The 521,273-nt window shown below is 41.2% G+C and overlaps 4 protein-coding genes and 1 long non-coding RNA gene across 14 annotated transcripts; 1 reads left to right on the forward strand and 4 right to left on the reverse strand.

The window, feature by feature from the left end:
- The first annotated feature begins 23,735 nt into the window (after positions 1-23,735).
- LOC128768919 (astrotactin-2-like) lies at positions 23,736-325,394 on the forward strand. 3 transcript variants are annotated; one of them, XM_053882198.1, is made up of 23 exons: positions 23,736-24,215; positions 76,473-76,660; positions 98,025-98,442; positions 124,227-124,379; positions 149,723-149,830; positions 154,413-154,559; positions 159,971-160,138; positions 171,100-171,184; positions 171,921-171,995; positions 174,534-174,671; positions 196,129-196,279; positions 216,106-216,272; positions 219,347-219,535; positions 257,720-257,844; positions 258,448-258,552; positions 260,569-260,748; positions 270,514-270,806; positions 283,964-284,097; positions 286,352-286,500; positions 305,839-305,980; positions 319,372-319,472; positions 319,556-319,739; positions 323,982-325,394. In XM_053882198.1, the coding sequence occupies exons 1-23, from the start codon at positions 23,822-23,824 to the stop codon at positions 324,223-324,225; spliced, it is 4,038 nt and encodes a 1,345-aa protein (XP_053738173.1). In that variant the 5' UTR covers positions 23,736-23,821; the 3' UTR covers positions 324,226-325,394. The 3 variants fall into 3 exon arrangements, with proteins under 3 accessions (XP_053738173.1, XP_053738231.1, XP_053738316.1); XM_053882256.1 differs by having other exon boundaries at positions 149,726-149,830; XM_053882341.1 differs by lacking the exons at positions 23,736-24,215; positions 76,473-76,660; positions 98,025-98,442; ... (4 more) ...; positions 171,100-171,184; positions 171,921-171,995 and adding an exon at positions 172,256-172,578.
- On the reverse strand, positions 261,856-269,035 carry trim32 (tripartite motif containing 32). Its single transcript, XM_053882467.1, has 2 exons — positions 268,938-269,035; positions 261,856-267,038 (listed from the first exon to the last, which is right to left on the reverse strand). The coding sequence occupies exon 2, from the start codon at positions 267,024-267,026 to the stop codon at positions 265,008-265,010; it is 2,019 nt and encodes a 672-aa protein (XP_053738442.1). The 5' UTR covers positions 267,027-267,038; positions 268,938-269,035; the 3' UTR covers positions 261,856-265,007.
- Positions 325,395-327,085: 1,691 nt separating the features above from the next.
- On the reverse strand, positions 327,086-422,386 carry pappaa (pregnancy-associated plasma protein A, pappalysin 1a). 3 transcript variants are annotated; one of them, XM_053864457.1, is made up of 22 exons: positions 421,401-422,386; positions 411,204-412,278; positions 403,060-403,205; positions 402,566-402,859; positions 402,228-402,420; positions 402,031-402,152; positions 395,337-395,838; positions 386,874-387,002; positions 386,708-386,799; positions 381,776-381,972; positions 365,633-365,743; positions 364,251-364,386; positions 363,338-363,551; positions 359,067-359,241; positions 348,278-348,461; positions 346,221-346,422; positions 345,941-346,145; positions 344,446-344,587; positions 344,050-344,165; positions 340,265-340,336; positions 339,611-339,712; positions 327,086-331,723 (listed from the first exon to the last, which is right to left on the reverse strand). In XM_053864457.1, exons 1-22 carry the CDS (start codon positions 421,789-421,791, stop codon positions 331,619-331,621), a joined length of 4,905 nt encoding a protein of 1,634 aa, XP_053720432.1. In that variant the 5' UTR covers positions 421,792-422,386; the 3' UTR covers positions 327,086-331,618. The 3 variants fall into 3 exon arrangements, with proteins under 3 accessions (XP_053720432.1, XP_053720425.1, XP_053720415.1); XM_053864450.1 differs by having other exon boundaries at positions 339,611-339,709; positions 345,911-346,145; XM_053864440.1 differs by having other exon boundaries at positions 345,911-346,145.
- A 21,948-nt stretch (positions 422,387-444,334) lies between these two features.
- On the reverse strand, positions 444,335-496,280 carry znf618 (zinc finger protein 618). 6 transcript variants are annotated; one of them, XM_053858553.1, is made up of 14 exons: positions 496,189-496,280; positions 474,793-475,132; positions 473,094-473,171; positions 472,915-472,959; positions 466,839-466,928; positions 466,473-466,550; positions 462,667-462,756; positions 459,387-459,473; positions 458,443-458,520; positions 455,984-456,028; positions 453,786-453,863; positions 453,159-453,317; positions 451,772-452,871; positions 444,335-450,978 (listed from the first exon to the last, which is right to left on the reverse strand). In XM_053858553.1, exons 2-14 carry the CDS (start codon positions 475,103-475,105, stop codon positions 450,430-450,432), a joined length of 2,790 nt encoding a protein of 929 aa, XP_053714528.1. In that variant the 5' UTR covers positions 475,106-475,132; positions 496,189-496,280; the 3' UTR covers positions 444,335-450,429. The 6 variants fall into 6 exon arrangements, with proteins under 6 accessions (XP_053714528.1, XP_053714492.1, XP_053714521.1 ...); XM_053858517.1 differs by lacking the exon at positions 496,189-496,280 and adding an exon at positions 494,481-494,505; XM_053858546.1 differs by lacking the exon at positions 496,189-496,280 and adding an exon at positions 494,476-494,494.
- Positions 496,281-512,234: 15,954 nt separating this feature from the next.
- Positions 512,235-516,712, reverse strand: LOC128752771 (uncharacterized). Its single transcript, XR_008413702.1, has 4 exons — positions 516,654-516,712; positions 515,241-515,364; positions 515,084-515,128; positions 512,235-512,349 (listed from the first exon to the last, which is right to left on the reverse strand). It is a non-coding gene; the product is annotated as an uncharacterized LOC128752771 (long non-coding RNA).
- Between the last annotated feature and the right edge of the window lie 4,561 nt (positions 516,713-521,273).

Raw genomic sequence — 521,273 nt, forward strand, 5'->3', positions numbered from 1 at the left:
ATCCATCCATCCATCCGTGGAACCCCTCACTGCATCTGGACTGAATTCCCTCATGAGATTTGCCACCACTTAGACCAGTGCTTCTCAATTATTTTCTGTTGTTCCACCCCCCACCCCTCTCTGCCACCTCTGTACAGTAAATAGTACCTATAGAAAAATCTATACTATTATAATAAGTACACCTCTGCATAACAGTGTATCCTTGTTAACATTAAAGAAACGAAAAAAGAAAGTAATCAGATCAAGTAATAGATCAACTTACAATAAAGAATATTATTAATAATTTATTAGCATTGTTTTGCGTGTTACAGAAAAGACTTAAAGTGCATCAATTTGCCTGAAAAAAAAAAATATATATATGCCTGAAAAAAAAAAATCCCCCTGAAAGTTCCCCCTGACATCAGGACTGACTTGGACCGTCTCAATATTAGCTTTAGGAGATAAATGCTGCCATCTGTTTTGTTTTCTCTGTTTTCACTTTTACATTGCTCTTCTGCACCATTTGCACCATGATGAAGCGCAGACTAATGCTTGTCATCTATCGTATACCATGAGTAAAGTTGAGTTTAATTATTAGGTATCATCGAGCCAAGAATGACGAGAAAGGACAAGAAGGCGAGATGATGCCGGAGCATGCACAGATTTGCCAATGTCTCAGCACGCGAAGCTAAATCTATATATGTTTTTAGGGTTTAAAAGTGGTGGTACTCAAGCAAAGAAAGCTGTGTTACCCCTACAACTTTGTCTTGACTTTGGGGAAACTAGCAAGGGCCCATCTGTCCATAGGATGTGGCCTAAAATACAGCCTGAGGAACGGCCCTGGCAAATGTGATTGTGTGTGAAGAGAAGTTCCCCAGAATGTCTGAGGATATGACTGGAACCAACAAAGGGCACTGTGCTTATCTACACTCCTGATGTAATTTCTAATCTGAACTCATCTTTAAAAAAGGCAGGATCGAGTTAAATGCAGATGGGAATGTACAGTACCTTCAGAGAGTCACTGTTGACGACTCATAAAACACTGTGTCCCGGTACGGTTTGGACACGTGGACAGGAAAAATAGTGTCAGACCACGAGAAGGACAACCAGTGAGATTCATGGATGTGACAGGAGATTTTGAAAGACAAAGAATTCACCTAAAGTAAAGACTTCTGCAAGGAAGTGAATCCAATTTCACAATAAGAAAGCAGCAACATAAGGATAGAAAGAATGACAGTTCTTAACAGGCTTAGTATTATCTTAGGAGAAAGCGCGGAATGCTATACAGTCCATACGTTTCTGCTGTCTCGATGAGATGAACGCTGCTGTTATTTTCTAGTTTCTTTCTGCCTTGTGTGATGATGGGCAGTGAGATGAGATGCGTTTTGAGATCAATAGCCTGTTGAACCAGGATCAATATCCACTGCTGGAATGAGGACTTGTTCTTTGATTTGGTGTTTCTCGCTGTCAGACACTTGCACACAAGTTGCAGTTTCTCCACCCACATACTGCGTCCACGCACACCAACATATATACTGATGAAGTCTTCAGCCTGAAGAGCAACGGACACTGGGTCACACACTGAGTAAAGTCATCAAGCAATTTGACAGAGACGGAAAAACAGTTATTGTCTTGCGCCGCGCTGCATTTGTGCCGGAGGTGAACATGGATCAATATGTTAATAAGTGTGATGGCCAAGTCACTATGTCTGGCACAGGTTGTCATGTGCGCTTATCTAAATGAGTCTCACAGTCAAGAGGTCACCATGTCCAGTGCAGCAACCATCATTTGCTTGTATCACAATGCAAAGGGTGTGAATAGAACAGTTTATTTTACGTCTTACTGCAGTTATGGTTTTGACTAGCTAGTACTCAAAGTTTTACTGAGTGTTATAGGTTGTTTTATTCCATCTTTATTTAGTTTCTCTATACAACTCTCTTTTTTTGCAGTTTAGAGTGTTTTTAAGGTCCTTGTATAGCTGTACTTATGGGGATAAATTCATGGAAACTCACCGACTTGTGGGAAGCTTATGGGTTTGCTGTATGGGGACATTTTTGTGCTCCCCACAACTTTAAGCCTCAATTTGAGGATTAAAATTTCAAAATAACTGTCATTATGATTGAATTTAAGTTTGGCTAAGAGTCCTGGTTCAGGTCAGCCATTTGTTTTGGATGGTTAGTTTTAGGGTGAGAGGCTGAGGAAAGCATGAAAGTCAATGAAAGGTCCCCACAAAACATAAGAAGATAGACTGTGCATGTCTTGCCATACTCGTGTGGACCAAGTCTTGACAAGCCACCTTTTTGTGGTGATATTTTTCTTTATGAGGACATTTTGTCCTTCCCTCACAAAGTTTAGAGGGTAAAAACATCAGTAAAAGTAGTTTATTGTAATTGGGTGTAAATTTGGTTCAGAGCAGAGTCAGGCGCCCACAAGGTGAAGCCTCAGTTTGAGGATGAGGGCTTCAAAATAACTTGGTCATTATAATTGGTTGAGAGTCATGGTCAAGTTTTGCCATTTGTTTTGGACGGTTAGGCTTAGGATGAGAGGCAGGGGGAAGCATGATGGCAATGAGCGACCCCACGAAGATGGTGTGACAAACCTGTGCGCATGTTTCCAATTTAGTTCCAATTTCATCAATCTATATGATATATTTTCTACTTTGTGTAAATTTCATTTTTGCTTTTTCTTTTGGTCATTTTCTTTTATTTCATGTGAAATAAAAGTCTAACTCTTAACTACTGTGAAATTAAACATGTTACAAATGTTTTTTGGTTTTTTTTTTTTGACAATTTGGTCAGCAACCGTGAGTATGTTGTAATTGTCAATTGTATACGTTTGTATTTTGCTTTCAGCCTGGATTCAGCACATATTTTGTTTTCCAATTTGTGCTGCTGCTAAAAGACATGTTTCTTGTCAGGATCATCATATCTTATCCTGAGTTGTTGATGTGATTAACATTAATATGTCACAACATATTCCTGCTCATGTTCAATTCCACTCCGTAATTGGAATTAGAAGAATACTAATTAAAGTAGCTAATTTAGTGTCACGATGACAGCCAAGGACGGCAAGCATTGCTTCTGAATCGCACTGCCTTTAGAAACACACCGTTTTGTTTCGATGTATGTGGTTTATAGAAACCTCAGCGTTTTAGCCTCGGAAGGAGGAAACAGCAAGGGCAGCAAGATGGCTGACTTCTGCGAGACGATAAACAGCTGACACAATACAGTTGCCATGTGCTGATACACACTCTGCAATGTGTCGTGAAGTAAATCACCGGCAGAAATCCATGCACACTGGGTCGGCTTTTGCACAACTGCAGCATGAATAAGACAGTATGGCGTCTATACTATTTTTGAAGGTTGAGGGCCGACTGCAAAACATCAGCTATGAGAACAAACTGTTTCACGGTTGCAAATTGCATTTCACTCACATAAGGATATCAATATCAATAAAGGTGAGAGTCAAGTCACACCACTCTTGAAAGAGTCTCTGACAAGTCACTATCAAGAGTCACCTATTAAGAGTGCTTTTGTGGAGGATACCCGACGTAATTCTTCCTAATGCTGTAACATTGCTGAGCCAATCTGCTGTACATTTTCCCAAAGAGCAGAAATTCAGCTGGCTCTCACAGGGGGTGCATCTACTGTGAACGTGGCTATATCGGGTGACTTGTGTGTGTCCAAAAGGTACCGTCTTCAAAACGGAACTTAAGCTATTGAGCCTTCATGGGAACACAACTAGAGCTCCCTCTACCTCACAGCCAAAAAAGACACTTCATCTTTCAAGCTGATAGTTTGTCATGCATTTTCCATTGCAGTGCGTCATCGATGCCACTATCCTTCGCAGGTTACAAGAACGGGCTTCCTCTAATCTCAGATTTAAATTTGAGATTTAATATTCATATTTAAATTCAGCATTTCATTGAATGTTTGCATTTAGCTTCTTCTTCAGCCGCTTATCCGGGGTCGGGTCGCGGAGGCAGCATTCGGAGCAGGGAAGCCCAAACTTCCTGGTCCGCACAAACCTCCTCCAGCTCTTCCCGGGGGATCCCGAGGCGTTCCCAGGCCAGACCGGAGACATAATCTCTCCAGCGAGTCCTGGGTCTACCCCGGGGTCTCCTCCCGGTAGGACATGACCTCCCCAGGGAGGCGTCCAGGGGGCATCAGGATCAGATGCCCGAGCCACCTCAGCTGGTTCCTCTCGATGTGGAGGAGCAGCGGCTCCACCCCGAGCTCCTCCCAGATGACCGAACTCCTCACCCTATCTCTAAGGGTGGCCAGAGAATGTCCGCACGAACCAGGTCGTCGGTTTGCATTTATATGTAATATTTAGAGTTAAGGTTTTGAATTAGATATATGCTTTAGATCTGACATTCACACATTTATTTATTTATTTAAATGTAGGCGAAAGAATTACATTTCATATATCACATGAAGCAAATAGTCGCTCAGTCTATTAAGCACGTTTCCAATTAAGGCTGTTAAATCAGGATGAAAATAGATTAAATAAAATTGTATTCAGAATCTCTTTCCTATTCCTGGAAGTTTGCCTTATAATGAGAGCTGCGCAGCCATGAGGTCGCGACAGTGACAGCTGTTAAAATCCAACATTACTAAGTCAAACGCATCACATGTTCATCAGTCAAATGGAAGCGAAAACAGGTCAATTACCCAGACACATTGAGTTCAGGAATGCTCCGCTTTTCAATGCCTTCTGTTCTCCATCATCAAACTCGGTGATCAATCGCCTGAAACAAATACCTCAAATACCCATGCTGAAGGCATCACTGGCCAAGGTGTAGCGGGATCAAGTCTGTAGCAAAAGACGGGTTTGTTTGTGTCCACATCTCAGACTGGTGGCGTGAAAGCCCCATTAAGATCTCCTGAGCCAAGATTGATGTCGGTGCCAGTCACTAAGGGCCCATTTATGCTCAATGTTAGATACGGATGGGGATACAGACGGTGCCTTGACGATTTGAGGATTTAACTTGTGTGTAGAAAATTCCTTACCTTTTGCATCATAGTTCCTAAAGAGCATAGAGGTACATTATCAATACTTATTCCACATTGGTTTGTTTTGGAGTTTGTCGTTGTCATAAACTTTGGATGATGTTCTGTCCCCCCAGGTGTATATATACATTACTTTTTTTTAGGGTGCTTTTTTTTTGGACACTTCTAACAATAATATAATGCAGAAGAAGACGGATTATATCTGTGTACCGGAAAGTCAAATGGAAATTTGTGGCTGTCTGCGGATTATTGTTTGAATAACAGCATGTTTGTTCTTGGCCACCACAGAGTGAATTTAATATCCAACACACAAAAACACATTTGTAGTGTCACAGTAGTGAGAAATTCCATTCACGCACCAGCTTTAATAAGAAACATCACATATTGTTCAGTGACTATTCAAAGAAGCCATTGAAGTGCAAATCGTGCTTGACAAAGCTTTTCAAGCCAAGTACAGAATAAGTCCATTTTCTGTTACATAAATAGATAAATACAGTAGAAACTGATATTTTCCACTTGGGGTTGTGCACACTAAGGTCCAATATTACCTCTTTTCTTTTCAAAGAACCCCGGTGTTGGCCAGGGGAGACGTAACTTCAAAAGGCAGTCGCTCCCCACTGAACCTATCTTTTGACTCTTTGATTGTTAGCAATTCCAACCATGTATGAGAAATTGTAGAGAGCATGAAAAAAAAAGCATGACCTGATGTTTTATTCATGACTTCTGCACTTTCAGGAGATAAGGTGGCGGCGTTCCAGTATAAAGTTAGCAAGCCACACTAACAGCGTTTCACAGTGAGGTTTTGGAAGGGACTACATTGTTAGATTTCCGTTGATCTGTTATCTCCAGAGGCTGGAGAGAAGATAAAGTCGACTGAATCACTCTAAATGCAGTTGACATCAATTGAGGATGCTCCTGGGTCAATGAGGCACCTGAGCAGAGGCTCCGCTTTGAGTCCCATGGATGACTGAGCTCCTCACTGTTATCTCAAATAGAGAAACACATTGCTTCCCAGAGGTTTGTGTTTTCGGATTCAAAGTTGTGATAGTGGTCATAGGTGCGATTGGAATTTAAATCTGAAATTTTGTTCCGGCTCTTCCTCCGATCCATCCGTCAATCTCATTTTTTGGTCATTTGTGAACAATAGCCCAAAGTCCTTGAACTTTTAGCCCCCTATAGGGGGTTTAAAGATTCCTCTGGGCCGTGAGACGCTCAGCTTTAATACACTTGCCACATATGCAGATAGTAATGTGTCATTGAATTGACTTGTCAGCTCCAAATTTGTGACCAACTATGAAGAAGTTATTGAAATGAAAATAATGATAAAGAAAGTGATGCCGCCCCCAACAGGAAAAACTGTTCCTGAAAGCACCTTGGAGCAGTTTTTTAAAATTTTATGGCGATACTTCCATTTACACTTTACTCATCTTCTTTAGAGTTTCTACATGAACAAGTAAGTATTTTATGGTATTTCAACATTGTTTTATTATATTTATTTAATTCAGAATTTTACTCATGATGTACAGTTTTTCTCAACAGTTTGCATCAAGTGTATTTTTTTCTTCATTTTTTCTTATTTGATGAATATGATTTGCACCTGTTTCTGCTGCTGGTTGGACTTTCTGATGACAAATATCTTGGCGCTGAACACACGGTTTGGTTTGTTTACGCGTATGGTTATTGAAGACAAATGAAATCAGTAATTCTGAGATCATAAATCCATAACGTCAGTAGTCGCAGTAGTATCAGTAATGAATCAGTTCTGTTCTTTGAATGGGCTCCGGTCCCGTTTGTTCTGGAAAAGGTGGGCCGCGAGATCAAAAAGGTTAAAAACCCCTACTCTTCGACATCCTTCTCTGGCGCGCCCTGATGTGAGAGTGTGTGACCTGTGTGAACTCCTTCACAGTGTAGGTACCAAACGTGTAATGCCAACATACATACAATTGCTGCCATCGGTTTTATTTTATCTATTAAGTATTGTGTAGCCAGCCACCATTTGCAATTTAGATGTCTGATTTGCACAGGTGCAACATCATCTCTCACAACTTTCTCTCTGCAGCTGCTGCAGACCCTCCTAGGTGGAGCAGCCAGGATGGAAACTCAACTGAAATGAAGAATAATTTACAACAAATCAAAGCCATTTCCGGCGAAATCTCACAGAGGGCGATTTCACCAGTCGCTGTTTGAAAGCATCCTTGGCGACTTGTCATAATTGTGTGCCTTGCGTGCAAGAGAGACTGAATTTATAAGGGAGAGAAAAAACAAGACAGCTATTTCTTGTAATCATACGTTTGACCCACCACTTCCGTGATGGTGTCAGCCATGTGTTTTGTTCCTCTGGCGCTGTCGCCGCTGCCTCTGCGGGTGTTCAGCAGATGAAGTACCAGCTTGAAGAGATGAAGAGCTCAGTGACAGAGCAATGTTGCCCCCTGTCGTTTGACAAGGGAACGATTCTCCACATCATCACCAAACACTGGACGGACAGGTGGAGTGTTGCAAACATTTGTCACATTCACTGAAGTGATTTGCTTCAGCGTCGTCTTCTCTTTTTTTAAATTGGAATGTTAATAATCCTAAATTTCAAACTGGTTTGACCCTGGATGTATCTGACTCATAACATACTAACTGAAGTAACTGTGCTTTAAAAAGATTTATACCTATTTATATGTCACTCATTTATTATACGGTGAACTAAAGGCCACATCCTATTAGTCTCAATATGATATGACAAAAAGAAAAGCTTCTCAGAGTTCAGCGTGTGCTCATATTGGGAGAGAAAAATGACTCTGCTTTCCTGGGTAGAGGTGGGACACGCCTGAAACTCAAACCTGCAGGATGCTGCACAACTATCACATCTTCTCAAGGGCATTTAAAATCACAACACCGGCTTTCTTTCATGATCCTGCTGCGTATGCTTGTAATTGATAACTTAAAGACGTGCAGGATATTTGTATGCAATGGCAAAAGCAATCTTTATGACTGTTTATTATAATATCTGTTCACCATGTGGCAAGATGGTCAGTGTCAGCAGGTCACAGGATCAACTTCCCGCCCACACTCAATCATGCCTTTTTCACCCTGCAGATGCTTCGCCTGCAGGATTGAAGTGATTTTCAACTCCGCATAATTGCCTTCAATCATTAGTTCATCCCTTCCAGTGAAATCATGACAAGTAACTCAACACTGGCAGATGCAGAGCAAGGGAAAGTTCTATTGTAATACTTTTAAATCAATTGAATTCTTGCATATATATATATATATATATATATATATATATATATAGTTGGGAATTTTTTTCAGTGGGAATTTCTCTTCGGAGATAAAGTATATCTATATATCTATATATTTTCTTGTTGCAAGAAAATGTAAAAAAAAATGTAAATATATATAATTTATATATATATATTATTAAATATTTTTTACATATATTTTTATATATTTTATTTATTTTTACATTTTCTTGCAACAAGTTGTTTTACAGTCGACTCAGCGTCAGAGCGAAACAAAAAATTTAAGGACAATAATTGTTCTAATTATAAAGAAAAAAATAATATTGATGTTTAAATTAATTAGCATCTTTTGCACAAACAACTAATAACGCAAGCAAACTAATTCCGATGTAATGCTAGGAGTGAAAAAAAAAAAAGAGGTAGCATAAATGGAAATGAAGTGACAGTAGACAACCATGAGCTAACAGCTTCGTTGATGGTTAGCGTGGTATGTTGTTTTTGTCAGAGGAAAGTGACATATTTGTAACAATGTCACACAGGTCAGATTTGCGCTGCAACCATGTTTGCTTTGACACTGATGAAGAGTCCCCAGTCTAGGAATCATGTGTAGGGTCCTGCACTGCTAATAACCACAACTGAACTGAGGAGCTACACGGAACGCATCATTGTAGATGTCATGTTTATATTGATGTTCATACAGGACTGTTTAAGCACGATGAGCAGATACATTAAATGGGATCCATACACGTACATTGATGTTTTTAATTGTTCACCTGCTGAAAATAAAGACTTCAGTTTCATGGTTCAGGTGTCACCGGGTTAATTTCTGTTCCACGTCAGACAGCACAAGTCATTCCCGTTTCACTGATGCTAAATCCAGAGCTTTTTTGAACTCGGAATGACGGTTACTCAAGTTTCCTTTTCAGTTATGCAACAAAGTAAACAGATTGAACAAGACGTTTAAAAACATCCTATTTGTCATGACTGCTAAGCTAAGGTGACCCAAGTGCAGATGACTCTGAACTCAGAGGACTCGGACAAGAGAGGTTAAGAGTTAATCACAAGATTTATTACAATAAACACAAAATAATACAGTTATCTAAACTGAAGGCGACGACCCCAGAAGCGGAGCACGGAGAACAAACGAACGGAGGGGATAAACCTGAAACAGAAAGCAGGCGTAAGAAATACAGGCCTGAAAACGGGGACAACTAAGGACAACACTCGGATATAACTGTCACAAGGCTAATACAAAACTAAAGACACTCGGTAGAGGTGAAAACAAACACTCTAACCGAGGAAATAACTAGCACACAGGCTGAACTAAAGTAGCGAGTAACACTCGAGGAAGCTAACACGGAGCTAAAGACAGGGAGCAAGCGATAGGAGAGCTAGATAGAGTGAGAAGAGAGGCAACGAACAAGGAGATGAACACAGAGCAAAACAGAGAGATAAACAGGGTCACAAGCGAACAGAGCAATTGAGAGAGAGAGAACATACCATGAGAACAAAAGACGATCATCTGGCTGCACACACTGGTTCTCCAGGTGTATAAATCCCTGCTGAGGTAATCAGTGGAATGAGAACCAGCTGCGCTGCTATGAAGCTGGAGGTGGTGAGAAAGCAAACAGGAAAACATGAACCGGAACACAGTAAAAGCACAAACCATGACACTATCGTCTCGAAATAGTGGCACGAAACAGTTCCAGTGATCAGTATCTTAAATGGAATTGCTCTAATCTAAAACGATACCCAAATTTATTGACACTAATTTACCTTTTTCTCGTCCTTTTTTTTTCATTGAAAATTGAGAGAATCGCTGAGCAGTATCAACAATGTAATTGGAATCTTTAAAATCTTACCAATTCCTATCCCTGCACACAAGTAGTTCAAATTGGTCTTCAAAAAATATCAAAATTTTTATTTCAGCGTAATATTGATATTTGAGTATAATTGATGAAGAACAAGTAAAAACCGAACAAGAATAATAAAAAAAAAATCCAAAGCACGGCATCACTAATTTAAATACATGAACTCAACCACTGATACTAATATATATCTGGAAAAAGATAGAGGACAATAATGAATACATGTACAATGGGGGCACACGAGGACAGTCAACAGTGTCTTATGTCATATATTATCGAGTCTCACACTTTCTACTACTTAATCTGTATACGTTTTGGAGAACAGGCTCATATTAACTTGCGGCTGTGCTAATTGTGTTTGGTGTCTGTCTAGTGACTTCGACAGATTTCATAGCAGTCAGTGTGTGGGAGTATCATGTCAGGAACTGCAAATTGGGGCTGGGGTCTTGCTGATTAGCCAAGGGCAGTGGAGTAGATCGCAGAGTGCTCCATGAACAGATAAAAGAGATAGAGTGCTGCTCCAATGATCTGTGCTGCATCATTATTAAGTGGCAGAGGTTTCTCTCACTCCTGTTTGAAACACTGCGTAACACGTGCATTAACAACCGATGCAAACAGAATTTGTGTTTACGACTGAATTATTCGAAGGGCATCGTGTCAAGTGTCCTGAAGTAATGAAAAGCAGCTTGTTAGTATTCTCAGTCTTTACGTTACGGCAGAAGTCGTGACCATGACCTAGAAAGTGAGGACGAAAGAAAAAGGAAGCGTTACCAAGCAAGACAACATTACAAGCATAAATACTAGAGTTGATAGCAGGAGAGGCAGTGAAAAACATGAATGTGCAGGGTGAAAACACTTTTGCGAGTGTGTGCACAACTTTATTATATGGCAGGCTAGTACAATATACAGACAAACTATGAAAAAACTGACACCTTATTCATGCACCAAAATTGTCAAGACCTTGGTCGTGACTAACAGGTGCAACTTGATGATTACCATCTGATCAGTGATCTACTTCCAAAAATGCTCACATCAAATTGGTAGTACACGTTCAATAGTCTTGCATCCCATATACTATACCATTTTTTTTTTTTTTTTCTTCGTGCTATCAGGACACAAAGTACCAAACAGGATTACTAGCTAAACAATATCCTTATGCAGAAAGTAATTCCTCCACCTTTATAAGAAATGACAAACATGCTCTTGTTTGTAGATGAATGGCTAAATCATTGGGAATACCAACAACAACATCAGTATTCACAGCCTATTTCACTGTACTCATGACCGCACCCGATACCTACTACAGTGTTCCCTCACGATATTCCGCAGTTTCAGTGCGTTGCGAGTCATACAACACTATGTGTAGATGTTACTCACATTTAACAGTATAAGTGCAACTGGAACATCACGACTCGACACTGCATGAAACCTGACACCAAAGCAGAACGTGTGAGAGTTTTGGATAATAGTTTTAATTGTACATTTGACATTAAATACATCCGTGTATCAGCCCTGATGAGATTGCAGACGTGCCATCTTCAATTCAGGACCCGCTCCAGCTGCTGCGAGAGAAACAGCTCAAATCCTGGAGGATTTTAATGCTTTTTTTTCCAAGGTCAATAATGACATCAGTAGTTACAGACTTTTTAAAAAAATTTATTTGATTATCTGCATTATGATGCTGCGACCTCCGCAGATTTTCAACTACCACGTATGGTCCTGGAATTTATCCACCTCTGGAAATGTTGAAAGTGACATCTGTGCCAGTGGTGTCATTTCTGTTCAGGGAAACATGCGCTGAAAAAAAAAAAAAAAATCCTAATTCCAAATGGTTGTTATCGTATTATTAATTACTTGTATACTTGGTCAGCAAGAAGGTGGTATGTGACCATCTCTACTACAGCAAATACTATGATTATGGGTATGAAAATGTGTTAAATTCTGATGAACTACAAGCTTCATTGTATATATTTAGACCAGTGTCTTTGGATAAATTGCAGTAGTGAAGTACAAGACTTTGACAATATAGCTGAATGTAATGTGTAGTATGTCCCAGGTGAACTATAAAAGGCAAAAAAGAAGGCGTTGAATAAAATCAAGAGACAAATCTTAAAATATAATACATGTATATGTCACTTATGCCTGTAACTTGGATGATGGTAAATACACAAACAGCAAGGACGGGCACAACAAATGGTTTCAACTGGAATTGAAATGATCTGCTTGAACAATTGTGTTTGCTTCTCAATAGGCAAAACCTTGCTCTGGAGTTGGTGACAAAGCTGTGTGAGGAATACAGAGACCTCCACTGATTTCCATTGTGCCATCTGTTTAAACAATTGCCTATGACATATGGTCTGCGAGCAAATGATGGTGGCCTGAGGTAACATTGCTTAATATTTGAGGATTTTTACATGCGTGTAGAAAATTCCTTACCTTTTGCATCGTAGTCCTGTTTGGTGGGGGGAGGGGTAATCGCAGAACATTTATATTGCACGAGAATAAACAGTGCAGCACATGAATGCCTTGTCACACTTTCATGGTTCAGTGGCGAAGCTTCACGACACACAAAGGCGCAGTTTGGCATGCTAATTAATCTTCAGATTAAAATGCTGCTGTAAAAGCTGTGATAAAATATGCAGGAAATAAACAATAAAAGAAGATTTCTTTTCATCCTAGTGACAGCTGGGTTGCAGGCAGGAAACAAGAGGAATGGCAAGAAGTAAGGCTGGAGTAATAAGACGAAGGCCATCACTCTGACCTTGGCCGACTGTCCCACCTATCCCATCTGTCAGCAGCGGGACAAATGGACGGGTGAGTCAGTGGGCCGAGATGCGAACAGTAAACTGTGGTGACAGCTGACCTGGCAGCCTGCGACAGGCTGCTAGATAAGGATGCGAGCGGAGGTTGGATCGAGCTGAGGTAGGTTTTCTAATACTTGAAGTCCGTCGCTGATATGCAAGACTATCAATGAGCTGAGACGTGGTGCTGAATGACAACGCTGCATAAAGCCAGCTCCATGGTTCCACTTCAGCAGGCACAGATCACCATGGGAGCCACTCCTGCTTATCCTGAAAGGCACAGGGTAACTGCGCTGCTGCTGAATCTTAGCCGACTCATCTTAAACCTTTGACACCTCAACGGAATGGTACAAAGGAATGAAAAAAAAAATGACAATTCATGTTTAACCTTTCCGGCATGGTGCCAAAATTTCCATATTCACATCTTGTTAATGATCAGACTGACATATGTGTTGGCTACTTGGATATTCTAAGGGTTTGAGTCAGTGGAATGAGTGCGTCACAGGCATATGGGCTGCAATGCAAAAGATTCAGTTCTAGATTTCAAAACTCACTAATTCATTCAATGTAATTCAATGGAGAAACTCCAAATATGCTGAGTTCGCAAAAATATGCTCTCAAAGATGGGTTGCCCTGACACAAAGACATGAAGCACAGTTGGAGGTGCCATAGTTGAAGATGCTTGAGTTGCTTGTCACTGAAGTGACAAGAAAGGACAAATTAGAAATGAATTTCCCAGAGGTACAGTTCATGTGGAGAGCTTTGGAGGCAAAGAAAGTGGAGCCAGATGGTTTGGACATGAGGATCAAAAATGTTGGAGACGGAAAAAGGAGACCAGACGGGCAACCAATGAGCCTCACAAATTAGAGGAGGAGCAGTAGAGGAGGATACGAAGAGGATAGGTGGATGATCATGATAGTGTGACCCCGATTTCCACCAGATGCATGTGTGTTGCACCCATTCTAAGCTATAGGGCAATTCCCTCCAGCTGCTCTGACGAAGAGTATATCTTTAGAAAGCAATACTCTTGTTTCCATGTACACAATGTGGGGGCCCGTGAGTGGAAGAAGGCTGACTTGCTGTGGCACCCCATGATAGGACATGTTGAGAAGACTATCACAGGATTTTTTTTTTATCACAAAGAATGTCTGGCATAATTCAGTAGTGTTTTTGTTTGTTTATTTATTTATTTTTGTCTGAATTTTTTGCTTTTTCAGAACTACATGCAGCACTGAAGGCAGCCTTCAGTGCTCCATGATGGTTTTGAAGCACATGTTCTGCCTTCCACGGCATATCCTGACATCGCGGCACATAAAAGAAAGATGGAGGTTGAGATTAGGTAAACCATGGAATAACCTATCATTCTTCAAAAAATGAGATGTCATTTGCTATATAAAGCCCCTCAAACAGCCGTCCACTACTGTTTTGGTGACTCCACTTTCATAATGACAATATAAAATATGATGCCATATGAGCGAGGATGGGTTGACATTTCATTGTGCTTGTTAATACCATTTATTCAGAAGCATTCCCACAATGTCTTTTTTTTATCTCTCCTATTGATCCTCGATTGTTCTCTCACAAAACAGCATTCTTGTGTTCAAAAGCGCTAGTGGGGAAAACTGTGAAGATACCGTAACTATGACTGAATATACATTGAAAAAGGCGCACCTCACTATTTCCAAGTTGCTCATTCACTGACAAGAAAAATGCAAGCTTAAGTAAAACTCAGATCATTATATGGTAACACATTCATCATCCATTATATAAACTGCTGTGCAGCATTTTGAACGGCCCGGAAATTTGTCAAGGTTTAACCCCATTACTCTCTATGTAATTTAAAAAAAACACTTTGTTCTTTGAACTGGTGTTATCTAAATGTTTGTGGGAATAAATGTACTGAAAATATGAAAGGGTTTGTTTGCTGAAGTTCACTGTACTTCTGTGTGTGGGTGAGTTTGTTTGTCCTGCAGGTGTAACCCAGATTCAGACTGAACAGCTTTTTGTTCACACCTGCAGAAATGGGGCAGTCTCCAGACGACTTCAGCTAATCAATTACCAAACAGTGTGGAGAAAAGCTCCAGCAAGTTCAGCTTTTTTTTTTTAAATATATCTTTCAATACCCTCATCAGGGAAGTAAATGCTGCGGTAAGTTTCATCTGCGCAGTTTAATGAGGTTTTACTGGGGGTACTCAGTGGAAGATGCTTTGGCAGTGGACATCAAAAGCCCTTAACATGACTTTTCAGTGGCTACAATAAGTGATAGGCTGGCGATGCTTCATGAAACAGCGCCCTCATTTTCAGAGCGCAGGGTTAGCAATGTCAGTTTAAAAATGCCAAAGATTTACGTAGAGAGAGTGCTGTTCAGTGGGCTTGGAAAATGACTGTTTCATAAAAGCCTCACCTGCACATCACGAGCGACAGTGACACAGTGCAGTGGCCATCTGCTGATGGAGTATCCTGCCTATTCTAGAATCATACCATTAGTGATGTGGTAGTGAGGGATCATGAAACAGCGTCCTCATTTTCAGAGCTCAGCAGGTGGCGCTCTCAAATTAAATGCATCGTGTTTGTGCAGCAACTCACGCCGACAGGGTTGGGAACTCAACATCTATGGCAGACTCGAATTAGAACCACGGCATTGAGAGTAGCCAGATAGCCTCGTAAGGTCGACTGTCCAGCGGGAGGCATCCTGCAGCTTTTGACAAGATGTGAAAGAAAAGAGATGAGCTGACATTTCAGAAGTGCCATGAGGTTTATAAGGTTGTGGCTCCTATTGATGGAGTTTTGGATTCATTCTCTATCTGAACCCTCTATTTGCAAGGGCAGTATGCCACTAGCAACATAGCTCATAGTAGTGATGGGTAGATGAGATATTGCGAGACAGTATTGCATGGTTGAACACAAGCACCACTTGGCACTCTTGGTTTAGACATGAGGTTCCAATGAATTAGTTTTACAGCAGACAGTGCCATCTGGTGGCCTCTGAAAATCAGGACACTGTGTCATGAAACCTTATCTCCCGATCTGGACCTCCTCGTATTACTGGGACGATCAAATCCAAGTGTAAAAATGCAATAAGAAAGGAAGAAAAGCACCCAAGTGAGTGCTGACCTCTGCTAATTTTGGATCATCACCTACATAAACTTAATAATCTGTTCCCTGTCCCATCATTAATATTTAAAATCTTCATCGAAATCTGATCTATCTTTGAGGCAGATAACTGTGATCACATAACTTTACTCGCTGCAGTATTTTTTTATTTTTTCAAATTCCAGGCTGCATACTGTTCACAAACTAGAATCTGCTAGAATCATCCAAAAGTATAGAACCATATTGACAACCGGCACTGTCAAGCTGGTGCAACCATCCTGTCAGCATTACTCATAAGTGTGTGTCTGTGGGGGGGGGTGATTCTTATACTAGCAGAATACTTCCTCATGTAAATAAGCTTCCTTTGTTTCTTTCCAATAAACAAGGAAAACCTGCAGGCAAAGTCGGTTCCTGAGTCTGAAATACTAACTTGCTGTCATTAACTGGCTTGGAGCAGCAACGCTGCTGTTGATAGAAGCAGCCAGAGAAAAGGCCAGATCCCTCAGTCATTATGCCACAGAAATCTGTTTAACCACATCTGTCTAGGTGCAGTGGCGCTCGCTTGTTGTCCATCAAATTCAATTTTGCGAGTCAGACTTTGCCACTGCGCGTAGGTCAAGGCAATTTCCAGAGCAATAAATCTCATATTACCAACCTCAGACTGTTTAAAAGCCCTCCGTCAGCTAATAACAATCTACTTTTCCTATCTGTCCGTTTGTTTAAGTTGCAGCCCGGAGCTCTCCGCCATCCGCCAGAATGCACCGCCATCAATCAATTGCTATCTGATGTCTTGTTACTGTTTGGCCATTAAAGAAAGACTGGGTTCGATGAAATCTATCAGCATGTCTGCAAAACTATAGCAGTGGCTCTATTAGCCCACGCTGGGATGCGGCACAGTGTCAGCGCTTTCACATCGAGGACCACAAAGCCTGTCAAATTTGCTCTTTAGGCTAATCACTGTGGCCGACTGAGGAATCGTTTTGTCAGACTGAATGAAATGTCAGCTAAACAATGGCAAAGGGGAGGAAATGTTCTTATGCAAATTGATGGTGCAGTGCTTCTGATGTTTGGAACACAAGGTGTAAGATAAAAGTGTCAGTCACGTACTAACCTCTGGTGTCACGGAAAACATATTTTCTCTCTTTTAGTTTCACAAGTGTAAAACAATCCTGCTCGCTCACATATCTAAACCCTTTAAGCACTAAATCTAACACAGAGTGGCTGGGGGCATGTGCATTTACGTGGCCCTCCACGTTTATGTTCAAATCGACAATATCTATTTTCTTTTTAATTGGAATTGATCATAGTTCGAAAACATCTTCGATTTGACGTTATTCATTTTGATTTCATTTTATTCATTTAGTTAATGTTAAAAACGTCTTTTTTTATTTCCCCTGAAGTGAGCATGTTCACCACAGCTTTTAAACATTATATTTACTGTGTAACTACATAACTACGGAAAGCCATGGTCCATTTCACCAAGTACAGTCCCTTAAAACAAAATGAATAATGAATTACAATATTTGCCACTAAGATATTAACCTAATTTTACAATTTGAAATGAAAAAAATTGAAAAAAAATAATGAATTTTTCTTATTGACTGCATTCGTTCTGTTTATTGGTTTTAAGGTTCTTCATGAAAGGTGAACTATGGACCTGTAGGAGATTTCCACCGTTGTACTCTACACAAGCACAAGATTGTAAGGCATTGTGTGAATACCTTTTATTGGATTGATATTAACGGCGAAAGTCACTTTATAACAATAATCAAAGGAATCAAGGGGCACAGATGGTAAGAGGTGACTGAGTGATCCAGATGTTGCCACAAATCACCAGAGGAAGAAGCCATCTTAGATGTGTATAACAGATGAGCCCATGAAACCAGGCTGTGATCCAATGCACCACCTCGGCTCAGTGCTTTCAGTTTACAAGAAGATATTTCATATAGAAGAAATGATGAAATCTGAAAGCAAGAAAACTCAAAGGTGTAGCTGAGCAAGTGTCTTTTTACCTTGAACTCAAAAAATGATTGATAATTGATGATGATGTAACGCGATGGAATCAACTCCAGAATAATGAAAAACAGGAACAAGAGAGAGGTCAATGAAAAGATGTTGGAAAAAAAAAGAAATCTACCAATGAAAAGAAATATTTAACTGAGTAGGAACCACCACCACTTCTGTTTCGCCCCCATATTCTGCAAGATGGTGTTTTGTGCACGAGCGGCGCAAAGTCAAGTCTGTCATTTTGTGAAGCACACAAAAATAACCCACCACTTTCCTAAAGCCCAGTCTGGGTTCACAAAAGTGACTGGTCAACTCAGCATGTGTGTTGTACTTGCACGATAGGAGCTGTGCATTTTCAGCCCCCGGGTAGAAAATCTGCACCGTCTGCATGGAGTATGCTAACCACTGGCCAAATTAGAATTCAGAACCATGCTCTTGTCCTTCCGAGACATATTAGTAAGTCAGACAAACTTGATACCCTCAAAATCCAGAACAGATTTAACTTCAGCCAGTGCCCCAGACAGTAGGTGATGCCAGAGCCTCAGTATCCAGAAAGCTTAAGAGGAAAGTCGATATAGACCAGTGGCTTTCGCCTTCAGTTTATTTGCATCTTGGCAAGAGGGTCTTTTTAAGCTTGCTGGGAGGTCAGACAGTAAAAGTCAGTGTGTCGTTGTACTTCATGAGCAAACTTTACAGAGACATTCTTGTCTTCCTTTCAAACTCAACTTTTTTTTGTGCCACAGTCAAGGGCTGGTGAAGCTTCATGAAGCAGTGCATTCATTTGTGTGAGGTTTTATGAGAGCAATTATTCACAGCCAAGTTATCAAAGCGGGAGTACCATCTAGTAGTGGTGGGCTGCTGAGGCTTGATGAAACAGTATCCTCATTTTCTGAGACTACCAGATGGTACTCTTTGCTCTAATATCGTTTGCTTTGAAAAACTATTCCAATGAACTCTTACCTCATTCTCAAACATGGTGCCACTTGCTGAAATGAGGACACTGTTTCACGAGGTATTGCACACTTGAAGAAATAGTAGCCAAATTTTCAGACAACACTAGATGGTGCTCTTGGTTTATAAAGGAGTTTTATGGAATTAGTTGTACAAATTAAAGCATTTTACAGAGGACAGTGCCATCTGGTGGAGTCTGAAATCAGGCAGGTTACCGTTTCATGAAACCACACGAAACCTTCAATACTTTCTATACCTTGTCAATAACCCATCAATGCCACTTGATGGTCTGTGAAAATGAGGCTTCATGAAGCTTCATCAACGCCTCATGAGTTGTAGGATGAACATACTCTAACTATCATGTAAAAAGTGTGCAGCAATAACTTCGAAACCTTTTCTTCAGGGGCTGAAGTGATAGCATCTTCTACATGTTCTTTGACTTCATCTAATGTACGTCTTTAAATACCTGGGCTAAGTTTCAGGCCAACAAACCTACAAATGTAACCTTTCAACAGAGAATTACATCCAATGTCAGTCAACCACAGGTCGACTTAACCATAGTTTGCCGAAAGAGATAAAGAAAAAAAAAACGGCGAAACAAGAGAACAGGAGAAACAGGCTATACTGAAAAGAGGTGATACTCACTGCTAGTATGCAACCAAAAATGCAACTAAAAATGAAGGACACATGTCCATAATTTCTCTTTCATTACGCCATACCAAACATATTATTTGAGGAAACAACAGCCAGTTGTGTAATCAAGGGCTTGTTTGGAACGTCCAGCTTTTCCATAAAGTAAACTCCAAAGTGGAGACTGCAAACAGAGTATTTTGTTGTGTAAGTGCTTCGCTTGAGAAAAACAGCCAAAGGAGAGCAAGAAAAACACTTCAGCCTGCTGGTGCTGAAAGCCTGCTGACGCGAGTTCAGCACCAGTTGGGTTTGGTTGTTACAGTTCTAGAGCGACCACACACCCAAAACCAAATGTGATCTATGTAGTTTATCTAAATACAATTAAGTATGTTTTTCCTGGGATCCTTCAGTTGGACAAGTGAAGATTCACATATTTTAATTCATTTTTTGTTCCTGGAATCTTATCAAGTATTTGTCACTGAGTAGTTTAGATTCTACCTCTGCAGTTTTCCCTCTCTGTTCTGCATTCAGTGACCCTACAAAAGAACGGAAACTTTAACTTGACTGTAAAACAGAGCATACAGTCAACAAATAATACAGTAATACAGATGCCAAAGCGCAGTTATTCATTCCAAATTGTGCTCCCAAATAATAAGGAACTCAGATGTTCAAACACTTCTTGAATGCAACAGTGATTCCGGCATATTTCAATCTCATCGAAGCTATAAATGTAAGACCATAATAGTAGTTGAATACAGTAATTCCTGGTTACACAGGTTTGCTTGCAATCACCGGCATAGATGAGACTTCTCAATCTTATCTGTGATATTGTAAGTCTTGAATATTTCCACATTCTGAAGCATAACCGACTGGTTTGTTCATTACATACAGTCATTCAAGTCTGCAATACTAAAACCCAAGAAGTGGAGTTTTTTCGTTTCGGAGGTGAAACCTCCCCAGCACATCACGATTGAAAACTACTTCACACAGCGTTGCATCTATGCTACTTTTCCAGGCAGTGCAGATGATTTATTCCTCATCAGGGTTATTGAGTGGGATCAGGGGTGTTTTTCAGTGACGTGCTCAGCACAAGTATAAATTTCGCTTTCATATTTGCAGGAGTCAAACAGGTCTGTTCAAAAGGAATGCCTTAAATTTCAAATGCACAAACCTACCATAAGATTGAACCACACACATACATGTACACATGTAGTGCATGCACTACACTTTCCCATATTCATCTGGCTACTTTTAGAGCACCACTTCCAAAAAAATTTAAATTAAAAATATCTGACTAAATCCCACAGTCTGCTGAAGGACTGTGAAGATGGAGTTTTAAGGAGCAAAAAAAGTAACCTTTTTGTTCAAAATTTTCAGCTCAATTTCTGCCATTATCATGTTCTGCTTTTTTGCATTTCCTTTTCAAAAGTCAAGCATGATTTTCAAACATTTTGACAGACAACACGGCCACCTAAAACTAACCCTTTAAACAGTTGAATTTGGTTTAGCTCCCCATGGACCTGGTCTTCCAAGCCTGAAAGCACCACTTGACACCCTTATTAAATCCCAGAGCAACCTTAACAAGCTGTGCTGAGGCAGCAAGTGCCTTGTAAAGACCAACACATGTTCACACCCTGTTTATGACAGATGCTAACCACTACATTACAAGCTAGCATCCGTGTTGTTTCAGGCATCAACCTCAGCAGTGCAGCCTCTTCTGTGACTTCTAATCTCTGTTGAAAACCTTGCAAACTCAGGCCCCTGCAAGTCAAGCTTGGGGCAAACATAGGTCAGCTGACCTAGGTCCTTTCTCTTGGAGTTTGAATGCTGTCACTGTGTTTTTTCTGGGCGCTTCTGGGTGTACAGTCCAAAACACACTAAACTGCCACACTAAAGTCTCATTTGTCTCCAGGTGTGAGTACGCATGTGAGTTGATATTGTGATGGACTGCTTGAGAGTTTCAAGCGCCCTACAACCGAGAATACTGTAGATAGACATCTGGAAAAGAGACAGTAGTATGTGAAAATGTAACACCAATGCAGCTTCCCAAGAATTAACGTATGAGTTTGTGCGTGCTTTTGTGGGTATCTTTGAGGCACAGCTTTTTTCTCAGCACTATTTTTTTCTCAGAACTTGGTGAACTTCATTGGGAACTAAACCTGTCTGTCTATGCTCACCGTGTCCACTGTGTGCCTCTCCTTATCCTTGCTAGCTCGTGATGGGCTGCTGAAGCTTCATGAAACAGTGTTCTATTTTTAGAATACACGTCACTAAACTAGAACAGAAATGGGCTTTCACCTGTCTGCTTGCAATACAACCTTATAAGACTGAAATTGAAACATGCCTTCATGGTCTAGTTTAGTTTATTGAACCAGTCAGTTAAAGCCTTGTAACCTTCCATATTAACCACTCTTTAATTTAGTCTACTTGGGATGGTGGCTACTTGGTAAAGTTGTATTAAGAACTATAAAACAAAACAAAACGGCTTGGTAGCCTGGTTTCTAAAAGCCACTAAAAGTCTGGACACCCCAGCCATAAACAGAATGTTAAAATGTGCAGTGAACCCTGAATTAACCTGGATTAGTTAAACACAGCCCGATGTCCTCTCTTTCCCCGTGGCCTACCCAGGAAACTACTACTACTACGAAGATAAAAAAACAAATGACTCTACATGAGGAACTGAGGTGGTGATGTCCTTCGCCTCTTACTTCTAGACAGATATACACTTTACAGTTCATATATATATATATATATATATATATATATATATATATATATATATATATATCTCCTTGCTAACTTTTCTGAATTATTTTATTTTGTGATGAAATGATTTTTTTTTTTTACATTTGTGTGTCATTCCTGTACATGTCCACAAGCTTCCAGCATGTCTCCTGTGGGGTGGTGGCCCACTCCTCCTTGGCGAATGCCTCAAACTAGGTCAGGTTTGTTGGCCTCCTCGCCATTACTCTGGTCTTCAAGTGATGCCACAAGTTCTCAATTGAGGACTGAGGTCAGGACTTTGACTTGGCCATTCCAGGACATTGACATCATTGTCCTTGAACCATTTCTTCACTACCTTGGCAGTGTGTTTAGGATCGTTGTCTTGCTGGTATGTCCAGTTGTGGCCAAGCAGGAGTTTCACGTCAAGTATCCTGATGTAATCCTCCTTTTTCATGGTTCCTTGGACCTTGACAAGATTCTCTGTGCCACTGGAGGAGAAACATCCCCATAACATAATGCTTCCACCACCATACTTGACAGTAGGCACAGTGTTCTTTGGTCTATAGGCTTCTCCTCTCTTCCTCCAGACACACAGAGCATCCATATGGCCGAATACCTCAAAAGCTGGGATCTTGCTTGCACGTTTAAAAAAGGCCAGGCGAGCTGACAGATGTTTTGTACTGAGCAGCGGTGTCTTCCGAGGTTTATGTCCATGGAGACCTCCTCGGTGCAAGACTCGCTCAATGGTGGACCGTGACACCTTTGTCCCTGCCTGGTCAAGTGTTTCCATGAGGGCCATCTGTGGGTTGGTGTTGACCTCTCAGCAGATTTTCCTCGCAAGTTTGGGGGACACCTTACGTGTCCGTCGATGGCCAATGAGGTTTTTAACGGTGTTGAACCTCTTGTACTTGTTAATGATGCTCTGGACGGTTGAAACAGGGACATCATACTGCCTTTTCCTTCACTGTGGCTACAAACAAGACGCTGAACCAGAAATTAAGAATGACCTGAACACTTTCCCCCTATTTATACTGTTCTGGAAAGATGTCTTTTTTTTTCACTTTAACATTTGGCCAGCAATGTTTACTTCATTGTGACATCTTGAAATCTGTACAAGACAAAAAGTACCACATTTGGCACATTTTTGTTGACAGATTGTCAGGGGCATGAATAATTTTGAACATGGCATTTTTGGGGACGTCAAAAATAAAATACCCCGGTAAATTTTTATTTCATATAACTGACACACAAATTTGAAAAACAAAAATCATATCAAGAATCTATCTATCTATCTATCTATCTATCTATATATATTCTTTTCTTTTTGTTAATAATTAAACAGCCCCATCATTGGCTTGGCGACACCTGCGCGTCCCAGAGAGAGCAGGCAGATGGAAGCGTGAGCTGCCAGCTCTTCACCTGTGCTGCCGCCTCCTGGACGTTTCTCCCGCTCCGACTGTACTATAAGTGCACGGACAGTTTATGAGCCCCACTCAAAGCGAGAGGAACCGCACACGAGGAGCGGGATGGCGAGGAGATTACTCTCACACCTCCGCCTCCTGCTCGCGGGGCTCCTTCTGACCGTCCAGGCGAACCGAAGGGTGGCTTCGGCGGACGAGGACCGGGACCAGGAAAGCGACGCGGAGACGCCGTGCGAAGTGAAAACCGTCACCGTGTCGACGCTGCCTGTGCTCCGGGAGAACGAGTTCAGCTTCACCGGCGGCGCCTCGGGGATCGTGGCCGGTGACGGGGGTGCTGCTGCCGGAGCAGGTGCTGCTGGTGGAACTGGAGGAGGAGGAGGAGGAGGAACAGGAGGAGGTGGGGAATCGCGACTCCTGTTATTCGTTAGAACAGACCTACCTGGGCGAATTTCCGTCATGGATGATCTTGACAACACTGCGCTCCCTTACTTCACACTCGGTAAGAACTGCTACTCCTGTTCCCCTCTCCATGCTCTCTCCCAGTTTGTGCCCCCCCCAAAAAACACGACCTTAAAATTGTCTTGTTTACCTCTCAAATGGTCCAAGTCTTACGGTAACAATATCAATTAACAACAAGAGAAAAAGTCTGCTTTGTTTCACTGACATCAAGTGTGTCGATCCTTCCCACCACGTCCTGCCTTTTTCCCCATTTTGTGGTTAAATAAGATTACGATATTAAATTTCATGCATAACCTTAGCGCGGTGCCCCAGTCATAGAACGCAATTTGGCCTCGCAAATGTCCATGAAATTGGTATTTTCTTCCCACTTGAGCGCATAATTCGTATGCTGCTGCTGCTGCTCAGCTGAGAATGCTCCCTAAAAACAAGAACAAACTACTGAATCAGACATTTTTTCTTGTGTTCACTCACTTCAAAGTCTCCCCACCGGGCCTGGGATTGATGCCGTAATGACAGTATTCTGTATTTTAAGTGTTTGGGTGGGGGTGTCATTTTAATTTACTTTTCCACAAATCAGTTAATAAACATTTTGACGTTCATTTTCACTAGAAAAAGAATCAAAGCAGTGGTCAGTACCTGTCAGGAGTAGTCCAAGGAAGGACAGTGAAATGCAAACCAGTTACATTTCAAACACAGATGAGTGTTTTTTTTTTTTTTTTCTTTCTTGTTGCTACACATGAACAACATTATTAATCATTACTTGGCCGTTTATTTGTGTTTTCACTTTCTATCTATCAAAGGAAAGATGAGCTGCATGGGAATATAACTGAAATGAGTGTACATTAGTTCCAGAATTGTACATACTTTCTTCAAAACAAAATTAAAGTTCATTGTGACCCCATTCAATTCCATTCTCTCCATTGAAGTAGGATCACATTCACTCTGTTGTCATGTAATTCGAGTTATATTTGGTGACTAATTTGTGATGAGGAGGCCTCAACCTCTCTCTTGCTTTTGAAATTCAACTTATATGTTGAGTTATAAAGGTCAGGTCCCACTTGCCCTCCCAGCCCACAAATTCAGCAGCTGTTGTGTGTGTAAGTTGTCTCGACCTCAGTTGTTTGACTCTTGCAGATGCACTTCAGGCTCCTGTGACCTGAATTTAAAAGAAATGCATTTAAAAGTGTCTGACATATTGATGACTGACATATTGGAGAACAATTCTACCACACACACACACAAAAAATGTTTTGTTAAAAGGAACTCCGAATTGCCTGAACCATGCCGAATGTCTTCGTTGAGATTGTCTGGTGCCTGAATTACACAAACAAAAAGATGAAAAATGAGCCTATGGGCAAGTTTCAATCCCAAATTTGACAAAAACATAGGAAGCGATGGAAGCAGAATAATCATCAGATCAGTTATGGAAAACCTTGAGATGTTTTCACACTTGTAGGGGGGTTATTTCACAGTAGCAGCTATTTAAAGAGTGTATAGAGCAGGTGGCTCGGGTGGTGAGTCCATCCTATGTTTAAGAAGTAGAACTTATTCACGGGTATTTCAGTTATTGACAGACAAGCAAGATTTCTGTTTGCAGAGCAAGTTCTTCTGTTTGTGCTGAATGTGGTCTGGAGGCTAATGGGACAGTAGTGGGCAACACATCTTGTTCATGCCACTTTTAAAGCGACTAAAGAGATTATATAGCCTTTCATTCTTCCCACAATGGGAGAATTTAAAAGAAGATGCTATTGATGAATTCAAGAATGACCTTCTTAGCTTTACTGTTCCGGTTTGGAAGCTTTGTGTTGTGATTCTCTGTGGAACTGAATCTTCTCTTCTTTTTTTTTCTAGTTTCTAGCCTTGTTTCACAGAAATTTCTTCAGTTGTAGGCACTACTGTCATCGCTGTTGGTCTTTTCATTTTCACTCATGAAGAAAATGAAGAATGCACTTTAGTTTGTTTAAACATGTATATTCAATAAGAATAGCAGTGAACAACACTGTATAAAATTATTGCAACTTTTAATGCAGAATAAATAATACTAAACACTAAGTGCTGAACAGGAAATAACTTTTATTGCCTTTTCAAGGAAAAGTAAACAGATCAAACCTACAATGTAAACTTCATTCATCACTTGTTGCCTTATAGCCTGACAGACCTCTCCTCTTTTCATTGACGTCATGTTCATGGAATTAGAATCTGCTGAAAGCACCGGTCTTCAACCATAGGACACAGCTGCTCATCCAAAACAATAGACTCCATTTGTGTTCGTTTCACCTGCGGTTTGGTCCGGTTTGCTTTCGCTCGCTAAGCCTCTTGATAGCGCTTTAAGTCGGTGCAGTGATTTGAGGCCAAGGGTCTCATCACATTTGTGGTGTTGAAGGTGGTGTGATGCTCTCCTTGATGGACATTTTGACTAGCTGTTGCTACAGCATCACAACAAGGAGTGCGAGTTTCTGGGGAATTACCAGTAGCTGTTTTGTATTGTCATTGTTACGTCACAATGTACAATACGTAGTACGAACATTACTGATCATGCGTGAATAGAAATGGCGTCTTATTTAAAAGAATAAAGAAAAAAAAATGCTGTGTATTTGCAATTTGATTGGCCGATCACGATGATATCATAAATGGCCGTATTTGCACTGATAAATGATACTAGGAAAACTCTTCGAGCGCAGAAATCTGCCAAGCTATAATATTATTGTCATTTCTGCATGTTAAGATTTTTGTTGCTAGATCAGTCGATGTCAGTCTCCAATGAGAACATTAGTTTTAGGTGTGAATGCACCGATACCTGACCCTGGCACTTCCTTTATGTAGGTGTCTGCCTCCACAGATTGCTCTGTTATTCGTCGTCATTTTTGTTGATTGTGTATTAAATAAGAAAAGGTCATGAGAAATGGTCTATATTTGAAATAAAGGGAACGTCTGACTGATTTAATGACGCCGTAGTGTGTTTGTGAGGCGTAAACCTCTTCTCGCCTGTCCCCTTCTGCCTTTTGCCTTAGTGCTCGGTGTAAACAAAGTCCTCTGCTCAGGAAATCCACTCTACAGTTTTCAGTGTGCAGGCAGAGCGGCTGACATGGAAGACATTTCTGCAGACAACAGCCGGACTCAGAACTATTTGCTGGTTGAATTGGATCCTACTAGATTGGTCGGATTCGTCAATAACATATGTTATCCGGAACGCGACATTCAAGTGGTGTTGGGGGTTGGAAACCTAAACGTAATAAAAATCAAAGTCAAAATCTTGTTACCTCCTCAAAATTTCCGAAACATCTAGTTTCATCTCTCATCAGTTTCCAGACACAAAAAAAACGTAACCAAATTCAGATTAGGTTGGTAGATTAGGTTCAATGCATGGATGGTGCTTTCATCATTCAATATGTTTTGGCTAAAGGTCAAAGTGTGACGTGAAAGATTGATGTGTGACCCTGGCAGCTGTTTTCCTATTGGAAAAAGGCGCCGTGATTGAGTAGCGACTCGTAACGATTCACTGCTGCTGGCTTCAGCCAAAAACTCGGCTGGCTAAATACCTCCTTCCTCCTCCCAGCCAGTTTGGACCAAACTTTTATTGAAGCGACCGGCGATGCTGTGCAGGAAAGCAACTTGAACAAGAATGTATCTGTTCTCTGATCTTAATCTCTTCTCGTGGTCTATTTATTCTCTGCTCTTTATGCCAACTGGCTGCTTGAGAAACAGGGAAAGCAGGCAGGCTAGCAGGCCGAAGGCTGGAGCATAAAGCCAGTAAATCACTTTCTATTCTCATTAAGGACAGCCGTTGACTGGTGAGAAAGGCCTCTCTGTCCTCTCAGTCAGCCAGCTAGCAAATTTCCAGCTTAAACCTCTGAGTGCATGGCTGCTTGCTGTTGAGGGAGGAAAACAAGAAAAATGAAGGCAATAGATTTGTGTGGGCTTTAAGATTGGAGCAAATGTGCACAGAGGAAAACATTAACAGGAATCATACAGCTGTGAGGAGGCTTTCCAAAAAAAACTACAAGTACTTCTGCAGCATCAGAGCGATATTTTAGAGGACATTTACGGACAGGTACTGTGCTCCATGTATTTATTCTTTAAATACAAGTGTATTTTTTTTTTCTAAAAAAAGACCAGATCTTTTTGGCTTTGTTTTTACCCAGTTTTTTCTTGTCAACACACTTTTTTTTTTACTCTTAATTATACACCAAAAGTTTGTTGCAACATTCTTGTTGCGTCTGTTATCATTTTCTGCTAATTCTGACAAAGGTGAAGTCTCACGCAACCATAATATCAACCCAAATAAAACTCAAGATTTGTAACAAAGAACAAAGATCTAAGAGAGCAAGCTTGTCAATCCATGTCCTGTGTTATTCTTCATTGTTTTCTGGGAGATGCAGAGAGATGCAGAGATGCCGCGCCACTTACAGGACTGGAATGTGTACGACATCATTTTCAAGTTATTGTATCACCTTTTTTTCTTGATTTGAGCCACAAGCATATCAATGCTAAGTGTCAAAATGTGTTTGGTTTTTCTTTCGACTGTAGTTCAGGCTATAGACTCTGGTTTCAATGTCATAATTTGTTTTGCATTACGCACACGAGAGCGCAGCAAGTGTGTTTGCTGAGACACATTGATGCAAGATGTAGAAAACAACGTAACAAAGCACTCAGTTTCAGGCTTCAATGCGGAATTGCAAAAGCAACTTGACTAAACTCAATGTAACACGTTTTCGGCCACATTGGTGACCGTGTGTGACTGTCACCAATGCAGTGCGTGAGGGAAAGGCGAACGTTTAATGAGAAAGTGGCCTTGCTTCAAACAACTAATATTAATCATTCGAAGCTCCATTAACTAAGACCTGACAAAAGCTTCTTGCCACATTGTTGTAGGTTCAAGGAGTCCTGGAATTTCACTTGAATAATTTGAGCTGAGTTTCAGCCCATCGGGCGACCTTACACTGTAAGCACATAAAATATGACGTTGCGTGTGATTTACTGTTACAGCGTGACTTTGTGTTAAAATAGGTCAGTACTCAGCATTCACTGTGTGAAGCCTCTCCTCTCTGAGAGAAGTATTACAAGCCATGTACAAGCCAAGGTGTCACTAGTCATATCTTATGTAATGTGGTCCAAGACGGAGCACATATTATTTGAAGTGAAACACAACGGTTGTGTGACAACCTAAGTGGTGTTAATTTTACAGGCCTGTTAGAATTGTGTAGTCTAAATATACAAATAAATATAGAGACATGTCATCAAAGGTTTGAAATTCTCAATGGGGTACAAATGTGTTCGATTAAAATTTTTAAGAGTTTTGAGTCGTCCTAACAGCTTTCCCTTTTGATTTGAGAGGGGACGCTGCTCCTGCTGTAAAGTGTTGCACCTGACATTATAAAATGGCAGTCGATTTTCTGGAACAAATGAAGCAGCCGCTGGTTTATGGACAGTAAATCTGGCCTGTCTGGAATATTGCGCCGCAACATCACGCTCTCATTATGAGTTACTTCATTATAAAATGCCGTGCCAGATAAATGTAAATGTACAAGGGGAACAGATATTTATTGGTATTGCTTAAAGACATTTTGTTGTTTTTCAAATGCCACCGACTATCTACTGAACAACTAGGGTGAAATTAAGGTCACCTTTTAACCACAACCCTGAATTATTGGTCTAACATGACATTCATTTTATTGTATTAAAGGCCATGGCAGCCCCAACACTTGATTTCAGGTTATTGCCAAGCTGTATTGAGACTTTGTTGAAGTAAGTATTGTTTCTTAAAAAATGTAAAGCCTTTTTTGTTGACCCACTATTTTGCAGTGCTATTATTAATAGATGTGATATTACACTGTTTATTTTACACTGTCTATTATCATTCAAAGAGGATTATTCTAATTCATTTATTTTATAAATGATAAGCAGCAATGACTTTGACTTCCCCTCAATGTGAGAACATTGCTTTCAGTTAGAAAAGGGTGGTATGTCTTGTCCAGGTTGTGAAAGAGGTTCTTCCATTTGTGGAAGGATTCAAGTATCTTGCGGTATCTTGGTTCACCACTGAGGGAAAGTAGATGGATGAAATGAGGATGGTGTGAACTGGGCCAAAAGGCAAGTCTCTCAATTTACTGGTTGAGTTTTGTGTAGCAAAACATCAAGTAGCCATAAGAGTTTAGGTTCGTAGTCAGTCATTCTGGAGGGACTGAGAGAAGAACCTTGTGTCCATTTTTTCTTTAATAACTGACAGAATACCACTTGAATGTTTGTAACTTGTTTATTTAAAAATAATATTTGTGAATACACCAGCATTTTGATTTTAATTTCTAAAAATTAGATGTTATTTTTATTTGATTTTTCCTTCCTCACTCATAATTAAATTACTGTAATATCCGCGCTATGAGCTGCTACTTTTTTCTAGCAGTCTGAACCCTTCGGCTTATACAACAACATGGCTAATTGTAATAATTTTACAGGCTAAAAAGCATCAAAACATTGATCTTTGTCACATCAAACCGATGAAATCACAGCCGTTTTATTTAACCTAAAGCACTCAAAATGCGCTGTTGCCGCTGCGTGTCTCCAGCTCCACCAACACAGCCAATTTCCTGGAGGACCAGAAATGAGAAGCAGCAGCTGAGACTGGCTGTGGTGTTGGAACTTCGGAAACACAGGCTAACATTGCAGTATTTGTTTCATGAGTCTGTCTCGATGCTCGACCCCATTTTCAAAATAAGTTTAGAAGTGATCCTCATGCATTTTTAAACCGGGTGCACCACTGGCCTTTCTACGGTGCACACAGCACCACTGCACCCGCAGCTTGTAGACCTTATTGTTCGCTTTTCTGCTGAATAATGCGAAGGTTTAATTGATCGCTTGGTACCCTTTGTTTTCCCTTAGTGATAATTGGGATGACTGTTTTTCAATCAATGATACTCTTTACACGCAAACGCAAGAGCAGTGGCTGTTAGCCAAATGTCATCTGGAGCAACGCTGTGCAACTGCAGCGCTGTCAGATGTCCGATTGTTTTGGCGAACCAACACTAGAAGGTTACGAGATGCGGTGAGGGAGGACAGCGGCAAGTCGTCTTCCCACTGTGACCTGCCTGCTCAGCTTTGATTTATTACCACCAAGTGTCATGGAAAATGGATGTGCGGAAAGGGCAGCACAGAGGAATCACATAAGTCTGCCTCCCTTCCCCCCATTTTCTCTGATTTCACACTGCTTTTTCCGTGTGATAAAATATGAATACTGTGAAGGCCATTAATGTAAGCTCACTGCACAACCTGTGATGACTCTTTAGCCTCTTAACATGTACATAAATATATGTATATGCATTTAAAATTGAATGAGATGGTTTGCATCTGCGACTTTTACCTAAGAAATGAAAATATATAAACCAGGAAAAATGCTTTTCATGGACAGTGGCTGATGTTCAATGTAATGATCAATGTAATTGTAGTTTTATTATGAGGTCTTACAATTGCAGTCCCACACATAAATCCTGGTGATGTCTGGACTGAGTACTGCAGTGCCTGTGGTCCCAGCATACTGGGATACGTCCATTTTCACTTCCACTTTATGGAGCTTCAATTGTTCACTTTAAGGAGCTTTATCATTCAATTATATTGAGTGATGAAGTTGCGTGTGTTTTCAGTGTTTTGTTTTCAAATGCAAAAGTAGATTTCATCCTCTAATGAATCCTCAATGAACTCGGTGTGCTGAAGAAGTAGACGGTGTGTGTAGCATAAAAATTGACAGCTGTTTGGAAGGAGATGACTTTCTCAGCTCTACTTCACCTCTCTTCTGTTCCTCATGATAGGGCATATATTCCAAACTTGACGCTGCATTCAAGTGTTTTGATCAGTTGCAAGAAGATCTCAAAGGTTAAGCACATGCATGTCACGAAATGTTGAGCTGTCATTGTGTAGTGTGGCAGTTCTGTAAGTCACATTTCCTATTGATGCTTTATATATATATTCACATATTCTTTTCTTTTTTTGGAGGGAAAAAAAAAATCAATGCACAGGCCTGCGGTGCCAGTTCAGTTGGACTCAAACCAGCCAGTCGAGGGAATTGTCCTTACCTTTGGCAAAGTATCTGATTGGATTTTTAATGGCTCGTACTCTTTCAAGGGCCGAAGCAGATCCAAAAATCATCATTTATTTTAATATTGTTTTGACTGATCGTCCATGATGGCCCTCTTTCCCAATATATTTATTCCTTTTAATCCCATGTATACACACTCACATTGCAGTGAAATATTCACTGTAACAACATCCCATTTTTGGCATGAGCTCTGCTCCTGCCTCTGTACCCAATGATGGACAAACAAACTAAAAGTAATGAACACAATATTGAAAACTATCCTGGCCGTGTCAAACATCTAATTCATACCGTATGCAGTATTGTAGATGTAAAGGATGCACTGATCCACCATCAGAACCTGTGAACTCATTTGTGTAGTCCAACAGATGGGACAACATAGAACTGAAGACACGTGATATTCAAGCTCAAGTGTCGCCCACAAACAAGAAAATCGACAAGCAACATATTATACAGTAATTATATTAACTACCAAGGTAGGTTTTACTGAATAAACAAGACAAACTGTCTTGAAGCCTGACAGGGTTGGCATAGCTTGGGTCATGCGTTTGTGAAAAACAAACTTGACTGAGCGCAGAATGTTCCTCTGGCTGAAGGGGCTCTGCTGTGACTCATCATCCAGAGGAGACCGGGCCATTGTGATGGGGGCACTGTGAGGGCGACATGCAATTCTCCGACACTCCCCTCTACGGCGGCATGAATGCAGTGTAAAAACATGAGTGATACAAAAAGCATATGTGTTATCAATTTTTTATTTATCTGAAATCCATATTTAGTTTTTAGTGAACAATAACTGTGTTTGTAGTCATTCATCTCACTCATTCATTCATTCTCCTCCAGTGTCCCATGAAGCTCCAGCTCCCCTCATGTCACCAACGCACTCTGCCACTGTGATTTTAGTAATGCAGTTTTGTTTTTAGTTTTTTTTTTTTTTTTTGCCTGGAGCACTTTTGGGCTGTCTAAAAATAGACATTTCTGTAACTGAACCAGCAACCCTCCAGCTGGTAACATACTGTGTCGTTCACACATGCTGCAGCTTGATATCAGTTATGTGCTGATATGTTCTGCAAACAATCAGGTCTCATTGTTTTAATAACATGTCGTGAAATAAATCAATGTACCACGTTAAGTAGCTGACTTCATTGACACTGTATTAGCTGTTCACCTTCAGGTTATCGGCCGAAAAGGCTATCGGCAACATTCCTTTTTTTAATTATTGAGCAGTCATCACTTCTCTGTCTTTCTTTGCGCTGTATGAAACAACACATTTTCCTTGGAGTGTTGAAGCTGCGAATTCTGCAGGCGCTGATAGTTACAGTATAGTTCTGTTCCCTGCGGAGCAATGTGTGTACAAGTTGCACAATATCTCAGCCTGATGTCAAGGGTGAATGTGAGTCTACCATGAAGGGCCATGAGAAGAGGGCGGAGGTCAGCTGGAGGAATGAGGGATGCCACTCCGTGTGAAGCTCGGTGAATATATGGCCAAGGTCAAATGTTGATGAGTTTTATCACAGTGACATGTCGGCAAACCTCTGCGATCATTCATTCCACATCACTGTTGCACTTTCCTGGCAGCAACACCACTGTGTGGACATCGCAATTTTGGGGCGACACTAAAGTGTTCTCACAGGAAGGTTCAATTCTGCCTAAAGGCAACCTTGAACCTCAGGTCTTTTGTTTTTCATTTACACAGTTACATACAGTATTGTGCACACAGAGGTCAAATGATGACGCTTTGCTGTCGTGAGTACGAGTCTGTGTCTCCCCTTCTCTCTCTCTTGTAAATTACCTCATGGATTTTCTTTTGTTGTTCCTTTTATAAACCTTTGTGATTGCTATTGCATAAATAGAAGAAGAGTTCAGCCCTCTGTCTTGTCTGATGAAATGTCACCTTCACGTGCAACAGTTTGTCAACACAACAACAGCACTCTCTTGTTTAAGTTTATGTTCTGGGATAACGTCATAACGAAGAGACATTTTTATTCCTTCCAAATGCACCAGTAATCTTTTCAACACAATGGCGAAAAGGTCCAGGGAAATTACTGAATTTCAGTCTAATCCAGTGTGTATTGAATGTGTGTGTAGATTTACTTTTTTGTTGATTGACTCAAATACTGTAGCTCATCATGAAGGGCCACTTTTTTTTAGCAACTTCTTGTGAACAATGTCATTGATTAAAAATTGTGTTCTTTAACCTTTTTTATTTGGTAGCGTTTGACCCCTCATTGTGGTAGTTTGCCTGACATTTCCTATCTTGTGTGAACCAGCTCAAGGTCAAGTGATATTGCCCTGCAAATCCAGATGGTGATGATGGTTTTGTTGACATTTAGCATGTTTTAAAAAGATACTTGGAAATGTGAATGTATTTATTAGTTATGCTCCTTTTTGCTTTGTGCCTGATTTCACTTACTCACAAAAGCACCATGACAATAACAGTCATATAAATCACTGGCCGCGCTTAATACTTCCACACCATGGTCAACAAGGTAATGATCGAATAAAGAGGAAACGTGTGATACATGGTTATGAAAGTAAAAATATTGATTTTAATCTCTCCTGTTTGATTGTTTAGTTTAGTTTAGTTGTTAGTGTTATTAACACTATTATTTATTCTTTATAAAAATACAATGGTACTAAAGTGCAACAACAAGGTGCAAGAAGAGCGTCCGTTAAAGCGCTGTGATGTTGCTACATATGCACTGTAAAGACTTAGTTCTACATTTTTAAGAAATGAATTAAGATCTGTATTGAAAAAGGAACACAAAAAACAAAAGTAGAATTGTTAGAAATTCAGCTTTTCCAATTCTATTGTCACTTTTATTTGAACATGTCTGAATTATCAGTTGAATTATCTGGGAGTAATTGTTCACGCTGACACACATGTTGTATTCAAAGGTGTAAGTTCTGGTGTTATGTTGTTTTTGTATGCGTTTGTCTCCAGCAAATTAGCATGACCCTTATAAAAAAAAAAAAAAAAAAAATATATATATATATATATATATATATATATATATTTTTTTTTTTTGGCACTTGTGGTTGCCTTTTATTTGTTGCAAGATGGTGGTGAACATTGCTCAACAGCATGTCCATATGTGTTACATTCCAATAATCTTCTCTGTCATTGATGTGCTTCAACAGCCATTGATTTTTTTTTTCTTCGTTCTGTCTGTTTCTCGCTCATTGTTTCGAACCTTCGAGCTGAAATGATTTTGTGGGGACTTTTTGATACACAACAGCACCTACATTGGCTTTTATATGAACGTGGTGATAAGCAGGCAGTTTATGAGAAATAAAATGTGGTTGTATTTGGTATACAGTTGCTCTGCAATTCATGAATTATTGCTGAAACAGAATGTTCTTGGTGGTCAGGAGTGCCACCCCTGAAAAAACAAAACAAAACATGTCAGTACTGTCAGCAATGTAGTCGTGGGACATCATCTTACAAGCTTCTGGCATTCATTAAACAAAAAACAGATTGTGAGGTTGCATCACCTCATTCAATATGAATCTAATTTGACAGGAAGGGACAAAGAGCCAGGATCATTTAACAAACAGTGACAGACTGGAGTGCCGGCAAGGAAACGCTGAATAAGCTGTGGTCACTGACCCGGGCCGGTTGCTTTCTCTCCCTGCAAGTGTATTCTGAGACGCTCTGTCATATCTCCACCCCTCCGGCGTCATGGCTTTGGTGGACGGCTTTGATCTCCAGATAATCATTTGATCATTACCATTGCCGAGAGGCGCATTGCAGTTGTCTGTTCTTAGTCAGAATGAACAATGAAGCTTATGTAAATAGGCCTAATGAATGCACTTTTGCTGCATTGCAACCACTCAGCTAAGCAACAAAATATACACCGCTCTGGTCTCTTGGCCCATTTATTAACCCCAAAATAAGATGAAAGGTAACATTTGCCATGTGTGTTTTGTTGTAAAAAATATTTTGCATTCTGATCTGTACTTTTGAAGTTTCGAATGACTCCCAACAATCGTCAACTCAGGTTTGGGACTCACCTTTGGCCATCTAGACACCCATGGATGTGATCAGCGTGGTGTGCTGGCCCAGCAATACATCGACAGATCCGACTCTGTTAATCTTAACAAGTAACATGGAATTATTGGGCTTTCTTCTCTAAATGAATACATGCCCAATATTATCGTTATTAAAACGTCTTTTATTATCATCATTCAGGTTTTATGGAAAAACAAAAACATCAACCAATTCAGAAGCGATACAGAAACATTGAATCTGGGGGCAAAATTTTGACAATTACTGACTTGGTGACAATAAAAACACTTAAGAGAATTAGACTTCTCACCAGTCTTCACCCGTCCTCATGTGGTCTGTCTCTTCATATGTCTGGCTGGGTGTGCGACTTGAGTTCCGCAAGCAATGGACTTCAGTCATCATAATGTTTCTTTCGGGATGTACAGGCTTCTGACTGACATCTCTGTTAAAAAAAAACCAAATTGATGTAGGATTACTCCAGCTAAGTGAAAGACATAACAATAATTTCCCAGTAGGTTTAAAACATGAGTTTATCAAAACAAAGACTTGCACTTATGTGACCGGTGGACAGTCTTGCGTCCTTTCTGCTTGTTGCGCTTCTCCCTCTGGTATCCATCCATGCTCATTGCTTTCTTCCTACTCTCAAATAATGATCTTTTTATCTTTATAATAATAATAATAACGGATCAAGTACAAGCACGATGACATTCAAAGGATGGAGAGTTGATGTACTCTAACAATGGTGATGTGTCAGAGGAGCAGGTCTGTCTGGTTACCGGCTCAGAGGGGTAAAGGTGATAGATCATGTTTATTAAGACCACTATTGTGACTGTTGGAGTTTGCAACTCGCAATTCATTCAGCGAGCTAAGATCTGCTTTTGGGCATTGAGGATTTTCAGTACGTAATGCGTGCAACGTAAAGATACACTTTGGAGATGCTCTCCGGCAAATAATGTCAGCTTTACTCATGCATAACGCTATTCGCCGCTACGCTCTGGCCATGTTTTTGCTTGCTACATCACAACATCCTTTTGGAACATTTGATTTCGGTGGTTTAAGTAAAAGTAAGTGATGGAAAACAAAAAAATGCACAATTTGGGGCATATTTCACTGAAAATGATCTGTTGACGAATTATTTCTATTTATGTTTGAGAAGTACCCGATCTGTGGTCCGATTGCTCAGTCGAACAAAACCAACCCTAAGTGCTTCACAAATGAATTGTGAGCTGTTAAATTGTTATTCTGAGCATTGCTTTTAGCTGTAAGTCATTTAAGTCACCCATTCCTGGTCTTAAGATAAGAGTCTTAAAATGAGTGAAAACAAAACAGACTATTTACCGTTGAGAGAAACTGCATTCTTTGAACCAAACTACTGAATACTGTATGCTTACTAAACAGGTGAAATGGACTGTGCTAGAATGTGTCCTTGGCTGTCAAAATGTAGCTCAATGAAACTCATCCACATTTTTTTTCCGAAAAAAAACTCACATTCATTATTCATTTTCCATATTCTTTGAAGACCTGAGTCTCAATCACTTCAAGAAAGCCGCCATAGTGTCCTCAGATGAAATTGCTCAGAAGAAGAAACTTCATCTAACTTGCTATAATAACACATTCTTCTACGAACTCACCATTATGTGGTTATTTAGGGGACTTGACAAACAATCTTTACATTTGGTTGCGATGGCTAAAATGCTTTGCTATATGAACTTAAGCTCTCCAAGGAAACATTTTAGATTTGACTGGAGCATATATTTAGACTCATGATGCTTTTATCGATCAAAGTCTGTTCATAATCAATATGTCTGCAAACATTTTGGCACTTTGCCTGTCCTGTGATATATATCTGAAAATGTTGGACGGCTGGGACCATACATGGTCAAGGACGGTGTAGTCCCCCTTCAACTCCTTTTTTCCACTGGCTAGTTTCAGGTTTATTCATTGTAAAGCACTTAAATTGGGATTACCACACTCATGACGCACATGCCTCTGTTTCATTATATTACATTATACTTCATTATATTCTTTCTTGGCTTGGCAGAACATATCAATATGGTTGTGGATAAGATTGCTTTTGTAAAAGGCTACTCCCGATATCTGACCCTCACTTCACTTAATAATTTTATCTTCCATTAAATGAAGGTAAAGCTGGGATTCACCGGTTCACATGATCAGATTGAATCTTTTGATATTCCCTTTCCACAAGACACACGTAGGACCTTGATACACTGCTTTGCAATTGTGTTTATTAAACACACTATCAACCTTTTCTAATGGAAATCCTGGAGTCTAGTAATGACAAGCTGCAGTTTGTTGTTGCCTAAAGACTGTGATTATTCCTGCACAGCTTTAGATGAGCTGTTTAGCCACTGGCTTTTGAGACGATTAACAAGAAACGTGTTGCTTGTTGGGAATGAATTGATGCTGATTGTGTGGCGGTCCCCTCAAAACATTGTGACAAAACGCTTGCCCTACATTTTGATGCGTAGAAGACATCACTCCTTATATATAAAATCTACAATGGCATTCGTTTGCAGTGAGATATATCTACTACAATGTTCTTGATGTTCTTTCCAGTTCTATAATTGAAATCAATTTAAAGCCAGTGAATGTTATTAATGCTCAGGTAAAACGATAAATATGAGGGACGTCCCGGTTATAGTTTCCGATCATCAGTGGATTAATTTGAAATCAAAATGAAATTACGATGAGCGCTTCTGTTTACATGATGTGAGAGAGGAACCAGAAAGTCACCTTAATCTAGACTTACTTATGTAGCGTTTTCTATGCTTCAGCAACCAAAGCGCTTTACACAAAGTCACCCATTCACACACTGATGGCTGTAGGCTGAACCGTCACCTGTATCCTCACGCAAAATAATGCAATCTCCAGTGGTACGGCATCTTATGTTAACATGCCAGGTTGGGGCTTTATAAACTGAATACGTTTATTGTAGTGTTGATTTATAGATGGAATGACTTTTGTTTGCAGTGATTGCTCTTGTGTTTTCCCCACCGTGTGATAGAAACCCCCCTGTGACAAAATAAAGGCTGTAATGTGTTTGCTCTTGCACAACATTGTCCTATTGTAAACTGTGGCAGAGGGTGTTCGAGGTCAATGTGAATGAAGATGTTAAACACAGAGAACATGTTGGGGAATATAAGGATTTGTCTACGGGCCCTTGAGGAGCAAAGAGCAAGGCCATTACTATAATATACGATTACAAAGTTGGAAAACATTCCAAGCAGATCTTGGGTTTATCGAATAAGCAACAGAATGATAGATTGAGGTGTTTTGTCGTTAAAGGTTAATTGGATAAATACACAGCGGTTTGGCATTAAAACAAACAGAGCCGCAATTCGGACACAGCGTCTTCTAATCAGCTGTCAGTGAAGCATGTTAACCACCAAAATGTTGGACAAAAATAGAAGAACTAATAATCTCCCAACGGGACATTTTTTTTGGGGGTGGGGGGGTGGGGGGGTGCAGTCGTGCTGTAACCCTGTCTGCAGTTTGGAATAAATCAGTTAAGTCATGAATTATTAAGGGTCGCGGTCGTCTGATTTAAGTGTTTAAAGAAGTGATGCTGGACTTGAAACCAGCTGCTGAGGATTGGAAGTTATTACATGTTTGCTTTCTGAGCTGCGCCTTCTCAGTGGATTCTTATAAGCTGCGAGAGCAATATATTTTGTGAGGCCGATGTGAGGCCAATATCTAGTGGGGTCGTATTAAGGATGCATCGACCTTCCAGTGGCCTCAGGCACAAAGAGTGCTCATTTAAGTCAGATTCAAATTGCTAATGATATCAGTCTTAACAAACTAATGTTGATGAGAGCATGTGGTAATGGTTGTATGTTTTCTTCTGCAGCACATCTAATCGTGCTGATGAATCTTATGGGCACAAGTGAGCTCAGCAGGAGGCTTTTGCCGAGGCAGTCTAAACAGATTCCACAGAAGTCTCCCTTGTTTACTTTGGTGTCATCACTACTTCCACACAGATCCTTATAACTTAAAGGAAAAAAAAAAAACTAAAATTGACAAAAGAATGTCAGCTGTGGTTGAACCCCCCAAACCCTCCAATGCCATTATATATATATATATATATATATATATATATATATATATATATATATATATATATATATATATATATATATATATATATATATATACATACCCAAGTCAAGTAATGTAAGGGCTCGAGTCAAATGCTATATCGATCCTTGTAGGTGCTAACATGATGAGCGTGTTCTGCTAGCTGCTGCTCACTATCGCTCCTCTGAGGTTGTCGATGTTGGGTTCTTACTGTCACGTTGGTTTTTTAACCCTAATCCAGCGTGAGAAATGGTCTGCGGTGACAAAGGCTGTCAATAACTGAAACAATTTAGCCCCTAAATTTCACTGACAGAAGATCCTCGCGCTCTCTGTTATTGGTTGCCAACTGCTTTGTTTATGTACTCTAGTTACGATCACCACCTTGACAAACACATTTTCTTCAGTAAAACATGGTGTGTTGATTCAACCGTTGTTTTTGGATCAGAAAAAAATCTCAATCATTTCTCTCAAATAGCTGCAGTGGTAGTCTTATACTTATAATCTTAAAAAGGATTCTTTTTCAGTAGAATAACTTTCCCTCCTAGAATGTGTCCAACATCAATAAAGAATGTGTTTGTGTTTAGATGTCAGTTAACTATATGTAGAGATGGGAAATTCAGTGTTCGTAACCTCACGGCTGTGTTCTGTCAGTTTTAATTTGGGGTTTAATTGTGAGATTATAAATGCACCAAGTTGTTTATAAAGACGTGCCAGAGATGACTACTTTGTCTGATAACTTTTATTTTGACGGTTCAGTCTAACGAAACCAACACTGCCACATGCTTGAATTTATAGAATTTACTGTGAGGTGCAAAATTCTCATTGTGGGGGTTGATCTTAAATCGTAGTTACGACCCATTCCTAAGCTGTACTTTAGCTGTACCAGCTGTACACTGCATATTTGTATTTATATAAGTATATAGTCAATCATTTAGTAGTAATGTAGTAAGATCATTAACTCTGTGTACAATCTAAAAGCTCCGCAGTAACGTGTATGTACAGTAAGTATTCAAGTGTGAAAGAGAAGTAACAAGTCAGCCTGTCTGAACGAACAGAAAGCAGCAGAAAAATCAGCAGACATCGCAGAGCAGAGCAGAGCAGACGTGCGATTTTGTTTAAGTGATGGATGCTGTTCGCTCCTCCAGGCAGTGTGTGCTCATATTTGGATTTTAACTTTGACTTCATACGCATGTGGAAGTAATCAATGAGCTCCAGAGCTGCTGGAATTCCCTCAGCTCTGCGTGAGCTCATGTCTTTGTGCAAATTCTGACTTGAGTAGCAACAGCTACAGTCAGCCACGTCCACATGTCAATTACAGGAGTGGTTTGATCAGTGCTGTCTGCTTTTATCAAAACGCTTGACCCTGAAAAGCAGAAAATGCTGCCATTGAATGGCATTCAAATTCGCAAGGGGCTGTTTATTTTCAGTTAACCTTAATTCGGGTTCATTTGCATACAATACAACGGCAATACAACGCATACAAATGCAACACTTACAAAAAAAAGCCTAAAAATAATAATCATAATCTGCTCGCACATTCCTTACATGCAATGACATCAATGCATAAACCAGAATAAATAGACTCAATTAACAATAATCCAGTCACTGCCTTTTGAAATGGAGGGAAACAAAGGAAGACAAATATGTTTTTGGAGGCAGTACAGGAGGACATCATAACAAGGGATGAGCAAATACATAGATGATCGGATTAATTGCACCTGACAATTCTGAAACAGTTGATAATTGTGCCGAAATAGCTTTGATTACTAAGTGGCAGGAAAACTACTGTTGCTCATAGAATGGAAGAGGAAGTAATGCATACTGACTGTCTGTTTCCCATCCAAAATAGCATTAGGCTACACCCACACGGACCTGAACGTTTTCCTGTCCGATCATTTTCCATGCCGGTTTCAAAAAAGTGCTCCATAGAAACGATACGGTTCAGCTTTTATTGCAGTTCCGTCCTTATGACATAGTAGTAGAAGATTTTTTTCATTTGCGTGGAGATTGAAGTTCTAGCTGCGCTAACAGCCTGGTGCGCTAACAACCTGCTGCGCGAACTGCCGTCTGCTGAGGAACTTTCTCTTTCATGTTCTGCCTTGAGCCCCGAAAACTCTCCATACTCCATAAGGGGCTTGTTTTTTAAAAGGGTGTTTAATTCATGGCGTTGAAGCCGCTTAATCTGCATGTCGTCGTTGTTGTGAAGGGACTCTGTGTACTGAGAACAAAACGTAAAATTAGATTAGTTAGTAGATGCAAGAGGTCTTCAAACCCATGCATGGTGGAAATCACTGGCTCACACTTCTAAGAGCTCAAAATATGCCCCAACTCCTGCACAGATCTGACTTTCAGTTCACAGAAAAGATGAAAGTTGCTTCCACTTTGGTTTAAAGCTACGTTTCTCTTCCTTTCTTGTCCTTATAGCGTCTCATGACCTTCTAGTAAAGCAGCCACATCCTTTGTTCTTGGCTTTTTTCTTTGATTTCATGACAGTAGGCCGGAATGGACTTGTTTTCCATGGGCCTTTGACACAGTACAGTAGTTATCGTCAGCCTTTTTCTGCTGCCTTTGCGCAATATAACATTTAATAATGTCAAGTCTATTATCCTGCCAGCCTCGCACGCGATGTGGGTTTCAATAAAAGTTAATGAAAGCCTTTGTTCTAATAAGCTGATCACAATGATGTTTAAGATCCGTTAAATTCGATTCCCTTCACAATTTGTGCTGCACCTTGAGATCTCGCCTAATGTGCTGCCACGCTTCCATTTCAGCCATGTGGTTTCCAACAAAAGACTTTAAACCTTTTATCTATGCTACAGTGTTTGTATCTATTTGCATCCCCTGGAGCGCTGTGATCTCTCAGATTAAAATGGTGCACAATCAGTGTTCTCCAGGGTGATCGCTTCCTTTCACACATTTCACTTTTTGTTTGCCGTTTTCCTCGTTCAAGATTTTCATTTTTTTCTGCTAGTCAGTCCAAATTGAAAAGCATCTCCCAAAGTAAATTAGATTTTCCCAAACGGTTTTATATCATGAGAGCATACACATTCAAGTGATGTTTGTGATTTTGCAGATGATTTTCAGCCATTTTTAAAAAATGGCTTCATGTTATTTTTACAGTACAATGAAGCCCATGTGGCTTTTTTTTGGTGATGCCTTGTTATCTTCTGCATTTTTGAATTATTATTATTCATATTATATTTTTATTTGCGCAGGAGCAAAAGCATTCGATTTAATTGAAACAATGTGTCAAACATGGACGACTGACTTCTGCGTAAACAGTGGACGCAAAAGTCCACTTTACGACGAAGGGTCTTCTGTCGTTTGTCGCCTTAGGAGTGAGTGTGTTGTGGAACCGTTTCCTTCAGAACTCACTCACACAAGTGCGGTTGGAAGACTTGTGAGACGGATGCATCACAACTCAGAGGCACAAGAAAGCGGTATGGCGATGATTCTGAGCCGTAACAGCAGGAAAGAAAACTTTGTGAATGTGAGTGAGTTCTTCAACCTGTCGATGTCGACGTCATACCTCTAACGTATAACACAAAAGAGCGGCAAAGTTGTCTTTGGCTGTGCCCATTTTGTTTGTCCACCAAAGTATAATATTAGCACCATTACAAGAGATTGCAAAAACGCTGGATCTGGCATTTCCAAAACACCAGTAAACAAAACGAACCACGGCAGCCAATGATGCGTATGTTGTCTTTACGCGTGACATAAGTAAGGCATAGCATCATGAAGTGGTCTCCCAATTCTTCTCTCTTTGTCTTCGGGGCACTTCATAGTGAAGGGCTCTCAAAACCAGGTGCCACAGTAGGTTCAATGTGAGAAATGGCATTGGGCCTTAACCTACATTTTTTTAATCAAGTCTGTTTTATTTATTCCAATTGACTGCTCAGCAACCCTTTTAAAAACTGCTCTGATAGAAGTGAGTGCAAATATCCTACTTTTGGTACAACTACCACTCCACGATAAGCCTCTGGAGGAAATTGGAATTTTGCCTCACACATTGTCTGCTTATCCAGAAGCAGCTCATTGGTATGTCATCAACGTTGTCCTCTCTCCTTTGTTCAGAGACATAGCGCACACTGTGCACATTTTTTCAGCTATTTTGTCTGGCTCTGGATTAGCTCTGATCTAACAGCTATTACTCTTCGAAGTGTTATGTGGGTGAGCTGCTCTCCTGAGGTCACGGATGGGTGATTTGACTTAAGACAAGTTAAGAACATTGGCAAGGTGAGAAGTAGATTTTCAGCTTGTTAGCTTCGGTGTCAGTATTCTGCTGGCCGTTTCCTGCTCCAAGATGATAGATATTCTTGGGAGTTGTTTCTAGACCATATAAGAGAGCATGCCAATTGAGGTTGTGATACCAACGTGTGCAGGATATACGTGCTTGTGAATGTTAAGTGTGAATAAACACTTCAGTTACTTCCATCTGCTTCGCAGAATGACACGTTCAAAGGACAGAGAACAGCTGATCGAACGTGTGTTCATTTAGTGATGCCAAAAGCTTCACAAGCCGTTTCTTATTTGAACAAGACATTTCATATATATATATATATATATATATATATATATATATATATATATATATATATATATATATATATATATATATATATATATATATATATATATATATAATCTTTTTGCCCTATCGCCCACCCCTATTTGTAATACACCTAAATAAGTGGACTCCTGGTGGGCCTTTAAAAAATCTTTAAAAGTTTAGTAAATCCCCCCCCACACCCCTCCATCTCAGCCACCCAATGTGGAAAGAGTAGTGTCCACTAAATTGATCTGGATTTTGTTGTCTTCGTACTTGCTGCCAGACCTTTTGTAAAAACACATAATTGGTCTGTTATGGGTGGTTTTAAGAATAAAAAATATGCAACAAAGCACAAATGGCCTCGGAGGGAAAATGCGCTGATACTCAACGAAATCGTTATTGAACTCTCTTTTTCAATTCAACTTCTCAGTTTACTTTTGGTGGCCAAAGTTTGCATATATATATCTGGTGTGATTGTGCCGCAGTTTCACTTCAAAAAGATAGAAAGGACATGGGGAGAAATCAGGTTACTACTTGACTGCGGTGTTTTACCTTCAATAATAAGGTTAGTGTGGTGGATGGTAATACAATCTTTGATTATCTGTGTAACCTCATTTCTCTGAGTAACTGTATTACCATGGTGCTGGAGAAGCATGTGGATAGATGGCGACGATAAGATAAGCCATTTCTTGGTCGTCTAATACAAGAGCTTCTGCCTCCCTTGGTGATATATAGCGCAATTCTTACCAGCTGAAATATAAATCTGTACAGGGCTTTTGCCAACAATGCTTTCAAAGGCAATGACCTCTAATGTGTGAGTCAACTTCTTACCAAGGTTTTTCAAGGTTGACAAGGTGGAAATTCTCCACTTTGGCTGTGCAGGTGTTTTGTTCTCCACAATCCAAATTTACAATGGACTGCTAAGATACTAGACTTCATTTGGACTTGGGACAACAATGACGAATCTTTCACTCGACTGTCTCCTTCCCTGTTGTGCACTCATGAGGAACTACGGGGCACCCATGCTGCAAAGCAGTGTGTCCGACACACTATCCCCAGTCCTCACCTACTGGTGTCTATTGGTCAGGTAGCCAGCTTGTGAGGTGGTGGTCCACACCAGCACGACTCCCCAGCTGTCACACTGGCTGGATGGTGTTGAAACAAAAACACTCTCGTCCTTACACATTGAATATGTACCATGCTAAAACAACATGTTAAGGTCCATAAGGTCCATCTTTGGAATTCACTATTAGACCCCTGACACACATACACATGCACACCTGTAGCCTAGGTGAATAGCTGGAAATCATTATCAATGAATGTGATCAGATGCTGTTTGAAGTGCTCCCATTAGCCCAGCAGTGGGATCACTGTTCCGTAACATGACTACAATCAGGACGCACGCACGATTAACTCTGTAATGAGACAGACAAACAAACACAATGAATGTTTCCATTGGAAAAGATATTCACCGGCTCTCATCACTTTGTCAGCATTGTGTCTATGGCTGATGTGAAAACAAGTGTGAGAACAGGGAGAGAAGGCACTTACAGCTTTTGCCTCAGGAAGAGCTAAATCATAATACGCTTGTTGTTTTTGCCCAGATTTAGACATTGACGACTGACGACCGAGTATTTTGATAGCTGACTTGTCACAGACTTTCTTAGATATAGCTGGCGTATATATAGATTATTACGCCAACACAAGTTTTCCATATTGGACTTTGAATCGATGATTATTAATCTCAATGTTATGTTTGATTAAGCTTCTGGTGCAGCAATGTGATGCTGTGTTTCATTCAGTTTATTTAAGATGAGAAATGTCTGTATTTCACCATTTAAACAAACTAAATTTGTCACTTTTGCAAGCTCATTAGGAAAGTATTATTATTATTATTATTATTATTATTCATTCTAATACAGAGAGCTGCTTATGTGCCATAGTAAGGTGCCAGAACACCTTCTGACAGTGAATGTTTGGGGCTAAAATGTTTCACGAACTGTGAGCCTGCGTCATGAAGAGAGACCTCTGCTCACAGATGCAGAAAACTGATCAAGATCTGGATTAAATAACCACTACTGCACTCTGACGGAGGATAGTGAGCAGCTCTGTCACTGCTGTTGCATGGTGAATAGGGTGAACGCATATCATTGATATTGTGATGGAAATATCTTGAATGTTTGCATCTGTTCATATCTCGACAATGTATTGTTCAGCATGACTAAGGCATCCATAACACTGATTCTCTTTGAACTTAACTTGAAGTTGAATGTGATTTATTATTATTTGTCAGATGAATTTCAACAGGTCCTCAAAGTGTGCTTTTTTTTTTTTGTTTTTTTTTTCTTCCAAATTTAAGAAGGTGTATTGTGTCTTTTAGCCAGGCTCAATGAGTTGGGGGTATTACTACTTATCGCAGCAAAATGATTTTCCTCCGTGTGAGAGGTGGTGGTTTGGGTGTTGGTTGGAACAAGATCCTCTGGTGGTCTGCCAAATATTGCTATATGAGGTGAAGGGTTAAAATTAATGCAAGTAATAATGGAGAAGCCATTGAAAAAGGCCTGCCAGAAGTTGTCTCTTTTGGGATCGTTTTGGTCCTCATTTTTGTTGAAGATCTCACAGCACTGTCCGTTTCTGGACAGATGGCTGTGCACAATTGGGTAAAATGTGGATAACAATCACTGTTTAATGTGGTATATTCTCTGTGTTTTCAATGGAAAAAGAACTCCATCAATTCTGGCTGGGGAAAATGGCAAAGTTCTGTCAACCCAAAGATGGATTTGGCACTTGGCACATTTGCAATCGCAAACACTGATCTAATGGGCTTTTCCTGACCGACTATTATGATGAAGTAGGAAAATGATTGTCAGAAAGTTGCCACTCATCACTCATATTAATTGCATTTATATATCATTATTGTAGCCTCCTAATGTATTATAGCTGCTTGCTGAAGGCCCCTTCCTTAATTTAATTTGCCTTCCAGACCGTTCATTTCTCTCTCTCAACGTTTGGTCCTCTTGTGGTTTCCCATTTGAGATGCTTGCTTTGTTTTGATGCTTAATTCTATTTGTTTGTGGATTTTCAAGGCTTTTGTAGGTTCCAGTTTTTATTGACCAGACAGCTATTATCCATGGTTTTGGAAAGTTGACGTGAAATGTACAGGGATCAAAACAGACCTATTGTTTGTATTGATTTCTTTATACAACACAAATTCTGCCAGACAAGAAAATGGAAACGGGGTACTTCTCTGTCAGTAATCCACTTTGGTTGTCCTAAGTGGGTTTGGAGGATATCAGGGATGCATTTCTGAGATGATGTATTGTGACCCAATGCCTTCTTTTATGTGTTCCTGTACATATTGTGGTATCGAAAAAAAGTTCTAGCAACAGATGTGTGTATATATATATATATATATATATATATATATCTTTATATCAGCCATTCCATGAATCACACTTTCCAAAAAAAAAAAAAATCTTCAGATATATATATATAAAACATATCTTCATCTTCATATATCTATCTACCAATGTGTGTTCTGATGTCTGGTGTTTGAATTGAGAACCTCTGATGGAGATGCTGTGTGTCTTGGTAGATCAGGAGAACGCCGATGACAGAGTGCCCACAGAGGACGTGCTGTACTGTTTGAGGAAGTCGCAGCATCACCAAAGTACTTGAAGATTGTATATGAAGATGGTCAGACAGTGTGGAATGACACTTTTTGTTATTGTTACAGAAAAACTGGAAGATGATGTTAGGGAATCATGAGGGACACTACTGTTTGCTGATGATTTAGTGATAGTGAGCATTGGTATGAGATTGAGAGGACAATGAAGGTTATTAGAAGTAAGACTGAACACGTGTATAAAATTTCAGAGGGGAGAAGAGTTTTGAGTCTTGGACAGAGGTCAATGGAGGTGAAGAGGAGAATGCAGGGTGGAGTGGCTGGGGCAGAATAACAACAGCGGCGTGACGGAAGAATATGAAAGAATGGGAAGCTTCATCGGACAGTACTTCTTACTTAAGTCGTGCCTTGGCGTATAGGGACTGTAGCGTGTTAAATTAGTCATTGTAAAGTTGAATATTTTCAGGTTTATATTGAAAGGACAAGATCCGATAAGATTTTTCTGAAGTCCAGAGGGTTATGTTGGAGATGCCAGGTAAATGAAGATGCGGAAGACGACCAGTGAAGTTCATGGATGTTCTGAGGTACAATTTGAGAGAGGATAATTAAGATTACCAAAGGGTGGAGGATGGTGAGGTGTCACAGCTTCAGTATCCGACAGTAAGCGGCAGTAGTCTTATGGAGAACCTATGAATGAGAATAATGATGGAGAAAACTTTCAAAACGGTGAATCCAGTTTTTGCATGTTTTGCTTTTCTCATTGTTTTTCAGCAAATGTGATCAAAGCGAGCAAACAGCAAGACAGTGGGAGCAGGTACAAAGAGTATAATAATAGACAAGTTGTTTTAAATGCTAATGCATTCAGATATAACACAAACAGTAGCCTGTTAAGGGAAGCCTTGAATACAATGTCTCTCTGTAGCGCTGTTATTTGTCAGCGATTAATTCGACTGTGAGCCTTCATCAGTCTGACAGATATATTTATTGTCTCAGGTGGTGCTTCCTCCTGTCAACAAATGTTTTCCCCTCCATTTAAGATGTGTCGCTCACGTAATGGTGGTTTGAATAGGCGACAAAAAAAAAAAAGAACAGTCTAACACATATGTTCACGAGGAGAAGGGCAAAAGATTTGCCATAAATTTCCAAACCCAAAGTCATGATTCGTGTAGCTGTTGCACTATTGGCTGACTAACTTTAATGGCCACGATTCAGGCACCTTGCTCGGTTTGAGCCGTCTGATGAGGTGTGCGCCTATTTTCCAGCTGAGGTTAGACAGGTTCCTAATGATGTGATATCTGGTTTTATGGACTCTTCTCTTTGAGTAGAGGATTGGCTTGTGCAATAGGCTGTCACTGAGGCACCGTCACCCATTAAAAGCCACTCGTAAATGTCTGTATGTGCAGCAGACGTGAAGTGAAATGGCCTCAATCAGGCCAACCTGCTGACATTTCCTCCTAGTTTGATATATATCATTTCTGTCAAATCCAGTGATTTTGCTGACTATACCACAAACTCTCTCCTAAATTCTACAAGTTCGTATTTTGTTTTCTCAGCAAGTTTGGAAATAGACTGCATATGACCTCCCCCGAAATATAAAGGCAGACTGAAGAGAGAAGTGCCAGTTCATCATCTGGGCTGTTGCTGGGCGACAGGGTGATCACACACGTGCGTCAACTTTCTCAAGTGTGGCGTGGACTATACACTTAATTATGTGACTATATTTCATTCCGTCTGCATTTCCATGCAGACTGGCTCTTATTCACGTACAAACAATCAGTTTCACTGGCGGACCATGAATTGCAGTCTTTCACAGATTTCTCAGTCACTGCAGTCCTTTTTGTCACTGTAGATTGATTTTACCAGGACAGACAGAAGACCGTGTTAATGAAGTCAATATTTTTCATTAAGTGGCTGCAAACGAAAGGGGATTGACTGAAACATAATTATTATTGCATCTGTTGCCTATTAACTTTTGTCGCTGTTATTTTTCCTTTAGCTGCATTGCCTGTATTCTTCTCTGTTCTCTTTGTCCAACACGCAGTATTTAAACTCTTGCAATTCTCTCTTTAGTGATAGATGTCCTGTCTTTTGTGAAATAGCTTTATGACTTTTGAATTAAATATGCGCATCAAATCAGTAATCGTGACTGAAACCACAGTATTCATAGACCAAGTCCAAGACCGTGACCTTAAAGGCCCAAGACTGAGTCAACGTGAAGACCAATATGGCGCAAGAGACCAGAATGGAGACCAAACCAAATACAGAACAAACATGTGATTTTGTTCTATTGAAGGGGTTTCACTTCTTGATTTATTTTGAAGGAAACTCCTACCATTCCCTTTGCTGTAAGAAATAAATATGTATGGTTATGACCAACAGACTAATGCTTCTGTATTCAGTTTGGTCTCAGCCTTGGACTTTGTCCTCTATCGTGTTAGATTGCTGTGTCTTCCTATAACTTAATACAGTGGGACCTCGAAACTTGACTCTGTCAAACCATTTTCCCCATTAGAAATAATGGAATGTGAATTCATCCATTCCTGACCGTGAAGGTTTCACACCCAGATTTATATTGAGCTTTCTCAGTTTGTGACTGTCCTGAGTTTCTCAGTTTTGTGTTGACAAAACATGGCAAAAATGGCATTCCTGTCCTTCTACCCCCTCTGGTGTGTTAGATTACTGTAGATTGTGATTTCCATGTGCCACATACACATTAATTTAGGTTGAGTGGCCTCTTGAATTCAATGTCAAAATGTAATGTCAGAAGTCACCCAATTGTTTTTCAAAGGTCCAAGCAACTTTTGGACCAAATAAAAGTCGGATTAAGTCCTAATAATTATGATTTAACCAGATGTTTCTTACATCATGAGGCAGAACTCAGAGTCATGCTCTTATTTTTGTAAGCGATCCTTATAGGCTTCAACATAGCTGCATAATTTGAGAGGACTGTTTTGTAGCTGAAATCAAACAGCATTTATGAACATGCTGGGATCACGAGTGACACATGGTATGTGAGCTGTTGCTTTCTGGCCTGAAGGTTTAGCATCCCTTGCTGCAGGCGATTTGAAAATTATGCCATGCATTTATCTGCTAAACTTTCATACACCATCCAATGAGACATCTGACTTTTTTCCCTGGTTTTATTTCAACTGACTGTTGGAATCACTCTGCGTCTCCTATACTGACTTACCCGGCCATCATCTACCACACCAGATGTACAAGTATTAAAAGACTCCCATTTTGGGGGAGTTAAATGTCTTCTTAAGTCAGCTTCTTTGAGCATTAACTCAATTGAAAGACACGCTACTGCCACTAAGGGCGGTTTCACACTACGGGTTCTGTCCTGATTCGGCCCCCACCGTGCAGCCTCGCACCACTGCGTCTCAGGCGTTGTCCCTTTTTTTCTCCTCAACTGGAAGCTCTGCACAGATAGGAACTGATGACGGCCCTTCGCCACGGCTGTAACACAATGTGGCATTTCACAGCCAAAGCTAAACATGAAACAGTGTTGTCATGTTTATTTTGCAAGAAAACAGCGGAAACAAGCTGCTCTCACAACACGTAGAAGTAACTGAGCAAGATTACTGACGATCGAGAAGATTTTAAACAGATCCAGACGTCAGAAATGATCAATGAATAGTCTGGTGATCTTTAGTAACTTGGGTCTTTCCTCTCCGCTGTCCTCATGCAGACAACTGCGAGATCATGGCAGTGAAAACAGTTACTGTAGAGCGCAGAATTATTCATTTAAGCAAACCTGTCTGCAACGTTTATCAGCCTATCAAAGGCGAAAACACGCGAGTTATCAAACACCCGGACACATCGCCAGTCCCCGTTCGCCAGCACCATTTTCCTGCGGCTGAAGCTGCAAATCTCAGTGTTCCGGGATCCAAACGATGTTGTGCGCCCAGACAGTGATCATTGTGGTCAGGTTACGTGGACATCAACAAAGGCCCATTCTTCATTTGCTGCAGAATCCTGCTCAGGCAAAACAAGCGACATGCTGTAGCCTCTCTAGTGTGTCCCAGGGCCTCCACCTTGTTGGCCATGCCGGTGGTACCTCACCATTGAGGTCTGCACAAGCCACTATATGAAGACTGATGCATGACACCAAGATACCTGAGCTCCTCCACCCGACCAATGATATGTTTTTGGTCAAATTTTGGTCAAATGTGTTCAGCATGTATCTGTTTGTGTTGCGTTCTCTAACTAAAGCTACTAAAATGTAAAAACAATCAATTCAATGAGCGTCTTGGGGTATGTGCCGGCAGTGGCAGTGCCCAGACCAAGTGGGCTGTGTAATTCATTGGTGTGGAAACAAATGTTGCACCTTTATGGCTCTTCTACTGACGTGTGTCAGTACACAATAGCTATAATGGCACGTAAACATAGGGTTATAAATAACTTTGTTTCTTGAAATCAGAGTCCTTGCTTATATATATTTCCCCAACAGCTTCTTTTCTGCTCTCTAAACAGTCCTACTCATCCCAATTGTTTTTTCATAAGTGGGTGCACTGACCCTCCTTCTGTTTATGCGCTGAGAATTCTAGAGGTTCTTGCTGCTCTGCCTTTTTTGTGTTTGGTTTTGTCTGATATTGGCTTCCATGTCTTTCACATGAAGAAACTGGGTCATGTTCTTTGTCCTTGTCTCACTTGCACATTTATCTAGGTAGCATTGTTTATGTATACTCTGGAAAAAATTAATGATAATCATATGTTGTCATGAGTTTTGTTTCAATCCCCATTGCCTGCATTACTGACTATGGGTCTACAGCATTTAGATTCTTTGCTGAACGTTAGTCATGTGTTTTGATGAAGTTTATGACAAAGCATGTGAAGAGCAAGGCCGGGCTTGAACTGATTTAGACAGCCAGTGACCTGGTTGTTGAGGAAGATGGCTCCATTGTTCATGCTCAGACATTCATTCGTCGATGAGGATGACAGAGCAGCAGGATATCAATACGTTGTTTAGAAATTTATTTGATTTTACTTTATTATATGATTTTAGAAAGCAATTTTTTATTGGGCGAAAAACATGGATAGTCCTTCAAAGTGAATAGTTTGTTATATTCATCTGAATTTGCTGTACATATTTATTTCAGGAGCATTTAGAAGGACGCCAAAAACCAAGTCTTCCTTTGCAAAAAAGGAAGATTTTTTAAATTTTTTTATTCACTGAACACTTATTTCAGGACCAAAGACTGTTTTTTAAATAAATATAGAAAATAAAATATAAACAAATAAACTTGTAGAAACTAACTAATAGAAATAAACTAATAAAGGACATTTAATCTAAACACTCTGAATAGTTGGTTTATAGTACAATAACAACATTTTAGGACTAAAACCTTACACTGTCATTTCAGCATCTGCGCTCTTCATTCGTCCTCGGTTCTTTTGCTCAGTCAGATTTATGATTTCTCTTCTTCGATTCTTCACAGTGAACTCTCACCTCTTTCGTGATGACAATGAATGGTTGCTGCCGAGTTAGCTCAGCAGCAAACTAGTTGGTCGTCACGTGGGTGGCTGCCTGACTCTCAGGACATGCCCCTGGTCGGGTCACACTGGGAAAGTTACGTTGTCTACAGATTCCTCATATTGTTCAATATGAAACCTGTCGTCACAGAAATTTTGAAATTAATATATTTATGTATAAATCTTACCTCTTGTTGCTTTAAGTCATACGTCTCTTTGTCTTGACTCAATTCCTTTAGGTTGTATCAGTGTTTTGGACCTTATCTGGAATTGTCATGTTGCTCCCCCAGTATTAGTACTTCACTTCCAACTTACTCTGCACTGCAACCCCTCTGATTAGTTCTTTTGTTAATCTCAAAAAGAAATCAATCAGACTTGCAGCCATGAAGTGAAGCAATTTTTAGAGCTATTTGTGTCCCTTCATCTTTTTTGGAGGAAATGCAAAATATGAAATTGTCCACGAAGAAGCACCGACATGGTGTGCTCATATACCGACAGTGTGAATCAATGTAGCATTCAAGCGAATCCGGGTTGAGATAGAAATCCACTTACAGAACTCTGATCACGATCAGTGGAGGAGAAAGCGTGTGTAGGCAGGTTTGCCTTAACTTCAAAAACACAGAGGTGCCGCACAATAGGGAAGTGTGGAAGGGAAAGCAGAGGAGATTACATCTCAGACACTGTGTGCAGCACAGTGGGGGGTGTTGGTGATTCTTTAGCGTGAGCACATGAATTCAGAGGAGCTGCAACACTGTGACAGAGGCGAGTATTTGGTCAGGGTTCACTGAGTGATTTTCTCCTAGTGCAGGCGCCTGTATGATGCATGCAGTGTTATCACACACTTCCTAAAGTGAGATTAAGAAGGGGATTCAAACACCGATATTGTACGTGTGCGTGTATTTGCTTAGGTGAAATAAACTGCAACATGAAAGATAAAAATCACATCCTGCTGGTGTGATTTCATGCAGTACCTATGAATGAGTCCCAGCACCTTTCATGTGCTCGAACAGCATCAGAATTATGATGTTTAGATTTTGCTGGTTTGCCTGACATTGTTACAATGCTTTAATGGAAACGTGAAACATGCTCTTTTTGAACATGGGATTCAGTATTTGACTGGCAACATTTAAAAACAGTCAAATTGAACACACTTAAAAATAATGAATCTAAAAACTGAAATCAAATCACAATTAAATGGCAGTTTTTCTCAGGTCTGCTGGTCCCTGATATGACTTGGTATACTCAATATTTGAAATGATTTGGGTTTCATGACTGCTATGATGAATCGACCAGTGAGGATGATGAAAAACAGTGGACCGATGTTGCCAAGTCCCACATTAGTTGCTACGTCTACTGACTCATTTGTCATGTGGTTGTGATCCACATTCATGCTGTGTGTATATGTACAATTATTCTCCTCACATAAATCTACCAGAAGAAAATATTTATACATAAAAAGGAAACCCCACTTTCTCTGCTTCACATTTGGCAGGCAGATGGTCTCAAGCGTACCAGCAGGAGCCTATCTCTGGGGATGATTTGTCTCCTTTAGATATGATGTGGTGCCCTTCTCCTTGAGAATGGACTGTTGCTTTTTGAGTGCCTCTCTGACCCGGCGTGGCTTCTGATGAAAAATGAATTTCCACGGTGATATGAAACAAACCCAGTATTCTAGGAGGTTCTACTCGTCTGATCCTTTTGGCTGACGACATTAAACACGCTTGTTCGACACTGACCTAATGGCATTTCGATGAAAGTCACTGAAATTTGCCTGGATTTACCTCTGTCTCTCCAGTTCCACACTTTCTCTAACAAATCATATTTGGGCGTCCAAGTGCTTGTTCTCTAACCACCTGGTCTTTTGCTGTAAACAGGAATTTTCAATAGACTTTGGATAGATTGTTAGATCAAAGCTCTTTCGGATCGCCAATTAATATTTGTTCGCGCTTACTGAAAATGAAACATAGATACTTTATTGGTCTCCGAAGAGAAATTCCCATTTCCAGCAGCATGACAGGTGGAAAACATGCTATTTCATATGTCGCTGAAAAAGACGAGAGGAACTCAGAAGTTTACTTGGCTTAGGTTTTGATCGGGGAAAGGCCTCTAACAAAACCTGCATAGAGCAGATTTTCTTCAGATCTTTCTAAAGACTCTACTCCAAAACACCTTTAGACCGTGACGTTCCAAATCCTACAACACAAATGCCTGACTTTCCAGCTGTAAGGTAACCTAGTCTCTTGATTATAAACATGGACTTTGGAACATCTGAAAGGACACCCGCAGGTACATGACCTTTTCCTGTCCACAAAACAAGTATTGATCGGTGGAGTAGACTTCAATTACCCCAGACTGTAGGCTATCGTTTTAAGTTGTTTTGACAATACGGTTCCTGCCTCAGATCCATTCCTCCCATTTGAAGTCAAACAAGTCACATACCAATCACATGACACAACAAATTCATCCCCCAAACTTTTAATTAGGGATGCAGTTTTTTTATGCAAGTGTACTTGTATTTTAGTACTTACGCCATCACACATAAAGTTACTTTGAGTATTTTTATTCTTCCAAATATATAATTGGTACAACATTCCTTTGTATGTTTTCATTACTTACATGGGTGACGGTCATGGGTGAAGTTTCACTGCAGTACAGATGCAAATTTTACAAAATTCAAAAACTGTGTGCTGCCATGAAGTGGTATCAGTTCCATTCTATGAGTATGAGTCTTCAAGCCTGCTGTCGGATTGATACCTGATACGATATTGCTGCATCCCTACTTTTAATAATCCAATTTTAAAATCAGTTTTCATTGTTGCAGTCCCACTCCCCGTATTCCTGACTGTAGTCAAAGGGCCAGACCACCGTCTCTCAGCTCTGGCTTGAAACAACACCTGTCTCTGAGTCATCATTATAGCCTGTCTTTCTCAGACATTTCCAAGAAGAGTTTTATCACCTTGAACCTGTTAGCCAAGTCTTGCCTGCAACAACCAGAGCCTCAGGGAAGTTCCAGCAGGTATTTCATGGCCGCAGGTCCAGTCATCAATAATCATTTTAACTATCTCAGCAGCCTCTCTACCCAAACTTGCCTGTGGGATTGGACATGTCCTCAGTATCCTTCAATGACTGATGATATATCTTGTCGTCTCCATGTTCGCTGTCCAACTGAAGTGTTTGCCCTTAAGCAATAGCCATAGTGGTCCATAGCCTGGAATTATGATTATTATTATTATTTTATAATTCAATGATCAATGCTAAATGTGCTGCTTAATAGACAGAGATTGGTTACATTAGTGTTTTCTGCTTTAGGATTTTATCTTCAGTCTCCTCCACTTCCTCTGATAAATGCTTCCACATCAGGTGTACAGTAATCCAGAGACTTCATTTGTGCAGGTTTATGCAGCACATTGATTGATGGCTTTCCCTGATTCTCTTATTGATATTTAACCACTGTCCAGCAGCACAGCTGTCAGTATCAATATCCACAGACGGCCAAGCACTTGGTCGTCCCACGTACTTGTTGCTCGAACTTTCCAAGATGTTTCTGTCACATTCCATCAACCGAGCAACTCCATCTTGGTCCTTTAACTTCAACTTTTCATTTTCCACGTGTTGTGAGAGCGAGAAGCTTATGGAGCATTGAGCGATATTGAAACTTGGCTCACTCGCCGACGATAAGCCTCTTACTGTAGTAAAGTGTATCATGCCAAGTTGACTGGGATTCTTAATAGAAAGGAGGAATGGGAAACAATAGAGGGAAATCAGGCTCTTTCAGAGTCATTTTGAATCAGTCTCGGTATTTATTTGGTTAATTCCCCACCCCTTTCTCTGTCTTTCATGATTTCTTCGAAAAAAATTGCAAATTAACTCAAATTAACAAGAATTCTCACCCGATAACTTGAGTGGCATTTGGAAAAAAAAAACAAAATTACATTGATTTTAACGTTCACGTGTACATACACACAATGGAGTGAATGGACTAAAGATAGCAGAAGCCATTTCATCCTTTGTTTGCAAAGATTTAAGCCTGTACTCTGTCATGGAAAACAGAAGCTTCAAGCCTCTCACTCAAATGTTTGAACCATATTGCCACTGTCGACTGTTGAAGATTGAGATTGAATTATTATTTTGAACCTCTCATTCTCATGACATTCCATTTAATACCAAGGTTGACCATGATACCCAGCTGCAGTGTTGGCTGATTGGTAAATGTCTTTTACGACTACAGCAGAATGCAATGTCCTGCTTGCGCATTAAAATGTTATAACAATTTTTTTGAGCTATTTAAAATTTTCAGTCCATCTATGTTGACGTTGCGACTACTGACTACAATTCTGGCTGCGCCAGTCTTTGTAGACAAGATTTACCACGTGAAAATGAACGTTCAATGGTGCTGGAAATGCTTGAATTTGACATGAGAAAAGTCCTACTTTCCCGACCCCACTTTTAACCTTTCAGTTTCTTTTCAAAACAACCGTAACATTCAAGTGATGATGCCATGATGGCCATTTAACCATTGGTTAAATTGTTGAAAATTGGCTCAGACTGTGTGGCTGTAAAGATAAGCAGTATTTCTGCATGTATTGTTTTATTTGGTGTACAGTGAAGTGATTAAATATTGGGTACTTTTGTAGACTTTCAAGTTATCGTAATGATAATAATTGGAGATCATGGATCACCTGTCTACAAGTGTCTCACAGCATTTCTCTTCTCACTTCATCATTGAACAGGTATTCTGATTGTCAATGGTGGTTTTGTGTTGGAGGTCAAAGGAAGGTAGTGAAGCATGTTGGACTCAGCTGGAGCTCGACACTTCTCACTGAATCGCCAACTCATCACCCGTGACAGGGGCCCAAATCAGCATGTCGCTGGCATTACAATCATTAATCAAGCAAGACACAACTTGCCATGGAGGAAAATACTCAAGTCTTAAGAAATCAGCACAGGGTCATTATTTATAATGATTTATTAATCACAGAATTAAGAAAAAATGGATTTGCAAGTGTTTTTACGCCAACTTCCAAACTGAGACTGAGAAAAGTGCCTCACACAAATGTTTAAATTACAGTGGTGCCTCGGTTTTCGAACGTCCCGGACTTTGAACAAATCGGAGTCCGAACAAAAATTTCGAGATTTTTTTGCTTTGGATTTCGAATGAAAATCCAGAACTCGAACGCCCCCGAAAAAAATGCCCGAAAAAATATAAAGTGCGCGGACCGATCAGCTGACCCACGACGCGCTTTGTTATTGTGTATAACGCAGTCTCTGTATGCAGACGTGTCACCTTATTTAATGACTGTTTTTTTTTTCTTCATATTGAGGTGTCTCTGGCACTGGACCGTGGTCGAGTGTCATAGTGGAGGGATGAGGCGAGTCTGGGACAGAGCGTTACTTGGTTTATGACTTTGTCACAGCCAAACTGCACAGAAGCGCACATTCAGAGCTGGACACGCACCGGGCACCTCTTCACTTCTGGAGAGACGTCACTCACTCGGCAACCCCTCCCACATGCAGCGGCCACACACATAGAGGAACAGCGCACCTGCAGCAGACACTCTACATTCATTCCTACAAAAGTCTATTTTAAGGCTTGGAACGCATTATTTCTTTTTTCCATTGTAATGGGAAAAATTGATTCAGATTTCGAACAAATCGCTTCTCGAACGGCCGCCTGGAACGGATTGTGGTTGAGAACCGAGGTACCACTGTATATATTTTCTCAGCGGCAACATGCTAGCACTACCTCTATCTCTTCTAGCTTTATCTCTTGAAAATATATATATTGTACTAGCCTTGGATTAACCGTTTTTCCGTGGACTCCATTTTTTCTATTGTATGGAAAAATCTATCCATAAATCTGCGTTGAACTTTATTAGCCAGGCGTACGTTACTCCATCTTCACCTTTATTTCCTGAGCATAAAGTTCGAATAAAAGCCATCTTCCTCTGCTGCTGCAGTCGTGGTGAAAGTACTGCATGACTCTAGTGCTTAAATAATTTATATGGGCTTATTTGTCTTTTGTTTGGCAGGTTGCATTTGAAGTCGTGATGGCCTGGATGAGTGGCCCTGACCTCAGACAGCATTTAAAAATCTGGATAGTTGAATTAGGATAGGCTTCATTATTCCCTTTTGCCAAAAAAGAAATAGCATAGTTGCAGCCTGGAATAGTATCGTGTAGCTATAGTTCTTGTTCACTTGCTGTGATAAATACCATAATAAAAAAACATGACATGGGGAGGTGACAATACAGTCCGACTGAATTGTGTGTACTTCCTGATGATAACTGATCATTCATACAATCTCAATCACTTACGAAGAGTACGTGCAGTTGACGTCAAATGTGTAAGGTTGTCCATGTCCATGGTTACCATATACTATATCGGTTTATTGTGCTTTTTCTGTATTGTTACAGCGTGTCTGAAGCACAAAGGCACAGCAGTGCTCAAGTAAGTTGGGAGAGATGTAATTCTTTTCAAGTGTTTACCCATGACAGACTTCTATTTAAATTCTCTTGATCGTTTGTATGGCTTTTTTTGGTAGCCTGCATACAAAACATTTTCCACCAGTTTGCTCTAATGCTTAATTCCCTGGAATTGCTTTGAACGGAATTAATTAGAATCTTGACTTCAGGGGAAGCTGATAGCGAACTGGCTGGAGTTAAAACAAACATTGAATTCAGTGAGGACTTTGCCTGGGAGTGAATGACCCTGAGCTTCGTCACAAGTGTCCCACTGATTTGCTCATGGCCTTCACCACGGTCGGCGTTTTAGACGGTGACTCTCTGTGTCTGCTTGTTTTACCAACGAACAACCTCTGATCTGGCTAAGATAGGTTTGTGCCGATCTCAGTAATAGACCGGGGATCGGCTAATTCCGTTCCTCCGCTGCCAACATATCTGTGGCTAACATATAAGAAACTAATCCTTTATTAAATCGCAGACAGTAGACCAAAACACCCATCCTTGCCGCTGCCTTGGTCATGATGTGTTTGCGGACCGTAGGAATCATAAGCGTCGATGTATGATAAGGACACAGGAGCAGAGGATTGCAATATGTCAGTCATGCAAAATCTAAAATTCGGTAGTGCAAGGACCACAGTGCTCTCTTTTAACTCAATAAATCTCATTTCTTACTTCAAACATGCAGCGTTTAAAACTGGTCAAGCTACAGTTACTGTATTCTGGTAGTGTGCTGATAGTAGATGGAGCGGTACTGGAATTAGCTTTGTGCAGTGCTAAAGAAGTGAGTGAATTCAAGAGAAATCTGGGTGGTTGAATAGTGGGGGTCATTTTTGACTGTAATGAAAATAAGAATTGCTGACAACAATCAACCTATTTCCCTCTAGTATATATATAGAATCTTTTTCAGGTTTTTCAGGTAGAGGAATGGACTTTCCAAAATGAAAATCCTTCGTCTTATATCAGCTTGACTTCTAACTGAAGCCTAAACCTTATTTTCCCCCCAAAGAAGCTAATCTCTTTATCTCTCCTGATATTTGATGCGTACAAACGGAGCTATACCTGGGACCTTTCCCTGGTACCTTCTCTTTTGAAGATATTCAAGTATCTTGTGGTCTTTTTCATGAGTGAGAGTAGGATGGAGTATGAGATAGGCAGACAGATGAATCAGTGCGGCTTCTTCAGTCACAGAAGATCAGCCTGTCGTGGTGAAGACAGACCTGAGCCCAAAGGTCTCAATTTACCCGTCAAGCCATGTGCTCTAAACTATGGCCACACAGTTTGAGCACCGAAATAGCAAGGATAAAAAAAAGCTCATACAAATGTAGGCGCTCAGGTGGTATCTGTTTCTGATGCCCACTACATACCTCCCTGGTGAGGTACTTAACACAATCGGGAGGAGGTCCCGAGGCAGACCCAGTGGAGCTCTTCCCCCGGAAGAGCTGGAGACCATTTCTGGGGAAACTCTCATCCTCTTCCCCACCCCAAGGCACACTTGGTTAAATGGTGGAAATGGATGCATGGAATTGTTGTCAAACTCCGAAATTGTTCCCCAGATATTATTTTGAGCCCAGCAAGGTATATCCTTTTATCTTTTTGTTAGAACAACATCTATACCCCAATTGAAGCTGGGATAGACTCCAACCCTTCATGACTGTGGGAAAAGGAATACACACCGAACAATGACTGTATTTATTAATAAATAAATATGAAATCTATTAAGAAAGCTTTTGTGTCCTTCTCCTCTGAACCTTAGTTCAGTAGCGCTGTTAGTGCCAATCTCATTTCAACCTTTTGTTCCACCAAGGTCTCAAATGAACAGACCATTACGAAGGATTACTAACCCTTAATGTGTGTATCATAACACTTAATCTGCCCATTTTGGCACCGACAGCCCCCGTTGTCCTCATTGTTGGTCAAGTCTTACATTATTGCAAGAGACAGTTCAACATACAAAATCAGAAAATGTCCTGTTAATGGAATTGTTTCCAAAGTCGACTATGCACTCAGCAGATAAGGGGCTGTTTATCCTGTTAATGTGCCACTTTAAATACATTAAGAGTGGGAGGGTTTGCTTTTTGGCGCGCTGCCTCACTAATCCAGTAGAGCACCAGAGACAAAGTGTTTTTTAGATGAACCCACAAATAATTGTTTAAAAAAAATGGGTGATGGCTCCTGTGTGGTGAAGAAGCTGTCGCTCACCCTTTAGTGACACAGTCTTGGGTATAATATTGTGACAATGGGCAATGTACACGGAGCCAAATATAGTCCCTTATCACAGTTGTGTCACAGCTCATAAAAACATATCTTTCATTGTCACAGGCAATCAATATTAATTACACTCTTCCTCTTTGTATCACCGGCCTTTAATTGATCTTTCTGGGGTGAATTAGAGAAAAAAAGGCAATCGATGTCTATTACTATAAGTCTCAAAAGACAACATCCTCCCCAACAACTTCCTTCTGGTAGTTGTTTGGGTGGTTGTGGACATTTTTCTTAGTCACCCGACTCACTGCTTATGGTAAATTGAGCTGCCTGATATTGTGACAAAAGGATTTTTAATGTTTCCTCAGAGTATAGCATAAAGAGCATTAAACAGATTACCATCACCTAAAATGTTCATTACCCAAACACATTGAAAAAAGAAATCGTTCAAAAGATTATTCTACTATTCCACCTTTTTACTATTTATTGTTCGATCAAACTGAAGTCTTTCTGAGCGTCAGCGTCCCCGCTGTGACTGTCTGATGCTGTTCTGCCTGAACTTGTCTTTGTTTACTGAAGTCGTGTCACCTTATCATTCCAGCTGTGCTGTGCTGAGCAGCTTGCTCTGAAAGTATGATTGGTTTTTGGTTGGAGGTGGTCAGTATGCAACGTGGCAGCTGCTGGTGAGACGGATCGCAGTGGGAGTTAGAACGGGTCCAGGCTGGAGCGCTCATGCTGGAGTGACTCCGGAGGCATCGCTCATTAACAACAAATTCTCTAGTGAGAAGAATTGATCTGATAACATGCCATTCTTTATTGATGCTAATGGTGAAATGCTGTGTTCAACACATGCGGCGCAAGAAAGAAATGTGTTCTGCCATTACAGTGGCATCTTCTGAGCACATTAAACATAAATCCAACTGAAACCATGTTCCCTACTTACGACTCCATGTCCTCAAGTCTTTGTTAAATAAAGATTTTGTATTTGCCTCCCAACATTATTAATTGGAAATTAAAGTGTTTTGTGAAAAATAAGTGCTACATAAGTGCCACAAATGTATAGTGTATTTTAGAACATGTTGTCTGCCTCACAAGATTAGTTTATAAGTGATTGGCTAAACTTGTTTTAATAATATATGGTGACATAGTTATGCATAACTATAAGAAAATCGGACATTAAATTGTTTGCATTGCAATACAATTTGAACACTTGGTGAAGTCTTTTCTTAAAGTTTCCCTATTGACCTTTTTTTTCACGAACCAAATCTCACATAATAAATGAATAGCTTTGCATCATAATGAAATGTTTGATATTCATGTCATCTAGTCAAGTTTACAAAGTGCTACAATGCTACTTGCTTGATGTGCTGCATTTACATTGAATTACTGACAAGGACTAGAAAAATGTGTGGTGTCCATAACTCTGTTCCAATGTAAGTACTCTATTGGCTCGGCTGGTCCGACCACTGATGGTGATTAAACAAGGATATGTTTATATGGTTTATATGTTTTTATTAACTCTTAAGACAGCCGTGATTTCCAATCGTCAATCGTCAAATAAAGGCCAGGGTCCGCACTATGTGCCCACTCTTTAATAAAAAAAAAAATAAATAAAAATAATAGAAAAAACAAAATACACATCAAACCTCAAAATGATTGAACTTGTCCGATTGGGCTTCCTGTGATGTTGCTCACAATGGGTGGAGAAGATGTCAGACTCCCCTTGATAAAGCATGAATGCTTAAAACCTGCAATGTTGCGCATCATGTCGGTGAAACTGTCTGTTATGAAACGTTGTCTGCAGCATAGAACTTTGCTCTGCATGGGGAGACTCCAGCTGTGCTGACTTGGGGAGGGGGATCTATTGATCCCCTGTAGCTGGGTCTTTATGATCGTCACATAAATACATGTTGATCTTCCTCACAGCCAGAGACACACTCTTCATCTTTCAAGACAATAGTTATCCAGCGTGGTGCATCATTGATCCTGTTGTGTGGTGCATGAACAAGGGAGTCCAAAAGTACTGTACAACGAAGGATGGAAAATAATGAATCGGCCACAACACACCGAAATGTGTTAAAACCTAATGACTCTAAAGTACAAGTCTACTACATCTACATCCGACTTACGACCGGTATTGGTTGCGACTAACCAGTCGTAAGTTGGATTGGACGTAAGTCAAAATAGCAGACGCGTGGGTTATAGGTGCTACTGTAGTGGTAGATGGCTGTGTGAGAGTGAGATGCAGGGATACTGTGCTGCCGTAACTGTTGTACGCGATGTTGGGCTGCTACGTGCTGCGGTGCCAGAACATTGAATAAAAATCTGCTGGCCGTGGTCGTAAGTACTGGTGGACGTAAGTAGAGCAGATGGTAAGTCTGATGTTACTTGTACTTAAATGGGTGTTAGATATACATTTTTTTTCTTTCACAATTCGCCATATGGTGGCACTTCATTTTGCTCACATCGCAGATAACTGTGAAACACTCATAGATAATTCTGGGGCCTCTTTAAGAAATACATAGTAAAGCCTTTTTTAACATCTCAGTCAACCAGATTATCATTGATAAAAACAATATGACATAAGCTGGTAAGAAACTTCTTTAACTTGCTCTTTGATTTTATTTTCTGGTGACACAATTGAGACCATTGAATCTGTTCTCATTCTTCCATATTAATAATTTGGGAAGCCTTTTGTGCTGCCACAAGACATCCATCCTTGCTCCTGATGTGGGGTGCAGTGGGCATAAGGGAGCGTTGTGTCACCCGAGTAAGGACAGGCTGTGTTGTGTCTTGAGGGTGTCTGCTTTCATCATTGTAAATGTTGATGACACAGGTTTGTTTCGGCGCTGACAGTGTGTCATGGAACTGTCAGCATTTCTGAATCACTGACTTCACATTGCTGTGATCACTTTTGAACCAGTGACGGCAAGTAGGGAGCTGCTCTTTCTCCTGCAGGTGAGGTAGAATGTTGCCCGTATGACGTGTTCCACCTTGTGTCAGCTGAAAAAGTTGGTTTCAATGTACATTCTTGAATGATCATGTCACATAAATCTACCAGATGGTACCATGATTGTCTACTTCCAGAAGATTTGTTCGTCTTCCCATCATTAGTGTTCCCCTTTCCAGTCGAGCCCAGCTTTTCCCGTTCAGCATTTCATATTAGGATGACAACAGTGTCTGATGGAATTTTGGCTGTATGCCAACAGCAAAATATTTTCACATCCAATCTTTCCAATCTTTTTCAATAAGAAAACGTTGCAGTGACCTTGCTTTCCCCTTATGTGGTGCTATTATGCATTTGCAAAAACGTGAAGAAGAAGACACTGCACCTGGAAAGAGCATTTAATTGTGCTTTCCACATATGCACATGTTGCTTTAGTAGCTTTAAAAAGTTGCAGTTCCAAATGAAAACATACGTTTTACTTGGTCCAAAGGTCTGTCTGTTGCAGCATGTTTGGATAATACAGGCTCCATTTTCATTTGGATGGTGCCTTTGAGTCTACATTTGCTGCTTTTCTAGCATGTATTTGTGGTTGCACATTTCTTTGACTGATTTAGCGGTGCCTGGATTTTCTTTTTTTTTCCATGATTCAACAGCTACTACTCAAGTGTCACACAATTAATCATCTAAACCTGTATCCTTTTACAATCCAAGAATTGCACTGAAAAAAAAAAAAAAAACCCAACATGTTTATCTTTTAGTTTTCAAGTGCTTTATATCCGTCTTCTGGGATCAAGATGTAATGGTTTGTGGTGATTTCATCTCCCACCCGTCGTTTCTCCTGTCCTTCCTGGAGAGGTGCATGGAATTATTCATGACATAATATATCACCAAAACCCCTGATGCTAAATCACCACACTATCACTGTTCACTATGTTGACGCTGTTACACTTTTGAAATGAATCTAATTCAGACTGAACACCCCATTGGTTTTCAATAGCTCTGTTTCAGGTCTTTGGCTTGAATACCCAGGATTTTACTTTCAGTATCTTCCAGCCTATAAGTCGAATGAATGTACATGTCCATGACTTGAATTTGAATCTGTGTCATAATGATGTGTGTACTTGTGCATGTGAAGTTTCTTCGATTCCTGTTGGGTCTTGGTGTCACGAGTCAAGGACGTGGAGCGGGACCCAAGTGCTGGTGGTGATAGGCACAGGAGGCAGGAGCGAGTTAGAAATGATTTTAATGTTTAACAAACAATAAAACCATAACTGAAAGCATCACCGAACCGGGACAAACAAAAGCAAACTCTGAAAGTGCAAACTAAAACTAGCAGAAGTCCATATACATGAATAAGAGTCCAACAGAAAGCGTCACCTGGAAACAGAGATGAAAGCACAATGAACGGAGATAGTCAAAAACCACACCAGGAAACACAAAGAGACAAAACACTAAACTCAGGCACCAGGGTTTAAGACAAAGTAATCAAAAATAAGCTAGCTAGCACACAGGACGAGAGACCGAACAACAGAGAACCAAATTACCGCAAGGAACTAGAGGAGAAATCACATGGAAACAAAGGAGTCAAACACAGGGAGCAAAAGGAGACGAGCTCAGGAACTAGAGGAGTACTCACAGGGAAAGAATGGGAGCGAACTCATGGAAACAAAGAAGACGATCTGGCACACGTTGCTGGAGTCCAGGTGCTCTAATAGTCAGGTGATCAGGGGTTTATTGGCTCCAGCTGTGTGCCACACAAAACAGGAAGGAAGGCGGGAGAAACCAAACACGGCACAAGGGACAAAATAAAGGCAGAATCATGACACTTCGAAGAGAATCATGTAAAAAACAAATTGGGTATAACTATACGTCAATAATTTATTGCCAATGCGTTCACATTTCATTTGGAAAAAAAAGGTGCAACACCTGAGACAGCAAGTGAACCTACTAATACTACATATTGAACCTTGTCACATTAAACCGTTGTTGTCAAACCGAAATCACCAGCATTGTATTTACCTTAAAGCGCTCAAAATGCACTGTTTTCTCCCGCGTTTCTGCCAACAGAGATGATCTCCTGTAGGACTGGGGTTTACAGTAATTTATATGTTGTTCAGAAAGCCAACCTGCCGAGCTCAGGTTGCTCTGGTTTGATCGTAGGGATATTAGTCACAGTTTACCTAAAATAATCAAATAATAATAGTAATAATTCAACATCATGGCATTTTCTCCCTCTTTTCTTGGTTGATAGTACGATGGTTTTCTTCTCTGTTTTTTTCTGTCTTCTTTGGTTCACAAAGTTAAACACATGCTGCCGTAGAAAGTTACATATCTGTCATTTTTTAGTCACTTTGAATGACACCAAAAAGCAATTGTGGGTGTTGGCAAAAAGGAGCCACTGAAGTTCCATGATCAGTGGATTCTAATGCCTTATTAGACCTGTTTTAATTTCTGTCCGCAAGAGAATTAAAAATGGCCTTCAGAGCAGTGGCTCACTGTGCCTTGCTAATAGTTCCCAAATCTTGTCTTTATCAGTGTGAGTGCATTTGCCCCCCTTTAGCTCAGGAACTCCCTGCCTTTGGGACACTGTGTCCTCCTTTTGATCTCATCTTTAATTTCACATTTTCTGCAGGGCTATTCTTGGGTTACTGTTTTTGTACAGTCTCTGATTCACACTTTATCAGAGAGAAGAGAGAGATGGACTTAGCGGGGTTTTCCAACATTGCTCTTCTGTCAAGATTTTTATTCCCCAAGGAGTTGCTGCAATTTCAATTAAACTCTGTTGAACGGGGCCTAGCAATTTTGTCGATTGTGAATGACAACCTACTTGTTAGATGACTTCCTGTAGCAAAGGTGTCACTGCGCATCTAATTCTGAAGCACCACACAATTGCTGGTGCTCCATGACATGGTTTGTTCCTATAGTGCATAGTGAGTTGTATTTTGATTTAGTGCTGAGTGACATTGCTCAGCGTTGCTTATGCATTTATAATGAATCATAATTTTGGACTATTAAAAACATTCACGCTGATACACGTGTATCACTTTCTTTTCACAATGTTGTTATTTAGAATTTCAAGTATTTTGTCAAGGTTCCCCTATGACATATATGAATATAGCGAAAATAGTGTACTTCATCCATCACAAAAATGGAAAGATTTTAAGAAATAAATGTACTGAATAAATGCATAAACCTCATTCTGTTACAGTGTCCATTCTTTAATCATCCAAATGATTGCAATTATTTTGTCCAACTGAGAAAAAAAAAAAGTTTGATAGAGAAGATGAAAGATCTGAGCAAGGAAAGAGATAAAGGAGCACAGCTAAAGAAGGGGGCACTTAGGGACACTTATATGATCACCGGCGCTCTAAAAAGGAAGTTCTGCTGACACAGTGTGTTCAATAGAATCCACTTAGACGCCCATAGAGAGGTCTTACTAAAGACAAAACTGTCTTTATGAAGGACTTTTCCCTAATGTTTGACTTGCTCTTGAGTGCTCTTCGTGAAGTGGAAGGGGATAAAGCCAAAATGGCTGAACAGTGTAAACATCATTCCACTGTTTGAAAAGGATTACAAGTATAATGGCATTGAAATAATAAAAAAAATGAAACAATTGGATTTGTCGATACATATATTGATTTTTTAAATGAATTAATAATGTCAGCGAATCAAATCCACCCATAGAAGAATAATAACTCTGGTGAGTAATGTTTTAAATGAAAATTGATGGGCTGCCAGTTTGAATGGTAAATACTTAATGCATGTGTTATTTCAGCTCTTAATAGGTTCTGATAAATTGTCTTACACGTGAATCTATTTTGATGCAGCCAATTTGCATATTTCAAGTTATTGTCCAATGCTGCGATTTGGCTGCATGTTTGTGTTTATCAAATTTATCGTGAGATAAATTCTGTCAGTGGGGATTGTTGTCAGGTTATTCCATTATTCTCCATTTGGATCTTTTTTTTTTCCCAAGTTTCATGAAAGCTACTTACATATTGTTGGCCTTTAAGGCCCATTTATGCTCCGTTTATGTATGAAATTATACCCATCCATCACATACCTGTACTTGCATGTGTTCTTTACGTTGGTATTGCTGTTCAACTATATGTCCACCAGGGGGAGCAGCCCAGCGTCAATGGTTTCTGACAAGACAAACTCCAAAACCAACATGGTGACTGTGGAAGAAACATTGACAACGTTCCGTTTGCACAAAAGTGGACGCAGCTTTGTTGGCGGTGGTTGTGGGGCTGTTAAATATGACCCTGGAGAATTTCCGCTATCATTACGTCTTCTACGTGTTCTATTAGGGCAATGCATTGGATAGTATCAGCAACTACTGCTCCATTTGGTCATTTGGAAAGGTACAGAAATATGTAATATTGAGCATAAATGGGCCTTTAGTGTGCTGACATACTTGGCAAAGGTTGGCGTATTTGGACAAATTGCTTAAACTGAAATTTGAGAATGCTCAGTCATTTGGGGTCATGTTTTATACAGCAGAATAGTTTGGTTTTGCTGCTTCAAAATGTGCAATTTTATCTTGGAAAAATTAAACCGTGATAAAATCAGGGTTGTACATAATTTAAAAAAGTTCATTTAAAGAGCTTTTCCACATCATTTGTCCTTGGACACACAGTTTGAACTCACTCGATTCAATCTCATTCACACATTAACAATGCATTGCCTAATGAATTGCATGCTGACCTTGAGGTTGTGCACCTGTAGCCCAGCAGTGTCAGTCTTGGCACCTAATGACAAGCTTCATAGCACACAAGGCAAGGGCACATGCACTCAACACTTTTGTCTTCGTATAGCTTCTTTTAGGAGCCACATATTTGCATAATTATTCAGGAAACTCTCTTCGCCTGCTTTTCTCTGTGCACTAAACATCCATTATTGCTGCAACATCTTGCTACACTCGATCCTTTGGAATTTAAGTGCGCTCTACTAAACAGCATTGTCTACACACCTTTCTTTCAACAAGGTTGTCGACACTGGTGGTGTGAGCACGTTTCACTGTGTAACATCAATTTTTACAGGACATAACAATGTTCTGTTCAGTTTTAGAATTGTTCGGTTATTATTATTTGTTTTTACAGAAAATATACCCCGTCTTCAAGCTCATTGATACTATACAGTCGAAACTAAATTATCTTGTAAGACTCATTGCTTGAGAATGCAGTCCTCCAAAAGACAGGGAGAGCTACGGCTAAACATTTTCCAGTGTTATATCCCACATGGGACACTGTTTGCCCTGCAGCTAATATCAGTATTTGAAGGATGGAAGTCTTGGAAACGGATAGAAGTCCATAAGGTTGCGGAAGGTGAGTTCAGAAGCCGGTTGTAAGCTCTTTGTATTCGGGCTGGGTTTCATGGCCAGTTTCCTCCATCAGAGTTTGATTGTGATAAGATTCTGAATCGATTCATTGTGATTCGTTTCTGCATGTGCTCTTGAATCATGACAACGGCTCAACTGTGTTACAAAATATGATTTCTTTCTCAAGACTTTTTCTCCCTTGATGTCTGTAAAATTGTTGTTTTGTGGCTCAGCCACCCCTTTTGTTTGGGTCCTCACAGCCTTTCTGTGATGTCAATAGCAGTGTGGCTTGTCAACCTCAGTGGTCTGAAGAACATCATACATCATGTGTGTAGTTACCATCGTATATGTCTGTGTTCAAAGTGATGTCCAGTTGACAACAGCTTATAAAACGCTCTCTACTGACTGCATTTTCTTTAAAACATCACCTTTCACACATCCAAGGACTAAAAGTTTTGTCCAAATCGTCCCGTTGCTGCTTGACATAGTGCAGTTTGAGCACCTGAACAGGCCGTTTGAAGCCTTTGTTTTACAGAGTGCAGAAATAAATCTTTACTAACAAAAGCTGTGGTGGCTTCTGTTATCTTTTTAACAAAATTGATACGGGACTGTGAACGCCACCGCTATTCATCCTGTACTTTCTCCTGCGGCCCGTACCTCACCTGCTGCTATTGAGATCAGATTAGTTATCCACTATTTGGGGAAAGTCTGTATTTTCTTTTTACATTTCTCCATCTCAAATAACCATAAATTGAATCCCAAATGTGCTTCTACAGGATGAGTCATACGGAGTTGTTTAGACGACGATTTAAATGTATAGAAGACTCATGAATTCGAGAAGCAATCGATACTCCAACAAGGAATGTCAGACTTGACATTGTGACTCCTTAATCCTTTTCTGCGCAAACACAAGATTAATTTTCTCATGGTTGTCAATGTGATTGTCCCACTGCAAAATCAAGGCAAACTCCTGATCTGAAATATGTTACACCAAATTTAAAGAAATTAGGTGTAAGTTGTGTGCAAGTACATGCAATCATGAAGCTTCATGAAGCTTCTCAGAGCCCATGACATGGCGCTATTAACAGTCATTGTTTGGTGTTGAAGAAAAATTTTTGTCTTTTACAGCCCTCAGGCCGAAGCTTCATGATGCACCATCATCCCACCACTGCTTCATTTGGCAATATAAACCTAACACATGAACTGAAGAACTCGGCTTATACAGGCGTTAAAACAAGACGCTGAAATAAACTTGTCATTGATTCGTAATCATTTTGGTAAATCGGTGATGCACTTTGGTGTGAATTGGTGATTAACATGCAAAAGACCTAGAAAAAGATGGTCTATCTTCAGCGGTCATAAATGAGGCACATGGGAGTTGTGTTTAAGAACCAGCGTGCTTTTGTTTACTTAGCGTTTCTTTTTTTGTTTTACCATTTAAATGCGTTCATAGGTCACATCAATATCGTCAGGCTTGTTTGTTTGGGGGAGTACGGCACATCGTATGAGTGCTGAAGTTTGTTTTAACAAGCAATTAAAATAAAGGAAATATGCCAAGGGAAACAAGGGCGCATGTAGGTGTGAGTGCATATTGATGCAACTTGTTGTTGAAAAGCTCAACAGTGCAATGAGAGTTTATTAGTTTTAAGGCATTATTAGTTCTCTAGACTTTCCAAATGCAATGGTGCATCCAAAATGTTATATTTATTTAGTGTACATTTTGACACAACTTTGACTCTTCAAAAGCATCCTAAAAGGAGATTCCCAAAAAAAACAGTTTTGTCTCTGGATTTTCCTTTGCTTGCCAGTTCTTTTTAAAACAGAAGTTCAGTCATGAGTGTCGGAGGCTTATTTAGTCAGATATTGTGTATTTTGCTGAAGTTGGGACAGACAAGTTGAAGACATCATGCTCAATAGTCCAGAATAATTAAAGGCCAAAATAGAAGAAATGGAAGACTCATCATGTCTGCACCACAAACTCAAGGTCCGGGGATAAATTCCAGCCCATATTGTGATTTTATCTGGCCTCCAATAGCTTTTAGCACATAATTAGGGAAAAAAAAACTAAATAAAACAACAATAATAGTATTGAATGTTTGAGAACACAGACACAAAAAAATGACAGTAAAAGACTGAAGATGTAGTATAAAATTATATTTAGGAAAAATTTAATGATTAGCCTCTCCCGATCAAACCAGTTCATACAGCAGTTGACTTGCAATGAGCTTAAATATGACACTGTAAACTAAAATGCAATACAGTGGTACCTCGGTTTTCGAACGTCCCGGAATTCTGACAAATCGGAGTTCGAACAAAAAATTCGAGATTTTTTTGCGTCTGATTTTGAACGAAAATCCAGAACTCGAATGCCCCCGAAAAAAGCCTGAAAAAGCATAACGTGCGCGGACCGGTCAGCTGACCCACGATGCGCTATGTTATTGTGTATAACGTAGCCTCTGTAAGCAGATGTGTCCCGTTAGCTACATTTACTGACTGTTTTTTCTTCATATTGAGGTGTAAAACCTTTCCTTTCTCCACACTGGACCGTGGTAGAGTGTCACAGGGGAGGTGCTCATCGACACCTCAGAGGCTGGAGCACACACTCCAGGGTTTGATGTCCTGTTGTGGGCTGGAGCTGGGACAGGGATGAGGCGAGTCTGGGACAGAGCGTTACTTGGTTTATGACTTTGTCACAGCCAAACTGCACAGAAGCGCACATTCAAACTGGACACGCACCGGGCACCTCTTCACTTCTGGAGAGACCTCACTCACTCGGCAACCCCTCCCACATGCAGCGGCCACACACATAGAGGAACAGCGCACCTGCAGCAGACACTCTACGTTCACTCCTACAAAAGACTATTTTAAGGCTTGGAACGCATTATTTCTTTTTCATTCATTGTAATGGGAAAAATCGATTCAGATTTTGAACAAATCGCTTCTCGAACGGCCGTCTGGAACGGATTGTGGTCGAGAACCGAGGTACCACTGTATTTAAGATGTAAGTAAGAGGTCCACTGAACCTGTTTTGTGAAACTGAAAATATCGAGTTTCCCCTCAATTCCTGTACAACTGACTTTTCACGAAACCTGAGACGAGACCCAAAACCAGATGGAGAATAGCGCTGTTACCGCTAGAGAACATCTTCGACATACAGTTTCTAATATTTTTTTGCAATGATATATGAATAATTTGTTAACCTTTACGGTCTTCATTGTGAAGCGTGGGAAGCAGTGGTCCCTTGTCAAATACAGTGTAGGTTTACAAGAATAGACATCACAGAAGGAAATTAAGAAGTAATAAATTGCTAGTCCAAATGGATTTCTGAAATACACACATATACAATACAATACAATAAAATTAATATAGATGGTCGAGTATTGCAGAAGTGATAAGTGCAAATGTGCGCGTAATTATGCATGAGATTTAGGTATTGATCATGTACAGATTTACATTTGAAACCGTGCTCGTGGTCGTCGGCAGCCATTAAAATCACACCCTTGAAAACAACTTTCATCCGCAAACCATTTCAGCAAATCAGCCAATTAAGACAGGCTAATTCATTACGTTACCTTCGCGAAGTGATGTATGTTTATAATCAATATTTCTTTTTTTTTGTTTTCTTCTTCCTCCGATTTAAGTCTGTGGTCTCTAATTTCACAAAGTTAGAAGTTCATCAGTTCTGGTGGTCCACCATTGCCCCAGCAGACGGTGGCCGTGCCCTCACAGTCTTCCACCTGCCGCGGATGGATATGATGAAAAGTTCTGTCACTTTCACTTCTGGATAATATTGTGCATGGGTGCCTCGTAACACCAGCGGCCAAAGCTCATGTCAACCTCCCCTGCTCGTTCACACTGACCCACAGTCAGCAGGTTAATATCCCGCTGCACCCAGGGCTATTTGTCATTTTCCACCTGCTGTTGACGGATGATCGCAGGTTTCCACACCTTTGTCATGGGGGTGACGACAAGTGCGTTGGAATCCGCTGCCTTTACATGGTCTTTAATCACACAGCGATGCAAATAGATCTCTGCGCTGTCACCCATATATGGACAAAATAGATGAACCCTCATCTGTTTCCAACTCAATTTTTCTTTTTCCATTCAGCCATATTGATTGTTTATTCTCATTTTAATCCCAAATGTGGATGTATTTTCATGGTGTATGGTTTTTCTGTGAGATATCTGCAGCAAATGGTTTCTAATGCATGATATTTCTTCATTTAATATACATGAGCCTTCATCATCGCTGGGGTTATGTTCCAAAACCTCTCACCAAGAAATGAAAATCCACAATCTAGTCTTGCGTTGATGACAATAAACCGGTGTAAGCTGTTTATAAATAGTAATTATTGGATGTTTAAACACTTCCCGAATATGTTTTTAATAGGGATGCACCAAAATAAAATTCATTTTGTTTCAGTTTCAAATAGAATTCCTTTTTTTTTCTGGCTTTTTCACCAGCAGCCATTATATGAATGTTGAGAGAGAGTGTTTTTGCGTGATTGACATTCCTCCCATCAGGTCTTTCTTGAAAATTATGGTGCTGCCAGAGGATGAGGAGCATTCTTCTTTTTCATTTATCATTTCAGACAGACGGACAGTCAGTCAGACAGTCTTCCAATTTTAAAATGACCACCTTAAAAATCATGCCAGCAATTCAAATTTGAATGAGCTAATATTTGGCATGGAAAGTTTAAAGAAGCATCTCAGAGTCACGGTCGTCCTGTCTTTTTTTGTGCGTGTATTTTGTGTCACTGCCATCCCACTTCATGGATCAATTCCTTGACATACTTGCCTTTTAGAATTACACTTCAGTTGTTGATGCCAGGCTTCTGAAAATATTAAATTCCAAGAGTTTTGAGTCTTTGTTTCCAACCATCTTCCTTCTCAGCTCAGTTGATTGGATTATTCAAAGAACACAGTTTCTGAATCATAGCGATGCTCGTGGTTTAGAGTGTGAACTATGAGGTAAAAGCATTCCTTAGAAGGAGCCAAGTTTAAGATGTTCTCTCTTTGGAGTGATTGTGTTGTTAGATACTTTGGACCTGCGAAAACAGCTTTTCAATGGCTCCCACTGTTTCCCTACCTAGAAAGTTTGTTTGGGCTTTTTGCATTTTCTGATTATTATTTTTTTTTAAGTCTTGAATTTTACTTTTGGGCCTTACTAGGCTCATACAATTCCGCAACATATTCTCATTTTTTTCTGTGCTTTTCTGTCTAACATGTGAGAATGTCATCCTCTGCCCCTGAAGCTGTTCCCTACTGCTCTGAAATATGTAAAACACAATCAAAGTCATAAAATGACTGGACTATTCTGGAGTATTCCTGAAATCAAATCCATCAAATAAATGACGTAGCGATGTTTGATACGTCCACATTGCGCTGCTCGTCTTGTATCACTCATTTTATTGAGCGCAATAAATTATGTCCATTTTTGTCAACACTTTCACAATTTTTACTGCAGCATTTACTGCTTTTTACAGTAAATTGATCGCTTCTTTCTTTTTATTTCTTCTCTTCTATTCTCGACAGAGATGTCCGGAACAGGCGAGGACATTTCCCAGGTCCACTGGAAGCAGCAGTGGCTCGAAAATGGAACCCTGTACTTCCATGTGTCGATGACAGAATCGGAAATTCCTCCTCAGACGACACAGCCGTCAGCCCGGGAACCTGCGCACGCTCTTCATGAACACATGCACCTGCTCCACATATCTGTCATGGTAAATTCTTTTCTATGAATGGATGAAGTTGACTGGGTGTTAAATATTTTGGCCTCATCTTCCATTTTACTTACACGAGCTATTATTGGGCTCTTTTGTTGTTTTGTTTAGTTGTTAAAGGATGAACAACCTAGTTTAGTTGTTGGGGATTATTTATGTTTAAGATTACAGAACATAATCCCTAGTATTTAGTTATTGTTATATGTTGTAGTTGAGCATATGAGCATTATAGTTTTTGTTTTACAGTTAGGCCTCTCTCAGGGGTGTTGGTATTGCAATAGGTTTTTACATTCATTTACTTAATGTGCGTACTGTGGTGTGTACCATAATTCTATACTCTTAAGTCGCTTCTTTTTTCTTCCGGTCTGAACCTTGCTGCTTGGACAACGGCATATGGATTTTTACCGGCTAAAGAGTGTCATGCTGCCAAAATATCGAGCCTTGTCACATCGATGAAATGTCATCAACCGATGAAATCACAGGTGTTTTATTTACCTTTAAGATCTCACTATCCGCTGTTTTCACCCACGTGGCTGAAGTGCCGCCAACAGAGCCGAACTCCTCCAGAACCGGAGATGGAACGCAGCAGCTGAGAGGCTGTGGTGTCGGCCAAAGCAGCGCATCATAAGCTCTTTAATGTAAATGAAAGGTGCGATGAGTGTGATTCAAGTTCAGAACATTGCAGAGTTTGTTTCATGAGTCAGTCTCGATACTGGTCTGATACTGATACCTCGTGCATTTTTGAACCGGGTGTACCACAGACCTTTCTGCGGTGCAGACAGCACCACTACACCCACGGCTTATAGACTGGAGCGACTTATACAGGACTGTCTCAGAAAATTAGAACTAGTGCCAAAACCACCAGTCACTGGTGGTACTGACCATGGCATTACTGTCCTGGATTGGCCTGCCAATTCCCCAATTCACCCAATTGTGAAGAAGAAGCTGAAAGACATCAGACCCAACAATACAAATGAGCTAAAGGCCACTATTGAAGCATCCTGGGCATCCATAACACCTCAGCAATGCCACAGGTTGATTGCCTCCATGCCACGCCGCATTGATGCAGTAATCCGTGCGAAAGGATTCTCAACCAAGTACTGAGTGCATTAATGGGCATTTTCAAATGATTGAATTTGTTTTTTTTGCTGTTTTACATTTTTTCACTTGGTCTGAGGAAATATTCTAATATTTTGAGATAGGATTTTTTTGTTCTCTTAAGCTGTAAGCCATAATCAGCAATATTACAATAATAAAAGGCTTGCAATATTTCAGTTGATTTGTAATGAACCCAGAATGTATGACATTTTAGTTTTTTAAATTGCATTACAGAAAATAAAGAACTTTATCACAATATTCTAATTTTCTGAGACAGTCCTGTATATGAAGAAGATCTATTCTCCGTCTCAAATTTAGTGGGCGCACTCTATAGTTTTTAGGTATCTAAACTGTGACAGGGCGGGTAATAGGGGAAAAAAGCGAGGAATAATGGGTTGGCCACATTGTTACTGATATGGAGCACACAGAAGTTTTTATTACATATACAATTTATAATTTGGTCATTTTAAATAGTTTTTCACGTGTAGCAGTTAATGATGTTTGAAATCAGATGGCACACTGACGCTGCTGGAAACAGACAGCTACTTTAAACAAGGTCGGTCCATTGATGGTTAACCAGCTTTGTTCCAAGCACAATGGGACCGCACTGAACAGGATTGTCCAGAAGTCAATTTCCTGTCTCCCTGTTGGGCGAGCTGCACTTGCCATTGTTGGAGTCAGAAAGTCTCATTGAGTGTCCAAAAAAGCAAGACCATAGGACGCTAAACTTGACTCATGAGTATTGTTGGTTCCCCGTTCCATTACACCCTGTAAGCATGAAGTGTCACAGGGGACGTGCTCTCCTCGTTCAAGTGCGTCCTGGACCCTTGACTCCTTACAGTACTTACTTTAGGTGTCATCATCCGTGATGTCACTGACTGTGGAAACATCTTGTTTTAGGTGAAACTTAAAAGCTCATTATCCATTTGTGTCACTTGAGTTTTCAATTTCAGCTTGTTAGCACTTCCTCTGTGGAATTATTATCGCTTGTCTTCCAACTGTTACCTTCCCATCAATTCTATTGCCGCCCTTCTCCCCACCGCTGTACTCGCATCTAACACCACTCCACCTGCTGAACCACGCGAATGAAATCCTCTCTCTTCCTTTCCCACCTTAAAGCTGTTTTTATGTCACTGTACCACAGCCACATGTGTGTGACAGTACGCTGCCAAGAGTGTTGCTTGAATTAATGCTTCACACATTTGTCAGCGATGGAAATGATTCTCACTTGTGGTTTGAAAATCAAACTTTGTTCAAAACTTATTTATTAGAATTGCATGATTCTATTTCAGGGAAATACACCCCTTAGCCTAAGTACAAATCGTGTCTGATGAAGCAGAAAACAAACACAACAAACAAATAACTCAATACAAATCACAATTTTGTTTAGATTTCCTGTCTTTAATTCACAATTTCTAACTCTGATTCTTGTCTTGGTGTCAGAGGAGCTCTCTCAAAACATTTCGTCATAGCTAGTGTCTCGAGGAAAGGGGAAAAGCAGGTTTGGCAGGGAAAAAAAAAAAATGAAACCACCCCTCTTTTAAAACTGTCATTCCCCCTTTCAATCCCTCCCCTTTTCATTAAGATAATGAAAGGAATCCACACCAGTGGTTATTCTTATGTCACTCCAATGGTCCTTACCGCACAAGGCCAACCGAATCGACAATTATTATTTTCAGACGGCTCAACACAGCAACCCACGAGGCTCTATAACCCTGCACACTCACACTCTGCCACAATGACACGCCAGAAGAAAGGGCACATATGAAACTGTGAAAAAAGATTTGACTATCATTCTTCCATCCATCCATCCATCTATCCAGGAGGCAGACAAATACCCTGACTTTTGCCTCCCCAGAAACCCTGTCATCTGGCAGAATTCTGAGACATTCCCATGTCAAATTTGTCTCTCAAATATAACCGGGGTCTGCTCTGAGGCCTCCTTTCAGTTGAACATGTCTGATGTACCTCCCTGTCCATTTGGCGTCCCAAAGAAAAAATCTTGAACTCGCTCACTTGGCTTTTTTCGAGTCTGCTTTTGTGTCCAGGAAAGGTTTGCATTTGATGCATTAGCTGTTCAGTTGAAGCCCAAGTTTTGTCGTCCTCTCAGTTTCCACACTGGGATAGGATCCAGCACTCCAGAACTCCTCGCAACCCTGAACAGGACTAAGTACTGGTTCACTGACAATATATGTATGTCTGTAAACGAGTCACTGGGGCTAGGCTCAAGACTTTTGGAATTATAGCCCTCTGGAGACGTAGTTTCATAGCACTTGGTATATATGGTGCCTCATAAGATCATGCACTTCACTCATTGGGCATACTTGTAGGCAGAGAGAAGCACATGTCCACATACGCCCCTAAAGCATCCTAACCCCAACCATTTCTTTTGCACGTCACAGGGGAGGGACAACTTATATATTGACTGATATTTGAATCATGTCATGCAGAGGGCTTAAAAGTGACGCACATGTCGACGTGACGATAGCTATGTGACGCCTTAGGAGTGAGACCGTATTAGAGGAGCTGCACTCAGAGTCTCTCTGTGATGACTAGGCAACTCAAGATACTTGGACCCCTCTTCCTTGGAATTGTTCTTGCCAACCGTATGGAGAAAACGTCCCACCCTTTTTCAACTGAGAGCCACAATCTACATTTATAACTTCATTTCAAGAAATTAGAGTTGAATGTAAAGCAATGCAGATGAAGATCTACTTGAAATTGTCACAGACACATTTGAGCAATCCGAAAAGTGAAGGTCTTTCCAACATTTAAATACATGACAACATCAAAATGCATAAGGAAAGAAGAGGTTAAGCGCATCACAGCGTTGGGGAAAAAAAAAGGACAGAAGCCGTTCTGATCTGGTCTTGTGGCCCTGAGGTGTCTTCCAGCTCTCGGAGTGAACATTACTGTGGCTGATACTGTCAGCTGTATGCCAGACTCAAGTGTGAGCACTCTGTTCTTCTGGCATTGAGCTGTCAGTTTCTCACTCAGTGAAGCAGCCATGTTCCTGACTGTCTCCCCATTTCTGTGTTTGGCATGTGACAGCGGCAGACAGCGACTAGTGTCAATTTTAACATGGGTCACGTGTAGAAACAGAAAATCGTGCCTCAAAAACAACCCAGCGGAGATTGTGTCCCTTTGAAGAGTATTTTGACAAAAAGCTGTGTCACAAGGTTATAAATGGTCTCAATTGCTACTCAACCTTGCAAACTGTTTTGGAAGACTTTTTGATAATTGGACAACTGGAAATAAAACCTCAGTGGCCTGCGCATGTCCTCTAAATTTTCCCTCAAAGGATTGAAGTGAAGTTTTCTATAGGTCTACTCCAAATCTGGCGGCTAGTGAGCGACTTGCACAAATCTAATAAAAGCTGCAGCAAACATGTTTCGGAACATTGGGCAACTTTTATTTGTGGTCTTCCACACAGGACCCTCGCTGACTGTAAAAAAAAATAATAATAAAGAAGTGAGGTAGGAAAATAAGGACTACAGACTGCAGATATGAGGACATCATTTTGTGGCTCACTTCCTCCATCAGAATTATGCAGTGAAGCCGAGTAAATGTGGAAAAGATACACCTAAAGCACAAGTCACGAACTGAAATCTGGCTCTGCAAAAACTAATTTCATGTGGCCCACAAGAGCTTTGAATGCACGAAGTTGGATAAAAATTTCATTGATTGAAAGTGCACCAAAATTAACAATTGGGCTTCACTTTGCCTTTTGACAGTGTGATTTATGGCTAGGTAAGCGCACATGTTTATCGTTCCACCTCCCCCAAAATGAATAATAGATAGATATGGAAGGGAATTCAAAGAAAATGCAGATGTGGATGCATGATTGTGCTACAAGGGGAAATCACTATGGTTTTATTAAGGTGGAATTGGAAGTGAACCACAAATGCTTTTTGCAAGAAGAAAACGCTTGCAATAATGAAACAAAGACAGATATGATACCCGATTCTGACTCCTGTTAAAGGGGTCCCATTTACAGACTCTTCAATAAATATAGATTCAGACTCGGACTGTGTTTGAAATTTCGGTCCCTGGCGTGGTTGCGTTCGACACGCGTGATCTAAAAAACTTTGTCTCAGGTTTTTGCAGCTATGTATTTTCTTGTCCTTTCCAAGTGTTTTTTTTTTTTTGGACATTGTCCCTGAACTCATGTCGTCAGATGAGTTCCATCACGCAACACACTTTTTCTTAATGTAATGTGATTTCGTAATGCATTATGGGTTGCTGTGTTTATGTTCAACAGTCTTTGTTAACATTCATCGTTGAATGCAGTGGTCCAGGTGGAATATGCCAATGCAACGAAATAAAGAACATGTCGATGGACCAAAACAGTACAAGCTGGACCCTGCACCAAAGGCCCTGCACCTAGAAAAATGCTTCACACGATGATCAATGTTTAACAGACAAGGCCGGCGATGGTGGTGATGGTTCTGATCAAACATTTCAGTTGACCTTCAAGCCTAAAATGCATTGTGGTTTTGTCCACTCTTTGATGTCACCGCTTCCATCCCTATTGTCTAGTCCAAGGATCGGATGGCTCCATTTGGCAAGCTCCTGCCTCCCTTTGACTGGATGGTGGCCCTCTGTGTACTTTTTTTTCCTTCAGTAATCTTATCACCAATACCTGGAGAAGCATTGCATATTATTTCATTTTTTAAACAGTTATACTATGCTAAGTCAGGCCAGAATACGAAGAATTACATGGACTGCAAAAATAGCCGACATGAGTGTCCCAGAATCCTATTTAAGTAGCGGCAAAACACTAGTTTGACACTGTGAACACATATATAAAGCATGTTTTCTTTAGTTACGTGTACACAGCCTCAGATGAAGAGCACATGTTTTCCACCTGCCTGCTAACCATCGACCTAAAATGTTGAATCCCATAAGGGAAAATAAGTGAGTGGAAGTCAAAATAATGGAAGAGGAAATTATGTGTATATATTTATATATATATATAAAATCAGTGAACACGGTGCCTGGTGATGATGTAGGTATTGAATGGAATTTTTCAAAGAAATCGTGTATTGTGAGTTCACCGGGAGGCCAGGTAGTATTTTACCAAAATGAGATGCCATAAAGGCAGGCAGTTCAGAAGCTTTCATGTGAAACATCACAGACCATAATCACCCAGCGAGCGTTGGAGCGTCAGGAGCACAACACAGCGGGAACATTAGACATGTTTCATCGCACATAAGGCTGGAATGAAGAAAAACAAAGCCCATTATTCGATTATATTGATTTCATATTATTCAAAATATGAGCAGATGTAGATCTGTTTGTGTTGGATTGATAAATATTGTTTATATTTCATATATCTATATGACATTATTTTCACGTATTTTACATTTGCAGGGCTAGTTATTGAATTAGAATATGGAAATTGGAAGCACTTGTTGGAAGTTTTTAAAATGCCTGAAATTATGCGAGTAAAAATGTAGACGCCTCTGCTCCAGATTGACCCACCAGTCCAACACTTCTTATCTGAGATTTCTATAGAGATGTGCGTGATGATAGCGTGCACGTGGCTGGAATAGCTTCCCTTTAATTAAGCAGTCACTGGTGATATACGACCGTCAGTGCTGTGGGTTATCGAAGCATCTGAGGCGATTGGAGGGAAGCAGGGACTCCGGAAATTAATTCTCCAGCGTGAGCTGGCTCGGGCCGAGAACTTATTCTGCCAGGAAGGACACCGATGATGCTGCCGTATCTCCGCTCCGAGGGTGTTGGATTGTAATTGTTGGAGTCACCTTTGGGGTCGGATAGAAGTACGTATGCAGAATGAATTCATAATGACTAATGAAACGGTTGTGCCAGACTGACGGACAGATGTGAGGCTTTTTAATAGTGGAATCCATTAGTAAAGTGGTAAGTGAAAGGAGCTAATTGTTCTCGTGAAGCTGGAGCCTCTCTTTATCTGCATATTAACATAAGTGCAACGCAACAGACCTACCTAAACGTTCCAATAAAATCTGCTCGCATTTGTGTTCTTTATGTTGTGAAAAAAGTGGCCCTGTAAAGTATATAATGCCTTAGCATTGCAATGAATGGGGACCAAAGTAGAGGATACGAGGCTGAACCATTTCCTGGGCTTACACCAGTCCGAATCCTTCGTGGCCCGAGTGCTACCAGAGCCTTGGAACAGATTCTTTCCGCCATTGCAAGTGGTCTCACTTGTGAATGAAATATTCATCTGGATTATATTTTATTTTAAATCATTCTCAGTTATTCGTTGGCCCTTTTATATCCATGTTAAATCTAACAGTTGATTGGTTGCATTTCAAAACAAATTCAGATGTTTTTTTAAGTATTATTATTTTCAATGTGGACGACTGCTGCAATGTGACCGAGCTGTCACTCTTCAGTCAGCTCATGATGACTGGTGAAAGGCTAACAACCTCAGACAATGACCAACTCTCACTCTCTGCAGACAGTGGAAGACTCATACATTATGTATAGGTTGCGAGAATTGTGCAAGTCCGATTGGATGTATTGACATTTAACCAATATGTCCTCGTTACGGAGCAGACGCGTCCAGTGGCTGGCGTCTTTTAGCTACTGAGATGGCTCAGCCTGCCAACGCCACTGATGTAAATGTCTCTGCAGTACTTTTGGAGCTCAGGGACATCTTCAATCTCCTCACCGTATTCAGGCCTTTTAGCTTTCGCTATCAAGTGAAAAGCACATGCTGTAACAGCTCTCTCACCATGTCATTTCTTTTACTTGGTTTAAGTGTTGCTGCTTTATCATTGTAAATGTCTCGGCGAGGAGCTACAATATCGGTGTGGATGCTAATGGCGGCCAGCACTCTGCGTTGTGTGAGCACGCCGCCAATCAATGCAAAGAACCTCGGAATGAAATTCAAGTGTTTGTGTAAATCTCTGGTCCATGATGCATTTTCAGCAACAAACACATGATTTTCCCCACTCATTTTCTGGAAAGTGTGCGTTTATGCTAATGCATTTGCTCACATATATGATGCATATACAGACTACATAAAAATTAAAATTAAGAAACAAAAGGCAATAGATACTGACATGAATGTATTATTGATCATTAAATGTTTTTTTTTTTTTTTCTGCTGTAGATATTCACAAATTTTAATTCGGTTTCCGCAATAGTTTTTGAAGAGTTCTTTGGCTTTCAGTTTTCATTTTTTTTTTTTTTTTTTTTTGTCCTATACGGCTGATAGAGAGTGTGAGTCCCATAGGATGAGTCCTATATCCTTAATTTGTTATAGTAGATGTATTTCACTGAATTTTATTTTTAGTTCATTTTTGGCTTTAAAATGTGTGTTTCTTAAAAAAAATGTTTTGTAAAAAAGGAAATTATATATATATATATATATATATATATATATATATATATATATATATATATATATAATTTATTTTATTTTTTTTAAATTTTTTTAGTACGTTTGAACCTTTCAATGTATTTCTTTTTTTTATATCTTAAATACATAAATATTCTGTTTGCATATTTGCACTTTTGTCTATGTGGTCTAGAAAGTAACTCCTATAATCATTGTATGACTGTGTCTGTAATTCAGTGATTCCTCTAGTACCAGGTTACACATAAACGCCATGTTCAAAGAATACATTTAATCATGCTAACCATTTTATGTTTTTTTTTTTCTGTATACTTCCTATCTTGTTGAATTCCGTCATTACTTCCTGCCCTGTCAGGTTGTAGAAGTGTAAACTCTTATGGGACTCAGTGTTCAATGTTCTTTGTCAAACATTAGTATACATAGATACATCTTTAGTTAATCGCGGTTTAGTCCTGTTCACAGTTGCGGGGAAAGCTGGATCGGTGTAAAGTTTGTGTAAATCTTCGTTGTGTAGTGTTTTTTAAATGTCTTCATTGTCTTCACTGTTGCTGTTCTGACACAAGGGATTTCCCAACGCTGGGACAATAAAAGATATCTAAATGAATCAAAATTAATTGTTAAAAAAAACTGCAACATGATCAGTGCTTAAATGGAAATAGTTTACCATTCACAATAGTGCTGTGTGAAATTTGCTGTCACAATATTTGTTTTGTGTAACGTCAATATTTGATGTGTATTATATTAAAGTCAATAATTGTATTTGTTGTCTGGTTTGGAACAGAACCAGAATTATATACAGTATGTTATACAATGTATATATGCATTTACCAATGTAAACATTGTAAACACAAGCATACAACACAGTATACAATATCATATATACATCTAAACACGCTTGCTTACGACTTACATCAGCGGCTAATTTGGTGTGACTTGGTTGCACATTTTGCATTCATTCAATGTTGCTGTGTGGCACTGCACGGATCAAAAACCACATTTGGTGTGATTCCAGAGATAGTGTTGTGTAATGGTTGCTGAACTCTAGAATTATTTGAGCCCTGTCCGTAAAGTAAGAATATTTTTGTTGATTCATGGACGTTTGTTGAATTTTTTTGGAAGTGTAATCACTCCAAATTTCCATTTTTTTTTTGGAAATGTATGGTGTGACAGCGCTGAATGATGCTCACAAGCCACTCAGCCGTTGGTGCTTCCACTCTTCCTGGAACGTTTCATCACTTTGACCCCCTTATCCACTGGGACGTGTTAAATTTGCTTAGTTGCAATAGTGGGGGCCGTGTCCCTGTTCCTGTTGTTCTCTGTGAATGTCATGTGCACCTTTGTAAAATACCTTCCGTCCTCTTATTCATAGTGGCCAGAATGAAATTGGCGTCATTGCGGCATGTTTTATTGAGTGATTTGGGCTCTGCATACCCAAAAAGAATATGTGTGTTTCAAAGCATCATATAAAAATCTTCATTCAAGGGTGCTTAGAATACATTTCACTCGCTATATATAGCTCCTTTTCATCTGTCCAGTTCTATTTGGAGATATTATCCATCTCACTGTATGAGGCCGGCCTACCTCTTAGGGGAAATGTGAAAAGGTAATTTTCCTATAATTAGCCTGCAAAGAGGACAGTAGCCGTGTTGCAGCCCACGATACAATACACCCCCACAGTGGGTGACTTGGTATGTGTGGAGGTCAAGGTGTCCTTTATGGGCTTGGTTTTTCCAATCTTACAAACATCCGTGATCTGCAAGTAAGTCGCTACTGTACTGAGAAGTATTGCCTTGAATCCTCAAATAGCGTTGGGACAGTCTTTTTTTATTTTTATGCTTCTTTATGTTTTTGCCATCAAAGTTTCCAATTTCCATCACCAGCTTTATTTATTTATTTTTTTCAATTGATGGTTATTGGATGCCATAAAGGAATGTTGTTTTCATCTGAAAATGATATTGATGCCTGACTTTTTTGTGCATTGTGCAACTATTCTATCAAAAGCTATAAAGTATCTGAGTTTGGTCACGTCTCCATCTGAGTAAGGTTTTTGAGTTTTTGTGAACTGGTTCACTTTTATTTAAATAAAATGCTATTGTGAAACAGTTAATTTTTATGTCACACTGTAGAAATGACAACACATTTATGGGGCATACACCACAAAAATCACACGAGTAGTAGCGATCCTGCAGTGCCGCTTACCTGCTCAGACAGTGAGCCAACCACGGCAAGGACATCCTGCGGATGTGTTGTCCACTGTCCTAATGCGTATGGGCCCCAAATTATGTTCTGTATACACTATAAATGAATTGGGAATAGACCAAAAAGACATCTACAAAAGAAACATGATAGGCATTGTTATAAAGCAGAATGAAGTGCGTTGAGTTCTTCCGAAAAAATACCCATACATGGCTGTGAACTCAATTTAAGTGTTTTTTTTTTTTTTGGCTCAGGTCAGCAGAAGAAAGGTGCTTTCCGAAACTCCAAAAGCCTTTTTTTCAAATGCTTTCATTCTCCAACTTCCCTGCATGAATTCACTTTTCAGATTCGCCTGACCTTCATTTCTGTGCGCATTCTTGTGAAGAAAGTGCACAACAGATGTCGGAAAAGTATCTCACCGCTAGCAACAAATAACTTATTTACTAGTTGCCACATCTGCCTGTTTACTTCTCTTGCCTTTTCCTGTCCATTCATTTCCCTGGTGCTGTTGCCTGGGTAACATGACTGACTGCGACACAGTGATTGAGGAACCTAAGGGATGTCTGATGATGAAAGAATATTATTGAATTATCAGGCTCCAATGTGCTGAGCTAATATGTCATATTTATAATTACTGGAACATGAATCTTGTGGTATCAAAGTCATCATATTGCGGTGTCTACTACAGCTTTATTGTGGAGGTGGTTCAAAATCAGATATGGATCCGCGTAGCTTCGAGGTCGTGTACACAATTAAAGTGTTTCCAGTTTTATTCCCTGTATTCTTTGTTATAGCCGTCATTTATACGCGACCTCCGTGATGTGTCATGCTGTCCTTGAGCCAGACACTAAACCCTTAATTGCTTCTGGCACTGTCATGTGGCCTTGATTGAATTTGGTGTCATGCGGTGCCGAGAATTGAAACGGCAAAATCTTGTTTGTGTGTGTGATATCTGCTGTCAAGTGATCGGCATTAGCTGAGGAATTCAATGACCAAAAAACATGGGGAAAAAAAAAATTACTTCCATTGGCACGAATAACAACTGCTATTCAGGGTTGTTATGTTGTATAACTTCTTGTACACATAACAAGAATGTCTCAACCTCGGAAAACTGAATTACAGACAAATATTGACCTGTGAGGAAAATTGGGAAATTTCGGAGAAGAAATTTGGATTACAACTTCTACCAAGGTGACGGGTAGCAACACACTGTTCAGGGTTCTAAGGGCTGCTAAATTTCCTCTTATGCCTTTTCTTTAAACAAACAAATCACATCCTCTTATCTACTTGTGCGTACTTGCAGTCATCGGACCTTAGTGATGGTAGTTCAAATTCACACATCTGAAGACTGGCACCGTCCGCGGCTCGTATCAGGTCTGTGTATCTACCGCAAACCTACCTACTAAAGCCATGGGGTGCAGCCTCTTTCTCTATGAAAATTAATTTGTGCGTCATATATATATATATATATATATATATATATATATATATATATATATATATATGTATGTATGTCTGTTGTGTCTTGCTCACGATGTCTACTTGGTAGCACCATGAGTGAGCTGCAACGGTGCTTGTTGTTTGACTACATTGAAGCGCCTATGCTTCACTGTGCAATGTGTAAGACTGACTCAGTCGACAATGAATATACATCAAAGTCCACTTGGAATTACTTGTTATTTGAAGTGTGAGAATTTGATGTTTTATGACCATAATATTCTCTAAAACCTGTGCCTTCTGATGGCTGAAAGAAGACTAAACCCCCTGCAACACATCACATTAACTTTTATCATGCATTAAAATAACACCTGTTATTTGCACACGATTTAATTGTTTCCTACAGCGTATGCTTTCCTCAGCCTTGAGAAAGTGGGCAAATGCTCATTTTCCTTTTTCCTTGTCCTCTGAATGGTAACAGATGTGGATTGCTGTCAGCCATTAATGACTCAAACATCAATTGGAAAACATCTGTGCTGTCTGACGTGCAACTGAAAGAGTTCCCTAGACATGTTTCATCATTTTTCCTTCAAGTAATTTACACTATTGTGACATCACTGATAATATGTAAATGTACTGTATATTGGGAGGTGTCAACTAAGTCATGAGGTTGAGCTGCCAAGGGAGTGGAAGTGGCGGTGGAGGTGGAATGTTGCATGAGAGGTGAAACTGAGATATTCGATTGTATCTGCATCGACTGAGAAACTTCACCTTTGCCTTCTGTTGCTGACTGACAACTCTTGCAAGCTGTTGCCTTAACACTTGGTCGACAGCTGGGAATACAAATAGAGTGTCCACATCTTGGAAAATGACAGGAAACGTAACAAGGACTGAGGTCCCAGCTGTTCCCCCGATGGAATTGCTCACACACTGACTGATCACTGACACATAAAATGAAAATAAATAAATAAAATCAACAGGGTCAAATCACAGTCACAGTGATATTATCATTAACAATTCTTTGGTTCAGCTACTGCAGAGTATTCTTGCTCTTGTGATCCAGTAGTATCTTCTTTTTTTTTTAAACATCTCTTTTACTTTCGGAGAGTGAAATACAGTCGTAAATGAGTGCAAATGGAAACATATTTGCTGCCTGGGTCAAGACATTATCCAGTCAATGGAACCTCATGGAAACTCATATGCTCCCCAAGTTCCACTTTTGGAAATTTGCACTGTACCTTAAAAAAGGTTTTGACCCTAAACTTGACCTAATGTCCAGATTATTGATTTTCTGTTGTGGTCATTCCCACTAGTTTACCACCAGTTCACACAACTACTCTCATGCTTCCAACATGCTCGGAACTCAAACGATGTGCCATACTTTTCTTACCTTTCTGTTATGTCTAATGGGTTATATAGCTTCCAATATGGAAAAAAAAATTACATTTGAATTTGAGTTTACGACATAAAATTGGCAGAAAATGACCATTGTGGGCAGCAAAATTCAAGTGCTGTGGAGAACCTTTTCTGTGTAATTATAGAAATCTAGTCTCAGAAACTGAATGTTCATGGATACTGAATGGTACTGTCTTCTTCACCCTCATTTTTCATCCAGTGCAGAAATGGATTAATTCTATACCATTGATTCAAAATTAAAAAAATGTCTGCGCTGCTATTTCTCTTGTGCATTTGGTGCAAATGATGTGATACAGATTTAGATGTAGAGTGCAGTCATTTGTCAAAGATTAGGAGTAGAGCGGTTGCTTGGCCCAAAAGAAGTAAGCCAGGTCTTCCTCTTCATCCGGGGCCCATTTGACTTGACTTGGGAGCACTATTGATTTCTTAACAGCTTGTATAACTACTATGAAAGCAGTACATGGTTATGCTGTCCCATTTTATTCACACATTTCTTATTTTCTTTCTGTAGAACTAGACTGTGGTGTCTGTGATCCAACAAAACACTACCCCGACCATTCTCTTCCTCTTAACACTCCTTTCCTCATGTTTTTCTCATAAAGTCGCCCCAAGGGCCTCGTCGTCAAGGTCCTATTATCTGTGTGTTATCTACAGGCCTGGCGCGTCTGTCTGCCCACTGTGACACCACAGCAAACATCTGTATTACCTCGCAAATCACATTTCTGAAATGCCAGAGACAGCAACATGACGTGTGCATGGTATCGGCTCCATGGTTGTGACGATAAGAATGGACCCAGATCAAAGACTAAAGAACCTGGTGCTTCTGCATCCTGTGTTTTTGAGAGGTAGACGGTTTTTAGGCCATTTCTCACTTTGCAATAAAACTATGTAGAATGTTTGCAAACACATTAATATCTACCCAAATGGGATTTTCTAAATATCATAGGCAGACAAATATTGCCCTATAGTATCTGCCTAGTATTGGTTGTCGGCTTTCCTAAGCCGCCAGATAATGATATTAGTGTCGGCCCATTTGAAAAACAAACAAAAAAACGTATCGCTCGACCTCTAGTGAGAGCTATTTCTCTTGTTGGCTTCTGTACATAGCAACCATTGATTTCGTGGAGTGACATTAAGGCATGACTTGCTTCGGATAGGCTTCAAGGATATACACAAATGTTTTTAGTTTTTCAGCAAAACACCGTTGCAGAAAAGGATTTCAGTGAAAAATTGAATCATCAAACTGGCTGCACAATTATTGCGCTATGTTTTACGTATGCAGTTTATTTAATGGCAGATTCTTGAATTATTATTCTGCCTGCGAGAATGTGGTGGGTGTAGACTCGCCTATAGATGGATTTAGGGAGGGAGGGAGGGCGTTGTGAGCGCCGGCCTGAATTCTCGGGTGTAGCTCACAAGGCTGCTGCGTTTCATCGACGTTATCTGACCTCAAATCTTCTGGTCTGTCTCGGATAGATCATCGTTCATGTAAAACGGGTGATGGATTGAGGCTTAATGGGGGGATTGGACCCAAGACAGTGGGGCGGGGGGGGCAGATGGAACCGTTTTAGCTCCCTTAGTGAGAGAATAAAGTGGATGGTCATGCAGATGCTTTTTAGGTTTGGATGGATTTTTTTACATCTGCTGATAATATCGTGTTCCATGATATTGATATCGACATATCGACTCTGCCTTAACCGATCTTCATCCTCCTCTATAGCCGCCGCTGTCCTCCTCATTTATGACCTGATTTGCCTGATAACTGAGGCTCAATCGCTACCTGGTATCTCCATCACCGACATCCTTAATGCAAGAATGTCTCTCCTCTCTATGTGCCGCCTCCACTTGTGCTGTCTCTCACATATACTCATTACCCATTGTTCACTTCCTCATGAAAACATCATGGCAGGTCCCACTACTGTCCTTCCCTTTCACTGCCACTCTCTTCTGTCACAGATCACTGCAGGCATCGCCACCCACCGCACCCCTGGAAAGTCATGTTATATGACTCGCAATGACTAAATGTGATATTGGCTGACTTCAGATAAAATACACATTTTTCTTTATGTCCCCCACATATTTCTTTTTATAAGTGAATGTTTTCATTTAACATGTAATTATTTGATTTTATAGAAAAAGCAAGTGCTTGATGACAATATTCACTTCCCTAGCTTTTCAACAATTTATCAATAAGACATCTAATTTAATATATTCAATATATTTTGCATGGTTTTGAAAAGCCTCACCAAGCAAAGTCAATATTTGTGGGCTCACTTATTCGGCAGGAATAATAAATCTTTGTCAACCGAAGGGAGTACATTCTTGCCTGTGCCAAGTTGTGACACTCCCGCTGTTGGCCAGAGAGTTGGATAGAGAATGGAGCAGCAGATGCCCACACACATGCTACTTTAACTTCCTGCTGAGGGGAAGAGAAGAGAAGGATACAATGTATAATCAAAATGAGGGAAGTGTAAAAGAGTGGGAGGGTTTGCTGTCAGGAATAGGAGTTGAAGAGATAAGCAAATGACAGTTTTGCCTGACAACACAAGGGCAAGGGACAAAGAAGCTCCATTCACTTCCCGGCGTGCGTTTGCTCGCTCTGCCGTCATTGCAAACTCTTGTGCGGGAAAACATGCACAAAATTGAGCTCATCTGTGGTGACAACTCTGTGATATAGTAAAAATAATAATAATAACAGTCTGCACTCCCATCGAAGCGGCTGTGTGAGACACAGAGTCCACTGTGCACAGATGGTGACTAAACCGAAGAGCATGTGTTGGTTGTGTTGGCTTTGCGGCGTGTTGCTGTGCTGCATGAAGAAGCTCATTAGCAGCGCATTAAGACAATCACAGTTGTGCCAAAGTACATGCTAAACTCACAAACTTGAACTTGGATCGTGTTGTAGGCTGGAAAAGACACAGAAAATTCAGCATCTTTTTATACACGGTGCAAAGCAGATAAATAAATTGAGGTTAAATAAAGTAGCTGTAGTCTTATTCTAAATACGTGATTTAGATTTTTAGCTTGTGTTTTGAGTCGAGCCTCGATCTAATGCTGCCAACAAATATGTCTTAATGTAAGGGAGGAAACCGGAAATTATTCAGGAGCTTATGAAAACCTATCACTCTGAAAATGACGACAGTCGGAGTCAAATCAAACCCTGTGACTTTATTGCCTCTCATTTCCTTTTCATTGTGAATCTTTGATGAGACTCCCATGTTTCCTCCTCACTTTTACGGTTCACATGCCTCCTGACTTCATCCCCTCGTGTCGTCTGTAATTGTTTATTGCTTTCACTTTTTGACTGCTGTTGGCAAGTCCATCGGAAAAAGAAATACGAGTCTGACTCCCATGCTTCTGATTTCTTGACTCAGTATCACACGGGAAAATCACTGCCTGGAATAAAAAAAAAATAATTAAAAAGTCCATAATTAAATGCTTGCCCAAAGATATTTTTCTCAACTCTGTATTTTCTGCTCATATACTCCTACAACCTGAAGGCAAAACACAATTTAATGTTTAATCGATAAGCAACAAACATTTAGTCAACTTTATTATTATTATTTTTAACTTTATTCTAACATATTTTAGCCAAATTTTACTTATAAATGTGGTGTGCATCAGGAATATGACTTGGATTTTGTGTCTATCGATGCTGTCAAAAGCTTCAGGGGTGGTCCTTATTCGTCAGACAGAGCCGAGGAAGGAAGCAGGGTTTTGGCAAAAGTGCTAAAAGATCCGCTTGTGCATACTGGGAGCAACTGCTGGCCTGCGTGGTTGGCTTCAACAGAGGAGCTGCTGCTGCTCAGTATGCTGTAAAAGTTCATGCCAGGACTGATGGACAGCCGTCTGAACACAGGTCAACGGTGCAGAAAACTAAAAAACTAAATTCTTTAATTGAATAAATGTCCCTACTTCCCCCTTTGGTTCCTTGTGTCTCTGTCAGATTGCTTCTCGGTCAGTAGCAGTCCTTTTACCATCAAATCTTATGAACAATTCATCATAGATTAATTGAAAACTATCGGAAGTTGACATGGATGGAGAAGGTGCTGTTTTTCAGGCGCCTGAAGAAGAGCCATTCTCAGTTTTCCTTGGCTGTGTGTTCTTACTCTTGCAGGGTTTAACTTTCGATAGAAGGTGGATCAGCCCCATGTAAAGAGTTAAAACCCTCTTGTATCTCACTGGGCAGAGCCGCGAGACAAACTGGCAGGCGCTCAAGTGTCGTCAGTGGAGTACCAGGCGGGGATTTGACTCATGTAAGGTTATCAGGTTTACTCAATGGAACCTGTTTTGTTTGTTTTGGATTGAATTAAAAAAAAAAGAATGGATGGCTTTTTCCTTGATCATATGTTCTCTCTTTTCATGAGGGACTCTTGCTGGAAATCCCCAGTATAATCTGTTCAACTACTGAAAAGGACCTAAATAAAAGAACTGTTAGTCCGCATAACTCCACTATATGAGTTTGTAAGTATAAAAAACCTTTAAAAAATGAAGAAGGGATGGCAGTGCCCCAAAGTACACGGACAAAACTTCTTTATATAACCTGTAATTTTTACGCTTGGATTATCACTACACCACATAGTTCGGCAGCCTAGCATGTCAAGAAGTAGGGATGACTTTTGTCCTTCAGTCAGGGTCATTCATGCTATCTTCTTTGTGCACGGCGTGGCACTGCCATCGTTACATTATTCTTAAATATGTTGCGTTCTGGTAGGATGGTGTTTATTCGCTGTACAAAGGCAGTGCTTTGTCTGGGGAAGCTTGCAACATTAGATTTGATTAGATGTATTTTATTTGTCCCGCAGTGGGGTTATCTCAGCGCTTGTCCTAGTTTTTGCCATCTTGTCAAACCGTAATACATTTTGTACGACAGCCACATGACTTCAATTTGATTTTGTATTTTTATTTTTTTTTCCTTCTGAACTGATTTTGTTGCTTGATGCATTGATTTCCGTCTTAGTGAAAAGAAAGATGTCATCACTGATCTAATTGTAAGTGCTAAATGTATTTCACACTCTCTTTGAGATAAAAGCACTTGCACATTTTTTGAACAACTTAGCACTGATGTCTTTCTTAGATGTTTTCACATGATTTTCAGGCGGCGTTTACTCAAACCCCAATCAGTAAATGGTGCCTCACTCGGTCAGAAACGGGACATGAACATGTTTTTTTTTTTTTTTTTCCGTTTTTTCAAGAGGAATTAATACAGAACTGCAGGCATAGGGCCACAGCATTTCTGCAACGCCTGCCAACATATCTGAGATTAATGAAGAAGTTTGTGCGTCGTAGTGCTTCTCTCTGTGCCGCCTCTCCTCTCAGCCGCCTGTGATTTATGGACACCCAGCAGTGCATGAGTTATAATGTGAAGGGGGTTTGTTTTTCCTCATGAAGATGGAATTTTAAATGTTGTGATGAATGACCCGTTGTTGTATTTATTTATTATTCTGCAGTGACTTTGTTGGAGTGTGTTGTTTGTGTGCCCCTGCGTATGCATATGTGTCACCGTGTATGTCACATGTTTATGTAGTAGCCAAAAGTGCTGACATTGCTTTCCCTCTGTGACAAATTAATCAACCTCGGTTTGGCATTTGTTACTGAATCAAATGTGTGTCGTCTCATCTCTCCAAAGTTATTCTGGCAGCTCAAAGAATGAGTCACCTCTTTCTTCCCCCCCTTGTGTACTTTTGTGTTTACTATTGTTATTCGACTGGCATCCCCAGTGAATGTGAAATCCAGGGATATTTTTTTTGACTGTTGTGTGATGTTTCTCGGTAATATTTGTGCAGAAAGTAATGTGAAGAATGTAAACAACTGCACTCTGATGTTTGTTTGAGTGGGTTTATGTGTTATGACAAAGTCTTTGAATGTTTGCCCTTTCCGTATTATAAAATAACTTCTATTATTCACAAAAGTTTTTTTGTCAAACATAGGCCACATAAGGTTGTGCACTAGCAAAGAGAGCTGGTTGTATCAAGGCTTCAGATAGAAGTTCGAGGCGTGTATTGCCATGTTGCCATAGTCTTTGGACGTGTCAGGGTTTCCACTGCGTGTCGAGCGTGGCATGATCTCTTTTTAAAGATGTGATGTCATGTGATCAAATGTACTGAAAGTGAGTGAAAACATCCAAACAAGCAGATAAAACATAAGTCATCATGGAGGTGGAAATCAACCTGATGGTTTTCAGCATGTCTTTCATGAACATTCCAGAAAGCATAATATAATAATAACTGAAGTCTGTTGCTTGCTGAACTCAAGTTGCACATGCCAGACAAATGAAGAGACGGGCCGCTGCTGAGTGGAGACAGATTTACTTTACTTGACTCATGACTAACAACTACTGTCACCAATTCTGTAGATCTCAAAACGTTCCCCCCTGATTCATTGTTTTTGTGTTTTGCACCGTGTGGGAGAGGGATCTTCTCCATCACTGTTTCACTGTTGACGGAAACCCTGCATCAACATAACATGATGCCGCGCACAGAGGGGTTGAGGTTGGGAGTACGATGCGTGGGACGATGCATTACTGCAACTCAGATCGTCCCTGTTGTAAATACTGCTGCACCATATGTGTCACTGCACCTTACTCACCCCCAGGTAGGCACTGTGACTAAAGTGCCTGCACATTTTAGGAGCCATATACATATGTATGAAGTGACAAAGTTGAGAATTCAGTATTTGAATATACCTCCCCATATCACCTCAAAGCTTAGCTGTAACCTAAACCTCGATCTTGTAAAAAGAGCAAAAATGGTTCTTTCTTATTTGTCAAGGTCCTAGGGGCTGAGAATGTTAATGCGGTCTGAAACCTGCTTTTGAATGCACATAACACTGAATTGCATATTTAATCTCAGTAAATGAACCAACTGGGATAGACACACACTCTTCCCAGCATAACAAAAACCTTACAAACTTAATGAATGACAACTTCTTTTTGATTTCTAAATGTTTGTGACCACATTATCCTTCAAATCATGTACTTTTGCATTTTGTTTTCTTTTTTTTTTCTCGTTCATCAAGATATTGCTCTATTAAAATTTAAGCCACAGCTACCCCTCATGTATATTCAGGCAATAGCTGTGGTCACAGACAAATTCAAGTCAGGTGATGGGTGCAGTAGGGCAAACAGAGAATGAGGAATATAATATTTATATGCACCGGCTCAAGTATATTGTTTCTCCACTGAATGCTTTCAATGAACTGTAGATGTATTCTCCATGTTTCTGCATGTTTTCATACCGTTCCTATACCTCTACTAACTTTTTTCCGTTGTTTCAAAGCTACTGAGAGGCTCCTTTGTTTGTGTACTTACTTGGTGCCTCCAGCGGAAATATGCAGTGATCACTTTTGAAAACCCGTGACTATTACCTGCGCCCAAATGTCACACTGGTCTCTGAACACCCGCTGATCCTCACCTGTTCCCATTCCCTCATGCTGCGGCTGCAAACTTCACCATGTGCTCTTCGAAATCCTTCCTCAGCCCAATAACTCCTCACTTGTCGCCAATAGATTATGAATATGTAACGGAACAATTAGTATTTATCAGCGCTCTGCAAGTCTGCCGGTGCCACAACTCTCCGACTGTTTGTGTTTGAAGATCAGTTTAATTATTTTTGACCATAGTAGTCTGAGCAATTTGTCCCAGCTGGCGTCATGATGTCGCTCTGAGCACCGTAGATTGAGTTTGCTGATTGGCATACTTCAGTGATAATGACTCAAATTGGCATTCGGCCTTGTTTAACTGGCACCAGAGCTGCAATTGCAAATGTGTTTGGGAATCACGTACAATGTTCATCATGCTAATTATCATCAGAGGTTGTTGTTCTGTCACAGTCATTTCTTTTCTTTCTTGTTTCCCCCTCTCTTCAGGGAGGCCTCATTGCCCTGCTGCTTCTGATCCTGCTTTTCACGCTGGTCCTGTACACCCGACATCGATGGTGCAAGCGTCGGCGAATTCCGCAGAAAAGTGCCAGCACAGAGGCCACGCATGAGATTCATTACATTCCCTCCGTTCTGCTGGGGCCTCAAGGTCGCGACAGCTACCGGGGTTCTCGGGGGACGCACCAGCACGGCAGCTCCGTCATTGGTATGCCCATCCGCGAAACCCCCATTCTGGATGATTATGACTGCGATGACGATGACCCCGTGGGACACTCGCTTAACTCCACACCAAACCAGCACCACATCAAGCTGAACGATGGAAACGCTCCGGAGGGATACGGCGTTGGCATCGGGGGCCACTCAGACATCATGTGCAATGAAGATGATCTCGATTTCGAAAAACAAGGTGAGTTGTGTTAATGCAATGTAGTTCAGCTTGTGGCCTAACATTTAGAGAATGACTTAGATAGGTTATTATTATTGTCACTATTAACCTGCAAGTGTATATTTTTTATGTCGTGGTTATTGTTAGTTATAAAGCCACATTTATCAACAGGCAAATTTTACATTGCTTTTTAGATTAATGTCCATTATTAGTTCAGTCAGTCATGAGGACTCGCTGGTGATGTGCTTGCTCAGACAATAAGCAACGCAGGCTTCTACCCTGAACACTGGTCACAGTCTTCTGGCAGTAGTGGTCCAGTAGTCAAGACCAGTTTTCGCTATAGGCAACATGGATGAATTTATGTGAAGGTGCACAACAAAATGTACCAGTTTTCTAGACTACCACTCGGTGCATGGTTTCTGCTACATCTACTGTATACTGATATAAATGAATATGGCCACTTTTTTGACTGTTCCTTTACTCACATCTTCTTTTCTGTTATTAGTATGACTCCCATTATATGGTTCTCTCTCACCCATGTTCTCCGCAGCACAGGACTGTGTGCTGTGGCTTCAGATGAAAAAAAAAAACCTAGTTGGCTGCCATACTCTAATGCATGTTCAGCAGCAGAGTGCTGCGCAGTAATGTAATACAGCGTCTCATAATCCAATGTGTTGTGCACAGGTCAGGTCATATACATCACTGCACAGTTCGTTGACTCTTGTAATGTGAAGTTGAGGGTCATTTGCAGCCACATGATAATGACAAAGCCCAATGTGCTTTATTTTAAAATATCAGCCTGTCTGTTGTCGCCAATACGTAAGTAATACAATCGACGTGGAGCGGATTTTTGTATTTAGGAATGGGCGACGTATCCCGCAAGAACATGGTCTGTGACTATCGGCTATGAAGTTTCATGTTGTGATGTCTTGTCAGGGTTTGCTTCTGTTTTTTGTTTCCTGTCAGCTGAATGACACTGAGAAGGTTTGCTCAGTACACTGCCTAGTTGTACGCGCCCACTCTGTATAAGTGGTTGTTGTTGAAGTAACCGTCCTTCATGCATCCATAATACTCATTGTGTGGCTGTTGCACAAATGATTGAAGTGAGTAGCTGTTGTGCTGCTACGCCTGTGGTAAAAGTTTTCTCGACCACATGCATGACTGCAACCAATGATGCATTTATTTCAGGGAGATTGTAGTCAAGGTGGGGAGGGTTTTTTGCAGAGACTGCCGCGCTGCATGCATACGTGATCTGATGAAGTTAGACAACCAGGTCAGAAAACTTCTTTGGACGGATCAATCTAACAAAACCAGCACCGATCCAGAGTCTCAGTATCCACTGATGCCATTATTGAGACTACTGTACAATCACAATATCCCAGCTGATTATAAACCAACAAATATTGACACACGCATTCACATCCACAGACGGTTTACTGTCATTGATGCACTACATCATTGATTTTTGTACTGTGAGAGGAAACTAGTGTGCTTGTAAAACATCCAAACTCCACACAGAAAGGACACACTCTAGCCCATGAGGTGCCTCAAGTTAGAGTCAAACCTGTGACCTTGAATTGTCAATGCAAACTTAAATAAATAAACAAAAATCAATGCATTATTTTAGTGCATCATATCACTGCGAGTGCCTCGCACCCCTTTCCCAGACCCTGCAGAGATGATCTGGTTCCATATTATATTTTTATGATGATGTTTTACATTAAAAATGCATTGATAATACACGTAGCTCTCTGACCTGACGTGCTGTCTGACCGAATGACAGACGTCTGGTCTCTCCTGCGCCGGCTCACGCACTGATATAAGAAGTATGATTGATGTGTGACCCTGACCAGGCAGATAGCAGCAGACTGGACCAAACTTCCCAATGTCATTTGCAGATAAGAGCCACAGACAGCATTTTCCTCCCGTTCATGATTTTTAATTTATAAAGAATTTTATTAATAGAAACTTACTGCTGTGCTCTGCTGGGGTCCCACAGCATTTTAAAAGCCCATGAAATGAGGAGGATTGGAAGTGCAGGGCGAGAGGAGCAGTGATCTAGATGCAGCCCTTCATTTCAGCTTGTGACTTGCCAGCAGAAATAGTCTGACACACTAAACTCCCACTTTCTCTGCCACTGTGTTTGACTATGACAGTTTTCCTGCTACATATACAGTGTGGTATGATTGACCACTATCAAGCTCACGTTTCCATCTCATCTGCTTGGTCTCTCACAATGCTGCTTGTTCTGCTTCCTAAGATCAGCAAACTAAACCCTCAGTTGAGACCATTGTGCTCCTGCCACCAGTTTCCCTTGTTAAAGCACTGCAAGGGCTGTTCAGAGTGACGTGTTCTCATTTGGATGATTTATTGGAAGAAAAACCACAGGAAATAGTGGAATTTAAGATGAATTATTTACACATTCATGGAGGAAAACCAATGCAGTTATCAAGGTTTTTTTTTTTTTAGTACACATTTATTTCCGCCTGGTTTTAAAATGCATTTAAATTTACATGGTCTGTGGTGCTTTTATCCTGCCCTGTTATCTGATCATTTATTCTTTCATGCAACACTCACAACACTAGCATTCAATCTCCCCTCACATCACTTTGCAACAGGGTTTGAATTAAAAAAGTTGTTTATTCAGAGCTGAATTTTGCGTTGTTCACTTGTTGAGAAACAAGAAGTTAGTTTACCGTGCATTACCAACTTGTGGTAAAATGGAGAGAGGGGGCCATTACAGAAAGATGAGAAGGATGAGGTTGTGAGGTCAAAATGCCTGCCTCACTGTCCCCGGGTCTAATCACCACTGGGCTTCAGATACCAGAGAGAGAGAGTGTCACCATCAAACCCGAGTGGCTGCAAAAGAGGACCAATATGTTTCCGCCCACACACACTTGCACATCTGTCAATGATATAATGGCTAACACCGAGCCACTTGGCTGTGCTTTTCCAAAGGTTTCTCTAGGGTTTGATGCAGCATGTGTTGTATTTTAATCTTTATTTATTATTTATAAAAGAACCATATAATGTTGCCGATCTGCATCTGTCATTTCATGTCAAGCATGTAAAGGCTTTTTAAAAAAAAAAGTATTTATTTATTTTTTATTTAATGTTTATTGTTTTCCTCGCTTTGGAAACATCGCTCAACCCTGCACATAACTTTTTTCTTTTTCTCCCAAAATGGTGCTTTGGGGAAACATTAGTGATTGAATGACCAGGAAGTAACAATAATATTTTATTTTCATATATATATAACCCAAAAAACCCTGAAACAAATGATTATTGACATTTGAAAGTATCACAACAACAAACAAGAAAGTGGTATTTTATAAATCATTAATCACGTTTTTGATATTTGATACCAGAGATATAAGTTGGACCTAGAATTATAAGCTTAATAATCACATTGGAAGCTTTCCACTGATGGGTAAACTCTTGCTACATGAAGTGCAACATCTATACAGAGGTTTTTTTAATCTTAGATTTTCCGTCCATCTACCCAATCTCATTTAGTGTCCCTCATCATGGATGTTTGGCTATGATGTCTCATTGTATAATATGGTCCACATGACATTAGTGCTCTGGAAAATGCTCCCTGCAAATGAGAGTTTACTCACAATGAATCTTTAATTTGCATCAATTCATATTTTTTGCCTGTAATTGATTGATCAGTATGAATCTGTGGCTAAGATGGTCACAGCTCGCAAATACATTTATTTCAGACTTGAATTCGTCTTCATTATTTCTTAATTCATTTTATTATTTATTATTCCTGTGGAAATGAATGATCTTCTAAGCTTGGAAACACCACAGATGTGGCGTCTCGGAAATATGCGTTCCTCGGTTTCGACCTCTTTTCTTTGAAGTGAATCTTCCACATCACGAGTTAAAATTTTATCATTTAACTTTTCAATGAAGTGTCTTATTGTTATAATTGGAACGGTCCACAGCATCGTGCAAGACGACTGCAAGATTTATTACCCTTCAAAACTGTGAGTCATCATTGGATTTAAACGTATTTCTAGGAATAACTCAAATGTTGGCCTGACTCTCAGGAAGGAAAAGCACAGGTTTAAATGTTACTCTGTAATCTACACTGACAGTTTCATCAAAGAAGTCAGCACGCCGTCGTGGAAAGGTGTGTTTGTTTTTTAGAAGCTACTGTTGCATTCTAAAATTATGCATCTGCAAAACATGGGATATTTTTCAATAAATCTACTTCCATTTCTTTGGCCTGTAGTTGCCAAGTGACAGTTGGTCCGTGTTCCATATGAAGACACTTCACACACACTTCCAGTTTGAAGTAGATTTTGGTCTTTCATCGCCGTCTGACGCAGCGTTTTTGACCAATGAGTTCGAGAGACAGTGAAACACTGTGCCCAGCGCCTCTCTGTCTTCTTCATAGAGGTACTGTGTGCGGCAATTAACTCGTGTCCTTGTTGTTCCATGTCGCCTGGCTTCCCCAAAGTCGCCAAATGCCAAGCATCTTTTATCTATGGTGGCTGACAGATAACCCCATTCAGCTTGCGCTCAATAGCATTATCCTGCGGGATTATCACTGTGCCTTACAGGGATGTGCGTGACATTGGCTTTTGTTGCTACGACATCCTAACAAATGAGTGCTGTCAATTCTGTATTCAGCAAGATTTAACATAGCTTTGGGGACGCATTAGGTAACGCGAGCGGCGTAAATCGGGTAGCAGCGAGCTGCAGCGGCTGAAATGAAATCCTTATTTTTGAGACGAGTGGTCAGGGAGCAGTTATCACCATCCAACTTCCATCAGTCGAGACAGCTCTCCTTCTGCTGGCAACTGCTTCTGCCATTACGGACCTACAGGTGCACTCAATGTTTTCAGGAAGAGATCACAACTATCATGTTCTTGAGACCAATCACAGCAAGAGCTAGAAGGAAAATGGTGTTTGGAATAACAGCGCGTTACACCACAAATGTTCACACACTAGTGAATTACCTAAATAAAGATGGCATTGCTTGTTAAAAAAAACACACATCTTACCGTAGGTTTCTATGTTTCTATTCAGACCTGGGCAGATACCCACATGCTAATGTCGAAGGCACAGATGCCACACTCATTCACTCGAGAGTTGGACCAAAGAAGTGAACAAGTTATTAGCCAGAGTTAGTAGATCCATAGATACTCTTCATAAGCGGCTCTGTGTTACGACGAAGGCAAGTGGTCCTAAGCATTCCTCAATGGCATGACGGCAAGTACCATTGGGTACAGTAGGGTTTAGGGATGGGACTGATCTGATCCTGTGTCGGTATTGGGCTCCGAAACCATTGTTTTAGACAGATGCAGATAGATCCAGCGGGTGTTACCAGTCCATGATTTGAGAGTGAGCTTCATCTATTCATCTGAAATGTCTTTCCAGTCAGATGCTCTGCGAGCGTGTAGTAGAAGTTGGAGCTTGAAATTTGCCTCACAAACATGTCTGCTGTGTTACTTCAGTCCTGGTATGTGCAGTATTTATGGTTTATAAGAGTCCGCTATGTAGCACGTGAACAGAAAGCGCAGCATCATGGTGGCTTTTTTCGCTTCTCAAACACAGTGTTGCATGTTTAATATCCAAGATGTTGGACTTCAGACATCTGTGTGTCTGTGCTGGCTGCCCTTTTCAACATTGGATACGTTTTTGGATTTTTCTCTTTCTTCTTTCTCTTCCCTCACCTTTTTGGTCATAGTGTATTATTGAATTGCAAAGTTATATGTAAAGTCCTAAAATGATGCCATGAGCTCATCATAATGGCGTTGAATTGAAATAAAGCAAGCTCATCATATTTAATATTCTTTCAGGTCGCATGAAATTACTAGATGGATGGGAGTGTGAGGGTATTTCTTCATGCGTAAGGCTTAAAACAAAATGAAGTTAAAATAAAATGAAATTAAAGGAAAGGCAGTACCCTGAGAAAGGAAACTAAAGATGAACCACTGTTTTTTAAAAGATAAATCCACCATAAGAATTTCCACTAGTGAGTTTTCCATTACATTACTTTGGATTCAATTTTGATCTGGCTTTATTTTTTCCTACATTCTTGGCCCCACTGTTTTTGAACGAAATGAAATGGTATGCACACATTACAGTTTACATCCATGTTGAACTGAATCATGCTGTCTGACATCAGGCTGGCTCTTTGTCCCATTTTAATCTCAATCCTTAAAAACAGCAAGGTGTCCTTAGAGATTTGTATAGCGCATACCTCCCCACGGCTCTTGTGTAACACTCTCCTGGTGTAATAGTCTGTGTGGAGGCAGAGCGATACATTTAGCAGCCTCACTGCCTCTGTAACAATACTTTCTTTCAACGACTGTCGAAAGTGTCTCTTGCTAGCCTTAGAAAAATGCACGGGGAAGAGAGGTCTTGACAGCAGAGAGAGCGAAATTAACTTCTTGCTGATAATAGCCCTGACAGAAGGTCGCTGTTGACCTTCTATGAGGTGAAGATGTCTAGATTGTCATGATTACAGTCTTGAGCATTCAATAGAGGGCAACGGTGAATTATATGTGGGACATGTACAATGTGAAGTACAATATAATTCATGTCTCAAGACATCTTCTGAATATCTAGCCGCACAAATGCAGATACATGCTTGAAAAAAACGTACGACAAGGCTGTTATAGATTCACTCGAGGCATCTTCATTTTGGTTGATTCCGTGGAATTACTTCTAAAGGTGACTATTCAAACTGCCATGATAAGTGCTTGACACAACATAATATATGAGGTGTAGAGGAGAGCACAGCAGGGTGGAGCCGGTGTTTCGGCCATCATCAGAAATGAATACATCAGAGGGAGTGGTTTGGAGACAAAGATAAAGAGGCCAGAGTGTTTCTCCATCAGAAGCTGGAGGTCATGTTTTGCCTTGTCTTGCTTTGTATTTATTTGCACACCATAACACCATATCTTAGTACAGTTGTTGAGAACATTTATTTCTTCAAATATCCAAACATAAATCTTGGGATGGTCATCTATGACCACTCAAATACGATAACAAGTATTCTGGTGTAAAGTTCTGTGGCTGCTTTGCGATCCACTTGTTCCTTGGTTGTAGCATTGCAGGACATGTGCCCTAAGTTTGTACAATCTAGAATATTGCTTGTGTTGGGTCATTTACTAAGTAAGGGCTGAACGATTAATTGCATTTGCGATTATATCGCAATATGATAAAACGTGACTTTCTAACCGTAAGGCTGCGATTTGACTGGTCACGTGACTTTCACATTGGTGACGCAGCGCAACGGTGAGCTTTAGCCATTGAGCTGTAAATGACGGCTTTAGCCTATGAAGGTAAAATGGGTGCAAAAGTGGCACATACCCGTAACACAAGACTCGTATCCATGCGTCAGAGGCATATACGCGTAACTGCACATTTGCATCCGTAAACCCCGTGGCATGTGTGTCTAAATCATACAAACACGAAAAGTAATTTTGCCTTCATTTTCTAAGTGCACAGATACAAGTGGCTTAACACAAGCTCGTGTTTTCCACCTCAACCACCGCCAAAACGGGTGCATAAGTTCCACATACTCGTAGAACACGATCCGTATGCGCGTGCACCCTTTTGCACCTCTTCTCGCTGCACCTGTAAATAAAACTGATGCGCACTCGTAGAAGTGGCGGCAATACGTGCCTGTTACTCCATGCGCGTTCCCCGCAGTCACGTGACGTCTATTGTCCAATTGGCTTTTTGTATTACTAATTATGGGCTGTTTATGTTCAGACAGTGCTTAAAAAGTGCAATCTACGTTTACATGAAGAGTTGGACGTGTTAGAGTGGTAAAGCCACATATTGGTTTGCATTATTGTTGTAATATGCACTTTAGTTTGTGTGATTTATCAGTTTAGTCTACCGTTGAAACTGAAGTAGACAAATAAACCATCTTTCATTTTAATTCATGCTTCATTTGCCTTTATCTTAACATAAGAATAGCCTATAAGGAAGAACAATTATACATACTGAATCACATATGGTTTATTATAATAGAGATTGATTTATTAGTTGTGTTTGCCGTAAAATACATGAGAAGAGGACCTTGAAAAATTATCGCACATTTAATCGCAATCGCAATGTTGAGAAAAAAAAATCGCAATTAGATTATTTTCCAAAATCGTTCAGCCCTAATTCTAAGTACAATTACAAAGTACAAAGGTAAAAAAAAAAATGAGGCCATGTGGCACAGTTATGTTTATGACCCTGGTAGTGTGCTTTAGAAAAAGTCCTGGATACTCAAATACACTTGATGAAGTACACCTGATACATGCTTGAATGTGACAGTCGAATTCATGTACCAGCTAGACAACTGTGTCGATATGATGTCATGTGTTTGTGTTCTAAAGAGCGTACTATTGCACTGTGTCTATACATGCTTTTGTTAGTGTGAGATGCAGTTCACCTTTAAGTTCCACCTGGTCTGATCGAAGTTCCACCAGCACACTGTCACAAAGGTTCCACTGGCTTCCCTCAAGGTCTTCTCATCCGTTCATCACACGAGGATACGACAAGCCTTGGACTTGGCGGGTGTGTTCCAGGATGGCAGACATTTGTCATCGGTGATGTCACATTAGCGATCTGGAGCTTGACACTTTATGATCACTCTCTAGTCTGAAGTTTAATTAGAGCTTAGTAAATACTTGATGGGCTCTGGCGTGACAGCTGGAACGACAAAGAATGTTTTATTTATGTATATGTTCGGAGTGTCATTGTGTTTCGTATTCATCCCTGAATACTGATGTGTAAATATGTAGTGTCAGGCAGCTACTTCTTTACATCAGCGACTTAATATATCAGTTTGGTTATACCTGAGTCAGCGTTCTATACAGCAACGTGTTCCCACATCTTAACCAGTCCCCCTCAGTTCTCCATTCAACATCCTCTCTTCATTCACAGCATCCATGAACCTCTTGTCTTCCGCTCCTTTGGTCTTATTTCTCCAGCATTCTTCTCTCTCCTCTCATCTCATCCAGACCTTCACTTTGTTTCAAATCTCTCTTTACTTCCTGCTTCTTCTTCTTCCATGAGACATGTTTTCTACCAGCAGTGTTTTGGTAGTCTGAGTATCTCACACCTTACACAGTGATGACACAAAGCTACACACAAGACGTGTCTATACAAAATGATTTCCTTTTCTTCACTCTTCTTCCTGCTTCTTCTTCATTCACACACATCACCTCTGTCTTGCGTCGACTGGCTTTCATCACTCTTCTCTCATGCGCGGGACCCCACCTCCCCTCCACCACCCCCTCTCACAACAAGTCACTATGTCATCCTCAAGCATCACCGACCACTCCTCTACAACCTTGTCTGCTCAACATGCAAGCAAATAAACAGAGCTGTTCGACCCTACTTTGTAAGTTGAAAATTAATTGTTAATTTTATTCAAAATTGTTACACACTGGTCAATTGAATTTCATATAAACTCTTCCTAAACATGAACATTTTTGTCCTTGTTTCCATTTTTTTCCTTCTATCAACTTTGAAAGCAGCTGCCAGAATTGGGAGGAGGAACATTTTCTGTGCTGGATCCATTAACACACATCCATTCCCTGATGTAGCTCATTTACGGGTTAAGTGAGCGACATCATCTAATTCAGACGATTGATCGTTAATACGTTTAAATTATACCGCAGATGAATGTGTTACCGCATAACGTTTTTAGACATGGAGGATGAAGCAGACTAAGAGTAAGAGCAGAAATGTGCAGATGCTGCTTGACTGCTACTGTATATCAAGAGACAGTTGACAATTAAAGTGCATTTATTTATTGTTTCACGTTGCAGTTTAAATGGCTTTAGGTTTAAAATGACAATAAACATTAATGTTGACGTTATGGCACCACAGTTTCGGATGCCATGGTTAAACTACACTGCTGGACGGTGCTATCTGCAGAGACATTGTGAGTACATTTTATACTTTCTCCTCTATTAGTTAAAATAATTGTGATGATCTTTTTGGTCATAATCGAGCGGCGCCGTTTGGAACATGAATTTGTGCCTATAATTGCTCCTTGGTCACATTGCTGTTCAGTGTTGGTAGGCCACCGCAGCCAGCTTCATTTCACTTTTTCTTTATTATTTTTCTCTTCAAGTTTGGAGTTAACCTCCGTACTGAACTTTTTTTCCCTTTCCCTGGCATCTAATTAGGGTATTTGCAAAGTAAACATTGAAATAATCACAGCATGGTAAACAAAAAATATGCAGGCAGTGGGTTATACAGTGAGGTTACTCATTACGAGGAATGTTGTGCTAAAGGAAAAGAGTGCACCCCAGTAGATGAATATGTGGTACTTTCACTAACCAATGAGCGATCTGCATGATGTCTAGGTGGCTAAAGTGCAAATGCTCTGGTCTGCATTATTATTATTTTTTTTTTAAATTAAATTATTTAAATTAAATTACCATATTTGACTGTAGTCCATGCACAGCATTTTGGTTAAAGAGTACCATGTGTGGTAACTCACAGTTCATGAGTTATCTATGGCAAGATGAAGCACCACTTTAACTAATGGTGAAGTGTGAAAGAACTGTGTTCATCCATTTCTGAGTAGCTATGTTTTAAAAATAATACACAATACATTCTCCCTTACCCAACTATCTGTTTCTTGATGCCACACGTGACACACGACAGCCAGGGAGCGCTGTTATTGTGAGTCAGTCTTTACTGCACGCTGACAAAAATGACAGAAAAGTCCTCTAATTCTGGGAAAATGTACGAGGTCAAAATTTCAGCACGGGGGACCGTGTGCTTTAGCAAGAACGCTTTTGCTTACGTGCCGTGGCCCCTTCAGAAGCTGGAGCTGGGACAGGGATGAGGCGAGTCTGGGACAGAGCGTTACTTGGTTTATGACTTTGTCACAGCCAAACTGCACAGAAGCGCACATTCAGAGCTGGACACGCACCGGACACCTCTTCACTTCTGGAGAGACGTCACTCACTCGGCAACCCCTCCCACATGCAGCGGCCACACACATAGAGGAACAGCGCACCTGCAGCAGACACTCTACATTCACTCCTACAAAAGACTATTTTAAGGCTTGGAACGCATGATTTATTTTTCCATTCATTCTAATGGGAAAAATCGATTAAGATTTGGAACAAATCACTTCTGGAACGGCCTTATGGAGCGGATTGTGGTCGAGAACCGAGGTACCACTGTACATCCATGTAGTTGCTGATAGCTTTTATTTTATTCCCGTTTCTTGATCCAAGCACCGTAGAATGATTTCCTTTTACAGTTGCCCTTGTCCTGTATTGTTCCAGTAAATGCTTAGTCCACATTCTTTGCGGTCCTCTGAAGTTTGCCTGCTGTTGAGTTAGCTTTAACAGGGATCATTTTCACTTAGTGTAACTACACTAATGCACCATACATACCTGATAAGTGAAGGGGGAAAATATGTGACTGAGAAACATGGCAAGGTGACTGAGATAAGAGAGGCTGCTCACCAGAAGAAGCCAGACTGTTAATATCACTGAGGAAGAGTGCCTCCGAGATACGCCATTCATCTCGGCCCACAGCAACAATTATTCATATCTGAGCTGAAATCCACTACTGGGCTGCTTAACATGCTTTTAAAGCTAATGTATGACATGGGACTCTCCCACCAACACTGTTTGAATGAATTGGCCTTCCTGTTTGAGGATGCCCTGCAGAGGATTCAAAACAGCATCCAGGCAGCTGCTGCTGCTTCCTATACATTTGTGTTGAGCATATTAAATGAGCTGAATTGTTTTTAATTATGATGAATCATTGTTCGGTTTGATAAATTGGCTCACCGCTGTAATTATATTTGCATAATGTTTTTGCTGGTTCATTTCCACGATGATGCATGCAGGAAGTGATCCACTAATGTTCTTAAGAAGATGGAGATTGAGTCTTACCATTTACATCTGCCCATGAATGTTGCTTGTCAAGATGTGTGTCACAGTCCAAGCTCAGATCACTTTGAATGTCCCTGAGGAAGTTGGAGCATCACAAAGGTAGTAAGGACTTGGCAGCTGAAGCAGAGCTAGCAAGACTCCATGACAAACAAGGTGTTTATAGGGAAAATAAACATTTATTACCTTTTGACATTGGTATGGAATCGGTGTAGAACTAACATGAAAGACCATATTTAGTCTCCAAGATGCTTTTAGCTTCTTATCGGAGACTAAAAAAGTGCCAAATGTGCTGTGTTTATATTTCCATCATGAAAAATAACTGTTGCTGTTGTGCTGAAGTGACTTTTTTTTCTTTTTTCTTGGTGGAGAGGTGCAGTCAAGTTGTTAAGTAACATCCGACTTACGTCCACCTGTACAGCTTATTTTTTTTAATTCGATGTCTGGCGCCGCAGCACGTAGCAGCCCGGCAACGTGTACAACAATTATGGCAGCCAGTTGGCATCGCGTACGACAGTTTCTGCAGCACAGTATCGCAGCATCTCACTCTCCACTACAGTAGCACCTATAACTCTTGCGTCAGCTATTTTTAATGGCATTCGACTTACGTCCAGTCTGACTTATGTTCGGGATTGGTTCGGACCAACCGGTCGTAAGTCGGATGTTACTTGTTCATATGTATATACATATGTATGTGTGCTATTTTGAATAAATGCTGATGGTCCGGAAAGGTTGTTTGTTTGGTGGTAAGTCCTGCAGCCTCACAGTACATTGTTATGGTCCTGTATGTTCTCCCCATGTTTGGTTTTCTTCCAGGGGTTCTGACAGAGCAGTTGAGGAACACAGTGAAGTTTATTGATGAACTGGAAGTAAAAAAAAAATAAAAACGGCCACGTGTTTCAGTGATGGTGACATAGTGATGGCATCGCCGCGAAGAAGGAAAGCTACATAAGGGGTTATAAGTAGAAATTGACATCCTAATGAACTAAGTGACAAGCGCTTCTGAATGTCTGCCCTGTGCACTCACCCCTGGCATGTGATGTCTTCACCCCAGCCTGGAACGCGGTGCTTATTGCTCCATGTTTTGTTTAGTCATCATCCTCCCTCAAATATAACAATAGTATTAGTCAGACTTTTCCTTCAGATTCATTTGTGTTCCTGCATTTGCAAGTCAAGATGCTGCAATGTGCTGATTCGGTGTCATTCAGAACGATTATATACCAGTTGAGCGTTCACGGCACTTTACATATTTTTCACGTCAATTCATGAGACCCTTCAGTTGTCGGCACCAGAGGACCACAAGCACCTTTGTTGCATCCGGTTTGTTCGTAGCTAGAAAAGCACAATAGCCCCTGCAGAGAGCCATTGCACATACAGTTTAAAGTGGAGGAAATCAACTGATATGCTAAATGTTCTTGAAGAGCGGTTTTAGCACTCTTCCATTATTTATATGTTTATGTATGCAAACCACTCGGGTTTTGCTTGTTATCATGTGCTTGAGAGGGTGGGTTTAGCCATTTGCTGCTCTGTATGGCGTGGTGCTTTGTACATGAATTAAACGTCTGGTCTCTTTTAAAGGAGCAGGTTTGAGTTTTTTTTTGGTTTTTTTTTTATTTACCTTTCACCCATCTTAGAGTTGCTGGCGATGGCTGCTACAAAATGTTGAAATCCAGTTCCATATCATGTTTAATATCAAGAACGACTACCCCTTTTGACTGCCTGCTCATCCAAAGCGTAGAGAGAATCGTCTGACCTTTGAGCTCATAGCAGGACTTCACTACTTTTCCCAAAACACCGAAACAACAGCTTTTGGTTTTAATGAACAATTTCATTTCAATATAATTGTTGAAAACCAGCGCATTTCTCCTCTGTTTACCAAAATTATAGTTTACCAGAGTCGATTAAACACTAGATTTGGTGACCTTGCCTGATTTCATGGTTAAAATGATCTGTCGCTCTCGCTGAAGAAAACAAAACAAAAACTCCCACTCCATCTGTCCAACAAAACAACCGCCTGTGTGAGTTTATTTTCACATTGCAAAGAGTTTCTTTTCAAGAATCAAATTATACATGGTATTCATCTATCTGAATAGGTCAAATTCAACTCCTGAAACCAGGTCCCTCTGAAACTTGCTTGCACTTCCCACTTTAAGCTTGAAGTCATGCTAAATTATACTAAACATGATGCAAAATGAGGAGTGTAACATGAACCACTGCCCCACTATTCTGCTCTCTTAGACCCAAAAATCATTTCTGCACTTTATTTCTCATTTCCTGCTGCTGATCCGCCATCCTCTGTCTTCATTAGCAAGGTATTATTTACCGGATTTACCGTGAATCCTTCCTCCCAGAAACAGGATACACGTCACTGTGGCATTTTTGCTCATTAAAAATTCATGCACAGGATATTTTGCAACCCAGAGAGAGAGAGAAATAAAACAGTACTTTCAATTTTATTCCAAGTTGTGATCTTGTCCAATTGTCATGTCGTCCGAGGCTGTTAGTGGTCAGAGCCTCGCCTCAAATGTTCGGCTGATGAGTCTGGAGGGTCATATCTATAATTCATTCTTGCCCCTGGCGACGCTGAGCTATAGATAGTGCTTTATTCTCCAAACAGCAGCCTCAAAATACACACATGGAGGCAAAAGCGTGGAACAGAAAAGGGAAAAAGACGAAAGATGCACCTGATAATAAAGAACCGTGGACAACAACTAGTCAGATTCAGCTGAACAAAAACAAGCGTGAAGAGTGAAAAAGGGCTTGTCTTTGTTTGGTGCTGCTGAAATCCTTCAACAATTTCCAAAGTACTCTCAGTTGTCAATTCATATAAATCCCACATGATCTCTCTCCTGTCTCAAATGAAGGCCTTGTGTCCTTCATCTTGTGTGTAAGGTGAGACAAATGGTGAAACCTGTGATTGCTCCCATTTTGGGTGTTTATCATTTACCTCGCCTGTCAAGACCTGTTACTGTTGGTTGTCAACAAGTACCTGGTGCAGGATTTGTTTTCGGAACAAATAGACGCTACTCCGGTGAGTCAGAACACCATCCAGGAAAAGGAAAATACAAGAAAAAAAAATGTGACTGTGACTGTATAAATTAGATGAAATATATTAACAAATGTCCAACTTGAAATGGTAATCTGTGATACAACAATAAATATTCGAGTGCATCATACATCGATATTTGAAATGTCAAATGAGAATAATGGAACTTTGGATTGCAAGGTGAGGGAAGAAAAAAACCCTAAAAACATTAGGACAACAAAGGAAAAAAAAAGATTTTGACTTGAAATAATTTTAAGTTAGTTTGAAAATACCTGATACGTGTGTTAACAGTCACTCTCGCCATATCAGGAATGGTATTAACGTTTGACTGTCATTCCCTGTACAAGGACTGATGGGGACTTGGGTCTGCGACTTGGACTGGAGTTGCATTTAAGTCGCACCTGCCAGTGACTTTGTGTGGACTCGAGGGCTAAAGACTCCAATCGGCCTCAAGATTTGTGACTCAAATGCAATGTTCATGTTGGAGTCATGACCCCATACTTGAGACTTAACTTGGACTTCAACATGCAACATTATGTATTGAGGGAATAAACAAATGGGGAAGCAAATTGGTGCCAGTTTTAGAAATTAAGTTTAGTCCGTAACTTTTAACTAAAATGTAGTTTCTCTTTGGTTTTCATCTGCAAATATTATCTAGCTACTCAAACTTATTTTCTCCTCTCTGCGTCCCTCGTGGCTCCTGTAAGAGCATCTCATTTCCAACATTATCTCCACTCAACTTTCTTTACTGCTTCCTGTCGTCTCTTGACATTTCCTGGCCTACATACTTGTCTTCTTTTGCTTCCCTCTTCTTTCTCTGACACTGCATCCCTTGTCTTCCACGGCACTTTTGTCATCTCCTTGATTTGTCTAACCTCTTACACTCCATTCATGTACCTGTCACATGGCAAGGAGGCTCTGTCAGGAAAGCTCCCAATAAGCTTGGATGGATTCCTCCATAGAAAAACTGAACAACTCACTCAGGGAAAGAAAGTTCTGTAAATCCCTGTTTCCCCTCTATTGTTCAGTTTACTCTCCAACAACAAGGGAGATGGAGACCTAAATCAAAACCCTGCTCCACAAAAAGAGACGTAATAAAATGTGAAACTTTGCCAGAATGGTGCTTCTTGGAATGTACTCGGTGGATTTGCTTCAATTAAAAACAGCAGGAGGAAGCTCCCTCTGCTCCTCTCGTGGCCACGCCTGCTCCTCTGACTTGAAATGCTGCTGTTAGCTCAAGTCTCCAAGAATAGTACGCTTCCAGGACAGACTCCTTCTTAAAACATGCATGTGACAGAGAGGTGGCTGTAAGTTGGCAACGGATGCATGCGTGATGACACAGAATCTCCCTGGGTGTGGTTTCTTTTTTGGTCTCGCCACGATTGATGATATTTTGGTCCAAACAGTGCTTACAGGCTGAACTGAAGAGCCAAGATCTAGGGTCATTGCAACAAGTCTTTCATGATGTCGCCTCACTCCCTAAAATCGTAATTCCTCCAACGTTTAAATTAAAAACATCAAAATTTGCCTTATCATATTTATTTATTATTTTAATTGCAGTGAAAGTTTCGATCATTTATGTTTCTGGAACAACATGACGGACATGACAACGATATTCCCAAATTAGCTTATTTAGAAAAAAAAAGGTTGCAATAATTCTAACAAAATGATTTATTTGCAAAAAACAATGAATATTTCAAGTACAAAGAACACACGCACAACAAGAACACACGCAATAATAATACAAAAAATTAAAAAAATAATAAAGGTATCTGCTAAATAATAATAATAAAAAAAAGAAAATGACAAGATAAGTAAATCTTCTTTTCTATGATGTTCTGTGAGTAGTTTCATAGCTGACACCATGTAGAGTGCCTTTTTTTCTACAGAGATCCTCACAAGGGGCGAAGCAGCACGACAAACCTGCACTCGCTGCAGCCCTATATTCTAATCCTTCATGATCTGATATCACTGAAACACACCCTCCTACTGTAAACTCTTCAGTGCGAAGCGTTCCTTATTGAAGTTAGTTGGAGTGAGCCTAATATGATTTAGGAAAATTCACTTCAAAACTAGCGGCATATCTCTTGATTTATCTCCCATTCGCTACGATATTTTTGGTAGTCGCTGCATTCCTTCATTCTGAATCTCACCATAACTTATAAGTCTCGCATGTCGAGTCCAGATGTATTAAGAACCCATGCAACCTCATTGGTTTCCAAAGTCCAAGAATAAATATGGTGATTAAAAAGCAATTTCACAAAAATGTCAAACGGCATATTATGCAGAAGTCCTGACATTTCGGTTCACACTTTATCTTGACTTGATACTTTAACTCAGTGGTGTGATCTGTAATTGTCATTCAGTGGAGCCATCATTTATTTTTTATGAATATACTTTCTTGTGCAGAACCAAATGAAGCTTTGATGCTTCATCTTCTTTCAGCTCTTCCCTTCATTTGTTGTTGCCACAGCAAGTCCTCCACCAAAGGAATCGTGATTATCCTCCCTCTTCTCATCGATCCTCTTCATGTCCTCCTTTCACCCACCCACAAACCTCAGCGGTTGCCATCCTCTTCATCCTCGTGTGCCGAGTCAAAGAGAGCATGCAAAAAAGTCTCATTTGGAGCCGCATGTCACTGATGTAGGGTTTTAATCTTAAAGAGTTGGGAGTTTGCAACTGGATGCCAATATTGCTCTCTACCACTCCTGCCCACATGTCCTGAACCATGCAGATAAACTTGCCAGAGCCATGGCAACTTAGCTCTGAAGGCTTCAAGCATCCACCCATCCTAACCCACTTGTCCGTAGCCAGGTCATGGGGGCAGCAGCTTCAAAAGGTCATGCCAAACACCCTTCTCCGGGGCAACATCCACCAGGTCCGACTGGGGGATCGCAAAACGCTCCCAGGCTAGTGTAGAGATATAGTCCCTCCACCCGGTCCTGGGTGGATCCCTCGGCCTCCTCCCAGCAAACCGTGCCCAAACCACCTTAACTGTCTCCTCTCAACACGGAGAAGCAGCGGCTCTACTCCGAGTCGCTCCTGAGTGATGGAACTTCTCACCCTTCCTCTAAGGGAGACGCCTGCCACCTGTGGGAGATAACCCAATTTAGCTGGTGGTATCCGGGATCTCTTTTGTTCATGACCCACAGCTCATGACCACAGCTGGTACATACAGAGCTTTGCCTTTCGGCTCAGCTCTCTCTTGCACACAGGTAGAGCGACTGTGATACTGCCCCTCCTGTGCCGATTGGATGATCAGTCGCTTAAGGTTTGTGCTCAGTATATTTCAGGATGTATTTTGACTTGCTTGTTCTCATCCATGAAACAGGTAATTTACTTTTATCGCAATTGATTTAAAAAAGCCTTAATAACTATTTAACTAGTCGTGTATTTACTACCACATCTCACTGTGTTATGAATGGATAGCACAGGCAAATCAAACAGTGGTTATCGAACAGAAAGCGTACTCAGAATGCCTTTGTGTGGACTTGTTCTGAAACATGAATTCTGGGGTTGCACAGACCAGAAAAAAACATCAGCAGTTTGCCACTGCGGCATGTCTTTGCCTCCACGCGGACTGTAATCAATCTTCTTTACCACACTGCACGCTGTATCACCACTTACCTCGGGCTACGAGGGATTGAAGTGCCTCAAAATACTGCTTGTCTCGCTAACATTCAGCAGGGAGAACCTACCCAAATAAATAAATAAAGATATTGTGCTGTTCACGGACCAGGAGTCTGTGTTAAAGGCTTTTGTTTCTGACACGTCATACTTCCTGTCAGCTGTATCAGCAGTTTAGTTTGCTCATGTTCATTTCACTCTTTGGACAACAAAACGTTCTTTTTTTTCCTCTTTCTGAACACAGCAGATGCTGGTGTTCAAATGACTGGGTATCCATTTCTGTGAATGTACAGGCTCAACAGCGTCCTATTTTAATGATGAAAAATGTCTTTTGTCCTGCTGACTGATGCCTCTGGAATTTTGACTGGTTCATGTCTGTTATAATTATAAATAGGAGGTCCTCCACTTATCGTGTTCGCCGCACACAGCATTTTGACTTGATGTCATTCGTGGCCTCAGGCTTTAAAGGTTGCTGCGATGAAGGCAGAGGAATATCCCGGGAGTGTGCAGCTGAGCTGATAAATATGCATTTTAATTTAATTCCTCTCCTCTACATGTTTGTCTAAATCCATTCAGGTGTCAGAGAGATGTGTTTTATGTTCGCAACAATGACTTCACTACGGAATTTGTCTGATAGACACCGAAAACCGTTTTAAAGTCCAATGCAAGTTTAAATGTTGTGTTTAAATGTCTGTTTTTGAATTGAAAAACTGTGGATTCCCTATAACAAAAGTAAAAGACTGGAAAAAAAAAACAACTTTAGACATAATAATATTACTACCACCACCCCTTTGTGGTGTTGTGTCTTTATTTATTGCTTGATTTACTATTGCTTTTATTGCCACAGTATTTGAAAGTGATATTAAATGTCATTTATCCTCATTATTACCGCATCCATTGCAGATACATTTTTTTCTGTCTGTCTGCCACTAATGACTTGAGTCAGTTGAGTTGGTATCAACCACATGATGAAGTTTTGCTGCAGTTCTTCATCTCAGTTCCTACTGGATTGTATGAGCATGTTGTGGACTGCCACCTTGTGTCCCATTGGTCTCATTTGAATGTGTCTGTAAATTATTATCAAAATGCAAATCCGTGAAAGGCACCACAAATTAAAATATTTGGTGTATGGGAGGAAGCAGAGGTCCGCTCTTAAATCTTTCGTTTGTTTGAGCTCAAGTTGTTCAAGCTAATAACAAAAAGTGTATTGACATCAATCTGAAGTGTGCTCAATCATACAAAGTTGGTGATCACCTGATGTCCAGCACGAGCTTAAGCTAACAGCATGCGTGTTGAAATTTAAATGCGCTCCATTAAATTATTCATTTCAGTGCCCCGCTGCTTTTGGGAGTATTGAGAGAGGATGAATGAGAGAACTAATGTGCCATTTGCAGAAGTACTTTTGATGCAATATTGTAACATTTAAAACATGATCTGTCTACTACCAGAGAAAGGCAAGGTCAGTGAAGATTCCCTCTGGTACCAGGGTGGAACCAGATGGAGTCGAAATCTTTCTCTCATTTCTGCTTACATCCTTATAAAAAGGTCAAACGTTTATGTGTAAATCTGAGTGTTTCAGCAGATCTTCATGATTCCTGAATGTAGCTCGCTATTATAAGTAAGTAAGTATAAGTATTATAGAAGTGTCGCTGATGCAGTGGATATATTAATCATAGATCCTGTCCATTCAAGTTAGCTATTTTCGCCAGCGCGTTTGCTTATTTAACTTCTCATTACAGCATTTCCTCACACTGTCTTCATTTGATAGGTTTTGGTGAAGGTTCTAACATGTATTTGCCATTAAATAGGAGTAAGAGCTCAAATCCTTCTGTGAGATTCCAGCCAAATAAAAACAAAAAAAGAACACAGACACTGCAGTTGGGCACAATTGTAAATCGAACACCTTGTTCAGTGGTGATTTAAGGAAGAGCACGTAATCTCATACCAGCAGACTGAGGGGTTTGAAAAGGCTCAGGTAAACTGTCAAGTATCTCCGACCTTAACCGTGTAGTGATTTATGGACAAGACTTCTCGAGCTGATTCTGAAACTAGAAGCTGGTTTAGTGATTGAAGATCAGAGGTCATGTGCTGTTTTGGTGCTTGTTAAGACACTGGCAGCATTCGAGATCAGCTGCAGCTCACTAGTCAGAGATAAACAAGATATAATGATACTATATATATATATATATATATATATATATATATATATAATGATAAATAGACATTACTAGTTCATTGAAAAAAATCCTGAGGCACACCACCAAATGTACCTCAGCCGAACACAACTGAGCTTAAATTGAATGTCAGAAGGCAGCAGTACGACCATTCAAACACAAGTCACATGGCCCTGTGTTGCATCAGAAACTATTCTGACTTCTCAGCGCAAAATCTCCTGGACAATTTTCCACAACAAGGAAATGAGATATTTCCAATACATGTACTTAAATATAGTGGGAAAAAAAGACTCACACCTGCAGCTATGCACTCACATAGAGGGCATGAGATGAAGAAAGTGCTGTTGAAAAACACAGTTTATTGAGTCAAAAAAGAGGCAAAAGATGAACCACCAAGTGGTTTTGTTTCAGTGAGAAAGAGGACTTGTTGGGGAGTGCTGCTTCACATTTTCTGACACGAGTCTCACTCAAACCCACGCAATGGCAGTGAGTGAGACTTGGAAGACTACTCAGCTGCTCCCCTTCAGTAGCTATAAAGGATGATAAAAACGATGCTTTTTTTTTGCATGATTGAAGTGGCATTCGCACTGTTTTGTTCTACTGACAACAAAACATACAAAATACAAATGTTTCACAGATTGCTTTTACTAAAGTAAAGGATCATGGGATTGATGACACACTCACTGCACTGTGAACAGTTACCCGTGGCTAACTATTTTCTCCAAAGATCAAGAAGTTTATGCTGAGAGGGAGTGGAACATGTATCGACATTTCCTTAAGGTCCTGACACAGAGGCTCCATGGATTAAGTTTTGTATACGCCTTCTTGTCTGTGCCGCAAACAGTCCATCATCTGCTACGTTGCAGGTTTTGAAGAAAACCTCTCATTTTCACTTTTCAAAGACTTCAGCTGGATCTGAACGTTGAAGTCCGTCAGACTCTGAATCCATCTTCAGTGGAGCTGCTGTCACTGAGGTGGATGGATGGTTTTGCCATGAACAGTGACTGATATTTTTGATCAGTTGAAACCCCTGGCACTCCACATTTCTTGTGGTCCTTGTCACTCTTTCAACGGACGAATGAATGAACGATCAAGGCAGCCATTGTTTACACTTTATCTAGATAGAATTTACAGTGCAAACATTTACAATTTAATTTGAATCCTAAGATGCCCCGATAGTGAGTGCTGAAGAAATAGAAAGCATGATAGGGCCCCTTTAAAATGCCCCATTGTACAGTCCAAAAATAGCCAGATATTGTAATTGGTCATGGAAAAGCGGACAAAATCGCGTACCACACTTTTAACAAAAACCCAGGCGACCTGTCAATAACCTCAGTCATAACAGGTTAAATGAGATCGATCGCGTGAGATCTGGTGGTGACAAGTGACTCTTGATGAAAAAGGTCTCTTGTTAAGTAGCTGTGACTCCTTGCGCTCCTGTGTGTGATTGATACTGTTGCAAATCTGTTTCCACCAGGTTTGTGCTCTAATAAGGCTATCAATAACCAAAAGTTTTATTGAATCTCTTCATGCCTGTAGTTGTAAAAAAAAAAAAAACAGTCACCCTTGTTTCCAGTCATCCTTGTTTCATTTTCAGCGTTTGATTTATTGTAGTGACAGAGATTCGATCTGTCTTGGGGGCTGTGGTATGTGGTTTTGGCTCTACCGTTTCCATGGGGAGACGCACCGACCATGCATGAAGAAGTAGTCAGAAAGACGTGTTTCTGTTTCGCCGTTTTGAGACAGTGGCTGTCACATGGGCTGTTGAGGCTGCAAATGGGTCTGTACTTCAGTGAAGAACCGGTGATTCAGCAACTACAGGTGAACACATTGGGGAAATATTCAGAGATAATGGAGGGAAAAAAAAAGTATCTCCTTATTTGTCTCACTCCTATAATTACATTCTTTCAGTGGATAAAAATTGTCATTATTTGTTGCCACCTTATAGTTACACAATAAAGCGTGTGCCGGGTGGTAAATATGATTCATGTAATTAACAGCAAATATCACCATGAAGGCCTGAGCCAAACCATTACTCAAGACACACAATTGTGCCATCAGCTTGACAAGCTTTGCCATATGACGTGGCAAAATGCAGCACTGAAAGCGACCCGATGTGATTCATTTCCAGCATTGTAGCTGCACTGTTGGTTACGTTCCAGACGCCCGCTTACGTGCATCAGGATGATGTCATTTTTAAGACTAAATCTGAGCTATTTAGTGAAAAAAAAGCAGTATATATTTAGAATTTTTAAGATAACAGCCGAGTGTTTCGCTTCAGTGGATATAACACGACATAACAATGGATGATAACAAGCTTTAGATACAAACAGAAAAAAAGCATAATGTACGACTGCACTGTTCATAGTTACAGGTCTTAAGACGCAGCTCCCTAGTCGGGTTGTTCACCAGCCCATAATATTGCTGCGTAGCTGTTAATCTCGATATGCTTTGGGACTGATCTAAACTGAGCTCATCGGGCCATTGCTCCAGCCTGTATCGTCTCCATCCGCTTAAATTAAGCAATTTGTGTACCACAGGCCGACTATTCAGTAAGTAGGAGCAACTTTTACTCCCGAGGAAATGGATCCGCTCGTCTGTGAAGTGGAAGCTAGCGAGCAAAATCATTAGGCAGAGTAGGAGGAACTCACGGCTCCCACAGGTGATGCTTCCACTCGCTTTTATTTATCAGATCTTTTTACCTTCTTACCTGCGAACCGGGTTCATGTCGCGCTAAACATCAGCGCTGCATTTAACTTGGCATGCTGTTGTTGGGAAGTATATACTTTGGGTTTGTTGATGGTTCCCAGGTGGTGGGTCCATAAGCAGCTGGTTCTAAAAGTCAGGCAGAGGATGACTAATGTCAATGAAATACAATTTCATCATTTGCTCTCAACAACTACACAATACTGCCTTCCCAGTTTTAGTATCTGTATCTGTTCAACTTTCTATACTAACATTTACTATTGCTTCAATTCCAATTCATGTCCTTCCTCATTGAGTACCGCATATACTAGCATTGTTACATCTAGTGTTCATTTTGTCAGCTGAAACAAGACAAAATATTTTTATCAACGATCCTTTTTCCCATGACAAAGACGGGACGGCACCGTTGTTAAAACACTGACGAAAACTGCATTATAGTCAACGAATTAAAACAAGATAGAAATGTAAGAAATAAAGAAATAAAAAATAAACAAAAACTCCCTCCTCCTTTTCGTTGACCACCCAAGAAGAAAGGCAACTTGTTTATGTGGAACGAAGTATCCTCTGAAGCCGCAGAGACACAGCATGAAGACAGGTGATACTTGCTTAAACTGCATGTAGGAGGATTACCGTGAACCCTGGAGACAGTAGGTCCGTCAAATCTGGGTTTCGGTGACATGTAAACAATCGTGGCGCACCGCCATGGCTTCAGAGTAATGATCTCTTCTTCAAAGATGAACTCTCATGTGACCAAACATTTTAAAAGAAAGTGGGAACAAGCAGAAAGCACGTAATGCATCATGGAGATGGACTTGATGACGGTGGTCTTCAATGTGTTTTTAACAGAAAAAAAACCAAAAACAAAACACTGATGCATCATTTACTGCTTTTGCTAGTATGTGCTTTCATAAAACTTATGTCTGCTATTGAATGCACTAGGTTTTCATTTTGCCATTGTCTTCATAGTTGTACAACAGAAATATGGTCGGACAGTAACTACTGCATGATTCAAGCTAAAACAGTTGACAACCTTGTAGTTTTCTTCTTCCTCTAATAGTATTGCCTCATGTAGCTACTTATTTCAACTTGGCAGTGTTTTTATTCGTTCATCTTTTTCAATGCTGCTCATTGATGCGTAGTCAAGTTGTATGATTTCCAGTAGAAGCTCAAGACTTCGGTTGTAATATCCAGTAGGAAGGGAGGTGGTGTTTGACTCACTAGTCTGGTACCCAGAGTTTTATAAAAAAAAAGAAGCCAATCAGCACTCTGCCAGGTGACACATCACCAGGAGGGATGTTGGGCCCATCAACAAATTGTTGTGGGGCACACGCCAGGTAATGAGGGCACGCCGCGGTCAGTCAAAGAGAAGCAGCAGCAGCAGCTCAAGGAGGTTTGAAGGGTGTTCAAATGGAAATTTTGAAATTGAGGGACTATGAGGTTTACACCTGCAAACCGCAAGTCATAAAACACACTTTTCATCCCTTTAACTAATAATAATAATAATCATAAATGTTATTATTATTATTGTTCATATTATTGTTATTTTGGTTTATTCAGTTTTATAGCACACTATCTAAATTACTGACAATAAAAAAATAACTCATTCAAAGCAACAACTATTTATTTTGTCTTGGGTGTTTTGGATGTGAATTGTATCAGTGGTTGTCTGAAAACATTTATCATGCTGTGACTGTGGTTGTTTTCCTTCCGTCCTCATCTTTCCTCCACATCTCCTGCTTCCGCACACTCATTTGGATGCGTGATGAGGGTCTTCTGGGAGCAACACATCACCATTATTCATGGCCAGAGTACACCTCAGTGCCAGACTGACGGATCAAAAGATGTTGATGATAGTCAGGGGGGAGTGGGTTCGGCCTGATGGATGACCTGTCTTGGGGAGACGGTCGGACGTCTGGATTGAAGTTTTCCAACTTTTTCTCCGAGGTGATTGTGTGGAGGATGCAGTGAAGCCTACCTGGCTGACTCATGGTTAAAAATATTGTCTACCTGCGGTCACTGCTACTGCTGTGATAAATATATCTGTCATGTGTACTTCCTTTATTGAGCGAATGGGGGAAATTGCATTGTTACCATCCATCACCGCCGGTGATTGTTCATCAGCGAGAGAGAAGCGGCGGACGTCTGCTGGCAGACTCCCTATAGACATCAGACAACATGAGGAAATCAGTAAAAGAACGCGAGTCATGCGTGTAGTTGGAAATGTCTGAAGACTTTGAAGTCTTGCCTGTGCTTTTGTCCATTCATTTGGCTTTGTTCATCTGTTCTTAACTTGAAACCACTGAGGTGGAAGTACTTGTAAGGTGTAATTTTGTCTCATCGATAATCCGCATTGACTCCTAGGTTTTGACCCTAATGAAGAGGCGGTGGAGGATCTGATGCAGAGATTCCAGGATGGTTTTCTGGTTCCGAACACGCCGGCAGACCTTTCTCACTACCAGCACGTCATGCACAGCTCCTCTACCGGCCGCCGGAGGGTCCCGAGTCGCAGCAGAGGTACGTGCTCATCCCTTAGTTGCAAAGCAATATTTACTGTTTGCTTCCACTTTTATGTGACAGGTTCGATATAGACATATATACATATATATACATCTCATATTCAGTTCAGGTTCACAGTGTTGTGCCAAATCAGATGTGAGTGCGGTGAAAATCACTGTGAGCATGTGGACCATGTTGGTGTATGAATCCTAAGAATTGTCACACTTTAGAGTCAGATAGTAAATGACTCTGTTCACCATAATTATTACGAAGAACATGGAGATGGATCTTCATGTTTGTGCAATCTAATTATGGTTTTTCATATCTTGAATATCAATTACAATCCATGCAAAAACAAAATTACATAAGGAAAGAACAATGTGCAGACCCCTACCAAGCAGCTTGTTTCAACCTACAGTGTGAATGTTGATACTGTTGGCATAGGTTTCATCTTTGTTGCTCTTCAATGAGATTGTTAGTTGAAGCATGCTGGGAACGCTGCTGCAGTCAAGTAGAGTTGGAGCATCTGGCGGACCTCAAGCTATCGTCTGGAAACATTGTTAAATGTGCAACACAATCCGAACCATATTGAAGTTGTTTTGAGAGTGTGCTGTTCGAAGAAGTGAAAAATCATTTAAAGGTTTCCTGCTGAACACCATCAGCGTTAGGTCCTCAGTTCCTCGTTCCCGTCTTCTTCTCTTTCGGCTTCTCCCTTCAGGGGTCGCCACAGCGGATCATCTTCCACCTTCTGCTTCCTCTTCTGTCAAACCTACAAACCTCATGTCCTCCTTCACCACGTCCATAAATCTCCTCTTTGGCCTTCCTCTCCGCCTTCTGCTGCTTTTCTGTCTTGGACCTACAGTAGCCCCCCAGGGCTGCATTAGATCCTCATTCCATTATCAACATTTATTGGAAATGTCTGTGAAATCCATTCAGAACTTTTTGAGTTGACTGACAGCATAAAACACAGAAAAACACAAGTTCACATTAAATTTGAAGTAGAATTAGTAAAGTAAAGTCATGAATTCATGAGATCATGTACTTGATATTTTGAAGGAATTTTATATACACTTAACTAAGTTGTCTGTAATAAATTAATTCAAGCTCACTCCCGGCCCTAATTTTAAATATTTTCATTCATTGAAAAAATCCTGTTGTTGTTGGAGCGACTCGTGTTTCATCATATCAAGTTTCTGCATGAACATTTTGCTCTCTAATTGAATTACAAACACAGCGGCGCATCACAGTGAAACTGATGACTCGGCCGACTGCTGTGTGTGCATTTGAAAAATGTACCTAATTCCATTGACCTTTAACAATCGCCTCTCTGCAAAGCTTTAGCCTTTAGAGTTTAAATGAATCTCATCTGGTTATTTGTCATTTCATAAATGCCTCTAATAGATTCGCTTCAGACCTACTTCCAAACTTCACTGGCTTCAGCAGGGGTGACATATCGGTCTGTGTCCTCAAAGACGTCTCCCCAAAACTGCGGCGGCGAGTGAACTGCTAATCAATAGCTTTTGGCGTCGTAATAAATCCAAAATCAGAGGGTGCAGGAAACATAAGCCTGATAAATCATTAAGTTATCACACCGGGAAAATTGTTTTCCGTGAATATTGAGGGCATTTTCTCACCCCCCTTGCTTCGCTTCACGCCAGGGTTCGCAGATGCACCAAATTCCACTTTGTCCTCCAGCACGCAGGTCCTGAAACTGTTCTTCATTAAACATGTCAGCTGGATTCAGAGAGACATAATATAGATAAATAAATAAATGAACCCTTCTTTATTTGAAAATACGTTTTACATATATAGCACATTTCATGCTAATACATTGCCTCACAGTCACCCATTCACACAGGGTGTGAACTGCTCAGAGCAAACTAGGCTTCAGTTGTTAAGGTTCTAGACGCGGGGCAGGACCGAAGTGCAGTGTTGAAAGAGTCACAGGAGGCAGGAGCGAGTCAATACAATAATTTAATGACAAAATATATAACAAAAGGCGTCACCGAACGGGGAGTAGAAAACCGAAAAATATCCAGAGCGTCACCAAAACCGGGAAGAGTCCACAACGGAATGAGTCCAAACGAAAAGCGTCATCGAACCGGGAGAAAGAATGCAAGAAGAGTCTGTAACAGGAGAGCAAACACACAATGAGCAATAAAACACAAAGTAAACTATCGAGGTAGTCAACACGAACGCACAAGTAGAGAGTAACAGAAAACAGAGAGAAAACGAAGAAGCCACGCGGAGCAGGGAGTCAACAAAGAGAGTCAAAATGCAAAAACACAGAACACCAGGGTATAGAAATAGCTAAACAGAAGATAATTTAAAGGACGGATAAATGTACACAGGTAGAGAGGAACGAACGGAGCAAATTACCAGTTGGAGCAAATGAAGCAAACGATCTGGCACACGTTGCTAGAGTCCAGGTGTTCTTATTCACAGGAACAGGAAGACAGGTGGGAGAAAACAAAACAGGAGTCACGTGAGGGGAAACAACAAGACAAACATCCCAGGAGCAAGAAATCTCAGTCGCAGGCTGACCACTCTACCATCGGAGCTGCGTCTGAGGTGTTAACCAATCTGCAGTATTTGATCGATCCTTCCTTTTTAATCCACTTTTGTTCTTGCTTTGTCCCGTTTACCAGTCGCTGCCACATCGGAGGAGTGGTGGGGCATCCTAACACATGGAGACAAACACTCGCACATGCACTCAGGGGTGGTGAAAAATAACATGGCATACTTTATTATTTTCCACTTCATTTTATTCTAATGTTCTGTGGCCCCTGGAATTCTGTTCACATGACAGTGCACAAAGTTCCTGCAGCAAAGACCAGTGCAAGTGAGCAGGTGTACTGTACTCATGTTTTGCATCTCATCGCAAAGGCGACGGCAAAGTCCGTCCTTCAGCTGCGTAAAATGACTCTCCACTAGATGACAAAACAATCCTCTGGCTCGAAGTGAGCTAAGAAAATCACACTAGTGATGTATCCCAACGAGTGGTGCTGCGGGGAGAGTGCTCTCCACTGCAGGGGACATTGTGAACACACTCACTCCACAACATGTGGACCAGTTGCTCTACCTTCCCGGTCATTCCAGAACAATCAGTCGTATCAGTTTGTGTGTTCTGCAAGAAAACTATGTCTTTTCACAATGCAATTGTGTCCCGGGTGGCCTGAGTCTGAGTCCCCACTTTGCTGTGCAGCCTTCCATGACAGAGAGTTATGATGTTTATTTTGCAAGGAAATAGTGGAAACACGCTGTGTAATACGGAGAGTCTTCAGTTATCCCCGATACACTCACAACATGTTGAACAAAGAGAAAGCGATCACTGAGAAGTTTTATCAGTGAAGTACAGGTCCAGATGTCAAACATGGAATGAATACTCTGGTAGTCTCTGAAAAATCGGCGTCTTACCTCCTCGCTGTTCTCCTCATCAAAACAACCGCGCAGCTGCAGGATCACAGCGGTGATCAGTTAGAGCCCGACATTATTCGTTTAAGTACATTTTGTCAATAAAATCAGATGGTTATCTGCCAAATAAAAAAACACGAGTTGTCAAACACACTGCACATGCAGTGAGTCCCAGACTGTTGCGCAATTCAATGGTTCCCGGGTGCTCACCTCAGCGTTGTGGGAGTTTGCAAAGTTGTTTTTGAATGATGTTTGTGTGCACAGTGCACGTAGTTTCCAGCATTTTCTCCAGCAAGTCGCCTGAGGCAAGAAACTCACCCCCCGCGGATAGTTTCCCGGGACGAGGCACAGCTCTCCAGGTGGGATCAAGTCCCTGGCCAAAACCCGGATAGCTTGTCGTCAGACTTTTGAGTCGAACTCACTTTGAGTCCGCAGTGTGAAAAGCCCTTAACTGTTAGGCAGGGGGAGTGGTTTTGCATAACCACCTGAACAAAACCATACCATTATCATGTCTAATGACTATTTCTGTAGAATAATGTCTATGTAAATGTATCATTTCCACTAATTTGTGTTCTTGCTCTATACAAGAAGATTTAAGTAATTCAGCTGTTGACTGCTTAAATGGTCCATTCACATTGAAAAGTAGTGTATTTTCCTGTCAGTTGGAAACTGAATAACCACTGACCTGTTCTATATTAACATGTAGAATCGATAATCGGTTGTGAAACAAATTGAAACTCAATGATGAAGATTAAAACTCAGATGTACCACCCTTGTGTCACATAGCCACTGGCAGAGAGAAAGGGAAAAAAAGGCTTTAAATCCTGAAGAAGAAGAAAATGACAGTTGTACAACATGACTTCTGACAGTGTATGAATTTGACAATGTAATGGCAACTCAAGTGAAGAAAAAAAAAACACTTCTGCGACCTGCTTCGTGGAGTGTTGTAATAAACAGTGTCAGACGTGTTTGCCCTCCATGTTCCATTGAAGTATTTAGTATGAGGCTTCTGCGTTTCTGCTGTTGTTGTTCCACCTTTATTCCATTCCAAGGTTTTTTGTGTTCAACAGATGTGTGCAGGTGAGATGTCAGGGTTTTTCAGTTCACTGCCTTGTTGACTTGAGTAGTCTGCAATTCATCACAGTCAATCTATTTACCTGACTTTTTTTTTCCTTTGGTTCCTGTAGTACAGTTATTTGTTTAACTTCAGTGTTTAGTTGTTGGTGAAATATTGATCAAAGAAAAGCTGAAGCTCAAAAAATTGCTGATTGTGTAGTTTGCAAAATGGTTGGCAAACAAAATAGCCTTGAGGCTATTCAAGTCAGATATAATAGATACATAATAAGATTTTCGTTAAAAAAAACAAAAAACACAACTTCAGATTTCACTCTGATTGGGAAATATGAAGGTCAGACACTACTGAAAATGGCTATTGTCACTTTCTATGGCTGTAGTATGAGCACTTCTAGAGTTAGACTTGTAACACTCCGTAGCTGGTGCTGCTAATGAAAGATATGTTTTGGCGTGACAATGGCTTGCATCTCTTTTAACATTGTTTTTGCTCGTTCCAAACGTCACTCCCATGTTGTCAAGTAGTGACTATCTTCAAATGGACCTTTGCATCCCAGAGTGATGCTGAAGTCTGCCATCTGCATTTCATGTTGAGGCATTGGGCTTTCAATTGAAGCACTGGTTACGTCTTCTTCAGCTGCTGACACTCCTGATGTCATTGTGTCCCATGGTATACAAAACGCCTCAATGAGCCTGGTCCAGTGACTTCTGTTGTGCTGTGACAGTTGAGTGCTGAGACAGTCACAGTCATTTAGAACGAAAACCCAGAACTCGAACGCCCCCGAAAAAAGCCGGAAAAAACATAACGTGTGTGAACCGATCAGCTGACCCACGACATGCTTTGTTATTGTGTATAACGCAGCCTCTGTATGCAGATGTGTCCCGTTTTTTCTTCATATCGAGGTGTAAAACCTTTCCTGTCTCCACACTGGACCGTGGTAGAGTGTCACAGGGGAGGTGCTCGCTCTCCACACCTCCGAGGCTGGAGCGCTCACTCCAGGGTTTGATGTCCTGTTGTGGGCTGGAGCTGGGACAGGGATGAGGCGAGTCTGGGACAGAGCGTTACTTGGTTTATGACTTTGTCACAGCCAAACTGCACAGAAGCGCACATTCAGAGCTGGACACGCACCGGGCACCTCTTCACTTCTGGAGAGACGTCACTCACTCGGCAACCCCTCCCACATGCAGCGGCCACACACATAGAGGAACAGCGCACCTGCAGCACACACTCGACATTCACTCCTACAAAAGACTATTTTAAGGCTTAGAACACATTATTTCTTTTTCCATTCATTGTAATGGGAAAAATTGATTCAGATTTCGAACAAATCGCTTCTCGAACGGCCGTCTGGACCGGATTGTGGTCGAGAACCGAGGTACCACTGTATTTATTTTGTCAGCATGTTTTAGATAGGACTTACCGTTGCAGCAGAATACCTCACAGTAATGGAGCCGTGCAAACTCCTCTCCTGAGGGAGATTGATTTTTCTGTGCGGAGAGGGAAAGTAAATCTGTCTCAAACTTGGTATAAGCAAAACTACGCAAACAAGAACAAAAAGAAGGATCCATCTGATGTGTTTAAATGATCAATTTGGGTTGTTGCTTACTCCATATCCATCAGCTGTATATTTCACAAAGTTGTTTTTGTATCCTATTGTTAACAATTGATGACTACTGACAGGTAGTCTGGATATGAATTCAGAAACCGCCAAGTGGAAGCATTTTTGTGTTGTGAAAGTGAGTGAGTCATCTGAAAGCCGCAGAGCGATCAGATTTTTCTCTATACGGCGTTCTATTGTTGGCAAAAACGCAAGTGTAGGCAGTTCTCTGTACAAAAATACATTGAAGGTGTGTCATGCATCCTGAGTCTATTAATACATAACCTTCATGCTCGCACCTGTTTGTGTGTTCCGTTCCCAGAGTCGATGTGTTTCTTTTGCTCTCGGTTGGAGCTCTGTTAGTGTTTTGATGCGTCACAGAAAAATGCTTTCGCTCATTATGCTAAAGTTATTATCTTGCTTCTACTGCTTAATTGACGCTTTGATGTAGCACATGAAAGTAGTCCAGCTTGACTGTGTGTGTGTGTGTGGATGGGTGCGAGTGAAACGAAATATTTTAATTTGTACCTAATCCTCATAATGCTGGAGCCGCAGAGAGGATCATCACCACAGCTCGAATTTGCCATAAAGAATGTATGTCAGACTATGATTATAGTTATAACTGTGTGTATTAGCGAAAAGTTGTTTATTTGATAAATTTGCCATTTGTTCTGCTCCCGTTACAGCAGTCCTTAATCTTCGCTGCAGAGAAAATACAATGAGTACAAGTGCCAGGCCTTCAGCTTCTCCTTGGCAGGCAATAAAACTGATTCACTGCCGGGTCAGAACTCTGTGATTCTGGGTTAGTTTGTGTGGAAAAAGGTCTGAGGGGCCAAAAGCAGTCAGACATTTTCCTCAGCTGCTTATTTATAGTGACGAAATATAGTACCTAGTTTTTTTTTTTTTTTTCGTAAAATAAGCATCTACTGACATTTTTTGTTTAGTTTTTTTTTTTTTTTCCTCACCTGAATAGGCTCCCGATCCTGGCCCGCCTGAATAAGAATAAGCACGTGAAAATGAAAAGTTAAATTGTGGAATTAAAAAATGGTGAATGGCTCTTACATATATAGCACTTTCCATGTTTATTCACACACACCCATTTTCACACTGACGGCAGTAGACTGCGACGCAGCACGCCGCCTTAACCGTCAGGGTCTAACCATGGTTATGCGTCTTGCTCAGCGATACAACACAAATATGTCAGGAACAGCGATCGAACTAGCCACCACTCAGTCAGACCGTTCTACCATCTGAGCTACGGTATGTCGCCCAAAAATAAATCACAAAAAAATGGGTGAAACGCCGCAAGCTTTGCTGTGTGTTGTTTGTTTATCTGTTTCTTTCTGACCTTATTTTTGCATTCAACTTGCAATGAAAAAGGGATGACAAGTTGTTGCAATGTTCCCATAACAGCTATTGTTAAATAAAACATTCCTGATTTTCGGTGACCTGATATCTGGTTTGATGATGATGCTGGTGGATGCTTTTGCGATTATTTGATGAATTACTTAAGTGTACAGCTTGTCAAGTAGTCATTGTTTTTAAACAGAAATATCCCACCTATTATGAAAGCATGATGTTCATCCATTTCCGAGTAAATTGGTTTTGAAAATAAGCAGCTCCTCAGTCGGGAGTGCGATGTCATGTGGTTTGGATGTGACACTAACGTAAACTAATCGAAGCGCAGGCAGCTTCGTCTTATCCAAGATGGTGCTTGAGTCAGTTTGGGCTTTGTTAGCTTTCTTGTGAGCTTTCTCACAGGGATTCTTTAAGGAGCTGTCAATGATTTGGTGACATTTTGAATTAGTTGAAACAGGAGCAGATTTCCAGCCCAAGTGCGTCGCCCACTTTTGTAGTCCTTCGCTCATATTAATAGAGCACGGAGGGGACATTTTTTTTATTTGTATTTTTTTTGGTAGTCGCACACAGTCCGCAAATTGGTTTTGGTGGAAGAAGTTGGCTGTTTGTGTCTATGATAGTGAAAATACATTCACCGTAGCAGCGCTGTGCCAGCCGCAGGAGCCAATACGGAGGCTGCTTAACAACCGCCACGCGACCCCATAGTATGCTGCGCTAACCAAGGGGTACAAACCTCTGCTGATGCTGCACTTTAGCCGCGATATGAAATCCTGTAGCGCACCACTTCAGAGGGACAGTCGCTTCTTCATGTGTGAATGAAGTATCCGGGGAAAATATTTGAGAGGCTAAGCATTCATTTAACCAAGTGTATCGACCTAGTTGGCATTTTTTGTAAACTTTAACTTGATTTGACATTTTTATTTTGATGTGCAGCTTTTCTACTCGACATTACTGAAGACAAAAATCACAACAAAAAAAGATATCAAATTGTTCTCTTTGGCTTCTCTTTGACAAGTGTGAGAGGTGTATGTCACCAGAATGAGACTGAGTTTCACAGCATTTCTCCTGTCTTTCACGCATAAATCTTATTTTGTTTTTAAAAGGAAGTATTCGATGTCGATTTATTTGAATGGAAGGACTCTACCCTCCAAAAAAGCATAATTGCTTGTCCTGAACAGCACCTTTGTGAAGTTTCATTTGAAGCAAGGATGTGTGATTTTTTTTTTTTCTTTTGCCTGAAAGCATCTTCAAATGAGTTTGTAAATTCACCTGGAAGTGGTATGCATTATCCATTACTTGAGCCGCCCCTCGTCCTGACTTTTCAACTCTCTCTGAACCAGACAGCCACTATCTTTCCCGAAGCAAGAGCTTTTGCTTCTCCAATATACTGTGCAGCAGTTGGAATCTGCAGCGTGAGCGTGCACTGAGCATTTGTATAATCTCAAACCATATTACTCCTGCAATTGGAATCCAACATGACCAGTTCCATTTGGTGAATTTAAACACCCTGTGGCAGCAGTCGGATTAGGATGGGCACCGGATTATATAGGTTTTTTTAAGAGGAACATTAATCCATTTTTCTGAATCGAAACTTAATTCTCATCGGTGCTGTTTTACTTACAATTGCACGTACCAAATACCACTCACTACTCATTCATCTGGTACTTTGACGGAATTCTTGTATGGCAAATTTCACAATAATTTCTTACCACAACAATAACACAAAAAGTCAGGTAACCGACCATTTATATCACTGCAGCAGCATCATCTCTTCCTCGGAGACTCAACACCACGGTCGCTAATGTTTCAGTGTTTACCACTCCAATCATCTCACTAATGTATTTGCTCAACACCGAAGCCGTTTAAAAAAGGAGGGAGTTAAGCTTCCGAACACTGCTTTTGATGCTGAGGAGATAAAAATGAAAAATAAAGTTGACAGAACAAACACGCTGCACAAGAGCCAAGTGGTGCCTTGTTAAGCCTCCCACCTTTTTAAGTCCTTCTCCTTCCATAAAGACGGCAGGCAGCGCGTCGTAAATCTGAAAGCCGTGTTGGCCAGGCCTTATGCTGTGATGAATATTCTCCAGTAACTTTTCAGCCGGCCTGGCTGCTTATGATTATGAGCCTCCGTGTGTGTTTGAGCAAAGTAATCCAGCTTTCAATGACAAAGAATAACTATATTGATTGGCACAGTAATGAATAAGCAGCGTGAGCCCAGGAAGGAGGGATGATAGCTGTAGTCTATCTCATCACATTGCACGATGGAGAAGAGCTACTGTGCAAGTTTCCCTTCACAACGGATTAGCAACGTCACATAACACATTACATTCACTTTCTTTTGATCCAAGTGGGGGGGTTCTGACTTTAACAATATCAGTGGATGTTCACATGAATAAAAAATAATAATCCAAAAAATATTATTATCATTATTTGTCTTCAAACATGACATCTTCTGCCCACAGACACAAATTTGACATGAAAAGCAGAGAAAACGGCCCTGGTTTCTGAACATATCCACAATGAGGTTGAGAGACTCTCGTGTTATGCCCTTTTTAAAAACCTTTTGACTGCCATTTTATGCAACACGTTCTTGTTATAATGTGCCACTGATCAACTGCCCGACTAGCTGACCTGGGCTAAACTATTAGGTGGGTCAACTTGCCCTTCTGGTGTCACGTAACTCTGTCAGACATGTGGTGAGTCGGTCTCCTGTCCATTGTTTGGAATAGAGCCCATTGGGTCAGTACTCTCTCATTGGAGTGAGGGATGGGCGATTATGGGGCAATGAATTGAACATTCTACCTCAGTTTTATTAATGGTTGGTTAAGTAATAAACATAAACTGATCTAACCACACTTCTACACCACAAGCCGACCCTCTATCACAGGGGTGGGCAGTTCAATTTCCTAAGAGGCAGGTTATATACTGTGACAGCTGAGAGGCGCTGTCAAGCCCAAAGAAAGGTGGGTAAGAGAAAGGTGAAAATAAAAATCAAGAGAATGTTGGTTGTTGTGATTTATTTAATTTACACCACGTTCAATTTAAAGATTCTCAATGTGTCTCGTACATTCCAAAATCAATTGTGATGTATTTTAAAGGACAAGAAATACTCCTAAAATAGTCAACGGAAAAAACAAACAATAAAAAAAAAATCATAATAATTAATAATGAAACGAGGACGTTATGTTTGAGTTGCATCATGATGAACAAAAAAAACAACAAAAAAGAACAAAAAAAAACAATGCACAAGACAAAATTGTCAGAAACATCCCGACATGTTTTATAGTTTTATAGTTTCACTGTGATACCAGGAGGGCCACATGAATACAAAGGGCCGTATTTGGCCCCGGGGCTGCACCTTGGCCACGTTTGCTTTATCACAATGGTGGTGTTAATCCAGCTTCTACAGCTTTTAAAGAGCAATACTGAGAAGCTCCATCTTTGTTAGCAGAATGTGGCTAACCACAATTAGCATGTGCTACGTGGATCCAGCATCAAGCCCTGGACACACATCTGCCTCAGGTTGTTGACTGAATCGAGTTTGAAAACAAGAGTTTGCTGCAAATATAAGCATGCATTTTTTGATCTGCTGCTCTGTTGCATCTGCACCTATCTGTGATGCTGCTGCACTGAGTGAAACCCTGGAAAACAGAATCTGGAATAAACAGCGCAGCAGCTTTACGGATGTTTGAAGCCCCAACTGACTTTAAGTTAGGAGACAACTTTAATTGAGTGAAAGCGAAGACCATAATTTCACTCCAAAAATAATAAATTTTCTGCGATTGTGGTCCATAATTTATGAACAAATGTCCTGTTTCTTATGCAGCGCGGTAGTTGACTCGGGAATTAGTGATATTTGAATCAATGTTAAACAAGGATTAAGGTGATCTGGCCTCATTGCGAGTCGATATTTTATGATTTAAGGCCGACACTGTCACGACCACATCCTGTCATGCTGAATCCACCGATGACAGGAATAACAAGAGCAGGTGGCCTGCGCCAGCACCCGAGGGTTGCTCTGACAACTGACGCGTCCAATCCTAGTTTGACCTCCCTCGGGAGAAGACAACTGAACACGGGTTCCTCTCCAACAAATTTGACACCGTACAGTGTAATGACAGAGAATAAACTCCTATGAAATGGGTGACTCAGAAATGATGGTACTAGTTGCAAATCTAAAGAACAATGGACCTGAACAAGATTCATCAGTGTCAGGTGAAGAGAAGAAAGCATGTCAACGTGTCATGACATGTTCGAATCAGTGTCATCAGTAGGGAAGCATTATTTGAGGTAGGTGTAATTACTCACAGGTTATGTTATAAGCACTGCTACTGCCCTTGGAAGGGTTATGTTCTTCAGGCCAGGGTCTTTGTTCAGAGATTTCTCCTCTCCAATAATGAAACCATGAGACAGTGGTTGAGCAAGAAATATCTGGAAACAGTTATGAAGACATCCATTTTATTTCTTTTTATAATTCACAATATCCCTTCAAGCTACCTATAGACATTTACAATAATACAGTACAATGCACCCAATAGGTACCAGGGAAGATAGAATTGAGAGATACATAGGAAAGGCATTACAGAGTAAACATGCTAAAGTTCACCAAACCAAACAGAGTGCAGAAATGTACTATCCATTTAATATATCTATAGAATAATAATGTGCTATCTATTCTCTATGGGCATCAAGAAACGGCTTCCCTTGTTTATCCAAAATATCTGAAGTCTAAGTGAGTTGTTCCATCTGATAGATTTCCATTACTTTGTCAAGCCGCATCTGATAGGTTGGTGGTTCAGGTTTTTGCCATTTAATTGGAATACATTTCAGAGCAGCTCTCAGTAGTATCTGCCAAATGAGGTCCTCCTTTTGATAGAATCAGTTATGTGTTCCTTCACACTTCAGTTGTGCTGCTGAAATAATGTATACATCATTTTTGGGATGTGTCTGTTTGATCTCTACTGTAAAGGAGGCATGAGAACTTGCTACGCGACAAGAAACTTTCTCCCAGACATGCATTTTGGCATTTTTTAGTTTTTTTAATATTTTAGAAAATATCATAATTTCCCATTATATAATTGGCTGATCATGCGAAAAGAAGGCTCCAGATAGTTGCAACTGCAATTCTACTCTCCCCCTCCAATAGTCCAACACCGAAAACTTCAACACTCATTGCAGGCTTTGGATCACACTTTGTTCTGAAGCTTCTCCATGAGGATGATCAGAACCGGCACCGCTTTATACTTGACAACTTGGACAACAAAGAAATGATCAGATAAAGAGCATGCGTGTGATACATGGGTCAGAAAGTCAAAATCATTTAAACTTCTGTTGAACCGCTTCTGTTCGGTCTCCAGTCGACCGGGCAGCGAGTCACGGAGTTGGTGCTGTCACCGCTGAAAGTGGAGGAAAATTTTGGAGTGGGTTACTAGAATTTTGTCAGAGGTCTGGCAGACATCATTTAACCTCAATGTTGCATATTTTTATTGAAAAAAAACACTCATTTACGCTGTCGATTAGACGTGAGAATCATTGTTAAAGGCTGCTCTGCGCGGTGTTTGATCATCACACGCCACTATACACTGAATGTTGCTTTTTATGCACTGTGCGGCCACCGAATGTTCATTGCATCCCTAGTGACAACAGTTGAAGCAGGACCAGTGCTGTTGTGCTCTATATTTACTAGCATACATTTTGCATACCTTTTCCTTTCAAAATGCTGCTCATGTTCATAAACCCGCCAACATGTGCATTATGAATGGCAACGTCTCTTACTTTTTTATGCATATATATATCCACTTTGCTTCGAGGTTGCAGTGCTGAAGTCAGATGCCCGAGCTGCTGAGAGCTGCTGTGGTCTAATGCGATTGCCAGTCACTGCGAACATGTGGCGGCTGGTGTTGCTGTCAGATTAACCTACACACAAATGCATTGTCACAGACACTCAGGATAAGTGTGCGTGCAAAGTACTGTAAACTCTCCAGTACACACTGACAGTGAGGAGCTGTTGACTTAATGAGTTAGAAATGAAGGATTAAGTTGAAGTACCTGCTGGAGTTGTGCTTTGTTTTAAGCTCTTCCAATGAGTTGAAAGTGCATCGATGTGCATGGTCAAAGAGTGTTACTGCAAACTGTTGTAAAATCACAAAAAAAAAACAAAAAACAAAACGCACCACAGCCCACGTTTGTCTATTTTTGAGGAGGGGTAGCAGTGAAAATTACATTCACAGGTGGCAATATCCACGACTCAATCAAGCATATACTTTCAAAGGGAATTCTTGAAACATTTTTCTATTGTGGTGAATGAGAGCTGCGCCATGGTGATGTAACCTCATGCTGCCTTCAAGGAGCCCAGCGGTTGGTCTGGTGTGTCACCTGGAGAAAGATATACAGTCAAGAGGTTTGTCATAGTGATATCTAGGCTGCCACACTCATCATGGAATATTGTCTGGCAGTGATTCAATAGAACAGCATGTTTGACGGTGTAATAAATGTGTAAGTGAAAGAAATGCAAGATCCTTTTTTTAACATTTAACAAAATATATATATATTTTTAACAACATGGTTGATACTCTAAAGTGACATGAATAAGCATACCCTCCATTATTCTGTTTTTTTTTCTTTCTTTTTTGGTCCATTGACAACAGCAATAACCAGCCCAAAAAATCTGGAATGTTGCCCCTACAAGCATTTTACGCAAAATAAAATCACTTTGCAACTCCAACGCTGCTCTCTGTTCGTCTGACTCCCAGCATTTCTGAGCTCTCATTATCTGCTTTCAGAACCCATTTGAGTTTTATTAATCACAATGAACATTGTGGAGTTATTGTTCAGAGACGCCAGAGTAACTGCACAACACGGACTTATCCGTATTTGGACAGACCTACTGTGTTTGGTGGCAGTCGGCTCATTAAAGAGATACAATTTTAAAGGTCCATTGTTAACAATATTGCGAACAGCGATCACGAGAAACACCACATTTGATGTGCAGTTTGTACCACATTTGCAGTCATATTACTGAATCCTCAGCTCAGAGACTGCTGCACTGGCTGAGGATTCACTGGCCCTTGATACCAACTCAGACAAGCTACAGACAGTATACACCGATACTATTACTGTACCACTTTTGTTTGGAAGAATTCATGTGACGCGCCCTGTTTTGCTGTGTGAAATATAAATCCTGATCTTTGCAAGGGAATAATTACTGGATTATCACCTTATCGCGTGCTTAATTAAGTCCTTGGGAGAACCTCAATTAGAGAGTGTGAATGTGGTCCCTCTATCTCCAGCAGCAGAAATGCCCTCACTGACAGCAAAATAAAACAAAAGTTTTTTTCAAAGAGCCCGGGTGAATAATGGGCCTACTAGGACAAACAGAGCAGACAAGGACACTGAGAGATAACATTGCCTGCAGAAGTGCACATGTGGGTGGCAGGAAGTGACTTTGTTCCGAGGTTTGCACATCCAAAATTGGAATGATGCGGTGCTGAACGGAGCACGGCCAGCGTTCCGGCTTGGCATCGTCATCTCTAATGAAAGGAAACGGAAGAGGCTTTGGATATTGAGCTGCAACGCTGACTAAGGAGGAAGTCAACGCCTCGCAGCTCTGTACACGTTTTAAAACAACATATACCCAGTCTCAACATTTGGCAGGTTCAGCCGTTTAGCCGCCGGTCACCTAGTGAAGAGATAGGAAACCAAGCTGAGCGGTTTGGTCGTCGTAGGCTGGATGGCAAGTATAGCCGCTGTGGGTCGAGTTCGACATTGAGCTCATCTGCCAGGAAATACCTGTCCACTGCCCAGGAGAACAAATGACATTTTTCCTGTCCAGAAGATTTAGCTGGAAAGAGCTGACCTCGTGGATTTAGCTCATAAACAGTTTTGATAGATCGGTGTTCTCACTGTGGCCCCACAAAGAAGGTTGCAGAAAACCAATCAAAAATAATACAAATAAAAACTTCACCCACAGTATGAGGACAAAACTGTCCTCTGCAACACACAAATACCCCGTGAATACTCCATTTATGGCTCAAATCTTTTCCCTCACGCATTCTTTTTTTCTGTGTCTGACAATCATGCCGCAGGTGATTCAGTGATTTCTCTTGTTCCTGACTAATAGAGCCTTTTTTTAAAAAAGTTGGAGGATTGTGAATTCAAAGCACCTGTGGCATCCACTTACCTGTACTCAACTCCAAAACGGAGGCTCTTTCGCTGGCAGTCGTCACCGTGGCAACCATCTGCAACTTATGTCAGGATTTCAGTTCAAGCCTCTCTAATTCCTTTGGCATTTTCCTTCTGGTATGGTGGTGACTTACATGAATGATTAAGATTGAATGCAATATCCATTAGTCTTCTGAACACCTGAGCTTTATTATGAACTCAAATGTGCCAACCACAGCCTTAGCCACCAAAATCCAGGTATGAATCCATGGCTGCTGGCGTTTAGGCTCCACCTCAGAGTGGCAAACAGAAGAACCGACTCACACTTTTGATCATGTTATTGTTCTATTCTATGTTCTATTCTGCCAACTTCACAGAGTCCTAAACGTTTTTGTCCTCAAGACCGTCAGATAAGAGAAAAAAAATGCTCTCAGAACATCAAGAAATGTTTTTAGAACAGACATAGCACAAACAAGTGTTTCTCCATGTTACCAACGACCAACAATGAAACCTGTTTTCCTGTTTAGTTTCTTAAGCTGTCAGTGCAGCTTTTGATCATAAAAGTTTTCTGGACCACCTCCACTTCTTGTTTGTTTGTTTTTTTTTATCTGTTCTCGTCATGTTTTTCAGACAGGACATCTTCAGTCACCACAGGGAACTTTTCGTCAGCCATAGCTATATTTACCTGTAGTGCATTACTATCCTTCTATTTTCTATATGCTACATCTTGGCCAAGTCAACCAGTGTCACTGCATATCTTCCCACTGCTGACACACATCTTTACATGGCCATAAAGGATTTTCATGGCTTCGCAGACATTCTAGCATGACTTGATGATGTCACTAATGAAGTGTCCCTCAGCTACTCAAAAGCAATAATATTATTCTTTTTCTACAGTGTACCAAACTTTCACTTTCTATACCAAACATTCCTTTCGTTCGTTGTCCATAAACATAGCTCCCGTAGACCAAAATCTCAGGGTCCTATTTTATTACCGTATTATCACGACTATAAGGCGCATATTAACGTCTTCGATTTTTTTCAAAATGTGTGGCGCGCCCTTTCGTCCAGTCCGCCCAATCTGTGTGCGGACGTGTTAGAGACCACCATTAGGCGGACGTGTTTGAGAACAGACTTGTGGGCGTGGACTGGGCGTGTATTGTGTATAAAACAACAGGTATGTGCTTAATGCAGAACATTGCTGTCTTAACAACCGTGAAAATGGCAAAGAGACACGCATATGAAGCTCAGTTTAAGCTGAAGGCTATCAACTACGCCGAGGAACATGGGAATCGAGCCGCCGCGAGAGAATTTAAAATTAACGAGTCGCTGGTTCGCAAGTGGAGGAAGCTGGAGAACGAGCTGCGACAGGTGAAGAAGACGCAGCTGAGTTTCCGCGGACACAAGCCAAGGTGGCCACAATTGGAGGAAAAACTTGAGCAATGGATCGTCGAGCAAAGAGCGAGCGGGAGGAGCGTTTCGACGGTCGCCATTCGACTCAGAGCGGTAAAGCTAGCGGAGGAAATGAAAATCGAACATTTCCGAGGAGGCCCGTCTTGGTGCTTCCGGTTCATGAAACGGTGCCACTTTTCCATCCGGACGAGGACTACGGTAGCGCAGCAACGCCCGGCGGATTATTGTGAAAAGCTGGCGAACTTCCGATCCTTCTGCAGCCGACACATCGCAGACAAGGGCATCCAGCCGAGTAACATCACCAACATGGACGAGGTGCCGCTCACTTTCGACGTCCCAGTGAGTCACACGGTGTAAAAGAAGGGAACCAGCACGGTAGCGATCCGCACAACGGGGTACGGAAAGGCTTCGTTTACCGTTGTGCTCGGCTGCCACGGTAACGCACAGAAACTGCCGCCGATGGTTATTTTCAAGTGGAAAACTTTGCCTAAAGAGACGTTTCCAGCAGGCGTCATTATTAAGGCCAACGAAAAGGGCTGGATGGACGAGGACATGATGAAGGAGTGGCTGAGGCAGGTATATGTGAGGAGACCGGGTGGTTTTTTCCACATATCGCCGTCGCTGCTGGTTTGTGACTCGATGCGTGCCCATATCACCGCCGACGTGAAGAAACAAGTGAAGCAGATGAACGCGACATTTGCTGTGATTCCGGGAGGTTTAACAAAGGAACTCCAGCCGCTGGACGTTGGCGTGAACCGGCCGTTCAAAGTGAGGCTGCGAGCGGCGTGGGAGCGGTGGATGGCCGGTGGTTCGAGCTTTCGCTAAAGCCGGCATCATTTCCGGGGAGCCTCAGGACACAGACAGTGACTCTGACAGTGAGGAACGTGAACCTGCTGTGTGTGATTTAGCGCAGCTGTTCGATTCCGACACAGAGGATGAGGACTTTGATGGATTTTAATGACTACCTGAGGTAGTATTGTTGTAATTAATACCTTACTAGTACTTAAATAAAGCACAACCAAACTCAGTTTTGCTCCCGATCTATTTTTAAATACGCACGCTAGTTTGTGTGTGTGTGTTGTTGTCAGGCGGACGTACGTAGTAGTGGATGTGTATATAAGACCCGCGCCTTATCCTCGCGAGCGCCTTATCTGTGTGTTAAATACACATAACTGAGACTGCGCCTTTTCAGACGGTGCGCCTTTTCGTCGTGAAAATACGGTACCTCACATATAAAAGAGAGAATATAAGTTCACTTTAAAATTGACGTCTAGATTTTATTGATGACTTTGATGGCTTGTCCCGGCCAATGGGTACAGTGTTGAAATGCATAGTTTACAATAAAAAATATGCACAAAGACAAGTGCAGACTATTCTTTGCAGCATTCTGAAACATGCTATATAAACCTTGAAAGGGACAACTCTGGTGAAAGCCAGTTGCCAACACAACCACAAACAAGGTCTATATTCACCAAACTGATGCTGCCTTCTGGTTTACGTGAGGTAAATAGAAGACTCAGTGGCCAAAAAATATTTCCAAAGCAAATGTGATTACTTTCTGTAATGACCAAACCAGCTGGAGAGGTGATAATGGCTGGTTTCCTGATTGTTGAGTAGAACGCTAGGTTGTACAGCGTCATACGTCTCAAGAAGAGGATTTGATCTGAATGAATTTGATTGTTTTATAAAGAAACAATGAGGTATTAGTCCGATTGGATGACATTTTATTTCAGACATGGGGTAAAAACACTTTACCCAGGCTTTCTGTTAACTTCATTATCTTTAATGGATGATTCACACTGGAATAGAAATGTCAATGTAACTACCACAAGTGCACTTTCAAATGTCAAAATACTTGCTTAAAACATTCATTCTGATCAGAGTGGTCCAGGTGGCTGCAGCTTGTGAGGATGGTGAGGAAGTTGCACTTGTCATGTTTTGAGCTGTAGCTTCAAGTGAAGACACCTTGGATGCCTTTGACTGAAAAAAAAAAAAAAAAGTCCACCGTGAACAGAAGTCTCACCACTATCGGAGCATTTTGACCTTCACTACAAGAGTAGAGTAGAAATGTTGGCTAAATTACTGTCTGACATTCTGGCCTCTGCTGATCTGGCCTGGCCTTGAGGGTCTTGCTGAAAGGGACCTTGGTAGTCACGACGATTTGTGAGTGTGTGATCAGGTCAAACAGAAATGACTCGCAGCCAAGAGCTCTCTGCAGCTCCGGAGCAGAGATCACCAAGCTGTCACCTTTGGATCGCACAAGGCCAAAGCCAGATCAGAGGGTTGCCCTCTTGACCTGTTGAAATTTATGATGTTTGAGTGAGTTGAGTTTCCACTCTGTACAAGTGATGTATCTGGTAAATAGTATATATATATGCATGTGTCACTAAGCTGGCAAATCCATAAGTTATGGAAGGAGTAATTTGTACACTATGCAAGTCAAGTGAAGCGAATACATGGTGCCTCACTTGGCCTAACCGGGCACCTTGTGTGTGTGTGTGTGTTGCACCTGCATTTGTTGACAACACTGTTATGCTGAGTGCATACAAAGCAGGATTTTGTTGACACTACGTCGCAGTTGCTGCTTCTTGGCCCACAGTCAAGGTTTTGACTGGAGTGTGTGACTTAAAGATGATTCAACCGACTGCAATGTCAATATCTTCAAGAAAGTCGTCCCCACCACTTCATTTGTTCACACAGAGGATGGGAAGAATTAAAGAGTCTATTTAGTGCTCATTTACTCCTCGTTATATTCTTAATATGCACGCAATTCACTTGTAGCGGTGCTACATCTTCAATGTTGTTTTGTTTGTATCTAAATGAGATAAAGGAAGAGATAACTGAAGAAGTGGCGGAATAAAGACTTCTTTTCTGCTTTGATCAGGTTTTAAGTCGAGTTTTAATCCCAAGTTTCTGAATTTTTTGCTGGCCTAATGACGATAAAGCTTGAAGAAAGTGACAGTAATGACTCATTAAATCATAATGAGCTGCATTTAACTACAATTGATATTTATGGACTGCTGTTTGTTTGTTATTATTCTAATTATTATAATGTGAGTTTTACAACCTCCAGCAGTGAGTCCATGATTTAACCGCAGCCTTTGTGTCTGTCAGTCTGGAAAAAGTTCAGACACAGATTTGAATTTATAGAAAGAGTAGAAGAGGCGACGAAACAACTCATGACTCAATGTTGTTGCCATTCCCGAACTGGATTGTATTGACTCACACTGGAACTCTAGCTCCTCGGTTTTTGTGGATGGATGGATGGATTGGAATGATACGATTTCCGACTGTCCAACAGAGCTCATCTGAATGTTAGGATTAATTTGAATGAATTTGTATTGTGTGTTTGATGTGAAAAAAATGGACCATTAAATTGTTTATATGTCACATATTTTATATACCTTATCAAGGAGAGAAAACAAAAAAAAAAACCTTACAGACAACTATTCTGTCAGAAGGACAACTGAAAAACATTGAATTTGACCTCAGACTAGCTCTTGCAGATGTTGCCGTGTCCGTGAAATATTTACAAATTGGCCGCTTGTAGTGGGGCTCAGAGAGAGAGGAAGAACTCATCTTCCACCACTGCGTTTATGAAAGTTTGCACTCTTTTTTAAGTTTCAGATTCAGGTGGAAAACAAAGGCTGCATCCGACACAATGGTGGCGGATTCAGTCGTTTCCTTCTCCACGTAAACAACACCTGAAGGCTGGTCCAGTGAAGTTAACACTCATTTTTTGGCGATAGCATCCTGCTACTGATGTTCTTTAAAAGCATTTTTAGTTCGTTATGTTGAGGCCTTTTGGCTTGCTTACACATACATTTCTTGTGCATGAGCTGCGAAATTTACGTGAGAGACTGAAAAAGCCTCCACCGCAGACATGCTGCTCCTGAGTGCACAAGGAGTAGGAAATGGAGGAGCGGACGCATCGCAATGCGCAGGGCTTCTTCAGCGTGGCGGCAGTCACAAGTGATTGGGTTTTTGTGATTGACAGTGACTGGCAGTGATCGGCATTATCCACATTAGTGAGCGCTTTCGGTTTTGTTGGTTGTTTGTTGTTGATGGGTCAATATTGTTGTCAATCAGTTTGATGTATATCATGTCAGAAATGTTTGTCCAACCCAGTCGGAATGGATTTGCGTTTCCCCGAAAGATTGTCCTCGGTTAAAAGGGTCCTGGAAAATGTGGTGATCTGAATCATGTGCGAGTCAACGGGAGACAGCATATCAGGATGTGCAGTATATGGAAGCAATTGTGGATCATATCTTCAATTAGACTGCATTGGCAAAACCCCTTTTTTATGTTCAACCCAATGTGCATGTTTTGACTCATGAATAAAATCAAAATTCAAATATCCAAACCACAATTTCATTTTCTTCTTCATGACCGGTAATTCCGGCAAAAACATTTGATACATTTGAGGTTTAATTTTCAAAATATGCCACAAATGGCTAAAAAAATCCAGTCCGAATTGTCAAATTCAACAACAAAAAAAAGTTTTTCATCTTCAGATTGATTTTTTTTTTTTTTTTTTATAAAATGAGAAATCGTTCATCCAATCCACATTTTCATTTTTCCTTTGGTTTCACCTTTTATGACTAAACTAGAAAAAAAAAATCCATTCCGGACACACAAAAAAAGGTCCAGCAGAGTGAGTCAGAGGTGCATGTGCGCTGGCCGCTCTGAGTTTGTTCATTAGCTCGACCCGAGCAGATGAGTAATTGCAGTTTATTCAATGTACCTTGATCTCAACTAAACATGTGATGTGTTTCATGTATTTCATGTATCATTCCTTCTTGTTCGCTGTGAAGTCATTCTACTTCAGCTGGGCTACGAGTCGGCCCGAGGTGCAGTCTCACACACAGCACACACAGCTCATCTGTCATTGACTACTAACAAAAATACTATGATGCCCCAGTATCACAAACACATGCCGCACATGAAACAGAGCGATCAGTGCCTTCATTTAACTGTGTGTTTTACATGAAATACATGTGACATGTTCAGTGTAGATCATGGCAATGTAGAACGCTGAACTAAACACTTTAGATCCTCATTCAGCATGCATTTCATGAGTCATTTAAATGGTTGAAAATGCAAAAAAAATAAAAATAATAAAATAATAATAATAATAAAAATGCCACGGGGTGACAGTAGACTGACCACTACCTCTTGTGGTTGATCCGTTTCCTGTCGTATCATATGATATGGGGATTGCCATTAACATGACTCCATTCCGTTTATGTAAAATCCAGTCTGAAGAGTCGGTCCTTCAGTGGTTTCTGTTTAAATCTCGACAAACAAGAGTTGCTTCATGAACTTTCACTGAACACACAGGGGGATCGCCAATTCCTTAAAATATAAAAATAGATTTGAGGCACATTAATGCATATGGCCCGAATTGAACTGTTTCTTTGAATGTGCTTTCAAAGTACAATTTTCATGCACTTGTGTGGCTTCTCCTGCAATGTAGCCTTGTAGCCTTGTAAAAAACACAACAAAACAAGAAAAAAAGGCATTATTCTTGGTGACAAGTTTGTTTTTCACTAAATGTTTATTTCCATCTTTTGACATTCATTTTGTTTTCTTATCTTCATCCCATCTGCAGTCTGCTATTGTCTCCATCCACCATGGACAAACACAATTTTACAACACATCATTTATCCTCACTGGGGGTCTCGAGCTCAAAGACGTGCTGCTGGTTCTCTTTTTTTTTTGAGAGTGTTTGATCTAAAATGTTCTTTTTTTTCAGGTGTAAGATGTTTTTGAAAACACTAGCATCAACATACAAAAGATGAAACGGATCAGTAGTTTTACATGACAGTGCTCACCGGTTTATTTTTGGCATTAGCATATATTCGCTTGCAAGTCAGAAACATTAATACCTGTACATTCATTCTTGCTCATTTGGCCAAAAAAGGTCCTTCTCCACATGGCGGAGTTCAAGTGTCTTGGGTTCTTGTTTGGAAGTGAGGGGCAAATGGGGCATGAGAAATGTGGGTTGTGAGCGACAGAAAAAGATGGTGGTTACAGGTAGTTGATACGGATCTGCTCTGCAATCAATCAATTGCTGTGCCTCTGTGTGTCCTGCACTTCCTCCAGGTGAGGTACTCTGGGCGGGTCCAATTAAGACTCCCAGGTCCATCGGGAAAAGCAAAAAAAATACCATTTTTGTCAGGTCAGAATGTGCCATGTCATGGAATATTAGTCAATCCAAAATCCAACGTGAACAGACCAGTAGTAAAGACAATACACACATAAACATCCAAAAGGTTTACATGGCCATTCCAACGCCAAAGGTTTTCACTTTGGTCCATTTGACTGTGAATTCCATGAGACCTTGATATTACATGTACATTAAGTTATGGAAAGACGATAATCTGACATTCCTCTACCTTTAATAAGAATAAAATGAAGTGGCTGGAATCGTATCTAAAGAGCACAAAAGCGAAAATGGTCTTCTGAAGCTGTTTCATGAATCTGCGCTGCAATCTCAAGCCTGCTCCCCAATGTGTTGAATGAAGTTGATAAGTGCATTCAGACTCTAAATAGGCAGGAGGCTGATGTTTCGAAGTAGCAGAATTGGATAATTGTACTCTCTCTGTGTGCTGCATGATGGACTGGACTCAGGGCAAGAGGTCAGTCGGCGCTCTCCAGGTTGAGCGGCGTCTTTCTGGCAGCTGTGGCTTAAGCATATCAGCCTTTTAATAACTTAATGTGGAAAGAAAAATAAATGAAATTCTTTGATTTAATTGACTGCTAACATTTTTAACGTTTGGTATTTGACACTATTCTTTTGTATGCCTTTATGACTGGGCTGTGAAAGAGGATGAGGTTTCTTTTTTATTTTTATTTTTTTTATTTTTTTTTTATCGGGTATATTTGTAAGTTGTAAGATGTTTTCCCAACAAGTGCGGTAGTCCTCAGTGACCATTTGTTTTGTTTTGTTTATTTTCTATTTCTGTCCGTCTAAAAATAGTTGCTGATGAGATAGTAGTACACCAGTATGGTGTGTTTTCTTTTTTCTCCCCCATTGTTTCTTCTGCGAGATGAGATAATGTAAATACACTAATCCTCAGCATTACGGCTGCAAAGTAAATACACAACCAAAACAGACCCTGTTAGCATAAAGCCATTTTCTTTGCCGACTTCCAAATGTGATTTTCATTTAAAAGTGGATGTATTAATAACTTTGCTGCCTTAAGCCACAGACGTTTCCACTTTTTTGTTCATTGACTTACTGTGTTTATCTCTCAGTGGCTTAACACATGGCAAATCCCTGACAATTCTCTGGATGTGGCAGTCCCTGTTCATTTAGCAGGGATGTGTGTTTTGATGTCGCTGTGCAAACAAAGCCTCTTAACTCTTGCTCTCACCCCGACACAGAACAGCACACACAGGCTCCAGCGGACACACTCCTGCTACGTGACCCAGTTTGGTGGGCAAATTGAGCTCCAGAGATCCACTTTCAGGGTGGACATGCTTTTACCAATGGACAAATTGTTCCTCCTGGTCGAGAATCGATTCGACCAACACTTTGGCTTGATTCGTGCCATCACACATTTTGTTCTTAAAAAAAAATAAAAAAAAATAAATGATAATAATAATAACAACAATAATAATAACAATAATGATAATAATAATAACAATAGTTATTGTTGTAGCTGTTGTTGTTATTAGATAATAATTATTATTATTATTAGTAGTAGTAGTGGTATTATAAGCATTGTTTTATAACACAGTCTTGTACCAATGTTTGTCATGAACTTCCGGTACTGAATGTAAAGGGGGGAGTTTTTGTGTTAAATTTTTGTGTGTTTTTGTGTATTATTTGATTGATAATTACTAATACATAGTATAAATAATTAAACAAATATATGAATAAATGCTGAAATCTAAACATATATGAATAAATAAATAATTACATGGTAACATATTTATCATTACCATTATGTTTTATTTATTTGGATTACAGCCGATTAATTTTCTTATTTATGCGTGCATTTTTAGTTTATTTATCGACTATTTATTTTTCTATATTTCATATATTTTTTTGTATTATTGATTTTTTTTATATCTATTCTTAAATTTTCTTAAATATTCATTACTGTATTTCCTCATTTATTTATTTAAGCTTTCTGTCTGAATTTGCTGCACATAAAAGTATTTAATAATATATAATATCTATTTATACAGTAATTAAATAGGTCATTTTTTCCAACATCCATTAAATCATTTAGTTTGTCTCACATAGATCTATCATTCTGTATTAAAATTGTCATTTCATTTATGCTATTAAAAAAACAATGCATTCCATTCATTGCTTCCATGCTTCTTTTTCAGCAGTTGAAGGTGTGTTCGGTCCTCAAGGCGAATCAGGATCGGAGCCTGAAGATGACGGCCAGATGAAGTTTTACACCGAGCAGCACAGAGGACGACGGCGCAGCAAAGGTGCGGCTCCGTTGTGCTTCATGATGGAATGATCTTTATTTTAGTTCATCGTCCTTCACAGGAGGGTTCAGCCTCAGCTGCTGAGAGGTTAGTCAAGGAACAGAGATGTTAAATATCATCAAATATTCAGCCTGCCAGCAAACGCAGGGGGTTCTTTTACTTATTGGTTGAGATTTGTCTCAAAGATTTTTCCGTGCGAAGTGACTAAGGAGCCACTGGCTCCAGAGGGATTCAAGGAGCGCTTCCTCGGCACTGCTCCGTGGCGCTTAAAGCCGATAAATGATCTGATGTAAATCTCTGATGGGCCACTTTAATGGGAAACATAAATTTATCGTCGCTTCTCACATGGTGATGTGTGATGAAGCTTTTAAAAAGCATAAACGACATTCTGATTCGTAGGTGACCTGAACATGGTCTATGTTTGGTGCTGTGAAGTTCAGCAGCGCTTCAATTCCTTCACGCTGAACTTTGCTGCACTGCTTGACATTCCCACTGTAGTTGCCTCAGCCCTGTCCTTCAAATTCATCACCAGCCCAGGATCCAATTAAAAGTGCTCCTCCTCACCCGTAAAGCCTTCCACCAGCAGACCCCTCTCTTACCTCGGCGATGTGCTCCGCTGCCCTGCACTCTCTGTTCCTCACCAACTATCCTCCTAACGCCTCCTCAAAGGGCTGAACCTTGAGTGGCTGAGTCCTCCTCATAGTTGCCCTTTCATCTGGAACTTTAACTTCTCTGCTGTTATGATCTTCTCACTTTCTCCTTATATATATATATTTTGTTCTTTCCATTGGTTGATTGTCTACATGTAAGTAAGCTGAGCACACACCAAAAATGTCTAGAAACTATGCCAACGTGACCTCCCTGAGTGACCTCCCACATAAACAGCAAAGATGTCGATTTACTGGTGAACCCCAAAAGAATTGCACAGTTTCTATTAGTATAGATCTTCCTAGAAAACCACAGTTGCTCTTACCATGTTTAACAATCTAATCTTTGTTTTGTAGTCAATATAAGTATTTTAGAGGTGGGATTCAATTAAAAAAAAATTCTAATTAATTAAAGAATTTGTGATGAATTCATCTCAATTAATCACACTTTAAGGGTTTAAGAATATTTCAATGAATTTGGTATATTACTGAATCAAATGATGGACCCATACTTTCATTTAAACAACAATATATAGTTATTTTTCATCGGTTTGACAATAGCACAATAAATCACGATGGTGGCTACATTCAAGTTTTTATATCACCTTATTAAAAGTAAAGCTCTTTTAATACCATGAGAATATTTATCTTTAAATGAAACTTGCTCCCCATAAGTCTAAGTAACATATTCTCAGCGGATTCCTCCATGTTTGTCGTTGTTGTTCTCATCCTAACTGCCACGTGTCTTGTGCATCAGTGAGATCAGTGGACCAGGAACTGCTGCACTTACAAAGGTTCCCTGTTGTCAGGAGAGCAAACTCCAAAAATTATATTAAATTAAATTAAATAAACCACTAGTTTATTCCTTTTCATTATTTGTTTGATTTTTATTTTGAAATTCTAGTTCATTCTTGTTGGGCCGTTCAGTCCCTCTGACCTATTGTCCGTTTCTGAGAGTGGGTGGCGGTCGTTGGCCAGAGGTAAATGTTTACCTTCGTGAGAGCACAAGCTTTCTTCTACTCAGTGGGCTTTTATAGTAATTGAGAGACCCAGGCGCAGGCCTGTTGACACCGTGCGCACCTCAAAGGGATTAACTGACACTTTTACAGGGGACGACCGCCGGCGTTCTCGTTGACGCGCCGTCCTTCATTTCGACTTTGAAGGGCTTAGAAAACTTCTGTCGGCTCTTCACTCATCATTGTGAAACCAGTGGACGGCACAAATGTGTATTATAATCCAGAGCATTAAGCACCACAAAACGATTATGCTCATGTTAATGAATAGCTAGATTTCTTCAGACTCCCTCCACATTTCACTCCGAGTTCTGTTTTGCTGACCGCAGAGATTTGGTCAGTGGGGCTCACACAAAGATTTCTCCCCCCAAAGCTGATCGTTCGCTCAGCTCATAAAAGCCTTTACCCGCTTTATTACCGACAAGAATCTGGAAATTCTTGCTGTTGTTTTTGCACATCACGTTCCGTGATATAGTTCTGTCAATAGGATAGTGCCCAGAGTCGCTCAGAGATTACCTTGTCCACTATTGTTGTTTTGAAAATATGTTGTTTAATACTGATATCTCCACACTATGTAGTGAATCAGACTTACGTTATTCAGTTTTTAAACCCTACCTCAAGATATCCAACTCGGTTAAAAGTCTGGAGAGAGACACTCCACACAAAAGGTCTGGAAAGGAGTGTCAGAAACTGCTTGGTTCAGGGAAATGCTGCTCGGGCACATTTGCTTCTGTGGCTGTTTGCCTTCCGCGCTTGTCTGTGTGTGTACGATAGGGTCTAACAGAATCATGCAGACAGAGACTTGAAGTTGCAGACAAACACAGTCCCATGTGCAGTTTCTACCACAACACAACCAGTGGGGATACAAATATGAAGAGATTCCTCTGGACAATCTCACATAGTCTGCTTCAATAGACACACTGGAGACACACAGGCGGGTACTGTACATAGTTGTGGTCAGGCCTGTCAACATCCACTCATGTTGAGGGGTGCATCATGAACTACAGACAACTAAGTGAAGTACTTTGAATTCGGCCACAAAAACAGAACCACTTAAAGCAAGGTATTAAGTTGTTTTCATAAGCATGTGATTCATATTTTTTTATTTATTTTATATTGTAGGTGTTTTTTGTTTTTTTTTCATGTAGACTGTACACGTTAACTGAAACAGGGTATAAATGCTGCTGCGATGGACTCACTCTGTTTGCACTTTTTTGCACAAATGTGCAACCTTTATTATGCAGCAGATTGACACACAAATAATGCAGATTAACAACAAATACAATTTCTTTCGAAGGGAAAATTTTTGGGTGCACCACATTATGTGATGTCATAACCAAAACATCCTGTCGTAATGGCTTTTAATATTCATAGGATGGGGATACAATGTCTTTTTTCTAAGCTGGTGGCGGCTTAATTTAATTCAACTATGACTGAGTCGAAGTTTCTGTACACTTCATTATTGTCAGTCCTAAGTAATGCAACACAGTTGACATCATGCTATTAAACAGAAGTATTTCAGATTCTTTTTCCACTGTACAACAGGTCTTTTTCTGGAATTAAAAATAAAATAGAATAAAAGTAAAACTACATGAAAACGAATGTAAACACACTGAAACACACTAACCCTTTAATGTTGAACAGCAGTTGAACAGAGAGAAATCTACAAATGTAAGATAAGAAGACATTGGTGAAAAGGGGAATTAAAGGTGTGTGCACATCCATACACGCAACATGACAACATCTACCACTGTTACTACATTCATGACCAGGGTGCGAGGCAGAGGTTTACGTCCTCAGGGTATTCACACAATAAACATTTTGTATTGACAATGAAACATGCTGAAAAATTGCTTCCTCATAAACTCACCAAAATCCCTTTTTATCCTCACACACTTGTGAGTGCCAGCGTATGGAGGTCCTTCCTAAAACACAGCTACATATGGAGTCACACAACCGTGCAGAGGAATATGATAGTCAATCAAGTGTAAACTCAGCATCGATGACAGTAATGCGATTCAATTTCATTCTCAAGATACTCACTCGCTCCCTCCCGAACGCAACTGGCAGCAAACATCAGAAGATTTTCAGTGACACTGCAAACAGAGCGGATGACGGCTTCACACTTTAAATATAGTTTAAGCTAATGAAATGCTGGAAATCGCTTCAGTGCTACAAAAATTCTGTCAGCATTGCCAGACTCGTACTGTCCCTGTTTTGTTTTCAGAAAGCGTGTTGGACCTTCAGTTTGATTTATTAACCCCAGTTCAGGTTTGGTCCAAGTGAGTAAAAATGGTTTCAAATACACCGCAGCACAGGGTTGTTTTTGGAGATGATGTATGGTTCAGCCTGCGACAGGGTAATAGATCGGTTGTTTTGGTTGTCCTTTGGCTCTGGCTGGGCTTCCATTTCCAGGCTAGGATAAAAGATGTGAAATTAGCTATTTAACCTCTGTCCACTGATATTCATCACCAATGGAAGTCGGAGCACGTCCTGCCGAAGCTTACCGGGCCATGAAAGTTAAAGCGGTCCGCCTTTTTGAAGAAAGGAAAGCAGCATCCTTGTCCAGAAATTTCAGATGGAAACAGCCATCGTAATGTTGAACAAACTGAACATGAAGTTGGTCTAGGTCTCCTGCTCAAAATATGTGGAACGACGATCAGAGAGCGATGCCTTCTTCAGGTTCCTCTTTTTGTTTCGGCATGAAGCTATGTGTGTGTAGGCAAGCGGTAAATCAAATGCAGTACTTTCACTCTGGTTTGTTTTATACATTTTTAGTTTCACGTGTATCAGTGTGTAAGCAGGTCCCTTCCTCTCAAGGGTGTCCACACCTCAACCATCTGTTTAAAAGTCCAATGAAAGCCAAATGGCCTTCATTGCACTGCTCACCTTTCTCATGTCTTCTCTTTTGTCTACCTCCAGGCCACCCACACAGCCCTCTCAATAAGGTCACCCTGACGTTGATTACCATCAGCACGTGTGTCGTCGCCATCGTCTACGCCACGCAGGACTCCTGCCCCCTCACCGTCAAGGTCACGCTCCATGTGCCAGAGCATTTCGTCGCAGATGGTAAGCGCACGATCAGAACGCAGCCTTCCTCAGAATCCATGCCAAGTTTTATGACATGCCCATCTGTCAGTTCGTACTGTAGTTTTGAGATGTTATCCTGATCATTGTGCTACACTCAACATTTGAGTGATCTGAAAACTACTGCGAAACACATTTTCCAGTGCATGAGAATGTAAAACAAGGGTGAGTTAGATTTAGGGTGGTTTCACACTGCGCACTCTGTCTCAGGACTAAGTGTGCTCGGCTCAAAAGTCAGACATGTGAACACAAGCATGTCGAGTTTTGTCTGCGGACTTGGAGAGCTGCACCTTGTCTCAGGAAACAGTCCACAGGGAGTGCGCTTCTTGCCTCAGGCCGGTTTCTCACTGTGGATTCTGTCTCCTGACCTGAGTTCGATTCACTCCCCGCTGTACAGACTCGCACCTCTGCGCCTCAGGCGAAGTCCCTTTTTCTCCTCAGTTGGCGGCGCTCTGCGCAAAATAGCTGGTTTATGACCCACGATGAAGCACGTCTCAAGGAAGTTGCCATCAGTCACGCGACAACCTATTTACCACCATCGGCTTGACCTCCTTATTTCTCTGTCAGACATTGGCTGATGATGGACCTCCGCAATGGCTGTAACAGAATGTGGCGTTTCACAGCCAAAAGTAAGAGTGTCGTCATCTTTATTTTACAAGGAAATAGCGGCAACATATGGATCGTCTCGATTGATCCACTCTCACAACACGTTGAACAAAGTGAGAGAGATTACTGACGCAAAGATTTTAGTCAGTGAAGTAGGAAATCCAGACGTCAGAAATGGTCAATGAATAGTCTGGTGATCTTCAGTAATAGTGTCTTTGTCGTGGGTCACAAACCAGCTATTCGCCTGAGGCACTGAGGTGCAAGGCTGCACAGCAGCGGGCAAATGCAAGTCAGGCCACCCGAGACAGAATCGCAGTGTGAAACCGCCCACATTCAACCAAGGAATCATTAGAGTGATGAAGTTTTAATTCTGTGTCGGCATAATAAGTCATTTTTGTTTCAACATACAAGCAACGGATTACATTGTGATGCAGGCGGGTGTTGTCCTAACTGGGTCAAACACTGGCGCCCTCTTATGACATAATCAAAGGAACCAACTCGATAAACAAGTGTGGCTGAGTGCACCGATGAGGAGGGAGTTGTGAGTAATATCAGCAAAGTTTGAGCAGTTTGTCAATAGTTATTCAGGACTGCTGACCTACTTATTTGAATCTTGTGGAGCCCATTCTGAAAGTGGGGACTTGCACTTGTCAGTGGATGACGGGCAAATAAGTTGCTGAAAGAACCATGTGGAATGACTTTAAAATGTGTCATTCTAAAGTTTGCCCACCTTTCTGCTCCCCTCGTGCACAAACAGATGTCAGAACAAATAGTTTATAAGGTCAAAGATATTCGTGACATTAAGATTAAGTTAACACATTTTTAATGATGTAACTTTTGTGAGACAACTCCTGCTTATTATCATTATTCATAATAATCATTTCTGTGTGTGGTTAGGTGGGTGAGATGAAATTGAAATCATGTGTCTAATAATCTGTCTTCTGGACAGATACTGCTGGATTAGTCATATAAATATGGAGAATAATTCTAAAAAGATGAGTCTATTCCTTGCATTGTTGTGTTGTGCCGCCATGATTCTTGTCTCCCTCCGGCTGACCGTGCTGTGGGAGTGTGATTTACAGTTGCTTTACAAGATGCTTTCCATTCGCACAACGAACTACTTGAATCTGATCCAAACTGCCCTCATATCTGCTTTCTGAGAGCAGATGTGTTTCAAGTCCTCATACGTGAGACGTGCTGACCAAGAGTAAAGAGGGTCAGATATGATTCGAGTGGGAAACTTAAAGGCTAGCTCACCTCTCTTTTTGTGAATCACTAGTGCCAATAGAGACCGATAATAGAGACGCAGATATGACGTAGATTTCCATCTCAATGTGGCAGAGGCTCCACAGCCTGAGCTCTGTCTGATGTTGCATGCCAATTTCTCTCTAGTTACTGTGTGATAGCGCAAAATTCTATTTTAAAAAAGGTCTCCCTGGCAGCAGACACAAATGGATTCTCATGATTCACATCAGATCACATTCAAACTCAAATATTCTGCTTGGTTTGCTCGACTGTGGGGGACCTGAACAACCTGAAAAATGTATTATTTGTAAGTCAGCGGGCCACAGTTAAATCAGTAATTTGCTAGAAAATAAAAGTAGTTTCACCATGGACTGTTCAGGGTGTGAAAGGTTGACAGCAGTCCCACCTGCAAGGTTGCGGAGTGAATGAAGAGAGTGGTCATCTTCTCTGTTGAGGGGCACTGCAGTCTCTCCAGGTGTGTGACAAATGCAGCCAAATACCCCACAGTGATGGAGGAGCTGACTGTCAATGGAGGTGATGAACAGCTGCTGAGAAGGGCAGAAAACTGATCTCCTGAATCGAGAGGTGATTTGGCGAGTGCAAGTCCAAGATCATCCCTGCTGAGCTCCCGGTTCATCCGACACTTGAAGAAAATGATCGTAAATGTTTCATGAGAAGGGAGTTAGTAGCATTGTGAAGATAATAAAAAAGTACTACCTTTGTCAGAGTGCTATTCATGTTATTACTGCTGATCAGGATATGAAGTTGATCCTTCACAAGTCTGCGTGTTGTCGTCTGGACACCTGAAGCCGAGCGGATGTGATATAAAGCGGCTTACGCGGTGGACTGGCAGCCAGCGGACCAAGCTACCAGACGACAAGCCAACAAATCCAACAGATAAACAAACCCTGCAAATCCAAACTGGCTGTCCACGTATAAGTAGAATGCAGGTCAGAGAGGAAGAGGCGCGGGTGGTAAAAAAAAAAAAAATGGAGCCGAGCTTTTATGGCTGCGGGGCAACACAAATAATCTGACACGCAAGATGCCTGAGCTCGACGGAGAGAAACCACTCAGGATATACAGGCCAAAATAATGAGTGATGGGAAGCGGCTCAGCAGACAACCAATGAAGCCTGGATCAGCATGAGCGCTAAACTCAACCAGGGTCAGACATGGCAGGTGATGCACAAGAACCATAAGGAAATGAAAATGTCAGCACATTGGAGAAGGAAGAGTATACTGTTTACCCAACACAACTTGTTTGAAGGTGTGGAATTTAATCTGCTCGTATAACATACAGGCAATCTGAGTTTCCTCCCAAGAGTGTCGAGACTCTTCCTTAGAGATAAGGTTTGATACGCAGCCATACACTCTTCAAATGAGGATGAAATGATTTTCTTTCTTTCATCCAACAGTTCGGGTCTGTTATTGGTTCAAATACACACTCAAAATGGATTGAGATGGTTCTGATAACACTGTACAAGATACTTGAATTTTGTTGCCTTGTACTGGCCGGGAAGTGTGTGTCTGGGCTGTCTGCAAAAGACGAAGGATCATATGTGGTCATAGCTGGAGTATTGTGTATATATATATATATATATATATATATATATATATATATATATATATATATATATATATATATATATATATATAAAGAAAAAAAATTATTGACTGGATAATTGTTCTATATTATGGGTATTTATTGTTATTATATTTTATTGTCTTATGTTGTTTGCTTGTGAGTTCACTGTGTCTATTTTTTTTTTTTTGTTTTTTTGGTAACGTTTGTGTTTCTATGTATGCGGATGCTGTGTGAACGTCATTCATGTTTGTTGTGTTTCTTTAATGTCTTGGGCTTCTTTGTGTCTTTGTTGACTGTTGTTGCTGTGACATGTTGAATTTGAATTTTCCCCACAAATAAAGGACATCTAATGTAATCGAATCTAATATAACCCAGTCGAGTAGAGAGACTAAATGAGATTGTTCTGATAGCACAAAAAAATGTTCATGCCGTAAAGAGTTTGATCTTGCAAGAAAACCAAAATGATTTTTTCCAAAATTCCCCCAAGTTTTCCAAAGGACGCTGGAGATGGTGTCTGGTAACAGCGTGGTCTTGGTGGATCACATACATGTTTGGTCTCATTTCAACGAAACACAGATGACTGCTTCAAACTCAAACACAACTAAAAACCTAGTGCATATATAAGATAGTTTCCATTCATGTCTCCCTCTCTTTTTACCTACAATATCTCGTCCAGCAATATGTGCTCCAAGAAAAGTCCACATTCAGCAATGTCCTGGCTGCTCAGGAGGGCTTTCTTCACAGATCTGAGAACACCTAACCCATGATCTGCCAATTGCCTCCGCACTGAGCTGAAGCCATTAGATTACTCTTCTCTCCCCGTAAATGAGCACCAGCACTGTTCTCTAAACTGCAGGGCCGCAGGAAATGGCCTTTGTGTGTTCACCTTCAGTCATCCTAACTGAGGAAATGCATTTATCGATCCAACGAGGACAATTCTTTGTGTATTTCGGCTGCCTGTGCATTTTGGTAGATGCTTGTCCTCTGCAGGGGGCTTGTCCCAGTGACTCACTCATCGAGGAAATGTCACTGGAATTCAGCGTTAATGCTTTGTTTTGGTTGGTCTTTTTTGTGCTATATATATATATATATATTTTTTTTTTTATATAAATATTTGTATTTGTATTGAATTTGAATTTCATAAGAATTTGAAATACCTTCAGAGTAGTGGAAACCTTACTCTGTCTATCTGTCTATCTGTCTGTCTGTCTGTCTGTCTGTCTGTCTGTTTGTAAATCATGAATCATGAGAATCCATTTGTGTCTGCTGCCAGGGAGACCTTTTTTAAAACAGAATTTTGCGCTATCACACAGTTACTAGAGAGAAATTGGCATGCAACATAAGACGGAGCTCAGGCTGTGGTGCCTCTGCCACATTGAGATGGAAATCTACGTCATATCTGTGTCTCTAATATCGGTCTCTATTGGCACTAGTGATTCACAAAAAGAGAGGTGAGCTAGCCTTAAAGTTTCCCACTCGATATCCATCTGTGCTCCAGGAACCCCTGTACATCCAAAGGTTATATATATATATAGCGACAGAATATCGTCTTCTTTCCCTGAGCTCAGCAGAGAGCGGGTGCAGAATCTCCTCTCCTGCTGGAACTAAGAGTCATTGGCGTCACTGAGGGATAATCTTCAGTGCTCAAGGTTTAATGGTTGGTCCGGGACTGGTACGAAAGAGAGGTAAGCCGTCGCCATTGAGCGTAGCAGCGGCTGATTGACTCTTTTTAGCCTCCCCACTACAATTACTAAGTAGCTCCCTTCCATAGAAGATCTCCAAATTCAAGCTGCTGATAAAGGACATTGAAATTTCACTGAAAAGCCTGCAATTAGCAATTCTGCAATTGATTTTTTTTTTTCCCCAGCTGAAGCAGGGAAATAGCTCTTTAGTAGAAGATAAATGATCTGCTGACTCTCTTTATCAACTGATTTATTGTCTTTATGTTTCTTCTCCAGGAAGCAGTTTCGTTGTGGCGATGGGAAGTTTCCTGGATGTTTCCAATTGGCTGAACCCGGCAAAGCTCACGCTGTACTATCAGACCAACTCATCCACTCAGTGGGTCAGAGACTACTGCGGCCAAAGGACCACCGAGCCCTGTGAGCAGCTCTGCCACGAGGAAACAGGTGAGTGCACCAGAAATTAGTTGTTTTTCTCATTTTTTTCAGCCAAATAAATCTGGTTTCTGGACTCAAACGCAGACTGGAAATCTGGAGTTGGATATTTAATTGTGCAGAAAAGAAAGAGTCGGCTTCTCATGCCGTGGTGGAGATCCCAGATGAGTGGCTGGGGAGGGTCCAGGAGTCCGGTGTTTGATGCCGGCTGTGGAGTGGAAGTGCAGGAGGTCCAGGCTGTGGAGTTGGGGTGCAGGAGGTGCAGGCAGGCTGAAGTTCTGAGGTAAAGAAGGTCGGTTATCATCACTCAGACAAGGGTAGCAGCAGGCAGTGGCAAACAGCGGAACTTTCAGCTTGGAGACAAACCATGAAGGGTGGACAAACAGGCGAAGACTGGCAGGTTGGCCTGCTATTTAAACCTTCAGGAGAATGGAGTCAGGTGAGGATGTGAAGAGGTGGGTTGGGCGGTGACGTCAGAGGAAGGGGTTGTGACAGGTTTATCTCGCCATGAGAGCATCTACCATCTACAAGGTTTCATGAGGGTTTTGCACGACCGTATAAAAACAATAACATGCTTGAATTAAATGTTTCTATTCACCACAAGGTTAACATTTGGTTATCATACCTGCTTCCATTCTGAGATTTGTTCGTCTTTTTGCCTTTGGGAAGCAGTTGTGCCGATACCACAAAGTGCTGTATCTTCACCACAGTGGTATTAGCTGCCTGTGTATTTCACTCATCCTGACTGAAATAGGAGCTCATTAGAACCGATTACATCGCTAATGTGAGCAAAGCCTGCATGACCTTGGTCAAGGGCACATTAGTGGTGCATTTGCAAAGCATACTGTATGAGAGCGTGTGCTTTGTTGAGCATTATTTTATTAATCACCTGCTGTTATCTTGGTCGAGTGTTTGGTGCAGCAACCTTCAACACAGGATGTTGTGTGTTTCTCTCTATCAAGAGTTTAATAGGTGTTGAAATACGGAATAGTAGTTGATGCAGAATACTGTCTATATGGTAATACAATCCCTCCCCAGCCCCATATCTGCCATTTTATGGAAAACATTTGACTTTGAAAGGAACAAACACGAAAACAAATGGTTTTGATCTGTATTACAATTGCAATCTTTCTGAATTTGCATTCCACAATGAATATGTGAACAAATAAAAAATGGACACTTATAGTCAATTGGAAGTATAATGTTTTGGTCGAAGGCCGTCGTTGGGAAAGCAGGGATCCCCTCATCTCCTCCTCCAAAGATATGAATCTGAAACAAGAAGAGGGAGCTTATACTCGAACCACAATGAAACAAATGGACAGTGCAATGGTGGGAGTGAAAATGTGCAACTCTGACATAGGAAATTAAAAATGCAAACAACATGTGGCCTGACAAGAAACTACATTGCACACAGAAACTGCAAGATTACTCTGGAGAAGATACTTCAAAGGTCAGGAGGAACTGTAACAACACAGAAATTATATAGACTATAACAAACAAACAAATAATACACACACAAGACTGAGTGCAACATCAAACTGATAGATGGAAACAAACAGAAAAGGACAAGAACAAAACTGACTGCATCACAAAAATGACTGACACTGACACTCAACACAACATGAAAGACCTCACACCAAAACAAGCTTACGCACAGCTACACACAACCACTGTTCTATCGGGGATAAGTGGGAATATGCGAGAGATATTATAACAATTATAACAACTGTTCCTCGCTCTGCTCTTTATCAGTCTCAGTGAAATATGAAGGGAAATATACACTGAATTGTATATCATGTTAATAATAAAGCAGTTGTTACTAGTTATTATTAACTAGTAACATTATATTATTAGTTAAATACTTCTACAAATGGCATGTGATTTTTCATAATACTTCTACTACTACTACTACTACTAATAATAATAATAATAATCATAATAATAGTAAGAATCATAATAATACTGTTTAGTATTATCATTATTTATTGATGTCCATTTACTGTATGTAAACAGGACATCAATATGTCACTTTCAATTTTAAAGAGCATAAATTCAAGAGCCAATTCAACTTCCATCTTATAGCTGGGTTGTGTCACTGGTTGAGTCAGGAAGACAAATGCCAATGTTCCTTTTGCACAAGTGTGTACGCTACTATGTGCTCTGCAATATGTCAATGGTGCATCCCAGTTGTCACCCGCCTCTTCCCCTATGTAGCCTTCTCTTCCATCTCCCAATGGATTAATAAACTACAGTTACAATGATGTGTTTTCCAAGTATGAAATGCTCAAACCTTTCTGCTTGCAGGTCTCTTGTCCAGGCGTACATCCGTGAAACAGCCAAGTCAACAGTACCATTAGCGTTCTATCTGTGGAACAAAACAAGTTGAGCTCATGATGTCCAATGGGTGTTGTTTGCCTTGGCTGGCTTTTAATCCTCTTTCCTAGTGCCTCATCGTCTTCGCATTTCTTGCTGCTTGATTTGCTTTTTGCTTTCTGTGGCTCTCTGCTGGGGCACCTGCCGGCCAACCTCTGACAACCTCGGGAGGGATGGCCAAACATTTTTTTTTTCTGTTTCAATCATGTTGATGCCGCTGAAACGAAGCCAAAGTGTTGAGAAAATAAGAAAGACAGACAGGAAAACAAAGTTTTGAAACAGCAGTTTTATCGTCAGCCTTGTGCAGCATCACAATTCTCCTTGTTGAAATGCATTACTCGAGTATCGAGATATTATTCTTTTGTTCTGTTTTTCAGAAAGCAGAAAGGACCCTTTTTTTTTTTATTCCCCGCCCACTGAAAGTGGACCGTGATTGGTCAGTTTTGCCCCGTCACGTTTTGAATCAAGTGGAGAGATCCTCGGTTTTTAGGGATTTATGAAAGTAAAGAAGAAAGAAATTTTAAATAGTCAATAATGTCATTTAAGTAATATTCAAATCCCTCATACAAGGAAACTGTCGAATACAAACTAGCTCACTTTAAATCAAGTAAAACGCTCAACTGCTGACACATATTTGGAATACAGTGAGCTCCAAAACTCACCATCTTGCATTTGATTTCATCATAAGTCCAATTCAGGGCAGTAAGTCAAATTTCAATCCTTCAAACATATACAGGACGTGAGGCGACATATTTCAGTCAATCAAAGATGCCTCCTTTAGAAACAACATATGCTCTTTAGAGTAGTGCCAAAGCTCCAGAATTCAATATCAGTGACGTGACTTGTGTGAAGCAAGAGATGGGCCCATGGTTCCCAAGCCAGCGTCCCAAGCTAGCGATACGGCCATATACTGTAACATTCCCTTGTAGTGGTATGTGCCTTGTTGGTTTTTCATCCATTCAGATTGAAATGGAGGACCATGTCCAATTATTTATTGGCCCATTTGTGCTCAACATTACGGACTGATCCATTCATTTTGTCCGTATTTCAGCATGTTTCCACAAAGCTTATGGTTACGGACCAAACGGTGTAGTACCACCAGAACCGCTGAGCAGTGTTGCTGTTACTACCTGATGCAAAACAACGCTGTTAGTCTGTTGTGAAAGAGCTACATTGTCAATACTCCTTCCATAATTGTTTGTTTTCATGGAACACATGGAGCATGAATGGGCCTTAAGACTGGAAAATGCACGAACACACCATAGTCCGTCTGGGAGAGAATTTTTCTGGGTGTCACTTTAATTCAGTTAGTACCTCGATCAGGATGGGATTGGGAGCCGGTGCCTCAGAAGTCAACACACAAACCTCCGAAGATACTGAAGGGAATAACTCAATATAAAGCACAGATTATGCAGTCAGTCTGTAAATGTCATTTCTATGACTCCAACTGCTACACTTGAGATTGTGTTCTTAGGACGTGACCTAGAAAGTTACTTCCTGGCTCTCAAATCATTGACATGGCAGTAGGAAGTATTGTTCTTTTTAAGCAGATAAAGAGTGAATTGCCTGCACCACATTTTCTTCAGTATTTGTTGTTTATTGTTCTCCTCCTGCTCTTCAAAATATGCATTAGTCTGCGTCGCTACTCCATAATTTATTTCACTTTTCAAGTATTCTACTTCTGATCTGTAATTGCAGTCGAGAGTTGTTGCGTCACTTCAGGGCGACCTCGTCTAACTAGTTACAAAATTAAATAGGCCTCTTCAAAAAATAATAACTTTCTATTATTATCAGTGTCCCTTAGCCTGGTGGCACCCACACAGCAAACACACTCTGAGACATATGTTTGTGCAGGCAGCTCACCCGAAATGAACCGCTTCACTCCGGCACATTTATTGCTGTAGAAACAATGTGGTGAGCCGCTGATACGGTGCATTAAAGTCTAAATCAGGTCGGAAGGTGACAGTTCTATATGATGAGAGGGAAAATCTGCGGCTTTCATGGCGAAGCACAGAAGTGTAGCCACAGTTATACACACCTGAAAAAATCTGCGGCATCTGAAGTGATCACTGCTTAAAGCCACAGAAATCAAAGACTGAAACTTGATTATAATTTACACTGTATAACTCATGTGTGGGGCTCTGACATGCTGGCAGTATTTAATATAATAATAATAATAATAATACACAAATAAATAAAGCATTGTCCATATAGTACTTTTTAGAACACCAAGTGGTTTTCAGGCAAAACAGTGAAGAGGGTTTGCACTTGCCCGACCATGAAGTTGGCCAGCCAGGCCCTCAGTGAGTGAGAACTATATAAAATACCTGTAAGGCCTATAAAAAGTGGTGCTTTTTAGCTGGGATTTAAAGGTGGCAGTGTACGTTACGTTTCGAAATCTCAGAGTGGCAGACTGTTCCAGAGTGGAGGAGCCCTGACGGAAAAGGCTCTGTCACCTCTAGAGTTAAGTCTAGACTTGGTTCGTAGGGGGTCAGCAGTTGCACAATGTAATCCGGGGCCAGGCTTCAAAAGTTATCAATACAATCTTAAAGTCGATTCTGAAGTGCACAGGGAGCCAGTGCGGGGAGGCTAACACTGGCGTGATGTGCTGCCCTCTGTTAGAGCCAGTTAGAAACCTCACTGCTGAGTTCTGGACCAGCTGGAGGCGTGAAAGAGAATTCTTCTTCATACCAGTGGTGAGACAGTTACAGGATAATATGAACACATGAATTAGTTTTTAATTTTGCTATTTTTTAATTTTTTAGATGGTTTTCAAATGAAGGAAACAGGACTGGAATGTTTTTTTGTTTTTTTTTTGTTTTTGTTTTTTTTTAATGTGAGGTTCAAAGGAGAGTGAGGTGTCACATAAGACGCAGATATTTCAGGCTGTAGGAAGACATTACAATGCTAGGACAGCAACCATGCCTCATGATACTTTTAAAGTGCATAACCACCTTAAAATTGGTATGACATATACATTTTAGAATTAAATCAGATCTATCTCCAATAGTGCCAACTCTGGTGTTAAAGGCAACACAACAGAATGAACAGTTTATCAATCTCCACTGTGCAAAATGGAATTGTGTCTCTATGTAACTGAAATGCTCTGGTCAATAGCAGATTTCCATGGTGAATGCTCAAATTAGCTATTGTGATTTTGTTGAGATTCTCAATGACAACTACTAATATATAGTGTCACTTTTAGTGAACTGAGTTTTCAGGAATGGTGGACGTGAAATATCAAGACCATAACAATTGTCTAGCTAATATCTCAATCATTCTTTGTTCAGCGCTCCAGAGTTCACACTGTTTTGTCCGAGCGGCATCTGGGCTGAGCGGTGCTTGAAACAATAACGCTCTCTGCGCTTTCCTGCACATACCATGACCCTTGAAATGTGAAAAAAAATCTGCCTGTTAGCGTCTGTGAGCGACTAAAAATGGAAGGGGCGTTTTCATTCATTACATGAAGAATGGGAAGTCAATTGCCTTAGCACGTGGGCGGTTAACCAGCGCACCGTTGGAAGACTGCTGGAGAATGCAGTTGCGTAATTGTGCCATTTTTTTGTCATTGAGATAATTAATTTAGTTTTATACAAGATGCCGATGTTGACAACCCCCACCAAATGATATTGTCATCTTATGGGTGTCATCCAATAGCCGTTCCACACCAGGTGACTCCCTCAAAAGTAGGACACCAACGTTTTCTCCTCTGAAAACCTTTTTCATGAGCAATTGAACACTGATCTGTTGAGGGATAGTGCGGCCAGGAAAGTCGTGAGGCTGAATTGTACATTAATTCAATGCGTGGGAATGTAAATTACGAGGTAAAAATGCAGAAGAGTAAAAAATTTGTACCTGTTAATAAATGTTAATTACTCATTTGTTGCCAAACAGCTTGAAGCAGTCAGCTACTGGCACCTTTTAACTTTTTTGAAAATTGCATTGGATCAGTGTAAATAAAACATTTGGGGCAGATTGAGTGAAGGTAACTAGATATGCTTGTCAGGTTTTCAAGAAAACATGTTGCACCATTTACTGCATGTAACTTGGATTTTGTTTCCTCAGAGGATACAATATGCTTAACCCATCTTAAGCATGTTCTGCTCTTTTATACAGCCATACACACCCCACCTTACCAGCAAGGTTACGGTGGTTAAATGACATTACATTTGGCTTGTGAGGTGGCATCACTCTCAATAATAAATCTGTGACGTCAAATGCACCCAAATGGTTCCCATGATGCTCTGAAGCCCTGTGAACCAATCACATCAACACCACTCTGTGCTGCTTCCATTCCACTGTGTTGTTCCTCGTAAACAGGATGGATCACACAAGACATCTACCATTTCAGTCTTGCAGTTCTCATTTATGCCGACTGCCGTCTCCAACCATTCTTCTTGTAACCGCTGTTTCATGTGCGTCACACTCCTAACTGTCCCCTGTGAACACAATCACCACGATACCTATATTGTTAAAGTTGCGGTTCCCACACGCAATTTTGGACCTGTCCGCATGTTCAGACGGGAAAAGAGCTGGTTCCGAAACTGAGAAGTTGGTTCGTGGCTGGAACCAATGATCAGTTGGTGGGCTGCAAAGGATAGGAATTGTTCGTGTTTATTTCAACTCAACGTAAGTGAGCTTGTTATTGTGGCTTGCAATCTCTGATACAGGAAAATATAATGGGAGCTGGGCACAGGTCCTGGTATCTGTGGACCCATGTCAGTCTCCCTGTGTAAGAGCATTACAGGTCACTGCCTAATACATAACTCCCGAAATACCTGCTGTCGGAAACTTGATGTGAAGCCCAGAACCAGCTCGAATCGGAGGCTTCAAACCTCCTCGGGCTCGGCCTTGGCCCCTTATTCATTGAATTCTTAGTTTGACTTGCAAAAAGGCACCTGGAATGGTTACACAGAAGTTCCAGCCTTGTTTGAGTTCAAGCCTGAAACAGAAATAGGAATATCTTTGATGCAGTGTTGGTTGTTAACATCCAACCTTTTCTTTATCATAGCAATTATTCCTCCAATAACCTGTGAAGTTTCTGGAAATTGGTGACTCTGTTTATTAGTTTATCAATGTAGTAAATATTACACAATACACCTAGAAACGGTGACAGGCATCCAAACCCATTTTGTCATGATTGGAATTCATAAAATGATCATGTGTTTTTGTGGGATATGCTTACTAGCTGGTGCGAATAGTGTCCTCAAAATGCTTGGTGTTGTCCCAAAACGTCTATTTAGAAAGATGTCATCCACTTAAAAGCATGTCCTTCCTCACCAACGGTGTTCCACTTTAGTTCTATTTATAGATGTTTGTGTCTGATTATCAGCGAAGCTATTAAAATACAGGACCGTGCAGCAGATGCTATCAAATGCAGCGGCGTCCAATTGAAAAAAAAAAAAAAAAAAAAACATGGTATCAAGTGTAACTTTTGAAATAATCAATGAGCCACTACATAAACAACCCGCCCAACCAGCAGATTGAGGACATTAAAATGGTGAAACCTCTCAAGAATGTGATGGTAGCTGCAGCCAAAAGCACTCTTAGATTAGTTCCAGGTTTTATTTAATGGCTTTAAAAAAAAAAAAAACAACTCCCCATCCCATCCCCGTTTGGCATTATCGCCTCTCCTTCTTACATTTTCAAGAAGCTTTATTTACCAATTCTGGCCCACTCCTTCTGTTAGCAAGTGCCATTATCACCTTTTGTCTGCTCCAATTGTGATCCTTTCGGAACAAGTCTACGCCTACACACTCTCAGCCCAAGCCTTTCAATGGAGAGCAGACAGCAGCTCGGAGTGACGTGGCAGAGAAACTGCTTCATGTTATTTCATAAAACCTGCTATCTAAACGTCTTTTCAACAAAAGCGCTTTGGTCGTGTCATGGATTTTCATTTTTGGAGATGCGCTCGCTGTGTAGACATCAACTCCCCTCACCCATTCAAAACCACCTAGATTTACGATGATATAAATCGGATTTTATGGCCTTCGCTAAGACCGTGTACAGTTTAATGTTGTCTTAAATCAACTTGTCGTCATTCAAGCAAACGGGCACAGAAAATACTGACTCAAACATAGGCACAGAAATATATGTTGCCAGCTAATGAAGCTGTTTATATTCCTCCATGTGTTTATTTACTTACTCTCCTGACCTCAGTGTTGTCCTGGCGTGCAAGCCAACTCTGTGTCATATTTGTTGTTTGGGCTCCATCCTGCTTTCAGTTTAGACATTGCAATTCAGTATGGTTTACACTCGCTGACCACTTCCAGATATACTTTGCTAGAACTGGGTTGGACCCTTTGTAGCCTTAGATTCCACAAGGTGTTGGGAACATTTCTCTGAGGATTCCGTCCATCAACCACTGATTGAGAGTGGTGGGACAAAGAGGCCCAAACGTTCTCTCCCTAGAAACCTGAATCAGCTCCTCAGGGAACAAACGGAGAGGTTACCGGATTGTTTTTAAACCAAGAGGGCCACCTATTGAGCCCTGAAAATGATAACATTTCTTCATGAAGCGTCAGCAGCCCAATACTAGACCCAGGTCAATGGATAGAGTCTCTATAGTCTCTAATGTGGGTCTCCTCTTCCAGGGTTAGAGGTGGGGAGATCCTAGACTTCCTGGCTTCTAACTTTTAGTCTCCAACGATTTGAGATCCTCATCCTATTTCTAACGGAAAGATCAGAAAACCCACGGAGAATCCTCAGATTAGTCACTAACACTCGCATGTTCACTACTAAAAGCCTGTGTCCATCAGTAGTATAGTAAGTATAAATGCAGATCGCCTGGCAAATTGAGAGCTTTGCCTTTTGACTCGGCTCTTCTTCACCACAGCAACACAATAGAACTAAAGTCTTTGCGACTCACCCTCCGTGGAGAGCGTCCTAGGACGAGGTGCAGCTCTACTGGTGGGGTCAAGTCCACAGCCAACACCAGGTTCGCTTGTGTTCACTTGTCCGACTTTTGAGCCGAACTGTCTTTGTCTCACGGCAGAGTGTGCAGTGGACATTCCACCCATTTCCAACTGAGAACCATGGCCTTGGGGGAGCTTTTTATATTCCAACTGCTTCACATTTGGCTGTGAGTCTCTGTGAGCCAATAGTGCCACGTCGTCCTTGAACTCCTTGAACCTTTTGTCTGCAGAAAACCAATCTTTCTTCATCGTTCTGGAAAAAGGAATCTGAAGATGAGTGCACAGTTGTCATTTAATGTGTGCAAATTGTAGCCTTTGTTTCCTGTTCACAGCCAAAAGAGAGTGGTCTTCTGCCGGGGTGCGCTTCAGGGTTTGACATGTTGTGTGATGGAATTCCACTCGCGTTGGTTTTAACTAGTGGTTGTATGAGTTACTGTTGCCTTTCATTCAATGTATCTGTCCATTTTTCTCTGATACCAACGAGGCGAGTGAGTATATAAGGACAATTCCCCGACTGTATTTTTTTCTTGTCAATTTTCTTTCATCCTTATCCTCTTGAAGCGCTTCAGTCTGGAAACACAAAGCAGCTATGTTGCTTCTTTTTTAGCCGTATCCTCTGACTGCATTGCTTCTCAAGTGATGCTAAGCCTATAAATGCAAAGCCAATAAATAATTAAATAGTAGGTGATAAAATGTGAATGGTGTCGCCGGGGTGGACACATTTTTCTAGTGTAATGACTCTATAAAGGGTCAAGAGAGCCGTCCAGCGACATTTATTTTGTGGGCAGCTAGTATAAAATGACTATATATGAGACCTTCTAAACATTACTAATATGCTTATTATTTATACTCTATTGCATTATTTTTTTATATTACATTTTTTTTATATATATTAGATATTATATTATTATATTAGCAGCCAGAGGAGCGAAATGTGTTTCAGTAGGATTAAAAAGACAAAAAAATCAAACATTATTTGACATATATATGACAGTTTTTATAACTATTATTGGTGTCAATCTCCAGTTAATATCAACAGTTTTTCTTTCTCTTCAGGCTAACATAGCAAGAGCTTCTTTAGTCTTAGTTTAACTATGGCCTGGATCTTACTAGTACTATTTTGTGTTTTTTTTAGACGTTGAGTCTTGTACACAAATATCATTCTAATGTGAACAAGAAACTCTGATGGTTTTGACACATGGTGAGAGACTCCCTTTTATGATCTGCGACAATTCAGGAAGAGAAATAATCCAATTGTGAAAGTAGGTTTATTTTCAAAGTGTCATAGAAAAAAAGCAAATGGAAACAGTTGGCAGTTCCGGACACCTCCAACGTAAGAAGAGTGCAGTGCACCACAACAGCAATGGTCACGCAGGACAAGATATGGAATCTTGTAGCAGGTGAAATCTCAAAAACATTCTATAAAATCTGGTCAGACATGTTATTGAGGCTTGGCATCCAATTCAGTATTTTCTCCTCAGAAGGTGGTGAACAAGCCTGTTAACTGTTCTCTGTCTTCTGTCGCGGCACACTGTCAGCTGAAATTGGTTTCCTGACAACTGTATAATTCGACACTTCTCTAATGAATGAGCTGACCAAGGTTATTCATGCTAATGTATTCAGTCACTGACAATTAAAAAAATGAATATCTGACACTGAACCTTCTTTTCTTCCCCTCTGTCTCAGGAGAGTGCAGCTGTCATGACGGTTATTCCCCTGATCCCGTCCACACACACCTCTGTGTTCGCTCCGACTGGGGTCAAAACGAAGGGTGAGTACGATGTCCTCAATCTGCAATCTCACCTGACGTGAATGAGTCCTCTGTCTCCGTCCGTCAGTATTACCTCCCGCTATTAACTAAGGTGAATCGTTCAGGCAGGAGATTTAGGTCTTTGGAAGAATGAATGTGACCCGATAAAATCAAAGGGTGTTAAAAATAAATCTATCCTTCTTCGTAAAATATACGCAATCCGGAGCTAACGGAGTAAAACATGGAGATGTGCTTGGAGAGTCATTTAAGTGACGAGAGTCCTCGCAGGGAGGGTAAAGAGGAGAAGATGGAAAAGGCAGGAGGGTCGGTTATAACAGCAAACAGCAGGGAGGTGACCAGAAAGCCGCGGAGAAACACAGGGAATCCAAAGAAAAAGTTGGTCCAACAAAAGCACTTGTTTGACTTTGGTCGACAGTGAGCTGCTGGGTGAGCGTCGATGCATCATTATAACGACTCTGTGAGAACTTTCACAAATTTAGTCTGTTTTAATTTGAAGGGAAACTATCAGACCGAAACCACTTGTCAGGATTAATCTCTTGACTGTCTGGACCGAAACTCAATGCGGTTTGTTGAAGGAAAGATCATATGCCCAGCCTGTTTCAGGATGTGAAGATGAGCGACGGAACAAAGAGAATGGCTGTGGGAAATATATATATATATATATATATATATATATCAACCAGAAAGTTCAGGAGGCAGAAATGCTCATTTGTTTTGACTGTTTTTCTGCACACAGTCCGTGGCCGTACGCTCACTTGGAGAAAGGCTATGACCTAGTTACAGGAGAACAGGCCCCGGAGAGGATTTTCAGGTGAGTGCATTATTTCTTACTGACATCTGTGAACGTCGAATGCATGTCGACTTCTGTCTTTTACATCTGTGTTAGAGAGCGAGAGGCTTGGCGCTCCCACCGGAGGGAACCGTACCCTCAAGCTCCGGTGCGGACAGTCAGCCCACAGGCCAGTCCTGCTTTCAGACGCTTTTACTGCCATTTTCGGTCCATGTTTCACCCGTGATGGGATTATTGTGTGTGACATTTATGATGAAGTGAACTTTCCAAATGGTGTTTTTTTTTTTTGTTCATCTTTCATTGCTCTGTGACTGTGATTGTGAATCATACAGTTTCAGCCAGAAGTGATTTGACTGTGTTCACCCACATCCGTGTCAAGCACAATCACATGGCAACCAAAATGTTTGATAATTGAAATGGGTCTTCTTTTTTTCGGTAACGACATATTAAATAATTAAAATCTCCCTGCGCATATTCAAAAAATAATGAAAATGTGAAACAAGGTCATCTTAGTTCACAACTGGATTGAGAGTGTTTTTGCTTGTGTTTGTCTCTTCGAAGCACCGACATGTTGCGGCAGTTGGTGGGTGATCAGGCAGCAAAGGTGATGGTTGCGGTCAATATTTTTGAAAAAATAAATAAATAAAAAAGGGAACATTAACAACACTAACATTTTTGCATGTTTTCTCGGAGGATTGCATTGCAATATTAATGCTGAATGTCCTTGTCTGGAGTTCAACTCAGACCACATTGACCTCAACAACACAATCTTGAATGGCCTTTTTAACACACAGTTCTTTTAAGCCCTCTGTAAAATGAAACTAACAATTGCATCCAGAATCCTTTGAAACAGTGTGGGAGAATAGAACATATTTCCTAGCACATATTTGTGTTGGAACAGATAATTACTGAGGCAAAAACTGCACGTCATACGACTGGGCAGATGCACGTCTCATCTAAGAAAGCTAACTCTGGATCAGTAACAAATTCAGAACATGGCAGACGCCAGCGACATGAGGTGGTGGAAATCGGTTGAGCCGTCACGCCACGTGGTGGCCAGACAATGCCGATAAATACCTGCGTCTAATACATCAAAACAACCCTGTCCTCTCAACAGTATCAGCAGCATCACTTTACGGTGACCTGTAAGCTTGTAAACTGGGCTAAAATGACAAGGATCATCTCTCCCCCGGACCAGACTGTGGCAGCTTTGTTGACTGAGATCAGGACAATAGCATAAACCAGTGTACAGTCACTTCACTCTGGCATTATTGCATTAGTTCTCACAAGAAAATCTGTTATTTGTTCATGACAAAATATAAATAATATAAAGTAAAATCCAACCGTAGACCAAAGAGCAGCTAATATCCAAGTCCAACTTCCCTGACTCATCCATGTGTTTCTCCTTTCCATGGTGCAGTAAATGATGATGCTCTGTTGTGAAGTTATTGCTTCATAAAGAGGTTAGAAGAGCGAAGCCCACAGGTCCACTGGTGGGTTCCTCCAGCCCGGCTCTGACCCGCCCCACCTCCTGAACAGCCGAGCCGTGGCAGATACTTGTCTGCTCTGCGTCTGATCAGAGGTGTAATGCATGTTTCAAGTGAGTTAGTTCAGCGATACACATGGTTATGATGTTAATAAACACATGTCATGTATGTGCATGAGCACGACACTGCGTAGGAGAAGTCATCGCTGATACTCCGGATTCAGATGTGAGAGAGTGAGAGACAGAACCGAACAACGCCTCCTCCAAGTGTGGCGTTAAGTGGCATTTAAGAGTACAGTGAGACGCTGCTGTTTGACAGCAGCTGTCAGCAGTGGCTGAAGAACCACGGCGGAGTGGGCGTGGCTGGGGAGAAAGATTTCAGCTCCCAGGAAACAAAGTGTTTAAGATGAGTCAGGCTGATGCACATTTTCTCATTTAAATATTTAAAATCACAGATAGTGGAGGGTTGCAATATCGTTTTAAAATACGCTCAAATTGCCTGATCAGGTCCTCAGTGTAACAGTGTAATAACAGTGCATTAACGTAATTCGACAAATATAAAACTATTCACCCAGTGGCTTACACAAAAACTGTCCAAATACAAGATGGAGAGGTTGAAGGTATATTTTTTGTGCTTTGTCCAGCACCACAGTTTCAGGAGTGTCCACCTCTGCATGAACATGAAAATACAATGATTTCATACATTTCTCATTGGATCAAAAGTAAATGTGTTGTTTTAAAGTTCCACGTCAGCATTGAAATTATTTCTTTTCAATATATTTCAACTTTTCATGAGTGTGTCATTTGATAAAAAGTTGGTGCAGTTACAGTTTGTGAGGTTTTTGCCTCGATTATTTTGGGCTGTGTTGTTCGTAATAGAGCAAAAACTGGAATCGAGTCAACAACCAGGCTCACAAAACTGATTTCTCAGCATTCAATAATGTACGTGTAGTCACATTTAAACACATTAAATGTAGTGAATCGAAACACAACTAACATGACTTTACGAATTTTAAAAGTGCTTTCAATAGTGAAACGCGATCATGGCTCAAAGCATTTCCTGTCTCATCCAGATCGCTGTACAGTTTGGGTCAAGGATTGTGGCTGCCTGTCAGCAAGAGCTTCGTGGTGCCGCCTGTGGAACTGTCTATAAATCCCATCGCCAGCTGTAAGACGGATGTGCTGGTGACGGAAGACCCCGGGGAGGTCAGGTGAGTCCCATTACAAAGGGCAGTTGAGTGAGGGGCGTCTTACCTTCATTGTGTATCTGCAGTGTTATCGTCTCCGTCTGGTGTGTTGGATAGCGCTAATAGAAAAAACTAGGAGAGTGATTAAGCCAACATCATGCCCGTGATTCATTTTCCATTCCTCTGAATTATGACTTTCCACTGAGACAATTTATCTGGAAATTGACTCCTTCCATTTGTTGATGAGGTTTAAACAATGATGAGACTGCTATCAAATACATAATGACATTTGGTGCAGCCTCATTAATTTTCATTCCATTTCTTTTTTTTTTTTTTTTGAGAAAGTTGATGAAACTTTGTGACAGATGGCTAATATTAGATTGATTAGACTGCCTTTATTCTTCTCACAATGGAGAAATTTGGGGTGTTACAGCAGCATGAGAAACATTAAAAGCAAACATTGGACATTAAAGACTAAGACAAAGCAACAACATGATCGACACTATAGAAACAAAGGAAAGTGTTTTCTTTGTTTCATCATCATTCAACATCACAAAAAAAATGCTATATACTAAAATAAAGTGAACTACACGACCAACGATGGACAGTGAGTCCAGTCAAAGTGCACCAATGTTATCGCAGTGAGCAGGAAGGAACGATGGAATTGTTCCCTTATGCAGCGAGGGTGGACAAGATGTGCTGCCCAGCGCCTGTGAGAAAGAGGGCATGGGATGAGAGCAGGACCCTGTCTGGCACCAGGTCACATCTGCCGCTAGCCATGGTCACATCACACTTTTCCGACAGACCAATCCATCATGATAACTGATGCCTATAGTTGTCAATTTTCAATGGTATATTTCCTTTGAAAATAAATTGTTTACATTAATACTTAATAATAGGTTATAAACCTTTCCAACCAAAATAAAATGCTTTAAATTATTTGTTACACGTTTCTGTGTTTTGTGGTTTTACATACAGTATATAAACCTGCCTTTATATATATTGAGAATACTATGAAAATGGAATTGCAACTCAAAATGAGCTGGGTCTTGACACAGCACCAGTTCTATATTGACCATTAGCTGAACCGCAAAAACACTTTAATTCACATTTAATCCAGATACTGCACAAAACTTGTCTTGTTGATGTCTGTTTTGCAAAAGGATTTTAATATAGTACTTTTTAGTCTTAATAATTTCATCATGAATTGATTGAAAAAATTTTTTTCATGAGTGGGAAAAGCAACTCACTGCGTTGTTAACTACAGCTCCAATGACTATGACTGGTCTCGGACTATCTTTCTGTTCAGTGAACTCATCGGTGTATGACGTGCACACGTTGACCGAAGCACAGACCGTAATTCTAATGTTGTTAATAGTCATTAGAAAACAGAAAAATATACTTTTCTATTGGTACACTCATATAGTCATTAGTTTTGTGAACAAGTGGGAAAACAGTATGATGTGTACGGATTGACAAACACGCGACTTGTCCGATTGGTGTTCAGTGCTGTTGTGAAATTTAAATTCAGATTTTAATTCCGGTGAATTCCAGACTGTCGAGTGCCCCGGAATGTTATCCACAGCAACAGGGTTCAGACCGCGAGAAAAAGTGGCGGCTTATAGTCCGGAAATTTTGATACTCAAAATGCGGGTTTAAAACTTTGTTGTTCCAATGGTACGGAAGAATCATGGTGTTGATCTGCAACTTTTACTGATGTGAGTGAATCACTTCACGTTTGTATGAATTTATCTTACATCACCCAGTCGCTTATTTTTCCTTTAAACAGTTTTATTGCTGAGCACTAATGTGGCTGATATCATTCCCACTCTCGTTTTGTTATTTATTCTTGCAGAAACAGCCCAACACGTGCAAATGTCAACAGTTCACAGAGACAGAATTGTGGACGTGAAAATGTCAACTTCCTGCTGGAAGTGTCACTTTAGTGAAAGTAGAAAAACAAGTCTGGATTCCATATTTCACGCCAAACTCTAATAGAATATGCAGGAGCTGCACCGATGGCCTGAAGTGTGAATACGGACCCTTTAGCAACTTTGTAAAACAAGGTCTGAAGCTGCAAATCCCTGGACGGTGGCACGCATCTGTGAGTCCTAATGGGCTAACAGCAGGCGCCTCCATTAATTAGACCAGGTACTGTATATCATTTCACAGCTAAATATAGGGCTCTGAAACATGAGGGTTGTGCAGCCTCGGTTCTGATTCTAGATATTTATGATGGACGCTGTTTTCCTCTCTCCTTCTGCAAGAGCAATTACATCCATCGCACCAATTATAGCCCTTAAATGTCAATCAGGTGTCACCATCGCGCAGCCCGATGATGAATAGATATTCCCTGGATGCCTTGCCACTACAGGTGCAAATTGCAAACCTCAGCAAGAGTGTGGCGTACAGAAGGTTCACCAAGATTAGGCTGAATAGAGAGTTAAAGTGAGCATGTTAGCAGGGAGTTTTGTTTCAAGAATATAACATTTCAAATGAACATCATGCAGAGAAGGAAGCACCACTAAATGGCGTCTCATTTTATCATCGATTTAAATTTTAGTTGAATGAATGTTTCAATCTCCTCTAATACATTATAATTTCATTTGACTTTAGTTTTTTTTATCTTATTACATTGCTTCCAATATGTTTCGTATGATGTATGTCATGGCTGTCTGTGGGATCAGACCCAATGGCTGGTTTGTTGCAGAGCGAGGGTAGTTTTAACAGGGTTTATTAACAATTACACGAGGACTCAAAAGACGAACAGGAACGGAGTACCAAGGTCCCCGATACTAGAACACAGAACAGGAAATACACTCAAGGGCAGGTGGAAAAACCTGAAACAGAAAAGACGCAAATGATAATCTAGCCTAACAAATGGGGACAACGCAAACACACTCGGAAATTGACTCACAAGGCCCAAATAACAGAAAGCACTCGGTGGTGGTTCTACACGCACACACAGGGAAATAAGCATGACAAGAGGAAAAACAAAGGGTGTGTTTCACGAAGCACTCACACACAATCTAATCGAGATAAGCGAGAAAGCAGAAATTGGAGCGAAGAGAACCTACGAAGGACGCGGCAGAAGGAAGCTCAAGCACGCATGGAATTTAGAAATATGTAACAGGAGCACAAGAGAACGGAGGGTCGAGAGAGAGTTGAAGAAGAAGCGAAGAAACCATCTGGCAGTGCAGACTGGGACAAAGGTGGAGTCTGATCAGCTGCGCTGCTGTGAAGCTGAAGATAGAGAAGGAAGCGACACAGGAACACAGAAAATAACAAAATAAAAGCACTAGAGAAACAAAACATGACAATGTAGTCACCATTATGTCTCACTTTTTAATGAGAAATGGAGCTGAGTGAAGTGATAGTTCTTATTATATATGCGGCCTATTCCTGCTTGTTCCCTATTTTCCTTGAACATTGGTGGTTTGTAGGTAGTCTATTTTTTTATATTGTGGGAAACTAATATAAACGCACAGTTAAAAAAATCAAAAACAAAAAGACCAAATGTTTGAATAGATTATTATTATTATTATTAATAATAATAATAATAATAATAACGATAATAATAGTATTTTTTTTTAAATATTTAATTTGAAAAGTTTGTGAAAACTCTATTAGTTGATTTTGTAACCAAAGAAAATATACCTTTTTTAATCTTTATTTTGCTAGAAGTGCATAATTAACAGCAGTCTCCCACTGAATTATATAAAAAACATTTAAACACACGGCAGTAGTGGAAATGACTCACAACTCTGTGATTGATCGAACACCCTCTTTCCACCAGGTGAAATAGGAAGTTAATGTTCGGCATTTGGTTAATGATTAGTTGCTGTGGCATCGGAAGATCCATCAGATTGTCATGAATAATGCAGATGACTCATTATCCAAAGCATTTTGTGGAAGTCCCACGAGAGCTCGCCGTTTCTGGCAGATGCACTTTCCTCATGTGTTTACGCAGTTATAGAAGCAGTCTGTCACTCATGGTGGGAAGTTTGAGGTGCTTTTGTTGTCATGTATTTCCGATGATTCCTCTGTCCTACCTGCCCTTGAAATTCAAAAAGTATTTTCAGCTGCATACAAGTGTCAAGGAGAGAACCTGAGCCAAGTTGTCGACTCACTGCCAAAACTTGTTAAGAGAGAGAGAATTAGTAGGTCAAAGAGTTTCAGGTATTTGTTTCATTAGTTACTTCTGATTTTATATGTTTTAATTTACAAGTGAAAATAGAAAAATGACGTGTTTATTTTTCTAATAGTGGTTAACTGAAGATTTATGGATGTTTATGCCGCCACATTGTTGGACAGTAGCTTCATCCAAGTGTAAAAAGTTATCTAGGTCTTCTTTGTCCCATTTGTTTCACTGCAGGTTCATCCTATATTTTACATCAAAATAAATACCATTATCCTAAAAATTATCAAAATCGTGTTATAAACATATTCTACTTCACCATGTCATCTGCATATGTATTTACTTGTTTTGAACGACGAGCGGAGCAGAACCCAAGTGCCATGATGAGGAAAAATAGGACAATATTTAATCCGACAATATAACACAAAAAATAAAATACTCCAAAAATCCAACAGAAAGCGTCACAAAACTGGAAGATCAAAAGAACGTGAATCTGCAAACAGACACGATGATCAGCAATAACAAAATCGCAAACGCGGTCGTCACAACGACAAGAAAAAAAAAGGAAAAACGGAGTACGGAAAAACAGTAACACTAACTCAGGCACCAGGACAAATCAAGGGATAATAAAGTATAAATAAATGAAACAAGCGAGCGATAGCCGAACGAGGAGAGCCAATTTACCAAATAACAAAGAGAGTCGATCTGGCACACGTTGCTGGAGTCCAGGTGCTTAAGAGCTCTACTGGTGATTAGATGATTAACTCCAGCCGTGTGCTTTAACCATGAGGAAACGGAAGCTACAGAACAAAATAAAAGCGAATCATGACAGAACTATTGCAATTGTTCTCCGTCTGTGAGGTGTTCAGTTATTTATGAACTTTAACTTTGCATTCTCCAAACAGTATGGATCCTTCCATTTTTGCTATAAATGGGCAAATTAGTTGGTCATGGAATTCAACCAATTCAAAAAAAAAAAGTGTGTAAATGTTTTCTTATCCATTGTAATATTCATTTCTTACTGTCACAGCTATATGAATTTCTGAGCTAAGCTAGTGGACAGGGTAATGACTCATTGACTGCTCTCTTGCTCTCAGTGTGGACACCTATCTCTGCAGCCGTGGTGGGGAAAAACAAATAAATCATCCTCTTTAATACTTTCTTTCCTTGTTTTGTTTTGACCTCGATGAGATTACAGCTGGCTTACAAAAAAGAAGAAATGAATTTTGGTCAATGAAAGAAATAAGATGAAATAAATTTGGCCTGATGAGAGTCAGCATGTTTGCAGGGAGCTGGTGTGCAGGCATTAATCAAGTGCAGGGTGGACCAATAACAGGCTGTGTGACCACGCTGGAGCAGCACTCTCACTTTGGGCAGCACTGCCCACTCGTTCATCATCCGGAAAAGAAAAGGCAGGAGGAGATATATAACAAGTGCATTAGTCAATGTTAGCATTCAACCAGTGTGCCTGTGAGTCAAACCAAAGATGTGGAGCCAACCGTCAGTAAACAACCGATACATTTCCAGTTGAGTGGAATTGTGTTGCGGTAAATTTGCTGATGACATCATCTTTTGTTGTGTTTTGTCTTAGGACAAGACTTTTGTACAAACCAAGCCCTCATTTTTCTGTCTTCCCTCTGGACTAAGGACTAAGGATACAGTGGAACAGACTCACGCAGAATCAGAATTTAATTTATTGGTCAGTGGAGAGCCCACCAACTACGAAAGTGTTTTGGAATAAAGTGCTGATAAAATAACAACAAGGCTGTTCATGAATTCAACTGTCTGACGGCCGAAGGGAAGAAGCTGTTCCTGTGACAGGAGGTTCTGGTCTGGATGGACCGTAGCCTCCTGCCAGAGGGAAGAGGAACAAACAGTCCATGTCCAGGATGAGAAGGGTCGGCTCTGATCCGACCTGCACGTCTCTGGGTCCTGGAGACATACAGGTCCTGAAGAGGCGGCAGAACGTATGATGCGCTGCAGTCTGCTCTTGTCCCTGGAGGTGGCGCTGTGGTACCAGACAGTGATAGAGAAGGTGAGGATGGACTGGATGATGGCTGTGTAGAACTCCACCAGCAACTTTGTCGGCAGTCGTAGTTTTCGTAGCTGCCTCAAGAAGAACATTGTGCTGGGCCTTCCTGATGAGGGGCCTGATGATTGGCTCCCATTTGAGGTCCTCAGTGATGGTGGTTCCTAGGAAGCAGAAGGAGTCCACAATAGGAATGGGTAAACCAGCCAACATGAGAGGGGACAGAGAAACTGTTACTCTCCTGAAGTCTATGACCATCACCACTGTCTTCTGTGCGTTGAGCTCCAGGTTGTTGTGGCTGCACCAGGACACCAGCCGCTCCACCTCCCTCCTGTAAACCAACTCGTCTCCATCTGAGATGAGAATGCATATTGTCTATTAGCCTTAGTGCAAAGACTGAAATTTCATGTCCACAACACACAACAGGCAAAGAGATATTTGAAGCTGATGTTCACCTTTCAATATTGTACTCGACTCGTTTTAATCTCTTCCCACATTGAGGCGGAAGAGTGTGGTGCCAGAGGTGGGTGACACCCTGGACATTTTCAAAATCCCTTCTCTGGACAGACAACTATTCACGTACACTGCTTTTGATGAGCGATTTTCTGGCCTTGTCCTTGCAGAGGCTGCGTCCAACTGGAAGATTTTGGGGGAGACTGTAATGAAACAGGATATTTTTGCTCCGCAACAGATGTCTGTTTACCAGTTATTGAGCATTTATTGGCACTCCTCGACCATGACTGGACTTCCTGCCCTCATAGTTGTTGCTGTTTGTCTGGTCCGTCAGCCTGCTCCCCTTCACCCACAAGATTGACAGCTGCTACATTTATGTTCGAGAGGAGCCGTTTTGGTAGGATGAAGTGATGATGTATGAAAGTGTCATCGCATTAGTGACCTTTACACAAGTTGCTATCGCTCCTGCTGTAAGGGTGGCTCACTCACCATGCTAGACGCATCGTAGTCACTTTAGAAGCACTCATTGGAGAATACTGTCCAACTCACTGTCTCCATTGATGTTGGGATATGACCAGGAAGAACAGCTAGTGACGGGATCCAACTATGGCTCCTGATGGATATTCAATATTCATTCAGTTGTTTTGGCATCTCAGATGTTTGTATGTCGACGGAGGATAAATTTATGACCATCGCTGGAATGTCGCTGACCATGCGCCTTACATCTAGTATAACAGTTATTTGGACCATTTTTCACTTATCGGTCCACATCACTATCTGTCTCCATCACATTGGTCCCTTGTCCTATTGCACCCTTTTTTCTTAAGAAAATAGCCTGCCACTCATCTGTGCCTTTTTTATGTTTTGTTATTTCATCAGTGGTAGGTTAATTTCTACTTTTCTACCCTAATCTGTTGGCTAGGCCACTGACTGCATGGTATTCCGTCCGTAAGCGCTATTGAACCATCTTTGCAAGCTATTCAACATGTTTCTGTTCAACTTATGCAATAGAATTCAAATGTATACTGTCTATTTTTCAATTTATTTATTTTTTGTCATGGCAAGTTTGCAAACAAGTATCTCCTCAATGTCATACAGACGTCGAATCTGATAAAATATATCACAAACATTGTCCCACAATATCAGCCTAAGCCTAGTTATCGGCTTCCGTAAGCCGCCAGATATCGGTATCAGTATCGACCCTATAGAAGAACATATTGGTTGCTACTAACATCCGCTGGGTGTGGTTCTAGTAATTACAATCTCAACACTTCCTTCATCAAGTTTAGGGGATATCTTAAAAAGAAAGAGCTGAATTCATGGCAACTTGACAATTCTGGGCCTCAGTTTATGGTGTCCACTGAGAAAGAATCTTGCAATGTCCTCACATTCAGTGAAATAAGTTCAGAGTACTAGAAATGAAAGTCAGAGATCAAGAGAATGTTTGCAGGAATGTCTATGAACCACACCTGTTTCTGACAGTGATTCTTTATTTAAAAGTGAATAAATAAATGATCCAACCAAACTCTACGTTTCGCATCACAAAACCTATTTTTACTCAAGGGCTTCACTATTCTTTAAATCAAAACCCATTTCTTTTTTTTTCCTTAAATGAGCAATACAAAATGACAAGCTTCAATAAATAATGTGACTCACTTCCATATTCTAGTGTTGCTTTCAAAAGAAATCATATTCAAGCCGCTGCGTTCAATGCGCTGATGACTCAACGTCTCGAGGGAAAACTTATTTCTCCATCATTACTTCTACTCCCATTTATTCGCCTGCTCCTTTTTTCAAGTAGCTGAAAACAACAAGCAGATTGTTTACATTGATATTTTAGCTGTGAGACAGAAGAAAAAGGGAGTTCCCAGTAATGAGGACTTATTTCTTCAGGAGCCATGCTTTTATTTACCAAAAGTTTATTTACGAAAAGTGTCAATGCAGAATCGTGCTTCATATGATTTAAAGCAGTCTTGTAACGACTAGAGAACCCAACATATTTCACAAACACCTGAGCATGCTTTGACTCACAGAGTGTGTACTTAATGGCATCACAACATCAAGCTTGCAGCCAGAATGTATCCATGGAGACGAAGCCAAATTGTGTGCAGAAGCCAGTTGATTGGATGAAGGAGACAGGCTACTGTAGCAAAGTGACAAGCATCATCGGATCCAATTTACCCGCAACAAAGTGAAAAGACAACACAATGCATTTGTGGCCAATTAAATAAGTCGGAATAAAACAGCAGTGGCAACTTACCCCTTGAGGATATCGCAAGACCCTGCAGAAGGCCAGCAGGAAACAAAAGCAAGATGTCATTTTTCTCGCTGAGAAGGATTAGGAATGGTGATTCTTTTTTTTTTGGCATAGTACATAGTACATACGGTGTACACAATAGTACAGTAAATTGCCAACTACAGCTGTCAACAGTCACATGGAAAGGAAAGACACAGAGCAAGACCGAATATGAAGGTACTAGTGTATGTAAAAAGGAGAAGAGACCCACTGAGAGTCATGAATGTGATGGATGAAAGCATGAAGAGGATAGAAGCAATATTGAGGATGCTTGAGAAAGGTTCAGGTAGAGGATGTGCTGTGGCCAGTCCTGCAGGGAAATATAAAAAAACACAAAGATGATTTATTTCACTCTCTTCTCAGTATCATAGTTTCATACCAATACTAACTACTCTATAGTTCAGACCTGGGCAAAGTGCGGCCTGATGCCTGTATTTTTGACGTCAGACTAAAACTATAAGTAACATGTCTTAGTTTTTCCTGCCTTTTTTTGTTCTTTCTCCTTTAGTCACCACCACCTCTTCGGCAGTAAATAATGCATGTTCTTGTTTTAAGACAAGAAAAATCTTCTTTTCATTGGCTATTTTTGTGTTTTTTGTGTTTCTCAAAACACATTGAAGGAACGCTGAAAATATACAGTGGTACCTTGGTTTTCGAACGTCCCGAACTTTGAACAAATCGGAGTTCGAACAAAAATTTGAACTCAAACACTCCTGGAAAAAGCCGGAAAAAACATAACGTGCACAGACCGATCAGCTGACCCACAACATAACGCAGCCTCTGTCAGCAGATGTGTCCCGTTAGCTACATTTACTTTTTTCTTCATATTGAGGTGTAAAACCTTTCCTGTCTCCTCACTGGACCGTGGTAGAGTGTCACAGGGGAGGTGCTCATCGACACCTTCGAGGCTGGAGCGCGCACTCCAGGGTTTGATGTCCTGTTGTGGGCTGGAGCTGGGACAGGGATGAGGCGAGTCTGGGACAGAGCGTGACTTGGTTTATGACTTTGTCACAGCCAAACTGCACAGAAGCGCACATTCAGAGCTGGACACGCACCGGGCACCTCTTCACTTCTGGAGAGACGTCACTCACTCGGCAACCCCTCCCACATGCAGCGGCCACACACATAGAGGAACAGCGCACCTGCAGCAGACACTCTACATTCACTCCTACAAAAGACTCTTTTAAGGCTTGGAACGCATTATTTCTTTTTCCATTCATTGTAATGGGAAAAATCGATTCAGATGTCAAACAATTCGCTTCTCTAACGGCCGTCTGGAACGGACTGTGGTCAAGAACCAAGGTACCACAGTATTTTGAAATAAATGTATCTTGAACATCTAGTCCATGGTTGATTTATATTCAAATTAAGTGCATATAAAAGGAAATATTTCATTAGGTTTCATGGCACATTTACACTTCTTAATGTCCTTAAGTACCATTCATCTTCATTTTGTACTTGTTACTTAAGTGCACATTTTGGATATTTTTCCATCATGTTTTGCAGTCATTGCTGCCTTTCTTTTCGGAATGTGGCCCTTTAGGAAATTCATTTGCCCACCTCTGCTGTAGTTCAACATGAGTTTAGGGAGGTGTGGGAAAATGAAATTAATAACTTACTTGCTTGCTTGCTTACACTATCATTGCCATTGTGTTCTCACCTCTACTATCCAAACCTTTCAATCCTTAATTCTATAATGCAACAATGCAGCTGTATTACACACTTGTGTTAGCTTCCCATCCTCAGAGCACTGCGTCATTGAAAGGGGTTTTCACTGAGATGCTTCTCTCTTTGGACAGAAACATAGCGGGAATCTTGACTACATTGTTGTCAGCTATCTGTGCCGACAGAAGTGCAATGTGTTGCTGTCCACTCTGATGATGTGTTGGAATAAATTCAGCAGTCACAGCTGACTCCTCAAGCTGTCTGATGAATGTGTCTCTGCCTTCTCTTGCACCATGTTCCTGACCCTTCCATCCCACCGGATCTCAGATAACTTTCATGAACGCGGTCAGTGATTTATCAGTAGTTGAGCAGCCGTTTGGCACATATCTCTGTGGTCAGTTCCAAGGCAAGATAGAGTCCATCATCCATCACAGAACATGGTCTCCCAGCCAAATCTGTGTTAAGAGGTGGGGCTGACTGCAGTAGGTGGCTCTTAGCGCTGATATGCAGCTGAAATAAAATAGATGTCGTTTGGGTGGGTCTCTATTGCTGAGGCCTGCCATTACTAACCCTTTTACACCCTATTTATTTGCCAGCCACTAATGTGCTGATTGTCTCTTCAGAGCTTTGGAATGGAGAACTGCGTGCAAGCTCGAAGCCTGATTGATCGAGCGGCTGCTTTTGCTGTGTATTCAAGTCGTAAATAAGCAGCTTTAAAGGGTTGAGTGTTGTTGAAATGGCTGTTTTTAACGATAATTGACTCTGTAGTTGTGACTTTTCATGCCGTTGCTTTTTGGTGAGATACATCTGAGTTGCTTATCCTGCAATGATGGACAGATTTAACAGTCCAATTCTGAGTTTAGTGCAGTAGTGATGAGTTGGGAAACATTAGGTTCTGTGTTGCACAAGATTCAAGTAGCAGTTGCCAATATTCCTATTGGTAGCAATGTGCTTATCTGTTGTGCTTTCTCTCACTATTGCTGTGTACACGTAACGCATAACCCCCTGTTTTTCACCCTGTAACTGGAATACTCATTTGTCCCAAGGTGGTCTGAGCACGCTTGATGGAACTTCCCTCATCTACTCATATCTTCATCCCGGAATATCTACAACAGCCTTTGTAGTGTTCCTAATCATTTAAAAAAAAAAAAAAAAAAAAAAAAAAAAATATATATATATATATATATATATATATATATATATATATATATATATATATATATATATATATATATATATATATATATATATATATATATTATTATTATTATTATTTTAAAATAATATATATATATATTATTTTTAAAAAAGAATATATATATATATATATATATTTTTTTTTTTAATATCATTTTAATCTAGTGGGGAGCAATGGCTGTACAACCGTGGAAATGTGTTGATAGCAACCTATTTGCAACCCATATATACATATATATATGGTTACTCCGTAAATATATTTTATAAACACGATAAACACATATTTACTTTTCTGAGTCTGTTCATACAAAATGGATCATGATTAAAATGAGTTACAAGTAGATGGAATTTGATGTTGAGTTAACAAATTCCAGGTCCACAGGAACCAGGGGCTTAATCTCATGAGGTGAAAATTTGTCAGACACGTGGTTGCTTTAGATTCTCCGTGTACTGACACCGTATGGGTACGATGTCGATAGAATGGAGGCAGATAAAGAGATTATGGGTTATAAACACATTATTTCACAGCCATTAGCTCACCATCTTGGCATCTATTATTTAAACTCCACCCCCATTGAAAGAAGTCATGGAACTGTCGTCAGATTGTGTTATTCAGTGTAATACTGATGGAGTAAGTTGAAGTGAGTGAGTTGAAGGAGAAGATACCAATGGAAAGGATCAGTTCAGTCCCTTGTATTCGTGATGGTCAGGAGGCTGAAATGTCTGATTTAAACTCTGAAGTGGCAGGCTGCTGGGAAACAGTTCCCCACGGTCCTCAATTTGTTTGGCCCATTTTAAGTATCTGCAGTATTGGTCTGACTTCAAACTTATCGGGCATTTTAATTTTCGTAACCGAGCTTAAAGCAAGTGAATGACTTTGCGTCGTCATCTGTCTCCCGCTGTGGTTTGTTGAGTGCAATTCACTGGCCACTTTACACATACTCTGATTTGTTTCTAAATATGCTGGGCGTCTTCCAAAGGGCCTTGGCCAAACAAACAGAGACACATAATTTCTTGCCAAATGCAACATTAAAGCGGAAGCAGTCGCGCATCAATCATTTGTTTGTGCAGTGGGAGCACTCTTCTTGTCAGAGTGACATCAAAACAAATGCAAAATGATGATTCATGTGATATCCTGAGTGCCTCAAATCCATACCACATGAATAGAGTATAAGCCAGAGTCAGAGCTGTATAAAGCAATTGTAGATACTGGAGGTGGATACATCACCCTGGCGATATTGATTTGTGATACTCGCGTTGTCAACTATTATTTTCTGTAAAGTTGTGGGTAGAGTGTTTCATTTGATGCAGAGATCTTGAAAACTTCCGCATCTTATCGCTTGCTTTTCCCCCGGTTCGCTTCACTTTATTTACAGAAAATTGTTTGGGGGCCCCCAACCGTAACCCAGAGGATTACGATCAGCGAGGATTGTGCGAATATGAACTGAGCTCAAAATATTTACCCTTGAAATACCATCATCGCGCAATTGCAACAGGCAGCATTGAAGCAGATGACTACAATTTCAATCTGTACATTTGTTTCAGTCAGTGTTTGTCGCAAGTACAGATTGAAAACTGCCCCCTAGATTTCAGACTGACACAAGGCGTATGCTCTAATCGGGAAAATGTGCTTATGCATAAATAGATCTGGATACAAAAATCTATGCCACACACAATTCCAATCAAGGTGGAGTTGAGCTCAGATGTTGGTGTACCAGACCCCTCCCTTTCCATGTCCTCATTTAAATATGGAAACTATATGTGAATTAAATTACTATAAGCCACTACTTTTTTCTCACGGTCTGAGCTTATATAACAGCATGGCTAATATATGGATTTTTACAGGCTGAAATCAGATTAAATCAGAGGCTTTTTATTTACCCTTAAAGCACTGAAAATGCGCTGTTTCGCCCGCGTGTCCACAGCTCTGTCAACAGAGTCCATCTCCTGGAGGTCTGGAATCGAGAAGCAGCCGCTGAGACAGGCAGCGGTGTCGGAACTTTGGGCACGTGGGCGAAAACAGCACATTTTGTGGGCTTTAATGTGAATAAAAGATGTGAGACGCTATCTCCAGTGCGTTCGGCACAAAAGTTTGACGTGAACACGCTGACTTGATCCCAGCTGGAAGGCAGCACCTTGTCTATTGTGAGAGCAGAGTGGACAAATCAAAACGCTCGGTATCACACAGCTTGTTTCAGCTATTTCCTCACTCTCAATGCTGGACCCCGTTTTCAAAACTATTTTTGAAAAGCATTTTTACGCCAGTGCAGCACTGACCTGTCCACTACACAGACAGCACCACTGAACCTGCAGCTTATAGAGCGGTGCGGCTTATGTATGAGCAAGATCCATTTTCCTTCTTAAATGTAATGGGTGCGGCTAATATTCCGGCGGAATTACGGTACACATCTGGCTCTACTCTGGACCGCTTGAGTTGCGTGACTGAAATCTCTGACCATGTGTCATGTGTCGGCTTGGCTTTGCTGGCGATGGTTTCAAGGATGTGGTCCACGTCTGATCGCTGTTGGCTGACAACTCCGATGTATGACAGGCAGGAGAATGCTGAGTCTGAGGTTGGTGCTATGATAATGTGCTTCTTCCTCCTGTTGTACGTCTCTTGGAGAACAGCACAGCGGTTCTTCTTGAAATATGATGCTGATTGGTATCAAGGTAAAAGGTGAAACCTCTCCGTCAGCAGCTGAGGCTGACCACTGACACTGACTGAATCTGTTCTTTGGTGCTCCTTTGTTTTGTTGCCCAATGGATGTTCGCCGTTGAGGATGTTCTTGGGTAGATGGTGATCCTCCGTTCTGGAGATATGCCCTGCCAAGTGTCGCTGCCTTTTCATTGGCTCGATGCGAGTGATCTCCGCATGCTGAAACACTTCAACATTCGTGACATAGTTGCTCCAGCAGATGTCGAGAATGGAGCGGAGACAATGTTGGTGGAAATGTTCGAAAAGACGCAGTTGATGTTTGTATGTGACTCATGTCTCCGAGCTGTACAGGAGGGTAGTCAATATCACAGCTCTATAAACATTGACTTTTGTCGTTTCTTCAGATCTTTGTTGTTCCAGACTTGTCTACAGAGTCTGCCGGAAGCACCGGTAGCATCTTTGTCTATTCTTGCGATCTCCTGGAGGGACTTGCTTTCCCCATAGAGCTGAAGAAAGTGTTTGGGAAGAGTGAAATCACGGTTTCTTCTTTGACCACTCCGTTGTAATATATTGTATAATTGAAATACTTACTGGAACCCAACTGATCATTACATTGGCATGGATGACTTAAGTTACTCTTGTCACTTCGATCATTCCCATTTCCAAGACTAGCATTTGAACTAACAAACTGGAGATGTCTCAGAATGATGAGTCATTCTGAGTCATCATATTGAAAGCAAGATGAGATTATGGTTCAAGACTCCCTTAGGACTTCCAGGAACTTGGATTTGTTTGCTTCCCCTTCACACAAATGAAATCCCTCCGGTGTTAGCACTCCATTTTCCTGGGCATGTCTTAAACTACTCTTTGGTTGTCTCTTCATTTCACCTTCAATCTGCATCCACAAACCCCCCAAATATTCTCTTTCAAGCAGTTATCAATAACAGGTATGTGCATGCTTTTTTCAATCATTTGCTGTGTCTAGCTTCAACATCAAAAAAAGACAAAAAACAATGAGTGAATAAATAAATACAGTCAATATTGTGCGCACAGAAAACAGCATGATTTTTTTTGTCATGCAATATTCATGGGCCCAAACATTGCAGATGAGCCGTCAGTGGGTTTTAATAGCCCACCACTCTCTCAAAAAATATGTGCCAATTATCCTGTGGCATAACATGAATACCAACTGCATGGTTGACAGAAATGTTCCATTTTAATGTGCTTTTAATGTTCAGAAAAGAATTCTCAACGGAAGGCATCTTTGATTTCCGCATACTGTATGTAGTGACTAAACTGAATTATGGTTAAAAAAAAGGTTGTCAGAATCTGTTGAAGCTTTCTGTTTAAGATTGAAAAATTGTTTTGTATTTCTTCATTCTTACCTGCTTAACTTAAACATAGAGCTGATGAGGAGCCTTAGTGAGGTCCATCTACTTCTGCTTCAAAAGATATAAAAGTTATTCACTGATCTAGCATGAAATATGCCGTAGATCTCACATTCAGTATGAATTTTTAAGGATACATGCTATTGCTGCGAGAGCACTACTTTTCGACCGGCATCAAAAGTTACTTTAGATTTTGTGTGATATGTAGTAGGGAACTACAATGCTTGTCGCAGGCTCTCACACTGCAGGCGGGACAAGCTCAACAGGGTCACAGTAAATATTTAACGCTGTCAGCTGAAGTTAGCTATCTTCTACCTTTGATAGTTTAGTATCTTTAGCATCTGTTTTAGCGCCGGCGCAGATTCTGCTGTGACGTCAAATATGCAACGTTTGATTTGTAGTCCAAATAATAATGTATTTTCAAGTAAATACGGTGGTACCTTGGTTCTCGACCACAATCCGTTCCAGACGGCTGTTCGAGAAGCGATTTGTTTGAAATTTGAATCGATTTTTCTTTTTTTTTTTACAATGAATGGAAAAAGAAATAATGCGTTCCAAGCCTTAAAATAGTCTTTTGTAGGAGTGAATGTAGAGTGTCTGCTGCAGGTGCGCTGTTCCTCTATGTGTGTGGCCGCTGCATGTGGGAGGGGTTGCCGAGTGAGTGAGGTCTCTCCAGAAGTGAAGAGGTGCCCGGTGCGTGTCCAGCTCTGAATGTGCGCTTCTGTGCAGTTTGGCTGTGACAAAGTCATAAACCAAGTAACGCTCTGTCCCAGACTCGCCTCATCCCTGTCCCAGCTCCAGCCGACAACAGGCCACGTGCGTTATGTTTTTCCAGCTTATTTCGGGTGTTCGAGTTCTGAATTTTCGTTCGAAATGCGAAGCAAGAAAATCTAGAAATTTTTGTTCGAATTCAGAGACGTTCGAATTCCGAGACGTTCAAAAACCGAGGCACCACTGTAAATCATAAATTACACGACAAATGTAGTCCAAGCTCATGTCATTATTTATCATTTAAATTGAGGCACAGCACATGTGTGATCCAGGGCATGAGGCAAAGTGGACAAGTCATTTTTTTTCCGACCTTTGGTCCCATAGATGACCAAAAGGGGTGGGGGATTTAGGCTCCGTAAACAATGTGTTGTTGTCCAGTCCACATTATGTCACAGTTGCTTAGGAGACTCCATGTAGCTGGCCAGCTTGGAAAATAACTTACGCAGAACGATAACGTCGACTCACGTGTTCTGCCTTGGAGGTCTGTGCTCTCTGAGTGTGTGTGAATGAAGCCCATAACTGACTCTGCCCCCCCCTTATTTACATCATTCCCAAGCCACAAGATGTACTGTTTGTCACCCAGTGGACTGAAACGGAGAAGATCTTGGAAATCAAAAATCAATTTCAGGCGACTATGGAGCCCACAGTTGGGTTCTTGATGAACGATTCTGGCTTCTTTGTTGATGCAGCTTCTTGATTTTATGCAAATGATCAAGCCATGACCTTTATTTTGTGTTGCGAAAGGGACTTTGGGGGAAATTGTACCTCACATGCTGCTCTGCAGTTTAACATAAATTAATTTTCCAATGAAGCCAAGTTGTCAACTATTAAATGAAGATAAAACATTGGCACACAATTCATGGCTGTGCTCCTCGGCCTCCAGTGTATTTCTATTTCAACTCATATAGTGCAGAAGTGCATTGTAAAGTCTTATCATGTGATACATTAGCTCATGATGAAGGGCAACAAGTAGGAATTGTCATGTAATTCTTAATAATGTGATGGCATTTTGGCGGTTTTCTGCTGAATGAGATTGATCCAGTAATTACAATATTTCTTCTGTTTCTTATTACTATGTATCGTCTTCATGGGAGCTGGAACTGTTGAGCCACTGAGCCAGGCAGCTAAGCCATGCACTATTGCAGCTGAAAACAACAACACATCACCATTTCCTTCGATTCCATTTCATTCCAAGATTATTCGAGGATAAGAAATCCGGGACAATGTTTAATGTGTCTGCTTGAATGACATTGTCACATAAATATCTCAGGACCCGAAGGCGAAGACATGCTGCGACAGCAACAATCGACTGATCAGCTTGTTTCCAGTGGGACAGTTTCTTCCTATCCTCCATTATCTTGTTGTTGTTTGTATACTCTGTTCGCCAACACTGCGTGCTGTGGTATCTGCCGTCCCTGTGGTCCCTATGCCAGAGACGGTGCTTTTGTTTCTTTACAAAGAGAGACGCAGAGGTTTCCTACCCCTTCGATCAGCCTGACAGAGGCCCTGCAGAGCTCAGCGTTCAAGTCAGCGAGCCAAAGTGAGCGCAACAGAGCTGCAGCCCCTCAGTCAAGCTGCAGCTCCTCTGAAGTGCCATTTATGCCTTCGATATAAATCACGGAATCCTTTTGTTGGAAACATTTTCATGGGATTTCTTTGTACAACCACGAAGTTATTTTCTTGGTTCATCAACTATTATTTCTACCGTCCATCCTCAATACTGCATTTTTATCTTGAGACGAAAGTGAAATCAATCTCAGTCCAGATGGGCTTTTTTTTTTTTTTTCCCGTTCGCTATAAGAGAGTTTGTTCAACAGAAAAGATTTATTGGAAGTCATTGTGAAAGTGCTGTTTGTTTCCTCCCGAAAAATAATCGCTTCATCAGGCAGTGCCAAGAATCAGATTGCAAAATGTCTGAGATCAGGGGTTTTGAAACTTTCCCTGCAGACATTGAACCACAGTAACTGGCCGTTCTCTGTAAACAGCGGCTTTTAAAGGATTCCGCACGTAGCCGTTTGTCCTGAACTTATAGACCATGTATTTATTTGTTCATTTATTTTATGAAGCAACAGTTCAGTTTGTTCCATTTATTTGTATTCAGCAGTTGTTACGGCGTTTTCACAGCAATTACGAGCTACAAGTCTCTTCAGGTTTCTGTGGGAGCTTGGCACATTAAACCACCGGGAGTTGTGCCCATTCTTCAAAGCAAAATTGCTTAGCTCCATCAGGTTGGATGGGCATCTAACAATCTATGTCTAATCCATGACTCCCAATTGATTTGAGGTCTTGTGAGACATTCCTGAGCAGCTCATCTAACGCTGGCTGCCTCAGCAAGCCCTCTACCTGTCGTGATCATATTCATGTCACACTCATCCTCTTCATATCGTCGTCTATCATGGACCTCAGTAGACTTCCTCTTCTTCCATATCTACTTCTAATCTCCACGTGCCAAAATCATCAGAGTCTTTTTGATAACCTCCATCTCAGTTCCACATTCCTGGACAGGAGAAGCAGGTATTTGTCAAGACTGAATTGTTCACATACTCGAAGGAATTCTGTGCTTTGTCAAAGCCAGCACCAAGCATAGTGATCGCTAAATGCTGGACTTTTTTAACCACCAAAATAAACATTCAGTTCTAAAAAGACTTAAGAGAAATAAATTAATAAATCTAAGATGTTCCTACACCACTTGGCAGAACGATAACATCGACTCACATGTTCTGCCTTGGAGGTTTGTGCTCTCTGAGTGTGTCTGAATGAAGCCCATAACTGACTCTGCCCGCCCTTATTTACATCATTCCCAAGCCACAAGATGTACTGTTTGTCACCCAGTGGACTGAAACGGAGAAGATCTTGGAAATCAAAAATCAATTTCAGGCGACTATGGAGCCCACAGTTGGGTTCTTGATGAATGATTCTGGCTTCTTTGTTGATGCAGCTTCTTGATTTTATGCAAATGATCAAGCCATGACCTTTATTTTGTGTTGCGAAAGGGACTTTGGGGGAAATTGTACCTCACATGCTGCTCTGCAGTTTAACATAAATTAATTTTCCAATGAAGCCAAGTTGTCAACTATTAAATGAAGATAAAACATTGGCACACAAATCCCCGCTCAAATGACAAAGTCTTTTTTGAACTGTTTATACTGAACGTTTATTTTGGTGGTTAAAAAAGTCCAGCATTAAGCGAACGCTATGCTTTGTCATTGACCAGTAGAGAATTCCTTCGAGTATGTGAACAATTTAATCTTGACATAGATTAATAAATATTAGTTAATGATAAAGACCCATGGGGAGAAACAATGGCGGAAAAGAGTCATGGTGCTGTCTTTAACTAATGCACAAAATCATCTGACAAAGGCAAAATGGTTCATTCAAAATGTGGTTGAAGCTTGAGGGAAGTATGTTCAAAACTAACGGCTGGGACATGGCTGGAGACGGAACTCAGAAGTAAAACTAAGAACTCGGAGATGAAATGAAGGAATGATGGGAAGGTGTCACGAGACAAGATATTCTGCCGGCGTCTTCTGGAACAGGCCGCTGCTTTAAACAGTGGAAAGGCTGCCACAGGAATCAGCATAATTGTTTCCACCCGTCTGCCTTTGTCGAGGAACAGAGGAAACTAGTGCAAAAACCGGAAGTTACTGAGCAAAAGAAGCCATAGGAAAATGTGTGTCTATGTCACGAGGAATACAAGAGATTTTCTTTCTATATGTCTAGAAAGGAAAATATGCCATTGAAGTTGCATGCAGTCATAGAAAGAACAATGAATTATACCAAAATTATATACTCAACAGTTCCTTTTTTATTTTTATTTTTATTTATAAACTGGCACTTCAGTTTAAACATCAGTCGACCATGAACTTCAATACATTATGTAAAATAAAGTAATTCTGAACAGTGACTCTCTGCACTAATGTGTTTCCATTTGAATAATAAACATCAACACTGCGGTGGCACAGAAAATAAGCCCAATTAATCTGTGGATGTCGCAACCCCTTGACCGCCCCCCTAACCTTAGTGAACTCCAGCCACAAAACTGGGTACATTATTGTTTTTGTCTTCTTTAATTCATTTTTACAATGAGCTCTGCTGATTCTCCAAACAAGCCTTGAGGCGCAGCCACCACTTTAATATGCAAATTCTGAAGCAACCGCCTCCAGTCAATAAAAGTTTGAGGAGAAAAACATCTGCTGTGACAACCATCACAGTATGTGTGTAATAAAAATTAAAGCAAAGTCATGCCTTTGCTTTATTTACTGATCGTGATTGCAGCCATAAAGCAGCCGTAGAAATCACATTTTTGGAGGGTGTGTCGATGCGCCTGGAACTTAAGGTGTTGCGAACGGTAATGGACACTTTTAATGCTGCTGCAGATGCGCCAACGACAATGATGAACTATTTCATCTTCTCCATTAAAAGCCCTTATCTGCTGTGCGTTGTATATTTCATTGTTACGGCAAAGAAAATGATTCATGTGCAAACTGTCAAGAGGGAGGCAACATGCTTTGTAGCACAGTCACACCACAATATAGTCTTGTTGCATTTTGAATTATGCAGTAAGTCACTTGTATGGATGAACCAGTTTAACCAAGTTTAACAACAATAATTTGATTTAACCCAATTGTTTGATTCACTCAGACTCAGGAACTCTAGAGGCTCTGGTTTACATCCGACCAATACTGTTGTATTGTTGAGTCGGTTGTCTAGTGAAGACATTGCTGTGCATATCTTATAAGTCACGAATTCAATTGGAAAACCAAGAACCACTTTTGTCCATTTCTGTCCCCATCACGTTGCTAAGGTCTTAGAGGTTTTGTCGCCTGGTCTCCGTTTCTAAAAGCCATTGCAGCAGTAGCAAAATTGTGACTGGGCCTGTCTCTTTCAGGGAGGAGGCAATGATGTCGACTTATTTCGAGACTGTGGAAGACCTCCTGGCATCTTTTGGACCAGTTCGTGACTGCTCAAAAGACAACGGCGGGTGCAAGAAGAACTTCAAATGTGTGACCGACCGGCAAGTGGAGTCCTCCGGCTGCATGGTAGGATTACTTTTTTTTTTTTTTTTTATATATATAATTTTTGCAGTATTGAATTCCTCCAATCCGCACATGTGAACTGATAAAGTGTAGTGGGATAAGAGGTCTTCGATAGAACTACGTGTGATGACCCAAAGCTCTGGCTGAGGTGGTACCACATGAGGAAGAGATCTGAGGCTATTGGTGACCAGTTTCAGAAGCTTGAGCTGTTGTGTAACCTTATTCTGGTCTTGTGGGGAGTACACAACTCTCTTTGCTCAGAACAGCCATTACATATACTGAACCTTCACCTTATACAATGTTATTTTAAAATGAATGACTGAATATTAGAATCAATATTTTGCTTTTCCCATTCTTATTTTTTTGTTCAGCTTTCAACATACAGCTATATAGTACATTTTACTACATTTTTTTCCATGTGTGTTGTTACAAATATGCTCTTTTTAAACACGATCCAGTCCAGCATCAATCCCATCTAAAATATACCTGCTCTGGCTTTCAACATAGCCTCATAAAGTGAGACCAATGGCTGCATCAAATCTCACGTAGTTGCTTGTTGTGGACATCTGCTGCTGATTCTCTCCTTTCGCTCTTGTGCGACGCCTTTTGTGGCGTATTTAAATTGGTTCAGGGTAAGTTGAGAGGGTCTGTTCACTATGATGTTCTTCTGTTGCGAACACAGTCAGTCAGTTACTTTTGTGAACATGATGGGACAATATATGTCCATTTGTTTGTTTCATAATAAACCTCAGTCTTTTAACATTACTTGTCAATATGTAAACTTTAACAAATATGTCATAACAATGCCCTACAACTATTTGTATCGCAGATTTGCACATATATCGTCAACATGGCCGGTGGTTGGATCATCGCCGTACCTCCAACATATTGTGCTGAACATATGGAGAGCTCGCACCTCCCCCGTTTTCTCCAGTGACACAGCCCTACAGTCCTACTGACTCATATACACCATACATACAGAGAACTGTGATTCCCACACAGCAGAATATTTGTAAAATGTTTTGCTGCTACATGCTAACATGCTAAAGGACTGTGACATGGACAAGCACTATGCCTGCTACGTCATTCCGCGTGTTCAGGTCCAACTTGATTTTGGGTTATAGGGTGGAATGTCTCAAAGGGAGATGGGGATTTGCCAATGGATGTGGGGCTCATGCATTTTGGGGTTTTGTACACAAAATAGTAACAATGCTGTGATTGTGCGTCCTAATGGCAAAAGAGCTGAGCCAAAAGGCAGAGCGCTTGATAAGTGTACCAAACTAGTACACTCATGAAAATAATAAAAAACAAAACAATTCGATGAGAATCTTGGACGTCTGGGGAAAGGCTCAGGGTGGAACCACTGCTCCTCTGTATCAAAGGCCAGTGAAGTCCTCTTTGAATTTGATTTGATTTCAGTCACCATGCACCATTGTATGCTGCCTGAACTGTCCTTAAGTTAATGATAATCCAACAGTTCAAAGAACCTTTTCAATATCCTCTTGCAGACTGCATATATTATTCACCACACCCTTTCAAGTGAAGAACAATCATGACAAGAAATTAAAATTCCATATGATTTTTTTTTTCCCCAGTACTGCTCTGGGTGGACTATTTGCTTTCCATCCCATACTTTTAAGTTGAATCTGTTGTCTTGAGGCATTATTAATAACCTGGCGTGTAGCTTTGCTTAAAAGCCACTACGGCATATGCTTCATAAATGGATGCTGTTTGAAAAATGGTAACTTGACACCTCATTATGTTGTCTAAATCAACAACATGTTGGCTGCTTGTTTCAACAAATGATTCAATAGCATTGTTCCCACGGTGGCTTCATACAAAGGAACTTTTAATCACTGAATATAAACTATGAGCCATATATATATATATATATATATATATATATATATATATATATATGTATATGGCTGGTGGTACCTCGGTTCTTGACCACAATCCATTCCAGACGGGAAAAGAAATAATGCGTTCCAAGCCTTAAAACAGGCTTTTGTAGGAGTGAATGTAGAGTGTCTGCTGCAGGTGCGCTGTTCCTCTATGTGTGTGGCCGCTGCATGTGGGAGGGGTTGCAGAGTGAGTGACGTCTCTCCAGAAGTGAAGAGGTGCCCGGTGCGTGTCCAGCTCTGAATGTGCACTTCTGTGCAGTTTGGCTGTGACAAAGTCATAAACCAAGTAACGCTCTGTCCCAGACTCGCCTCATCCCTGTCCCAGCTCCAGCCCACAACAGGACATCAAACCCTGGAGTGAGCGCTCCAGCACCTCCCCTGTGACACTCTACCACGGTCCAGTGTGGAGACAAGAAAGGTTTTACACCTCAATATGAAGAAAAAACAGTCAGTAAATGTAGCTAACGGGACTCGTCTGTATACAGAGGCTGCGTTATACACAATAACAAAGCGCGTCGTGGGTCAATCTATGTTTTTTCTGGCTTTTTTCAGGGGCGTTCGAGTTCGGGATTGGAATCGGAAGCAAAAAAAATCTCAAATTCTTGTTCGAACTCCGATTTGTTTGAAGTTCGGGACATTCGAAAACCAAGGTACCACTGTATATATAATTGGACACATCTGTTTGGGGAACTTTGGGATATTTATTCCTGCTTGTCTGGGGAAGAACATGTGCACATAACTAAAATGCTTTGAGGATTTAGCGAACTCAAAGATTCTCTTTCGATCTGATCTTGATGGAAGATGAAGCATCCCTTTGATTCCTCTGGCCTGTAAACAAGTATCGAGCGGGTAAAAGGCAGCACTGCCAAGCTTTTGACAACATGATGCTGAGGAAGTTCAATTAATGAGCCGCCTGGATCATTGGAAGATTGTTATGTGACTCATTCAGAGCTCAAACTCGATATTAATCAGCTTCTGTTCTTTGTGTCGACACGGATGAAAACTCAAGGAGCTGCAAACTACCATTTTCTTCATAATTCTTTCATGTCTTTTCAGATAGTGATGTATATATAGATATTTCTTTTTTTTTTTTTATTGACATCCAGTGTATATGAAGCCTCTCAGTTAGTTCACTGAGAACCTTGTCTATACAGTGCTGGTCATAAATTTCCAAATGCAATAGGCCTAAAAGACCAGATGTTCAAGTATTGCTAGGTTCAGTGTGAAGGTGAAGAAAAGGTTGCAGGCGGGGTGGAGCTGGTGGAGGTGACTGTCAGGGGTGGACGGCGACAGAAGAGAAGCAGTGGGAGCTGCTAGAGAGACTGTGGAAGCAGTTCTAGAAACATCAGAGAACATATTCAAACTGAGGACTCGTGGCATGGAGAGACAGTGTGAGACCATGGAAATAGGAGTTGAGTCAGGCAACCAGTGAGATTCTTGTGTTTGCGGATAAGTGTGATGATGCTCAAACGTTACAAATAATAACAATGAAACGGTATCATATTTGTCAGCATCCAAGTATGGGATCAGATTTGTGGATGGCAAGGAAAACAGCACCTTCAGCTTTGGGGTGTATGTTCTACAGACGGTGAAATGCTACATGAAAAATAAATGGATTTAGTCTGTGCTTTTGTTCATGTGAACGTATCTTATTTGGAAAGTGCCCATATTCATTTAATTTTATTTTGTACCGCATAATTAGCTACTTGGCATTTGTGGCCTAGACATCTGCTGGAATAGAAACAATTGAGAAAATGGTGATTATACTTGTTTTGTAAAGAACATCTGCGGCAATACAAACAAGCATTAATACAAGGGAGCTTCTGCTTGGTCCTGTCCGCCGGCTGGAGCTATTGCATCGGGCAGATTCCTCTTCTTACATCCGTGAACGATCCAATCGCACGGAATAAATGCATGTTCGACATGTTCTTTGTTCCCCTGAAAAGTTGGTTACTGGAGGTCAGCCAGCACGGAGACACTTTGGGAGATTGCTCTGCAGGGCGATCACAGAGAAGATTGAGGACAGCGGACCTGTTTTATTGTGCCGAGCACCCGGAGAGGAAGCAATCGGTCAAACCTCAATCGTTCAAATTCATATCGTTTGATTGCTTTTGAAGTGTAATGATATACACTTCATGCTTGTATCAATTTACCTGTTTTTCAGAGAAGCTAAACCAAATGGCATTTCAAGGTCAGTTAGTTTTCATTTCCTCCACCGATCAAGTGGCACTGGTTATGTAAGTGGCAGCGTTGGTTCAAATGATGTCTTCCCCCCTCTCAGGAAAACTTAGAATGCCAATGAGTCAGCTCTCTTCCCTGACTGTCTTGACTCGCGTGGATGATAAAGGACACATTGCATCCCCCAAAAAGCCAGATGCATGAACAGTGGGACTTCAGCGTGTAGGCATTAATACACGGAGAAAAAAGAAATAAAAAAAAACTTGGAATATTCCTTTGACAGCTCACAGATGTGGTATTACTTTCTTTCTCTGCTGGTTTGCATCAGTGTTATTTTAAACAGCCTTGTCAGAGTGGGTGAGAACACTGAGCTTAAAATCCATTACCCAAGTCGCCCCAGACCTCCCGCTGATCTGACGACAGCCGAGGTGCATTTGCGCCGAATTGAATTGTGTTAAAAGGCAGACTTAAAGTTATGGAATGATTTTTCTAAGATGTGCTTCGCTCCTGCTGTGTCTCTGCTCAGTGGTTGACAGTTATTTATTTATTTTTTTGTGCCCTACAAAAGAATTAGAATTATCACAGTGTGTAGTTGAAGCAGTTTTTTTTTTTTTATAAATAACACTTTTTTTAATAGCCATGTGCATAATGTCCACTCTGAGAGCTTGGGTTGGATCCCAGTGTTTGGTGGCAGAAACCAATAGGAACAGTTCTGTGATGTTGTTTTCATTGGCATTTCAAGTTTGGTATTTTCTGTATTTTATTTTATTTTTTGGTACATTTGAAACAGATTGTGTGGCTGGTACTGGAGCTAAACACTATTACACCGACATCATTAGTGAATCATCAGGCCGACGCTTCTCGACATCAGTAAAAATGCAACATAGATTAAAATCCGACGCAATAATCCTCGACAAAGCCAGTCAGTTTGCACAGGCGTCTGCCGGCTGATCCCTCAGAGCCCGTGGTGCTGCTGCAGCTGCCGTAATTGGCTTCGCTATCGTCAGCAGTTTGGCAAAGCAGATCTAAACTTCAATGACGTGTCCTCATTAATGTCTCATGGTGGCCGTGATCGCTGTTGTCTGATACTGAAACATTTGTTGCGTGTGGTGAGAATGCCACGCAAAATGCTTGAGTCAAAATGTGCTTACCGTCTTCATTATTTTTTTTTTTTAACTTCACATTTCTTGTTTTTTTTTGCGAGCTATGTCACCGTCACCTTCACCTTCTTCTGCCGCTTATATGTCGGGTCGCGGAGGCAGCATTCGGCGCAAGGAAGCCCAAACTTCCTGATCCGCACAAACCTCCTCCAGCTCTTCCCGAGGGATCCCGAGGCGTTCCCAGGCCAGACCGGAGACATAATCTCTCCAGCGAGTCCTGGGTCTTCCCCGGGGTCTCCTCCCGGTAGGACATGCCCGGGACACCTCCCCAGGGAGGCGTCCTGGGGGCAGCTAGCCAGGCCTGGAGTTGGGGCTTGAATGCGAGCGCCTGGTGGTCAGGCCTCTGCCCATGGGGCCCGCCCGGGCCTAGCCCGAAAAGACGACGTGGGCCGTCCCTCCTGCGGACCCACCACCCACAGAGGGAGTCATAGGGGTCGGGTGCCAAGAGGACTAGGTGGCAGTCGAGGGCGGGGGACCCGACAACCTGGTTCATGTGGACATTCTCTGGCTAGCTATGTCAATATTCAACATTTTATGTCATGTCATGTATTGAACAAGTCCTAAAAAAAACATTTTGTTCAATTCTCCTGTTCAATCTAATGTAAAGTGCTTTTTATGTTAATGCAGCTCTTTCTCTTGAGCCTATCCCTAACTTTGTCTCTAAACTTCTCCATGTGAGGTGTCCCGCTGATGTACTCATTACAGTGGGGCAAAAAAGTATTTAGTCAGCCACCAGTTGTGCAACTTCTCCCACTTAAAAAGATGAGAGAGGCCTGTAATTTTCATCATTGGTAGACTTCAACTATGAGAGGCAAAATGAGAAGAAAAAATCCAGACAATCACATTGTTTGATTTTTACATACTTTATTTGCAAATTGTGGTGGAAAATAAGTATTTGGTCATAAAGTAAAGTTCATCTCAATACTTTGTGATGTACTCTTTGTTGGCAGTGACAGAGATCAAACGTTTTCTGTAACGCTTCACAAGATTTTCACACACTGTTGTAGGTATTTTGGCCCATTCCTCCATGCAGATTGCCTCCAGAGCAGCGATGTTATGTCACGGATTTTCAACTCCCTCCAAAGATTTTCTATGAGGTTGAGATCTGGAGACTGGCTAGGCCACTCCAGGACCTTGAAATGCTTCTTATGAAGCCACTCCTTGGTTGCCCGAGCGGTGTGTTTAGGATCGTTGTCATGCTGAAAGACCCAGCCACGTTTCATCTTCAATGCGCTTGCTGATGGAAGAAGGTTTTCATTCAAAATCTCCCGATACATGGCCCCATTCATTCTCTCCGTTATGTTGCTTCACAGTAGGTATGGTGTTGTTTGGATGCAACTCAACATTCAATTTAGTTTCATCTGACCATATTACATTCTCCTCTTCTGGATCATCCAAATGCTATCTAGCAAACTTCAAATGGTCTTGGACATGTACTGGCTTCAGCAGGGGGACATGTCTGGCACTGCAGGATTTGAGCATAGTGTGTTCCTGATGGGAGCCTTTGTTACTGTGGTCCCAGCTCTCTGCAGGTGTTTCTCTAGGTCCCCCCCGTGTGGTACGGGGATTTTCGCTCACCGTTCTTGTTATCATTTTGACCCCACGGGGTGAGATCTTGCGTGGAGCCCCAGATCGAGGGAGATTATGGGTGGTCTTGCAGGTCTTCCATTTTCTAACAATTGCTCCCACAGTTGATTTCTTCACACCAAGCTGCTTACCTATTGCAGATTCAGTCTTCCCAGCCTGGTGAAGCTCTACAATTTTGTTTCTAATGTCCTTTGACAGCTCTTTGGTCTTGCCCATAGTGGAGTTTGGCGTGTGACTGTTTGAGGCTGTGGACATGTGTCTTTTATACTGATAACCAGTTCAAACAAGATCCATCAATACAAATAGCGAGTGGAGGACAGAGGAGCGTCTAAAAGAAGAAGCTACAGGTCTGTGAGAGCCAGAAATCTTGCTTGTTTAGTAGGTGACCAAATACTTATTTTACAGAGGAATTTACCAATTAATTCATTTAAAATCTTTTTTTTTTCTCATTTTGTCTCTCATAGTTAAGGTTTACCTATGATGAAAATTACAGGCCTCTCTCATCTTTTTAAGTGGGAGAACTTGCACAGTTGGTGGCTGACTAAATACTTTTTTGCCCCACTGTACAATATGTCTTGCGTCTACAGACTTTCATTCTTCAACATTCCAGCCCTCATCTCCTCAGCTTATCTCCCCCCTCCTCCTTAGTGTCACCGCAAAGTCACTACATCATCAGCAAACATCATGGCCCATGGAGACTGTGTCCGAACTTCATCTGTCAGCCTCCCCATCACCATAGCAACAAGAGGGGGCTGGGAGCAGATCCCTTCTGCTTGAATTAGCAGTTTTGTAACTTTCACACTTGTCCATCGAGTCACTCAACCACTAACTGCACCTTACACAACACCTGCTAATCGACCCATTAGGCTTAAAATATTAATGTGCCTTGCTTAGGATTGTTTGCGAATTATTATTTTATTAATTGAAATTTAATTGGTCCACAAGAAAGATGACGCTTTCCAACCTGGAACGCTACATGTGAACCTGTTTGCTCCCACAACAACGTGCCAAGTGAGCTATCAATACAGTTCACTAAGGTTTGCATCTCTCCAAGAGCACACTATTGAGTCAATTCATCAAGCTTTTGTGCGTAGAGGATGTGTTTATTTTGCACGTTGTCTCTCTTAACCCGCCCTGCTGCAGACCAGGAAGTAGGTCTCCGATTTCCAACATATATATTGTACATTATACATGCATTCTTATTGACTCCCCTGCACTCTGTGGTCTGGCACTGCATGCAAATGTCTAAATAGCATCTGCTATACTGTGTGTGCAAACAAGTGGAGTATTTGGAAAGGTTGTGTTCCAAATATAAATCACAGTGAAAGTTAGCAGCTAGTGAACCCGAATACATAGGTTCAATTCCTAACTAGCCGTGGGATTTTAACCCCTCAGGTTTTTGACTTCACTAGTTCCAAAGGCTGTAGCTTGAAAGGTGTTACTGTCAGTCAGCGTGATCCAAAGTTTGTGGCATGAGTGAATTCACTATTCCTCGTGGTAATTACAGAATATCTACTGTTTTTGTTATATAAATAAAATAAATAAAAGACTTTCTCTCGCTTTCTCTTCGCTCAGACAACGATGATGATGATGGCTGCTCATCATAGCTGCCTCCACAGCTGTCCGCAGTGTTTTCTCCTGTGGCTTCTACCTGTCTGCCGCCATTTCTGGATTTTAAGATTTTTTTTTTTTTAATTCATTTAGTGTGCATGTCCACTCTTTGTGTGACAATGACTCTACCAATACTCTACCACGTCCAAGGTCACAGTGAAGCATCAATTCCTAATTATCATTATGTAATATAACAAATGAAACCAAAACCCTCCACACAATAATATTTTGAAACTCAGGCTCATGAGAAAATTTCTTGAGAAAATAAGTATATACTGTATAATAAGGTGGTTGCTCTGTGTTGGAAACACAAACGGTGTGTTAAAAAAAATAAATAAAAAATAGAAAACAATGAGTTTCACAAACTTTGAATCGAAAATGCAAGAGTAAAATGAAGAAGTAAAGTAGGTGTATTGAAAGAGAAATGTGGACAGTGTGTGCACAGGCAGGCGTTTTAGAAGAGCATGAGTAGAAGGCTCTCATGTTTTACTGATGCACTCTGGGAGCTCCTCTGTGCTACCTGATAAAGTTTAAGTTTGAAACGCTGTATTTTAATGAATCCTTTCGTCGGGGTGTCTTAAAAAAAATGAGTGTCTTATGATATTTATTTCTTTTTTTTTTTCATTGCACATTTGTGTCATATTACCCAAAAGCAGTGTGGAGCAGATGGCGCCGTATTCCTTGTGGGACTCTGCTGCTACAGTTGAGCTCATGCACTCTTAGTGGAGCATTTTTTTTTTCAGACTTGCAGTGAAGATCCCAAAGTTTTTCTCTCTCCAACTAGTTCATTACAATCAGGAGAAGATAGATGCCGTTGTCTGAGGCCTCATTGTAAGACACTTCGGTAAAGTGTCCTAGTCTGCAGGAGTTTATTAAAATGTGGCAGCCCCCTCTAGAAATCCAATGATGAGTTGTCGATGTGCACCCAGAGTTCCGCTTGGTTGCTTGCGGTTTGCATTAAGTTGGAGCAGGGAGGAAAAAATGTGGACTCCACGGGAATATAAAGCCTCTTCATGTATGTGTGCTGACCATTGAGTGCCCGGGCTGTGCTCCACTTCACATTACACAGGATTGCTATTGATTTTTCAGTCTGTTAATGCCAGAAAAGAAAATTCATTTTAATAATTATTCCGTCCTTCCGCTCCTATAACGTTGATTAAAAAAGGGGAAGAAGCGATTTCTCATCCATGTGCAATTCCAACCACCATTTCCAGAATGGACAAGTGCCTGGTCACTTCAACTTTTCAGGAACAGTGAAGCCATTTTTAACAGTTCTTCCCGAGGTCCTGTCTTGCTATCAACATTGATATGCAAGTGAGGCTTCATGAAACAGTGTCCACATTTTCACAGCACACTAGATGGCTCTCCCAGCTTTAAATTCAATTCAATTAAAGTTATTTTTGACTTATTTAATTTTTTAGCCAAGTGCCCCAACCTGCTATTAAAGCTGAAGCCATCTCTGATGAGCTGATGATGCTTCTTGACTTGAAGCAATGTCCTCGAGGTGGTGCCCTCAGTTCAAAAGAACCTTATTTAAGTATTTATTCAAATATATTAAATCATGGGCTGGGAAAATGAGGCTTCATAACGCTTCTTCCACCCATTACTATGTGCCAAACTGTGCCTTCCCTGGGCACAGAGGGGTCCTCATAACCCCATACTTCTATCCAGAATTCCTGTGGGTCTTACCTGAGAAGAATCCAGACCCAGCCCGTTGGTCATGTTTGCCCGGACAACAACAGCACTCTATGATTGCACGGGCATCGGAAGAGTCCCGGTGCTTGTTAAGAGGAGTCGGCTCATTTGTGTTTCACATGTATAGACTGCACTGTTTCCACGAGCGTTTAAAGATCTCACTCGATCAATCGTATTAAAACAAAGTGAAAACATCAAAACAAATGCAAACACCTAGCACATCATGGAGGTGAACTTCAACGTCCTATTTTCCCTGAAAAATCCCAAAAGTAACATCATAATAACCGAAGTTTGTTGTTTGCTGAACTCAAGTCACGCATTCCAGCCAGTTATATGAAGAGATGGATGGCTGCAGATTGGGAGCTATTTACTTCTCATGATTAAAAACTAAAGTTTTTATTGTCACCAACTCAGTAAATGTCAAAACTGCCACCCCCTCCAATTCATTCTTAAAAAATGAAATATTTCTCTTTACCAGAGCATGTTTTAAAAATAAGGAAACATTAAAAAAATTAAATTAAACAAAAAATAAAATAAATAAATAATAATAAAATAACACAGAAAATAACTGAGTCACATTTTTTTTTTCTTTCAATTTAGATGGTTGTCAGCTACAGCCGATCATACATCTTAAAATCACATTTGAGTTTCCACCATACTGAAAACCATTCTGGGTTGCAGCTCTGCAAAGACTTAGACAGAAACTCATCTGCAGTGTCACGCGCTCTCCTCGTACTAATCTGTTATGGCTTCTAATGAGAGCAGCTCTGTACACAGTGAGGTTTACATTCCGTCTTAATTGATTCAGCCTCACTGTATCTGAGATGTAGACTGTCACTGCACCACAGAAAAATGTTTCATACTCTGCAATGGACTTGTATATAAATATGTGTCGCAACATTTATGTTTCAGGTGGGATATTGATGTTGCTACCAAACGAAAAACATGGCGTCGATGAATGGTTAAACAGAGGTCTTGGTCGGCATTAATGGAATGCATCTCTAGTTATAAGTTTAAAAGGACCACAAAATGCATGAGTCAGTTTCATGATGCGAACTGTTTCCACTCATGAGTCGAGATGATGAAAGTCAACAAATAATTCCACTAGTGAACCCGACTCATCCATTTTGGATTGAACACTAAGACCTCACTAACAAAGTAAAAGCATCCCTACTTTAAGGAATAAACTTCAGGGATCACTTGTTTTTCTGTGCTTCTTCATGGGATAACTTATAACTTTTGGTTTTGCTTGTCTAGAAACACGTGTCTCAGCATCAAATGAAGCTTAATTTGTGAAATAATAGATGGTGATTCTGTGCCGCCATGCTGCCTTATTCATGAAAGATGAGAAACTGAATATGTTTGTTTTTCAAGGAGGAAATGGGTTCGTGTGGCTGGGGGTCTTGTGCACCATGCGTCGATAAATGAATGCTACATTCAGCCTCCCGAAGGGAAGGGACGTTTTGTCTGAAAATGTCTCTGGTTCAATAAATATTACCTCTAACTTCAGTGATTGAATTGGCAGCGCCATTGCTGACCACAGCAGGGCAGTAAAGCTGTAGATAATATTCTGTAATTGCCCACCTGGAATCAAGTTTGTGAAAATGATCTTCAGAAAAGAGGAGTGAAGATTAAAAAAAAAAAAAGCCTATTACTTCAGAATACCTTCACCTTCTTCTGCCGCTTATCCGGGGTCGGGTCGCGGAGGCAGCATTCGGAGCAAAGAAGCCCAAACTTCCCGGTCCGCACAAACCTCCTCCTGCTCTCTGGATCCCGAGGTGTTCCCAGGCCAGACCGGAGACATAATCTCTCCAGCGAGTCCTGGGTCTTTCCCGGGGTCTCCTCCCGGTAGGACATGCCCGGAACACCTCCCCAGGGAGGCGTCCAGGGGGCATCCGGATCAGATGCCCGAACCACCTCAACTGGTTCCTCTCGATGTGGAGGAGCAGCGGCTCCACCCCGAACTCCTCACCCTATCTCTAAGGGTGCGCCCAGCCCCCTGCGGAGGAAACTCATCTCAGCCGCTTGTATCCGCGATCTTAAGATTTGGGTCATTACCCAAAGCTCATGACCATAGGTGAGGTACTTTAGAATAAATAGTGCTCATTAATGAAGTTTAAAAAAAGGGCATGACAAGGTGAACGATAGAATCTTGAGAAAGTGATGTTCAAAACAAACATACATACAGTTCTGAATCCATGCATGTCTTAGTTCAGATCGAGTGTCTCCGTGGGAGTTGTTTTTATCCATATTTTGGTGTCAGTGCGAATAAAAGTGCTGTATCTGATTTAGCGAAAAAGAGCAGCAGAGAAGCTGCAGGGCACCTATCTCTTGATATCATCAAACCCGATAAAGCTGTCAGCTGAGCTGTTAATGTTCAATTTTCTCAGCGTGCGCTGCTGTGATTTTTTTTTAAGGACCCTTTGAAATGTGTTGTTTGGTGGCATCTCTCTTTTTACGTTCAACTATAATTCTTTTTTTTCATAGCTGAATACGTTCCTTTCAGACGTTAATGTTGAAGTATTTTATTTGTTCTATTGCATCAATTTAGCAGAATCCTTCAGGGAATAACATCCAAAGGCTTTTTTTTTCTTGAACAAAAACCTGAACCTCCTAACCGTCACGTTGATCTTTACATCCCTACACAGACTTTTCAGTTGGATTGTTGAGAATCATTTTTCATAGTCTCGCTGCGATTAGGTTCCCAACATTGGGTTGGTGGATTTTTACACCAAATTAAGATGCCATCAATGCCATTTTGGTTTCATCTGATCATAAAGCTGAAGACCAGAAATCATGTTCTGGTCTTCAACAAAGCAAGCAACCCCACAGTGCAAAGTGTGTGTTGTTCTGTCTGCCCCACATTCACCACAGTGGCCATGGTGGTTATCTTGGTGGATTACCTCTCTACAACTAGGCCTGAAAGAGTTTTGTGATTCAAATCGCCATAGTGGTGTGATAGAATGTGTTTTTCGAATGGCAATGGCTTCGATTTTGAAAGGAAAAAACGTGTCGCTGAGCTGTGGCGAGACCGTGGTAGAAATTTCTGGCAGTCATATAGGTGCCCGCCTTCATTTCAACAGCTGCCTGATGACTAAGCAGGAGCTTTTCTCCAACAGTCAGAAGAATATTTGGGTTGACCGACCCATGTCTTACATGTTTTGTCGTTCAATCACATCCTTGTTGTCCATGGTGTCAAGTATAAAGCGCGACCGACTGCGTTGTCACAGTGAAGCCTCAGCGTGATTGAAAGTCTGCACTGATGCAGTGTTGAACTTTGAAAAAGTTCTGGATCTTCTTTGCTTGCCATCGTCTGACTCCCAGCTGGAGTGATCCATCATCCTCGATACAGAGGCAGAACGTAGTCTGGAACCTCAGTGTTTTGGGTGAGATTTTCCCCCGTGCAGAACAGCTTGTCTTTTTTTTAATAATGCTTGGCACTGTCACCAGTCTCACTATTGAACACTTAGATAAGCCTTTATAGCCCTGTGAGCAGCCACAATGTGCTGCCACAGTTCCTCAGTAAGCTCCTTTGTCTCATCCATGACCGTCCACAAAGCAAGAGTGGAGCAAGAGCTGCTGTTTTTCACCTGTTGAACTGGAACAGCAGTTCCCAAAGACTCAGGGTGATGAAGATGCATCAGAATATCTTTGACTGTTTAGAACGGTAGATAAAACTTTGCAGCAGATTGCAAAGGGTATGTATATTTTGTGCATGCCATTTATTGTTCAATTTTTTATTTTTTGTGATTCTTTCTTGCAAGACACCTTGATGGGTGTGTGCCACCAGAACCTGCGTGATCAAAGTGCACACTTCGGGAGTTTGTTGCTTCTCAACTTCTGGTCTCTACTGAATATTGTTAAATAACTGAGACGTAGACTGCTGACTTTATTACTCCAAGTAAAGTTGGAATTGTGGAATAGCATTTGCTTTTTTTTTTTTGCGTGTTGTTTTACATCTCAGCCCTGGACGCTCACAGCCTTTAATGTTGATCCTTGATCTTGGTGAGGACACTCATCTGCATAATGCTCTCCCCAGCCTCTCTCCCCAAACCTAACCATCCAGAACAAGTTCCCAAACTTACCTTAATCTTAACCAACCATAAACCTAATTACAATGACCTAGTTAACTTGAAGTGATAACCCTCATAATGAAGGTTAAAGAAGTGAGGACCAGCCACAATTGTTCTGACTCTGACCCCATTCTGGCTCTCACAGGTATAGTACAGGGACTGTCTCGAGGCTCAGAAGAGACAGGAGACTCAACTGCTGGAAGTAAAAGAGGCGGTTAACGGAAGAACAGTGTTTAATAAACAAAAATGGCAGCCAACACAAACGGGGCGCAGCCCAAAGTCCAAAACGATAACAAAAGGAGTCTCCGACGGAGAATAAATGACGATCGAGGTCGGGAATTCTCCAAAGTCCAAACTAAAGAGGTAGATCAGGCACGAGGAGGAACAGGAACTAGAAAATGAGAAATCAAGGTCAGGATAAAACTTACAAAAACACTCAGGCGCAAGGCAAACCAGGAGGAAAAATCGAGATCCAAATGATAACACACATGAAACGTTCATGATCTGGTGCTGCACTGTCATCCAGCTACCCCCTAAAGAAGCTGAGGGAAATCTGGGGAAATGAGCTGCAGCTGCCACTCGTGCCCGATCTGTCAAGGCACTAAACACACACACAGGAAACAAGGAATTGTCCATACAAAATAAAAGCACAACAGGAGGGGACTTGACAGGAACACACACACACATACACGCACACGACTTGTTTTGCTGTTTTTGTGTGGATTATGTTCCCCCCAGCCTCTCACCCCTAACTTAACCATTCAAAACAAATGGCTAACCTTAACCAGGACTCTGAACCCAACTTGCTTCTAATTATAATAAACAATTTTTACGTTTTATGTCCTCACCGAGCAAAATACTTTGGTTTGGTAAAACACGCCCATTGGCACACAAATGTACGGAAGAAAACAAGTGTTCCCTGGTGGCAAGCCACGAAAATGATGGCCCTGAAATCTAATGGCGAAATGCACAACCACAGAAACAATCACAAAAAAATCACAGGCCAAAAGATTTGAATCACCGAAACAACACATGGATGTTGTGAGTACATAATAGAAACTGCAGCCAAAGCTCGATTACCTGATACAGCCGACGTCTGATGTGTGGAGATATTTGAATGCAACTGAGAAAGCTGGGCAAAACATCTGTAAGGTGTGTGAAACTGACAATATCAGAACACACTGGAAAGGCTCTGTGCACACACCAGGTCGTCTGACTCTTCTGCAGCTGATATTTTACCTTTAAGTGCAGTATTGAGCAAAGAGACAAACCACGGAGTAAAAACATTAAAAAGTACACTCAGAGTCAACACTGGTCTTACTGAGGTCGTACCAGATCATCCACACATTGTGAATTTCCTTGATGGCTGCTATAATACAAGTACAAAGTAGCTGGATTTTTGTGATGAAGCAGCAGGCATGGGCCTAGAGAAACTCTTCCCTGTATGTAACTTCAGTTCGATGGATACGTGTCAAGCCTTCCATTGGGAGGAGGTGGCAGAAAAGGCATAGCACAGAAAAAGAAGTTCTTCATTTGTGTCCCTTGCTGTCTTAGATATACCTACAGTTCACATATGTGCCATGGCAATGGTTGTGTTCTGTTGTTCTAATGTCTGCTGCTTTCAAGATATTTCAAACTGCTGTTTTGAATGCACTTGACAAAGTAATCCTGTGAGTCAAAGTGAAAATGCATGTGACTGTATTTCTGAGAAAGTTGGTTCCTTAGCATTAGCTAAAATGATAATTACATAAATAATGTATAAGAAAGTTGGAGGCTAAGAAAAGGCACATGTTGACCTTGTTTCAAGTAAAGAAATATAGTTTAAATGTGTTTGTCCTGGCTTGACAGGATGATGACGTGTGATAAATGACAGGAGTTGTGTTTGTTAATTTGCACTTTGTCTCTGGTTGTGTATATTTTTAATGAACAGCTTGCAATTAGCGGCGTCTTCCGCGATCAATCGCCATCACCGCCGCGCGGACGTGTGCAGAATATCCGCCGGCTTTGTCACATTGTCATTCTTGATCCGACTCCTTCGAATTTGCTGGAATTAATTGATCTGAAATGCAAACCCTCATTTTGCGCCGCCTCAAGTCTTGGGTGAGTTTGCCGAAGCGGAGAGAACATGCGGCGAGAGAGTTTTGCTAATGACTAACCTTAAGCTCTTTTATTCAGCCATAAAGTGCTGCGTGACAATAGAGAATTACAGGCAGTTATTAGCACAGCTTCGTCTCGCTGGGATGAATGTCTCCAGTCCTGTGTGGCATGTAAACTAAGCTCTTTTATTATGCTTTTTTTAAAAATGTTTTATTGTTATTATTATTGTTTTCATGAATAATAACACGTATAATAATACTAAAGGTTGCTATTTATATGTTTTTGTTTTGCTGTTGGTGTCAGTGGTTATTGAACGTTTGTCCTCTACCTTGCAGTTGTGACCAATGTGACTATCCGACTAACCACCGGCCCAGTCTCCTTCATCTGAGACATCCAAATGGAGCTCTGTTTGTGACCAGAAATCTATCAAAGAGAAAAAAAAGAAAAAAAACAGCCTTGCCTGTCGTGTCCTCTGAGGCATTGTCCAGACAGAAATGAATATTTTTCCTCATAAAATCTTCTCCCTTGATGTTTAAAACGATTCTCCATGAACACAGATGTTTCAACAAAATACTTATAAAGATGTAGTTCACTTGCTGCTTGTTGCTGTGCAATGCTCTTGCAAAACAAAAACGTAGAAGGCATAGCAGGTTCACAAAAAAGCATGCGCACCATATGTAAACCATGTTTCTGGTGAGCAAAAGTTGACTGAAAGGTCAACGGAGAAGAGCTTCTTCCGTCTTGTTCGGTTTGCCTTAGAGTGCATGAGCATTGTTTCGCCAAGAGTTTCATATTTGAGTATTAAATGTGACATAGAAAAAAAAATCAATAAGATGCATGCTTTATTTTTCTCTTTGCATTAAAAAAAATCAGATGGAGATCTGTGTTGTAATGCAGGACTCTCGGGCTTGTTAATGAAATCCTCTGGGAGAATCAGGTACGTCAGCACTCTCATTGTGGCTCCTGTGTAGACGTCGATATCTGTCGCTTCACCGTCGAAAGTTCATGACTCATGTAAGGTCACGCCCAATTACCGTGTCACCATATGACCTGAGAGTCACTGGTGTCAGAGTCAATAAAAGACTTGTGTAGTTGTGTTAACAAGAAGGGATTATATCTAGTAGTTTTTTCTGACAAATTATACAAAAATAGTCAAATAAATGAAATGGATATTAGAGAAGATCATGACTGGGAAAGCTCAATGTAACTTCCTATGACTTGTGTTCTTCAACGTCATAATCTTGCAGTTGTTGACTACATCTGTACCTCACGCTTATCGGCCAGGATATAGAATATTGTAGTTTTATTTTTTATTTTTTTGCTATTAGTCGTGAAACTTGGTGGATACGCTACTCCACCATGTACTAAGGTTTTCATCAACTCAACTGAGCTGCCTATATGCTCCACCCTTATGCGTGCCTCAAGTCTGAACCTGTGCTTACAACAGCAGCGCTTCTGTCCCCCTGTGCACCCTATTCATTTAAAAAAATGGGGACCAGAAGATGTGTGCCACTTACTGAAGCATCACTCTAAAAAGCCTTCTGGGTGAAGTTCATTCCAGGGTGCTGTTAGAAGACCAGCCAGCCCATTGTCGAGTCCCGTATCCTCCAGGGACAGAAGGGCGAGGTGTAGTGTGATATGAAGAAAGCATTTGGCCATTTCATCTGGGAATAATAGTGTCCATCGTGCTGTACTTTATGAAAACAATCTGAATTTGTTGTTCAGGTTCACCGTGTATTTCCACTGCATCTGTTTTTTTATTTGTTTGTTTTTTTGTTTTCATTATGACAAGCAGTTGGTGGGAGGCTGATAGTCTAAACTGCAATGCTGTTTCTCTCTCTAAACGTACTTATATTTGGGGGTGAAATACGACGAACAATCAGCAGATCATGTGCTGAAGCTAGGTTTATCCGTAAAGGCGTCTGTTATCTATGTAGCTGCTTTATGGGGAGCAACATATTTTCCTGCATATATCAGCTCGGCTTTCCTCCCATGGTAGAAATTGTCAGCTAAATCATTCAGCCAGTGTTTTCTCTCTCTTCAGAGAACATTGGGGAACATCAACGGTAACCATATGTTACGCCTTTGATTCAACATCAGTGATGACTGTCTGAAAGAAATTTAAGTTAAAGGGGCCCTGTTGTGTTCTTCCATGTTTCAGGAGGTATCCACAGTATTAGCAGGGAACTGCCACCTTTACAAATGGTGAATTATTTACATGTAGAAATAACACGTATGATGCCTATTCATAGCCCACATCATGGGATTGATGATGCCCTCACTGCATAAACAGCATACATATTAAACTGACAGGTTTCGTGGAGCGACTTTTAACCAAGATGGGTGTGTTTTTGGTTGTGAGCATGTGTTTGTCTTGTCTTACTGGCACAGCTGCAGGCCCCACACCATGGTTTCCCTAAGTTGTTGCCCTCTGCAGCCAATGTTTCACCATGGATACTTGTGTCTTCATGATATCCAACTGTACATTGCAAGTTTTGTGGGAAAACATCTTATTTTCAATGAAGCAGCTGGTCCTGGATCTGTCAGAATCTGTCACAACGTCGTCCTTGGAGCAGGTGTTCTAAGCAAACATGATATATTGAATATTAAACACCATTAAACTCCTTTGGGATTGAATACTGAGGACTTAATGTTGTCCTTGACAAAAGTGCATACAAACTTATTAGACAAAATGACACAAGTCGACGCAAGAACATTTTGAGCAAGGTTGTTGCTCGGTAAATTTAACCCCATAACTTTGAAGTTCAGAAATTCACTGTACACAATTACGTCCCTTCTTGTGCTCAGGTAGGACTGTTACTATTTGTAGAATGAGGAATGGAGACAAAAATAAATGGAATAACTTGAATTGTAGTGGATTCATGAAGTATTTGTGAACATACTGATTTCATTTGTTTCAAAATCCTACTAAAGCATAAATAAATACGCAATTATTATTATTATTATTGTTGTTGTTGTTGTTGTTGTTAATAATAACAGTTATTATTAAAATAACTTTTTAACTATTTTATCAAAATAGTTATTATTAACAATAATAATAATAATAATAATAACATCTGATAGTGTCTGACCCTCTGTTGAATTATTCAAGTTACTCAACATGAGCCTGTTTGACTTCTAATTCTAATTAAAACTAAAAGTTTGATGCAACATGAAGAAATGATTTGAATTTATTGCGTCATAAATCCATAAAAATGTAATTCCCGGCAAATTGAGTTTTCATCACCAGGATGAAATTGGCCGAGGAAATCCCGGATTTGAGTTGATCAAATTCCCGGCGCCTCAACATTTCTGCTCTCGTTCTTCAACATGATGTTTCTCTCTCTCTTTTCTTTTCAAGAATCCCTCTTCTAACACGCTGCTATCTTTGCTCCCACAGTGCTTCTAATTAAAATGCACATGCTGACCCCTGCGCCTCGCTCTCGCTAATCTATTCATGCTTCTTCCCTGTCTCACTCCTACTGACCCGGCTTCCTTTCTCTCCATTTTTTCTCTTCCTGCAGTGTCCTGATGGGCTGCGGCCAATGAAGGACGGCTCGGGTTGCTATGACTACTCCCAGGGCATTGACTGCACCGACGGCTTTAACGGTGGATGTGAACAGCTGTGTCTGCAGCAGCTTGTGCCCCTTGAACATGACCCGAGTTCCAGCAACGTGCTCATGTTTTGTGGGTGAGGATGACTAACACTGAAGACGGTTTTTCTATTGGACCAAAGAGGATATTCTTTTATACATCGCCTGGGAAGCGAATAAACTCTTCGTCAAAGAAACACTTGAGGGGACCAATTTACTCCAGTATAAGTGCGGACCAGAATGGGGTCCCTCAAAAACACATTTTCTTGACAGAAAATAGAAAAATACAGAGAGAAGTAAAATTGTTCCATTGGAATTTTTTTATAAAAATTCACTCAGTTTTGCACCGGGACTGTTGACCATAAAATGACCACATTTTTTTGTTTGTCAATGGTAGTTATTAGATAAGTACACATCATTTTGTGAAATTCTGAATAAGATTACTTATAGTCACTTCATTTTTGTTACATGGAAAATGCATTTATTTTATATACCTAAGTCAACGTCAGGTGGCGGGATGACACCCCTGCTCCGAGGGGACATGAGGTCCAAAGAGAAAAACTACTGAACTACTTCATGGCCATGAAAAAATATCCTGTGCTGACTATATATATATATATATATATATATATATATATATATATATATATATATATATATATATATATATATATATATATATATATATATATATATATGATGTTCATTTTTCATTCCCAAAAATGGGGTCAGAGGTCGAGGAGAGAAAAAGAAAAATTATTTTAAACATTTTAAAACTAGCACCTTATGATGTGATGTTGTCATGAATGTTGTTATGCGCCTTCGGGGTACGTTGGAATAAACTGTCTCACTGTGCTCACAGTGAATCACAGTGCATGGGGCTCGGTACCTCTTCACAACCATGAGAAAAAGAAACTGGTGCTACTTTTAAGTCTGTTTGTGTTAATATGGTTTTGTGAGAAAACTATAAAGAACAGCTGCCAGTGCCGTGACATTCTTTGGATGATGGACAGGCTGCCTTGAATGTCCCATTTTAATCAAATAATAATAATAATAATAACTTCCATTCCATAAAAAGGTCAGTTGAGGGCGTCTGCTACGTGTTTAATTCTCGACTGTACTCAATTTGGTATTGCATTTGTCTGTTGACAAAAAACAATGGAGTGACTTGGTGACAAAAAGTTTTGAACAAATGACTGCAGCAAGAACAGGCTGACAGTGGAAGGATGTCCTCTCCTCCTTGAGCACACGGTCGACCATGAGGAACGACATACAGTTCAACAGAACATTAGGCTTCCTGTCACTCGCAGCGAACACACCTGCATTAAAATGCTATTTGGCGACTGTGCTGTACTGCAACAGTGAGTCTGAAAAATGTGCGTCGAATAGCAGGAGCTGATGGATCTGTTTCGGTCACATAAATTCATGTAGCTAATCGTGAACACTGATGTCGGACATTGACGAGTGTCGAACAGATTGAATGGGAATGTGATCGGTCAGGATTTGCGGGGTCATTCTTCACTGCTGCATTAGGAGATTAAAGCGGTACAAGAATGTGTATTTCTGCCGCAGTGATACATCGTCCTCATGACTGAAGGTTCTTCTGCCAATCCCACACTCCATCCGTCCAACTCTCATGGACAATAACCCCGGAGGCTTTAACTGTCCCTCTAGGACGACTCTGTCCTCACTTGTCTGGCTTGTTAGTTTGAGGAGGATTCTTGAAACCTTTTAGCAAGGACTGCCTGCGACAGCATAAGTGGATTTATTGTGACATTAAAAAACAAGTGCTAAGTTTTCAGGAGACGATCATTTGACAGAAAAGAACATTTTCTGTATTACCATCTAGATCCTCAGAATCAGAATCAGAATAGAATTTATTGCCAACTAGGAAAGTGCTTCGAAATAAAGTGCTGTTAAAATAATAAAAACAAAAATAACCCACAAACTACAAAGGCTGATCAGAAATTTAACAGTCTGATGGCTGAGGGGAAGGTAGTGACGGGAGGTTCTGGTCTGGATCGACTGTAGCCTCCTGCCAGAGGGAAGAGGAACAAACAGTCCATGTTCAGGGTGAGAAGTGTCAGCTCTGATCCCACCTGCACGTCTCTGGGTCCTGGAGACATACAGGTCCTGAAGAGGTGGCTGGCTGTGACCGATCACCTTCTCAGCAGAACGTACGATGTGCTGCAGTCTGCTCTTGTCCCTGGAGGTGGCGCTGTTGTACCAAACGGTGATAGAGGAGGTGAGGATGGACTGGAGAATGGCTGTGTAGAACTCCACCAGCAGAAGGAGTCTACAATGGAAATGGGTGAACCAGCCAACATGAGAGGGGACAGAGAAACTGTTACTCTCCTGAAGTCTATGACCATCTCCACTGTCTTCTGGGCGTTGAGCTCCAGGTTGACCTCCTTGGCACGATCATTTCTTGCACACACTGCCGTGCTAACTGGACCAACTCTCATCTGAGTGGTGTCAGAAACACTGCTGCCCCCTGTAGTTCCATCTATCTCCGTTGAATTGATGTTAATGACATCAATATTTTGAATGATAAAGAAATTATTCATTTGGTAATGATAAAAAAAACACATTTAGAACAATGACACTGTAAAATTATAGGTGTGAACTGCAATATGATGTCGATTTTCATCCGCTCATCAAGGTTTCAAGTGACAGGGCCAGCTGCACTGCAAGTCAAATGACTTTCATTGACTTGCATGTTAGTTTCATACCAATACCAATATCATCCTTGAGCCCTTCTTCTAGTGACAATCTTCTGATCAAGTGATGAAAATAAAATAGTCCTTTCAATTTTGAATAGCATTAATATCACAATTGTGTGATGGGCTGATATGCCAATACTCACATATGTCACAATATGGGTGGAGGTCAGCGGTGTCTGAGTACCTTTTTTACTTGTACAAGAAGGTATCATTGCAGTAGAAACAATACCTACTTGCACAAGAAGGTATGGTCTACAAAACATGGGTTAAAATGGCTTGTTTTTTTGTCTTGACTTCCCACAATTGTATTTCTTTTTTTTTAGTGTGTGTTTCATTCAAACCACGTTGAAATGAGACTGGGCTTCATTTGAGCTTGTCGGCTACGCTCAGCGTGGCATCTCACATGTGTCACATTCTCACCTGCTGACAGTCCCCCCTCTTCTCTGCAGGTGCGTGCAGGAGTACAAGCTGGCAGGAGACGGACGCTCCTGCCTTCTGCTGACAGACAACTGTGAGGGACCGAAATGCCCACGGCAGGGTGTTCACTTCAATGACACGCTGTTTGGTGAAATGCTGCATGGATACAACAACAAAAGCCAGCAGGTCAACTTGGGACAAATATTTCAAATGACCTTCAGGTAAGTTCAAGTTAACGCTAGTAAGATAAAACAACACCTGTCCATCAAAATATTTTTCTGTTTGCCATGGAATGACAGAGGAAGTAAAGGCAGTGATTTAGAGATTATATGTCATCCAACTGGGCGGCACAGTGGTGAAATGGTTCGCACCGCTGCCTCACAGCAAGAAGGTTCAGGATTCAAGTCCGGCTCTGGACCTTTCTGGGTTTGAGTTTTCAGCGGGTACCCTTGTTTTCTGCCACACTAGGTCAACTGGACACTCTAAAATTGCCCCTGGGTGTGTGTGTGTGTGTGTGACTGGTGTGTGTGTGCCCTGCGATGGACTGGTGACCTGTGCAGGGTGTACTCCTGCCTCTCACCCAATGACCGCTGGGATAGGCTCCAACACTCCCCACAACCATGAATAGGACTCAGCAGTGGTTACCTCAAGATATATGTATAAATGTATGTCATCCAACCTAGAATTGTTTTTAAAAAATAAACATTTGTGTAAACACCATACATATTGATATGATAATATGTCATTTATTATGGATAGATGGATGGATTATACAATGACAGTCACAACTCAATTCAAAATACTGACCTTTTTTGTCATTATTGAATAAAGACATGCCCATTTATTCTTCCAATATGTTTAACCAAACATTGCATTTCATTTGCAATTTTGGAAAATATTTTCTTTCATTGCCAAGAAACAGAAAATCATGAAAAATTCTCCTGACAAGCCTATTATGCTTTCATTCTTTCATTCCTTGTGAAATATTCCCTTCATATTTACAAGGCTTATAAATGCACTCCATCATCTGGTGTATTTAGCACTTAATAATATTTGCTTGTTATGCTTCATGACTATTAAAATTCCACCTTAGCAAAGAGCCAAAGCTCTAAAACAAAGGATTAGGATCCCTGCGCAGCGGCTGTGAGGATTGGAGGGGTTGCATGTGCGTTTGTGTTTGCACAGATGTGTTTGTGGAGAGCTGCGAGGAGACGATGGAGTTGAGACTTATCGTATAGCTGTTCTCCAGAAAACTGTCAACTCTGAAAAACCTGGGTCTCTCACTGTTTGTGGTGAATGCTCCACGAATCTCGCTGGGATGATGAGGGTCTATCTATGCGAGTATACAGGGAGAAAATCAGACATTCTCCGTCACTCTTTTGTTCTCCGTCTTGCTCATTTGCATGTTGTTAGCACTGACACTGATCAAGGGCAGAGCTCTGCATTGTGTGTGTCCTGGAGAACCCTCCACTGGGTCAGATAACACATCAGGAGAACACATTGCATGAATATCTTAGGACAATATCCATATTTAGCTCATGTATTTTTCATATATATAGATTTTTTTTTGCGATTCATAGAGCGTAAATCTAAATATCTTGTCTGAGTGTGTATTTGGATTTGGTGTGGATGAACACTTTCAGACACTGCAGATCAGCCGCCATTTCCATTCCAGCAATCGTTCGGGTTGAATGGCCAGGAGAGAAAAAGGGACCAGATCCAGATTATGCCAGAATTATAGTTTGAAAATTAGCTCATCAAGGGACAAAGTGACGCTGCTGAGTCTCATTAGGCGTCTTTTGAAATCTCCACTCAGCAGCAATACTTGCAGTCGCCAACCATCTCACAGCGTTTGGATCTTTCAGTGCTGTGAACATTTGTCTTGGATCTCTCACTGGTTCGAGGGGTGAGGGAAACAACTGAAGCAACCAGAAGGAATTAGTTGATGTTGTCTTAGGAAGGGTCTCGCATTTGAGGGATGGTTTTGTTGACCAAATGCAAGAGACCATGCGGGAAAATTGTCATGGAGGAGAGTCACAGCATCGGACACCAAAACACATCATGCAACGCACGAACCACACACATCTCGTGACTGAATGTTGAGCCTTCGTGAAACAGTGTCCTCATTTTCAGAGCTCACTAGATGGCACTCTCAGCTTTGCCTTCAAAGAATTATTGCAATGTAACCTCTCATGAGCGCCACCTTCTTCTCTCTGAAAATGAGGACGGTCACATGAAGTCTCACCACTTCGTCATGACACACGTCATCATGACTATTTATTCTTTGTGTCTGACATCACATTTCTTCCCAATAATTTCATTGTCGGACTCTGCGGACAGTTCACGACTTTTCCCTTCATGTATTTGTTGCTGTCTTGTAGCTCTGCCTGACTCATGTTGACTATCTCGTTTATGCAGAGAGAAGAGTTTCTGGGTATATTGCATTTATTATTGATATACACATTTTTCCACCGCAGGGCAGAGATGCAGCAATGATGTGGCCTTAGTCATGCGGCTATGTACCTGTCATGGTCGTGGTGAAGAACAATCTCGGTCAAAAGGCAAAGCTCTCGATTTACTTTCCTACTTTAACCCGAGTTCATGACTGATAGTGGCCAAAAGGAGTTTTAACCGTGAGGGTGGAGGACTCTGCTTTAGCCCTGACTCACATCAAAAGTAGCTTTTGCCGCTATGAAATAAAAAGAATGCAGAATGCACAGACAACACTCACAAAGCAGCCACGATTTTTGGTCAAATTGCTGCTGAGATGAAAAAACATTGTGGGCTGTGGCAAATCACAATGAATTTAAATGTAAACGTTTTCTCCGTTATGATAAATTCGTAACGTAACGTGGCTTTTGCTTGTATTTAACCAGTATTAAACACAAAATCGCATTCGCGTCACTTGTTTTGGTCTCTAAATGTGTCAATATCACTCCAAATCTCACGTGTTTTAGTAACATGATGATGCGTCCTGCACTGGGCAGAAACCAGGTTTAGCTTGAGTGGCCTCCTTGCATGAAGCGGTGCGGGGCTGCTGCAAACCGTGGCCATTTTCGGTGTGAATCTGGGAGGCTGAAGAGCTCACTCCTCTATAAGAGATTCAGACTACATCCTTCACATTGAGAAAAAGCCTGTGGAAGCAACTCTCTTTGGGGAGGTGCTCAAGACACCCTGGGGCAAACACTGTAAAAACACTCATGCTCAGTTGGCTTGGGAATGTTCCCTCAGAAGCGGAGATTTCTGGTGAAAGGAAACTCAGGGCCACTGTGACCCAAATTTGGATAAGCAGAGGATTAACTTAGTTTTAATTATGTTAAAGCAAAAGATGGAACAGACGGCCAACAGTCACAACAATAGCTGGAACCATGGACTTCCACACCAAGCTCACAGATCAGAGGGTCGGAAGCAAATGGGTGAGTTCATTTGTGCACTCACCAGTGAATGACTTGAGGAATTCTGCCCGGTCAGCTCATCGCTTGGTGGTCGCAGCTTGCGAGGAACAGTGCCTAGTTGTTGGCGCCACTATTCAACAGTAGAATCTGGAAGAATCAAAGCCACAGGAGGCGTCTGGCTGGCACCTGGCTAACAGACAAGGTCATGTATTTGCAGACCAATCTGTCTTAAGATTGTGCACACAGAGGCCAACATTATCAGGTTGTCGGTGGCACTCAGTCTCTATTTAAGAGGCCATATTTTTGTCATGATGTTGCACACTTAATAAATAGGAATGTACAAATATGTAAAATTCACTTCACTTCCATTGGCGTTGAGCTGCTGAATATGGCTTTTCACTACCTCAAAGTTTGTCTGTTTAATTATCCCATGTCTAAAAGCAATTGTCCCGTCTTCAGCTCTGGAATAAAGCGTGATTGACATCTTGATTCTGGTCATGTTTTATTTACTGGATAGGTTTCCAGGATGCATGGAGTCATATTAGATTACTGCATCATTTCTTTCTCAACAAATAACTTTGAAGGTGCCGTACTTTTGTCGAGGCACTCTCCACCAATGCAAAATCCATGAAATATTCATGCTTGGCCGATATTTTTCACACTCTAAATAATATTAATATCCGCCAGGTTGGAGTTCGACTTGATGTTAAATTGAAGTTGCGGGCAATTTGGCGGGCCGGTTCTCAATTGTGGCGCCGCGTGTCCTTGACGCTGCCTTCGACGTGAATATGCCTCTTTGCTGAATAAGTAGGGCACTTGCATGGATTTTCAAGAGGAAGCGCCTTTAGAACTGCAGAAACCGATAAACAATTCAAGGTGCACCTCAGAGTTTAAGGCGGAGGTTAGATGGAGGTCATATTGATTTGCTTTGCTGTGTTTCCTGCGCGTAGGTGTGCTCTTATGCCGTACGACCAAGCATGACAACAAAGGAGCATTTAAAGAGTGAATCCTAGTTTTTCATTTCTCTTTTTTTCAGCAGTGAGCATGTGATGAAAATGCTTTTAAAGTGTTTCTTTACTAGTAGAAGCGGCTCTTGTATATGTTTAAACAACCTTAAATCCTCCTTGATCATTGACATATTTACAATTACAGTATATTGAAAACCGCCAAAATGGGTTGTTGTTTTTGTGTTGACAGTAAAGTAAGGTATCTTTCTTCTCCTTATGACAAGGTAAACAGTATTTTTCAATCATGCTAAATCATTCCATGTCTTGCATGTCATTCTGGTTGATTCCAAATTGTTTTTACGCTTGCATTTGCAACGATAAACGTGAATAATTTCTGCCTCTCTTCCTCAAAATAGTGCTCTTCTGATTCCAATTTGCCTCACCGCCCCTCATGCCGGCTTTCATTTTACCGTCTCCCTCTCTCCAGTCTCGCGCTTTGAGCGGCTGTCAGTTTCAAATGTGCAATACAAATTATTTTCCTGCCCTTGCTTGACTAAATGATCTCTGGATTGTATTGCACCTGTGCAATTTAAGCCGTCTCCGAGTCAAAAGATATTTCCATGCAAATGGCGAAGTGCAACCACCGCTGCACTTATCCTGTTCCCTGCCGTTGGTGACGCTCTCTTCTGATTACCAGCGAATAACTGACAAAGCGCATGTCTCGGTCTTTTTAGTAGAATCGGGGAATTAAAACAGGTCACTATAGCCGACGTCTGGAACGCCATGTAAAAGGCTTGTATGTGTTCATCTGAAAGAGTCACTGAAAGGATGCATAGACAAGAAAACGTCTTCCCTTGGAACTGGGAAAAGGAATATGAATGCGCCATGTTGGCACCCAAGAACAGGAGTGGGTGGTCATCACATTATCATTACCGACCATTTCACCAAGCCTCTGGGGCCAATTCATATTTATTGTGCATAAAGTGATCTGGTAAAGTTAAAAATATTCTGCATCAGGTTCTTCAGCCATTTTCAGAAACAGAAGCTGTTTATTTTGTTTGTGTTTTGCTTTTCATCTCACTGTGGCCAACTCTCGAGTCTCTAATAAATCAGTCCAACCAAAAATGAAAATTCTGGAATTCTTTTTTTGGATAGAGTGTCCAGGACTGACATTCCCATCTTTAAGCATTGAAGTTTACAGTAACACCAGAGTAAACATTCATGCTGGCAAGGTTATCTAAAGCATCTAGGGAGCAGCAGGGAGCAGTGTGAGTCATACACATCGATGAAACGTGTGGATCTGTGTAACAACAACAGCAACTGTGAGGTTCATAATAGCATTACAACTGCATCTAACAGCAACAGACCGTTGCAGTCCAGTGACCTTGGCTCAGAATAACCCCTAAGACCACTCATGCAGAGATTTCCTCTTCACCTCATTTCACGTCTGTGGGAAACAAAGATCATCTTGCAGTTCCTGGCATGGCAGCTTTCTATGCAATAGATATCATCTGTCTGACTGAGACAAAAAAAAAGAAAAGGTCTCAGAAAAAATAAAAATCTCAACAGCACAGGCGTGTTCACAGACCCTCCACTCAGAACATTTGGTTGACGTATTGCCTATCTTGAAATGAGCTAAACCAGAACGTAAATCGATGAAGCTTCATGAAACAGTGTCGCCATTTCAGTGAACAGTGGTTGGTTGTTTTGGTTTACAATTGAAGCGAGGGTCCATTAGACAGGTAGCTGAAAGTTGTCAAAAGAAGGCTCTGAGGCTTCGCAAAGCTTCTTTGATACTCCCCATACTTTGTTAAATCTGACCATGATCTACATGGTAACCAACCAGTCAATTGGGATGGACAGGTTAGTAGATCGTAATTCTATTGTGAGTCGGTCCCAAGCCTCCATCATGGCAGCTCCCAACCTCCTATTCTATGTGATGCTGTTCTATATTGCTGCACTGAGAGATGAGGCGAACTTGCCACTGTCCTTCCTCTTACTCCACCGCAATCGTCAAGATATTTAAACGTCGTTTGAAGTCACTTGCAGATGAAACTTCACTGCACACTGAGCATGTAATTTGTTTCCTCCCAGACATGCACTGTCTCTCAAACACAGTGTGAAAGTAGGCACGCCTTCACTGCAGAATGATGTAGCATTCCTTGTTGAAACCGCGGCGTTTCATTCAAACCCTCATTTACAATCGTAGATCTGAAATCAGAATGTCGTACCAAATTAATGTGCCACCAAAAAGGTAACTAAACACAAAGTCAAGTGTCAAGGACTGTTTCGTCCAATAATAAGAATCATATCGTAATAATAATCATATTGTTCTACTTCTCCAGCTGCTTTCAAAAGTTTGGACATGTACTTGCTTGAGTTTAACCGCTTTTTCTAATACAAAACTTCTCTGATGCTTAGCCACCGATGTTGCGACAAATGCTTTAGTCGTAGACATTTTAGATTAGATTATATTAGATGGCCTGCATTAGTCCCATAGTGGGGAAGTTCAACCGCATCAATATTGTACCATTATTATACGTGGCTGTATCAGTATGCCGTGTGCATCACAACTGCGTCATTAAAAGGTGTTGAGGATGCGAACTTGATCTCGAAAGATCTCATAAAATGGTTGCAGATCAAAAATACCAGCGTGAGTACACCAGCTAGCGTCCAGCCAAGATAAGCATGGTATGTCAACTGAGACGAGGAGTAGATCCATTGAGAGAATACTACATGTTACATTTTCCGCTGAGGAGTCGTAGTATTTTCTGGCCTAATGGAGCCCTGGACTCAATGGAGTGGTTACGAGTCCTACCTCGCTCAGGTATGGCTTCAAATCCGGGGTTTGCAAAGGAGTAAAAAAGAGATCTCTGAATCACTATGGTAAGCTTAGTTTTCTTTTCACGTAAATCAGAACTTTGATCCCCCACCTCCCATTAAACACGTGTTCTTGACTCGTGTAGCCACGACACTCTGAAGAAAGAATATTTCCCTTTGTCCCTTGAATGACTCGTTCCCCTTGGATTCCACTTCACACCCACCACATGGACTCTTTGTTTCTGTAGCCGTATGTAAATGTAGGTTTTCTTCTTCACCTAATTTCCAGGCTCAATCCACTGACTTGTCTTTGATATGCAGATGCCGACTTATCCCAGAGCCCACCGTGCCTCTTTTTTTCCTCTTCCCTCTTCTGTCTACTAATTCCCTCCTTCCCGGCGACATCGCCAGCTTCCTTTACAGCTGCAGCTCAAAGTGGAATATTGGATGATGGAGATGAATTGCATCATTGGAGTGTCAGTGTATTATATCAAATCTTGTGAATAACCTGTGATTTGTCATTGGGTTGTGTACATTTTGTCTTATCTCTCTCGGAGGGCGCAGCCGACTTTGTCTGTGATGAAATTAGAGATCAACGGCAGACAAAAACACATTTGACAAAGCAACACACATCGTTGGGAATGTGGCGGAAAGCAATGTGATTACACAGTTGTGTAGTCACTGTGAATTGTAATGTGTCTGCGTTATACCCCGACCAGGAGGGACTGGTAATGTGCTTCATTATATACTGTATGCCGAACCGAAACACAAATTGCTTTAGAACTGAGTTTGATATCAAAATGTGTCAGGCATTAGTTTGTTGTTTTGTTTGTTTATAAACCCACATTTCCATGGAGGAATAAAAACAATGTGTTGAATTAAAAAAGAAGAGGGAGGAAGAAAGAAGCCAAGGCATTCAAAGAACTTTGACAGCAACTCCAGTTTGCCTTTCAGTCCAACAAACCTGAGCTGAAGCCTGGGCTTTCGGAACAGTTGTTCTTTCAGCTCTATATGACAATAACACTTGCCCAATCATTTCAAAAGCACATTTCTCCACCTAAAGTTCCGCATCCCGGGTCTTTGTCCACCCCACATCTCTTGTAAACATCAGATGTCATCAGTAAATAAACAAAACTAGTGTTCTTACACACAGTGGTTGGTGCCAAAGCGGCCCATCCTCACTCCCATGCTGACGTTGGGAAAGTGGACTTTTGCGTCTTATACTGACGACAAAAGCAGCCTTCAGTGCTGCAGGTTGAGGCACATGCATTGGTGTTTCAGTGGGGGCTTCTATGGGTGGAACTGTCAGTTGCTATTGACACTTATCTATCCTTCTCTTTAGTGATGATATCACCATGACTAAAATGCTCCTTTCATGTTAGACGTGAACTGCTCAAGGCTGCCTACAGTGTTATATGCTCAAGCATTCGGCAGTGAAGGACACAAAAGTCCACTTTCCTAATGTCAATATATTATGCCAGTGGGATCGAGGATGTGTTGGCCTGGGCCTCAGATATGGAAAGGGTGTCTTCTTCTGAGGATCCCCACTGATGAAACACAGATGGAGTGGTGGTGTAAAACCAGGGATCTCAATCCAAAAGAGCAGTGTTTGTCTGGCAAAGGTGTAGTGAGACTTGAAAATGCATCTGCAACGGCAGAGTGTTGAATCCTCTCTTCTTTTCTTCAGATGGGTTTCTGATCCAAGTCTGATATCCTACCTCATCTGTAGCAGGACAGACATTCACACAGCTTTTTGGTTCACCATCTGTCTTCCAGCTGCTCGGATGTGCCACAAGGATTCAGGAGAAGGAGAACACATCAGTGCTGTGTTCAAAGCCGCTCGCTCTGGCGACAGTTTGAAGGCATCTCAGTGGGCATGAAATGGAATTCTGATGAGTTTCTTTGGTCAGAGACCAGCTAGAGATCTTATAGGACTCTTTTTCAGTCACAGTATGTTCAAGACCTAGTCTGATTTGTTGACTCAGCATGTACTTCTTTCATTAAGACTTTTATACCCTGCAGCAAGCTGTTTTCTGTTCCATGTTCCATGTTCCATCCATTTATAGATCAGTTTGGAACCTTACATCTTGTTCTCATGCACCTTGTTTGGAGAGTGTGCAGTTATATAAAAGAAAGGCTTCTCCCTCCTCAACACGACTCACCTCTCTTGCTGAAACGGTGCCATCACATGAATAATTTGTGGAGTTGCCAGGCCTCTCTGCGCTACATTTCCATGTTCCTGTGTAATTTCCAGTAATTATCTCCTTGGTGTTGCTGCTACTGGAGGGTTGAGTCAACAAACATTATGAAGTAATTTCTCTCCTATATAATGAGTAGCCTTGAGACGGCAGTGTTCGGTTGGGTCAGGGGTTAAGTAGCACACGGTTGAGGAGGAGCTCTGTAATTATTATTTGAATTTCAATGTGCGGAAACGGATTCCTTTCAGATCGTAAACAAGTAAATGACCCAACGCTATGTTGCTTGACAACTGTTAGGGTTAAACACAGTCCAAGCCAAAACAAGAGTATTTTGAAACCACCAGCACTAAGAAAGTGGCACTCGCATCCTTCTTTTGGTCACATCTGAGCATTTATGCAAGTGTTATTTGTTATTTGGCAGTTCGCCCAACCATTCCACATGTGCTTTGTGGATTTGGAGAAGGTGTTCGACTGTGCTCTGGGAATATGGGGTGCGGGGCCCTCTGCTAGGGGCTGTCCGCTCCTTGTATGACCGGAGCAGGAGCATGGTTCACATTGCCGGCGGTAAATCCGACTTGTTCCTGGTGCATGTTGGTCTCCACCAGGGCTGTCCTTTGTCACTGGTTCCGTTCATTACTTTTATGGACAGAATTTCTAGGCGCAGCCAGGGGTGGGAGGGGATCCGGTTCGGGAACTACACAATTTCATCTGTGCTATTTGCGGACGATGTTGTTCTGCTGGCCTCATCGCACCGGGTCCTTCAGCATGCACTGAGGGGGTTTGCAGCCGAGTGTGAAGCGGCCGGGATGAGGATCAGCACCTCCGAGTCTGAGGCCATGGTTCTCGACCGGAATAAGGTGGTTTGCTCTCTCTAGGTCGGTGGACAGTTCTTGCCCCAAGTGGTGGAGTTTAAGCATCTCGGGGTCTTGTTCTCGAGTGAGGGAAAAGGGGAGCGTGAGATTGATAGACGGGTTGGTGCAGAGGCAGCAGTGATGCGGTCGCTGTATCGGACCGTCGTGGTGAAGAGGGAGCTGATTCACAAGACGCAGCTCTGGATTTACCGATCGATCTACGTTCCCACCCTCACCTACGGTCACGAGCTTTGGGTAATGACCGAAAGGATGAGATCGCGGATAGAAGCGGCTGAGATGAGTTTCCTCCGCATGGTGGCTGGGCGCACCCTTAGAGAGTTAGAGGAGTTCGGTCATCCGGGAGGAGCTCGGGGTGGAGCCGCTGCTCCTCCACATCGAGAGGAACCAGTTGAGGTGGCTCAGGCATCTGATCCGGATGCCCCCTGGACGCCTCCCTGGGGAGGTGTTCCGGGCGAGTCGAGAGATTATGTCTCCGGTCTGGCCTGGGAACACCTCGGGATCTCCCCGGAAAGATGCAAAAAAAAACAGAAACATTAAAGATATGCAACAAATAATAAGGGTTAGTGAGAAAAGACTGCAGTAACATACCATTCTCTGCAGTCTTCATTTTACCTCCAAGAGCATAAGCTTTTACCCGTGCAAGAACACTTGCCTTCTGTGTTGCATTACTTTTCGGTTACAAACGATTAGATTTGGAGTCTGAATGCCACTGGGATGTGAACCTCGTCATTTAGCACTGATGATCCAGGGCTGATGAAGTAATTAATTATCTTCAAAGCTCATTCACTTCCTCCACATTCCTTCCAAACACTGACAGTAAAGTGTAGAGGGTGGAACGTTTCACAGTATTGTGAAGACGTGTACAGTCTACAACAGGAGGGTTGGAGACACGGCTTTTAAAATCAGCACTAAAGAAATGTGCTACTGAAAAGTGCTGAAGTCATGATAATTACGTTCAGTAAGATAAAAAAAAAGAAAAAATGTAGAAAAAAAGTATGAAAAATTGGTTTCTGTATTTCAAACAGGCACAAATCATAGTTCTTGGATTTCAGATTGTTTTGGGATCTTTGCTGTTTGGCCTGTGATGACTGATGATGTCACTCACATACAGACTTTTCTTTTTTTCTCAATATAAACAACAGCAGAAACTCACAGTTTTGAATTAAACTTTGGCGACTAGCTTACTAAACTAGACAAATTGAACAGTACAAATAAAACATGAGCAAGTTTGTCCATGGCTCATTGGTTTTCCAGTGATCTAGACGCAAATGTTGCTCCAAGTTTCAGAACAGTCGAAGTCTCACCAGAACCATGCTTGAACATAGGCAGAAATGCACATTTAGAAGAACTGTCATTGACTGTTGAATTTAGATCATCCAAAATGACAATTTCACTTTCACAAAAACAATTATTAATTCATCGTTCATGCGCGCTTCTGTTGACACTTTCCTTCTTCTGAAAATTGGAGGTATGTCTTGTGATTTTGCCTCTACAGTGACATCGCTGTAAAAGCAATGAGCCGTGGACCTACTTATACATATTTTATTTGTATTTTTCTTTTTATCTATGTGTATGAACTATGCTCCAGACATGAACATTCAGTTGAAGTCATAATGTTGTGCCCTTTTTGAGGGTAAATTAGAAACATTCATACGTGTGTGAGAGCGATGTCAGTAGTGGATCCCAAACTGTGAGGACCCGGAGACGATCTGTGACCCCCGCTAGTTCTGAGGGACAGTGGTCAACAATGGTCGATGTAATGAAATATTATTTTTCTTCTGTATTGGCAGGAACACATCTCTAATTAACTACCAAGCTTCCAGTCGTATACAAGTTTTGTTATTTCATTATTTTCCCAAAGTTGAGCAGTCATGGTTAACTGTCTAAAGAGTGTTATTTCTTTACCAGGGGTGAAACGCTGTCTTTTTATTTGCTGTCACATACATCACACACCCACACTCTTGTTAACATCTTCAATTCCAATGGGGAACCTCTTAAAGAAACGGCAACTCTGCAGCTTTGAGGACTTCTGGGTGAGCATATTTGTGTTGCCAAGCTTTGCCATTGTTCACTCAAGCCATGCGTGGGCTTGTTTGTGTGGGTCAGCCTTCCTGAGGCTGGTGCCGGTCAGCATCTCGGAATACTGAGCTGGACGTCATGTCTGTAAATGTTGTGCCTCACGCGATGCAGTGTCAACAGTGGATTAAGGAGAAGCGGACATATCACGCTCAACGTGACTGAACGGGGGATGCTGTTTCTTATTGCAGTTTTGCTGGCCGGAAGCCAGTTCTGATCATATGTGCAGAAAAACAACCATGTATATGATACACAAAGAGGTTACAAAGAAAATCTGAAAGTAAGTCTTTTTTTATTTTAAACATTATACTGTTGCACACCTGAATAAAATGTTTTTTTTTTGGTCATATTTGTCTGAACTACTCTCCATTATACATCAGCAGTTGGTCAGTGGATTTATGTCATTCTGTTGGGGATTGGTTTGAACTCGACATAAGCCAACACTTCATTCAGAGTCTCTTGATATTTTAGACTCAAGGTTTCAGAAGAACTATCATGTAGACCAGCAATATTTAGTAAATAGTAGATTTTATATTTATTTATTTAGTGTATATAGTTGTCCTCAGTTCTAACCAAGGTGAGAATGTAACTCCATGTTCACTGTGGCCCTCGGCTCTTGTAAGGCCAGGTTCCATTTTCCTCTTCCTGCAATATTCATTATATCATAAATAAATAAATAAAGTATTAGTACGAGTATCGCTGAAATAATCACTAAAATAATCTCACCCATCCAGACATTATCCTAGATTAATTCATGGAAGGATTCCTAGGTAGTTCACCACTTAAAGTAGGTCTTTTAAATTATACAGTGCAATGACAATAAAACAGTCTTGGTGAAAAATTTACTAGAAAAGATGAATAAAACATAATTTTAGCTACCAAATATTGTATTATTTTCAATCAAACTTAAACTGTTAAATTGACTGTTAAATATATATATATATATATATATATATATATATATATATATATATATATATATATATATATATATATATATATATACTCAATTAATATATCAATAATGTCAATTAAATTACAATTGAAACATAACAATAAAAAAATAATTTATATTAATTTAATAGTGCCATTATTGTGGCATTATTTGTTTCAATATTTTACTAGCAATTTCAGTTCATAGTTGCCAGTATAATAATTGCTTGTACCCCCTTTTTGTAGATCATTAAACCCAATAAGATTAAGTTTTCAGTGCTGAGTCGTCCCATAATTTATTTTTCAGCGATATACCTGGGAATTAAATAACTCATAAATAATACTCACAAATAATTAAAGAAGAATTCGTTTTAATCTTTTATTTTTTCAGAGTAAATAAACAATTTTCTCATCCTTGTATTCTTAAGGAAGCTATGATTAGGTGTAGTCACATACATATATATACATATATATATATACATATAAGTATCGGTATCGCCGATACCAGCCTGAACATGACTCAGTATCGGATTGGAAAGGAAATCAGTGGAATGGAACATCATACTCGGAGCGAGGTGTGTCGTGGAAGACATGCTGCCTATTGCAACTGTGGGGTTGTCACTGCAGTTCATGTTTCCAGCTGGTAGAGTTGTGTTGCTGTTGAAATGATCACCAGCATTGTTTGTTCCTGCTACTTCTAAGTGGTTTTTTTGTTTGTTTTTTTTTGCACTGCTGAAAGTATACTTTCTCATCTAAACGATTACAATAAGTATGTCCATCAAAAGTTTCAGTATTCTCATTCGGTCACTTGCACTCACACTGCCGTTGCACCTTTAGATCATGTAATAGGATTGCACTTGAAGTGGGTTAGCGCTTATACATGGATAGATAGCCTTTATTGCCCGACTATCTAGTTTAGCAGACAACACAAACAAACAATGATAATGCGGCAGATTATCCCCCAACGTCGCTGGTTCCCGACCCAGCCCGATGACCGTGACTGTTCTAAGGATATTATATTTGAGCTCACCGATAATATACAGTTTTAAAAAAAACTTACTTTTGCTAGTAACTAGTTACTTTGAAAGTAATGAGTAACTTGAAGTAACAGAGTTACTTTTGAACGAGGTAACTAGTAACTGTAACTAAGTTACTAACTTGAAGTACCTTGCCCAACACTGATAATGACATCATGAAATATGTTGTTGAAACATCAGGGCTACTCAAAACCTCTTATATAGAACTCAGGCTATTGTCCCCTGATGAGCGGAGACGTTTGTGAGAGGGGGTGAGATTCGTCCTGTGGTCTTCTGCAGTATGAATGCATCCAAATTCCAGATGAAGCTGCGGCGGGATGCTGAAAAAAAAAAAGTCTGGTTGTTGTGTGAAAGGGGGACAAGATATGACGTTTATTCTAATGGCCAAGGAGCAATAATGTAGTCAATGAGACAGCGTGCTCATGGGAGGACAAGTCATATGGAGGTCACCTGGCTCAGGAATGCAACAGTGTCTCAGTCCAAGGCGGCTGGAAGAAAAAGAGACACTCGATTTCCTACCAGGGGACTTGTAATTACACTGTGAATTAACGACGAGTCCTGGAGCGCCAGGGTCACACAGGGCAGCATATTTTTGAGCACTCAGCTAATCCGTCAGCATCATTGTGCGTCTCTGTGAAAATATCCCGACTGTCCAGCAGCCAGTGAATCAATAATAAACTAGAGGCAGAAAAATGTGGCTTTCAGAATGTGTCGCCGCTGTCAAGGCGCCGCTGCTACCGCCACATGGCAGCGAGAAAAGCCGCGTGGCGTAATTCTTGGACTGGGGCTAATACCTGAATTAGTGGCCGGATGTTCTCGGAGTTGATTAATGAACTTCACTGTGCTGCAGTGAACTGTGGGGTGCGGCGCTTGTAATTTCGCGTCCCCTCCGGACTTCACGCTCCGTATTCACTCCTCTTCCTCTCTGTTGCTGCCTCACTCCACCCTACGATTTAGCAGCCATGAATTATTCATTTAAAAAAAGAAAAAACAATTCTAAGTAGATGGCACTTCCCAGTGATTTCTCAGTTCCTCGGAGCAGTCTGAAGTTCACGTCATGTTTCGCGTCTGTCGCCTGGCAAATCACTTCATTAAAATTGATATCAAATCACTTCCAGATGATTCCAGCTTGAATTTGGGACTAAATGCACGATTGTTCAACCAACTACATTAGTGTGAAAAAAGAGGTCATAGTCTCATAGTAGGGCGTCTTTATAAACTTCATCACTTTATGATTGTTAAGTTACAAGGTGGCCACTGTTTTATTTCAACCATTTATGTATTAAATGTGAAATTACTTTTTGGACATTCATTATGTTATAAACTGGAAGGATAGTCACTGGAATTGTTTCCTTCATACATTGTAAAACAAAAGTCTAAATAAATTGGACAAACTTCTTGGTTTCCAAACACAGCAGCTTTAATAGAAACCTGTGTTTTTTTCTACATTCCCTGAACATTTCAGTGCCATGTAAAAGCTGGACAATAGCGCCATGTTCGAGTCGCCGCCTCAGAGCTACGCAGTGTTTTCTTGTCCGCAGCATCTGACTGCACCCTTTGATGTGCGCCTGTCAGATGTGTGTCTAAAAGTGGGTGATCATGCTATTATGTTGGAATGGAGATGGAAAATATACATTCAGAACGCGACACTGGCAACTCAGTGTTGTACTAATGTGTCACTGCCTTACAAATCACAGGAATGTGACTCATTATATTAAAAAATAACATACAGTTTGCTAATACCTATAATTCAAAATTGTATATCTATTTTTTGCAGTATATTTTATTGGCTATCACAACAATAAAAGGCTTCCTAAAATGAGTGACCAGCTTTGCCTGTCTCCTCTGGCATTCCTGCTTTTTCATGTTTTGCAATGAGCCCAACTCTTTCAGGTTGGAGGGTCTCCTTGCCATCATCCTGATCTTAAGCTCCCTATGCAACGCAGAAAGTGAATTCTTTCTTCACCACCACTGTGGTGTGTTTTGGTTAGTTATGATGATGAAATGTCCACTTGTCTTTCTGTGCAGAATGCTTGGTGTTGGTTCATAGAATAGAGGACCAGAGGTAATCTTCTTTCATGCGATGAGTGTTTGCAAAGGCCAAGTGGAGAAGGGGTGTCCTCCCTGGTTCTGCCTTCATGGAAGCCAGCAGTGCGTAGTGTCTGCTGGACTGTTCCCCTTGACTTGAGATGCCACCAGCAGAAACTTGATTCACCACACCACGGCTTATGCTGATGCTAGGACTCTCTGGCCAGCACAGACGACTGTGTCCACCGACGTTGTCTGTGATTTCCTACTTTGCAGAACATCTTGTATTTTGTGATAATACACTGTAGCCACTGTAACTGGAAAACCCTTAGATGGGGCTGTCCACAAACCAACTGCAGAGAGAGGCTGTTTTTCATATGTTGAATGGATTAAAACAGTTCCTACTGAATCGGGGTAATCGCAGTGCTTTAGAGCAGTGAGTGCTCTAGAATTTTCCCATAGATGGTGGCACTTTCCAAAGGATAAAATGTAATCATTTAGCATGTGTCACATTCTGTTAAAATATAAAGAAAAACCTTTTTTTTTGTTTTTCCCACAATGATGCCTTTAGTAGACCACCTGTTCATTAGGACTGTCTATAGATAAACATTTTTAATCTCACTTAGTCACGCTCCATGTTCTCCATGTAACTTAAAGCACAATATACCATATTTTAGCTGCATCCACGAAATTTAATAAGGAAATTAGATATTTTTGTACATAAGCCTCACTGGTCCATGAGCTGCAGGCACACTGATGCTGTCTGCGCCGCAGGGTTTGCGTGAGGATCCTCTAGTTCTAGTTGTGAAAACGGGGTCCAGACTCATGAAACAATATCGGCAATGTTCTGAACTTCAATCACGAACTCCTCACATCTTATTTACATTTAAAGTGTTCAAAATACGCCGTTTTCACCCTACAGTAGATCGTATGTTGGCAGAGCTGCGTACACACGGGCGATAACAGCCCAATTTGAGCGCTTCTAAGGTAAATAAAATGCCCGTGATGTCATCCGTTTGATGTGATCAGGCTCAATATTGTTGCCAGCATGACTCTCTTTAGACTGTAAAAAGCAGCTGTCGTCAATCTCTTTTATGAAAGTTCCCACTCTGGACGTTTGCAAAGGTTTCAGATTCAGGTGGTCAAAGAATACTGCATCTGACATACACAGATTCAGTCGCGGTTGATTCCGTCTTGAAACGACTCCTGAGAAAGGCTGCTCATCTAGCTCGGTGAAGTTAATGATTATTTATTGGGCAATATGCTTAGCGTTTCGAATGTCATGCTCAGACTGTAGAGTGTCTGCGAGTGACCGCTGGTTCCTGCAGTTTCACATTCATGAGCACGGAAAACTCTCTGTGAGTTCTGGTGTTTTAAATATCTTACTTAATTCGTGTCATGATCAGATTTTGTGATCTGCAATGACAGGCAACGATCGGCATTGACCGATCACGCCGAGCTCAGCCTTTCATAGTCGGCGGCGGACGGACTGGAGCATCTCCAGTAAAAACAGTCCATATATTACCTGCATTTGGCCTACGTTGTATAAGCCACAGGGTTCAGACCGCGAGAAAATAGTAGCAGTTTATACTCTGTAAAATATGGTAATCAACACAAGAGCAGCCTTTCACACTCTTGACAGTATCGACTATGCTGTGCTGTTATCGTAAACAAATCATGAGTGTTTTAATCATGAGAAGTGAATCTCTGTCTAATCTGCAGCTGTCTTCACCTGGTCCGTCTCTTTGTTTGTCCGGCCAGAAAGCGTGACTTCAGTTCTGCGAGCGACAGACTTCAGCTATTATGATGTTTCTTTTGGGGTTTTCATATCCACCTCCATGATGTGTTTTTTGTCTTCCACGTTTCAATGTTTCCACTTGGTCTTAATACGTTTGATCCTGAGATTTCGTCTTCAAAATAATTTTTCTGAAGGGGTGGGGGCTCTCATTCAAGAAGTGGTGGTAAAAAATATGTGATTCATTTGCCATTAACTCTTTTAACAGTATATATATATATATATATATATATATATATATATATATATATATATATATATATATATATATATATATATATATATATATATACATATATATACATATATGTATATATATATACATATATATACATATACATACATATATATACATATGTTTCCATATGTACATATGTATATATATATATATATATATATATATATAGACAGCCCTGATTATTATCATCTGGGAAATAGGGAGACATATAGAAATCTTATCAGTAGCTGTAAAGATAAGGTTGTTTTCTGTGTCCCAGCGTGTTTGTTTATCACAAGATCATTTCAAATGAATTTGACTTGTTTTGAAGCCGAGCTCTCACCCTCAACTGACCCTGCCGCTCCTTCCAATAAGGATGAACAAGTAATCAAAGGGATTTGTGCAAAAATTCTAACTTGTGTGGAGGGCAGTGAGCGACGGCAAGGTTTCCAGATATATTCAGCTGCTCACTTGTCCACAATAACATACCGTCATATTTATTTTCCACAACAATCTCAGTGTTTGCTGTCAGGTTTAGGATTACAGCGATCAGTTTTGAAGATCGATGGTGTAGCTTTGTGCATTTGTTTTCTGTTCATTTACATTCTACGAAGCGAAACAAGGAAAACTGTAAAGTTCAGTTTAATTCTTTCGTCTGCACTAATGTCTCTCCCTATGCCGCTGCTATATTTTTCTCCCATCTGGAGGAGCTCAGGATGGGTTTGTAATGGTTCGGGTCTTCCCCAGCATCAAAAGAGAAAAATAAAAGACCAGACGATGTGGGGAGAAATGACTACTCTTTTAATCAACAAGAGAAAAAGGCAGTTTCCACACCTGGAGACACGTCCATCTCGCTTCTTTGTTTTTAGAACAAGAGAGAAAAAGGAGAAAAGAAACTCCCCTTTAGCTCTCTAGCTACGCACCACAGCTGCCAGGAACACTCGGGATCAGCGGCCCTTAGTGATCGAGAGTAGTGGGTCGCAAACCCGACCGTTACAGGTTCAACAAAAAGTTATTTGGATGTCGGTGCTCAAAATACAGTCGAAGAAATCAGACGATGACTAAGTTGATTGGTGGGTTCACATCATGTTTTTAAATGCAGTGAAGTGAGGTGCTTCTTTTTATTCCTACGGCATCAGCTTCAAGATTCAGTGTGTTGGTTAGCAAAATAGCTCAAAGATGGATGAATGGATTTCAATGAAACCAAAAATAAACTGTGATAACTGTTTGTCTGGACCACAGTTTGGATCCACGACATTTTTTAACGGCATCGACTCAGAGAGACTACACGTGCTCTACTGAGCTGCCAACTTGTTAAGTCTTGAGCGAGAAAGTTCTGGAATGCCACTGACATCTGCTGTCCAGTTTAGGTTGTTTGAATCTGCCTGTTGATGGTTGATGCTTAAAATTATACTTATCTCACATAACTCCTGTTATCATTGCAGCGCTGGACCACTAACTCAAGGTTCATTGATCAAGTGGAGTTTTCATGGTTTGTCATCGTGAGGACATTTCTCATTTTGGTGAGAGAGTGAGGTAAAGAGAATAAATCCTGCATAGGTTCAGGAGAGAAATGTTTTTGTTTTGGAAAAGTTAGATTTATTCTTGATAATAGAATATAGCCTCAGCTAAAAATAAATAAATAAACGGAAAGCAAAAAAACACGCAACCATTGTGTTCTGTAGAAGTTCTACTGTCCAGAACAATATTTAATAACTGTTCCGTTGTCCCATAAACAACATAATATTTTGTAAACTTTTTTTTCCCAAATCGTTTCATTCACTTTCATAAGATAATGAAACACAAGGGTTTTAAATAGCTGGTCATGAACTTCATTTCACTTTGGAAGGTGATAATCCCTTGAACATAGCGTCAACTACCGTGTGTCGCTGCAGCCATAAACATCAGCAACCCAAGTCATAATTCTCCAATCTCACCTACTTTATTCCAGTTCTGGAATGACTTTTTTTTCCCTGTTATTTATTTTAAGTTGCACTTGCAGCGTTCTTCTAATTGGTGTTTGTGATTCCTCCGTTTGAACATTCTTGAGGGGACGTTCTAGATGGCGGGGAAAAAAATAGAAACCTGAAACAAGCAAATTGAAGCACAAGATATGGCTGTGACACCAATTATTACAACCAGCTTGTTATCTGTGTGTTGTTTTTGTTTGCTTTTGCGGTTATTTTTGTTCAAAATGGAACAACGGCAATAAGTTGTGTCTGCAGGCTTATTGTCGCTGTCTTGCGTGTCATAACAAGAGATAGGTACAAACTGCTGTCAAGTCCTTTTTTTTGTTGTTTCCTTCCCTTCTTTGGTCGTAATAAATCTGTCAGGAATTAAGCTTCCCTGTTTGCTGTTGCCGCTAGAGCGTTGTGTGTTAGCCTGTTTAAAGAAAAAAGAATTGTGGCTGCAGGAAAACGTGCGGATGGAATAAGAAAGAGTGGAAAAGTAATGGCACTAATCAGTTTCACAGCCAGTCTGCCTTGCTTCTCCCTCTCACTCTGCATTTCTGAGCTTCCATCTCTATGTTAATTCTAGCTGCCACCACAGTTCAATTCCACAACTTTCTTTTCGGCCAACAGTGATATCACGCTATACAAAAGGTCGACGGGTGTCGCATATTAATTTGGGTTCACTAGCTGCAAGAATGTTTGTGTTTGCTTCTCCAGAGAAAACGTGTTATGCTAATGCAGAGTTGAATCTTTTCTCAATGTTTTGCTTCAGTTTGACCCTACAAAGGTTTAATAAATTCTCATAAAGCCGATTGTTTAGTCAGATTGATATTTATGCTGCACAGAATCACGTTTTGTAACACGAACTGAAGTAGCAGACAGCTTAAGTGTGACTGAACTATTTGCTTATTGCTCCAGATGAAAAAAAAATACAGCTTTCTTTATTTTAAAAAGTTCTATTCTGCTCTTTTGGGGGGATTATTGGATGATTATCAACCCTGTTTATTTTATTTAATTTTTTTATAAAATAGTCTCTATACTGTAATGAATTGACGTCCACATCACACCTATTTTTTTTTTTTTTTTTTTTGCGAACCTACTGTTCCGAACCTCAATTTCGCTTCGCACAACAGACCAATCGAAGCGCTCATTGTTGACACGTCACACACCAAAACATTCAACATGGTGGAGTGCCCTCGTATCCCAGCACAGAAGACATAAAAAAGACTTTGTTGGAGAGTAGCTGCGGCGATTAAATATGATGACGCTGTGTGTAAAATCAAGCTCATGTAAATCGACGCCGTACAGAGGACCTTGTCGGCACTGAAAGGCAGCTAAACACCACCCACTCCATGTTAACAGATGGAGCAGCTCTCTCGCTGACAGGCAGAGCTCCGTGCAGCCGTCAGAACATCAGGCTTTCCATGCCTACAAGAGTAGCTTCCCTCCCAAACACCCTAAACACACGTTCCTCTTCCACACAAAACAATTTCTCAGTCAAATCCAGCGATGTCAATTCTGTAATCGCCCAATTCCGTGATCATGGCAAACCATAGGGCCCTGTTATTCGCTGTGTCTTGTGTGCCGCCAATGTTATGCATTTCATCGTGTCGCCTTCTATGTGTAAAGACAGGCGCGTCAATATTTGCATCCCAATTTTTTGCAACTGTGTGCTCTTTATTTGCGTCGCCGTCGGCGTGCAAGGAACTTGTGTGACCTCATCATCATCAGGTGTCCCGAGCCGACGGGACCAGTCGAGCCTGCTGCTGTCCTTGGTCTTTTGGAATGAGAAAAAGATTTCATTGCCATTGTTACATGACGGCTTTGCCGATTTAAATGTCCTTGCATGTACGACCATTGCTATAAAGCTTTGATGCGAATTCGAAGGTTGCGTTTACAATAGTCGGAGAGCAAATCTGCGTACAAATCAGAAAACTTTCAACAACAAGTTTGCGGAACATTCTTGTTGCTGTCCTGTCAGTTCCGTAATGGTCCATCCATGAGTGAAACAACGCTCTCAAAAGAGCCGCCTGCAAGAACGGATGAGATTGCAGTTCTCTTATTAAATGTTACCACGTTCTGATTTGATATTCAGGAGCTTAGGTGCAAACGCTTGTGTGCACTGCGTCTCCGACTGCACACTGCACTCTCCCTCAGAAGTTGTTTAATTGACGGAGGTGTCTCAGAAGACTAATCCATCGTGGCCACAAAAGGTCACCACATCTCCTCCTCTCAGCGGAATCGTTCATCAAGCAGGCCCTGGATGTTGACTATAATAAGATATTGCAACAGATGCTGCTAAGTAAACATAGCGGATTGTTTTATGGCCGCACGCTTTGGCCTGTTTTCTGATGCCATCCCTTAATAAGTCTTTAATTCTTCATCAGGGGCCCGTGTCCTCTTTGACATGGGACACTTTATATCAGTAATGACTCATCTGACAGTCAGCACTCACGCCGAGTGTTTATTCAAATCATAAATATTGCAGCTATAAAGGATATTACTGGGAGTGCAATACTCCCCGGCCGCCGCAAATCTTTGTGAGATACGACACACTAGGGCTGGTTCTCAGAGGCGAGCGTGTAGATCTAGTGGACAAACTGGAGTGAGAAGGTGCTTTAATTTTAGTGATGCATTTCAATTAACATTGATATGCTCGCACCTTACATACTCCAGGTGTTGTGTGGTGAGTCACCGTTTTGAATAAAACTGTTCAAAGTAGTTTGTCTTCGAAAAGAAGTCCATGCCTCATCAGATTTTTGATATGATAGAATGTAAACCGTCATCTTAGAGCTCAGCCTTCGTTTCAGTTAGAGTTTTATGGGACAGAAACGGGGAAAACCTTGAGTGAAGCCAGCATCATGGCACGATGCCTCTCATCGGCTGCTTGATGGGAATATGGAGAAGGAGAATCAGTGAATGGAGAGGGATCATGAAGAGATGACGCTGTAGGAAAAAAAAATGGTTGATTTAACAGATGTAGCGGAATAGTTCGAGTCAAGCTACCAATATTTATGAATGTGAGTTGGGGTAGTGGATGAGAGTTGAGGTCCATTTTCTCTTTAGGAATTTAGATTTTCATTGTAAAGTGTTGAGAAAAAAGATTCAATTGGTAGAATCTGTTATGTTGTTTGGATTGAAAATGTATCAAAGTTAACTCACAGGCTTTATGTGATGTTTCATATGATATGGCCTCATATGTAGTGCACGTGATCTCAGTTTTGTTTACTGACAGTTCCGTAGTACTGTTTGAAGAATGTCAAAAACAAGATTTTTTAAAAATATATTGACATATTTTAACACAAATTAGAAAGTAATTAAATGTGTTTTTTTTTTTTTTCATATGCCATCCATCCATCATCGTCCACTTATCTGTAGCCGGGTTGTAGGGGACAGCAGCTTCTGAAAGTCGCAGCAAACACCCTTGTCTGGGGCAACATCCACCAGTTCCGACTGGGAGATCCCAAGATGCTCCCAGGCCAGTGTAGAGATATAATATATATAAAAACTCCACCTTGTCCTGGGTCAACCCCGCAGTCTCCTCCCAGCTCGCCGTGCCTGAAACACCTGCAACGGGAGGCGTCCAGGAGGCATCTTCATGAGATGCCCCAACCTCCTCAACTGACTCCTCTCAACGCTGAGAAGCAGCGGCTCTACTCCGAATCTCTCACGACTCCTTCTCACCCTAATTCGGCCACTTTTTATAAGGGATTGTCTTTATATGGCTCTACCACATATATATATATATATAGCGACTGTAGTTGTGCACTCAGTCATCATCAATTCAAGCACAGATGATACTATCGCTGTATGAATGGACACTGCATTTGACACTGAACTATAGTGCATTCTATTTTTTCCTTCTCTGTGAATTGGTGCCGCTGCTTACACCACAGCTCTGCATGGATCACACTTATGATCCGAATGCCTCGGCCGAATTCAGGTTGGAACAATAAGCAATGAAAACATACTGAAATACTGTAACTGGGCATTTATCCTTTCCATCTCTGCCTCAGCTTTTGCCTCAGGCTTTTTTTTTTCATTCATCCTAGGTTTATGTATATTTTTATCTATATAAGGAGTATGTACTGTTTTGTTCAGTCAGTACATACTCCGTTGGCACGAAGGCTGAGGACTGCTACAAATGAATCCCGTTCCGCTTTCCGAGTGCACAGCTCCATTCAAATGCTGTATAATTACCCAATTGAGGCTTGAATTCGAAACATCGTGGCAGCCATGGAAATAACTAACATGGTGTGTCACACCGGGTGTCAGATTTTTTATTTATTTATTTATTTTGTGTGTGTGTGTGTGTGTGCTAGCTCATGATGTTGGCGAGGACAAGGAGACGACTACTGATGCACATACAGAGGAGAACAGCCTCTGCTATCAGTGCGCAGCTGTGCCGCTTCTTCTTATCTGTAAAATGACTGAACACTTGGAAGAACAGTGATTAGTTTAACATTGTGGGGGAATAAAGCTTGAGGTGTCTGTTTTAGAGGTCCCTCCTCTTGACATGCTGTATCTATTCTAGCTGGAATAATGGCATGATTTGGATCATAAACCAAAGGGCTGTTTCTTTCAGTTGAGTTTGCCGTGCTGTGAGTTTATTTTCTTGAATGAACGCGCCCCGTCTGCTCTGTCAAGTTCGTCAACTTCGAGTTCATCAGGTTATGGATCCGATCCTGCTGCGTATCGATTCGCTCCTGCTCACCACTCAGGACACGCTGATGGGTATTGGCAGAAATTGGAATACTGATTTCAGGAGTCTCAGTTGAGTCGGGAACTTCTCAGTGCATTCATAGCTCAAATTTAAAACCAATTGTTTAGTTGTCTGTACTTGTTTTTGAACCGAATCTGCATATTAATATGTTAGTCAGGAGTCTTCTATTGCTGAGCTCAAGAACAAATCACTTTGCTGTGTGTGGCCTGGGGGCCAAATTCAGTCATTTTATGCAGCCGGTGAGAGCTTGAAGTGCACATTGTTGCCTCAGTAGTTGATTATTAAAGTATGAGAACGGCAGGGTTTCAGACACACTTCAGTCACCGGCACCAGCAAGAGCTGAAGAAATGACCTTGCCAAGCTCACAGCACTTGGTGCCTCCAGAAACAGGAAGAAAACAAACAAAATAGGTAGCTGTTACCAAATAAAAGCATGGCAGCACATATTGATCTCATAATAAACACGCTGCTTAGATCTTTTGGAAGAGAACTCGCACCAGACTGCTGTTCATATGGCGGATAAAATGACCACTCGTGAGAACATCCTGATCCAGGCAAGGGGATGGAAGTAAAATCCAACAGAGAATGGAAGTAAAATCCAACAAAGAATGCAAAGCGATGATCAGGAAAAGATAACACGGTTGCCGGAACTGAGTCTTGGGAAGTGATAATCTGGTTCAGGTCTGGGAGCAGAAGCTCATGATCCGTCTTATCACCTGCAGGCATGACGTGAATAATATGTACAAAGAAAAAAGTCAATAAAGACCGTTATATCACTTTAGTTGTAACTTTTCTAAAAACAACACTGACGGGAGAATGCATTTTTTTTCATTCAGTGAACGTATGAAAATGACCATAAAAGATTGATGTCCACCATTCCGTGTTTTCATCGCCGTTCCTCTCAGTTGTTCGTCATCCTCTCCGGTGACTCACTCATCCATGAAAGCAGCATCCTGTGGCTCCACACGTGCGGCTCAAAAACACTGTTGTTATCCTGAGAGGCAACCGAGTGCACGGAACCAAAATATCTCCCGATCATGAATCAACCTTTCACTCTGCGAACACGTCTCACCCTTCAGCCACTGCCTCACTGTCCCTCCTTCTCTGTGGTAAACAAGCCATCACTCTACTGTGCCCTGACTTCTCAACCCTCCTCGGGAAGGACTCTTTCCCTCCTCCAGCTTCCCAGTGGTGAAGTCATTTTTGCCCACCTTAGTGTGGTGCAATAATGGCTGGTTTTTACCTGGATTGTCAAGTTATCGTCTCTTCTCGTGGATCACCTTTGCACTCACCTGAGGTACTTGTTGCCCTTATTGCTGCATGGGACTGTCAGAGTTTGTCCTCTCTCCCTCAGCAACCAAAAAACACAGACTCTTTTCACTGACCTCCACATGGATGGCAGCCTCTGCACAAAAATCTGTGGCTTTGAATGACAATTACAAAAGGCCTGCCATCATTTTTGAACTGAGAGCACATCACATCGGTTCGGTTTATAAATTTGTCTGGAGTTTGAATTTGTATGAAGTTGGAGGATTTGTTTAAGCTTCAGTTTAAAGTTGGACGGTGGTGTTGTGGTTGTTTTGGTGGAGGGAGGTGCTCTCCAAATACATCCAGTTTTGCCTCTTAAGGACTTAAGGATGCAGAACCTGCAGCTGTGCAGCTGCATGAGGAGAACAGTGAGGAGGAAAGACGCTGATTTTTCTTACTGAAGATCACCAGACTATTGATCGTTTTTACACGTCTGGATCTGTACTTCGCTGATAAAAATTGCGTGATCGTCGGCAATCTCTCTCACTTTGTTCAGCGTGTTGTGAGAGTAGTGTGGATGAATCAAGTCACTCCATGTTACGCAGCTTGTTTCTACTATTCACTTGTAAAACTCTTTCATATTTACTTTTAGCTGAGAAACTCCACATTCTGTGACAGCCATGGCGGAGGTCTGTCGCCGGTTAATATCTGAGTTGACTAGTAGTGTTATGAAGTCACAGAGAAGTCGATGCTTGAAAATATGTTCAGGCTAGTGTCGCACAGCTGACGACGACTTCCTCAAGACGTACTTCGTTGTGGGTCACAGACCAGCTATTTTGCAGAGAGCGCCCCCAAGAAAAAATCGTCTCAGACACAGAAGTGCAGGGCTGCACAGCAGCAGGTGAATCTGACTCAGTGTGAAAAGCTCCTCAGTCAGTGTGATGTGTCATAAAGCCATTTGTTATAAGTCATAGAGCAGAGCGTGACCTCAAAAAATAAGGCTTCATGAGGCCTCTACCCAACACTGCAGTACATCAGGTCCTCTGTCCACTCTCATCACAGTTATGCACCTTATTAAAAAATGCAGTTTCAACTTGAAAATGTTGTGTTTTGGTTAACAAGTTTAAGTTTGCAATATTTTTTTTTAATTTTTTTATTTTTTCAATAGATTTGCATTTGATCATTTGGAATATTTTATAAGTAAAGCTGTGTTGTTGTTGTTGTTTTTTTTTGTTTGTTTTTGGGATTGCTACTATTGCTACGACCTACTGATTCAGATATGTATGTGATCATCCTAAATCTTTTAGCTGTTTCATGTGGTTGTGTTTCTTTTTGGTTTGTTTGTTTTACATTGAGCCAACTCTGTTTATGTTGTAGAAAGGTTGAGTCGCGCAAATCAGTTGACGCTGCCTATTTGTACTCATATTCTGTTTACATCTTAGTAGAGACATTTTCATTTGAGTTTATTTCTGTTCAAGCAACGAGTTATTGTTGTCACTGCATGATTCTTAGTCAATCAATCCATAGGATGGAATTGTCTACAGAATATTGTAATGTCCAGACACACAACAAATCAGCCGTCTGTTTTTATTTATTGGTTTGTTTGTTATTTATACTCTTATCACTTATACTCTTATTATCTTAAAGTTGCTTGGTGTCAATGTCACAAATGAGCAAAGCATTGTCTTGTTTGTGACGTTGCAGAGTTAATATCAAAGTTCAACTGTCTTTCTTATTGAAATAGATGAATTTAAATTATGATCTTTCCTTGATTCAAATGTGGGTGCTGCTAAAGCCTCAGGGTAACAGCTATGTCCTTAAACATACACATGACGTCTCTGGTTCACTCAGTTCGTGTGTTCGTGCCGCAGCGAACGAGCAGCCTCTAGCGGTGTAGACGGTCATTGCAGCTTCCTTTCCAACCTTTAAGCAATAGTCAGTGAATTACGCTCCACCATTTAAGAGTGGATTTGCCTCAGTTGAGTTACTAAACTGCGTTGGTGAAACATCATCATGTGAATAAGTGCTGTGGTTTTGACAGAAAAGATGATTCACATATTACGCCTTATTTCACTGGCAGTCATTATCAGTCTCATTTACTTTTCTCCTCATGATAAAAACGTTGCGATTTGTGAGCCCCATTATGGATAATTGTGTTTATTATGGATTTCCATTGAGTCTGGATGTGCAACCCTGAACTCTCAAGGTTGTTGGGCGTAGAGGACGAGACGGAAAATAGATGCTGACAGCTGAAATAGTTTCTGTGAATATGCCTGACACAAGGGATTTGTGTGTATATTCAATACCCATTTCCCAGGGCGCGTGTCTTTGTTGCTTCCTGCAGCACTGAGATTTTTTATATTTTGTATTTTTAATCTGGAAAATCACCTTACTATTAGCCGGAATTAATGAGATCCAGGCCGAAACTAATTGGTTGATCAGCTTTGACGGCTGCTGAAAGGAGTTACTCCTGCGATTTACCAAGCAGCCTGAGTGGCTTATTTCAAATGTAAATGGACCAACCAGAAAATATATTCTTCGGTTATGCCTCAGGGAAGAAGGACTACATCATTAAAAGGTTTTCTTTTTGGGTCTATTCAGTAATTCAATTGAGTTGAGTATTCTTTCAGGAGAAATGACTTGTGTTGTTGTGTTCCATGTCAAACATGAATAACGTACTGTATTCATGCGCATGACATAGGAAGGAATGCATTATTTTGATTTTAATACACACACAAAAGTGCTAGTTATATACACACAAGCATACACAGTTTTAGTAGTAGTCAATTCAAATCTTCAAAGCAAGGGTACAGTAACATGGGAATAACATATGCACATTTCCAAAACAGTATATACTTGAATAATCTGTGATATAAAATCTTAAGTTCTCATTAAAGTTCTCACTAATATAAAGTGAACTAGACCAGAAAATGTAATATATGCGGCATAAAAAGTCTTTCTGCCTGTTTAAGAGCTCAATGAGTACAAAAAACAATAATAAATAACCATAGTTTCTCATTGATCTCCTGACTTCCTAGATTTGGTGTGTAATTTGTGATAGGTATGTAAAAAAACTGAGGACATTTCTTTGTTTTGTGGTCAGATTACCTTTTGATAAACATCCAAATGTCCCAATCTGTCCATTTATAGACATGTTTTTCTCAGTTATTTATTTATTTTATGAAGCTGATAGAAGATCACTTTGAGGCGTGTAGCTCCGTCTTGTTTTCCAGACAGGACCACACTCGCTTGTCAAGTAGTTTCTCGGGGAAATCATGTCTGTCAGCAGATGTAACCTCAGCGAGAAGTTGAAGAGGAAGGAGCAGTAATAGCATGAAATTGGCCCTTGTACGTCTTCGCTTGGCATCATTCACCAGCAGCAGTCACAGATGCTTTCAGGAAACCGAGGATGTAGCGGCAGTGAAGGGGCTTTTGTGTGCAACCTCAAAGTCAAGATGGATTTTACACGTTGTAACTTGCTTTATTTTGGCTGACAGAGGCAGCAGCGGCTGCTGGACGTGATATTTTGGGGAGCTGCTAATGTGCTTTTTGGTTACGGTTTCAGAAAGTTGTTCAGTGTGTCGTGGTAAGTTTGTCAGTGCCAGGATAGGTCAATGAACTGACACACAATACACAGGTCTACGCACACATGCAGAGGCAAACATTCCAAGCAGTGTGTGAAGTGCACAGCAGAGGTCCTCCTCACCATCTCTTCATGTTAAACGGTTGTCATCTGTGGTGTCTTTTTCACACAGGGTTTGTAGCCAGAATGTTCAAGTGTCCTCCATTTTCCAATACTAAAAGTGTTAGAAGTGTGTTGGTAATGGGCTAATCCGAACTGCCTTAATACAACTGGATGGCATGAAGAACAGCCACAAGAGGGGCGTGAAGGAGCCGTAAGGATGGTGAAGGACATGAGATCAAGCGCATCACAAATGTACAAAGGTCTGCTTCTGAGGCAGGTAGAGAAGTGTGAGAGCCACGGGATGGATTCTGCCACGGCTAATATCTCTGTGTCGATATCTCTGTATCAAACTTCCCGTTGTGACAGATCCCTCTTTAAAATGTCTTACACAGGGCTCTAATTCAGGGAACTCCTGTGATGTGAGCGGATAGTGCAGGTGCGGCTGTGAAAGGGATGAACAAAGAGAAAGGAACCAAAGAGCGCGGCCACTTGGGAGACCATGTTCAGCAACTGGCGAGCGATTGTCGTGCTCTGTCGAGGGAGAGCCGCTGACATTGATGCTCAGCTATCAAACACAGACAGCTCTATTTGCATGTGCTGCAGGAGGCTACGCACAGCCAGTGTGTCACTTACTTCAGCTAATGCGAATGTGTTTGCGGCGAGTTAAAAATGGGGTTTTGTAAGTGGACCCCTGACGGGGAGGGATCTAGCTTGACCAGCAGGGCACCGGTGTCCACTGCCTCTAATGAACACTCAAGGGTAGTAAAAGAAACATGAGGAATATTTTAGAAACATTTTTTTTCTCCTTTGGCCTTGGATCTAACAGATTCATAATAGTGCTTTTGTGCCTTCATGTCTGTGTATTGTACAGCAATTCCTCCTTCATTTTTTTGGGAAATCCAAAGTGAGAAATTTGCACTTTTCATTTCTCAAATTTACATATCCTGATTTCAGAATCCCAAAGTAAATTTTACTAAAAATAAATGCTATATTATATGGCCCTATTTCTTCTACAGTAATCTCAGATAATAGAGTGGCTTTGCCTAAAAATAAATATTCAAATGTCTGTATTTTCGACCATATGTCCAGTTATTGTTTACAAACAAACCGCCTCACTCAAAACGCTCTGTTTCACAGTTTTAGAGTGACAAGGACTACAAAGAACTACAAGCATGGGTGATGATGCACCATGCCCATCTGTTCTGGTTTCAACTGATGAAAAATATCATTCACAGAAGCATTGAATGCAGCTTACATTAACCTGTTTCTGAATGAATGAGAGAATGAATGAATGAGAGCTGTCACTGTTTATGTCATGAGACATCCTCTTCCTCCCGCCCTTAGTATGTCGTGTCCCGATTCTTGTTGTGGACACCATACTATTCACAGTTTTTATTCATTCAAAACAAGTTTTTAAAGCATGGCAAAGTCATGCATCCACTTCGGTGACAGCAGGTCTAATGAAGACATTGCAAAGTGACTCATCTGCCTCATCTTGGAAAAGTTAATCCACAAAGCCTTCTTAGCTGCTGTGAAAGGCAAATGCACATCCCTCACAGCCAAAAATCATCTCCCTTTCTTTCAAGACAACACTTGCCCCCTCAAGTCTGTCAGTGGCGTTCCTCATACTGTGTGGTGCGTCATCTTCTGTCCCATGATCCTTTTCAAGGATCAGGCTTTCATGACCTTGCTTCTTATTACACTCAGAAACATTTTTATTTCCTTTTTTTCCCAACACTACGTTGTGGTAAGCCTTATTCTTGCCAACATGTTGATAACTCTTAAAAATGGAAAAGCAAAATAGATGTTCCTTTAATAAATATCTTGCACTACTAATATAAAAGCCATCGTCTCCTTCCTCAGCTTTGATTCATATCGCATATTATTTTTCATTTTGTGAAATCTCTGCGGACAGTCTTGCATATTTAATGGCCAAAAGTGGAAAAAGACCATTTTCCCTGCTGAGGAGTTTCTGCTGTCATTAAGCTAGTATCGATTACTTTCCCTGCTGGTGCTTGACAACATGCATCTAGAGAGACAACAAATTCCACATTTGCATTTTGCACTCAGTGTTTTCTTGATGCTCATCTGTTTATAAAATACATCGGGCTGGTTGTGGCGGTTCTGGCATCTGAATTTTGCAGCCATGCTAATGTGATGCCATGTCCAGATAAATCACTGTTGCAAATCATTGTCGTGTTTTGTTTTGGAGAGAAAAGTGAATACATTTCCTTTTTTTAACTAGAGGTGACAGTGACTGCCTGAACAACCTCTCAATTTAACAATTGTGTCAGTAATTCTGGGCAAGCGATCTTGCTTTCCCCAATGGCAGATTTATTTTTGCTCAAATCATGGATTTTCTGGCATCCATGCAAGTTTTGGGCAGACCAAGCACTCAAGCCAAAAAAAAATAGGGTGCCCATTGCTTGGTTGCTGGTTCAGGTCCGATCGAACTAGCAAAATCTGTGCAAATTCAAAATTCCAACAAATAACAAGGCTAAATTGTGTGCTTTTTAATGTCTGCATTTTTTTGACTTGCTATAACTGCCCTGAGATGTAGATACTGCAAACATCAGACTACTAGCAATGTGGTTTATTTCACTCCAAACAACATCAGGGAATTGCACAAACACCATTTTTACCGGATACAATATACATTTGCCAGGAATTAGGACTGGTGCTTGAGCACCGCGAGGGCTAAATATGTGTGTGTGCCTGGATATTGTTGCAACAGAACCATCATCCTGTTGCAGCCCAGAGATGCTCTGGCTTGTCCTAACTATGCAGCTCTAAATGAGAAGTACTGTATATCAACAACGACGCAAGAGGGGTGAAAATACAGGTTAAGTTTGTCTTGTGTGAAGTGAAGTTTGGTCAATTGTGATGAATTATTTACTTCAGAATTGGTTGATCTTTGCTCTGCAGTGGGAGATTTGTACAACAAAGCCAGCAAATAACATGGCGTGATGTAAAATAATTCTGAATTATTTGCTGACATGTCAACAAAAAACTTTTTTATTATTTTTGTTGAAAAAGAAGTATACTCCTAAGTCGACGAACATCAAGTTAAAGGTGTTATAGGCTTGAAATGTTCTTCATCGCTGGCACCAGTGTCAGAACGCCAGCAACGTTTTCACAATGTTTGGAATGGTACGAGTTGAAAACTTCAATAGACATGAATCTGTGTTGGAGGAGGTTTGACATTCGCCAACGCCGCTCGCTGCTTACCTGAAGTTTCTGTAATAATGTATCAAGCTGTGAGAACTGGTGGATCTCACCTTTAAGCTGCTGCAGTTCTGCTGCTCTGGGCTGATTCGTCTGGCGCGGATAGTAAACAGCTGTTTGTGTTTGTGCAAAACAGCAGAGCTCTTTATTGAAATCCAGAGGAGACACATGCAGACAAACAGTCTCCTCAGATCAGCTGTAAAAGAGAAATGGGCCGACCTTCCAACTTGCTATAAACATTTCAGAACTATCCAGAGCAAAGCTGATTTTTTTTTAATGTAACATCCATCTTTTTCTCTGTCCTGTGGACAGAAGGAACATCAGATTTGCCTCCAGCTTTTCAGAGGGAACACCGGGGACAACTGAGATACGGAGACGCTATAGGTTAGAGCCACCACATCGATATAACGTATTTTGGCCATGTGGTTCTTGTATTTGTCTCTCACTGCCTAAGGCTTGTGGCAACAGAATGAGGATTGACCTGCTGAAACTAGAGCTCTGCCTTCTGGCTCAGCTCTTGTCAGATCAAAAGTGTCCTACACCGATTGGTCACCGAGAAGAAGGGTTCAGATCAGCCGTGATGGGGCTCTGACTGAAGGGATGCCACAGTTTATAGACGGGTGCAAGAAGTAGGTCTAGAACAGGGTTGTCAAGCTGATCCACAAAAGGACGGCACCACGGTGTGGGATTCTGTTCCAACCCAGCAAGCACAGAGAGGTTAACCAATCACATGTCAACTGAAACAAACACTACTACACAGACAATGAACCTAGAGACACCTGACTGGTCAGAAGATGTCCTCTTTATTGGTTGGAACAATAGCATGAACCCACTGTGGCCCTTTGAGGACCGGTTTGACACCTGCGGTCTTGATGCTCTCTATTTGGTTTATGTTACTTGTTTTATACTCCAGCACCATATCCACTATTTACCCAACCTCCTTCAGACAACAAAAGCGGTCAAGGAAAAAAAATATATTTGTGATCAATTCAGCAGCTTTTATTAAAACTGCAGACTGATTTATTTTGAATGGATGTATATTTTTTGAGGTGTCGAGCCAATGAAACTCTATGGAGGTGTTGAAACTTAAGGCAATCTCATGACCTGAGGCTATGCTGTCATCTGATTCTTTTTGAGCCTTTGCACCTGTCATTCCAAATTCAAAGTGACACACCCGACCACAGAGTATCACAGAGCGTGCACGTCTATCACTCTGCTCTGGTTTGAGTTCAGGAGAGACGGTGGTGACTGAGTCTGCAGCAGTAAGAAATATAAATGTTTATATTTTGGCACTTTTAGACAAAATACTGTTAGCAAGAGGAAATATTGAGTAAATTGAACTGGACCAAGTGATGGCCTCCGTCACTGCTCATGAGGATGGAGAAGTAGATTTAAGAGGTACAATGAAGAGGTTAAAAGAATCAACAGAAATGAATGGCTCAATTTAATTAATATCATTGCAATGATCACGTTTACATTGCTGATCTGATCTTAGTTGGACAACCATGTAAGCAAACTCATCTGGACAGACGCATTGGCTAAGTTAAGTAGTTCCTAACTATTAATGTCAGTGTTGATGGTGTATTGAAAATATGTTTTAAGCTCTGATCATGAAACTAAGTACTTCAGACTTGTTTTGGTGTCAGTTTTTACCTGTACTGTACTTAAGACGAAGACCATTGTGAGGCATGTTACACTATGAGGGGCGCCATGGTCTCTCAACGTATCTGTAAACTGGCCACATCTGCATCACTTTTCAATGATTTAGTTCTGACTGAATGATCCTCTGTACTCTAACTTATGACAGAGTATTTGAAACAGAAGCTCCACTTCAAGAATTCATTTCGGATGAATTGACTGATTGTCAAAATATTGGGGAAAGAAAAAAAAACTCTTCACCACTCTGCTTCTGCACTGGTTACAGATTCGGAGTGAGGTCTATCTTTGGACCCCCAAATGCTTTTAGCAACCGTGTTGTATACAATTTTGATTTTGACTGTTATGAATGGTTGGAGTGTTTGTAACAGGTTAATAAAAGATGATGCGCCACTTATACCATCGCAAGATGTAGCCTGCAGACCTCAGCTCAGTCTGTATTAAATGCCAGTGAAGGGCTGATGATGCTTCTTGAAACTTATTTTTAGCGCCTTGTACGTGGTGATATGAGGTTTCATTTAATCAGATTTCCTATTTTCTGAAAATGAGGCTTCCTGAAGCTTCATCAGCTACTGAAGGATCGTGTATTGTTGTTTGTTGATGTGTGAAGGGCTTTAAATTCAGTTTGGTTTTCATTAAGATATTGAACTTCATATTATGTCCAACTATTTAGTTATCGGCACCTCAATTTTCAAGGACAGTCCACAGGTCCTCTGAGCTTCTGCCCAAAACCAACCAATTGAATTTCACTCAATACTGTGAGCATAAGCCAATAATGGTTTCAAACATAGCGCCTCTCCCTCCACTCCTCCTGAGCCTCCAACTCTATCCTTCCACTCCTCTAATTTCAGCACTAACATTGTCACTGCAACTAACAGGCTTTGTGGTAAGAGGAAGCAATGGCAGACAGGAAGAGGATGAAAAATTGATACTGAGAGCAGTGAACCACCGTGCCCCCCTCCTGCCCGCTCGCCCTCCCCCCTCGTCTAACGCTGTCAGTGTCCCTGACACCGGGTCCCCGCTCCCAGACCTGGGCCCATAAAAGTGGATTAGGGCAAATAGGTTGGTGCTGCATGCCACGCTTGGAGGACAACTCATCTTTTTTGACAGGAAATGAACCACGACTGCCTCGCTTCAACTCTACACTAATCCAGAGCAGTTTATCTGCGTAGCGAAAGGAAGCAACACTATCTCTACACTTGCAGGCGTTGGCTATTTCCTTCTTTAAGTGATTTGTCTACTGTGATATACCGTGGCGGCGGAAATAGACGGAAAAAATGGGAGGTTTGAAAAGCATATTTAGGGCTAATATCCAAACATATCAGTGCTGTGCAGGGTAATGGGTGTTTTTACTGCCTCTTACCACAGATTCCCGTCCTTTGATTCTCTTCACCCACCACACTTGCTTTCTTTCATTTGTTCCACCAGCAGAGATGAAGAAGAGATATGAAGGAAACGTTTTCATTTTGGCCTGCAGCGGTCCTTCAGCGTTCGACCAGTGGGTGTTGTATATTGAACACCTACGTGTGGAAATCCCTTGGATGATTATTTTGTCTATTCCCAGGAAACCAAGCATACAATAAATGATAGATACCATACATTCAAAATGTGGTAGAATACAATGCAATTGTAAGGTATATGATGTTAAAAAGTTCATTGACTTCATGACAACGGAACTCAGGTTACTCAGGCTGTATGCCACCTGCCCCACACCTTTAAACTATAACTACCCCTGGGCAGCTCCTCACTGACCCAGGAGCTGCCCAGGGGTTTATTATGTTTATTATTTCTGATCAAAAAAGGAGAAAGATTATATTTGTCAGTCAAAGCAGATGTTGGTGTTGCTTTTTTTTCCTGACTCGATAGGTGTGGTGTGAACCATTAAGCCTAGCACTGCCGCCTGTCTCATCCAAGAGCCAAAGGAGACTTGTTAGAAATGGGAAAAACAAAAAATTGGAATCATAAAATGTGTGGAAAAGATACCACATTGAGATCTCTAAGTCCCTGGCTGTGAATGATTCAACAAGCCAACAGCTTAACCCACCACTTGGGTGCGTAAGACTGAGCATATTTATTATTTTTATGTTTATGACGAGTGGCACCCCTGTGTCTGAACTTTACTCCTCGTGAACTGTGGCATTTGAGAGCGATTGCATCTATTAGTTAGAAAAATAACAGAATTTTGTCAATAAAAGAAACAGACGGCTCACGGCGACTCTCACTGTTGACTATGTGAACTTTCAGTAGCAGATTTGCAGAATAAATAAAATAGTTGTAAAAATAAATATCTTCATTGACCTTTTAATTTTACTTAATATACTGTTATATTGTTCCATTAAGAAGAGCAAGAGACATGTGGGTGGGTGAGTGTGAGTCCCCTGTCCACCCAGGATTGCACGACTGGGCATGTCCTCGTAGCTGTTTATGGTTGTGACATATTTTCTCAGGGTCACATATAGTCCTGTCATCTTGGCATTAAATGTTCAATGCGGTAAGCATTTCAAGTTGTCCAATGATCATGTGCTACACCCACGGTGGGCACTGTGTGCATGGTTAGCACTGTCTTCAGCCTGTCAGTATTTTGCCCTGGTATGGTCACCGACTAAACAGCACCATAAAATCTGGAATTATCTTAGTTAACAATCTAAAGTGTTACCAAATGCTAATGGTGATGGTTAGTTGAACCACGGACCATGGCGAGTTCATATCTAATAGTGCTGTGTATTTCAAGGAATCTGGCCATACGATGCATATCCCGATACAACCGTGACAATATGATGTATCGCAATATGTGGCAATACTTCATGTATGGTCAAATATTATAATATGTGTCACCAAATTCTACAACGTTGTCTGAGTATCATCTACTTGTTCCATGGTAGCTGTATCGGTGCAGTGGAGTTCTGTGGGTATTTGACTCTTGAATGATCTTAAAAATCACATGGCTCTTGTGTGTGCTTCTCTTTAAATGTCAGGAGTGATGGTTTTATGACCATCAGATTAATATCGGTTAGCTGGCCCTTATATTCCAACTTCAACACTGGTGAGTTGTCAGTGGCAAAGTGGGAGGTTGAATTACTTGCTGTCGACCACTGGCCAGACACTTAAATATACTGAAATAAACGTAAAAAACATATCTAATAAACATTGATGTAGTGGACTTAAAATAGCAATACAGTTATGTGCCATCAAGTATGACAATATTTGAGTGTACTGACATTTTTGCACCCACAATAGAAGTGAAAGTGAAAGTATATTCATAAAAGTTGTGGTTTGGCTTTCATCCAGCGTCTCTCAGGATTTGGGGATTGATCACATCTGCTCGAGGGCTTCAGATTTTGTGTTGTGGAAACTCAACAAGAGCTGAGCCTGAGGCCAAGCTTTTGTTTTTCATGTGTAATGCCACCTACGGGCATGAAAAGCCTCGGCTTCTTCAAATGAATGAGAGCTGTGACGAAGGCGTCCAGGACGGCCTTAAACATACTGTTGAGCTGATGAAAAATGAACGTTCAAAAGGAAACACGAGCGATGTCGCACTCATGTCGTGTTGCATGATTGTCAGATCAGATTTATTCGCTCTTCCTCTCCGTCTTCATCAGGGACAACAACTTCATCAAGGACTTTCCCCAGTTGGCTGACGGTCTCATGGTCATTCCCCTGCCAGTGGAGGAGCAATGTCGAGGAGTGCTGTCCGAGCCGATGCCAAATCTGCAGCTTCTCGCAGGTGAACAAAAGACTTTAGCTCTACAAGTCATACAATGACATTGATGTTGACTACAGAGAAAGATGCAGTAATAGGAACAGGGGATGGAATCTGGAGACATTTGAACTTCATTTACTGCACTGTGCTCCACTTCACGAGAGGGTTATTGCCAATTTAAACTTTCATACCTTCCCTGTCACCTTTGACCTGTGATCTATCCATTAGCTAAATTGGCCCTTTTTTTAATAACAGGGGTTATGCTTTCATAAAAATTGGATTAACACTATCACTCGTAGCAAGTACGCTTTCTTGGTGCAGGGAGCAAGATGTCAGATGGGAGTTTCTGAAGTGGTTTGAAAGTTTGGTAACTGAATTACAGAGAAGTGCAAAATTGCTCCCATTTCTTATCGCGGAAATACAATTGGCGTTCAAACGGCTCAATATTTCACTGATCATGGAACATCTGCGACACGGACGGTGGTCGTAAATGACTTTAAAAGATTGGCCATAAACTGCAAATAAACTGATATTTAGTGCTGAAATTCTGTCTCTGTTATTTTGCAATTATTTTCCCAGGTATTGTTTTCTGTCTCTCCCCCAGTAATATCTGTACGTATTTCCCAGGGGAGGCCCAATTCAATGAAGCAGCCGGCTACCCAATGGTCCAGCATTGGAGAGTGCGCAGCAACCTGTACAAAGTCAAACTCAGTTCCATCACGTTGTCCACAGGTCGGTATTGCCACTGTTATTTTTGATCTGCACAGACGCTGACAATGCACATGTGCTTTCTGGGAGGAGGCTATTTTTTTTTTTCTTTTGAGACATGCCATTATTTTAAGAAACCATCATGTAAAGCTCTTCAATCTTTTGACTCTATGGCACTAAACAACTCAAAAATGAGTCCAGAAAACGTTGAAGTCTCGACACCCACAGCTCATAGCCACCAAATGTGTCCACAAGTCAATGGCTTTTTCTACCACATGCAACAAATGTATTTATTTATTTTAAAATATGTAATAAAATATGTGTCCCCCAATCTAAATTGTTACCAAATGCTAATTGTGAGTTCGTATCTAATCGTGTTGTGTATTTCCAGGAATCTGGGGATACGATACATGTCCCGAAACAACCATGACAATATGATATATGTGCGGTGATACTTCAAGTATAGAAAAATACAATATTATTATGGTGTTGTTATTATCATTATGGTAATAACAAGTTATATTTGTCAAGAAAAAATCTTAACTGACATCGTAGAACACGATTGCATACCATGGAAAATACATTAGAAATAAATGCAAGTATTCATTTAAAGTGAAAAGCTTTTCAGCCTTACGGAATGTGTTGACAACTCCACTAATGGTTGGATCCCGATCCCTTCACCCCAAATGTAAATGGTTGCCGTCAAACAAATGTGCGTTTTTCAAAATTCCGACATCTTTTGTATTTAGGCACATGCGTACTATCAGCTGCGTCATTGTCAGACCAAGACGTAGAGCAAACACTTGCTTGAAAAATATTGTACTGTTAACTCATTACAAATAGTTTCTAAATACCCATTCACAACTGCTGGATGTGAGGTCCTGGCAGCAGCCCGGACACATTTGGTGCCCACGCTGGCGTCACCAACTGTGTGTGTCACTGTTTGTGGTGCTGTAATGACACAGACGTATATGATACAGCTGTGTTCTGTGGTTTCTCTAAGTTATTGTAAAAAAAAAAAAAAAAAAAAAAAAAAAAAAAAAAAAAAGATAAAAAAATCAATAAATCACCTCCTTCCAGTAACCACATGTGCTGTGTTCATATCTGGGCACGCTTTTTTCAACGAGTTATCTCGTGCATGACTATTTCCAAACCAGTGATCAAATAAAATGTACTCATCCAAACAACTGTGCGTTATTATTTCTGCCAATTTCTCTTAGTAAAAACATGGATTTGCTTGAGGAGAGCAATTGTCCCCAGCAGCGAGCAACACAAGCGCAAACAATGTCAGGTGGTGCGAGATGCACATTTGCTATCTGGAAAAACATTTTGAAACTATTTTTTAGGCTCTGTATCTGCATCAAATGACAATATTAAAGAACAGCCAGACCAGTACCATTTTTTTGAGCGAGCTTTATTGGCCAAGTCCAACAACACTAGTGATAAATTGAAACATTTACTCTGCTCCCGATTATTTCTGTCACATTTGCCGTAGGAAGACACAGTATAGACGATCGTTCTGCCTTCTGTTGAAAATGTAGAGGAGCTCTGGATTTAGTGTCGCAGTGTGCAGACTCCTCAGTGTCACACCATCACAAAAGTGCAGGTACTGCCGTCATGTGGCCAGAGATGTGAAACACTATGAAAATATCAAAGCTGTGTTTCCGCCGTTGGCTCACATAATTTATGCCATCTGATGATCAGGTTTGTGAAATAGTTATGCATTCCTGCATTTCACAAGTGAATATTTTATTTTGCTTTATTTATTTACGTTTGCATTTTTGCTTTTCCGTGAGATTTTAGTTAAAGTTAAAATGACGTAACATTCACAGAGTTGAGGTTGTGCTAAATGACGCCAAACAATGCCAGGTATTCATCCATGTTGCTGAAGTAGTGTTGAAACGTGCTGGACTTCGGTGTCAATAATCCAGTTACAGCCACATGTTAAAAGATTACCACCTTTCTCATAACAGAACTGAATAGAGTCCATCTGTACAGTAGTTTCACTTTCTCTGTTTTTTTGGGGGGGGGGCTATACAGGTTTTTCTAAGGTGTTGAAGACCCTGTCGGGGGAGAGCACACGTCAGGAGTTGCTGGCTTTTCTCCAACAATACGGCAGTCATTATGTCTCGGAGGCACTTTACGGCTCTGAGCTCACCTGCAGCATCTACTTTCCCAGCAAGAAATCCCAGCAGCAACTCTGGTTGCAGTATCAGAAAGGTGAGCACCGCCGCAGTGGGCTTTATTAAGTCCAGGGGTGTCGAGGTGCAATGTGGGGGCAAACCTTTGAACCTTTGGTCACAGTTCCCTTTTGCAGAGAGACTTCTATGCTACACTCAAAATGTCACCCCGAGTACTTGCCTTCAGTTATTTATTCATTTCTTACTCGCACAAACATCACTAAATCTCTTTCCAGTGGTGAAAATATGTGTTTACCTTGGATTTATTCCTTCATTCGTCGTTCAGGCCTGACTTTAATTGGCAGATAACCTCTTTGTGTGGACAAAAAAAAAAAAAAGAGAGAGAGCGAGAGAGAGCTCCTTTCAGGAAGAGAGATGTTCGAGCCCTTGAGCCTCCAGGAAACGTTAAAGTTGTTAAGATGTCTGTGCTGTGGTGGACTACAAAAGGAAGTGGGGTTATATTAAGTACCTCATTAAAATGAGATGTGACGCATTTTCAGATGAAACACAAACCGGGATGATCGACTAAGGCTTTGCTTTCTCTCCCCAAAATGAAGGACATTTGTTTAACAACATTTATTCTCCTGGTCTTCAATAAAACAAGCGTTCATATACCGAGATTGAATATTACTACTGTACTTATCCCGGCCTTTCTTCAGCAAATCAAAGTGTCACTTGTGATACAGACAAACGTTGTTGTGTCCTCAACCCAGACTCCGTTATCAACATTGTGATCAAGGAAAACAGCATTCAAATGACATCACAAAGTGTTTGACTACAGAGTTGGGGGCGAAGTTGCCTTGCCGTCACTTCAATTGGGGCACGTGCTCTCTACATGCACAAGCACACCAGTGTCTCTTGTTAGGCACAACCTACTGATTGTTGCTCTCATGCATCTTCATCCAAATAGTCATTGAAACATTGAGGCCACATCCTCCTTTTCAAGATTTCCAATGGCATTTTCTTCATCTTGAGATCTTAAGGTCTTTATATGCACCATCATTTTTAGACATCTCTGTAGCAGACGAGGCTACACCTCCCTCCAATATCATCCAACTCTTACCACAAATGCTGTTTTTCCAGAGCGGAATGTCCCCATCCAGATTTCAACATCCAGGTTAGGTTAGGATTAAGGTTAGACTATAGTTAGATTACGCCTTTTTGCCGGCATAATCTCTGATCACATGGTACACATAGTGGAAGGGTAGATGACGTCATACACACCATGCCTTGAGCCACTCTTCGCGATTGGTGAATTAAACATATCCGAAACCCCCATTCATTCATGTGTCCTGACAGAAACGCCCAAGTCGCAGCCAGACCATTCTCGCTCCCGCTCACTTACACCCAACAATAACATGCAGATAACACGTCTGGACACTCGATCTACTGTAGCTGCGCTGTAGGCAACCTCTCATTTAAGAGATTTCAGACCACAGAGAACTCAGCATCATCGTGACATGGGACTTAGTGTGTCACAGAGAAAGACTTCAACATACGCTCAACTCAGAAAGGGCAGGAAAATGTCTTTCTCCACCACATTTAAGAACGAATACATGCAACATTCTCACGAAGACATCTTCAATCAAAATGGCAAATTTGATGACCCAACCACAAAGTCGAAATGTACATCTGCTTCAGTAAAGAAAGAAAAGAGAGAAATTTCCGGTCAACTTCTTTGATTACCTTTATTGCACTCGTGAATTCATGACACTGACACGACACGGACCACACTGAGATGCCACTTTTGTGCTTAGCAACCTGGCGGACGTAAAGATTTGGTTTGAAGACCTGTTCTCATAATACAACAGTGTGAGTGACAATATAGGGACTTAAAAATATATATATGCACAGACACACACACAGGTAGAACACGCCATCTTATAGTTTTTCAGGGATTAGTGTTCGTGTTCGCAATGCAAACAGCACGGGTTGACAACAGAAAAAGACTTCTACACATGGAACTGGTGTGAAGGGAGAGTAAGAGAATGTGATACACACATGTAACCACAATGTATCAACCAATGCCTTTAGAGCCACTTTCTAATATAGTGTACTTCCAGTTATCCCATCTCAGCAGCGCTATATCAGACGGGCATTTGGGTGAACTTGAAAGCTATCTTAAAGGCAGGAAATGGTTCACCATTTCTCCACAATGAAGCAAAGACTGCTAAGCCTCAGACAGAACCAATTATATAATTTTAACATATTTGGTGAAGTGCGTGAAGCATCTGTGTTGTTTGGAAACCTGAGCGAGAATCCGAACCTCCAAATGTGGCAAAGAGAAGTGTGCTGGGAAATAGCATTGCTAATCTGGACACGTATCCTACACCCCCCAAAATGTGTGCAAACACATTCCAGACAGAAAAAAAAATGCGTCTTTGTCAAACATCATAATATTTGAACAAACTTTGCAAACAGTTTTTCAGGGTAACACAACTGCATAATCCAAGGGGCAAATATCTGCAGGATGTTCCAAACATTCATTGTATTGCATATTTTCTGATGAAATCCAGTCACGACATTTACGCAGGTATGATTTGATAGAACTTTGAGCACCACAGCAAATGAAAGCTTGTTATTACACCAGTCGAACATGAAAAATACACATTTGAAAAGTTCACAGTAACTGTGTTATTGCCCTGTTGTGGCTATGTTCTCCTTTTTTTCTCTACATACATACACACATTTGATGCCTGGAACCCATAAACAATGTTCAGGTGTCAACAGGAATTGATTGTCTTTTTTACTGGATCTTTGTCATGGGGAGCAGCAAACGTTACTAAGGCGAAATTAAAGTGTTTTTTTTTTTTTCGATTTTGCTCTAATGTTTAAAAACAATAAATTAATAAATGTATGTGTTGTTTAAGCCATTTTAGCTACACTGTTTTCTAGACTATACTGAAGGCCTGTTTAAGCTCAGCGTAACGTACGGATCCGGATATGGATGGAGCCTTCTGTCCATGCTCTGCCTTCATTTCGTCAATATTTCTGCACATCTCCACGAAGCTTACATATACAGACCAACCGGAGCAGTACCACTGGAAACCAGGGGGCAGTGTTGCTGTTACTACCCGATACATCGCTCTAATGAGACGTGAAGACATAATGACGGATGGGTACAATTTTGTTGTAAAGGGTGCGTAGATGGACCTTTAATATGCTCATGTATGGGAATATGTCCACCATTGTGGCTCTTAGCAAAGTGGACATTTTGCCAATTGGGTGCACTGGGTGTCAGCGAGTTACCCTTCACTTGACCACTTCAAGTATAAGATGAATTTCAGGACAACATAATGAAAAGCATTAGTTTGCGTAACAGACACAAGTACTTGTTTTTCACACCTAAAACATACTTTACAGTCCAGCCCTGTGATCCCAGATCATTATTTCATTTCAAATCTGTTAAAATAAAAGTGGTGAAGGGGAAAAACTAGCTGCCAAATTACATTGTGGAAAAGGTCAGAGCGATCTATCGGGGCACAGACATCTACAGGTTTTATTAGCTCTGTGTAAACAACTTGACTTGAGGATTTAAAGATGGCAACAAGACTCTATAGAAAGGCAGTTTTCTCTTCATATAAGATTGTTTTTTTTACTTTAGAGTTCCTTCAAAGTGAGAAAGTCAGAAGTCAATCCTGAACAGTACAGAAAATTATTGGACTTTTATACAAGCAGGATATTCAAGGTTGGCTTAGTCAAGATTGTATTTGATAAGTCAGGAGACTAGTGATACATGGCTGATGATGTTGCAGAATAAGGGGAGTAAGTCTGCGGCCCAAGAGCAAAGACGCTTCCAGGTGAACTGCTCTCAGAGTCTGTTTGTAATTCTTGCAAAACCCTTGTACAGTTTGCAAGGGTTGACACCTGAGTAAAAGCATAATAAACTAGTTCTACTGTGACAGTGTGTGGGACAACAGATTCCTTACTACCCAGCCAGTCATGTCAGGATGAGTACCGACCACAGTCCAGAGTGGGCTTCACCGTGCAGGGATGTAGATGGAAAGTCTTGTTGTCTGTGTTAAACCCTTGAATCAGCCACGTCTGAGCACTTTGGCATTATAAGCATAGATAATTTTATTGTGGAACTAGTGTTGGGTAGCTACACCCACAGATGATAACCCTTTTTTCTTTTTTTTTTTTTTTAAATTGGGGTATCAAAACTGAAATGCAGCCAGCAAAGATTCGAAGACATGATAGAGAGACAACTGAACACCCAAATTAAAAGGCATAAAAGTTTGCACACCACAGGACAAACAGCTCAACAACCTACCAATTGTCCTAGTGCGCCATGGAGAATTATGACGTGGACGCATGTCTCTTGTGTAGATATGTGTAGACCTTCACACAGTGGTCTCCACAGTCAAGCACCAGCAGCTGACCCTTCTGGGTTGTGGCCACCCCAACAGGACAGATCAGGCCGTCCTGAATGAGAACTTTGAAGCCGCCTTCTTTGGGAAACTGGAGGATCTCTCTCCTGCCACTGTCCGTAACCAGCAAATCCCCATTTGCGTCGACACACATGCCGGTGATGCAGCGGAAGTCCTCCGATTCAGAGAAGAAGTGGCTGAGCTGCTTCCCCAGCTGGCCGTCCGTTCCCACCGAGCCAATGGAGAAGCCGCCCTCTAGTTGAGGCTCATTGGTGCGTTTCTCGAAGTTGAGGCCGAGGCCCTGTGTGAAATACACTGTGCCTGCGGCATCGCATGTCACAAACCTCGGCCGCACAGCAGAGCACAAGCGACTGTAGCTGACCACACCTAAATTGCGCTCCACAGTTAGACACCACAGCTTTCCTCCTTCTACATCAGACACCACAAACTGCCCCGACGGCATGGCGGCGATACCCCAGGGTTTAATCAGGTGACTCTTGTGGCAGGCCACACAGTTGCCATCCATGGTGTAGACTTTCACAGAGTTGTCGAAATTGTCAGTTACTCCAATCAGTCCTTGAGGAGAGACCGCAATAGACAAGGGGATAAGGTTTGGCAAGTCAGCCCCCAGGAAGCTCAGGACAAAATTGTCAATGCCACTGGTGTTGCGTCGGATTTCACGATGAAAGCCTTTGCGATTGAAAATTTGAATGCGGCAGTTGCCCCGGTCTGCCACCAGGACCTCTCCCTGTGGTGTGACACAGATGCTGACTGGTAAATTGAACATGCCAGCCATACTTCCTTTGGAGCCCATCTTTTTGACAAAATGGCAGACTGCCGGTCCTCTTTCGGCTCTACCCGGGGATTCTCCTCCGGCGTCCATGGACTTGGATTTAAATTTTCCTGGCGAACCACAATACACGTCATTGACAGCAGCGACCATATCGACATCTCTATAGATGTCACCCCCTACAGCGCCAACCGCACCTTCGAGTTCAACATCCACATCCAATCCACTTTCACCGTCGGCTGTACTGACAGGATAGGTGCGTGTGGTCACTAGACCTACATCTAATGGTTTTGAATGATCCGTTTTGACCAGCGTCGGCTCTTGCAGCTGAAAGACAGCAGGCAAATTGTCCCTCAGATTCATCTCTTCATCCTCGCATGTTCCTCCGTCATCCTTGAGCAGGGCTATGTCACTCTGTCGCACTCGCATTGTTAAATAATCGCAGCATGAAACCACTCTGACTTCTGCAATGTTAAGCAGATATGTCTGCTCCTCCAAGACTTGCCCGTTTAGTTTCTCAACCTCTGCCATGGAGGCTGCAAAGGTCTTTCGAGCTCTGCTTAGTTCCTCTTGCAGACGCAACTCCGCCGTCGCGTACTCCTGCTGTACTGTCTGGTATTTATGTCTCAAAGTCTTGGAAATGTTTTCAATACTGGTCTTTTTCTTTTGGATTTCGCCCATGACCTCTCTGAGGGCGGCCAGCTTGCAACCCAGTTCCTTTCTCCGCTGTTCTGCCGCCAGTCGAATGTGCTGAACCGAATGACCTTGATCTAGATGGCCTTCACCTTTACAGAGCTCACAAAGGACAGTGGCGCAGTCGTGGCAGTAGTGACGTGGAAGGCGGTTGCAGCAGGACTTGCACATCAGGCCTGAGGCAGCAGCACCGCATGAGGTCGTACAGTCTAGGATCTTCAGCACAGTCAGATTATCTGCAAGCTGTGTGATGCTGCTCATACGTGAAACCTTACTACAGAAAGGGCAGCGCACCCCATTGATGGTGCTGGCTAATAGCTTCTCCAGACAATGCCGGCACACAGTATGTCCACACTGCAGGAGTTTGGGCCTCATTTGGTCCTCGCTGTAGGTATCCAGGCAGATAGGGCACTCCAGGATCTCCCTCACCAGATCAGCATCAAACGGGTTGGATGCAGTTGCCATTGTGGCTCTTCCCTATATGAAAAAAACAAAAAGAAAACTCATATGCAAATGTTGGCAGACACACTCATCAACATTAACTGTCCCTTCTAATTTGAAGAAGACATTCTATCTCGCTGCAACTAGGATTCATCCTGCTGGATTCATTACATTCTAGTACATTGAGCTCTAATACACTGAATTATTTGAAGCCATGCCGCTTGAACACCATCTAATGCTATCACAGTTATTCCAAAGAAAACATTGTGTCATCTTCGTCAGTAACTTCAGTAAAACAAGCTAAACCGGTCCTTTCATCACACATCAATAAATCAAGTGTTTACCGTATCCAAAGCTGCATAAGACATCAGGTGTAACACACCCGCTATGATGATCTGAAAAATGATTCTGAAGTTCTAGATCGGTTTTATTGTAATTACCCCTATTTTTTTCCACTTCAAAATACTAAATTTAAAATATTTAAGACATTCAAAATATTGACATTGAAATGATCCAGCCTTAAACTGAACTAAAGTTTTATTTTTTTGCATAGAAACTTATACTATAGTCTTTAACCTTAGCATTACAAGCGTACATTCATTTAACTCTTTATGATTTGAAATTCATTCTTGAGGGTTTCTTGAATGTCCGATAGTGTGACACCCTAACTTTTGTTATCAGGCATTCTATAACAATTGTTTTTGTCATGATAGTGAAATACGACGGACCAAAACAAACCTAAGAAAAAACTAAACAGGTCTCTAATGAGTGTATTTGTCAATGGAGAAGCATTAACATTTCCACCTGTAGTGTAACATGTCACCCAGCATCATTGGCTTCAGCGTATGTACATACATATGCACTGTTCTCCCTCCTGCCATCCGGCAGATGGTTCCGTAGCATCCGATGCAGAACCACCAGATTCAGGAACAGTTTTGTTCCTGGTGCCGTCAGGTTGCTGAACATTGGACAATAGCTGCAATACTGTTTATTTGTTTATATTTAGTATATATATATGTTTTATTTTATTACTGATTATTATTATTTTACATTTTTGTTAGTATTTATCTGATATTTATTTATTTTGGACGTGTAGTTTTTGTTTTTGGAAACCGGAAGCCTCAGACCGAAATTTCGTTGCCATAATATAGTGATATGTGTTTGTGCAATGGCAATAAAGAAAGTCTAAGTTTATACTGGAAGCATAGCTGTACTTAAGTGGTGTCGGAACATCACGGTTCCCTAGATGGGCCGTCTCAAGCCATCTTCTTCACAAACCACAAGCCACACGGGTGTTTCATTGACTTGATCATATGCTTTGTTTAAAAAAGAAAAAGAATCCCTGGCACCACCAAAACCCAAACAATCATCTTCTCATTCAACCCTTCATGGGAATTTAAGTGAATGATCATCAATAACACTATATTCACTCGCAGAGGTGTTAGTTAAATGGATGAAGCAGGGAAGACAACATACAGTACCAGGGACATTTTCACAGCCTGCTCAGAGTAAGTCAAACATTGACTTACAAATGTCATTCTTTGTTGACACCAACAATTCACAAGGCGTGTGTTGTTGTGATCAATTCTTACCATGAAAGCGAAAGTTAACACCCATGACATTTAGTGGTAACCAATGGCAACAGTTTGTATCAACAACTGCAGAGGCAAGCTCATTGTTTTAAGACAGCAGACACAAGTTGACAGCACTGGATTCTGGCCGCGGCTTACTTGAATCACAACTGAAGAATCTAATGTGGTCATCCATGAATACACTGGAATTTCAACATGATTTGATATGAAACCCTTCCGGACCTAAGTACAGGCCTCGTCTCGTCACAACAAACGGCGGCGACAGTCGCAGCGTGTGCGCCGTTCACTCCACACAATGAGCCCATGTCTGAAAATTCGCCCTCTCTAAGCGTCCATACGTTACCTTAAGCTGACAGCCAGCAGATGTGAACGCACTGGTTTGTGTACGAATGCAGTTTCTCCTGCAGCAGCACTGCAGCGAAGAAGCAACGTCCTCCGTCCGATGAGTCAGAGCGAGCGCCGCTCCTGATTGGCTGGTTTTGAGCCCGCATGCAGTGACGTGTAATTTCTGCGCGTTGTCTTCCTTCAATAGTATATGGTGGGTATTTTTAAATATTGAAACCAGTAAGTCGCTGCCTAAAAATATGTCATTTATACTACTCAACGGGATTTAAAAAAATAGACTGAGATGCTGTTGTACGCGTTTTTATCGTGTTGTTGTAGTGATCAATTTCATCCACCAGATGTCAGGGCAGCTTTGCAAGCGACATTTTACAGCGCCTACAGGAAAATAAGCGATTGAGATCAGGTTATTAATCTGATATGTGTTTCGAAATTGTATTTTATCATGACACCATTGCTTCTGTTGCTGGGGAAACAGCACCACAGCCATGGGGAAGTGTCCCTGATGGGTAATTATTCTGCTACCATGAAGCCACAAAGCAACACAAGAGCCTCCGGGTCGAATAACTTCAGCGTGTTTTGTGTCAATCTGTCACCACTTTTATCTTGGATGTAGTTATGTTGTACAGGTTGATTGATGCACAGTTTCCAAGATGCTATAAGAAGTTAGTTTTGTTCTAAAATGTAATTGCTTTTGCAGGTCACCGAGGGGGAAAAAATGTTTTGTTTGTAAATTATATTCTAAATAAGATGGTTATGTTTGTCCTGGAGTGAGGTTTCAGAATCCAGAAAATGCAGGTATTAGATGTATCCACAGTAAAGTAGTAGAAATTAGAAGCTGGCAACTACGTAATTGGAAATTTACATTTCTACATTGTTTGTGTTTTTCTGCGGGATGTTATAAAATACTGTTTACTTTCACCTGAGGGGTTTTGGCACTAGAGTAACTATACTTTGAAATAAGAAAGCTGAATAATATTGCACACACACACACACTTTAGACTAACACATTGTACTGCAATTAATATGCTAACATAATAAAACATAAAAGTGTTACCCACAGTCTATGAAGTAAACAAAAAAGATTAATACGCTATGTTATACCAATTATGTTATGGAATATGGATCGTTGAGTATTCCACTACAACTAGTGTACACGGCTGATGCCACTTGTATATAAAACAAACCATTAAAGTATGACCTGTCACTCTGAATCCTGCAGACAGACTGTACTCCATTGCCACTTCTGTGTGTATTAGATGGAGTCGTCTGCGAACATGGTCATAAAAAAAAGGTATAAAATGCTTTTCCATTATGTTTCAGTTGCGCGTTAGTTTTTATTTGAAGTTGCAGATGACAACGGATATTTTATGCTGAGTTCACGTCACTCTAGTTTCTCACTCTCTCCCACTCCCACTCTACTTGAGCCAGCCTTCATAACAGCCTGCATAACTTTCTGGGTCCTTCCCAACCATTAAAAAAAGGACGCCAGAAAATGTAGGCAATAAAATGTACAGATAAATATGTATTTTCATAAAGTACCAGTAACCAGTTTGCTCTTTTGTTATCTTAACCAGAGGCGACAGAACAAGGGATTGGTGTCGGTGGAAGACGAGAGCTGAAGTCGGTTCCCTTCATCAGCTATCTATCGGCGATGCAAAAGAGCCAGCTGCTGTCGGACGACCTGGTCAGTGGCGTCGAGATCCGCTGTGAGGAGAAGGGCAGCTGTCCACCTGGCTGCCACCTCTGCCATAGAAGTCACGGCTCGAACAGTCGGAACGGAGAGCAGCCGTCGCCCACACCAGTTCTTCTGGAAGTCAGCCGAGTGGTACCTCTGTACAGTCTTGTCCAAGACAATGTTACCAAAGAGGTGAGGGATCTTTACTTTCCAAACATGTTTCTGATCTCAAATGACTTAAACCAGATCAGTGTGCATCAGGGGTGAAAAAATGGATCGATGTACGAGTTTAAAATCCTGGGGGATGTGCAGAGAAAGGCAGTTTCAAGGAGGGCACTATGAAATCCCTGAAATCACATCCTCATTTTTGAGTTGAAATTTGAGCCAACCAGATGTGGAAAACTAAGGGAGGTCCTCCCACAAGTGTTCTGCCATCACTGGAATACACCTATTCCATTTTGTGATTCGCTTCTATCTTCAAACAAAATAATAAATAAATGACACACGATAAGACTGTAATCCCAGATGGTGACGAAAATGATGAGTCCCTGACTAGATCCCATCTAATCATACATTTTTTTATGTTCATTTATTGGGATTCTAAATCGATCATCTTGGTCTCATGTACGTGGTCAGGCCACTATGTGTTACTAACCCATGAAAAGCTAGTGATAATCGTCAATTTCTCAAGGTAGTTTTGCAAACATCAGGACAACATTCACAAGAACTACAGTTTGTTTTCGAAGTACAATTCCGAGTAATGCAATGTCGAATGTTAAATCCTCTATTGTGTTCAGTGAAAGCTTATAAAGGAGTTAGACGTGAAGTCGGACCTGTGCTAGTACTGTATGCCTCATTGGCTACTACTGTAAAATATGCATTCTTGCAAAAGACTATTGATCCTTTTTACTGATTTCAACTTGAATAGACCGAAGCTTGGGATCCTGATGGAGGTGTTTTATTTGTAGCCGTCTTCTCTTTGAGTCAAGATGAGTTTTTGTGTGTTCAGCATTCTCTGTCTGCCACTTATTGGCATTTACATCAGATCAATAGCAGGACGGCTTTGGTCTTTAGATGCACGCTGCAATGTTTGTGATTGAATCTATAAACAATCACCTATAATTAGATTCAATTAATGCAGCAATATCATCAAATGAGATATAGCGGCTTTCTTGACGGGACTGGCGATATAGAACCTGACAAGCCAGGGTGAGAGCTGGACCACTGTCTCCCTTTATCATTTCATTCTAATGATAAAGCACCTTTTTGATCTCCTGCCTGGTGTCATACAGTGAAGGTCGGATTTCAAAACATATATTTGTCTTCAGTTTTGTCCACCAATGTCATATATATATCTACAGTCTGACGTGAATCATGAGTTCATCTGGGGCTGTAGTTGCAGCCGAAGGCCTCTGGGGGGCGTGAGTTGGTTGCATTTCAGCACCACGCAGACGCACGGAACCACTGAGGGCAGCAAAAGGATGACATCATTGTTTTCTCCCCCTGTGAGGAAGCGCACAAGTGCGTGTGATATATAAGTATGTCTGTGTCTAAACAAGCACACGCAGCTGAATGTAATATTAGCTCTCAGCGCGCGTGGTGTCACGTCTGTGGGCCCTCGTGCAGTGGAAGTTGATCATGTGATATAGCTTTTCCATAAGGTCATTTAGGAGAGAGCTCTGGCTTCACTTCATATTTAGTGGACAAGATTCTGTCCTGCTTGGCTTCTTAAATTGATTACCTCACATCTCGGTGTTGCTCCCCTGCACACGGGACGACGGGACTGTCGTGTTAGGTGACTCACACCCCACGCACACACTCATGCAAACACCACCCGGAGCAGGGTGTGTGACGCCTCCCCCAATCAAGCATCTTATTACCGAACGTTGTCAGAGCTGCACACAACCGATATGTCCGTATGGTGCACGCACACGCACGCACACGCACGCAGGCGTTCACAAAGATGTCCTGCTGGTCAGAGCGAGCACCACATCCCCACGAGAAAGGATGACCAATCAATACCAGACAGTCCCCAGTGGCCTTCATCAATAGCTAAATGTCTCCTTTTTCCCCTCTTTTCTGAACGCCACCCTCTCTCTTCCCCCCCCCACGCCTCCATCCCATGGTCTTCTGGGATGCAGAGTGAGATGTATGAGGCGGAGGAGAAGCGGTAGACTGCAGTGGATGGCTCTGGCAAACTCCTCTGAGGTAGCTTGAGGCGGGATTATTAGCTTCCTATTGATGTCATCGACCTCTTGAGGAGGGACGGCAGTCCGTCTCTCTGCTCCTCGCCGTCTGCCTTGTGCATTTACTGTGCCCCAAATCTTGTCACAAATCCTGGGGGTGTATTCCTTCTGGACAATAGCCCGTCATGTCTGCTTTGAATTATGCTAATATGTGTCTATGTTGTGTATGAAAGAAGGAAAGGAAATTTCATTGTTGTTTGAAAAAGGAATCCTTAAAGTCAGGGTTGAAACATAAAACGGCTGTCGTCAGAATCAGCACGTCTCGTGCTGTTGATTTTATAAAAAGGAGTGCAGGAGGCGACGGTAGGTGAGAGTCATTGTGGTAGGTCCCAGGCATCTATTGTTTCTGACATTTGTCTTTCTTTGAGCAAAATTTCTTTGAGCAAAAAGATTTTAATGACATTTTTTGGAAATGTTGCCTCTTTCAAAATGCTCTGTAAAACTACAAAGAACTACAAATACGGAGTATGAGACGTGCTCGTGAGTCACTTCCAGTTTCAATGGATCACAAATGTCGATCACCAAAACATTTAAAGCAGATGAAACAAAAAAAAAACGCATTCTGTCTTCATCTTGCTGTGACGTTTGTCGCTGCATTTTAGCATGTACAATAGTGTCATGGTGAAACCATGTGACATCACGTGAACCCATATGGCTGAATGAGCGCTGTGACTAGATATGTTCCAGATGACCCAAATAAACGCATCACCAATGTGTTTGTTTGTGTACGATACACTGGTGGACACACACATCTGCTGGTGTTGCCAACATGAATGCACTCAAGTTGCAGAATAATGCATGCACTTCCAATGTGGTCAGTAGATAGCAACGCAGACGCAACAGTTAAATATGAACGCACTTATTTTTAAGGAGTTGAGATGACCTCTTCTCCTCACTTCATATATCTGTCTTTATTCTTTACTTGGTCACCAAATAGTATTTTTTTCACTCAACAGGGTTTTGTTGGTGTTTTAATATGGGGGAAATCATATTATTCATTTCAGTGAAGACAAATTCACAGGATCTGACATCAAACTTCACATCCAGGACGAGAGAATGCTCCTTGATGATATGTGGTGGTTCTCTCAAACACTACAATCAAAGTCCTCCGTGAGTGTTTAAAGACCATGAATGCTGAGGAAGAGATGTCAAGCCGCTTGACATCATGAACAGAACAGATCTCATAGATGTAACGTTTTATTCAGACATATTTTTAGAACTAACTTACTCACAAATGAAAATGTTTAAACAGTGACACCATCAGCAAATGTGACGTTTCATCTGACTAACACTGACTTAAACCGTGGATGACGGCACGTGACCATGACCATGACATGAAAATATTCTTTATTGTACATTATAACAGAGAGACTCGAAGTTGAATTGCGGTTCCTCCAAATCGAGAGAAGCCAGTCGAGGTGGCTTGAGCAGCTTATAAAGATGGCTCCTGGACACCTCCCTCAGGCATGTGCATTGAATAGTTGGCTGGGTGAGAATATCATTGAACATCATTCAATTGATCAGCATCAGTTTATTCATCTGAAAAAACAGAACTGCATTTATTTTGAGATTATGTTATCTTGAACATGCATGTGTGTTAAATAATTCATGTTGTACATTTTTAAGCTTTTAGTTTTCTATTTTTCCTGTGCTTTCATAATTTAAAACCTCTGTTGAAATAAGCTGTTTTTGAATCATGATCATAGACCTAAATGTATCTACACTTCTATTACTGTTCATGTCTGTGTGACTTAAGAATCCATGAAGCAGAAGTTGTTTACTGGTGCAGGAGAAGCATTAGCTTTCAATACTTATTCAGAGAGACAACTAACACGAAACATCCGTCGTCTTCCGCTTATCCAAGGTCGGGTCGTGTGGGCGGCAGCCGAAGGAAAGAGGCCAAGTCTTCCCAGGGGTCAACCAAGAGACATAATCTGTGTCCTTGATCTTACCTGAGGCATCCTCCCAGTTGAACATGCCTGGCATCCGGAGGTCATGCTGAAAACAATGCCCAACCTAGCACTCAAATTGCTTCTGTCTATGTGGAGGAGCAGTGGCTCTACTTTGAGTCTCTGATGACTCAGCTCGTAACCCTATTTCCAGTCTAGCCAACTCACTAAGAAAACGTATTATTCCTGAACATCACTAAAAAGTGGCTTTTGTTCTAACAAAAAATCATCAAAGAAATTGGGATGTGTGGGTTTTGTGTGAGCAATGTGCTTCTAAACCCACCTAATCGTTTGCAACAGTTTCAAGCGGCAGCAAAATGGTGCCATCTGAGAGATATGAATGTGTCTTTGGTTTACAATTTGTTGTGAAGCTGCCTGGTTAGAGGAATCTGGATATTTAGCTACTGATCAATCTATGTATTCTTTTCAGGTATGCTTGGTTTAACTAAAGCTCTCTCTTCCTCTCTTTTACTGTCTCCCCCTGTATGCGTGTCTTTCTCACACACACTTCAGAGATTTGAGACTGTCCTTCTACTTGACTGGGTCTATCAGAAAAGACAGCTGCCATGTTTCAAAAGCTTCCTCAGAGATGAGCTCCTTTTCCTTGACCCCAGACCACCTGAAGAATTCAGAGGGCTGTAGTCGCCTGAGTGGACTGAGAATATGAAAGACCAATCTTGATTTGGCCCCCTTAACCATTAAAAAAAAAAACCCAAAAAACTAATGGTTGTATACATTTTAGTCTTCGTAATCTGTGCAAACCTTTTGTGAGCACGATTCCGATCACTTTGAGGCAGGATGCATTTATTTTCCCATTGTGCCTGGAGCTGCCAATCTTAGCTAACTCTTCCCCACTGTGTTGTGATGACTGTTCAACAGACAACCCAATCCAACTGATAAAAAGCCAAAACAAAATAAAGAGATGTTTTTACAAACAAAAAAGTGGACGTGGCAAAGCATGAGAGGAGAAGTACCGCAGCAGCAAATGATGGCCTCTGGTAGTAACTTCTGGTGCAGAGAATGTTCCAGAGTTCAAAGTTTCTTTCCTGTTGGAACAATAAGTTCTGGGAGCTCAAATATACTCACATCGAATCCAGTTAAATATTTTATCCTCAGTAAACCCCTGAACCTGTTAGATATCGACTGACCGACTGCGTGTACTGTTGGAGATTCATTTATGTCTCTATAAAAACTTTGGCAAAACATTTACTGTTCAAGACAGTGGTGCGAAGAGTTTAACAACATTCTGCTCCATTTAAGTACTGAATTTTTATTGAATTGAATTTTTATTCTTAAACTGCTAACTCATACAAAAGACAGAGCCCATTTTGAGTCACTTTGTCTCAATAAAACAAGTGACTTCATCCACCCTGGTTGAGGCAATGCAACCTGCTAATAGATATAACAAATAGCAGAGGTAAGAAAAGTGTTTTGGGGCTGGCAAGATAACAAAGATTCAACCTGGATTCACCACTAAAAACAGCCCTGTATTTGCAAGTTAGCAGGTTATCTTAGATATAGACACATAGTATTGCACATTTTAGTGTAAAAAAAAAACAATGCACTCATAGTTTAATATACTTCAGATTTATTATCCCACATCTGCCATGTATCTTCCACATTTTTCAAATGACTTTTCAGTAAAGGCATCTCAGAATCATGAGAACTGCTGAAACGATGTGGTGCGTTTTGGACAAACACACTCCCCGCTGTTGTCTCAGGTGTTCGACTTGGTTTCCCACACTTTCAGACCCCTCATTAACTTTTAAAGCTTTTTTTTCCCCATTGTGTTTTCTTTTTTGGATCATTTTAAATTTGATCATCCAACCACTATTGGGTGTTCTAGTACTTTCTCAGTTCTCGGTATTCAGATAAATGCTTTCTAGGAACCTCTCAGGATGACTACATTTTATGTCTCTTTAAGTGATACTTTGCATAACAACTTTCTTCTGTTCTCAATTGTTCTTTTGATCTAGAATTGACTGATCCAACACGCTTGTGGTAAGCTTACATGTATCTGGAAAACATATGTGGGTTGCATCTCTGAAAGTGGTCAAGAAGCGTGTGTGCCATTTTGCTGCCATTTTGCATTTTAAACCTGAGGAAAACAAAAGGAACCCAGGCAAGTTTTCTTGAAGAAACAAAACATCACTCCTGTGAAACAAGCCACCATTTTATTGACATTACAATGACATCTTATGTGGACGTGTGCTTAGTGAAGCTCTTGGATATGACAGTTCGTATAGCACAGATGGATGACCGGCTCACAACTATTATACATATAATGTCGTGCATTTGCCATGACCAGTGGTTTGGAAAATTTGGGACAATAACCAAATAATCCTCTGCCTGTATAGTGATCCCTGGTGTACGTGTGTTCCTGGTACTTCAAAAGTTTGATCCTGTGAGGGAGGGGGTTGCACAGCTACGAGTGAAGTTTTTTGTGCATTTGTAGAGTTGCTTTGTTTATGCTCCTGTTCTAAGTAGTTACATCCCACAGAAAGTTGTGAAGAAAAATAGAAAGACACTAGTCATTGGTTCTGAATTGATGAGGAACATTTCAATATTTGGCATCACTGATAGCACTGGGCTGTTTTTTTTGCCAGAGAAGAACTTTGTATGCGCGCCGTAAAAATCTGCAGTGCGTTGAATGTGCACAACCTGAACCCTGATTTACCTAGGAATCATTGTGTTTTCTTTGGAGCAACATGCCGTCTTTGTAAACATGCAATCTCTGCACTGCAGGTTATTTTGCAAGTACAAAACTGTGTTCTTGGTTAATCTGTCCCTTAGAGCCCAATCTCCTGCCCTGCTGCCTATTCCCTTATTATTACTCCCACCAAGGACGTTACGTGATAATCCCCAACTGATATGTCTAGTGGCAAAATAACTTGAAAAGTATAATGAGATTCATAATAGGACAGATTTTTTGTTGTTGTTGTTCCCTATGTTACGTCGCTGCTCGGGATAAAGGGAAATAACAGAATGGTTGAGCATGTGGTTGTAAATGAAGTTATTTTATTAAGATAAGTATAACAAAAGATTTGACACAAAATACAACACAGACCAAAATAATGACATAAATTCAATAACAAAGCTCCAAACAACAGAACTAACATTGGCCAACACAAACAACAGAATCAAATCTAAAAGTAAAGCTTTAAAGGCTGTCAATATCAGGTATCAAGGACCTGGCTGAATTCTTCACTTTGACAAACACGCCCGGACCCTAACACCTTGCTCCGGCTTCATTGTCAGTGGTATGGACAAAGCACCTTGATGGTCTTTGTTTGCTTGGTGGTCCCGGCAGCCAGAGGTTAGTGCTCTCTGAGTGCTTTTCTAATTTGAATGGTATATAACTCAGTCACAGGCCAACCACTCTACCTTCTGAGCTGCTGTATTTCACCCACAGTTTACCATTTCAGTTACCTTCATTTCGGTGCACATGTTTTTGATATCACTTTCGCTTTGTTGCCAAACATACACTACTCCCGTATTGTCTGGATCTGCTGTCCACATGGATCCAGCTTTTCATATTTATTCACTCTGGGACCCGGTTTCAGAAAGTATCAGTGACTGAAAATGGCCAATCTGTGTCTGTCCCACCCAGAACATGCGCAAACATGACCAACTCTATCTCTGTGTGGACAGGGTCTACAGTCATAGAACATTGCTCCTGCATAATCAGCATAGTTTTCTTTCGCCACTTTTAAATTAAAGAAAGACATTCAGTGAATGAATGTCTATGGTCAATGTTAAGTCTAAGCCTCAGCATAGCCAATATTTTTTCAACAGGCAACTGTGACAATACGGTTGCATAAAAGACTGTGAGACTGTGAGTGGTTTTGTGTTAACAGAGAATTATTTGTGTACAAAAGGCTGTTGTTAGTTTTCCCAACAGGCCTCGTAATGGGTAACTTGATTTAATTCCAGATAGATTCCTGAAAGATTAAATGAATAAATCTATGCGCAGAGTTTGCCAACAGTCGTCCACGGCAAGTGTAAATTAAAAGAAAAAACAACATGCAGGCTGTGATTCAAAAGGTCGTCGTGCTCTGTAACTTGCAGTCGCCATGCTTTGCTCTACCCTCGTATATCCAGGACGCACATGAATATGCTTTCTTTCCTAATGCGTTCTACTGGATTCAGTTAAGATACACAATGGAAATATGTTCAAACGAAGTCAGGTGATTCGTTTGTGTTATTGCTCTTTACTCACTCGTACCTAACAGTTTCAAAACAGTTTCATTTTCAAAGTAAGAAAGAAAGGTTTGGCTTAGTCAGGTCCTGACTTTTTCCAGCGAGCAGGATGCATACAGAAAGTTGCATTTTGTTTACCTTTAATGATCCTTTTACAATGTTGTAAGTTAGTTTTTACACGTCTTGTTATGCATTTCTAGTCTAGTGCTCTATGGTTGAACTTCTAGCTACCATTCACATTTTTGGGCAAAGCAAAAGACAAAATAGCTTAGATGCAGAAAATACTCGAGAAATGTTAAACAGGCTTTTAACACAGCCATGTTGGGGTTTGGCTTTCTTATCAGATCAGACCCAGAAACCTTCTCTTGCCATTGTGGGAGAATACAGAAGCATTCCAGGGTTAACCAGGTAACATAGTCTCACCAACATATCGCGGGATGTGCATGAGCAGCGGTTCTACTCTAATTCTCTCCCAGATGACTGAGCTCTATGACATCGACAAGGTGGAGGATTCAAGATTTTCGGTTTTTCAATCAGAGATCCTTTCTTAACCAAAGCATTATGTTGCATAATTTTCATAAAGGTACCCAAATCTAGGCTACGGAGTTGACGTTTCCTGATTCATTACAACAGACTTGTCTATGAAGAATTCCACCTGCTTTTTAGTTTCCAAATGATAACTGAAATGTCTTGAAATGAATGAAGCTGCTTGAAGTGATTTCCCTTACTGCGTCACACTGCTGGGTTCGCTCACTTATCTCATTAAATGACGCAAACACATTCCTGTTATGTCAGTGTGTTTTAGATTATGATGGAAAAGCAGACCCCCGTGGCTAACCTCTGAGTGAACTGAACCGATCAGAATTTCTCAGAAACACCAAACTCTCTCGCCCTGATAGCATTTCTAGAATCTGTGGTTCCTTTGGCTAACGCCATTAGCCCCGAATGATCGGAATGGCCACAACCACACTGACGAAAACACAGACGCACAGACACTTACGCTGCCATTGATGGCGTGTGCTGACTTGGGCTCTTCACCACCACTGGTGAGCAGCTCATAAATCAATAGTATGGGCCAGCTGGCCAGTGTTTTTGTTTATTAGCCTCCGAAGACAGACAGTAATGTGGTCAACTTGGACTAGACAAACAGATTAATACGTTGAAGAGGTCACAGCGACCTCCCTGGCCTTATAGTAAGTCATGACGGGATTCGACGTCAAAGTGAGAGGTCCAAATAGTATTTCGGTGCCTGAGAGTCTACAGAATCGAATTGATGTCAAGGATGAGAGTTTTGCTGCTGGGCTTGATGCCGACGTTGCGCAGAATTGCAGTTTACTTATATGGTCTCTTGTTCCAAAGGAGAAGGTGATTACATTTCAGCTCAATTTGCTAGGTATCGATAAGGTTAAAGCAGATAAATTATGGCATATTTGCGAAATAGAATATGCAAGAGTGTCACTGTAAACGTCGCTGAAAGTGATTAATCCCTCTCTGTGTCAAAATATGTTCAGGTCTCACAGTAGAAGATTTGTTTCACACACCATACGTATAGATCATTAGTGTTCTCGGAAGTGCAGCAGTAATCGATGAAGTGTAATGTATCCTGTTTCATTAAAGGGGCCCTATTTTGTGTTATTTTTGGTTTATTTTGGAAAGACATCTCAGTAAAACAACATTTAAATGATTGTTTTATTTTGTTTGGCTGCCTTGCTGAAAAAGTGTGGTTAAAAGGGACCATCCTGGACTCTTTTTCAAATTGGTGGTCACTTTACCATGTGACGGAACGTTAGAATCAGGGTTGGAAGGAGGGGGCTCAGTCCGTGGAGTGGGCTCGCGAGGCCTTTTGACTAGCTCCCTCCGTGCAATTTTCCGCTTCCACACAAAACCACTTTATCAAACGTATTTTAAACAGTATATTCTGTTTTAATCAGTCAATTCTGTCTGTGATTCTATGATCGCGTAAGTAATGGGATTCTACATATGGCACTCACCATAGCGCTGTCTGAGTAACTTTAAATTTGAGTTTTATTTACCTCAGCCAGACTACTATTGACTTCACTGTCAAACAGAAAATGTGCGACAGTACCGCTGAATACAGACTGACTGAATTTTCATTTTCATTCCACCTCTAGAGCCCCTAAACCCAAACCCTCTCTCATTCTCTAAACCACAATTAGATTCCCTGTTTACCCAGCAGAGACTGGCATGCATTACTCTTCAAACATAAACACGGTGGTAATCGCTTTGTCTATTTTTCGCATGTGCAGCCATGCACTCAAGCTCTCCGAGCCATATGGGGCTTTTCTAGAAGGCTGCTGGTGGTGGTAAATGTATGACAGTCCTGTGGTCTCCTGTCTTAGGGCCCTAGCAACCGAGGTCATTTCTCATATTTGCCTCGTCTGCGTGCATGTATAGACCTGGGTACCAGGTTTTTCTTGTTGCTTTTGTCTGTGGTCTGCTTCCCATTGATATGATGTGGCGAGATCCCTGCTGCTGCTGTTCTGTAGCTGCGGCTAGCTACATGGGTTCAGACGGGGGGGGCAGAAATGTAATAACTTTTCCTTCTCTGCTTTGCCAGGGGGTTATTATATGGCTATGGATTACACTGCTTGTATACCACCATCAACCCTGTGAAAAACTGCATTTTTACTCAACTCATTTATAGGGGATTGTACTGAAGAGATGGGAAAGTCGTGGCAAAGTTTTGTTCTCCCATTACACGGGGAGTGCAATGTTCATACGTGAGGTCCTTGTCAGCTTCCTTGGAAGATGTTCTGGTGATCAGGAGGCAGTGCTATAACCTTGTAAAAGATTGCTGTCTATCTAAATTGAAATGGTGATAATGCAGTGCAACATTGTCTGCTGTGAGCAAGCAGAAATTATTTTGATATTTCCCTTATGAGTCTTTTGGCAGTTCCCTTCAGAAGTTGCCTTAGTTCATCCACCTCATCAACATTAACCTTTAAAGGGTTTGCTCAATTTCCACATTGTAACTTAGTATCATGAGTGTCAAACTCAACACCCGGGAACTAAACCCTGTGTCCTGTGAGGTATTTAAATTGCTGGATTGCCTTTGCAATATAACATCTTGTTGAATGTCTCTGTAATATACATAGATCTATTTTTGTGTGCACGTGTGGTTTTGTAATGTGGAAAATGGGAAGGAATATGAAAAAGCCATGTGTGTTCTTTGAGATGGGCTGAATAAGAATGTGGTAAGGTCAAATTCTCTGTCATTCTTCTACATTAGCGTCATTCTCACCATGAATAAAGGCAATCTATCCATCTAAACTCAGTTGGCTGCTTCTAGTTTACTTACTTCTTCTTGGAATTGTTCGGCCTAGTGTTGTAGTCAAGACCAAGATATTTGGACGTTGAGACCGAATCAAGACCAAGAGTATATACAAGTAACATCCGACTTACGACCTGCTCGACCTCCGTCCACTGGTATTTACGACCACGGCCAGCAGATGCTCTTTCTTTTTTTTTAATTCACAAATAGATAACAAGATATAGGTTGATTTTGTAACCAACATAGTCACAGCCTCCCTCTGCCAAATGGCAGTGCCTTCAGCATCAGCACAAGGCGGACTTTTTTTCCACTGACAATCGGTTGATTTAAATGGCACAAATGAATGCCCAATTGTCCAAAAAGAGAAAAGCTTCGGGAGAACAAAAGTGATTAAATGAAAGTTGAGAAAGTGAAAACATGTTGGTCCTTCCAGGAAGTGGTCAAATTTACGCCAAAAACGGAGACTGAGCTCCATAATTTATCCCCCAAGAAAAACAACAAATTTCCCAAGAAAAAAAGGGATACTGCTGTTAACATTCGGTTTAGATTCATGTTTCTTGTTGAAGAATTCGGCAGCTGTGAATATGAATTGTGGTTGGCCCAAACCTTTACCATTTTGGACCCTTGTGTGACACCACCAGGAAAAGAAACAGAAATAGACACGCGTCTGTAAGTACATCCATGCTTGATGTGGCAGCTGAATGACTATTTATAACCGGTTTGATATCATCCGTTCTATTTCATGTCAAAAATAATGCTTCCAGTGGCCTATTTGTCCTGACTGTGATCAAGCACATGCGCTATATTTTCTGTATGCAGCATCACTGCCAACCACATAAATAACCGAGCGGTCCATTGATCCATAGTGTGACAGGGGGAGCCAGAGTACTTGCGAACTCCCTTGAACTCTCTCTCTATCAAGCCTGTGCCTTTAAGGAAAGCCCTGACATTATATTTTATTGCTTTGACGGTTCTATTGGCGTTTTCCTGCCTTTTAGAGGATGACTGAGCTTCTGTCTTTGATTTTCCTTTCAGCCATTAATGAAGCAGCCCAAGGAGATGTGAGGAGATGATGTCATCTTCTTACATCTCGCCGCCCACCCCCTTCCATGCGCTATATAGACAGATAGACAGTGACGCTGTCACATATTCTCTCATACATAGGCTTTAAAAGGCGAGGGTGGGGAGAGTCCCTGCAATCACACCCCCATCATAACAGCTGTGTATGCGTTGAGATGTTAGTGATATGTTCCTGCCTCGCGGTAATTGGGAAAGGTGGGTCTGAAAAGGTCATTCTTTGTGTGTGGGTGTGTGAGTAGCAGCACTTCTATCTCGGCAAGGTCTAGACCATTAGAGTGTGGGTGATTTTGCACCGACATATACATATATCTATGTGGCATTTTGGGATTATTATCAAAGTGTTACTTTTAGGGTGACGACTTAAACAAATGTAAACAGACAGTGATCATATGGACAATTGTGTGTGTGTGTGTGTGTGTGTGTGTGTGTGTGGGTGGGTGCAAGCCTGTGCACGCATTGATCTGGAGGGCACCGGGAGAGAAGGTGGGCAGGGTGGGTGATGGGGGAGGTGGTGAAGCGTAAGGACGAGAAGCACATGTTCATAGAGGTAATTGCATTTCTCTCACCTGTTACCCTTCACAGGCCTTCAAGAGTGCTACAATGAGCTCATACTGGTGTGCTGGAAAGGGCGATGTCATTGATAACTGGTGTCGCTGTGACCTGAGTGCCTTCAGCAAAGATGGCCTGCCCAACTGCAGTCCCCTCAGGAAGCCGATGTAAGTGTGACGCCAAGGAATTCATGCACCACAGAGATTCCATTCAAGCATGCAGTGATGCACAGATGACACACACACACACACACACATCTGTCTGCAGGGTTAACACAAGCAGAATTCTCAATGGTAAAACAAAAATCCCTGCATGCTCTTATACACAGTCCCAGCATTAGACTGTGGTTTTATGAGTCATACACTCATTATTGCTACCCGTAAACCTTTTTAACGGAAACATTAAGAGGATTGGGCAAGACCTTACAGAGTGGCATGACAATGAGAGTGTGCATTCATGTATTAACAATGTAATAACAACCTTTACGATCACTTTTCTGTGGAATAACTTTGGGCTGACTTGACGAAGAAGTGCGTCAGAATGACTTGTAAATACATATGCCAGATCATGCTTAACAGACCGTGCCTCTCCTTCTACTTCAAAATGATCATTAATATTATTTACTGTAGCCCAACGCACACACACCAGATGTGTATTTGAGGTACATTATCTATTTTGAGATGGAATATTAATATAAAAATGACAACACGAACCATCTATTTTGCTGATAGTTATTTTTTGAAGACATCATGGAGCTCATGGACAAGACAAAGATTCATGCACATAACAAAAAAATAACACTTTGCAGATTGCACATTGAGACCTATAAATGACAGTCTGCACAACGCAGCTCTCATTGTCAAATGTTAAAATTGTCTCCAGAGGAACACAAATGAGCCTAGGGAATTCTTGAGGTCAGCAGATCAAGCGATTGATCTGTTCGACTGAGGAGATGTGGGTGCCATCATTCCACCACCTGAAGACTTGTCAACTGGCACCGTCAAACCAGGGACAGCAGCAGTCACGTTTCACCACCCCCGTCCGTGATCAAGACCTTGTTCAACGCCATCTTCAGGATCTTACTGTGCTTGTTACCAGAACTGCCCCGAATCTTAGTCAGTGTGCCCTACAATTTTCATGTATTGCATTTTTCTCTTCTATATTCAACATGAAGACAGTTCACGTGGAACGCGTCCAGTGACATAAAGCCTATAGAACTATGGAGGGATAAGAGAGATGTTTTCCAGCTACAGTCACTACTTTGAGCTGGTGTCTGCTACAGGTGAAAACACTAACCTTTAATGATCCTGTGGCTTTGATGGCTGTGCAAAAATCACCTATTAAAGAAAGCGATAAAAGGCACTCTCCCAAAATGTTAATTTAATGCACAAGAAATGCAATATGCGCTTGAGACAAGCCTCATTTGTGTGACTCATGCCAACTACGACATTACTACGACACTAGATAGACATCACCATTAACAGCAGCTGTGCTCTGTGTTATTGTTACTGTGTTATTGTTACTTTGATGGTGTTTAGCTCACCAACATGTGTTTGCATTTAAATTGCTGTGTAAGGGTATGGCGTTGTCAGGGCAAATATTACCATCATAATTGTTCGGATCTAGCTTAGCTAGTAGCAGCATTAGGAATTAGGAAAGTCACAGTCACAGAACCACTCTCTCTTATATTATCTCATCTCTGCTCTCTACTCACTTTTACTGGGGATGAATTTACTGTACAGATAATGAATATTACAGTAGATAAAATGAACTCCAGTATTAACTGATCAATGATTATCTGTTTTAAATCCAAATGTGACCTAAGGAAATGCAGTGGCTGGCGCACGTCAATGTCAATATTTCTTAGTACTGATGTGTTTTTGAAAAAATATAAATAAAAAAAAATAAAATCAGCCATAGCTTTCATGAAAGGAACCATGTTTTTAGCCATGAATTTGTGACAAATAACTGTTGCTTCCATAAACATTATTCATGTCACAAATTCATGTCTAAATTGTCTAAATTAATAGAACTATTTCTATGAAGAGAAATGATCCATGATAACCAGCTATACTTGAAAACTGCACTTTTTGTACTTTTTTTTTATATAAAAGAAAGATAGCCTCTTCTCATGCAAGAGCAACAGACACCGCTTGAGGGCAGAGAAAATGGAAATGGTTCGCTTTTATGTCTTTTGAAGGATTAAATTAGGAAATGGCACCAGGGACACTGCTGGAAAACAGGTGACATTGGAATGTTATTTACTGTTGTTGCCTACTATTTTGGTCATTTCTATCCAATGGCAGTTTCACTGAGGCAAACATAGCTCTCAGAAATGTGCGTCACTTTGCGATTGTGGCATTAAAAACACATTATGGATACTAGTTGCACCTTCAACCCTGTGGTTCTCTTGTCCAATAGCTTGCACCTTGCTCCTTACCTGGAGCCCTCGAGCACAATGGTGGCTCTGGAGTGGACGGATGTGGAGCCTCTGATTGGATGCAAAGTTTCTGACTACATCATCCAGCATAAACGAGTGGAGGATCCCTCAGAGGCAGAGATCTACACAGGTAAGGAGAAAAAGGCGTATGCCATTACCCACCTGGCATTGCAAATCTGCCTCCTCCACCGAAACCTCACTTTTCATCACGTCTTACCTGCTCTTCTCATGTCCCCATTTACTCCATTCATGAGCCTCATCGGTTGTCTCTTCCTCAACTCCTTTTTCCTTCCAAAACTGTCACTGACCTTTCTGGCTTTGTCTCCAAAATTCCCCACATGAGCATTTCCTCTGAAATACCAATTTCCCTCCTTGTCTTTACTGATCACCCCCAATGAAACCCCAAGCATCTTGTAACTGTGTTCCAGTGGTTCCTTGTATGGTGGCACTCTAGCAACAGTCATCCTCACCCTGACCACCCCAGCGTCGCTCTCATCTTCACCTCGTCTTTAAAAAACACACTACTTTCATGAATTGTGTTGGCCCCTTTTCTTGTTACAGAGTAGCTGCTGTATTTAGTTTGTGACTGTGATGAGTATTATTTACTGCAAGTTTCTACATACAGTCTTTTTATGAGAAGGCACTGGGCCTTGAAACTGCACAAATGAAGTGAAGTTGTGAAAACCTCAAATTGGTTTGCATTCATTGTGCTAATTATTGATGGTGGTAGCAGGCACATCCGAGCGTCAACATTTATTGCTTCCCATGGTTAATCTCTTAAGTGGAGTGAATGGACGACAAGATAAAAAGATAATTCTGGGCTCAAATGACATTATACATGAGTCATTCTTTGAGTGTCCGCGCTGCCTGTCTTTCCTTTAAAGGTTGGAGTGACGTAGGTGGGAATGAAACACCGGAAGGAAGCCATCAGGGCGTCACTTAAAATAAAGGCAGAAATCAATGGAATGAGATTAAAGTTTATTGTCTTGATACCAAACAGAAGTAGAAGCTTAGCAGGGATTAAAACAGATGACGCATGGCAATTTATCAGTTTCCATGAATGGTGTTGACCAGTGAGCCAGTGGGTCGAAACCATGACTCATAGAAAGGGTGATGGGGTTTTAATAATATTGGTCTGGAGGAATTGTGCTGTAGCCATTCGGAAGTATGGACAGGCCATCCATCACCCCTGGGAGGAGTGCTGATGAAGCATGGGCACCAGCGAGAGAGGAGGAGAGAGCGTCCAGACAGCTAGACACAGGCATGCTGGCAGAGGTGAGGCAGGCAGGGGCAGATGGTGTGGGTGACTCACCCTGCTGTGTGCCAGTCACCACTATTAATCATGTCCAAAGAGACAGCGTAATACAGATTAGAAGTCATTGCCTTTGTCTTATGTCTGGTTTTCTTCCTTTAATGACTTCCTGCTACTTATACCTTCCTCTTAGTCATTCCTGTCCAATTAAAACAATGAGATTCTTCACCAGTGTATAGATGAAGTGGACTTTTCAAAGTTTAAAACAGTTCAGTGGTTCAAGAAAAGTGGAGCTACTGTGGTTCTATAACAGGCTTGCCCAGACCTTCTCGCCAGCTACTTATAAATGACCACGTCTCAATGATCTACCGACAATAAAAGTGCAAAACATGTATTTATTTATAAGTATATTGAGTTTTTTTATAGCGCTCTTGTTTGTTCTCACTGTGCAGCAAAGCATCATGGTTACTGGTGATGTTAAGTCACCATAACTGAGTTTATTGTTGAGAGTATAACAACAACGTATAACAACACTAGATTAGTCTGATCTTGCACATTCGACCAGCAGATATATATATACATATATATATATATATATATATATATATATATATATACACACTCTCACACAACACATATAGGTAAGCGTCTGGATGGCTGCCACTTAACTATAAAACCAGCTCCTCAAAACCACTTTTGTTCTCAAAATTGAATAGAATCAAGATTGCTCATACAAGCCTGGAACACATTTCAGAGTAACTTGTATGAAATAATGGTGGGGCCTCTGAAAATGATGGGATCTTGTTCTCTGGGGCTCAGCAAAATAATAGACTACAGTCACGATAAGTATCGTTTTCTCACACTTACTTCGACTTATTTTGAATTTATTGGGTTTGGGCACCTCGCACACGTTGCGGGCTTCTTGTTTATAGATTATCTTTTAAGCACTAAAATATATGATTTCTTAATGAAGCCAAAACCTGAAATATAGTGGATGGCGGCCCTTATGTGGCTGCCGAGCAAAGCAGCACAGCACTGGTATAATTCCTCAGTGTTCTTATGAAACAGACATTCTGTTTTTTTCGTCCACTTCTCCACTGTGGAGAATGAGTCGGGATTTGTTTGGGAATAGAAACATTACTCAAGGGGGTCTTGGCTGTTTTCTCAATCGATATTCCTCAAATCAAATTTTCCTTTTGATTTTTCTGAGACAGATTCCAAGAAGTCCAAACCACCGCATCATATGACATGACCACCCATGCACATTTGGAATCCGCTTGCCGTCTTCTGCCCTTAGTTATGGAATGTTCATCAAACACTGAATCTTTTTTTTTTTCTTTGCATCTTGAGATTTTAACTTCCTCATCTTCCTTCCACTCAGCTGTCTCAACAATAGACCAAACAAAGAATGTATAATTGCTCCACTGAAGTATAAGGTAGATGTTATACACAGCATGACCATTGCATTCTGCAGTGAAACTGATGGCAATATTTACTAGTTTTGAATGCCTGGATGTGTCAGTTTTTGGGGTCAGGACTAATATATCTTCAACAGCGAAACAGTCAAAACAATAAGAAGCATCAGGTCAGACAGGCAAGAGAAAAACTCAACCCAGGCTTACTAAAGTGTGCACTTTTGCTTCCACCAGATTAGACCAGTTGTTATTATTTATATGTATAGCAATTTATGTATAACCTTGTTTATGGTTGCAGGGAGTGCTGGAGCATATCCTAGTGCTTACTGAGCAAGAGGCGGGCATACACCCTAGGAGCAATTTTTCAGTGTCCAATTACTCTAGTGAGCACGTTTTTGGACTGTGGGAGGAAACCAGAGCACTCAGAGAAAACCCACACGCACACAGGAAGAACATGCAAACTCTATAAACTAGATATATTTATACAAGCGCCTTCACTTTTTTTTCACTTTCTCACTTTTTCAGTGGTATTGTACTGTACAGTATAGTTTTTGAGTTGTTATCCAGAACCGGTGTAACTTCCGAGACGGACTTTAATCCAAGAATGATGTTGGTTCTTATTTGTCTACCATTAGTTTATGCACCATGATCCTTAGGACTCACTCAGATGTGTGCAATTCAGGAATTGCTGGACAGATTTATTTGCTGATTCATTTTGGTTTTCTTCCTTTGGCTTTCCCCATCAGGGATTGCCACAGCAAGTCAGCCTCCTTCACCTTAACTCATATCGTCTTGTTTTTTTCCCCTCAAGTGTTAAGTTCTTAAATGAAAAAAAAACTTTGTTTATTAATATGCTTCTGCAATAGATCCGCCTCAAGCATTAGCGGAAGCAATTACAAAATTAGTTTTACTGAACGTTTTAGCAGGCAAGTTGCTTTTCTAAACACTCCCCATCAATCATCGCCATGGCAGAGGCTGTTTTTGTTTCAGTTCCACGAGGATGACTAAACCCATTCAAATGTCATTTCCAGAGTGTTTTCATTAATAAAGGTTTCTTACATGAATGGGTGCAGTCACATAAATTGGGTTTGTGTCACTCCCTCTCATTATATAAATATATTATTTTTTAAAAATTCAGCTAAATAAAATTATTTTCAGCCCATAAAACAACTTATGGTGGTGTATTTTCTGGCAAGTGTCCTGTAGTGCTGAGTGGAAAAAAAGCAGATGCCAATATTTTTGAACTCCCCTCTTAAGTTGTAAATTCTCCTTCATGATGGTGGCTGGTGTTAACTGACTCGCTCGCCGAGTCCCGAGTCACCTTCTTATTCATGGTGTTTTGGCTTTTTCACTGCCGATAAGTCAGCGTTTATGACAACTGTCATAGTTCTTGCTGAGTTCGACTACATCATGCTGATTTAGAGTCAGAATCAGTTCACTTTTTTTGCACCGAGTTTCGTAGTCAGTTTTCTCAGGTTAGTTATTTTCTTCTTCGGGGGAACTGAGAACTTTTTCTGAAAGGTTTCATTTGATTTACCCTTGGATCAATTTTCACCTAAAAGACGGTACAAATGATAATAAAAATTACAATCTTTATCAACCCTGGTCGACCCAATGGATGAAAGTTTGTTTATTAAATTGAGTCGTGCTTTAATACAACAAAGAATGCCAGGATACCTTTGTTCATGGGGAATCCTCTTGCATGAATGGAAAATCCCTCCTTCCACCACCCACTTCAGCTCTACTGACAGACTGAGATCACCATTTGACCTTGCAGCAAAGTTGAAGGAGGGGACACTGTGACATTTCGCAGTCATCTGCTCGCCGTCTTGAGAAAGGAAATGAAGCCTTATTGGAATTCAGGAAAGAAGCAGTTCAGAGAGAGAGAGAGAGAGAGCCACGAAATGGAGCAGTAAGAATGAAAAGTCAATGCGTTTGAGTGGAAGGAATTGTGACAACAGTGGTTTTGGCCCAAACCGATCCAAGTCTAGTGCTGCCAGATGTCCAGATGGAGCAGACTGAGAGGGATCACCTGTTCCTACAAGGCCAGCATGGCAAGAGGGCCACTGACTCATTGAGATGAAAAGTAGGTGAAGATGAGGTCATCTCAGATTGCCGTTAATCATCTCAAGTGCTGGCTAACAGCAGATGCAAATATGAATTACAGTGGCATGCAGTCTGCAAATATAACTCATCCTGCTTAACAGATTCATTTGAATATAAATTCTGCTGCTGTTCTTGCAAAGACTGCTAGAGGACATCATCTGACACTGTAAGTACAGGAAGTGCAGAATGTGAATTTATGAATTCATTCAACCTTCTTTGTGGCATTGTTTCTGGCTAAAGTGGTGGTTTTATTGGAAGTTTATTTTGATATGCATATAAGTCAAGATCAGGTTTGAAAAGCAGAATGGAGAATATATCGACAGCATTGTCTATTCCCGTATTGATGGTCGATGTTGAGCTGTTTTCTCAGTCGTACGGTGGTCCAGTATTCCAAAGTCCTGTTTGTTCTATTAAATTACACTTGTTCAAATATCAACTAGCATTAGCTTTAAATCGGCAATAAGGTTGTATTAAGGTCAATTTGCTTTTAGATTAGATTAGATAGCTTTATTTGTACTAGACTGGGGAAATTTGACTTGTCACAGCATTTACTAACTAACTGAAGTGAAATTTCCCAACACAATGTTTGCATGTCAATCTATTTATTCTGGATTTATTATTGTAAATGTCGGTGAACACAGTGGTTGCACCACATGAACTCAGTCAGGATGGGTGGCTCCTTTCTCCGGGACTCACAGATGCTGACACAGTACAGTCAGTCAGATGCCACAGTCACAGACAGCCTTTAACTTGAACTCCTCTGCTAGTGTCAGTCTGTTATAGCAATCACTGTGAAACCAGCTGACAAGTTTGAAATTAATTCAATGTATTTGGATTTGTACAATTGGGGGTGATACAATATGTAAACCAAAAATTCAACTAGCAGTTGTGTCATAACTTAAGATGCATATAAGATGTAGTTTTTACGATAACAAGCTATACATTTTAGCATAATAAATCATTTGTATTTTAGCACTGCGTTCTTTAGAACCAGACAGTGAGTATCAACCCTTATCAGAACATAGTCAAATTCAGAGTTGCTAAATGAAGCTGCCACTATGTGATTCTGTTGATCTTGTCCTGAGCAAGTGTCTTTCTTCCGCCTGATTTAAGGGTCCAGGTGTTGTCTTCAAATCAGAGAATATATCAAATGTGGTTTTGAGCCATGGCGTTGAACCTGCAGTACGTCAAATTAGAATTGCATCCACAGTTTCCACCATGGTTCGATTCCTGCCATTTTTCTTTTACCTGTCATCACAACATTATTTGTTTTTATGTTGCCATTTCTTATCCTGTGCCATTAAAATGATCAGCCTCTTCTGGTAAAGTGAGATCCTTGGATGAAAAAAATCTGGCCATTTTCAGTTACCATAAATTCCGGAATTGTAGCCACACTCACTAAATTTAAGATGGAAAATACATCTTGTTCATACACAAGCCGCACCAGTAAGGTATTAGCATCACAGAAAGGTCAGTGGTTCACCCAGCTTAAAAATGCACAAGGATCACTTCTAAACTAGTTTTGAAGATGGTGTCCAGCATCCAGACTGACTCATGAAACAAACTCTGCAATGTTCTGAAGATGAATCACATAGTTTCATTAAAGCGCTCAAAATTCGCCCTCATGTCTGAAGTTACGACACCACAGCCTGTGTCAGCTGCTGCTTCGCCTCTCCAGACCTCCAGGAGATCGGCTCTGTTGGCGGAGCTGCGGACGCGCAGGTGAAAACAGCGCATTTTGAGCGCTTTAGGGTCAATTAGACCCCTGTGATTTCATTGGTTTGATGTGAGGAGGCGCACATTTTGGCCACATGACGCTGTAAATGTCCATATATTAGCCACATTGTTGTATAAGCCGCAAGGTTGATAATGCAAGAAAAAAGTAGTGCCTTATAGTCTGGAAATTATAGTAGTCACTGTCATGCTATGAAAAAAGGGTTGTTCCTGAAATTTTTCCATCATTGTCACCAATGACAAAAACAACACTGCTTTACGTTAAGAGGGTTTGGAAACACTGGGAATTGATGAATGACAGAAAGTATTTTAAATGCAGGACTCAATACCGCGAACGACATTTAGACAGAGTTCAAACACTTAGGAGCAGGCGAAGTAAGAGGAAGCTGATGGAGACAGAGGGTTGAAGCGGCGTGTTTGATCCGGCTGCTGGTTCCTCCCTCCCCTCACACCTGACAGGCCTCGGTGGTGCCGCTCTCTCACGGCACGTGTCTCTTTTGCAATTAGCATGGGCGGCATCCTGCGCCTTCCCTTTATATAACTGCTCCATTACTGTTTGAGACCAAGAATGCCACCCAATGAGTCGATAAGCCTTCATTCAAATAGATTGAATTATATGGAGATAAACAGTGTCCTTGAGCATGGGTGCAGATAACAGATTGGAATGACACAGCTGACTCTCTTTGTTTTGTTAATTAAAGATGACCTCATCGCTAAAAATGGATTCTGTGCACCTCCTCATCACGAGCCTCGCCATCAGCAGATTGCAGATTGCAGGCAGGGGGCCAAGGGCTTTCTGCATTCCCTTTTTGCTTGTCTTTTCCTGCACACACACATCGTCTCTCTCTTCCTCACTGTGCCTTCGGTCTAGACTTTTCCTGATTGAATTCACCGGCTTTCCATCTCTCCTTTACCGTCTCGCTCCCTCAGTCACCATTATGTAGATACAGTACTGTAATGTGTTTATGGAGCCTTGTACCTGACATCATGATATTTGGATATGACACGCATTCGAGAGACGTTTGTACTGTTATCCTTGACCTATCCATTGTACACCTTCTTAATGAAATTATGAAGCATATGAGGATCTGTTTTGACCGAGGGTTGGGTAACAAAAGAGATTCAGCAGTGCATTCCGATTCAGAATTGAATGAGTAAAAGGTTTAAATCGATTCACCACCTGACCAGTAGGGGCACTGTGTGTGTTACTTGCGTTATTGGAGGGAAGCTACACATGATAAAACGCCAGAAGAAGTGTGGAGATCATGTGGAAAAGTTTCATTTTTGATCACAGTTGTATTTTGATTCGCAACATATATATATTTTTTTCTTTTATATATTTGTAAATAGTATTTTTAATACACTAAACTATCAATTACATTAGTGGTTACTGAGACTCGCAAGTCCTTGATCTGTGACTCGCAACATGGTATTGTGAGTCTGTTGTCAGTCATTGCATGTAGATTGAAAGGTGCCAGAGTCAGTCCACTGTCAACTCACACACACAAAACCGAGAGCAGTCAGACTTTTTGGAACCAGTGTTGAACACTAAAGTATTCTTTACAGATTGCAGACAATTCCAGTAATGCAAGGACATAAACACATCTCCATCCTTGCTGACTGTTGTTGATGTGTGTTCCAAAATGACCCAAACCTAGTTATGACTCTGTAGATTATTATACATTACATTTAAAACCAGAAAAAAACATTAAATCTGGCACCTCTGGTGAGCTCATCCCCACCGTTACTACTTTATTATAGCCCTTCTTTTATTTCATCTATATGATCATATGATGCCCTTTTTAGTATTTCAAATCTCTATAAAACATAAAAGCTCAGATTTAAATAAGCTCGACGAGGTAGCTGAGTGGCAGTACCATGGCTGAATTTGCTAAACCCAGGAGAAACTGAACAAGGAATTCAGTTGTTCTTGCTGCTTCAATGTGGGCAAGATGCAAGTGGCTGTGTTCAGTCTATGGGATCCAGGTGATATATTGTGTTGTATTAGATTGTGTGTTTCGTTGTCAGGGTTTTTGGTCCCCATGAGTCCACATCAATTCTCAAGTCCTTTGATTTGAATGGCCATTCTATGATTGAGAACCTTTCTTGTCAAGTTAAATTTTAATATTTTCATGACATTTTCACAGCTTGCTTCCCAAGGAAAGGTAGATTTATTGTCAATTCTGCCATATTCATTGCATATAGAGGATTGAAATGTCATTACTCAGCGGCTCGTGCGTTGACATATACAACACTGAAGTATGTATGAAATAGAACATAAATAACTAAATACAACAAAAGATAAACAACAAAAAAAACACAAGTGTCGAGTTAACAATGAGAGTGCAAACAATTAAAATGCAACTAGGAGTGTGTGGGGGGGTGTATATTAGTGTGCATGTGTGAATGAATAAACACATAATCCTTAGCATGAAATGCTTGAATGTTGCCGACAGTTAGGTTTCCAGGGTTCACCCCAGTTTTTGTTAAACCAGTTCCTGCTCGTTTCAAACTACCTGAAGCCATATTACACGAGTGTTACCCAAGTTTTTTTGCCCTTGTGTCCAAGTAAAAGTCCCAAGTCAGTGATAGATGCAACGTAAGTCCAAGTCAAGTGCTCTTCTCACCAATGTGAGGCCAAATAAAATCAAAAACCATTGACTGATCAATCTTTTTTCATGGGTGGATGACACCGCCTAGTATCCTCATATAAGTATTACTGACTGCACTGAAAAACAGTTGAAGTATAAAATCTATATAATATTTGTCCTTTGGAATCAGATCCCTATATACAAATTACTCAAGTAGTCTGTAAGGACATTCCCTTCCTTTTCCCTGCGGCATGTTGGTATATTTGATAGCTTTGTGATTGGAGCTTCGCTGTGCAGTATCTGCCCCTGGTCACCTTCAGGTGGATCTCCGCAGTAGTCATCCGAGTCCTTGTCAACTGTTGTGATGTGGTAAGTGTGTGGTCTCTTTTTACTGCCCCAAACTCCATTTACTGCTGCTCTGTCTGACCTCAGGTCTGCACTTAGCAGTGAGACAAGACCATATAGCGTTAACAAGCTTCAAGACTCCTTGCTGAACAGTTTGGTCGGTATGAACTGCTGCCCTGTTTGTGGTTTAACACGAACATGACTGGCATGTAAGAACAAATTTGGAAGCGCTCGATGCAGTGACCATCACCTCCTTTGTGGGAATTGCAATCCAAACATATGGTGGTTCATGGGTGACCTTAAATTTTTTTTGCAACTATGAGTTCACATTAGTGGATGGCAATTTCTATTAGGACTGGGCCATATAGCAAAAATATTTGTTTTTCTTTTTTTCTTTTTTTCTCATATCATTTGATATTGATTATTCTGAACTTTTTTTGTTTTCAACGTTTTTAAAATGACATAAAATGAAATGGCAAGCATAGAAAATATTGAAAAAAATATTGACGTTAAACAAGGCAAGTCATTGAGTCAATATTATGCGTCTTTTACGCTAACATGCGAAACAGGCAAGTCATTGAGTCAATATTATGAGTCTTTTACGCTAAAATGCCACGACAACCACCATAATCATGTCCCTCTCCATGATGCATGTTGTTTTCCACTTGTTTCAATGGTTTGGTTTAGCACGTATGATCACATGAGAATAAATCAGAATCAAATTTATTGCCATGGTTAGTGGGGATCCCACCAACTAGGAAAGTGCTTTGGAATACAGTGCTGTCAAAAAATTAAATAAAATAAAATAACAAAGGCTGATCACGAATTCAACAGTTTGACGGCCAAGGAGAAGACGCTATTCCTGTGACAGGAGGTTCTGGTTTGGCTCGACCGTAGCCTCCGGCCAGAGGGAAGAGGAACAAACAGTCCATGTCCAGGGTGAGAAGGGTCGGCTCTGATCCGACCTGCCAGGTCCTGAAGAGGTGGCAGGCTGCAACCAATCACCTTCTCAGCAGAATGTACGATGTCACTGGAGGTGGCGCTGTTGTACCAGACGGTGATAGAGGAGGTGAGGATGGACTGGATGATGGCCATATAGAACTCCACCAGCGACTTGGTCGGCAGTCGTAGATTTCGTAGCTGCCTCAAGAAGAACATTGTCTGCTGCGCCTTCCTGATGAGAAGCCTGATGGTTGGCTCCCATTATTCGTGTGGCATGTCGGCTTTCATTTTGCCCTGGTCGGGGTTAGTCGAGCAAATTTCTATGACATCGCACTCTTGGGAAAACAGAACACACACATAAGATTTCAAAATGGTACACTGGTCTTGGATTTATAGGCTTCGACGTGTTGACGTGTGAGACTGATAACAGTGAATGTTATCAGTCTCACACGTCAACACGTTGAAGCCTATAAATCCAAGTTAAAATGGAGAGAATGAAACATCAAAAATAAAGATTAAGACGTAAACAGGGTTTGTCCTTTCGGGCTTTTAACGCTCGCAAAATGTCTGCTTTGTATCCAAAATAATGTGGACGTTTTACATTGGTAATAAGAGTAATCACTGTAATTACCGTGCTTTGGCTCATTATGGTGTCATGACATACAGTGTGCCGGTTTGTGTGAAATTAATTAGTGGTTTACCTGCAGTGGTTAGTCTGGAGCTCGTCAGCGTTGACATTTTCAAACTCAGCGAGAAGTCGGCCAACGTTCTGCTTGCAGTTCTGCTCGACTTGCGTCATTTGGGACCTAAAAAAGAATCCAAACCATTGCAGAGGTGAGGGTTTTAACGTCTTGATAATGCGTTCAAAACTGACAGACAGACGGACAGACACAGACAGATGTTTTTTTCTGAGTTACGAATGGTGTTTTCTTAATTTGGTATTTGAGTTTATTACTGTGTACGGGCATTGCGTCGATTAATGTCTGGGACATTTCATTTTAAATGCTACCAATAAACTCAGTGACCTGAGAAGCCAACACATCTTTTCGCATGTCTCGACTAACATGCGGGAGGTGTCTTCTACTCAGTGGTGTCTTCACTCCACGCCAATGGAGCCACCACATGTGCGCTCCACGGCTCACTGCAGGTCAAACCAGGTGACTGTGTCATTACCTACATCTCGATGAGCCTGTGTTAATCCACCAGATGTGTAGGTGCATGTTATAAAATATTTTCATTGTGCATGCATGTGTTCCTTTATAATCTGGTGCAACTTACTGTTCATTATTTGTAATTGCCCCTTTCCTGCCGATGGCTCTGAACGCACCCCATGCTGCCCACAAAGAAAAGAACTCCTACCTTTCTTTCCTTTTTTTTTTATGTGTTTTCTAAAAAGGGGTTTTCCTGCTCTTCTGAGATATTTTTGGGCCATTCTGGGTGGGGAGCCGCTCCTGTTGTGTGCCTGCAAAATATTTCGACTCATTTGAGTTTGATATTTGTCTGTGCAAACAAACCAAACATCGCTGCAGCTGCACCGCGAGGTCTGTCAGCGGCTGAATCCGAGCAGCTCCGTCTGCAAATCGTCTGTCAGCTGGTCTCGTCATATTCCCATGATTTGCTGTTATTTGTTTCCCTCTCCACGTACTGAAAAGGTCACCTGGCATTTACCATGAGGTTTTAATCGCCATGTAAGCTGGAGAACACGCAAAATGGCTTTTACCGTAATAGAATTTCAGGGGCCTTAATTTTTGCCAGCTGTGTGCTGTTTTGGCTTTGGTATTGACAGAAATGTTGATGGACCACAGGCCTACCAATGAGGAGCCCCTCACTACAGTGTGTTTGGAAGCACAACTGCAGCTTCTGGGTGGGTTTTTTTTTCCTTCTACAATCGACATTTCATTATTCAATTTTAATAGCATTAGCTTTGTCTTGTTATTCATGCAAATTAAAGCTACCAACTCCAAGTGATTGAGGTCCTTCACCATGGACTGATGAATGGTGAATTGTGGTTTAGCGCTGATTTATTCTAGCACTTTCAGATCTTTGCATGCTGCAACATTCTAGTCATCACTGTCTTCAGATTCGTCTGAGAGGTGGTCGACAAGGCGTTTTCCTAAGGAATATGTAGCTCAACAAAAATAATGATGCGGTTTGAGTGTTGAGGGACGTCTGGAAGGTGAAAGTATATTGACGCAAAATTGTGAAAAATGTAGCATGGTTGTCTTGGCTTGTCTTTTATTTTCTCCAAGTATATTTCGATAATAACTGCCTCTACCTTTTCGCGCCCTTGAGTAGTTGCAGTACCTGCAGCTGGTAGAGGCCTGCTGGCTCAATGGTTGGATGGCTGTAGGGCTCAGGGGTTACAGGAGAGAAAATCCACCAAGGACATCGGCGAGGCAGCAAAGAAAGCCTCCGGGTGGCTGTGGATCACGAGTGGCTCACGACACCATGTACTCCTCACCTGGGCAATTCCGATGGGGTCTCATAAGCCCTGGCTGGGTTGCCAGGATTCATCACTGAACATGTTCATCCAAGGAACACGTCCTCACTCCCATGGCGTCACATATTGACTTTGGGAAAGTAGCAATTTGCATCGTATACCGACCAAAAAGGCAGCCATCAGTGTTGCATGTTGACACATTTACAAACATTATTTTAGTCCATTGAAACACAGATGCTTAACAATCTACACTGAAGGCTGCCTTTGCCATGGGAGTGAAGATGGGTTGGTCCAAGCAGCACCTTTATGGTGTCTCACATAACTTAAAGGCAAGTTGAAGAAGAGAGTGCCTGCAGGGTGGTAAACACTGAGACGTGTGATCTCTGAGAGAGAATTAAAACAGGAATCAGAACCAGAGTTAGTCGTGGGGAGTTCTTGGAGACGGTTTTTAGAGAACTGTTGTGTTGGGGATAAAGGTACCGTTTGAGGTATAAGGATTTATGCTAAGAAGAGTGGTCCGTCTGTCCATTTTCATAAAAGGATTTGAATGAAGTAAGCAAATCCTTGTTCACCTGTAGCTGTTTTGCTCATGGGGTTACAATGTTTTCAGTGCAGAAGATGGGTTGAGTCCCATTGAGGCCACAGCTGTGGTTTTATTTTGTCATTTTTATTTAGATTAAAATATTCTAGACCAAGCATTGATTAAAAGTGTCTCAGCTGAACTGTACTCGGTAACATTTGCTCTTCACAAGCTGATATTTATAATCAAAAGATCCCCGTCTAGATGTTGAGGTACATGGTGTGCCTTCATAGGACTCACTGATCATCATATTAACAGCTCACGTTCCAGTTAAGCGAGGGAAGTGTGTGGGTATGTGCTTGAGGTGGCAAACGATGAAGATCTCAAACACACACGGAGTTCTTTTCCTGCCGCTTTAAAGTCATAATAACACTGTAAACAAGGCTAGAGTCAGCCAGCTCAACATTTGCCTTTTGTTTAGTCTGAAAGTTTCATCAAAGTTACTTCCTCGTGCCGTCAGTGACATCAGCGGTGCATTCATGCCGGATACGTCACGTCCAATTATGACACTTGGCCCTGCGTGTGCCTCGGGGAGCAATAACAGGCTTCCATCTGGATGGTTCTCTTTTCAAGTTTATTCCAGTTTTCATTTATTAAAAACGCAACACAATTGTCGCCTTGACCCTGCGTGCTCATGATCACATTTTCAGAATTCCTTTTTATGTTATTTGTCTCACAAACCTGTCCCAAGATTTTGAAATTATCCATTTTTTTCCATCTAGAGTCAAGTCAATCCGGAGATATAATACTTTTCCGCTTGATAAAATCTCACATTGTAACTACAAAAGTTTAAATTTAATGTGTGATCAAGCACAAGGACAAGGTCACCACAAAATGGAACATCTAGTTTTCAAGTCGGGAAAGATGGTCTTATTTCCTGAATATGTCTCTCACCTGCTTAGACAGGCTGTAGCAAGGATCACAGAGAAATTCACACACTCACACATGCCTTCACAACTGTGAGTAACCAATGAACCACTGAATGTTTTGGGGTTGTGGAAAGAGACCTGTTTGAGCACAGCCTGCTCACAGGGTGTTGGACGCCGGGTTGTTCCACTTAGTGTCATACAGTAGAAGTCCATTCATTTGTCATTAACTTCATTTTCAATGTCTATCATGCCTGGTTAAATTTTGCATCGTGAGTTTGTATAGTATAAAAATTGCCTGGGATAGGGTTCGGTGTAGAGTAAAGCAGTATGGTAGGTTCCTGCCTGGGTAGTTACATGAGTGTACATATGCTCATATATATATATATATATATATATATATATATATGTGTGTGGCCGCTGCATGTGGGAGGGGTTGCCGAGTGAGTGACGTCTCTCCAGAAGTGAAGAGGTGCCCGGTGCGTGTCCAGCTCTGAATGTGCGCTTCTGTGCAGTTTGGCTGTGACAAAGTCATAAACCAAGTCACGCTCTGTCCCAGACTCGCCTCATCCCTGTCCCAGCTCCAGCCCACAACAGGACATCAAACCCTGGAGTGGAGGTGTGGAGAGAGAGCACCTCCCCTGTGACACTCTACCACGGTCCAGTGTGGAGACAGGAAAGGTTTTACACCTCAATATGAAGAAAAAACAGTCAGTAAATGCAGCTAACGGGACACGTCTGCATACAGAGGCTGCGTTATACACAATAACAAAGCGCGTCGTGGGTCAGCTGATCGGTCCGCAGACCGATCCAGCTTTTAGTTCTGGAGTTTCGTTCGAAATAAAAAAAATCTCGAAATTTTTGTTCGAACTCTGATTTGTTTGAAGTCCAGGACATTTGAAAACTGAGGTACCACTGTAATAAAAAGCAACTTACCCCGTGGCAACTGCAGTGAAAAGCACTCGCACAAATGAACTGAAATGAATGACCCTCACCCGTAGAAGTGCCCAAAAAATGTATATCTTTTATATATAATATAAAATTATCCTGTATTGTGGGGTTTGGGACTAGGGTTTGGGTTACACATAGGGTTTTGTTCATGGATTGGCTCAGTATTAGGCACAGTTTGGTCAGGCTTTGTGCTGGGCTTTGGGCAGTGGTCCAACCCATTGTAACTCCCAAGGTATTGTATATCGACTAGCTTCATGTGACTTTTGCGTCCAATGTTGACACTGATGGGGTAGTTCGGGTTGAGGGGTGTTAGGGTTTGTCAGATTCTTGTGGCTGTTTTATATACTAAGTGAGACATTATATTATACAGAACAAAAGGACTACCATCCCATGGCAAACGCAACCCCAACCCCTGTCTGTTGGTTACGTGATGTGCTGTCCTCAGCATCAGGCTATGCAGTGGAATGTGGATCATGTGCTTCAATTGAAAGCCAAATGCGTAAGAACGCAACGCTGGGTCAAAAGTCGTTTGAAGATTGTCGCCATTTGTCTAAAATGCGTTTTATATGGTCAGGTAAGGATTTGGTTTGGCTCAACTCTACACACACCGTTATGGATGAGTTTGGGTTAAGGGTCATTTCCTCTTACTTTGTAAGTTGGTTATTATATGAACCATTGTTTGTAATGGATCTTTTGCTGAGATGAAAAAATGTGTGGCTCTATAGGCACAGTTTTTTGTGCCAGGTCTTCCTAGTTAGGGGCAACAGTTGGGCAGCTAACTGACAACTGACAGCTCACTGACGTCACTCTTCCTCACATCCACAGTCACTTGGTTGGCTCACGTCTTTCGTTACTAGAATCACCATTTTACTCCTTAGAAGCTCAAAATCTGGCATTCGATTGACATTCTTGCCTGTGTTGAGAGGTGAAGGAAATTATGAACACTACTCAAATCAGGTCCTTGGCCAATATTTCCCTGATCATTAGTAATGTCTGCGAGTGATTAAGTGGTCTCTTAAGTGTAATTACTGTCTGAACAAATGGTTTTAGGCATTAGCATCGTTTTCGTTCGGAATTGGCGTAATTGTAATGGAAACAAGTGAAATGAGACACTTTTATTTCACTCCGTCCCTGGGGTCGACACTCAGAGATATACATCTATCAGTACTGCAATGGAATGTTTTTTCGTGGATCACAAACAATTCTTCGCACACTGACCCCAGCTGGTTGGAATGAGTACTGAAAAAAGGAGGCAACTCTGAGAGCAGCGTCATGTTGTAGTGATGGGCTGATAAAGCTTCATGAAACCATGTCCCCATTTTCAGAGACCACTAGATGGCACTCTGTACCAACTACTATTTGGCTTTAAACAACTTTTTTGATCAAACCGCTCATCATTTTTAAACAGCACCACCCCCTGATCTTTAAAAATGAGAGCACTGTTTCATGAAGCCTCAACAGCCCATAACTAGTTGACTTTGGACTTTGTGGGCAGAAGCTGGAAGTGTTTGATTGGTAATGGTCACAAATCAAAATGTTTAAATTTGGGTGTCGAAAGTTTTTTGTTTGTTTTTTTACACAGCTAGTGCCTGAACTATCGGAACTAACTTAGTTTTGTTCAAGGAGTTTAATGACGGATAAACTTAGTTTCGAATGTCCTATATTTATAGGCATAAAAGCAACAGCAACCTGACTTTGATAGATTAAAAAAATTAATTATGCAGAAATGAAAATGATTTAATTCATTAAAAAAACCAAAATCCAGTGGATAAACACTTATGAGACCACCATGATACATAGGAATCTGCTCCGTCAAAATCATGATGGAGACAAACCATGATGGTTCCAGAGTGTTTATTTGAGGCCCATTTTTGTATTTACAGCCCAGTTCAAGTTTCCGAAAAACTGAAACAATATGACAGTTATTGTATTCTGAAGTATCATTGGCCTCATTTGTTCTAACAATGAATATTATATAAACCTACTCCTCCAATTTCCTGCAGACAAATCAAGCAAATGTGTCTGTTTCATAAACACTCGTCACTTTTATTGGCTAATCAAAACACATGTGTTCACAAAGTTTGAAGAAGTTCAGATGCTGTTTGTGCGATTGTGTGACTGATGTATGTTTCAAAAGAACAATTGGGAGTCATTTCAGAATTTAGAATAATCGTTTTCATAAGCATTGGTCCATCTCCCAATATGTGCTTGCAATTTAGTTGACAATTTTGGTCGATGTGACACTAGTGACGCAAAAGTGTATTTTGTATCAGTTGAAAAATCCAAACCACCTCAAAAACCTTTAGCGTTTGACCACCCACTGCAAGTGATGTTGAACTTGAATGAGGACAATCTAAAAGAGAAGCAAGTCTGGCACAGCTATCTGTTTTCTTCCCCAGATGAATTATGTTGAAGATGGTTAGAATCTCAATGTAGTGAAAACAATTTAATGTAATGTCTTTTTATATAATGAGCTGTCGAGCAATTGTTCAGTTATGGTCAAATGATATGCTTATAGTTCAACATGGAACACACGGTTTGAACTGTCTGGCTTGTCTTCAAACAGTTGCCGCTGTTTGGCAATACGTCATTTGATGACCACACCATTTTTAATACATTTAAATTGCTCTGTGTACGTGTCTCTTTGCTGCAAGCTAGTATGATGTAAATATATAGTTGACGCATGTCAAGAGTGACGTTTCTCATCCACATTAAAAATGGATTTGTTCCATACGTAGTTGCTTCTTTAGATCAGTTTTTCTCAAACCACACTCAGCATTTCTGGTTTTACCAGATGAAGTTGCTTCATTACTCTAGAGTTGACAATTTTTATTGTTCAATATCTGTTTATTTCCAAGTAAAAAAGTATGGAGAAAAAGTTAGGGACCCAGGGAACATGCTGGAGACAGAATGTGTGAATGTACCTGGCAGAAGATGAAGATCATTTAGGTTCATTGATATGATAAAGGTGCACATGACAAGGAGTGGGGAAGGTGCACCAGACTTTCTGTGGCAACCCTCAAAAGGAAATGTCAAAAGAAGATTCATACGTGTGTCAATGTGTGCTGCAGTCATTCGTAGAAGCCTTTTCTGTGAGTGGCCCAGGGATTCAGTCAGGATCCGCCATGATGAGTTGAGGTTGGCCTTGGATTTGTGATATGCGTTGGCAGCGCATATTTCTGACCTAGCTAAATGTATTGATTTTTCTAGCATAAGATAAGTAAATCTGTGATTGAATGGCCCTGTTGTTCAATATATCCATTTCATTTTAGATCCCAAAGCTCTGGATGGATTTCAGATGAGAGGGCAGAGCCAAAAAGACAATATCATCAAGATAATCACTAAATGAATGAACCTGCGAATGGCTTACTAATCACAAAAATATTTTGCACACTGCACCTTTACCTCCTCGTGACCAGCACTGAGGAACAGCTCTTCAGGAATGCATTTAAGGGAAAGCCCTCAAAATGCACAACACTTTGTGAGAAAAGGTCAAAACACTCATTTTATTTTCCTCTCTTCTCAACCTTTTCTCACCATCCCCTGGTGCCCCACCATCCAGACACGCTCTCTGTGTTTATAAGTTGGCAACTGTATCGTAAACTCAAACCAAGTTGCCCTTTAGCTCATGTAGAAATAGTTAGAAATCCTACAGTTTCTGAGCTTTTAAACTATTTTGACAATCCCTCCCTGTGTTTCCATCACCCCCAGGAGCACTGGAAAAATGGCACTGTGTGTGGCTAAAGGAACTGTGTGTTCCACACTATACTGCATGCTGAAATGAAATATATTTTTAAGCGTCTTCCTCTGTTAGAATCAAACGTACCCACTCGGATATCGGTGTGCCCATAGGGAGGTATGATCCCATTCTTTACTGCTCTGTTTACCACTTTATAATTGATTATGGATCCCACCAGGCCAATCACAAGTCACTAAACCAAATTGAAATCATTGATGAAGGAAGCTGCATATTTTCTGTCCAGTTCATTTTTTTTCTCACTATTTTTCCTGTGTTGAAACATGGTGTTTGAAACATGTGGCACTGTTTAGTTTCATGAGAACAATAGATGAAAGATCACGCTGAAAGATAAGTTTGCTGTTTTTTCTCTTTTTTTGTCAAAACATCTGATCGATTGCACAACCGTGCAAATAACATTTCATATTTGGCCACTCTGGTATTTGTTGGTTTAGTGCTTTCATCCTCTGCCTCTGACCTTCTCATCTCATTTGCTTTCTCTCCCATCAGGTGAAATTCTGAGTTTGGCGGATGATCTGTTCTCTGGCCTGAGTTCATCGTGCGTCGTTGCCGGAAGAAGGAGTGGCGAACGCCCGCACTCGCTGCTGTATTCGGTGGTCTTCAAGTGCCTGGAACCTGACAGTCTCTACAAGTGAGTGTGCCAACTTTTCAGCGAAAATGGAAACCTGATTTATTGCGGCTGCGTTATTTATTATGACATAGCGTTTCTTCACCTCATGAATAAACATAAGGCATAAATTGTGTTTTGTCTTCGCCTCGGAATTCAAGGGTCCCCCATGAATTTCAGCGCTGTGCGTTGACTCCCCAAAAGTACATTGAACCCAGCTGCGGAACTAGACACCAAAATGTTTCATACGGCCTGTGGTAAATGTGGGTTTATGGTCAGCATCTTCTAAATCCATCACCTGTGTTGAAAAAACACACAACAAGTCACGCAGGACAACTTGCCGCCTGTGGCATCGAACTTGGTGGTCGACTTGTCATTGTGAGATGTCTTCCCCCACATTGATGCTGTAATAAGGAACCACACACACTATCATTTTTACACCAGAAGTCATTGCGCATGAATCCAAAACAATAAGTGCAGACAGCAATCGTGCAGCAGCTTTTCAGATCAAAGGTCTGAGATGGTTACGTTTAAGCTTTGTATTTGTTGGTAATGTTAATGGCTCTATTAGGTCAACACACTCCTGTTGTAGAGGAAGTATCATCAGCTGACACAGGTAGTTGTAAACAGATAATATGATTTTTTTTAATTATCAGATAAGGAGTAACCACCAATATCTAAACATGTGATGGATCCCAGAGCACCGGTAAAGCCTGGTCCCGTCACATAGGACCCTCCAATTTGTGCCCAAAATTCCAGCACAAGCATTTCTTCTCTAAAAACAGTACAAACATTTCTATTAACTTTGTGTGCACCATGCAGATTCTGTCATTTCCTTAAACTAAACCTCCCAAAATTGAGTTTAGATTGTGTCCATCAAATGTGTTGTGCGTTTGGGTTCCTTGCTGGAGAAAATTATGGGCTGTGTTTTGCACATGGTTGTGCAATGCCAGAAGAAATACGATGCATGTTTGTTCTATTTTGATATTTTTTTGTCTTGCAAGTCTGGAAAAGTGGTGTGAGAAAACCTTTTTGAAGGCACCTGAAATAGTTGCCTTGTTTAAATGTGGTGGAGATTTAGATTTCTAGTGAGTGAATTGTCTGGAGCAGTGATCAATAGATTTTTGTGTCTTGAGAAAAAGTTGCATAGATTATTTGTTTGTCGTAATAAGCGGACAATGCCGAACCACAGGAAAGGCTTCTGAATGGAACATGTGGCCGGGTTGTGGGTTGCACTCATAAAAAAACTGCCAAATCTTTTCTCACAATTTTTTCTGCCATTGTTAATAACTGCATTTCGCTTCTGTTAATCCCAGTTGCCGCAAATCAGGAGCCATTCTACAGTGGTCGGTGGTTGTCTGCACCCAGAATCTAACACTTTCTCATATTACCACCTGACAACAAAAAGTTGGGGAAGCTATTTTGTGGGGATTTCCTCATTTTCACAGCCCACTAAATGCCTCTCTCTGCTCTAAAAGGCTTTGGAAACTTGACATAATTTTTAAACCAAGAGCACCGGGTTAAACAAGCACACTGTTTCATGAAGCCTCACCAGCCCATCACTGGCTGGCAATGGCAGGGATGGTAACAGTGCAACACACCTACTCACACATCCTTCAGGAATGTGGGAAACTATGAGATGGTCGGATAGGACTGTGAGATTCTTATATCATTTTTAGATCTTTGAGTGTGCTTCAGGTCTTTTGCTGGTCCATTGTTTTGCTGCAAATAAAGCCATGCAGAAAATGTTTTTGAGAACTCAGATACTCAGCATGTCTGAAAGAAAAAAGGAGATCAGAGGATAAGTGAATCCAGAAAATGTCAAAATGTTTATGTGCCACTTACCTATGCCACTCAGCCACATTACTCTGAGCCAGGACTTCACCCTTTTTTCTGACCAGAGTTTTACAACTTCAGTGTTTCCCATTAAGGTATCAAGACCTTCTTCAAAATGATGCTGCAGCCACATTTGCGTGGTTCCTAAACAACAATGACTGGGCAAATATCAGCAATACCACATCCTCCCCTGGGTGTCTGCAATTCCCACAGCAAATGTTATTTGTTCCAGGGGGTGAATTTTCTTACCTTCTCCAGAACAACAGCTGGCGTGAGTTAACTAGGGAGGCACACGCTGTCTGAAAATTCGGTGGAGGTGGTGGAGACATCCGCTCTTTTATGTTCTATTTAGTCAGAGTATTGCTCAATTTTAGCCAGTGTGGAAGAATTTTAATGAAAAAGTAACTTTGTTTATATTAATGTACAATCGTGTTTTAAGATGAGATTGTACTGGAATGCTATGTGAAAGATGAAGGAACTAGGAATTTAGCAGAGGGCAACACAAGTATTTCAATTATAATATTCAGTTGATACTTGAAAACACTTATAATATACGTGAGCTGTTTACAGATTACTAAATAACACTCATATCAAATAACACAAGTATCACCGCAGTATCACCGCAATTCAGCATTGATCATCTCTCTTTCAAATATGTCACTGAAGCCCTGTGTTTAAGATAAAACAACTCTTACAAACAGGACAATGAAAAATAAATATACCCGGAGACCGCCTGCAAACTCTCAATACAACAAATGATAAAGACTTCCAGCGTCTCTACCTCATCATGGTTCACTGCAGTGGCCATCTAAGGCCATCCTGAACCTCTCCGGACCTGAATAAATGAAGATTGTCAAAAAGAACAGTTGTACTTGTTCTCGTATTCTAGCCTCTTTATGACAGGGAAACCGGAAATCCGTCCCCTAATGGCAACTGGGACCTGTGACTACAGTTCCAAAGGTTCCACCTGCTGCAGACAAAACTTTACCAGGACCCCGTTTCATGAACGCAAACATATTGATATAATATATGTCTTCACACATAAGACTGTCAGGATGAATTGTGTGACTTGTTTGTGGACATGCCAATGACAAGCCCACCATTATATTGTTAGTTGCCATTTGAAGATGAAAGGATGTGATTTGTTGTTTTGAGGAGACAACATTGGCCCCATGCTTTGCAGGACCAAATCTGAACCCCAGTCCAAATTGGTTACAACTGGACTGTTTGAATTTGTCCAAGAAATCCTGTTTGTGCACATCAGTTGGTATGTGTACATCAAACACTTACACATAGCGTAAGCTCTGTGGTGAGGTAGAAGTTACATACTCCATACATCGCTGCACTCGACATCTATCTTGTAATACAAATAAAACAAAGTCTAACTTACTAAAACAAGCTTAATCGCTTGATCAGTGGACTCTGCTACTCGATCTAATCGCTTCCCATTTATTGTCGAGGACGAGTTACCATCCACATTTTCTTTTGACAAGACTGTGAATTGATGTATTTATTTATTTTCACATTAAAGTACAGTCTATATCTAGCCATTTCATTGTTTTCGCTTTAAATATTTAGATCTTCTTGTTTTCTGATCTGCTGATTATTTTCTTGTGACATTTCACAGATATCATTGATATATTACATGAACAATTTGGGTCCCAGAACTGAGCATTAAGGCGCTCCACATTCTGTCTCTCACTTTCTTGATTTGGCGTGAGCTAACCTTTCTCTCACTCTCTGATCGCTTTTTGTCCAGCCTTTGCTGGGCTTCTAATACCATAACATTCTAGCTTCTTAACCAATACATCACAAGCATTGGTGTGGAATGTTTTTTTTTTTTTTTTTAATTTCGAAGGATTCAAATTGCAGACTTTTTTGGCTTGGCTTAATAGACTTATCAATGCCATGGTGAATTTTCATCATTCCATATACCTGAAAGACATTTTTCTATTGACACAAAAACACTTATAAATAAAAATAAATAAATAAAAAAACAAGCAATTGCTCTGATGGATTACAGCCACCAGTATTGAAAATGAAAGTGCCAATAGCAAAGACTGAGTTGGATAACAAGTGGCAAGGTTTTCCATCATTGATTTGTGATTAAATTAAAGGCTAAAATGAGGGCAGGATGTTGAGTCACTGCTCTTGGACAGGTTGGTAGATTGGAGAATTCTTGGAGGTGGTAGACAATTACCTCATGTGATGACTCCTACGCTGGATTATTTTCCTCTCTGCTCTTAGTTGCACGAGAAGGTTGCCGGTAAGACATGGAGCGTAGTCGTTGGCACGGTTTAACCACAGGCAAACACTTAGATTCAACCTCTTAAATGACTGATCTTGTACTCTTTTGGACTCCAAAGCCTTTGGGACTGATGTGCTCTCGCCGCCATAATGCCACTTTACAATATTAGGATAGTTATGTTGTCATTTTTACAACTTCACTCTGCTCTCTTAGTTCCATCGTCAGCATTTTATGTTCATTCATCCAATCTTCAGCCACTTACGCACAGAAGAAGCAGCAGTGGTATCTGTCAGTCACATACAGCCATTAGTCCGAGCCAGTGCTGGCACACTGGTTTAATGTATTCTTTATGATGCAGGGCCTTTTAAATACTCAGTATTTGTATTTTATAACATAACAAACTTAACACATTATAATCATGCACATCTAGACAAAACAAAAAGTCCAGAAGTTTGATGCAATGCCACAAAACAGACAGTAGATGTTGACTATATATATATATATATATATATATATATATATATATATATATATATATATATATATATATATATATATATATGATACACAACAGAATTGAAGATAATTTGCGCCAGCGTTCACAGGGAAAGAGACATCAGCGCCTCTCTGAGTTGCAAATGTGATGATGAGATTTAGCTCAGTCTTTATCATGAAACAGAGCCATGAGTGACGCAGACATGGAACAGATGTTGTTGTGGCTGTCACTGGACGCATGAAACAGACTGTCAACTTCAATTCTCAGTGTCTTGGCTTTCACTCTCTGTCTCGTGTTTTTAGTGAAGCTTTATGGCCTTGGTTTGTTCTGAGAACCTCGCATTTTGTTTTTCTCATAATACAGGGGGGGAAAATGGTGCTTTTAAATCTGACAATGAAGTTTTGAAAACCTGCAGCTTTACTATATTTTTGCCATCAAAACACATCAGATGATTAAAGTGCCACTGGAGCAGATGGCTTTTATTGAATGGATTTTAAATGTTTGGCTAGATTATGATTGATGCTGAAGGTTTCGGGGAAACACTTAACATAAGTCAGGCTTCCACAAAGAGGAAAAAGAAATGTGAAGGGAGCTAATTTACAACTTTGAAGCCCCGTTATCTGTGTTTGGGCATTCTCCACAGTGTTGTTTTTCCCTGATAAGGGCAGAATTTACGTCGGAATTACGTCTGAGGGCACATCTGTTAGCAGCCAACCACACTGCTCTTAATCAGCAGCCAGATAAGACCACCACTGGTATTGGCTTTGCACTTGGTCACCGCCAAGGCTGATGTGCTCCAGTGTTAGTTGGAGGGGCTTGCGTTCAAGTGATGTTTACATTCAAGCTGGTGGTAGCCAATGTCAAATTTATTAGGTTAAAAATGCCAGAAACAAACTTCTTTTCTGGGTAAACATTATGATAATGCATAAACAATAAGGAATATTTTCGGTTTGTTCTGTGACTGCTGAAGAATTATGAAAAACTCCATCTCTCTCGTACTCTATTCTGCATCATAGGTAGTAGCCTGTTCATGTTCCCCATTTGTTTCATAATATAAAAAGCTGTAAAATGGCATTTATAGAACTTTTTTTTTATAGACAAAAAAGTGAGGTGTGTTGTTCTTCAGCGATCAATAGGTCTGGACATACTACAAACGCATTCAGGGGGTGCAGACCTCCGCCAAGCAGCTGATTTCTACTGTGGTTTTCGGCCAATATTTTTTGCACTACATTTATTTATACATGATTAGATCAAAGGCACACCTTGCACACACTGTATTGCAATTTATGATTTGTATTTTTTATTTTTTTTTTAACCATAAGGTTACTATTGTGAATGAAGGCATGCGTTGCTACTGCAAGGTTTACTAAAATTGGTGAAAACAGTTTTCAAAATAAGCTTGAATGTGCTTTAAAGTATGTGGAAATGGTTTCTAATTGTTTAAATTCATGAACAAAATATGTTGTCCTTGATCTCGGATTACACTTGGAGTAATAGAGGACGACAGTTTGCCTTATGGATAGACCGAAAAATCTATTGGCAAACAATTTAGCTGCGAAACCGAAACCGGATGTTGTAAAAAGGCAATCATAAACCGTGGTCAGAGCACATAGGTCTGGACTTGGGAGATCACTAGGAGTATCGCGAATTAGAAGAGGGAGCTCATTACATTGGTCGCTGGAAAGTCATAAAATTGGCGTCACCAGAGTGGGCCTCAATAGGGATGGTTATCCCTCTTTTTGCCAGGCAAAAAGAACAACATATGTGGATGTAGAGAAATAGCAGTAGTTACCCAAATGTAACTTCAGTTCTAAGAATCTGTGCAAACCCCACTGTTGGTTTAACACTGAAGCAAGAATACTACTTAATGCAATTTTCTATTAAAAAAAACCTGTGTCGTTAATTAATACATTTGAAAAACCTGCAAAAGCACTCAGGGAGTGTAGACCTCTGATCTTGCACTACATTTATAGTATCTACATGATTAGAGGCAGCATGTGTGGATATGAAGAAATTGGAGTGACCAAGATGTAACTTCAGTTCTATGATTATGTGCTAAGCCCTCTGGCAGCTTCATTCTGAAGCAAGGTACTTGCAAGGTAGGTGAAGCTACTTAACGCAAATAAAAAATAAAAATTCAAAAAAATGGTGGTATCGTTCTTCAGTGATTAATACATTTGGAAAAAAACAGAAAATCAAATTTGGATTGATTTTGGTGAGTTCAGTGTACAGTCATAGCCATCAATGCATTGGTACTAAAAATCCCCACTGTAGTTCTTTCATGTATTACGATATTCGTTTCGGCCCAGAATTTTCGTTTGGCTGCAACCCTGCTTACACGAAGTTCATAGTTCTTGTTTACATTGATGAAAGAAATTATTCATGTAAATGTATCTAAATTTACCTTTTTTTGCCAACATCTACTATCTGTCTGTTTGCACCGTGCGCTTCTTTCACACTAGCATAAGACAGTGTCATCGTCACTACATTTACTTCTGATCATACGCTGAACATCTTTGGCCTTACTGTAAATACACATTTGATGTTGGTACGTGCAACAGAAGCGAAGCAGCTTTTAACATATTTTCCCTATCTTGAGCCTCGTGTGTGCATTAGACCCGTTCCCCTTTCCTGTTTATGTGATCAGTGTTCGACTTACTGTATAGGGCGACTTGGCACCACTTGACAGCTCATCTCAAATCTTTCCGGTATTGTTTCAGTATAAAGTGCCCTGAATTTTCCTGATTGCTCCTCATCTGCTTCCAATTGCCCCAGAAAGGGCCGTCTCCAGACATACAGTCATTTTGTCTGAATTCACTCACCACCGTATTCACGTCGTTCTGAATTAGCCACTTTCCTTCAGCTTCTCTGGTTATGTCATTTGCTCATTGAAACCAACGTCAGACCAACCGGTCCTCTCTTGGTTTTCATGGCGTCAAGGTTCAAGCTGTATTAAAGGCGGCCGACGTACAGAGCTTGTATCTGCTGTCAGCGGTTTTATCAAATGGTTGGACCCTGTTCCCAAAATATATCACATTAATTAGCAGTATCAAATGAAAGTGAGCAGGAACAGTCAGTTCTTGTGCTGTGTAAATGTTGAGCGCTCGCCTGCTGCAGGCTCAGAGAATCGGTAGGTGAGATGCTGCGCAAGGCCAAGCTGTTTTTGTTTTTTTTGTTTTTTTAAATCCCAACTAGCACTTTGTCATGATGAAATAATGCCATCATGATATAAAGCTGAAAGGTGCCATTGTCATTGATAAGAAAAACGAGGTTCAAGAATGAAAAAACAACCTTTGTTGTTTTTGCCATTGATTTTTGACTTTAAAAGGAAAAAATATTTAAAGTTCTACCTTTCTGCATTTCTCAACTGCCAGTCAGCAGAGACCTTAACCTATTAACCAGTTATCGTCTTCACGGTTCCTTATCTATTGCATCCATTAACCTCATTGGCTCTCTTCCTCTACTTTCATTTCCAACAGACTTGGTCCAAAACTCTCTCTCCACGTGTCCAAACCATCTGAGGCCCGTAATTCCCTGCACAAACTTGTGATTCTGCCGAAGGTTTTTATTTAACTGCTTGGAATAAAATGGTTTACAAATATAAAAGACACTGTAATTCGCTATACTTTGTACGTTTTCAATTCAGTTACAAGAGAAAAAAATGTATATAAGTAGTTGTAATCTAAGGCTGCTCGCACTCTAAGTAAAACATTATTTATTCATAGTAATGTATGTTCCCTAATCCCTAAAAATAAATAATAAGTAGCTCAAGAGCGTGACCCTGAAACAGATGACACAACTCCAAACACTGATGTCATGTCAAGGGAAAGCCCCGACTGCCCTTGCTCCTGACAGCATGCCAAAAATAGTGACCCTGCCTTGGACCCTACGATGCTCCCTTCCTCTTGTTCTGCTGTGTTTCCAAGCCTGTCACTTTTTGGTTGCCTCATTTTTGTCTCAGTAAATTGAAGGGAAAATGAACACAACATTAACTCATTACCTTAACTTCCCATTCTTCTACTTGATTCTTTGCTGAGCTACTGTTTATAAATACACAGGAGTCCGAGCGGCACATTGAAAAATACATGTTGAACTGAGGCACATTTTAAAGCTCAACATATATAGCTTTCGCCAATTCAGTTGTACTGGGAAATCATGATAGTGTTTTCATTTCACAGGCTTTAAAATGTTATTTGGCCCAGTGGAACGTTGTGATGAATTGTGTACAATAATAATTATGTATAGTATTTCATTATGAAGGTGGGGACCACGCTAAGCAGTTCATTCCCCTGTAGTATGATCTTTCACTGCACTACTGAGTTGTGAGTGCAGTGACTCTACACAAGTACAAGTAAAGAATCTACTACGCAACCAAGCAAAATGAATGAAAACCTACATTGTAGTAAAGAAGATGGGCCCAATCTGAGCGGTCTCCAAAGACATTCCCAGCTGGCGATTTCAGAAATCAGTTTTGTTTAGCTCCATTTTCGCCAAGCCAAATGTGAAATAACTACCAAAATGCCAGAACGGCCATTAGCCAAAGAACATATTTATGATATTTGTAAAACCCGACCCTATAAAACACATTCCTTGTACGCTTCTGATCAGATGCAACAAAGTTAACGCTCTAAATATAGTGCGCCAGTCGACATTGTGTTCAGTTTGTGAGTCTGTTTTGATCGATGGGACTCCCCTTCCTGTGTGTTGGGGTCCATACCATTCCATTTTAGGATGAAAACCATCCCGGGGTCAAGTTAGGTGACTCATGGTTGCAGTTTTAACAAGTCTTCAGGAAAAGAATATCAATGTCACTGGACTGGTGGGAAACCCAAGTACATGTGTGCGTGGGTGGCCGCCGTAGTGGTTTGAGTGTGTCTTGCCAATGCTGTTACTTGATGTTTGACATTCTGGTTGCAGGCCAGGCTGCGGCTGGGTTTCTTTTGTTCTCTCCAGCATTCTTTATCATTGCTGCTGGCCTCTTCTGAGCTCACATACCCCCACTATTCAGCATTTTTTTTCCCTTTCTTTTTTAAAAATGATTTCTCAAAATAAATCAGCTTTATCTTTTTCACCACAAAAACATATGCTGAGTAATTTTATTACTCTACTGAACTTAAGGACATTATAAAGGCTAAAACAGTGTCAATGATGCTGACATAAAAAAACAAAAAACTTCTGAAATGTTGGCAGAAGCAACCCCTCTTGCGCCCCTTGCTTTTCACCCTACCCTTCTCCTCTGTCTCCGTATATCCAACTGCAACTGTTATGTGGCCTCATGAGCTAAACAGCGTGATAGTTACATGCCGACATTTGTTTTGCTCGGGCAAAAGAGCCACTGAGGTCTATGTGTCTTTTGTGAGGTTCCTGGGGAATACCACACTTACCCTGGTGAATAACAAGATCAGACAAACAATGTGAGCAATGTCCAAACAGGTCATGTTACAAACAAAGCAATGACTTGACATGGTGACAACTCTCCACAGACGTGGCTTTGAAACGACCCAATTGGCCCGGTTCTTTGTTTTCCTATATTTCTACGACTATTTATAACTGGAATGTCGTCTTAGTCACACACGTCGCCTCTCTGGAGGGGGGTTGTGGCTCTTTTGTCATATTATTGTTTTAACAATGTGGAAATATGACTGAAAGACTTTCAAGAATTCTTTCCACCGTCAAAACATCCGCCTATATGAGAAAGAAAGTCAAACAAACAGCATAAAGTGGAGTATGAATCATGACTCGTAAACAGACAGAATTCTTTTAACGTCAAACAGACAAGTTATGATGGTATTTAGACCAGAATAAAGCAATATTCCAAATGGACATGATCAGACGACATGAAGTTGAATAAGGACAGACTCAGAAAACGTCAGTGAACTTTCACTCTGGAAATGAAATGTTAAGGGTCTAAGTCATCTTACTACGGCGACTACTACATCAAGTTCGATGAGATTGAAGTTGTGACTGGAAGAGCATGCTTTCAAGTGGTTTTGTAAACCTGAACTCTTTCTCAGTGACACTTTCCTCCAATCTCCATGAAAAGCTTCTCTGTTATGTTCATATGATGTTAATATTTCTGATAGGATCAGCATCTGATGGTGTTGTTGTGGAGGTGCACGTACTCAATTGTGAGGCTGCTGTCATAGCTGCTCTGCGGATGTTATTTTGTTATGGCACGCTACTTCGTCTCCTGATATCACTGAGCAGTACAGTATGGCAACACTGCATTTTTAGAATTATGGAAGCCAGAGTGGGAGCTTACTCGGAATGTAACCCAGAGATGACCAAGGTGGACTAACCCTAATCTGTGTTTTGTTCACCCACGTGGTGGTATACTGTATGTCATTGTTGTGTTTTGTCTAGTAGTTTGAAGCTGTAACTCCCCTTTCTCACTGTGCTGCATCACTGTCCAGCCATGGCAAAAATAGGAGCTTTGTTATCGTGCCACAAGGCAAGGCTGTGTAGTGGTAACGTAATGCATCACGTACGCAGTGCAGACATACAGTAGAACCTCGGTTCTCCACCACAATCCGTTCCAGAAGGCCGCTTGAGAAGCGATTTGTTCGAAATCTGAATCATTTTCCCCATTACAATGAATGGAAAAAGAAATAAATGCGTTCCAAGCATTGAAACAGGCTTTTGTAGGAGTGAATGTAGAGTGTCTGCTGCAGGTGCGCTGTTCCTCTATGTGTGTGGCCGCTGCATGTGGGAGGGGTTGCCGAGTGAGTGACGTCTCTCCAGAAGTGAAGAGGTGCCTGGTGCGTGTCCAGCTCTGAATGTGCGCTTCTGTGCAGTTTGGCTGTGACAAAGTCATAAACCAAGTAACGCTCTGTCCCAGACTCGCCTCATCCCTGTCCCAGCTCCAGCCGACAACAGGACATCAAACCCTGGAGTGAGCGCTCCAGCCTCAGAGGTGTCGAGTGCGAGCACCTCCCCTGATTCCTTCTGATTCTGATTCTGTGACACTCTACCATGGTCCAGTGCGGAGACAGGAAAGGTTTTACACCTCAATATGAAGAAAAAACAGTCAGTAAATGTAGCTAACGGGACTCGTCTGCATACAGAGGCTACGTTACAAAGCGTGTCGTGGGTCAGCTGATCGGTCCGCACGCGTTATGTTTTTCGGGGGAGTTTGAGTTTTGGATTTTCGTTCGAAATCCAAAGCAAAACAATATCAAAATTTTTGTTGGAACTCCGATTTGTTCGAAGTCCGGGGTACCACTGTACTTGGAATAAAGTTGCCTCGAGTCATCCAGAAGATGCCCCAAGTGGAACCACTGATTGACTACATCTAGATAACCCAATCATTTTGCCAGGAAGCCACTTGAGCGTTCCATTTTGACATGTCAAATTGGGAGGTAGCCCAGGGTCCACACAGGCGATCATTTTATTTTCAGTAATTCTTGCTTGGAGAAGAATGTCGCAACCATGACTCTGTTCTCAATAAATCATGGGAAATTGATGCTCTTTTGTTGAAGATATATTTCAGAACTGAATCCAACTCCCAGAAGTTTCATACTCAGCCCACACACACCATTGTCTGATTGGTCATGACACCACAGACATTTCTTCTGTGAAGGCAAAGACTTTTCCACCAATTGAAGCTATGGTGGTGAAATTTTTCTGAAATGTGTCTTGTTCAGATGGTTTTCTCCGTTCAAGGCAATGACTATGAAACAATTACTTTTGGGAAGCTGTTACACATGAATGTGTCTGTTTACTGGCACTGACAAATTGGGAAGTGCCTCATTGTGATTTGCTATGAAAGCTCATCATGGTAGTCGAATCATTGGTTCCTGTAGCCTCATTTTTGGAACCCACCAGATGGCCCTTTCTGCTCTGTAATGTCTAGCTTTTTTTGAATGAAACCCTGCGGGATTTTTAGTGGTTACTGCACTCTTCTGTACATCACTGCAACTTGAAAACAAGTGAGTGTCTTTCGACCTAAAGAATTGGAGGAGTAAGTCAGGTTTGGTAAAATTCAATGTAAAAGAAATGTAAAATTCAATTCAATGGCATTGCACTTTCTAGGTTTCTGTAGCATCCATGGTCAAGCTATTACAGTTTTAAACGGGCGTTGTCATACACATCCTAAATGACTCAAAGTGACTGTCCTTTTGCGTCCTCTGCCTCTTATCCCCAGTGTCTTGAACCGCTGTGCCATGCTTTTCTAACCTGGGTCTGATGTCTGTCACTGAAATCATCCTGTTCTGATGTTTGGCATTTCCCCAGAGAATGACTCAGGCTTAAAGGTTCCTGGAGTCAACCGACCTTCACCTATTTGTTCCCTGTCGAGTCTTGCTTTTTCTTTCTGTTTTTTTTTTTTTGCACTCATGTTCCTGATTCATATCTGATGACCCACTCTACTCATGGTGTTTGAAGGCATACTAAAGTGGCTGCCTAAGCTGTATGACAATGGTCTTTTTTTCTGAAAGGTATTCTTTTTTTAATGGTTTTGTCATCGCTCATAGCTGTAAGTGTTTAGTTCAGTGTCAGTACATGCCTTTTGTGTGTTTGCTTTTTAACCATGAGGTAAAAAGATAAGATAAGACTGAAATCCATAGTCAAACCGACGTCAGTCCAACACCAATCGGAGCTTGAACTTGCTTCTAGGTGATGCTTCATGAAGCTTCATGCCTTGATCTTCACAGCCGCCTAAATGACACCCATTCTAATGTGCTTTGTGCCACCGACTTAGTGCTTCATGAAGCTTCATCATCCCTCTCATCACTACTTTCATTTCATCCACTTTTTTCATTTCCTGCTATTCGTCTTTGATGTCAAATGAAAACTTTTTTAAGTGAATCATATTGACTTTTTGGCGTGTTTTTCGAGGTTTACCCTCTATGCAGTGGACAGCCGAGGAAGCCGCTCAGACTCAAGCTTCGTCTCAGTTCGGACATCGTGCACGATGGTGGATGACAGCCGTGCTGAAGGTAGGAATATTTTCCAAAATCCTAACACCTGTTGTGTGAGTGTTAGAGGGAATTAAATATGTGTTTGTCACCTTCCATCGCAGAAATTGCTGACAAAGTGTACAATTTGTACAATGGCTACACGAGTGGCAAAGAGCAGCAGATGGCCTACAACACGCTGATGGAAGTTCCTCCGTCCCTGCTCTACAGAGTTCAGCATCACTACAATTCCCACTATGAGAAATTTGGAGACTTTATTTGGAGGAGTGAGGACGAGCTGGGCCCCAGGTGAGAAGTCACAATTTGACTTTTACATAGCTGTCAATTTTTAATAATAGGATTGGTTTGGAGTTTATCGATCCAAGCACAGACCTTGCTTTTCTGTTTTTTATTATTCTCGATATTGTCACATCAGGGCGCCCTAGAAAAAGAAGACTTTTAAACACTTTCCTTTTAACCAACAAGTTGTAAATTTGGATCGATACCTAATCTTACCAGTACAATGGTCTATAGTTTCGTCAGCCTTTATTAGAACAGTAATTTAAAGCCAAAGATTATTGAGCACACCCATATATTGGACAATAAAGACACACGAAGTTCATCCAGCTAGTGAGCGCTACATATAAACACGAACATATAAAGAGAGGAAACGCTGTGAAGTTGAATTGAAGTGTTCTGTGGATTGTTCCTGTCGAGCCACAGGTCCAAAATGTTTTTCTGTCAGTGAAACTACTGCGTCTTACCAGCCTTTTGACAGCTTAAACATGCAGCTGCGGCCAAAGAGCCGTCTTCCTGCCGCCATGTTGAGTTTACTTACCTTAATCTGGTGACATCACTTTTACTGCAGTTCACGTAAACATAGCCCCCGTTGTTAAATTGACCATCTCTGTTTCTTTTCCTCTCACTGCAATGCTTCTGCTGGTGAGTGAGAAGGTCACTTTGGGGTTACAGTCCCTCCTCGCATTACCATGGTGATGCCTCAACACTGCTGACAGCCAAACCAAACACTAAAGTTGACTCAGTATCCAGCACTGTTTCCTCTTCAATTTCAACATGGAAACACAACAACATCCCTTCACTACTGTTGGAGGCAGCCCACTTCGATGCATTAACACATCACACGCACGCATGGAGGAGAGCTGCTGTTTTTTTTTTAAACCAAAAACGTGTACTCTCACAAGTCTGGGAAGGTTTTAGTCCGCCACCAGTGATCCGCAATACTTCTCACCCAATGTTTTTGTTTGACCACCCCTCTGTCTGGAAGCTCTTAGTTCATGCAATAAATGATACTATAATCATTAGGCTTCCATGCTCCTGATTGGAGACGGGGGGTGGGAGGGAAGGGCTGAAATACAAGGAATGATGTGGTCAGATGTTGTGTTTCTGTGCGTGCGTTTTGTGTGTGGGCAGCTTCGGGGAGGGTGGGGGGCCGGGGGTCTGGACAGGGGAGGTCTTTTGGATGAGTGAGCATTGGATTATTTACTGCCTGATGTTGGCAGGGTTGAGCCTCATTGGGGTAATTTACAAGCGCACGCAATTGGTGGTACCTTTTTAAAGGTGAAAAAGAATGGACGAGTAGAGCGTAAGCACCGTCAGCATTCCGCCAGTAGCTGCGAGTCCCCTGAGCACCCGAATAACCACAAGTACTGAAATAATTAATTATATTGTTCTCTGGACTACACGCTCAGAGGTTGCCATTACTCATAACTTAGCACTTCCTCAAGGCAGCACAAAGGAAGGCTTGAGCGCAAACACGGCTGCCTGGATTCATATTTCGGCCGTCTTCTCCGATCTGCGTTATCCAGCCACAGATTTTGATGGGTATCATGTCGATGTTTTCTTTCAAGAGTATAATGACACGGTTGTGTTGTTTGAATGGAGGTCAGGTCACTGCCCCTACATTAGAATGTAGATTTTGCAAAAGGCCTGCATGTACAAAGGCACTTGCAACCCTGGAAAGTGGGGCAGAGAAGCAACTCCAACGGGGCAGTGACATCATCAATTTAAAACAATATTCAGCTGTAAACAGGGTCAGCTGCCCAGATGTGAGCAGGGAGACACGGAACCGGCCTTTTAAAATTGATTTACTCTGGATCCCGGTTATCACAAAGTATTGGATGTGGTGACTGAAAACTTTGGATTCATGTGGACGAAAGGCACAGGATCTAAGCCGTCACATTTTCCTTTGAAAATAAACTGGGTCCAGGAGAACTTTGGTTCTGATTCATATAATGATAGTTAAATAATGTGGAATCACTGCATAGATACATGAAGTACAGTGGTACCTCGGTTCTGGACCACAATCCGTTCCAGACGGCCGTTCGAGAAGCGTTTTGATCGAAATCTGAATCGATTTTTCCCATTACAATGAATGAAAAAGAAATAATGCGTTCCAAGCCTTAAAATAGTCTTTTGTAGGAGTGAATGTAGAGTGTCTGCTGCAGGTGCGCTGTTCCTCTATGTGTGTGGCCGCTGCATGTGGGAGGGGTTGCCGAGTGAGTGACGTCTCTCCAGAAGTGAAGAGGTGCCCGGTGCGTGTCCAGCTCTGAATGTGCGCTTCTGTGCAGTTTGGCTGTGACAAAGTCATAAACCAAGTCACGCTCTGTCCCAGACTCGCCTCATCCCTGTCCCAGCTCCAGCCCACAACAGGACATCAAACCCTGGAGTGAGGGCTCCAGCCTCGGAGGTGTGGAGAGCGAGCACCTGTGACACTCTACCACGGTCCAGTGTGGAGACAGGAAAGGTTTAACACCTCAATATGAAGAAAAGACAGTCAGTAAATGTAGCTAACGGGACTCGTCTGCGTACAGAGGCTGCGTTATAAACAGTAACAAAGCGCATCGTAGGTCAGCTGCACGGTCCGCGCACATTTTTTCTGGCTTTTTTCAGGGGCGTTCGAGTTCTGGATTTTCGTTCGACATCAGAAGCAAAAAAATCTCGAAATTTTTGTTCGAACTCCAATTTGTTCGAAGTCTGGGACGTTCAAAAACTGAGGTTCCACTGTGTATGAAAGAGGCAGCCGTGTGAGTAAAATGCAGAACATGATTGAATATATGCAATATTTATATATCAGCTTTGAACTCATAAAAAAAAAAAAGAGATTTGTAATCGTAAAAAAAAAGTTTGGAATCTGAAAAAAACTTTTGAATTCATAAATATAATTTCAAACCGAAATTAAAAACCTTTTTTATATTACTATTAATTTTCATGCTGTATTGGAAACTTTTTTAAATACTGTGTAAAACTTTGTTTCATATTAAAAACTTAAAAACGGCATCGAAACATTGTTTTTCAGAATGATTTTTTTTTTTTCAAATTCAATTTTTTTTGTAATTCAAATCTCAAAAGCAGAGATATCCCTCCACACGATATATGTGTCGGTTAATACCTCATGCACACCAGGTTGATACACCAACTAGTGTTTTTTTGGGGGTTTTTTTTCTACATGTACCCTAGTTAAAATACAACAATATAACCAGAAAATAAATCTAGTGTCAGCATGTTGTAGAATAGGACTGAGCATTACCATCATTGCTAAACCTCATTTATTGACTTATATTATTTGTCTTTCTCCTGAATGAAAAAAATGATTTGATAAATAAAATACACAAAAATACCATCTTTGTGGCAACAATGTCTTAGATATTAGAAGTAAATGTACAACTGCAGGGAGTGAGGTTGGGTGGCTTGGAAACATGTTGGAGCACGATATGATGGATTGATGTGAAAGAGGTGATGGAGGCTGACTTGAAGTTGTGACTCTAGAAGATGAAGACGATGTCGTCATCAATTTACGTTCAAAAAGGTCAGTTCTGGTGTGTGGCATTGCCACAATCACTGTAGTGTGAAGCGCTGTCTTCATGAGTGAGGGGATTCATTGACCTGCCCTTCTTGCTTGTTGCTGTTGTAGTCAATAACATGGGCTGAATTTGTAATTTTTCCACATCTCTCGTTCTCCGTGGCCCCCTCTTGATTATGTGTTTGGAATTCTGTTGTTTCAGACATAAGAATTCAAGGGAAATGAGAAAATGTTTTCCCCCTTTTCAGCAAATAAGTGAAAAGGATGTCTGTACTCACTTTCTTAACGAAAGACAGATGTTGATGCTCAGCAGACACTGCTTTTCAAAACAAATGGAATTTTGCCCTCCTCCGTGTGTGTTTTCCTCATTTTAGTATCCACATGAGCTTAACAACCTTTAATACACACTAGATGTGCTCGCCGTGGGTGTTTGCTTTGCTGTTTTGAAGTATGGAATGGATGTCTGCGTACGCGGCGGCGCATGTTTCCTAAATTAAGCTGGCGCACGGCTCATATCATAAACAGAAGTTCCTCGACTCAGGACCTGGAAACACCAGAGTCAGATCATCAGACTTTCTTATTACTATGTCTGGGACTCACAGCTTAGGTATGAAATAGGAAGAATCATGCTATGTCTATGTCAGTCATGCTATGATGAATCGCACTCTGCTACAAATGGTGTCAGCAGTGGTGTGGCAATTGTTCTGAAAATATTTTTCTTCTGTCTCCAGAAAGGCAAACCTGATCCTGCGCCGGGTGGACCAGATCAGCCATTACTGTCGCTCCCTCCTACGCAGTACTCACATCCAGAGCCGAACAGACACCATGGCGTACGTTCACTGTCGGAGCGAGGAGAACCGAGGAACCAGCAACAGCAACACATGGCGAGGATCTTTACACGAGAGCCGCTCGAGTTGCATGGAAAAGCTCATCTCTGTGCAGCGCAACACGTACAGCAACACCAAACTGCGATGAGTCCGGTTTTCATCCGACGTCAGGTGGATGCCATTCTCCTCCAGAGCGAGCGGAGAAGCGGAATCAACTTTTATTGGAATAATTTTGAGCTGCCAGCTATTGCACATATCAATGACTGACTGCAGTGCAAACGTGTAAAATATCGTCTCAACCAGGAGTAAATCTGGTTAAAAAGAAAAAGAAAAGTATTTGAATGTATCATCGTTGTTCCATCTTTGGTGCTTCTAAGCTAGCGGGGCGGTGGGTGGGGTGCTGGAGGTGGGGGAATCTTGAGTGTCATATATTTGACTTTTGCTATGTGCCATTTGTTAAACAGGTTGTTTTCTTGTTCGTGTCTAATCCAATCATTGCTGTTTCAATCCTAATGAGGAAAGAGTTGTGTGATAACAAGCAACAAATAAGCCTGTAGGATTTATGCAACTGACCTGTCAATCATCTATATGGTGAGTTAAAAAATTAAAAAAAAAGATTACAGGAACTTAACATTAGGAGAGATAGTTATGTGCATCATAAATCATCGAACCCCTTTCTGTCGTTTTGATTTTGGCGTTTCATGGTTGTGTGTTCACCGTTGTTATGCCTTCATTTATGTAATATTTTTGTGCGTATATTTGTAAAATGTTTTCTAATTCTGTCACATGTGAAACCAATTCACAATTCCCTTTTCAATATTTTTTAAATCTCATCTTTTTCCTTAAATGAATTATTGTCGCTACTCTTTTATGCTACGTAATGTCATGATTGTCACAAAACCATTTTATACACATTGAGTTATTTTAAAACTTTTTCATTTTTTCATGGTTCATTTTTGTCATTGCAGCGCTTAAATTATGATCATCTATACTCACATGTGAATATTATGTGCCATGAAATTAAATGGAGCCAGTTTTTACTCCTGACCCTGCTGACTTAAAGTTGCCATGAACCCCGTGTTCTGTTTATGTCCTTTCGATGACTATTTTGTCTGACGCATATTCGCTGACCAGTGTCATTACCCTTGAAGCCATGGGTGTTTGATTTATATGACTATTGACAATGCCTTTTTTTGGATATTCTAATCTCCTGTAAGATAAATTGTAATAATAAATTATTATATTGTACATACAATATTGTAAAAAAAAAAAAGATGTATATCTGTAATGTGTCGCTTAAACTGTTTTTTTTTTTTCCTGAAGAATGATAAAACTATTAAAATTGTCTAAACATGCTCCTGTTTTTCCCTTCTTCAATTTCGTTTCATCGTTTCATTTTGTGGCTTTCAGTTTTTACGACAGAAATCCCATTTATAGTTTTTGTAGAACTGTTTGCAATAATTATTTGTGTCACTCTTCGTGTAACATGGTGTCGGTTTATTGATTTTTATTTTTTGTTTTCTCTTTTTTTTTCCATTACTTTTGTGTTGTGTCTATTTTTTTTACTTTTGTGTTGTGTCTATTTTTATAAATTCAGCATTTTTTCTATGTCATTTATTTGATTTTTTTGTCTTTGAATCATAGCATGCTAATAGAATAGGACTGTCTGTAAAAGCGCTTCCATCTACATACTGTAGCACCTCACGGTTACTTGGAGACCACCAGACATCTGTCATCTATGAAGAATCGCATTCATTTTCAATCACCTCGGGTCTTCGTCTCTCCGTGTTAACTGGTGGGAAGCGTTTTCTTTTTCCAACACCCTGGACAAACCGCTCCATCACACTCAGATCCAGTTTCTTTCCAGTCATGCAACATTAACTGCACTTTAAAAACCAGTTGCTTGATGTTTATACACACAAATTAGGCTATTAAGGTCAGTGGCGTGCCAGCAACAACACTCATTTGACACCTCCTTGTGTAGCAGTTTTGTAAAGAAATGCACATCAGTGTGTTTCAAACGTATGAGAAAAGTCAATTACCGGTCAATTGGACACGATTGAAACCATCCCAGCTCAATTCACGACTTAAAATCTGTTGATGTTTTCTGTTTTATGTAACCAAAGTTTTAGTCGACGCCATCAGGAAACAGCGAAAAATGAATAAAATGAAACATCTTTTGTTGTTAGCTTTGTTGCAATGTTGCTTCATTTTAGCTTTTACAAACTGCAGCATTCCCACTCTTTTTTTCTTTGTCTTTACTTTTTCTTTTTTAAAGCTGTAACGTGAGGAATTTCACCCACGCTCCCACTTACACAAAAGTAAAGGAACTCCAGAATGGCACCAACTCTAAGAAATTCCTAAAAATTGCATACATATATTGTTCTTTTTATTTTCATTTTGATGTATTTATTTCTCAGGTGTATTTATACGCAGCAGTTTTCCCTGCACAGTCACTTGGTCTTTAGAACTTTGCTCTGATTCTTTTGCTTTTGGCTTTTTCGGTTAAAAACGTCTTTTGATACCTGATCTCTAAAGACAAGTAATCGTTTTTGCGTCCATTTATTTCACACTTTTTATGATGCTCAAAGTGCCTGGAAAAACAATCAGTCATGCCACGACTGTTGTGCTGGTGAAGCTTCATGAAACAGTGTCTCATTTTCCAGCCTCACCAGCGCATTACTACACACCACATTATTTACTGGTGGTGGCAGGCTGTGTCTGTTGTGGGCAACTGGTCCAGCACAGAATTCGAACCACTCCAAGAATAAAGTGGGCCATTCAGTCTTTTGTTAAAGCATCAAGTGTTTTTAAAGAGACCATATCTTGTAAAATATATCTTTAAATTAAATTCAGATAATATTACATATGTGTATTCTTCCAACCATACTGACTCCCGATCTGCGTATTCCATGTATGTAAGTACATCGTGTCAATAATGTCTTTCACATCCACTTCACCCAGTATCCACCATTCGAACATCAAAGACAGAGACGAGAATTCTGCTCTTATGTTCACTTTAACCAGTGTTTTTATTTCTACACAATAAATGACAGCAAAAATGAACATAATACTCATCTTTATGACTCATCCTTATGAAAATATAGCACACATCAGACATGTTTTGCCATGTACCAGAGCACCAAAAATATAGATAATGGCAACTGTGAAAGAAACTGGAAACACAAATAACCGACCTGTTGTTTATGTGCCTGTAAAAGTGCAAACAACCAAAGAGAGAGATGAGGCCGTCAGGGAGGGACGGGCTACTTTTACAGTGTTGGTGAGATCCTCTGCGAACCTGAAGGGGCCGCGACTTTAATACACAGCTGTAAGTAGCGAAGGTGACAGGAAAAAAAAAAGGGTCTCCCCAATATTATGGAGCCAAGAATATAAAACGAAAATCCCCTTTTTTCTTTTGGTGACATTTAATAGGCTGAATATGTTTGGTTGCTGACAACAGTGCTTCTACTTTAAGGACAAAGAAAAGCCGACAGCGAGTGGTGTGGCAAAGCATCACAGGTTTTTTTTAATGTTTTCTTCTGTTTTGTCTTGTTTTTTTTTTTGTTGTTTTTTTCTGTCTTGCAGGTGATACTTTGACACGATGCACAACATATATTTATCTCTTTGTATATTAGTTATGATAAAAATCAATCCAAGAGCAACTCTCAAACAGTTAGTAATTGCAAATACAATCATCATATAATATTACTATTTACATCTTAAAATATATTTGTTGAGCAATTGGGTACGAAACATCGCAGTAATACGTCTAGATATCCACGTAATATGTAAATACACTTTTTTTTTCTTCTTCCCACTTAGATAAAAAGGACATTTCACCTTTTCATTGAGGAAACAGACATAAGTGGACCGTTCTAGAACCAGAGGTCTGTGAGAGGTACTTTTGTGTTACAATACACAAAGAAAATGTCTTACAACATGATGGCACATCAGTATTTTTCTCCACAACAATCAAACTATCAATCGCTCGATTTTTTGTGTTTTTTTTCTTTTTTTTTTAAGTCTAAAACTCTCCCCATTTCTTTGCAAAGACTTGACACCTGACCTGGTTGTCGACAAGCAGGTGTTAAATCAGACACACAAGTAGCTGGTGGAAAATGTCGGGAGGAATCGAAGCCTGTCGGAAATGATTTTGCCTTCTCATGACAAGTTTTTGTATTGATTTCTTTGTGAAAACATGACAAATAAAACCCTAGAATGAAGCTTTTTTTTTTGTCAGCTGTGGACGAGTAACTTGAATGTGGCAGTGGCCTTCACTGATGTTGATGAACAACTTTAGCAACCAATGGAGAAGGTGGCTGTTTTGTTTGGAGGCCTGAAGAGAGCACAAAATATCAGCAAAAATACTCCACATTTCAGGAATAAAAAAAAAAATCCATTGCGGCCATTCAACTTCTATTTTCACCCGAAAATTTTGAGAACCGGCTTTGCTCCGATGGTTAATGTTGACATGTTTTTAAAATAAAAGTGGAATGGCCTTGAAGACGGAGAGCTTTAGGTGAAGAGGGTAACGTTCTTTTCTATCAACGTTGAAAAGCTACACAAGCGCTCTCTATCTCTGCGTCTCTCTCTCTTTTCCACAGTAGCAGCTGGACACTGGATTGACTGTACAGTTAAATCTGACAGTGAGAGATGAGGCAGTGTGTTGAGGAGGGGAAGGTCTTGAGCCCAGTCTCCCCGAGAGGGATGGCTGCCACCCCGGGGGAGAAACACTGACTCGTCGGGCGAACTGGGCCGATGTGAGTACACACCTCACACCTGGGCAAATAGTGATCCGGGCCAGGAAAAGCAGCCCTTCCGTCCCTGCCTCTCCTTCTGCGCGCCTTCAATATTCAGACCATCACCTGTTGAACATGACTTCCTTCATCTATGTTTTTTCCTCCTGTCTGTGGACGGCTGTGTACATATACTGTATCTTTGCTTGCTGTGATATGCACTAAACCGTTGGCTGATGCATCTATACACATTAGAATTGCTGCGCGTAGCTGAAAGAAGACTTTTACATTCCGGTTTGTAAAGGATTCACTCATTTACACATCTTCATTTGACCGTCCCCTGGGATGGCCATCCAGGCCTCCCAAGGTGAACAAGATTTGCCTCACAACTTTGTAAGAACAATGTAAAAAAATAACTTACATGGACATTGAATATAACTTAAAAAAAAAAAAAAAAGTATAACACTCTCAATAAATAGTTCTACTATATACACCATGCTTATGAGACGCAAAAATATTTCACTAATATACCAAAAAATATAGAAGCAGCAAACATTACAGGCATGAGGTACAGCAAGGGATCCTGTGGTGAATACAGTATGGAGTCCTCATCCGTGTTTTTCTTATCTTTGCTGGATATGGCTTATGGGAAAGTATGCTCCCTCCATCATCGGTGTGTCAAGACAAAAGTGTAACTGTAAAGACGCTTCATCTTTCAAGCTCGCTCAAATGCCCCCCACATCCTTGTGTGCCGCGGCTGAACAGTGGCTCGGCAGCACTCACAACACTATATGAGAACCTTGTTTTGTGGAAGCATACGGTCCGTCCCAGAGTCAACAACGACTTCGGCAAAGGTACCCGACAATGTTTGGGCTTTAAAAACAAAGTCCAGCTTCCTGCTGCTTTGTTCAATCATATCGTCATATCTTGCCAAGACGTTCCGTATACGATATTAATCTCATGTCAAGTTTGAGACATTAGCCGTTTGTTTTGTCCATTTCATTCTTTCAGAAATACTATCATTTTGAGACGTCAAACTCCATAATAAATCATCAAAAATTTGCGAACCAATGAAGCTTGCTTTCTGATGTGAGTGTAGTTTTTTTGCATGATTTTTTTTTTTTTTAAATGTAATTTGGAGACACCAATGTGGAATCCAAAACATAAGTTTGTCAATGAGAATGTTCTTGCTATTTGTCACATCTGAAAAATGCAAAGTATCACTGGGGTTAGTTCACACTCAGCTGGCTAAATTTAGTTCTGAAAATGCCAACTGTGGTTAGCTAATGCATCAGGCCAGGAGGAAGACATATTGAGGGGAATTAAAAATGTTTAACTGCCAATTTGGTTTTTAACAAAAAGGTGTGTAACTTCACAAATGACTGAAGGTAAATGTGTAAATGTATATGAGCAGCTCCCTTGAGATTCGCCGATTTAACTTTGAAAGAGTCAATTTGAGAAAATAAAGGTTGCTAACCCATGATATTTATGCCGGAGTTATTGGCTAAATCTACATTTTTGTGTTGCTTATGAGACAAAAAGTGTGAACTAGTCAGCTCTGACCAGTTTTTGAGCTTTCTTTTTCCATCATTACACCTAGTAGTTGCCCTAACTCACAATGTGGGCTTGACTTCCATAACTTCAGCCATGAAATCCTTCAATCTGAAATGCACAGCCAGCTATCCATTATGTGCTATATTCCGTTGGCTACATTGTGTGTGTCTGGAGCAGAGGATATTGTTCAGGGGAGTGGTGACTCGAGGTAAGTGCATGAGGAAAAACATCAACCAAGCCCAAAGTGAGGTCTTTACAATGACATTCTTTCGGTCGTGATGATCAAAATACAACTTTTCTTCAGCGTTTGGGATTAACTCATGAGGTTTTTCAGGTGTTTCGAGTTAAGTGCATCAGTCAAGATTTTTCGTATAAAGGTATACAGGTTGTACTGACATGCAGATGTGGATGGATACTCTGAAAGCAGCAAGGCAGACAAAGCTGTATAAACCGATTCTCTGTGGTGATGGCACGTAGCAGCAAACATGGTAGCACGAGCCATGCTTTACTCGTTTAAATATGCATTCAGAATTTTGTACAAAATGGCTTTCGGATGACGCGATGAGTTTGAAGGAGACTTTCTGTGCATTTTAATGTCAGTCTTTCGACGAAAACAATGTGGCTGCATGATTCCCCACCAAGCCAAGTGTGTCCCCTGACGTTGTTCACCGTTTCTAAGTTGGAATAGATAGAGACCAGTCCTGCGAAAGTGCCTGCTTTCGAAGACAAATTCGTCCTGATGACCTTCATAGCTGCGAAACGACACGATTCCCAGCGCTAGCACATTTCCATGTACCTTTGGTTTGTTTCATCGTGGAGCTAGGTCACTAGTAAGACATTTAAGCCAGCACAAAAGTGAACAAACGGCATGCTACCTAAGGCTCGGCTACATTACTGTTTCTATTTTTTGTCTGTTTTTGTTTGCGCGCATAAAAATATTTTTTTTAAGTTATTTTATTTCATTTTTTTTCATCTTCTTCTGGCTACATATGCATGTCTAATGATGGAGCTTGCTTTCCTTGAAGCTTGGAGAGAAATTAAGTCCATGGAGTCCCATCATCTTTTCTTCATGTGATGTGGAGGCTACTTTGGGGTATGGATGAAGAGGTATGCCCGGTAAGCAGCATGTGCAGGAAACTGGAGGCCGAGACGAGGATGAGGGAGGAGGTGGTCTGCCTTGACCGCTCTGGCTGTGTGGTGTCGGAGCAAAGGTCCTGGGACGCTGAGCAGAGGTCCCTCTGAGGTTGGTCATCCCAGGGAATGGACATGTTCCTCCTTTTTGTTCTCTATAGCGTTTGGATCCCGACATGAGCATTCATCCTTTATGTCGCAGGACATGGGAAATGGGATGACCTAGGAGAAACAGAGGAAATTATATTTACAGAGGTGTCATCTGGTGAGACTGCGGATCGTTTCAAAGTCTCACAGGGCTTTGTTTTTGAGACAATAAAAACATTAGTTGATTGATATATATATACCTTAAACACTTCATGAAGTTCCTAATGACAAAAGCCAGTCTGCAAAAATGCTATTATTTAAGAGTTGAGAGCACAGACTCGGCTCTCCTCAGGCGGACTGCTGCAAGGTCGAGGGGCCCTGATGGAAGAAGCATCCGTTTGAGCTCAGCTTGTGACGTCGGAGGAGCTAGCTCTTACATTTTGTCCATACAGAAGGGAGCTGAACCAAGACACGATTTAACAGTTGTGAAACTGCTAAACTCAATTTATTAAAGGGCTGGGAGTCAGTGTACCAAAGGTAAAACCAGTGGGGCTGTTAAAGCAGTGAAAGGCCCAACTGCTGCGTTTTGAACCAGTTGGATGCATGTTGAGATACACCATCGAGGAGGGTGTTAAATTCGTAGAGACCCGGACCAAACCACACCAAAGTTTCTACCTACCTTTCTAATACCTGACTGAGGCAGGTAAATTAAGAGGGGCAATGCTTGTGGGATGGACTACGCAGTTTTGGGTATTCCAACGGGTCACCAGGACGAGGAAAACAACGTGAGTATCCATGGGAGGTATATCAGTTTGTTGTCTGGATCAATATTGAAAGAGAGATTGTGGCGTTTTAAAATCAGATTTGGCCTAAAATTGAACCTTGATGTACACCACAGGACACCAAATGAAAGGATGTAGAAGGACCTGGCGTCTTTCCATTTGATGGTTGCATTTACAGACAATTTGACTGTGACGAAATATCAAAATGCTAATATATACACGCTTATATAGTGTGAATTTTTTATATATATTTCAGCTACACTTGATGTTGGATATTGACACGACCTGACATGACACGACTGACGTCAATATTATGTTAGCAAGGTGTGATGACCCCCAGCTGCGGCTGCCATGTCTTTTAATATTATGAGTGGCAGGTCCAGCTGTCTAAGACCACATCAAACCCCCACTCCAGCATCCATCTCTGGCCAAACGTGGATCACATACGGTCCAAGTCATGAGACCAACCAGAGATCCTGGCCACTTCAATCCATTTGCTTGAGTGTCAGCCCTTCCTTATTAGGGTTAAGTGGCTCTTGCATTGGATCCAACACTACAGGCAGTTTTAATGACTTGAGACACTTGTCTGACAGCGACCCTAATGCCAACGACAGTTTTTTGTCCATGGCTATTTGCGAAAGCTGCCTGGAGAGGATGGAATAACCATCTCCAGGGAGCGTTAAGGTGCCTGCGCCCGAATATGGAGCAGCTCCTGTTTACCTCCCCAGACAACAAGTGGAGAGCCATCACGTTCATGACATCATGAGGCAGAGGCACGGCAGGGGGCTGTTACTGAGTGCTGTCTAAGAAAGGAAAAAGGTCAATGTTAAGTCTAGAGAAATGCCTTTTCATACAATCAAGGATATTACGATGGAAATCGTCGGCGGGTCTCTCGCTCCTGAGAGCAAAGCATTTGAATTAATTCATTAAATGTTGATACAACTCCCCACTTTGCCATTAAATTAGTCACAGAGTCGACACAGAGTCAGAGTCAGAGTGTAGCGGAATAATTGCAGGAAATGGTACAAATAGCTCGCGAGATTTAGGGATGAACTGACGTGGGACGGGCGCTGCAAGTTGCTCAAGAGTGGTGACGCAGGCTCTCCTTTGAAAAGGGGGGTAGAATAAGTTGTTTGTGTGGAAGGGGATGTTCTCAATGCGAGGGCCAGGTGGAAGATCGGGGAGCGCCCTGACTCATCGGAGAAAATGAGGCCTCCGAGTGACGACTTTACAAGCTGAAGGCCAGACACGCTTCAGAAATAGCAGTCAACAGCGTGAGCAGTGTCTCTGCGGTACTTTGAAGGGGGCTCCTCCCGCTCAGTTTATTTACACAATCTCTCCATTTCACACTTTTACTTTGTCCCCTCCCGTTCTGTGTTTACCCTGGTTTACCTATCATTATTACCCGCCGGACCCCCACCTTCCCTCAGCACTTCACCTACCCACCAAGGTCACTGGTGTTTATCTCTCTTTCCACTTTTACACTGCCTGTGAGAATTGAACCCTTATTGTATGTTTAAAACCCTCCCATAAGATAAGAGCCAGCTACAACCGCTGGATATGCTGAATATGCTGAAAAATATATACTGACTTCCAACGCACTCAATGGACAGATTTAGCAATCTTTTTAAAATGTAATTCAACAGGAGTGTCATGACCACTTGGTTGAGATTTAAAATAATAGAAACTTGTTTCTCCGTAGCGTCGCACCATCAACTTCACAAACCTTCCAACTGGAGACTCTTCCCCTACCTTAAAGGCACTTGCCAATACGGTCCAAAAGGGAAAAAAATAACAGATTTATGAGTGCATCCCAAAATAAAATGCTTCCTCTAGAAGCCTCAGAGACAAAATGCAACGTTCAGAGTAACTATTCTTATTGGTTCTAAACAAAACAGACTGTAAACTTTGTTTACAGCGCCTTGATGTGTGGCCAAATCCAAGTCAACCAATCACTGCAGGGAGGTTATCAGCCATGAAAATACTATGTGAAAGGTAACCCCGAAAAGGTAGCGTCACTCTGTTTTGTGGCCTCCTATATTGAGCATGATGGTGGGTGGCACATTTGACACGGTTTCCTTTGACCTTGACCTCCAGGGTGGCTGGACCAGCTGCCACATCTGGCCCTGACTTGAGGTTTTTCGTCAGGGTGGCGGGGAATGACAGGCTGGCCTTGTGGGCCTGGGGGTCCTCGCGTTGCCCTACATGTCCCAGAGCTAGGGGGAGGACTCCTGCTCACTACAACATGAAAGACCAGTAGAAGAACGCAGACCTTGTCAGAGCCCCATCCTTCAATCTCAGGAAAAGGTAAAAAAAAAAACAGGGGTTCTCTCATTTCTGTGTGTATACTATGTGTGTCAGTCAGATGGGAAGAGTGTGTGAGGGGCACACGTCGGGTGGAAGGAAAACTGGCTGACCTTATATCAGCAGGGGCATACCTGGTCTTCACCTGGTTTAACTACCACAGTAGACAAAAAGTGCGAAAACACATCTATTCATATGAAACTAATCTCTCTTTTCATCGCACTGCTCCTAAGTCCAGACCTCTTATGGAGTCCGATCCACATTAGGAACGCCACTACAGGGCTTTTGAGATGCCTGTCCAATGAAAGGCCTCAATAATGGCTCAGAATGTTCAAATATAAATACATTTGAAGTGCTGAAAAGGTGACTGTGGTCCCATATTGTGTTGTAACTGTGTTGCAATTCGGGTTGTTAGATAAGATTTGTTTGAGAATTGGCAAGTGTTTAGGAATCGGTGCTTTCACTGTCGCGGCCAGGGTCAGAATAACAACACACATTTGGGGTGAATCAGGGAAGAAGCACAATTGTGCGCTCTCTGTTGTTACGTTTTTCAGCAACATTAGTGGATGTGTCATTTATTTTACGTAGTTACCACCAATAAATGAGGATCAAAAGGGTGCTTAAAAGGAAAGATCTTCGCATCAGAAAAGAGGGACACCCTGGACAGGAGCCTGACTCCTCGGTGTGTTCCAATTCAATGAAATGCTTGGTACCTTATTGAGACTTTCCTTAATAGTCAACCAGGGTGAATGGTTAACTCGTTCAAACCCAAAAAGCAAGCGCAAGATTTCCCATTGACCACTGAAGAAATCACTAACAGGCCACTTTCATTTCAATGGCCGGCGCCCAAAGAAAGAGAAGCTGAATTTGCGTCAGCGGAGAGCAAAACCCGTGGACGAAGAAAGCGCAGCTGTAGGTGGTCAGCGGTGGCCATCACGGCCCATCAGCTCCGACACAAACATCAATCATGACACGTTGCAAATCATGTTTTCGAGCGCGCTTGTGCCAGACTGAGAGCTGTAAACAGGGGTTGAGGGACTGGAAGGGATCCCGAGGCCCAACCACCAAAGCAGTCAGAAAAACATACAGACACATTTAGAAAAAGTTGTTTTAGAGGGGCCAACCAGTATAACTATATAATCGGTGCCCTCTGCGCACCGCTCCAAGCTCGCCTCGCCAAATCCAGCCAACAGCTTGCAACTATTAAGAGGAGATCCTGCGGTGACTTTACGTGCAGCCAGTCCTTGCACCCTCAAAGCTCTCAGGGAGGAATAATACACAGCCAGTCATTCATGTAGAGCTCCTAAATGTACAACACTTCCAGCAGAAGGGACTGAAAGCAAATACGACTTCTTTTTCCACAATAGTTTTCTTCTAAAAGTTCAATTCTGTACTTTACATTTTGATGATGGATATATGTTTTGATACAAACTAAGGTTGTACTCTATTTTAGATTTGAATTAGTTTTCTGACTGACAATTGGCAGTGCTGTAATCTTGAATCATATTCTGAATTGCTGTTGTTTAATGCAGTCAGAGGTTTTACTACTCGAAGCAAAAAAAAATAACACAGTGGTCCCTTGACAGAATGGCAAAATAAAGAGGTTTTCCCATTCCAAAGCATTAGAACTGGCACTCAGGGCAAATCTCAAAAGAATTGGTTGTTGCTCTTTCAGCTCCAGTTATCATTGAGTTTAATGCATATACGTATTAAATAAAAAATAGTTTTGCTTGAAAAAGATATGAATCCATCAGCCATGTTTAGCACTGAGAGAATGCAGCATAAAGCAGAGCAACATATGCAGCAATATGCAGTGAAACACTCAACATTTAGTTCATTTTAAATGCAAATTTAAGCTAAAGCAGACACTCATAAAGTAATGTATGATCCAAGTTATTATCGTATAATTTGGGTGTGAAATCCAAAGTAATATGAGCGAGGTTGTTAAATGCCTGCCTCACAGGTGTGAGTGTGTAAATACCAAACAAGATACCATTGATCTAGTTGAACTGAACACACAACCAAGTGGAGAAACAACATTGCGGGATTCCCATTGAATCAGCAGAACTCAATATTGCTTACGTGACTGGTCATGTGACGTTGTCACAACAAGAGACAAGCCAGTTGATGGATGTCAGAATGTTCTCTGGACAAAAACTTGTACGAGTTTACATAAAATAACGATTTTACACAGTAGCAAAAAGAAATCATGATGTTAAAAAAAATCTGAATATGGGTGAAGATTTTTGAAGGTTTGTCAAGTTTTTTCAGAGGAAACCAGAAACCAGTAAAGTAAGTCATTAGTTGCACAACTTTTTTCTAATATAGCAATTTTGATCGGCCATCATGCTACTAGACAGTGTATCAAAACAGATAACTAATTCAGAAAATCGTATTTATTTATTTTTATTTTATAATTTTATCCGGTATTGTTTAATGTGTGAAAATGTGAAATGAAATGTGAAATGTGTGTGAGAACTTTTGAATATAATGAATATTTGACACTGTATTTCAGACATTTATTTTTAACATTTCATGAATGTACTGTTGTTTTTTTTAGATTGATTCTTTGTTTTCAAATATTATTATTTCTGATCAACATTAAAACATTTCAATCTGCTATGGTGACTGTATGGAATTCACAATCATCCATCACACACTTTCTTTTTCATTGCCAATCCATCCATGCACCAAATTAAACAGAAACAACATGTGATAAAACTGTTTTTAAAAACATGCATTTACAAACAGACTGCACAGTGGAAGGCAGCCTCCCAGTAAAGTAGGAGTTTAGACGGACTTTTTTATGTTCTTCTGTGGTTCCCCATTCTTCGCCCACTGGTACATACGCAGCTACACAACATCACAAAATATTTTGGAAAAATGTTAAAAGCAAAGCAAACTAATCCAAACTACAACAAAACAGCATTTATCATCGTAATGAATGTCCCAATGACTTAGCAAAGAGATTCTATCAGGCACATAACTTTGGTCAACAACTCTATCTCCACATCAGATCCAGTCTGAAATGTTTTCCTCCAGGTGTCTCAGCTTTAGAAGGAATCAGAAGCTGCTGGCAGCTGATCAATCCAAATGAAAGGAAAACTCCATAACTCTACCCAGATTCTTTTTCAGACTCAGAAAAGCCATGAATTACATTTGAATTTGGGCTAGAAGACAGTCGCGCTGTTATTTTCTGAGGCTTTTCTTTGTTTCACAACCGTGGAAATCATCTTTCAGAATTACATTTTGAAGTGGAATTGTGATTATTTAAATCTTTTTTTTCAGGTAACTGATAAAGCCAGTTGATATGACAGTAGGTGACAGTAGCAGTTTTGAGCTCAGACGCCACCAAAGGGATCAGCAAAACGGAGGGAGTTGGGACACGTTGGCTATGAATAACATAATCAAATTTTAAAAGTAAAAACTACATTCAAAAGAGTGTACGCAAGTGGATCGTGTCAGCTCAGGAGAACCACTCCACAAGAGTCTCCCATCAGGAAGTGGCCGCTAGTGAGTGCCACACTCTCGCGACTCTGTCAAGGCCCCAAAGATGTTGAGATCTACTGATAATACAATGGTGGTGATACTACATGACTGAGGTTTCCTCCCAGTGGAATTGAACAAAAATAGAGTTCAGTCAGAAATGCTGATCCAGCTCATTGAAACAAAAACTTCCGCAGACAGAAAAGGCAGAAAGGCTGAATACATTGCGTCACCAGGATTTGCTCCGTTTGGAGCCGATCGCTCAATAAAAAAGGGTCGTGTTGCAATTTAAGGAACTGACTCAGGGGGTCAATATGATCTACAATACAGCGTGAGAAGAACACCGTAAACTTTGTGCTTCCGAAATCTGCAATCCTGCTGAGAGAGGTTGTGATTTCGCAGATGTTTCACTTGTACGCAGACTCATTCTGACATGTTTCAAAGCATTCGTTGTTCCGTGACTTTGTTTATTTGTTCTCGCAATATTTCTCTCACACTTAATTTCACACTTGATAACCATTTGTGGTCTAAATCCAAGTCCAGATCTCAGAATGTCTGAACACCAGGCCAAAACAGCATCGACCATCAGATCGCTGGACGGTTTTAAATACTAATACAACCGCTTGATTTGAAAATATTCAGAATGATTCAGTGCAAAATAAAGACAAAATAAAAGTTAGATTATGTTTGAAACAAATAATAATTAATCTAGCTGTGCTTCAAGAAAACTTGGATTAGGGCTTTTTCTCCTCTGAAAAAAACAATTTCTATCATTTACAATAATGTTTTTCAACCATTTTCAACCAGATTATTTTCAATAACTGTTTAGATTATATCAAAATGTGTTACAGACAAATCATACTTTTGCCTCAGCCTCACAACAACAGTGATTCCTTTCACATTTGGAGCCCATTTATTTGGTTCTGCATTTACTATTTAGCAAACTTTAAAACCACGAGGAAACTTTGATCGTCTATAAAGTTTTGAAGTGAGGCGTCATGTTAGCCGTTAGCTCTGCTAGCTTTGTGGTGTCGATAGTCTTTAGCATTGCAAGACAAGGAGCGACTAGGACTTTATCATTATCATTCTGTCGTGTAGGTGTGTGGTCAAGTTAGAGGCGCATCAGGTTTAAAAACATCTCAAAGTTTGACCAGCTTCTTCGCTGTGAGTGAAGGTGAGAATAGCAGCGCTACTGCAAGTGAGTCACCGCGTCAGCAAAGATCCATAATATAGTGACCGAATCCAGGGGATCTTCTCAGGCTGGTAAATTGTCAGCACGTTCTTATTGTCCATGATTTACTGTCATCATATCGTCCACCTCTACCTTCGGACAAATGAGGTGTAACTGGATCATTTCCCACGCCACATCTGACTCTTAGGTGCCGTGAGACACTGGTTGACAAACACTGATCCATACATCGGCAGCAGGTTGTTCTAACATCAAACTCACCTTCTTGGTCTTGACGGTTGACTGGCAGCAGTCCCCTCCATCATAGTGACAGAAGGCTCGGTTGTTGACTGAGTCGCAGTAGTTGTCACCCATGAAAGGCTGCTTCGAACAACATGAAGGTACATTAATTTTGGACATCCATCTGTTAAAGTGCTATTCATCATTGAAAAAAAAACAAAGTCTAAAGGAAGAATCATTAAATAAGTCTTTTGTTTCTGTCATACTTTCCCCTTGTGCAACAAATGGCTTCAGAAATCCAAGTATTTGCTGATAGAGCCGATATATTGCATTTACTTCATTTTTCAAAATGACTTTTTGGGCCTTGAGTGGGCCAGAATTGTAAATCAAACCCAGGACACCATAAAATATTACCCTCGCCACATACTCTAATATGGTGATTTATTAGACTGACCCCACCCACTCCGCTCTGGTTACCAGTCAGGTTATCCAATTGGCCTCAACAGAGTGGATGATATCATTCTTCCATTCACCAAACAATGGACGAATGCCAGCACAGCATACGAAGATAACTAAGGAACCATAACCACAGCCTGATCAAGAGCTCCCACCTCTAACATCCCTGACTGAAGTCCACTCTGCCATCAAACGAAAGCAAATCCACTTTGAGGAAATGAATTTTAAGACTATATTTACCTCACATCCTTTGATGCAATGCAGCAGCTCTGGGTGTGGATACCACTTCAGTCCCATGGTACAGACAATACTCTGCAAGACAAATGAAGAGTCAAACGAATGAGAGTCAAATCCAAATTATTACACTGAACATAACGACATTGGATCAGTTGTTTTTTTTTTTTTGCTCTTCTAATGACCAGACAGTTTACATGCATATTGAGTTGTACTTTTGTGAAAGTTAAGGCACAAAGCTTCCATCCTTTGTTGAGGACTGACAGTGAGTTGTTGAATCAAATAGGTGACTGACTGAAGCTGACTGAAGTTTGGAGTCAGGGAAGAGATTTTCTTTCTTTTTCTCTGGCAAATTTTTGCCTTTCCCTTCAATAGACTGGGCTACATCCCATCCTCTGTTGGTAAAGGGTCAGTAGGTTTCACAGCTCTATTTCGGCCACCTTTTGCAAGGACAGAAAGCTCATGTCTCCATCTGGTTTCCGTGGCTCCCAAGATGTCTCCAACCAGCTTGGTTGGTGCCGGCCATAAGTCAGAAAGAGGAAGAGGCCTATAATGCCTCCTGCAGACTGCTTGAAGGGAAAACCCATCTAACCACCCAAGGAAACTCATCCAGTGTGCATGCCTTCCGTATATCCTTGAGGCGTTTCAAATAAATACTGGTCACTGCTTTTATTGCCGGATGGAGCGTGGCATCAGTTGTCGCAAGTGCTGTTTTGGATTGAGGAAAAGGGGTCATCTGTCAGGAACGACCCCACCAGCGGTCAGCCACGTGAGTGAGTCACGGATCTTAAGTGTATAACGTTGCCTGCAGACACTCTACGGCGTGAAAAAAAAACTGTCAAATTGGCGTGGAGTGCTTCACAAGTGAGAACTCAAACGTGAAGCAGCGACCTTTGTGACCTCTGAATGTCCATTCCCAGATTTGTGGTTTCCTAGCTCGGGAATTTTCCCTGGAGAGTGATGAAGATGTCAAAGAGACATGCATGTTAATAGCAAGGAGCATCATGCTTTCAAATATCTGTACAGAATGTGAAGAATCTAAATGTGTCCTCCGACCGCGCTTCTCACTGAACACATTTGTGTTCTGAAGATGTGAGCGCATGGGAGCCTGTATTACAGTAGTACACACTCACGTCGAAGAGAACAAGCACTCAGAGAGGACCTCTTATTTGCAGCTTAATTTTGTTGTCAGAGGACTTGGACAGTCGCGCGGGAGACTCCGAGCCAAGGACTGGATGACCTCAGAGCCGGCCATTTCTCAGACCCCCCGTGTCCCTTTATCTCAAAATGTTGCCGTGCTTTTTCTTTCGCTGCTGCAAACTAAGGTATTTTTCATTTCAGTGCTGTCAGCAAATCAATGCCAAAAGAAAGATGGGTGGTTGAAGTTGCAGGGAAACAACAACTGAGACAGCTGAGAGCTAATGGCGCTACTCTCTTGTATTACTGATTTAGGCTTGGGTTTTTTTTTTGGTGCATGTGTGTACGGTCGTGAGGGAGGTGACATCTACTTGGTGGAAGATAAAGTACCCTAATTTGTCTCAGGGTAGAAAGTTTTTGCAACTTCTGTACTTTCATTCCCCCTTCTTGCCTTCTCCGATGATGATGTCACCACAAACTCTTCTTCCTCTCCCCCACTCCCCCCCACCCCCCCTCTCAACAAGGCTGTAAATCATGATAATCCATGATCATGGTCTGGCCTCAACCTCACTATGTATGGGATCCTCACCCTGTGAAGCCCCCGCGGGGCACTGATACCACACAAAAATAGATCCCTATCTCACAGCCACCACAGACGAGGTCATGTCAGATAGAAAATGACTAATTCTGCAGCAGGCCCGACAGGGTAATTTTGCTGATAGAGGGGGAGCAGGGTGCTGAGGGAGGGGAGCCCAACCGCTAGGTGAACAGGGACAGGAAACAAGAGAGAGGTGGAGAACTCTAAGTGGGTCAGACTGGGAACCAAAATACGACTGGTTTAAAGGCAATAGATCATTACAGAAGGAAACATTACCTCCAACCATAGCAAAGCGGACTGGAAAGTGACGTTTTTTGGGGTGAATCCAGGTGAAGAATTTTATAAAGAGAAGAGCAAGGAATGCTGTGTGTTTGATACTACAGTATTCAGTGTTTTCAAAAATGCTACATCAATATCGCCAATACATTTTTATTTTAATGTCAAATTTAAAAAAAAATAAAAGATGTTATTAATGTCAAGCCATTTTAATCATCGTATAGAACATAAAAACAAAGAGTTACAAGTGACATCTGACTTATGACCAGGATCGGTTCCGACCAACTGGTCGTAAATTGGATTGGACGTGAGTTGAATGCCATTCAAAATAACCGATGTGGGTGTTATAGGTAGATCGCTGTGTGGGAGTGAGATGCTGGGATACTGTGCTGCCGTAACTGTCGTACACGTTGCTACGTGCTGCGGTGCCAGACATTGAATTTAAAAAAAAATAATCTGCTGGCCGTGGTCGTAAGTACGGGTGGACGTAAGTCGAGCAGATCCTTGGTCGGATGTTACTTGTATTTGAATTATAATGTCTAAAATAATAACTCCCCAAGAATGTTGGCATCTTTAAAAAGGATAGTATAACAATACTATCCTTACAACAACAAAGAAACAAATGTGAAATTCTGGTTTAACTCATCAAAGTCAAACAGCTATCAACCTAGTTTTGAAACACAGAGCAAGTGCAAAGTCAGGAAAACTTTAGTAGAAATGAATCAAACACCTGTCAGCCTAATCTCTGTTGTTTTACTCATAACACGAGGTAAATTGACCTTTAACCAATTTACAAAAAAAATGAATTCTTCATGTGGATTGTCTTTTTTTTCTGATGACAAACACTTGCAGTATAGCATCACCAAAGCGTATGCACTGCTCTGTATCGGCCTGCCACACACTACACACACACAACTTCTATTTGTTTCCCTTAAAAGCAGAGCTTCAATATGCGACTACTACACAGTAAATATGATATCTGTTGCACTAATCCATGACAACAGATCGTTTAATGCCCGCCACGATCCCAGTAGCCACCAAAAAAAGATGCTGACTTCAACTACGTGAAAGACAAAAGGAGTTGTGTGTGCGTGTGCACATTCTCTTTGCGATTTAGTGACCCAGCCAAAAGACAAATGACTGAAAACATGGATTCGGAAGAGTATGCTAACATTAACTGGACGATACGCTGCTACAACAGAGGAAAACCAGGTATCTCTCAGGTGTAGGAATAGTTTAGGTGATTGCAATTCTGATATTGACCTTGCTCTGTTCGTTGCACTATTTAAGTGATAAATGACGACATGCAGTTGAATATTGTTTTAAAACTCAGACATGGATGTAGATGCAGCCTCTGGAGGTTTGCCACAGCTCAGGAAAATCAAGTTAAAAGTGTTTTGATTTCTTTCCACCATGTCATTTTTGGTATCGCGACTCTTACATGTGAAGTAGAATATAGCGGGTGACGCTAGAATAACACATAACTCAAGAGGAGGAAATGTCACATCAAAGTTCAGGTGGATAGAAAGTGGCTAAAAAGTATTTTTCTGTCCTGAATTCGACTCACAAATAGATGAAATATGTTTGAAGGTGGGCCATGTCTCCAAGGCAAACATTGGCGCTGGCCACAAAAGGCAGGAATAAGATGCTATTTTGCATTGTGGGCGATGAAGCTAGGATGTGGATAGTATACGTGAAATTCCTTACAGAAGAGATGTGGATCACAGAACTTTGTTAAGTGCGTCTGCCAGAGCAGTGAGATGGACACCAGTTCACACACCTTGACTTTGTGAGGGTTCCTCCAGTGCTCTTTAAGTACACTTTCGACTGTCATGTTGCTAGGGAGGATAACCACGTCGTTGTTGTTCTCCCTGCACGTCAGCTCGCACTCTTCACCTGAGAGAGCAAGAGAGAGGGTTTTACGAAGATGAAGGAAACGTTACTCAGTTTGCCCATGACTTTCAAAGCGCTGATATTCAAAGTCTCGGGTTGCACGAGTGTGACTCGGTCATTTTGTCAGAGCCTATTAAACTGACTGTAAACAGCGCTAAGTTAGATGGAACGACTAATGCGAGCGACGGGGACTTTTAAAAGACATGAGTATTAGGGACAATGAAAGATGACATCAGCAGTCAGAAAACAGAAGTGCAATCATCAAGCAGCGAGCGCCACACACCTATTCCGTGTCCACGTTTGCACGAGTACTGCAGGCTGTAGTGGAGGTTTTGAGGTAAGGAACACTGGCCCTTGCTATGTGGGCACAGGCGGAATGACCCTGTCCAGTTTCCGTCCTTCCTGCAGCGGATCACATTGGAGGCCTGGAAATAACACACATACTGACAGGTTAAGAACGACTCACACAAACTGGGAGAGCAAGGACATCGAGATGGCAAAGGGGGAAACACAATCCATTTTTTCTTTATCATCAGGCACAAAACCCCACAGTGCCTGAGAGGCAGAACAGATTAAAAGGTGTATACATTTCAGAAGTCTCAGCCAGATGGACTGTTCTGGAAATCAATATCAATCTAATGAGCATGGCGTCAAATTGAGTAGGGCTGAGGGAGACAGGGATGAGAACAGGATTCAGGAGGGAAGAGACGACGTCATGAGGACAGAGCAAAAGGCGCTTCATTGAATACAGGGAGTAGTTCTGAGACTAGTAGAAAACAAAATAAGTGACATCTTTCATATCCTACTTTTCAAAACTGATCTATGACACTGTATTATAGAATCATATTGATGCTATTATAATAATAATTGTTATTATTATTATTATTATTGTAGTAGTAGTACTAGTAGTTGCAGTATGTATGTAAGTAGTATGTTATTAATTTCTGGACGAAAAGCCACTAGATTTACTCACAGTCGGAACCCTGCAGCTTGTCATACGTGGATTCCTACAGGCTAAACAGTGTCATACTGACAAAATATTGATCCTCATCCCCACAAACCAATGAAATCACGGGTATTTTAAAGCACTCAAAACGTACACCGTGTCTGCAGCTCCGATGACAGAGCCGATCTCATGGAGGACCGGAGACGAGAAGCAGCAGCTGAGACTGGCTGTGGTGTCAGAACTGGGTGAAATCAGCCCATTTTGAGCGCTTTAATGTAAATGAAAGACGTGAGGAGTTCATGATTCCAGTTCAGAACATTGCCGAGTTTATTGGAGTCAGTCTTGATGCTGGACCCAACTAGTTTAGAAGCGATCCTCATGCATTTTTAAGCCGTGTGCGCAGCACCACTGCACCCGCAGCTTATTGACCGATGCGGCTGATGTATGAATAAGATCTACCTTCCTCCTTATATATAGTGGCTGCTGCTAATATTACGGTGCACTCTACTATCCGGAAATAATCTATCTATCAGTCCATTGATGTATTTTCATGAAAAGTGAGCTGAGCCATGAGGCTTTGTTTTCGAGTGTCTTTTTTCACCTTCATGAAGAAGACAACACGAGGCACTTATTCAGTTCTCAAACACACGATTATAAAGCGCAAACTGATGACTGAATCCGCAAAACCTCACCGGCAGAGCAAGGGGAATTGCTTTTTAAGGAGAAAAAGTACTTTATAGTCACGGGGTTGGATTGACAAAGGTAAGGTAAGAACAGGAAGACAGGAAAGAGATGGACAGACCTGCTTGCATGGAGCGTGCAGCAGCCTCACCGTATGGGCGGAGCCTCCCGTGGCCACAGCAGCACTATTACCGGCAGGTTCCGAACAGTTGAGTTTGCAGACGCTGTCAAAGCGAAAGCCGTCAGTGCAGTGATAGGAGCCGTGGAAGATGTCAGGTGGGGGGTCACAGGTCACTGGTTCACATGCTCCTTCCAGCCAGCTGCCATCTTCTGTGCACTGGCGCTTGAAGGCACGCCTGTCGATACACTAGTTTTAATACCAGCCTTTCTTTAATTGCTAGACTGGTGAAAAGAAGAAAAAAAATAAACACCTCTTGGGTTTGTTTGTGACGTGGTAGCCTGGTTTACACTTGTACTTGCAGAAGGTTCCCACTTTCAGACCGGTCTCGTTGCAGCGCTTGGTCTGAAGCACGGCGTTTGGTACTGGAGGGGGCGCCGGACAACGGAGCTCACAGAGGGCCTCCGGGAATGACCACAGACCGTCTTCTAGGCAGGTCAGGGTGTTGTTGGTGCCTTCAGGAAGAACAATGAAAGCCATTCTAATGAATAACAAGGACACGAAATAAAATAAGACAACGCACTTGGTCGTGACCTCTTGGTATCGCAGTGAGCTGCCAGTCCCAACCTGCGTTTTATGATGTGGAACACACGTCTCCTTTTTGTTGTTTCAATGTGAGTGCTTTGGCCACCACTTGTTTCTGAAGTGTCCTGCTATCTTGTCTTAGGTTCACAGTTTATTTCAGTCTAGGACTTATTCTGAGCCCTTGGTGATGTTGGACTCTGGAACTTGTGTATTGGAAAATAAGCCAGTCTTTCCGATTTTCAGCGAGAAATAAGAACAGAGGCTTGGTGATTGTGGTGGTTTGGAATGGACCAATACAGGATCATCCAACCCTTCACCAAATCTCTCATTGTTTTGACCCGCCTCCCCAAAGCCTTGCATTACGAAAGACAAGTCATGAAGCGGTATCAGATTTCGGCTACTACATTGCATCAAGTCGATTTAGATGTGCAGTTTTGTCCGTTCCCTAAATATCAATTCTGTCCTGGATCATATCAAAGATTTGTGAGTAACACGAGTCGCGGTTGGACATTGTGGCCTGCCAGAACCAATGCTCGATTTTATAGAGCATGTGACAAAGCAGTCCTTTTGATGAAAAGGGTCATTTATAGACCTATTCATCATCTACGGTTTAGTCCTGACAGGCCAGGGCTGCGAACTGGAGCCAAGTTGTCGCAGCGTCACACAGACAGAAGCAATCTATCTCAGGACACCCAGAGTCCAATCGTGAAATTTATAAACTTGAAGTTTGATTCGATGATTCCTGAAGAGAGCGGGATGTCATTGATTTTGTTTTTTTGGGGGGGGGGTGCAAATCCCAATTTAAATTTAAAGGCTGTCAAAATTCAGCAGTCTGCCATGAGCTGTGGACCTTCAACGTGGTGGCATCAGCACTGCATCCTGGAGATGAGATGAAATGTGGTGGGAGAAATTTAACTTAGACCTAGACAAGACCCTAAAACCACTGCTTTATAGAGCTAGATATTGACCGATACTTTAGTACCTGTCGGCATAAGACTTCACAATTCTCAAAATTTTGTTAATGCAATACTGCACAGAGGATTTACCTCATCATCAAATATAGTGACAAATAATAATAATAGTGATAAATATTTCAAGATTTGTGTATGCAGGTGGTATTTTGGAACAGAACCAACATTTTTTTTGTTTCATTACCAATATTTCCTGACAGTTTCATTGAATCTGTCCTTCAGTTTTTGAGTTATTTAGCTCACAGACAAACAGATGCAGTCAACAGATCATCAATATGCAGTAATCTAGTTTAACACAGTCCCTCTCAAATAGTGGAGCGAAAGATACTTTTTTTGCCATACTAGAATGACGCGTAATTGCACATCCACTCGTTTTTTTTACAGGCAAATTGATGCACTTTAGGTCTTTTCTATTACAGATAAAACAATGTTAAAAAAAGTTATTCTTCATTGTAAGTTGATCTATATTATTTTCTTCTTTTCTTTTCTTTAATGTTAACTAAGATACGATGTTATGCAGAGGTGTACTTATAATAATTTTATCGACAAATGCCACTATTTACGGAGGTGGCGGCTTGTTTGGAGGCGCCAAACGTTTACTTCTTCCTGGGCGGGGCGCAACAGAAAATGATTGAGAAGCACTGGTTTAACAGTTTCATCGATCCCTGCTGCTTTCATCCAACTGAAATGCTCCGCGTTCTGGCTGCCGTCATTGTTGTGTTGCAGGAGCAGAATCAAAGATACAGTGTATGTCTTCGGAAAGCACGAATCAAATCACTCTACATGTTGTTTAGGATTTATGAGTCCGTCTCACCTACAAGCTGCGCAGGCTCACGACACTGGAAGTTGCTCTTCTTGCCATAAGTAGTGCCCTCCGGGAAGTCAAAGTTGGCAGGATGGACATGGTACTTATCAGGCAGGCCACAGTCTACCGGTTCGCACGACACCTGTTTGTTCCATTTGCCGTTTGCACACGTGATGGTCACCATAGAGTCCGACTGGAAGACATAACACATTTGGAAGGTGAGAGCAGAAAGACGGAGCGATAGATCAAGGATCTTTCCGTATGCCAATGTATCAAATTGCGCCTGACTGTCCGTCGATATGGCGGATAGATGTCAGACACACATCCCCTAAATGTTTACCGCACAGAAACGACCACAGCAATTGAAAAAGCGCGCCAACACGTCTCTGATCAGCATGTAGCCTGACTGAACTTGATCGGGCTGAGTTTACGGGCCATCGATAAAGCCTCGCAGGCTACTCAGCAGCTCAGGTGACTGCTGATCGCATCCATAAGGTCATTCCTCGCCACTCAGCCGATCGGCAAAAACTGCACGGTCAGCCGCTAACACAAAACAGACTGACTCTGAGGCTGGCAACAGTGAAAGAGTGAGAATCATTCCAGAGAAAACATCACAAAAAAAAAATCCATGGATCCCTGATCTTGGTCGCCAGATTCCAGTAACATTTTTTGTTGTTTTAGTTCTATTCAGAGAAGCAATGATGCTAATGTTCGAGCTGCGGATGCCGGCAGTGGTCAATTATGCAATTGCGCGCAATATTAAAACACATTTTCCAGTTCTTATTCCTCTGCCTGCCTCTTTTAATCAAGACAAACAGACGAACAAGCCCAGGCCTACACTGTCGATCCTGTGTGACTTGGCTCTTACATGTTTTTGGAATGTGAGAGGAAACAGCAGAACCCAGAGGAAATCCACATGTGGTGAAAACGTGCAGAATCCGCAAGAAAAACAGACTAAGGACATGAGTCAACACCAAGGCCATGGCAGTCAAGCGCGACCCGGCTAAACTCCACTCTATTATGACCGGCACTGCTGACTAAATACGCACGACTACATCATGATATAGGAGCTAGTATAATAGATTAACACCACTTCCACAGGCCTTTTATGGAGGCAGACTAGCCGTTGATCAGAAACAGCAGACATTCTGGACCCCGCTGAAAGAGCCGTGACCTTGCAAGTCTGCCGGGGACCATATGTATGACATTAATTATGTCTGAGTGAGCGTGTGTGTCGGCGCAGACCCCGTGTTGATGTGTTAGTTCCCAGAAAGAGAGATGCCAGAATTTTTCCGATATTTTCAGAATGGCATTCTTGCAAATTTTCATTCTTTTGCGGACTACTTTGGCAAGACTTGAGTCGACTTTATACCAACACACACATGTCTGTGCAATTTTTTTTCTTCTTCGTAGTCATTAACGTGGATTGTAAGGAATGCAAAATCGGAGAAATTGTTTTTTTCTGTCCAATTCCTTAACATGAACGCCATTAGAACAAAACACCTAGCTGACTGGACGTGGGGTTTTCCATTTTTCTGCTTTCCTATCACACTATGACACACTTTTGTTGTCAACCTTTGTATCTCCTTGGCACCTTAAATCAATGAAAATCTAAAAAACTCAAGGCTCCTTCCAGCAAAAACAATGTGGCTAGTACACCTCTATGTCATCCACACAAAACCAATGCTTTCCGTCAGCTTTTTGAAACCAGACCCCAGACTGGAGAGATTTCAAAATACCGTTTTCATTCTTTGGTGCGCAGGATCAAACTTGAATTTTGCAAAAATACCTCCAGTAACAACACTACGCAATACCGCGTAGTTTAACAGCTGTCACGTACTGGAAATACAGATAGTGTTCGGCTAATCTTGCACTGTAATGATGATCTGTAATTCGTATCGTAACGTTTAAGGCACACGGCCCACACCTTCATCTCTGGTTTTAGCAGTGGCATTAAAATGCCATTATAAAATGAGTTTTGTCCGAGTCTCTAAAAGAGAACTATGTAGCAGCTAGGCCTTCGGACATTTTTACTTTGATCAATGAGACAAAGCAGAGCAACAGAAGACCTTTCCAACAGCCTGTGTGCCTGATGTCAATGTGTTCTGTCAAAGACACCAAGCTGAGATGAGGAACATTACAGTGTGAAAATGACTTATGTGTGAGACAACATCTCCGAGCAAACACCAACAATTAACCACTCACGTGCACTAGTAGAAATTAGACTCACTGGTTGCAGCACGGTTAAAAAGCAACTGGATTGAAAACGGTAACTCTTTTCCCACCACATGCTTTTGCATATCTTTCATCTTGAACACATTATATCATATTGCACAATGGCGAATTCCACTAGAATAAACAGGGTCCTTCCATATTTTCATCTGATGAGGGCATCTGTAAAAAATGAATTAGTTGACCACGTAGGGAAGTCAGCATGATGCTAAAGGGGAAGTCTACCATTCAAATCATCAACTGTTTTCTCCCTCTCTTTTCACGTGATGATGACTGTAGACGTAGATTGTTTATTTGCCAGTGAATAAGGCTTCAACCGGAGTCACATGGCAATAATAAAAACAGGAATGTAATGCATAACAAAACACCATAAGAATATTATCAGATGTATGTCAAAACGTGGAAACATTTCACTGAATTGTTTCCTTCAAACAATTCAGACATCGCTGATGTCTGGCAGAAACATGCTTCTCCATGGGTGAAGAGTTCTCCACCTGGAATCAATGCTGAAGTACAGCCTCCGTTTCTGGGGTTATTCTAGGGTAGCCAACACAAGTTATTAGAAATGACCTACAGTACCCTTTAGGGTCTGGTATATTACACACAGGCTCATACATTTTAGGTGTGTAGACCTCTTTAACTTTGAAGCTGTCTTTTAAGATGAAATGAGAAGGAGACTTGCCTCGAGGAGGACGCCTCGTGACCAGAGCAGAACAAAACAAGTTGTTTGTTTACATGCTGGAATTGCTCTTTTTTGATGTGACTGACATCCGATGTATTGCCACATCACATCTCAGTGTCAGTTGATGTTACCAACGCACATCGTTACTGAGTCAGTCCATGAAATTCACCAGGACAAGTCCTTTTTCAGTAATTCACACTATTTAAAAAATATATTTTCTCACCTCACGTGTCCATATTAATTCAAAATTTTAATATCAATTAATCGCTCTAAAGCTCACAATTGATGGCGAATTAATCTTTTGTAAATGTAACGTAAAGGAAGATGTTATCAACACCAGACAATGCATTATTCATGCAAAGCTTTGTTGACTCCAACAACCCAAACATAACGGATACTGTGAAGAACATTCTTTAGAATAACCTGAGAGGCACTGAAAAAAAGTGCAACACTGTAAGCTTTATTGGCCACTCTGGTGTTGACAAAATCTTTTTCCAAGTTACTTAGACAACAGATACAAAAATGTGTGAGTAATTTGCCATTAATCTTGGCAAATTCACCAACTCACCACTAATAGAGATTGAAATTCTCTCTGAGAAAAAACAATTCTCTATTAAATCTATTGACGGTCCTACTATTAATCTTTTTTTTTTTTGGCTGGTCCCACAGCGGATCTCACCCTGTCCTCTGCTTCCTCTTCTCTCAAACCTACAAACCTCATGTCCTTCACCACCTCCATAAATCTCCTCTTTGACCTTCCTCTCCACCTTCTGCCTGGCAGGTCCAACATCAGCATCTTCCTACCAATGTACTGGCTCTCTCTCCTCTGTACATGTCCAAACCATCTCAATCTGGCCTCTCTGACTTTGTCTCCTAAACACCTGACATGTGCTGTCCCTCTGATATACTACTTCCTGATCCTATCCATCCTGCTCACTTCTAAAGAGAACCTCAGCATCTTCATCACTGCTACCTCCAGCTCTGCCTCCTGCCTCTTCCTCAGTGCCACTGCTTCCAAAGACCACCCTGCAGCAGAGACATAATGCATGCAATTATTGCATTCAATATTTTCCTGTCATAAAAATGTCCCAGGTTTATAAGAAATGGTTTGTAAGTTCATTTGAGATTTAAAGAATTAAGGCAACCACTAGACCTTTACCAACCCATACTGATACAAAACCTTTTTGAATAACTCAGCTGGTAGTTATAATTGAGCCAAGCAGCATCAGAACTACCATAAATTTTGAGTGCATGGTTCAATTTCATTAGAAAATTTGTACATCTAGAGGTGTACATCAATTCTGCTGTGGTAATCTGTGTGAATAGTTTTCTAATATTTATACAGTCTACATCTAGTGACAGAACTCAGAAAAGTCATTTGCGTCCAAGCAAACTAAAAACTCACTGCAGGGATTTATATGAACTGAATATGAATGGAAAAAATAAGCGTTTTATTCTCAGTAGATCCCAGTCTAGAAAGAAAGAATCAATTGGAGAGCACCAACAATTAAACTTCACTTAGCAGTCATGCTTCAGCGTACTTTTTGGATCTGAATAACAGCACTGCCTCCTTGCAACTGTCTTACTCGGGTTTCTTTGTCGAAACAGAAGACTTCACTTTTTCAGTAATGAACAGAAGTCCATTGAAGAATAAAACGTTGGCAGTAAGGCTGTCATTGTCTCACATGTTCATGGAAAAGTAATCTTCTTCCATTGAATAAAGAGGAAAAATATCTGCTGAAACTTAAAAGTACTGAGCAATTTTATTTGTCTGGAATATGAGCACTGCCGGGAATAGAACCATCCACAAATTATCTTACAAATAATAGGTTTTGTATTGTAAATGTGGTTAAAACTTGTACTCAGAAACGGTTTTGCTGTTTAGTGGATCAAAATCTTGAAGACTTTTTTATTTAACCGAATCGATGATGAGTTCCCGTCGCAAAGTACAGTGTGAAGATTGACCACAGAGGAGACAGAGGAGAGTCAGAATGTATCTGGAGCTTGCCTCAGTCAGACTTATCATGGTAGAAAAGCGCGTAACCACTCAAGCTTACAGTTGGTCTCAAATAATCATCCTCCCTTCTGCACACACAGGAACCAAATTAGTTCATGGGAGTATAGACGCTCACAGATAAGGTCAGAAGGTTGGCGTTGCACCAAAGACTCAGAGCAAGGTCAACACCTCTCTGCTTGGAAAGAAGCTCCACGTGTTTTTCAGTGATGTTGATTCCCTCACCATTTCAAGACTATGGTACTGGACTGGTTCTGAGATTAGACTGTATACAGTGTTCCCCTGCTATGTCGCGCGTATTGCTGGTTTTGGAAATGAGTCTTGTAGGAGATTGTAATGCCACAGTTCCTCTTTCCCGTGTGATAAACTCACTCCCTGATGTGCAGTGCGGTGGGAGACTTCAGAAGCTCCAAACGGCACCACTTCCATTTGGGGTAGTCAAAACGCGACTCTGGTAAAATTTCATAATAAAACACTATGAGTTGACATTATTCACATTTTACTGTGAAAGAGCGACAGGAACATTATGATACGGACTATAACTCTGTATCAGGTTTCACACCGCATGCATGCAGTTGTACAGGACTTAAGTTATTGATCATAGTTTTCATTTTACTTAGAACACAAATAGCTCAACACTTGACAGTTGATTTACTCAGCATCTGGTGGCAATTGAAACATTATGGTCCGTGGTTATCAACTATACCAAGGTGGTCCCGGAACGTGACCCCCGTAACAAACGTGAAAACACTCAGTAGTCAGTATGATATTGAGCGGAAAGCGGAGAGCACTTCAAGTCACAGACAGGATGACTTGTTTTGCATGAGGCTGTCATGAGCTCGGCAGAAAAACACCTGGGTATGGTTAGACGTTTTATTCAAAACAACAGCTTGCCAGGAAAAACATATGTTTGTGTAGATTTTCAGTCAACCAGATCATAATCCGTACGTCCAAAGAGTTTAAATAAGGCCAAAGCTTTCAAATCTGCTTGACAGTCAACAAAATGCTTCCTTCAGGTTTATGGGATCAACTGGTGGTTTGACTGATACGTTGGGAAGGTGGAATATGTTGTTCCCTTGATCCTTAACAGACATACTGTGGCACCAAAAGCACAGATTTCTTCTTTAAATAACATTTTCCACTTTATTAAAATCAGCATTTGCATGATCTTGTCTCAGATATTGACTGCATTTAAACTCGAGGCAGGATATGAGCCTGACCAAAAACATTTGACCAATAAACCATGTAAGGTTTTTCGACATTGAGCCACTCTCCGTGAATAAGGCAAGAGGCGTAACACTGTGGTCGTCTTAATGGACGACCTGAGTGCCATGAGGTCTTGCACCATCAGCTCTTGGCGGCCAAACAAGGGGGTATGAGCCGAGGTCTTTAAATTATTTAAGTTATACTTTTTAATTAACGTGGTCACATTTGGCAAGCGCCTTGATGAAGTTCAAGGATAAGAGCTTTTCTAACACGATAATTAAGATGGACGATTTGGCAGAAACTGCAACCACCAAAGAAAAACCATGTGTGGACAGGAAGGAAAAGATCCAAACTCCTCTGCATTTATGAAATAAAGTGGGATGCAGGAGTTACAAGATTAGGCTTGACCACTTCAGTTAAAGATGCTCTCGTGAGCACCTGAGCCAAAACAGAAGCTTCCTCATTCATGAATGGGCTGACGGCCAAGTGGGAGACGTGGGACGCAAATCATGTCGCCGTCAATATGGCAACTGATAGACTTAAAATTCAAACGGCCTCAGAGACGTCCTTGACATCCGACTGATTATATTGTTAAAGGAATCTTCTCAACACACACAAAAAAAGCTCCCAGAAGCCGTAAAAGCAACACGTAAAAGCACATTACTGTTAATACTGTTCAACAACCTATCAACTTCTGGGAGGAGAAGGGCCTCAGGGAAATACAGTAATAACAAATCTTCATAAAATTTGCATTACGTTGATGCATTACATTCATTGAGCGGCTTCTTCCAGATGTTTTTTTTTTTTTTGGGCAGCACATTGGAACAACCATTAGCACTGCTATATATATATATATATATATATATATATATATATATATATATATATATATATATAGTTAAAGATTCTTTTAATTTTATATAGATAGATAGATAGAGAGATAGATAGATAGAGTGGTACCTCAGTTCTCGACCACAATCCGTTCCAGACGGCCGTTCAAGAAGCGATTTGTTCGAAATGTGAATCGATTTTTCCCATTACAATGAATGGAAAAAGAAATAATGCGTTCCAAGCCTTAAAATAGTCTTTTGCAGGAGTGAATGTAGAGTGTCTGCTGCAGGTGCGCTGTTCCTCTATGTGTGTGGCTGCTGCATGTGGGAGGGGATTTTTGTTCGAAATCAGACACAAAAAAAATCTCGAAATTTTTGTTCGAACTCCAATTTGTTCGAAGTCGGGAACTTTGAAAACTAAGGTAACACTGTATATATATGTGAGGGTAGAGTCCATGAATGTGGATAATAGTCCCTGCAACCTTGTTCTTGTCCTTGTACTACAGGGGCGTCCAAACCAGTCCTCAAGGGCCGCAGTGGGTGAGGGTTTTTGTTCCAGCCCAACAAGCACACACAGCTTCAGTCAAGTGTCTGAAGACTGTATTCAGTTGATTGTCAGTCTAGTGTTGCTTATTTCAGCTGACACCTCATTGGTTAAACCAGCACCCACTGTGGTCCTTTCTGAAACAGTGTGGATGTCCCTGTTGTACTATATTAGGACGCTGGGTCTCTGGCTCAAACTAGCTCTTGTAATCCAGACTACCCAAAAACAAGTTGAGACAAGTTTAAAAAAACTGACTATTTTCTTTGCAGTAAGAAATGAATGTGTGTCTGTATGACTAATAGATTTATGCTTCAATATGGTCCTGGGCCCTCAAAGTCTTGATCTCTGTACACTCTCGTCTGGGTCTCAATCCAGTCTCATGTTGGGCGGTCACAGCTATAATACTAGTTCTGAGAACAAGTAAAATCTCTAGCGATTGATGCGGGCCGACTTCTCCTGCTCGGCATGCTCGTCCTCATGTCTCGTCTGCATAATATTCTAATGGGTGCTCTCCACACCTGTCCAAAGTGCAAACCTTATTATGATGAAGACTGCTAATCCTGCTCATCTATGTTCCCTCTGGACGCCATTCAAAACAGTTTCAGGTGAAGGACCAGAGAAGCCCTTGCACAAGGAAAACTGTCCTAGAACCTGACGGATGCTGCTATCAGTCCACTCTGTATCATGATACATTGTATTTTATTGTATTATCATGATTCGACTGGCAGTGTCCAGGACTATCACAAAGACACAAAATGTGGCTCTATTATTCATTTTCAAATATTGGTTATGATGTAGATCCCCTGGCTGGTCATAGTTGTCTTGCAGCGATCAAGCTCTGTTGGTCATTTGAGGAAATTCCGACATGAAACCATGGAGCCGGGTTTCTCTGTGCCGGAACATGATGTTCCCACACCACTTCAAAGACGGGAGATATAGAAAGCAGACAAATACACATAAACAAAACCAAGCCAGTGTGGGAGACAGATGCGTCATGAAGATAGCATTATCTGAGAAGGTAGTGTACCCAGAACCACTTAAACATCTCGCTGAATCACTATGAAATCGACTCATGATGGAAGACAGAAGCTTCAGGCTGAACTTTTCAGCCTCATATGAGGAGGAAACCAAAATGAACAACATAAAATGTTGTTTCTGAGAAACAATTAATAAATGGTTTGAATGTCTTACATTATCACGAGCCAATACGTTTGTGTCTTGACAGACTGTTGCTTCATTTTCACCCTGGAAAGCAGAGTTTGCCCAACATGTGGAAACATTTAATGAGGCGGGGTGAGAGGCAAGGTGAGGAACCACCAGAGAAAGCGAGATTGAATGACAGATACTGCAGAGAAAGTTGTGAAGTTATTTAGTGGCGGTAAATGTAGCGTTATGAGTTTGCGTGCCTAAGTAAACCTCAGTGCCTGACTCAGATTTACTGTCGGATTTTTTTTTTTTAAATGATACGTGCCAACTGGTCACACAAACAGAGATGAACTATTTATAGGTTATTTCATAAAATAAATTGGTTCGCCAAAAATCCATTTCAGGTTACTTATATACTTATTTAAAGTACGTAACTTTAGCCAACATACAGTCTATATAGCACAGTGAAACATAAGTAGTTCCAAATTTTAAAAAGGCAGATTTAGATGAACTGGTGAGATGACCAAAAATCTAGATTTATCTTATCCAATTTAACTAGATTTGCCTTGCAAAATGTTATAACAACTGAATAAAAAATAAATTCTTACATCAATAAATGCAAGACTATAGACCTCCTGAGTCGTCCTGTAGGAATGACATGGTCTTCTCAAGTCATTTTTGTGCTATTGTTACCCTGTTCCCCAGAGTCTGAGCCCGTCCAAAACTGTTCCACAAAGGGTTGCAGTGGGTGCAGGTTTTTCTTCCAACCAATATGGAGGACACCCTTTCACCAATCAGGTGTCTGAAGGCTGTTCAGTCTGGTGCTGCTTGTTTCAGCTCAAACCTCATTGGTTAAACTGGGTGTGCCTTATCAGTTGGAACAAAAACCTGCACTGGCTCGGCCCTTTGAGGACGGGTTTGTCCACCGTTGACCTTGCATACAGTAACTGCACATATAGCGCATGTGTTAAAGAAGTCATCACAAAACACTGGAGACAAAGCTGAAATAATGGATATCCTGTAGTATCCTTGGGAACTGCATTTTTACACATCAACGGTGTGTTGTAACTAAATATCAGTTGGCACATTCAATTCCTCAGCTCGGCTAGAAGAAGGGGAACACATGAGTGAAAAAAAAAAAAAAAAGCCAGGTCCTCAGAATACTCTTGAAGTGTCAGTCCTCTTTTACATTAAATCTATCGAGCTCAGACACAGTTCTCCTTTCTTTTCCAGGTCTTCTCCTTAATGGCTGCATGCTCTTTTTATCCCCAAATGAACGGGCGTTGAGGAATAGCTAGACTATGTGCTGTCCATAAAATAGATCAATAAATAAATAAACCAGCACTTTTCCATATCGCTCATGGTTGAAGACGCGATGACATGCTCTGAAATGTTATTTTCCCACATTTGGCTCAATGAAACCCTCACAGTAAAAGACAGGAGGCACAGCTACACAAAACCAAAGCAAACTTACCCCCACACCTACTCCCTCAGCTGGATCCTTCATAGATTGTGTTGCAGACTGCTTTACAAAACCATGGAGAGGTGTTTATTTGGCCTTTATTTACAGCAGCTCGGGGCGGATCCAGGAGGGTTACGATCTGATGTCAACGACCCTGTGTGTTTATTTACTTGTGGTGAGCATGCTACTGTGAATGTATGTGCACATGATCTGTTTAATTGAAGAGGTTGTACTTTATGGCGTATGTGCCTACATGTGCTGCTGTGCGAGCAAATCTCCGCCCTTTAACGGCCACTTCAGTGTGTGCAGGAGGGATGAAGCGAGGGAGGGGGGAGTGCAGACACTATGTAATGATGTCATCGTCCCCGTGGAGCAGCGATAGAAAGTGACGGTGCGGCATGCTCAGGGAGGGACTGAGCACCATTAGGTTGATGCAGTATGTAGCATGTATACGAGTATGATTGTGTTTGTTTGGGGCAGCTGGGATGTTTCCAGTGCTGCACTACGAGTGACCATGATGTCACTGTCCCCGGAGACTCGCTGTGCGAAGCCTAGTTTTAGTTTGCAGGTATGCACAATATGAGCAAATATCATCTGCTCCGCTTTTGTCTGCATTCAATTCAAAGACCAGTGTGAGTGGTTGCAAGGGTTTCTGCTGGTGTGTGTGTGCGTGTGTGTGTACCTGGCTTTTGATGATGTCATCATCCTGGTGGACTTGCAGGACATATCCAGAGTTGCAGAAGATGGTGCAGCGGTCTCCGTTGTAGAAGTGATGGCCAGGGCTACTGCATTTGAGCTCTGCATTGCGGATTAGGGGTTCCGGGCAGTCGATGGCCTCACACGAATAATGTACACAACTGCATGTGTGTGTGAAACGGCGAGCAGAGGATTGTAAAGAAAGTGAGCAGAGGAAAAAACAATAAGGGTGGGGATTAGCCACAATGAGAGCGTTACATTTCAGGTGTAAAGACACTGCAGATGAAGAAAACAGTCGGCCACATTCATCCGTCAATGAGCGCTTAACATATCAAATCAATAAACCACGTGGGAAAAGATTGCTGCGTTTGCCGAGCGCATGGAAGTCTCTGCGCGCGCACATGCTCAGCAAAGAGCAGTTTCTGAATCAAGAGCGACAGGATATATAATGTGCAGGATACAATGGCAGCGTTTGGATCCAGCTCCAAGCTGGTAGCCTGATGGAGAAGCCATGTAATGCTCTTGGAATGCTCGGATGCCCAAGGCACCATTTTACAGCATTCTACAGTATAGGGTTCCCTGATGAAGTCCACGGGGAAAGTGGCAGAGACAGACAGGGAGGAAAAAATAGAATCACTAATTTGCTCTCTATTGGTTGTTTGCTTTGCTCCCCCTGTTGTAGACACACTGTTTTTTTTATATATATGATTTCCTCTGATGTCTGTAGCATGCTTTTGGAATGACATAGCAGGGCGAAAACATTACAGTTGAACAGTACTTTCAATTTCCGATTCATTTTGCAGATTTTATTGATGACTATATTAATGTTTATACTACGTTGTGTAATAGCAAACTTAAAGAGAGGCATATTCTTTGCATGTTGTACTCATATTTAAACCTGGAGTTCCAAAAACAATGCAAATGACGCACACCTAGTGCACTACTTATGTCTTTGAGATCAGCATCGTAGCTCTGAGGAACAATATTTGTGTCTTTTGTGGCCTTTATTTTTCACTGAAAATGATCCTCCACTCTAATGTCTTCTGATCGTCCTCCCGAGTCACACCTGTCCTCTTCTTGGCCTCCTTCACCATATGAAAAGAACCTCATTGGTTGTCTTCCTCTACTCCTTTTTCCGAACACCTCCTTCTTCAACACACGTGTCCAAACCATCTGGCTTCCAAACCTCTCCACAGCAGCTTTCCCAGATTTTTTTCTGAGATTTACTAATTTTTACTCTCATTTTTCCCAGTCATTTCCAATGAAATCTTCCTATCTGCCTTCCTGCTTTGCTTCTCCCACTTTCAAAATGCCATTTTCTGCTAACCGACAGATCAGAGCAGACGATAACCAGGTATAACCTATAAGGGAACTTTGCCCTTACAGTATGGATTTCAAACACCAATGTTTGGGGGTTAAGAGTCGAAATGCATGATTCACTTTAAAAGGTGATAAACTCCTGGCTTAAACAGTTTCTATCGACATAGACTGTACATCCAATTCAAAGGTGGGAGGGAGTGAGCAGCCAGGGAACACCAGCTTCTTGGATGTAGGTTTTTTGAGGACAAACGAGGAAGGCTTTCTTTGTGGACACTGTGGCTTGGTACAAAATGTCTCTGTGGTTTTCGGCTAGTCACTCAGGAATTTCTGGCATAAATTACAATTAACTACCTGGAAAACTATTCCCCTCCCATGAAAAAAAAAACAAAAAAAACAGTATACTGCAGAAGGAGACAAAAGGATAGAATTGTGCGAAAATATCTTAATGTTAATAGCTCCTGTTGTTAACAACTCAGGGAAAGAGGATGTGGTGTTTTGTGGAGGCAGAGGTATTACAGGAAATGTGCTGCACAGCCCAGGAGAATGAGCGAGAGGGGAAAGTGGGAGCTGGAGGCACCAAAAGGGGAGAATTAAGAGGGATATAGCAAATAGTTATAAGGCCAGGAAGATGGTGTGAAGGTAAAAACTGAGAAGCAGATACAGTCGAAGAGGGACAGGGGTAGAAATATATGGGAAAACAAGCGACCAGTCCCATATAAAGTCCATTTCAGACCCACCGAGCATCTCAAAGAGTAGTAAAATATAATACAGCGATTCTCCTCAAAGCTAATTCGCCCTGGTCATGACGTGGTTCACCTCTTGCCGTGTAAAACAACATCAAAATATATAAATATAATCTGGTCATAGAAAAAGGAAAAAGATAATATGGGAGCTTAGTTTGACCAAAAATATTCCTTATTGACGTGGCAAATCTTTAAATGACATTGAATTTTATACTATACGTGTCAAAAAGAGCAGCCAAACTTTTCGGTATGTGTTTGATGTTAAATCATTGCCTGGCCGAAGCAGATATACAGACACTTCAATGTTCTGTGTCTCTTGGATGTGACACTGGCAGCAGACAAAAGACACAGACGGCTCTATCTCCGCACACAGGCCCCATGACCAACCCTTGTACAGTGATTAGTTCATTTCATGTTGAAAAGCGCCGCCGAAGATCCCATCAGTGTTTCATGCATGATGGTGGTGTGGATAATTGGGAATTTGCTATTCGTTCTTGTGTGTGGCGTGGGGGGAATTGGAGTTGCTCTGTTGCTGACAGACTGGAATTTCATTGATGCGAAGTTTGAATGAAAGAAAGTTACATTTGACACTTTAAAAGTAGTGTTTTATCACGTGTGCTTAACAGTGGAGTCAGATTTGGTGGTTTGGATTGGAATGGTTCCTGGCACCTGTATGTGGTATTGCTTGGCACCGTGGTGGCCGTGTGGTGGCAGAGGTATTCCAGCTAGCTATCCCACTTAAGGCAATGTATTATTGCATCATTCGAAAGTTCATTCCATTGCTGAGTCTCATGATTTTGAGGAACTGATGCTGAAAAAGTAGTAATACCGTCTAACCAAGCCAAAGAACAACCGGCATGTTGTGTGTGAAAACTAAATATCGATTACAACAAATCACAGCTCATTTTTACGGTGAACAACGTCACCTTTTAAGGCCCATTTATGCACAGATCCGGAAAAAGACGGAGCCTTCTGTCTGTGCTTTGCGTTTATTTCGCCCATATTTCGCCATGTTTCCACAAAGCTTACTGATAGGGACCAAACGGAGCAGTACCACCAGAAACTGTGAGGGGCAGTGTAGCTGTTACTACCCGATACGTAGTTCAAATGAGACCCGCAGAAGACGTAACAATGGCTTTCTATATTTGCAATATATTTTACAGCCACCGCCTCCTATAATGCTAGCTCTGTTTAGTCTTCAGTGCAGGAGTTACGTTATCAAAACCTCTTCCACAGTCGCTACGCTTGTTTTGGAGATTGTGGTTGGCGTAAGCGTTTGACTCTGGGCTGCTCCCCCAGTGGATATATTGGTGAACACAAATACCTACACATAGAACATATGGAAACACGTGATCAGTGACAGTAACATTGTTTGAAATGGACGGGTACAATTCCGTACATAAAGGGAGCATAAATGGCCCTTTAGTCCAACCACCAAGATTCCCAACATACCATGAGCAAATCCATTGTTTTTAGTTGGCTGTAAGTGATGTGGGTTTCACAATGCTGATGGACTGTGACTTTAACAAAGAAAGCACATCATTTCCCCGAACAGGTGTTTCACTTTTTGTTCTAGAGCGAAGAATGACTGTTAAAGGCACTGACGTTGACACTGTACTTTCTGGTCATTTATTTGATATATTAGCTTTCGTAATAGCATTAGGGAAAAACAGCCACTGACAACGTTGAGGTTGAGCAATGTAAAAACCATTACGGAGAAAAATGTCTGCTTGGCAGGACTTTGGTTGGCAGAAAAAAGAAAAAAGAACTGCATGCACAAGGTGTAAAGCTGAAAGCTGGACTGCGCTGTTCATGAAGGTATGCAGTAGATTTAGTTTCATATTTGCATTATTTTAGAGTAAATCTCTTATTTGTTAATGTAATCTGGTGGTGGCCTGATTTAAGAGCAACATGGTGGTTGGCTCATTGGTGCTTTGGTGCCTGTCTCCTATCCTGAAGTCTGGTCTCAATTACTGAGGAGAGGACAATGCCAGGCTACTGTGAAGAAGCACTCGGTCGCTTCTGAAATGGAGATCAAGCTGGGAAGTCTGGGAAATGAGGGAGGCAAGGATGTTGGACCAGGCATTATGAGGATGCTGTGAACTTATCAAGTCTGTGCGTGTGAGCAAGATGAGAAGAGGATAAGAGAAAGACGCGTATGGATTGAACTGCCACTCCAGGTTTTGTTGCTCACCTTTGGCCTGTGGGGTTATAGATCTCGTTGCTCTGGCAACCGCTTATTGTGATGGGATCGAATGACTGGAATGAGCGCAGGCCCACGCCAGAGATGGCCACACGGTGGTTGGCAAATATAACCAGTATGGCCTTGGTGTGGTAGAATGCCACCGACAGGTCGTGACTGACAGGAATGACAAGGGGATTCGTGCGACAGCTCAGGCGCCAGTCACCTGCGAAGAGACAACATCACTGTGACGGCTTTCGTTTTCGGACAGTTCTCTTAATTCTGTGAGAAATTAAAGATGTAAATTCTTACTTTATCGCATCTTGCAAATAAACAAATATGAATTAATTAAGATTAATTCACAATGTTTTTATATAGCCGGCTTTGGATCCAAAAAGACTTAGTGATCAATCGAATACATCAACAAGTAGTAGTAAATACATATAATAACATGCAAATCTAAATCATACAAACATTCAAAAATGTCACAAGGAAAGAACAAAAGCAGAGAAATGAAAACTATAACATCATATAATATAATAAATATATATAATATAATCTACCAAAATAGAAAATATTTTTTGTATAGTTAATCATCATTGATTAAAATTAATAATTAAATCAATATTATATTAATATTTATTTATTTATTTTTAACGCCAAAAATGAGGTAAACAACACGAAAAACAAATGGTTGAATCGTTTAATTCTCTGGGATCAGTTTTGACCAGATCTGGTCCACATTCTCAGACAACTGAGATCAGATTTTGTCACTACTTTTCTACTGAGTATGAACATGAGAAATCATTGGTTCCAGTATATGAAGAATTGTAACGCCACCAAATCTGTTCACGATTAAGGACTAGATAAATCACACGGCATTATTGACAGACAAAGAGAAACTTGTTCAGTATTCATCTCTCACCTAGACTGTGGATGCCCTCTTTTGTGTCCACCAGCTGGACAGTGATGTTACACTGGGTCTGGTCCATGTAGCCGGTCCCATCAGCAGCCAGGTGAATAATGACCGCCGCTGCCACCATGGGATGCGAGAAATGAGCCTGAAATAAACATATCCATAAAATAAAAAACATATATTCCTCTTTCCAAACGTTTTTTTTTTTCCGGCAAATTCCATTTAGTTCATTTGTGATGCACAATGTTGAGCGCCTCTGCAGCTGCTGGCAGCTTGACACTGGAGATAGATCATTACGGTCAACGTCTTTAATCAGAATTCCGGACTTTGAGAATATGATCCGTGTGTATCTTTGGTGTCCAAGTGTGGACAACTGCAGCATTGTGATATGTGATAGAATCCCTTGTGGCAGATGAATATGGATCTGTCTCATACCAAGTCTTAAATACTTCTCAGGTTTCATGTGTTCCACGTAATAAGCATGTGAAGAGAGCAAGAGCTGACACACTAAATTATAGCGGATAAAAACACTTTTTTTTAACCTGACAGACATTTCAACCTTGTGTTGAGAGAGCGTCCGAGGTCGGCATTGGGGAAAGCCACTTCAAAATTGTCTCTGGAAGTAACAATGTTGAATCAGCAATATACTACGTATGGACAGAGTTGAACCCATCTTCACCATCCTTCCAAGTCGCACTCGTCCTCCTCATGCCCTTATCCACCACACCCATGAACCTCATTGGTTGTCTTTCGCTTCATCTCTGACTCTGCAAGGTGTAAGCTTACTTCTATTTGAGTGAGGGGAGAACGGAGCATGAGTTCGACAGATGAATTGATGCAACATCCTGGGCCATTAAACCTCTATAGGACTCTGCTAAGATGTCAGTCAAATGATCAAGTTCCTGATCGATATATGTCCCTTCTCTCAGCTACAGTGCCTTGGATGATGAACGATTGAAACAACAAGATGCCAATATTATTTTCCTCCAGTGGGTGGCGGAGAGCTTTGTCAGTTGCTTGATTCTCAACAGCAGAATCCCTTTGCCTGAGCACTGAGCGCAGAAGCCTGAGGTGGCTTGGGTGTCTTGTAAGCCTGTTGTTCAGGGAATGTCCACCGGAGCGGAGGCCCTCACGCTAGAGACGCCAAGCAGTTGAGTTGCCTAGGTAACACACGTTTGGATACCCTCAGAGGAGCTGGAGGAGGTTTTTGGTGAGAAAGAACTCTTCACTCCGACTTCTGTCTCCATGACCTGATCTCAGATGGGTGGTAGGAAAGTGATGGACAGAATCTAAAATGTTCTGATCAATGGAATTATTTGACTTCTTTCTTCTACAGAACTCGTGGAAATGGTGGAATACAATGCCATGGCAGTAGAGAAAGAAGGTCTCACTTTGAGCCAGTAGTTAGGATATCCCCAGGATGTCTTGTGCGCCTCGCGACAGGGGAACCATGCGTACTGTGAGACTCCATCGGACAGATCAAACACCTTGGACTGACATGTCTGAGGAAAAGAGAGAAGGGAACATGAATGTTACATACATGACATACATTCATACAGTATGTATTTAACTATATCAAAGAGACTCAGTTTTAACAACAAAACTAAATAATGTTGTGCTCATTCTTTGTGTAGAGACACACCTGCCCACAAGGTGGATCAAGAGACTTATGAAGCTGGCATAACACCTATGACCTTGGATACAATGTATATGTAAATACTTATGTTGGTGTCTATATTTTGTTTCACATCTACTGGTTGATTTATGTGTGTGTGTATTTTATAGTTTTAAATGGAGTGGAACAGCGCCCCTGATTTTGTTGTACAACACCTAGAATAGTGTAGGTCACCAAGATGATGCAGATAAATACACACAATTAAAAAAAAAAAATATTTATATCCAGATATCCAAGTAGGTTTAATATCAGTGGTGACAAAGTTGGTAACTACAACCACAACGTCTGATGATGCTTCTAACTTTGCCACTAAAAATGGTTTCAATTCACAATCTTAACTTCCGATTGTGGTGGCAGCAGCTCATTTCTGCGACGACCGACCTCATCGGGCGCAAAATTCGACTGATGTCAATTATTTCATGTTCAGAGACAGACAGTGACCACATCTCTTTCTAGAGCAGTTTTTGAATGAACAATTATCTGTTAGTAATCAAACCACAGGATAGCAGGTTTGATGTGTAAAAAAAGTATAAATAAATAAAATTATTGTGGAATAATTTGCTTAATACTTCAGAAAATAGTTTCTCAGATGTGAACCTGCTGATATTTATCCATTCTGTGCTTAGAGTGACGTGACACAAGTCCTTTATAGTATTAATATTAAAAGTACCTTGGCAAACTACTGTAGGATGCGACTTACAGAGTGGAATGATGACACAAATATAGTTGTTTTAAAACTGTTGTGTTACAACACACTTGTGTTTGAATGTTGAGCTATTCCAGTCAGTAAGGCACCACATATAGAGCAGGAGAAACCTGCTCAGACTAGGGGTGAAAAACCAACACAATTGTAAAAGACAATTGATGAACACAGGCGGAGGGGGTGAGGGAGGTTGAATCACCAAGGGCGCTAAGTTTCGCCCGCTGCACTGAGCCAGTGAAATGAGACTCCAGTAACATGAGAGTTCTGCTAAAGATGCTACTGTAGATTCCTGCCGGTGTGGAAAACCGCCCGGACCACCTATCTGCCCGTATATCTGTCCCCTGTATCTGTTGACATAACCTTATCTGCTCAGAGCTGAAGCAGCAGAAATGAGGAAGGCGTGTGACAAAACACCTGAGATCAATCCATCAAGGCGCAGAACAGTCATGTAGGATCTCCATTTTTCTTTATGATGTGTGTGGACGCGAACAGACGCGAAAGGTGAGCAGAGTTTAGCAGAGTTAAATTCAGGGCAAAGTGCAGAAAGGTCTTCTCAAACCCGAGACATCCCATGATGGGAAAGAAGTAAGAGGAGTGGGTTTCCATTGCTGCTGACCATTTCCATGTGCAAAGTGACGACTTATTCATGTAAACACAGGTGGCACCAGCAACACTGTCCTCCACATACCCACTGCTTCTTGTCCCTTCTTCCTCAGCCCCCCCTGTGCTTTTCTAACAGCCTACTGTTTGAGACAGGCAAACACTGCCTGGTATGCCAGCACCCCCAGCCCCCCAGAAACAAGCACAACCACCCCTCCTTCCTGAAAAGCATCACTCAAGAGGGATGCAATTCACAAGTCTCCCACAGCTCATTTCACTTCCCCCCATCTTGACTTCATACAAGGCAAAGCACTTCAGATAGATATGTCATTGATTTGATGTCATAAAAAAGGTGGAAATGGATTTGCACTTCAGTTATCTCACTAAAGCTGGCGTTCAGCGCTTTCAGATTTAGACGTTTTCTGTGTAGAACTATTATGTGTCCGTGGGAGTGAGCGCAGCCATAATGTAACAAGCTAACAAGCGGAGCCTCTCTGCAGTTTCCACATTTAAAAACTAATCACCTTTTACAAGGAAAAAAGAAAGTCCTCTGCAAGCCTTAAACAGGACCTTCAGCAGAATGCAACTACTTTTCTTTAAACGGGACCAAGCGTGCGCCTTTTCTGACTGATGGCTTTGCTTCAATGTTGAAGTCGTCTTCATCTTGATGCGGTAAGTCCCTCATCATGTTACCCACGGCTCAGAAGGTGGACTGTGCATCAATTGAAAGCCTAAAGTGTCAACATACAACACTGAAGGCTGCCTTTGGCGTCCAAAATCCACTTTGCCAATGTCAATATATGACGCCATGGGAGTGAGAATGTGTTGAGTAACTTTGCTTTGACTTTGCTTTGCTTTTTGAAGTTAAGGTTGGTAGATCTTAACTTACATATTCATGTCTTTCCACATGCCTTTTATGACCTGTATGTGGCATCGCAATGCTCTCGCAAGACAACAAAGACGGAGACACAAGCGAATGAAAGCTTGTGCATTACCAAGAACAACACAAACATGCTGTCAAACTTGACAACTACAATCGGAATTGAAGATTTTGTAATTCTATATACAGTAAGCTCAAAAGCTACAGTATCTGGGAACTAATATTCTAGTAATACTCTGCTGCCAGACATCATTGTGCAGTGACAAGAAGCCAGAGAGGTGGGGTGGTGATGTCATTTTGGAAATGGAAGATGGAAGGTGCAACAGGACCTCCATTATTGTTATTATGATTATTATAAAAGAATTTTATCAACAGCTCCACTGAGGAAACATTCATGTCATGCCATGCAAAACAGAATTTAAAATTAAATTAAATGTATTTTCCATGCGAGGAACTGTCTCCGAAAGGACTTTGAGGACATCACTAGTTTTACCAAAGTATTTAAAAAGTGTTTATTTCTGAAAAGATTTTTCAATATTGACTGATCAGTCTCATTCCAAGAACAGTTGTTTTGTACATTTTTTTTTTTGTGAAAAAACGTCATATATTAAACAAACAAATTAGTTTGTATGTTGGACATGTTTGCGCTAAAAATGAAACTCAACTTTTGGACCGAAGGTGACATCTTTTGTCTATTTAGCATGGTGGGCATGCTGGAGTTAAGGAGCCAATGTGAGTAGCTGTTCACAACACATGAACACGAGCAGAAACATGAGGAGATTGGTGGGTGTGACTGCGTAGAGAAGTCTAGGACCTTCAAAAACCGACAGATACTACTACAGATACTGTACAATCTACAGTACATGCTCCCCTCGATCAGATTCAACTTCAAATCAATAGCAGCAAGACACTGAAACTTTATCTCTCCACTCTGGCAACGTAGAAAAGTTGCTCTCTTGTGTGCATGAATGTTTAGTAGTCACCAAACTGTGACGGATGACTGCATGTAGGTGCCTTTCCTAAAGACCCTGCAATGAAGGCTCATTGGATTGTGCTTCACATTTCACAACAGACAGTTTCACACAGAAAACAACACTCAGTCAAGGAGGTTTTCGGTTGGTCTAATGCGGTGCAAATTCCCCTATTGGAATGATTAAAATTGAGAATATTTTGATAACATTTTGATAAAATATAACCAGAAATGGGGGGATTGTACAACAAACAAACCAAAAACAAGAATTACTTGTGAATATTTTGGCATGAAAAAGAGTGTTATACATTAATAATGTATTTAACTATGAGTATCAACATCCGAATGCACCAATATTACACTTCTGCAGTTCTTGGCGAACCACCAAAATATCCAGCCAACACACAAATGCAGATGGTCCTAATTTTTCTCCATGCACGTGGCGCCGAGCCAACTCTTGCCTACGTGTTTGTAAATCACCGTGCAGATAAAAGAAGAGTTTGGAATTTTGAGCGGAGGGAAAACCAAAGTCAAGGAAGTGCAACTGTCAAACGCATTATCCCGACTGTATATCTGCGAGGGGTAATGTTCAGGGGAAAACATGTTAATGGCAATAGTGATTTCTCCAACGGCAAAACACATGAAATCGGCAACATTTTCAGAGGGTGATGATGATTGAATCGGAGGGCAGCAGGTACGGGACGGGGAAGGATCCGTCCCTTTTCTTTTGTTAGAAAACAATTCACCACTGCACACATTGTTCTCAAACAGTGCGGTAGGTACTTTGAAGTCTGGCCTGAAAATCTTATGCAACTAGTTTATTCATTTTGAACAGCTTTCTTCCTAACTTTAGGGGATTTTTCCTTACTTTAGACCTTAACCCAAAGGCCTCTTCCTAGATAAAAGCCCTGAAAAAAGCCCCTTTGTGGAAGCCATAGCAGATGTACGAATGCACTCGTGTTTCCACTCAACAGGATTCAGTTTGTTGCCGCTCAGTGTCCAAAAACCTTGACTTGGTTTCTTGGTTCTGACAGCAAGTAAACAGCCCGCGTACGTGTGTGATTAAGCGCCGGAAGATGGTGTCGATCGTATCCCCACATGTTCTGTGTCTGCTAGGCCTTTCGTCCACAAGGCATCAGCATTTTGAGCCACTTTTTTGAAATTGGGTGGATGGTAACCTAACCACGTGTTAACCTGAGTCTCTCACCCCAACGTCTTCTTTTTGTGGTTCTTCAGTGGTTTGCACATAGTGAGAACAATACATCGAGAACGCAGGTTCTAGCTTTAGGTACATGCAATATCAGAAAATGAAGCCGATACGGTTGCCTAACTGAATACAAATGCAACCTCCTTGGACGATCTGCTTTCCAAACCTCTTCCACATAATTAACTTGTGTAAATAGAAACTAAACTCACTTGAAAGAATGTGGAACGCAAACAGGCAAACAAACTCACCACGACAATCTACAGCACTAGAAGATCTGAACTCACACATTTTTGACACTGGAATTGTTGCCTTTGCTTTCCAGCACAGCCCAAAACAAACAGGCAACACCTACTCTCAAGTCAACTTGATTTTCTTCAAAGATAAAAATCTCATTTCTCAAAGTCTCTCCATATAATACCTCAGAGCGCCGTGGGAAGTCAATTATTAAACCTCTCATCATGATTAACTGGCTAGAAATATTTTTGTTGGGCGACTGTGTTATTGTGCCTCATACCTTGTCATGCCAGCTGGTGAATGAAACAGATGCTATTAATGCAGATGTTAACTAGGTCAGGAACGGGCAAAGATTCTGAGTTGGTTTCTATATTTACGTGAAAAGTCCAAGGGGTAAATGCTCGAAAGTGGATTCCAGTCTGCCTTAGCTTTGCGGTATTGTGGCGATGGGGACTGCGGTTATGCAGAGAGTAGCTCGACTAAGGCAATAGCTTGATGTTCTCCTGGGTTTCATACAGTGCTGAGACAATCACGCTGTGAGTAGTTCACCTCCATGACAAAGGGTGGCGCCATGAGCTCTTTAGTTCTTCCATTTCCTATGATCGAAGTTGACAGGTAGCAAGGAGCCGTTTCAGACTGTGTATTGAACTCTGTAGACAGTGATGGTACTGACTGATGAACTAGTTTAACTTCAGTGGTCCAGAATCAGCGCGTCAACGCATTTCCTTCGGCAGGTTTTGGAAATAAACTTGCAAGTGTCTGACTAAAATGAAAAATTCTGGAGATTGTGTTGTCCATGTATCACAAAAAAGATACATGCCAAGTATCTAAAGTACAGAGTCGCACTTTTGATCACCGTCATGAGCCCCGACTCACTTAGCAACCATGCTAAACAACGGTTGCTAAGGTTGTGGTAATGTGTTCTCCTTAAACCGATCACGTCTTCTAATGTTCTTGTGGAAACTAAGCAACCTGAGTGAAGGAAGGTGAAGACAAATCTGCACATCTGCAGATCATCATCATCATCACGCGTGACAAAACACAGCTGATATCAGGTTTGTTATGTGTTCACCGCAGACATCGGCTAAGACGAGGATCACACGTACTGCACATCAGGTTACACACACGACTTCTCCATTGTATAGAAGGCTATTAGACATCATTAGACCATGATTAGTCTGAGAGTTTTGTTTACTTCCGCTGCGTAGCTGAAGCTCCCGCAGCCACACATCACTCAGTCCAGTATATGTTAGCTTCGTCAAGCTATTAACCACATTATCTAAGTCCTGTGGTCCGACTAAGAGACATTCTAAGTTCTCTCCAGTAGTCGAACTGATGTGTTTGCATGCGTTTTAAAAGTCTGAACTTAGCCGGACAAAAGCAATAATTTGGTTTACTGAGCCGCCATACTTTACATGCTCAATGGTGAGCCATGATTCAACCACAAACGTGAAATAGAAAGACGCGACATAAATGCTCTAAATGCATGAACATCTAAAATCCCAGCAAATAGGTTTTGGGCAAGATAGGGACAAAAAGTGAAGCGCTTATTTGAGACAATGCCTTTGCCCCCCGTTTTTATAAAACAACCTCTTTAATAAAATAGTTTATTAAACAATAACAATGCAGAAAGTTGTTGTTTCGCAAAACAACTTACCTCCATGCATTCCCTGGTTTGGCGAGCAACTCATATGCAAGTGCCGCATGACTAAAACATTAGTTGAAGCAGTTTGTGTTCCCATCTCTCAAGTCCATTCAAAAATATACCCCATCAATGCACTCGCAGACTTCTAGACGCCATTTTGACAACTTAATGTCTTGCATACTGTGTATCGTGTGGCAAATGGATAACGGCAAAAAAAAGCATAAGCAGATATAATCAGCGGATTGGTTTCTAAAAGCATTTCTGTTGTCTTTGTCAACAAATGTCCTCCCAAAACTCTTGTCTGCACCAATTTGCAAAATCTTCAAAACACAATCCCAGTGTTTAATGTGAAGAGACTGTGCTCGGTTTCTCACTTTGTTTATACATACAAGTCTGCGGTTCCAAGCGCTACAAGTAAAATCTTAATTTTTAGAGCCGTAAATCTAATCGCCAGCATGTGAAAATTCTCCGCTCAGCAGAACTGACTGCACCAAGGTCAGGCGGTCCCCTAGTTTCTCTTTGGGTTTGTGGAAAACTTGGACATGCAGCCATTATATAAACAATTTCCTACGTGAATATTTGTCCTGACACAGCACCTTCTAAAACATGGTGATATCCCTTTTCAGGGAGGGAGAGAGAAACTACTGCGAGTTTCCAAACACCATGCTATGGTTTAACGGAATGCTGGTGAGTGCCTGGCATCTGAGGTAATGTCCTGTCACTCAGTCCCCACCCATGCCCACTGCAGCTCACCGCCTCACTGGTCCAGGACTAATGATGGTGACGTCCTCGTCCCACTGAGAATGAAGCTGTCAATGTGGGTGAATGAGTGCAATTACGCAGTTGGCCTATTCCCGTCTCTCTCCGGGGCCAGACATGAGAAGTGACTGGGTGGTAAAGAGCGCAAACCACACTCTAAAACATTGTGGACTGGTGAGCACACAACCCACGCAAAACAGATGGATTTGCTGAGAGTATAAATGTTCTTAAATCAGCGGCCCCGAGTGTGCAATAAAACAGGGCAAAAACCTTGCATATTAACAGCTCTGAAATGTTATGGCGGAGTCATCAGTGTCATGACAAAGTCCGCCAACCGCAACGAGGTTACCACATGGCCAGGCCCGTGATAATAATTGAAACGGGAAAAAGTAAAAGGGAAAAATGATCGCAATGCCAGAGGTTTCTTTTAATGTCACCGCACGTTTATGGCACTGGCAGAGCGCCCGACGGGTTTCAAGGAGCGCTGGTGTGAGGGACGGTGTCAGAGAAGCTGGCTTCCCCGCACAGCTACTGTACATTTGTCTTGCTTTCACAGTGTCCCTTTATTCCTGCCAGCATTACTTCGATGAAGATTTATGGTCGAGGTTGTGCCATCCAGAACTGGTACATGTTTGTTTTACAACCCAAGATGGATGGACTTCATATATAAACAATTTCTTGTAGCGTGAGAGAACTCAAATGTGATACCTTCTGTTGCTTATGTATAATTAAGCGGCGAGTTCTCAAGGGTGCCGGAGGTTGCGTCAGAGATTGCCTGGGCAGCAGCGCTCTCTGGAGAAATCACCTGGCTTGCTGTTGGATCTCCAATTTGAACGAAACTTGCACCCACCGCGAAAGTGACCATGGGCACTGGCACACGCAGGTTAGCTGTGAGGACCTTTTTTTTCTGATTCAGAGCAAGGAAAACTGGTGCGCTGTATTCCATGGTGCGGTGGGGGGAGGGAAGGAGGTAACTGTGCTCCATGAAGACAGCAGTAGTACATTTGAGTCCCCAATGGACCTGGCCTTTAATCCTGCATGAAGTCATGACGACGGGCCGAGAGTGTTTGTGTGTGCAGGTGTGTTTGTAACTCCAGAACAACCGTGATCTGACTATGAATTCAAATTCTGAAGAATGTGGGAACTGACATTTTTAGTATCAAACAGACTATGCTTCATTTACATGATCTAATTAAATGTATTACACCTGGAAAGAAAAGAGATTTTTTTTGCAACATGACAAATATGACAAAATAAATAATGCATGAGTGAAGTACACAAACGTCTGGGAGGAACAGATATAGTTAGCCCATCAGGCGTCAGGTCTATGTACATTACATTCAAATTTTATCAGGAAAACCGAAAATGTAACTTACTCCAATGGCACCAAAACCTCAATGAAGAACGAAAATAGTTTTCTGTTACTTGAGTTACGACCATTAAACCATTGCAGAACAGAGTAGTGAACTGACTCAGTAATTCTTCTCAATAGATTTTGGCCGTTGGCAACTGAGTTTAAACTGTATAATACCTCTTTTGTTAATGAAAAATAACTTTTAACATTGAAGGAATATATGTGTCGGCATGGATTCAGGGACACTGATGATCTGTTTTGAAGTATAACTTATTGAGTGAAGTATGTGTCAACGTTGTTTTAAGAGATCAATGAAAACAATTTCCAGCTCATGACTAGATAGAAGAGAAAAGTTTACATTGACACCATTGATGTGCTTTTCGTTTACCAAAATTCAATATGTTTTTCATTTGTTTAATATTCTAGAATCCAAAATCAGATAGTATTTCCACTTTTCCCAATGAATGACAGTGACAGACAGACTTATCGTTGAGAAAACATCACTACTAGTTTTAGCTTGCTAAGCAAGTTCAAGAAAGACCCACCTCCAAACAAACAACATACAACAACGTACAAACATTTTGTCTGAGTGTGGCAAGGTATCTCACACATCAGTCGTGTTGTATAGAAATCCCTTGCACCCAGTCGTATTCACTGTCAGACTTCCATGTTGTGTTTTAATAGGCTCAGGGGCAAGTCTGTAAAAGCGTGTGTCCAAAAAAAGCAGCAATGATTCCACTGTTACAAACTATTTTTTTTTCTAATAGATCATTCTTTAATCCAATAAAACAATCAGTCACATCAATTTCCAAACCATTTAGTCTCCAGTAACAACCACAAACCTCATTGGTTCATTCATCCGTCAGTGGGTCTGACGTCTTATATTAATTCGCGTGACATCAAAGCCACTTCCCTGCTACTGTTTTCACCCCAGTATCCAGTTTGATTTCGTCAAGCTTAGTTGTTTACAGCGTCAGTTTCTCTGCATCTCTCTCTCAATGTATCATCACAGTGACCTATTCTACTCCTGCAATCAAGATCTCAAACACACCGTACAATTGCACTTGAGAGATCGTGCAGAGGCACAATCTCTGTCCTCAAGGGCCTCGTGCTGTTGTTTCTTTCCTACATCCGTATAGATTCCTATCACTGATGCCCACATCGATGACTCGCAGAACCAACAATGACTTTAAACATCAAACAGAAACTGAAGCACAAAACCAATACAGGACATGTTGACAAGATCAGAAGGAAATGATTACCGCCGGGTCTTTTCTTTTTCTTGTTCTGAACATGAAACCTGAGCGAACGCGGACGAGGAGCATGTTAGCACGTCCTATATCCAGCAGGAATGACTACAATCTCTGCTTAGATTAATCCGGAAAAGATGAGGTGAAAACAAGGCATCGGAATGTATGTCACTCTCTTTTCATTCTTTAGCTGAGCTATTTGAGCTTTCTTTTTCCTTGGCAACACAGAGACAAGGATCATGATCATGTTTTGGAGATACAGTGGTACCTCGGTTTTCGAACAAATCGGAGTTCGAACAAAAATAAAAAAACATAACGCGCGCAGATCAGCTGACCCACGACACGCTTTATTATTGTGTATAACGCAGCCTCCGTATGGAGACGTGTCCCGTTAGCTACATTTACTGACTGTTTTTTCTTCATATTGAGGTGTAAAACCTTTCCTGTCTCCACACTGGACCGTGGTAGAGTGTCACAGGGGAGGTGCTCGCTCTCCACACCTCCGAGGCTGGAGCGTTCACTCCAGGGTTTGATGTCCTGTTGTGGGCTGGAGCTCGGACAGGGATGAGGCGAGTCTGGGACAGAGCGTGACTTGGTTTATGACTTTGTCACAGCCAAACTGCACAGAAGCGCACATTCAGAGCTGGACACGCACCGGGCACCTCTTCACTTCTGGAGAGACGTCACTCACTCGGCAACCCCTCCCACATGCAGCGGCCACACACATAGAGGAACAGCGCACCTGCAGCAGACACTCTACATTCACTCCTACAAAAGCCTGTTTTAAGGCTTGGAAAGCATTATTTCCTTTTCCATTAAGTGTAATGAGAAAAATCGATTCAGATTTCAAACAAATCGCTTCTTGAACGGCCGTCTGGAACGGATTGCGGTCGAGAACCGAGGTACCACTGTATAACTCTCCTGCTTCTAGGCTAAGGCACCATTCTATCCCGATGTATCTGGATCTGGATGTATCTCCAGAGTTAGCATCAAATGGCTAAAAAGAGAACGTCAGTAAAAATATTGCTTAAATCAACACCAATTGATGCTCAGAGAATAAAACTGGGAATGATCTCTGTGAGGGATAAAAAAAAAAAACAAGGAAATGTGGTTAGTGCAGCTTAAAAAAAACATCATTGGTGGCCTTGACTAATCCCACGAAGAGGTATAATCTCTTTCGTACTACTGTACTTTCATTGTAAAAGGGATTGGGTCCAAAGAATGACAAAAAGATAGAGTGCATTGTAATAGCATTGTCAATGGCCAAGGATTTTATCCCATAACTGTTGTTATTGTAGACGAGCTGGTGGCAGGGACGCCATTAATCTTATTTATGCGTGGTCACCCAGTGCTCATGTTTCTTCAGCAAAGACACAATGCAGCAATATTTCCCATCCAGTGTCATCAAGTGGAAGCAGTGACAAATTATTAAAAAGATTAAATGGTCATTAGATAATGTTTCCACCTTGCTGACTCCGGCGATGCCAATGCTTTGTCGTGAATCATCACCGAGACAGTGTTTGTTTGACAGATTTATCAGGGAGGGTGCCATTTCAAATGAATCTTAATCTCCCGCAACACTTTGACAAAAGGCTCTGTCATTGTAAACGCCACAGCGAAATTTGAAAGCTGCTTAATATTTCTACATCGGTTAATAAATGGGCAAACAAAAACCATTCGGCTGTCAACTTTGATTTTTCTGTTATTGCCATAAGGAGTGTAGAGACATGGGAGTGGCAAACTTGACAACTGTCATTAGGAGTGACAGTGACACACATTAGAGAGAGAGTTGGGGGCGAAGTAATGAAGGCCAGTTTGGACATATGGAGAGGCAAGGCAGCATTGGACCAATAATCTCGCAGACAAAGATAACAGGAAAGAGGAGAAGAGAACGACCAATGAGGCTCATGGGTGTGTTAAAGGAGGACATGCGGAGGACACTCAAACCAATCCTCACTCCCATGGCATCATGTACGTTTTCATCCTATACTGACGCCAGAGGCAGTTTTCCGCGTTGCATGTTGACGCATAGGCATTTCAATGATGCATAAAATGCTTTGCCACCCGTGTAGGGGACTGTGAAGAGGGTGCACAGGGGGAGACTCGCAGAAGCTGTCCTCTCTGGTTTGTATTGGATGTCATTTGCTATGTACAACACTGACTTGCAACACAACGATTTAGTCACCGCGGATAGCCATTTGGGCTTTAAATAGAAAATGATATATTATAATGTGAAGGTTGATAGGAGCGCCATCCCATGGCTTACCTAACGTCAATATAGGACACCACAGGAGTGAGGACGTGTTGGTCACTAAAAGCCAAAGAAAAAGAAGATCCAACCAAAAACAATCAATTCCTCATGCACTCTGTTATGGACCCAATAACAGTAATGGTGTCAGCTGGGACCGCTATAGGTTCAGATCTCCAGGTCGTTCATTTTAGACATTGATGAATCATAATTATGTGAAATTCAATTTATACTACATGCCAACTCTCAACACTCTATAGTGATGACTCATATCTGCAAGTTGGCAAACCAATTCTATGACAAAAGCTGTTACGAGCGCAGTGCAACAAAAAAACAGCAAAACAAAGGCCCCTCTGGCAGACTGCCTTTCTTACCAACATTTGACGAAAAACTCAAGACGAGACCAACTAAAAGAATCGAACTAGTGTTTGGTCCACAGAAGGTATTATTCGGATTTTGTGTTTTAAAACTTGTATATTGAACTCTGGGCACAATTCTGGTAATGGCCATTCTAGTCAGTTTAAGTGGGTTGGATGACAAATACAGAACAATCTTTGCAGAAGGAAGGGACTTCGAAGGGGATGAGACATTCCTTTAGTGCTTAGAGTTTTTGTTGGAGGAGCAGAAACACTGATAGTTCAACTGGACTAAGAATCTATGAATTGCTTTGCTGTATGTGACGGTGATGTTTCATCACTGTAGATTGAACTCCCCTACGCTGGGAAAATCTGAATGTAAAGCCCTGAGGAAGAGAACTCTTCATCACCAATTTAGCTCCTCAAAACTAGCTCTCTGCGTGGCCCGATGGTGCGATATTGGCCCTATCTGACTAGGTACGTAATAATGAAATGTAAGCTGAGCACTTTTTCTCATTGTAATACTCAATTGATGTTTTTGTTGTTGTTTTTTGTGCTTTCCCCACATTATCACTTATTTAGTTTGGTTATAGACACACTGTAGATCTTTGATGGGAAAATGTGTTGCTGTGTTAAACTGGGCTTTGAGGACACAGCATTTCAAATAGAGGTGAGTTTCAAGATGTACTTGACAGACGAATGATTGAAAACGCATGAAAGAGGTGGAGACAAAGGAACAGAGAGAAACAACTGCCTGGCCCTGCCATTAACCTGATCGTCCCCCATATGTGCAAATGAACTTGTGCGTCGACTGAAGTGTCCAGTCAGTGGAGGTGTACTGAAATAACCTGATCCCATATGACTCTTGGGGGAACGGTCTGTTCTCAACATTGCGAGGAACAGTGTTTCCATGAAAGTCCTTGACTTCACAGCTTTAAAATGTTTCGCTGGTGTCGGATTCCAATAACGGAATTCGCCATCTGCACGCCTTGTTAGTTATATTGTCCTGCACCCAGTTTTGACCCAGAATCTACTCATATATAGCTCATGAACATCTACCTCTATATCTAACGTAGAAAGAAGCCCCGCCCTCCATGTGACACATATGCAAGGCAGTGAAAATTAATGTTAAAATTTTAGCATAATAAAAATGTTGGTTGGCAAATTTCCAGAGGTGGGACTAAACAATGAAGAGTGAAAATAAAATGGGGATTTACAAAGCAAATTTCAACAACATGCCATTGCTTTGAGAGGGGATTAAGACGGATTGAGAATAAAGCACTTCTATGTTAGTGTAGCTTTGTGTGTGTGTGTGTGTGTGTACTGTATAGTTGCGTATGCATCGCGTTAATGTTTTGTGCAATCAGCCCCTGCGTTGAAACAGCAACAGATCAATGTGTCCAGCACGCTTAGGTGAAATCAATGGCATCTTGTTCCGTCCTCAGAAAGCATTACTTTAATGAGAGCTGCAAACTTCTGCAGGAGGAATCGAATTAAATGCCCCAATATTTCAAAATAATGAACTGGTAATTTGGCAAAAGAAGTTACATTGAAAGTGTTTCGACGGAAACTGAAAGAAGTGAAAAGCCAGTTAAAATTATTGGGGCAAAATGCAATGGGATCAACAAAACACGAAAACAAGTCGAAAACAATTTATATTTTTACTCGCAGTGCTAAGACAGACTTTTGTTTTCTGTTTGTTTTCTGTCCACTAGACAAATAGCCTCAAAAGTTATCAAGACTTTTCAAAGAGATTTCCAGGTTATTGTTGATAATGGGATAAGGAGCAGGTAATTCTCTGAAATACCATCTGGACCGCAGTCGTTCCTCACCACAACTCATATTGTGGTGACTCACACCTTTCTTTTCCTCCATTTTTGTGTACCAACATGGGAAAGTGGGTCAAAATATGTCGTCAATTTTGTTAAAATGTTCAACATCATGTTCTGATGCCTTGGATGTGTTGTCAGCATGCAATCTGATCGGAGGCCGCCAACAGCCAATCCAGAATGGGCTTCAACAGGACAATAATATTGGGTGAGAAAAATGGATGGCGTAAGTTCTGTCAAGCAGATCTGACTCTAAGCCCTTGTCTACTTTAATGAATATTAACCCTGTTACACTTTTATTTATGTGAAGTGAAAGACAAATAATTGTTTGTTTATGGTGGAGATAAAACCAAAAAATATTGCACCCGTGGAAAGAGAAATTTGCTGAGAAGAAACAGCTCCACCGCTTGCTGCTGGCCCAGGACCTGGGCAGATGTTAAAAGAATTACAAAAGAGATCATCACATACTGGAGGAACAGATGTGTGTCAAAAACCTGCCAGGTGTGTATGAACCCAGAACGTTACTTCTGCCACTCCCTGTCAAATTCACAGTGTTACAGTGAGATTAAATCAAATCTTTTTTTTTCAATACGCTCAACCTCTGTTGTACAGCTTCATTACATCTAAAATGACCGCTGACGTCAACAGCTTTGCACAGAACATGAAGTTTGAGAAACAGTTTTACATTAAGTACAAAACGGTGAAAGAAAAGAAAAAATCAGACTTCAGATGAGATAGAAACAAGGTATTGAGTGAATCAGCTCGGGCATCACGATGATCACAGCGTCTGATGTGAGCAACTTTTTGTTTTTACTAAAGTGGAGCAGACAGCAGTTTTGATAGTCAACGAGTCACTGACTATTGTCACGAATAGTCAAGTACTTGTCATGTACGGGATGGTGAACATGCCAATGCCTCTGACTGTAGTGTTGCAAATAGTATATGTTTTTTAAATGTTAACACTTTTATATTGTTAAATGTTGATTTGCAACTTTATATTTTGAATATTAATTAACACTCAAAATGTGGTGTGAATGGTACATTTGGCAAAAGTTGCCCACTGCCGCATTCCCACAGGACGCTAACAATGAAGAGTAATGAGTGGGAGTTACATGATCGGAAGCCTTCTGAAGTCTTCAAAAGATGGGCTACGAAGAGTAATGGCATGGTGCGAAAAAAACAAAATATTCAGTGACACTTTGTCCTCCTTAAACTGCTGAAAGCAATAAAAAGCTATGTGAAAGTGCTCTATATCCACAAGTCGTTGCAGCCCTAGATCAGCACCAAATATGGTCTCGGAATCCTGACGCATACTTCCAGATGCAGAATCGTAGATGTTACATGAGTACCAAAGTTCTGACTTATTAAGTACAAACAACCTTGGAAAAGCATCCTCCAGATAACCACAATATCCATTATGAAGGTGCACTTGCGCCATCACACCATTCCCTGAGAGTTTCCTATATGTCAAAGCAGTCAAAGTCGTGACAATAAGCTCCATTTACAAGACAACAACTTCATGTCAGAAAACTAAAATGTCAAGAATATGTCTGGACAAGCAGACTTTTATTTAAGCTTGTCACAAAACAAAGCTGAGAGTCTGGTGCCTGAATGGAGATGTTAAAGACAAGATACTGTTGTCTTAGTCATGTTTCATGTACTATCATGTTGTCAGTGTCTGTCTCTTAGTTGCCGTTTATTGTTTCCAGTGGGTACTCAAAAATGATAATATTCCTGGCGTGAATGTGGCTGCGCGAATCGATGTTGGATAACCAATAGAACCCCAACAAGGCAGTGTTGAATGACGGCGATAGAAGGTCTTACCTTGGTGACAGCGGGGTAACCAGCTGCTACCTCACCAGAGCAATAGGGCTTCTCTTCATGTGAGACTTCAACGGCCGAGGCCCACTGGTCCAGGAAGCCACTGGGAGTGTAAAGACCACAGTCCCTCACACCTGTCTCCCTCTCAAAGTCCTCACAAACACCATCACCATCGTAGTAGTAGCAAATGCTTGGCTCCTCTGTAAGTGAGAGGAAAGTTATCCATTAGCAGTAGCATCAATTACGTTTCCCCAAATCTCATTTCAAACCACCAGCCTTGATGTGTGTGAAAATCCCATCTTAAATGCTCTGTTTCATGCATAAGACATAGCCTCTGATACAATGGGATGTGATTCTGAGTCCTATCTCTATTATTTGGCACCCTCAAAGGGGAAAAGAGAAGTTATGGTGGGCTATGTGGGGAGGGATGAAATAAAAGCTGCAGGCGAAAGGAAGCATAATTTCATGTGTATGTGCAGGATTTAAAGACAGGAAGAGAAAAAGTTGGCAAGGAACGATAACATGAGAGCGGGGGGAAAAAAAAGCGGACACACGTTAGGCAGGAACCAGACAAAGTCAAGAGGTAAAGAAAGATACAGGAGTAATTTTTCCAGACATCCCACCCGGAGTTAAGGCTTGGAACTGGAAGCTTATGGGCTGAAGGAGAAGGGGAACGGAGGAAGGAGGTTGCCTGGGCCTCATTGCTCTCAGCTCTCAGCTAAAGCACTGTCAGCCGGTGGGGTTCCAGTTAGGGGGAAAGGCGGCATTCTGTGCCAAGTTGGCCAGGGCCTCCTCCTCAAAATTCCAGCCCTCCCCAACACAGCCAAAAACTAAAGTCAGTTCTGTGCTCTGGCAGTGGTAGAACGAGGGGCGACTGATGGGGGCACGCAGAATACACTCCCGTCACTCACTCAGCGGGGTCGCAGGCGAGGAAGGAGCCAAGCAGGGGCCGTTGATATAAGAGGAAGCTCACACTCTGGACTTATGGGGGCGAGGGGGTCACTGGTGGAGTGAGAGGAAAAGCGTGGCATTTGATTATGCTGATTGGAATTGGGTTATTAGATAATGGAAAAAGTGGGAAGGTGACTGAGTGCATGAGCAGCAGTAAAGTGAGGGGCTGAAGAGAACAGGAAGTGAAGAGGAAAACAGACTCGAGAACAAGCATCTGTACGAGGGGAAAACAGCTACTGAATATTACAGTCGAAACTGAAAATGAGACGACACAAGAGGAGGACAATCGGATAAGCAGGAGCCATGCTTAATAAAATACGTAAATAGATGAAAGGAACAAAGACTTTTCTTTGCTGAGGGGTGTTTAAACTGAGGTCAGACCTCATCCTTTACTGACAACTTTATTATCAACTTTTAGGTATTGGTTATATCCAAATTTTGGTGGTTCGTGGAGAGGAAAGACAGCCTTGTGCATTAACGAATATTTGAGCTTGAGACACCAGGTGAAAAGAGAAGAGGAAGAGAACCATGGAAGGAAAACATGAGGAAGATAGGCGTTAGAAGAGAAGGATCTAGATAGGTAATGGTCGAGGAGGCCGACTTGCTCTGGCAACAGCTGATGGAAAATGCTGAAAGAAGAAGTCAATCACTGCCGTTGTCGGTACCAAATCTGTCCGCTTACCAAACGTGTGCTACCCGGCACGGGATGGTGACATCACATCTGGCAAGATACGATTTTTTTTTTTTCTTTTTCCAAACATTTTCATGAGCCAGAGAAAAGTGAATTGGATTTGACACAACACAAGCGTAACATTTATATTCGCAAAATTTTTCTTGAGTCACTTGTGAGGTATATGTTCATTCTTCCCCGTGGCCTGTGGAACAACCCGTCGTGATTGGCTGACCTGTATGGGTCATTGCTTTCATTTGATATCGCACCAAAACCACAATCAACTCATCCGCAGACAATTATTCGCCTTTGAACACCTTTTTATTCATCTGCTAAGGGAAAATGTGCATCCAATGAAGCCGTTCTAACCTTTACCGAATCAGTCTTACCTCTTCTGGGTTTGCCAAACCACACATCGTTGAATAAAATAATCTTCAGATGTCTGCTAAGGAGTCCATCCTGCTTTTGGTACAAAGCAAAATGAAAAGAATAACCCGTGCATCTCAGCCAATCACGACGCGTTCTTCAGCAGAGCGCATGTGGTAGAAACTGCCATCAAATCCTTCATTTCAGTTCATCTGGCTGACTAAAACATTTGGATTGGATTTGGACATTTGGATATTACGTCATCATCCTGCGGCAGGTAAGTGAGCAGAATTGGCACCTACATCGGGCTTGGCTCAACTACACTGAACACAGAAAATGAAAACTTCAGTTTCAGTTCATACACAGATTCTCTTATTAGTGCTCCAAGAATTTGATGCTACAGTTTTGTTCCTTAACTTAATTCCAATTATTATTTTTAATTTTGCTGTTTTAAAAAAGCCCATTGCATAATTATATACATCATATATACATATACATAATATATAGCATATATAATATACATACACAATATACATACGTACAATATAGTTCCAAATTCTTTAAACACAGCACTTGTTTGTGAATGTCCCCCGCTAGCTCAAACAGCCAATCGGCTCTGGTTGCAGGCAAGACACACTAGTTTCCAAAAAAACTTCTCAGAAAAGAATATTTCGTATCATGTACAAATGCTAAGCAGAATGTACTCTTGATGACAGACAGGGAGTCTCACACACATTCAGACACACGGACTTAATATTCTATCATTATAGTGTCTGATTTCCGCGCAACTCTAAATCTGTCTTAGACAGTGAGGAATACACAGAAATACATTAGACTCACACGCACTTTCTGAGCACTGCAGTCGGTGGAAAAACACGGCAGCCAAAGCAGTGGTCCAGCAATCTGACAGGGATTAAGTGGCCACTTCACAGCGGCTCGCACATGTGTGTACATGCGCCGAACATGAGACACACACTATCACAACGGGGAAAGTAAAATAATTGTCTGACAGCAGAAGAGAAACACAGGAAACCATCAATCTATACATAAAACAAAACAGTGTGGGAGATGCCAGTCAGTCAAGTATGCAAAATTAAGATGACTCACTCTTCAAAAGCGTAATGATTTCCAGATTTCTAAGGAAGGTCAAAACCATTACGATACCTCATGGAATCCCTTTCTCTTCAGAGGGAGGCAACAATGATTATGTAAAAGATATTAAAGTCGCATTGTTTTAAAGCAACTGGATTTATGACTGGCGCTCAGATCACAGGTTCAAGAGAGATACATTTACTCAGATTCCTTTTTTTTCCAGAGAACAAATCATCAATCCTCATTTTCTTCAACTTTTGCTTCCAATTCTTCCGGTGTTAGGCCCAAACAACCCATTCTATCCATCTCTCCGTACTCCTTTTCTTGAAAGCTTTGTCTTTGTTTTTTCCACCCGCCTGGTTGTTCACTTCCTTTTCTCTCAACACTTCCTAATTCCACTGGAAATAAATTGCTGTTTCAGTCCAACTTTATCACTTAGTCAAGACATTTTGTCAAGACATTTTAGTTAGGGAATAAATCAGGCTGTTATTTTTAAGGCCAGCTTCCAATTCGGTATATACCAAGCATGAACCATCCACAATCCTTGTCAGAAATAGTGAAGTACTGGGACAGGTCGTATGGAGGTCTAGAGCGCAGGAAACTTGTACCTATGTCGGGCACCATTTAGGCAAACATTCACACCCACACGAAAACACAGTGTAACAATCTAGCGTTCTAAGTAAAATCAAACTCAGGCAGAGCATTCTGGCTTTACAGCAACTCCTGTGCCCCACACACCGCTAGACTACAGGACGTACGCTTCTTTATCAGGGTCAGAACATATCAGCATTCACATGAATGGAGGGAGGCGACAAACCAAACACAAGAGAAAGAAGAGAACAATGCATCATAACTCACTCAATGAGACTATAACACAGAGAATTGCAAATGTGCCGAAAATAACATTAGTGGTGAAGACACTCTAAGACACTGCACAAATCTGACCTCCCCAATACGCGACAATAGTTTAAACGCCAGACTTGTACGTGCCATTGTGACACTGCTGCAAAGACATTGGTGCGGTTTGGTGCTTCAGACTGGCAAATCTCTCCACTGGAGATCCACTCCACGATCAGCACATCTTTGAGTGGACAGCATTGTCATGAAATATGAGCCTTTGACCCGAACGATGCAAAGACTGGTGCTATTGCTTCATGTATGGAAAATAAGTCTCACAAATCAAGTAAGAATCCTTGCATCTGGCTTCCTTCCTTTGGAGATTTTGAGGATCCGGGAAGTGAGAATATGGAACCGGAGCAATGTGGAGAAATCTCTCTCACGTATATAGAAGGATAAAGGCACAGTCCACGTCCAGCCCTGGGCATAATAACATATGACCTAATATCATTCCTACACATTCACACCGTTTCAGCAGATCTGGCGAGTGAGAGAGTGTGTCGCACAATCTTAACCAGTCCTCCTTAAGAGGGCCACACACAGACGCGTCATTGTTGTCAATTCAATAAATGCCAAACTTCCTCTTTACATCCTTGTTTCTCAGTCAGCAACTTGACTCCAAATCGCCAAAAACAAATGGGATTAAACTCTCAGCATAGGGGAACATCCACTGCGTATATTCTGGAGAGAACACTGCCCGACAAGCCAGCCATAAAAACAACGCTGAATCTTGGCAGACTGAATAAATAAGACCATGAGCTATTCTAAAATGATGTATCTAATTTGAGATTAAAATGTAGAGCATCAGTTAGATACAATAGACGTTTGCTTTTGGTTTTGCAATATATACAGGGCTCGTGATTCACTTTTTCTCGACTCTTGAGTTTATCTTTGAACACAAGCAGGCCACCATCAGACAAGACCTGGCCATGATGGCGCTATTTCACCGGGCGACTTACCGATACAGTTGAAGAAGGGCTCCTTCTTGCACTGGCAGGAGCAGCCATCGCCGTTCAACGTGTTCATGTCATCGCACTCCTCGCCTTTGGAACTAAGAACACAGTGGAAGGTTTTAAAATGTTGTGACAGTGTTTTAAAGATTGCCTTATTTTCCAAATGCATTACCTTTGGATGCGACCATCTCCACAGAAGGGTCCCCCGAGTTTGTGCACCAGAGGAGGGGACACCTCACTCTCACTCCGGGTCGACAGGGTTTGGACTTGATAGGTGTATGCGACATGAGGCACTACATCCCTATAAAGACAGCACAACAGCACTATGAGTTGAAAGGTCTAGACACAGCGAGAGAATACGCGGCTGTACACAGGCATATTGCTTGCATTAATAAATCAGCCTTCGGAACACACACGTATTGACACACTAAGGGGCTCAAGAGAGAACCACGGCTAAGAATCCATCAGGGAATGAAACGCCTACGTGCTTTGGGACTGAAGCTGGTTTTGTTTCCGTATCAGTGATTCAAGGAACCATCATGATGAACACACAATGGACAGGAGAGGTTTTTGGGGACTACTCACTTTGCCGGTGTATGTCGCCATGATGGTTTCTTGAGTCATCATGATAATGAAGTCTTAAAAAAAAGTCTGAAAGGAAAAAAAAAACATAAATGAGAAAAACCAAAGACCATAAGCAAAAAAAAAAAAAAAAAGAAAAGGAAATCAAAAGGTGAGAATGAGAAGCCAAAACAAAACCAAAGGAAAGACGAAGCAACAAAAGTACACGTGAGGGTGCTGGCATGATAATGATTTATTGTTTTATTTATTGATTTATTTTTAGTCTTACACAAATATTTTGAACCATGCTGTCATGATAGAAGCAACAATACAAAAGGTATTAAGTGAAGTAAAACTGATATCACATCAGCACTCTCATTTGCCACTTTTGCTCGCAGTTCTCTTTCCACTTGTCATTTTGGGTTTTCATTTACAGCTTTGATTTGTCACTTGTGGTCGTGGTTTGTCATTTATGTTTTGCTCTCTGGATCCTAAGCCCCTTGTGTTTCGGTTTATCAAGACCTTTACGGATAATGCAGCATCCAAACTTTTCCTACACTGACGTTTCATCTCCCTTTAAATGGGTCAACTATAAATACCAGCAGTATATCCTACAATGTATTCGATATATAATGCTATCGTTTTACATAGTAACTTTGAATAATCACGCTTGTGCTGGTTGAATAGATAGACACACGGCGGGTAAAGAGGCTGACTACAGATCATTTCACATGGACCATCAAGTACCGTGAACCGGATTTTAGAATGCCCTCTGCTGCAGTGGAAATACAGTATGTTTGTATGTGTTTTTCATTATATTTAGTACACATACTCAGTATACTGTATGGCTGAAGACTGAGGATGATGTAAGTAGACGCCCCAATTTCCTGTCTAGTTATCTTACTTGAAGGACATGGTGGGAAAACGCCTTAATGGGCTCAGTGGTTACCTGATATTTACATGGCACACACATATTTATCCTTATTTATCCATATTTACCCCTGTTGTTTTGAACTGAAAAAGCCATGAACAGATTTCAGATGAGTTTTCTGAAACGTTTGGTGCGGTTCAAAAGGATCCAGGAGACTCCATAATAGGACACTGGGCCACTTGCACAGCAAGCTCGACCGACTTTCTTGGTCAGACTGTGTGTAAATAAGTTTTATTGCCTCCTCCTTCCTCACCAGTAGTGTTGTAGTTGAGACTGCCTAACCAGAGTCAAGACCAAGACTTGGACTTTCAGGTCAGAGCCCTCTTTTCCCCCTTATCTCTAATGTAAAAATGGTTCATCAATGGCCATTAGGGAAGTGTTTTTTTTTTTTTTCAAAAACAAAATTGTCTTGGAATTAAATACATTTGAGCTTTTTTTTATTTTTTATTTTTTAATAAATCACAGCAGCTTTGGTCTTGACTGGTCTTGACAAAAAAAAAGATCCAGAGTCCAGTCTGACTGAGACCAAGACGTGGCCAAGTTCAAATGCAGTTGATGCCGAGATTAGACCAAGACATTGAAAATGCGGTCTTGAGTTTGAGAGTAGTGTCAAGTTCAAGAACTGTATCTTCAACACATGAAGATGTTATGTTGTAACTGACAGAGAAGAGTGGGCGCAGCATTGTTCTAGTCAGGTCTGTAAATTAGATAAGTAAAACCAACAGGAGGCTAGCAAAGCAAAAGCCACACACATAGAACGTCTCAGCGAGGAAAGTCTTTGGTGGACAATTAAACCTGCGCTCCAACTGCAGGCCGGTGGGATCCAAAACACGGTGAAATGATGCACAACACAACCAGACACACTCACATAACCGCCACTCTTGAAACCACAGGTTGTCTCCACTTTATTTATTTTCCCTGCAAACCTTATTTCATGATGAAGCATATATAAAAAGCATTATTTCTATCCAAACACTTTAACTAGCATTGGAGCTCAACGTTGAAACCAACAAACAAACAAACTAAAAAATCTTTGTGAAACAGGATGCAGTGTTTTCTGTCCCATACTGTACTAATTACCTAAACGCGGTTTGGTTCATGAATCACTACCTGTGTTGACCTCATTCTAAGCTCCTCCATCCTGTCAAAGTTCCCGCATGCCTTGAAAACATCTCATCTGTTTCTCCGCACGTCGGCTTTGTGGACCATTTGTGGTTTCACTTACAGTTCTGTGAAATGACAACACCTCCATGCGCAGCTTCTAGTCAAATTAAAAATGCATGCTTTTCAAGTAGCCATTTTTATTCATATTGTTGCCTTGCTATGGTTTTTTAAATGCCTTTTAGAGATCTTATATTTATTTATTTATTTTTAAATGGTCTTAGTAGACAGACTGAAGACCCCAAGGCCAAATCCAGCCCACCAATTCATTTAAAGCATGCCTACAAGAGCCTGAAATAGTTGGCTCTGAATGAAAGCACAGCAGTGCATGTTGATATCACATTGTTGAGGCTCTGCCACTGAACTGTTTTTCTAGCAGAGATTATTGATGTCAAACATTTGCCAGAAAATGTCATCAACGTCATGCAGTCGGAAGAGAATTGTAAGGAAGGAAGGAATGAGATGTACTTCTTCCCGTCGAGGGCAAAAACTACAGTGAGGCTGAGTCAGTTGTGAAGGTGGATAATGTATGTATTTTGAGATTAATCATAAATAAATACAGAGGTGAAAGAGAGAGTGCAGGCAGGGTGCAGGTTACGGGGTCGTCTGTGAAAGAGGAGGAGCAGCAAGAGAATGAGAGCTCTCTCACAAGCTTTATTGGAAAGTAGTGACACCTGCATAGATGTGAGGTTTAGAATCTGAAGTTTAGGATTCAGTACATCAGAGTGACAAAGATACAGTAGGGAGGCCAGATGGTTGGGACATGTGGGGACGGTGTTGGACCAAGAATGTTGGAGATGGAGATACCAGGGAAGGAAGCAGAGGGAGACGATGAATGAATATAATGAACGAGGACATGAAAAGGAAGGTTTAGGCTTCGATGGAAGAGGCTGAGCAGCTGCAGTGACTATAGATGGGAAATATAGAACGACCTAACAAAGAGAAAAGCGAACATATATAGCCTTCTATTTGGACTCACATCCTCATAAAAGTTTGTCACTTTTGCTGAGAGTAAATGATGCGTCTGGAGAGTGATCTGTCATGATTCAATGACTTCCTGTTTCATGTAGCGTGACTACTTCCTGTTTGGTTTTGTCCATTTTGTTCACTTGACAGAGGCTCTCACCGCTTGGTCTCCTGTTTCTTAGTGAGTGATAAGTTCTTGCACAAGTCACCAGGTTATCTTGTTACCGGCCACTAACTATTGAGAGTGTGCGCTGTTAATTCATAAAAAGAACTGTATGTGTAATGTGAAAGTACGGATGAGTAAATGAATTAGACGTGTATAAGGTACAGTAATATCCACTGAAATGTGCTATAAAACTGAGCGCTAAACAAACAACTATCTCACCACACCTGAGGTTATAACGGTTCTTAACACAATTCACTTCTGGCTCAAGTGACTGATGCGCCTCTCAGACGTGTTTGTGTAGCGCCATGTGATCATAGTGGGAAGCATGTGTGAGCGCTGGTGTCCGCTGGTGTTCATCTGTGAGTGGCGTCACCGAAGTGTGTACATTTTGTGAGTGTTTCCCATCTGTCGCCCTTTGTTGTTTTTGGCTGACAGAGTCCAGATGAGATGAGAAAAGCAGATAAATCAAAAGAAAAAAGATGGGAGGGGGAAAAAAATCAACTTGTGTCTCGCAAGATCAACAAATGGACTGATTATCCTTTCAGTGTCAGCTGACATTCATGTGCGGCTCCGCTTTGTTTATTTTTACACCTCCGATATGTCAAACAGCCCGGCTCTTTAGGAATAGATCTGGAACTGGTCTTCCGCTGCTCCATTTAGCACAATAGTCTCTGTTGTAACTGTCAACAATGGGGTTTTGCGTGAGCAGACACACAACAGTGAAGGAGACAAACTATCAAACAGCTTGCTCACCCTCAATTGAACTATAAAGCAGAAGTGAGTCATTGTTTTGTTTATCTGATATATTTCTTCTGGTATTCAAGCTCTACCAGAGCTCAAACAGAAAAGAAACTACAGTTCAACAGATTATATATTTTATATATATATATGTGTGTGTGTGTGTGTGTGACATGTATAGGACAATAACAAGACCATCCTTCGTGTATGGTGTAGAACTGGAGTTAGAAGAGTCAGATATGAAGATGGTGATGTTTCCAATTGACAGGATCAGCTCGAGTCAGGGACAGTTCGGACATGTGAAGAGGACAGACGGAATTGGACTATCCCCCCACGGTTAGTGATTTTATTATAAGGCCAGTTAACCCGTTTTGTACAAGGGCCGTACAACTGCACGGGAGCATATCATAAATGTCGAGGCCCTTTACAACATTCTCTGTGTCTAGGAAGATTATGACCAACACATCCTCTCTCCCATGACGTAATATATAGATGTTGGGCAATGGTCATACACGTTGAAGGCTGCCTTCATTCAGCATTGTATGTTGACGCACTAGGCGTTCAATTGAAGGCTATGTCCCACCGTCAGCGACAAGGGGAGACAACAGCACATTGTGCGTTCAGTTGCAGACTGCCACCTGTTCATGACCTGTATGTCTACAGGACCCTGTTCATGGACTCTTCCCTCTGGCAGGAGGCTGCGGTCAATCCAGACCAGAACCTCCCGTCACAGGAACACCTTCTCCTCGGCTGTCGAGGCCAGCCCTTGTTGTTTGTGGGATATTTTATTTTATTTTATTTTATTTTATTTTGTTCATGATTGCATGTTATTCCGAAGCAATAACATGGTGGGATCCTCACTGACCATGGCAATATACAGTAGCTGATTCTGATGTTTAAACCCCCACCCACGTCCATGTGTTTTGTGCCACCCACCACCTTGAACACTACATGGAAAGGCTGCCTTTGACGTCAGTATAGGAGGCAAAAGTCCACTTCCCAATGTGTTATGCAAGTCATTCCTAAACCCAGAGAGGGAAAATGAAGAGGAAGAGGGAGTATAAGTAAGTAGACTGATGAGAGTGACTGAACATGGAATAAAAAAGCTGTGCCAGAATGTTCAGAGTTTGTTTAAAATATTGATAGTTTTTATGATTATATTTGACATTGGACCGTTGGGAGCAAATGCAGAGTTAATGTATTAAGGAGTGGTCTGAACAGGTTTCAAAATATGTATGACGATATGAATTTTATTTTGAACCTTATTGCAATAAATATGCAAACTAGCATTGGCTCTGTTCCGTACTCTTGGCTGTGTTCCACATTGTCGAACCGCATTTATACATAGGTAGCAGTCCATACAGCCGATAAGTGGAACTCATCGTTGGGCCTCCGCTGAACTTCTCCAGCAGTAGTTACAGGTATATTAAGGCCCGTCTACACAAAGGCTCATATCTGCCCGAATTCAGCGTCTGATGGGACAGATTTGGTTTTGCATTTTTGGGCCGTGAGATTTAACATCTCTTTAACATCACAAGGATGCCATTGGCTGTCGCCATTAAGTATTCAGCATTTTCAGTATTTAGTTTTATCTCTGTAAATTCAATGATCATTACCGTGACCCGTGAAAACATTGTATCCTTGTACATGGTCCACACTCTTCTTCAAGTGTCCTGCGTGTCTTGTAGGGGGTCCGTATTGTGACTGCCACCTACTGTTTGATGATTAAATACTTGTAGGGCAATAATATTGGATAACTAAATAAGAAATAGAAAGAAAATAAGCTTCCTGGGGGAGGTATGTTGTTTTCTTAATGGCAAGACCAACATCAAATTCACTTGTGTAATGGAGACAAACACGTTTGTCTGTTAATGTCAGTCATGAATGTTAAGCCGAAGAAAGGAGGTGATGAGTTAGACAAGCAATGGAGACATGTTTTCAAGCAGTGTAAGCTCCTGTTACAGGCAGGATGTGGGGCGGCAGAGAGTATCTGTGAGCAGCACCCACTATTCCTCTGGGAGGTCACTTCACTTCAGCTCTGAGATAGCCTTTGACTCAGAAAGGCTCTGAAGTCCACATCAGGGAGAGGATTAGCCCCCTGGTCCGAGGGGTGCCTCTGTGGAATGGAGGTCAAACTATCCCAATCCTCCTACCCGCGCCTCTCAACCCCCTTATGCTGTCTTCCACTGCCATTCACCCCCCGTGATCTGAGCAATGATTTAACCCCCAATGGTCAAAACCTTCAACCTCCATCTCACATCTTCTAATCACCCCTCTTAGTTTTGACGATAATTTAAACCCCTTACCATGACCTCCAGCCCCGAGTCACCCCAAACAAACTGCCACCCATGGTTGGCGTCTAAGACATGATCTCAACTACTTAGTATCTCAGTCAGCTTGCCCCAGCTCAGGTGAAAGCTGTTGGCCTGGTTGTTGCAACTCCTTCACCTCCCCCCTCCTTGACCTCTATCTCTCGATGTAACCCATGGGAAACAAGCTGGAAGAAGCTTACTGTGTGGTCAACAAAAGCCTTTCGGCAGCTGGACACAGATGATCAAACAGAACACTTAACAAAACATCTGGTGATACTTTGTCCTTTCCTCTGCCATGTCAAAGGTTTGTTTGTGAGTCTTGAAAATTCTTCTCTTGTATATCGGCTTCAAAATAGTTTGGAGAAACCTCAGGATCGTTTCCAAAATAGACACAAGCTAAAACATATGGATGCTGTGAAAGTATCAGACGAAACATAAGATTCCCTCTGCACTCGCAACAGAAAATAGTCAGCTTGTGCCACTGACCACTACCACTGGAATGTAACCACAGCTAGTGAAATATACCACAGTGGTAAAACTAACTACAGTACATCAATAATCACTGAAGTGAGCCAAAGCCTCCAAATAAATACATCCTACTGGTGGCAGCCAGGAAGTTGGAACATGGGTATCATCACTCCATCTTGCATAACTTGCATACGCACCGTTTCAACTCTTATCAAGCCCTTTCCTTCTCATGTGAACCACGCTGACTGCACGATAGTGAGATGGCACAACATGCACAGTGCCATGTATAGCACAATCTTTATCGAGTCAGCACATTCCATGAAAGCAAAGCACTAAACTCTCACCACCGTGTGCAGATAATACCTTCAACAAGCCATCTGTTTGCCCTTGTTTCATGGAACACAGGAAAAAAAACAAATGTGGGCAAAGACTGAACTGTGACTTAGGAAACGAATGGTGAACCGCAGATCAGAAACTTCAGAAGCTAATGTTCCTGGGGGCGCTGAAAGGGGATATCTGTTATTGAGAGAGCCTATTATTTCGGAATACTCTCCAGAAGGAAAACAAATATGTAGTGGCTGTCCTGTCTTTTAAAAGACAATTACATCACCGGGAAGAACAGAGAGGACAAAAATAAAGGTTGAGTCAAAGCAAATATTTTGACATGCTAGGAAAACGCTAGCTGATTTCAGAATTTAGTGGGGCAAAATGAAACATTTCCCACTAACCAATTATTATTTAAAAAATATATATATATTATTAACCAAAATTATGAATTATTATTGAGGCTCACTCTTGAAAGTAGACAGCATCTAATGCTAACATTTGACAAGCCTTCCTCATGACACACTCTACAAAGATGGATTTAACTTGCTATGAATGTTTTGAGTTAGAGTCTCTCTCTGCATCTGAAATTAGAAGATTTCACAGAAAAGTACACCAACATGCAAAAACAAACCTCAGTTTGAGCATCTTCAACATCTAACTCTGGTCTCTACCCCATCCACCATGCCAGCGCTCCCATCTTCATCTACACTGGATAGCTGATCCAGAATACTAGAATTGAACTCCGTGAAACTTCACTACCCACTTGCCTCTCTTTCATTTACACGCATTACACTCCATCTTCACACCTTCACATCTCCTGCCTATCCTTTGCCCCTTAGCCACATTACGCATCACAGCAAACATCGTCCAAGGAGACAAAATAGAATTTAAAGCCGAATGTGGAAAAGTTCTCTTTAACCAATGATGTGCAACCGCTGTTCTCCAACAAAGCAAACTCTTCGGCCAATGTTAACCTCAGTGCACTAAAGAAAACAGCTGACTCACCTGTCTGTATACCGGCGAATTGGTTCGTTGAAAACGATACCATGAGGAGAATGAGTGAAGGGAGGTTGCCGCAGCAGGCGGTAGCGTAGAGGTTGGCAATGCCGACAGATCGCACAGTCTGCTTTGGATGCCAAGAGAGTGGCATCGATCTCGAGGTGTTGCTCCATGGTGAAAAACTGAACCCCATAAACCTCCTCCTCCACGTCCAGCTTTATCGTCAGCGCGGTGTCGCAGAAAACATTGCTGGGGCCCAGCGAGATGTTGTTTCCGCTGACGGTTAGCAGCAGTATGTTATGGATAGCTGGCAGTGCAGTTTCGTCCGGACTGAAGAAAGTGACCCACACGGTTAGGGAGTCAGGCACCAGTGGATAAGGGAACTCCAGCTGGAGCATGCAGCCTTGGATTGGGCACTCGGAAATGCCCACTTTGCCTTGTTCAATGCCAGCGTTTGGACTCCAGGTACGTACGCTTGGCTCGCATGCTTGCTCCACATCTGGTGGACCTATTGAATCAAGAAATATGGGAAGAAGAGAAATGACATTTCACATCCCACCAATGGTGAAAAGAATCTGCAAAACCAGCACTACGCTGCATGACAATCCACGAGGAGAAAATATGATGGCAACATTGTATATCATACCACAGTCTTTTGACTTCATAGCTTGTATTGAAGCAGTACGCTCAATGTAAAGTAACAGAACATTAGTTCATTATTTTGGTTCGACCTAGACGCAACAGTGATACAACACCATGGGCCACAAGGTTTTTCTCACAAGCTGAAAAAGATGACTTGAACTTGATACACAGCGATATCACTGTAGATAGGAGATGTTTTGGTGTCTGATCTACAGCAGGGTCATTTACAAATCCATCACTGAGTTGACCTGCCGACTGCATGACTCAAACCAATGAATGGATAACTAGCACTTGCCACATTTAAGGTGCGAGTTGAACTGAGAGATCATTGTGAGTCCAATTGCAGAGGAAAGGCAGTGCTGAGGTGTGTACCTTCTGTAAGGGGCCCAGTGCAGGGATCGCACTTCAGCAAAGTCATTACAACCAGTCTCACTGCAGCCATATTTGGAGTCCACACACAGCTAACTCGCATTATCCCAAGTGACGTACACTAACATTCATCAAGCACTTTTCGAAGCCAGCGAGCTGCAGACAGTCCCTCGATTTCCTTTTGTGCATTTCCAAGCTGGCAACCGTCGAAGCCATTTGCTAACCTCATTTCTGGGCACCATGCAAGATTCCAGTGTTTAATCAAGTGCGGACGGACGAAGGTTTCCAAGCCACATTATCTCAACACATTTATTATTGTACTGTAGGAATGTTTGTGTGTGGCAAACGTGGAGGTGTAGTACAAGAAAAAAAAAAAAAAAAAGAATTTAAAGATGAGGGAAAATGCAGCGAGGGAATTGGCTGGTGACAAAATGATTTTACTTGCTGATCACCTTCCATAATTCCAATGTCTTGTTGCTGCAGCTACTGAACCCTCCAGTTAGGAAAAACAACATCCTACGAGGGGCTTCTAGTTAGAAGCCTTCAGACATGTAGAATCATGTTCTTAAAATGGCAGGGAAGTGCTATTCATGTATGTGTTACCTAGGCCTTTTGGCTCAGCGCTTTCTTCACCGCGGTACTGAATCCTTGTGACTGCATACGCTGCAATTTCCACTGAGAGCGTAACTGCGACTGCAGCGTAGCTTTTAAAAAAGAATGAATGGTTTACAATCTGTCAATTTCCACCAGGAGTGGAGCATAGAGCTACGCTACTTCGCCGCTAGTGCACAACTTTGGCAACAATTCTATTCTTGCGGAGCTACAGGCAGCACTGCTTCAAGTTGGAGAGGATCGTTCAAGACAGGAGGGAATCCAACGTGACTGTAGACGGACATCTGCTCAGCTGATACTCCATCTTTCCCCCTCACTTTATAGACTCTGAGGTACCTTGAGAACTTAGTAAACAGAGGATTGTAGTTATTTTAAGAATATGAAACACTAATAAAATATCTATATATGTGACGGAAAACCCAGAGTCGAACGATTTTCAAAAGCTCATAATATTTAGGTCAGACTTCACATGAATTTATTATTGCCTTTGAAGCAAGTTAAAGTTCAAGCTGATAATTTGGTAAAATACAACTCCATTTTAACGGCCGATATCTGCCCACTGTCTACTTGTAATCCCTTGTATCTGGAAAAGTCCAGCGGGCCAGATAGATAAACAGAGCGGGATATGTCTGGGCATGCACGCGTTACGCTCTCTAAGAAGTGCCTCTTTTCTTGATCTCACTGTCGCACACACTTACACACTTCTCCACGCAGAACGCTATGTAAATCCCCTCCCTCACCCCGTGCCCTGACACGGACATAAACAGAGAGAAACTTCCCTGACACACTTTATGACGATGCTCTACAACTGCGGAATAAGCGACACAGAAAGTGGAAGCCCTGTCTCGATGACCTGTATTCCTTCCATTTGAAACACGATAGATTGGCAAGACATGCGAGAAGCATCCAGTCACATTGATTTGCACAACAGCTCGACACAATCGGATGAAACATACTGATCACAATACACACTGTTTTGAGGGCCATGCAGTTTAAAGGACATTGTCAGAAAAAAGATGGACCCAGTCCCTCAGACAAGGTTGCTGAATGCTGCCAGAGAAAGGGTTTATATGTTCCACAAATATAAGTTCAACTGAAGACAAGCACCTTTCATTAACTGACAGAAAATCTTCTCAGTATCGTAAAATGATTCTCATTTTTTTTGTCCTTTCCTCAAAACAGAAGTAATTTCGGATTGGTATCTAACAATTTATAATATATAACCATCATTATGTAGGAGTATTAAATGAGTTTTTAAAGTGATTTTTACTCCAGGCGGTTAAGAAAAGGACACATTCATGGAGATGGTGAATTCAATTAACCTATGCACCATTGCAATTATACATTAGAGGGGCAAAAAGATTTTTACTCCAGTTAACAATGAGTCTGGTGTCTTTGAGTTAAATGAATGACATGGCTGCTTGACCTTAAGTTATATAGTGTTCTGTTAGTGATGTGTCCAAAGTCCAAAAAAGTAGCTAGATATTATGGGTTTCCAGTGATTCCTATTGAAAGCAAACACGGTCATATAATTGTCACCGAAACAAGCTTGTATTTCTTCTTCTGTCTGTTTGCATGTCCAGTCAGAGATTGCACACCTGCCTTTCTGATGTTCATGTTAACCATGTGCATGAATCGGTTGTCTTGTTCTTCCTCTACCTAAGCTCCATTTGCAACAGTCGATTGCGAGAGGGCTCTCAGTACCTGTAAAATCAATAGAGTGGACCATCTAAAATCACTTGTATTTGAATGAGCTTCAGTATTTGTCGAGCAGACGTCCAGCTCTTACATATATGAGTCATCTCAAGTCATCCGATGACTGGAGTCAAACTACAAATGAGTTTATCGGTGGGCCAGCCAGTGTTGAGGAGCAAGGTCTCCACACTCGTGGAGAGGAAATGTCTAATCCAGGCGGGTCTGAGACAGATAGCGGATAAACTATGTCAGGCATGCAGGTAGCAGGTACAAGCAGAGGAAGGCAGCAAATCATGGATGTGGCAAAAGGGACGTGAAGATGAAGGGTGTGACATGAGAGGATGATCAAGAAGTGGTGGACTTGCTGAGGCAGCACCTGATGGGAAATGCCAACAGACAAAGAAGATAAACGGAATCAAATATCACTCGGATAATTTCAGGCTGAGACATGGGAAATGATTCTTTGTATGACGTAGAAAGCAAAATGGAGGTGCCCTACTGATGCCAGGGAACAAATTGAAATACAGTGGCACCTCGGCTTTCGAACGTCATGGAATTCGAACAAATCGGAGTTCGAACTAAAATTTTGACATTTTTGTTGCTTCGGATTTCAAATGAAAATCCAGAACTCGAACGCCCCCCAAAAAAGCCAGAAAAAAACATAACATGCGCGGACCGATCATCTGGCCCACGACATGCTTTGTTGTTGTGTATAACACAGCCTCTGTATGCAGACGTGTCCCGTTAGCTACATTTACGGACTGTTTTTTCTTCATATTGAGGTGTAAAACCTTTCCTGTCTCCACACTGGACCGTGGTAGAGTGTCACAGGGGAGGTGCTCGCTCTCCACACCTCTGAGGCTGGAGCTCCAGGGTTTGATGTCCTGTTGTGGGCTGGAGCTGGGACAGGGATGAGGCGAGTCACGGACAGAGCGTTACTTGGTTTATGACTTTGTCACAGCCAAACTGCACAGAAGCGCACATTCAGTGCTGGACACGCACCGGGCACCTCTTCACTTCTGGAGAGACGTCACTCACTCGGCAACCCCTCCCACATGCAGGGGCCACACACATAGAGGAACAGCGCACCTGCAGCAGACACTCGACATTCACTCCTACAAAAGACTCTTTTAAGGCTTGGAACGCATTCTTTCTTTTTCCATTCATTGTAATGGGAAAAATCGATTCAGATTTCGAAAAATTCGTTTCTCGAACGGCCGTCTGGAACGGATTGTGGTGGAGAACCGAGGTACCACTGTAAATAAGACGAACACTTTAAGTTTAGGATATTGACAGTGACACTGTGATGTCTGAGAGTCATGGGACTTTCTAATGTAGCAGTATATGCATCCTTGTCCATAGGGAAGGCACAAACCGTTACTATTTATTACAGTAATGTAACAACAATTACGTTTTGCAACTGCTCAGGCACCTCAAGAAGCAGTAAAGTAGAAGTCAGTGGTGCTGCTTGAAGGAGGCTTCTAATTATTACTTGAACCCATTAAGGTTACACGGCAACATTCAAAGACACACATGTTTGCTGTTAAAGCTAACTGCACAAAGCCATACATCTTTATGATGGCAAATAAACATATAACCACATGCAATTTTTTTAACTATCTTGGGTGATTTCCACTCCACCCAAACTCCCCTACCCATTTCCCTCCAGTCCATGTGCGTTTTTACCTTTTTTTTTTTTCATTCTTGATTTTTTTTTTTCCTCCGGCTGTATTTCTCCAGGGGAAAAGCGTAGTAAAGATTTATGAGAGGTACTCTGGCTCTCCACTGACCACGCAAGTGTTGCTTGTCAAGTAGTTTGAGGACACGGCGCACAATTCCTTAGATAACAGGTGCCATGTGTACGCATGAATGCGTTGCAGACGGCAGAGCAAAACCACAGAGAAATGCTCATCTTTGAATATCTGCATCCTACGCCAGTGGTTAATAGCGTGCAAATTGCTTTGTTTACAGTCGCCTTTTGGAGTTAATGCATTACCAAAAGTACGAAGCTACTGAAGACACGAGTGCCAAGACAGCAGCTGTGTATCCACTGAAAGGCTGGTCCAAGCAGTTAAGAGGAAACGGGCCACAAACAGGGATTGTGGCCAAGAAGGAAAATTGAGCACACACACACAGAGAGCACGTCGGACAAGTCCAGACTTGCCTCATGTACACACACCCAAGCCAGAGTTAGCCACAGTTCAATGAGTAAATATAATCTATGGGTGATACACACCACCCACATGAACACATGTGCATGCGCACAAGTTGGTGACTAGACAAACAATGTCGTTTCTTAATGTCACATAAAAAGAAAAATCAATGGCATTGATTTTTTTTTTCATAGTTATTTATGAATATTATTGGTCGGTTCAATTTCATATTTAAGACCACAGTCAAAGGCAAAATATTAAGAGGGTAAATGATAGTTTTGTTCAATTTGGTAGCTAGATACCGTTTCTTTCAAGTAGAATTTCTGTTATTCCAAAAATTGTTACAACCCCAGTACATTCTGAACTAATCCCTTAACATACCCAGCTAAACCACCTTCCAGTATTCCAGTAAAAAAATGTCATTCAGCAGCTTCTGAAATAGTTAAGATAACCAATAAGATGTTGGGATGGGGAACATGCTGGACTGGAACAGCGTTCCGTACTGGTTAACACTGTGATGTTGTTCCAGTGGTGACCAATGGAGCATGTTTAGAATCCACTGAGAGTTGGGATCCTAGCCAACTTGGATTGGAGGATCACTGCTGTGATGGTGTCTCCAGGTCACAGAGTCGATGCTACATCGCTCGTCTTCACTCAAGGTTTTGCTAACGGTGGTTCAGGTCTGTGTTGACTGCAGTGTCAACCGATCTGTTCGCCCAGTAGCCAGACATCCTGGGGGGTCCAGCAAACAGTCAGTGACATTCATCAGATGTGTCAACAGTTTGAAAGGCTCTTGAGACCACAGATGTCATCGCGATATCCTTTGGGAAAATATCTTACATGCTGTCATGGTGGTAGTATGAAGCTACACCTTACAGGATAAAATGGAAATCTGATCAGAGTAAGGCCACTACAGTGAGACGCTATTGAGAAGAGGAGTGCTTCTGCAGTATTTCAGTAGTGCTATTTGGACAGGGCAAGAGGAGACGCAGGCTGACCTAACAACTGGAGGTTAGCTTAACCTGGAAGGTTGTGGAATTTGGCAAGTTGTCTCAGGTGCAGATGGTGAATTTGAGCTAAAATAACAGCACTGCTAAAGTGCTATCTAAATTCTCCTGTTTGTCCAATCCAAGCAATATGGCAGTAACATTTTAGACATCTTTACCCAAGTAACTTCAACTGACCAACCCCCCAACTGCGCCACATTGAGTAACATCAAAGTGCCATACCTTCAGCCTCGAGTGGCGACCAGTGTCCCGATGGAGCACAGGGCCTAGGTGATGAAGAGTTGGAGGCATACTGCAACAGAACTCTCCCCTCTGTGCATTTATCGCACACTGATCCCACTTCTCTAGGAAACCAACAGACGGACACAGCAACCAACTTAGATGCAGGCCAAACACAAAGCATGTAAAACTTATTTCACCTGTCATAAAAGTGTCCAGAGATGGGCGGAAACCATTCCAGCGTGATGGAGTTATGATGTTGCTCAACCACTTGGGGAGGCATTGGCACTGGTGGAGGTTTGGAGGCCAATTGCCAGGTCTGGTATATGTAATCCAGGTAGCAGTGCATCCGAGCCACCTGGTTCAGAGTGAAGGAGTCAGTGCAGCTGTCATCTACAGAAGAGTGAAAAAAAAGAGTTATCACAAACAGGGAAACAAAACAGAATGAATGCAAAAGGCCGGTGGCTGTTGTAGCCAGACATTTGAAATGAACCAGGAGTGTGTTTGGCAGTGGAGACATTCTGAACCTCTGTCTCACCTGCATAACTCATATAGTTATTGAAGGGCGTGTGTGTGAAATGCTGAGAACCACAGGTCTCATTGCCTGGTCCGGGATCGTGACAGCCTTTGTATTTGGGCGTTGGGTTGGTGTCCGCACACAGGTCTCCGGTCTCCAATGAAGGCTCTGTCTCCAAACACGCGTCATTACAAGACTCTATCTCGGAAATGCCTCGGAACACGTGGTACAGCCCCAGACTGTGACCGATCTCGTGAACCATGGTGTCCGTGTGTCCAAACATTCCATAGAAAGATGGGTTCAGGACAATTCCACCTACGAGACAAAGAAATTTCAACTTGCAAATACATTGCTCCAAATGTATTTAAATCATTGAACAAACTATGCTGTAAATTATTATTGACCCAGCTTCATGATCGTAGTGTTTTTAGTGAGGCTAGATCTTGAAGTCTTAAGAAGGAGAATTATCTGGTCTGCCACAAGGTGCACTTATGTGTGAGATATTTATCTTCTACCCAAATGTGTGAGCGCCTCTTTGTCCCACGGCCAAGTGGCAACCCCCGCCAGGTCTTCGTCGGAGGAGTTGGCGAAGAACACGTTCAGGTGAGTCGAGCCGTCCAAACGCAGAATCTCCTTTAACTCTTTCACATCCAAATACGCCCTGGAAAAGGAAGAAACATCAGCACAAAAGGTGGCAAGCTCAACGTTCTACTATGGTCGCTGACCTCAACAGCTATGGATGAATGTCCTGCCAAAATAATAAATAAAGTAAGTGTCTAAATGGCCTATTTGCACAGCTCATCTGAGGTGTGAAACCATTAACGCCTTCCAATGTGCCTTCCAGAAAAAAAGAAAACAGAATATGGTCATTGTCCTTTTGCCGCTGGACTGACGGTCCCTCTTTGAGCCCATTTGACATCTGTGTAAAAGCAATTCCAGTGAGTGCAGTAGCTGGCATGTTCCTCACACCAGCTGGATTTGCTGCTGGAAGATAACATGTTACACTTCTGAAAAAAGTACAAAGTCAAGGTTGATATATTATGATGCGATTATGGCCTTTCTTAACTCGAACTTCCTGGATCACCAGCTGACATGTATGAGCTAAGTAAAAGGTTTTAGCTTAATAATGGGGTATACATGTCAAAGCTATTGAACAGCTTGTACTTTAAAACCATTTGTGCCATTCATCGATACAGAGGCATAGATCGTAAGATAACAGTAGGACCTACATGAATATTCACAACTTGAAGTCAAACCTCTGCTTATGTTAAACAGCACGCAATATTGATAGAAACCTATAAACCTGCCTGCACTAACTGGACACAAGAGCTTCCGCTTTTGAAAACAACCTTGGTGCCAAAGTTCCCCGATGCCGGTTGTTCATCTAGAGCCTCTTCCTGCTCCCTCCATCCATTCCCCAAAATTTCAAAGAAGCACAAATATGAAATGGCTCCATCACAGCGTTCGTGTGACCTGCTGGCCTCTTCTGTTCCCCCTTCTGTTTTTCTACATTATTGGGTCATTAAATTTTTCTCAACTGAAGTGAGGACCATATTAAAAAGGTCTTCACCAAGCATTCAGAGTCTACAGTCTTCGCTCCAACAAAACACTAGGTAGATTGATTTCCTTCTCTCTGGAGGTGAAATTTGTTCTGGCTGGTTACGATACGGCTTCATGACTCACTTGAACTACGTCACTGCTCAGGATGCTGTTTCATGTCCTCAGACCATCATAGCAATAATGAGTTTTGGTGCAAATCCTGATATTTTATTGTGGAAATATCTCATAAATTGGCTACCGCAAAAAAAAATAAATATCATAACAGTGTTTGTTCTTGTAACAACGCATTTTCAAAGCATATAAACTGCAGCCCTCTTCTTCTTTCCCTGTTATGGTTGTTAATTCCATGTTTGAAAAGCAAGCATCTGCATTAAATTTTAAACTTTGAGTGTAAAACCAAGCTGTCTCATAGCGTATGTTCAATGTAGCCTGAAGGAAGCAATTTAAAAGTTGGTAACACTGGTGCTTGGCAGTGTTCGAGAGGAATTTACACCAGTGAGAAAATGCTCCCACTGCGACAAGCCTGCTAAGGTTACCGCCAATAGACTTTTCATATGCAGCGACACGAAATGTTTCATAACATGGCCGCGACCTTTGCTGAGCAAGTCAAATCAGAATTTGGCGGTAAAAATATATTGCTCTCCTGTTTCAGACTGGAGCGTCTACGGCGCTCGGACTGAGAAGAGGCAGTGAAAGAGAGAGTGTGCAACATAGGAGCCTTCTTCCTAATAATTTCAGGAATTTCTTTATTTCCCGAGAAAATATTTGTTCAGAGTTCTTGGACATGCATGTGAAGGAAAGGGTTCAGAGAGGTATGATGCCGAAATGACGAAGTCAGCAAAGAACAAGATTCCGCCTGAGGGGTCGAAGCTGTGCAAGTTCAGTAGGTTTAACACCTTTAGCAGCCATGCAAAGTCAAAATCACGCGCTGAAATGCACAGATGTTGAATAACGGCGTCCTCAAAGTTCCTGTACGTCCGGCACACATATGGATGTGGTCCAGATTTCCATACGTTTTCCCTTGTGCTGTAAACATGCATACCTATTGAGCTTTGATCCCGCACCGTTGTTCGGAGTCCACACAGGTGTCTGGTGGCTTCAAAGAAATCACTTGAGTCAGGACATAAATAGTTTGGGCCTCTCAAACATTTTGTCCCACTATCTGTCCGTCCACATTTGACTCAAACCTCCTCGCCAACGACCCTTTACCTTGTGTTACCCTGCCTCTGGTTTTCTCTTCAAACCCACACAGCAACACACGCTCTCCACTCTGTCCCAGTACTGGAGCACCGATCTCTCTCTTCTTCCCACTACGCCTGGATAATATCAGTAAACCGTGTATTTGATGCATCTGCTTTCCTGTCAGGGTTTGCCATGGCAAGTGCGACCTCTCCATCATAACCAGTCATACATTTATGACACAGATCTTTTACACAAATACTTTTATAGGGGTTCTATTCAGAACTGGTTCAAAAATGTCTGATTCTCTTCTGACTCTACTCGCTGCTGTTGCCGCACGTTCAAGTTACAGGTGAATGCATCACCTTAGATGTCATGTTTATACTGTAATACAAACAAGACCTTTAAAGCACAAAGAGCTGATATACAGTTTAAATTCCATCCAAAAAAACATTTGTACACTGATGTTTTTAAATTGTTGAATTGTTGTCAACTGTTTCATGGTTCAGACTACACTTGATGCATGTTCCAGATCAGACCTGGAGGTTTGACTTCTGATGTACATGCTCATGAACCAAGTACGACACATCCTTGTTTCATTGATACTAAATCCACAGAGCTACAGCTACAACACAGTAAACCCTTCAAGAAGGCCTGCTTTGACTATCCAAAAATTACCCAAATCTATTGATACTAAATGACCCGTTTCCTTTATCTCATTGAGAAGCCATAAGAGTGTCGATAACAGAATCAGAATTGTTCAAATCTTATCAAATTTACATACTAATAATTGTTGGTAAAGCAATTCATTCGTCCGTGTTCTTTAACTTGTTTTAAATGCAAGTGTTCTTGCACTCTTTAAGCTGAAAGGTGATGAATCTTGGGAATTACCTTTTCCCAAAACACGTCGACAAAATGTCTTTTTAAATACACACAATGTTCTTTAAATTGAATGAAATATTTCTCCTCCCACAGCACCTCCGGACGACAGAGACAGAGCTTCATCGGACTGTTCAACAGCGTTTTCTTTTCATGTTCCTCTCTGTTTCATTGACCTTCATTGTAACCCAACGCAGAAACATTGGAAATATGTGTGCTTCAAATTTGTCTAGTTCACATTCTGCAATGTGATCTTCTAAGTTGCTACTGATCCCTGATCTTTGACTAAGGCTGTGTCCCCTCACCCTAACACTTGTTTTTGACCCCTAACACTTGGCTTTGCACGTTCACGTGTCAGTGTAGTGTGTCCCAATACGCCTAAGACCGAGGGCACTCGCCGTTCACCACTTGAAATGACCCCTTCAAACCAAGGGGGCTCCAGAGCTGTAGTACTTTATTTAAAAACAATGTTGCATAGGACAACAGGGACATTTTAGTAACAAGGGCTACTCTTCCGTTACTTTCTTTCGTATCACACGTTAGCGACCCAAATGGTCTACCGCGTCCGACAACATGAACAATGCAACATGTATGTACAACAGTAGGTTTTTATTTTTTCTTAACAAACATCAGTCGGCTAACATCCAAGCTAACATTATACGTCAATGTCATACCTCTAACAGATCTCCGAAACATAGCGGCAAAGCCGGCTTGGGCTCTGCCTATTTCTTCTCCATTGGTTCACCAAACCAAGTGAGAGCAAGAGGTTGCAAAAACGTTGGAGAAGGCATTTCCAAAAACATCAAAACATCTCCAACACTCAATATGCAGGATATACAGTGGGGCAGCCAATGAGACATTGTCTTTACGCGTCATGTCATGAAGTGTTGTCCCAATTCTTTGGGACGTCAATCACGTCAGTCGTCGGAGGGCACTTCATAGTGGAGGGCACTCAAAACCAAGTGCTAGTGTTAAGTGCTAGTGTTAGGGTGAGAAGTGGGACACAGCCTGTGAGGCTTCCAAAGTTCTTCAGTAACAAACCGGCCAAAACAAAAAACACACTATGACATTCATTTACTCATCGTCCTGCTCTCATCCTGGACAAGGGGGGTCAGAGTGAAGAAGGTCGTCTCAACTGTTTAGACAAATGTGTTTTCATCATTTTATGCAACATGGGTGGATGTGTCATAGACACATGATTTAGTTAAATACCCTGGAATATGCAAACATTTGACTCTAAATCTATTGACTGACGGTTAATGTACAACGCATGGTGTACTGGATTCTAAATCCATGCATCTCTATTGCCTGCATAAGTTAGACATGGGTCACTTCTATTTATTAAGGACTAAATATTCTCTTCTCACCTTCTGCCTGCAACGGCCCATGGCTTTCTCCCAGCGCCATCCCCAGGGGAGAACAAGTAGCATCTCTACCCCAGGCGCTTAAACAACTATACTGCAGCGTTAAAATGAAAGTGCAAAGTCCTGGTATTTTATGTCAAGGCACTCCATTATGTTTTATGGGGCGGGGGCTTAATGGCTTAGACGACCAACAGTAAAGCACACAAGTCAAGAGCCCAGGAGTTTAGCTCTCTTGCCCTAAAACTAAAATGCAGTGGTAGAAGGAGTGATGAAGAGAGAAGGGGTGGTCCATCCATTACCATGTCACAGGAAGAGATATTGACTGCAGGACGGAGATGGAGGCCAAGGGAAAAAAATTGGATGACCTATTAGCCTCTGACAAAGCCAGGCCAGGGCCTCATTTTCCGAAACACAAGGGGGATGAAAGCGAATTCATACACCTTGCAAACTTCATATCCATCATGCTTCCTCTTGTGCTCAGACCCAGGATTGATTTGTCGTAAAATGTGGGAACACAGGGTCAACCAAAGTGACCCCATAAAAAGGCAGTGAACCTACGTGGGTATGCATGCAAGGTTCATGCTTCTTTGTTACATTTGCACAAAAACAGAGAAGCATATAAAATAAATGTAATTATCTATGCGATGACTCAAATACCATGACTCATAGTGTTTGCTTGGTAACACAACTTTGCGCACACTTAGAATAATAGTCGTACTGTCTAATTACATAGCAACAAGCTCCTTTCCTCTCAAGCAAAATAAATGCAGCACGATAAGATCAAATATTTCCAAAAAACCACCGGAGTTGTCAAAACCAAGGACTGAATGAAAACCATCCAAAATATTTCCCTCAGCCAATAAACAGAAAGCAGCAGGGGGTCATTTTCGCTGGTATTTTCTAAGGAGTGATTGCATCAGGACCACAGACTGTCCCGCTTCCAGATCTTAAAAAAAAAAAAAAAAAACTCTTAAACGGTAACAGGCGTGAATTTTGCTTGAAAATGAACACATTGTCTCCCAGGCAAAATAGGAATGTTTGTGGTTCAACTGTCTGAAGACATATTATGATCAAAGCAAATAGGGAATTGATATTTTGTCTGGTTTTAATGAGCAAAAATGTTACAATAGTAATTGAAAAATTTTGATAGATGGCAAAAAAGGAAATATGAGAGCATCTACTCTGAGAGTTTTCATTCTTTTCTAAACTTATTGACCCTCAAAACCCGAGGTCACATTTAATAATATAAATCAGATTGTGTTCTGGCAGATTTTGGTTTCTTTCATCATTGGGGAAAGTGGCAGCTCTTCATCAAGATTATGTTGACATTTTTAAGTTATGCCACCATGATGCACCTTTTATGACGGCGCCTTGGGTGCTGGTTCAACTGATATTGCCATTCTGGTTTATATTGGGATTCTTTTGTCCTTTTTTTATTTATATCGTGATTGTGTTTTATTAATAAAAAAAGGATTAAAATGCACATCACGGTTTCCCACTGACATTTGGTCAAAGTGCTGACCGTGGTTGTATTTGTGCATTTATAGAGAGTATAATTCACTATTTGTAAATATACAAAGCAGTTTATGTGCAATAACAAGGGGCCAGAACAGGTTCAGGACAGTGATATTTTGGGGGCTAGATTGTTTTGTCAGTGATTGAGAGCGTGCATTATCACAGACCTGTGTGCAGATGCGGCAGAAGAGAGACTGGAGCTGGATTCGATATCAATAACCAACTACTTTCACTGCAGTTTCAGCCCAGGACGACCATCGATCGCATACACTAGACAGTGTCATTCCAGCATCTACAATCCTCCAGAGCGAAACTGAGCAGCGGTTAGCAGAGAGCGCTAACATGTTAGCACATGGCTGCCAATTCTTTTCATAACCGCCATAAAACTCAAGAGACTTTTGTCAGGCCACACTAACCATTTGTCGCACCTTTCTAGCCAACTGACTTAATATACAGGGGTATGACATTAAAGCTTTAAGGTGTTTCCATTATTTTGTCCAAACATATATATATATATATATATATATATATATATATATATATATAATTTTTTTTTTTTATGAATGCAGTCGGTGGTGCGCTCGTGAGATGCTACTCTGGAGTGACAGTTGGCTGCATGCATCAGCTATGTGAATCTAGCAAGTGTCCTAGAGTCCTTGGTCTACATTAGTTGGTGTTTGAAAAATAAAAACTGCGAGTGCGAGTATTAAACTTGTGTGTTTGATCGGCTACTCTGTTGAGCGGGAGACGCAGGTGAGCGCAGCACCAACTGTTTACCAGGAAACGGATATCATCTTGCGTCTTGCCGCCAACACAATGTGGGAATAAAAAATAGATTCTGGGCATAAATATCAGTATTTAATATTGTCAGGAAAAAAAAATCACAACATATTTGAAAATCTTTTTTTTTCCACAGGCCTAGCACCTGGGGATTATGCCTACTGGTTCACTCGGATTGTTTAGCAGGTGTGACATCCTCAACACAATTACACACAGCACTGTAAAATCTAAAATACACCACTGCATAGTAACTGCGTGGAAGATAGGCACTGTAGCATTAAAGAATAATGTCAATAACTTTGTAAACAACTTGAACAATCTCACAATACTCTCTCACAGAATATTCCAAGGTCGTAAGGTCATGAGAGCATTTTCATTGAACACCACTGTCACCTCCAACAAGTCCTTGCTGGTGTTTATCTGTCTGACTGTTAGCAAAATAACTCTAAATGTTAAGAACACTGAGACAGTAGTAACCTGGTCAAAGTTTTGTCGACGGTTTCCACTGTGTGTGTGTGCAAGATTTGGAGCCCTACCGCCACCTCCGCCAGTTATATTTACAATAATAAGTGAGTGAGTCCTTTTCATTTGACACAGTTGATAAACAACTAATTCAACTCCAGCATTTCCCTGATGCAGTTTTGCTTGAACGTTATATTTACAGAGGCGTCCTTCACTGACTGAAGTCGCCCCATGTAATATTCTGAACTCATGGGCAGCACACCTGACTGCCTGTTCATACCTTTTCCAATGTTTTTCATGGAAATTTCAATCAAGCCCTGATGTTCAAGGACCAATACCTGCTTACCCAGGAAACATGTCTCTGGCTTTTCCTGGAAAGCTCAGCGTGTCATTAAAATAATTTCCAGTGGTGCTAGTGAGAGTCGATTGAACTTGCTTTTTTGACCTCTATTTGCCTTTGTGCTTTGTTTACATTGGCACTTTCTCCTATCCGAGTCCTTTCTCCAATCAGTCCCGCTAGATTATGACCACTCGGAAAGGGAAACTGTGGAGAGAGTTACGAAAATGCGCAAAAAAACACTTTTTTTTTCATTTGTTTTGCCCTGTTTAAATGTGGAACACTGATTGAACCAGACCAAGGCCAGATTGCACTAACTGCCCCGAGAGGATTTTTCAGGCCACACAGACTGGGAGTTGAGTTACACGGCGACTCAGCCCAAATAGTCGGAGAAACAGAAGAAGTAGACACCCAAACATCTCCTGGGGGAAAGACATATGGAAAGATTTCTTGTTTCATTTACTGCAGATATGGGAGGTCATTGTCTGGATCGAATCTCCTTCGGGTTTTCCAATATTTCACTCATTGAATGAAGCAAGTGCCAAGAAAAAGAATAATGCCTTGAGAGAAAAAAAAGACTTACTTGTAAGGAGAAGATCTGTTGAAGCATGTTTTGGTCACATCCGTCACGTTGGGGTTACAGCAGTCGCCAAGGTCATAGAAGAAGTTCTCCCAGTTGCATTCTGGGTCACAAACACCGTTGCCCTGCTTGCTTTCCGAACAGCGGCTGCGGTATCCAGACACACAGTCCCCAGCATCGTAGCCAGTCAGTGGATGGCTGCACTCAGGGTCACAGGCGTCGTTCCCGACTTTGCTGATGTCACAGTCAGCAAGAATCAAACGGTTACGAAGGGAGGAATTAGTGACGTTGTGAATGCTGAGCTCCCATGTGATGTTGTAGGGGGCGAAGGCTTCGTTTAGCTGCTGGTGCTGCAGGTTAATCTGGTTGTCTGATACTGTCGGCTTTGTTCGTGAGTCATCCCAAACGTTTACCACGCGATAGCGCACTTTCTTAGGTTTGCGAAAATTCCAGAGGTCATTGTAGTTTTTGATGACCTCGACATTGTCACATATTGTTTGACCGCAAGCTGGCGGCTCCAGGCTTGTGTCTAGTAATCCGATGCCAAATCGTCCACCTCCTCTGTGCTCTGGTTGAGGGAAGCTACCATCTTTGACTGTCAGCCACTTGCGGCCTGGATGTTCAAATGTCTCCCGGATAACCAGCTGAGGTAGATCTTGGGGGTCTTCGTGAGCATGCATGTCTCTGATTATCTGCCTCTGGCTTCGGGCTTGCCTCCATAGCTCCACTCGCTCCACAGCGCCCCTGTAGTTGTGATTCAAGGCATTGCCTCCGATCATCAGCACTTTGCACTTTTTGGTGAGGTGGCTGAAGACGTCACCGGATTGCTCTCGGCTGACCCCCACTTGAGCACCATTGACAAAAAGCTTCATGTATACGCCATCGTAGGTGACAGCCACATGAGCCCACTGGTTGGGCGTGTAGCGAGCATTGGAATGGATCGTGGCCACCTTGTGAGCGCGGTCTGTTTTGAGGGAGAAGAAGAAGCGAGGATCTCGATTCCCATGTTCGCTAACTGCTCGGATGCCAAGTAGCCAGCCCCTGTCACTGGATGCATAGAAGCACTTATCATATAGGCCTGAAAAAGACAGAGAAGACAACAGTCAATATTTGATCTTTATTGGTATGATGACATGATACAACCCCAAGTTTTGTTTTTCTAACTAAAGAATGGAACGTGGGAACGTGAGTTTTTGTGATATACATGCACCACTTTTTGGTTGAAATGACACTGGCTTTACTTAAAAATGTGGACTGTCAGCTCGGGGTTTGGGACCGGCAGGACCCCCGTCTCTATCTGATGACACGTAGTCTGAAGTGGTCTTTATGCTACGCTTGCAAAGTACCATGGAAAAATTGTTCCGTTGCCTTTCCACGTGGAAACGGAGTCAAGAAAATCACCTATTCACAAAACACCCGGAGTTGGCAGCTGAAAACATGCAGCAGGTGCTCTGGAGTGATGAGTAAAAACTGAAAATATTTGGCTCAAACAGACGGTAGTCTGTTAGCCGGCGGGCAGAAGAGCGCTAGAAGTATGTTTCTCTGGGCAAACCTCGAGCATGGTGGGAATTCCTTGTAGTTTTAGGCCCTGTTTCAGAAAATTTAGATGTGGGTTTGGTCAGAAGTAGTGGTTCACTCAATGCATAGCAGCAGTTCCCCTAGTTCTCCCTCAAACACTATCACAATCATGATGGAGGTCATCCTCCGACTGTTGCAGAAAATTGTATTCCAAATGTGGCACTATGTGTTTCTGGGTTAAGAGGCTCAAAGGCATCCATCCTTCAGTACTCGGTCACATTTAGTCAAGAGAAGTCAACCATGTGCAGCTGTGTTAACAACACATTTCACCTGAAACACACAATGGGCAACAAAAATGGGTGTCTCTTCAACCTGAGACAAATGTGTTTGTGAAAGACTAAACTCAAGAAACACAGGTCTGGCCTGTCACTAACTTCAGTTGTGAAGTCAAATCACAGCGCGCAAACTGGGGACCCCTAACAATATTCTGCTCTCAGCATTGATGAAAATATTGAAGAGCAATTTCGCTGAGCTGTTGCAGAGCTTCTCGCTCATGATGTAGTGTGAAGCAAAGTTTTTGTTTTAGCCACAGTCATATCTAATGCTCTCGGAGTCACCCATTCACACAGTGATGACAGTAGGCACCATCTGAACCGGAGTAATCGGGCGTTGAGAGTAACATGTCTGGTGCTGCGATTGAACTAGCAGCCGTCTGAGCTACATTGCCAAACAACTTTGTGTATGTTTGGACATAGACGATTCAGTTCATGACTACTCTCATCTGACAGTTTTTAATTCACACATCCAGATTTGGATGCCTGTGAAGAGTATGTTATGCAGAAGCAAACTACGGAAATCTTACCATATGTACTTTTATTTTGTGAACACAGAGTGCATTTAAAGTCTCCTGTGTCAATGTCTCTTGTCCACGGGGTGGTTGACGAAAGCCCTGTTTTTGTAGAGGGACCAAAACACCTTTTTCCTGTTTCACTTGGACCACATATGTCATGTTCAGCATGGTAATGTGTTTTCTCTTCTGAGGGGATCTCTCACTGCTCGCTGTTTGTTTATTTAGTGCTTGTCGAGGTACGTATGTGCAGGCACACAGGTTCAGGTCTGTGTGTGTGCGCTTGTGTGTTTACAAATGCGTGTTCGTGACGCTGATGCATATATTCATGGAGTCCAGTCATAGTTGGCAAGGATTTCAAAGCTGCACATGGCTCACAAGGACCATCTGAGCACGAAGGTTTGTGTGTGCACAGGTGACTCCAGGGAGAGCCGCGGACTCCGGTCCAGTCGCAGTACTTGAAGAGACATTCAGGATCTAAGCGCAACGAAATTATGGTTGAGCAGCAAACCACGATACTTTTACTTGAAAACCTCTCACCTTGGTGTTTGAATGAATGGATGATAAAAGGTATTAAGTCAGGTACGGTGCAAGACAACCTCAAAAGTCCTGCCATAATTTCCTCACTGTACATTCACACTGACTGCAGTGTTGCCGACAAGAGAGACATGAGTCGGAGTATAACCGCGATTACAAACTGTCACGCACATGGGAGCAGAGATGTGACACGCTCGGGGGCAACAGGGTCGCAGCTTAGCACGTTTCTAGCAACGCGTTTCTGACGACATTTGTCACATGAACCTCGACAAATCTTGTGACAAGTTGCGGTGCATTAACCAGTCACAGTCCAGATTTTACGGTGAAAATTCATCATCAAGACAAAGAAGTGAAACAGAAGAGATGATGTCGACTTCCTACTAACTTAAAGTGCCCCCTTCACATTGACCTACTTTTTTTTTTTTTCGAGGCAGGTAAACATCAGGCGTCACCAAGTTGAGTTTGGTTTTAGTGTAGCATTAGGTTAGAGTCCAAACTTGTCCATCCTGGCTCCTCTTCATCTCACCAGCAGCTGCCATAGCAAGTCGACCTCCTCCACCTCGGCTGTCTTCATCATCCTCCCTAGTCCCACCTATCCTTTCTCATTTACAGCATGTATAAACCTCATTGGCTGCCTTTTCATGTTGCATCACAACTGTGCTCAAAAGCCAAAGCTGTTGAAGCTCACTTTTTGTACAGGTAAAAACTGACACAGCTCTATGAGCTTGCCAACGCATGTGACCTTTTATATTGGTTGCTACCTTCAAATAGCCACATTCAGGTCTCTGAAAGCAAAATCGTTTCACCGCCACATTATTCAATAGTGCTCCAAACCAAAGTCAAGGTGCTGTATCTATAACACCAGGACGTGAGGTGCAGGGTTCCCAAGTCAATGAGCAGAAGTGAGTCCAGGCTGTTGACACTAGAAAACCAGACTTAAAAGGTTTGAAATATTTGATGTGTCAAACCAAAGAATGAATATAAAACTCCTATATATGAGCATGAAAAACCTCCTGTCATCAACATGTTTGTGAGCAGGTCTGAGAATAATAAGTTGATTTGAGCTCAGATCGATCGGGTCCCGCCACAACATTCACATGCCTTTGTCCCTCATCGATTCAGCTACCTGCGTCTGGAATAAGCAGGCGGATAATGGGCGGCGCGCTGACGTCCCGCTAACATAGATCTGTTTCTAATCAGATGCACACTCCCTCATGCATTCATTACGCGGCTGTTCCAACCGACTAATGTTCAAAGGGTGAAGTCTGAGTTCAGCGTCAAGGTCAGACCCTTGGCGGTTGACGTTTTCAGGCTTTTCGCCACACTGGAAGGAAAAAGCTCTCCATCTGTCAACCAGCGCACTCAAGGCTAAAAGGTGTGCTAAAATGCTCGCAGGGCTGCCAGTGTAAACAGCTGTCATAATTCTGCCATGTTCAGTTCATCTGGCGCGCAACACTTTTCCAGACGCTGCAAACGCACATAAACTAATCAGCATCCATGTAATTCAGTCAACTCAGAAAACAAATTTTAAACCCATGTTTTTGTTTTTTTTAGACAAAAAAACAAACATAACATAACAAAAAAATGTAATGTAATTTAATTGAACAGTTTGCTCTCCAGACAACACGGAACCTTTGTCAGTGCAGGAGTTCCTGGTCCACTGATCACACTGATGCACAAGACACGTGGCAGCTAGGATCAGCATAACAACAACAACAAACATGGAGGAATCCCTGAACAAAAGCAAACAAAAGCATCTGTTTGCTTTTGTTCAGGGATGTTTTTCTCTACACAATGGCCAGGGTTTCCACTACTCTGAATGTACTTGTAAAAATATTTTCAAGGCATTAAAAGAGCTTTAGTTTAAATAAGGTTGTATAAAAACTTGAATATAGCTGCCATTGTGATTTATTGCGCTATTGCGCAAAATAAACAATATTTTGTTGCTTAAATGTATGTATGGGTCCATCATTTGATTCAGTACTATACCAAATTCATTCAAATTGAAGAATGTGGCTTTTTGTGGCAAATATGTCCCTTTCAAAATAAATGCTGAAGTGTGAAGATTGCTCGGAGGGAGAGTCAGCTCTGCTGGGTTCAAAGAGAATCTGACTATTTGTCTTGTCCCGGGAAAAAGAAACAGTCAGGGAGGAAGAAAAAGTGAGGAATTACAAAGAAAACTGTCACACACTTGATAAAACACAGGGAGGACAGGAACAATAAGGACTGCGTTTACTTTTCAAGCTGTTCTTACACAGAGAGGTCAAACAAAACCACTTCTCCTGGACAATACTCAACGGCTGGAAATTTCCATTCAAATTTAGAACCCCTTCTCAAAATGCAATAAAATACAGTTTGGCTTTTAGTTTTTGGCGGGTTTTTTTGTGTTATCACCACAAGATAGTGGAGTATCTCGCAGCTGCAGCTCCACACTTCAGCTAGTGTGTCTGCTTGTGAAATGCAACCTCAAGATTTTGAGCCAGCGACATCTCTAACAGCACATTCTCTTCAGACACCTACATGACACCTGTAACCTTCACCAGCTATCAGAAGAGTGATCAGCAAACGTCTGCATCACGTTGTCTCCAACAGGTCATGGGAAAGCGCTTTTCTCATGTGATGGGGGACATGCACAAGACTGGCAACAACAAAGGTTACATTTGACATGGAAATGTAAATTACAGATTTGCAACATCAGATCCAGCTCAAGGTTCATGCATCTTACTGGTAAAGACACACTGAAATTTGCTGGTCATGTAGACCCCTTGTAGACTGTTTTGGACTTAAGAAAAGCTCACTATCACATTAAAAAGCTACAGTAGTAGTAAAGGAGAAGCTCAGCCCCAAGTCTCTGGTGGATGACCCATCCAGAGGTCAGAGCCACTTAAAGCCATTGCGCCTCACATGGGCAAGGAGCAGCACGCCAAGTATGGCATCAGTGCCGGGAATGTCTGGAAAGTGAAGCACCATCCCAATGATGGAGCAAATCTTTGCTGTGAAAAACATCCATGGAAATAACAAACAGCTAGAGCGGGCTGCCAAGTTCCTACCTAAGCAAGAATCTGGTCCTTTCCATCCATCTAACTGACTATATGTTCCGTTTATGTTAAAGCTGAACATGGCTGAGATCAAGGGAAACAGTCCCTGATCTTCACTTGATCCACTTTTGGATAAACCCAAATAAAGCCGGGGTTATATAACAAAAAATGATATGAGTACTAATATGTGTGTGTGAATGCTAAATGCTAGCTAGCATACCCATAGCCAAAAATGCAAACTTTGCCACTAAAACAAAAGACATGTCTCATGAGCTCACAAATAATAAAATATATATTTTAAAAATCTCCTGCCAGAATTCAAATTTAAAAAAAATTAAAAACTGTGAAAGTTGTATTTGGCTCCCAGGGCTCAACTTTGACATGCAATTTCACTGCAAGGTAATTTTGTTAAGGCCTGTATTTAAGTCTCCCTTGTTCAAATAGGCGAGTGGTGTGTCTGTGAGCTTATCTTCATTTTTAAAACATGTTTTGTACTAGCAGTGTCAGTGAGCGCTGTGACCTGAGTAGCTTCTTTATGCAGATGATATCCTGCTGTCTTTGCTAGCTCACGACATCAGGCCTTGCAGCATTGATGGGGATCCACATCTCCCAGTGAAGAACACAGATTGACTTCATTGGATCAGGTTATCTATTCTGTCAGAGAACACAATAACTCTTCAAATGAAGAACCAGACCAACAATATTCACAGACTTCTGATGCTTCTTGATGCCAAATCATGCAATGCAAATAAACCACATCTCATAGAGAGCCAGAGCTCAGCGTTAAGTGGGTAGTAGAAGTCAGAGGAGGAGGAAAATGCTGCCACTTCAGCGCTTGAATAAGAGCCATTCACAGTTGCTCTGCACTCATTGTACTGTACCTCATTTTTGCAACAAGCAGATTTGACCGACAGGATCAACCACGTTGCTCGCTGCCTTGTTATTCAAAGCCTTTTTTTTTTAGCTGCAGGAATTGTGCGCTAGTGAGTTGTGGGTTTTGACATTGAATTCTTTATCCACGTGCATAAGCTAACGTAACTAAACAAAGACAAAACAAAGGTCAGTTGCAATGAGCAAGTACTGTTTACACTTAGGTTCACGAATTGAAAAGAGACAAAAATATGAGGGTGGGGTGATCGGAAGGGAATGGAATGCAGCCAATCTGGAAGTGACAGAGAAACAGAGGGGAACGTCTTGTCATTTACCGAATCGGTGACAGTGAAAACACTAGTTTTTAATTTTTTTGTTTTTAATCATGAGAAGAAAATCCCAAATGCGATCCAAGCCGTCCTCACGTGTTCCGTCTTTTCATATATCCAACCGGAATGCACAACTTGAGTTCTGCGAGCAACAGACTTCAGTCCTTATGTTTTTTTCTGTACTTTTCTGCAAAAACTGTCACGTTCAAGTCCATCTCCACAATATTTCCACTTCGCTTTAATTCGTTGATCGGGAGAGATTTCATCTTTAAAAAGACATCATTCCGATAGCATTGCAATGACGGTGAATCACGCAAGTTTATATGAGGCGGAAACACTGACTAGTCAAAGAATAGTTATATTTGTGCTTTTAAAAGTACCCAAAACATGTTTTCTATACATTAGCGTTTTGGATTTTGTACCGAAATAAAATTAGCAGTTCCATGTAACAACAGTCTCCTTGCTTATGTTTGACAGTCAAACCTCAGTACTGTTCTATATGAGACTGGTGCACATTTCCAATGAGTGCCGACTATGCCTCTGTAGATGCTGTATATTTAGTTGACTAAAACTTGACAAAGACTAGAAGATTTCTGGCAACGCTTGGTAAAAACACTGTGACTACATCAAACCCTTCAGTTAAGATGAACATTGTTTGCAAGACAAGGCACAACAAAGTTTACTAGCTGACAAAGACAACATCTGCGTAAAGAAGAGAAAGCCTTTTTTGAAGGAGGTGGACTTAAAGAAAAGCCTCTAATAAAGCAATATCAAACTCAAGGGAAGCCAGCGATGGCTCATCCGAAACATAGGTTGAGGAGCTGAGTCATCTGCAAGATATTAAAAGAAGAGTCATTAGCTGGTGAGGCTTCGTGAAACAGTGTCTTCGTTTTACTATGTCAGTAGGTGGTGCTCTCAGTTCAAAAATGATGTGAGGTGTCATTGAAATAGCTGTTCTAAGCCAGAGATTTTAGAGCAGAGAGCGCCATCTAGTGGGCTGCCAAAATGAGGGCGCCGTCTCATGAAGCCTCACCAGCCCAGTGCTACCTCTAAGATACCTGCAGCTGGCTGGATTTGGTGGAGAAAGAAACATCTACGCTCTAGCTTGGGAATGTTTCATGATCCTAGTCAGGTGGAAGGGATCACAAGTGTGACACTCCTTCTGCGACAGTACAATAAACAACTATAATTAAGGCCACATAGTTAGGACCAAACTGATAAAACAACTGCAGATCTGTGTTTCTAGAGTGGTATTTTTAAGTCTGAATTGGACCTAAAAGATTATGCTTTGCAGAATTTGTTTGCTCATCATGTTTGAGCTGCCTGGAAACACTATCCAGAGAGTGATGTTACAGTGAGGAGAGCCGCGTAACAGCAGCAGAGGGATGAATAGAGGTGAAAAGGAGAGCATTTTAGGGTGCTTCCTCGACACAGAAGGGATGACGTGTGCGGCGAAGCTCCCCCCACTCTGACAATTTGAGAGGTTGGCTGCAGAAGTAGTCGCTGCCAACTGGCCAGGACTACATCACACACTCACACCCACACACACACATTAACAAGTCTGTGGTGGGATTTTTAGGGGGGATTAGGATGTTTTAGACAGACATACATCATAAAAATATCGTACATATGATCTCATGGTTCACTTAAGACCTGCTACCCCAACGCCACCCTGCGTTATGAGAAGGTTCACTTCAGTTCAGAGCCTTAAATGTGCACGTGCTGTGAAATGAAAGAGAAAAAAAAAAAAAGGGGGGGGGGGACCTGCTCTGTAAACGAACATCAGCTCCACCCTCATGACTCAACAAGATTATTTTGGAGGTTCCACCACTGAGGTTTTTAATCAACAAAATTATTTTACAATCACAATTCTGGCTGCATTTTAAGATGCAAGGGTAAGGAATGGCCTCAGTTTTTGGACGTTATTGGATGATACTGAAGAGAGAAGTGCACGCCTGGATGAAGCGAACTTATATGAACCAATATTAATAAGTGAATTGGTCATTTCTTTGTTCAAATAATCAATTTCTAATATTTTATTTATTTGATTAAAAGTGGAGAATTTGATCTAAAAAGAAATATAAAAGATCAGAAGTATATCCTTTCTATAAATGTTAAAACATCACCACTTTTTTTAAATTTTATGTTTAAGTGTGTCTCCACATTTTGATACACAATACTTTTTTTTTTTTTTCATTGCAAAACTAGATCAAAGATTAATTAAAAAAAATAACAGTTTCACTAAATGTTTTTAAACAAACTAAGCATTTTTTACATAAATGAAAAGGTTGTGCTAGTTACTGTTCTGTTTATTTTATTGAATCACTTTATCAACTTAAATGACATTGTTATTATTTTACCCTAAAATAATGAACAAATAACATTCAATGACACATTCAAAAGGCATGTTGATGTAACCCAAAATGAAAGGGAGCGACTGGAATATTGCTTTTGCTCACTCGTACGTCTCTGTGCAGACGTGAACACGCAGGGTGACCCACATGATGGGTTCAATTCAGTTAATTTCATGGGCACCATGAGATGTGTAAGCGACGCTCCCTATCGGCCAGAACTGAAACAACAATCTGGAGTGTGTTGGGGGGTGGGGAGGAAGGGACCTCAAGTGTGCAAAAACAGATGATGCAGAATAGTTTTTTACACCTCTCAAATGTTCCTTTACGCATGACTGCCGCGCTGATGCACTGACTTTTTTTTTTTTTTTGGATCCGTCGCGTGAGGAGACGCGCTTCTCAGCCGAACACAACGGCAACAGTTTCATACATTGTACGGTATTTTCGTGGCGAGAGGAGGGGGACACCACCGCGAGCTCTCCACATTGGACCGAGCCGCGCCGCCGCCGTCGCCGCCGTGACGTGCTCGCTCACAAAGTTTGAACCATTACATCATAGTTCGAAAATAGCCGAGTGGGCTTCAGAGAAATGACAATTTACGCACAGTGACATCAGCTGATGGTCAGTCGGTGCAGGCGCATCCGACTCACGTCTCCATCCGGAGGTTAGCGCAAAATCATGTTTCAGACTGGTAAAAGATGCGCACATACCTGCGATGACGGTGGGCGATCGCTGACCGCCCTCGGGTTTTATCCACATCTCCAGGGTGAAATTTCCTCTGGGTATCTCCACGCCCGGTTTGAGCCGGAGCTGGTCCCCTCTCCCGGTGAAGTACACGGCTCGGCCCCGCTCCGGAGAGCTCTCTTCCGCGTGCGAGGAGCGCCGGTGCTGGCGGAGTCCCCGTCGCTCCAAGCCGGGCAGGGAGCGCTTGCCCCGGGGCAGCCGAGTGGCACAAGCCCCCGGGACGGTGGCTCTCGCCTCCCGGATGCGCACCAACTCCCTCTTGGATCTCGCCTGTTTCCAGACTGTCCCACACTCTGATCCAAAACACAGGATGAGGACCAGCAGGCAAAACACCCAGGGAGATGCCCAAAGTTTCATTTTGTTCAAAATACAAAAAAAGCCGGGAGGAATAATAGTTTTACGGCCGAAAGCGTTGAAAGTGTCTCAAAAAAAGACATAAAGCTTTCTCTCTTGATAAGCCACGACCCCCCTCTCTTTAAGCAAAACTACTGTGGAGACATCCAGGGAACACGGGAATATTGGATTCATGCATGTCCCACTGTTCAATTGCTCCCAATTACAGATGACGAATAAGTCATTAATTAAGAGGGGGGTCCGCTCGGTGCCCCCCTCGGTCCCATTTAACTCTCTCAAATCCACAGTTGTCCGCCTCTGTCTTCGTGGGGTCTCTCTCCTATCCGCAAGACATTTCACAAATTAAATTCCAGAGGAAAGTGACAACAGACCGACCTCTCATGTTTGTAGAGAGAGGGGCAGCTGCGAGTGCAAAAAAAGAAGGTTATCCAAAGTTCCTCAGAGTCTCAGTGGAAAAGTTGAGGGAGAGATGGCTGGAGAGGATGAGGAGAGGCGCAGAGCGCGGCGAGCGGCGAGGTCCTCATTGACTGCCTGGAGCACTTGAAGGAGTCGTGGCTGGTCGTCCGCTTTGGAGCCAGTTTCTGTCCTAAGTGTTTTAAAGAACAACTCATGTTTCAAATGTTCCGGGGCTGAGAGAGAGTGTGTGTGTGCGCGCGCGCGCGTGTGTGTTTTTTTTCCTTTTTTTTTTTTTTTTTTTTTCCAAAGTGGGAAGTCACACAGGTAGGTAGGCAACTCTCATTGATTCTCCTCAGAGGCTGCGATAGGATGGAGAGTGGAGGCTGCACAGCAAGACCCTCTAGTGGACCAAAGACAGCACAGAATCAGTAACCGGGGAGGAGGCTGCTTCACTCCAGAGCAAGCGCCGGCTCTGTCGCGCAGTCGGTCTCAGCCACGAACAAAAAATAAACTGACTGGAAACTACCTTTAAAAACGCTCTTTTTCTTCATTTAATTTATTAATTTCAGATGAATCGTTTAAACATGAAAAAAAAAGTCTAAACAGAACTGAAAAAAAACTGTATAGATATGAGAAAAATATTTTATTATTATTTATATATATATATATATATATATACTTTTTTTTAATGCATGAGTGTTTAATCAAAATGACTGAAAGGCATATTGGTTTTTTTTAACATATATTCTTGTTTATTGGCGGCACATGTGTCGTGTTTATTAACTGGAGACTGGCGCATTTGCCAAGTTTTGCTTTTTGCAGTTTGGAATAGGAATAAATCAAAAGGAGTAATAACTGAACTTTTTATAATGACGATACAATGACTAACGTATGTCAGATAACCATGTCATGTAATGCTGGAGACTTTACTGTACACTGAATGCAGACTGAAAATTATTAATTTTCTAAATAAAAATAAACGTGTTTTAGGTTTTCTTAATTAAGGAAAAAATACTATGTGCCAATATCTGATCAAAAATTGTATCATGTTAATTATCCATGTGAAAAAAACAACTGCCAGCTCAAAGTCAAGGCCCCAGGGGTAAAGTTGCTGAAGCAAAGTGTCCCAGCTCTTCCTCTCCCTAGAAACCTCCTCCAGATCCAGGGGAATACCAACGCGTCCCCAGGCCAACCGAGAGACATAGTCTCTCCACCGTGTCATGGGTCTGCCACAGGGCCTCCTCAGGAGAAATCCTGAAAAACTACAACCGGCTTCTTTTCAGTGAGGAGGAGCAGTGAGTCTACTTTGAGTCACTCCTGGATGACGGAGGAGCTGTGGAGAAAGACAGTTTTAACCACCAAGCATCCACGCTCCTGTTCATTCAGGCACTGCCCAAAGGTCTGTGACATTACATTTTGATTCAACATAAACAGAAGCAAGGGCTCTAACTACTGTTTGTTGCGCTTCGATCTTGTCCTCAGCGGAAGCTTTGCTCCATATCAAACCTACCCAAAAATGACACCACCAAAGTCACGTCTCACATTAAAGCTTGGCTGAATCGAAGAAAGCTTTCAGTCAGAGACATCATGGCTGAGCCCAGGTCATTCGTCATTCACTCTTTGGAACCGCACAGTTGCTATAAGTGCACTTGTGTTCAGCTGACACGACTCCGATCTTGGTTCACTTTAGCACGTTTCTAAAAATGCTTTTCGAGAATGGCATTTGAAGTGATTTATCATTTCTGGGGTTGACTCACTTCTCCTGCTGTTTACAGACGTGCCCCAACAGACTGATGTTTGTTTCAGAGTCACATTCTCCCTTCGCAGCGCTTTTGGATTTCCCTGCTTCCGACTGGAATAAAACATTTAATCTAATGTTCTCTGCGTCCCGACACTGAACCCCTGAGCGTCTTTACATTTCTCCATAGAGACGGTAATGTGGAATGTTTCCTCTGTTCTCCCGCGTTGTTTGTTGTGTGTGTTTAGATAGAACTCACCACCTGCCATAAAGGGAAGTGGGAACAAACATTAAATATTTGCTCTCTCTTTTCATATGCTGTTGTGACTTTGGGTCGCATATTTCCTTTTGTGCCTCGAGAAAAGGGGGGAAGACATATGGAGACGTGGCGACCCATGAAAGTGGGAAGAAAGCGGGAAGAGAGTTTCACATGGAGGGTGAAAAGATGGAAGCTCCAAACAGCCACACGGCACGTTGTAAACACATTCTTCACTTAATTGTGGTTGAGTGGCAACAAAGAGAGTTCATTTCTCATTTGGCGTGAGAGGGTTTTTGAAAATGTATTTTATTATTCTTAATATTGTATTCATATTATTATTAGGAGTATTACCAGAGATTGGATTTTTTTTTTTTTTTTTTTTTTTTTTTTAGTAACGCTTTGGAAATATTTACTGGCTTATCGAAAATGTTCTTTTTTTTATTGTCATTATTTAGCATTTTCTTCTGATGCCATTTGTTGCTGAAAATTGACCTCAACTGGCACTTCTGTAAATCCTGGTTGTCTCAACTATAAGAGAAATTCAAATGATGTAAGATCGACGGAAATACGCATTTTATTTTTATTGAATAAAATAATCAAACAGACATTTCAGGACACAACAAGCACCACCTTGCAGTGATCGCAGCATTACACACACACATAGTGAAAAGAAGATGGCAGGACTGTCTGCTCATGAGTTCTACAGCAGCTCTCCAACCAAACAACATTCTTTCCAAGTCTTCATAAGAAGTGTTGGGAGGCAATTTTCACTCCATGTGAAGGTTTGAGGAGGAAGGAGGTTGAGGAGGAGTCCTGATGCTTCACATAGTAACGGAGTTAGCACGTGCAGATCACGGCAACAAACTGGCGAAAGTTGAACATCTCTCTTCACTCAAAGAAAGATTTTTTTTTCGTTTCGTTTTCATGAGAAATTCCTCCAAAGCATGTGTCGTGCTGTATCAAAGGCAGCATCAATCGAAGGCAGAGCCGACCACCAGCACTCATTCATTTGCCGTTTACAGGGTAGTTCACCTCATGCAGATCAATTCTGTGAATATATGTATCCAAGTTCTTGGATGTGGGCCCAGTTTGTCCTGGTATTTTTTGTCGCACTGATATATTCCTTTCACTCGCAGAATTCCTGTTTGTGCATCATTATTTTTTCATAAACAAGTGAATCTGTCAGCACAATCGCTGTGTACCTGAAGTCCAATATATCGGTCCGACTATGTCTCCATGCCACATGTTCTGGCTCTTTTCACAGTTGAGCTGGAGGGACTGAAGAGCTCACAGCGCCACCTCTCGTCTTGGAGGTGACATTGCTCAATATTCGGTTCTTTCTCCGCAGCATGTAAACCATGACAACCAATCGGAGTCTGCGGTTTAATAAAGCTATTACCTGAGTCACGCTACTCTCTACATCTAACCGTGGTCACTGACTGCACTTACAGATGAATATAGTGATCAGGAAGTCATGAAGCAAAGTAATTGACTTGGACAGTTGAGGAAAAACGCAGTGAGTCAATCTGCATCCGTGGCTGGACTGTCCACCCCTCTTTTACTGTCACAGCAAGCTGATTCCCAGCCATTCCCGGATTTGACGTTCCAGGAAACCAACATCCTACCTTAACCCTTCATGACCCTTGAAGGTTCATGTAACAGACGCAGTGCATCTCTGCAATATCAGGATCCGCCATGCTGTGCACACGAGGTTATCGGGTTAAGATCAGGGTCAGAGGTCAGCGGTAGCAAACCCTTGACTAAATGAAACGTAACTCTGGTTCACCTTCATTTTTGACGGACAAATAAGATTGATCAATATTTCTGCACATGTTGTTGAAGGCATCAACACCACAAAGACTGCTGCTTGCTGTTTGCAGAAAAGTAGTAATCCCACCAAGTCATCCGAGAGACCGCGGGCCAGTACGAGATAAAAAAAAAAAAAAAGGAAAAAACATTGTGGTATAATCCATTAATGCACCGGGCTTAATCTGTGACTGTTCTAAAACGCTTTCGCCGGGTTTTGTTTGTAGATGATCCGCGGCAAAGTGATACACCCTCCGCTGTCAACAATATTCACTAACTGCAGAATAACGCAGATTAACAGAACTCTAAAAAGATCAGGAAGTGAATGATATTATGTAAAAAAAAATAAAAATAAAGAGAAAGTCTTTAAAAAATGACAAGTGGATGTTTGTGGTGATGTGAGGGTAATTCTTTGTGACTATAATGCCGTTACAGGACACCCATTAAAGCCCTCGCAAGTATAATCCCACCTTCAAACTGGGACCAGCTCAAATACTGAGTGATTCCAAGAAAAGCCGAACGTTCCCATCCGAAAGACAAAAACGATAATAGTAAAGACAATTACTGCTAAAAACTGTGATTATGACAGAGGTGTTGTTTGTCTCTTCTTAACGAAAGGCAAAGATTATGGGAAACGTATACATATATATTCCCATAAATCGGGTTTAATCTTTGCTAATGCTTCTGACAGCTGTCATTTATATGCGCTTAGTGTGGAAGGGGCAGCAAGTTCAGCTGGACACTGGCACCGAGCTACACCAGTGTTGTTTTTGCTCTCTGCTTGTTTGGTAGAAAGAGGGGGAAATGGTGCAGTGCTGTAGTGAAGAATCCTGGGGATGAATGTTATTTCACTGTTGATATCTTCATAACTTGTTCCAGATCCGCCGCTGATATGACTTCTGAATTATGTTTCATGATAGTTTTAAATGCGATAAAGCCTCAGTTACTTTTTCCTTTTCTGCTGTCGTGGTTTCACTTCAGTATTATTCCCTTTGCGTTTCATTTTGTTTCGTTTCTCCAGCTGTTTCTCATCACCTTTTAAAAGGTCGATGTGTTTGGTAGATTTCTGTCTGTTGGAACTCCATTCTTTTTCTCCCGTTTTGCAAGCAGCTGCCTTTAAATTTTGTTACTTTTGTTAGTTTATTTGCCACTTGTTTCTTTCTCACTTCATGGTGTATGATATTAATCGAAGATAATTTTGTCATATTCTTCACTCTTGCCTTCGCCTCTATTCTTGTGAATCTCTCTTCTGTCTCGTACATGTCCCGTGTCTTTGATCCATGAGTTCATACAAATAGATTTACTTATAAATGAAGGCAGCATCGTCGGGGCAGCCGCAATTGTTTAGCATTAGATAAACCTACCTGTTTTAGAGAAAAAAATGTGGCTCTAATAGACCTGTTCAGAGTTAGTAAACAGTGATGATGTATGAGTGGATGCAGGTATTTTGGCTATGGAACTATGGCGGAGTAGAGTTCTTTTTAAAGCAACGTGAGAGGGACTTCCAAAAGATCGCAAATTTTATCAGGAAAATATCATAAACAGATTTAAAAAAAAGGTCTTAGACCTTTTATCAGTGAGTGAAAAATGTAATATACAGTGGTGGAACATTAGTCCGTGGTCAGATTACCTGTTCTGACAACACCAAGACATATCTAGAGCAGAAGACTTTTAGATTCACATGCACGTCTATATAGATAGCTGTAAGCCACTCTGCTGCAAACCATGGGCTTGTTGTATGGGTGGATGAATGTGTTTTAGTGGCATGTCACTGGACAACACCAAATGGCATTGTTGGCTATAATTCTGTTTATACTTCACTTGAAGTCCTCAAACTTCAACCATCTTGGCTCTTCTGCTAACCTTCAGTAGATCCAGAAATGCCACGTTTATGGAAAGTAAGAGTGCAAAGTGTACATTTTGCCTGTTTATGTTTCTATACACTCGATCTCACGGCACCTCATTTGGTTGCATAACAGTGATATAGAAGTCCACAGTTTCCAAGAAAGTCAGCAGTTAACGTGTGGAGCAGATTCTGACACGAGTCTGCATTTTTTAATTTTTTGTATTGTCTTTGTGCTATGGCTATGAAGGTCCAGTTGAATATTCAGAAAATAAAACTTCAGTAACAAAAAGCTTTGTTTAAGGTTATGGACAGGGCCCTCTGGCCAATAAACCAAGCATAAAAAGAGCCATTCTTAATCAAAACGGGTCAGATCATTAAAGTGTTTATTGCAATGTTAAAAAGACGGAATTGTCTGTGGTATTAGGTGCAGTTTTTAGTTTTTTGAAAATAGTTCTACGTGTTCAATTTTGACAAGTCCAAGAGTAGCAACACTTCACATGTGCTCTAAACCAATTTGACAATACACAAATGAGATATAAAATCCATGGTGTAAGAATGTCCTCTGTATTTGTATCAAATCACAGAGTTAAAGCCGCTGCTTTCTCAATCAACAACCATCCTCCCACCACTTTTCGTCCTTCAACGCTCCACAAATGTCCTCTTAAGCTGCTCGAGAACTGGAAGACTGAAAACAAAACAATGACCTAGCTCACAACCAAAAAAAAAAAAAAAAAACTATTGCAGTTTTCTTAAAGCTGTGACAAAAAATAATAATTTAATGTAATTTAATTGAACAGTTTGCTCTCCAGACAACAGGGAACCTTTGTAAGTGCAGGAGTTCCTGGTCCACTGATCACACTGATGCACAAGACACGTGGCAGCGAGGATGAGAACAACAACAACAAACATGGAGGAATCATCCCTGAACAAAAGCAAACAAAAGCATCTGTTTGCTTTTGTTCAGGGATGGTTTTCCCTACACAATGGCCAGGGTTTCCACTACTCTGAATGTACTTGAAATTCTTATAACATTGAAATTCTTATACAAATATTTTAAAGACATTAAAAGAGCTTTAGTTTAAATAATGTGATATAAAAACTTGAATATAGCCACCATCGTGATTTATTGTGCTATTGTAAAACTGATGCAAAATAAACAATATTTTGTTGTTAAATGTATGTATGGGTCCATCATTAGTTTCACTAATATACCAAATTCATTCAAATTGAAAAATGTGGCTTCTTGTGGCAAATATTCTTATACCATTAATCTGCGGTTATTTTAGATTAATTAACCACAATTCTCTCTCTCTCTCTCTCTCTCTCTCACTATATATATATATATATATATATATATATATATATATATATATATATATATTCAAAACATGTATAATGTATGTCTACTGACAGAAAACAAAACTTAAAGAAAGCGTAAAAATGAGATACAAGCAACTGCAGCGTGATGTAACAACACTAAGAATTTTTGTCACAAGTGAAATATTGTTACTGACAATAAAAACTCCTATTTACTTTTGTGTTTTACTTTATTTTTTTTCCACATAAGAACAAGTTTCTCAAATTACGAGCTGCTAATCCTCATCCCTGAAGAGCTCGTAAAGTGCTAACTTACACCAATAAACTCTGATCAAGCAAAAAAAGAGGCCAAAGCACAGCAGGTCTCTTACGATGGCATCTGAGACTCAGAGTAGAGCAGCTGCTCGCCCTTTCACAAATGAACCCAGCATTGACTGTGAAGCTGTGGCCTGCTCCACAGAGGAAGTGAGAGCCAAGACAAGGAACAGCATCACTACCTCCAGAACAACTGTGGCCCTTGGTGAAGCAACAGCCGACAACTGCTGAAACCCTCTAGACCTGGTAACAGATAAGTGCTTGAAAATGAATGATCAAAAAAAGTCACTACATGGTCAGAGTTTAACAACGTGGCAATAAAAAAAAAAACAGGTTTTATGAGGAGGCATATAATACATGTGTCATTACGTCATCTAAAGCACTTAAAACTGCGGAGCCAGTCAGACACGAGGCAACAATTCTGCTAATGATTTGAATTAAGGATGGGTCACACACAAGTAGCAGCAGTCACAAGACCCTGAAAAGTGCTTGTGTGGTTTATTTCACAAGCTCACAGCCTGGTCTCTAGATGCTCCGGGAGACACCAGAATACAAGACCTGTGATTTAAATGAATGGCAGTAGCCTTTGTGGCAGACACGCAACTGACTGGGTGGGAGCCAACATAACAGGTAGTGATTATTATTTTATGGGAACCTGGCGCCCCCTGATGGAGCAGTGAGCCAAACATCTGAACAGGATTCACATTGAAAAATGTTACCACAGTTTACTGTAGGCCTATCATAGCAGCAAAAGTGCGTCCACATAGAGATTTTATGGCAGAGATCTATACATGAATAGATAGAGCTCAGGTAGAATCAGACCCCAGAGTTGCTTCTCCAGGGTCTCAACCAATAGTTTTTCATTCTAGCTGGGTCTCCTCCTGGTTGTACATACCTGCTATTCTTCTCCAGCAGAGACTCTTCTTCGAAAGAGTCTAGTCTATTTTCAATGGGATGAAGAAGCTTCCAACCGCATCTCAGAACAGCCTCTGTGCTCAGGTGGGCTCAGTATGACCCCATGACTTCAAGTGGGGTCACCTAAAGAGAAAGGAGAGGACACACTCACTGCACAAGAAAAGGTAGAAAACACTCATCCCAAAGGGGGACTGCCAAGTTTCAAAGCAGGGCTTCCGATCACGAAAAAAAAAAGTGGGGACGAGACATGTTTTTATCCCCTCTAATCTTCCTGGTTATCTAAAAGAAAACATTTCTCAAAGTTCCACACAGCAACCCAAAGGAGAAAACACAAACCACAACGATATTATGGCGTGCGTAAGTTGGGTTGTAAATATGATTGTGAAACCTTGAACCCTTATTGATATGGCCAATGATCTGACACCTGGCATAGTGACGGGTGGAAGCAGGACCAAAACCAGGTCTAAAAACGGCCATGAGGTCACTTTGCTGGCATCCATGTCTCCAACCTCGCACCGTCGCAGTGCTGCAAGCCTCCCATCTGCTATGGTGAACCCTTTCTATAGTGTCCTCTCGTATTCACAAGTCATTCATTCACTGTACTCTGGTACTGAGGCATTCTTGCATGATCAACTGGGAGGAGGCCCTGGAGCAGATCCAGTACAGACTGGAGAGACTCTCTTTGAGTTGAACTTGGGGGAAAAAAGAGCTGGTGGAAGCCTGGGCCTCACTGGTTTTCCTCTCCACAAGTGGAGGAAGAGGAGAAGCCTGTCACCCTACTTCGCCCCTGAAGTACATGAAGTTACATGTGAACATTAGAGGAAATGCGAGCATCAAACATTTCCCAACGCCAAAACTACAAATTGGACTTGAATGTCCCGAGCAAGTCAGAACTCACGTACGCTCTCACTTAATCGCCTGCATATGTAAATTCACATGCACAAAACGCTCCACGTCATCTGCACGTCCGGGGTTTTGGCCACAGTTGCGGGTCATGTGGTAAGTAATAATCCATAATGGGTCTCTAAACTGCAACCCAGGTTTGCCCTCACCGTAACTCTGCCGCTGGTGGGAAAGAGTTATGCGTGTAGGGATGCGGAGGATGGCGAAGTCAGCACACGAGCAGCGCGCCACCATTACAGGGCCAGCTTCGTCTAGACGTTAGAGCACACCCATATGGAGATGTTTAAAAGGCTCATTAGGCGGGCGGCCTACTTGAAATACAGTTGCAGTGACGCTTGTCCATAAAAACACAAAGCACAGTGGTTTTCTGCAGGACCAGGTTGGAGCATCAAAGCACCAGAAGTGACAAGCTTTTTGTCCTCAAGTCACGCTTTCCGCGAGTCGAGCAATTAAATCTTGGTGGATTTCTGGAAATTTTCAGGCAGGAAAATGAGAATATGATGTGGATCATTAGAGTTTTCTTCTTGGAATGTGGGGAAACTAAAAGCTATTCTATGCAGGTAAGAGTAAGTTGCAAAGCGAATAGGCCTATCCTAGACCTGTGAGAGATAGAGCTGATCATTCAAAGGCTCCTGGAGAGCAACTTTCCGGAAAACATTCCGTTGTATTTGTACCCGCTGAGGAGGGTCCTAGTTTTTACATTTTTGTCGGTTGTGTTTGAAAAATCTCTCTATGAGACCAAAATTGTGATGTGAATGTCAGTGGCCATTATGTTTGTGTGAGTCTTCTTTTTTTTGTGTCTTTAATCTTAGCAGTGTTGCCACATCAGGTTCCTAGCAGGGCAGCCCGCTCGCTCATGGAGGAACTGTGACAGCAGCTCCTTGTTCTTAAACTCTTTAAACTGAAAAATACTGCATGTCATCTTTATTCATCCGCTGCTGCATCACCAAAACATTCAGGAAAACCAGACCACTCTTTCCCGGCAACAATCGTCGCTTCTAAATGACAGATCCCAAGGAGGCCTGAAGCAAATTTAAAGATGACATTTTCACCAAAAATGGGTAGCAATTGGGAAGAGAATCTTCAGGGTAAATATCAAGACAATCTTCAGGGTAAATGTCAATCATGGGTAAATGTTTGGCGTAAAACTACGACCACATTCTAAGTGTCTAGAGTCCATTGAACTCTACTCTCTGAAGTCCAAAAAGGTGAAGGTCAATAATTCATTTTAAGCAGTCCGCAGGCCTGGAAGCCTGGACTTCGTGCGATGCAGCAAGGTTAGATGTGTGACCCTCTTCGCTCCGGAACACTGAGTATAAGTAGCTGCAAATGACTTAATGAAGGTTTATTACTCATTACAAGTCATTGCTCAAAACTTTAAGTGGGATGTTACCGCAATAACAAGAACAGAGCGGACACACTAGGGCTGACTGCTGAGTTGGAAACTTGGACTACACGTTCCCAAACTGCAGCTTAGTGTCCACATCAACTTGGGAAATGAATAGTTGCATCTGAATCATAGCATATGAGAAACGCTTCTCTTTCATGACTAGGTTTTATCGGTGCCTACATGACGAGATGTCCTCACCAAAGTCCAAAGAAGAGCAAGTCCAAAAAAGCAGAACGTGAATAAAGAGAGACCATCACAGTGAAGAAGACAAAGATGACACCAACACATGAAGTTCCAAAAATATTCAATTCCAAAAGGAAATTTGAATGGCTTGACAGTCAATGTCTATTTTAAAGACAGAGGGAAAAACTGTGTATTACACAAGGTGTAGATGAAACAACTGTGCGCGCACACATTTGTCTTCCAATCTTAGTGAGGACTGTCATTAACATTGATATAACCCTTTCCCCAGCTTCTCACCCTAAACCTAACCATCTAAAACAAATGGCTGAACTGAACCTTAACGCTTAAACAAACTAAAACCAAATTATAATAAACCAGATAGTGTAGTTTTAACCCTCAAAATTAGGTATCTCATTGACTTTCATGCTTTCCCCAGCATGTCAACCTAAACCAAACCATCCAAAACACATGGCTCACCTTAACCAGGACTCATAGCCCCACTTAAACCCCATTATAGTGACCCAGTTATTTTGACGTTTTCACCCTCAAAACTCTAAGCGGACCAAAATGTCCTCATAAGATCAGTGTCTTGTCAAATATTGGTCCAAACAAGAATATGAATACACGTGCATGCACACACACACACACACACTTTTAGGCAGTGCAGGCGCTCTTATGGCATGAATTGACTGTGACAGCGATGACCACAGAGAGGCAGTTACACCATTAGGCTCTAAGAACAGAAACCACACAAACTCCAGATGAAAAGATAGTTGAACTGTGTCAACGGGGGGAGTGAAGATGGCACCACATTCTACATGCGCATATAAACTAAATTACAGGAGCCACGAGGAGAAAGGTTTACGTCAGTTGACATTCACAATCCCACACGCATCATTTATCAGTGTGGCATTGTCTCAAGATTAAGAAAAAAAAAGTCTTTTAAATCTGAGTAAGATGCTAAAAGGTGAGTTGTGTCTCTGAGTGCTCTTTGATGGACTGGCAAACTGTCCAGAACAACTTTGGCCCCAACTAGCAGGTGCATTTTCAGGAATCATTTTTGCACTGGAAACAAAGAAACCACCTCATGTGGAAAACCAGGACACTTTTTATCGGATGGTGTTCTTCAAAGATTGCTGCGTAAGGTAGTTTCAGCAAAGTCAACAATCTTGAAAGAAATCTTGATGACGCATTTCAAAAAAAATCAGAGCCATTTGGTGTCCAACCAGAAACCGTTGCTCAAGATCTTTGATCTCCTGTGTGTGTGCACGTCACTGCCAAAGTCCGTTCTGATTCAAAGAAGTGATGAATGAGTTCCATCTATTGTAAACAGGTGAGGTTTCACCATGTAGACAAAAGCATAAGCTCTCAGAAGTTGGGTAGAGTAATCGAGACTCACTTTTGAGAAAAACAACAACAAAAAAACATTGTATGGAACAAAAGAATCTGCTGAACTTAATGCATCAGAAATCCAGTGAAAACCAGGTTTTGTTCAGAAAGTAAACGCCAAGTTTCTCCAATATATATATATATATATATATATACATATATATATATATATATATAAATATATATATATATATACAGTATATGTAGCTCTGTTAGTGCACAACAAACCAATACATCAAAATGTACCAGACTGACTAACAATGTTCCCACCGCATTCCTCATGAATCCTAAGATAACTAAAGAAAAAAAAAAAATCACTGCTGATATTTCACTCCCAGAATTGGATTAAGGTTTTGAACCAAGATAAAATACATTTCCAAAGAGAATTTCCAGTTTAAAACTTCGGAAACCACAAGCGATAGTGAGGTCTGATGACTCATGTGTCCCTTTAAACAACACCGCCATTGTTGGCACTTGGGACAGGGGTCAGCGTGGCCACCCTGCCCGGTCAGCGGCGACGCAGCCTCCACCTGTGATTCATTGTGTTTTCTAACACCTTTCTATCAGGACCAGCGTTATCAACAATATGAGTCATCGGCTAGATCAGATCACACGGGTCACTTCCAGGAAACTTGGCCGGCCATGAACCCGCAGCTGTGCACCACCTTTCCATCCTTGATCCACTTTTGAATTGAAGCGACCAATGCAGACTTGCAATTTCATGCAGTATGAGGCATGCAGTTCATTGTTCCTTTGCATCTTTTCAAATGAAGAATCGCATTCAGAATGACACAATGCTTAGTTCAAAGTTCAATGAATGCAGAAACATGTATTATAGATTGAGAAATTTTATTAATGAAGTTACAGCAATTCAAAAAGAAAGGAAAGAAATAGCTTACAGTGCAGCAAGTAGTTTGTACAGTATGAAGTCAGGAGATTTGGCAATGAGACCTCATAGAAAGTTAAAGCCAGAAACTGCGTTGCATTTACTTAGATAACATCTCTGCGCTAATGGCTACAATCACAAAATACCAAACCACGCAAAGTCTGCCACCTCTTTATCATTTGAAGTGGCACAAAAATAAAATGGATTTTAAACCACTTGTGGGTGAGAAAAAAATAGATATTCATCTAAAGTGCAGGCTGTCAAGAGAAAAATAAATAAATCACATTCAAATTTTTTATTGAATTGCCAACACTGAGTGAGAGTCAAAAACATAAAGAGTGTCATCAATAAAAGTTCATAGACAGCTGGAGCACATAAAACTATGGTTTGAACTGTTAATAAGGAATGTGTTATTTAGATGCCGATATTGTTAGTCACACAGCAGAGGAGAGATTGACCATTGGTTGTCGGTGGAGGAGACCGAGAAGGTGAAGTCAACAGAGTTAATAATCCTACACCAAATGAGCCATACTATGTGAAACTGAGTTTCAGTCACACACGGAATTTGGAAAGCACAAGCCGCTTGGGTTGAGAGGTTGAGATTTTTCTGCTCGGTGGTTGTGATATCAATGGAAATCTGAATAGAACCACCCAAGTAAGCCACAACAGTTTTTTTAAATATCCATTCCATTTAAACACCAACTAGCTGGGTCGTCCGCTCTGAGGATAGTAGGAAGCAACACGGTGCTGAGAAGAAGAATCCACTTCTCCAATATATGACTTAACATTTGCATTGTTTTATGCAATACCTATAACAGTCCCTGATATGAATGGAATATGGGAACTTTTTGACACAAGCATTACTCCGTTTATGTTTGACATTTGAAGCATAAGGCTGCCACCAGAGAGAACTTTTGGGTTTATGAGTCGAATGACAAGATCTCTCTTGGTTTCCTCAAATACTGGCCCAGCATGTAAAATACAAAAAGGGTCCATGGAGGATTGGTTTCACACGAGGAGGTCAATGACTTTGATGTGCTCACTGCAGTTCCATGGTAAGCGTGGATGCACCAGTCTGGTTTTTCAGCCCCCGTGAAGCCAAACTCTCAAAGTGAAGTCTGACTACGATGACTCGCCAAAGAATGGCAGGAATGTCTAGAATGTGGCCGGCGCAAACAAGAACAAAAAAGGAGTGAAGTTTGTGAAGATCCAACTCCAAGTCATAAACGCTTTGTGAAGCAGGTCAACAACGCGGCGGCGTTTGAAGACACTTGATGTACGGCTGTAAAGTGCTCCGAGGAAGAACCCTAATAAACCACGCGAGGACCTTAAGGACGGAGTCGGCAATCAGAAAAACACATGCTGCAGCAAAAGTAAACAATGCATAATGCTACGTCGGGATGAGCAAACAATGGCCGCGCTCTGATTCGCAGTCAACAATGCGGCACCTTAATGTGTCTGGGCCAAACAATGCAAAAGCCGATTATGCAAATTGGGGTTATCGAGGGCGCAGCGACGTAACAATGGCACCAAGTTTATCGAGTTGAGCTGTGTGTGTGTGTGTGTGTGCGCGCGCTCCCCATCCCTTGGGTCTCTCCCCGTACACAAGCGCCCTTCCCCAAAAAAACCCCCTGTTCTACGCTCTGTGTTCTGTATTCCTAATTACAGGGCTTGCTGTCAGTCAAAGGGTCAAAGTTCACACCAGGGGACCAGAGTGATCAATACCGCCACGGACAGTTCCATCAATTTGTCTTTTCATTTCCACCAGTAAAAAAAGGAGGTGGAGCAGGAGGCTGCCAGAGAGAATTAGGAGGAAAGTGGAGGCAGAGGATCCTTCTTCTTTCTTCCCCTCAGTTTCGAATGACATTGTCAAGGACTCCAACATTGACGAGCGGCGTGCGTCATCGCCGCGCACCGATTACGCCCAGAGGGGTGTCTCTTTGTTTCCTTCACATGTGAGAAAACCTTGCGTGAGATCAAGCGTCGATCGGAGCGCTGCGCTCCTAAAAGTGGAAGTGGCCATTGTCGTCATCAATAGTGGAAGCGGTTACTGGTGAATGGGCTGAGTTTGGAGCTGTCACTCAATTAAATCTGACCTTTAAAAGGACATGGTGAGGAGCCAGGATTCAAGTCGTGTGGTGGACAGGACTTGCATGTGTAGCTGTGATATAGTGACAAAGATCATTTCCATGTTTTTTTTTTTTGTTTGTTTGTTTTTAAGTATTACATACACAGAGTCATGTTATAGATTTCTTCCGCTGCTGATACAACACACTAACATCATGGATTGGAGCTTTTTCAGAGCATTAAGAAAGTCTATCGAAAGAAAAACTCCAAGAGGTTAAGAACACTTATCCTTAGCCTGTGTTAAACCTAAGGCCTAGGGGCCAAATCTGGCCTCTCCGATATACTATGTGGCCCATCCTAAATGCATATGGAAGCCTTGAAAAAAAAATTCTTACCAATTCAAAGCCAACAAAAACTAGCTGAATGAATGTGGATCAGCTAGTCAGAAAGGGGGTGGAACGGAAGTGAGGTTCCACCACATTACATGAACATTCACTGGTCAATCAACAACCCACTTCTCAGTGGCAGCTTTGAGAAGTAACCAGAAAAGAACAAAAGATGTTCTCTCCATTGGCAATTGGGGGTTACAGACTCAGTTTTCCAGGACATCCCCAACGCAACAGACCACAACTCCACAATGATGTATGACCAATTGTCATGCAGCGCCAACAATTGTCCGACTCAGATTAAACTGGACCACAAAGGTGCTTCCTTTAGGTTTGCTTGAGATAGTCAACAGCACAGACTTGCAAAGGGAGAAATACTATTATATTTAAAAGTCAGTTGGAGTAGAAATCTCCACATGACGTCTACAGATTTAAAACTGCTGTCAACAAATGACCGTAATTCTTCCAGCCGCCCCTTTAAATTCAAAAGCATCATCAAAGTAACACGTCACTCCCTTTTAGAAACAGCCGAGTTAAGAAAATTGAAATTATCCATTAGCTTTGATTATCAAACTTAATAAATGGGTCATTTTTCAGAATCTGCTGAAATTAAAACTGCCCACTGTGTATTTTCAATTGAGGCTCCGCTCCTTTGCCAAGGAATTATTCTCCCGGAGGAATAATTCCAGCCATTAAGTAGTTACAAATCATGGAAATGAGATGACGGAATAGAGAATAGAGCGGCACTCACTGCTAAATCATTAAAAATGTACTTTCTTTACCTCGCCGGAAAAGCAGCACTGTGCATTACGTTCGCTGGCACCCGTCCAGGACCGGAGTGAGCGAGTCGGCCCGGGATGTTGCGAAAGCATAATTCTCTTGGAACTGAGGGCGATATTACTGGCGCGGCGTTCACGACATGTCGCAGTAAAACAGATTTAAATGGTTAGTAATACAATTTGAGCACCCTAAAATCACAAGGACGCTTGAGTTCAGGGTTGACATTTGGACTAAAGGAGGGAAAGTGCCGTCTGAGGAAAATGTAAAGAGAGCCAACAAACCTGGCTGCTTAAAGGCGGGGTATGTTTTTTTTCTCCGGGGTGGTTTTGCTGAATTGGCCTTCACACACGGATTAGCTACTGGTTAACTAGTTCATCTAACCCAGAAATAAAACATTTTTGGCATCGGTGGAACAAAGTACAGTACTGTAGAAACACTATCAGTAACTAACCTACTTAAACAGACTGATGCTCAGTCTCAAGGTAACAACAGAAGCAAGTGGATGAGCTTCAGCTCTGGAGGCAAGGCTCGTGCAGGAGGGCTCGGAGCGTCTCAAGAAAGGGGGTTGAATTCAAATTGCAGCTTACTAAAAGCATTTTTCACCTACCCTACTGTCAAGACACAACCATGAGTACTGTCATTTCCTGTAAGTTAGACAATAAGACACAGCTTTGTTTCTCACCCTCTGAACCCTGCAGACTCAAGAGAGTCGTCACATCAAACCGATTAAAACATAGGCATTTTCTTTGTCTTAGGGCATTGAAAATGCGCTGGTTTTCAGCCGCTTATCCGCAGCTCCACCAACAGAGTTGATCTCCTGAAGGACGCGAGATGAGAAGCAGCAGCTGAGACCTGCTGTGGTGACGCAACTTCAGACACACAGGTGAAAACATTTTGAGCGCGTTAATGTGAATAACAGATACCAGGTAACGTGTTCATGATTCAAGTTCACAACATTGCAGAGTTTGCTTCACAAGTCAGTCTCAAAGCTGGACCCCGTTTTCAAAACTAGTTTACAAGTGATCCTTATGTATGTTTAAGCAGGGCACACCACTGAAGAACTATTTTCCTTCTTAAATTCCTTAAATAAATAACCTTAACCATCATAGTCCAATATGTAACCATTATACTGCAAAAGTTGTTTTCTTTCTTAATGTCTCATTCATGTCAAAATTCCATCCTTTACTTTTATAATACTGGCTCCATCAAGAGGGAGAATTTCTGGTTGGACTCCCTTCAGCTCACTAAACCTGGATGTTCTCCCCAGATCATGACAGCGATAAATCAGATCGGGGTGGGGACATCACAGAAGGCTTATTTATAGCCACAGAACAAATTTAACCTTGACCCACTTCTTTTCACAGCAACCACACTCGCTTTATTCCTCAAGCCAAGAGTCAAACTTCATAATTTCACAGCTCCTTGTCAGCTCATAACTCTGACTTGGATATGAAATATTCAAATGCCGCTGGGCCTGGGTGAAATTCCTCATCCCGCTTCACACAATGTAGGCGCTTTGTTTCGGGCAGGATGATGCCGGCACCTGTGTGCTACTTCACATGTGGCGAGTACTAAAAAAAAACACCTGGACCCTGCGTGTCAGTGAAGGCATCGTTACTCACAGCGGCATTAAGCAGGGGGTTTTCACCCCAAAATAGCTCCTTTAACACCGTTTTGACAGATTTATCACTTGCAGAGGAGCATCTAGTCCGTTGCCATGGTGACCACAGATGCTGCAATAGCAGAACAGCACTTGTACATGAACCAAACTAAAATGTCTGAAGGAGAACCAACAGGCTCAAGCAGTAAAGTGAATTCTTTTGAATCACTCTGACAGCTTTGTATCAAAATTAATTTAAACCATCACTTTGATAGAGTATAAATCTTCTGCTCAGAAAATATGACCACATAACGCCAGTTGCAAAACGGACAGAAAGACACCGGGCGCAGTTGGAGACTCTTGCCGAGACCATTAGAGCATGTGTCAAACTCAAGGCTTGGAGCCTAATTTGGGCCCCCAAATCATATTATGGGGCCTGAGAGAGTTTAAAATATTAGACACATTTTTAAAAAGTTTCAAAATTTAGATAACCTACAATTGCTTTCAAACAGGTTGTAGACATTAACGACTGATCTGAAAACTCTCGGAAACACTTTTATTGATCTATTTGTATATAGAAAATGTTATTTCTCAAGTTCTAATATTTTCTGCAGAATTCTCATTAGTAGTATGAGGCACTGAAGCCAGTCCAAAGCCTTTGCCTCTCTGTTCCTGCTCCTAGGGGACTAATAAAAGCTCATAACCAACAAGAAAAGAGCAGTAAAAAAATGCAAACAGACCTCCCACCACCAATGCCTGAATGCCTCACTGTTCATATTGGTAATGATTAGTGAAGGGAGCGTAATAAAGATGAGCACAGTCAATGACAGCTATGTTGCAAAGAGGTTACCTTGTAAAAAAAAAAAACATTTTCTCATGTATTTACAATCTCTCATTATCTTATGTTATTGTTCATACTGTTAAGTGGAAGAAATGTAACGTAAGTTATTAACACGCTGCTCAGACTGATTCCAGTAGTAGCAATAGCTTGGTGAGGCTTCTTTAAACAGTGTCCTCAATTTCAGAGCCCACTAGATGGCGCGCTTTGCTCTAAAACTCTGACTTTAAACAGCTATTTCAAATAAACCTCAGATCATTTTTAAAGCCAGAGTGCCACCTGCTGCGCTCTGAAAATAGGCAGTGTTTCATGAAGCCTCACTGAATCACCACAGGTCATGAGAGATGCTCTCACCACCACGCACTCCTTCCCTAGCAACGGCTGAATAAAGTGGTAACTGAGCAGTGAAAACACATATATTGTATATGGAGGGAACTGTTAAGTCCACTAGTGGACTCGCCCCTCCCTGCAGCACATTTTTCATCACTATGTTTCCAAGGAGGCGACCATGCTTTCACATGTGTGATGCGCGTGCTGGTCTGGGTTGTGTGAAAGCGTCTGCACAGGTGAGCAGTAGCAGCAGAACACTGACGCACTGGGTGCCTGTGAGGTCAGGGGCGAGGTGGAGTGTTAGCGGGAACGACACCTGACAGCAGCTGGGTGGATGCAGCCTGGCACTTCTGTACATTCGTGTCACTCCTGATAAAAGCAAGAACCTGCTGAGAGGGAGAAACTCCGGCGCCACAGAGTCCCTCGTACGGAGCAGTAGAAACGCAGGATGAGAACACTTCCTTCCGTCCGACCTTCCTCTGCTCAGTGAGCAGACACGTCAGGACAGCTGTGATGTCAGGGGTGAAGGTGCCAACCTTGTCAGTGGCAGAGGTGAGCGCACGACGACGAGCAGGCACCACCGGATTTTTAGGTTTTGGAAAACGAAACCTGGATGACTCACTGCTTGGTCGTGTGGGAGCCAAATTGCACACTTTCTTCGCCCCAGCGAGTCGAGCCGGACGAGTCATCACGAGCAGCGAAAGTGACTTCTAGACCTTCAGAGTAGAAGTTGGAATATCTGATCGTTCCATGTGCGTAATATTCAGCAGCTTACCTACTGCCAAAGTCGGGTACGAGCCGTCTTTCCATGGCCACTTGATCCAGCTCTGACTGAGGGATCCCAGGACCAGACCCAACCACTGAAGAACACAAATCCCTCCATCTGGTCCAGGGACTGCCCGGTGGTTTCTTTCCAGGTGGACAGATGGAAAACCTCCAACACAACTTGACTAATGGAAACTTGAAGAGATCCCTGAACTGGCACGACACTTCGTAAACAACCGCACTGTTTTACCGGAAAAACACTGCAATTCTACCATTTCAACTCCAACTCACACTTGACTAGTGTCACCTGCAGGATAAGAGTTTCACTGTCATCCATCCACTTTTGGAGTGAATCTATCAAGAACATCCATCTATTCCTTCGCCTCACCCTATTCACAAGGACAGCAAAAAGGATAGACTTCAACGGGTGACCAAGGACGAGCGTGATAAATCAGCATGTCCTGGGTGGGACCGGTGGCCTCCTCCCAGAATCATCCGCCAGTAACATCTCACCACATCCATCCTGATGAGTCAGCTTGACTGGCTTGCACGGTCATCGTACTGAGTCTCTCACAGACGACTCTGCTTCATATCCTAGATCTAAGACGATGAGTGGAGAAGTAGCGTCTTTGCATCGCCATGATGGTGTTCTTTCACTCACTACCTACAGCTTGCAACCATGGCAGACCATGAATCCTGAGCAGAACATCTGATCCGCTTGGAATTCCCCGTCACTCAGAGGGAACCAGAGACCTTCAAACAGTGGAAGAGGTCACTGGTGAATCACTGACTTCTCATGTTAGGACTAACACAGGAGCTGACTCCAGGGAGTCTGTTTAAATGTTACTTTCAGACTTTCCGTTAGTTAATATCAGATGTGGACGGTGGCAGCGCTTCCTCACAAACGTGCTCGTTGTGTCCTTTTAGTGTAGTCCCCGGTGAAAGAGGGATGCTGCCATCTAGTGGACATTATAAGCTATTGACACTTCAAATAAGATGGCGCGCAAACTAACCCTGATGTGAGACTAAAATACAAGGTTAGGACATGCAACTTACCACAATGTTAGTGTTTTGTACACAATTCAGAAGCGTCGTGACGCACACCGAGACAAACAAGTGAACAAAATACACAGTTATGGCTACTTCCAAGCAACTTCTTCAGAAAAGCTAAAGCTAAAACCCCGGTGTCAACTTCGAGATGCAGTCAAAAGTCTAACAGAGTTTAAGAATTGAACGTACCTGTGTTTTCTTGTTGAAAAGCCATACTGATAGTTACAAGGTAAAGCCGGTGTAGAGTGCAACAAAAAGTTACATTTCTGGCTGTGAAAACCAAGGAGTGGATGGGTGACAGCAAACAGAACTGAGTCATGGCCCAGGTGACACTGACATTTGTACAACTGAAGGTGAACTGCATACGTCCAGAGACGTAAAATCATGTAACGTTCAGTAGGAGACACTACGAAAGGTCAAGTGAGCCCATTTGTAGCCAACTGAGAGATAAAGCGAGTCCTCGCCAGGGATGGTCAGTTGGCATTCTGTGACCACTTCCTGTTGGGGTTCAGCAACTCTTCCCGAGCACCGTCACCGTTTTATAGTTTTAGGAGATGATATGCCGTATTAAATTTGTGTTTCCACACCCCTTGACAAAAAGGAACACGCAGACTAAACCCCTGTCAAGTGAATTTATGTTGATTCTTCATGTATTTTAAGGCCTTTTACACCGTACATTAAGGGTCTCCTGCTGCTGGGTGGCAGTGTTTCACCAATGCGGCTGACTTTATGTTCCAAATGAATAATCCAACCGACTGTGTATCTACGTAGTTTTGGACTGTGGGAAGTCAAGAATACAGCACCACTATTTAATGTCATCAATGCTCGCAAAAGATTTAACTAGAGTAAGCTAATGCTAAATAACTGCAGGCCAGGGGTGGGCAATTACATTGTACAGTGGCACCTCGGTTCTGGACCACAATCCCTTCCAGACGGCCGTTCGAGAGGCAATTTGCACAATAAAGTGCGTTGTGGGTCATGGGGCGTTCGAGTTCAGGATTTTCGATGAAATCCGAAGCAAAAAAATCTTGAAATTTTTGTTCGAACTCCGATTTGTTCGAATTCCAGGACGTTCGAAAGCCACATTATATTCTGGGAATGTTATAAGGGGCTGTTAAACCAAAAGACAGCAGAAATTAATAAGTGAAATATAGGAGTGAAAAAAATGTCAAGGGTCTAAGAAACATTAAGTCAACAAATGTTGCATTTCAAAAAGTGAGATCAAATTATATGATAATATTTTAAATAATTAGATACATTTTTCATTTTCATTGTAAAGCTATGAATATATTTTCCATTTAGGTACCATTACAAGAGTTCTGTGGTAAAACAGACAATATACTTATTTTTGAAATCTATTCTTGCTTTCATAAAGATGATAATAAAAAGACCAAGTATATGGACCAAACGGATCAGTGTTGCTGTCATCTACCTGTAATGAAACAGGATGAAGACATAACAATGGCAGAAATTCTCAGTCTTTCAGTTGCGGTACATTTAACGGCCTCACCGGCCACCGCCACCAAGATGTACTATCAGTACAATACCATGTTTGTTTTGGAGTTTGTTGTTGTTTAAAAGCCTTTTGGCTGCTCCCCCTGGTGGAAATACTGGGGAACAGCAATACCAACGCCAAGAGCACATGGAATCTATGTGACCAGTGACGGTAACAACATTTGAAACGGACTGGTGCTATTTCTTACGTAAACAGAATGTAAATGTGCCTTCAGGGATGGTCCCACTCTGTAAAAACAAGGACACAATAGACACAGAGTGGAGTTTATTCACATGTCACACACTACAGAGGGTAATGTCTACAAGAAAACATTGAAGAGCGCTGCCTTATATGACACAGAAAAACAACAACGAAAGACACAAAACCTTTTTCTCTTTGCAAGTATATAAAAATAGTGTTGCTACAAAAGTATAAATTAGGCTTACTAATAAGACAACTCAGATCTACACAGGAATCTGCTGCCAAAGTGCGATAAAAAAGACAAACGGAAATAAACAAACCATTTTTTTTTCTCTTCAGAGTACAAAAAGGAATAAATGCCTGTAAAATAGGATGAAAGCAACACTTAGTCTGTAACCTGAATGCAGATCATAATTCGTCGTTGAAACAGAGAAGGTCTCACATTAGCATTCCTATATTATTTATATTTTACAATTGTATTATCTGAATAAGTTAAAATCCTGAAACAAACTTACAGCTGAGTTTTTAATAACAGTATCTGAGTTACTATTCATTAAAAAATTTTGAAATGCTACTGTAGAAAAAGAGAGGTATAATGTTATTGGTGCTCCCTACGATCTCTGAAATGACGGCGCCTCGTGTGGCCTAAAACAGCAGTTCTCTATTATTATTTACACGGCAAGTCCACCAAAAGCTCATCAGCCATCCCATAATGATTCAGGGTTTCGCTCATTTTGACATGATTCGTCCAAAAACAGTTGCTTAAAACTTTATATATCTTACTAAAAGCATGCATATCCTTTATATAATTTTAATTTAATAATAAACAACAGAGGAATATCTCCAAGAAGATTTCAGTCGACATTGTCACGTCAACAATGGCATTGTGTCCCAGAGCTATGTTAAAATACTTGCTTAAAAATTACCATAAAAATCCCTTCATCAGTCAAATGTTGCCGGTTGCAGCCGAGGCCGACAAACCGGAGCACAGTATTTTGATTTTTAACTTACAACAAATAGCTTTTTTTTGTTTGTTTTGTTTTGTTTTAACTTTTTTTTTTTTACAATGTATTGAGGTAAAACACTGGCTGAGTATATTTATAACAAAAAAAGTCATGAATTTACAGCATTTTTCATTAAAATGTGAAGAAATCAGCTGAAGAAGGATCACTTTAAGTGAGTTGAAACAGATGTGTGAATACTTTACAGAGGTAAAATGGAACATTTATGGAGTGGAAATCAGCTGTTGAGAATGTGATTAAAAACACAAATCATTAAGTCAGAGCGGACTCATTCTCTTTCAAAGATTCAATGGATTTGGCAAATAAGGGCAGGCGGGAGAAAATTGACTTTCATTGACATTACAACTAGAATTTCCGATTGTACACCATCTTAAATGTCAGAAAAAAAGCTTTGACATATCCATGTAAAATGAGTCCAACAGTAAATTCAAACAGTTGTGGATGATCTGGTTTAACAGGACAAATAAACAGTCAAAAACATGAACTCAAAATGAGGCAGTTTTCAAGCGAGTTAAAAGTAATGTATCATTGAAAAACGAAACCAGAACAACAGCATGCTGTTGCTGTGTGTTGTGTAAGCTAGTTTCCTCCAGTCTTAACTTTGAAGTGCAGCAGATCTGCATCAGGATTGTCAAGTCCAATTTATGTTACAACACAAATGTGCCGCCAAATTTTAGAATTCATTTTCCATGTATCAAAGTGACTAAAGTACAATTAAGCCAATGCCATTGGTCCTCATTTCAATAGAGAGAATTCATACGCTAGTCATGGGAAGTTCTGACTGCCATTTCATGGGGTTTTGCGTGAAAGGTCAAGCTCAGAAATCACTTGGCTGCGCTACAGTGAAGCTCACACCTTCAGTGCGGGATATAAATGTGGTGTTCTACCGCCCAGCCCTTATTGCAAGACGAGTGTAAGCAGAAAGAAAAGACACCAGCACACACAGAGCATGTGTGTTGCTACTTAACCAGTGTAGTCCATGTTCAAGAACCAGTAGATGTGACAGTGGATGTTGTGCTTAGGTGTGTCTGAGTCGTGACAGCTTCCACACAGGAACACAAAAAAATGCCCAGGTTTAACCTGTAAAGGTTACAGTTCATTGCTGTGTGACGGAGGGGAGAAAAAAAAACAACCTTTTTTTTTTCTTTTTTTTTCAAAGGCCATAATCAGCAGTTTAAAGGCATGATGTTGGGTCCAATTCAGAAATGAACATGGAAGCGACTTAAGGCCCGGATGACATAGCAACAAACACAGTGACATTTCCATTCGTCCATGTCATGGTAGGAGGTATTACATGGTTTTCCGCACAATAATAAATATCTTGAGAACAACTCGAGAGCCATTTTGATGAAACAATCTGTAATGTTTGTTTGTTGGCTATAGATGGAACTGAGTTATCGAGGGTGGAACGTCAGGCACAAGTCATGGTTCGGTACAAACCTCAGCTTTGAGGTCAGAATACTGTGTGTGTGTGTGTGTGCGCGTGTGTGTGTGTATTCCAGTGAGGGAGGAAAGTGTTGGGTGCACTCATTCCTGAGAAAATCCCAGCGATTTCACGAAATTAAATAACGTCTGGAGAACTGAAACGGTTGAAAATAGTCCGTCAAAAATCATAACCCCTGTGCTTATTGCCCTGAAAACCAAAAAAATCTGAGAGGAAGACAAGTGGGGAAACAAGCTTACTGTATAAAATTCCTGCCTGGTTCATGAAAACCTTGGTGAGGAGATGAATGAACTTCTGAGGGTTACATTTTAACAAAAATACAATAATGTTATCTGATGTTTTTACTTTGGGACGATTTGCGAAATGACTGACTGGAGAGAAAAATGACAGAGCAGTCTGATCTGTCTTGGCCTTTTCATACGAGGTCATGTGCAAAAGTCCTCTCAACAGTTTTCACCCGGAAAATCCCCCTTCTGGCCCCTCTAAAATGAAAAGAAGCTGACATGAATTTTAGGGTCCATTTACACAATTCCAGACATTTTTAATACAATAAACTCAAGTCAACAGTTACTGAGACTGACTGAGAGTTGTTTCTGTTTTTTCTAGGTCGCATCAGTCCAGAAGATCCGATCCATTACTGTTATCTTTCATGAACTTAACATTTGTTGTGCATTTTGAGTGATATATGATCAATGGCTGTTTAGTTCTTCAATTCATAGGAGCACAAGCATGTGTGACAGTGGGCCACACACTCACTAAGACACACACAACTCATGACTGACAGCCAAGATAAAACTAGTATTTTAGAAACCCAGAACGCTCTAGACATGAATGGAGCGAGGGATAGACAAGCAGTCTTAGTTCCTAAATGTATTCACTCAATATCTGAACTAAAGGGGGAAGTGAAAATAAAAAAAGAAGGGGAAATAGACCATCAGTTATTATTATTATTATTTATAGTAGTCGTAGTGGTGGTAGTAGTAGTAGTATAGACAATGAGTGGCCAGAAACGGGCCAAAAAAATATGGATTATGAATTTAAGAAGTACAATTTAGTTCAACATTTTTAACATGAGCCATTTCTATATTGAGTATATCCAATACAGTGCGATCCGGCTCTAAATATTCCATTTAGCTTGAGAGTGAGACAAAAAGTTATTTTCAGATATACTCATCAACAGGGAGCCAATGAACTGATGATCCAATTTTGACATTCGCATCGTTTTCACAGAGATTACAACACAATTGTTAACAGCTTAAGTGTAAATAACCAACTGTTTGCTAGTCTTGATAGCGTTTGAAAATCTTACATCATTAAAGAGCTACTACATAGTTCCCTGGATAGTCTACCAATGTGACAACATTCACAACAGAAGCCATGTGTGATTGTCTACCTTGTGAAATAAATAAATAAATGTTTCTCTGAATGCAAAAGACCTGCTGCTACATTAGACAACAAGTAAGTAACATTATCCTGAAACAATTGTTCAACTGTCTTCCTGTGTGTAGAAACAGGGAACCTGTCTGAAAGTTCCCAACAGTAAACTGTGCACTGGCAGTTGTACCTTATTGTTCTTGTTGGCTGTTAATGCCTCAGTGTTTGAAACCCTCGGATCACAACAGCAATGGTTACATGGACAGTACGACGAAGAGCCACTTTGGAAGCTGGTGCCCCAGTTGGAATGATGAAAAGTTGAAAAACAGACCCACTGTTCTTGTCATCCATACTGCTATGAGCTAGTGTGTCAGCTGGTCGCTAACTTCTTTCCTTAAAATTAGAGATCTAAAAGCATGTAGTGGATCAGGCTGGCCAGCGTGGATGCTAGAGACAGTCTCACCATACAGAACAAAATGACACCATCCGGCTTGTTCCAAATTAAATTTCATTCAGATCGCAAGGGCTGGATTGCATGGAACGGCATCCATCCTTTCTTGGTGGAATGATTTCTGCATCATGTTTACTCCCTGTCACATGACCAGCAAATCCATCCTCCACCAATAAGAGTGGCTCAGCACTGCCCATCTCTGCGACTGAAGCAATAGCCGCAGCTGCAGAGCCAACGCCTTAACAGCAAAAGCTCCACAAACAAAACGGCTCACAGCAGCAGGTGTTGCTAGGTTACAGACAGGCGTTTGTTTTAACAAATGGATCAAGAAGTACGATGACGGAAGGGTCTTACACAGTACAGTGAGTGTCAGATCAGACTCTTTTCTCACCACATAAACGGCAACAATTCAATCACCTAGCAGAATAAATTCATATATACTGAGGAATTAATTACCCATCATTAATAACATAATATCATCAAGAGCTACACGTTATTAAAAAAGTTTGTCTACAGCTTAAAGGCTGCAGGGAGTCTGAGGTATTAGTTCAACATTCTACAATGCACTTTTAAAACAAGAAACTCAACGTGCACCTGTTCACTGCAATGAAGTCATGACGACTCATAGATGCAAACATTAGTGATTAAATTAACCCCTTATTTAAAAATTTTAAAAGGTAGTGATCGATGGCGTGGAGTGGCAAAAGTTGTCATAGAGTTTGCCAGGCTCAAAATTAAGATCAGCGCATCATCGGAAAAGACTAGATGGGATTGAACTATAGAGAGAGGTGGAGACGTCTTTCTCGCTCATAATTTGAAGTACTTTGTTAGGAACTGTCCCGGGTGAGCCAAGTCACAGCCCTCCGCCCGTGTTTGGAACGCCTCACTAGGTCAATCACCCTGACAAGAGGCTTAAGCAGCAGGACTTCTACGGAATCTCTATAGGACAGTGAGCTTCTCACCATCTCTCAGGCAGGAGAAGACTCACTTAGGCCGTTTATTCAGGAACTACCCAAAGCTCATGAGCATAGATGATGAGATCATGAAGACGCTTTCCGCCCAGACTGCAGTGAGAAATTCTGTCCATAAAGGGATCTTAACCTCGATGCTTCAACACAACTGGGACAAAAATCAATAGTCAAAGAACTGTCACATCATCTGTACACGTCCATGTAAACACAGCTGCTATTCACCCAGGGCGTTTGTTTTACAGCACGGTAAGAGCAGTGGATGCTGACGTAACCTGACATTGTTGCCACTGAGTGACAGTAACAGCATAAAGCCTAGTGATTTTAATCGCATTACGGATGCATCCCAAACGGAGGAGGGATGTACCAAACTAGACCATGTTGTTCATGTACACGTTCCACCCTCCTCAAAACTATGTCTATAGAAAATCCGTGATAGGCTTCGGACATTGCTGTATGCTATTATCATTCCAAAGAAATGTTGCGTTAAAGTGTCTTTAAATAAATAAAACTCCGGAGGTTTGGTTCTAGCCCATGTTGGAGCGGAGGAAAATCAGTTTGTTCATTTCTTCGGCAGTGACCTGCTGCCTCCTTTTCATGGCAAGACTTTGCTCACACACCGTAATGCACTCGCTGCGAATCCCCACGGCGGGCACCGCCAGCAGCCACAGCGCCAGGCGAGCCAGCTTGGGGAATTTTTCAGCCACCGTGGCGCTCCAATACTGCAAAAGATCGGTGGAGCCCTGGAGAGGAGGCTCAGCCAGGTATTGGAAAATCTCCTGTCGGACTTGGCTCTGACCGTCGTCGTTGCCTGAGAAGGCGCATGACGACGAGGTTCCTCTGGAAGCGCTGCCGTTGTTACCCCCTCCATCCACGCGGCTAATTTTAGGAGTCGAAGGGCCGTCGGTGTCTCGGTCCTCACAACTGGACACTCCGCTACCGCTCATACCTCCATCTCTGGACTCGACGGCCATTTCACAGGCGCGGGTGATGATGTCCTCGTGCTGGTAGGCCGGAACGGACCGAAGCTTCAGTTGCGGGTCCAGGATCATTGCTACCTGATGCGCTCGCTCCACCTGCACACACAAGCATTCAAAATAAACCATGCTCATCATTTCTACCCCCCAGGGATATTGTCGAAGAATCTATGAGTTTTCCTTTTAATCAAATGTTTTCCTTTTGTGTTGAAGATGTTTGTTACAACTGGAGAAATATGAACTATTGTTTGAAGAAAAATTCTTGGTATTTAATAGGGATTGGTCAAATCTGATCTACTGACACTCAGAAACCAGTCCAAATAAAGGATATCTAATCTCGACTAATCCAAACCCAAAATTAAATCTTCAGTTTCACTTTGTACAACACGTCATAAACACAGGCGAACTCACATCTGTCATGTGGAAGTACTTTCCATTATTCAGATAAGAAGTACAAGAGCAGAGTGAAGCGTGTCCAAATCAAGTGTCTCCAGGGCAGGCAGGCAGAACTGGAAATTTCAACACTACAAACGTGATAAAGCATCTGCTGGAGCACCACCACTGACGAAGACTTCTTACACAGGGAACCATGGCAACCATTTTTACAGGAAACCTGACAGATGTTATGTTATGTTTACTTAGGTTTTTAATAAAGTCAAACCATTTGTCTTTACCCTCAGAGAATATGGTGTATTTAGATGTTACTGTTTAGCAGTTTACATCCATAAACGAGTCATAGATAACTTTTCAAGTGACAAGAAGGAATCGGAGTGACACTAGCAGATCCTAAAGGTGGCTGTATGGCTATTTTCTTATACCTTTCTATGCGTTCTTACACAACCATGGAGGACCAAACACGATTTCAAAATAAACGGCTGGATGAATTCAGTACCTTAAAATTTTCCTTGAGTGCTTCTAGGAAGTAGTGGCAGAGTTTGCTGGCCACTCCAGTTCCAGCCTCACCAGCTTTGGCTGTGAAGAACTTCTCCAAGCGGAGGTAGACGGGGAGCACCTGCTGCAGGGTTGGTCTCCTCTGACGGCTCAGTTCCAGTGCCGCCAGACGGAGCGGAGCCAGCAGACACGCCAGAGTTCCTAGCAAATGCTTGTTGAGACCTTGGAGAAGCGGAGCCGTGGACTTACTTCGGCCATAAGCCTCACAAATCTGCTCAAAGTGTGCATGGACCTGCAGAAGTGCTTCAGCCATGCGGTCCCAGCAAGGAGGGGTCGGGCATTGTGCTGGGCTGTGCTGTGAGGCTTCTTCTGTTGTGCTTGTGGACATATTGGTGGAGGCTTCATCTCGAAGCACCAGGTTGGTGGAGGAGGCGATGTCTCGGCAGGTTAGGAGAAGTTCTGCCAGCTCGTGGAGGCCTCGAGCCTGAAGGCTGCGCTTCCCAAGAACAGCTTGGACGACGGCACCCAAAGAGCAACCAGCACATCGCAGGCAGATCTTGCTGCGACAACCGCTGCCGAGTGGTGATCCCCCGATCCCTGCCGCCCAAACCCGTGACTCGGACACGTACACTGTGCGAATGTCCGACATGACAAACTCTGACAGGACATTCTGTACCCAGTGGTGGATCTGCTCAGGGCCCTCACGAAGCTCTGCCTCCCGAACGCCGAGAACATACCGCTTCAGTCTGCAACCTTCCACCTGGTACGCTGTCAGAACATAGCAGGCATTTGGACCCGATGTCTGGGAGTGGCACGTGACAGCGATGCCGAGCGACGCATTGGAGCCAAGAGCACACGTGACCTTGACCTTGACTTGGTTGTACATGTGAGGCAGCTGCCGCAGCGCCAAGGCACTCATGTTGCCGAGGGCGTCGCGGGTGGAATAAGCACCATGTCGAGCCCCCGTGTCCACCAGAGTCTGGGCCAGCTTGAGAAAGTCCTTGCTGTTGAGCACGTTGAGCATGCCCAGGTCGGTGCACATTACCCGTAAGAGCCGCTCAGCCACCTGCTGTCGCTCCTTCTCAGGAAGTCCGTTGTTCTCTGTAGGCAAACAGAGAGCTGAAACATTCAATTCACTGATCATATTCATCTAAGTAAGTGTTTTTTTAAATGATGAAGCTCTTGTTTTTCCTTTAAGCTAGTGCATTTAAAAATAGGATTATTTGTAAAGTAGTTTCAATTCATTTTAGTCTTTCATGGCCAGAGTTGAATCGACTTCAGAGATACTAACATCCTGAGCCAAAACCACCCTTGTTCTCAAAGTACTGGCATGTGAAATAAACAAATATCGCTGCGTCCAAGATGAAAACGTGCTGACTAGTACTCACGACTGACGACGTGGTTCCTCTGGGAGACGTTTTGAGGCTTGATCTGAAGTTTCACTGAGGGAAGGGCCTGAGCCTGGGAAGCCCTCCACATTTGCTCCTGAGGACCAGAGGCTGAGGAAGATTTCGGAGAGTCCCCTTTGGTATGGTTCTCATTGTCAGCTGAGGGGAGCGAAGAAAGTAGGAAATGTGTCAAAAGAAATCCTTGTAAAAATAACATGGGCATCATGATGAGTGCATTTACAAAAATTAAAAGGAATGATGGAAAAATCAAATAAAACCATGCATTATAAACAAACTGAATTATTTGGTTTAATGTCTGTGCTACTACCAAAATCTCAACAAGAATGTTGGAGCGTCACCTGATAAAGACAAAGGCCAGTGTTTTCTTGTCAGTAATTATGATAATTTTGATTTTTAAAACACATTACAACCTTCCCATTCCCACACGTCCGTCAGAATTAAGACACTTTTGGATTTGACTGAATCATTCCCGAGCCTTGACTCAAACACCAACTAGTTAGAATAGTGAAATCATTCTGAATAAATGTGTCTACATGGATCGCAGCGACCAGGAGCCAGCAGTTGTGTTTCACAGAGCTCGACATGCATTAGCAGTAGTGGACTCACCAGCGTGGGACTGCATGTGCTCCAGCAGATTGTTGTAGAACTGGAACTGGATACCACAGGCCCCACAAGAGTAGGGTTCTATAGAAAAATCACAAGGCCCACAAGAGTGTTGACTCCTTGCCACAGAAGCTGCTGTGCAGAAGTGTTTACTATTGCAAAGCCAGCAGCATTTGCTGAGAAGTAAACTGGGCTGCGCCTACTAAGATACAACCTATATTTAGATTATAAAATACACATGTAATCACAGGATATCAAAAATGATTCCTTTCCAAAATGATGTCTTTGAAGGCTGACTTTCATTCCATCCCAGTATAATTGAAAACAGCACTTCAATACAGAACGAGCACTGATGGAAATCCTATGTTTTTCGTAGTGCTAGTTATAATACCAGTTTATTCCCAATAAAACATCACACCTTCCTGGATTGTGCGGCGGTTTGATTATATTTGTTGTTCAAAAGTGAAAAATTTAAATCGGAAATTCCGTAGAAAATATCGATATGTGCCTGCCCACTATGGCACCAACTTCCAAGAAAGCCATGGGTCGAATTCGAAAATGTCCCCATATAGATGACATCATAGACAGGGTCACCCGAGTTCAAGAGCCATTTGCACACACATATAGATTTGCTTCTTTCACTTTTAGCTCCTGGCACGCTCAAAAAAACAGAGCCATTCGGACGGTCTCTCTGTAGCGCAGCTCAAACACTGGTCTAAAGGTTCGGGTCTCCACAAAATGTCAGCGATCAAATCATGCTTCTACCTCACTGCGTAACATCACAACGCCTGGCAAGTTCTTCCATGACAGAAAGCTCATCTCCAACTTAATCTTAACGTGCTGCGTGTGTTGGTCCCACATTTCCAACCAGCAACGTTACACCCCAAGGACAAGGTAGAGAAGTTGAACCAGCAACACTGGAGAACGATGGTCAAGGATGCGCAAACAAGCACTGACCCCACTGACAGTAATCCACTCTCCTTTCTCCGACCTCTACTGGTAGTGAGGAATGGGTGATATTATCCAGATAAATGCCAATAGCCAGAATCATGTTGATGAAATTTCAATTCTACTTCATGTGTTTGGCTCACTACATTCTGTAGTGTGTGTTGTATTCATCTATGTTAATGTTTATTTGACTCAGATGTTTGTTTTTATAATTTTTTTGTACAAATACATTTACTTTTTTACAAAGCAAGTTAAGTGAGTCATGTTGTGTCAGTAGGTGAACTGACTGGGGGCTGGATTATGGGTTGGGCCCGGAGCTTTGGATGCCCGGTTTCAAAATCCTAGTTCCTAGAAGGAATGCCTGGGGTAGGTGTGATGTAGTAAAGGAGGCAGCAGCTTTTGGCTTGCAGGCAGCGCTGTGGAACACCCTGCATGTGATGATCTGATCCAAGTCAAGACAACCACATCTGAAAACATTCAGATAGCAAAAAAACAAAACTGTCTCAATTTGAGTCTATGTATGCACAAATCCCATGAGACAGATTATTCTATTAACAATGCATTTAGAGCTACAACCACGAATCAAAGTCCTTAAGACTCCACACTGGTCATGACACTCATGAGCTATCATATTAGTCTTGTTATAGTCGGCAATGTATGGGAATTGGGAAATGGTACGTAACGTGCGAGTGAAACACTGAGTATGCTGCACAGTCATGTACAGAATTTACTGAGATGTGAAACTGGCATGGTGCAGATTGAAGGCAATCAAAGGCAAAAAATGATGTGATAGAAGTCAAAAGCCATTTGATCAAAGGCAAAGGTTTCAGGCCTTGCACTCATTTAACTTACAATTAGTATCGCGGTGAATATTTTTCCTTTTTCCTAAAATAATCAAACATGATCATTGATGTTCCACATCCAGTTTTCCCACAGAATTATTGAGCCTCTTAAAAAAATTGCATATAAGTCCAATTAAATAGCATGTATTTCTAATGCTGTACATAATAAAAGAAAAGGTATTGGCCTATATCAATTAAATAAACTACTGTGCTATAATCATACATTTTACAATATTTGTTCAGTTGACTAATAAGGTTGAAAGTAGGTAATCCTGTTCATGGGAAAACAAAACAAAAGTTCTGAGGATGAAATTGTTCAAATAAAATGACACACTTGACAGGGACAAATCAAATGGAATGCAAAAAAATAAAACACCAATATAAAAGGAGAAAAGGTGGGGCTGAACTTACTCTGTGTTGCAGTGAAGGAGGTGGCCACTAGAGGGCTTGGTGTTCCTGAAATCGATAGATGAGTGTCACAGAAAGCTGGTGATACTGAACCTCCCCTCAGACTTGTGATAAGAATGTTCAACAAAATAGACTGAGTGCCCGGGAAAACAAGTAATAAGGCAATTCCTTTTGCTCACAAGCATTTACTGATCAATACAAATCAATTTGTTTCAGGGGAAAGCATCCCCCATCTCAGACATGTTTTTATATATTCTGTCGGCTCCCCATTAGCATAAAATTGCAGTGTGTGCAGTCATAAAGCCGCGCTGCATCACACAATTAAATAATAAAGAGTGCAAATGGCAGCCATTTTAGGAAGGGAAGATCAAAGGAGCCATCTTTTCTGATGTCAAATTAAAATATTAATGTTGAGAATTTGTGACAAGTTTGTTCCACTTCATTTTGAAAATCCAGCTCCAACTACCTAAGTCAGTACCCAGAAAAATATACCTGGCTGAAACTGAAGGCAGTTTTAGATAAGTATTTTAATTGCATTTTTTCTTGCTTTAACAACATGAAAGATGATACTCTGTTCCAAGTGACCACAGCCGTATATGAACCACATGCACAGTGCAGCATTTATAGTTCAGAGCAGTAACTTCCAGTGTTGTAATATCCATGTATATCTTTGTTTTGTCAATACGCCAATATTCACACTGGACAAAACAAGGTATATTTTATGCCCAACCTGTCTGTCACACTGTAGCATTGATTTAGCATTTCTTTATCTGCCAATTCTAAACATAAAAGTCACCAGTGATTTAAGCAGCACATACAGTAGATCAAGCACTTCAGATTATTGAATGCCATCTAAAACCCCTGATTTGAATATTAAAAATATTTGTTTAGCGTAAAGTTGAGCACTTGAATGGCTTTAAAAACTGCAGTCTAGACTATGAACATTTAAAGTTTACATTTTCAGAACTGAATCATAATTATGTTTGCACAGCAGGGTGACGCTAGTGTGTCTTAAAACTTACCCCAAATTCCTGAATTTGCATTGTCCTACATTTTCACAGGCACTTGTCTATGCAGGGAAATATGGACCATATTCCAGTTTAAAATGCTTTTCCATGCTGGTTCAGATCATGGCAACATAGTACGCTAAAGTAACTAACTTTATACCATGTCTTGTTTATTGCTGCTCCTAAACGGACGAGATCTCACGTGCACGGTTCGGTCCAACAAGACAACTCAGGCTCAATGGACAGCACACAGATTACCTATCAAATTAAGTAATGCTGGGAGTGAAAGTTGGGAATGAAAATGAAAACTTCTTTTGTTTTTTAGTTCTGTCATAAAATTGTGCAATTGTGCAGAGTGCAGTTTGGATTGATGGGTTATTCATTTTATTTATGAGTTGAAAAACAAAAGCATTAATCTGTAAATTAAAAATAATTTTTTGGTAATGTTTTATTTTATTATTATTTTGGGAACCATATTCTGCAGCATATCTTGAAAATTAAATTGTCTTGTTTTTTAATTATGCTTCAAAATAAGCAGTAATTTGGAAGAAAACGAAAATAGTCCGGTTAGTTGATTCTTCATTTTATGTGCGGGTCAGAAAAATGCAGTTTTATAGTGAACATGAAAACTATGAAACCATTCCCCTTAATGCATTTTAATTTGGAATGCGGGCCACAATTGCTTCTAGTCAAATTGGTCACAAGTGCAGCAAAGTCCATCTAAAAATCATATTAACCAATTTCCAAGAAATTCTCAGGAAACGCTAATAATGGTGGAGGATAGAGATGATTCAATTTTAGCCATGAGGACCACGTCGATCCCGGACAGAGCATCCTGCCCACACTTGCTCGACCAGCTGCCTGTTGTGTTGTGCAAACTTTGGAACACTACTGCCACCTGCTGTCCCAATGAGCAAATATGAATTTGACTTCACAGGCTAAAAAACGCATTTAATTGTCCAGATCTAACAAATGTAGGGCAAAGACATTCAAAAGGATGGGTAGAACTGAGCACCTGGGTGAAGGACAGCCCTCCCTTATTAATATTAAAGTTAATATAGATTCAGACGTGCGGACCGGAGATCTACGCAGGAAATGAAAAGCCCAAGTCAAAAACTATAGGGCACCTGAAGCCTGGGATCCGTGCAGCCCTACAGATATGGCCTCACCTGGGAAACTTCTCTTGCAGCAGCTTGCAGATATGATTTTCTGTTTTTACATTGCCATTAACTAAGGGCAATAATTATTCATAGTTTCACAAAATGTTAAGCCCTTCTTCCACAACTAAAATTGTCCTTTCAATAAAATTTCCACAGCAACTGAACCTTAGTGACACATCCGTCACATGCTGACCTTTACTTTAGTAATATAGGAAAGGCAAATACTAGAATACCAAAATAATTTTCAGGTAAAAACTGCCAGCATTTGCACTTCAATGACACACGCAAAGCTCACCGCTTGAGTTCTGCGAACTGTTGGTGTCGACCAGACTAGACTGAATCACACTCTCCAGTTTCCGTTTGAACGGGCTGTCTGCAGGTGGAAACACAGGAGAAACCATGAGTGACATGTCCATGTGAGCGCAGCAGTTAAGACAGATCAAAGTACAACTAGCATTTATATTTAATCTGAGCTTAAGCCCCACAAATCCCTAAAAAAAAATAGGATTTCGTTTCACTTCACATATTAATATTGGCTGGGTGCACAGCATATTTGGTTTCAGTGGGCTGAAAGGACTAATTCCAGGTGAAAGCAAACAATAGAGGATATTGGACAACACACATGGAAAATGAATCTTTATTGACTAGTTTATTAAATAAGCGCAAATCTTTTTCATTTCACTGCTCTGTTAGGCCCAATGTTAATCATGGTTTTTACGCCCAAAGCCAGCGATGCCTACATATCCAACAATTCTATAGCAATGCAGAAACACTCTAGATTACAAGGAGTTTTCAAATAGCAATTCATAATCAAAAATACAAGGTACATTGATTGACAGAAAATGAAATCGCAGCTAACTTTGACATGCCACAAACAATTCTATCATGGAGTTTCAACTCTCGAAGAAGCAGGACTCCCTCTCCAAAGTGTCTCCTACTGATTTCAAAGTTTTTTCACAGAATTAGACTAAATGACATCTGTTCTCACTCTCTCACTTGAATGTAAGGGAAGAAGGGAAAATATTTGTAGACATTAACTGATGCTATTAGATGTCCCCCTATGCACATAGATACATTGTATTTCTTGAACACATCTTTCAAGGGCAAACACTGTTCCCTTTTTTTCCCCACAGATTAGAATGAGCGTATTTTCCTGTCACTAGCTTGTAGATAAATCCACGAACAGTGTCTTTTTTATATGCCAAGCAAAACAAAAGTATGAGAAAGTTTCAGGCTTACTTTTTATCTTTCCACTTTGGCCATATTTACTCAGATCCATGCTCCCACATTCCTGTATCTGTGCAGCTTTGATGTCTCTTAAAGTACCTGAAACAAGCAGCCAACTCATTAGAAGAGGAACACATTTATTTCAAATTTTTACGGCTATCAAACAAGAGCAACTATTCCATTTCACTGTGAGTCCAGGGACCAGAAGTAGCAGAGACAAGAAAGAATCTGATAAATGCCCCTATTTAAATGGGTTTTTTTTTTCTTTTCCCAGACAGACTGTCAGATTTAGATTTTCTCAAATAAAATGGTTCTGTTTCCAGAGTCCTGTAAGCTAACTCAAATGAATGAAGTGGGCCATAGTTACGAGAAAAACATATGTGTGAATCAATTCATTTTCAACCGTTTCTTAACACCTCTCCTTTGTCGCGGGGGAGCTGTGCCAACCAATAGGCGATAGGGGGCACTTTGCGCGCGCGCGCGCACGCACACGCACGCACGCGCACACGCGCACGCACGCGCACGCACGCGCACGCACGCGCACACACACACACACACACACACACACACACACACACACACACACACACACACACACACACACACACACACACACACACACACACACACACACACACACACACACACACACACACACACACACACACACACACACACAGAGAGAGAGAGAGAGAACATGCAAACTCCATGTAGAAAGATCACTGGCCCAACCTGGGAATGGAACCCACAGCCTTCTAACTGCAAGGTGAGAGAGATATTTTACATATTAACTTCATCTACCGCTTGTTATTTTAAAGCTCAAATGTGTGTAAATAAACAGCGGTACCTGAATTAAAAAGCCTTTTACAAGGTAAGCCCCTTGTATTCATTCCGAGTTTGCTTACATTTTAAATTCACAGAAGGTACATTTGCGGTCAAGGACAACGAAGAACTACAAACATTGGGCATGAACCGTGCCCATGGGACCCTTTTAGTTTCAACGCACCACAAAGGTCAGTCGTCATTTAAAGCAGCTGAAAGGAACCTGCTCGTAAATAAAAAGATGTTAGCGCTGACTTTTAAACAGGCAGGTTAGTGAGACGGCGAAACCACACCAACTCCCAACTGAATGTAGAGCGCTGCCACTGTCTGTGAAGATGTTCTCCTCCTTCCTCAGTTCATACGTTCCTCCTCATACTTGTCTTGGACCTCAGAGTTCTTATTCATGAAAGAAGAGTTTATTGCCGTCTCATTATGTGGCATAATCGTAGCATTCACTTCTGTGACAGCAGCTACAGTGAAGAGATCCAGAGACTCTGATAAAGTTTAGATCCAGGATGGGTCTATGATTGAGCAGGAGTGGTTCTCCACAGAGCTTGTAATGCAGCTCGCCATGTCTGTCAAACAGTCCTCATAATGCTTGTAGCAAAAGATAGGGAGACTCCACCAGCAGCACTGACTTATCACTCCTCAGAGATAAACACACTTTTTCATTTTTCCAAAAAATATTTAGCTGTGTTCATAAGTTGCTCTGTGAAGACGTAAGCAGCTCTGTTTAAAGTGTGTGGTACGCCATAAATCCCATGATCCTTTGCAGGTCACATGGACAAGCTTGATACCGCAATGTCAAGCGGCTTCAGATCAGGCATCATGCAGGGTTATTTTTAGAATGAATTTAATCAAAAATGGATGTTTTTTTTCACACCGACACCAGTAGTTAAGGTGACATTTCATCAGCTTCACACGATAGATCACTCTTAAAACCACGGGATACTATATTGGTAACCTGTAAGGTTCTGGTGGGGAAGCTGGTGCTTTTTTGACTTTTGATTTCTACAAACTCTATGACCACTTGTTTATCCTCAGAGTTTCAGGGACAGTTATGAAAAAGGTTTGTGTCCCATACTGGTTTTCTAGGTCTCATTCAGGAAGATTGGCTACTTGTGACATCATCTACTGGAGTTTTCTGATTGTCACAGTCATTACAATAATCACCTTGTCATCACAAATTACAAGAAACAGACATTATGCTCTTTGGACAACCATAATAACTGAAGAGAAATGAAAGATCAACGCTTCTGTCCTTAAAAGTTTCATTCAGAGTTTTAAAAAAAAGGATCCATTTAGCTAGGGGTGGTTTATTAACAGTTGAAAATATATATTTCACGTTAAATAGTAATGTCAAATAGAGGTAATGAAAGATAGAAGCATTTTATTGACCAGTTTATATTGGTGATTATAATGAATTTCACTTTATCATAATGGCAAGGAAATTATGTCACAAGACGGTTGTGATTTTGAGGAAGACTACATTATATTTGTCACGCATTTCTGACAGACTAGAGTTGAGGAGATGACGTCACTCCTTCAGTTATTGTCACATTGGGAAGCATTTCCTTGCTCAGGTCTATTATTGATTCCAATGCCTGGTCAGGAAAAGCAAACGTAGCTCTTGATGTTCTCCTTGTCTTGTGTCATAGCATGCAAAAGTACAACACAGAGCAAATTAAAAGAAGAACCCGTTAAGAGATATGTCTGAGAGACCGTGCAGGACCACCAGGTGCTTTGCTGGCTATGTGTAATCACTTTTAACAGTCAAAATTCACCTTGTCAACACTGAAATTTGAACCCCAGACTAAGACTTAGACTAGACTATATTGATCCCTTTGGGGTGACTCCGTCCAGGAATTTTACATCTACACCTCCAGAGCTCATTTCTGTACCAGATTGATAGAAATATTATGCATTTGATTTAACTGTTGCATTGTTGGTTGCCTGACTAATGCTGAGAAACTAGGCGCTGGAGGTATTTTCAAGCTTACTGTATTTCTAAACAATAGATTGACTGCTGCCAGGGATCAGTCCAGGTTATCTTGGTCAGGTTCTGCATCCATTATCAGGTTTTCTTAAAGCAAATCAACACTAATCACTGGTGATGCTTTCACTCCCGTGGTGCTAATTTAACATGATTCCCGATGGTTCAAAGTGAAAAGCAGCGCAGCATTTGACTCTCATCGGCTCCGTATCAAGGAGTTCTCCTTAAAAGTACGCCAACAGTTTCAGCTCGGAGGAAGTTCAAATAGAATCAAATCAAGACAAATGAATTTGGAATAACTTACACTTGGAAATGAACACTTTGCTTTGATCAGCATAAAAGTGGTGTAACCTTTCATTTCTAACATGACAAGGGTTCCTCGTACTTCTTTGTCAGGTTGATCTTAAAGAATGACCCACTCCCACTCCTCCACCACCCTCCCAAAAAACAAAACAGCCACAGGAAAAACCAGCTTACCTAAGGGCGCGTGAAGAGCAACGTGCTCCTGGTAGGGGTTGAAATACTTGTACTGCTTCCCACAGAACTCGCAAACATAATTCCCACTTTCTGGGGAGAAAAGCACACAAGGAAACATTGTTCATTCAAATTTCAGGTTCGCCACAAAGCTGAATAATTAAAAAAAAAAATCAAGTAAGATTAAACCTGTGAGATTAGTCGCGCTTAATTATCACTGGGACATAATCACTTCTTTAATTTCTGGGTTTTAATTAGGCAGAGGGAGAAATCCTAATAAGAAGGGGCCAGCTGATCTGATCTTTTTTTCATCAATGCTAAATTCATATATTAAACACGGGAATTTACATTTAGCAAAGCTGCAACGGACGAGCACTTGGCCTTAAAAGAGTTATATAAAGACCACAGATAATAAAGAGGAGAAGACGCACGAGAGAGTGGCAGCCCATTGGCTGAGAGCTCCTCGGAGATTTTAAATACACTATTTTGTCACCATTTTCATATGAAAGAAAGTAAATAAGAACCACACAATATTCAGCTCCTTTATTATGACTGCTGAGAAAAGGTGACAGTAGACACTAAGCTTCTAAAGGGGAAGTGATACTGGGATCTTCTCAGTCACGTGCTACCACGTCTTGTAACATTTCTAAGAATGGTCAACTGTATGGCCTCAAACATAGGGCTGCGGATCCTTATCCTGGTGCAAACTGATGTCCAATCAAAATACAGTGTACTAGATCTCATTTATTCATTACAAATCACCTTCACTGCCCAAATTTTAATCGTAGCCAACAGGTAATAACAGCCCGATAGACAGGCTTTAAAATATAAATTGGACAGTTGTTACCAAATTTCAAAAACGTACAATTTGCGTCCGTACATGGTGTAAATGGAGCAAGTTTAGAATAGAACGTGTTAGTTGACAAAAGATTGTGATCAAGATAAAGTAAAAATAACTAATCTGAAGCAATGGCGATGTTTGGAGGTCTGTTTCATGGAGACTATTTTCTATTGACTTGAACAGCAAACAATTTAAAACAATTAACACAAATGAACCAAATAACTTTTTATCTAAAATACAAAATAAAACACCTCCATCATGACCAGTCTATGATCTTAAAGTTCTTTGTATTGGCGACAAGAACTCCATTTTGAATTTGGGTCACTGCGACTCACCAGATCGGGTCAAAGTAATCCATGACACTTAAAATAAGTGAGATTGGGAAAAGTCAGATGGAGAAGACACGGGAGTGAAATACAAAAATGAAAGTTATTTTCTGCTTTACGAATGCATGAAGGAGGGTTTATGCAGCATGGATAACAAAATGTTTACTTTGATCTGATGCAATACAGTTTAATTGCAAAGCCGCAGCTCAAGAAGCTAAATTGTTACGACAGACTGTCTTATATTCAACTCTGATCAAGACCATGACGGCTGTGTGAAATTTCATTTCTCCACTTAAGACACCAAAAAATGAAATCACGTCATTCCATTTTCTACATGTACTTGGTGATGATTTACTAGCATTTTAGGGCAAAAAAAACACGAGACAATTTGCTATTTTTCCATCATCCATCACCAGAGTAAGACACTTGTCTGCGTGCGCCTGTAATCCTTGTCAGATTGACCTCTGGCGTGACAATTTTTCAGATGATCACACTCACTAAAATTATGCATCAGAAAGACGATGTCCCTTTTGCAGAGATGCTGAACCGAATCTGTCAATGAAAAGTCAAACGAATTGTCACAAGACAGCTCTGCTTATACAAGTCATCAGTAACCAGACCCCAGTGTCCGGGCCCACGATGTGCATGGGAGTGAATCTCTTAAACAAATTAGGAAAGCCTACATCTGACGTTCAAAAACATGAATTAATTAAAAAAAAAAAAATTCACGTTGATATGAATATGAAGTTGACACAGCCATAATTTTATTGGGCTTATAAATAAATAAAAAAAGGATAAATACAGATCCACACCAGGAAGTTGAGAGTTATTCTATTTGCTGTTGTGGCAAATTGACTGTGGGTGACCTTTAATACCACCCACCTTCATTGAGAGATTATTTTGTGTCCAGAGATCGACGTGGCAATATGCAAAATAATCTACATTAAAAACATTAAAGACGAAAAAGTGGCAAACATCCGAACATGAGTAAACCTGCATAACTTACTAAGTAACAGCGTCCATTAGGACCAAAGAATACTATTATTACAATTAGTCCCCCTAAATAATTCAGATTTAGAAGGGGATTGATTCAATATTGACGGCTGATCATTGGTGCAAGCAATCGTCCATTATCTTCAGTATATCTTCTTCTTGCATCAAAACACTTCCGTCACCTTTAGTGATTTAAAGATCAAAAGACTTGATGCACTTCATTCAGGTAGTAAGAAAATATTGATACAATTAAATATCACAATCCTTGATTGTGTGATATTGTATCAATGTTTTTGCTGATATCGCAGTACATGATTGTGTGATATTGCTGTGACTTTAAGTCGACTATATCAATATTTAATACAGACTCAAGTTCAATACCATCATTTTCTTTTTCTATCCAGGAGTTACTTTGGTGATTTACGGGAGCGATTCATTCCTCTATTGGAGTGCAAAATTTAACTAAAAGTCTAACTGGACTGAAGTCATAATAATATACTTGTTTTCATGCACATCGTGTTGTATTGCATTATGTGATTTTTCCCCTCACAATGATGGCTTTAATTAATAATTTTCTTTCTTTATGTTTCCTTTCTAAGGCCTCCAACAGAATCAGCTTCTCATTCATGCTATATTTACCTCTTTCTAGGAAGTTCCATAAAAGACTTTATTTGTTGGTATGATTTTAATCGGATTGTATTGAATAAAATAAAAAGGGACATTAGATTCACAGTTACAAAATGCCAACAGCTTCATATGCCGATACTTCAGCAACTCATAGTAGAGCTGCACATAACCACTAGAAATATGAACTACAGGGGGGTAACAAGATTAAATTGCGATATTTGTAGTTTTCATAAAACCTGCCAGGTGGAACGAAGCCTTGTCAAACTTATCTGACCCTCTATTTGTGACATGTAGTGGGTAGTCATGCACATGTGCTGCACCTGCTCTGACAAAAAGCAAAGAAAAAGAGGGGCAATGGAAAGTAGTTGTCAAGTCTGTGTACAGTAGCATTTTTCTGTCAGTGCCATGTTTCGGACATAACTCTTAAGCTTTTTCTATCCAGACACATTTTTTAAAATACAAAAGTGTAAAACTGACATCTAAACACGCAATTAAGGTGTAAGAAATTATCAATATGCTCAAATATTGCAACACTTGATTGTGTGATATTGTCTTGATATTTTAAGTCAGATATCTTGATATTAAATACATGTATACTTTGATATGCTGCAGCATATGTTTCCGTACACTGGATTTTGTTGATTAAGGGAGCTGTTCATTCCTCTGTCGAGCTGCAAAATTTAAGTGAAAGTCTCAATGAAAACTTGTTTTTTCATGCATTGTTTTCACAATATTGTACTGCATCATCAGATTTTCCCCCCTAAAATTATGACCATTGTTCACAAATATTACAATATATTGCTGAACTTACTGTTTCGCAATATTTTGCAATGTATTGTGTCACCACTCCTTTATCAGGACACATATTGTATTACAATGTATTTTAACTTCCAAGTTTCATAAAAATGTGACAATTAATTCTTCATGTGTATGTGTTCATAGGTGGTTCTTAATATTTACCAACATTTCTTCAGTAATAATAAACAAAAGCACCAAACTTTAAGAGACAGAGGCACGCTTACTTGGTCCAATTTTCTGAAAAGGCTCGATTGGCTCTTCTTCTTTAAGGCCATCGGGTAGTACTAGCTGTTCATATGGATCTGAAGGGAGCGAGAGGAGGAAAGGGTTTTGATGACTCTGAACAACACAACATCAACTAGCAACGACGTTGTCTCATCTCATAGAAACACTCTAGTTGGACATGAAAATCAACACAACTTGACTTAAGGCAGTTTATTTAGACAGAAGTGAAGCAGCATGCAGCACAAGCTATGCATTTTTGTGAGAGCAAAGTGCCAACAGTGACAGTGTCCACCACCACAAAGATATATTCAATTATTAACAGTATTTTAAAAATAATGATGTGCTCGACAAAAAAAAATTCTCACCATCAACAGCATGTAGATCCCGGTGTTCCTGGAAGCAGCTGTAGTACTTGTACTTCTTGCCACAAATGTCACAAGAGTAACGGAAGCTACCTGCAGATGAAAGGAAGTGAGAAGCATGTAGTGGTTGAGGACACATTAATACCTTTGGGGACTTTACAATAACAGATTTTCAGAGAGAACCAAAACTAGCTGCAGGAGTGTTTGCAACTTATTTTCATTTCATAACCATTAACCATGACCCCACTTCACATTTAAATGGCAAGGCACAATTTGCATATTTTGTTTTGGAGTTGAGGTTACACAACACAAAGTAATTTAACAACAACGCAGAAAAACAACTTAACATTTAAATGCATGAGCAGGGTTGACACTTCAGAAACCACAAAGTATTTCCTTCACTTGGGCATTTGTATTCCGAGCACGACTTCTGATATTTTAGATTAATTAGGCTTTTATTATTGCAGAGATTTTACTCAGAATTAATGTCTCATTAAATCAGAAAAACATCTCATTAATTCTGAATAACGTTGAAGAATTATTTTTCAATCCAAAAACACTCAAATTTGGAAATAATTATCTCATTAATTCAGTGAAACCATGCATATTTTGCCCGCGTTCCATTTTTAATTAATTAAATTAGCTCATTAATTCACGAGAAAGGGATTGGACTTCTGCATGAAAAGTACATTTATAGATCAACTTTAACGGCAATCATAAAAGAAATCTGGGAACACAAATTCAAATTTTATTACGTTAACACCAAAAAACAATTGTTAACAAAGTTGAAATATTAAGTCAATATCAACTGTGAAATGTTGCTGGACTGACAATTTCTACTTCATTCTTGTTAACACAGTTAAAAACAACAGCAGTTTCTTGGACGCAGTCGTAATTATGGACTCCACACCTCTCTGCTATGATCTAGTCACTAAAATATTAAACAAGGCAATATTAAAACAAGGCATATTCCACCAACACAGGTCTGTAAGTCGTTGAAGAAAGAACACCGTTGTACACAACTGTATTTGTCTGCATAGCAATACGATGCGCAAGTGACCATACATTCAGCACTATGTTATTAGTAGAGTAAAATAGTGTGGTAGACGTATGCCACATTTCGCCAAGCCACTCAGGGTGCTTCCACACTAGGGGTTCTGTCTCAAGACAAAGCTCTTTCGTTTCAGAAGTCTGAGATGTGAACACAAGCCAGTCGGGTTTTGGCCGCGGACCTGATCCCCGCTGGAGACCTGCACTTTGTCTTGTTAAACTCTCAGCGGGTGGTGAGCTTCACACCTCTGGCTACTCAGTACTAGATGCCGGAAACTACGTCAATCGCACAAGACAATAGAAAAAGCATGTATCATAACTTACATAAGGTCACTGCACAACCTACAGAATCAAAGACTGCTATATATTTATAGGGCGCTGACGATACACTCACTCACTATACGGTGTTTAGCTCACGATACAATATAGATCAAAATACTGATACGATATGATATGATACTTTCCGATACGCTTGCATTGTTTTCTCCAATATTTTATGCAATGCTGGTTTAGTTGCGGCTTCTTGGGTCCCTGTAGTTCCCTTCTCCTGGGTGGTAGGTGGTATTTCCACAGTATTTAAAGTTTGCATGACACAGCTTAGCAACTGCTAACTTTTGTCTGAATTGTCGCCTACATTCATCTTGTAACAGGGCTTCTATTTCTTTCTGAATATAGACTGGGTTCCGCTATTGTGTGCTTGTGTTCATGGCCATTCATAACACATAGATTACACCAGAAATAACACTTTAACACTGTTCAACAAGGCGTTTGGAAGACATGTCAACACCATCACACATCAACAACAGTAACAATGCCAGCCAACAGGTCAAGCAAGCACTTTCACTCGCAGACAACCAGGCTTTTAGCTAGGACTATGAAACAGGGGCCCACAGCCCTGATCCCAGCCCATAACCACGCCCACACTCCATTCCACACCCGACACCGCATGTCTTCGACTACAAAAACTAGCTTTGTAAAGTGTAAACATCTATTTGTATAAAAATACTTTTTAATGCAAACAAACATCTGAGTTAAATAAATGCTAACAGAGATTAACTTGGTAGCTGTTGCCACAAAACACTTTCAGTCTCTCATTTAGATGCAGATTTCACACATTCAAACTAAGGTACCATATGATGATATTAAGACCGTGAACGATTTGAACATGCTAACTACCTGCTAAAGTGAGTTGGGCATTATACAGGCACTAATAATTGAAAATGTAGGGCATCTGGCAGAAAAAACAGGGCGTTTCAGGATTTCAGGGACGTGTCCCCCATGCTAAAAGCACGCATACAACCCATGACAGTCAGAGTAATGTCAGTGTTACACAAAATTATGATGTAAAACTATGAAGTACCATGCACATGACACTTGTGTACACACAGATGTCTGTATGTTACGTACATATTTCAACAACTTCAACAAAGAGAGCGCATGCTCCACTAAACTCGGGTCGTACAAAGTCAGACCTTCTGTTTTGAGAACAGAAGGTGAAAAAACATGGCAGGTATTCTGGTACTCATAGAGAAACAAGGTTTCAGGGGGACCGAAAGCTCTACTTGATTTTCACTGAATGAACTCTAATGCACAGCATTAGTCTTCCCAACCACACGGTGCTAAACAAGAACCTTCCATACCATCTTCTGAGCATGAAGGAGTCAAGACACATAATGGCACCTCCTTATAATGTCCACTTAAATCTGGGATTAAAATAACAGCTCTAACTAAATGCTGCATGACAGTTTAGATGGCGACTTGTTCCTTTTTTTGGCACCGTGTTCTTCTTGTACTGTGCAAACCACAAAGAGAAGCAAATTAAATTTAATAGCATACAGTCGATGCCGGTCATAATCTAATATAAAGATGAAATATGCTCTCAAAAGCGCCCTGACATGCTGCATCCTTTTAGGAATTGAATCTAAAACACTTTTTTCCCCCCTACACAACCACTTTGGCCAACTTATCACCGTCAGGCCATTTCAGTTCCACTCTGGGTGGTTTTTCAAAAGTTTAGAAACCAGATGTTTCAACTTGATCTGCTTTATACTTTAGAAAAAGATGTGTACAAATAACGTGCACGTTCATATTAAGAATGCTCTGTGGGATGTTTTATAAATAACTTGGGGAGTATTTTTAATCTTTTCAAAGCATCGATTCATCAGTCTCACGAATCTAAAGATGTCTGGTTAATATTTTTCTTAAATGGAAATAAAACATTTTGCCACTCAGCCCTGCTTCAAGGCAGATTTACTGAAATGCAACCGTGAGGTCTTCAATAACCGTAGCTATTTTAAGATTAAAAAAAGCATTTCTATGACATAAAAATTTAAAACTTCATTACCTGACTTTAATGGGCTGCCATCGCCCTCCTTTTCTCTTTAAATGCATGACCCACTGTATAATTCCGTTCACATTTGTGTATTTTAATTGACAGCGATTTGCATATTCATGCTTTTTATGTGACAGCACTTTAAGGGGAGAATTTTAAAAAGCTGTAATATCAATTAAACGTATTATAACCAGGCACATCATGACTATTAATGTGCCTCATTTCTACCAAAGCAAGGTCACCATGCTCAGATCAGCCACAACATTATGACCTCCTGTCTTACAATGTGAGATTTTTGAGCTACTTCCATGGAGCAGTTTTTGAATGTCAGTTTATGACAATTCGGTAAAATTCGTGTTTGTACAGCAGTGAAACCATCACCATGACCAAGAAAAACATACCGACTCAAAGTAACTTCATGTGTACTGGTATAAGTTCTCAGCATCGGTGAGTACTGTCAGAGCAAGTACTTGTGCAAGTACTCGTTTTGGAAAAAAAAACTGCCAGTGCAACCTAACCATTACTGTAGAGATAAAAATGAACACTTATAATGTGGGTCATTATGAACGTAGAAAACATTTCTTTACACTTCAGAGTCGCGAACCTTTATCAGAGGAAGTGCTTTTGTTCTCATTTGCACCAGAATAATCTCCATAACTCTAAAATAATTACAGTGCTTGTATTAAATGAATGAAAAGAAAAAAGTTAAAATAGAAAAGGTTGAGAACACTTGTGGAAGCAATTAGGCTAGAAAGTAATGACACATGTCTGAAAGTTCGACAAAAGGGATACTATTAATAAAGGACATAATTCCCTGTTTTTAACCAGAATAGTTTGGTTTTGCCTGTTCCATTGGTGTGTGAAGAAGAATGCTAAAATGGGACCGTGTTCCCAGTGGTGCAATTTGTACCCTGCAGAGGAAACCCATGTTGTTCAGTTTGACACTCTTTTGATCAGACCGGTGCTTCCAAGAAGGCCACTCCATAGGTAAACAAGGATGGTCATTTCTGCATCACTTCTGAGTCAGACAAGCCTTTTTCCTAAAACCTCATCTAGCTAACTTGTCTGTTTGGATCGATCACTGATCTGATCCAAGTCAGACGATCGTATCAGAAATCTGTCATCTGCACAGCTCGATCAACCACAACAACTCTGGCTGAAAGTCTGAGTAAATACCAATGTAGTTATTAGGTGGCCTTAATTTTTGAGTTAATACACAAGTTTCATGTATTAGAACGAAGGTCTTCTAGACTCTCTCCATGCTGCCATGTTGGCTTCAACATCATGGAGGTGAGAAGGTGGCACTTATAAGTACAATAAAACCCAGCCAAGGAGTTGTAAAGCGTGTAGAACGTTTCCCACTGTGCAATAGTGCCGAGAGTATTTACATGCGAATGCTGCATTCTTCGAGCATCATACACGTACAATTTGGGTTTGGTAGGATTGCCGATAAAGTCATTTCTTAAGTCAAACAGAATTATGGCCCTTAATTTTGCAGTGTGCAAATGAAAATATGTCAGAAAATGTGCCACCTAAAGAACAAATTCAAAACGCAACTAGCACGATTGATAATTCATCACATTTACGAGACAAAAAAAGCAGCTTCATTCTGAAAAAGAAAAAGTATTTCTGTCAATGCATTTTCAAACTTGACAATGCCGAATTAATTAGGGCACAAATCTGCTTAAATGTATTTTTTTGATTTTGATTAAGTCACCGAGTAAGCAGTCTTAACTAAGACTTTTTTTTATGGTGAGAGCAAAATTCATTCACCAAACAGTAACACTTGAATCTCAGTCACTCTTTGTTGTCATGATGTTCCTAGCTAGAAACACATCTTTTGAGTTCTGTCCACTAACAAGCCTAGACTCCACTTCAGCAGTGGTCAACTTCATCTCTACACCATCATTCTGCACTGCAATTCACTTTCACTCCGCCCGTATCTACCCATGTTCCTATAATCCCAGACAGATTATCGAGTTGCCACTCCACCTAGTTTAATAGCATTATTGATGAATGCCTGAACTTCAACCTTGAACTCTGGACCCCGTTTATTTTTCCAGTTGAACAAGAAAGATGACCCATGAGAGACTGTCATGATAAAGGCAGAACCTCCGAATAGATGAGATGATTTATCACACAATATGAATCCACTCACAACAATAAAACCACAGTTAGCATAACAGATGCCAGATGTGAAACTGTCAGAAGAAAACCGTCGAGGCGACTGACTGAGCACTTCCTGCCAAATGTTGAGGAAGAGCACCGTTTTTATCCTTGAAGAATTATCTCATGAATTTGGTTCAACAAAGCTATTTATTGTCATAAAAAATAATCGAGTTCATTCAGAAAGCCGTCTTTCATGAAATATTACCTCTTTTAATGAGTGCACTATTTCAGCAGTTAGAACTTTCATGGCTAATTGTAAACAAGTCATCTTTCCTTATTTGAGTTCAACGTGATAGAAGATTAATAAAGTAAAAGAAGATTAATAAAGTAGAAGATTAATAAAGTAAAATAGAGAAAATGCTGTGCATTGACGCATTAATGGTTTGGGGTTGCACATTACGTTCCAAAAAATATTTCCAGCGCAGCTGACCTGTACATTCATTTGTAATGCTACACATTTTCCACAATGTGCCTCACAATGTGACACCAAACACACCTCAATAAACTTGCTAAAAAGGTTATACTTACTGTTAGGTGCCGGGGGTAGACTATCACTGACCATGCTCTCTGATTCTACACAGACATAAAAACAGAAATATTATCAGGCTTGTTGACATCACTTAAATTATAATGAGTAAACTAAACAACCAGAGAAATCCCTGTACAAATTCACATAGCTTTCAAGACAATCTGGCTGTGTGTCTTACCTCTGTGAGCTCTCACATGAGTCTGAAAACAGTTGTAGTACTTGTACTTCTTCCCACACACGCCGCACACATAAGAGCCTGTGTGACGCAGGAAAACAATTGCCACATCAATAACTCTGAAAATAAGTGTAACTTATTCAAGGATGAGATCAAAGGATTGTGTAGTCAAGAAGAACTTTCACAAATGCAGGATTACATTGGAAGCCAAGGGCGTCACAGAGAACATATGCACATACTTTTGTCTATTGCTGGCCACAAACCATCAATCCCCCAAATATGCAGTCTGTATTCCATACCATTAAAAGATTGCAGGTTTGTAGCAATGCAGACAAACTGCTGAACTGGTTATTCAACATTCGGGATGTATAAATAGCAAGATATAATATTGAAACGTAGCATGCAGAGGACATGAACTACTATGCTCAAGACAGGCTGGATTAATTAAAAGTTAATCTTAATATGATGAGACATCTGTTATTGAATTGGCGTTTGCAGTCCACAGCTGCCTGTCGTTCAAGATGAGATAATGTAGATTTAAGTTTCTAAATGCATCGTGAGAGATGAAATCATTTGCAGCTGGAATCTCACAAAAACACAACATATTTTGTGAACACGAAATCATATACAGTAAGCATGATGATGTAAACATTCATCACAAAATACATAGGTACATTTTTAGCTATTTAAAAGAACATTAAAGTATGCATTTTACTTTATTGTCTTTACGCACCCACTAACTGAGTTATCATAAAAATAAGAAAAAAAAACTGTTTATTTTGTTTTTATTTTTGGTTATTTTGTGAAGTTGATGATGAAATGTAGGGATTCATCACAGACACACAAGTCGACAAACTATAGTAGTTTCATATTCGTTTCAAGTTTCTTTTCATAACACTGCGATTTTAATTAGGGGCGCACCGATCAACATCTTTGACCTTCCGATCTGATGAGATCCAGATATGGATATCTGCCGATACCGATATTCCTCCGATCCGATACGTGAGCTCAGTTTGCTGTCGTTTTTTTTTTTAACCATTACTGTTGACTGTGCATTAATTAGAGAAGGCAACTAAGTCAGTCCTGACAACAGTAAAAACACTATCCTAAAACAAATTTGCAACTCTGAAGGTTTCACATCGGTAGTTGATATTTATTAATTCCAGGACGAACATAGGTAGAAAGTTAATTGAAACAAGACCCTACGTCATTTAATAAGCAAAACATCTTAGACTTGCTCTTCCAAAAATCCATTTTCCGACTGACAAGTGACATACTAGTTGACTAGTTTCCCTCAATTTTGTTGTATATTAAACTTATTTCGTTTTAGTACAGGCGACATAATAACTTGGGACAAGAACTGAGTTCAAAGCTCTGTATGAATATTAAGCACCAATAACAAGACCAATAAACTGGCCTCAGGCCAACAAGCCAAGGGTTATGTCAAACCTCATGCACATCAACTGCATCATAGAGATGGCTCAGTTCTGGATGGATAAGGTTCTGATCTCCTGGCCTTTTCTTTGTAAGCAACAGCTTGTTTATCTCCCCAGGAAGTCAGTGCAGTCACGACTAGGCCTTTGTTTCTGCTGCTTTTATAAATGTCAGTTTTAAACACACTGCAGCAATTTTCATGTTTTTAAACTTTACCATCTCAAACAGGGACTGAATGTCATGTGTCATATCGATTTAGTTTGTTTACCAATGCAGGAGTCGGTGCTCTTGCTGGGCGGAGGCGTCCCCAACGCGAACATGACGTCACCGGGTGACCGGTGAGAAGCGGCGCCACTCGTTCTGGAGTCATTTCCCCCAATGACGACGCAGATCTCAGCCGGGTTGGAGTCGCCCACCTTCCCATTACTTGTCTCAGCAAGCCCCGGTTCCTTCTTGATGGTGACGGGTGGAGGACTTGAGGTTTTGGTTGTAGCAGCTAAAGTTGGTGACACACTTTCTGTCGCCGCGCCTGCACCATCCAATGGCTCTTTTGCAGGATTGACTGCCTCTTTTACACTCATGTCTCCGCCTCCTCTGACCCGGTAATTCTGGGAGAAAAAAGAAAAAAAACATCAAGATTTCACCATAATCGTGCGACCACCACTTCCAAAACTAACTTAGTTTTGGCTGGTAACAAAGGTGCAGCTCACACAGAGATACAGGCGTTGGACAAAATAACGGAAACACCTTAAAGCTAACAAAAGCTTTAAGGTGTTTGTATTATTTTGTCCAAACCCTGTACATGAACAGCTTTAAGAGTATTTATCTGGACAACAAATAAGTACTCTAATGACAGCTGAAGCTGTATAACCGTCTCTCAATAACCGTCTCTCTGGTGCAATGACCTATTTTTAATCTAGTTTTATTTTAATTTTTTATTATTATTATTATTGTTTTATTCTCTGTGTGATGCTCTTCCTGACTGCCTGCCCTTTCTTGCCTCTATTGCTGCTGGAAATGTAAATTTCCTGGAGGGAGTCATCCCAAAGGGATCAATAAAGTCTAGTCTAAGTCTAAGTCTGAAGCATGAAATTAAAGTATGACAACACAATTATCTACTACAGAATGATCAATTCATAACAGCGATTAGAGCAACTTAAGATGTTTTGCACAGGAGCGTCATTTCAAGACTTAAAAAAGGACACAGGTCAGGAGTTTACCACCATATTTACAAGCAACGCCACAAGTTTATTTTTGTCTAGATGACAGACCTTTTCAGGAAAACAAAATTTCCATGAGTAGCTTCACTGTTTGTAAATGGCCTCTTACGGCACAGAAACCGCAGTCCCAGGCCTCCTTAAGGTACTGATTTCAGAAATATCCAAATTACACAAGTCGGCACTCAGGCACGAGGCTATAAAAGGCATCGTCGGGAGAACAAAATGAAACCGAAGCAAAACAGTTCAGCCTGGAAAAATGTTGCATTAATCAGTTAATGATACACACAATTTTGGGAATACATTCCTGAAACGCCAGACAATTTAAGAACAGATTACTATTACACTGATTGACTTTAACATTCACTTTTTTATTTTTTTAACATTTTAAGGGCACATGAATGTTTGAGTTATCAAGTCCAAGCCTTCACATAAACATAAAAAAGAGAGAGAAAAGCATGACAGAAATGCAGGGAATCTATCACTGAAGCCATCAAGTTTTTATTTATTATTATTTAAATTTAAAATCAACCCTCAGCATGACTCCCAATAGTTATTTTTTCATTTATTTTTATTCTGTTTCTTTTTCACAGAATCACAGTAACCGGGTATGTTTCTATTCGTAGTCATTTACAAAAGGAAAATTACTTTGACCACAAGCGAAATGGAAGCTACAACAAATGTCTGTGTGGAGATTCCGATTTATGCAGGGAGTGGTCCGGCAGGTTATTTTCTGATTCAAGCACTGATACATGTTCCCAGCAGTACAGCATTTCAAGCCTCATAACTGCGACCCACATTTTAACAGAAAGAAAGAGAAAACTTTACTGGTAATAAAAGTAGGATTAAAAACAAGTTGACATTATGATTTACAGTATAAAGGTTTCTCGCGAGCATTTGTTCAATATAATCCTAATCGTTTAGTGATTCGATCACAAAACCCCACCTAAAACTAATCTGATTAAATCTCGCAAGAAAAAAAGTCACGGATAATAAGTTATTGCTGATTCTGGCTGATTTGTTTTCCAAAACACACAAAGGGTCCAACAGAGCGGCAGATGAAGTTCAGTGTGAATCCATCTTCTCTCATCAGGGAAGTTTGCTCAACGTTTCAAATATCAATTTCATGAGGCCTGTTTTCCATTTTCACCCGACTTATACATTCCATGCTAACAAGCTTAACAACGGGAAGCTTCATTCTTTTTGTTTTTACGGAATATACATTTCTCCAATCTTCTCCTCAAACTGCGGTGGAAAAAAAAACGTGCGTAAATTTAACAGCGAGTCAACAAAAATGCAGTAAAGCATGGCCTCCCCCCGCTTCTCTGAAATGCTGCCTCTGGAAAGCAATTTCAAAGTTGAGAACACCGGTATTTGTCAGCGTTACGGCAGAATTTACACTTGTATGAAAATTTCTCAGCCATGACACATCTAATCTTCCACATGTGCAAAACAAATGTTCCATCAGTGATTTAAGATCCAATTAAGGTCAAGTTATAAGATGAAATCGCAGCCACAAAAATACAAAAAGTACATTTCACATGATGGGATGATTTTGTGACGACACATTTTACAGTCACGTTTAACTATTTTACAGTTCCTTAGTGGGTCATCAAACTATTCCCATCAGAGCCTTATCAACCTTCATGAACTGGGATATCTGCATTTAATAAGTAGACAGTCATACCGTGCTAAACACTCCCCCAATCAGAAAAAAAGTAGGTTGCATGACCAAACTCCCGCCGAGATACATGTAAGAGTCTCAGTTGCCGCCAGACAATCAGGAAAGAATCCACAAAAATATGAGCCATAACATCTGTTAGACTGCATTTTACAGTTAAACAGACTGGACTCAGTTGAGCACAAATATTTATACACAAAGGTAATGCAACTGTTAAGAGGAATTTAAACCAGCATTTATGTGTTATTAAATTCTTCTGAATTAGAATTTTGTGTTCAACACGGATTTCTAAACCTATAGGAGAATGTAAATATCGAAAATTCCATTGCTGTTTATTATTTGTCATAACAGTTTTTCAGCAGTTTCATTGCTTCCAGACAGAATAAAGCTACATAAACTATATACAGGTATTAGGGGTCTCAAACTCATGGCTTGCAGGCCATTTGCAGCCAGCAAGACTGATTTCGGCAACCCGCCTCTGGGTGTTAAATTATATAGCGTGGCTCCCTCTTAGTCAAATGAGAGATGGAAAAAAGAAATACCCCACTGATATAATTTTTCTTTATGGTAATACTCATGGCTGAAATGTTACTAGACCATAAATGATCATTAAAACAAGGCCTTCAGCCATTCCCACTGTGAACAAGGCAGGCTGCCCAGGGCCTATCGAGAGAGTAAGTGTTTTTCACCAAATCACTCAAATGAACATTACTAGATATGACTATGAAAACATGATTAGATATGAAAGGAAAAAAAGTGCAGCCCTTCGGTGCATGCTGGGACCCCGCAGGACAAGAACATTCACCAACACATTCACGATTGGCACCAGTATGTGATGCACATTTGTGGGGATCTAACACAAAGGTGGGCAGTTAAATTTCCTAAAGGGCCACATTCTAAATTGTGACTGTTGCAAGGGGCCATCATGTCAAAAGAAAGGCGGTGATGACTATGAAATGTCATAGAAAAAATCTTAAGTAACAAGGATGATATGAAAGCTAAAAGGTTAAATGGAAGCAAGGATATTACAAAGTGTGAATATGCCGTGAACACTATAAAAAGAAACATTGTGCATGCATTTCACTTGAATAGAGTTAATAATAAAACTATGGACCAAACATCAAACATGAAGAGGCAATTTTCTTCAAAATATATTTTTACATTTTTTTTCAGCAAATTTTGAGGAAAATACTAAAATGACAAACGAAAACAAGAAAAAAAATTTTTGTCATAAATGTGTTGTATTTACTGTTGAACTAGTTCTGGCTAAAACTGTCAAAAAAAATAACAAAACTTATCAGTACAGTTTTAGTCTGACCTCATGAGTGCCGCAAAAACACAGGCAAAGGGCCACATATGGCCCCCGGGCAGCACTTTGCCCAGGTCTGATCTAGCAGGTGGTGTTTGAAGCCAACTATGTGTCACATGTGGAGGTTTTTTGGGGGGTTAAAGTGGTTTGCATATCAACAGTTAAGTGCATTTCAATACAACTCACTCAAAATGGCTTTAATTACAAGCTAAAGATGGAACAAAATCAACTATGATGTGCAGAAAAAAATCTTGGTCTCACCAGCCTCACTAAGATTTTGCCTCTGGTGGCTCTCAGGTCAATTGAGTTTGAGACAAAAAAGATATGGAGAATAGGGATGGGCGATAACTTATCGTACACGATATACCGCCAAACACAATCTCCACGACGACAATTCTGCATTTCACGATAAATTCAATAAACACGTGACACACTCACTGCATTGGACTCAGACACGTGAACATGACGAGACCGCAAAGCCGCGCCGAGCTCTCCAGTTCTGCGGCGTTTGACAGCCGACACCGCCGTGTGACGGTTTTGGAGAGTGTGGTGGACTTTGGCTCCCAACCATAGTTTTTAACTTATTTTTAATACAGGGAACCTTTGAGGATTACACTGGTCGACTCTGAGTCCCTGGATCAGTGTCTATTTTATTAGATGGTGTGGTCCTAATAGGTTCTCCGACACGGTTATTTCTAATATTTCTTCAGCAGCATCTAGGAAATGCGTCCAGACTGGTCCATAGTAATAAAGTAAGCTGTAAAGAGACATGAGATACAGCAGACAGAGGGCCAAATAAGTGTTATCATGAAACACTTTCAAGAGAGACTGTAGTGTCCAACGGATGGAATAGAATGAAAATGTATTTTTTTTAATTATTGTTATCGCCGAAATTACAACAGATGTAACTTTTTTGTCCATATCGCCCATCCCTAATGGAAAAGCATCCCGCCTTTGGTTTGCTTTTGTGTCGTAGAGGTATCAGGAGGCACACAACGAAATTTTGAAAAAAAAAAGGAAAGGGATTCTGCGGAGTTTGTCATCTACTCAGAACTGCCCCTTTATGTGGCCCCAGTTTGCTGATTAACATGGATGCTTGGATCAGTCAGTACCTGAGTCTGCATAACTAACCACTGTCAGCACCGAGGAAGAAGCTTGCCAAATATATTGATTTCTATTGGTCTAAAATTCAGCAGCTGGGCTTCGATCTGGTTTTCACAGATGTTACAATTTTGGCATTTGGTCCAGTTTACAATTGATTAGGAAATCAATTCCAACTCTCAAACCCGTTGAGCTGCTTGATGTGCTCTTGTTCGGAATCCTAAAGTCGAGGCTGAAATCAATAAAGATATGGTTCCTTTCGACAGGCTTTTAGCTCGGACGCCCTGAACTGCAAAGCATGAAAAATATGGACGACCATTCAGAACAGGACGCCCTAAATGTTGATCATTAATGCCTGTCAGATCGTGCCATGTCCTACTCATCGTGTCATCACACTGGTTTTTATAAAAAAAGTGTTTCCGCCTGGTAATTTCGCAGAGCGTGATCAAAATTAGCCAATTCCCAACCGTTTTGCAGCAGTAGCTAGGCACCATATTTGTTTACTGGCGTAATCTCGCAGTTATCCACATCCCACGAGCCGACACACTCACTGCATGCATATATATATATATATATATATATATATATATATATATATATATATATATATATAGTGGGTGGGGCTTTGGACACCCTGTTTCAACAGTTGTTACATTAGCAATACTGTTAAAAAGGGAGCCTTGTAAAGTCGATGCACTGTTTGCATGTTCCTGGACTGAGTTGAATGGATAACAGGGTTTACGCTACATGGCGCAACGCCGCAGGTTAATAAATGAGAGCCACCACGCCTTCAGAAAATTCCATCTCAACTCTCACATGATCAAGACGCTGCATCAATTGATCTACATCATCACTATGCCTAATGATTATTGTCACAATTATACAAAACTTCTGAGTGAAGTGTAATTCTTCCTGTCACTATTGGAAACCAAAAAGCAGATTCCTGATATACAGACCCATAACTGAGTCCAGGAACAGTGTTGCAATGGCCCTCTGAAATAGTGCAACTGATGTATGAATAAAAGCATTTATTTATAGTTTGAAATTATATTTTCATGGACATTTCAGTATGCATGTTCAAAAAAAAAAAAAAAAAAGCAGTTCTGCCACAGTCACAATGCACGTTTGCCAAATGGACTTTGTTCTTTAATGATCTGAAGAGCCTGATATAATCCAAGTGACAGCACCGTGGCAGGAGCTGAAATCTCCAGACGCACATTAGCTTGATGTTCACCCCCCACAACACTTTTCCTCCGATATAAATCAAGCACAACAAATATAAAAGAAGACCAACATCATATAAACAAACTCACGAGACCAGACAGCGGTTTGCAATTTAATGATTTCATTTTTTTATTTTTTATTTTTAACAAATCAAAGATCTATAGATAGCAGAGACGGTAGTGGAAGTTCGGTAAGCATGGTGAAGCCATATTCCGATTTATGTCAGTCTGTGATTTGGCCCTGCTGCGTTTTTAAAATGTCAGTGCATGCATATTAACCACAGTATATCACAGAACTAAATTTATCCGCAGAATAAGGAGGTTAGACACACAAGGAAAACATCTCCACGTCCTCTGTTCAGATTTCAGCACTTAGTTGAGCTACTTAAAATAATTGGCCTATATTTGGCCTGAGCAGTATCTGCCTCTGCAAAAAATAATGAAGTAAATCAATCACTGTCCTTGGTGGAAAAAAAAAAAAAGTCTTTGTTTTAGTCTTTGGAAAAAGACCGGACTCGGACAAAAATACCCAACTGACTTCATATGAATGTGAAAAGACAAATTTGTTGAAGGTTTTTGAGAAAATGTTTCCACTCTGGGGGGATTAAAAATAGGAAATCGTTTAAAATGAAAGTGAAAAGAGGGGGGTTGGAGGGCTGTATTCACGCCTTGAGTTATCCAGAGCAGAGGAAGAGAGAAGCAGCAGAGGAACAACACGGTACAGAATACTACTTCTGTTGGGCGCAGGAGAGGAAAATCAATTCCTAAATGCATCATGACGCAGACTAAAAATATTCTGAATCGATTAGAAAAGGTCAATAATCAATTTTCTAAATGTTCACTTACTAACTCAAAATTGCCCATGAAAGCAGTGTGCAACCAAGGAGCACATCAGAAGACTATTGAGGCGCACACAATTTGGACTCCAGCTGTATTAATATTTGATCAGTCGTCAAACAGCGCGTTCAATTCTTCTATGTTGTTCAAATAGAAGTAAACTTCTGCAAACCCCATCACAAAACAGTCTTATCTAAACAGGGTTAAATCTGAGGCCATGTTTCTGAATAGGAAATAAATGCAATCTCAGGTTCCAATTCAAAATGAGGGGACACTGGTGAATGTCTTTAGTTATTGAGTTGTAACCAGAGGACTTTGATAAACATTAGGAAGCTAAAAAACAAGGCACTGAACAGGATTTTGCTCGAGAAAGGAATGTATGAGAAAGCGTAAAAGTTAAATAGCAAGTAACAACAACAATCTGTATTCAATTAAATCACTAAAATAAGTGCCGGGTTTATGCCAGAATTTTTTTTTAAACTGTGACCGAACAGAACAGAACGCAATCAAGACATGACAGAAACAGAGCAGACATTTTGTCATTTACCGACTTGGTGACACTAAAATCGTTAGTTTTTAACCATGAGAAGTAAACGTAGTTCCAATCTAAGTCGTCCTTATATAGTACGTCTTTTCATTTGTCTGGCTGGAATGCACCACTTGAGTCCTGCGTGCATCGGACTTCAGTCATTAGGTTTTATTCTGGATTTTTCCACGTCTTAAACTGTCAAAAACTGTCATGTTCATGTCATCGTGACATGAACATGACAGTTTTTGTTTCCACTTTGTTTAAATAATTGTTGTACCACGTGAGATTTCATCTATAAAAAGAGATTATTTTTATGATGGCGGGGTGGCACTCTTTTAAGCCGCGGCATTGCGCCACGCTTGTTTATATGTGGCGGAAACCCGGAGCTGAGCTTCCATGTGACTGAGGTGTTCATTCAACTTAGTCTAGGGGTGGCTAGGTTAGTTTGATAGCAGTTACAGTATGACAATTGCATACCATTCGTGGACCACGGAAGGTGCATCATTGATTTGTTTGCTGTGTTTCATAAAGACACGTGAAAGGAGCTCCTGAGCGGAGGTACGCACTGCCTCAGGGCATTTCCAGTTATATTAAGTATGGAGTGATTTCTGAGTAGACAACCTATAGCCTCTTCAGTTGAAAACAGTTGTTTGGTATAAAATGGTTTTTTTTGTATTTATCTGAAAGACAACAGCAATCAGCATTCACACGGGATTAAAACAAAAAAAAATCCACTCCCTTTTTCTCAATTAATTAGGTCATCCTTCTTGCCAAAAACAAGCGCCTGTTTTTTTTCCGGGAATTAACAAGCTCCATTTGTCTGATATAACAGGACACATATTTCAAAACAACCGTTTTCCAGAATCAAAAGGATAATTTCTCAGGATACAGGAAGGAAAAGAAACACTTTTTCCCATGAATAACAAAACGTCGGTCTAAATGACACAAATGAATCACTGTAATGCATCCCACTTGTTTGGAAAAGAGTATTATTAGTTTTACTATAATACAGACATTGTATTGATTTGGCATGATGTCCAACTGACTGGTGATGTCATCTAGTGAGATCTGTTTCCATTACTGTAAAAACAAACTGACAAATCTATGAGGTCATTTTCAATAAGCTAAAAAAAAAAAAAAAAAAAAAAAAAAAAGATGAGGTCTGATTCACCAATTGAATTCTTCCCCTATTGGTTTCTCCAGGTATCTGCAGACTAAATTAGATGTATTATTTAGCAAAGATCATTCGATTTTAATATCTGCAGGGCGCTGAACTCCAACATCAACAAACAGCAATAGGCCTGGACGATTTGGACCAAAAACAAAATCCTGATTATTTGCCCAGTAAAGTCTTTTTTTTAGATTTAATTTAAATTGAGTGAAACTACAAAAGAGTAACTTGCACTCTACATGCTGACCCAACGTCCCACCAAAGTGGTGGTAGTTGGCAGCTCCGTGTTTCCTTCTGCAGCCACGGTGGCATGTTCCGTCGAGCTTAACAAGGTGTTCAAATGTACACTTATTCTGTGCTTCAAGCACAGGTGCCCGGTGCTGCGGGACACAGGCAGAAATCTGACTGGTACAGACAGAACCAGACCATGATCAGTGGTAAATCATCAACCTGTCTAAAGAACGTGTCAAGCCTTATTTCGCACTTTGTAATTTGAGAGTTTTGCTCCACTGATAGAGCTGGTCACCCGGACCTGCCACTGTCTCCTCACACTGTCATGTCACAACAAAAGTGTTTATAATCCTGCTGTTTGGACAGAAAAACAGGCAAGTGTTAGCACTGGTATTTGATGAAGGTATATTCGCGAACCAGGCTTTAGGTGCGGCTTGATGGCTGCTCGCTTGACCACACACATTTGCCTTGCCTTTCTCAGCAACAAACTCATGTCTTTGTACAGCTCACAAAAGCCAACATCCGAGTGCAACTTAGTGTTCACTCTGCAGGTTCTCTGTCAAGACTGATAAGGGCGCTACGATGGCATCAGGAAAGAGAGGGTATCCTAAAGACTACAGTAAAAGGGAAAAACAATTTCATGTCTTTACCAAGTTGTTCATATCAAAAATCTGATTAAAAATAATAAGCCCTAAAGAAAGAAAAATCCTGAAATTTCCAATGAAGCCTTAAGTTAAAGGCAAAACATTTGTTCACAGTAACATTTAAAAGATTTTCTGGCAAAATCTTCCCACCAATTCACTCTATTTAATCAGAGAGAATCAGAGCAACTTTGGTTCAACATCAAAAATGTTATCACAATCACCTTCTCAACAATTCCATTAGTAGTTAGTGAGATTCTGATTCACTCTGGCTTTTATTACGCTCAGCTGCATGCCTTTTCAGAAGTTGCCACAATATTGACAGATTCCATCTTGGCGCGTCAATAACTGCTTAAACGAAGGACATAAAAAACGGGGGAAAGATGCACTGCATTCTAGTCACCGTCCTATTGGCTACACACTCACTTTCAGAGAAAAAAGGCATTGATAAAAGGTATCGATCAACAGGAGAGAAAATAGTGGGAGAAAAATAGATACATCACGTCATTCAATTCAGAGGTTTGTGTGTCTCCACCAACACTATCAACAGACTGTCTAAAAGACATGAATTTGTTTGACCCGCTACTCGATCTAAATTGGAAATTTTGGCCCCTAATGTGATCGAAGTTGACACCTGAGCTAGGAGGTGTCCGAGATGATGGTCGCTTGTTTGATCTCCAGGCAACTTTCTCATGATGCTGTGAAAATGAGAACACTCATCACATTCATTTCTAAGGTTGTACTCCTATACGACATTGTTTTACCATAGTATCGATACGACTGCCGGCACACACACTCAATTGTAGAACTAAGTAAAGTTGCCATGATACTATAATTGCTATTTCGATATGGATACCCAGAAAGGTATTAAATAGCATTTTCAATACTGCAGGGATTAAAGAAAATAGAACACAAGATGTTCATGTTTTCACTTAGTACAAATAAATGCAAACTAAAAAACATACAAGTTATATGAACTTGATGCTCACAGATGTATTCGGCCACAGCTCTGCTTATTTACCAAACTTCAGGAGACTCTGGATCATACCGGACACCAGCACCATGGTCGTCATGAGGTAGAGCTCCTGGTCCTCACTTACCCGACTGTATTAAACTGACTGTAGTTTTGTTAATAGTGCTGCAATGGACAATGAGTAATCCCGACTATTTGAATGGTTAGTGTACTGTGTCAGCATATGACGTGCAGGTGGACGAACATACAGATTTGTGTGTTTATAGCGTCATAACAGTCAATAGAAAACATGAAAAATGTATGCACATGGTCATATTGTGTTGTATTATCACCATACTGACGGTGGACTTGTCATGACTATCTCAACGACCAGTCAACTTGTCGGCATACAATGAGTACTGTACAACGAACACACCACTCAAAGTAGATTTGTAGTTTGTTGTCCCAATGGTGCTGGAGTCTTAGCGGTTGTCGATTAATCGATTCGTTCATTATGGACAACTATGGCAACTAATGGTTGCAGCTGCTAAAGGCGTCTTCTTCTTCATGCAAAGTAAAGCACAGAGAAGTCAACCTGAAACTAAACCCTGCGGTAAGAAGTTCCAGCCAACTCTAGCTGTGTTTTTTCATAAACAGCAAAAATATGATCCAGAGTCTCCTGAAGTTTGGTAAATAAGCAGAGCTGTGGCTGAGTACATCTGTGAGCATCAAGTTCATATAACTTGTATGTTTTTTAGTTTGCAATTATTTGTACTAAGTGAAAACATGAACATCTTGTGTTCTGTATTTTAAATCCCAGTAGTATTGAAAATGGTATTTAATAACTTTGTGGGTATCAATATCAAAGTAGCAATTTTAGTATCATGGCAACTTTACTACATACAATTGCAATAATCCAGGAAAATGAAGATATGTGTAAAGCAGCTGTGAACGGTTGAAGCAAAGCGTCCTTGAATAACATGACACCAGGGTTAGTTAGATTAGACAACCTCATCAGCACATTTCACTTGTAAAACAACAAGGAAGGCACCACATTTCCCCCAAAACAGAAGGTACAAAACTCATTTTGCGATAAAGCAAATTCTTTCCTGGTTTCCTTTTCTACAATGAAACGCACATTTTTATGCCTGCTATAATAAATGCCTTTCAAGATGGTGTACGAGCAGTCATTTGAAAAAGCAATAATGCAGAGAAATGGATAAATAGCCTCATGTTCACACACACACAGAGACACGCACACACATGCAGGATACTGTGGAAAAAGAAAACTGTCGTCTAGTAAAATTCCATCAGCCCACACTAAAAAAAGCCCATAAAAAACATTTTCAATCTATATGTTAATGCCCCGAATTAAAATTTAATAACAAGATATTGAAGAAGCAGGCTTGAATTATACAGAAATAAATCCTGAAAGATCAGGGCCCTAAAATTAGAAATTCAGGGCGGCATCCAGTCTGCTGCTAAACCCTTGTAGGCTGGCAGATTAAATTTTTGATGAAAATCAAAATTACACTGCGCAGTTACGCAGGCGCAGCAAACCTGGCACTATTGTGATTTATGGATTCATTAAACCCGCTGGAGTTTCACCCCTCCCCTTTTCACTCAAAGAAATGAGATTTGCTCGGCTGAAAATTTGCTTTTTTCCTGAAATGATACACTGCTCTACCTTCAGAAAACGGCCAAACAGAAAGAGGGGGAAAAAAAGATTCTGTGTACAAAAACCGCAGCACGTAAACAGTCCCTAATTTTCATGGCTGCAGCAATTGAACGCACTTATGCATTATTCATAAAAACCAATAAGGTTCATTTTTACAAAGGAAGAGGCAGGAAAAAATATGTGCAGAACGCACACATTTTTAATGCAGCAACCTCTCAAAATCCACTCCCAGGAGACTCATTTAAATTAGGCGATTTTCAGACATTTTTACATGCCGTTAAGAGCAGAGCAGAAGTGAAGACGTGTGCTGTTTTTAAGAAGAATCCACATTTTTAAGACCTTTTTCAATCTGACTCATGAAACAGTAATTGCAGAAAAAAAGGAGGGGGGGAGTTGGCATGACATCAAACACAGCCACCGTGTCTTCATTAAAATGGAAAACAAAACTTGCAGATCAAGTTTATGATGGTAATAAAAACAGAGCAAAATGCTTAAAGCGCAGACTGTGATATGATCCGGCACCATGACAACGCCTGGAGGTACGAGTCTGACCGCCCTCCATCCAATCTGTTCGCTCCAAATATCCAGAGCGAAACAAAGGTCTGGTTCATGAAAGTACGGACAGATCAGCATTCCTCTCACCTGACTCAAAAGGAGAGAGCGCTCAACATGTCAGGATTTTGGGCTATGACTATGAAGCCATACTGAACATTCATCAGCGATAGGCGCTCGGATCAATAGCAATCAGAAAATTGCTCAGTGGAATGATCAATACTGTAATTTAAATGCAAAGCGCCATGATGAGCTTAATAAAACATGAGTGCACAAACAGACCGCAGCAGGCCCCTCCTCTCACTCATAAACAGTAAATCAAGATTGGGGGGGGGGAGTATTCTGGGGCAGCTCACTGACTGAGTTCCATTTTATCATCGCATAGCATCACAAAACAAGAAGCCTGCTGAACTGATGGACGATTACGTTCGCGTTGCAACGTTAACACATGATTTGTACCTAGAAACTGACAAGTATATTTGGACTATTAAAGCTCCTACTGAATCAGTGTACGGAGGAATGTGGATCAGCACCTCTAAAATAAAATTGGTTCCGAGTAGTTGAATGGGAAAACTAGTTCACCAAATGGGAAGGAAATGAGGTTGTCAAAAAATGTTGTATCTCAATATTTATGGCAGATATCTCAACATGATAGCTAGTCGATCAACAGCTAGCAAGAAATGACCTCAGTAGGTCACTTTCAGCTGCACAAAATTGACATTTTCCAATTCAAAACTGAGATAGTTGATTTAGCATTGTGAACATCTTGAATGTTCATATCGCAATATTGACCATGTTATATTGCTGTTTTGCAATATTAATATGTGGAAGAGTCATATCTTGATGCGGTAGATAAACATCTCTCTGCCCTAATACTATTTGCAATAGCTTCCATACAAACGTGCACAGGCCTACAGCGCATTCAGCAGGCAGCACATCAGGAGACATCAGCTTCGTGGCCTTCATGATGAATTTCAACTGGTTAGTAAAGAAGGGCTTCACCGATCGATCAGCCGATCTATTTATCGTCACCGATATTCCCCATTTATGACTTTATCAAGATCGACCAATCAAATAACAAATAGACGTTTTCACAAGATGTTATCTATATTCATAAATGATGAGTAAAGTATGACTCATACATTTTGCATCGCAGTGTATCAATGACAAAACTGACAAAACCAGATAAATCACACTATTCGCTGTGATGCTGCCGGCCTGCTTACAGTACTTGCAGCAGCAACAGACATTAGCCAACAGGTACGATGGCGATCAGTTGGCAATACTTCTCTGTCAAGGACGACAATCGACAACCAACATGTGCACCCACCTTTTAAATTAAAATTCAAATGTGCTGGCTGTTCCCCGTTTTGTAACTACGTGCGACATCATGACGTCAGCGTGCAGCCCTTTCTGGGCACGCACAATATACCAAAACAAAAATGGCCGACAACCAGTTCTGTTTGGTTTGGCGTCAAATCCAATTTTACTCAAATGCACAGAAACACCAAGCTGGAGATGACGCACATAATGTAGAAACACTGCTACACGACAATAAAGCAATTTAACACAGAAAATGCCCAGGTTGGTATTGCCAGGCGCCATCTGGAAATCACTAACTCACCAAGCACCAAGCCGCACTTGTGGAGATGGATTCTGTCACATTCGATGTCACAATAGATCTATGTTGATGCGCGAATTGGTCCATCAGTCAAAGCAGAGTTGCAGTGGTGCTTCTCTTCCCACGCACTTAGAGCAAAGAAAACAGTCAAATGCGCAACTTCCTGCTGTTTTTAAACCTGATCCGCCTCTAACTTGACTACACACATTTACGACAGAACGATGGAGTGATCCTTCTCAGACCAGTGATGCCAAACACTGTATGCGCCGCAGAGCTCCCAGAGCTACCAGCTAACGTGACGTTTCTCTTCAAAGATTAACACAGGTTTTTAGCTAGGCGGGCATCTGGATGCCCTCATGACAGCACCGCAAAACATGAAAGAATTGGAACGCCAAGCTCTGCAAGACACCCTAAATGTCCGATTACAATTGCCTGTATAATGCGCTGCTCGTAATGTCATCATATTGGTTTCTGTGAAAAGGGCGTTTCCGCCAGGTAATTTTGCCAAATGTGCTCAATATTCGCTGATTCTCAACCCTTTTTCAGCCGTAGCTTGGTCACCAACTTCTGTTTACCAGCGTAATCTCGCGGTTATCCACATCTCAACTCGCGGCAAGGAAGCCCGCTGTGATTGATGGGATGTCTGACACTGATGACAGGAGGAAACCACAGATAAGTTCCAAACTTTACCTGCATAAATGTATAAAAGAAGATGAACACAACTGTAGACATTTAGTAGTAGTAAGGGAAAGAATCGTATGTAGTTTTTTTTTTATTAACTGCCCACGAGACCCCGGCATCTAAAAGTGTTACAAAGTAAGCCGTGAAGTCAGTCGTTGCCATGGTGTGTTGGGAGGTGTTTGGGCTGGGGGCGGGGCTTTTCAAAATCCTAGTTAAAAGCCTGCTTGTAGATGATCATATCCCATATCGCCCGCCCCTTTCTGGAGACATTTGACACATACATTTTCTGCAATTTGTTTCTGCAACTAACATTTCAAAATAGCAGAGTGTCAGTAGCTACAACTTCACAAATCAAAAGGGATTTTCAATTGGACTTTTGACGAAGCACAAGTGCTCTTTGGCTGAGATTCCTATGGCGGTGAGCCTCGGAATATTTTTAATGAACCAAGAGTGCCATAGCTTACAAAAGAATTTAAAAAGCGCGGACAGTGAAAAGGAGAGTCCAGGCAAAGTTGAGAGTTGGCCTGGACAGGCAGAGGAGCAGCGAGAGTGAGACATAAGACAGTAGTGGCCATGATGAATGGCTAAGTGACACAGAGTAAGAAGAGTAAGAGATGAACATGCAGAGGTTGGCATTCGCCAGTGGCACCATTCAGAGGGACAGCACAGGTGGAGAAGTTTGGAAACAAAGTTAAGGAGGCCAGATGGTTCAGACATGCAGAGAGGGGAGATGCCAGGATACTAGGAAAAGGGAAAACCACCAGGTGAAGGAGTGCATGAAGAGGATGGGTGTGACCACAGAGATGGATCAAAACAGGTTTAAGATATGGACAAAACACTGAATGGAAAGTCAAATATACTCAACTACAACAATAATGAGGCAGAATCTAGCTGAACTGGACATATTGAAGCCACACATAGTCTCTGGAATCAAGTATCACTATTCACTCTATTTGCAGAGCAAACGACGCATGACAACAACTGCAGTCTTATGAAAACTTATGACCGTTCCTCATGAAACGATGTACATCAGAGAACGTGGCTGTTCAAGATATTGACAAAAAGGTTTTTGTTTTTCGCCATGTTATTCCTTCATGCCAGAGAAGTAATACCACGCTTGACGTCCTAAGAACTTGGTAGCGTTATCAATTTTAGCATAATGGTAGGGTTAGCATTCAAAATCCTCAACCAAAAATACAGCACAATCTGAAAACAGATTGAAACAAGAACTGCATGTCAGTATGCACACTGTTGAGAATGACAAACAAAAGAAAACCGGATAACTAGATTTGAGTTTTCAAACCGCAGAGGTTCACATTTAGAAGGTAAATGTCAATTTTTTCAAAACACACCTTTAGACAGAGGTTGGTCCCACTACAGTGTCCTGAATACTTTATCAAGAAACTTTCACTGAAGAATAAATATATTTCAAGCAACTAAACCATGACCGGTTTGCAAGTCATGACATAGACGAAATATAAGCTGTGTTATCAGATTCAAGTTCAGACAAAGGCAATGATTCACCAACAAACTCAGTCTCAGCCAATCGAGTGCGACTTAATTTGAAGTTTCCGATACCTTGAGAGGCCAGTTGCTGTACGTATAACCAAATAAGTTTGTATGTTACACATGTTAAAAAGGGCTCTTTTAAACTAAAACATGTCAGGAGATGTTTCATCTGCTGGACGGTATTAAGTATTAATAGTATCAACAAACAACCCTGGTTTGGGATCTTTGTGCTTGCTAAAGTAACGTTGCCATACATTTGCAAACAGAAACAAACCCGAAAATAAAGCAATTACCTGCACATCAAGCAGAAATTTGCCAGATGAACCACTATAACACTGGTTGCATCACAGAAATCCTGCACTCCAGCAGAATTCCAATTTGCCTCCCAGAGCCGCGGCCAGAATAAACATCCAGATTTTGCATACCAAACATACAATTTGCAACCCCTCGCTGAATTTATACAGATTTGAAGGTCAGTATTAAAATTACCCACAGCAAAAATGGCCTCCGCAGTTTCCAACCCCCACTTACATTAAAATAAAAGCAAGCCACGCAAGATAGGAAACTGTTTGTCTGCAGGATTAATACAAACAGTGGAGGCACTGCTTTGTGATTGTTTCTCCTGCCCTCAAATTATGCTGACATGCCTCTTCTTCTTCTTCCACTGCCTTTTTGGTTGAGTTACTTTCCACTGGCACATTTTTTAATCTCAAATCTGAGAATACACTCATTTCAGAGGCACAGCACACACCCTGACATGAACAGGATCACAATATGAAATACATGAGCGGTGGAGAAATGTCGTTCCCAAGTATGAACAGTACATTTTCAATTCCAGAACCTACAATAAGCTCATGCTCAGTTGAAGGGGGAAAGTCCTGTTAATCTTAACTATGGGTTTGGATAATTTTTTTAGGAATTTTACAACCTACAGGTGTCGCTATTGTGCGCAAGACGGGAAAAGCCTTCGTTTCCCCTAAATGCATAACAAGTGCAAAAACCTTCCAACATCAGCGACACATCGGTGGATCTGACTCCGACTTGAGGCGCCTCGAAGGCGGCGAGACACGAGCGAAAGCGCCGCTCACAGACTTTTAGAGACTCTTCGGAAAATTTGCAGGGAAATTCACTAAACATGGCTGCAGGAGGTTTTTTTGTGTGTGTGTTACAAGATTGTTCCTCCCCTCATCGTCCTTCATGTTGACACAGAAGCCCTCACCTCGACATCAAAGCCGAAGAATTTGGGGGCGAAGGCTCGAAACGCTGCGCGCGTTGAAGTGAAGAAGCAAACTTCACAGGCAAAATGGAGAAATTCAGAAAATCGGCTGTGTTTATATGATGGCTGCACCTGGTCTACTGGCGAGCACTAGTGCATGAAGCAGACCGTCGCTCCGACTTGTCAAAGTAGACCGAAGGAAACAAACCGAAGACTCCGCTTTGAATCGGCAGAATGAGGAATAAGAACACGTGCGGCGGTTTGAACATACCTGCGAAAATGATGCAGCTCATGCGAGACAGGACACCAACGGATCTCCTCCTTGGCAGACTGCGACCGCTTCCTCCACCCCGCAAAAATTGTGAATTACTTATGAGAATTTTTTTAGTGGGGAGGGGGGGGGGGGTTATTTTTTTTGATTGAGTTTCCGTCGCGACGCGCTACGTTACATTTTAGAAAGGAGTAATGGCGAAGCCGATGTGGATGAATCGGACTCGGTGGTCGCAGTCAAGTCCGCGCGGCGGCTTTTCCGCGTCAGACCCGGGCAGGAGGGTTGAGTGTCGAGGTTCCTGATGTGGAAAATTTCGTCCGCCATATAAAAGCAGAATCCCAAATTGCAGCCGGCCCGTTCAGCCCACAGAGGAGGAGAAAAGAGAAAGGAAAAAAAAAAAGTCTGGGAACAGTGAAAATAGATGTTGGCCAACCATGAGCTAACACGGAGTCGCGGAGAAAACTGCGCATTGGAAATCAATTCCATCATGAAAGCAGTGAAGCGAATTTGCAATCCTTTTACAAATAGTAGATTAAAAAAGACCCATCCTCTTAAATACTGAATCTGAAATACCTGTTGCGTCTTTAGTTGCCAAGCAATATGGATGATGTGTCCTGCAAATGTTGACTACTTTAGTAGGCACCCCGTCTATGACCTGCTTCATCACTCATAATCCTTAAATAAGTTATGTTTTATCTGTCCGCATGTCGGTAAATTGACTAGAAATTCTACAACTAATCATGTCAGAGATTTTTCTAATGCTAAAAATGATCAAATTGTGTAAATACATGTGAGAAGGCTGGGCTCTGTCTGACTGTAGTATTTTTCATTTCCTGCAGCAGGTTCGTCCAGTTCCCCTCCATCTTCCATTTTACCTAGCTGTCGGTCTTGGAATGCAGCTATCCCTCTCTGGATTACAGATCATCTGTCATTTCGCACCGTTGATGTACTCTATCGTCTCATCATTTTACTTTGTTTCAATTATTTCTCCCTTAAATTGTGGATGCCACTGACAATAAGATGAAGTACAGAATTAAGTAGTTGCAGAGGAGGAGGTAGAAGCTGTTACTTCAGCACCTGAAGAAGAGCAGTTCAGTTCAGCATCAACCCTCCTCTAAAACTTGGTGTTGTTTCCTGGACCACTGTCATACTGAGAAATCCATCCCTACCACAATAATATGTTTGTAAAAAATACTGTAACCCAGAAACAGCAGGCAAATTAAAAGATTTCTCAACTGCTTCACACATGATTTTGTTTTTATCTTATCATCTCACATTGTTGTCGGCAACCTGGCGGCCACAAAGCAAAATATAGGCTATATCAGTCAGAGCTGCAGAGTCATCTGTTCTGTCCTCTGAATGTTACTGGACTATGGGAGGAATCCGGAGTGCCGCACAAACCGATAGAGAACATCAAAACTCCACACAGAAAGAACCCAGATTTCTTTTCTGTGTTTCAAGCTGAAATCTAACCTTCATGTGAGCACCAGCGATGTAGTTGGGTTCCATATTCAAATTTTTAAATTCATACCTTACCTCACCATCATGCATTGCTCTTACTGTTCAGTCATAATTTGACAGGTCAGCACAAATATAGATTGATTTCTTTGTTGCAATTGTTGGCCCTTGTGATATCAGAGAGTCGTGACTGAAATCAGCCAATAGAATTGCCTCTGATTTCACCATGTGACATCCCAGTTAAGATACCACCAACCCCTTTTTTTCTTTGTTACCATCAAAGTAGACCAAATCTTTAGAAACACAACATTGTTTTGTGATGTCACACTATACATGAAGATTTTTTTTTTTTAATTTTGGTATTTTAAATGTATTTATTTATTCAGAAACTCAAAGAGCATCAGGATGAGCACAGGGCTTTCTGCATGACAACATGAAACTTAAGTAATGAAACAGACATGCAGCATGCAGCGGTTATTGTCGGGCAAAATAGGCTGCGTGCCCCACTAGCAACATTTGCTCCAATTAATATGCAATTTGTGCACTTTAATTAAGCATTTTCAGCGCAGAGGGATTGCAAATTAACATATTTACCACCCGCTAGCTCAGTTGTAAAACCTTTAGAAATTGTGTTTCTATTTAGCATGTTCCTAGTGTGTGCGTTCATAATAATAGTAATATCAGAATATCAGAAAACCTTATTAATCCCATGGGAAATTATGTTTGTAACATGCTCTGTACACACATATCACAATAAATTAAAAAGAAATAATATTATAAAGTGCAAAAAAAAAAAAAAAGCGATACAAAAGAGCTTAGAAACAATGTGCAAGAATCCTTCATTGTCATTTTTCATGTTTTTATTGCCACAGGAAGAAAGGACCTCCTATGGCACACAGTCTTTGAGATGGGTATTGTCAGTCTATTGGTCTATTGTGCTTTTGTATTGGACCAGAATTGTGCGGCTCATGCAGGGATCGAGGGGTCTGCATTAAATTTTTGCTATTTTCAAGACTCCAGCAATGATCAATAATCCCCCCTCAATGTTCAGGAACTTTCCTGGAGGGTTCTTCTGCTTGGGTCTTGCCAAACTCATATGAAACCTGCACTCTCTCATGTAAACAGGGCTGTGTCTGACACTTTGTTAGACACATTGTTTAGAGTTGTACTCGCCATATCTCAATCTGCGGTGCAGCACTCCGCTCAACTTCTACTAGCAAGTGCATCAGTTTATACTAATGTTGCATGAGATAAAACATTTCAGAAATAACAGTTTTGGATTGAATCAGTTGTGCAAGTCTCAAATTGTATTTTTATGTTTTTTTATTATTATTTTAACCGCTGTGCAAATGTTTACATTTAACAATATATGCAATGTTTCCAGCACAGTATTTTGGAGATTTAAATGTACAGGTTTATGCTATTAATAAACATTCGGTTGATATGTTTCGTTAATTTTTATATCTGACAAAGGAATCGGTTTCATGGTAATGTTATATTCAAAATGTGGATAACCTGCAAGTCTATTCTATCTTATTTCATTCACGTTTTTTTTTTTTTTTTCCATTTACAATGGAATTAATGCAAAGTGCTGGTGTTGAGTGTTCTGATGCATTTAAAAAATGAAAACCAAGTGCTTTATAAAAATAATACTTTGTTTATTTTTTATTTGTCTATTAAGTGCCGAGACAGAACAGTCGAATCTGAATGTTAAATAACTATATCAATGTATTAAAATTAGTGTAAAAGACTCTGATTTTAAAACATTCATCCTTCAGTCACGAACCCTATGTACGAGCTGGTTGAACTGCTGCAGCGTCCAACGCCATCTTCTCCGGGCAACTTTTGATCGACCAACAATTTTCTGATTTCCAAACGCTTTTCTGAAAATAAGAATTATTTTTGAAATTGTTTATTTTCTGTTTTTTTGCGAAGCTATGGCACACGAATCTCGTTTTTTCCGTATTTACACAGAATGCAGGGTTTAAGACGTATTTGTTCCGCGATCATGACATGAGACGCAAAGCACGTCTGCGCGTCGACTCAGTGGTTGAAAAGCGGAGCCGGACTCATACGCACAGGATATAAGAACTGAACATGTCAAGTGAGGAGTCACGCACCGTTTTGTCCCGTTTACACTCAGTTATGATCTGCTCAATGACGACGATGGTTATTATTATTAGTATAGTCGTAGTTTTAGTAGCAGCAGTATTAGAGTCGAAAGCAATTTCGTTTTCAAAGGGGTTTTCAGACATGTTTATGACATGAACGATAAACGCGATGTTTACGCCTCAGAATGAAACTAATATCTGTGCTCTCCGTCGCTTTTCGTGCGTGCGAAATAAGGACTTAAAACGCTGCATTGCGTGCACTGCACTGCTTTCCTGTGCTAATAGAGATGAGCAGCTGAAATGACACTCTGTAGTTGTCTCAGGGTTGAAACGTTCCTTTAAGTGACATTCGAGGGTGTAAAAAAACAGTCTATGTGTATAACTCTTAAAATGTGCGATGATAAGAGGAACAAAACGATTCCAAACCCAAACAAAACTGTCCAGGAGCTAGTGTGGCACAATTATTGTGTTAGTATTAACTGCACTACTTGATTCATAGAAGTCTCACATGTAAAGGAAAATCAGAATCAGAAAACTTTATTAATCCTGAGGGAAATTCTGTCGGTAACATGCTCTGTACACAACATATCACAATAAAATGAAAAAAGAAATAGTATTATAAAGTGCAAAAAGATATATATATATATATATATATATATATATATATATATATATATATATATATATATATATATATATATATATATACTATTGCAAGGTGACTATTGCAAGACAGAGACAATCAGCCATGTGTAGTCGATTAATATCTAGAAGCATCATATGGCGTCGCCCAAATTAAACTTCAACGCAACCCATCGCTTGAGACATTTGCCCTGTAGTTCTCATAAACGTCCAGCAGGTGGGAGCAACGTACCGAGTAAGTAACGTTCAGTTGACAGGTCGTCTCTTCAGATTCTGCTATTCAACAGTTGTCTATTGTTGAACGTTCATAATAAATCTATGCGTGTTTATTTAACATAATATACTGTATATGTTAGATTGGTAGAAAATAGCAGTAAACACCAATAACAGTTAAAATACGAGCCGAAATGGACTTTTAGAAATTTTAGAAATATGCATGAATATATTTGAAATTTCATACATGACTGAGAGTTCATGATTCTGAAAAATACGTGTAATAAATACTGTAACACTATGAAAATGTACGTGATATTTGTGAAGCTACAATTAAGAAGAACAAAATTAGATGTGAAAAAATTGTTGAAGTCAGTTGAAATGATGTTCTTCATTATACATGCAAACTCATAAATACTCTGGGCTATTTTATCAACCTTTTTAACGTTGACTTGTCAGTTTTCAACATTTTTTAAAATTAAATATTATTTTTTGTAGACAATAGTGCACTTAGCTGACTGCAAACGTCATTGAGTTTTAATAGGCTTCTCCACAAGAGAGCATTGTAGACTCCCTGCTGCATGGAGCTATAAAGTGTGAGTCTACAGGGTCCGTAGCTTACTGACATCATAAACCTGCACAGATAAATGAGTGTTTCGGGATGTTGACTCAAGTCATCGTGGCATGTTTAGAAACGGCGTCGGGGGGTTGCATCACATTATGCGAAAGAAGTGTGTAGATTTGAGTCACAGCCTTGTGACGTCTGGATTGGAAGTCACAGTTACGCATCTCGTGTGCATCAGCGTGTGAAGTGTGTTTGATGGCACTGAGGGCCAATGTCATGCCCGTATAGTGTGTCACTGTGATCAATGACTCAAGCATCTGTGATTTCAGTCACTGACTGAAGAGCATGAATCCAGGCAGAGTGAGTTCCGGCCTCAAGTTTCATCACCAGCTATACAAACCTTTTGCACTTGTGCAGTGTAGCTGACTCCTCCAACGGCTATTTTATTAAAGATTATGATTACACTTTAGACTAGGGAGCATGTATTCCCATTAATAAACAGCTTATTCATTCATGTATTAGCAACATATCAGCCAATAACTGGCCATTGCAATGCACTGATTTGTGAGTTGTTAAGTCTGAGTATGTTTTTTCCTTTGGGTGGTTCACAATAAACAACACCTCACCTACTGATTTTTAATGGTAAATAAGCAAGAAATTTTAATAGTTGATAAGTAAATCTAAACCAAGACCATATATTTTCTCAATATAACAGATAAAAAGTGAGAACAAATTGCCTTTTTTTTACAGAAATTTCACCTACATCACTGCAAAAAACAAGGAGACCTGACTTGAAAAAATGATTCGATGGCAGATACTTGGCTTATTTTCTTTCAAGACGCAGTTTGAAACAGGCTACTGTAAAGCTACACATTTGAAAAAAACAGTTTAAAGGACACTGCTGAGTCGTCATCAACAAAACAAATGTGTTTGTAACTGTTCCACTTTGATTATGCTTCTTCAGTAGAGAGCTCATAAACACAATGCCTGTTTCTGTTCCAGCAGCAGATCCGTGCTGTCAACACCACTGACGTTTGTCACTTGAAAGACCATCTCATCGTCCATCTCACAGACGGGGATCAGCTTGCTGGCTAATAGGCACATCGGCAACTGAAAACAGTAGTTGTGGGCTGGCCACAGAAACAATAAACACCGGCGAGAGGTCCATTTGTTGCTGCTGGAAATATGAGGCCAATGTCAGAAAGCAACTTCCTGAAAACAGTGTTTTGTGTGGTCATCCAAGCAGAGACGTATTTATGCTTTATTTCGAGATTAAGCAGAAAAGAAGCAACACAAACAATAATTGCTAGAGCGATCTGTGCAGTTGATGTTGTTTACCAGTTATGAATGCAGAGAATTTGCGTCAGCGCTCGCTTACATAACAAAGTCTAAATGTGTCTTTGTCAGGTGCCGCCTTCCTGGTATACTTCGTGAGATGTCAGGGGATGGCACTATTACGGCAATGACCTATTGTCAGCATCAGAAATGGCCTTTTTAAATTGATGAATTTGTATGTAGTTTTCATTGATGAGGTCCAGGGGTTCCAGCACGCATCGCTGTTTGTTAGTCTCTTTGTCCGGACATTGTGCATTTTGTACAGTAGTCTCTTTATTCCAATGTAATACTGCTCCGACAGTCTCTCAGTGTCTCCTTACATCATCTCCAAACGTCCCTCAGATCTATTCATTTCTCATCTTCTTCTGTGTGATCACTTCCAGTGACAACCTCTAACCTTTCTAGCTCTGCTTCCTGAGTCTCATACAGTACATGTAAATGATATATATGGAGGCCCTCAAGGGCAAATGTCAATCACAAAGGAAATGCGCTACCACAAAAACTGAATGACATTACAAAAGTGAAAGCGCAACCACAGAATAAAGACACAAACCGGAATAGGGTGTCTACCTGCCTTGAGAAGGCTTGTTGATGACCCCCTTCTCAGGTGAGGAGGTTCAGGGCTTATAAAGAGGAAGTTATGCTGCCCCCTACTGGGGACAATTGTACTGTTAGAGCCTCAAGTTGCTTAGCCAATAGCCTTCCTCCATTAGAGGGCTCTGTGTGTACATATAGAACTGGGGTTCTACCTAGGTAACCCGTCTATTTTCTGCTCGGGTATTCAACTGGCCAGCTTGCCAACCTGGTCGGTCAGAAAGTGGTACCGTGGACAGATGACTCGAATATATAATAAATAACATGCAAAAATTGAGCAAAATCTACTACTTCAAAAAAACAATAGGTCCAACTTTACTGTAGATTTATTTTTGCATAAATCTCATAAACAACAATTAGTCTCCACAAAAATACCATTTTTATGAAAATATTTTTTTTTCAACAACCGCTGTTAAAAAGCAATTGGAGTACACACATTGTTCGTCTGTTTCTGTCATATCACAAATAAATCACATTCTTGTGTGGTGAAAAAAACAGGTGGTGTTGCACTAATAAAAGCCACAACTGCGTCAGCATGTAGATAAGATCTTGTTTGCGACGGATGCTAAAACTAATTATACAACTGAGATTTCTCTCAAAAGCGGAACACTACTGCAGTCCGAACCACACAAAGTTGAGCGATGATCTCTTCAGACAAAAAGGTTTGACCGCAGTACTGACGTGTTTGGGCCACATGCGCTATCTAGTTGATCCATTCTGCTACTTAAAGTGGCAGAGAAGAGCCTTTCTCAACTGTAATGGGGAAATTCCGCATAAATCTGCCTATAAATTCAACATAAAAATCTTGCAAATTAATTTCTATATTTCTGACCCTTATTCATTTCAGACTGTCTTTTTATTGTGTGACAAATTGCCCTGCCGTCACATGACAAGAGACCAAATGAGAGGTACAATTTAAAAATAAAACACGTCTATTATTGCTTTGAGAACGCGCTCACGTCGAGAGCAGAGAGAGTTGGGTAATTATAGTCAGCAGCCAGACGATGAGTAATCCCTCATTCATACTCATTAAAAGTTAAAACCCAAATGTTAAAGAAGAAGCTAAGAATAAAGCTTCTGCCGCCCACGGTGACCAAATATAAACATCTCATCCAAGAACTACTGTTTTCGGAGATGATTACAGTCATTCACGTGGCGTGTTTTGTCTTTGGTCAGCGAAGAGTCAAGGAGTCACCGTTCGGTCAAAATATAATGGACTATTTTTTATTGTTTGAGGTCAGCTGTCATAAATAAAAGCCACAAAACAAAGCCAGGACACATTTATATCAAAATGACCTCATTTTTTAAATTGTGTCTTTCAGAGTTGCTGCTTTCAAGATCAGGGAACGTACCTGTATACTTTGATAAATAAACTACTTCATGTGCATCAGTGTAGCGCACAGAAATGAGAAGTAGTTAGAGGAGAGTGTTTTATTACGATACCTCACAGTGGAATGATCACCTGCAGTTCACCCTAAACAACACCACAATAACAGCCAATAAATAGAAAATTAAGAGATTATTAATGGTTAATATTTTTCCCATTCTAAAGTGGAACTGATATTTTTATCATCAGCCTGTTAAATATTAATTACAACTCAGTGACCTGTGAGAGTGATTCACTCCATTTCACAGGCCAAAAGGCTCGGTTCTTCACAAAAGGTCAAAGGTCAATACATTTCTACTTCAAAGTATGACATCACAAAAAAGCTCCAATGAGACAAATTCCTGAGCCGTTCTCCAGTGGGGCCCATTCTGATTAATTGAAAGCAGGCTGACTGACCAGTGTCCAAATAGCTGCGGAGGAGCAATGCATCGTAGCTTCTGACTCTTAGAAGAGGACACAGACAGGTTCAAAGCATCCAAAGAAGCAGCTGCAACACTATACACTTCAGACTGGACTGTGAGTTGACTTGAGTAGCAGTGCAATTCGGAAGGTTTTCTGTCAAAAATGGCACATTCCTGGGAAAAACTCAAAATGCTTTTGGTTTTAACATCCATTTTGTCTGAAGCTAGACACGTTTTACCATTGATTTAGAATGGCTCTGTAAGTATAAAACAGCACAACCACCTAGTCACCAGGTGAAACACTCTCAACTGACCAATTCCTACATTCACCATTTTGCTTAACTCACATTGGTTTCTCCTTTTCTTTTCATTTTCACGCCGGTGTCATTCTCCGGTCACCAGAAGTGACTCATCTCACCATTACTTCCCCTCAGGGGGAAGACAAAAATAGCAGCTGAGCCGTTCACACTGCAGCAGAGCAACTTTATGAGAAAAGAGTGTCTCTAATATCCTGAGATTCGTTCCACTGGGTAACTTCTATCTAAAAAAAAATAGCCCTGAGTTATTACAGGTTTCAACAAAAGTGCTCTTTGGTGAATGGGGTTGAACAATTCTGCACCAACATGTGTTTGATGGTACTGAGCTGAGCTGAAGTGACATCTGATTACAAAGCAGTTGAAGAATGAAGGAAATAGAGAGTTTGCCACCTGCACTGGCACATCAAAAACAGATGGCCATCTGGACTAAAATCTGGAGGAAGCAATGGAAATAAGTGTTTAGTGCTTGTGGATCTACGTAGATATGCCTGCGCCCTCACCTGAGGTCAGAAACTGAAGATTAAGGGTCTAAATCTACCTTGCCTCGCAGTCACAAGAAGTAAGATTTGAGCTACAAAAAGTCAATTCAAATCTTCATTTTCATAAATCACAAATGACGGAGAAGGATAATAGGACCCCTTTGGAGTGCAAAAAGCCGCCGCTCCTGTCGGGTGAGAGAACTCAAAGATCATAATCTGCTGCTCACTGACTTTATAATGCTAATGCTCCAGAACCAATCTCACAGTGTAAAAATAGGATTTGATTTTTCTGCCTCAGCCCGGCCACATGACGGTGACGTTGGTCAGCACTTTCTGAAACCAGTTCAAGCCCCTCTATTAGCAATTATCTTTGGCAAGCCATGTGTGCGCAACATGTTTCCATTAAGAGCAGGCTCCTCAGAGAGTTTTGCTAATGTGTGTGTATGTGTGTGTTTTTCATCTTGACCTGCGCACTGACATCGCGTAAATGAACAGACTATAAATGGAACTTCATTATCCGCAGGCTTTAATAGAGAAGGGGTATTTCAAGGACCCTGGTGGCTTCAGCGCAACACTTATAAACCGCTCATTGGATTATCGAGTGTTTATGCCTCTGTTATCACATTCCTCTTTGATAGCTATCGCGACGTTACACAGTTAAGCTTATGAAGCTCACACTGCATGGTTAAAGAAGGAGTAATAACTTTGCTGCTCACTCTGCAGGCAAAAATCACACAAGTGGACTATATTCATAAGGTGCCAGAGAAGTCGTTCAATGTGATTTTATTTATAGATCACAGTTGACACAACTCAAAATACTTCTCCTTAAAGTGGTGAGAAGAAATGTATGGATCTACGTGATGCTAAAATTTATCTGAGTTACGGATTAACTGGAATAGCAGACCAACATCCAAGTGCCAATACCAGAGATCAGATCCAGGATCTTGTGTGGAGACCACTCACAGCAAGGGCAGCACCACATAGCCACAACAAGTCCCATGGAAGGACATGCCAACTAGCTGGATAGCATCTGGATTAGAGGTGGAAAAAAAAACAATATTGCAATATAATTGTTGCGCTCTCTGTCGCGATAAATACTCAATACACTCACAGCAAATATTGATATTTTATTACAACACATATAACGGATTACCCAGCATTTGTAGTTGTTCAAATCGGTATTTCCTGTTCACAAGTTTAACAGACATACTTCAACAAACGAACAGCGCAGAGAGCTGGTGACGGTATTGTGAACAAACATTCCAGTTGGCCGACAATGCACTGTGGTTTTTCCACTGTGAGTCAGCCCTATTGCTATCTGGGTAAAATCATGTGGATGGCTTCTGCTGTAGCTGTGACACTTCCTTGCAGTATATGCACTCAACACGAGATGGGAGAACCATTGCTACTCACTTTTGTCATGTTATTGATGTTCATGAACTTTAATTTGTCCAGCTGTATGTTGCTTATATTGGCAAGACTGGAGGCAGTGAGGCACTACGCAAATGCATGTTTCTTTGAATATCATAGATAGAATAAAAGCATTATCACGGACGTTTTCCTTTTGAAGGGTATTTTTTCCTGTTTCAGTGGTATATATTGTGATATATCGCTGAAATTTCTGGCAATATATCAGGTATCACAGATATCGTGCATCAGATTATTATCGTTATCGTGGGCCAAATATCTCCACAGTATCGAATTGTGAGCTTCCCATATCGTCTCCCCCCTAATCTTGACGCTAGTGGCTACGTATGAAATACATGACGTAGGTGCTGCTGTGGTAATTGGGTGAACACCAGACATTGAGCTCTTTTATTTTTTGAACAGTGTCAAGTGGCAGTGCGGGTGCCATCACATGACGTGCTCCATGTAAATATTGGGATGGCCATGACAAAATCCCAAGGCAATACTTACTCAACCACTCATATGGATAGAATTCTATTTCTTTGAAATGTAGTCAGATGATTTTTGTTTACGTCACAGCCTTGGAGAAGGAAGCAGCATCTGGAAAATAAATCTGAAACACTCATTCTTCATTCGCATGAATGCACAATGCCTCGAGTGGATAGAGAGTTTGCCTGATAAGTTAAGAAGTGATAAGCAGTGGAAGGTTATTTCTGGATTCTCGGTTATTTTAGGAGCTGGTTTCCTTTGGTTTGTCGTTTTTGTTCCCTCGCTGAAGCGCCTCATGATTTATTCCACCCCTATCTCCATCCTTCTCTCTTATGAATGAAGTAGCGTTGAATGAATGTTATAAAACACAGCAGCACTTGTTATTCATAGCTCGGTGGCCCACTTTCATCATCACACGCATACGAACACACCCACCGTGAACTGAGCCGTGCATCAATTACATCAGGAAGTGGTTGTTGCATCACCCTGGCGTGACAATGAACATGACAGGGTGGGTCTTCAATATGACATTTTTGACACGTTTTCTTAGCCAGGTCAATGAGTGCGTGTCGTCATTGACTCAGCCTTGATGTGGCTGACTCCTATGACTGGGAATAAAGCTTTGATTCATGCGCCCTGGAGTGAGCAAACCACTAATCATTGACTGCACTTTTATTTCAAATGTGCAATGTTCTCAGCGGTTTCATGCGAAAGGCTCAGGCCACCCGGGAGTTGAAGGTTGCTGGGATCTCCTTTCAACAAACAGGGACACGTCCATCGGGGGGGGATCTAGTCAGACAAAGAGATGCTCTCATAATGACATCAAAGACAGTTTAAGACGTGACCTTGACCTTTCTTCTGTGTTTCAGTGGAAAAAATGGATGAGGATTCAAGGGACCTCTTTGCCAGTCCGCTGACTGAAAAAACACACTGAACTGAAAGAACTGGATATGTACCATTATGGTACATATCCAGTTCCTCAAAACAAAACAAAAAGCTGTGCTTGTTCATTTTACAAAATACCGATAATTACATGTGAAATAATGTGTTTGCTCAATGATTTGTTCACTTGTTTTACTGTATAAAAGTGGACACCAACTTGGCTGTTGAAAACAACAGTTCATTGACAGGGAACATTGCTGCCTTACTAATGCAGAAATGTAGAGCCATCTAAACAAGTTCATCTCCTTGGTTGGGCGCATTTATTTTTCTATAAAAATAAAAATATGCTTATTGTTTGTCTCCAATGTAGATTGTATAATGAAATCCTTAAGGCATTTCTGCATGAAAATGTGGCCCATGAAAACCATGGAGAATCCTTGCCTAATGCATCCCCTGAATCTCCATTACTTTTGATTTAATTCAATTCTGTTAAATGACGGTTAAAACATGACCACTATTTAAATTTACAGTGTTTAAACCTCAACAATTGTTGGGAAATTTCTTTATGTATGGGTTCATTCTCACCTTATCAGGCAGTAGTGCGCTTACTAATGCATCCACCCTTTACAGCCAGGTGCTTGGGAAGCAGATAAATCCCTCCTTTTATTAGGAAAAACAAAATTATACGAGGGAGGAAACTAACAAGATGATTCACGGCTGAGAAGCTGTTATCCAACTTCCTGTGTCTATGTAAGATTGTCAGATTTGTCTGCCTGGTTGTGCCTCACAGGTTCACGTCACGGGCGTTTCACAGATGCAAAACCAAGACAAGCATGATTCTGTTTGTCACTCCGGATGTGAAAACCCCAAATATGGGTCGGCAGCTCAATTATAACGCCACTAGTTTAATGTTATTCAAATGCATTTTTCATTCGTCACTGATGATTCAATGAGATGAAAAAAAAAAAACGGAACGTTCCCTGAATCATGGCGATTACCGTAATGTCATTCATCCTTTTGTTTTGATACCAGATGCCAAAAATAGGCACCAAATAATGCTAATGGATCACTCGCCTCTGTTGTGCCAGAGGATTTATGTGCAGGTTTCAGCGACGCTCATGTGAATGTGCACTGTTACTGCATCATTTCTAAACACTCCGCTGATGCCGCCAGAGTGGAGGATTATACGGAACAACACGTGAGCTCTAATCTGGATGACTTTCTGGCAGCTTTATGCCATTTTTTTTTTAGACTCGATTAGGGATGCAGCTCAACTGTGGCCTAGTTTATAGACTTCCGGTTGGGGTTATGTTTGTGAATGGGAAAGGTGTGGATGTTAAAGATCGGGCGGCGATCGTTTGTGGCTGATTATCGAGTTGCATTCACGCAGTCGGACGGGCGGCAGGACGTGATGAATTTCCTGTGCGCTTCCTGTCGTGCCATGTCGCTCTCAGGTCAGGAAGTTACGCAAGGTGGATTTCCCAAAAGATTGAAATCCTCCTTATGGGAGATATACTGCTGAGAATACCGGGGATGATAAGTGGCCTGTGTGTAAGGACAGGACGCAGCGCTGACTGTCCCGAGCTGCTCCCCTTCAGGTATATGGTGGCGTGCATCTGGATCTTGTTATGCCATGCCACAAATGGCTCCACTACCCCATAGACCCCAGTCACTCATGTTAATTTCTCTACAATGGCAACGGATTAACACAGCTAACATCAGAATTGAAGGGCAAATGTGGCTGGTATATAGTGGATCAACTGGGAACAAGTAAGTAAAAGGTGGTGCACAACATTTTGGAGGAGATCAACAATTCCTCCATGAAGTAAGCAACCCATCCTCGCTCCCATGGCGCTATATACCGATGTATAATGATGACAAAGACAGACTACGTGTTGACGCATATGCGTTTCAGTGGTTTACAAACAATGTCCTTCCTGCATTGTGTTCCAGGCGGGGGGTGTGGATAGCACATTGCATGCGCTGGGAGCACAAGGTGCAGGGAGAGAAAAAAAAAGAAACACAGTTGAAGTCAGCTGCTATTTATAACCCTTTACGTGGCTCTCCTGCTTAGTGACGGTACCACAAGACACCATGACTGAAACAAAAGCATGGCTTTTAATAACACTCAACACAATGTTACACATAGGTCGAAAATTTGTATCGTCAACAATGACTTTTCTGTAAATCCATTGAGTTTCTGAATACACATCCACAGAAAAAAAAACATAAACTAGTCAATGAAATTGTGGTTAACCTTTAACAGTCTCAGCAAAGTAGTTCTGCCTCATTGACTGGGGAGAGGGGGCGGAGGGGGAAAGGGTGCAATGAAGCTGTGACCCACGTCGATCACCACGGTGAGTCAAGTCTCCAGATTTTGATGATGTCATACAAAAATGTGTGCTTGACAGTGCACGTATGCATTTCCTGCCAGAGGGAAGCAGAGCGTCGTCACCACAGTTAAAGGCTTCAGTAGGAAGTCTGGCTCTTTGTCTTTGTGGTGCGAGTTGGTAGACAATGGTGGGACGGCGACTCCCTTTCATCCGGTGACATTTATACGTCTGACACAAAACGTCCTCTGAATTCTCTGGCCACCGAAACCGGAAAACGTGACCTCATTCGGGAACAGTTGGCTAAATTGAGTCTTTCGAAAAAGCCCCAGACTGGAGGAGTATCCTGCTGCTGTGGGCTTAAAAGATGATTTATCCTTCCAATAAAGTGAGTACAGTTTCTCGTCCCTGCATGACTGAAGTGCAGAAAGAGAACTGACGTCACGACAGACAAGCAGCGGGGATTAGTGAGGCAAAGAGACCTCTCTTTCACTTCCCCCACTGGTGTTTTCATCTGTCATTTTTAAAGCACATCTTCCAGCATGTTACATGTTGGTCAGAGTTCGATTTTGAACACGTCATCATGCTGATTTGATAAGACGCGCGAGACACGCTTATCAAAAGTGCCTTTTTATAACTACACTTTATCTCTACTCCGTCAGCGTCTCATACTTGTGTTTGTTTCCGACTCACTGGCCTCACGTGAAAAGAGCACGTTGAGTGGGCAGGCTCAGCAGCTAATGAAAAGCAGGTGATGGTGCAGATTTCACCTGTTATTTATTATCCATTTCCTGGCATCACTTCCACACGTCACAGAGGTTTTACCGTAAAAGTAAAGAGCGCAAACACCACTTCTCATAAAATAGCAGCCACATCATTCAAGACTGTCCCCTGACAAATGTGGAGGCACCAAGTTTCATGCATGGATGGTGATGAAAAGGGTACTATTTCTGTTAGTTTGATCTAGGGCTCACGCTCCCCGTATCCCTCACTCGAGAACAAGACCAAGAACAAGAAGGAAAAGGGGAGCGTGAGATTGATAGACGGGTTGGTGCAGCGGCAGCAGTGATGCAGACGCTGTACCGGACAGTCGTGGTGAAGAGAGAGCTGAGTCACAAGACGAAGCTCTGGATTTACCGATCGATCTACGTTCCACCCCTCACCTATGGTCACAAGCTTTGGGTAGTGACCGAAAGGATGAGATCGCGGATACAAGCGGCTGAGATGAGTTTCCTCCACAGGGTGGCTGGGCGCACCCTTAGAGATAGGGTGAGGAGTTCGGTCATCCGGGAGGAGCTCGGGGTGGAGCCGCTGCTCCTCCACATGGAGAGGAACCAGCTGAGGTGGCTCGGGCATCTGATCCGGATGCCCCCTGGACGCCTCCCTGGGGAGGTGTTCCGGGCATGTCCTACCGGGAGGAGACCCCGGGGAAGACCCAGGACTCGCTGGAGAGATTATGTCTCCGGTCTGGCCTGGGAACGCCTCGGGATCCCCCGGGAGGAGCTGGAGGAGGTTTGTGCGGACCGGGAAGTTTGGGCTTCCTTGCTCCGAATGCTGTCTCCGGACAAGCGGCAGAAGAAGGTGCAAGGTGATCTAGGGCTGCGAATTTAACAGATTCATTTTGATTACAGATGAAAAGAATGACCGACTATAAGCAGCCACTTTTTTCTTGCGGTCTGACCCCTGGGGCTAATAGGACATGGCTAAAATATGGATTTTTATAAGCTTAAGAGCGTCAAAATATTGAGCCTTGTCACATCAAGCTGATGAAATCACAGGTGTTTTCTTTTCCTTAAAGCTCTCAAAATGCGCTGTTTCCGCCCGTGTGTCCGCAGCTCCGTAAACAGAACTGATCTCCTGGAGGAACGGAGACGCGAAGAAGCAGCTGAGACTGAGACTGGCAGCTGTGATGTTGTAACTTCGGACACGTGGGCGAAAAAAGCACATTTTGAGCACTTTAATGTAAATGGAAGTTGTGACAAGTTCATGATTCAAGGTCAGAACATTGCCAAGTTTGTTTCATGAGTCAGTCTCGATGCTGGATGCTGTTTTCAAAACTGGTTTAGAAGTGATCCTCATGCATTTTTCAGTCTACATTTAGTCACGTGTTGACTTCCTCAGGGAACAGTTTTCAGTGAACCCATCTCAGCTGTGCCACAATGTGGTGTTGTATTGACAACATCCTTGACAAAAGAAACTGAATGAGATTGCACTGACGGACAGAAAGTTGAAGATAAAAAAAAAAATCTAGGATAGAAGGATAAAAAAATGTTTTGGTCTTTTAATGCAACAGAGACTACAATCATCACTGGAGCACTTCAACGCCGATGTTGAGATTTAGGAACAATAAAAAGTTATTGGGTTTAATTTAAAGAGGTGGTTTGCCTTTGTTGAATAATTTTAACTCACATTAAAAACATGTGAAGGTGCCAGATGAACAGACTATGGTTTCTTCATGAGCTCTATTGGTCTTCAATGAACAAATCTTTTTGCTTGAAACGAAAAAGAAAGAAACAAAAAAAAAAACTTCTCAAGACACTTCTTGGGAGCAAAAGGGTGCTGGGCTGTTTAAGCGATGAGGGTGAGTTGTTTCCATCATGACCAGGACGGGAGTAGGAAACGTGACGACCTTTGATGCAGGCTGGAGCAGACCAAGCATCCAAGCAACACAAAAAGCACACGACCACAAACGCATGGACGAAAATCACAACGTCAGCGCAAAACACAATGAGCGAAAATGATGTATTAGCTTTTTTAAATCACCATCTAAATGTAGAAAGTCACGGAGCGAAGAGCAGAGAGCAACTCTGTGGTCAGGTTTCATCACCCTGAAGTAAGAATCTGATGGAGAAAACATCAGGGACGATTTTCCACTTGAGTGAAGAAGCGAAAGAGGCCTCGGCTCATATCGAAGTTATTTTTAGCTTTTGAAGGCTCAGCAAGTGTGTTTTCATCATCACGCCGAAGAGGTGGAGGGGGAGGCTGTTTCCAATATTACTGAAAGCTTTTACTCTGTTTAGAGGAAGAGCAAAAATAAATGAAATTACAACCAAGTCATTTTCAGCTAAATAAAATGCTATGATGGATTTCCCAGTTAGATAATCAAGTTCAGTGGGTATTAAAAGCATTTTTAACCTCATTGAAAATGAATATGTCACAATGAATGATAGAACCCAAAGACAGCGGATGGAGACGGAAACTGCAAACTTACTGACACACAACTAAACAGCTGATATGATCAACATCACAGCCCTACTAGAATATATCTGAGCATTGAAATAAAGATTGGATGAATGAATATAAAAATGACAACGTACCTCAATCCTAAATATACATATAATGTTAGAAGACAACACAAGTAGACGGAAACTAGAAATTCATTTTGACATACATACATTTTATCAAATTTTAATAATGAGAATGTACAACTGCAGATATGCCATTTTATGCACAGTGAAGTGAGCAGGACACTGCTGCAGTGGATAGAGCACCATCCTCATTGGTCCAATTGAATCCAAGTTCACAGTAACTTCTCAGAAGGGAAGAAACGAACAACATGCAAATGGTGATTGATGCAAGCGTGTGTTCAGGTGGTGAGTGTGTGTGCAGTGTGTACCTGGTTGATCCTCACTTGTGGGGACCGTTTATTGACAAAACACCTCCTTGTGAGCTCCTTATGCCTTTGTGGGGACCACCCGACAAATCCAAAATAACTGCGTCATTCAGTTCAGTTTCGAGTACTGGTTCAGTTTAGCCATTTGTTTTGGATGGTGAGTTTAGGGTGAGAGATTGGGGAAAGCATTATGGAAATAAGGGTCCTCACAATGATAGAGAGGAGGCTACACACTCATTTTGTATTTAGATATAATGCATTCATTGACATATCTTTAAAAAATGAAATGTATTTCACTATATAGGTCGAGTGAGTGTTTGTTTTGTGAAGTAAGTGGTTGTTTTCTGGTTTCTGTTCTATTTCAAACTCCAGCCTGTGTGAGTACGTCATAGGAACACAAAGATATCAACTTATCATAGGTTTTAAAAGACTTGTAAAATGAAGCATTCTTTATTCAACTCAAGTTTTCCAACAATGCCGTCATCTTTCCAAACCCCCCGGATCCCCATCACCCCACCATCTGCCCGTAAAGGCTTCAGGCTGAGCTATTCATCACTAAGTGGAGTAGAAATAGAATCCTGCAGAGAGTTTCACTTCTCCTAATATGACATTTAAAAAGGCGGGGAGGAGTTTTCTGACCTGGTCCAGAGAGAGATCAAGTGATGGTTGCTAAGCGACCGATGGATATTGAGGAGCTTAAGGAACAGCAAAAGTGAGTCATCAGCCTGAGAAAACTAAATATATATGAACAAGAGAACATCTGCAGTTGGAGTGAGTGAAATGACTATTGATCACTGCGTCGACAGTGAAAAGGTGAATTCAGATTCAAGACAATTCACGTTATAGATTATTTAGGCTGTGAAAGTGCCTGTTCTCTGACTTGTGTGCAATGAGCAATAACAGCTTCAGTCGACTGCAGCATAAGATATGTACAGTGAGCACTTATTGATTGTATTTTTCTTCACACAGCAGCTGCCACTTTCATGGCTCAGTATTGGATGATTTGTCAATGGGCTTATTGCGAAGTAAAAGCCTTATGAATGCAACAGAATTGTCTTTGTGGGGCAGTTGATGCAGGGGAAAAATAAAATCACTTGCCTTGCACCTAAATAAGCTTGAAATTCCTGCTGGAGTCCAGGAAAAGGGGCTGGAATGTCTCAGAGATGACGTCCAAGATCTGATCTGTGCCAGATAAAACAAACGGATCACTCATTGTGCATCAGAGGTCGAAAAACTCAAAGGAAGAATTTCATTTTGGCTGAAATAGTGACAGATTGGCCACTTGGAAATGTGTTGTGTTTTCACTGTTGCCATGAAGGGGACCTTTGGATAATAGGAAAACAATCTTATCGAATGCTCTGATAAGCACTGTCAGCTCTGCTCAGGGTTGATGCAGGACTCATGGTTTTGGATCGCAATTGCAGATGCTGAACAGACTTGAATCCGTTCCATCTCCATCGAGGCTCAGAAGTGTGTAAAATTAGTTGTTCACCCACTTTGATAATACGTAATGACCTTGAGAGCTATTGCCACATCCAGCCAAAAACTTCACTGTACTCAGCTCCACAGATCTACTTTCCTCCGCATCCTTTTGTTCCTGGTCGGAAGTGAGGGCGACCCCTCTTTTTTTATTCAAAAGCTGGCAGAACTGGCTGACATTAACCATGACACTGTTAGGTAACATGTCTGTGGGCGAAGGGAAGACACATGGTCCTGTTTGGAGCAACTGCTGTGCCAACAGCAGCTTCCTTGCACGCTTGAATACTTGAGAGTATTATCAAAATGCTTTTATACCTCCGCATATCCATCATTAATAAGCAACTATATCAGGTTGTGTTCAAGTGTGTCAGTTTTTGGTGAGGAGAACGTTTCACTGCTCAGGCCCTAAATAAACCCCCTGGCTTCAGATCCCAACACCAGCCTACCTCTCATAGTCCCTGCTGGCTATGGTTGCCATGGAAACAATGTCAAGGTCATCGCCAAGTTTGGTCCAAATGATTTTCAGGCAATTTGCAGGTGACTTTTTTGCACCATGTATGAAGAAAAGCAGCCCTTTAAAAATCTCTCACATGCGTAACGGTCAATGAGAAGTTGACCTGCAAACCGTCAGTCCTTTTGCTCCATTCTGTGTGGTTCATGTCTGGTGTTCCAGTCTGCTCAAGCCCAATCCTTGCCAGATGAAAGAGGGTTCACCAGGATTCAATACATGCATTTTAAATTACTATGCATCCTTGAATGCTGATCCTATCGAGGAAATTCAAACACTATGTGGAAACAAAGAACCGGAGTTTTGAGTGTAGAGTGTGGGGATGTAATGCTACAAGTAATTTGAGTTCAGAACCATCCTCCTCCGAGGGGGTCTGCATGACAGAAATTGGTGACACAGATCAGGGCTGGGCAAACCGGTCCTCAGAGGGCTGGGTTGGTGCAGGATTTTGTTCCAACCAATCAATCACATACTGTTTAACCAATGAGATTTCAGCTGAAACAAGCAGCAAGACACCTGAATGGAGAAAAGGTTGGAACGAAAACCTGCACCCACCACGGCCCGGGGTAGATTGTGGAACACATTAACTATTATGAACTATTTATGAACTAATAACTTGTTTATTTACAGTTGGCGCTTAGTGCTTATGGAGTTGTTAAGAGTGAACCTACAATGACTATACCAGAGTAAAATGTAGTTTTAACCAGACAACAATTAATAATTTAGAACAGAGGGTGCGGTTAAATTTCCTGAAGGGCCACATTATAAACTGTGACTGTTGTGAAGTGCATCATACCAAAAGAAATGACTGTGAATGACCTTGAAAGGTGGCCGACAAAAATCTTAAGGAATGAGGATGAAATGAACCAGGTTCAGCAAGGATATTTAGAAGTGTAAAAATGGCATGGACAAAGTCATTTTACTTCTTCTTATGTAAATAGAAATCATAATAAAATTATGGACCAAACATCGAAGATGAAAAGGCAGTTTGTTTTAACACATATTTTGAATTTTCTTTCAATGAATTTTGAGGAAAATAGTAAAATGACTAAAATGTAGTCAGTAGTAAAAATGTAGTCATGAATGTGTTGTGTTTACTGTTGAACCAGTACTGGCTAAAACAGAAACAGGATGTTTACAAAATGACAGAAAAATGACTACTTATCAGTCATATAGTTTTAGTCTGACCTCAGGAGGGCCGCAAAAACACAGGCAAAGGGCCACATAAGGCCCCTGAGCCGAACTTTGCTCAGGTCTGTTTTAGAATGATTAATCACTGGCTGACATGCTGAAAATACACAAATGAATAAGTACTTTATTTACGCCAAAGACTCTGAAAGGGATTTTCTAGAAGACACATTTCTACATTTAGGGTAATAAAAGTTCCCTCAGTATTATTTTGAATGTTATTTGATAGAAAGATGTTGGTGCTTTAGATGGAAATTCAAAATGTTCATTATTTAAAATAAATAAATAAGTGCAAATAGCTACAAAAATGAACAAAACAGTGTGTCTTATGGTGGAAAATGAATCTGAAAGCCATGATGTACCAATCTGACAGAAAAGCAGTAAATGTCTGATGTCGCCCAAAGTTTAAATTCATCATGTTAATTTGCTAATGCGAGCGTCTACAGAGTTCTTAGCATTAAATTAAATTGAAAATCCATCTCAAAGTAAACTCACAGAGTTTGTCTTTTTGGCGGCACGTATCAAGATGTCTTTTCATCTGTGATTGTAACTTCTCCATTTTAGTCGGAAGAGTTTCTCCACTCCAGACCTCAGGCAGATGCGCTTTATTTTCATTCCAGGGTTTTCAAATCTAAGCTTGTCGTGTGCTTCACATCCTCTCGACTGTGACCTCCAGCGGAGGTTCATATGCGAACGTACGTGCACTGTCTGTGGCCTTCAAAGGAACAAAAGGGCACTCACTCTGATTTCGGAAGGTTTTTTCTTGAGCAGCCACCAGTTTTCTTTCTGCAGAAGAGATTCTCACATTAGCATCTGACTTGATGAAGCACGGATGTTACGTAAGGTCTGTTTGTACTGCTCTAAATAGACACAGCAATTATTTTGTTTCCTCTCCCACCTGTCTGGATCCAACATGTCGCTTTGAATCCAGTCTATTTTGAAGAAATCCGTGCTGATGCTTCAGCTCTCACAACGCGCCTCTTTTGATCATTCAATGCCAACGTTGTCGCAGCTGAATCTCGCTATTAAAACAGGAAGATTATTCACATTACTCCATCTGTGTTGGTAAAAAGCATGATATAATGTAGAGTGGAGCAGGCAGAGAATGGCAGTTTGGGAGGAAGAAATGGAACGCTACAATAGGTCAAAGAGTGTCTGCGTAGTGTTCAATGGTTACATAACAATCAGGCCGTGACAGAGAAATGGAAAATGGATAAATCATTGAGCTGTGCCAAACACCTGCAGCTTCAGGACACTTAATCCATGTGCGACGCAGCTATTGATCCGTCCATAAGGCCACGTTCGTGTTTATGTGTTTGGAATAAGGTGACACTTGAGTGTTGTGATGTGGACAAGGACGAGTGATGTAACAGAAGAAACCAGCAGGCGGCCTCAACATTTGACCTTTGTAAGCGCCATCATTTATAAAGCATATCGAACATATGACCTTTAACACGGTAATTAGCATAGACATGCTGCGAATGCAGAGGAGGACTCAAGTTACGTTTCAAAACATTTTGACTCTCAAACCTGCCACAGCATTAACACCAGTATCTACGTCGGCTGGTAAGGATTAAAGAGTACGTATGAGTTCCGAATATGAAAGGTATTTATATGTTGCAGGCTGAAATGGGAGTTCTATTCCATTTGAGCCACTGGTTCCTTCTTCAGTTGTCATATCATCATATTCAGAAACACATATAAAGTGGATGCTTGTTTCTTAGACAAGATGCTGGTTTGTCTGAATGGAACATGAATTTGGGCATAAATTATATTCGGCTGTAAAACCCAATCTGAGCTGAACAACATGACACGCTCATTTCATAAGCCACACTTACCATGTGAAATATAAGCAAAATTGCCTTGATATGCAAATACTGTAGCAACCTACCAATATCAGATGAGGAAGCACTGGAACAGTGGGTTTGTCATATTTGACTATTGACTTTTTATATTTTTTACAATAAAGTTTAGCAGTTTGACTAAATAGCTTGTTGATCTAATGCCAAACTAAACAACAAATCAATATCCATGATAAATCACAATAAATACATTTAAAAAATGTATTTCTATTTAATATCATGATACAAAAAATACACAAAAAAGAAAAACCCACATGACCGATAAACACCAAAACACAGGACCTTTGAGAGAACTTTGTTCATGATCACAGTTCTAAATGTTATGCAAATAGTTTGAATGAGTCGGGCTGATAAGAGATTTCTGATGCAGTCATATGAAGGATCACATGATTTAAAGTTAGTTAGTTCAGCGCTTCACCATATAAAGTAAAATTGTGCCACTGACGTACTTCCCGACACTCGAATCCACAACAGCATCAGCACACTGCTGCTGTCAGCTTCGAAGATATTAGCCAGTCTAAAACTAAAGTAAAGGAAAAGTAAACAGCATTCAGTGTGTACAAGGAACACGTGAAATAAAAAAAAAAGTGGCACATTAAAGGAAGAAGTACTTTCGGCCGCTAACCTTTCTTTCATATGCCACCACTCAATAAATGAGTTCTAAAAGTCTTGTGAATAAAAATAACTGTTCATGTTGATGGCTGCATTCTCCAGGTTTTAGTGGAAAATAGATTTTGGGTTTTATGATGTCCGATCAAAGCAGAAACTCACAAAAGCTCTTCTCATTGGCAGAAAAAAACCCACCCAGGTGGTGGGAGAAGGTTAACACTATTTGCACAGCCTTGGTCAGCTGTGATTATGACTGGCATATTTTGGGATGGCATTAAACACCACGACAACCGACAGGAAATGCCAAGGTTTGATTCAATGCTGACGGTCGTCTGGATCTCTCTTTTTAATGGCTTATCCTGACGAAAGACTCAGGGAAGTCTCAGGCGAAGGGGCAGTGGTCACAAGTCTGAATCACCAGACAACAGTGGAGCGATTGTTGAAGCGTGTGGACACACTCTCTTTTTAGCTCTAAAAACTGAAACAGGCTTGAAAATACTGCCGGGGGCAGGTTGACTGAGTTCAGATGGCAATTGTCACATGAGGATGATCCGTAAATTCAAAATCTCATTTTCATCAAATGAAATTTATTGCGATGAATACGAAGATTTTCGCATTCCCAAGCACATGAAATTGAATTTGTCAGACCACTGACCTTTCTATATTAGGACGATATACATAACACAAGAAGATCCTTCACATCAAGTACTGCACAAGTGTTTGGCACAACCATTTTCCATCATTTTTGGTGTCATCATTTCTCCAGCCTTTTTGTGAACTTTCAATTTTTTTCCCCACATTATAGATGAGTAAGCGAGAGATCATCTATCAACTTGTTGGAAGACGTAGAAGGACGGTGGGAATGTATTGACAAAATAACATTGATATTGTGACCGACAGGAATGTGAGGTAGAAGCAATATTGACCTATCAATAGTATTTTGGTGTTTAGTCACCACCGCCTTGTAATTTCAGTCATCCAAAGTGTTGTCATCGTTTCAACATTTAAGACCAGCTGGTGATGGTGTTTGCGAAATAAAGTTTGGGGGTAAGACATGGCTGGAGAAGTGGAAAAGATGGGATTACCGTACCATGAATAGCAGGTTGTTTTTCTCTGTGCTTGAGTAGACTACTGACACAAATAACTGGATATTTCCAGAAGTCATCTGATGATCAGCAGCAGACAGTTAGTGCCTGTTGATTTGGATTCGGCTTCTCACAAAGTATTTCTGGAATTCCTTGCAGCCACAATAACAATGAGAGAAAAATCATCCAAGTTTCCATCGTGACGCTTTCCAATCCATTTGGTCTAAAATGACAGCGGCACGTCACAGTAGACTATTGTCTGAAATTGAAAATGAATCTCAGGCAGGGTTCAGAATTTATTTTACTTTCAATATTTTCCACCATTTTATTTCATTTTGCTAGTGTGCTGACATGTTTCTGGAGGTGGTATGTCATTTATGATATAGTCATGTGGCAAAAACTCTCTTCAGTGAAGGGGGCCAGAATGCCCAGTCTGCAATCTCAGGTGGAAACAGTAGCTGCTGTTAAATGTTTACAAGCACCTTCCTATCCCAGGCCATGACTAGTTGTCCAGCTCCTTGTTTGGTCGGAGGCTTTGTCAGGCTTTCCTTGCCCCACACATGAAGGTCGATTGAAGTTGCTGGTGCCAGACAGCAGGCTCCACCTTACAGTTCTCTACTTACGACCATTTTGGAGGACCAGTTTCCAATTTGAGATGGTTGAATAGGTGGGATGTAAAGTGGGATGGCTGCCTGTTCTACTCAAGTCACACAGCAGACCTCGTCCAGGTGTTGTTCTGGTTCCTGCTTTGGAGCTCCCCGGGTTCCAATTTCTTTTTTTTTTAATGAAGATGTCCTTGACCAACATTTTTTAAAAATAGTATTACTGCGATCCTTTGTCCTCCTTCTTCCCCCCCGCAGCAACATTAGGTCACGGAGGCCTTGTTCCACTTCTTTCTCAACTGTCTTCTCTCTCAAACCAGTTCTCATGCTGCCTCCTGGATATGGCTGGTGCTGGTGTTTGCTTTGGAGCTGCTTCTTACACTCCACCCCAAAGTGCTCTTCTCCATGCTGACATGACCCTTTCCTGCTTTCACTCACTTGTTCCAGGAGTCCTTTGTGGTTGTCTGTGCCTTTCTGTGCTCTGTGCATCTTTGTCAGTGATTGGGGTCAGAGTCTTCTAACCTTGATTTTTGGACTGTCATAAGGCTACAATCGACGGCTTCGTACTGGTCAACCATTGTCCACTGTCTCGGCTCTCTCAGGACATGTTTTCTTCAAAGGCCTTGAATTCTGTCTTCTTTGTACAATGGCGGTGTCATGTGCCGTATTCTTGCACATGGATCTGTAGCCATGTTCTTGACCCTTCTTTCTCCACCATTTCAACATCCTTTAAGGGTACATTGGTTTTTCATTTTCTTTAGCGATGTAAGCATCCAATCGGAAAACGACTCACACTTGATCAACTACCCCTAGTGGCACGTTATGTATTGCAGCTTTTAGAAATTTTGTGAAACAAATAGCCCTCGGAATGCATTTGACCGTGGGGTCAAAGGGCCAACAGCTTGTTAGCGGAGAAACTAGAATGTCATAACGCTATGATGTTTGGTGAAGGAACTGCTCTCATGCCAGGATGTAGACTCCTTTGTGCGATGTGAAAATGATATGTTGAATTGGGCTTTTCTGCCAGTATTCTAACAGCAGTATTGGGATAGACATTCACTCTATTTGCAACACAGCAGATAAGTCACACAGCAGAGGCAGACTGTAGATAAAAGCTGACACTCCATCTGCAAATTCTTGATCGGCCATTTCAGGAACATCTGGTTCCCCACACGTCTTGAACTCAAAACAAAAGCAACACAACCGCGAGACGTGTATGAAGTTCATCCAGTCTGGTGCCATTCATCTCGCCTGGCTTCCGACGGTGAAATCTCACTTCCACATCCTGTGCTTACGAAATGAGTGCTACAGGACATCAGTGTCAAATCCAATCAAGAACACAGCCCTTTTTTATGGTTCTGAGAAGGAGAACAAGCTTCGGTTATGAGTCCGACAATGCTTGGAATTACACTGCAGGGGTGAGCAGCATTATAAATAGAGCGTGACGGAACGTAAAGACTGCATGAATTGACGCCGCCACTGTGGCGCGTCCCCATTGGCTGACATGGATTCGATACACGATCGAATGAAAGCGAGGAGAAAGACAGCATTCACGTGTCACATGAAGCAAGTCACATGAAATTTGTGAATGTCATGTGTTGGAAAAGTTTTCCGCAGTCAAATGAACTGAACCAATAGGTGCCAATTCAATTACTTCTGATGAGATCATACTTGATGAGGGTCCAAATATAGCGCCGCTATGACGCCAGTGACATTTTCTGAGGAATTTATGCCAACGAGCAGGGAAACAAGAAGATGTTTTCAGTTTCTTTATATAGTTCATTGCAAGATCACCGACTGACGATAATGGTGGTTTATGTTTGAAAAAAAAAAGAAAAAAAAAGAGGAAGAGACAGAATGTCCCGAAGCCTTTTTGTTTTATCTTGACGGTAGCATGGAAAGAGACATAAAAAACGGGAAATTTTGTTTCTATTTTTTGAACAGTGGTGTCATTTTAAAAAGGACTTCATTTGTTTTGAATTAGCTCCATACTTGTTCCGAGAGGAAGAAGGTCTGAACTCTATTTTTAAAGACATCGATTAGCATTAATTGGTGTGTTAAGAACGAATTAAGGAGGAAGCTTCTGTGTGCCTCAAAGAACAAAAGTAGTAAATGTTAAAATCAGAACATTCAGTGGGAGGGGGTGAAACAGTGTGTGCGGAATTGAAAATTTGCAGGCCAGTAGAGTTGCCAAATAAAGGAGGTGATGTGGGAGGGCAGGGGAGAGCGTTACGGATTGCAATGCAGGATTCTTATCTTTGACATGTTCTACAGATACTTCTTTATTTACTGAGAGGGGTTGCCTGTAGGTGTTTTCAGACGACACACTGGAACTCTGGTCAGTCTTGGAATCGAAATGTGTGTCCGCAATTCCCAAGGCTTTTCTCTTAATTCTCTTAAATACTTGAAAAATACATTTTACTAAGAAGTGTTACCATTAACCAATCTATGTGCTGTTTTTCATTTTCATTTGTTTTTGTTTTCTGACAATTCTTTTCTTCTTTTTTGACTCCCAGTTCCCTTGTCTCTGTTACTGACAAACATACTCTACATGTTGAATTATATAGTTACATTTTAAAAGAGCGCCGTAGTCGTGGTATTATTCACTCAAATGTTTTGCCATAGATCCACTGGGAGGTAAACAGCGTACTGACAGTCATGAAATACTCCTGGTATCAAGCAGCCGATGATTCATCCACGTGTATCACTTCCCCTTCGGCAATGACACGTTCTGCTGCTGGTGCCAGTTTGACTACAGAAACAGCTTTGATTA

This window comes from Synchiropus splendidus, chromosome 1, assembly GCF_027744825.2.
Source record: "Synchiropus splendidus isolate RoL2022-P1 chromosome 1, RoL_Sspl_1.0, whole genome shotgun sequence".
Taxonomy (NCBI): Eukaryota; Metazoa; Chordata; class Actinopteri; order Syngnathiformes; family Callionymidae; genus Synchiropus; species Synchiropus splendidus.

Excerpts from the sequence above, each read along its gene's own strand:
- znf618 (XM_053858517.1), bottom strand. Across the intron at positions 472,960-473,093 it reads TCATGTGAGAGCTCACAGAG|AATCAGAGAGCATGGTCAGT; the intron begins GTAAGACACACA and ends ATGTCTGTGTAG. Across the intron at positions 466,551-466,838 it reads GGATCTACATGCTGTTGATG|ATCCATATGAACAGCTAGTA; the intron begins GTGAGAATTTTT and ends CGCTCCCTTCAG.
- trim32 (XM_053882467.1), bottom strand. The coding sequence starts at position 267,026 with ATGGCAACTGCATCCAACCCGTTTGATGCTGATCTGGTGAGGGAGATC.
- pappaa (XM_053864440.1), bottom strand. The coding sequence starts at position 421,791 with ATGAAACTTTGGGCATCTCCCTGGGTGTTTTGCCTGCTGGTCCTCATC. Across the intron at positions 395,839-402,030 it reads GTCGCCACTCGAGGCTGAAG|GTCCACCAGATGTGGAGCAA; the intron begins GTATGGCACTTT and ends TTGATTCAATAG. Across the intron at positions 344,166-344,445 it reads CAAACGTGGACACGGAATAG|GTGAAGAGTGCGAGCTGACG; the intron begins GTGTGTGGCGCT and ends TTGCTCTCTCAG.
- LOC128768919 (XM_053882198.1), top strand. The coding sequence starts at position 23,822 with ATGGCGAGGAGATTACTCTCACACCTCCGCCTCCTGCTCGCGGGGCTC. Across the intron at positions 216,273-219,346 it reads AACGTGCTCATGTTTTGTGG|GTGCGTGCAGGAGTACAAGC; the intron begins GTGAGGATGACT and ends TCTTCTCTGCAG. Across the intron at positions 260,749-270,513 it reads CTGGTTGCAGTATCAGAAAG|AGGCGACAGAACAAGGGATT; the intron begins GTGAGCACCGCC and ends TATCTTAACCAG.